The sequence below is a fragment of the Misgurnus anguillicaudatus genome, chromosome 6, assembly GCF_027580225.2.
Source record: "Misgurnus anguillicaudatus chromosome 6, ASM2758022v2, whole genome shotgun sequence".
Classification (NCBI taxonomy): domain Eukaryota; kingdom Metazoa; phylum Chordata; class Actinopteri; order Cypriniformes; family Cobitidae; genus Misgurnus; species Misgurnus anguillicaudatus.
The window spans coordinates 25639184-26215899 of record NC_073342.2 but is presented as its reverse complement, the minus strand read 5'-3'; the positions used below and the strand labels follow the sequence as shown (position 1 = coordinate 26215899).

Sequence of the window (576716 nt, the reverse complement as noted above, 5' to 3'; positions counted from 1 at the left end):
TCAAGTACCGGCCTACCTTAAATTCTCATTTCAGAAGCCATTTAACTCCAATATATGTGAAAATGGGGAAAGTAAGACAATTGTTTCATTTTAACTTTAAAGGGGACAAATGATGTCAAATAAATCTTTGGTGTCCCCAGAGTACGTATGTAAACTTTTAGCTCAATATACCTCAAAGATAATTAATTATAGCATGTAAAAATTGCCACTTTGTAGGTGTTAGCAATTTTTGGAGGTGTCCTATTAAATGCAAATGAGCTGCACTAAATGGCAGTGCCGTGGATAGATTGTGCAGATTAAGGGGCGGTATTATCCCCTTCTGACATCACAAGGGGAGCCAAATTTGAATTACCTATATTTTCACATGCTTGCAGAGAATGGTTTACCAAAACTAAGGCCCTGTTTACACATACATGGTTATTTTGAAAAACTGAGACATTTCCCTTCGTTTACACGCAAACGGAGAATCCGCCTCTGAATCCCATTCTTTCTAAAAACTCAACAAGAGTGGAGATTTGGAAAATCTTCTGTTACACGTTTGCATCTAAACTGAGAAAAACGAAATGTTTAGCCAGAAAACGTCACAGTACGCGGTACCTACACTGAAAAAAATGATTCATTGAATTTAATCAATTTTTTTAAGGTAAGTGGTTGCAATCAATTTATTTGAGCTACATTTAAACAAAAAAGATTAGTAACGTAAAATAAAATATAAAACTTTTGTTTAAATGTAGCTTAAATGGGTTGGTTGCAACCACTTACCTTGAAAAAATTGATTAAATTCAATGAATCATTTTTTCAGTGTACGTCAAAAGTGTGACCTTGTTCAAAAGAGGAACAGGAAGTGATTCGTTGCTGTTTTCGGGATTCTGATTGGCTTACGTGGGCTTGAACTTCTTGTTTCACCTCCACCTAGATGTTTGTCATGATCTTGACGACATTTATACATTTGTATGTGTGAATTAAGACTTTTCTTAATATTGACTTTTGTGGATGAAGTTATTTTTGAAACCGGAGAGGTTGAAATGTCCGTTTATGAAAATAGCCGCCCACGTGTAAACGTAGTTAAAGCTACTGAGTTGTTCTTATTCACATTTTCTAGGTGGATAGAAGCACTGGGGACCTAATTATAGCACATAAACATGGGAAAAGTCAGATTTTCATAATAAGTCCCCTTTAAAGGTATAGTATGTGTACATTTTAGTGGCATCTAGTGGTGAGATTGCGAATTGCAACCAACAGCTCATCCCTCAATTTCAAAACGCATATGGTAGCCGCCACAGGACAAACATGTCGTCGTCTGAGACGACGTGGGGACGAAACGCGCTCTGTAGAGTAGTTTGTCTGTTTAGGGCTACTGTAGAAACATGGCGGCAACTTCCATGTAAGGGGACCCGCGGTGTATGGAGATAAAAATGTCTCATTAATAAAAACAATACAGTTCATTATGTAACATCTTTATACACCACTGATAATATAGTTATGTACATTATATTGCATTTCTCTCAAGAAATCCTACACGATGCACCTTTAAAGCATATTTTAACATTATCACTTGTTTTTGAATATCAAAATGAATTCAACAAGACATCAAAGTCAACAGTGCATCAACTTCTCTTTAATATCAACATATACAAATGCATTGTACTTCAAAAACGTGATACGCGAAAATACATCGCCTCACATTATTCTGGTTTCTAACTATTCGAGAATGTTTTCTATCTAGGCCAATAAAGTTAACCTGAGAGTTCATGTTGTTAGACCTTTATGGGGAGAGACCAACCATCCAAAAATATATGCAAATAGGCTCATGGATATAATAAAGCGACGGTAAATGTTTCATTTGAATCGAAATATAGCTTCGCTAATGTTTTAAGCTAATAGCAGGCCTGTAGAAGAGAGGTCACATCGACTGACATCACCATCACACTGCTTAAAATACAGCCACTGTGAGCACAACATTACACCGACATGGAGCATTTCCTGAACATGTCAAAGCATAAAGACAACATTTCGTTAATACCTGATGTGTGCATACAGTGTGCGTGTGTGAATGTCACAATAATCACACTGGACAATTTCAAACAAAAGGCACCAAAACTCAGGAGGTTCTTTCGTTACCAAACCGCGTACGAAATATGAAAATATAATGATCACAGAAGCCGCGCCAAAAGAGGCAAATCCCAGTGAGCACACGCATATCACATAGATGCCAATGAAAATTATCAGCATTATTTGTAAAACGTACATTTTTATTTGTGTAGCTTTATAATAGCAAATTCATTATTAACATTTTCCTGTGAATATCAATATAATGCACTATTTACAATATAAGCAACAAAAATACTTTATAGTTAAAAATAAGTTAGTCGCGTTGATATGTCGCATCGTAAAACGCCACTAACTTTCGTTTTTTATACAACACTCAACAGATAATGTTGCAATGGCATATCTAACACTAGCTTACACACAAAATGTTGTTGTTCGTATGAAAATGCGCACATTTGTGCGTGACGTGCGTGTGCTATCTGGGTTGTTGTTGCGTTTTTTCAAAATGGCTAAATGAAATAACAATAGAAACCATGAACAACAATCAATATAGCCAAGCATAAACATTATCGTCATCAAAAATATTTTTCATCTAGGTTCACTGCGCAACACTGAATCAAACTAAGCCACACGTGAGGAAAAAAACTCTTTACTTGTGCATTTCCTTGTGGTTAGTGCAATATTAAGCCTGCAACTCCACAACTCATAATCCCAACACTCCATAAAAAGAAAAAGTGGGGGTTTCAATGCTTACACAATCACAAAATTCACATTTTTCCAAGCACTGAAATCCATATTTGAATATTATATTGGAAAAGACACTCGATAAATGACATGACTCCTCATAGAGGACTACTCTTACTTTGTATGTTTTCAACCCTGAACACAGAAAAATATTTTATCACCAATATATGACAAATATATATCACCAGTTGCTAATCAAAGGAGTGCAACAAAAGTTGTGCTTTGCCATCTGTACCTGTGTTACGATATTTTTGTTTAGTTTCGGTTACCACCTAGATGTTTCAATATCGATAGTGGTGTTTCGCAGTCAAATGTGACATCATTTAGTCTCCTGAGAGCTCTCGCCAAATTCTCTCTCACCATAACCCTGCACTACATTAAGAAAAAAATATATATTTCCAAACACATCCCATTGTTTAGCAGCTGCACAAAGCTTCTGTAAGCTTATTTGATTTATTAGTTTAAGCAAAACAAATAACTCAAATTTTCCAGCTTTGTTTTCGACTTATTGTCACAATTAGTACTCGCGCACTTTGAAATCAAGATCCGTTTCAAAGAAACAGTTCCAAAAAATGAAAACCAAGTCATTATTACTAGCTTGTATGCACTGCAAAAAATGACTTTCTTACGTAGTATTTTTGTCTTGTTCTCAGTAGAAACATCTAAAAAAATCTGCCAATGGAATAAGAGATTTTTTCTTGAATTTACTTAATACAAGAAAAATTCTGCAAAAAATGTCTCACTCCATTGGCAGATTTTTCGCTTGTTTTAAGCACAAATTCACTTAAATTGTATATTTTTTGTCTAAAATGTAGACTTATTTTATTAGGTAATTTGCTCATCAAGAAAATACATCTTGAATTAAGAATTTTTAGATATTTCTACTGAAAACCAGACAAAAATACTAAGTAAGAAATTCATTTTTTGCAGTGTGACTTTTGACACATGTACACTGCAAAAAAGGATTTTCAAGAAAAACATTCCTAGTATTTTTGTCTTGTTCTCAGCAAAAACATCCAAAAATTCTTATATAAAGATGCTTTTTCTTGATAAGCGAAAAGACCCAAGAAAACAAGTCTAGTCCTTAGACCAACCAAGATAAACCAAGCAAAAAAATCTTACACTAAATTCAAGAAAAAAAATCAAGAAAAAATTGCTTGCGCCTTTGGCAGATTTTTTTTGCTTGTTTTATGCACAAAATCACTTTGATATTTTTGGTCTTAAAACTAAACTTATTTTCTTTGTCGTTTTGCTCATCAAGAAAAAACATCTTAATTTTTAGATATTTTTCCTAAAAACAAGACAAAAATACTAAGAATTTTTTTCTTGAAAATATATTTTTTTCAGTGTAAGCATTACCTATAAGCAACACTGCAAAAAATGACCTTCTCACTTTAGTTTTTTGTCTTATTTTCAGTACAAATATCTAAAAATTCTTAAATAAAAAAAATCTTGAAATAAGTGTATTTTTCTCAAACATTTTTTCTCAAAAATTTTGCTTTTTTACTTGTTTAAGGAAAAAATTCACTTAAATTTGATATTTTTGTCTAAAAACTAGATTTATTTTCTTGCTTATCTTGATTTAAGAATTTTTAGATATTTGTACTGAAAACAATACAAAATACTAAGAAAGTAAGTCATTTGTGTGAGGAATCAAATAAATTTAAATTTACACTGCAAAAAACTATTTAAGAAAAAATGTTCTTAGTATTTTTGTCGTTTTCAGTTAAAATATCTAAAAATTCTTAAATTAAGATGCTTTCTCTTGATGAGCAAAACGACCCAAAATATAAACTTTAAGTGGTTTTGTGCATAAAACAAGCAAAAAAATCTGCCAATGGAATAAGAAATATTTCCTTGAAATAAGTTAACTTTTTTCATAAACACTTAATTCAAGAAAATGTTCTTTTCCATTGGCAGATTTTTTTTATTCTTTGCTTGTTATAAGCACAAATTTACTTAAATTTTATATTTTTGTCTAAAAACTACACTTATTTTCCTAGGTCATTTTGCTCATTTAAGAAATGTAAGAATTTTTTGACATTTTTACTGAAAACAAGACAAAAATACTAAGTAAGAAAGTAATTTTTTAAGAAAAGGAAATTTTTTGAATTTAGTGTTTCATAAAAAAATTTTTTTGCTTACCCCATTGGCAGATTTTTTTTTTTTTTTTTGCTTGTTTTATGCACAAAACCACTTAAATTTTATATTTTTGGTCTAAAAACTAGACTTATTTTCTTGGGTCATTTTGCTCATCAAGAAAAAGCATCTTAATTTAAGATTTTTTTTTTTTTTGATTTTTACTGAAAACAAGACAAAAATACTAAGAATTCTTTCTTGAAAATCATTTTTTTGCAGTGTAGCGAAGCAGCAACGAACGTAGCAAGGACTACTTTTAAGATGCTTTCGCATACTTTATACAGTTCGAAAGCCCAACTTGTTATTCTTTGTAACCGTACAAAAAAAAAAAAAAACTTGGCACATTCTCCGAAATTTCTCTTTTTTCAAAATGTTTCAAGTGAAACAGCATAAACGTAAGTGAAAATAATGATACAACTTTCATTTTTCGTATACTATTCCTTTAAAACACAAACAAAAGCTACCTTCACTGATAACACAAAAATAAATACACAAAGTACAAAACGTGCCTGCACATCAGGTCCAGGCAATTTTGCGAGAAATGGCCTGTTTAAAGCACTCTGGGTCCGTGTTGCCACCCGGTCTGAGGGCTCTTTCGAGACTCACCAGAACGTTCTGATGGGACTCGCGAATGTTGACAGGGTGTTTGGCTCTGAGCAGCTCATAGGCGGCGATGAGCTTCATGTTTTGTTTCACCATGAGGTACTGAATAATGCAGGTGGGGGCGAGAGAGAACCCGTCACGACAATGCACCAGCACGCGCTTCCTCTTTTCCGTGGACGCGTCGATGCATTCGTTGATGTCCTCGAAGCAGCGGTGTTTAAGGGCCAGCCCTTCCTGGAAAGCGTCCGGGAGATCGCTAATGTCCACTTTGAGCCGAGACCAGCTGTGCTTGACAGCCCTCGAACAAGTGCAGGGAATAAGTCTCAGACAAGTCTCTCCAGGAAGACTGCTCATGTCGATGATGCTGTCGATGTTGTTACGGCACAACGTGCGTCCGCTGTAAGCGGCGTTCAGGTTTCCGACGTAAATGTAGTCCGTGACCTTGGAAATGACTGGCTCCGAGTACTGGAAGTGCTCAGAGATGCTCTGCTTGGGCTCCGGGGTCTCGGGGCCTGTTTTGGCACCGCCTGGAACCGCCCTGCGGCTGTAGTTGCGCATTTTCTTGGATCCGGAGCGGGACGGAGGGTTGGAGTCGGACTCGGAGCTGCTGTTCCACGGAGGGGAGAAGAGAGAGAAGCGACTCGAGGACTTGCTCTTGGTGAGATGCTCCACTGGACTGGAGAGGCCGGAGCCGGAGGTGGTCGTGGAGCCCGAAGCACAAAACAGTGACGCTCTCTCCAGGGAACCTGTGCTGCTGGCGGCCCCGGCACTGTGTGCCTGTTCCATCTGTCAGAAAAAAACAATTTCTTGATATATTACCCACAATTCCACATCTATGACACACCACAGTCTTATATATGACAGTGACCAGGCAGCAGTAAATGACTAAAATAATGGTTAACCTGTAGCAATAAATATTATCCTTTAGGATCTTTCTGTAATGAACGTCTCCACACCTGAGCTTTAAGGTTGTTCTTCCACTCCTGGGTCTCCAGAGCTTTGAAGCGTCCATTGCTGTCAGAGGACACAGAGAGACACAGGGGCCGATGGGTTCTGGGGGGCAGCTGGGGTGTCAGGGCCACGGCCAGCGGCCGAGGATCTGGCTGCTCGTTCCTACTCATCAGATCCGGACAGGAGCCTTATGTACAGATCCAACAGAGTCACATATTATGCCCCAAATTATTCCACATGCTTCGTGGGTGCAAACAGCCATCAGCTGACATAAAATTATTTTATCATTTACCTTGTATGACTTTCTTACTTTTGCAAAACACAAAAGAAGATATTTTGAAGACAATGATAACCAAATAGCATTGGTACGTCCATTGTTTTGACACAAAACCCTTGAGACATTTCTCAAAAGATCATCTTTTGTGTTCCACAGAAGAAGAAAAAAACGTAAACACATTTTAAAATAAGAATGCAGAATTTTGGGTTGAACTATATCCCTTTGATGAAAGCCAAACAAACTTCATTGATTATTTCAAAAATTCAGCCCATCTTTACAAAATATCTAAATAATCCAAATTCAACCTTTTATTTACTTGCAACTATGCACACTTGGGATGAAGGGGATCAAAGCGGAGATCAGCTACCCGACCTGACAGGAGGTAACAAACTGCGGTTTGTGTTGGGTTCGAGTTTGAAATACATTTTGTTAAATGATATTTAATCATTTATATTATGACTTAATTGTCTGTTTTCATTTTAACTCATTCACCGGCAGACATTTTTTAAAAGTTGCCGACCAGCTTTTTATGTGATTTTCACAAAGTTTCACAAAATGCCTTCCAGGAAAATTTTCTTCTAAAAATATATAAACATACAAATATATAAAATAAAAGAACAGACACAATACGGTAAAAAAAAATTTCATCTATATTTTTTCTCTGCTTATAAACTCTTAAATATGGGTATTTATCTTTAAAAAGTATTTTTTTTAGCAAAAACCTTAAATAATTGCATTTTTGTGAAGGGATTTTGAATGATTATCAAAACATACACAGAGTTATTAAAAAAAAAAATAATAAATAAAAATAAAATAATGTTTTGGCTTCATTTTTTTCATAAATTGGGTAAGTGCACCATCTAGTGGATAATCGCGTATTGCAGATTAACAAAAATTTATCAGGAACGTTTTTTATTCAAATATTTTCTCTTAATTGACGAGATAACTCATCAATGGCGGGGAAAGAGTTACACTGCAAAAAATGATTTTCGAGAAAAAAAAATCTTATTTTTACTGAAAACAAGACAAAAATACTATTAAAATTTTTTTTAATTAAGATGCTTTTTCTTGATGAGCAAAACGACCCAAGAAAAAAAGTCTAGTTTTAAGACCAAAAATATAAAGTTGAAATGATTTTGTGCATAAAACAAGCAAAAAAATATGCCAATGGGGTGAGCAACTTGTTCTTGAAATTTTCGTGAATTTAGTGTTTAAGAAAAATGTTCAAGATTTTTTTGCTTACCCCATTGGCAGATTTTTTTTTTTTTGCTTGTTTTATTCACAAAATCACTTAAATGTAATATTTTTTTGTGTAAAAACTAGACTTATTTTCTTGGGTCGTTTTGCTTATCAAGAAAAAGCATCTTCATTTGATATATTTTTACTGAAAACAAGACAAAAATACTAAGAATTTTTTTCTTCAAACTCATTTTTTGGGTCTACTGCAAAAATTACTTTCTTAGTGTTTTTGTCTTGTTTTCTGTAAAAATATCTAAAAATTCTTAAATTAAGATGTATTTTCTTGATGACCTAAGAATAGAGGTCGACCGATATGCTTTTTCTCTGGCCGATGCCGATGCCGATTTTTTAGAAATCAGGGCAGCCGATGGCCGATATGTTTGGTCGATTTTCTATATGTACATAATAATCAAAATGTTCTCATCATTATTAGCAGATATTTTAAATGCAAAAATGTCACTATTTAAGTCAAAGTATTTAAAAATATATCTTTCTGAAGAGTTTTACAACCTCCTCTGCACCATGCATTTATCAGACACAGATATTACCTGACACTCTGCTGTCATCATCTTTGATCAGTTTTTTACAATGGCTTTTATTGCTTTATAGGATAAAATCCTTATTTGGTAGACCTGATAAAATATTTATTCATCATAAAGTTAATATAGTAAATGTCTATGGTTTTTAGTTGAGACTGTTATTTAGGGCAAATCTTTCTAAACACATTTACATTCTCATTTCTGAGACGCTATAAGTGACTGATTGTGCTGACAGTGACGTCTTGTGAGTTTAGTGTTGGGACAGATCTGTTGTTTCAACCGTTCATTCGAACGAATCCGTTCAAAGGAGTCGGTTCGCGAATCGGACGCGCTGTGTTGTAATCCAGGCTGAGCAGCGCAAAACTGTAAACAAAGTCTAACTGTAACAACACGAAAAACATTTCCTTTGTGGATATGATTTGGTCTTCCGACCTTTCGCCATCGGGTCAGTTTTGTTTTGAGTAATAAAAGCAGGGAGACAGAAAGCGTGGACGCGCGGCTCTTCTCTCTCTGTCACGCAAACAAAACTCATCATCACTCATTAATCACATGAAATGAGCCTAATCTTTGCACGGACAGTGCACCGCGAGACATTAGCCCGTCGCGCTGTGGTACTGGCTGCTTAATTCGCGCGATCCGCCATCATTTAGTAAAGCTGTTTGTGAACACGGCATGGCTGCACACACACGAGACGGGTGCGATCTGCTTGCAGCAAGAGGCAGCGTCACGAGTTCTACAACAGCGCTTAGGTGCCCGCAGATGCGCCTGCCTATTAATCGGCCTAATTTTGCAGCAAAATCGGCCAAAGCCGATTTTTTAATATATGCCAAAAATCGGCCAATTAATCGGCCGGCCGATAAATCGGTCGACCTCTACCTAAGAATATAACAAAACATATCAAATTTAAGGGAATTTGTGCTTAAAACAAGCAAAAAAATCTGCCAATGGATTTTTTTCTTGAATTTACTTAATACAAGAAAAATTAAGCAAAACATTTCTTATTCCATTGGCAGATTTTTTTGCTTGTTTTAAGCACCAATTTACTTAAAGTTTATATTTTTTATGAAAACTAGACTTATTTACCTAGGTCATTTTGCTTATCAAGAAAATTTATCTTAATTTAATATTTAGATATTTCTACTGAAAACGAAACAACAACACTAAGAAAGTAATTTTTTGCAGTGTAGACCCAAAGTGTTTTTAAGAAACAAATTTGAGTAAAAATATGCTATAGAGAACATAGAGAAACATAATAAACCCAATCTATAAAAAATTATTTATGTACCAAAAAAATTGACTTTTTGTACATGCTGGTGAGAAGTTGTCCTTTAGTTTTTGTAAGGCACCTGTCTGTCAGTGAGGATGTGATTCGGTAAGGACCCTCATAAACAGAGCTGAGAGTTTGTTTGATCCACAGCAGCACGACTCGAGCATTAATACTCCCACATATCTCACTTCAGACAGTCATTCTGCTGATTTACCGGTATACTGATTGACTAGATGTAAGGTTTGTTAACACGACAAAACCAAACAGCTGTCATGATAACGTCTGCCTGGATTTTCCCCCAGCTGAAGTGTCTGCACATCAGCTGGTGATGTAATATTCTCACAATATAACAAAAGGTCGCAGGAAACGTTTAGCATGAAAACCACGAAAAAAGGCTTTGCTATCAGCTCAAAGACATTGAGACTTGTTAAATATTGTTCATTAAATGCCATTTATCTTTATGTTCTTGCATCTCATGACAAAACGCATGTGTGATACACAAGAGAGCAATTCCAGCATTATGAATGTGACATTTATAAGTCAAAAATTATAAAAATAAAATTATTTATTACCAATAGAGCGTATGCAACAACATCACTTTTCCATGTGACCATGCCTGAGCTTGCCTTGTTGAGTGGCAAAACATTCAACAAAATGGCTGGTTTTCATAGCGGCTGTTGCGAAAACACCAGTAATACTGACTATTATCAGCTTAAATTTAATTTAGTTGGCCTTAACAGTGACCCTAACAACTTGCCAAACAACCTGTAGTCTGTGGACATTGGCATTTGGCCAGACATTGCTTTTCCTGCCATATATGTTTGTCTTGTCTAACACTATTAAATCATCCCACCTTTGTAGGAAACAAGGCTCATCATAATGGATGTTTTTTAATGAAGACTCACTGACAAAACTTTGCAATTACACAGAATAAGAGTATTCATTGTTGTTTTATAGGATTTTTATCCTAAAATTTTACATATGCAGGATTCCCACACCTTAGTTAACTTCATATTCAAGGACTTTCCAGGTCTACTACCCTCAAATTCAAGGACTAAATGTGGGGACACATTTTAAGTGAGAGCAAGATTACATCGTGTTACCTTTTAAGATACATTGTTACAGTTTCCTTTCGAGGGAACTCGCGCTGTGTCACTGCGATGACACTTTGGGGACGCCTCCAGGGGTAAGTGCGTCTGAATCTGTATATCAAATTCAACCAATGGTGAGGCTTAACGACAAAGACAGGGTGACGCAGGAGCCAGGAAGTATATCGATATCTGAAATATTGCAAAAGACGGCATACAGCGACGCAGGAATTATTGCAAGGGAGACGCAGCGTCTCGTTCCCTTCTCAGGGGAACAACAGTTACATACGTAACCCGAGACGTTTTCATGTGTCAAACACAACTATGCAAAAAGCATTTTGGTATGAATCAACATTCGCATACAGAAAATATAAGCATTTAAAGCGAACAGTTTAGCACGTTTTATGATATTATCTTAAGACAACACGGACCCTGATTTACTTAAAAAGGCCGCTCCAAATGTCTGTTGAATCTGTTGGCACAGTCGATCACACAACTACTTTTCCCATTTTAGACACGTTTTTCATGCTACGCTAATGCTGTCGCGCAGACATTTTGCCACTCAGTGGGCGTAACCGCAGTCACTTTTGCCAAAGGTGACGTCACGTGCATACCCTCATTGAACCCATACATTAAACCATCTCTTTAAATTTTCCAGAGATCAGAAAAATTTCAGTCTATACTTTTGTGACAGAAAATATACGTGTTAAGGATGTGAAAAGTTTTTGGTATTTTGTAGGAATTCTGGAAATTAAAATGCACAAACCAGAAGCAAAATTACCCAACAAATGGAGAAGGGATGGATCTACTAAAAAAAAATAATATTGATTTTATTGAAATTTTTGTACAAATTTACAATTTTTTTGATAATTTTTGATAATTTTACCAATATCATTTTTTCCGATAAAAAAATAACGACCGTTCGATAAGTCATCGATATTGTTTACGCACTGTGCTTAATGTTGCGCAAGCACTTCTGAATGCGGCATGCACTCTTGGTTTACAATCATAGTGTTAATTAGACTTGGAGTGGAGTAAGATGAGGCAAGTTATTCATTTATTTATTAGTAGAGCACTATGATTTTCGCAATGCGGATAACGATAATTATCGATATCAACTGATATGGGGAAAAAATTATTGATAATTTTTGGCCATATATAAATCTATATATAAATCTATTGCAAGAAGTAAATATAGGAAGAGATATATGGTACATAAATGCATGCACAATACACAACACATTATACGACTGAATAATCCAATACACATGGGAGCGTAGTACTTACCAGTAGCACATGCTGAACGAGAAATGGGTTGCAGCTGCAAACGATTGCGAATCTTGAGAGAGTTGAGCAGGTTTTTGGCAATCATGCCTGAATTAAGTAAATAAACACAAGTTTGAATACAACTTCGAGAGTAATTCATCCAAAAATTTAATTTCTGTCATCATTTACTCACTCTCATGTTGTTACAAACCTGTATAAATCATTTTTTTCTGATGAACCCAAAGGAAGATATTTTGAGGAATATTCGTAATCAAACCATTTGTGAGCCCCATTCACTTCCATAGTGCTTTTTTCTACTATGGAAGTGAATGGGGCTCACGAACGGTTTAAACATTTCTCAAAATATCTTCCTTCTTGTTCATCAGAATAAAGAAATTTATACAGGTTTATAACAACATGAGAATAAGTAAATAATGACAAAATTTTAATTTTCCACCTTTAGCTCAACCGAAAATTACATTTCTGACATCATTTATTTCCACTTAACCAAATAGTTTTAGCATATTTTTTCCTACTATGGGAGTCAATGAAATCTAATGACTTTTAATTTCATTAAAGGATTAGTCCATTTTCTTAAAAAAAATCCAGATAATTTACACACCACCATGTCATCCAAAATGTTGAAGTTTTTTTTTCATTTGAGAAGAAATAATGTTTTTTGAGGAAAACATTCCAGGATTTTCCTCATTTTAATGGACACCAACACATAACAGTTTTAATGCAGTTTAAAATTGCAGTTTCATCAGACTTTCAAAGGAGTCTGAACGATCTCAAACAAGGCTTAAGGGTCTTATCTAGTGAAACGATTGTCATTTTTAACAAGAAAAATAAAAAAACATGCACTTTTAAACCACAACTTCTCGTCTATCTCCGGTCCTGTGACACGCCAGCGAAACCTCACGTAATTGCGTAATGTTGTGGAAAGGTCACGTGTTACATGAAATGCACATTTGCGGACCATTTTAAACAATAAACTGACACAAAGACATTAATTAGTATCATTCGACATACAACAACATCCGAACTGTCCTCTTTCTCCACAATTGTAAACACTGGGGCGGAGTTTCGCATACGTCCTCCGTGACCTCTTGATGTGATGACGTATTGCGTGAGGTTGCGCTGGCGCGTCACATGACCGGAGATAGACGAGAAGTTGTGGTTTAAAGTGCATATTTTTTATTTTTCTTGTCAAGGATGACAGTCGTTTCGCTAGATGGGACCCTTGTGCCTCGTTTGGGATCGTTTGGGGTCCTTTGAAACTGCAATTTTAAACTGAATTTAAACTGTTAAGTGTTGGGGTCCATTAAAGTCCATTAAAATGAGAAAAGTCCTGGAATGTTTTCCTCAAAAAACATAATTTCTTCTCGACTGAACAAAGACAGACATCAACATTTTGGATGACATGGTGGTGAGTAAATATCTGGATTTTTTTAAGAAAATAGACTAATCCTTTAATATCCATCACTTCCAGGCCTAACAATCAGTTAAAAAAATATTCTTAATGAAAAACATTTCCTTTTTTGGGGGGGATAAAATTAAGCTTGTTTTTAACTTTCACACAGAATCAAAAAGATAAACATATTTATGGGAAGACATAAAGCAGATTTGAAGCCATTCTCACCATTTTGTTTGGAATAATCTTTCCTATCCGGCTGATGAGATGCCTTGAAGTCTTTGCCCCATTTTTCCAAGGTTTCCATCTTCCACCCCCTGTAAACAATTGAATATCATGACTGACCACCATATGTATATCTGATAATAACCATACATAATATTTTGGTGAGACAGCAGTGAGAGGGGACGGACAGACAGACAGACACCTCCGCACTGGTGCATTCCCACACTTCACTTCTGAAAAGAGACAATGTTATACAAACGCATGGTGTGATATATCACGATCAAATGTTATTCATTACACACACACGCTTATATAAACGCACATACGATGCGAATGCAAAAACATCACTGCGTTAAATGAGCGTCTATGTCTCATCATAAGTGCTCATCCTCCACCGGTGGCTTTTCTGCATATATTTACTCCACTCGCGCATGCGTGCTTTTAACATCGCCAAAGAGTATCGATCATTCAATACACATGCAAGAAAACTGTACAATATGTAGCTAGAAAAGACATAAAATATAAGAATGTTTGAAACAAACCCAAGCCATTCATCTTTGCAGCGCTCAGCTGAATGAAGCTCACGTGGACGAATGTCGTCACTGAAGCGACGAGCAATGCATGATGGGAAATGTAGTCAACGCGTGTAAACTACTGATTGCGGCAAAAATAGTGTGAGCTGTGCAATAAATCTTTTTCGATTTTAAATTTTTGATCTAAACAATGACAAAAAACAGATAATTAAGGTAAAACAATTATTGTGCGATTAAAATATTAACTGTGTGGTGCTGCTGCGTGCTGCTGTGTTTGTAAAACTTTGACACGTGTAGCAACACTTACTTAAAGGACAAGTTCGGTATTTTACACTTAAAGCCCTGTTTTCAGAATGTTTATGATGAAATAGAACGGTTTTGACTGAAATTTCGACATTTGCGGCTGCCCCAAGAATTTTGGGGTGTTTGTGTTTCAGCTCCTACCTTTACAATGCGTTTAATGGTGCACTGGAACAATCCTTTCTAAAATGCATTAAACTTTCGTTTACAAAGACGTGAAACTCACCGAGCGGCCAGGGGCGCCCAATGACACGCCCACACAAAAATCACGCAAAAAGACGCCTTCCAACAGCTGTTTTAGCATTCGTTGTTAACTTGTGGACCTATTTTTCCAAACGCCTCACACCTGTACATTCTTCCGCTTAGAGCTTGAATAATAGACACTCCAGCCCAGTTGGTGGCGCTAATCCGCCATTGCCAATTGCAAGAATACAAACAACGTTCCCGGCGCGGAGTAATACCGTACCTCACAGCACAACTAATACAAGTCAATGGAGTTGGCAAAAACTACGATAAAACCTGTTGGAATGCGTATTTTGCAGCGATTTTTGTGTGGGCGTACCGGTGAACATCCCTGGCCGCTCGGTGAGTTTCACGTCATTGTAAACGAAAGTTTAATGCATTTTAGGAAGGATTGTTCCAGTGCACCATTAAAGCCATTCTAAAGGTAGGAGCTGAAACACAAACACTCAAAAATTCTCTGGGCAGCCGCATATGTCGAGATTTCAGTCAAGGCCGTTCTATTTCATCATAAACAATCTGAAAACAGGGCTTTAAGTGTAAAATACTGAACTTGTCCTTTAAGAGGAAAATTTTCACTACCGGAACGTGTCCAAGACTAGATTTGGGTTCTTTGACATGAAAATTATTAATTAAATTTATAGTTAAAAAATCTAAAAAAAAATAAAAAGCTTCAGTGAATGTTATACTATAAACATTTATAGTAAAGAAACATGTGGTATTTGGTGATCATTGGTAAATGTACAGACAATAATAAGGAATATGTCAGAATCCTGCCGGATCCTGTTGGTATTTAGATCTAGTTTAGCATGGCAGGGTTCTGACAGTACATATGTTCTATGTGGGAAATGTGTGGTTGTAGTATTGGTTTATTCTGACCACGCATTTCCTGGGTCTCGTCACTTTTTCCCCGATCCCTTACTCGTGATTATTTTCCAGGTGTATGTAATTTACTTTGTCCCTATTTATTGTCCGTGTGTTTGCTGTTCTTTGCACGTTCGTCTTGTCTCTTGCTTGTCTCATGCCCTGTCGGTTCCTGTGAGTTGTTTGATGTTCATAGTCCTGATCTTTTTTATCTGTTAAAGAGTTTATTGTTAGTATTGTTAAGGTTTAGTGTCAGTTTAGTGTAGTGTTGTTTCCCTTGTCTTGTTTTGCCCCCTCGTGGGTTTTGTTTTCCTGTTTTTTCCCTGTTTTTATAATAAATCCCTTTGTTGTTTACGTCCGCATCTGGGTTCGTGTTTTGTGTTCCCCAATTCCTGACAGAATATTAATGTCCAAGAAAATTTTCTCATCCTCCGCAACAATTTTCAATCATTGTTTAAGCCCTCAAGGAACTAAAATTTAAAAAAAATAGTTGGAAGGGACATAATTGACTGTGACACTCAAGATTGCTAACAGGTAAGCAGTTCTTATTTTTTATCTCCAGATAAAAGTTAAAATTTTGTTTGTCATAATACCTAGACAACTTTTTAGTTCTCATTACCGAAACACGAGTTTGTAAATGCATATATTTAATGTAATAGCATGTTGCGGTAATGATCATTTTTGATAATGATAATCTAAAACATGTAAATAATTCCTACAGAAAATATTGTTTAGATCCTCTTAAAATAATGGTTAGTAAGTTCAGACCTTATGTGCAAAAAAATTTACCTCAAGGGCTTTTTAAAACATTCTGATGCTGGACACCTTCTAAGTCTGGATTTCGTAAGAATCACCCATTTACTATGTAGTAAGCTTCATTAACACAATAATTTTTAGGAATTTTACTACAGATTATACTATTGTTTATACCATAGTATTTTTACATGTGAGTGGGTTAAACAGCACAGCATTTTAAGAGTGTGTGTTTAAAGTAACCTGCGCTCTATAGACGTCGTAGAGCAAGCTTACACAATTTAATTGCTATTGCAATTTATTGCAAAAACATATTTTTACCAATCTCTGAATCATGTGTGTTTTATATTTCTCTTGTATCATGAGAATAATTTCCATATTCCGTAGTAATTACATGCTACACAAATGTGCTTAAAAAAATACCATGGTTTTTACCAGAAAAATAGCATGGCACTTTAGAGAACTATTGTTCTTTTAAAATGTTTTATTTCTTATTAACTCTATATTCAAACATGCATTTAAATGTCTATTTATTCAAATCTCTTACCTTTAGATATCTTGTGCTATGTTGTGGACGCTAGACGAAGCTTTTTGTGTGTGGCCAGGACACAATTAGCGATGTCTCTTTCCTCAATGTTCGCAGCTTCAGCTGGTTGTCAGTATCCAGGAAACCCCTCCGGAGAATGATGTCACAGTACTCATCATTACCATCACCATTACCATCAACTCCACTAAACAGTTGTAATGCAGCAGACTTCCTCCTTTAAAGTCACTCACTTTCAAATGCAGATTATTTTTCAAAACAAAAATGGTGGGTCCAAATATTTTAATTTTTTTAATAAAATAATTTTTTTTATTTCATTTTTTCTTATTATTTAATATTTAGGTCATAGGAACTTACATGTTACAATACATGTATGTATATGTTTTCTATACAAGTCCCAGCTGAATTATTGATTCATTTATGATTTGATCCGTTCTCTGTTTAGACTGAGCAATGAGACAGAGACACTTATTAATGCAGGATGAAGGATGTGTTACACTTTATTTGCATAACAAAGCTTTGCTCCATCATTCAATTGCAGATAAGATCTGAATTACTTATGACCTGATTTCCTCATCGGCTTAAGTCCTACACACATACACAGCCTGACCACAAAGAGCAAGATTTCAATTAGAGACGTGAGACATGGAAATGTGAAGATTATGCATCGGACTGAATCACTAATGAGAGTCTTCACATCTATCCATTTATGGTTGTGTAGCTGATATCATATGCAGAAGTTAGTAAGTCTACACATACTGATGAAAAATGTATGCCTGGAATAAACCACTTTGAATTAAATGCACAAATGTAAACAAGGGTAAAATCTTATTTTTTATTTTATTTGCAATCAACAGATCGAGGTTAACCTGAGTATTTATTCCCATGGCAAGTGCATGCATCACAGGCCTTGTATAGTGCACAGCATGGTGCAGTAGTAGGAATATTCCCTTGATGGAAGATCAAAGCCTCACCATGGGCCTCAGTAGTAAAGGAGATTACAAAGGTCATGTGTTTGCCACTTCTGTACTGATCACAGACCTGTTCTGTGGTTCCCCTCGTGATAGATAATGTTCGTAAATGGCCTGTAAGTGGTATAAATTGTTTTTTGGTCCTGGGGTCACTTTTCTTGGAGTAGCTAAGAGTGGCATTGCTGTGACGAACCTTTATAGCACCTTTATTTTGTCATTTTTCACAGTACTTGTTGAATATCAAAAACGCATTTAAAAGCAGGTACGGTAATGACTTTTCCATCATTGGAAGCATTATGTATGTTTGCAAGAAGAGAAAACTCATTAGAGCGATGTAATTGGACCACATGTGTGCTGACACCGCCATTCACATCATGCTTACTGTAAATCACAAGAGAAATCAGCATGTGCGCATGTGTGTATGTGTCGAGACAGCAAAGATGATACAACTGTCTCGCGTCTGCATTTTTTATACATCTATATAATCGTTTCACCTCTGGGTTCAAAACCACACCTCTGCAGCTGATTGGCCGAACTGTTTACAATGGGCTTTTTCTTACGAAATTCACAAATAATGTATTTTTAGAAATTCTCTTTATAGATGCGACCTAAAACCCAGCTAAATAACACTTTACATGAAATCGTTGTTCATAAGACTGACATAACACATTCATGATCATGACACGTGTCATACATGAAGGAGATTTTATGCACATTTATGACAACTGTCATTTTTTCAATTATGTAATTTTTAATGCAAAGGTGGCATTGTTTGAATTGTTTTTCTTATGACATTCAGTTTGGAGTTCAGGAGATTGTCTTGACCAGGACCACACCCCTAAATGCATTGAAGCAACTGCCATGTGATTGGTTATTAGATAATTGCATTAATGAGAAATTGAACAGGTGTTCCTAATAATCCTTTAGGTGAGTGTATACCAGTACCTTTAAATGTAAATTAATTAATAGCTACAGCTCCTCACTCCCTTATCAACAGACAGTGAGCACAAAATAGATCTAATTCCTGTAAATACAGTCTGGGACAATATTATCTTTGACCACATTAGCGCTACAACATGTTAAAAAACACATTTATAAAAGCTTTTGGGAACCAGTCAGTCAGTGGTCGAGGGCGTGGCTTTATTTGTGTGACATCACATTAACAAAAGAATCAAAACAGCATGTTTAATGAGATTGCTTTGGTTTAATGGAGATTAGGGGAGGGTGTTTTTTTTCCACAAATTTTTAAAACATATTTATGTCCAAACGCCTTATAAAAGTGAGTTTTGCATAATGGGCCCTTAATGGGGAGATTTAATCAAAATATTTGATCAAAATAAACACTACAATAAGGTTTATTCATTAACAGTAGCAAATGCATTAGCTGACATGAACAACAGTAACTATAAGAAAGATTTTTTATTAATCTTTATTAATGTTATTTAAAACCAATACAATGGTTCATTGTTTGTTCATTTTAGTTGATTCAAAAATATTACTTGTGATACATGTTATCACCACAATTTGTGCAAATATTCTCATTTCACTGATATAATACGGAGACGAAGAAATAAAGCATTGGAAGGAAAAATATATTTTCTTATTGGTCCCACAGTCTGGTCACTTGTAAACGTTGCAGTAATAAGATGGAATGATTGACAGATCTGGTCGGATCAAGTTGTCTGTGTTTCTCAGAAGACTTTATTCCTTAAAGGGAACTTTAAAGGGTGTTTCAGGGCCAGCGTTGTGTCCACCTGTTCAGAAGACAGCAGCGTGTGCCACTGCGCAACAGGCTTGCGTGGATTAGACAACATATCTGCCCAATGTCTCAGCTGGTTTCCTGTAGCACTGCAGCCCAGGTAGATCTTACCAATCGCATCGTTTCTGCTAATTTTGTCATGGTCCCACACAGATATGACCAGCTGAACTTTCTGCATGAGACAAAAAACCAAAACATTTAATACAGAGTGAAACAACTAGCTATTCAGCAGATTTCTGAACATCACTCACCTGAATCTGTTCAAAGGACACATCAAATGTGAAGGATTCGTTGAAGTAGGGATTGACGGTTTGCTTCTTCACTGACGTCCTCTTTTTCTTCCACTTCTTCCGGTCCAAAATCAACTGAACTTTTACATATGGATCTACAAAAAAAATCATATTTACGTTTATGCATTCAAAGTATGGAGTCAATGACCTTAGTGTTCCTAGCACCATGGAAAGATATCCAAGACTGGGAAGTGCTAATTAAAATTTCCTGTTTTTCCAAGCTTCCCATGACCATTCAGAAAGGAATAAACCATTTATTCCTAACCTGAAGAACCTCCCTGATCCATCGGCTTCAAGTTCTTGGCTTCGAGTATGATCACAGTGAGTTTACCGTTAGTCGGGACATAGCGAAGAGAGAAACAGATATCTCCCAGATGTTCTTGCTGTAATAAAGTAAAATGATATCAGATTTTTTAGCAGTTTTCAATTCGTTAAGTTTATTTAAGTCTTTATTTAAGTTTCGCTAAGTGATCTCTCTATACCCCATGTTTGGAAGCTTCACTCAGATCGCGCCATTCCTCGATCACATGATTCCAATCCACAGTGGACAGATCCAGTCTGATCTCACCGATGATGTCATGCTTGGAGAATCTGTTAAAGTCATACACCTGCATCACCAGCGTGGACTCAACTAAATCCTTCTGAGGGATCTACAAAGAATGCAAACAACACTTCAGTGCACTTTACAAACAAATATTGGGTTGGTTAGCCCATGGTTGGGTAAATATTACCAACTGTTGACTTATAAATAAACCTTAGTTAGGGTTCACTTTAAAAATAATGTTCAGTTGTTTTCAACCCATAATTTAGTCAAATATGAACAAACCCAACATTTGGGTCATTAATAACCCTATGATGGGTTGTTGTTACCCAATTATGAGTTGAAAAAATTCAAATTTTGGATTGAAACAACCCAACTGTTGCGTTTGTCCATTTGGCTCAATTATGGGTTAAATAAACCCTCAATTTTAGAGTGTTGTTGGGTTTAAACAACTCAGGTTAACTTGATTTATAATGCAATAATTGGTTCTGCCCAATATTTACCCCACTATGGGTTAAACCAACCCAATATTTTTGTTTATTTAAAAAAAAGCTGGGTTATTTTCAACCCATAATTTGGTCAAATATGAACAAACCCAACTGTGGGGTCATAAATAACCCCAGGATGGGTTGTTGTTACCCAATTATGAGTTGAAACAACACAAATTTTGGGTTGAAACAACCCAATTGTTGGGTTTGTCCATTTGGCCCAATTTTGAGTTAAATCAACCCAACATTTTTAGAGTGTTGTTGGGTTTAAACCACCCAGCTTAAGTTTATTTATAATGCAAAAATTGGTTCTGCCCAATATTTACCCAACTATGGGTTAAACCAACCCAATATTTTGATTTAGTTATAACAGGCTACACTCAAAAAATGCTAGGTTATTTTCAACCCATAATTTGGTCAAATATGAACAAACCCAACTATTGGGTCATAAATAACCCTATGATGGGTTGTTGTTACCCAATTATGAGTTGAAACAACCCAATATTTTGTATTGAAACAACACAACTGTTGCGTTTGTCCATTTGGCCCAATTTTGGGTTAAATCAACCCAACATTTTTAGAGTGTTGTTTGGTTTAAACAACCCAGCTTAAGTTTATTTATAATGCAAAAAATTGGTTCTGCCCAATATTTACCCAACTATGAGTTAAACCAACCCGATATTTTTGTTAAGTCATAACAAGCTACACTCAAAAAAAATGCTGGGTTCTTTTCAACCCAGCGTTGGGTCAAGAAGGGACAAGCCCAGTCCCCTGGGTTGTAATTTAACCTATGCTGGGTTGTTTTAACCCACAATGCTTGGTTGTTTCAACCCATTGTTGGGTAAAATATAAACATTTTCAGGGTAAATTTAACCCAACAACTGGACTCATCCCTTTTTGACGCAATGCTGGTAAAAATAAATTATCAATTTACCTGATATTTGAAAATTTCATTGAACACAGGGTTAAGCGTTTTCCTGAAGACTTTGGTCTCGAATGTTTTGGACTTGCTGGGGAGGATATAGACTTTCACATAAGGATCAGAAGTTCCTCCTAAATCCATTGCTTTCAAATCAGCTGCTTCTTTTATTCCTACTGTCAGCTAAAATAAATGTAATACTCGTCAGTAATTTTAAAATAATTTTTAAAAATGGAAAACTGTGTTCTTAGTATTAAAACAGCTCTCAGATGAGCAGGATGCACCTCTGATTTGGGTGCATTAAACTCCAGTGAGTACTCCAGTTTTCCTCTCTGCTGATTGGCTGATCTTCCTTCAGCATCTTCTGCACCAGGCTGCACCAGCCAGCACAGACGGTGAAAACATTTAATTACTTCTGTAATTTTGTATCAACTTGACTTTTTCTTGCCTTTTTTACAGTTCCTGTCAATGCATTTCTGCATTTGAAGCATTTCTAGAATCTTTCTTAAAATTTGCTAAATAATGCGTGCATTTCTCAGAGTAGTTTGTGCGGGCTGCGCAGCATCATTGATGTCCTGCAGAGGCCTGTAGCTTTTTTGAAATCCTGAGTTCATCGCTCAAAAGTAAATATTTACATCAGTGAACATATCAGTCCCATCAAAATAGCAAATGGCAAAATGGCAAGTGTCATTGTTCATGAACAAGACAATCAAAATGTTTAGCCATGTTGTCAATATACAAATGTAGCATTTCTCAAATCAGAAATGTATTTTTCAAAACACTTAGTTTTGGATTGCATTGTTTTGGACAAATTGCAAATGCTTGATACAATAATGCAGATGATTATGTACAATTGTTTTTGCTACATTTTCAATTGCTTGTCATTTGTATCAAACATTTAGGAATTAGTTCATTGTACAAGGCATGTTATCCAAAATTGTTGACTTTTGTGTCATAATCTTTTACTGTAGCATGCTAGTTTTTTTTGTATATTTTGTAAATTGAATTTATAAAAACTGAATTGATAAATTGCTGTCAAGTGAACCATGAAATTTTGAGTTCAGAAAATTTTACACACTGCAAAAAATGATTTTCAAGAAAATGTTTTCTTAGTATTTTTGTCTTGTTTACAGTAAAAATATAAAAAAAAAATCTTAAATTAGGATGTTTTTTTTCTTGATGAGCAAAATGACCCAAGAAAATAAGTCTAGTTTATAGACCAAAAATATCAAATTTAAGTGATTTTGTGCATAAAACAAGCAAAAAAGCAAAAAAAAACTTCTTAAAAAAGAGAATTTCTTAAAAAAAATTGTTAAAAAAAAAGATTATTTTGCTTACCCCATTGGCAGATATTTTTGCTTGTTTTATTCACAAAATCACTTAAATTTGATATTTTTGGTCTAACAACTAGACTTATTTTCTTGGGTTGTTTTGCTCATCAAGAAAAAGCATCCTAATTTAAGAATTTTTTAAAATATTTTTACTGAAAACAAGACAAAAATACTAAGATTTTTTTTCTTGAAAATCATTTTTTGCAATGCATTTCTTTGGTGTAATTTAGCAATGTTTTATTTGTACTGTAAAATATGATGTTTTTTTATCACAATGTCTGTCATTTGTTTTTACAGAAAAAAGGTGAAAATGTGGATTCGTCCACAGTTTACATCAGAAAATATTGACACCTATAATTGTGTACACTTATTGACAACATGGCATAACATTTTGACTGTTTTGTTCATGAACAATAACACAAGGAAGTACTATTTTTATAGTGACGCGTTCACTGATGTAAAAATGTATTTCTGAGAGATAAACTAAGGATTTTAAACAAGTTACCGGGTTTTGCAGGATATCCATGATGTTGTGCAGTTTGTACAAATTGTTCTGAGAAATGCATGCATTATTTTAAAAATGATTTAAGAAATGACCCAAAGCAACTGTAAAAAATACAAGATTAGAAAGGTTCACTGTACACTGTAAAAAAGTTCACTTTTTTTCACAGATTCACTTGAAACAGCAATTTATCAGTTCACATTTACAAAAGACTAAAAAAAATATGGAATACATGTTTTAGCATCCTGACACACCAACCTCTCCCAACCAATGGCATGAGTTTGGACAAAATAGTTCAAAAGTTCAAGTCATTTTTTGTGATTTTTCTACATAAAATCATCCTACATAATGTAAAGAACAGTCTGTGAAAATATAATCTTGATATCTTTAATACTGACTGAGTAAAGTCATGTCAAAGATTGAAATCAATGAGTTAAGCAAGACTTCTGTAAACATCTCCATTTGTTGTCCGCTTAAACTCATTGAAACCTAACCTACAAATTTCCAAGCAGTGTTCTCTCACCAGCGCTGTGGTCGTGCTCCCTGTCATCCCTTCCATATTGATCGTCTGGTCCATCTTCTTCTTCTTCTTCTTTCCTTTGCAGCAACATTTTACACAGCAGCACACCACGCAGATCAGCATCAAGAGGATGATGGCAGCGAATATAGTATAGATGGCCCATCTTGGCACTGTTGAAAAACACAATCATTTTCGATCCTACATCAAAGCAGCAGAGTAAAGGGTCCAGTATAGTACCATGACACACATCCAACAAAAGATGAAGGCAGTGCCCAGCCAGGAGAATTAGGGGAAGTTAAACTTGTAACAAGTGTAAATTAAGAAGAGAGAAATGTGCGCAAGGGGTGAAATTAGATATGGACCACATGAAGCAGGTGCTGGACAAGGATTCAAATGATATACTCACAAGGAATCTTGTCCAGTATGGAGGACAGAAACCCAGGAGCAGCTGTTGTGGTGTTGGTGCGGTGGGGTGTGTTAGTCGGTTTTAATCGTGGGGGTTTTGGTGTCATGGTGAAATGGATAAGAGGGCCAGTGGGTTACTGTAAATAATACACAGAGAAAAGAAAGTGAATGTTGTTATGTGTCACCCTCTACTGGTTAGAATGGTATTGCAACATCTCACTGTAAAACCTAACAGTTAACTTAACTCAAACCATTTAAGTAAACCGGTTGCATTAGACCATTTAAGTTTTAAAACACATACATTTAAGTACTGTGAACTTGAGTCATTTGCAATTATGCACTTATATTTAAGTAGTGTGAACTTAAATATAAGTGCATAACTGCATATGACTCATTTTGTTTAAGTGTATATAATATTTTTTATATTTCTTGCATAAAAGATCCCCAGTCAACACGAAATGTTTTGGTTGCATTGTTGCAGTACTGTTTTAAAAACATTTGAGAAATCACACCCTATAAAAACAAGATGCACCAAAATAAAATGTTTCTGCAAATTTGTGTCATCAACATTACAGTAATATATCAGGTGGAAATGTTATCCTTCTCACAGCAAACATAAGTTTTAACAACATGCTTGTGTTTACCAGGAAGTCATGAGAGTCATTTTAAAACTCATTTTAGAGTGAATTTTTATCTTTTGAAAAGAAAAGTAAGTCATAGATTGAAACATGAGGAAAATCTAACCACAACAGAAACAAACAAAAAACTGGTGTTAAACGTTTTCCATAAGTGTTTGCACCTGGTTGCTATCGAGGATATTTCATCACCACCAAAGTTAAACATCTAAGATGTGTTGACAACCTTCTCCAGCCCATTAAAACTGGGTGTGCTTAAAATCCACAGATAACATTCTTTTCCTGTGAAACAACTTACTTTTATGGAGTAATTTTTGCCTTGGTTAAGAATTCAAGACCTATATGATAATGCATCATTTTCAAATCTGAATTTTTTTTAAGTTGAATAAAGCTTACTGTAGATGGTGAATAGCTCATGCCATACCTCAAATAGATCAATAATAATCTACAAATAAAATGAATCAACAATAAACATTACAGAAAAATAACATTATACATTATAACAAAATATAATGGAACTTTTACAGTGCATCTGTCATATCAGTACGTGTGTTCACTGGGAATCAAACCCATGTCATTTACCCTGCTAACGTAATGCTAGTTGAGCTGCAGAATATAAAAAAACCCGAAATATTACAAAGCAACAGGATATCAAAGGAAAACTCACTGTTGTAGATTAAATTTGATCTCGATCCTTGGTTAAAGTATAAAAACAAACATTAATGTTCATAGTATGAGCACATTCCCGACTGATGTGAATGAAGACCTCACCGTTAAAGTGCTAAAGAGGGAAGGAAGTTACTGCCCACAGCAGAAGTTCAATCAGCTCAGGAAAGAACCATTATGACCCATTTGCTGGTCAAGAGTAACAAATATTAGAGATTTAATAGCAATCTTGGGTCGTCTGCTTTTGGTGAGCAAGGGCCACAATGGATAAAACAACCTGAAGGGCTACTTTTTGATATAATCTACTCAAAACTTTTTTGCTTTACTTGTTGATTTTATTTTATTTTACTTGCTGATATATTTTATCATTGTTTAAAATGTTTACATACATGAAAGAAGCCAATCTTATATAAAAATATGTAATAAATAAATATTATAATTGAGCCCATTAATAATATGTGTTATGGCGGGCACATCACAGACTCTCCGCGGGCACCATGTTGGAGACCACTGGTATAGAAGCTTATTAACCAACTAATATCGGTTATTTTATCAAAACACAACTCACAGTAAGCTGAAACTGTCCGGAAAAAAATGGTCTCTAGCACTATGGCAGTACCCTTTCAAAAAGTACACCATTGTTACTAAAGAGTTCATATCGGTACCTCAGAGGTACATTTTGGTACTAAAGAGTGCATATAATAATCTCAAAAGTACTTAAATGGTACATATTAGGACATTTATAAAGGGTACCGTCCCAGTGACAGCTTAGGACCATTTTTGACAATGTAAAGAATACTGAAATACACACTAAAGAAAACAATTAAACTTACCTTTTTAGTTGGTATTTTACTCAATAGCTCCTTTTAGGTTCTCTTGTCCAGTTTTAGGTTATGAAAAGAGTCATTGTTTTTGTTGCAGTCTTCATCAATGACTATAGGTCATCTAGACAGTTTTCCTTAAGGAGTTCCTTCAGTATGGAACAAAAGTTTGGCACCTGCCACACCTCAATAATACACAAAACTGACATGGTGTATGCCCTTATTACACAGCTAAGCTATGTAAAGTAAAACAGAGGTGTATATGGTTTATAAACGACAAAAGTCAAACAAAACATTTCCACATATATCTTAAATGAATAGATAAAATGTCCTAATGTTTAATTGCAGATTTGTAATACTGACAAGCTGCATTTTTGCTCTAGTAATGAGCTCAACCGGATGAGTAGTGAGTATACAAATAAGACTATGATAATATTATAATAGAAACCAGTTGTACAGTACTGTGTAAACTTCTATGAAAACTTGTTTAGGTATCATTGTACAATGCCAAAAAGTCTATATTTAAATGGGTGATCATAATTGCAGGTGCATTTGGTGTCCATAGTCTTCTTTTCTTTTTTATTTGCTTTTGCTTTTTAAATGTTTATATTTTTTATTATTTTAATTATTTGGTCATGGATCACAAGATGGATCACAGGCCATAACAATATAATATTTTCTGTAAAGTGTCCTATATGGCTGAAAATCATGATTTGCAGTTACCAAGTAAGTATGCGATGTCCCCTTCCAAAAGTGGCCTTCAAGGGAGAAAAAAAATGCCATTTGTAGTACGCCTATAGTCTCTCCTAACATATCAGCGCTTCACACTCCTGTCCAGTAGGTGGCGGTAAATGCACCTTAAGCTGGTTTGCCAACGCCACAAAACCCCTTGAAGAGAAGAAGAAGAAAGAAAAAGGCTGTTCGACTTGTTTTTTATATTGAATTAATCATATTCAACAATTTTTTACATTAGCCAAGGGATGAAAGGAAAAAAAATTAATTCAAATAAAATAATAAATAAATAAAATAAAATAAATAAAATAACATTCCTTATGTAATGACATGTCGTAGGAGAAAACAAACAAACAAAAGAGCACAAATCTAACAATTTTTTTATTATTTTTTTTATTATTATTTTTTAAGGACAACTCCAAAACAAATGAAAAAAAAAGTTTCTGTATGTTGACCACAAAAAGTACAAAACATGTCAATGTCACAATTAAATCGGTTTACAAGGAAATATTTACTGGGGTAATATTTATAAATGAGTTTAAAAGATATTTTTTGTTCATAAATATTTATGAGGTAATTTTCAAATTCTATGCATATCAAACCATCAACACCAAAAAGTTATAATAGGAGGTCTACATACAACATCCCTTTGAAAAAGAACCCGAACCTGTCGATTATCGTGTGTAATAGAGGAAGAAGGAAAGCATATTTGACCGAAGGTGGTTGGGGATTCGACTTCGTGTGTTGCCGCAAAAAAAATGACAGGCGTGATGACATCGAGATACCGCGAGAGCGATTAGAAATCATACGGAGGAGTCTGCTGTCGAATCGCTCTCGCGGTATTGTGATGTCATCCGCTTGTCGGTTCTTGAAGTCGGACAAGCCTACTACATTGCGATTCTGGCTAGAGGGAATACAGTTACGACCAAATCTTGCGAGCTGTTGGGTTTTAGGTTAGGTAGGATTATGATGAAAAACAACGGTTCTGGCTAGATAGGATACAGTTACGGTTTAAATCCTGTAAAATGTTGGGTTTAGGGTTAAACTTTGGGGGTAGGATTAGAATGAAAACATCGCTCACACGGATTCTGGCCGCAGCTGTATCCCTTCTAGCTACAACTAAGCATTGCGCGCGCACGTTGTACCGCTCCGCAGCGCCGGGTGGCAGCGCGTGGCGTGAAACGCAATATTTACAGACAACATTTGTTTGCGTTGTGTACAATACAGCACTCAGACGTGTTGGGCAATAATTTAACATATTATACTTTTTGGGCGTGTCCTTGTCGTGCTAGACCACGCGCGAGATTGTTTTGTTGTTTCTAGTCAACTGTCGACACTTCCGTGTATGTTCATGTAGGTAAAGGACAAATCGTGTAAAGAGTATGGAAGAGACAAAGGTAAAGTCATGAATTACAACTAGTTAGGCAACGAACTAGATCAAATATTAATTTACTGTACACTCTTGCATGCACGTGTTTGTACAGGATCACATCGGTCCTCTTATTACCGCTCTGCAATATAATGATATATTTGACCTGGACTCCACACAAACTGATACAGAAGTGCTACCAAAAGGCACTGCTTTCAGCTTTATTAAGGTAAGAAATATCATATTTGAGCAGGGTTTCATTCATGGTTATATATTCCTATGAGATATATTCTGATTCTAAAGTGATTTCAGGCTGTACAGTCAGTGAATCAAAGACTCGTGAATCAGATCAGCACCGAGTCATTGGGTTTTGAAGTGATTCTCATCGCAAGAGAGGATTCAGAAGTAACCAAAGAGAAGATCGTTGAGAGTGTGAATCATTATGGTAAGATCATGTTTGATATAGCTCTCTTTTATGTGCATTTCAACGTAATATATATATTTTTAAATGTGATAATATTGAAATCTTTTTTCATCAGGTCTAGGTATCAGCAAATTTTACTTTTGCAAAAATGAAGAACTCATAAAGACTCTTCAATCACACAAGGTTAAGCTGTTCCTCTCGACCAACAGAGATGATATCGATAAAGCCCTACAGGCAGGTAGAAAACCTTAAGATGTCCTTAAATTTATGAAATTGAATGTATGCTTATGAGGTTTTGTTATTCTGATGTATATTTGGACTTTCAGCACACTAGGGCCTGGTTTTACCTACCCAGTCTCATGTAGATGCGTATACGCCAAATTACAATTTTCTGTATATATGATACTACAGCCCTTCTTGTTCACTTAATACAGCACATTTTTTTATGTGGTTTTATATATTGGTTTCTCCATTTTTTTCTGTTTTTTAAACCATTTTTGTTTGGTTTGGGGTTAGATTTGGGGTATGCTTAGGATGTTATTTAATATATAGGTTTCTCCATGTTTTTGTCTTATTTTTAAGCCCTGGTCGCTTGAAATTGGGGTTAGGGATAGGATGTAATTTCATGTATCAAAAAGTAAAAAAAAAAATAGAGAAACCAATACATAAAACGACACAAAAAGATGCACGGGATTAGGTGAACGGGAAGGACTGGCGTATCATGCACACAAAATTGGAATTTGGAACCTTGGAATGTATTGCTTGAGTTTTCACACTTTGTGCTATTTATACGCATCTCCATGACTGGGCTGGGTTTTACAGATAAGGCTTAGCTAAAGCCAAAACATTAGGCCTTAGTTACAGTTTTTTACAGATGCTGGGACGCATTTCTCGGTGCTTAAGGTCACTTTTGCAAAACTCTTCACACAGTTCTCCTAACCAACTTTCAGCTTCGCAAAGCAGTTCATTTTACATTCAAAATGCACTACAACTACCAAAACACTTTATTCAGGTTTCAAATCAACTCATTCTTTCAGAACACTAACAAAGGTTTACTGCCGACAAACACATTTTGTCACCCACAAAACAATGACTTAAAAACACTAACAACATTTAGCATTATACAATGTTTTCTTGTGTAAAAGTTTATAATTCTGTTTATAATTCACTGCAATATATGTTACTGGAATAAATCAGACATGATGCAGAATTCGTCAATATTTTATGTTGTTTATTTATTTTTTATTTTTTTTGCAAAATTCTTATTTTATTTATATTTATTTTATTTTAATTCCAAAATACAAGAATTTGTACACACACCATTCACTGATACAAATACAATAGTAATGCTAATCTACTCGGTCTTCTCCATTTGGCCAATTGTTTTTATAGCATTTAATTTTGAGATTTAAATATATTTCATTAAAATAGAAGTGTAGAAATGTAGCAAATTGCTGTCTTGTTCAGTTTTGTATCATGTTATTGTTTTGAACATAAGTTTAACAGTTTTGAAAACAGTATGTAAGCATGTGCAAATTGGCCTATACGTACAAAGAGTTTTGGCAGTTGTTGTGTCTGAGTGAAAAAATAATTCGTGAAATTTGAGAGATCAGATGTAGTCATTGAATGCATTTTTTTTTAATCTCACATAGACTTCTGTTGTGCTCACTGTGTGAGGAGTTTTGCAAAAGTGACCTGAGTGTTGAGAGATGTGTCCTAGTGTCTGTAAAAAAACCTGTAAATTAAGATCTTAACGCATCTTTTATAAACATGCCTCAGAAAAAGACACTGTACAAAGTAATTTGTTGGTTCAACTTCCATAGTAGGAAAAACAAATACGATGGAATTCAATGGGTACCATCAACTGTATGCTTACCATCATTTATCAAAATATTATCTTTTGGATTCATAAGAAAAACAACATGATGGTGAGAAAATTATTATTTTTGGGTGAACTTTTTTTTGTAAAGTCAAACTAATATTTCTAAGTTGAATTAACTCAAAATTTTAAGCCAACCAAGTAACTTTATTTGTATTTTTTTTAAGTTAAACCAACTTTTTTTTTAGTGTCTGCAGACAAATAAATGGCACAGGCATATTTTAAGATCTTTCATAGTGTCTCTATTTTCAGTAGAGCCAGCTCAAACGTGTGTTTTAGTCTACCCGTTCTCACCAAGATGTGTACAAATGACACGCAGTGTGATTATCGTGCAATAGATACGCCAAATTTCGATTTTGCGTGCATATGATACGCCAGTCCTTCCCATTCACTTATATGGCGAATCGTTTCGTGTCGTTTTATTTATTGTTTTCTCATTTGTTTTCTGTTTTTTAAACCATTTTCGCTTGGGTTTAGGGTTAGATTTCAGATTTGTTTAAGCAGGTTATTTAACATACAGGTTTCTCTATGTTTTTGTCTATATTTAAGCCATGGTCGCTTGGAGTTGGGGTCAGAGTTGGGGTTTGGGTTAGGATGTCATTTTTATATAACAAAAAGTTGTTCTAACCCTAAACCCAAGTGAAAAAGGTAAAAAAAAACAGAAAACATGAGAAAACAATAAATAAAATGACACGAAACGATTCGCCATATAAGTGAATGGGAAAGACTGGCGTATCATATGCACGCAAAATCGGAATTTGGCGTATCTATTGCACGATAATCACACTGCGTCTTAGTCTAGGACTAGCCTTAAGCCTTGTCTGTGAAACCGTCTTTTAGTATGATCCGAGTGAAAACCTTACTTCAGCAGCCTGGTTTGCAGGTTTTATTGTGTTTGTTTAAGGTTAATGTTGACACTGTACATACATCACTTATTATTTTATTTATCTTAGTTGTCTCACCCTGTTCCTGTAATCTCTTTTCATTTGTTGTTGAGTCTAGGACTTGCAGCTGCTTCGCTGTATGATCAGCTTGGTCAACATGTTTTTGATCAGCTGAAGGTCATTTTCTCAGGAGATGTTATTGGCTTCTCAGAGGATTCACGTGATAGTCTTGCAGATTTTGGATTCAGTGAAACCCAGCTAAAAACTTTTAAAACAGCAAAGGTAACTAAATAATATTCAACTCAAAATAAACATGATATAAAATGCTACAGTATACAACTTTGGCTCAGTCTAGACATATTTTATCAGTATGTGTGTTTACTACTGGGATTCAAACCTATGACCTTTGTGATGCATACATAATACCAGGGTTCCCACAGGTCCTTGAAAATTTGTGAATCTGGGGGGAAAATTGAAGGCCCTGGGAAGTTTTTGAAAATATACATGCATAGATACAGGTCATTGAAAGTGCTTGAATCTATTTTATGCAAGAAGTTTTCTGGAAAAAAAATCCATATTATTCCCTGTGTAGTGTAGGATAATATCATAAAATTCTAGACTTTTAAGCACACGTGTATGCGAATGTTGATTCATACCAAAATGATTTTTTGCATAATTGTGTTTGACACGTGAAAACGTCTCGGGTTACGTATGTTTCCTGAGAAGGGAACGAGACGCTACGTCTCCTTTGCCATACTTCCTGCGTCCCTGTAACGCTGTCTTTGGCAATATTTCAGATAGCGATATACTTCCTGGCTCCCTCGTCACCCTGTCTTAGTCGTTAAGGCTCACCATTGGTTGAATTTGATATACACATTCAGACACACTTACCACTGGAGGCGTCCCCAATGTGTCACCGCAGTGACGCAGCGCGAGTTCCCTCGAAAGGGAACTGTAACAATGTATCTTAAAAGGTAATACGATGTAACCTTGCTCTTACTTGAAATGTGTCCCCACATTTAGTCCTTGAATTTTAGGGTATTGGACCTGGAAAGTCCCTGAAAGGGCCTTGAATTTGAAGTTAATTTTGCACACGCTTGATTAATTATTTTGTTTTCAGATGTGCATAAAAGAGTTTGTTTCTCTGATCGGTGAGATGAGGAGACGGTTTGGACGCGAGAACAGTCCTCTTTGCACGTGTCTCATAACAGCGTGGGGCTCTAGAGACGTCTGTACCGCTGCACTGAAAACTCTTCGGGAATGGGGCCTGGATGTGGACGAGGCATTTTGTTTGGCTGGAGCTCCTTGCAGTCCCATATTGGCCGTGGTGAAACCACACATACTGTGGGACGGTGGCCTTCACAATGTAGAGGACACCCCTGCCCAGAACTAAAAGTGCCATTTGGACACAGAACAGTTATTTGACTTCAATTGAGTGCCAATGTTTTCATACATTTCATGTTACGCTTTGCATTTATTATTATTTGAAAAGATGAAGGAGAATTTGTAAAGGTTATTCTGGTTTAATAAAAGACTATGCGGTAAAACATAAAGCTATACATATAACTTCTGTTTCATTCATCTTTTGGGGTTTAAAAGTAGAATAATGATACAGAGTTGACAATAACTACGCCAAGTAATAAGTAAAACATGTTTAAAAACCTCTAAACTACTGAAATAAAATCCAACCACAAGTACAAAACAATGGCATCTGTGCAATGACTAGAAGATAATAGTATTTATATGTACAATGAAGTTAAAATGATCACATCATTATTAAACTTGATCCTAACATGGCTTCATGTGAACTTCAGTAAGGCACTGCTTATACAATATGACTTTAAAAGTCATTTCTGGCTAAAAACAAATTATATACAACAAACGTATAGAAATGGTAACAATAAAATATTAAAATACAATACTAAATCTGGATTTGTCAATGCCAGTTTTATGCATAATTCTCATCAAACATACATAAAACAAAGAGTAAATATTCTGCATTTATGCAGTAACGTAACACTATGGTAACTAACTAACTAACATAAAAGTTCATCTTTGGCTCAACATAGTAAAACACTGATTGATAAACGCTTTACAAAATGAGGCTATAAACCGACCACAGCATAAAATATCAAATGAAATCTCTCTGCACGTAGAATAAACCTACATTAAAAAAATGCACGTTCATACAAACGGCTAAAATAAGAATGTAATAAGATTAAAAATATATATTTACGTTTCCATGCATTTAATCCTTCATCCAGCTGTGATTTATGTGACAAGGGTACAGGTACCATTTTCTTACAGTATCTTATATGTAAATGAAAATTTGCATATTTTCTGTTTGTATGTGAAACAATATTCAGCTTGTTGTAGGCGAATAGCAAAACCGCTCTAAACAACCAGCTTACCCAATGAAAACCTGACTTCTGTGGATAGGTTTAAAAAAAAGCTTAATTTCTGCTATTTCAGTTGAGGTCCTCAAACGTAGATGCCGTCAGGATTTAAAGTTGAGGAAATGGGACTCGGCAGTCTGTGAATGCTGCCGACCATAGGGTGAGACAAACCCGAACGTTTCAATGAGCCAGTTAATGCAGCGATATCTGTAAAAAGATAAGGATGTATTTTTATTATCAAGGCCATAAGGTTGGTTTTCGAAAAATACAGCACTTGCAGTTGAATTATGGTATAAATATTCAGATAAAAACACACACAAAAGACATAGGCCCCGTTTCACAGACAAGCCAGGACTTAGTTAAATTAAGACATTTAAGCATTTTTTATAAACATGTCTTGGAAAAATACGTTACTGTTGTATCTTAAGACAAATCAATGGCACTGGCATATTTTAGGATATGTACGTGCAAGTTATTTTTAGTTGAGACAGCTCAAACTTGTTTTTAGCCTTAAGCCTGTCTGTGAAACCGAGGGAAAATGTATTACAGTGCAACCAGCTTTGGTTTGTTAAATAAAGAGAATGGCTTTGTGTTTATAATGGTATGTTATACTATTTATGCAATTTTTTTAAGTATGCATAACAGGGCTCCAGATTAACTTTTTTCACTAGGAGCACAGTGGCCCCCAACTGAAAATCTTAGGGGCGCAACCAAAAAATTTAGGGGCACACACCGTAAATGAACATGCTAACCAAATATTCACATTTCTACCAATTTCCATTGTATTACTAATAAATACTTTAATGATAGATGCAGAAAGTACAATGTGATGTTTTCAAATTCAGTATCACATCACAAAAAAAGGTCAAATTTCTGGTCGCACATGTGCGATTGGATGTAAAATTCAGTGGCACACTCTAAAATTTTGGTGGCAGTCTGGAGCCCTGCATAATGCACAAAAATCATACTTTGTGAAGCATGGTATCCCACAATGCATTGTGTTCAACTTGACATTCAATTTCAGACATGATTGTGTCTCTTTTGTTCATCATTATCTTTAGACAAATTCAATCAAAAAATACAAAATAACCATTTTCCAAGATAAGTGAATATCACTTGCAGAATTAAATGGATAGTTTACCCAAAAATTAAAAAATGTTTCCTAATCTTCATGTTGTTTTAAACCTGTATGAGTTTCTTTATTCTGTTGAACACAAAAGAAGATATTTTGATACATGATGGTAACCACACAGTTGATGGTACCCATTGATTTCCATAGTAGGAACAACATATACTATGGAAGTCAATGGGTAATGTGCTTACCATCTATAATCAAAATATCTTATTTTGTGTTCAAAAGAATAACTTATAAGGGTTTAAAACAACATAAGGGTGAATAAATAATGACAAAATTTTCATTTTTGGGTGAACTATCCTTTTAAAATAAGCACATGGGGGTCATGTGGTTACAATGTTGTGTGAAATGCATGCTGTTTCACAATAATTTTAATAGTTAATGGTATTAACTGCAAAAGTATACTAGTATTGCATATATACTAGCCATAATTGCACACATAATACGTGCCAACTTCAACCACAAGGTGGCACTTTAGGGTGAATACAACAGGGAGCCACATCAAGTTGATCCTAGTAACATCTATAAACAGAATTCTCACACATGCAACTTTATTTCTTACTTGTCTGGGATTGACGTCAGAAATAAAAGACAGATTGCTTGAGTCAAAGGTAAATAACAGTGGTAAGAACGTTAAGCGTCAATCATCCTGTCACGGATGGAGCAGAACCACAGGAACCCAGCAGTGCTACTGAATCATTCACTCTCGGCACCCATATGACTTAAAGTTATATAACTCCATAATGTTAGTTGTTTTACAGCTCTCAATTAGACATTTTAATGTAAAATTGCTTTAGCATTTCGGAAAGAAAGACATCATTAGATAATTTAGGTTGTATTGTTATTTTAATACATGCATGCAAGTAAATTTAGTGCAGGCACTGCTTAATTGAAACCAAATGTGGTTTTGCAGTTAATGTATGTAGTAAAACGCTCATTATTTATTGCAGTTGAGGTTTCGTCTCTCCCGAGTATGTGAAAGATTTAGTTACATGATATCGCCTAGAGCGAGTAGCATTTTTCCCATCACAATACATGCTAACAGCCCAATATGCAATTTCATGTTGCCACAAGTTTATGTACGACTATGTAGCCTCAGAATTTGTGAAATATTAAAAGACAGCAAAGATTCCCATTAGGGGAAAACGTGATTTTTTAAATTTAAATATGGAAATCTGAAGGTAGATCTATGAGGTCTGTTTAAAGCTAAAAACAGAAAACTTGTATGCCATTTGTATGCCGTTTTTGCCATTCATTTACAAAACAGCAGCATTTTGGAGGGCCTGAAAATGCTAAGTTCTGAAAATATTTTCTTAGTGGTAAGTAACTAGAACAAAGCAATAGTAATCTGCATTTGATTTATGCTGTGTACACAGAAGTTAATTTAATTATTTGCGCGAGAAGATTACATATAAAGTCAATGCAAAAACATTAACAGATGTGAATTTGCGTGGGGCGTTTGCTATGAACACACGCTATTCACATGACGCGAAGCTAAATTCTGCAAGTAATCTAGAGCGAGGAATGCAATGCTTTACTTTTGGTGTGTACACAGCATTGTGTGTTCAGACATCGTCACCAACTACTGGCCAGGCATGCATAATACAGCCTTTTTTAGTCGTTCTCACAGATCTGTGTGATCATTGATTTGGCAACTGTATCTGTATGTGAACAGAAAAAAAATGAAAAACTTCTGTTGTTGTTCATTGTGCTCCAGTAGCTCCATGATCTTTAAGTTAGCAGCGGGAAACAAATAAAAAACGGGAGCGGAACTGGAGCAGAGAGACTGCAGTAGCTGTATGGAGATCGTACAAATCGTACAAAAAGGGTATTTTGCATCCAAATGTAAATGCAATTAATAAAATATAGCGAAAAACTGCAGAGTGCCATGACCTTTAAGTTAGGAGCAGGAAACAAACGAAAAGCCTGGAGCGGAACTGGAGCAGACAGACTGCAGTAGCTGTATGGAGGTTGTACAAATGTGATCTCACTTAGGGCATCTTGCGTCCAACGTAAATGCAATTAACAAAATATAGCGAAAAACTGCAGAGAGCCATGACCTTTAAGTTAGGAGAAGGAAACAAATGAAAAAACCTGGAGCGGAACTTGAGAAGAAGAAAGACTGCAGTAGCTGTATGGAGGTCACACAAATGTGATTTCACCTAGAGTATCTTGCATCTAAACGTAAATGCAATCAACAAAATATAACAAAAAAATGCAAAGTGCCATGACCTTAAAGTTAGGAGCGGACAAATGAAAAACCTGGAGCGGAACTGGAGCAGAGAGACTGCAGTAGCTGTATGGAGGTTGTACATATGTGATTTCACTTAGGGTATCTTGCGTCCAACGTAAATGCAATTAACAAAATATAGCAAAAAACTGCAAAGTGTCATGACCTTTAAGTTAGGAGCGGGAAACAAATGAAAAACCCAGAGCGGAACTGGAGCAGAGAGAATGCTGTAGCTGTATGGAGGTCACACAAATGTAATTTCACTTAGGGCATCTTGCGTCTAAACATAAATGCAATTAACAAAATATAGCTAAAAAATGCAAAGTGCCATGACCTTGAAGTTAGGAGTGGGAAACAAATGAAAAACCTGGAGCGGAACTGGAGCAGACAGACTGCAGTAGCTGTATGGAGATCACACAAATGTGATTTCACTTAGAGCATCTTGCGTCCAAACGTAAATACAATTAACAAAATATAGCGAAAAATGCAAAGTGCCATGACCTTGAAGTTAGGAGCTGGAAACAAATGAAAAACCTGGAGCTGAATGGGAGCAGAGAGACTTCCGAATGGAAGTTTGTTGCTCTGCTCCTTTTACATACTTTGGAGCTTAATCATGCTTTAAGAATTAAAAAAATCGTACCTCTATCCTCTGTTGTGTTGCACGAGTCCTCATCGTTGGGCTCCACAGGGAGAACTGTGACTTTGGTGCCTGTCTGTTGAATGAACTGCTGTAGATTCACCTGCCTCAACTCTTTGGTCAGCTGTTCCAGCTCGTGCTGGCTCTCCTGGAGAAGAGGGTGGAGAAGTGCTAATGAAATGCTTGTCCAAGACTGCATCTGGCAAACCGCCTACCATTGTGCAATAACAAATACCTATACAAAGTAACAGTGCTGAATTACCATAAGAGTTTCAAAACACATACGTCATTTTTGGGGGCGATTACAGCAAGTGAGAAATGTAACAGTAGTCTTGACAGAACAGTGCTGAAAATACCAGTTTAGTGCAAGCGTAACTGGCAAAACTTAGCTGGGGCAACTGGGCGACTATCATGTTTTTAGTCATGCTAAGAGGCCATGTTAAGAGGCCTGGGGGGACCAGCATCTAAAACAGAATACACATTGTATCCATGGCACATATTAACTATGACACACCTGCAATCTCTTGCACGACTCCACCATTGATCGGTCCACCGCTCTACAGCTATTCTCAAGCTGGGCTGTATGCTGAGCTTGAGCCTTTAGTTCGGCTTTTACCCTCTGAAGTCTTGCCTTCACTTCCCCTTCACTAGCCTGCTGAGTCTTTCTGGTCTCCTTATGCTGCCTTTGAGCCTCTAGACCCGCCTCTACACTTTGCAGGGACTTTAGCCGATGTTCCAGATCCGCATCGCAGCTCCGCAGCAGACCGTGCAACTCCTGCAACCGCTCCTGCAGCTGCCTCTCGCTCTCCTCCTCGATCTGGAGCTCAGTGGCCCAGAATTCTTCTTCCTCGATCTCTACTCCGTTTTCTTTCGTCAATTAATCTATCAATTATTGTTCCGATTAGTCGTCTAAAATATCAATTATTGTTTGAAGAGAGAGAAAAAAGTTGATTCTTAGTGTTGGGCTGCAGTTAATGTTTTTCTTTCGTCAATGAATCTATCAATTATTTTTCAGATTAGTCGACTAAAATATCAATTATTGTGTGAAGAGAGAGAAAAAAGTTGATTCTTATTGTAGGGCTGCAGTTAATGTTTTTCTTTCATCAATTAATCTATCAATTATTTTTCCGATTATTCGACTAAAATATCAATTATTGTTTGAAGAGAGTGAAAAAAGTTGATTCTTATTGTAGGGCTGCAGTTAATGTTTTTCTTTCGTCAATTAATCTATCAATTATTGTTCCGATTAGTCGACTAAAATATCAATTATTGTTTGAAGAGAGAGAAAAAAGTTTATTCTTAGTGTTGGGCTGCAGTTAATGTTTTTCTTTCGTCAATTAATCTTTCAATTATTTTTCCGATTAATCGACTAAAATATCAATTATTGTTTGAAGAGAGAGAAAAAAGTTTATTCTTAGTGTTGGGCTGCAGTTAATGTTTTTCTTTCGTCAATTAATCTTTCAATTATTTTTCCGATTAATCGACTAAAATATCAATTATTGTTTGAAGAGAGAGAAAAAAGTTTATTCTTAGTGTTGGGCTGCAGTTAATGTTTTTCTTTCGTCAATTAATCTATCAATTATTATTCCGATTAGTCGTCTAAAATATCAATTATTGTGTGAAGAGAGAGAAAAAAGTTGATTCTTATTGTAGGGCTGCAATTAATTTTTTTCTTTCATCAATTAATCTATCAATTATTTTTCCGATTATTCAACTAAAATATCAATTATTGTTTGAAGAGAGTGAAAAAAGTTGATTCTTATTGTAGGGCTGCAGTTAATGTTTTTCTTTCGTCAATTAATCTATCAATTATTATTCAGATTAGTCGTCTAAAATATCAATTATTGTTTAAAGAGAGAGAAAAAAGTTGATTCTTAGTGTTGGGCTGCAGTTAATGTTTTTCTTTCGTCAATTAATCTATCAATTATTTTTCCGATTAGTCGACTAAAATATCAATTATTGTTTGAAGAGAGAGAAAAAAGTTGATTCTTAGTGTTGGGCTGCAGTTAATGTTTTTCTTTCGTCAATTAATCTATCAATTATTTTTCCGATTAGTCATCTAAAATATCAATTATTGTTTGAAGAGAGAGAAAAAAGTTGATTCTTAGTGTTTGGCTGCAGTTAATGTTTGCTTTCGTCAATTAATCTATCAATTATTTTTCCGATTAGTCAACTAAAATATCAATTATTGTTTGAAGAGAGAGAAAAATTTGATTCTTAGTGTTGGGCTGCAGTTAATGTTTTTCTTTCGTCAATTAATCTATCAATTATTTTTCCGATTAGTCGACTTAAATATCAATTATTGTTTTAAGAGAGAGAAAAAAGTAAATTCTTTTGTACATCGAAAAACTGATTGATCTAGTTATCAGAAAGAGAAACCAATAAGGATATGCTCCCTGTCACTTTCGGGCTTTGTCTGGTCGCTATCTATGTTATTGTTAGTTTTTTCAGACCTTGTAAAAATGATTTGAACCTGACCTCTCTAAAATGTTCTCAAATAATTGATTTCCAAGATATTTTATGCAATTTGCAGGCACCAGGGAGTCGCTATCAGGATATCCGCTATATAGGGAGCTGATATTCGGGAGACTCCCGGGAACATCTGGCAAGAGGTGGGATGTCTGAACTGTGGTCACAATACACTATAAAAGCTATGTGTAAGACTTGATCGGGTTTTAAAAGAAAATGCAAAATAAATAAAAAAACATACTGTACATTTTTAAGTTAACCATTTATTTATGCTAAAAGTTAACTAAAAGTAAAAAATAAGGTCTGTACTTTTCTTACCATGTATAGACAGACAGACCACTACTAAAAAGAGTTAAAAAGGAGTGCAGGAGTGTTTTTTTTCTGAATGACTCAGATTTTCCATGTCAGCGGGTGCTTGATAGAGCCAGTAACTTTCTCACTAGTTCAAGAGTGGCTCTAAGAGTATACCAGTCAGAGCGCTGACTGAAAATAGATTCAAATGATGACGTCACTTAAGACAGGTCTGAAAACAAATAGCTTTGGGTCTCGCTGGTGATTTCATTAACCAAAAGCTGCTTTTTATTTGTGCATCTCCGTAAAGTATGCCTGATGTCTCTTGATGTCTCAAGCTGTTTGAAAGCCACTCTTAATCTCTTTTCAGTTATAAACAGGTAAGGATTATTCAATCGGCCTGGATGCCAGATGGTTTCTGCATTACACTCGAACTTCAAGTGAGTTATAGCTTTGTGATTTAAGTCTGACATACTGATGCTTTTCGGTTACCATGCGGTTTTCTTTTTTGCTTATTATTATTATTATTATTTTAAAATCTTGTAGCTTTTCCACTAACTTAAGGTACTTTTTTCCAACAAGCAGTGATGTAATGTCATAAATGCTAAAATATTTGCACACTGGTTTGTTCGGTTCACAAGAACAATAACACAATGGTGCATCATTTTATTTTTACAAAAGTATACAAATTTGATTGACAGGCTTGTTTAATAATCCTATAAATTAAATTTTTCGATTTTTTTGCATTTGTTATTACTATTTCATCCTCTTTATGCATTTGCGCAACTTAAACGGAACATTGGTTGTAACATTCGGTACACATTTTAAATTTTTAACAAAAAAATGCTTGTGATTAAAATGCCGCAGACCCCCAGTTGAACAACCATGACCTACAGTATATTTAAAGGATTAGTCCATTTTCCAAAAAACAAAAAAAAGGGGGGGGGGAAATCCAGATAATTTACTCACCACCATGTCATCCAAAATGTTGATGTCTTTCTTTGTTCAGTCGAGAAGAAACTATGTTTTTTTTTTGAGGAAAACATTCCAGGATTTTTCTCATTTTAATGGACTTTAATGGACCCCAACACTTAACAGTTTTAATGCAGTTTCAAAGGACTGTAAACAATCTCAAACGAGGCATAAGGGTCTTATCTAGTGAAACGATTGTCATTTTGGCAAGAAAAATAAAAAAATATGCACTTTTAAACCACAACTTCTCTTCTTCATCCTGCTGTGTGACGAGCCAGTGCGAACTCACGTTATTGCGTAATGCCGTGGAAAGGTCACGTGTAACATATATAAAAATGCACATTTGCGGACCAATTTAGACAAAAAACTGGCACAAAGACATTAATTAGTATCATTTGACATACAACAACGTCGGAATGGTCCTCTTTCTCCACACTTGTAAACACTGGGGCGTAGTTTCGCATACGTCATCCGTGACCTCTTGACATGATGACGTATTGCGTGAGGTCACACTGGCTCGTAACACCGCCGGAGGAAAAAGAGAACTTGTGGTTTAAGAGTGGATATTTTTTATTTTTCTTGCCAAAAATGACAATCGTTTCGCTAGATAAGACCCTTATGCCTCATTTGAGATCGTTTAGAGTGCAACTGCAATTTTAAACTGCCTAAAAACTGTTAGTTGGGGTCCATTAAAGTCCATTAAAATGAGAAAAATCCTGCAATGTTTTCCTCAAAAAACATAATTTCTTCTCGACTGAACAAAGAAAGACATCAACATTTTGGATGACATGGTGGTGAGTAAATTATCTGGATTTTGTTTTTAAGAAAATTGACTAATCCTTTAAGGAACATACTGAAACTTCCTACCAATAGCTTGAGCAAGAGCGATGACCACTTCTTGGCAGGTGGTGGCCTCTGTAACGCCGCAGACCACGCGCTGAACTCCATCGACCCACACTTTCAGCTCCATCCCGGGTCAAACACTGCAGGGTCCTGGGCTTTTGGCCTTCTTCATCATTCTTCTGTGTTCCAGGGGTCTGGGGCTACAGCTGGCATCCCCCTTATGGCAATTCTGCACAGTAAGAGTAGGATTGGTTAGAAAACTCTTCAGGGTGATACATACATTGCACACTTTTAGACAAATATCTTCACTGAAGTGTGAAGACATAAAGCATAGCGGTTTTTAAACAGATTTTAAATCTACTTTTTGTCAAATATTGTCATTAAGAGGACAAATAATTATTGAAAGCCACTCTTTCAATAATTCACTCTTTCACTCGTTGAAAAGGTGATGTGCACCTTCACATTAATTTAACTTAGTCATTTTTTGGTCTAGATGCCTTATTTTGTTCTTGTTTTAAAGACGACACTTTAAAGTTTTTTTATTGTAATAGCAGTTTAAATTTATTGTAATAAAAAAATTATACATAAAAAAAGAGGTTTGTGTTGGTTTGCTGTGAGGTTTGCTGCATACTCTTGTCACAAATTAATAAATTACAGTCACTGCATTTTTATTACTGCTAAAAGGTTTTGAAATACGAAAACTACATTCTAAGACCTTTGCAACAATATATAGTTTGTCGTGATAGATTAACATTTACATAAAAATATTGACGTAAACTCAGGTGTCCCAATAAAAGTAACGGGGTAAGTTCAATCAACTTGAATTCATTTAAACTTCTTGAATTCTTTTAAACTTTCTTGCCTGAGGAGTTGCTACAAATTATAAAAATTAAGTAGAATTAGCTTAAAGGTAGCGGAGGATTTTCTCGAATTTTAGAAAAGAACCGCCACTCCTGATTGACAACTAGGAGGACCAATAGTCTTGATGATCCACCCGGAAAAAGAAAATCCTCCGCAATACCTTTAAGGTATTTCAACTTTATTTTTATAATTTATTGCAACTTTGAAATGAATTCTACATTTAAGTTTATTAAAATTTAAGTGCAACAAGGAATTTTTACAGTGTGGTTACAAATTTCTTCATACAATATTTGCATACATAGTTGTTTTCTGTGTTCTTTATTACATTTATTTGCACAAAATACTTTGATAAGTCGTTTTACTGATTAAATTTAGAAAATAAATTTTACAATTCAATTTCTAATTTATTTATTTAATGTGTTCCCAGACATGAAAAGCCTGACCTCTGTGTTGCAACACAAATGCTTTACCAATTAAGCTAACGGGACACCTATAGGAAAACAAAATAATTATTTATAGCTGCGCTTGCACCGCAAAGACGGTTTACGTAATGTGTCAAGACAAGCTGTGGCTTTTTCATTAAACAGAACCTACACCTAAACCAATGATAAAAAAAAACTTTACTTTGTGTTCTCAGTTGAATTTTTAATAAGGTACCGAAGTAGCAAAATAATTTGTCATTATAAAAATTAAGAACTTTTTATTAAAGCCTTTTCTTGAGGAAAAACAACAAACTATTAACTTTACGATGCATCTGCGGAGAAACAATCGAGAGGTTTGGTAATCAGGAAATAACAGTTCTTCTAGCAGGAGACCTCTGTGTTTCCAGATGGACACGTTTCCTTCCTCGGATCGGACTCGTTGAACGATCGGTTTTCCCTTTGTTTTTAACAAAGACCAAGACTGTATCTATAAAGAGGTTCAGTCACTGTAAAAACAACAATTCGTGCGTTCTCCCAAAATAGCATATTTTCCAAGAAATAAATTGGCAGTGAATCTGCGCCTGTTGTGGAGGTGTGCTGAGGGTGCGAAAAGGAGGAGAAAAACAAGATAAACAGTTGGCTGCATTACGGATGTCCTGCTGGATTCAGTGAGACCAGCTGGACCTGACGTTATGGTCCTCCCACTTTTGTGAACAGGTACAATTTTATGACAGCGTGTTGGCTACACACACCTAAGCAGATCTTCGCTTTTCAAAGAGGATTCACAAAGACGACCGTTTTTGTTACCCTGATAGAAAATGTATAAATATAATGCATGGGATTAATTTAATGATTTAACCCTTTAACTGGCGCAGGCCTTTTTGAGTGGGGGGTTGGTGAAAAGGTTATATACACACACACCTTTAAATTAATATAACTCTGGCATTTATTTATTTTTTTGGTCTAGAAGCCTAATTTTGGTTTTGGTAATTTTTGGTTTTAAAGAAGACACTTCAACGTTTTTTAGGGAAGTGTCTGGAGGTGAAAAAATTTTTTTTTAAGCAGTTTACATTTATTTGTAATAAATAAAAATGCAATATAGTATAATTTTTAATACATAAAGTTGTCAAAAAACTGAGGTTTGTGCTGGTTTGCTTTGAGGTTTGCTGCATACTTGTGTCACAAATGAATAAATTACAGTTACTGCATTATTATTACTGCTACAAGGTTTTGAAATATGAAAACGACATTCTTAGACCTTTCCAACAATATATAGTTTGTTGTGATAGATTAACATTTACATAAAAAATATTGAAATAAACGTAGGTGTCCCGCTCACAGGACAGCGCCAATTAACGGGTTAAACCCTCTAAGGGTTAAAATAGTGTGGTTAGAGAAACAGGGGGATCTCCAAAGCAACTGATAAAATAGTTGTCGTAATGGTTTTAAGAAGGTTGTGGGGTTACATAATCTAAATACCAAAGTATTACATATATTCGGATATTTATACTTTTAGATTACCAAATGGCCCTGTCCCAAATGGCACACTCCGGATTTGTGGACTTCCTCAGAGTCCACACTTTGATGACATCATGTAGTGCAGTCTTTAGGGACCCTTGACGAGAGTCTACAAAGGTGCACCAGAGTCGTATTTTTGGACTCGAGCGTCACGCCAGAAATAGGAAGAGAAGTTGCCCATTAGTGTGAACTACTCCCATATGTCACCTGATTGCATTTTCGCAAGGACTTCTGGGTTGGTAAAATGCGTGGAGCCTTCACCGAAGACCGCATCAAGGATGCAAAGGGGGCACTGATGAGCATAAAAATGACAGATGGGACACCTTACGGACTCGTAGACTAAGCGAGCATGTGCAATTTAAGGCCACGAGACCGAAAGTCCACATGAAGTGTGTGGGGGTTTGTGCTGGAAAAGTAAAGCTTTGCTTCAGCCAAACAGCACAGCATACGGACAAAGCCTCTACTCTGAATGAAACACTACACCCATACTAATCAAATCTGCAAGCACACCACATTATGTGCTTCTCCTAAAAAACGATGTGTAGCTCTCTAAGGACGATTCGGCACATGCTTTAAAACCAGGCTGTTAAAACAAAGAGCTTTCCAAGTTTTTCAACTAAAAATTGAGGATTCAATTGAGGATTCATTATAAGTGAAAATTTAAACCTTATGGCATAGAGAAACTGACAGTGTTTTTAAAACGCCCAGTATAAATTACATTATATACACTATTTGTATATTTATGGATTTGGCAGATGTTTATCCAAAACATTCAATCGATAATTTTTTTTAACCAGTTTGTGGCATTGAAACCCACAAATTTTTTGCTAATGCAATGCTCTACCCATCAAGCTACAGTAACCTTTATTCTTTAAAGACATACAATCTTGCTAGTTTATTTAATTGTCAAACTAAAAATAGATAGTCTTGCACTTAACAAGACAATTCAATAATTTTTCCCACTGCCAAACCATCATAAAATGGAGAAATCAAATTTTAAGCATGACTTTTGTCATCTGACAATAATTACTGTATGAATTGCACAAATGTAAATTTTATGGTCTAGATATAAATTTAATAGATCTCATGTCACCATAATTGTTCCTGTGGCTCAAGTGGTAGAACATTGTGCTAGCTGCGCAAAGGTCATGGGTTTAATCCAAGGGATCACACACAACTCAATTGCACTGTAATGCTGCGTACACACCAAACGCGAAGCATCGCGTTCCTCGCTCTAGATTATTTGCGGTATTTAAATAATTATTTTAATTATTACTATTGAAAGTAACCAAGGGGACTATTTTCCGGCAGTGCGTAATATCACTACGCCTGCTGTAGCCATGTTACATCAGCAAAGTCACTGATTATTACACCAGAATGAGAGTATAGTTCCTAGCCATATCTGCCTAGAAAATCGCAACTTTTAATTTTCTTTCCGTCCCAGTACACGATGTAACTACAGAAGAGTCAAGTATTAAATAGGAAAAATATCGAAAATCTTTGGTTATTTTTTAGTGCGATGCTAATGGTCTAATCAGATTCAATGGATTATGCTAAGCTATGTTAAAAGTGGTACCGCCAGACCTAAAGATCAGCTGAATGGATTCTAAAACGGTAAAAATCTAATGTTTAACTCTTGGGGAGCTGGAATATGAGCATATTTTCAAAAAAAGTGAAGTGTCTTTTTTACGGTCATCGCTTAAGTTGAATATTTGGAAACTTACGCGACGACACGTTTGAAGCGAATAGCGCATGTTTTCGTGGCAATCGCACCACCCAATTCACATCACCCCACGCGAGTTCACATCCATTTACGTCTTTGCATTGACTTTGTATGTAATCTACTTGCGCAAATTGTAGAATTCGCATTTTTCTCTTTGGATAAAAGCATCTGTCAAAATGCATAAATGTAAATAAATGAACTATCTACTAGGGATGCACGATATATTGGCCGACATATCGTTATCGGCCGAAAACTGCTTATTTTTTATAATATTATCGGTTATCGGTCTGATAGCAAAATTAGGCCGATAAATGAAAGCCGAAAAATTATGGATTATTTTGGTTTGTTGAACCACTTCACTTGCTCATTGCTGGCCATGTGGAGTTTTGATTGGTGCTTTCTGTGACATAGCACGAAGATGACACGTGTTGCGGGCTTAAGAAGTATGCTAGTCTAGCGCAAAGACAAGATGTCCGCGGTCTGGGAGTTTTTCATTGTGAAAATAATATGAATATTTATTGGCCTATATATATCGGTTATCGGCCCCCAAATATAAAGAGTTATCGGTATCGCCCAAAATTTCCATATCGGTGCATCCCTACTATCTACAATGCTTCATTATGAAAGAATTTCTTACTGCATGCACACTGTAAACCCGAACTGTACAATCTACTGATTTTAAATAAGTAAACTGTACTCAAACCAGTGAAAAAAAGTTTAAAGATTTCTCAAATACAAACTGAAATAACATGAGTCAAAGAACTTCGCTAACTCAAATATGAACAATTTCAATACAACAGCCTCATTTTAACAAAAACTGCAAATAATTACAAACTTTTGGTGGTTGTGATGAGGTTAATGGCATTAAATCTGCCAGCTAGAAGGAGTCTGGCAGAGCAAATTTACTTCAGTTTAATGTTAAATCAACACAGAAGATTTCCAGATCCCATGAGCATGCATTACAAGAGCATTTAAGTGAAATGAAGTGATACTTTATGTGGTTTTTAGTAAAGAGAAAGACTCAATAATGTTAAATTAAGTTGGAGATTTAGAAAAATGTGCTAGTTTTAGTTCAGAAGTGTTGTGCGTGTGCTCAGGCTGTAGTTTGGATATGTGTTGCTTTATAATATAAACAATATGAAGTCAATGCCAGCACTGAGTTCAGTTTCTTCACACTTACATACACATGAGTCACATCATCTGTTTCTGTGACTCGTGAACAAAAAATAAATGGTCAACACTACTTATGGTAAAACTTTATAGTGTACGTAAATGTTTATATTTCATTGTATTTAATATTTAAGTAAAGATTCATTGTAATTTATAAATATTATTAACTTAAAATTTTTGAGTTGTTTACTTAAATCTTTTTAAGTAATCGGTTTCCACAAAAGTTTTGAGTACGCTGAACTTGTCGGGTTTTACAGTGCAATGCATAAACGTATAACTCCCTAATTTCCGAGAACTGCACATATACACATCTCATACCCAACAAGACACTGCCTTTCCAAATCCATTTGAATAAAGTCTACCTTATAGATCCCTGTTATAGGCATTACATTGACTTGACCGTCTGGTATAGTACACTGACAAATGGTAGAGCTGAAGTTGAGCCAAAATAAAATATGATGGCTTTTTACAACACAACCAAAAGAATTGGAGTCAATATCGAGTTTCATCCAAATTTCTAATTCTGATTTGATTTACGCAGGGTCAGGAGCGGTTCAGATTTGAGGCTGCCAATTCAGAGAGCGCATTAACATTCAAATCAGATTTCAAATTGGCCCACAAATTTATACCTAGAACTCCAAGAGGATTTTCCATGTTTTCTTTTTGAGCATATGAGCTTTTTGTCCTTCACGTCTACTGCCTTTAGCGTTCGTGACAGCAGATGGAGTCCGGTGGCTAAACGTCAGATTGTGGGGCATAGACTGGACCATTTTATGTGTCCTCCTACAAAAAAAACACAAAAGTGGCGTGCGGCCCGTTGTCATTTTTCCACGATTGCTCACTGAAGCAAGGGAGTCCAGTTAACGGATGACTTCACTTCCTCTGCATCCTGTATGTTTGAGTAAATCAGCCAAAACCAAATGCAACTGAGGTCTGTGATAGATAAATAGAGATATTTTGACGCACTGATTTAATGTTTCATTGCAATACTTAATTCTAAATAAACTTTGACTGAAGTATTGCATGCATGCCTTTTAGCATATTTACTACACTTTATCATTGTACATATGTTAGCCATTCATAATAGGGGCCTATTTTACACACTTTGAGCTTTTTATTCACTTATTAACAGGCAGACGGTTGTGTTAATAAAAAGGTTATGGTGAATTTTCAACATGATTTTTTTAATTTGCAATTTTAGTATGACTTATAGTAAAGTTAAAGTTAAACAAATATTTGTTGCATGTGCTTCCTGCAGGCTGTGTCTTTTTAATAGTCTTACAGTCTTTTGAATTATTATTAAAGGAATAGTCTACTCATTTTCAATATTAAAATATGTTATTACCTTAACTAAGAATTGTTGATTCATCCCTCTATCATCTGTGTGCGTGCACGTAAGCGCTGGAGCGCACTGCTATGCTTCGATAGCATTTAGCTTAGCCCCATTCATTCAATGGTACCATTTAGAGATAAAGTTAGAAGTGACCAAACACATCAACGTTTTTTTTTAAAGACGAGTAGTTATACGAGCAAGTTTGGTGGTACAAAATAAAACGTAGCGCTTTTCTAAGCGGATTTAAAAGAGGAACTATATTTTATGGCGTAATAGCACTTTTGGAAGTACTTCGACTTTATTTTGTACAACCAAACTTGCTCGTATAACTACTCGTCTTAAAAAAAAAACGTTGATGTGTTTGTTTGGTCACTTCTAACTTTATCTCTAAATGGTACCATTGAATGAATGGGGCTAAGCTAAATGCTATCGAAGCGTCGCAGCGCGCTCCAGCGCTTAGGTGCACGCACACAGATGATAGAGGGATGTATCAACAATTTTTAGTTAAGGTAATAACATATTTTAATATTGAAAATGAGTAGACTATTCCTTTAACTTTAAATTATTGCTAATAAATGTGACGCTAAACATTTATCACTATGTTGTTATATAATAGCACAAAGAATAAAATTAATTGCTCTCATTTGTTCTTTTCAAGCAATCATAATGAGGAACATCATTACATATCTTATAAATGAAATGCAAAAAAAATTTATTTAAACTTGTTTGACTTTAGACTTGAACAAACTTGTCAAACCTGAACTAATTTGAACTAGAACTTATGTCAAATATTGAAAATTGGCAATATGGCAATATTAATATACAGTAGATACCAAGTTTATTCTGCAAAATAAACAGCCTGCTGTACCTCATCATTTAGACAAAATAAACTAATTGTATCATATGTCTTAATATGTACAAATAAGTACCCTTTTAATTTTCCTGTAAAGCAAGTTTTACTAATAAACACAAGCCTAGTGTAAAACTGTAAGAAGAAAAAAGCTTTTTATCAAGCTGACATTTAAAGTTGAGCATGCAGAAAATTGTTGCCTCCTTCCTTCTCTTTCAGCAAGACTCTCTATTCAATATCCTGTTAATGCATGTCCCACATGTGCTCTTTAGAGGGTTAAAAGACACCAAGGAGCTCACATCACTTGATCACTAATACCCTGTCTTGGTCTAGGGCTGGCTACCAAAAACAGATTTGGAGCCATTTCCAAAAAGTCAAATAACCGTAGACTGTTTAACTGTGGTATTTGTGGTAAAACCACAGTAAATCACAAATTTCCTTGCTTCATTATAGTAACCATAGTAACCAGGATTTTTGTAATAAAACTATTGTGAAAGTGACGTGATGATCAACCCATTCAATGACATAACCCCAAACTTTTTTATTCCACGACGCAGTTAGACAGGTATAATCGATCTCAGGACCCACCAAAATATATCTTTTATAGAAATATGCAGAAAAAATAAATTTTGAAATGCAAAAAAGTGTTCTCTTTTAGAAGTGAGTAGTTTATATTTTTATTGTCACTGGATGAATTAACTGTTTCCCCGCCAGCGTTTAAAAAAAAAAGTTGCCAGCCAGCTCCAGCATTTTTCATGATTTTGACAAAAGTTTAATGCCTTCCAGAAAATGTTCTTCTTTAAATGTATTAACACATACAATATATAATAAAAGAACTCTGCTTTCAAAAAAAAAAAAAAAGTTTCATCCTACCTTCATTAGTTCTCTTTTTATCACCTTTTAAGTATGAGTAGGTTTAATGAAAAACACCTAATTTTGAGCAAAAAGCTGAGATAATTGCATTTTTGTGTAGGACTTTTGATAGAGATCAGATTCAGAGCGATCCTCAAAACATAGACGGACATACAGCTGTTTGGGCCAGGGTGATACTTCCAGGTTTTATAAGTTGCGGAAGAGCGGTATTACGGATTGCCGAAAATATTGTCAGGGAAATGTTTTCTCTTAAGCTGCGTTTACACCAGCCACGGTAGAGGCGTCAAGCACAAGTGATTTTAATGTTAAGTCAATGTGAAGACGCATTGACGCGCGTCCGGAGGTCTTGCGGTCCGAATGAGGCGTTAAGCGTGGCGGGGTAGCCGTGATTCCGCCTCGTTCACGCGAATGGCCCGAATTGAGCGTTTCTACACGCACGTTGAAAAATTTGAACTTTGGCGGAAAAACGCGCCGCGATAACCAATCAGAAGCTTACTTTAGTAGTGATGTGATTACAGAAAGCGAGTGGAGTCGCAGAAGCCCCTCCCAAGACTAGGGTTGGGTACCGTTTGAATTTGAACGATTCCGGTTCCGATTCCGATTCTCGATTTCGATTCTTTTAAGAGGCAGGGTCAAAAAAGTTTAGGATATTTTAAATGAGCTAGCTAACCAATGGTCTTTCTGAAGGAAATAGTCTGACCTTCTCCATCAATCTGAATATTAACCGTTTACTTTTTGTAAGTTTTTGGGCTGTTTTCACCTACAATATAAATATCAAATCTATGAACTTGAATATAAATATTATAAATTATGAATTTATTTTCACAGGGGTGCACTTTCCTCATGAGAGCTTTATTTTTGAAAACCTCATGAAAACACATTTACACATGAGTGTATGATGCTGCAGGTATGTTACCGTGCTCCCACTGATGGGCTAACCTGGTGCAGAATAGAAACAATTAGAAACAAACCCAGTCCAGATTAGTTGCAGGTACAGTATAAAATCAGAAACAGTTATTGTTTAGAAAAATTATTATATCTGCCTTCTTAGGCAGTATGCGTGAGCGTTTTAGACAGATAGTATCTCCTGCTGTGGAGAAAGCGCGTTCGCTCAGCACATCGCGGAGTTGTGGAGACACCAGCCTGGCTAACTTTCGCAATCTCAGTTCGTAAATTGTCTATGAAAAAATACGTTGGCTAATTTGTTAGCTGCCTCAATGTTGGCGCAAGACATTATTTATTGTATATGTATTGTTTTACTTACCGGATTTGTAATTGCAGTGCCAGGCTGGGGGTCAGAGCCAGAGGAAGAGGCAGCGGAGGACGGTCGGCACAGCGCGTCATCATGTTCGACGTGCATAAACAATCTCGCAGCAAATGTTGCATTTTGCCGAGATTTCGTGTCTGTTTAGAAAAGTGAAGTCGCACTTTGGACCGCCGACGCACGCCATCCATGTTCGACTCGCTAGGTTATGCCAACACTTCCGGTAGACTTTTCTTTGTTGGTGTTCAGCTGTTTGTTTTTTCGGTCGGCCGACTGGGAATCGAAACTAGGAATCGATATTTAAACTTTTGAACGATTCCGGGAAAATCGCAAAGCTAGTCCCGGTTCCAATCGATTCTCGATACCCAAGCCTACCCAAGACGCAAATTTCCGCATGAATGTCTCGATGACTAGAATTTCACGCACGAATGAAGCGAGTACACTCAAACTGTTCAAGCGGCAAACTAGGCGCGATAGACGCGATTTTGACGCCTCAAACGCGACTGGTGTAAACGCAGCATTAAATGTATAACGGAGGATTTTCTTTTTCCGGGTGGATCATCAAGACTATTGGTCCGCCTAGTTGTCAGTAATTCTGGTGATATGTTTACGTACGTGCTTTCTGCGCATGCACACTTTCAAGTGTATGTGTGTGGTGAGCTACGATTTTGTCGTTCTCACCGTGTTTTTTCAAAATGTCTGAGGGTCACAAGAGCAAAAGTGTTTACGAATTGTATGAAAAGAAGAGAAAGGCATCTGAAGAAAGAAACTAGACCAGAGTGTTTTTGGGAGAATGTTTCACACGCTAGCGTGCGCTAAAAGCACAGGTTGGGCTTCCCACTGATTCATCAGTCGCGTGTGTAAAAGTTGATGTAAGCTCGTGCAAAGGTTTAATAGGCGTTCCCTCTCGGGAGCAGGTAGAGTGTTGAGCATGTGCATTTTTTAAAACAGTGGAGAGGGCGGTTCTTTTCTAAAATTTGGAAAAAATCTTCCGATATACCTTTAATTGCGTTAAATCATCAATGGCGGGGAAAGAGTTAAATGTAATTTTAATTGCAATCCCAAAATACCTCATATTTAAACCATTGCCATTAACTCTCATTAATAGGACAACAACCAAGTGACTGCGCGACCCACTAGTGGGTCCCAACCCACAGTTTGAAAACCACTGTAATCCATCCAGTGAGATGTGAACACACACATTGTTATGAATCAGAATCAATTAGTGGAATCAGAGTTGATCAATTCAAAAGACATCCAAACCTATCTCTGTCAAAAAGATGCTGGTGCCAATATGGACCCGTTCCAACTGCTTCTGGGCAACAAAAAACAGGCTTAGCATGAACTCCACAAGTCTTTAGGGCTCAAACCACAAACATCTAACATTTGTGACCCAGGGGTGGGATAATAACCTCAGTTACATTTTTCAAAACAAAAACAACTCACTCTCGAAAACAACAATGTGCGAAATTGCTCCCAACAGAGTTATTTACAGTGGAAGTGCCATTAAGCTTGACAATCACATCATCCTTGGCACGATGCACACTACTACGGCCACTTTACATCATGTCCATATGAAACAAAATGACTTTACTTTTGACTTTCACAGTTGCATAAACAAATTTACTTAAGATCCTAAAATATATTTTACACATCCAGTAAAACTTATACTGCTACACCCCAATGTGACATGTTTGTGGAAGGATAGTCTTTCCCCAAATGGCACCCTACAGATCACAGCCGGCATCATTTCAGTGGCCAATTAATGAAACTATTCTAAATCATTTCTTTTATACCAACTTTACAGTATATAGAGAGACTAACAGCGTTCAACAATGTGCTCTCCATCATTTGCAAAGTAGCCACTTAGTTGAAATAAAGAGCACATTGTAGTCAGTAAAGCTAAATGTCAGAACAATGCACTTGGAAAAGTGACAAGAAAACGCTTGACTTTAATTGTATTTGCTTTAATGTCATAATGTCACTGGAGAACAAAACTGATACATATGCTACATTTTTTAACTAAATTTAAATTATTGACGTGCAAACCACTTTTTTTTTTTAAAACCGGACCTGTTAAACAATCACACTGTAAAAATGATATCAACATGTTTTTGTTACTTAAAAACTTTAGTAAATTTTTTTAACTTGTTTTATAGTTATGTCAACTTATCACAAGTCAAAACTTAAAATAGTTGATTGAATTTTTTAAGTGCAGTCCTCCTGAGGAAATAAAAGTTCGAGTTTTGGGTTCACCTGACCCTAAAAAGGATAGTTCACCCAAAAATGAAAATTCTTTCATCAATTACTCACCCCTATGTTGTTACAAATAGTGATGGACCGATATATCGGCCAGCCGATATATCGGGCCGATATTTGCGAGTTTTATGTGTATCGGCTGATACGTGGCTGCCGTATTCGCCGATTTTTTTCCGCCATTATTTACAGACAGAGTGCTGGAAGCCGCAAGCAATTGCAGGTCATGTGACTAAAAACAACCAACCTTTCCATGACAACATCGAAAGATGGTTCCATAGCACCCTCACCTGTTTTTACTATTTGTTAAATATAGTTTTTTAAATTTCAATAAATGTTACTTTTTTAAATTGAGACTTCTAACATTTGGCATCATCATTGTGTCATTTTTATGATGTAAATTGAGTGAGCAAAAGCGGTATTGGCTCTAAATATCGGCTTAAGAAAATCGGCAGCCTGTATCGGTCATCGGCTAAGGCTGATGAAACAAAAATCGGTATCGGCACTAAAAAACTCCACATTGGTCGATCCCTAGTTACAAACACAAACAAAGATATTTTGAGCAATGTTTGTAACTAAATCATTTTTGAGCGCCACTGACTTCCATAATAGTATTTTTCCTACTATGGAAGTCAATAGTGCTTCTATTTCCTGCTTTATTACAAATATCTTCCTTTGTGTTCAGCAGACATTTTTACAGCTTTGTAACAGCATGAGTGTGAGTAAATAATGACAGAATTTGTATTTCTTTAATGCATGATTTTACAGATCTTGTTTTTGATCATGGCACAATAATCTGTAAGTCACACATACTATCGGTTTGTGGGTGCTCTATTAAATCTCATAATGCAGTGCCGCTGTACTAAATAACCCAACTGGACATTTATTAAATTATCTTTTACAGAATACATTTTTCGTATGACAGAATGGGTGACAAATGTTCATTTTTTTAGAGAGGTTTTCAGATAATATTACTGGTAACCACCAATAACACACTGTGTTGACAGAGAACAGGAAGCAGCAGTCAAGTATCTTCCTAAGTTAATGGTGTTTATTGCATTTTTAAGCAGAATCCCCGTGATCTTTCCAGATTTTCTCCAACAGGAAGCTAATATGGGACCGCTGACTGTGTCTGAGTCAGAGAATTCACATCATGCAAGTTTATCCCACTGGGCTCAGTGCAAAACTGACTCATTCGACACCGGCCAACTTCAAATTTCTGAAATTAACCCAGGTGGGTACAGAAATGTGCACAAAACGTTAAAATTATGTATTTTAAATGGGTTTTCTTACAGATTAATTTTTTATGAAGAGGGTAAAATTATTAAAAAGATTTCCAGGAATTGAATGAGGGACCTCAGCCATAGAGACCAGAAGATCTGAATATTAAAGAGATTTGAGAATAGTTGCATTGACAAGGACCATTAAACAACCATCCAGAACACCCTAGCAACCAAGTACCATTGTGGTGGGGAGTTTTTGCATAACCAAAACCTCTCAAAATGTTGAAATCTAGAAAACTTAAGATATATGTCTAAAACAAAACCTGCATAAAGGTTCATACAGTATAAGAAACAACCTACGCTATCTCTTGTATCTCTCAGGATGTCCTACTAACCTTTTGCTTTGCTCAACTTGTTTGTCAGTCATCTTGTTAGTTCTTGAGTTTGTGTGGATCGAATTAAAAACTAATAATACAAGATTCCAGGCCCAGTACAAGCATCTATCCAAAACCAGAAAGATAAACTCATTTCATATGAAATCATGATGTGGTGTTGCTATTGCCGAGCTATTCTGGATTGAACTTTCATTCTACTTGCGCTCACGCTAGCTGTCATGCTACATGTAATTACTAGCAATTTATGCACTCTCCAGTAATTGGTTGCAGGCCTTTAGTAAAACTTTTCCAAGAGTGAAAACACTTGATAAAACACAGACAAATATAGCTTAATAACTTTTTTCGAAACCTAGATTAAGACAATACACGTACAGCTTTAAGTTTTGAAAACTTCTTAGTTGAGAAGTTTGTACCTTAAGGTACATGTCCATAATTTTTATGATTTTCGTGAAAAGAAAATCAGAAAGTGACTTAATATTTGAATATGGACTATTCACTAAAATGACTATTAAAGGATTACTCCACTTTCCAAAAAAAAAAATCATAATAATTTTTGACATGACGACGCATTACTCACACGGCTGGTCCAAGACAAAAAGTTGTAGTTTGAAAATACATATTTTTATTTTTATAAATGACAATCGTTTTGCTAGACAAGAACCTTATGCCTCGATTGTGATCGTTTAGAGCCCTTTGAAGCCATGTTGAAACTGCAATTTTAACTGCATTGAAACTATAAGCTGTTGCGGTCCAATAAAGTCTATCAAATTGAGAAAAATCCTGGAATGTTTTCCTTAAAAACTTAAAGGATTAGTCCATTTCCTTAAAAAAATCCAGATAATTTACTCACCATGTCATCCAAAATGTTGATGTCAGTCGAGAAGAAATTATGTTTTTGAGGAAAACATTACAGTATTTTTCTCATTTTAATGGACTTTAATGGACCCCAACACTTAACAGTTTTAATGCAGTTTAAAATTGCAGTTTCAAAGGACTCTAAATGATCCCAAACGAGGCATAAGGGTCTTATCTAGCGAAACTATGTCATTTTTGACAAGAAAAATAAAAAAGATGCACTTTTAAACCACAACTTCTCTTATTCCTCAGGCTTTGTGACGTGCCAGCGGGACCTCACATAATTGCGTAATGACGTGGAAAGGTGACGTGTTACATATATGAAACGCACATTTGCAGACCATTTTAAACAATAAACTGACACAAAGACATTAATTAGTATCATACAACAACGTCAGAACGGTCCTCTTTCTCCACAGTAAACACTGGGCCGTAGTTTTGCACGTCATCCGTGACCTCTCAATGAGATGACGCATTACATGATGTCGCGCTTTTTCTTGCCAAAAATGACAGTGGTTTCCCTAGATAAGACCCTTATGCCTCGTTTGGGATCGTTTAGAGTCCCTTGAAACTGCAATTCTAAACTGCACCAAAACTGTTAAGTGCTGGGGTCCACCAAAGTCCATTACATCGAGAAAAATCCTGGAATGTTTTCCCCAAAAAAACACAATTTCTTCTCGACCGAACAAAGAAAGACATCAACATTTTGGATGACATGGTGGTGAGTAAATTATCTGGATTTTTTTTTTTTTTTTTAAGAAAATTGAATAATCTTTTAATGTCTTCTTGACTAAACAAAGAAAGATAACATCGTTTTGGATGACATGGGGGTGAGTAAATTATCAGGATTTTTTTTTTAGAAAATTGAGTAATCCCTTAATATTCAATGCATATTTGTTCTAAAATGTATGTGATGATGAATTATATCTGCGGTTACTCCACTAGGCCACCTATGCTAACTAGTACACTAGCAGCTTTCTACAATTATTAGGCGATTTCTCCTCAGCTCTTATGATTGTTGCCTCAAAAACGATATATTTTCACAGACGCGTTATTTTAGGCAGTCAAAGGTCTGTTATTTAATTCGCTCTGTCAGTGGTAAGCTTGTGAGCACATCGGGATGTGTACGATTTGATTTGTAAACATCACACATTATGTGATAATCTGAGCTGAACATCGGAACTGATCGATGTCCAGGACCCGATTTTGTCTCGGATTCTCAGGAGGGGGAAATCGGTGTAAATTCGGGCTTATAATCCTGTAGCGTCACCCCAGAATAAAGGGACATATGATGAAAATCTGACTTTTTCCATGTTTAAGTGCTATAATTGGGTCCCCAGTGCTTCTATCAACCTAGAAAATGTGTTAAAGATCAACCCAATAACTTAGTTTTAGTAAACCATTCTCTGCAAGCATGTGAATTTTTTTAATTTGTGATGTCAGAAGGGGTTATACCACCCCTAAATTTGCAATATCCAACCACGGCACTCCCATTTAGTGCAGATATTGCCTCATTTGCATTTAAAAATAAAAAATGATCTGCCGGGTATTTTGAGCTAGAACTTCACATACTTTGGAGACACCAAAGATTTATTTGACATCTTAAAAAAAGTCTTGCGAAATGTCCCCTTTAAGGGTCCAAATACAGAGATCTCTGTTACACTAACTAGTGACTGAGCCATTGTTGAGCCTTACAAACATGCAGAAGGTTATCTGAAGACACGGGCCTTGATTTTACAGGGTGGAAACTGATAACATTGAGGTTACACATTCCACACAGCTGAGCAGTCACTAAGCCCTGAATGAGATAAGACATTTCCAGCCTTCTCTGATCAGCAGACCAACAATGACTCTCAGGCTCATTTACTGTCATCATGTGTGCTTTATATCACTAGTGGGTTTATGTTGTTTTGCATTCTTGGCTTGATACTAACACTAAAATAGGTGTTTTGTGAATCAGAGGAACAGTGGGGTGTGTTGTTTTTCTCATATTCTGGGCTAAACTCTGCTTTCTAATTTAAGACCATATGTTCATTCTGTTGAAAGATCTAGGAATTTGTTATCCCAAGCAGCTCCATTGTGAATCTCAGTTGCCATTGACTAAACATACAAGTACTACAACAATAAACTGTAATTTTACTTTTTTGGTATTTGAGATATATAAAATATGACAACGCAAAATGATGAAATGATATTTTGGCTATTGTTTTCTAAATACATCTGAAGGAATTTCATTTAAAGACTCACTAAAGTGTCGCTTTGATCAATGCGTTGACGTAACTTCCATTGAGACAGGAAGTTATGGTGGTGGTGGGACATATTAACAACAAAAAATTAAGTGTCTCCTCCCACTTTTAAAACAGCCAAGAATGTTTAGTTTACATCACAGCCTGGAATCTGAAGTGCAAAATGATGTCATGAAAATCGTTGATCCATTCTTTTTGGACTTCTTCCAAATAGTAAATTTTGTCAATGTTTTGGAGCACATTCGTTTTAAGATATCCTTAAAGGGATAGTTCACCCAAAAATGAAAATAATGTCATTAATGACTCACACTCATGTCATTCCAAACTCGTAAGACCTCCGTTCATCTGCTAAACACAGTTTAAGATTAAATATAAAACAGTCAGAGAGCTTGTTGACCCTTCATTGAAAATCTACGTGGGTGATTCTCACGAAACCATTGAAACACCACGGCACTAATGATTTTAGCTTTAAAACGTGTAATATAGTAACATTAAAAAGCATCATAATTAACACAATACTGTGTTCTACCTTGCACAATGTGTGATTTCAACATAAGAATTTATAATTGTAAATTTTATCTCATTTTCTGCTGAAATTCTCATTACCACAATGTCTCCGGCTGTGTTTGAACATGCGTTATGTTGTAATTTAATCAAATTAACACAAAAATATTAAGAAAAAAAATAAATGGATGTTTTGCTAGACTACTTTAGATGACAGAAAAAATATTTACTGAATATTCATGTATAATAATAATAATGAAGAAAAATTTGGAAAATGATGCGATGCGTCCATGCCTGATGTTCTCATCCTCCGTGTTGATGTTTTCTGACTGTTGCGGTAATGAGATTTTTTAGGACTAATTTTTTAAATTATGTTACAAAAAGTGTTAAATGAAAAGTAAAAGTTTTTAAATTAATGTTCCCATTTACTCCAGACTTTGTTTTTCAATGTCTGGTGGGAAAAAAAGTCAATTTAAGCAATTTTACATTTTCATGCTTGACATTTTTAAAACCAAGTTTTTGTGAGAATCACCCACGTACGGTATACTGTCCATGTCCAGAAAGGTAATAAAAACATCATCAAAGTAGTCCATGTGACATCAGTGGGTCAGTTAGAATGTGTTGAAGCATCAAAAATAAATTTTTCTAAAAAAATAACAAAAATTACGAGTTTATTCAGCACTGTCTTCTCTTCCGTGTCTGTTGTAAAGCGCATGCGCGAGACTAAAGTCACGTGACAGCAGTGACGTGGATGGCGTACGACGCGACTGACGTGTTATCTGGTGCGCCCCAGCTGTTTTTTGTGCACCCAGGCTTTGTTTACAGTCTGAGGGAGACGCACGCTGTAAGTTTGAAAAAAAAAACTTTGCAAACATGTCTGAGATAAATACGTCATCCGCGTCACTGCAGTCACGTGACTTTAGAAGTCAAGGCTAAAAAGTCGTCTTTTTTTTTGGACCAAAATGTATTTTCAATTCTTCAACACATTTTAACTGACCCAACAAGCTCTCGGACTAAATATAAAACATCTTAAACTGTGTTCTGAAGATGAACGGAGGTTTTACGAGTTCGGAACGACATGAGGGTGAGTCATTTATGACATTATTTTCAGTTTTGGGTGAACTATCCCTTTAAGGCTAACATACTCATACTAAAAACCAAACAACTTCAATTTTGATTTCATGGAGACTTTAAATACAAAACTGGACAAAATTACAATACACGTACATGCATGTAGAGCATTTTGTCCTTTGTTGATTCCCGAAGGAAAATGCAGGTGCGAATCAAACCCAAAGTTGGCCAACAACACCACTGCACACGCACGATCACGCTGGACCTCCCATCAGCTAAACATAGAGGAGATCCGTGTCCTTACCAAACCTCCCAGCTGGCGGGACAAAGGAAGAAAAACAAACCTTCTTTCCCCACCCCAGAAAAACACAAACCTTAGGTATAGAACATTTGGAGGAAAGTGAAGTCCATTTGGTCTCCTCAGTGTACTTTGCTATGCTTGATTCTTTCACAAAGTCTGGCACATTTGGCTTCAAAGAGCACAATGCGAAGCTTTCATGGAAGGTAACACGCGAACAAAAAGTTTGAGGAACTATACAAAGCCATGCCAAGTTTTAAACAAAGTTCCCTCTAAGGAAGTCCAAAAACAAGATGGCAAGAACAGACTACCTACTGTGGTTTTTAACGTCAGGACCAGCAAGGGCTGTATTGTTAAAACTTTCTCTAAGCTGAGGTGCTTAAATAAACTTCAGAATGGCTACACCCCCCCAAAACCCACCTCCACACCCCAAGTTAGGACATTGAGAATGGCAGGATTGCTGCTAACATCTGGATGGCACGTTTAGCTGGATATATAATGCTGTCTTTGTTCTTTTGCCACGGTTGTGATCACCAAGCTAGCTTTGAAGAAACGGCCAAAAACTGAGTAAGGGAGGTATTGGATGAAGTGTCGACGTGACTAAGTTGTTTATTAATAATCCCTCTCCTTACTACTTTCAATAAAGCACTTATGCATAACCACTACGTGGATACTTTTTGAGCATTAATGAAAGTCACTATAGAAATGCATCTTTTTGAAATGTTTAATTAAACTATAAAGAATATTAAACATGAACAGCACTAACATTAATCTGAAAACTTGTACTGTATACAATATGGCATAATAGGATAACCAACTGAATACTTAAAAATATCAACAATATTTACTTATGAATTGCTCAAATAACTTAATATGCATGACAACTACTTGCTGTTTCTACTTGCAGAATAAAAAAATGTGTTTTTGCATTAACAACTACTGCAGATGTACCACATAAGAATATTTAAATACAATGATTAATGCTTTCCTTCATACATAATGTAAACCTAATTACATGACGATGAAAGAATAAAGTAAAAGACTAAATACATAATCTATAGCCTTAAATTACAACATCTATCTAGGTATAATGCATAACATTGGGTATAAACGCCACCACATACACTGTATTTCTCAAAGATCAAATAAAAATTGTGATGCAAGTAAAGAACATATTTGAACTTTTTCCAAGTATATAGAACTCAAACCTTACGACACCCCATTCAACTAGTAAAATAATCAATCACAATACATTGCATCAATGCTTTTTTTTTAGTTAATCCATTATTTCTTCTGCTTAAAGGTTTTAAAGGTTAATCATTCAAATGTGAATATTTTAACGTGTGATGTTAAAACCGAATTGGTGTTATTTTTGATAACTTTTAGTTTTAAAATCGTGTCTGTCTTACCTGTCTTTATAGAAGCAGAGAAAGCATCCAATTTTGTCCAGATTTGTCCGAGCCGATGCCACAAGTTTGTGCAATACGGTAAAACGAGAGCTCCTCAAAAAAAGTAAAAGTACGAGTTCTTAAAATTCTTTACAAAATGAGCGAAATTCATCTGTTCACCGCCCCACAGAAAAAGTTTTTACGTTGTGCTGTCGATCCGATGTGGAAAATACAACCATCTGATCTCACTCACAATCACAGAACCCGCTTTACCCACCCGCCACGTCCCGCCCCCAACCCTATCACTCTCTGCAATCATTGGTACAGCTACGTGAATGACTTTTAAACTGTCCAATCACATTTGAGTTGTGCTGTTAGCCCACCCTCTAGCTGCAGGCGGATCTTGTTGGGTTGGAGAAAACATTGGACGGCAAAAGTTGTCTTTTTGTGAAACAAAAGTTGTCTTCCTGCAAGGGAAGTAGCTTGAGGCTCAGAAAGCCAAGCCGGTATATTTAAGTAATCATTTTTTAATCAAAACATATTTTGCAGTAAGATTTATTGTATGATAACTATTGCAGGAACTTACGTACCGGTATATACATTCCAAAGATACGTATCTGTAACATGAATCAGTCACGGAGTTATAAATCGTTCTAAAGGAATCCGTACACAGTAATCTACCGATTAGTCCAATTTCAACAGCGTTGAGAAAAACAGCATCAAACACGTGCACGTGCCAGCGGTTGGAATAATATTTCACACGGTTATAATGATTTTAACAGTCATTGAATTGAAAATACACAGTGAAGAGTTAAAATATGAAACGTCGTATCTGTCCATCCTGGGACAACAAGTTTTTACCTGCTAACCTATTTGTAGGATTTTCCAATGTGGTACCCTAAAATCACACATACTTTTTATATGTTCAAAATAGAACAAGTAATAGCATTGAATAGGTCCAGCGAAATGTTGTATACTTTTATTTAACATTTAATAATGACTGTGTTAAATAGAAATAGAAAATATATAAATAAATGTAAGTTTCACTGATTTCGATAAGGGATACTCTACGAAATTAATAAAAAGAAAATCGACGATATTATATAACGCATTTTACAGCCTGAAACAAACGCTTGAAAATACTGTACTGCCCCCTAGTGTTATGTTTCGATTTTAATTTAATGCATTTTTTTTGTTTTTAAGTTTTACCTTATTATATAAATATATTTACATTTATGTAAATGTATTTTGGACAAAAAAAATTATATGTTTGTATAATAAATCAATATATAATACAAACACAGTAGAGTCTCGCATATTCTACTGTTTATTATTTCAGATATGAAGTCATATTGTGTATGTTTTACTAAACCTGTTTTTATGTTTATTGTGTCATTAGTACATTTATAATCATTTGTCAAATGTAAATATCAAAAACTATATTAAGGTCAAATCAGAGACCTTGTGATTTATGTGCAATTCATTTTAAACACGCAAAGAGACGTAACGTTAGTTATTCATAGTAAGATATTTATAGCTAGCTACACATAAACGTAATCCGCCCCAGTCTTTTTATTACACTGTCAACATAGTGATGTACAATCGAGTCAAACAATATTTAGGGCGAGTGATTTGTGTAGTGTTTTGATAATCGCATGGGATTGGCTACTCGTGGCCGTATGAAAAGTCGGCTATTTTGATTGACAAGAGAAACACCCAATAAGAATCCAAATACGCGATGACGTACGCACGTACACGTTCCGGTTATATTTAGGGCCTATTTAAGCACCAAGACAGTCTCAACCAAACTGCCTGTAGCGCTTGTCAAAAGCCGGTCCCTTTTGAGTGTCGAATATGTCCTAACCAGAATATGTCACCCAGTAGTTACGCTATATTTGTTTTGTTTTATAACTATATTTAGCTTGGGTTTATTGGTGTTGATATTTTATCAGTTATTGATCAAACCCTCCGCCCTGCACATCTCATTGTTAAGACACCGATCTGGATTACTCGCCTCCACAGATGTTTCAACTCTAATAATGCAAGATGCATGCTGATGCTCAAGAGATGGTGCTTGACTCCGCGTTACTCATCATTTTAAACTCGTCCACCTACTAAAACAACCACAAACAGTCGACAATCGTTTGTATTTTGGGGTAAGTAATCATTTGCAGCACGGTGTATCCGCCCAAATTTATGTAAAGCACAGCCTCCGACCGCAGGCCATGTAGACTAGGAAGGGCAGAGGAACCGATCCTTACGCCTTGTTGTCGTTTTATTCAGATCGGATTAATCAATGTAACTAGTACTTTGTTACGATTGTCAACGCTTATGAGGATTTCTGCGTTTATATTTAAATATATGCAGCATGGCAAGGTCATGATAAAGGCTCGAGGCACGAGGGGCTTTTCAGACGCGGAACTTGAAGCAACCATAGAGGTAAAAACAATAAAAAATGTTTTTTAACCCAGTGGTTGACCATCATAAACGCCTGCATATAAACCGAAAATTAAATCGGTTGAGATTTTGTTTGTTTGAATGCATGTGTTTTTGTAGTGTGATCATTGTAATTTCACGCCCAAATAAACTCAGGCCCTGCCATGGAAAGGCGCTTCAGTGTATTTAACACCTAGCCTTACCTTAGTAACGTTAGTCCTTTATTTTGATCCTGTACGTAACCGCTTTTGATCTTAAATTGAAGATTAATGTTTTATTATAATATGTATATAAATAAGCATTTTACTTTTGAGTGTTTGAAGGGTGTCATGCTATGGTATAACTTATTGTCGATCTGTTAAATCGTGATTGTAACCGATCTCGTCAAAACTACTTTTGTATCGGTTTCGTTTAAATGTATTTGTTTATATAAAAAATATACATTGTTATGCATAGTTTTTTTTTAAAATACTGAAAAAATACTGGAGTGTATATACTATATTAAGTTCTAGTAAAATTGTAGATACTATAGCAGTTATATATAACAGTAGCTATGCACAGATATAAAAATTTCTGCCGATTATTCAGACTCCTATCGGTCGATACCGAAAGTTTGGTGGTTATATTTATTTGCATTAACCAAATTTTAAAGATACATTTTCGCTGTTATTTATTCATATAATGTCCATTAATATTTAACATTAAACTAGTGATATTTCTTTCCGTTTTCTATACACAGAGCTCAAATTCAATGCATTGTCCTGTTGCTTTTGATTGACAGGATATTGCCCACATTTTTCTTTATTACCGACGGATACCGTGTTTTTTGCCGATATATCGGTGCATTTCTAATTAGCAGCAAATGTAATACTATTGTGTACATTATAACGTGTAGTAATCACTAAACTGTACTACAGCATACTACAATTTACTACCGTTAACTAGAATTAAGTATACTACAAAATTTCGTTTTGGGGTACTACACTTCTTTTGTCAAAGCTCTTTTGATTAATTTTTGTTTACATTAATTGGTTATAAATGCTTGAAAAATAAATATATATGTATGAGGACATGCTATAGCGCAGTAGGTTATATGGTATATACAGGCAAAATGATTGGCCATCGATGAAGAATTATAGGTTCGGACACCAGAAGGGTTTATATACTATTTGTTCCTTTAAACAAGAATTTTGTCCCAAAACTTTTTTTTATGGCTTTTGAAACTTTGCCCATAACTTATTTAACAGTGTAAATAAGTTTGAACGTATGAGATTGCATTAGACCCCTCCTTTAAGGTAGCTGAACTGTCTACAAAATAAACAATAAATATTTGGACAGCTACAAAATTGACATTTACAATTCATGCATTTGGCAGGTACTACTATCCAAAGTTTCTTACAGTGCATACAAGCTATACATTTTATCAGTATGTGTTTTCCCTGGGATCAAATCCATGACTTTTGCACTGCTAGTGAAATGCTCTACCAGTCTACCAGCAAAATTTTAACAGGATAAGCGAAAAGCTGGGATTGTGTGTCGTCATAAAATGCTTACGATGTTTGACAGCTTTAAGGTTTAAACATTCATCAATGTTGTGTAATTGCCCTAATGGTTTACTGTTTTTACCCAACAGGTAAAGAATGACAGAATATAAGCTTGTGGTTGTGGGGGCTGGTGGCGTTGGGAAGAGCGCACTTACCATCCAACTCATCCAGAACCACTTTGTGGATGAATACGACCCAACCATCGAGGTGAGACATGTGTCTGAAATAGTGCTGCTTTATACCGGATTTTTACAGGCATGCAAAGCTGTGAAACTCACCGACATGTGACTATGCAAAAAATTTCGAGTTAAAGATACAACAGTGTAAGCCAGTTTTACTGGTTTAAAAAGAGGCGGATTTTACACTGTAAACCCCTTTGTCTTTGAGCTTGACTTTCTCTTGCTGACATGGCATCTGCATGTGAACTAGTTGGGCATGGTGGCATTATTTGTAGGTTCTGTGCTTTTTCCCAAAATGAGGATAATGGGGTGCACATAAGTACTGTACACTACTGTAGTATAATTACTAGATAAAAAAATTTTTTTAAACCTTGCCATAGTTAATATTAAAGTATACTATAGTATTTGCTACAGTAGGGTTGTGCCGATACACGATACTATTGTCTATTGACGATCGTCAGACATATCGCCAAAAGAAGGCTTTAATGATGATAGTTGCCTATTATATTATTATTATTATTATTACTATTATTATTATCGATAGTTTCACATTAACATGCGCATTGCATGCTGTTCCGCGCATGAAAGGGTTTGTGGGCTTCACTTTGCATATATTATGATTTTAGAAAAATAAATATCGTATTGCATTATTTAGCATGTTATCGCATATTCCATTAGATATTGTACAGCTTTTATTGCTCCAAATACTGAATATACTGTTGCACCTGTGCAGGACTCCTATAGGAAACAGGTGGTGATCGATGGAGAGACGTGTCTACTTGACATCTTGGACACTGCAGGTCAAGAGGAGTACAGCGCCATGAGAGATCAGTACATGAGGACAGGAGAGGGATTCCTCTGTGTCTTTGCCATCAATAATACCAAGTCCTTTGAAGACATTCATCACTACAGGTTAGGGTTTGTTAAAAAACTAATTGAGTTACGGCAATCAAATAACATCCAGCACCAGGTCTGTAAAAAGAAAACCACTCCGATCGTATCTTCTATTTAGTTTAAACCTTTTTTGTTTTTACAGAGAGCAGATAAAAAGAGTCAAGGATTCTGAGGACGTCCCCATGGTCCTTGTTGGGAATAAGTGTGATCTTCCGTCCCGCACTGTGGACACCAAGCAGGCTCAGGATTTAGCACGTAGCTACGGCATACCATTTATAGAGACCTCAGCAAAGACAAGACAGGTATGGACAAAGCAGCAGATCTCATGTAATAAACTATTTTAGGGGTGTTAAGGTAGTGATGCATTTGTAATTTAGGTAATAAGATAGGGTGACCATACGTGCCATTTGTCCCGGACACGTCCAGCCCAGGCCACGTCATCTGGTCATCGAGGATTATTATTCAAGGGGTGCATTTCCCAAGGGCATCGTTGCTAGCCTGTTAGCAACTTACTTGGTTGGCAATGGGAAATTGCATTGCAACCAACAAAGTTGCTGGCTTGGTTGGCGGCGATGCTTTTGGGAAACGCACCCCAGGTTCTATTTTAGAATAGCAGCTGTTTCATTTCATGGTAAGAATGAAGTTTGTATGTTTTAAGAGAAAGATTTTATAATATTTCTAACTGAAATGTCAGAACCTCGATTACGTATGCGGTCAACAAATGCGACTTCCAGAGGATGAACTTGAAATCTTGTCCGGGTAACATGACACGTATGGGCACCCTCTCGTAAGACTTTCTTAATCAATGAAAAATGATATTTATTTATTTTTTATTAATGATTCTGAGGGTTTTTTTGGCGCTAATGCAACCAAGATAGTGTAATATCTATGTCAAATATGTATAATCGTGGATGTGACCCTAATTTATTTCCTAATCAATATTTGAAGAGTTTCGTTGCAAAACGAGATAATTCCATTTTTTACATTTTCGTCAAAATATGTTTATTATGTATTTTTTTTGTTTTATGGCGCTATTTAGCTGTATTTTTTAAGTTATGAAAGTTTAAATCAAAACAAACCAACTGCAGTTGAATTGATATTAATTGGAATGCACAACCAAAAAACTTGATTTCTGAAAAAGTAAAAAAATTTCGTTTTGCAACGAAACTCTTCATTTAGTTTTGCAAATATTTTACTTAAATATTTTATTGTTATGGCCTGTAACATTTTGTGATCCATGACAGAGAGTACCCAAATTATTAAAGGTGCAATGTGGGACTTTTAGAAGGATCTCTTGACAGAAATCAGGGGTGTATAAAGACCTTGAACCTTGAAACGTGGTTTGTCCCTATTTTGTCTCAGCCGACGGCATGTTTGTCCTGTGACGGCTACCGTAGCTTCTCATTGTGTTTCGAAATTAAGGTTGGTTGCAATTTGCAATCTCACCACTAGATGCCGCAGAAACCCACATTACACCTTTATTTTTTAAATATAACCATTTAAAAACGCTTAGAAAATAAAGACAGTTGTAGTTTTTTTTTTTTTTATTAAACTGACTAAGGAAAGTGTTACTGAAATGTTCAAGAACATGTTAAGGTCATATCTCATCCCAGAATATAATAAAGAAATTTGCATCTATAGGGTTTATTTATAAAGTCTTGTAGGGTTAGTTCACCCAAAAATGAGGGTTATGTCATTGATGGATCACCCTCATGTCGTTCCAAAGAAAGGTAATAAAAACATCATCAAAGTGGTCCATGTGACATCAGTGGGTCAGTTAAAAATGTGAAGCATTGAAAATACATTTTGGTCCAAGGATAACTTTGTTCGGCGTTGTCTTCTCTTCTGGTTCTGTTGTGTAGTGCATGCAGTCACGTGAGTGCAGTGACGTGGCTGACGTGTTATCCTCAGACATGTTTGAGAAGTTTTTTTTTTCAAAGCATGCGTCTCCCTCAGACTGTAAAAGAACCTCGGGTGCACAAAAAGAACAGCTGGGGGGCACCAGATAGCACGTCAGCCGTGCCACTGCAGTCACGTGACTTCTTACAGCAGAGCTGGAGGAGGGGACGATGCTGAGTAGAGTTGTAATTTTTGGACCAAGATGTATTTTTGATGCTTCAACACATTCTAGCTGACCCACTGATGTCGCATGGACTGCTTTGATGGTGTTTTTGTTGCCTTTCTGGACATGGACAGTGGACCGTATATGGATTTTCGATGGATGGTCGGAAACCTCTCTGACTAGATATAAAACATCTTGAATTGTATTCCGAGGATGAACAGAGGTCTTCCGAGTTTGGAGCGACATGAGGGTGAGTCATTGATGAGATTGTTTTCATTTTTGGATGAACTATCCCTTTAAGTTTTCATATTAAATTAAAGTTTTTTTTTTTTTTGCTACGTGTTACAAAATCACAATCACAATAATTAGATTTTTATGTCATGTCTCATACATCATGTAACCCCAAATGAGAATGTCAGTGTAACACATTGATTAATTTCTTCTTATGAGGCGTTCTTGGGGTGAAATATATGAGCTGTACATGAGCTGCCCTATAGCAAAAGATGATTCAAATGTGCAGAATTGCATCAAAACCAGACATTGCTTACCGTTGCTGAGTTTATGCATGAGCTCATTCTTGGTTTCTAATGGACTTCACGAATCAAATCAGGTGCACACTGCAGTAAACCGATCTGACTCTGGTTTATGCCTGGTCTCTCTTGTCCATTCATTATAATACGCTTCTGTGTTTGATTTCACCTTGCAATAAATTAATCTTTCACGAGCAAAGAATCCAACTTGAACTTGATTTATCAAGGGTTTGAATCACTTTAAATCTAATGGAGGAATTGAAACTCTTTATCTGACAGATCTTCCTCTGCAGTGCTGAAATCACAACTCCTTTTGGTGCTGGGATGTAATAAAGATTACTGATTTAACTTCTTTATCTGCTCCGAAACCTGACATGTACCCATCACCACTACCTGCCACATTTTAATTCCCATAATTATTTTTCTGCCTGATATTAATCGCATTACAGTGACCTCAGATTAATTCTTATTTACGAATTAATTTTAAGCATGCTTTATATATTTTCTATGGTGTGGTTTCAGGAAAATTACTAATTGACCAATTCTTCTAAAATGGTTTGTCTCAATAAAATTAAATGAATTGTGCAAGCACTACTTTTAAATCTTTTTTTATGGTTACGCTGAATTCCCAAGATCCAATTCGGGCCGGTTTATGATTTCTGTGCGTTTAGTAAAACTGAAGGGAGTTGTGTTTTGCACTGCAGAGAGTGGAAGATGCCTTTTATACTCTGGTACGGGAGATCAGGCAATACCGGCTGAGAAAACTCAGTAAAGAAGAAAAGACGCCCCGATGCATCAAGCTAAAAAAATGTGCGTTGATGTAAGAGAAGGGTAAGTTTGAGCAGCACTGCCCATCTGCAGCCCAAGTGTGGGGTACGAATTGTCCTATGCTAAATTTTTGGCCTTTTCTATGCTGGGGAATCTTTGAAACCTTGTTTAATGTCACATTTCACCATCTAAATCTAATAATTTACTTAGACAGTGGACCGTTCATGAAAATTAATGAAATGGTTCATCCAAATTGTCATATGTGAATATTATGGGCTCTAGCTAATCTTATTAAGTGATGTATAATTGAAGAGTTTCGTTGCAAAACGAGATAAATCCATTTTTTTACATTTTTGACAAAACATGTTTAGTATTATGTTATGTTGTTATTTTTTTTATGGTGCTACTTGGCTGTATTTTTTAAGTTATGAAGGTTTAAATCAAAACAAACCAACTGCAGTTGCATTGAAATTAATTGAAATGCACAACCAAAAAAACGAGATTTCTGAACAATTAAAAAAACGGTGGTTATCTCGTTTTGCAACGAAACTCTTCGTAGATGTAAATTTTATTATGTAATGTTTTGAGACACGTGATTTTTAGTTCTTGGGACGACGGATGGAAATTAGTGTTTTGCTATAATCCGGCATGTTTACATGTATGATTGTCATGCTTGTTCGTTAACATGCACTGTCTCAATCAAATAAACAAATAAATTACATTTTAAAGTTTAAAAAAATCTCTAATTTATTCGCTGTCTTGCCATCCCAGATGTATAACGCATACAATTTTTTTTATTTAAATGCCGTCATGCGCTGTAAAAAGTGAAAGTTGTGTCTACTTAAAAAAAAACTCAAAATATTTTCTTACTTTAATTGAAAAATTTAAGAAACATTTCTTACTTTTTTAAAACTTTTTCAAAATTACTTCATTGGGTAACACAGCTTTTTCCATAATTTTTCACCTAAAGCGAGAAAATTTAAGTAGAGAAAAATTAGATTTTTAGGTGTTACTAACTAAAGTAATTAAAGTTTTATCCAACTTTCACTTTTTACGGTGTATTATTATCTTGTCTTCTGCAGTAAAACAATATGTTTGTAAGGAAAATGATTAATAATATGAGCATATTTAGCAATCGATATGTTGCAATTCACAGAAACAAAGTCGTCAATGTAATTTTCCTATGGCGGTACCGCGGGGCAACCTTACAATCTCTCTGATGAAGCCAATATGGAAGTGATTAAAACTGCAATTCATTGACTGGCCACTAGAGGCAGGCTCCAAAAGGGAGTTAATTCCCCCCATGTTAAAATGCCCAACTTTGCAGTAGAAAATATTGTTTACAGCCATTGTTTTTGGTCTGTATAGTTAGCTTAGTTTGCCCTTCATGACAACCATAAGCCTTAAAGTTCTGCATAACTAAGGGCGTGGCCACTTGAGTGACGTTGGAGAGCCACTCCTGTCACTAGAGGCGCGCTAGGCGGGTGTGGTTTCAGCAACCTCAGCTTCATCCACGTCCTGCCTTTTTGCCCATTTTCGGATATCCGATAGTGATGCGCGGTGACGCACGGTCAAGATGGCGACGGCAGGCACCGCCTACTTTAAGCTTTAAAACGATCTTCAGAAACCTATAGGTGACGTCACGGACACTACATCCATCTTTTTTTTTACTGTATGGCCGGTACGTTGACAACGTCGAATCCATAGACTGTAAAAAAAGACAGACAACGCGGCGTAGCTTCCTTCCGTTGTAATGAATTAAAGCCAGAAATGTTCGACCATGGGCGCTGCCATGTTACGTAAAAATGTCATTTTGGAACCAGGGCATGCGCAGAAGAAATCTTTTTTAGTGCCAGAGGCGGAGCCGCCGTTTCAAACTCCGCCCAAACGCTCGCATGCCCAATTCAACCACAGCAATCATAAAGACACGCCCCCTTTCTGTAGCATCAAATTACTTGCTAAAATTAAACTTATCACAAAAATGAACAATTGTAGGTACATCAGCCTGATAACAACTAACTTAAAGGACCAAAGCCATCTTTCAGAAAATTTTATTGGAAGTGTAATTTTTTATTTAGAGCTGAGTCCAGGTTCGTTTGCATGGAGAGGGTGGGCTTTATGACTTGTACTGCAGCCAGCCACCAGAGGGCGATCAAAGAGCCATCTATCTATCGGTTGTGACGCTCAGACGTTCACGTAACCATGCTTTGCGCGTCAGAAGGTATTTACAAAAGCTGATGAAGTTGAACAACTGTCGCACTGTGCATCCTACCCGGGCACGCTTTGATTAATCGCACCCTGGGCCTGGAAACATGAGCATGGGACGGAGCACACATACTAAACTAATAAGGCTTTGGGGGTAAAATGCGCCTGGACACAGCTTTACCCTTTAATCCAAAATGGTCTCCTGGAATCTTCTAGGTAGGGTTATATCAAAATGCTCTTTGTAGCACTGATCCAAGACCAGATTTGATGTTTTTATGTCTATGCATGCAAATGGTTTAAATTCAGTGGTGAACGTTGGTGGGAAACATAGTAAGCCTTTTGATGATTGAAGTCTGTCATCCTTGTGATCTTTTAATGTTGTCTGCTTACCTGAAACCTAAAGCTGTTTTTCTTTTGTATCCCAAAGGGCGTCGACGATGCGTTTTACACGTTAGTCCGAGAAATCCGGAAACACAAGGAGAAGATGAGCAAGGAGGGCAAGAAAAAGAAAAAGAAGTCCAAGACAAAATGTGTACTAATGTGAATGAGCCTTTTCCTGTCATTTATAGACTCAAACGTTTCACAGCTGCATTTTGTACATTACACTAAATTATTATTAGCCTTCTCAAAGTACAGAATCGATCCATATTTTACATGCTTTCTTAAAAGAAATAAGCTTTTATTTCTTATTTGGTGCCAGTTGCCTGAGAAGTGTTGGTTCCTTGACAACTTTTTTGGCTTGTTTTATTGTTTGGGATATCAATACAGGATTTGCTTTTGTATGTAGTTGATCAGATTTTCAGTATGAAATACAAATCAAAGCCTGTTAAGATACAAAATGTCACACGACTTTACAGGGAAGTGAAACCTGAAACTTTATTTCGGACCAACACTTCAGGGTTAATTATGATAAACTTACCGGTGTGTATGACCCTCCGATCGGAGTTACAGAATTCCAAAAGCGATTTGCATGTGAACTTCCATTGTAGTAAGAGTAATACACCCCCTAAAGCCATGGTAATGTATATATGGTGATATTTTAACCTTGTTAACCTTTGTTTCCCTGTTTGCATGCTGTGTTCTGTTTTTAAACTTCCAGAGAATGGTTAACCAATGTTTATTACTGTTTAAAAAGCGCTGTTGTAAGTGTCGAGTGGGTTTTCACAGCTAATCCAGACAGATGCCAGACAGGCAATGTGATGAATGTCATGTTGTGTTTATTATTTTTTTTACTGAATGCTCTGTTGGATTAGCAAATAATTCCTCTTTGAGGTTCACTTGTACAATATTTTCATTCTGGTTTAAGGGGTATGTACGATCACAAACATAAACACTGACAGGGTGATCGGGACACAGCTATTTAGTTATTCGAGGGAAAGACGCTATATTTTTATCTACTATACAGTTTCCACCAATCAGAATAGAGTATTCCATTACATGAGGGAAGCCCCTCCTCTTTGAGCGAAAACCTTCTAGGACTTACATTTGCATTCAGAGGTGGATTTTAAAATGCGATAAGATTTGTGCGCCTTTGATGTCTGATTATGTAAAATTTCTTTACCTACCACTTTTATTAGTTATTGCAAATGTATGTAAAAAAGGAAAGCAAAAACAAATTATGCCTTGTTTGCTAATGCTGCCATGAAAATGTTAAGCTGTTTTTAAAGGCCCAATTAATTTTTTAGCCATCACTCATACCAAAGAGAGTGATTTAAAGATTTGTTCTGTGTGGCAATACTTGTGATGTCATAAAATGATGTCATATAAAGCAGAATGTTGCTTTCAAACTGTTTTACCATGTGTCCTTAACCATTACTAGTTTTACTTTTCCATAAATGTTCATTTAACACAGTTTGACTGTATTACTAATACTGAATATAAATGAATGGATTCTGCAAGGATATTGAATCGGGTTGGTCTACTCTTATGCAAAGTTTAACACAATTTCAGTTCCCTTTAAATCAAGTTATTCCCGGTCTGTGATGCAAGCAGCAAGGTTATTAGATATTTTTTCATGGTTCCTGCATTGTTCTCTCTGTGTGCCAATTGCAAATGTTAATAAAATGGTTCACGTATATATGGACCTTGTTTTAACAACCTTTCTATGGTTGTGATGATAAAGATGAATATTTTGTAAATTGTGCTTTTTTCAGTTGATGAATGAATGACAATTGTGTTAACATCTCTCAGAGAAAGTGCTGATCATAGATTTACTTTTGCCTTGTTTTCTTGTGAAAATTATGAGAAAAGCTGTTCTCAGATCAGCACGGTTTTATAAATGCAACCTGAACCTGTTTTTCCCATTAATCTCACCACTTTTATTTAATGTGTAATTAAAAGTACATAATATCCACAGGTGTCTCTTTGTTTGTTAACCTAAAAAAAAATGACTGCATTGCAAAATAATGCAAACATTGGTTTTGCAGACATTAGTTACGTCAGACTAGGACAAAAGTTCATTTTTTGTTACGTTTTTTTTTTTTTTAATGCTTGCCATATGTGAGTCTCATAGTCATATCAAAAACATGTCTTTATTTAATTTATTATTACACCATGCTTATAGATGAGTCCTATTTTGGGAGTGTAATGATTATTTGCGATCGTATGGCATTGTCAATTCAAGCTTTATTGGCATTTAAACCTAATATAGCAATGCAGTACAGTTAAATGAGACAATCCTTTCGGATCAGAGTACTACATAAAAACAGGGTTCCCACGGGTCATTGAAAGTTTGTGAATCTGGGGGGGGGAAATCCCTGGGAAGTTTTTGAAAATATACATGCATAGATACAGTAAAAAAAATCCATATTCCCTGTGTAGTGTAGGATAATATCATAAAAATTCTAGAATTTTTAAGCACACGTGCTAAACTGTTTGCCTTAAATGCTTATATCTTCTGTATGCGAATGTTGATTCATACCAAAATGCGTTTTTGCATAGTTATGTTTGTCACATGAAAACATCTCTGGTTACGTATTTAACTGTTGTTCTGAGAAGGGAACGAGACGCTGCGTCTCCCATGATATACTTCCTGGCTCCTGCGTCACCTTGTCTTTGTCGTTAAGCCTCACCATTGGTTGAATTTGATTTACACATTCAGACGCACTTACCCCTGGAGGCGTCCCCAAAGTCTCACCGCAGTGACGCAGCGCATGTTCCCTCGAAAGGGAACTGAAACAATGTATCTTTAAAGGTAACACGATGTTACCTTGCTCTCACTTGAAATGTGTCCCCACATTTAGTCCTTGAATTTGAGGGTATTGGACCTGGAAAGTCCTTGAAAGGTCCTTGAATTTGAAGTTAACTAAGGTGTGAGAACCCTGAAAAACAACAAGGAGCTAAAGACTAAAAAAAGTTTAAAAAAAAAACTTCTATAAAAAGTCCTATAGCCACATGTGTGCAACTTAAAGAAGACAGTACAGAAATATTTTTCTATGCATCTTAAGCTATTTTCAGGCCAAGGATGCCTAAATGGATAGAGAGGAGGAGCAAGACCCCCCTTGCATCAAATTAAGAGTGAGTTTACATACTTTGTTATGATGGCTTATGTTTCCAAGATATTAAAATAATAATTTTGGTATGCAAAGTCACATACTGTAAACATACCACATAACTAAAGAGATTACCAATAGATTTTATACTGGGAATGTTATGCTCTTCATTTTAATCAACTTCATAGCCTACTAATAAATTTTAGTTTGAAGCCTATTTTTGTTAAATTTTGAATTATTTGGAGAACCCCTGTACCCATGCTATAAATAATAATAAAATAATACACAAAATGCTGGGGTTTTGTGTCAAAAAGGGACGAACCCAGCTGTTGGGGTAAATTAACCTAGAAAATGTTTTTATTTGACCCAACAGTGGGATAAAACAGGTTTGTCCCTTTTTGACGACATAACAGCATTTTTAGTGTGTAAATAAATATTATAATACATGAATTTAATAAAAACGGCTTTGAAAATAGAAATAACAACAACTAAAATAAATACATAAGAGTAATGAGTATTAAGTGATGTAATATATAAATATATAATGTATAAATTATAATTATATATAAAGTAAATGGAGGGTTTTTAAAGACAACTACAGTACTGTGCAAAACCAGCTTTGTTGTTTTAGCAAAGTTTTCATGTTAATCTATATTTATTTTTCACTATTTTTATTAAGATACATACAGGAAATATGTACACAAAATTAAAAACAAAACAATTTTCAGAACTAAATGTCTTCTTCGGGCATTTTTTGAGGAGACTGAAATCCTGAAATCATTCGATTAGAATTAGAAATTAGGATTTAATTTTATTTATGTTTAAGAGATTAAGAGATCCTGCAGCTGCCTGCTATTGCTCAAGTGGAAGGGGAGTTTATCCTAAATACTTGACACTTTAACTTATACTTTTATACTGTTTTTATACTACATACACATTTCCTGTATTTTCTGGTTGTATTCTAATAAAGAGACTGAGAAATAATTATATATAATCACTATACAATTGCAACAACAACACATCCACACTGAAAAAAAATATTTTCCAGAAAAAATGTCTAAGTATTTTTTTTTTTTGTATTTTTAAGCAAAAAAAAAAATCTTGAACATTTTTCTTAAACACTAAATAAAAAAAAATTGCTTACCCCATTGGCAGATTTTTTTTGGTTGTTTTATGCACAAAATCTATTAAATGTGATATTTTTGGTTTAAAAACTAGACTAATGTTCTTGGGTCGTTTTGCTCATCAAGAAAAAGCATCCTAATTCAAGAATTCCCAGATACTTTTACTGAAAACAAGACAAAAATACTAAGAGATGCTGCCAGGGGGGCCCCAGTTTTATGACATTTTATAAAATACATTAATTTATCATGAATTCTGTGTAATTAAACCTAAAAAAAACATAAGGCTACTAACCAACAGCACTACTTTGTATAACTTAATATGTTTTGTTTAATTAAAATGTTAAATTTTAAAACAGTTTTTTTGTCATACATTTTCTTTGGGGGGCCGCAAAGGAATGCACCCTACACAAGGGGGGCCGCACGTGGAAAAAGTTTGAGAACCACTGCTATAGACCATGTTAAATATTGATTAAAGACGTTTTTGTTAGTATCACTCGTGTACTTTTGCCTGCATGTCTCCTGTGTGCCACGAGGGGTCAGTGTTCTCTCATTGACTAATATTGTTTCTCAGAGGGTCTTCTGTAATGTCATCCTAACACAATTAAAATTACAGGCACTCTCAATAACTCCCTGATTTAATCCAGGGCACAGTATCATTTCTTAGACATAATTACATTCACCACACGAAATTAAATATCGAGCTTGCTGCGGATTTGAAACCTACCTTTGTCTCTGGTGCCAAGATGAATAGGTTGTTCCAGATTAGTTTACAGCCAGGCGAAAAGGACACGTTTCGTTGGATAAGCTATTCGCCATTATTAATGCATTTTTTTAAGCCGCCAGCAGGCTCTGATATCTCATCCGGTGTCTTTGATGTCATTTGACACAGAATACCAAAACATACATCTGTGATATAATTGTGTGCTATGATGAAACTCAACCTGCCTCTAATATTTTATTGTGTCCTGAGTCCGTTGGCTGCACATCTGAGATGTTCCCTTTCAATCTGAACCAGTTGTGTTTTAACGCTTGAAAAATGTGTCTATGATCACTGTTCATCATTTCACATCCCTGTCATAGGGGTGATCCTAACCCCTGTTTGTGCTTCAGAACCTATGGCTTTGTTGAGCAGAGCTGTGCCATTACTGCGATTGAACGATTTTCACCAGGAGGACAATAAAACTGCTGAAAAATCCCACGAGCTTACCATGAAGGATAGAACCGAGACTCGGGGGTTGAGGTCCTTCGATATGGGCTCTTCAGAGCACAAATAGTGAGGGGAAATGGGTGATGTAGTTATGTATTCACAGGTCTATGGACCTGAATCCTGACAGGGGAGAAAGGTGTAGAAAATAAAGCCAGAATAGTCAATGTAAGTCCTCCTCGTGAATCTCTTGGGTCCACCTTAGGCCAGACTCTGTCAATCAAACCTCCTCCACAGCTGTAATCTGTGGACAGCAGTGACTGATAAAACTGCTGAAACTGAACAATTCATACTCGCAGTACATCTGGTGGGCAGAGAGAGAGAAAGAGGTCCAGAACCGGCAGACTCCCAGTTTCAAAGATTCACAGCTCTCTCCAACACATCTGCGAGTCTCCCGAAACCAGGAAAGAGATATTTGTCAATGTTGCAAAATCTGTCTGGATGCAAAGTGAATTTTGAATGGGGTCTTTAGGAATCTTGACCTTCTTGTATTGTTGAGCAGACAGTATGTGGGCATAATGGAAACTGTGAAAAGGTACTCGCAATGCAAAAAGACATTTATCTTATACCAAAAATGACGAAGAAAGGTCTGCTTTATATGCAAATGTTTAGTAAAATCAATTTGTATTGCTGTTCAAACCCATGACTTCTTTATCTTAATAATAATTTTAAAAAAATATCAGAAATAAATCTTTATAAAATTGAGAAATAATACAGGGTGGGATTTGTTTAGACCATTAAACGTAGCCAAATATTCATCAATACCAAACTATCTGACTAAATATCTATTTGATTATTATCCAACGTTCCACAGTCTTTGTGACCCCCAAAAAAGCTTAATATAAAATAATAATTGCACCATCTACACTGAAAAAAAAATCTCAGATTGCACATGATTGAATTAATTTTTCTCAAAATTAATTTAATTTTAATTAACGTTCTTTCATTTTAAAGGTGCAGTGTGTAGATTTTAGTGTCATCTAGTGGTGAGGTTGCAAATTGAACTCCTCACTTTCGAAGCACATAGAGAAGCTACGGTAGCCTTCACAGGACAAACATGTCATTGTCTGAGACAACATAGTGACAAATGTGCTTTGTAGAGCAGTTTTTCCATTTAGGGCTACTGTAGAAACATGACTGCACAAAATGGCGGCTTCCATGTAAGTGGACCCGCCATGTAGATAAAAACGGCTATTATAAGGTAATAAAAACAATACAGTTCATTTTGTAAGGTCTTTATACACCACTGAAAACATTTTTATGTATATTATATTGCATTGCTGTCAAAAGATCCTTCTAAAATTTACACACTGAACCTTTAAGAAAAACTAATTTAATTATGTGCAACCGATGTCAGAAGTTTTTTTTTTTCAGTGTAACTCCAGACCCAATATAGTCTGGCTATTGTAACACACTTCTAGCCAAAATAAACTTGAATTTGGTTGCATGTCGTTTTTGAAAAAAAAAAACTGGGAGATGTATGATATTTCATCACATAAGCAAAGTCAAGAGTGATTACAAGGTGTTTGGTGTCATTAATTTATTTCATTTAATTTATTTTTGGGCTATATAAATCATCACTGATATCCTTGTTTTAACCTAGACATCTAGACCTGTGTTTGGACAGCTATTAGATGTCTTTTAAACACAAAATTGCTTGTTGGGTTATATCGGTGGTCTAGGTGGTCTTTAAAGCAATTTTATAGCTTAATCGCGATTAATCGCATAGTAAATAAAAGTTAATTTTTGTATAATATATGTGTGTGTGCTGTGTGTAATTATTATGTATATGAAATGTACATTTCAGAATTTTTTTATTTATATATATTTAAAAAAAATTATAATATAGAATATATAAAAATATAAATAAATATATTTACACGTGTAAATGTTTCTTAAATAAATACATGAATTTGAGTGTATTTATATATACATAATAATTACACACAGAACACACTTGTATATTATGTTACAAAAAACTTTAATTTTTTATCCGATTAATCGTGATTAATCTTTGCTCAGCATGCTACGAATTTTTACATTTATATTTATTCATTTAGCAAATGCTTTAATCCAAGACAACCTAAAAATGAAAGACCATATTTAAGCAAAGCTGTAAACAAAATTTCCTTCTTTTTCGAATAACATGCACCAATGAATCATTCACACTAACATTTGTCTGTCGAATGTAAATTTGACATTAGGAACAACGCAAAGCGCGAGTTTATGATTACATTTTTGATATGATTAGAATAATTGTGTTGACAGCTTATTTGCTTGTTCACTAAATGCTGAATATCTCCTTCGCCCTAAAAGCTCTCGAGACAACTATTACAAATCTCCTGTTCAGCAAATTCATTTAGCTTTATCACAAAAAGTATTCGGCTTTTATAAACTGAATAAAACATCACACAAAGCAACGGCATTAGAATATATAAGGTTGTTTAATGTTAGCCACAAACATTATTGATAACACGTCACAATAAGATTGTATTTGTTAACATTGGTAAATGCATTAGCAAACAATGCACGATAATTAGTATTAATCTTTGTTAATTTTAGTTAATACTGAATTGTTCATGTTAGTTCATTCTGCAATAAATAATGTTAACAGTTAGAACTTGCTGAAATGAACATGAATTACGTTGAATAAATGCTGTAGAAGTATTGTTCATTGTAAAGTAATATGTTAGCTAATGCATTGACTAATTACAAATAGGCTAACCTTAACAAATCACAACATTAAACAACCTTATTACAAATATTAGCATTAAAGTAAAACAATGAGCTCTAAACAAAAATAACAAAGCAGCTACTGCTAATATAACCAATAGTGTCCCTAACACATTTTTACTACACCTAAATATTTCAAATTAGTACCTCTGGGGTATACTACTGGTACCATATGTATACATATATGTACCTAACTGGTACATATTTGATCATTTATCTGACAGCGCATTTATTTATGGTATGAATAGCAATGAATGCTGGGAATTCGTAAACAGTTAAATCAGCAATAGCTTATTTTCACATTGTTTATTCCGAGACCTCCGTTGAGACAGTCACATTTTGGGGAATATTATTCCTCTAATGTGTATTTTTATGAAAATTTACATTTCACAATAAAAGGTAAACTTTGCTCTTTTCAGGAAAAGTGAATGAGACTAACAAAACTTAAGATACGGTTGCAGAGATTTACACCACGACCTACTTCTACATTTTCCGTTTTTCTTAAAACCTCTTGGGTTATGCTGAATAAATATGTTAAGAACCTATATAAGGGTATATGCGCATATATGAAACCTATATGCAGCTTATATGCACATATATGCTGCATATATACAGCATATTTATGATATATGCTGCATATATGCGTATATATGCCACATATAGGCAAAATTAAGGTGCATATACGGTATGTGCATACACAGGCCATATAGGTCTCCTGTATTGCTTCTTTATATTCACACATAAGCCCTATACATACAAAATATGTCTCCTATATAGCTCATGGAAGGACATTTTGTAGCTCATATCTCACTTTGGCATCTGTCATACATGATGCCTAGCTCATATTTTCAATTATCAAGACAATAACTAAGAACTAACAAAAATCTGCAGGAACTTATGTATGTGCAAACACGTGAAATTGGTATCACATGTAATTGGCATATTATGGAATTAACTATATGGCAATTAGAGGAAATGAAAAGCTATGATGTCTACATGTTTTCCCGAAACATTTACAAGGTCAATTCTTTCATGTATGAAGATAGTGGAAAAGAAGGACATGTATAACAAAATGGTTTGTCGTTTTTTTTTGTTTAACAGCAATTTAGCAGCGACTGCAATCTGTCATTGGTTGGACTATTATTTATGTTGCCTATAGCAGCTATGGATTTTAATAATTTTACTAATATTTAATTGAACATATAGGTGCATATAGGAAAACAGACAATTTTATATATGTCACATATATTAAAAACCTATATTAAAACATGTTTATATAGGTTCTTTCCATGTTGTGCTTAGTTTTGCATTGACATAAGACACAACAAAACTAGTAATTTAAACTTTTCTTAACTTAAGGCTTGGGTATACATGCAAGATTGAAGTCATTGAGGCAGCAGGGAGCCAAACCATTGACAGCAGTTTAGACCAAAGCCTAATGTAGGTCTGGAATTCAATTTACAGCAGTCACCGGCGGTCTCTTTAGAGGCCTGAGCCGATAGGTATTTTGACAGTATTTTCAGAGGTTATTAAATAAAAAGGGGGCCTATTGGATACTCTGGAGGGGGCGTATGTACTTACAGTATTTCACCTATGAAATAACTACTGCTTGGTAGAGTTGTGGATGTGGAAGTTGTTTTTATCTTTTTATTGTAGAGCATAAAGCTGTAGGAACGGACAGTTATCATAATGTCCACAACAAAAACACCATGCATTTTTAAACACCTACAGGCAATGGCTATGTGACCAAGTTAAAGACAGATAAAGAGAGATTTAATGAGGGCCACGGCAGAGAGGATAAGAAGCCCAGTCTTGTCAAGATAAAGCTTGTGGTGATGAGTATATTTGATATGTCAGAGGACAATAGAGAGATCTATTCTGAGATTATGGATGTCGAGACAGGACACATTAACATTTGAGTGTCATCGGCACAGCTGTGATAAGAGAATCATGCAATTTCATTTCATTCCTAAAGTTAAATGGTGAATAAAGCTAGTTCAACTAAAATTTCTGTCATGATTAATTTAACATGCAAAACACCCTCTACTGGTAAGTACAACACTAAGTCTGTTTAAGCACTTATCTCATAAATAGTTTAATGCATTAGCAGACGGTGTTATCCGAAACAACAACATCAACATCAGTAGCCTATGTGTTTTTTCTGAAAATCAAACCCACAACCTATGTGCTTCCTTACGAAAATGAACCATGGTTAATACACTTTTACCGCACAAAAACCATGGTTAATTTTCCTAAGGGCTGTTAGATTGAATGTAGCCTGTTTATTTTGTCTTGTTTAAACATCTATTTATTTTGCTGACAAAAATGAAAATTTCAGTTTTTTTATTTCTCCATTAAAAATTAATGAATAAAAGTTTTATTTTAACCGCACATAACATGCGTCTTTATGACGTTTGCCGACTAGCCCCGCCTTCAAAATAAACCCCGCCTTCCGCCGAACGTCTACGTTGACAGCCTGCACGAGGCAGTATTTACGTGAATGAGACAAGTACTGAGGTAAATTTTAACAGTTTATAATATCATAAAAGATTTAATTTACCAAATATAATATACATATCACGGTGTTCAAGTATACTAGGATTATATATGTCTCTTTTAGAGATAAATATCGTGTTTTAGTAAATTGATATAATGAAGTGCAGATTATGCTAATTATCCTGTCAGTATATTTAGTGTAGGTGTTTTTCTGAGCTTCAATAGTTATTAACTTTTCAAGGCACTGTATATGGTTAAATACAAACTGTTTTTCACATTATGTTTGTTTTGTACATGTGGTTAAAAGTCCCATTCTTCCTGTGTTTTTGAAGCTTTGGTTGTATACAGTGCGCAGTATAACGTGTTCATGTTTCACGTGTAAAAAAAAAAAACCGCGGTATTTTTCACACAATTGACTTATATCAATTTATCAAGGAGGATTAGGGCCAAGATAAAATAAAAAATAAAACCATCTCGAGATTAAAGTCATTATTTAATGAGAATTAAGTCGTTATTTAACGAGAATAAAGTCGTTATTTAACGAGAATAAAGTCGTAATATAACGAGAATAAAGTCGTACATTTTCGAAAATGAGGTCAATATATTTATTTTACATTTACATTACATTGTTTATGCATTAGGACAGTTATATAAATACACTAAATTCACTACACACTAATATATTATTAATAAGCACGTATAGCAGAAAAGCCCAAAATGTTAAAAAACAACTTTATTCATGTTTAATAATGACTTTATTTTCGAAATTATATTTATTCTGACTTTTTTTCCGTTAAATAATGACTTTATTCTCGCATTTTAATGACTTTAATCTCGAGATGGGATTATTTTTTTATTTTATTTTAGCTTGGCCCTAATTCTCCTTGGTCCAAGCTGATGTCTTCCATGTTTTATTAAGTCCCTCCTTCAGAAATACGTAATGATTCGGGTGGAGTTTAGTCAAAATCTCTTATATTGACGTCATTCAACCGGAAAGTAGAGGGCTGTAGTCCAAACCGGCAGTTCGCTGTAGGCTTTGAAAGGTGACTTATGTTAAAGTGACACCATGTAATTTTTCAACCTTCATAATAAATTTTCAAGACCCTTGTGATAGTACATCGACTTTAAATAGGTTGAATGACATGTCTACCATAGCCTGACGGGGTCTGTATCACTTTTACTCGTATTTTAAAACTTAGGGTTTGTGGTAGTAACCAGAGCACAAAAAAAAAACTACAAAATTCGACTGCTTTACGGCATACGTCACTTCCTCCACACAATTTGTTTTAACGTGAATTTTGCTGGAGGCTACTTAAGGAGTGTAGAGAGCAGTTTCTATTATGTGACTCTGTGGCACAGTCTTTAGTGTCAGGGACCTATGACACGGGCGTCCCGGGTTCGATTCCCCTTTAAGGCAATTTTTTATATAAACTGTTGATTCATACATAAATGCGATGTTCTTTATAAATTACGGCGATTATATTGCATATAGTTCCCTGTATTCAGATGCTGTGTTCACGTATTTACCTTTTTTTTACTGTGTCTATGATATTTACATTACAATCCAGGATGCTATAGCACTCAAACTTGCTCACAGTGTAAAACCAAACCCTATTCATTTACCAATCAGATCCGAGCGTTTCTCTCTTCCTCATTTGCTGCGTTCCGCTGTCACTCGCGTGACGTATTACAAAGCGGCAGACCTAAACGCATCGGTTTACTTGGATTTGGAGCGATTTTCACACAAAAAAGAGGAATAACGAGCGCCATTGCGGAAAATCCTGGTGGCGAGGGAGAGAGAGACGATGCAACAATATTTGTTTGGAAAAAGGCAAGGAAATACGTCTGGTCGTTTCTGAATTGGAATGCTGCAGCCTCCGGAGGTCAAATATGCAGGCTGCATACGTCATCAAGCCTGGTTTATTAAGGTAAACTGAGCATTACATTCGCAAGTCATAAGCATACTGCAACAATTTACGATTAACTAAGTATAATAGTCAACTTTGTTATTGTTAATATTGTGAAATAAGACAGTCTTGATGACGTATACAGCTTAGAAATACGACATCCGGAGGCTGCAACCTTCAGATTGAGACATGGCTTCTGCCACGACGAGTTCCTCATCAGAAAGTTGTAACATGACTGCATTTCTCCCTGTTGTCTCAAAATGTTGATCGTTTAGCATTTTAAATGTTTAGTTTTTAGTTTAGTTTTAAGGTTGGCCAGTTCCTTTCCTTTGCGACAGTGCTGCGGCGCTTGTGGGCTCTAGGGGCGCTAGAAGTGAAAAATACGTGTCTAGCACCCCCTAGTGGCCAAAAAGTTTTATGGATGGTGTCCCTTTAAAGAAAATATATCGCCTGGCAGTGAACTTTGTGCTTTAGCATTTTGCAGGTATTATTTATGATCTAACAGCAACATTACACACTAACTAAAGTTTGAAAAATGGGATCAGGAAGAACATGACCTTTAAAGCAAAGCAGATATGGTCTATTTATAGAGAATGGCTGACTATCCACATAAAAAATACTGTAATATACTTTAGTATATACACTGTAAAAAACAACCTATAGAATTTACTCAAAAAAATTGTTGTAACAATTTGCACTCACTTTGTTTGAGTAAATAATATCCTATATATTTGATTAAAGAGTACCTAAATTTAATTACTATGATAAAGTAAAAAAAATTAGGTAAGGTCTACCTATTTTTTTCATAACTAATTACTTATAAAAAAATGAATAACATTAACCCTATTGGTATTAAGGCACAGATCTATTAAATTATTATTAATAATGATAAGCCATTAAGAAACATTACATATTACTTATTCAGAGAGGGTTGAATAAGAAAATAGTCATACACAAGATTGCATAAATTGCTTGCTTTATTGACCAAATAACATTCTGTAAACATTTAAAACTAATTATTGGATGTATAATAACCCCAATACATTTCAAGTGAAATACAACATATCATAGTTTTACATAAAGCTTCTTGAACATATTATTTCATAAAAAAAATAAACCAAAGTCTTCATCATGAGATGTTAAAAAACCATTAAAAGCAAGATTCCTAAATACTGTTCTTCACGTTATCATTAGAAAATTAAAGAAGACAATAATATGAGAGGAAAAACTGATCTCATTTACCTCAGAATAGACTAGCATGCTATATCGATACAAACAAACATTTCAACGTCATTTAAAACTTATTAAGTGCAAAAATACAACTTCATAGTATGCTATAACTCACAGTACACGTGCATAAAACATTGAACACTAACAAGAAGTACTTACATTCAATTTTAAGTGATTCAACTTCATATACAAGTCACATATATAACATATGAACTCCGAAATACTTTTTTGTACAGACATTAAAAAGCGAAAGGCAATGTTAAGTATATATCCGTAAATTATAATAATAATAATAATAATAAAATGGCTTCATAAATGGATCCCTTCTAAAACAAAACTCAATATATTAACAGATAAATGCAAGTAAACTTTTACAGTAATTATCTAGCGTCGACAGCTTTACCGTTGGTTGTTTGTTTGTCTGCTCGACGCCCTCCCGTCTGTATCGTACATCAACCGTCCGCTGCTCTCTCTCGTCACTTGGCTTGCTCAAGTTCACTCACTCACTCATATTGAGCAGCTCCGCTGTTCACGAGATTCAGACATGTAAATAATAATAATGGAAGTTAATATTTTAATCATAAATATGGATTTTTATTCGTATTTGCAGGTGCAAGAACTGGGCAATGTTTCATTCAAAGCTAACCTGACTGACATTCTAACCTAATCTGTCGACAACAGAGACAGAGAAGCACGCAAATGACTAAACTTCTGGTAGATTTTACAGTTAACCAACTTAACATTTCCATTCATGATGATATCAACAAGTAAATAAAAACTTACCTGTCAACAAACTGCAGTTCTCCCGCCGATATGATATGAAAAATGGTGACTCGAGTCCCGCCTGGATGTTGATTCATGCGCACTTTGCGGTGCTAAGGCCAATATTTTGGGGTATATGTTACTTATATTTTTAATATTGCAGTTATTACTGTTAAAAATTGGATAGTGAAGGTAGAATTTACCCATTATTTTTTATTTTACTTGCTAGCTTATATACTTAATTAAATTATAACTAATTTTCATGGGTTAAATTTAACACCCTCCAGAGTAATTTTTTACAGTGTAGTAAACTGTACTAAAATGTCTAGATTCTGTAGTGTTTTTTTACCTTTACCATAGTAAATTTAATACAGCTCATCAATGCACTGTACTTTTACTATAGTAAGTATACTACAGTGTTTTTATGTGAGCAGTGCGTTTGCTAGTCTCCAACAGTCATTAATGTTTGTTGAATACATTGATTTTGGCTCAGGCTGTGAATTAAGTAGGTTGGATTTGCTGTTTTCCTTTCATCCTGAAAACTAATATGTTTGATTTGTGCCTGTTTATACATGCAGTAGTGTTAAAATGATGTTGAGATAAAAAAATTATATTAGTAACAAGCATTTCTTTTAAATGATATTGTCTTGTAAGATATTGTTGTACAACAATATAGTGAACAGATCCTGTCTTACAAACACAGTTAACTGCTTATAAAGACGCCATCTATTTTGAGAAAATGATTTATTCATTTTATTGATGGCAGGCCAGCACATTAAACCTAGAGAGAGCTGTACACAAGCAAAGGAGGATTTATCTCTCTTGAATACCAATACCTGACCAAAACTGGACTTCAGAGAGCTGCGGTGTGGTAGGAGGACTGTATCATTCTTGCAAAAATAATTCCAACCAACACACAGTGATAGATCGGTTTACATGCGGTATACGTATCATTTGCGTTCCTGTAGTACAGTTGACAGAGCATTGCATTAGCAGTGCAATATGTCATGGGTTTGATCCCTAGAAAGTACTCTGGCCCTATGATTTCTATAATGTGGAAAACACGGACGATCACAGAATCCAAGCATAAAAATGTAATTTACTATACAATGCGGAAATGTCACAAAATGTGGAAAATTTTGATTCAGTCATTTTTAAAACCCATTATAACTCAGCAAGTAAAAACTATTTTATTGACGTGCTCTCATTAGTATGGAAATAAAATGACATAAATGCGCTGAAACATTTTCCTTTTGTGTAATGTTGAAGGTAAAGAAAGGTATGTTGGGTTCTCGTCATGCATTGCAAACAATGACAAGCGTTGCCTAATCAGAGCGCAAGCAGGTTTCGCCAAAGCAGGGACACAGCAGACAAAAGGGGGTACAGTACTTTCTATCTGCGTCCGGCCGTCCGCCTTGTGCGCGCACACGTCCGCATGCCGAACAGCTTTGAAAGTATACTTACAGGGTCATTCACAAATTCTGGATAGATGAAGAAAAGTTGCGAATCCACCACTGTAAACATAGTTTAGAACAACCAACAAGAAAACAAAGACCAGGAACGCAACGTTCTTCATATCTATTTACAAGCGCGTATTGCTCGTATACAGTATGTTCCTCAGACAACTTGAGGGTTCACATCCGAATGTTTTTAGTTAATAATATATGCTTTTAAATACTAAAATTTAATTTAACAAAAAAATAAAACGGAATTTGAGAATCAACTGAATTTGGGAAAAAATAAAACTGATTTCATAGGGGCCTAAAATACACATGTTGATGACAAATGAGTACTTTGAATGAACTGTAATTCATTTTGGATAAAGGTGTTTGCCAAGTGCATAAACATAAATAGTTTCAAGGCCTGTGACACAAACAGAGTTGTTTTAAAGTCCCACTGGGGTGAAAATCACTTTTTTATTGTTTATATGTCTATGTGGTGTTTTAATATGCTTTAAGACAAATCATGTGCAAATTCATCATTCAAAACCATTCGCTCCATAAAATCTCAAAAAACACGGCTTGAAATTGTCTAGGTTTCCTACCTTACAAATAGGGATGCACCGATAGGATTTTGTTGGGCCGATACCGATACCGATTTAAACAGTCAACTTCTGGCCGATGCCGATATTAAACACTTGTATACAATACTATACAGTTGGTCTATTAGCTAGTTTATTTCTGCATCAAATAATTTTTACTGAACATGGATTGGATCTAATTAACATTCAACTGACCAGCATAATAAGAGATGCACAAATTAAGCTAAAACAACTATAGGGCTTATTCGCAAACACCGGAAGTCGCTAGCCGCGGCCATCTTGTTGACATGACATCTGTCCTGCCCCTAGCCGCACGTAGATTTGAGTCGAGTGGAGCAGTAGTCTAATGGCTTAATCTCGTCTGTATTAAGAGAAGATGAGCTTGATTATTGTGGAACAATATCAAATAGACCCAAAAGCCTTAAGTAAAGATCCGTCCTTATTGCCAGCCGTATCTTATCCGGATATTTATAACTATATCGTTCATACAGTATCCGCATTCATCATACAAGCACTGAAGCGCCGTTCACATTATAACTATAACGATAACTATATCATCGTCCACATCACCAAACAATACGTTTATGCTAATTCGCTCACGGCACTCGCGCAAATCACTTGCCTTTAATATTGCTTGTAATAAAAACTTTTGCAGATGTCCTCAACACGCTGCGTTTCGCGTAACTCTAAACAGTGAATCTAATAGTTTGTGTAATCTCTTACCTTTTGGCATAACAGTTAGTTAATGTAATAGATTAAAAAGCATTACGTAGTCAATTTTCACAGCAACCGGAGGTAATCTAATGTTATAGACCTCAGCAATGAGCTTCACTGTCATTTTAAGTGGCCGTGCACTTGAAGTTCAAACAGATTTTAATTTTATCAATGGTTTATCCTTCATCAGGTGGGAAAAATCGCTCAGAAAGTGATCCCAATGATGTCGTTCATTGTATCTGTATCGTTATAGTTTTGGTGTGAGCTCCGCTATTCTGTTTAATATAAAACGATTTTCAAAACTATGTGAACGGCCAGACCTATTATTATGTTCATATAAGTTATTAATACTAATTTAACTGTCTCAATTTATGGCAGCTTATTTGAAAGAGCAGTTTCAGCCACTGCTTACAGCTAACCATATGTGATCAAATTATGGGGACAGACTTGGCTGTGAGGCATATATCCCTAACATTACCTGTGGTAAAATGATGGGGACAGACTTTGCTGTTGGGAGTCTCTCCTTCGCTGGTTCAACTCCTCTGTCTCCTTTCATGTTTTCTGACAGTCGGTATCGCATAAAAAGTAATTCCGGGTTCTTTTTGCTGTTGTTAGAACATCCGTGTATTACACCCCACACCATCGCGCGGTTTTAAAAAAATTACACCGATAATACCATGCATAATACCCACGCTGCCTCGCTTGTCAATTGACAGACTGACAGTTTTATGTCAACAATATGGCCGCCGCGAACATTGATGACGTAGATCGAATAAGCCCTATAACAAGACAACATGATAACCTTCAAAGGTAGTTTTTGCTATTCAGCATTTCTTTTATTAACAGCATTAACTCATTTTTTTACATATAATGGACTTCTTTTCCCCCACTAAAGTGCAGTCCGTTTCTTTTATTGTCCAAGACATTTGAGTCAGCTCAACAAAGCTTTTCTGTCGGTGCTGAAGTATAGTGAACACCAGAACATTAAAGGCGGAGTCCATGATGTTTGAAAGCCAATGTTGATATTTGAAATCACCTAAACAAACACGCCCCTACCCCAATAGAATCTGGACCTTCTGTTGATAGACCCGCCCGACACATACGCAACCCGGTATTTGATTTGATTTGATTGGCTATAAGTGTGTTTTGGTAGTCGGCCCGTCTCCTTTTCCAAAGCGTTTTCAAACATCGTGGACTCCGCCTTTAATTAATTTTAATTAAACATGCAACTCATTGCCTTTAAGTGGTTAATTAATAAACAAACGGTATTGGCCTTTCTCGTGCTATTTGACGATATGCCGATGGTTTCAAATTCATAAAAAATCGGTCGATAAATATCGGCGACCGATACATCACTACTTACAAACATGCAACCAATCACATCATCCCAGTTGAATGAGTAGATCAGTAGTCTGAGCCATAGAAATGTATTTATATATATTTATGTATGAAGTGTGATTAAGTGGAGACAGGGACTAATTTGCATATTTAAATCTATGGTTCAAAGATGTGATTGATTAAAGGTGGGGACTAGGGCTGTTGTGGTGAAGGAATTTCCCTTGCGGTGATTTTGTGTGGCATGAGGTTTAACCGCCATTTATCTTAATTGTAGTGGCAAGTAAATAAGCTCTATTGCTATTATTATGTAGCGTATATTAAATAGCACATCCCCATTCCTCAACCACACACTTCGGGGGCTTCTCAGTTGGGAGTAGGGTTGTCACAAAGTACCGTTCTTCGATACCAAGCCAGTGCTAAAACTAGTACCAAGTTTTTTTAAGTACCGGAACCACCGCAGAACCCTGGTCCACCTGGAACTAATGCGGCGGTTGTCAGTCTGAAACCTTTCATAGACGCAACACGAAGACGCGAGTAGTAACAAGCAGGGTCACTGAACTCCACAAAATCATTTAAAGATGTGCAGAGTCGCGTTACTCGCCTACAGAAATACTTTAGATTTAAAGCAGATCACCAAGAGAACAAGTAAAGTGTCAGGATAAAACGAGGAAACACATTAAAGTTCAAGCAGGTGAGCTTCAGTTTTAATTCCATTTGCATTATGAGTGTTTTAGCATTTTAATGTTGGATTGAAATAAACCCCAGTTTGTAAACTTAATAGTAAGTACAGTACCAGCGGGGCTAATGCTCATTCTGTCAGGTGTCCTTATAAACCTTTTAATGCTTTTAAAACGTTTACATGGGTAAAATTATGAGAAAACACAGAGGTTTCTTATGTTGAAAAAGTCCTCGTTAGCATTAAACGCTAGGATGAGATGATCTACAGGGGTAGGGAATCCTGGTCCCGGAGGGCCACTGTCCTGCAAAGTTTAGTTCCAACCCTACACACCTGCTTGTTTTTAGAACTTATGCAAAAGGATTGTGGGTAATCGAAAGATACACTCCAAACTTTCTTTTCAAGGACACTTAAAATTGAGATGTCCTTCGACAACGATTGATGATGTGACAGCCGAGATATGCAGCCTTCCTTTTGAGAAACACCCCAATCTCTCCAACGAAATGTCAACAAATCTAAATATTTAAAATGATTCACAGAAATGATGATAAATAGCTTCAATGCACATCGAATCTGCCCAATGCTTAAATGTAAATGTTGTTGCTGTTTACAGAATCTAGGGCTGTCAGAGTGAATTATTTCTTAGTAAATCTATTTCAATGACACCATGTCAGAAAGTAGGAACATTGTATGCACGGTATTATCCATTATGTGCTTTCAAAAGAGATTTCATTCAACAGCTAATTTGTAAATGTTGCTCATTTAACTGTTAGCTTGCTCAGTGCCGCTGCTAGCCATTTTGGTGCCCTAAGCATAATTCCTTTATAATGCCCCCCACCCCGACCCTAAGAAAAAAAAAAACGTTTGTTTTTGCCAGTTTAATTTTTTATTGCCAAACATATAACTTAATAGCAGAAAGTAAAATCTTCACAACTTTAGCCAACACACACTACACATTTGAAAGTGCAAACTTTTATAGAATAGCAAAACAGAAAAATTACCAAACTTAAATTATCAAAATAATCCAGACATGTTTTTCCCAAGTACAATGTCACTTTAAATAAATTACATTAAATAAACATCAATAAGTAAACAAGAATACTCAGTATTCTTAAATAAAACAAAGATTCAGAGAACTAAGTGTCACAGTAATGTTTGCTTCATATCATGACGTTTTATATTTATATATATTTAAGAGTGATGAATTGTAACATGTGCACTGACTGCTAACGTTAACTTTTACTGAGAAAGTATTAACCACCGTCACGTCAAAATAAACCACAAAATAAACTACTGCTCAATATCTAAAGAAGAAAGTAAAAGCTGCGCCAGTTATTTGTAAAATGCATATGCATAGGTAATGTTTTACAGTAATGTTTCTCAATTTAGCTTGCACTGAAGTTATAAATTATAACAACATAGTTTGCTAAACATTAATGTCAGCACAGCAAGTTCGAGGCGCATTGCGATTAGCAGCAGCTGCACCTCATGCGCATTTCCCTTATTAGGATTGATTGAACATGATGGACTTACCTGCAAGTGATGCACGCGCATCATCCCGCAGTTTTTTCTTTTTTTCCGATCCTGACTCCTGCTGTCTTTTCGGGGACATTTCCAAAAGTTGCCTTCTGACTGGCCGTTTCTATATCCGAAAGCTGCAGCCTGCGCGAGGTCGCACATGCAGGCTGCATACGTCATCCAGCTTTATTTCAGTTAACTGAACAATACATTAGCAAGTCATAACCATATTACAACAATTTACGATTAACTAAGAATAATAGTTAACTTTATATTTGTTTATATTACAATATCAGACAGTTTTGATGTAGTATGCAGCCTGTAACTGCGACCTCTGGAGGCTGCAGCCTTCGGATTGAGAAACGGCCTCTGTCAAACTTCGTCAGGCGCCCGCGCGATCAACCGGCACGGGCAATCAAAGGCTGGGGGGCATACTTTCTAGACTAGAGCCATTAAATTATCTCGTTCCCCCTTTTTTGTAACATATACATGGATATAAAGGGCCTAATAATATTTTTATAGGCTAATGAAATAATTTCAGCATTAAACATTTTTTTCATATAAGGCTATTATTTTGGTGCCCCTCAGCACGTGGTGCCCTACGCACAGCGCGTGATGCGCGTTATGGGAGCGGCGGGGCTGAGCTTGCTAATATGACATATGTCTTCTGAAAGCAAGGAATTGAACAACACCGTAATCCCCTAAAGTACAGACCTCAACTGTGTCAATACTGTATGCGGTTTTAGTAGATCCTGGCTTTTGCTGTAAATGCTTTACATGTTTGTCTGTTCACAATGATTGGTCATGAGTAATGTCAAAACATTTCCAAACAGCTTGTCACACCAACACAACTCTATCAGTCCCATTACCACCACATCACTCAGACGGGCATAAATAATGGCATCTTGTTGTCGGTGTCTCTTTTGAACCATGTCGTTCTCTATAACGGTTTTTCTCTGATGTTTTGAAGAAGTCATGACTGCCGTGGATTAGTTTGCTCGGGTGTGCGTTTCATTGTATGCGTGTGCCTGGGAGGCAGATTTGGCCTCTGCCTCTTGCTCCGTACCGCCTCCGATGGGTGATTCATACTGGTTGCTCCCTGGTAACAGGAGGGGCATCCAGCTCTTTATTACCCTCATCCGTCACCATCAGTTCATCAATCCAAAAACCGGGGGCTCTGACCAGTGGCCGTACCTCCCGAGTCCCTCGTTGCCTCTTTCTGCGATGAATGGGAAATTTACGGTGCCTTGGATGCACACAAACATGGAGGCTGAAAAGCTTCTAGACCGAATCAGCGATGGGGTCCCTTAAGATTTGAACGTGAAGCTCCTGGCTTTATTCTTGCGTTGAATTTTTCATTTTTATTTAATATTCAGTTAGTTCTTTACAGTTTAACTTAAACAGTTTTTGAAGAATTTGCAAGTAATGACGCTAGTGGTGCATGCAGAAGTCGCTGCCACAGTGTTACAGTGGTTAATTGCTACAGATGGCTCCGGTCCCTCGATTAATGCAAGTTCATGGGATTTTTGCACCCGTTTAATCATTCACCAGGGAAAATGTATTTGAGGTGTTATTCATGCACTCAGCCGATTTCTCCCAAATCTAATCCTCGGAATGAGTAATTATAATAGTGGTGCTTGGTACAGTAATGATATTATTTTTAAAGTCATCAATCAATTCAGCTCCAGTTTTGAGATTTGAATATCTCCCTACAGTACGTCTCAATTGACTTCATGTAAGAGGATTTTAAAACCATGCAGGATTCCCTGTTGATGCTGATGTAAAAGCAATGTGAAATAAGCATTTTACAGTTTTTAAATGTATTTTAATTCGCTTGTTTCTGCAACCACTGATGCAACTAATTATGCATTTGGCAAGACAAGAGCTAATAAGATGAATCAGGTGCAGTCACTGAGATAAATACCTGAAGGACACCTAATCCTTGAGGACAAATTAGTTCTTTACAAACATTTCCATCATCTTGTGACATTCATGTGACCTGAGCTACAGTGACTGGAATAATAATGCAAATATTGTTTTAATAAAATATGTTCTGCGTTCTTAAACTAGACATATTGTTTTGACGACTTAAGGTCATATTTTGAAAGTGTTGGAGGTTGAGGTTTCTCAAAACTATATGCGCATTATTATAAACTGCGAATTCATTACGTTGTGATTTTGCAATGCAAACTTTTCTCGGGGCTGGATATGGTAATGGGGTATCCACTATATTTTTAGACGCGGGATAGGAGGTTATTATGTAAGCATTCATCTTAATGTGTGAATTTAATGTGTGCTACTAGAAGTGCACAAGTTCACATTAAATTGTCCTCTGCAATGTAGCCGAAGTTTGAAAACAAGTCTACATTTAAGCAATGAGCCAATCTCACTCTTTTGATGCATGCAAAACCAGAAAAAACATAATTGCATTGCAGACAATTATTTCTGACAATGGAACTACCAACACAAATATTAAAATGAAGAAAGCTATAGACGGTTTCAGTAGTAACAACATTTACAAGCGGCTTTCGTGGTCAACACGTAACTTCTGGAAAACTCTGCTAAGAATAAATACACTGTAAAAAATTAGCTGTAATTATGCAGCTGGTTGCAAGTAACTTACTGTAGAAGATAAAGACTGAAAATATTTCATGTCCATTAAACTTTGAACAAACTGTTGCCAGTAAATAACATAAATGTAAAATTTACAGTAAGTTACTGGCGGCTAGTTGCCAGTAATACCCAGTTATACTGTAATTTCTACAGAATTTTTTACAGTGTAACAACAAAGTACTTTAGATGTAGTTTATTTATATAACAAGCAAAATAAACAACACATAGATTACCTAAGAAACTAGGGATGAACCGATAGGATTTTTTTGGGCCGATACCGATTTAAACAGACAACTTCTGGCCGATACCGATATTAAACACTTGCATACAATACTATACAGCTGGTCTATTAGCTAGTTTATTTCTGCATCAAATTATTTTTACTGAACATGGATTGGATCTAATTAACATTCAACTGACCAACATAATAAGAGAGGCACAAATTAAGCTAAAACAAATATAATAAGACAACATGACAACTTTCAAAGGTGGTTTTTGCTATTCAGCATTTCTTTTATTAACATCATTAACTCCTTTTTTACATATAATGGATATCTTTAATAAACATAAATAATGCCAGTGCTATTGCAACTTCAAAAAAAGTTGGACTTCTTTTCCCCCACTAAAGTGCAGTCTGTTTCTTTTATTGTCCAAGAGATTTGAGCCAGCTCAACAAAGGTTTTTTGTCAGTGCTTAAGTATAGTGCACACCAGAACATTAAATCATTTTAATTGAACAACAGACATGCAACTCATTGCCTTTATGTGGTTAATTAAAAAACAATCGGTATCGGCCTTTCTCGTGCTATTACCGATATGCCGATGGTTTCAAATTCATCAAATATCGGCTGATACATCGGTGCATCACTATAAGAAACCAAAACATTTGTTACTTTTGACGCGGTATTTGTTCATGAGCTCATTTTAGCAACTAGTCAGACCATTTAAAAAAACCAAAACCGCAAGTAAAGTTTGGACCAGATGTGCATTGCATCACCACACGTGCATCCGATGAAACTGTCTGCAAGTGCTTTCTGTTCTGCTTTCTCTTGTTTTAAAAGTTGTCATATTTGCCGTCTATACTGTCAGAATTTTTTTTTAAATATAACCCAGCTCTTTCAAAAAGGTCAGCTTTGCATCTATAGACGCGTTTCAGCTGACGTCACTCACTTGTCTTCGTCCATTTTGAGTACCTGAAGTGGTCGCAAAAGAACTAGAAGCTATGCCTTGAATATGTTGTGAGGATCAAAATCGCTATTTTTACAACATTAAAGGAACAGTATGTAAGAAATTTATATTAATTATTCATAAAATGGCCCTGATATGTCACTAGACATTAAGAAATCATTTTCATTTCAAATAATTATATCACTTACAACAGTGTTCTGGCCAGGATATTGTCATTTAAAAAGTGGAGTTGCAGCCCTCAACGGATGTTTGTTGTCATTTTGTGTATTGGCCACCAGTTGTGTGATTGCAGTACCAGTTTTAGCCACAAGTTTTGTGATTGCAATACCAGTTTTGGCCACAATCCTACATACTGTTCCTTTAAGAAGGCTTGACACAACATGATACTTTGCTCGAAGTATAACCTGTCTCTACAAGTGAACTCGAGCATTGAGAACATTGTTTGTGTACACAGAGTTTATTAAAAAGAAGGTTTTGAACAACTGACTTTGGTTGATTTGGCTTCCGCTCGCTGCCATCTTCCCAGTCAAGATATATCGATCTGCGAATGCTACGTAAGGAGGGAGGAGAGTACATGGATAGCTCCTAAAGCATAGTTTCATAGTTTCATATAAATACATGGATAATTCGTTGTTTTGTCACATGTGACAAGCAATATTGACCTTCTAGTTGAAAAAGGAGCCTCATATGAGATTCATTCATTCGCATTCGGAAATCGATTATTTACGTCTGTCAGAGATGACGAGCGGACACCATAAACAGTTGTTCAAAACCTTTCTTTATAGTAAACTCTGTGTACACAAACAACGTTCTCAATGCTCGTGTTCATGTGTAGAGATCCAGGTGATACTTCGAGCAAAGTTTCATGTTGTGTCGCGCCTTCTTATGTTGTAAAATAGTGGTAGTTTGGTAGCAGCGAACAGCGGCTGGAAAAACGCATCAGGGATCGAGTGGGCATCACACCCTAACCAAGATATATTTTTTTAAAGTAGCGTTTCATTTCTTGACAGTCGAGGTGCAACATGTTGTCTTTCGTAGCCATTTACTGTATCCGTAAGAATCATAGACAGTAAAAGATAAGAAATCCGTAAATCGTAGCAAGCTAGCCAATGCTTGTCAGTAGCCTACTCATACTCGGTAGGTTCTCAAGATGGCGGCATGACGTAAAAGGTCACATGACTGAATTCCATCTATAGAGATCATATAAGTACCTCAAAGATAAATATTACTATCTTAAATGTACATGTACTTGTCAGTAGCCTACTCATACTCGGTAGGTTCTCAAGATGGTGGCATGACGTAATGACTGAATTCCATCTATACAGATCATATAAGTACCTCAAAGATAAATATTACTATCTTAAATGTACATATTGGTACCGAATGTGTACATATCTGTACATAAAGGAAGACATTAGGACCTTTTTGAAAGTGACAGCTGGGGTATATATTTTGACAATTTTTTTCTGAAGGGATAGTTCATCCAAAAATAAAATTCTGTCATGATTTCCAAAAGCTCTGTGTCCCTGATTGGCCAGCTGATGTACATTGTGATTGGTCTGAATACCTCTGACGTCAGCCGGAAATGTGACGCCCCTTACCATGTTTGAAAAATGTGCACACAATGCAATGCTAACAGGAGTTAACTTACAGGCTATATGTCCAAAGTGGTAGGCATTATGATAATGTTGGTATGCCTACAATCCGTGTGTTTGTTGTAGTCCAAGAAAACAGATTTACGTTGGAGACGATAACTCGTTTCATCGTTTACTTTGGGGTTTGTCCCTTTTGCATATCGTTAACGTACTAATACACACTTACACACCAAAGGAAATGTAAAATCGTAAATCGGACCATTGGTGCTCTTTACAACTATGTTTCTACGTTGAATTCCTATATAGCATTTATTTATTCCTATGGCTCATTAATTTAAACCCATTAAATCAAGTGAACACCAATTAAAGAGGCAAAATAAGGATCTAAAACATGGAACCTAACATTTTAATCAACAGCTCCTTCATTTGCAATTCATAAGCTTGTGTAAATGGATAGTTCTCACTTTTTGGCAACGCTTTTGTCACTAATGGTTCATAAGGGCATTGATCCACGGAGACCACAGTGTAGCAGTGCAGTAGACTGAATGTATAAATTAGGAGCTGCATCATGTTTACTCAACTGAAAGGCTAGTGGGGGCAGAGCCAGTGTGTGTATCCGCCAGTGTCCTCTCATGGGGAAAAATTAGGCTTTTAATGCAAGTGACAGCCAGTGGAGGGTGAGTTTGTGGATACTGGTGGTTATCTTAGCGACAATGCAGACTGCATACACATATGTATAGATCGTGGCTACAGTGTCTAAAACATCAAAATCTTGCATGCTTAGAGAGATCTAGCTTAGAAAATTCAGTATGTGTCTGTTTTTTCTAAGGTTGGCTCATGAAGGTCGACTAGTCGTCTAACAACTGACTACTTGATTTGCAATGTTTTTATTCATTTGGGGGTTCAAATGTCTCAATTGTGAATTTTTATATTATCTGCTTAGCAATTCTTAGAAAAAATTACTTAGAAAATTATTTTTACAAAGTGCTTATTTGATTAGTTCAGTAATGCCAAGAAGGAGACATTTCACAAGACTTTTTTAAGATGTAAAATAAATCTTTGGTGTCCCCAGAGTACCAAATAGATAATTTATTATAACATGTTAAAAATAGGGCTGGGTTTCGATTCAAATTTCAAGATTCTTAAATCAATTATCATTATTCGATCCGATCCGATCTTCGAGATTTAGATAAGTGTTTTTGTCCATGTTGGGGATCACTTCTTCAGACAGACGTTTGCGAGACACAATGACATAATTTGGTTCCATTACCTTCATTAGCCGCCTGAATCCCACGTTTTCAACAACAGAATACGGGCGCATATCTTTGCAAATGAAGCCCGCAATCGCCTCAGTTATTTTGACAGAGCGTGCAGAATTAGTTGGCAGTTGTAGAGTTTGTTTCAGTGTCATCTGTTGCGGTCCGGTTGCGGGCTTGGATATGGTGTCTTGATGATGTCGCATCATGTGGTTCCTGAGATTAGTAGTATTTCCACAATACTTCACCTCCATTTGGCAGGCTTTGCAAATTGCTTTGCTTTTGTCAAGCTCGTTCTCTGCATTGCTTCTGAACCTGAAATGGTGCCAGATCGCAGCTTTGAGCGTTTCTGGAGTTTTCAAAACAACCGCTTGCTTAAAGTTACTGACCGGCATGTTCGTTGTTTTAATGTCCTTCCACCTCGCGCGCATGCGTGAATTCAATGACGCGGCAAGTTTAAGTTATTAATTATTAAATAGATCCTCTGAGTTACGGATCGATCTTTAGAAATTAATATGCAAATCAATTCAGAATTGCCCTAGTTAAAATTGCCACTTGTAGGTGTGTGCAAAAATGAGCTGATTTCTGCACTAAATAGCAGTGCCGTGGTTGGATAGTGCAGATTAAGAGGTGTATTATCCCCTTCTGACATCACAAGGGGAGCCAGATTTTAATGACATATTTTTTCACATGCTTGCAGAGAATAGTTTATCAAAACTAAGTTACTGGGTTGATCTTTTTCACATTTGTTGATAGAAGCACTGGTGATCCAATTATAACACTTAAATATGGAAAAAGTCCGATTTTCATAATATGTGTCCTATAAGTAATGTCAAATACTTTTTGGAATATTGTAGTATTTTTTTTACAAATTACTTATCTCTGATCTTCATTTTTTAATTTATGTGCCCTCATAATCATTCCCCGCCAGCATTTAAAAGTGAAAAGTTTATTGTGATTTTCAAAAGGGTTTTACAAAATGCCTTCCAGGAAAATTTTCTTCTAAAAAAAATAAACATACAAATATATCAAATGAAAGAACAGATCCTCTGCTTTCAAATAAACAAACAAAAAAAAACGGGGGAAAAAACATTTCATCTTTTCTATATTTTTTTCTGCTTATAAACTCTTAAATATGGGTATTTTTCTTTAAAATTAATATTTTTTAGCAAAAAGCTGAAATAATTGCGTTTTTTGTGAAGGAATTTTGTTAGAGATCAGATTCAGAATGATTTTCAAAAGATACACAGAGTTTAAAATTAGTAAATAACATTTGGCTTCAGTTTTTTTTATAAATTGGGTAAGCGCGGTATTGCAGATTAACATATAAATTCATCAGGAACACGTTTTTTTAATTCAATTTTTTTTCTTAATTGGCGAGATAACTCGTCAATGGTGGGGAAATAGTTTAACAAAAACTCTTATTTCCTCCCCTCCTTGAAACGATCTATTTAGGCAGGACTCTGAGAAAAAAATCGCAGCAAATAGCAACATGACTCACTTCCAGTGATCCAGTCAATTCTTGATGGGTGAAGTCCCGCCCTACCTTTCATTCTTATTTCAGAAGCCGTTTCACTCTGAGATACGCCACGACCGGGAAAATAAGACAATCGCTATTTCCGTTTCATTGTGACTTTAATTTGTAGGCTAGTTTGATAGTGTAGTTTTGCACATGCTTGTTTTCAGCCATCATATATATAAAATCTAGCTCAGATGTTAAAGCAAACTATTTCTGTATGCAATAAAACCTAATTCGCAATGCAGAATATAATAATGGATTTCATCTTTAAGTGTGCTCCCACAAATTATTTCTATAAAGATACTATGACCAATTTATTTCGTTTTACCTGGCTCTCGTGTGTTCATTCCCGTGCACACCGTCTCTTCCCTTATTCAAGTCATGTCACAGGCTAGACACTCCATTGTCAAAAGACGCTTTCATCTACTGGCTTCAAATATGGCTGTCATCCAGTCCAATTATACACAGAGAAATAGGTACCGTTACGCCTAAAGGATTGATTGAAGACAAAATAGAAAAGGGAAGAAAGGAATGCTGACTTTGATTCAAGGACACAAGGAAATCAAGAACTCTACGAAAGTCCTTGTAATGCGTTTTGAGATTTAGGGCATTCACATGGTGTCTTCATTTTAGATGGTAGTTTATATAATAATAATCAACTGAAGGACATCGCTATGACTCAAGATAATACAAGAAAAAAAGTGTTACGATCTCAGACCACAAAGATGGACAACATACACGTTATCTTAGGGTACGTTTGGAAAGGCACAGTTACCTACTACCTTAATAAAGAACTATATGTAGTATGCATACTGTTTACAGTATGTCAGTTGTCAGTATGCATGGAATACCTAGATGTTTTTAACTAGGGCTGCATAACGATTAATCGCGACTAATCGTTTGCAAAATAAAGGTTTTGTTTACATCATATATATGTGTGTACTGTGTATAATAATTATGTATAAATAAATATGTGTGCATGTGTGTGTGTATTTATATATACATAATTATTATACACAGTACACACACATATATGATGTGAACAAAAACTTTTATTTTGTAAACGATTAGTCACGATTAATCGCTATGCAGCCCTATTTTCAACCCAACATTGGGTCAAAAAGGGACAAACCCAGCCTTTGGGTTAAATTAACCCAGAAAATTTTTATATTTATAAGTTAAAACAAAACAACCCATCATTTTAGGTTGAAACAATTACCCAGCAATTCTAAAAGTGTTGGGTGGGATGTTTTTCTACACATAAAAAAGTTTTTTTCTGAAATAAAACAATTAATGCTAAAATTGGGACCCATTCGCTGAGTCAATCACGTATGAGTTATACAATGTTAAAGTGTACTACAACTTTATTTTTACATACTACACACCCATTCTTGGTATAATGTTGTATTCTTAACATAGCCGTATGTATTAAGCACTAAAGATGTGGTTACAGATCATCTGGTGACACCACCTGATAATGCGTTCTACTCATCACTTTTGGTCATTTATAATCATCACAGGCATGCCGTTCGCTGGATTTAGTGTGTAATTGGCATAAAGCAAACCCATTTGAGTTGATTTACCGCCGTGACATGAATGAACAGATCTATTCATAAAACCCTTAATCGAAAGCTAGTATTTTCTCTTGCGCTGATATCCATTTAATGATACACATCTCTGGTATCATTAGACCTTTTTGTTGGTGTTAATGTGAGCGAATACTTCCTTCTATTAATAGATAGCAGACACCTTTGGGTTAGTAATAGAGGTTATAGTATCCACAGAGATTCTGCATCTCTTTACAAGGCCACATTGATTTGTGGGTAGTGTAAGGAGGTGTTTACACAACACTGTTTTTTCACTATAAATGGAAAGCATTTGGCCATTCAACGTTGTAGTAGACGAAAATGCTAACTTTTAGCTGTAATCTTTCAAAAATGATACCTTTATCGTCTACAAAAATGTGAATTTGTGGAAACTGTGACATCGTACACATGCATATTATGCATTCAATCTATAGGCAAATTTTGATATACCCCAAATTCTGAACACACCAACACTCTAAAGGAAAATAAATATGTGTGCAGGCTTGTAGTGTTTCTTTAAAAATTCACTTTGCCACTTGCACAATACTGATGCATAATACTGTTGCATAAAAATGCATAAAACATTTTCTCCTTTTCATGGATCCATGTAAATGTGTTGGCGTTGTCTGTATGAAAAACGTTTCAAATATGCTAAAAAAAAACTTTTAAATTTTTAGTACTGGTTCTTTTCAGCTAAGGGTGTTTTCACACATGTTGGTGAGGCCTCGGAGTGCACCAAATTACATTGTATTATTTTTCAGTTAGTACGGTTCGTGTTCACATATGTTGTATTTACCGTACTCGAAACACTGCACCCTACACCATGTGACAACTGTCAGCCCTGTCATTGGTCTCTGGCAGCTCTGACCCCCATGACCACCACTCATGTCACGACAAAGCCCAGTGGCTCAAACATATGGGGAACTTCCTGTATTCGAGGTCGAGCAGGGTTCACACCACAGATGGGTCGCACCAGAGTTCGGCAACAGCCCCTCCGAGACCACCTGTTTGGAGCGGTCTCATAGCCCCTGTTGTGTTCACACTGACCCAAACGAACCATACTCGGACCGACATGTTATTTGGGCCGACCTAAACAGTGCATGTGTGAAAGCACCCTAATGGCGCATTCACACGGGGCGCAAGCGTTGACGCTTCCCATTCACTTTTAATGGGTGATGTCATGCGTTGCCGAACTGAATTGTGGATCCGTCGGCGCCGTGTCAGTGCCGTTGCTCGCGGCAGAAGTTAAACATTTCTCAACTTTTCAAGCGGCAACGAGTGCGTCAGCCAATCAGATCGCCTTATGCAAATAACCTAGGCAGAACCAGCAAATTACGTTTATGGAAGACCGGAGCATGTGTACCGGCCACTGTGATTGGCTGTTGGCCACGCTTCAGACAAGCCTTCCGTTAAGTGTTAACTTTTACGCCCTGTGTGAATGTGCCGTAAGAGCCAGACCACACATACATTGCGTTTAGCTGTATACGTAAATATTTTGTACCATATCGGCATTTTGTTCAGACTGTTCTGCTGTTTTGGTGGCCTGAAATTGCTATTTTTAAATAAATCTGAACACGACAACCTTACTGTTTCGTGTGTACACCCAATCCATATATTTTGTGATACGATGATGGCATCACCCCACGTCTCTACCCTAGTCAGACACAGTTATGTCACATAACGGCAACAACAGCAACAATGGTGGTCTACATGGTTGTGTTTGCGCTGCAGAAGGTGGTGAACCTACTGTATAAGCTTTACTAAAGCAAGATCTTCTGCTCTTTTGGTACTACGGTAAGCGACAAGGTACAACAACAAGGTACAGTACATGCGCATTGTCCAAGTCTTCTCCGTTTTTAGTGTATCTCTGTGGCAGAATTACAGCACCACATACTGGTCTGGCATGTATACTACATCAATTTGAGTCAAATTCGGTGGTTTCGTGTACGCAGATGTTTCTTAAGATGACACCGTTTTTAGAACGAAATAAAAGACGGAATAGGGAAAATTCTGGGTTTGTGTGGCCTAAATGTACCCTAAATCTCTTGGCTTGCAGTGTTTCTCATTTGTAAGTTGCTTTGGATAAAATGTGATGAATGATTGACCTGCTTGATCAATTCAGGTGTTCAGGATTTGCAAGCAGGTTGCGCATTTCTAGAGTTGCATGCATTGGAGATGAATGGGAATGCTAATGGATGACTTTTTATAGGTATTGTAGAGCTTGGGTGGATTAATGAGCCAGTACTTGGCCAATCTGGTGTTACTGGCGTTAGCTGTTAGCCACACCCCTTGACTGAATAAAAAAGCATTATTTTAATTGGCCAAAATCTCAGTGCTGGCTGTTTAAATATATGAGTGAAATCTTTTGTAAAATAACTATCGTGTGCATGCCCACATTTTTCATCTTCCATTGAAAAACCCATAACAGCGCAAATGTTGTTGAGCGATTTAATTATACTTCAAGATGGAAAACAGTAAGTGCCAACAAAAGAGGCATTCACCATTTGCGAATTCATATCTTATAACTATAATTATCATAACTCTCTAAAATGGTTTCATTTTAATTAGATTTCAGATGAGCCAGATTGCCGGGAACATGAGCCCGTGTTTTTTTTTTACTCCGAGGTGTGTAGCATTCCCCTTTGAGGCAAATTGTCCTCAAATTTTTACTGCGCACGACATGAATAATTAATTGAATTCTACCCTCCGGCTTTTACCCTTTTTTCTACGAACAATTTAGGAGCTCATCATCAGATCTTTTTGTTTGTCTTGAAGTGATCGAATACCTCCATCGACCACCCACTGGTCTGGACAGCCGCATCACTTTTGGGTTGGTAATAGGTTTGCAGTTTCCTCTGTGATAGGAAGTTAAAGCTCTGTAAAGTAGTGTATGCCCTCTGTATTATCCAGCATGAAAACACTCAAGATACTCCTCATGATCTAAATTGATTGCTGCATGGAGTGAAAAGCATGTATTTTCTTTTTACGGTGTGGCTTTTATCACCAAGACCGTAATTATGCAGATTTTACAGCGTGATTTAATTACAAGATGGAAAATAATAGTAACAGGCTGTTAATGAACAACGTTTAATTGTACACACGGTAATTAACACCAGCGCGGACGCTCCTCGCTCCGAAATGTCTATCCACGGCAACGGATGCTTATACAAAGGAGGAAAAGTGTCACTATGGAAACAAGAGGAGGAAATCTAAATGCAAGTCTCCTGAGAAACCGATGATAAAAAAACAGGCCGAGCTTAGTTGCGTCTGCCACACCGGCAGGGTAATTTACAATGTCGTCTCCATTCCTGGCTTCATCTGTGATATAAACAACTAAATACATCACACCTAACAGACTTCCATCTTTTCCATATTCTGGAAATGCGGTAACATTTGTATCTATACCCAGATCCGTGTGTATGCCGGCGCTACAGTTTGTGTATTTACTGTATACGCACGCAGGCAGCCGTGACGATGTATATGCGGCTCTCGACGCAGCCCACATTACGCCGCTTTAGCAGAGGCAATCTATTTTAATAACAGCTGCCACAGTCTTACCTTACTATGATAAATGAAAAGCTAAATGACTTGGGACAGGAAAATTCCAGCGGGAGGGTGAGGTGATAGAGATATGCGCCTGGGTCTGTGTGTTCGCGCATGTGGCACCCTTCACGAGGGTCTCCTGTTGCAAAACCCAGCGATCTTGAATAACCCTGTGCATGGACAGCACACCCTCCCAAGTGCATTTACACATTGATCTCCCAAACCTGTGGCTGCGGTGATCAAGCTAATGCTATACTTGATCCTGCAGGACGCAGCATGTTAGGAGACTTCAAATGTAAAACAGGTTGCGACACAGACGACCGTGGCAGGTGAATTCGCCACTTATTTTTTGTAACCAGTCTATCTCTTTTACAACAGAACCGCCCGGTGATGACATAAGTGGGGGTTGTGGGGAATGGGGAGATACACGCACACCCACAGAGAAAAAGAGAGAGAGAGAGAGAAAGAGAGAGAGACTATGGGAGGGGTAAACCTGCTCTCCTGTACAGATGATGTCAGTTTCTGCAGCTGAGCCCCAACCGGTACCTCACTGAGCCAAAGACTCACTAACTCATTCCCCCGTCTCTGATGAAGAGAGAGAGAGAGAGAGGATGAAAGAGAGAGGAAAGACTCGGAAGAAGGAGAGCAAGACAGGTGGTGGTGTTGGATGGCTCAGGTGTGTATCAATGGTCCCTTTTTTACTTCTGTGTGAGTTATGAGTTAATTTTCAATTCGTACTGTGTGCATTATAAATCTTTTTCAATAATGAATAGGTTATGCTGTTAATGATATGCTAAGTTCGCAGATAAAGCGTACGTTGCTAAATACACTTTCTAAATGTTTGTTGTGTCAGTGTGTCATCTGTGCATGTCCGACCCGTGTAATTTAATTTGTGTACGTTGGTATGTTTGGAAAATTGAATAGTCTAAAGTGATCACACGTCTGAGTGGTTTAACAGAAAGGCCTTCTGTAAATCTTATATAAATACTGTATGTACTGATATCAGTGTCCAGTGATGTCTGGGAATGTATAAAAAAATTTAATTTAATTTCCAACTTGGATAAAGAGATGAGATTCACAAGAATACTTGATAAATACATGTGTCTGGGTGTTATATTTATAGATAAAGAATTAAATGCATAGTCTATAGTGAGTCAATGACTAGCCACTGCATGCTAACAGGTACCCACAGGTTTCAACATTACAACAAAATTTTAAAGTACGCTGTTTCATCACCATATACTGTTGGAGTATTTTTACATATGCAAATCTCAATATACATTATACAAAATTAAAGGGATAGTTCACCTAAAAATTAAAATTCTGTCATCATTTTCTTACTCTACAAACCTGTCTAAATTTCTTTTTTTTATTATGAATATGAAGGAAGATATTTTGAGGAATGTTTCGATCATAAGCCCCAATCACTTCCATAGTAGGAAGAAAGAGTACTATGAAAGTGAATGGGGCTCATGAACGGTTTGGTTACAAACATTTCTCAAAATATCTTCCTTCGTCTTCATCAAAACAAAGAAATGTATAGATTTTTGTTTGTAACAACATAAGGGTGAGTACATGATAACAGAATTATTCCTTTCATAAAAAAAACTATTGTATATAAACTATGTTTATGAGCTGTTTACGCATATCATATTTTTATATAAAACATCTTTTTCTGCTTAATGTATCTATTTTGTAATTATTTGTTATGTAAAAGATTTAAAATACCAATAATCTCATTTATCAGATAGTATAGTATAAAAAACAAGCAGATGCGTTTTTAGTTATATGTGGTTTATCAAGCATGCCAAATTCGTCGCCTCTGTTTGACTCTGATTCTGTCAGTTTTTTAATTGATGTAATAAACCCGACCCTGTCTTAAGTGCCGTGACGTCTACCCTAAATCGATAATCTGCGTGAGTCACAACCAGCACTGGAATTTACCATCAGATATGTCACCACGTGTCATTCTGAGCTGCTTGACAGACGGATTCCCTGACATTTTCACTTATCTGTCAACAGGCTCGTCGGTCGCGATCTCTCGCACACACTTACAGATGCAATGCAAGTGCAAACTACTCGCACCGGGAGAAAAAAATGCCTTAGGGGTATGACAGTCGAGGAGAGGATGTACCGCTGGTGAAATATGAATGGTTGCGCTGTTCCAGGCCGTGTCTATTAAGAATTAATGAAGTATTACATATTACCTCTGGGAAGAGAAAGTGCACCGCTAACAAGCCCAAAAATGTCTAAAGGTCCTAAACGGCCATTTCTCCAGTTGTGAATTAATCTCACGCACTTATAACCTATTCGAAATAGACTTTTTAATTGAGAACCTGAGCCGGGGTATTACTTAAACTTTGAGGTATTCTGCATTTCCCTTTGAGACAAAGTCGTATCCGGTTCTTTACGATACGCCGCGTTAATAATTAATTGAGTTTTACCCCCAGGCTCTAGTCTTGTTTTTCGACTGAACTTTTTGCAGGAACAATTCGAGAGCTCATCAGCTCATACGCCGGCCAATCTAAATGCAGAACTGCTGCTAGATGATGGTGCCAGGGGTGGCAACTCATTACGCCGATGATACTCTGCGTCTGCGTTGTAATCACCTCAATCTCAGAGGTCAGGTGGCCCGATATCCACTTGGTTTATTTCGGGGGTCAGCGGCAATCATTTTAAATTCTTCCTAGAACATTAAACGACGACCCTGAGTGACGTCTCTGCCACTACGTGGCCTCTTAAGCGGCATGTTTTCAGATGAATGACAAGCACTCCAGATCTCTTTCTAGGAGATCAAGGGCTGCAGCGAGTGCTGGCAGCAGGTGGCATCTAATGCAGACTGCGAGACTGTTCAAGATTTCAAAAGAATAGTATTGTAGTTCAGATGTGCCTTTCAAAGCCTTGTGGTGCCTACAGAGCCTTTGAAAGTTGTAAGTAAACAGTGAGGAATGGTTTTACTGCGCAGGCTGTTTAGGGACCAACACTTCCTCCTAATGCAGACAGCGAGTTTAAAACTCACAAAACAAGGATTAGATGGGTAGGGCTGTGAGCATGAAAACACAATTTTAAATGAAGATTGTAAATACTGTATAATGGCATCTGTGTTAACGCATTGTAAAAATTTACATTATAATCTATGCTTTAAAAAGACTAAAGGCAGCTGGTTGTTATCGCAGACGCAGTCCCGATAGTGTGATCTTGTATTAACACCGAAGGGGCTTATTTCACGAAAACAACCGGCTGTCTGTTCATTATCCCATTTATTACACGGCTATTTACCACATATGTTAAATATTAAACGGCATTAAATATTGATTTGAACAAATGCAGACCTTCCGCGAGGAAAACCCATTTACTTTTGGTTTTAAGATAAGACAAGACGTATAGATGTCACAAACACACTATTTGGTTTAGTCATTTGTAAATATAATGTCATATATAATTTTCTGTAATATCACACTGTACCTGTCGAAATGACTTGCAGCATCCAGGTTACCGTGTGTTATTATTTTTGAGGGTTTTTTATGTAAGGAATATTTGACGAAGGGTCGTTGAATTATTCGAAAATAATGCGCACCCCAAAGTGGTAATGCACAGTGGGTGTGCATTATTTTCAAATAATTTAAAGGACCGGAGTCAATTATTCCTCTTATACCACGGTTACCACAAAAATTGCTAATACATTTCTCTGGTAGTTATTATAAGACAAAGTTAGGTGTGCTCATCAAACACTCATCAAACATTTCTTGACCAATCAGAATCAAGCATTTAATAGCACCGTTGTATAACTGGGAATAACAAACCTGCAAATGTTAAATGCTTGCAAATCAAGCATTTAACAGCACCGTGATATAACTGGGAATGAGAAACCTGCAAATGTCATGACTGGCCATTCAGAATCAAGTATTTAACAGCCCAGTGGTATAACTGGGAATAACAAACCTGCAAATGTAACGACTGACCAATCAGAATCAAGCAATCTAATAGCACCGTGGTATAACGGGGAATAACAAACCTGCAAATGTCACGACTGGCCAATCAGAATAAAGCATTTAATAGCACCGTAGTATAACTGGGAATAACAAACCTGCAAATGTCACGACTGGCCAATCAGAATCAAGCATTTAATAGCACCGTTGTATAACTGGGAATAACAAACCTACAAATGTCACGACTGGCCAATCAGAATCAAGCATTTAATAGCACCGTTGTATAACTGTGAATAACAAACCTGCAAATGTCACGACTGGCCAATCAGAATTAAGCATTTAACAGCACCGTGGTATAACTGGGAATAACAAACCTGCAAATGTTTAATGCTTGAAAATCAAGCATTTAACAGCACCGTGGTATAACTGGGAATAAGAAACCTGCAAATGTCACGACTGGCCAATCAGAATAAAGCATTCCAGCGAGCTGTGTAATAATAGTGTATAATAAAGCGTTCTTATAAAAACTGTTAGTTAATGTTTTTGGTTTATAATTTATACAAATTATAATATGTTTACGTATAAATGCGAAACCGCTAAATGCTCACATGATTAGTTTTTTCTCTGCCTGTCTTGTGTACAGGAATATGATAATTGTTGCTCAGATGCTCACTGTGATTCTTTCTATCGATTCCTCAATTCCGACAAAACACAGCAAGATCTCCCGCTGCTACAGGCGTCATCCGTCTGAGGCATTACCTGTATGGCGTTTCTTGTTATTCCAACACTGGGAAACCTTTTCTCTCACCTCATCTTTACCGGTTGCTCTCATAAACAGATGGCAGCCTGGTATTATCCCCTTAATGAATCCTAAATGAATAGCGAAAGGACATTTTTCTATTAGATATTGTGCTGTGGTGCACGTAGCCGACAGCTCTCCCTGATCCAAATAGAGTCACATTTATCACTTTCTTTCCCCTGCTGTCTCTCTCCATCTCTGACACGGGGGCAACGTGATGGAATGCCCAGTAATTTTCCATCAGTGACAAAAGCTGTGAGTGGCACTATACGCTGCTGAATGAGAACTGGGGGATGCTGGGATTGAAAGGTGAGATTGGAGATGGCCTCTGTTCCCTTTAGACTCCATGTCATTACCGCTGACCGTTCGCCCATTTCTATCTGGCCCTGATCTTCAGCCCTCCGTGAGTGGCAGTACGGCGAAACTGATGCTATTTTCAGGGCCAGCCACAGTGATAATGTCACTCCACTTCAAAGAGCAAAGCTGTCCTGTCTCCCAGGAGATTTCACTAGCGGATGAAATGATCAGAACGGCCGAGACAAGAAGCGGCTGAATTATTGCTTGGCACCAACAAATGGCGGCGAGAGAAAATGTAATAAAGTTTCCGTTTTGCCGAGTGATTGACAGACAGTAATGCAAATCGGCCACCCTGACCGTTTGCGGCACGTTTTTAGCATATAAATTCCTTCATTAGCATTCCGTTATTGCGGTTTAATGAGCACCTTGCGTTGTGGTAAAATTTGCTCTGAATAATTTAACTAATCACTGTTTGCATAATTCAATTAGCATTAGCATTTATGGGATTAACGGCAGATTTAGGCAAAAGTTTAATCAGTAGCAATTGTAGGGTTTGTGGCAACAGAAGCCTTTCTTTGTATCTCATAGTGACATTTGTATTGATTAAAGTTCACCCGAAAATGAAAATGTTGTCATCATTTATTCATGTTTCACCTAAACTTGTATGAGTTTCTTTATTCTGTTGAACACAAAAGAAGATATTTTGATAAATTGTGGTTTGCACACAGGGTTGACGGTTCCCATTGACTTCCATAGTATAGGAAAAATAAATACGATGGAAGTCAATAGGTATCGTCAACTGTGTGCTTACCATCATTTATCAAAATTTCCTTTTTTGTGTTCAACAGAATCTCATAAAGGTTTAAACAACATGAGGGTGAGCAAATAATGATTTTTTTTTTAAATTTTGAGGTAAACCGTCCCTTTAATAAATGCATTAGACCTCACAGAAATGTGCATTAGAAATGCTTTGCTCTTAATGTCTATACATTCATTATGAAACCCACCGAGATCAACACATTTATATTTCACACTATCGTATCTTTCTTTCTGCCTACTAAGGTTTTCCAGTGAAGTTATCAAGCCTGTGTCTCCCTCTTTCTTTCGTTTTCCAGGTACTGCCAACATATGTTGACACCAAGGATCTCTCATTGCTGTGCTCTCAAAAGAGCTGTTGTGTCTTATGGCTTTTTATTCCTATGTGAATGTGAGAATGGCTCATGTAGGGATACAAGCCACTAAACACACAGTGATAAATCAACCGAAATGAACAGGTTAGGGTACAAAGAAGATTAATTTGTCTCCCTGCCACCAACTCACTTTTCTGCTCACAAAATCAATAATTAAAATGACCAAACCTCCTTTTCATCCAAGCTGTTTTGGATGATTATTGTGTCATTATTTTTTATCGGATTCGTGATCGTATGCTGTAAAAAATGCACATTTATTTACAAAAGGGCTTATTAGGTCATAAGTTGAACACTGTTAGAAATAAAGGTACAAAAGTTGTCACTGGGATGGTAGCCTTAAAGGAGACATATCATGAAAATTGGACTTTTCTCATGTTTAAGGGTAATTGGGTCCCAACACTGCAAAAAAAATAATTTTCAAGAAAAAAATCTTAGTATTTTGGTCTTGTTTTCAGTAAAAATATCAAAAAATTCTTAAATTAGGATGCTTTTTCTTGATGAGCGGGGCAACCCAGGAAAGTAGGTCTGGTTTTTAGACCAAAGATATCGAATTTATGTGATTTTGTGCATGAGGCAGGCAGAACAGTCTGCCAATGGGGTATGCAAAAAAATCTTGAAAATTTTTCTTAAACACTAAATTCAAGAAAAATTTGCTTACCCTATTGGCAGATTGTTTTGCTTGTTTTATGCACAAAATCACTTACATTTAATATTTTTGGGCTAAAAACTACTTATTTTCTTGGGTCGCTTTGCTCATCAAGAAAAAGCATCGTAATTTGGGAATGTTTGGATATTTTTACTGAAAATAGGACAAAAATACTAAGGATTTTTTCTTGAATTTTTTTTTGCAGTGCGTCGTAACTTAGTTTTGGTAATCCATTCTCTGCAAGCATGTGAAAAAATAGGTCATTAAAATGTGTCTCCCCCTGTGATGTTTATTTCCGAGAGTGAAGTTACTGGAGTAAAGACAAATGAGAATTAAAACACCACTTATCTCCATGTTTCTCAATGTATACTGTAAATGCACTGGGTTCCAAAAGTGAGATGAACATCTGGGATTTAACATGTAGTATAGTTTAAACCTGAAATTAATTAATATTTGAGTTCAGTTGTAAGTACACTGTCTGAAAAAAATGGTCAAAAATCTTTACCCCAGCAGCCACTGGGGCGGAACCTTTTCAAAAAGTACAGCTTAGGACTTAAAGAACAGTAAAGAGTTCATATTAGTACCTCAAAGTTACATATTGGTACCAAATGTATTCATATCTGTACCTAATGGAACATATTAGGACCTTTTTAAAGGGTACTGCCCCAGTGACAGCTAGGGTACATATTTTGGCGGTTTTTTTCTGATAGTGTATATACTGGTTATCAGTGGCGGCTCGTGACTGCTCTTCCGAGGGGCGCAAATACAAAATATGTTTTCAGAGTCTCGTGTGTTGCTCGTGTTTTCGAGGTGTGTGTTTGTTGCGTCGTGTGAGCCATGTGCATCACGTGTTTGGTCAGGATAAGTGCCTGGTGCACACGCGTCAAAACCGTTTATACGCAAAATATACGCAGAGACTTCCTTAAAAGTAAACTCTCATTACGCATGAGATTATGCGAGTATCTGGGAAATGCGAGCGTCTCTTTTATCATAAACCCTTTAGACGCATCTGCAGCAGGCACCTATTTTGACAAGACGCATGATGCACACAGGTTCGCTCGACGCGCCAAACACATGTTTTGAGATTACGAACCACACACATGACGGGCTACATACAAGTTGTGACGAACTTTGCATCGTGCGCCCTCGAAAAAAAAAAGTCACGGGCCGACACTGTACTGTATGCTACTGATCATACAGGCACATTTCTTATTTTAACCATTTTATCTTAGTGCTATCTCAAGGGAATTCTTGCATATTTTATGAGGTTGCTAATCCGTATTAATTTGTACGACCACATTCGTCAATTTTTGTACGATTTACTTTTGCCCCTATGACATTGAGGTTATTATTGTTTCATTATTGTTTTTTATGATAATCGTTTGTTTTTGTATGATTCACTTCATACGAATTAGCCAACTCATAAAATGGGTACAAATTCTCATGAGATCAGGCTGGTTATCTTTATACCATGAGTTTTTCCCAATTCAACTTAACATGTAAATTCTGGTTATATTAAATCTGTAATGAAAAATGTATTTCCACTTTACACTTTGGTCCCCACTGCAAATACCTTCATATTTGTTGTCTATTTCTTGATCAAAGCTGTCAATTTCTGCTGTCTAATAACATCAAGGGTATCACCCTTTGATGCCGCTGTGATCTTCACTTTCACCTTTTTACTGTGATGTCATCTTAGTGATCATTAAATGTGAATTCAAACACTACAGTGTAGATGTTGACTGATTAAAACATCAAAGCTATGTTCTCAATGTCTCTGTTTATCATACATGCTGCACACAGATCATTTTACATTTTATTTAGCTTTATTTATAATGTGGACCATAATTAAAGACAAAGAAACAGAAGGGTCAATGCAAAAAAATTTAATAACCAAATTTATATGATGCACTTGTAATCCACTCAGGAGCCTTCAGTATAGACTCAAAATTTTCCTATCTTTACTCTTCATCTTTTGCACATTATTAAAATAGATCTTTGAGTCATTGCACTGGAAAATAATCTACCTACAATATTATACAATATACGATACATATAAACATACAAAGCACCTTTTGTTCTTGTAAATAGGAATTATAAAAAAAAGCTGTGGGACATAGATGACCATGTGTGGGGTTTGTATATGAAAACATCAGTGCATGGGAAAAATTCCTAAGGGTTTCATGCGCAATAATTGTCTTAGCACCTGAGTTCATATTTAGATGAAATCGAACAAAATGCAGTTTGTAAAACAAAAGGCTATTTCTCTGCCCTCCTCCGAAAAGCTCAAATTAGGACACAAATGAGCCCTTTCTTGTAATTGACCTGTACACAGTAATGTTTTTTTGTCATTTGCTCCAAAACTGCTGAGTACCAGCAATGATTTGATTATTAATTGCTACATGTTCCCTTCAGTTATAAGACATTGTGTTCACATTACACAAATAATAATAAAATAAAATTATATAGCACCAATTAGTGTTGATACAAAAGCTAATACTAATGAGTGTCTCCGCAATACAGTAAAGTAAAAGAGTATTATGAAAGTATGAGTATTTCTCTGAAGCGTATAAAAAAGGCACACTGTCATGAGCCAGACTTAGGATGTCCTTTGGTCCTGTTGCTAGGAAAACATCGTGTAATGTAAAAGTGTCATGCATTATTTGGAAAACAAATATTCTCAGTTCATTTTCAAGTAAACTTTTTCCAAACATCCTTTTCTTTGCTGTTATGAAATAAAGTCTCTTAGAGATAATGTTCAGCTATAAAATAGAGAAAATAAACTTATTTGTAACCAACAAATTATGTTCATAAATTTTGTTGTTGGTCTTCACATATATGTAAATACACATTTACAAGAGGAATGCAATAAAGTGACAAAACAAGGAGTTAAATTATTTCACAGAGGAGGGCCATACAATCCTAGTCTCATGAATGAACTGCCCCAATCGCATGCCTAGTGGATAACTTAATATGATCTCCTCATTAATAGCATCCATTAAATCCTTAATTAATAGATTCAGAAGTGTCCTTCCTTAAAGGAATTTTAAAGCTAGTCAGTCTTTGGCCGAACAGCTGACTGAGGAGGTTGTTTTGGGACTCTGCAGTACGATACGACTGAGTCTCGATGGATCTGACCCCTGGTTTGGGCCGTGATTTATTTGCGGAATTGTTTATGGTGGACATTCTGGAAGAAGTGCTATGAATGGGTCTCCCAGAAATGTTCTTTTTGCTTTTGTAATCCCCATTGAAGTGACGTACAATCTCCACCTTTTTAGGTGAAAAACTATCTACAGAACTTTTCTTTAATTGAAGATTAGAAGACGGCGTTTTGTTCTTGGAGATTATTTTGTTGCTGACCGTGTCGTCCTTTACAGATGTAAGCACTGGGTAGTCATTGGGATGATCTGTTTTTCTTTGTCCATCGATATTTTCACACCTGTTGGGTCTGAACTTCTTTTTGAACCTTGGGTCAATGCCAAGATTTTCCCTTGCAGTTGGTGATGGCTTTAATTCTTTTCTCCTCTTCTGTTGTTTGGTCGAGTCCTTGTCTTCACTCGTAGTTGAGCTTTGAGCGATGTTGGTGTGACGAAAATGATTGAGTGCACCGTCAGTGGTACTAAGGCACTTTGGATTATTTTCAAGACTTTGTTTCGGATTGTCCTCAAACCTGACTACAGTTATGTGCTTAACCAGACCGATAGTTTGCTGTTCATTGGGAACATCTTGTTTGTTCTCATTTCTCTTATAGGATGACTCTTTGATTGTTTCATCTTGCTTTAATTGCTTTGTCTCACTTGAAGACTGCTTCACAGATGAGAGGTCAAAGTCATTGCAAGATGAGAGTCCTTGTATGCCTTGATTTGGCAGGATTATGTTCGCTTGCCTGGAGATTGGATCATGTATTTCCATCTTTTCAGTTGTCTTTTCAAGGCTTACCGTTGAGTTTTTCTCCACTGTCTCTTTGTTGTGTTTGATATTTTTCTCAATTATGTGATTCTCTGAAACCAACAATGTTGTTGGAATTGCACAACAGTCATCTTCTATTTTAACATCACAAATCTCTGTCAGAGCTCCTTTATCAATTGTATCAACCTTGCTTGTCTCACATACTTGAACGGAGTCGTTACTGTCCTCTTCCTTTAGCTCGGTTGTGGAAAGCGTCTGTTCAGTAGAATCTTTCTGCACAAGACACTGTGTAATATTCCTGGCAACCTCAAGGAAGTCATCAGCAACATCTTCGATTTTCACACTGGTATTTGTCTCGGTAGAAAGCTCATCAAAACTATGCTGTGGAGGGTCATCTATGATGGGTAAAACTGATTTTGTACCTTGCACATCAGTACTCTTGTTTAAATTGAGTGCCATTGTGCCAACAACAACATTGTCTGAGTTGCTTTCCGTTGTTTTTCTTTTCTTGCTTGGTGGCATGTCCAGTTTATCATCTCTTGAACTAAAAGGCTTGCTTGGTCTTACAACTCCCTTGAATTTAAATATCTTGTTCCCTCCAGCAAGGTGTTTCTCCATGTGGCGATCGAACTGTTCCTTTTTGGAAAAGGTGTAGTTGCAGGTACTGCATATAAAGGACTTCTTGATAACATGCATGACATCAGCACAAAGCTCACAAGTATACAGTGTAGTGTGCTTTGAGTCTAGCTCATCTGTGTCCTCATGATCATTTTTCAGGTGATCTTTAAGCTCCTTGGCCTCCTGGTAAGACACTGGACATTTGTGACATAGGAAAATCTTTTGCAAGCTGTGAACAACCAAGTGACGCTGAAGCTTAAAAGGCTTTGGAAACTGCTTGCCACAGTGGTGACAATCCCTTGAAGGGTCTTTGCAATTAGGATGCATGTCAACATTTTTTGAAGAGGTCTCTGTCTTTGGTAAAACCTCGAGTGTTGTCAGTGCGCAGTGTTTACCTCCAACCCCGATAGTTAATTTATTCTTTAGAGCTGTGGTGTCAAGCTCCTCTGTATTCTTTGGCTCTTGGTTATTAACATCCAAGAAATGTCTTTTCTCCTCTTTAGATGGTTGTTTACAGTTGTCTGCTTTTGCAAGTCTGCTGGATCGATGTTGCATTATTGAAGATATAAAATTCTTCACTGCATTTTCCTGCATAAAACACCCTGGCATGTCTAGGAGGGAACTCTGTGACTGCCCTCTTCGTGCAAATTGTGTGGCATGCTCACGCAGATGTTCATTGTACATCCAGACATCAGAGATTTCTTTCAAGCACATTCCACAAGTCCAAACACCTGCTTTGTTCTTGGCATGTTTCTCCCTGAGATGGTCCCGAAGTTGTTCACGGGAGCTAAATTTCCGCTGGACGCACATATAGCACGTTGGGGGAGGCGATGGATTGTGAGAAAGCTTGTGAAAATCCAGCTCACCTAAGGTGAGAAACCATGTGAAACAGACTTTGCATTTATACTGCTTATCCTTCGGTTTCAGTCCAGGTTCACTGCGTTTCCTGCACTTTCGCTCAATAGGCTTTTGCTCGGGTTGTGCAGGGTCTATCAACTCAGCACTTGGAATAGTCTCAACTAATGGCATTTCTCTCCCAGGGTCAAGAAATGGTACAGGAAGCTGAATTACAGCTGTAGCATCATTGATGTTCGGGATCTCGATGTTCGGGGAGTGAGAGGCATTTTCTTGGGCACAGACAAGTTGGAGAGGGCAAGCCGTAGAAGAAACTTCTGGTTTACAGTCTTGTTGAGGAACAGATGACAGTGTGTTCTCAATGACTTTACCTTCTGATTCATCCTCAGGCAGTATGGGTTTAATTATGTCATCAGTCTCACATAGGAAATCTCTAATTTCTGGATTTTCCTCATAGCTAGCCTGATGATCCATTAGGTCATCTTTTGAGTGACTAGGGCTCTCTGTTAAACTTTGCGATGAGCTTTTGTGACACATCTCGAGCATGTTGGCATCATCAATTGATATGGTTTCATATTCACAGTGATCATTTGTATTGTTGGAAAAAATTTGGCCCATCTTGTTCTCTTTAGACTCCTCACATTTATCAGTAAAGACATTAGTGGGATGATAGTCTAAAGCTAGACAGGATAGTTGTTTTTGCTTTTTGTTACTTTTGCCATAGACTCTTGCACATTTCTTCCTTTTCCTGTCATCATTTCTAGGGAATAATTGAGAAAATGTGCTCTCATCATCAAAGAAAGTCTTTAGATCAGGTTCAAGTCCTGAAGTACCAATAAGTGTGTCGTTGTCCTCTCTAGAACAGGTGTTCTCACACTTAATATTGACTGAATCCTCAGATGGATAATGGATAGATTCTGAGTGAACATTTTTAGGATTAATATCACAATATGTTGTCACAACATCATCATCTTCATCATCATATACAGCTCCTTTCTTAATCAAATTTGTAGATTCATCCTTTTGCTCTTTGGTGCTGACAGGTTTCATGCCTGTCTTTTCTTCGTTCACTTTGACTTCCTGATACCTGTGACTGCTGTTTAGGCTCTGCTTTTCAAGTAGCGTTGGACAGTTTTGTTGCACCATTGAGGGGAAATTTGGAGTGATAGCCTGCAATATATCTGTTTTAAGTATATTAAGCATTTCATCTGAAAATGTGTCTTGCTTTACCATTTTTGAAGCAAACATTTCACTGCTGATGTCCATATTGTTATTCTTAGCTGTGTTACTATTAGTTGCTTTTTCATTTACAGTGGTTGCCTGATTTAGATCATGATTTCCTGGGATGTTTGACATACCAACATCACTTGTAATTCCTTCAAACAACAAAGGTGGATCTACATGCTGTCCTTGTCCAACTGAGATTTCACTTATATTTGGATTCTGGAGAGCTGCTGGACCCATAACATCTATGCTCTCTGTTTGCACCTTATCCATTGGGTGTGTGTATATAGGCATGAATACATCATTGCTCATATTTATATTTTCAGTGGGTGAAGCCCCTTCTGTCTTCACTACATGCTTCATGGCTTTGTGTCTTTTAAGTCCAGGTAGAGTACGAAAGAACATTGCACATATTTCACATTGAAATTTTCCTTGAACTGCATTCTGTGTACTGCCCTTTTTAGGTGAGGTTTGTGTCTCGGTTTGCTTTAAACATTGTCCTTTATCTTGAACAGGTGGGCATGAAAGATCAGTGGATGTTGGTTTTGTCTCCTTATCCAGCATAGTAGATCTCAATAATGCATCATGATCATTGGGGATCATCTGATTGTCCAGCTTTTCATATTCTGCTTTCTTCAAAAGGCTTAGGTGCATATCTAAAAAATCAACTGTTTCAAGTGAAACATGGCTACCAATTAGGTCATTTTGATGAAGATTTGTGTGCTGTGCATGGTCAACTGGATTGACTTCATCAACAAAGCTACTGCAGGAAGCTGGAATACCTGAATATTTACTGTCATTGTGATTGATATTGTCATTAATAGAGATATCAGGTATGTCAAGTCCAATCAGGTGGCCTTGAATATTTGGCTCGTGTTCATTTGGATTGTAAGGTGGGCTAGATGGCAATGGTTTTTCAAGAGAGAGAGCACAGGCATTGAGAATGAAATTTTCTGTGGAGCTTGGTTTTATATCTGACTGGTCATCTCCTTTGTTTAGACATTCAGGGGTGAAGTTGTAGTTGTTGAAACATGTTTCGCTGTAATTCAGAGGACTTAGTTTCAAACTATACAATGCACATTTATCTTGAGATACATCCAATACCTCAGAATGCACAGAATTATCACTTAAAGAGTGTTTTGAGATGCTGTCCACAGCCAACAGTGTTCCAGGGCTAGACATTTTACTTTCAGTGATTTCTACTAAATGGGGCATAAACCCTGTTTCTGGGGAATCCAAAGTATCTACTGATACTGACCTGTCAATATTCATGTTTTCTGAGATTTTGTTTTCTACTGTTGGTCTGTTTTCACTTAGTTCAGGGCCAATTGTGCTAAAATCATTCAAACCACCTGGAAGTGAAGTTTTACCTCTTGTCTCAGAAGAGTTTTGGACAGAATCGCAAGAAAACTCCGGGAGCTGATTCATGGTTACAGGACTCTGTTCTTCATTCTTTTGTTTAATCTCTTCACATGATTGCACTGGAAACAATGTGATATCAGACGTGGCGCTTTGCACACTGCTTGTACAGTCATGATTATCTTGGACCACAGAAAGATGTTTAGGAGAAGCCACCTGTTTTGTATTTATTTCACAAAATCCACTGTTTTGTGAATGTGTTGACAAATGGCCTTCACTGCAAGGAGATAACTGGATGTTTAAATCAATGGGATTGTCTGTTGTTTCCCCTATTATGTCAGATGTATGTTCATTCCCTCCAGAGACAGGTTTTTGTACTAGATCTGACTTTTCAGCATCATGTTTTTGTCCTCCTTCAAAACACATGATGTTTTCATCTTCTGGTATGGCTTGGGATGTTGAAAGTTTGGATGTTGGGAGGAGTCTTTGTGTAAAATCAATGGGCTCTTCTACATCAAACTGTGTTTCACTCTCTGCTTTCTCAGTTTGACTGATAGAAGACTCACAATCGTTGTGTTTATAAATGAAGGCTACAGACTTCTCAGTGTCAATTTCGTTTGATGAGCCCACAAAGCATTTAGTTTGAAGACTCTCGAAGGAGCTCTTAGCAAGCTGTTGTTCATTAACTACTAATTCTTCATTATGAAGAGTGACAGCACTACTCTCATCAAGTCTGGCTTTTGTTTCATTGTCTGATTTTGATCCAGCAGCATCACTGGTTGGTGACTCTTCTGGTTTGCCTGAAAATGTTGAGAAAGTTGTCAGCTTTGCTTCTGAGTTCCTTGTTTCCACTTTTTCAGATTCATCAGTGCATTCTGAAGGTTCACTGTCTTGTTTTTCATTTTCCATTAGAACCCCAGACTCTTGATTTGGAGATAAATGAGGTGATGTAAATCCTGAGGATAAAGAATCTGAGATCACTTCCAGGCTTTTCATCAGATTTTCTGTGTACATTTCATCTTCTAGCATCTCTTCTGACTTGCTTGTAGAAAGGTCCAAGAACTTGTTCTCAGTTTTGTCCTCTACTGTATGAGGAGCTGTACAATTTTCTAAGTTTGAATCTGTGAGATCCGTGCTGTCTTTTAAATCCAAATCACTGTGTCCTGAATCAATTGGTGTGTTGATAGCAGATGAATGAGTTGGAGTATGAAGGCCTTGCTGTCCACACATTAATCCAAACTGGATAGGGCTGGTCCACGGCAAATCTGGATCTGGGAACAGTGCTGAATGAGAATCTACAGTTGCAGCAGTTGGTAAATTCTCTGAAGAACCATTCATCTCCAAGCTGCTGTTTTCATCTTCACTTTCAAGATCGAGTCTCAGTGGAGAGAATTTGCTCATGGTCAACTGTTTAGGTAGCTCACTGTCCAATGGTGGAGGGCTGCTCAGCTTGGCTGTTTGGAGCTGACTCTCAAGCTCTGTAACAATCCTTTTTATTTCCAGATCATCAACCGACACACTGCTGTTGAGAGTTTGATTGTAGTCCATTAATTTCTCTGGCAAAGAAAATTGCATGTGGTTAAAATTGGTCTTATTCTCATTTGAGTCTGAGTCATCTTTGTACTCAGAAATCTCCTCTGGTAGCACAGGAGTAACATCAACCATCAGATAGCAGTCTCTTCGCTCCAAGAATGGTGAGAATGATGATTCAAACAGTTCCTTCTTATCTGCTGTGGTTTCCGAAGGACTATAGCTCTCTTTGGCAAGCTGAATATCTGGATAAAGATTGTTCTCAAAACCTCCAACTGAAAGGTCACCGAACATGGATGTTGTGTCAAAAGAAAGTGGTGACTTCATAAGACTTTGTTCATGATCTAAAGGCATTAGATAATGCACATCCTTCTGTGTTGAATCATCATGGATTTTAGAAGGTGATAAACAGATGTTGTCAACGAGTGAACTGCAAAGAGTTGGGGGTTCAGAGAATGGATCATCTGAGATTCTCTTGGCTTCTTCACTAGATGAATTGTCATTGCTACTTTTGTCAAAAATAGCTCCTGAGGATTCAGAACAGTTTGTTTTCTTTTTGTGGGATTTATCCTTTGATGTAGCAACATCTTTTTTGAGTTTAAAAACATGGCTAGATTCTGTGTTGTTGGTGGTTTCTATTGGATTCAGCGTTACACCAGATCCTCTGGGTGATGTGATATTTTTTGGATAATCTTTTTGAAAAGGCTCTTCTGTGGTGGAAAGAATTCCTGTTTCAAATCCATAGTGGTCCCCTTTTTCCTCTATTTCCACTGTGGTCGTTTTGAATCTTGCAAGGCTGACAGTGCTTTTGGTCAATGTACGTTCAGATGCAGTCTCTTCAGTTTTACAGATAATGCTTGAACATTTTGAAGTAGTGAAACTGTCCTTGTGTTCAGTGAGTAATATTTTATCAGTGCTGTACCTCTTGGTATTTTTGGTGAAGGTCAAAGCCAGTGATGTGCTAGACTCTTTCCGTATTCTTGGTGGAGATTCCTCAAACCCATTGTGCTGAAGACAGTTTTGATCTTTCCTCTGTACTTCCATTCTTTTCTCAGAGTCTGAATCTGTATGATCAGTACTTTTAGGGCTGCTCATGCTATCACTGCAGATACTTATAGATGTGCTCAGTTCACTGCTTGTAGAAGACCTACTGCTCCGTCTTCGAAGCCTCTGGTGACCAGGAGTTTCTTGCATCAGTGGAGAGGTTTCCAGAGCTTTCTTAGCTTCAAAGCACTCATTTTTGTTTTGTTTCCATGGATTTTCACGGCTCCTGTCAGCACGAATCCTTCCCTTGCACTCTTTAGTGTAGGTGTACTTGCAGCGAATGCTTTGACTAAGGCGCCCCTGACTGGCAATTTTCACAGGCTCACACTCCTCATCGGAGTCTGAAACATAGTCATACTCCCGGAAAGTGGGGGTTTGAACTGCAGGAGTCACTCTTTCCATCACAAGTGAAAATTGCATGTTTTTAGTGCCCTTCACATGTAGCTTGTGCAACTTGTTCTTTTGTTGAACAATTTTGTGAATAAGTTCTTTGCTCCAGCTTCCACCACTACTTCTTTTCCGTTTTCCATCAGTTGCTGTTGGTTTGAGAGCGGTCGGGCTTTTGGTGGCAGAGGTGGATCTGGGACATGCTGTTTTAACCAATGCTGTGCTGCTTTGCAAGCTTTTAAGCCCACATCTTGCAGAGAACTTGCTTGATAAAAGGTAATTAGATCCATAGTCATTCCCCTGTTCATTTTGTTCTGCCTTTTTTGTTTCCCACTCAATTTGTCTGCTGGACTCTTGTGACTGGGATGGAGAGGTTTCCATTTTAAGGCAGTCCTTATTTTGCATTGACTCTTGCTGGTGTTCTTTGAAACTATTTGTTTGTTTGCTGTCAGTAGCAAAGCTGTTTAAGTCTGAATCAAATGGATACTTGTCATGACCTTTGGATGTTAATTCATTGTTTGTTCTCCCATCAAACACTGTGGAGTCTTTGGATGTCAGAGTCTGTCTTGTTGATGTGCATTTGGTAGTGGTGAGGTCATCATCAACAAATGCATCAATAAAGCTGCTATCAATCTCTGCATTGTCTGACTGATAAGCTAGCCCATTTAAAGCCTCTGTTATAAGGCTATCCAGTTTAGGATCTTCCATCTCTAAATCAGGCAGAGGTGCAGATGGTAGCATCAGTTTCATTGGATCATCTTTTATATCTCCTTTTGTTTCATGATCTGGCACTATTTCCCCATTCTTGTTCAGTCCAAGCAGAGACAGATGCAAATCTGAAGAACTCCGTAAAATTGCATAACTAGATCCAGATGATATAGCTTTTGTGTGGTCTGTCTGAAATTTCTTTGTGTCCTCCACTTTTTGCACATCTTTTAGGTCATTTTGTGCAAACGTATGCTGTCCACAGTATTGCTTATGGTCAAGAAAAGATGCAAGGTTGTTGAAATTCTGATCACATTGCTTACATGTCAAAAGCACATCCAGTTGGTCAAGGTTTGCTAATGACGTGTTGAGTAGTTGGTGAGCAGAGTATGGAGGTGGGGGATAATGGTCTGTTCTGTAGGTGTCTAAACAGCCCTTTCCATTATCCATGCTGACCTTTGAGTGTCGGCTATTTGGTATGAAGATGTTCTCTTTGGTTCTTTCTTGTTTGTAGTGCAGGCCTGTGGAAGCTTCTGAATGGTAATGATGCTGACTGGTGTTCAGGTTACTGGATGAAATCAGTGCTTTATCGTGTTGCTGGTGATAAAACTGAGGTGATAAAACCTTTTGGTTGTCTTCAGGATTACTGCTGACAGAGTTTGTGGAAGTTGGGGAGAGTGAAGAACATGTACTGCTAGAGGTTGGATTTTGAGTAGGAGAATGTGAAGGGGAGTCATATGGGGATACCATCCTCAGCCCTACTGGTGCTACGTGTAATGGAGGGTAGCTACAGATTCTTGATGTCACAGGTATTGAGTGATTACTACCAAAATATAATGACTTATTCTTGGCATCACCCACCTGACCTTGATTTGTTTCGACCTTATTTGTAAAATGACTGGGTGGAATTGTGTTGCAACTTTGCTTGACACTGTCTTGCCTTTGGTTTGAGAAGCCCTCATTTGTCTTTTTGTTAATAATGTTGTTAGAACCTTTTTGGTTGCTGCTTTTGTGTGGCTTACTGTCATCTTGCCAGTCTGATGAGCCTATCAAAAATGTGAGCTGCTGATTGCTCATTTGCCTGGAAAGATCGATCCTGTTTTGGTTAGGCAAGGCAGTTGTAAAGTGTATTTGCTGCCATGGCATACGGCCATTAATGCCAGTGCTTTGTCTTTGTTCTGGTGAAGGTTGGTAATGATAAGGGTACGGTATAGAGTTGGGGTCTATGAGTGGTGGTGGAAAGGATTTGTTTTGTCCCTCCCATGGGTGTGAAACCTTGCTGTGGGGTTTACTGACACTTTTGTCAAGAGGCACTGAACCAATTTGAACACCATTATGTGGAGGACTGATGACATGTAACTGGGAACTAGACCCTTGTGCAATATTTCTAATGTGATGAACACTACCTTGTATAAGAACTCTTTGGTTGGTGGTGCCATTTTTATGATGGCAGCCTATTTTACCACTTACTGCAAGGTCTGTGTCTCGACTGTCTGACATATTAAAAGAATCTAATTTATCTGGAACACTCTTGGTCTGATCTGATTGACGATTACATGAAACTGAGCTCTCGTCATTGGTGGGGAGAGAAGGTGACACACCATGTGTGCTCTGCATGTACTGGGGTGGTTTAGTATGTGATGTGTATAATTGTCTGTCCTCTACTGGGTCATTACCAAACTGTGTGCTAGCTTGCATGACCTCCAGACCCTCTGCAGAGGACTTGAAGGAAAAAGAATGGGAAACCTGGTTAGGGGTTAGAGAAACATCAGTGTAGTCCTGAGGCTGGGTATTTTGATCACAGGAAAAAGAGTCTGAGGCTGACTCTTCTAACAATGGGTATCCATAATGAAATGGCAAAGGCATAAAACCACCATTGGCCTTGTTTAAGTCCATAAGATTGTTTGGCTTTTGTAAAGTTGCTCCAAAATTAGTGTTTCTAAAAGTCCTATCTGGAGATTGCCATGTGTCTGTTTCACTTAGAAAGTCAGGGAATAAACTTTCATTCCCAGGTTGTGTGCTGTTCTCGATTGGGCTGGGTTTCTGTTGGTGTTGCTGTGGGGTGGATGATGGATTCTGGTGAGTAGGTCCCCCAGTGGTGGAGCCAACTGCCTGTGAGGTATAGCTTTGAGAAGGAAGGTTGGGGGACCCCTCCTGGAAACATCTGAACTGAAGGTCCTCCTGCTGCAGCTCTGCCTCTCGCTCGGGAATACTTGGCACATGAAACCTGTAGCTGCCTGAGACAGGGCCCCTGCTGGACTCGATCTTTTTCGGAGGTGAGACTTTCTGTTGGGGATAGGCTATCCCGATTGTGGGATTTGGGCGTGCATTAGTAATACTCAGTCTGTAAAGCTGCTGTGGGTTGCTACGCTCTCCTTTTCCCGACTTTCTACTCTTATCTCTATTTCGACTTTTGCCACTTGGAGACTGAGGGCTGTCCTTGCCGCTAGGCCACGTCCTGTTGCTATTGAACGAATGATTCTGCAGTGACTTAAAATCAATCTTCCCAGCCTGCTGTGGCCGAATAACAGCCTCGCGTTGTTGCGTGTTGTCCCTCTCTTTTTCTGCAAACTTAGCAAGACTGTTCACTGCCTGTGGCTCCAGACTCACATTTTGAAAGTGCTCGGGGGACTCTTTTAAGCTTTTGTGCTCAACAGCAGTCTTAGCTTGCTGTTTGGACTCATTATCCAGCTCTTTGGCAGCCAAGGACTGTTTAGTCTCTTCAGTCATGATGCCGATGTGGCTAGTTCAGCATATTGGTCCTTATCTGCACAAGCTGTGACATCTACACATCATGTTCCAGTCAGAATCAATAGGCCTCTGGAAACAGGATTATTTCCCTCTCTCTTATCTCTTCATTGCCTGATGATTGAATGATCATCCATCATCTTGAACTTCTGGAAATAGAAGAGAGAGGATAAGAAAATAAATGTCAATTAGATTTTGTGCATAACATGTTTTAAAGCAATAGCAGAGGATTGTGCAAGATCTGGAAACGTTGCATTAATAAAAAACTACACGCATGAAAAATAATTTAAAAAAACTTAACATATTAAAGCAAAAAAATGTAAACATAAGAGTACAGTATTTGCACAATGGTTTTTGGTAATGTCTTTAGGAGCAATTCAGTTTGTCACCTTAAGAGGGCAGAATTGCATTGCTTTTTACACCAGCCACATATAGTGGGTATTTAACCAAATTTTGGAAATTAAATGATAGATAATCACAGGTCAGTACTTGCTTTGCTGTCTCTCAAAATCCCTCTGATCATGAAAAAGATCTTATGCCTTAATATGGGGAGGGGGGTATGCATGTTTAATATGTGTGCATAACATACAGTATTTTAGCCGTTTACTCTTTCCACATTTTGTCATTTTGTTGTTAATTTCTAGATGAAGGCAATTCTTGGCCAGAATGTGATGCTCTCCTCTGTGGCACATATGACCTGGCATACATTATAGAATGGTAAAGCCCAAAAATTAAAGAGTACCAACCATAACTCTGTCAAATGAAAAGAAACCCTGTGGGAAATGGCAGCTTGCTGTCACTTTCTCCCCTTCATTTATTCTCACGCTAATCTTTATATTTACGCCCGCATTTTATGCACTGCTACTTACAATTCAAACAAGGTTTGTAATTCAAAAGTGCTTTAAGGATAAGTGTAATATATTTATTCAACTATACTAGATGCAAATACTTCCCAGCTTCTTGCACAGATTTCTTCTTGTCAAATTGAATACAGGTTTAGTCAAAAGAGTCAACTTGTGTTTCCTTTACATGGCCACAGGCTAAAGTTCTGGCCTCGTCTTTTAGTTAAGTGGCCAGGTATGAGAGCTTTGCTATGACTCGTTTTTAAAACATGTAAACTACCTATTAGATCTTTTCAGAGCAAATTGCTAATTTTGACAGACGTGCAATTCATAACTTTAAATAAGTAAATATTTCACTGGAAAAATATGACAGCATGACTGATAAAGGTGTGGCACTAACATACCTGGACCCAGTACAGATCCCTAAGGCACTCTGTCAAAGAGTCACACGTATACATAGTGACTCTTTCAGCCACTGATGTTAGTATCCTATTGGCAAAGAGTCTTGGAAATGATAGACAATGTAAATCAATCTTTCTCCACTGATTCACTCCCAAGAAAGCATTTGTTTAAAGTTGGCTTCTCTTGCCTGAGCATATCAGTCTTTGCCGTTTCAAAGATATAGCTTCCTTTAAATGGAGAGTTTTGAAGACTGTAAAAGAAGAGCTGCAAATTCTTTTAAACAACTGGAACTATATTCTGTAAATGTGACTGCTTGAGGAGTCTTTATCTAGTTATCAGCTACATTAGGAGTGCATGATGGGGAAATTACATGTATAGCATTCATTAAAATGACCAGCGAGCTTAAAGGATCTTTACTTCCCATGATTCAGTAACAGTACAACATTAAAGCCACTGTTAAACTGAATAGCTACGTTTTCTACATGCCTTTGTTCAGAGGCACACTTCTCAAAAGTTTTATCTTTTCGATCCTGTCCTCCACCTGGCTTTGGTATTTAGCAGGTTAGTCTGGAGTCCAAATGCTCCCCGGGTTTGGATCTGACTGTTAAAAGTCACATCCCCCCTTTAGCTCCCATCACAGTCAAAGCATGAGTGTCTGCCGTTTTCCCTTTGCGGCCTGGAAGATGACTCAACTCGACCGCTGGGAGCACCCTGCAGAGGCGAAGCTTGATCTGGCCCGGAGCCATACATCACGTTCCCCTCTGTGTTTGCCCAGGCCGGCCAAACCCCCCTGAAATGGCCACAGATCTGCCTCTGACAACAAAGACAGCGGTTGCGGGGATCGCAGGGGCCTACTAGAAGTCTCACCAAAGCCAGAGCTGTCAGCGTACAAAGAACGCCGATCAGTTTGACTTCCCCACCCTATTTTCAATCTTCCTGTAGCCAACCCAAGCCACACGCAGACCCTAAATTAATGCCTTTATATGATCTATATGAAGGAATAGTCTATAGACAGTTACAACATAAACAAACAGGTTTTGTGGACTAGACGCAACTTCCGATACACTGTAAAAAAAATCTGTAAAAATTACAGTATTACTGGCAGCTGGTTGCTAGTAACTTACTGTAGATTTTACATTTATGTTATTTACTGACAAAAGTTTGTTTAAAGTTAAATGAATATGAAACATTTTCTGTCTTTATCTTCTACAATAAGTTACTACAAACCAGCTGCATAATAACAGCAGATTTTTTACAGTGTAGACTTCCACATAAAATCAAAAACAACCCAGCAAACATTTGGACGTCCGATTACCGTTGAAAATACATCCCGTAATGGTTGAAAAATAGTTCCAAAATGAAAATCCAACCGACGTCATCTGACCGTGAATCACACGTCTTTTCTGCACGGTCCGTGCACGTCTAAAAATGTCCTCTTCTGGACGTTAATACACAAAACCCGTACATAAAATTTTGAATACACGCAACCTCAGACAAATATAGACATAAACAAATGTATACAAGTGTATATAAATGCATTTTAGGACATGTTGTGCATTTGTGTTGTCCAGCCGCGACTAATTTTGGACATGGAGACGATGTTGATTTCGGACCAATAGTACATCATTTGTGCCATCCTGCGGCGACCCCTTTTGGCAGGAGAGACGATGTTGTGGTCCGACCTATGTTTGCTGGGAACATAGCCCTTTAACAGTAGTTTAAGACAAGTACATTACCTTCTTTCATATATCATATCTAATGTGTATCAACTATTACACTGACCTAACATTACTGTAAAATTAATTTATACAATGTTATCTACAGGTCATTGAATTCTTGCCAGGCTGCCAAACCTCATCACACATATGTTATCTATGCTCGCCATCTCCCCTAATCTTAAGCAATCCAAATTTTTTTATTTTCAACAAAGTATTTGTCAGAGATCAGTTTAGCTACTAGCCAGACCGATAAATATATATAGACCGGAAGTTCGCTTCAGGCACGTTACCACAACAACGCGCATGCGTCCAATGAAACTGTCTATATGTATAAAAATGCACAGAATATTTTATTAACTTCAATTTTACCCCACTTTCCAACCTCTTATTTTCTTTTATTTGTGAAAAACTAAATATGAAATATGAAATTTTTGAAATACGTGCGTTATTACAACATCCGCTGAAGATATACAGGATTGCTTTGTGTAAAAAAAACGGATTATCTTAATAATACTTGAAAATATGACAAATATGGTTGTCAAGGTTTAACTTTAATAATGCCAAGTAGGGATGCACCGATTTGGAAATTTTTGCCGATACCGATAACTCTTTATATTTGGGGGTCGATAACCGATATCTATAGGTCGATAAATATTCATATTACTTTCACAATGAAAAACTCCCAGACCGCGGACATCTTGTCTTTGCGCTAGACTAGCATACTTTTCTTAAGCCAGCAACACGTGTCATCTTCGTGCTATGTCACAGAAAGCACCAATCAAAACTCCACATGGCCAGCAATGAGCAAGTGAAGTGGTTCAACAAACCAAAATAATCCATAATTTATCGGCTTTCATTTATCGGCCTAATTTTGCTATCAGACCGATAACCGATAATATTAAAAATAAGCAGTTATTAGCCAATAACGATATGTCGGTCAATATATCATGCATCCCTAATGCCAAGGCTTAAAGGAAAACACCATCGTTTTTCAATATTTTACTATATTTTTACCTCAACTTAGACAAATTAATACATACTGTCGAAGTGCTGCAAACTAAGTGCTTTTCCGCCATACAATATAGTTCAATTTTTTTTATCTGCTTAAAAAATAGCCACGTTTATTTTGTGCCACCATACTTACTCATGTAACTACTCATGTACAGTAACAGTCTTTAAATAGCGAAAACATGGAAGTGTTTGGTGGCTTCTAAATTCGTCCCTGTTTGGATCCTAAGGAATGAATGGGGCTAGGCTAAATGCCAACACATTCACAACACGCTGTACAAAGACCAAGGGCACGCATTGAAAAAAGACAGATATGTATCAATTCGTCCAAGTTGAGGTAAGAACATAGCAAAATATTGAAAAATGGTGGTGTTTTCCTTTAAGTCCTTTGGCCTAGATATAAAGAATGGTCGTCGCAAATTTCATTGCATAGTATGACTTGATATCAAATCCTGTGAGAGCTGTCTGAAAATAGCTCCATAAAACTGCATTTTAGGCAGTTTTATGAGTCAATTAAGGCAAGGCTGTGTGTTCCACAGCCCGGGTGTCAAACTAGCTTGCCCGCACAAACTACCAAAAGCTCCATATGGCTCTACCACACGCACCCACATGAAGCTCCGGGCTGATGGGGGATGTTCTGGCATCGGATCATAAATAAAAAAGCCTCTCAGCACGTCAGCGCTATGTAAAATGTTTATGATGATGTGTGTTTACGACTTACGTTTTCCTGTGAGGAAAGGTAAAACTAGTCAAATTTCCTGAGATTTCTTTCCCTTTTATTCCCATGCTAGGTCTATGCAGTAAAAAAACACACACTTTAGACCTAAAAAAAAAGATCCTGTCAGATATCATCTCCAATTAAACCTCTATTAGTCATCTTTCTTTTTATCCCTCGGTGATCCTTCTGTTTAATACGGCATATGGCACCGAAGCAATTACCTGTCCGTTACTCGGGCGTAAATGAATTATAAATCGTCTTTATAACCTTGAGGTGTGCGCTCTTGGGACCTGAAATGATTTGTCTGTTACTAATGGTATTGATTTTACTCCTGTGTATGTAACAAAGACTAAATTCTGATAAATGTACACTTGATTCAAGCCTGATCCAGTGCACCCCAATATCCCTGCCAACACTTATGAACAACGTTCAGGGAGCCAAAACTATCATTTCATATCCAGTAAGAAAAAAAACAATGACATTTGCCAAAGTCTTACTTAAAGAGTCAAACCGACACATTAAACCAGAAGCCTATGGTAACAATGTCTGTCACAAATATACTTTGCAGGGTTATTTTCACTTAATCCACACATACTGCCTTAAAACTTACTGTAGTGTGGAAACTTGGTATCTTAAATAAAATTAAACCAATTTGAAATACCACAAATATTGTACCGCACAAAATGTATTTCATCATCACTGAGCCTGTTGCAACACATTATATGATTATATTAAGCATACGTACGATGCTCTTTCATAATTTGGCCCCAAAAGGTATCTTGCCTTCTGTGTGGGGGATTGCATTAAAAATGTTGCTTACGTAGGCAAGGTTTTGGAGCAAAGCCAGACACTATTATAGACATTTATTTGCCATCTACAGGATGCTCTACAGGGGTTCAACTGGCACTTAGAAATAGTCGAAATAGTAAGCAGGCCCCCAGAGCGTGCTCCAAAAACAAAGAAGGGTCCATCTGGGACAGCACAGCTCAAAGCAGCACATCCTCTAGATCCATGCACCTTTACACACAAAGGCTCCTTGTATCTCTCTGTAAGCCAATAAGGAGTGTTGGGTGGCCTCGCTGACACTGTCGGCTTTTTCCAGATGCTCGCTGTGGCAAAATATATTTTGATAGTAGCCTGCCAGGCAGGAAAGAATAAGAAGAATAAGAAGATCTCGGGACGATGCGACTGCCTTTCATTTTGCAGGTAGCAGTTAAATCACTTTAAGTCTGCAATGCTTATGCCAAATGCATAACAACTAGCTAGACGAGTGCCAGTGTTTACACCCACATATTTGGCTTTTTACCAGACAAGGAGCCAGATTGACCTTCAAAACTTCTTTGTTACTGTATGTACATTAAGTATACACTCAAAGCTTGAACATCAATTATTTAAGCAGTTTACCTTGGAGGTGCCACTTTTCATTATGGTGCAAGCATGCAAAATAGAAGAAATAATTCAACTAATACTCCTAAAATAGCTCTCATTTGGCCGAACTGATGTGTTTGATATGCAGATATTAAAGAACGTTAATAGTAGCTCTGAAAGTAAACACAGCTGCAGTGGCTCGCAAACCCATTTATTTTTAGCATCGCACACTAGCAAAAGAAAGCACAGTATATGAGATTTCGTCTGTCTCTCAGTCAAGAAGGTTTTTATCAAAGAAAATATATTTCCAGATACTACGGGAACTCTGTCTGTAGACGCTTGCCTCATAATGGTTCTCAGAAATGTGTTGAGTAACGCAAGACAATTTAGAGGAAGGTATGGTAGGAGGTTGCATGCGTGCATGCGTATATGTCACAGGGGTAAACCAAAGCGTAATTCCAGAAGCTCTCCGTGTACCCCCCTCCAAACTTTCCTTTTCCACCCCCACATTAGACCAGACTTTTTTACTACTATGTAATTTCTGCCTTAGTCGGTTTCCATATTGCTAACCACAGCATTCCATAAACATGATGGAATCTTCATTTCAAGCACTTTAAAGAGAGATTTCTCCCCATTTTTGACACAATTTCCCGAAGTCCTGCAAGGATACGGAACATTACTCGTGAGTCGCGCATGAGCTAGCGGGAAAAGTCTTGGTTTAACAATAGTTTATTGGACTAACAAGACATTATTAAGTTGAGAAGGTCAGTCTCCCAGTTTTTTATGAACCCAGTGACCCAAACATTATTAGCGCTAATTAAAGACTTTAAAATGTCAGCCTTCACTGCTTTCTTCTTATCCGGCAGGATTTTGTCGGTGTTTGGAATAAGCTTCATTTTAATAACCGTGAAATGAACTTTGCCAAAGACAAAGGGAGTGAGTGATACACGATAACCGCTAATGATCGAAATGTCCCCAAACGCTCTCAACTGAATACACTAATGTCAGCCACTTAGCGAAGGTACAGGGGACTCCATCCGTGCTCTGCATGGGATGATATTTATTCATTAATATATTACAGCGCTTTCATTCATATAGTATGCAAGTTCTCCACCTCTTCGACTACATTTTGTAAAAGACCTCTGTTTTCACGGGAAATTCTCTTAATAGTTGGTCATTTATTATGCCAGCAAATAAAGCTAAAATCGGACTTATTCATTATGATGATTGGCTTGTAGCCTGAGATTTTAATTTTTTTGCTTGAGGAGAAAGAGAGAGTGAGGTAAAATGTTTGCCAGTGGACATGAATCCAAGCTTGGCTCATGCCAAAGATAAGTGAGTCCTAGAAATTTGGCAAAAACTGGAGTTTACTTCCACTTTTCTTGCATATCCTCTCAGCAGCTCTCAAAGACAGAGGACAGCCCAACACCGCATGAGCTAAACTCCCTTATTATTCGGCTCAATGCCTGTATCAACTGAAAGGCTGTATGTTCAAGTTCACTTTGGGCCAAACGGAGGGAGACTGGCAGGGCAAATCTCTCAACGCCTAAAAGAGGAATTACCTTTGCACACCTGAATTATGGTGGGCTATTACGTAATTTTTGTATATCCACCATGACGGATATATGGCATTTCGCCCATTTATTAAATTAGGTATTGATTGAAACCTGTGTTACCAAATGAGCTCCAAATCTTAACATGTTACGACTCATATTAACTTCTGCACCATATTAGTGGTGGCTATGCAAATTAGTGTTTTTAGCATTTTTTAGCATGTTGCTAGCACAATGTTCAGGTGGTTTATAACGCTTGCTCAGCCCCTAAGGACTCATATTATACGTAAACGATCCGTGGGCAAGCGTGAGTGCCCCCCTGCCTACTCCCCAGAAGCATGCACTTACACTGTACTTTGGCTGATCCTAAACCGGGCATGCATTAGAACAGGGGTCTCCAACACGTCGCTCAGTAGCTCGCGTCTTAATTGCAGGTAGCTTGCTCGCGGGTTTATTTATTAATTTATTTTCTGTGGTTATGGCGCATTTGGATGTCTGGTTAGTGTTACAAGCGCCTGTGGTAGTAAAGACTGGGTACGTGTTTGAAGTCGCGTTGAGCTGTGTAGACCGGTGTATCATATGACATCAGTAATTTAACACGTATGATTCAAAAACAAACAGATAAGTGAAGCCCGCGCCGCGGCAACCGGACGATCTCCGCAACGCTGTGAAGCCCGCGCCGGGGCAACCGGACGATCCGCACAACGCTGTGAAGCTCGCGCCGTGGCAACCGGACGATCCGCGCACATCTCGAGTCGAGGCACTATGGTTAAAATGGATGCCGTCATTTTCGGATTAATTTTTGATAAAACTGTAAAATACAGTCGTCGTCACAGGTTCAATGGGTTATCATCTCATATTTAAACATCAAATGTCAAGAGATACCAGAGAGCCATACGTGACATACATGCACATCCCTATTATGAATCCAAAAGCAGTAAATACTCTATGTTTGGATCATCTTTCTAAATCTCTGCAAGCCGGCCAGGGTGCGATTAACCAAACCGCGCCCGGGCACAGTACAGAGCGATCACACTTGTCAAACAAACCTGGCTTTGAAGTCCAAACGCGCTCTGAGGCGGTTTGGTTGGGATAATGTGAGCGCAACCTAAGTGATTGTTTACTGCCCCAGGTCAAAAGATTCCACCTGCACGCCTCTATTTTGTCCTTAATTGTTTCCATCCCTCCTTAAGTGTAAGTGTGTGGACGACTTCTCTGTTTTATCATCTGCCAGGTGTAAACCGTAAAGTACAACTTTCTTAAACAAGCTATGCAATTTGTGATGATATTCAAGTCAAACTAACTACAGTCATAGCTGCGTTGTTGCTGTGAGAAGGGTGGAGACAGATAACGGATAACGGAAAAGAATGCACAGATTTGTATCCCTGCCCATAGGCAGCTTGAATGTAACTCTACACCCTTGCCTCATTTAGTATACACGGATATATGATTATGCAAATTAGTCCCGCCTCTACTCAATCACACAGCTGGATCATAATATGCGAGTTTGTCCACGTCTTCACTCTTTCCAACGCCTTCAGGCCATAGATATTTATGTACATAGATGATACATTCGGCAGTTTCGAACACATAACTGCTTAGTTCAATTTCACACAATGCATACGTGAACTGCGCATTTGCAGCACTAATCATTTAGCACTGATGTTAAGGGATGTCAGTATCACAGAAGCAGAGCTTAAGCAGTTGTTTTAGCACCAAGTCTATGCTGCATCAATAAAATCTATGACTCAAACTACTGATCCACACGTTCAACTTTGTTGATATGATTGGTTTCATGTTTGTGACATTGGAAACCAAGGCGATTTTAAACCGTGGGAAAGAGACTGTCTCCAATTTTATGGAGAAAATACTCAGAAATGGTGTTGAATGATAAATGTGCACATGGGTTCTCTTAAAGCATTTGAAAAACATCAGATAGACATAATAAACAATCATGAAAACCTGGGTCAATGCATGTTGTATGTTAAAGGAGCAATGATTCTGAAGTATAGATGGTTTCATTCTTACAGGATATTTTGTTCTTCTGAGAAATTATTTTGAAGTCTGAAATGATACAGCTTAACATAACACCACCACATACATATGCATGCAAACAAGCACTGCAGTCAGATCCTACTGTATGGCTTTCCTAAAGGATTGATGAACAGGAAGTCAGACATTTCCTATAAAGTCGGCATCATCAACTCTGATTAATGATATGGGATAGGGAACAGGTAGAGAGAAAAAGAAATCTGTACCCACTGCGGTACTAAATTTTCTCCACCTTACTATTTCTCCCTTGGCACGGTCACATTCAATCAACCTATACATAATATTTCCATATTACGCCTTCTGCTAAAAGCTACAATCCGTCAAGTTCAGCTGTTCCTGATCTGAATATTTTGATTAGAATATTACAGAGCAATATTTATAATTGCATAAACAAACAGTTTCGTTTCTTAAATATTTTTTCTTCTATAAAAATAGAAAAAAAATGAAAACCACATGTCAGTTCTGAGTCAATTGGCTTCTGTTTTGTTTACTTTCAGATTAAGGATTGCACCTTTCAGGGCTTCCATTTAATTGAAATCTTTCCCAGATTTGGTAGATGCTTCAAAAAAAGGGATTTTTTCTGTTTGAGAGAATTACATTTCGGCGCAGTGGTCTTAAGTGAACAAATTGAGCGGGAAAGACGGTGGCCTCAGTCAGGTCATGGTCATTATTTCCCTACAGGATAGTTTAAGTAAAATCAGGTTCAACATGAATAGTGTGCAGCACTTCAATTTCACATTTGTTTAAGGTTAGACGACATGGGAAGGTAGTAAATTGTGGGCCTGAAAGAAGAGTCAATGTTCGGGGAAACAATGGGATATTTTAGGACATTTATTCTGGAGAAGAGAAAGCATGAATGAGAAGAGCACAGAACGATGAATGTAGAGGCAAGGAGGTCCACTCACAGCTGTTATATATGCTATTTATATCTGTATAAAATTATTGGCCTGTTTCTGACTTACTAAAATAAAAGATGAGGAGTAAGTGCGAGGAGAGCCTCATTCAGCTGCTTGTCATTATTTAATTTATTTGTCACATTTTATATAAACCTCTCTGCAGGCCAAAACACAGTAGTTGGCCAGCCAACAGTGAAAGGGAATTCCAGCCAATGAACGGATGAGTCAGTTTGTACCCGCATTTTCCTAAAGCATGACTCCTTTAAATAGTCCAAGGATATGTCCAAATGACCTAATTACAAGTCAGCCTTTTCAAGTACAACAATCAATGTGTGATGCTTTATTTGGAGGAGACAAAGAATAAAAAAACAAAGACTGTCCCACCACCTAATACAATTTATCCCAGTTAGTTTCGGATCACTGGAAGAGTGTTTTAGACTGGTGAAAGCTTTTTTTGTTGTTTTTTCACATAGACTGTCTTCGTAAATCTTCTCAATGTGGGCACAGACACACAAACACATGCTAACTGGGAATAGGAGATGTAACCACAAGGTACCTTAGATGAATACAGTTAACCAGTGCTGGAAACAATAACAATCCAATTTAAAAGACTCTTACAGGGTCAGTATTTTAAACACCATTCTTCAGGAATAATATTCTTACAAGAAGGCAATTGATAAACCCCTTTGCACCTGGCATTGCATTGCGAAGTTTTGGCAAAGCGCTTAGCTTGTGACCAAGGCTAGCAAAAGAAACATTTTTATACAGAGGCTGTGTAAATATAAACAGGAAATAGAAAACCACACAGTTATGACACTTTCAAACCTATATGTCCGGGTTCGGTGTGAGTGAAATAGTTTCAGACTCAATATATAATTTCTTTCTCAAAAAAGCAGTAGGTGTATATTTTGGTGACCGAGTTTGCCAGCTCTACCGCTGAATGTCTCTCTCTCACACGTTGAGTCTTTGAGGCTGGCGGTGGGGTGCTGGTGCATGCTGGGATGTCCCTGGTGTGAGCTGCTGTTTATGTGGCCCAAGGACTGCCTGATGTGTCACTGCGATGGAGTGAGAGAATACCATTGAAAAGAGGCTCTGTGCAGTGCCGCTAGATCACCTTACACAGCCACTTCCTGCTTCCCCCCCCTTTCCTCACAAGCAGCCCAGTGTACCCGCTTGGCGAGAGAGGGAAAAAAATCAAAACAGAGGGGTTCAGTACGACCGGCAGTGTAGCACAGGACCCCATTCATCTTCTTTGCTGCTCTAGGATAACTTTATTTTTCAAATTCACAAATATTTCCCTGCAAAAGCCCCTGAGATTCAGGAAGGAGCCTGTGCTTGACTTTCTTCTGTGCCTCCAATCTTATTCCCACCACTGCTTTGCTCTTTAGTCCTGTCAAAATCCTGTCGTGTTGGTAATGTGCGGTGTCAGTCACAATGAGGGGTCTTGAAGGTGTTGAGTAGGGACCTGGGAGGTTGCCTTTTTTCAACAATGAATAGGCTTTTGATGAAGTCATTCTAGACCTGGTGGTCTTTTGGGGTGACTGGCTGGTCACCAAGAAGGGGGGCATGTAGGACAGGTATGTAAGTGTCAGTTAGAAGAAGTAGGCCTAGGTGCTATTCCAGGAATTATGGAGCACCATCTGGGTCTAACCACAGGCTTAAGAGACAACTGTGATAGTGGGGTACCATTCGGAGGCATATTTGTTCAGAGGCCCTGGTCTACGTGGAACTCCGAGCCAGGGGTGTTTAAGATTCCTGGGGAAATGGCAAAGTGGGGGAATAACCGGCAATACAAACAAACCCTGGGGCATTAATGATGAGGCCGGCAAGGGCCTGGATGTTTTTCCTTCTCCACATTGCTCATCTAATAAGACTAGGAGAAAAACCTTCAGACAGACGTTTTTTCACCTGTTTTCACTACAGTCCCTTAGCCAATCCCCCCGTCAATGGACACAGCTTGGATTTCTTTAAGCTTAAGACAAATTTACACAGAAAAGCACTCGATACGGTTGCTTGTGATGGGGGGATAGGAAAATATTCACCCAGCACTGCTGGCTTCCTCCCTGGGTTACCCCTTGGATGTCTTCCCCCATCACCCAGAGAAGAATGACGCTCTGTACAGTGGCTGCATGGGGCCATTCATAGCCAACAACCTGGCCACAGACAGCTTCTACTACCAACTTGGATCTTCTGAAACAGAACTGGTACTGATCCACTCTTTGGTAGCACAGGACTGGTATTGATGGTTTAGTCAACTCAGACAGACTGAGCAGTCATTCTAATGGGCTGATTTAGGATCAGAAGTGTTTGGGATTGCTGGCAGAGATCTTATTCAGACTGGCTATGCTGAGTTCAGTCATGAGTGGGCCTGTTTATTGACAATGTGACAGGATTGATCAAGGGTATGAAAACACCTATCACTGTCAGTTTAAGCTTAAACAAATATTTGTCTCTTTATGGTGATATTATATACTATATGGTGGGAAGTCAATGGTAGCATAACTACATTTGCTTTGGGATAATATGGTTTAGTAAGCAAGCAAAATAGGCTAACTACTCAAATCTCAGTGTTAGTCACCAGTAGGTTTTGTATGCAAGTTGCCTACTAAACATGCCAAAAATTTCACATGAATGCAACACGAATTCAATAAATCCGTTCTTTATTCTTCTACTAGGACAAACACGTCCCAGCATTGCAAGTCCATGTCTAGGTGCCCAAAGGTGTGGCCGTCTCTGGCTCTCTTTGAGTACAGTGAATATGAACCCAATGCCCAGCTGCAACAAGTCTCCTCTGTCTGTTATACCACTGTAGCCTCCTCCATGTGGCTCAAAGGACGCAGCCAAACCAAAGCAGGACCTGGAACTTAACTAACTGTAGATAGAGCGTGACTGGGTAATTCATACTTTTCATATTACGCATGCCACAAATAGTGCATAATCCTGAGGATCACTCAGCTCTTTCATGCTGTGGTGTGGCCAAGTGGTTAAAGCTGAGCTGGTTACCGAAAGGTTGTGGGATTGAACCCAACAAAGGACCATCCATGACATCAGTATTGTGCTGCCAAAGAACTGACTGTTTAATGCGTATACTGTAAATTGTTTTGAATAAATGACTCCTATTACATTCATTGGGGTTTCTTCCCAAATACCCATACATTTAGCAACCCTTGCAAGGCATTATTTTCGAAAACAATGGACAAAGCACAAAAGTATAATCAAAATAAACTCTGTGACCAATGGATTATTACAGGCACGGTGATAAAAAATACTTAATCGAGAGGCTGAAAGTAACATTCAGTTCCTATGAGAGAATGAGAGATAGCCCAGGCTGTGGTTTACTGATAAGGACTCCATGGCTTCAGGTGGGAGTCATCAGACCCCTTTTACCTCAAAGAGATCTGCATAGCTGGCTATAATCCTGTTCCACTGCACATCATTCATGCTTTCCTCCGTTTTATGCTAATATTTATAGCTGGCCACTATATACACCATCTGCTCAAGCACTTGACCTGAGTGGACAGCTATGAAAAGTTTCATAACTTTACATATTTTGTCTAGAACAGATGACACAATCAAAGCTTTTCCTACCTACAGCTGTTTAAGTGTTTCCATATATGGTAGCACAAACACAAACAGTGGATGCTGAAGAAAAACTCAAGTGAAACTCTAGAGATCTCTAGTATTTAAAACAAAACACATATGGCATTATAAAGTAGTTGAGATATTTACAGGCATGACTAATACACTCATGGTGAGTTGAAGGAAGGTGCCCCACATTTTCACGGGCTGCCAAGTCCCCAACCCAAACACTAACCATGTTGGCTAGTCAGCCAATTTATGGGACACCTTTCTTCTATGTGCTATGTTTTTCAACATTTAGAGATGATTTAGTAAAGTGGATGACAACATCCCAGACTTTGTCCAATTTTCAGTAAAGACCAATTCAAATTCACCCCAGTCTATATGGAAGGTCACAGATTGTAGAATATGAGAAGTATATTAGCGTAATACGCAAAAAAAAATAGCCTGTCGTCTATTCGATAATAATGCACACCCATGGTGGTAATGCGGCATGACCCCTCTATACCACGTTTACCACAAACATTGCTCTGGTGAAGACATTTGACAGATAAGGTGTGCATTTTACAAATTAATCAACACCCGTAAAACATTTCTCAACCAATCAGAATAAAGCATTCCACAGGCTTGTGTTATTAAGGCCAATATATCTGTGTGTCCCCAATACTAAGAGTTGCACTATGTTTATAATCTGGGAAATAGCCTTACATTCCTTCTTAATCTCTCTATCTAAAGTGTGACACGAAAAGAAAATATTCAAAAATATACAAACAAGATGTTAAAAGTATTTAAAGATGTTTTCCAACACAATGTAAAGGCCAAGATGAGGTCAAAGGTTAGAAGTCCACCTTGAACTACATAAACACACATTTCAGCAAAAACATTGTAAACGTCACAAAGACATATAGGTCTCAGCAGGTTGGTTTACATTCTAAATTATTACCAATTACTTAACATTATGGTCAGGATCAACATTGCAGTCATTGAAGTGCCGGTTCCTAATGACACAAATCTTGCGAAACACAAACACATCTACTATCTGTCCAATCATAAAAGAGAAGTGAGGAATGCAGGATGTAATTTATGTATCACCTCTCCGTATGAGCAAAGCATGCGCACTGAGGCGCTTATAATGAACAAACCATTTGCTTTGGGGGGCCGCTGAGGAAACGCTGTCACAGGCCATTACAGGGCTCAATACAAACTAGGGTCTATGGTTCCGTTGCTCATGTGTACCCCTACTTTTCCACCGGGTAAGGAAATCACCTCTGTGCTTGTATCCAACCATGGCCTTTCTTTTCCTCCCTGCCCACTTTCCTAGGTTTTGGCACGTCTGTCCGTTTGCGTTGGCAGCGTTGGAATCCCAAGGCAATAAAGTTGAATACCAACTACAGTTAATTGGGTGAGGGTGGGGTCAACGCTGTGCCAGCTAAGGACCAACAGTCAGGCCAACATCCAGAATAGATCCTTTCAAGTCTGTGCCCTTCAAATTTTCTAAATTTTTCCTTGCCTCAGTTGCACAAACAGCTTTAAGTTTCACACGCGAGTCGCGGTACAGTAAAAAGTACACTACTAATTCTAACTTCTGAACTAATTTGACTTATGTATTTGTGGTGTTGAGACATGAAAACAGTTTGTCGTCCTTTTTGTACTCTTTCAAAAGGGAGTGATTTAAAACGAATGCCATTTCTAGGGAGTCTCCCAACTAAAGTCCCAGTTCTTTATCAGGCACTTTGACTTCAAATGGAATGGTGATTAAAATGATATACAAGCTCGTAAAAGTTTCTGAGAGGTTTCAAAAACCTCCAACCACCCTGGAGTAAAGGATAAATGAATCTTCCTTAAGGCCCCTTACTGCTTCGTGAGACACATAGGGTTTGTTTTCTCACTTGTGTTTTATAACTGTACTACAGATTGTCCATGGAAAGCTGGGCCTGGACCTGGACGTATTCATGAACCACGTCTAAGCAAGTCATTGTCTGCCAGTCAGGGTTCTGTAATTCCTGCCCATCTGTGATGCAGTTGCTCCATTCAGCTGCTATTACGTTAGCAAAGAACCCAGATTCCGAACCGAGCGGGAAGAATTACGTTGTGCCATGTCTGACCCGAGTGTCTGGAAGACGAGGAATGTTAGCATAGCGCACGTACTTTGTGCTAATGCTATTAACACATTTATCAGCTAAGCTATGCTATGTTAGACTGAGTTACGCTATGCACGGTAATTGCATCCTCTGTAATCGAGTCGTTGGCAGGCGATGCGCTGCTCTTTAAGTCTAAGCAGACGTCTGAGGCCAATGTAATTGCTGGCAATTGCAACACCACGCAGAGGATGATGAGGAGGGGGAAAAGAGAGAGAGAGAGACTGAGTGAGGAAATGAGAAGTCCTCACCTCAACAGCTCCTGTTGAGGTTGGAATGTTAGGCTTGGTGCAAGAGGGGCTGCCAGCGCTGCTTTGCAGGTCAGCGGGGAGAAGAGGGAGGGTTAAAAGCGGGGTAGATCCAGTGCTTCTTTTCTCAAAGATTCTTTCCACTCTCTCTCTCTCTCTCTCTCTCTCTCTCTCTCTCTCTCTCTCTCTCTCTCTCTCTTGCTTTCTTTAAAGTCCCTTTTGAAGTCAAAACTACTGGCAGTTTTTTTGGACTAACAGTAGTATTTAGACAGTAAATATTTAGCAAACAAATGGATTCTAAAATAAACATACATTGTCTAAAAATGTGGTTGGTTGCCATGGCTTTGCTTTGTGGTTGCTAAGGTGATTTGGGTGGCTACTAGGTGATTGCTTGCTAGCCTAAGTCGTGTGAGTCTTACTCCTTCATTGTAAGTTTATGGGATTTTCACACCTGTTTAATAGTTTGCCAGGTTAGAAAGCACTAAACAGTTAAAAAATAAATGCACACTGCATGATTTGTATCATTTATTAGCTGCGTTTCCATTACTCTTTCAATTGCGCAAATTGACATTGCGAATTGAAAATGCGGCAAAAAATCATTTTCGCAAAAACTCCCATACATAGCAAAAAGCAGAAATGCTCGCATGAGGTGGTTTTTCAGGCAATTTCGCAAAACTGCAGTGGACACAGCTTATTCGCATTTTCAGGTCGCCTAATGCAAGTAAAAGTCACTTAATTATTATTTGAAAATGATGCGGTTTGTACTAAATCCTCCCAGAAACACCTCAATACGTGTCTGCTTCCAAATATAAGAGGCTTTTCTTGCCAATAATGCTTGGATAACACCTCCAAGAAACACCTATATGTTGCCGCTCTTGAGTATAAGGGGCTTTCCTTGGCAACAATGTTTGAATAATACTCTTACGTCTCCTTTGGTAAAAAAAAGGCCTAGTGCAGTGGATGTGATATTAGTAAACGTACCAACATCAGTCGACGTGATGTTTGGAACGACTTATCGCGAGAGGAAAAAATATGTTCAGTCTCAAATCATCGATTAATGGAAACGCCATCCTTTCACAAATTTGTTTTGTCGACATTAAGAAAATAACGCTAAGTTTTGCGCAAATCTGCAATGGAAACGCAGTTACTGCCTAGCACACATCCCTTGTATGGGGGGTAGTAATACTAAATGTTTTTCCTAGTAAACACCACTAGTTAAAAGTAAAAAATGACTGCAGTACTTTTGCAACGGTGTGACAAAGTTACTTATAAAAGTAATGCATTACAATATTATGTAACTCCCCAGTTGCGTTACTTGGTTACTTTTTATGCAAAGTAATACTTGCATTACTTTTAAGTTACTTTTGCGTTACTTTTTCTAACTTGGCTGAGGCTTGATGTCTTTCAGGCCTTGCAGGTGTTTTTAGGACTGAGAAGTTCTGCATTCAGAAATTTTTCATCGCAAAAATGTCAAGATCTGGCCTGCCATCTCCGTTTCAGACTTAAAAGTGTTCCCGCTCAGGTGTGCACAGTACTTAAAAAAAAATCGAATTTATTAAACTGAAAGTAACTCGCATTACTCTTTTAAAAAGTAACTAAATATTAATATGTACATTTATAAAGTAATGTGTTACTTTACTCGTTACTTAAGAAAAGTAATATTATTATGTAATAAACGTTACTTGTAATGCGTTACCCCAAACAGTGGTTGTGTCTCTTTCTGTTGGTCTTCAGTGTCTCTGCTGCCTTTGCCCTCAGGACTTCAATTCCCATCATTCACCACTCTGGCCTAATCATTGTCACACCTGTTTCCAGTTTACTTATTATATAGCCTATTTATACCGTTAATTCATTCTCTCACTGCAAAGTCTTGTTATTCTGTTAGTCTGCAATTCTGAGCGTAATTCCTGTTTTCCCCCATTGTCCTGTTTATCTGATCACTCCCTGTATCTTGTTTAACCTTGTTCCTGAAGTTCCGTTGTCTGTTTACTCACCATTGCTCGTGCCTGTTTCTGGATTTCTGTTTATTGAATGTACCTCAAATAAACTGCATTTGGATCCTAACTCTCTCAAACCTCATCATTTCACCCATTTTCCAAGTGATTCATTTTTGAGTCTGAAGGTCCACCTCTGCTCACACTGGTGCTGTGTTCGAATGACCACAAGACCTTTCCTCCTTTGGTTTATAGGATTTTCTGTCTCCCAGACGCTTAGTCTGTACTGGGTCATGATTTGTCTTTGCCTGGTATTTTGGTAATGGGATACTTTGCCAATTTATCATCTCATTTCAGGGTCTGGCAGAAGCTTAAATGACTTTGGTTTCACTTTTCCATGTGTGTTCCATGTGCTTTTGGTTATTTGGATAATCTGGTTGATATTTATGGCTGAGTCATTGTTAGTTCTAATATGAGACTGGTATGCAGATTTGGTAAAACAAGAACTTTTCAGTCTGTAAAAGTCGAGCTTTTTCCCCAAAGTTATTTTGTGTTATGTCATCTTGGCTTCCAGAAGATGTATATATAACATTTTGTTGACATGTTATGTTTTTATTAAAGGAATATTCCACTTTCATAAAAAATCTAGATAATTTACTCACCCACATGTCATCCAAGATGTTTATGTCTTTTTTTGTTCAGTCGAAAAGAAATTATGTTTTTTAAGGAAAACATTCCAGGATTTTTCTCCATACTGTATAGTGGACTTTAGTGGACCTCAACAGTTTACAGTTTAAATGCAGCTTCAAAACAATACCAACTGAGGCATAAGGGTTTTATTAAGTAAAACGATCGTCATTTTTGCAAAAAACGTACGTATTATGTAATCACATCGAAAGGTCGCACGTTACATATTTGAAACGCACACTTGTGGACCATTTTAAACAATAAACTGACACAAAGACATTAATTTGTATCATTCCACATACAACAATATCGAAATGGTCCTCTTTCTCTACACTTGTAAACATTGGAGCGGATGTTTCGCATACGTCATGCATGACCTTTCGCCGTGATAACGTAATACGTAAGGTCACGGTGGCGCATCACACAGCTGGTGCAAGACAAGAAGTTGTGGTTAAAGTACTTTTTTGGGCGAAAATTATCGTTTTACTAGATAAGACCCTTATGCCTTGGTTGGGATCGTTTAGAGCCCTTTTAAGCTGCATTTATGGAGAAAAATCCTGGAATGTTTTCCTCAAAAAACTTAATTTTTTCTCGGCTAAACAAGGTAAGACGTAAACATCTTGGATGACATGGGGATGAATAAATTATCAGATTTTTTTTTAAATCTCTGACTCATTCAGCATCTAACGCCTGCTGTTTTTAGGGAATATTATTTACTGTTGCTGTTGGGGTCTCTGATGTTGTAGTTATGACTGCGTTCTCTAAACAGCTGTAATTTTGGCTTGATGTGGTCATGGTTAGAATTCAGGATAGGTCTTTCATGGGGATTTCTTTAAGATGCCATTTTAACATACCTCTGTTTTCTGGTGGGCCTATTGCTTAGCAAAGGTTAACGATTGACCAGCTGCACAGTTGAGCTACATGATCTTGATGTAACTTGCTGGCCAGGTCAGAGTTCATCACAATCTATATATACCTGTAGGTGGTTGTTGAAGCTCCAGGCCTGTCGAAATGTGTCTGCGCTTTAAAGCATAGCTGATGGGTGAAGGTCTTGTCTTGTTTGTCTCCATTTTCATTCAGTTTTACCATATGTGCTCTTAGGTTCTGGTTTTCTTCTTGGATGTTTTGTTAAGGGTTCTCTTTCGAGTAGTCTGCTGACAGAGTTGATCTCCCTGAACGCAGTTACTAAATGTCAGCTTTGAGCCTCTGGATGGGGTGGAGCTGGTGGTCAGTTTGGGGCTGCTGAAGAAGATCGGATTACTCTATATAATTTTACGATTTATTTGTATATAATTTTAAAACTGGATGAACTGTTGCGCAGACTTTGGTTTTAATAAAGTGCCGCAGTGAGGACGTATTTTAGTAGGCGTGTACGCCAGAAGTTATATTTCTAGCAAATGCATTTACACTTCAAAATTTATATACTAGTCAACATTTGAAGTGGATCAAAACCTTTACATAAAAGTTCTCTTAATACCAATACCCAATACCAATTCTTGTCTTAGGACAACTTTGATGAGCTTATTTTTACGCTAATCCAAAAGTCAATGGGAAAATGGGCCCAATGAGTGGCTATTGCTATGCTAAAAACAATAAGTTATGTTAAATAACAAATTATCTTTATTTACAAGTACATAGCTTCAATGTACCACTTTCACCACAGTTTTGAGTGTTTTTTTCTAGGCACAGTCTAGTATTGTACTTTCAAAAGCAACAATCAAGTTAAATCTCACCTTAGGCCGTGTGCACAACAAAGCTTTTAAACGCGCCTGAAAATGCCCAGCGGACGCCAACTGCCAGCCTTTTTTCGCCGAATGCCAGCTTTCTTTATTTGAGCGCTTTGGTTGCTCTGATACTTCTGTTTTGTTTATCAGTCATTGAACGATGCGTCGTTTAGTTGTTGTGATATTTGTCCCGCCCCTCCTCCACTGTTATTGGACGGCAGTTTGAGAACTGACATTGACGAGCTAAGCTTTTCACCCAAAATATTTTGAAATATTTTTCAACTCTCTGCGCCCAGCGCTGCAAAAACTGCCGAACGCTGGCTTTCAGCACGAAAAACGCATTTTGAAAAACGCTGCCCTTCTATTGGAAACAATTGAAAAAAATACGCTGGCTCCCGGCGTAAAAGCTTCGGTGTGCACGCCCCCTTATATTCTAGATTTTATGCAGATTGTTATGACCTCATAATGTTCTCACTCTCTCTGTGGCTATCTGTCTTTTCTGTCTGTGTGTTTTTATCTCTCTCCAGACATTAGCCCTGGGGGCAGGCCGTGATTTTGTCTGTACAGGGATACTGAGCTTTGGGATCTGTGACCTCAGATTGTCACTAAGGTCTCTGTGTCCAATCAACTCTAAAAATGCTTCGCTAGGAGGCAACGTGTCAATGATTCTGCTCTTTCATTATCTTAACAGGTTAAGGGGGTGAAAATTGTTGGTAAGGGTGAAAGAAAGACTAAACAGTGAAGTAAAGAAAGAGACGTATGATGTGTAATAAATAAAGCAGAACGAGGGAAAATTAAGCAACCCAAGATTCACAGCTACTTAGGGGGAGGTAAGATTGGGAGGCCGAGGGAGATAAAGAGAAAAACGGCCATGCCATTGGGGCTAATAAAAAGTGTCTGTTATTGCACGTTTCTAAGCACTTGATGCTTTTACTAGCGTGGTTACCAAAAATCCAGGCATGAGTTTCACTTCATTTTCAAAAGTGTATTAAGTGACAACATTGGCAAATTTTGGTTGAAATGTAAACCATGTATTTACTAAGTAACATTTCCTTATTTCTATGATAGTATAACATGTAATATTTCTTCTTTTATTTCATTTCTCATGGACTAGAGAACAGCGTGAATGAAAAGTAGTACAACCCCACTCACGCCATCCTTGAGATTTTCATCTCTGTACTCTATTGCTGACTGGCACACACCATGCACGCTCATAGAGGCCAGACTTTAATGGACTTGCCCAGCGGGCAGCTGGCACAGTCGCAGACGCCTATTTTTAGATTAAATTGCGAATTTTCTTTTTCATTCTTTAAAAAAAGGCTTGTCTCTGTCTTAACCCAACTCACAGTCTGTCTGCCATTGCGATCAGGGCCTCTGTGGTGGTTCTCACGTTTCCCTCTTTCTCACTCTCCGTCTCTGATCCACTTACTTTTTCCGTATTTTCCACACATTCCTGTTTCCTCCCCCTCTCCTTACTCAGCCCCTTTAAATCTGATGTAATGCCTTACCCCCAGATACCCTCATACGCTGCCTGCTGCCAAGACCATGCAAGCGTGCCGGATTCATTTTTGTCACTCGTATCAAGAACAAGAGTGCCAAAATAATCCGTCAGGGGATTGCATAACTAGACATGTGCATTTTTTAAGAAAACCCGATGCTTGTCTGTGAGAAAAAGGTTTTTTTTTGTGGTTATTAATGCATTGCTATGCACTCTCTGAAATAAACATACAAAAGCTGTCACTGGGATGTTGCCCTTTCAATAAGTACAGCTTTGTTTAACGTCCCAGTGACAGTTTTTGTACCTTTTTTGGGGGGAGTGTACTGATGCTGGGTAAAACCAATACAACCACCAGTAAAATTTCCAATCTTTGTGTATGTTATTGTGTGTCTGGGTGCTGTATGAATGAGTGTTTGTGTTAGCCGAGAGTGGGATTAGGCCTGCTCGCATTGGTTATGATGAAGCTGCCTTGACTTTCAGCACTTCAGCGCACACATACATCACAACTCAATGCCATTATCTCTCAGTACTCGTGACCCAGATGCTACACGCTTTTTTGGCTTTTACAGAGTTCCCTCGCCTTGACCCGTACCGCTTTATAGGACAACAGACTCCAGCTACTGTAACGCTACTGAATGCCGCAGGCCCGAGCGAACCACCATAAGATTCACAACGCCGACGAAACCCTGCCAATCACAATCGACTTTAGCAGGAAAAGTAAACGTCTAAGCTCAATGTAAATAATTGAAAACACATGTCGTAATTTTTTTACCACTGCAATTATTTGGGAATGAGCCGCAATATTTTGCCGAGCTCCCTGTGAGTGGAAAAGTCCGCCTCAGCAGTACCGGTATATCTCTATCATAATGTTAGGGGCGGGATAAAATAGAGGACCGCTAGCATGTTATTTAATAATCAGTGGGAGGATAGCGTCTTAGATGGGATCTGGCTTTGTCGAAACCCTTTTCATTTAGACTCTAATAGAAATAAAACTGCTTTAGCCTGTCAGAGACATACAAGGTGGATCTGAGAGGATTGATAGTGACGGAGAAAAAGATGACATGCGATCAAACATACCTGATGAATAAGTGCATATGTAGATAAAGAGAAAGATCCCTGCGTTACTCATCATAGGAGCGGTCACCATCAGTAAACCATATAAGCATGGTATCCTATTGCCAAGAGCGATGTGAAACCTACAGTGAGTACTTTTTCAGACCAGCTATGTAGTTAGCATACCTAAAGCTCAATTTTATCTCCGGGTTCGTAAACAGGTTAGATTATATGGTGCTGAAATTATTATACTCAGATTTCATTGGTTTACTGAATAACTTACAGAAATCCAGCAAAGGAGTTAAATATTAGAGTATTAGTTAAATATTCAAGACATTAACTCTCTATGCTTATAAATGTATGCATGGTAAAATATGATAATGCCGTTCAAATATGCAGCACAAACATACCACATCCCAATAAACAACCATAAATGGTCATCTAAGTGTGCATCTTCTCATCCAAATGTTTTTCAGACACAGCCACACACGCTTCACATTCAAGCACACGATGCATAGGACGTGTGGGACAACCGCAGTCTTGTGTACCAACACTTTGGAATGTCACAGACGCAAAGCATAGATAATATCTAATCACAGACCTGGGGTTCACAAATTAAAGTCTTGATGCTGCGGTGGAGCCTCTTGACAGCCATTAAGTTTCGTCTCGTACCGGCGTCACGTGACTGGGAAGTTTTGATGTCCGTGTGTGTCTTTTATCTTTGGCCATCTGCGCTGAGAAATCACAGATGGTTTATATAACAAAGGCTTTTCCACTCCAATCCTCGGCTATTCGGAGCCACACATTAGAAGGGAAATAAGACTTATAGGGATTATATGAAGATTGGAAATTAAAAGGGGTTGCAACTATGGAGCGTAGCCGGGGGCTGAATTGAGGCCAGTTAGAGTAGTAACGATGAAACTACAAGTTTTAAGTCTTTGAAATAGGTCAGGCAATAAGACTTTGAATTGGCTTAATGGGACATTCACACAGGGCGAAAGCGTTAACGCGTGACGGAAGGCATGTTTGAAGCATGTCCAACAGCCAATTACAGTGGCCGCAACACATGGGTCTTGCATAAACGTAATTGGCTGGCTTGCACTAGGTTATTTGCATAAGGCGATCTTATTGGCTGACGCACGCGTTGGCACCCAAGTATGCAAACACATGCGTGGTCATTGAATTTCTTTGCGTTACTACAGCGGCAACAAACCTTTCAATCATCGAGTTACCATATAATTAAGAAACATCTCTGCTCACTAAAAATCTGGACTCAGTTGTTACTACCACCTGTATTTATTTCTTTTTTTCTGCAAAACACAAAGAAAGATATTTTGAGCAATGTTTGTAACCAAACAGTTTTTGAGCACCATTGACCTCCATTGTATTTTTCTGTCCTACCATTGAAGTCAATAGCCTCTTTCACACAGTAATTCTGGTAAATTACCATGAATTTACCAGAAAAAATTTACCAGTAAATACAAAAAATGTGCTGTTCACACATGCAGTGACGTTCCGTCTTTTTACCAGTAAGACATCATTCACACATCAGTATCAAAATACCGGTAAACTCGGAGAGAAAGCGGAAGTTACCTGTGGCGCGCGGCCGGCGAGCTCAGTCCGTGTCATATTTGTAAATGGCGGGTTATGACTTAATATCCACGGTCCGTATTTTGTTGTTTTCACATCTGTGGCAAACGGTCGCGAAGTTGCTCGTGACCCAACAACATTGCTTGAGGCAGCGTCAACCTGCGTTTGCACATTAGGCTTCACAGATGGTGTGCTAAGGACGTGGGCAATTTGGCAATTAGATGGTAAGCTGTTTTAAACAACTTTGGTGAAGAAATGTGGATGTTAACTTCAGGTGTGCTCGACTTTTATGCAACATGTGTGTGGAAACGTCCGTAAACAGTCTGGGGGAAACCGCGTCACCTGTATAAAAAAACTTTCTGATTGGCCCGCCCCGATCTGTCAGCGCGGTCTGACGTCATCTAAATGCCGGTAATGCTATATTTTTCGTTCACACACAGCGCTTACCGGCAAATTACCGATAATCTTACAACCTGTCTTACTGGTAAATTGGGAGCACCGGAAAGGTTCTGTTCACACATGACATGTTAACTGCAATTTACCAGTAAATTACCAGTAAAGACTGTATGTGTGAAAAGGACTAATGTTGCTTCTATTTCCTGATTCTTACAAATATCTTCTTTTGTGTTCAGCAGAACAAAGACATTTATACAGGTTTGTAACAACAAGATGACAGAATATTAATTTTTGGGTGAACTGAGGAATAAAAGACCGCTTGACCTTTCATGACCTTGGCCAACCCACCTCAGGGCCCTCCACATATGGGAGTCTTTATGAGGGCTTTTCCAAGGAAGAACCTGTTAGTACCTGTCATAAAAGCATCTACACGTTCTCCAAATGCCTGCCTTTTACATCAGAGGGTAAACAGGGAAAGGGGACAACACAAAAGCCTGAGGTCAAAGTGAAAGTGAGCGGGTTGACCCCTGTGGCGGCCACTCCCTTTGACTATTATTAAGCCATTTTTACTCCTCCCTCCATTGGTTTTCCACACTTCTGTCCGTCACTTTCATTTTTTATCCATCTCTCCTATCTCTCCTACCACCTGTTCCTTCTTTTCTCCTGTGTCCCTTTAAAACCAGCTATGTAACTTGTTTTTCCATTCAGCTGCCGTACAGCTGGAGCATCTCAAGTCACATCTTCTTGTCCTTATTAATGTCCTTCACACATTCCAGAGCCCTTATCTGTTTCAGCCATTGGATGGCAAATACAAATACGTAGACCTGCTTCAAGCTCACGCTATTTGCAAGACACCTTCAAGTTTTCTGATTGGTTTGTCTTTTGCTGTTTAAACCCATTATAGCTGACCAATTAGAAAACGATTCCATAAAGCTCCACCAATGCTCATTTCCATTGTACCACCAATGCATTTCTATACGCACACACAAGGGACAGAAAAGGTGAGGGGTAGAAGCATAAGTTAAACGAGTGACAGACAGGTGAGAAGGCATTAAGAGGGATGTCAAGTAGTTAAAAGTTTAGAGAATAAGGAAATCTTGGTTTAAGTCTTTCCCGCTAAATCCCTGAAACATGCTGCACCAACACTTCAAATATATCACCCAAGTCATAGACAGATAAATCACTTCAGCCAAGAACCTGTATATATGAATGAGTGAATTGTGTGATGGTGCAAGTGTCAGATCTCCACGTGGCCTAGACACACGTAGTCAGGCTTTTGACAATTGGCATAAAGTCACATTTTATTCGCTTATTTTGGCCAAGAACCTATTTATGCAAAATGTGACCACCCAAGCGAAAAGTAGTGACTAAATACAACACAAGACATTTACACATAAATCTAAAATTAGACAGAACTGGGAACAAAAGGACATTTGCTTTTATGAGGGCTTTATACTTTTGCGTTGAATGTACAGCGTAGCCTACGCAGAGACGCAAACCCTATGCAGTGCCTAAGGCATAGCCTGCGTCAATGCTACATGGACCACAAGCGATGTGATTAGTCTGCTAGAACCACTCCAGTCAGGTCAAAAAGATCTGCAACGCATTTCCTCATACGGATTTGCGTATACGACAATAAAAAGCCAAGTTTAGATATGATATTTAACTCAAACTGCAACAATATTCGCTTTATTTACCTTCATCACTGCAGGTCTTCTCAAATTACATATATAAGCTGCTTTTTCATTTGTGGGTTTACTGGGCAAGTTGCTTTTTCTTCGGCTGTTGCTCTGCTATTGTGGTTTACATGCGTAGAAACTAGCGGTCTGCATGTGTAGTTGCACGTCGATGCGAACAACGATGCAGAATGAATAAAAACTGGCGAGTAGCCTACGCTGACGTGACCACGTCATAGGCCATACGCAGAAGTATAATGAGCCCTTGATTCTCTGTATCTTGTTTATCTGCTACTAGGCGTACTTCTTCCTCCGAACGTTTTATTGCAGCAGCCTGGTATCTTGAATACGTTTCCCAGCAAACTGTGACTTTTGAAAATTGCATGGATGTTAAAGTCAACCAATCAATTTGGAAACCTGTAATTTTGGGAACGCTCCTGCAATTTTTGAAATGACATTTAAAAAGTCTGGGAGTGCCGTCTGAAGCTAGAAGTGAGTCAAAGTCATCTACATATATGTTTATTTGTTTAGACTTCCGTGGCTAAACATTCCCATTCCCATGCTGTTCATAATATAAGCTAAGTTGACCTAGTAAGCACTGTTACCATTGCTCAAACTTGCACCTAGTATCTAATCCTGGATTTGTACCTAAAATCGTGCAACTTGTGAAATAGATTGGATTTATTTAACCCTATCATTGTGAAAACGAGTCTTGCACTGTCAAGAAAAAATCTATTTTTTGTCTAACCATAGCCTTTAACAGTAAAATACATTTGCAGAAAAACAGTAAAACAGTTGTATATTTTATATAAGTCTTGCTTTCTTTGTGCGATGTTTCAGCTAGGTGGGATGTTCAAGCTTTGATTTTCTCCATGGGACATTTCTGAATAACAAAACGTGCCCACGCACACAACCACTGCTTCCTCTCGTTGACTGTATGAATGTTTATGAATGAGATCTGCTCTGGAGTGTGTACAGAACTTGGCAAAATGAGGTGCCCATTTGTCTCACGTCAGTGTTGTTTACACATCCTCGTAAACAAAACGACCAGGCGGAAGTATTATGCAAAGATTTGCTTGAACTTTTGTGAGCAAAATATTATCTTTGGGTCTACTAGAGCCACGTGTGTGCACCATTGATGCTGAGGATGGGAAACCAGACAAATGAGACAGAAGACAGTGATGTTTCTCGTCAAAACCAACTCTCTTGGACGTAACAGCAAGGGCAACATCAAGAAGACCACATACGTAGTACAAATCAGATAAATTAACCAAGTTTACCTAAATTGGACACACTCCATTTGCTGCTGTCAAACAATATAAACGAATGGATAATTTTTAAGCGTGTGACAGGAAGATACCATATGGGTCTCTTGAAAGCTTCTTCTCTGCAACAAAAAATTGCTGGCGTAGTGCTAATATAAAGCTTCATAATGGCAGAATATTGTTGAAGCTTGCGGCTAGCTCCCGGGCATGGTTTGAGTCTGACTCCGGTCTTTCTTCTAAAAGTGTCCTGTCTTCAAAATTATTGTGTTCATACAAACAAAAAATCTTATTTTAAGGATTTAGCTTTTTCAATTTTGCCTTTGGAGAGGCAGTAATGACTCACGAGTCACAGACAAGAGGCTATTCAGATATAAAAGACTGACTAGAGTTTATACACAATTTTAGATGTAAGTAACACTTTTAATGTTGTACAGTCCCAAACACCATCTAGCACATAAAAAAGTTTATGCAACACTTTCAGAATAAAGGCACAAAAATTGTCACTGGGGCGGTACACTTTTGCACCTAAAAGGTGCATATTGGTACCTCAAAAGTACACATTGGTACTTTAGAGGTACATACTGGTACCTAAAAAGTACATACTGTATCTGTACCAAAATAGGACCTTTTTAAAAGGTACCATCCCAGTGACTCTATTTATACCTTTATTTCTGAAAAAAAGGTTTCCCACAGATTACACCTAAATCAGTCATTTAAACCGTCCGTGCTTACTCTGACCCGGCAAACATGCGTGTTTGAGGCACAAATACTACAGCGTCTGGACACACTTATGGGGAATGTGACATCAGGACCTGACTATAGCATCTGGGCTCCAAGCACCATTGACAGGTTAAAACAGTGCCACAATGGTTTCCCCCGACAAACAAGAGCTACCCTGGTGACAGGTACAGGACATTTTATAAAAATCGAAGTACAGGACTGCGTAAAGCGTAGATGCAAGGGACAAACTCTTTTAGTTTCAAACCCTAACAACCTGCCTCGCTGTTAACATAGCCATCTGCCATGCTGCAGAATGCCGCAGGGATGACATATTTTTGTTCCCTCGCTGCAAAGCCCATTCATTTTTCCAATAGACTTTTGAATTATCACAAAAAATAAGCTCTGTGTTAAACAAAGACACTTACACATTTTGTCCAACAAGGAAATCTTCACAGATGAACACAACTTTTATGAATTTTGAAAGGTAAATGCGTTTACAAGAAATATAAAAAGTCAAATTTTGATTTCAAAATTCATAATGCTGCATTCGGAGGTCTCGCGGCGCGAATGAGGCGTTTAGCGTTTGAGCATTGCCGCGGGAAACATGCAAGTTGAAAAATTTGAACTTTGGCGGAAAAACGTGTCACGTTAACCAATCAGGAGCTTGCTCTAGTAGTGACGTGATTACAGGAAGCGAGCTGAGTTGCAGAAGCCTATGGAAGGCCCTCCCATGATGCAAAATTCCGCGTGAATGTCTCGATGACTAGAATTTCACGCGCGGCTGTCACGCGCGAATGAAGCGAGTAAACTCAAAATGTTCAAGCAGCAAACTAGACTTGTTAGAAGCGAATTTGACGCCTCAAATGCAGCTGGTGTGAACCCACAGTGAAAGTTGTGTTCATCTGTGAAGACAAAACTTGTTGGACAAAACGTTTAATGCTGCTTATTGTACACACCAAAAGCGAAGCATCGCTTTCCTCGCTGTAGATTACTCGCGGGATTTAACTTTGTGTCATGCAAATTTTTCACTTGAGTACAATATTTTTAACTTGCACAAAGACGCATTTAAGGCGAATTGGGCGCCGCAATTGCAGCAGAAACGCGCACCATTGCCTCAAATGCGTTTCTGCTGCAATTGCGGCACCCAATTGGCATTGTCCCTCGCATCTATTCGCATCTTTGCATTGACTGTGTATGTAAACTACTCGCGCAAATTCGCATTTGGTGTTTACGCCCCATAACTTTTGTTAAACACAGAGCTTATTTTTTTTCGATAATCAAAAAGGGGAAAAATGTATGGAATTTTTTTGTGAGGGAGCCTGTGTCCCGCTAACTTCCGTGTTAGCCTACAAAAATACATCATCCCTGTGGCACTCTATTTGAAAACTATGTTAGGTCAGTTTGTTGCACATACCTGTAGTAGGTGCAAGGTAGGTAGCAGCACCAAGTATGTTAAAGTTTGTTTTACACTTATAAATCTAACAAGTGTTTTTGTAGGAATCTAAAGGAATGTGCAAACAAATGATTGATTACTGAAATAAGCGTTTGCATAGTCTGTACAAACTCCACATATCTCTGTTAGGTTCAGTGCAGCAGTTTAATATACAGTAGGCTTGAAGCAATGCAAGATGTATGAGAGCATATGAAGCATTTCAATATACACATTCCCTTGAAGTAACCAGAGGACCTACATCAAGGATAAAATGATTCACGTTCACAGGTTTACCTCTACAGCCCAGATATTTAACCATTACACCATATTCATTTTAACCAATCAGATCTGCTCATCAACCATTTCCACAGCCCATGGAAACAGAAAAAACTGATTATTTTTTCCTCGTAAACGCATGACTCCTAGTCCACTAAAGAGTTCATGGTGGTTTTCTCCTTTAAATAGAGCATGACATCAGCTTTGGGCAGGTCAGCTGTCTGCCCAAGGAAAACAAATGTGTCTAAACAATGCCACATCTGGAGATGGAGAAGGGTGATTGAGAGAGTGAAAGAGAGAGCACGAGCGAGGAGAGAACGTCAGAATAAGAGTGGCGAAAGAGAAAGGAAAAGAAAAACGGGGAGGGAGTAAAGAAGGAATGTGGCGGAAGAGAGTGGAAATGAAAAAAGTGGAAGCAGCCAGCTGTTTTGGACAAGTGCCAAAGCGTCTGGGGATGTGCGACACTCTAATTTACGGGAGATTCCCTCAAATGGGCCTTTTTTGAATGCTTAAACCCCGAGGAGTCTGCTTGAGAGAGAGAAACAAAGGCTTGAAACAGTGTCCTTACTTTCTTAGTCACACTTACTACAGTAAATACCTCAAACCAGCCCGATGATTTAATGTCCCACTACCTTAGTACATAGTACATTACAAATAGGGTGGCCATTCGTGCCAGGATTTCAGGTGCGTTCTCCGGAAGTCGCATTGGTCGACTGCATACATCGAGGTTCTCACATTTTAGTTAAAAACATTATATAATTAAAGGTATTTTCTTTTTCTGGGTGGATCATCAAGACTATTGGTCATCCTAGTTGTCAATCATTCTGGTGATATGCTTACCTAAGGACGTCGTACGTGCTTGTCCTTAGGTTCGCTTTCTGCACATGCGCACTTTCAGGTCTATATGTGTGGTGAGTTCGGTTTCAGACATTTATTGAAGCTCGTGTTCACCGTGTTTTTTCAAAATGTCTGAGGGTCGCAAGAGAAAACGTTTCTACGAAACGTATGACAAGAAGAGAAAGACCTCTGAAGAAATAAACAAGACCAAGAACAAGAGTGTTTTGGGAGAATATTTCACACACTGGCGTGCGCTAAAAACACAGGTTGGGCTTCCCACTGATGCCTCAGTCGTGAAGTTTCTACTCGACGGGTAAAGTTTGTCATGCTATTTGGCGAAATCCATTACAAATCACTACTAGTAAAAGTTGATGTAAGTTATGATTAGCGATGCTAGCTCTGGCACAAGTCACGAACTGCGCAGACACGGTAAACATCTCAATGTATGAGCCATGCCGACAGCAACTTGTAAACAGAGCGTGCACGAGAAGAACTAGGCTCGTGCATGCTCTCTCGTGCACACGTTTAATAGGCCTTCCTCTAGGGAGCAGGTAGAGTGTTGCGCAATTGCATTTTTTTTTTAAGTGGAGAGAGCGGTTCTTTTCTAAAATTCGAGAAAATCTTCCGCTATACCTTTAAGATTTATTTCTCTTAATACAATCTGTATAGTTTTACTCTTACCTTAAAATGTAACGGTTGCTTTGTTGAAATAGAACCTGAAATATTAAACCTCGATGACGTATGCGTCCACCAATGCGACTTCCGGAGATGCACCTGAAATCCTGGCAAGGACGCGTCCAGCGAAAATGGCACGAATGGCCACCATAATTACAAAACTGTAGAAAATCGACCACTTCACGCCTTGGCTAAAGTGATTTACAATAGGCCCACATTGAACTACTCCTTTAAAAGAGCCAATCCATAGATCTCAGAGTCCAGTGTAAGTCTTGCTACCAAATGTACACATATCAGTACCTAATTGTACAAATTGGGACCTTTTAAAAATGGTACATATTTTGACCGTTTTTTTCTAACCATGTATCATGGCGGAAATAGTGTGTGTCAAAGTGTAATGCTTTTTACAACATTAATTCTTGACCCTAAAAAAGAGCATCTCTTGAGGGATTTGAACCTACAACATTTTGGTCACAAGCCCAGATTTTTAACCATTACACCACATATCCATTTCGACCAATCAGATGCGCTCATCGACCATTTCCACAGGCCCTGGAGAAGGAAAAATGTTGAATAGTCTTTAACCACTAGACTACACTACTCCCTCATCATGGTCTCAGTTGTGTGTTATGTTGTCTGTCCTGTGCCAGAAACTGTCATGCCCAATCAGAATGGATTAGGAAAATGTGTCATCTTAATCAGTGGGGGGTTCGCGTTGACTCACTGTTAACTCAACGTGAGCCAGAAATTGGACAAGCACTAACACTATATTCATGATATCGGTTTGACATTGTACAGTTGTGTCTGAGGTCATAGTATAAAGAGGAAGACAACAAGAAAGTCTGGGATGATGGCGATGAAAGAAAAAACTGTGAGCCAAATATACAGAGTCAGTGAAATTGAGGGATCTTCCTGATGGTACATGATTGGTTTTACATTACAGTTGTAAATGCAAGATGGCTGTGTGTTCAAATCTGTTCAAATTTATATCTAGGTATTTATGTTTGGTTAAGTGGAATTTGTCTGTCGATGGTTTCATCGGACGCTTGAGTTTGTATTTTTTACTTGCGCGAAGACGCATTTGAGGCGAATAGTGTGTGCTTCTGCTGCAATTGCGGCACCCAATTTGCATCGTCCCTCACATCTATTCGCGTTTTTTAGTTAAAGGAAAGTGTTACTACTACTATTGCAAAATTTGGCAAAACATCTAATATAACTTTAAATTGAAAGAAGGATCTGTGCCATAACTGAGGACTACAATATTATATATACTTCAAGGAGGGTGATTTTAAAATGAGGCATTAAGAACTACCTAGCAACCACCCAGATTATTGTATGTGAACTATAAAGAGATATCTTTGTGTGCTTTCCTCTATGAATTTGTGTATAATCGCTAGTAAGTGTGTACTAAATGATCTGCGAATACACCAGCAATCTTTACCAGGTTTAATTGGGTGAAACTAAGCAGTACGTCAATTTTCACACTTTCATACAAAAACACAGCAAACTCAGCAAAAGGTCAAATCCCTAAAATGTAATTTTACCACATGCACACGTTTCTAAAAATACTCTGATTATAAAGCTTTGTTACAGAGGAGCTCATATACGCTTGAGGCACATATTTCTCTGATATAACTACAAACGGTTGATACCAAAGATCTGCTTGTAAGTGTATAATGTTGCATGCATATCACCAGCGACTTGCAACACAAGAGCGAAGCAATCACGTTCATTTCAATGGACTTCTGGCGACACGAGCGACGGTTAAAGGAAGTGGTCATGTCCAGCTATGCAACAAAGTTAAGAAAAGTTCAACTTTATGCGAATGATGAGCGACTTTTGTGAACGACTACCAGTGAGAGTGAAGCCGTGGAGTTCACATCATCTGTCTTTCCTAGGTTATTTAAAGGACGGTTACTCATTTAACTATAATTAAAGAGATCAGATGCAAAACCCTCTTAAGTGCGTCTGACATGTTTTCTTGGATTCTGCCAACAAAGCGGTATTTCTGAATGGCCTAAGGCCGGGATTAGGCGGATTTGAAGCAAAAGTATTTGATGAACGTACAATACGTGCCAAGGGCATTCGGTTAATATCATTATCTCATTTTTGGCAGAGGTGGCATTTAGGGGGTGTGCACACCAAAGCTTTCAAATGCGGCTGAAAATGCCAGGCAGACGCCGAATGCCAGCTTTTTTCAGCTGAGCGCTTTGGTTGCTGCGATACTTCTGCTTTGTTTATCAGTCGTTGAACGATGCGCCGGTTGGTTGTTGCAGTCTTTCAGCATGAAAAAAAACCCCGGAAACAATTACTAACATAAGCTTTCAAGTATCGGCACTCAGCGTTAAAAAAACGTTGAGTGCCGGCTTTCAGCACAAAAAAACCTGGAAACAATTAATAACATACGCTTTCCCCTATCAGCGCCCAACGCTAAGAAAAACGTCGATCTGGGGCTTTCAGCACGAAAAAAACCCCATAAACAATTAATAACATACAATTTCCCCTATCAGCGCCCAACGCTAAGAAAAACGTCGATCTGGGGCTTTCAGCACGAAAAAAACCCCATAAACAATTAATAACATACGCTTTCAACTATCAGCGCTCAACGCTAAAAAAAACCTTGATCGCTGGCTTTCAGCACTACAAAAAACCCTGGAAACAATTAATAACACACGCTTTCCCCTATCGGCGCTCAACCCTAAAAAAAAGTCGAACGTGGGGTTTCAGCACAAAAAAAAAAACCCCAGTAAGAATTAATAACATACGCTTTCAACTATCGGGGCTCAGCGCTAAAAAAAACCCGTTGCGCACCGGCTTTCAGCATGAAAAAACCCTGGAAACAATTAATAACATACACTTTCAACTATCAGCGCTCAGTGCTAAAAAACTTTCAGCACGAAAAAAAGCATCAGGCTTCCATAGAAAACAATTTAAAAAATACCCCGGCCACCAGCGTAAATGCTTTGGTGTGCACGCTACCTTAGCGGCTTTTGAGCTCCGAAATTGTTAATAGGACAACCAGAATTAGCAACGCCTACTAATGACCTCATTGAAAATGAGACGAGCGACGCACAGTGACATTGTCGCTAAATGAAGATATTTTGCAGAATGTTTGTAACAAAGCAGATCGGGGCACCTTGACTTCCATATTAGGAAAAATAATACTATGGAAGTGAATGGTGCCGCTGATTTGGTTATTAACATTTTATCAAACTATCTTCATTTTTATTCAGCAAAAATAAAGAAATATATACAGGTTTGAAACAATATGAGGGAGTAAATGATCACAGAATTTGGATTTTTGGGTGAACTATCCCTTTAAATTCACCTTACTTATATATTTGTGTTTAATCAGCAAATTCCTATTGGTTCAAAAGAAATTGATGAATATTTGTACTGCACTGCTATAGGTGGTTGCCAGGGCTCACCCCAGATTTTTAAGTCTCGAGTTGTTTTTATTGTTATTAACTGTGCTTGCCACAAAACAATTTCACTACAGTTTCTTTGGAAGGTTTGCTTAACACTAAATCAAGGCCGGTTTTATATGCCTCACCACTTAAGTTAATAGAGAATAAAATAGTTCTCCAAAATGTGCTCCAAAATCTAATAGGGAGCACACTATTTGTTATTTGCTGTAAAGGAACGATGCATTGGTAAGTGCCGATCTACTGAGCAGTAAAAGTTAAAGAGCTTTGCTGCTGATTCCAGTACAGCTGTGTGCGAGTGCTTGTATGTGTTTGCACATGCGACGGCTTCAGGAATCCCCACTAAAACGGTTAGAGTTACACAACGTCAGGCAGTGGTCAAGAGGTCAGTCTGGATTATTTACTGCAGATCCCAGTAACGGTGTTAACAAGGAATGTGTGAAACAAACAACGATATGCATAAGAAATACAGAGGGGGCACTACTGTACGCCGGGTCCCCCCCGCACCCACTGTTGTTATGTTTGGGACGGCACTCCATATAGATTTCCACAAAAAATGGGTTGGGGTGGTAAAACGTAAACGTCAGACAAAGAGCCACTGTTGAATGTAAATGTGTTGCCCGAGAGACTCCTTGGCATTTCGAATTTACCACCAATCCTACTGTACTGTATATATATAGATATATAAGCCTATGGAAGATACTGGTCCACATCAGGATTTGGGATATTTCGCTCTGCAGGGTCATCGGGAAGTCGGAAGTGGTGGTGTGGACGGGTGGAGGTATTCCAGAAAGACCTTGCGAAGGGTTTTACTGGTATCTGGTGGGGCTTAGTAACTAAATACCGCTTCCCTTGCACTGTCCTTTACACATTATCCAGACTGGAGAGATGCTCTCAGCTGCTGTCAATAAGCCATGCAGACAGAAAACATTCAGACAGGAAGCACCAGCTATGGTGAATTCTTTCATGTTTTTCAATTACAATCCTGTGCATCCTGCAATCTTCGCACGTCCATCAAGCATCACGCAAGTCCTAACGTCCCTGTGCCGGCCTGTCTGTTTAGCTGCACTACCAAAACAATACCAGCATGAATCCTTTCTCTCCCCACCTACGCTGCCAGCTCTGGAAAGTTCATTAGTGACAGTAGGTCCGTCTCTTCGCTCCACACGTGTTTTTCCAATTAGCCGAGGCTCCTGTACACTTTTCAGGAGAAACCATAATTCTCAGAAACTAATGGAAACTCACTTAAGACTTTTCCGGGGGAGAGCGTTTGTTGGATAAAGCGGAAGGTTGGATGAAGATTGATTGATGGATGGACACTAGCTAGGCAAAAAGAAACCAAAACAGATGAAAAGGTAGCGATATACTCGGGACGGACGGAGGTGAGCGGGGGGGGATAGATTCCACGGATGGAGAGAATGCGGATGAAAGTCCGGATCTGGAGCGGGCCGCAGGGAGAAGGGACAGGACTCGGATCAAAGGACTAGAGCGGCTGAGAGACACATGACGGACTGTCCCCTCCCTCCATCCCCGAGTCTCTATTTACACAGATGAGTTGGAAAAGCCTTCAGCGAGACTTTGGCTATCAGCACAGCAAATAAACACACACACACTAATGCACACCCTCATATAAACATGCTAATGCAAATATATTTACTCACACACACCCACCCAACACTAACAGATGTTTACACACACACAGGAAAGTCATTCACTCCATATTTTAGCTTGCACATCTTATATAATAAAAGTATACACATGTATATGAATCACTTACAATCATAAACAAAGTCAAAGTCCCACATCTCTAAAATACTTTGACAACTTAAAGACTGTTTAAGTGTGTATTAATGTGTTATGTGACAGCAAGTGTGTGTGAAGACCCCACACACTGACAGACAGACAGTCAGACAGACAGCCAGACAGACAAATGCCTACTTTCATCAACAGCACAACATTGGCATTAAAATGACAGCAATGATTCTTACCTACATGCTTGTGAAGTCTGAGAGGTTCATATCTGCCGCTGCAGTTCCTGTGCTGCACGTTTAGACCGAGCACTCATCCGAGGAGAGAGAGAGAGATAGAGAGAGGGGTAGAAAAAAGAGAGAGAGAGAGAGAAAGAGATAAAGAGAGAAAGAGAGAGTGCAGCCCCCAGTCTCGGCACTCCAATTCTACGTTCTGAGGATGAAAAGAGAAGTCTTCATTACCATCTGGAGACCACGCCTCCACCTCAACCCCCATTCCTCCCCTCCACCTTGCCTCTCTCTCTCTCTTTCTCCGTCAGCCAGTAGCCTTCCTCAAAAGTTTGTCCCAGCCAAGAGATCTGCCAAAGCAAACCTTCAACCACAATCGACTGCCAGTACAGTGAAAAGGAGAGACGGCTGCGACGTATCGAGCGAAATAAAAGGAGCAGACGCACTTTTGATCAGTGTTGTTGAAGTCATTTTAATTAAGGCTTGCTGTAGGAAACAACACATCAAACAGACGCTCGGTTTATAGGAAGGCACACATTTGTTCCCATGCCAACCTTTTCCGTGTAAAAAGAGGATATTTTGCATTACTCGTCAGTCAACTTCGAATTTCTCCACTCCCTCATGTGTGTCTAGCTTACTGCCGTTGCCAAAGCGAATGTTATCCGTGGCAGTCAAGAAAATCACTCTTTTTAGGAGAGCTGTATGCTGTCTGTAATTATAAGTGGGGTTGGGCATGAAGTCTGCATGGGATCCTGGCTACCATGCCACAGCACACATACACGCGCTCGGGCACTTTCATGGGAGCCCAAACCATGGCAGCGTGTTCAATGGTTGAGAATATATAATCGAGAGTATTCAAAAACATTTTTATTCGCCGTGGGAGAATTTATGCCGATCAATGACAGCATTCAAAGCAAAATAAAAATGCGTCACACGACTATTTTAAGGATGGATTATCCTAATTAGGTTACTGGTATGTAAATGAAGGTGGGGTGGAAATGAAAGCGAGTGTTCTCACCGCTGCGGCTATGCCTGCGAAACGCTTATTTCATCTTGAATACACGCAACGGTTGTTTGTTTGAACCGCTGCTATGGAAATGTAAATAATTCAATCATATAACTTTTAAGAATAGAAGCGAGGAGCCAATAAGAAGGGAGATATATAATTATGATTCATGTTGTGTTTTATTATGTGTAAGACTTAGCTCTGTTTATTTTTGAAATATCCAGTAAGCAGACAGAAATGGTAAAAAAATATCAAAATTTAATACATACAAAATTTGTCACTGGGACAAAAGGTACACCTTTGTACCCTAAAAGTGCATATTAGTACTTCTAAGGTAGTTCAAAGATACATATTTGTACCTAAATGGTCCATATTAGGGCCTTTTTTAAAGGGTACTGCCGCAGTGACAGCTTTGTACCTTTGTGTTAGACCTGTCGGTCAATATATTAAGAGTGCAATTCCTCTCCTCACCACAAGAGGACTTCTTGAGCAACTTTAAAAACCTGCAGGAAAGACTTTGTCAAACTGTTTGTGCTGTAACAACTACTTGGCAGTAAAAGATAAAACAAACCAGATAAACAGTAAAGAGTAGAGGGTTATATGTAACTGTCTCAGTTTGGACAGAAAAAACGACTACTGTATGTGAAGATGACAGTAAACTTAAAGGAATAGTTTAAGCAAACCATATATTTGATGTTTTTCATTTATTTTTCTTAGTAATCAATGAGTTGTTTTAGAAAACAAGGCTTTACACTATTCTTTACGCCTACCTTTGACTAGACATAAAATTTAGTCTTGGACGTGGGCTATGCCTAGATGGTAGGCTATAAATTATACGTGGGACATAAAGCGCATTTTATGTCCATACTGGTCTTACGACCGGGTGAACAGCCAGCTGGTGCAGCCGGCCCCTGGAACAGCTATCACGTGCGGAGAGAGTCGTCACAAATGCTTTATACAGCGGGGAAAATAAGTATTTGATACATCAGCATTCAGCATGTAGCCATCAGGTCAAATATTGAATACATACAAATAAATCAGAACATTTAAGTATACAAGTTGAGTCATAATAAATAAAGTGAATTAAAAATTTTTTTGGTTTGTTTCATAACTGATGTACTTTAATAACTATGGGGCGGTTTCCCAAACAGGGCTTATCCTAGTCCCAGACTAAAATGCATGTTTGAGCTACCTTAATTTTAAAACATTTTCCACTGACGTATTTTAACATATATCGGTGCCATTGTTTTGCCTCAAGATGCTGTTTTTGGTCAAGTATGTTGGTAAAAACGATTTAAATGTCCTAACGCCTAGTTCTAGATTAATCTATATCAGTGGTCTCCAACATGGTGCCTGCTGGCACCCAGTTGCCCGCACGTAGTCTGTGAGTTGCCTGCCAAAGCACATTCTATTTATAGCCTTAATTGTAATATTTATTAACTATTTTTTTTTTTATATATTAACTTTTAAACTTTTTGAAACAATCAACGAGTAAAATAAAATAAAAAAAGTTTTGAGTAGACTATATCAAAAAGTAGCCCTCCAGAATGTTTTATCTATTGTGGTAGGCCTTGCTCACAAAAAGGTTGGAGACCCCTGATCTAATCTAAAACCTGTCTGGGAAACTGCCCCAATAAATTTAAACTTAACCAAAATGCCTAATGTACCAACATGCAACGCTTTTGAGAAATCATCTTTGATTTGCTTTTAATGTAATATTCGTATGATTTGAGAGCTATATAGACAGTAAGTTGTACTGAAGCAGAAGCATGTAGACGGCACAGATCCTGGTTGATTTATGCCGTTATAAACTGTGATTGAAGGCATCAATGACATTTTCCCTTTAAACCGATTGACTCTTCGGCGAATGATGGTTTGACCATGTGTGCCGCGTGACTCATGTGAGGTCACGCAAGGCTATGTTGATTCTAGCCGTGTGCATGTGTGTAGAGTTTGTAACGGGAAAAAGATCTAAAATGATCCATAAAGTCTAGCAAAGTTCACGTGTGACAAAAATCCAGACCATCAATAAAATGCGAGATCTGCGAAACACAAACATCCATTGAGTTTCAGCTGCATCTGGTTCAACACTTCAAAGGAGGGTTTGTGTAATCCAGCTGATTTCATGTGTTATTTGGAAAGGTGTGCCTGTTATGGAGTGCATACGAACAGATGACAGCGAACTTTAGATGAAGTGCTGAAAGGTTAGCAATGTGGGATATACTTGGTAAAAAGTACTCAAGTTTTGAGAGTTGAGTTCACCTGACTCTGATCAGATGCATCGCATTTGATCCATAATTTTATGAGTCCTATGTTAAAAGTGAAAACTGATTTATTACGTGCAACTGATCAGTGACAACCTAAATAAATTAATAAAGAAACAACAACGTTTATGAGAATTTGGTTATGAATATCTGCTGTAATGGATTTAAATATCTGTCCAAAAAGGTAAATCTCACATCTACTAGCAAGCAGGCAGTTGTAATCTGTCAAGAATACATTTTTAAGGAAACCATTGTTTAAAACAACTAAACAGGACTCAATATACTGATGCTTCACTCGAATTTGCAGAGGAACGTTTGGTATAAATGAGTAACTTGATTCACCTTATAAGGATATTTGTGCCTGTGGTAAGCCATATGCCATACGATCGCATCTATGTACGTTTTTTTGCAATAAGAGGGCGTGCACACCAAAGCTTGGAAGCGCAGCGTTTTTTTAAAACAGCCAGCAGCTGGCGGATTTTTTCTGCGCTGAAAGCCGGCGCTCGCTGGTTTTTCCGCATTTAGCGCTTAGCATCGAGAGTTAAAAGAGATTCAACTTTGGGTGAAAATCTCTGCTCGTCAATGTCAGTTCTCACACGGCCGTCCAATCCTAGTGGAGGAGGGGCGGGACAAGTATCACAACAACCAACTGGTTCACAGCTCATGTATCACAGGTACCAAAGCGCTTAGCTGAAGAAAGCTGGCGCTCAGCTGAAGAAAGCTGGCCTCAGCTGAAAAAACAGCTGGCATTTGGTGTCCTCCAGGCGTTTTCTGCCTCATAAAAAAGTTTTGGTGTGTCCTGGCCCTTAATTTGGTGACATAGTGGCTCAGTGGGTAGCACTGTTGGCCCACAACAAAAAGCTCACTGGTTTAAGTTCCGGCTAGGTCAGGTGGCTTTTCTGTGTGCATGTTCTCCCTGTGTCAGCGTGGGTTTACTCTGGGTATTCCGGTTTCCTCCCACAGTCCAAAAACTTTCACGGGTCCACTTAAATACGAAAATCCGAGGTCCCACCCAAGTCCCGCGCGGGTTCGGGTCTAAAAGTTTCACATGTGCCTCGGACACAGGTCGGGTATAATAATAGCGGCATCGGGTCTCAGGTAATTTAAAATGAATGTGTTTTTGCCGAACGGACAAATTATCTCGCGTGTGTTCGTCAATGTCCCTTTTTAACCCCTCCTCTGTTTGTCAAGTGTGCTTATGACTTTTGTGTGGCTGGCGGTAGGTTCATTTTCGTTGAGACACACCTGTCTATCAATTTTAAATGTACATTTTAGGGGTTACCTTGGTGTCATCGTCAGATAACAAAGGAAAATAAATGGAGCAGTGGGTCAGATTGGTTTGCGAGCCCACCAGGTTTTTTTTCTGTCTGACTAGTGCGTGTGGGGCTGCAGAGACTGGACATCAGTGATGCGTGGGTCAACGTATACACAACACGTACCCGACCGACGTTTTCAGCTAACCTGCCCGCAACTCGGACCGCAAAAAAAAAACATTTTTACCTGACCCGCTTCCTGGCCCGCATTTTTTAAAAGTAGTAATTGTTTAAAATAGTTAATTGCCATCTTTATTTCAAATGACCCGACCGCGACCAGACTATCATTAAAAATATTTTTGGATGACTCGTAACCGCGGGTGACAGCAGGCACCCGCTTATCTTGGATTAACCCCCGCATCACTGCTGGACACACGTCGGTGCCGTTAACATTCGGGTCCAATCACGTAAAAAAAAATTGCAGGACTGGTCTAATTTTCTCGGGTTTGTCTTGGGTCAGGTCTTGATTTATGCACATCGGGTTTGGTGTAAAAGTGATTCAGGTCATTTCAGGTCAAATTTCTGTGGACCTTGAGAAAACCTTTTATGCTAACAACTTGTGTGGATTAAATAACATAAATATAGCCATAGATGCTGGAATGGCGTTCAAAACAAAATAGGGATGACCCAAACCATTGGGTTGTATTTTAACCAAGAGTATGCTGGGTTGTTTGGGTCAAATATAACATTTTCTGGGTAAACCCAACATCTGGGTTCGTCCTTTTTTGACCCGCTGCGTGCATACATTTAGCATCATTTTACAATATGCATGTCATTATTATGATGACGTCTGCCTGTATCGACCTGCCTCTACAATTTCACTAGCAGCTGTATATAATAAATATCATCTAATGCACTACAATGCAATAGCATCAGCTAAGACACGTTTGCAAAACCATGCTAAACAAGAACCATATTAGAGCAAATACTGAGTTTCAAAAGACAGCATATGAATAGGAAATTACAAACTGTGATGGTTTCAAATGCTACTTATTTAAAGTTAAGTATTAACAGCGGTGAACGTGTTGTTTTGGAACAAAGAAGTCGCCAGGGTTCTTGAAGCAATGCCGTACATTACTTGATTATTCCTACAAATGGCTTTAGTCATTAGCTTTAAGACCGTAAACAAAAACTGTTGGAGATCCAGACCCGCAAGCTTAAGCTTAACTATTCTTAGCATTAACTACCTGAGCTGTACTTCTGTCCTCCAGGGAAGGAAAAAGTGACCCCAAAACAAAACAGATCTCTTTAAGTGGTCATCCGTGCACACATGTCAGTGCACGTTGTGAGCGGTACAATTTCAGGAAACAAGAATGTCTCATCACTCACTGCATGGACAACTCATGCAGGACACCCAGACTGTGAGAGAGATTGAATGAAGCCACAAGAGATGCCAATGTAAGGACAGTCCAACCCTATTACGGTGGGTTGCCATGCTGGACTGATATAATAAGATCTGCCGGAGTCCCAAACTTATTCATTGTCTTGCAGTTTAACATCTCACCACATTCTTTGAGGAACGGCCGTTGAGGTCCGTCCAACCTGGCGCAGCTGGCCGAGCCAGTAACATCAAGCGTGCTGGAGTTGTCTTCTTGATGCCAGCGCCCCACACATTGACTTGCTTGCTCAGTAAAAACTAGAATCATCTCCAGCCACCAAAACACACAGAAATAGACTAAATAGGCTCAACGCTGTCCACAAAATGACCTCTTCTGAAATGTAAATATGAAATCCGCTCGTTTTATTGCCAATGACGGCTGCTTAACACATTACTGTTAGTAGCGAAAGTAGTATGTGAAAATACTTTAGCTACTTGTACTTTATACACAGACAACTGTAAGAAAGTCATTTTTAAGCAAAATCCTATGAAGAATGTAAACACTGTGGCATTATGAAAACATCACTCTGTTTGTTTGACTATTCGGACCAGCCTGCCGTAGCAGCATTGGCTCAACCAATGGCATGATTTTTGGGGTTGGGCTGTTTGTTGGACCAATTCTGTTTGGTCACATTTGTGGTGTGAAAACTAAGGTACTACTGTTAATGTCAGTGCTGTGACAACAAATCACACGTTCATTTTAAAGGACACATATTATGCAAAATCCACTTTAGCAAGGCGTTTGGACATAAATGTGTGCTGGCAATGTGGGAACACAACAACCCTACAATGAAAAAAAATCAACCTCTCCTCCCCATTAAAGGGGGGGTTCAATGGTATTTCGTGCATTCTGACTTATTACACAGTTATAAAGTTGTTTCCTCATGCTTAACGTAGGCAAAGTGTCAAAAAAGCAGTTGGGCGTGTAACATAGTATTTCTGTGCCGAATGCACTTCGCCAGGGTTCCTACAAGTTTCGGAAAGTTATTTTCGATTACGGGTCTAGCTGACGTTTCAGGGGTTTCTATACGTATCACTTCTTTTTATAGGCACTTCCCCCGGAAAACCCCACCCACCCATCAATCAGCGGGAGACGCTAGAACTTACAAACATCACATCACACGACACAGCTTTGTTTAATTTCAACTCAACAATGGCATGAATGAAAAAGTGTGTTTTCGGATATAAGGAGAAGAAAGCCAGCCTTATGGAAGCAATGGATATAGTTTTTTTATTCGGGGTAGCAGCGGAGTTTTGCGTGTGTGTTTGAATGCTGGAATTTATTGAAAAGTCCCAACCGGGTCATGAGTTGCATGCGGTAAGTAAGACTTTTGTCTTATGTTGGAAATAAGTGTGTGCAAATTATATAAATGACAGGAACATGTAGTGAATCGTAAGTTAAACAGTGTTGTATAGTGTTGCATGACTTGAACTCGCTCCTCCCGCGGTAGTAACTCCTCCTTCTTAATTTTTTCGTACGTTATCGGAAATAATCGGTAAAGCTAATCTTTCTTTTATAAATCTGATTAAACTAAAGACTCTACGGATATATAAAAGATTAACATCAGAAATGCATAAACAGCTTGTGTTATGTGAGCTTTAAACCAAAGTCTCATCGTGTTAATGTGATGTGTCACACTGATAAAGCCCCGCCCACGGCCAGAGACTGACCGGTTAATTTTTCCCAAGAGCTTTTTAAATGTGTTTGTTAACACATTGTAGCATTAATGCAGCTAAAGATACTATTATCTCAGACTTTATTCGCAGGAATCGGATCTATTTTTAACCAAAAGCGCTCACTGTCTGTTGGTAAGGCAGTCATTCCAGAAAACGCAGAGTTTTTTGTGATTGTTGCGGGCAAAAAATCTTGATCTTGCGGCACGTTTTCATAAAAAAAATGTGATGGAATATGCGGAATATTTATCCAATTTTATGCAATGAAAACTGTGGGAAATTGCAAAAATGTGGTTGGATGAAAAAGAGAAAAAACGTGATTACCCAAAACCTGTTGTTTCGCATTCCGTAATTACGTCACTTCATAACGTTCCCATGGCAACAGGGGGCATGGCTGCGCTTGTGTGAAGTAAATGCAACATTTTACAACTTTTTGCTAAGATATATGTGAGTTTTTGCTACGAAAATGCGGGGATTATGAAATCATGCAAGCCCTGCATATTTTGCGCGCGAAATTCTGCAATTTATGTGACGAAAGTGAAGGGTATTTGAAAAAATGCGTCCCCCACAGAAATATGCGGACTTTGGCTGATTAATGCGTTGAATCATGTGATCACGTTTTTCTGGAAGGACTGGTTCGGGAGGGAGGAGCTGTAGCGCATCCGCATTTAAATGTACACACATGAAAACTGAGCTTTTTTGCTCACGCCCAAAATTATCTGTGGCTATTCTGAGCTGAAACTTATATTACATCTTGTAAAAATGTGCATAATATGTGCCGTTTAAGTTAAATTATTTTAAAATTCATCCTTTTGCATTTGCTATGTACCACATGAACAATCATGCTTGCGATGCTTTCTAATGCTGCGTTTACACCAGCCGAGGTAGAGGCGGCAAAAGTTGGACGCTTGAACATTTGAGTTTACTCGCTTCATTCGCGCGTGAAAGCTGCATGTGAAATTCTAGTCATTCGAGACATTCACGTGGAAATTCGCGTCATGGGAGCGGCTACTACTGTAGCTACATGAACTAGTTTGATAGCTCACACTGGCTGTCAAGTAAAAACACCTGGCCCAACGCAATATACTTTTTTAATAAACAATATTTATTTTGAGTCTTAGGTATCACAATTATATTGTATTGGTATCCACTCCGAATTCCAGTCTTGCTAAAGTTTTAATAGCTTTTGACTGACCTTTTAAAGCAAACCGAGGTAGTCATTGATATCCCGGGCCAGTATTATACAACATAGTGCCATGCATTCTCATGAGGCATTTAATATCAAATAAATCTGAATCTAATTATGCGTAATAAAAGCAGGCAGCTGAACTGCAGGTAAAAAGCAGTATGTCGCACTATTGCTGCATGATTTAGCGAAGGTGGCTGAGTGCATTTTAATGGCAATCTGACACTTCAGTTTAATGTCAAATCTGCTCAAAGGTAAAAGTTAAGTGGAAAACCAGAATCTCTTATACACAGTAATGATTTGTTTTGGACTGTCCCAAATATGCCTAGCTTGTTTTGGCAAGCGTTGATGCAAACCGATTGCTTTTTAAACTATCGGTGCAATCCAAGTAAAATTGGTATTAATGTTAATAAGCCATAAGTTTTGTTTTATTAAAGAGATCAGTTTTTATTTTCATTTATTAGAGGTTTAAGCACTTAAGGGTTTACATGCATTACTGAAACCTCACCGGGCCATTTTTTGACTGTATTACCAACTGAATGGTGTTTTGGGGGTGTGAATCCTCCACAGATTTGGTGAGAGAGAGATGGGTGTTAAGTAAACATCGCCCCCCATAAAAGAAGCCATTCATGACAGGCCGTCTTGCATTCTGCTCCTGTTTACAACAGTGCCGAGTTTCTTTTAACGCCCGCCTTCCCTGCAGTTTTCACAGTAACCTCACCCCACGGTAAACTCACGCTGGAGCACTTTGCACACACATGTTGTACTATTTCCATACAGGATCAGTTTAGTCTCAGTCTTAACCTAACCATAATGTCAATACTGCTGAGAGGACACAGGCCCGCTCCCTCCTCTACCTATAATTCCAACATTATTGGAAAGTTTTCACCCATGCATGACTAAAATAACAGCAGATTCTGGATCAGATTTTTTTACAAACACTTAATAAGAAGCCTGTGTACACATTATTATGTGTTAGGCTAGAAAATAATAATTATTGCAATGGAAAGATGCTAATTTTTCGTCTGCTAAATGTAATGTTGATAATGCATTGAAATTAAATCACATGATGATTCGTTTTTTATTTTTATATGAATTATTCAATTGTAATTACATAATACTTTATTTTGCAAAGATGTGACACTGGACCACAAAACAATTCATAAGTAGCATGGTTATATTTGTAGCAATAGCTAACAAGACATTGTATGCGTCAAAATTATTGATTATTTATTACAAAAATCATATTTATATTTTTGCGCCCTCAGACATCAGATTTTCAAATAGTTGTATCTCGGCCATATTATCTTGTCCTAACAAATCATACATCAATGTAATGGTTATTTATTTCGCTTTCTTTAAAAAAAATGTAACCTTATGAATAGTTTTGTGGTCCAGGGTCACATATTATAATTCAGTATAAAAACATGTCTAACATACAGTAAAATCTGGTGTAAATTATGTGTTTAAATGTTTTATAATCTGTAAAAGTGGATCTCGAGTAAAGGGCTCATTATAGTTGTGCGTAGGTCCTACGGCGTAGCCGCGTTGGTTTTCATTTATACTTTTGCGTTGTCGTCCGCGTCGACGTGCAAACACACGCGCAGACCGCTGGTAGGTAGTATCCACGCGTTTAACCACAGTAGCAGCGTGACCGTCAAAGAAGAAGAAGCTTGGCAAGTTAACCCACAAACTAAGAAGAAACAGCAACTTGTTGTGTATGATTTGAGAAGACCAGCAATGATGCAAGTAAATAAACCGGTTTCACCGTCCTGGCCCTGATATGTCACTAGACATTAAGAAATCATTTTCATTTCAAATACTTATATCATTGACAACAGTGGTCCGGGCAGGATATTGTCATTTAAAAAGTGGAGTTGCAGCCCTCAACTGATGTTTATGTTGTCATTTTGTGTATTGGCCACCAGTTGTGTGATTGCAGTACCAGTGTTAGCCACAAGTTTTGTTATTGCAGTACCAGTTTTGGCCACAATCCTACATACTGTTTCTTTAAATAAACACATGCTGTCACTGGGGCAGTACCCTTTAAAAAGGTTCTAATAAGTACCATATGTGTATACATTTGGTACCAAGATGTACCTTTGAGGAACTAATATGCACTTTTGATACCAATATCTACTTTTAAGGTACCATGACCTCTTTGGGTGCAAAGGTTTACTTTTTTAAAGGTTACTATACAGTATATAGCTTTTTTTGAAAATATGCTCATTTTCCAGCTCCCCTGTTAAACTTTGTTTTAAACTTTTGATTTTTACCATTTTGGATCCATTCAGCCGATCTCTGGGTCTGGCGGTACCACTTTTAGCATAATTTAACATAATCCATTGAATCTGATTAGACCATTAGCATCACGCTCAAAAATAACCAAAAAGTTTTGATATTGCAAAGATATTATGCAGTGCACGAAAGTTACAAGGGGAACTATTTTTAGGCACTGCGTAATATCATTGCGCCTCCTGCTGCCATGTTAGTGCAGCAAAGTCTTTGATTATTCAACTGGAATAAGAGTATAGTTTCAAGCCATATTTGTCTAGAAAATCACAACTTTTAATTTTCTGTCTGTCTTAATACACAATGTAACTACAGAAGAGTCAAATTTTAAATATGAAAAATATCGAAACTCTTTGGCGATGCTAATGGTCTAATTAGATTCAATAGATTATGCTAAGCTATGCTAAAAGTGGTAGCGCCAGACCCGGAGATCGGCTGAATGGATTCCAAAACTGTAAAAATCTAATTTTAACTCTAGGAGAGCTGGAAAATAATATGTGAGTGTTTAAGTTAATTGCAGAGACCCTTTAAAATGTAACATTAAAAGTGCCAAAGAATGCATTGAAATAATTTTTAAATTGTTCTCTGAAGGTATACAACTTTATGAAGTGCAAAAATTATTCAGAAATGTTTTTACATGTCCATTTACAACCCCAGGATTTGTCATTTGATTAAAATGTTCTGTTTTTGGCCTATTTGAAAGGGTCTAAAAATGTTGAGCTCTTCTCTGATTGGCTCTGCTCTGAGGCTCATGCCAGTAGCTCACATGTTGGGGTGTACATCTCGACTGTTACATCACAGTTAAGTTGAGATTGCATGCATGAGGTTTACATAAGAATGGGGAAACAAATGCGTTTGAGGCTCACAATATGTGACAATCATTATAATATATAAAGCTCTTATTATTCATCTATGCCTAGGTAAATACAGTTTTTTATTCTATGGCACCTTTAACCTGTTTGCCACGTTTTGAACAGTCTGCTAACTTCAGATGTAAATGACCTGGTTTCATTTGTTTTGGAATGCAATAAGATGTAAGTGTCCAAATACTGTATATATACACAACATAAAATCCCTTTGACGCTAATCTTGCTATCTGCAATCCTTTTCATCTGAAGATCAAATCAGAGCATAATGCTTTAAAGCACCTTGACTGAGAAAAACCTCTACTGTAGATGTGTAAGTACACGCCAAATTAAACTGATCCTTGACTTTCCCTCTTAAGAATATAGAGCTGACTTGATGAAGATTTTTCATATAGATGTCTACTGTTCTGTAAGGTGATTACATTGACGGCTTGGTACCTGTTCGGGCGTGCACAAGTACATCCAAACATTTTTCTCCTCACTAAACGTCCATGACAAATCAAGCCGCAAGTTCTTTAACTCAAGTCTTGTTTGATGGAGTCAGACTAGGACAAACCATTTTTAGGTTCTTATTTTGGTCCTCAATTTTGCTAATCTTAGCTCTGTGAACTGGAGATTTGCGTGTGGCCTAAACAAGCCAGAAGCGTGTTAACCGTTGGACCCGTTTCAAGAGTTTTCGGATTTATTAGAGCCCACGGAAATAATAGACACACTGTAGGTCTTTGAATGCCGCCACACCCAAACGCAGTCGAATCTATACTGTGCCTTCATGAAAAGAACTATTGCATTTGACAGACAGGCACATATACACACCTAAATAAATATATGCTCAAAAAATCTATTGAGGATAAAGACATCTGCTGTACTCTGAAGTTTGTTATGTTTGTCGGTGGGTGAAAAGAAATTTGGTATTTGGGATTGACCCTATGGACAGGACAACAGATACATTAGATCGTAAAACAGCTTGTGGGGATGGGAGTCCAGGACTCTGTAAAGAAAATGTCCCTGTTTCCTCTTCTACTGAACATTGAACAAACTCTAAAGGATTATTTTGGGGTTTTAAAGGGATAGTTCACCCATAAATGAAAATTCTGTCATCATTTTCTCATCCTCATGTTGTTCTAAACCTGTATGAGATTTTCTATTTTGATGAACACAAAAGAAGATATCAAGAGTTTGGTCCCAAAACACAATAAATCCATTTTGACTAATTTCGGTAAAATGTGTTTCTATACCAAGAAAGTGACAAGATGAAAACCACTATTTTTTGTTACAAACTTTCACATAGCATCGTTAGGTTATAAAAACATTAAAAATTCAAATCCATAATTTGATTTTTTAAAGATTTTTTATAAAAACTCATAATTTTTTTCCGCAAAATGCAATAAATGCAAGTTTTTTTTCAAAATGCTATAAATCTATTGAATCAATATATAAATGTGCATTCATCTTTGTCATGTTATATTCATTTAGTTGACTAGAGGTATACACTGATTAAATAAAAACATTAATGTCATTAATCAAAACACTTTGTCATATTCAGAGGTGGGTAGTAACGAATTACATTTACTTCGTTACATGTACTTGAGTAAATTTTTTGGGTAACTAGTACTTTTAGAGTAAATTTAAGGATAGGTACTTTTTACTCTTACTCAAGTACATTTCTAGTGAAAAAACTGTACTTTTACTTCGCTACATTTGGCGGCGTTACTGCGCTACTGTCAAATGGTATTAATTAATGAATATATTTAAAAAAAAAAGTTTAAAGGGCGTGTTCGAAAGTTTTGCGAGACAGGCTGCGTCATGCTTTAGCGCGCGCGACCGCGCGGTCACACCCTTGTATCGTGATGCACATCGTATCGGGATACGTATCGTATCGGGAAATTGTTGGCGATACACAGCCCTATACAGTATATCATGTTAAATCAAAACACCTGTTGTTGGCACCAAGCTTGACAGATTTATCCTCAAACAGGCCCCGATTCTCTACTCAAAACGACAAAAACCATATGGATGTGAACTGGCATGCGCTGTCGATCTCAGAGAATGTTACAGGATGTGTATGAACTCACACACACCGCCTCCAGAAGGTCTGTGTGTGGGTATGCGGTAACAATGGTCTGTGGGTTTCAGTCGGCAGCTCTACCTCGCCATCCACATAAACCTTTAATAAAAGACCTTTACGCTGCAGTCCGCCATCTAAAGTCGCTGCACCCTGTAATTGACCTTAAAAATACTTTCTGAAGAGGTCGGAGGCAATGTCATTGGCCAAAGGCCCATGCCGGTGGCTGCACTCCCAAAGCCCAGAGGAGCCTGGGAAGGCACGGTAGTGTATATTTAGTGCCCTGTCCTTTGAATGAGAACAAGGGTTGTACAAATAATGCCCCTTTGTGCGCAAAACCGCTCACGTCCACCCCAATTCGTCCCCTATGGAGATACACTTGTGTTCGTCCCAGGGGACACCACGTCTCTTTGCGAAGCGTGTGTTTAGAGTCGAATTTATCAAACTAGTGGACGTGGCCTCCAGTTATAAGTCAAGTGGATGTTTCATCATTCTTAGCGTTTGTAATTCTTTTCAGTTAAATGGACTGTTGTTAACTTCACCCGGGCACAGGGGTCGAAGTAAAGGTCAGCTGAAGCCTCATACCTCATCAAAGGCATGTGTGAACGGGACACCTGATGTTTGCCAAATACAAAATGGTCTTTAACTTTTCACCATGGAAGGGAAACCACACCTTAAATTCCATAACTTCCCCGTCAGGCTGTTTTATTCTTTCTTAAAGGAATAGTCTACTCATTTTCAATATTAAAATATATTATTACCTTACCTAAGAATTGTTAATACATTCCTCTATCATCTGTGTGCGTGCACGTAAGCGCTGGAGCGCGCTGCGACGCTTTGATAGCATTTAGCTTAGCCCCATTCATTCAATGGTACCATTTAGAGATAAAGTTAGAAGTGACCAAACACATCAACGTTTTTCCTATTTAAGACGAGTAGTTATACGAGCAAGTCTGGTGGTACGAAACAAAACGTAGCGCCCCTCCAAGCGGATCCAAAAGAGGAGCTACACTCTACGGCGCAATAGCACCCATGGGAGTACCTCGACTCGGCGCAGTAACACCCTCCCTCTCCAATTATGAGAGGGTGAAGGGGGTCGGACTTTTCAGGCGAGTCGAAGTATATATATTTAAATGTTAAATGCGCTGTGGTTAATAACTTGGAAAATCTCACGAAACCTTCAAGAAAACATGTCAGGGACACTTTACTTTTTTTGAAAATATGCTCATTTTTCAGCTCCCCTAGAGTTAAACATTCGATTTTTACCTTTTTGGAATCCATTCAGCTGATCTCCGGGTCTGGCGCTACCACTTTTAGCATAGCTTAGCATAATCCATTGTATCTGATTAGACCATTAGCATTGCGCTAAAAAGTAACCAAAGAGTTCGGATATTTTTCCTATTTAAAACTTGACTAGTTACATCGTGTACAACTTTGTATGGCTAGGAACTATACTCTCATTCTGGCGTAATAATCAGGACTTTGCTGCTGTAACATGGCTGCAGGAGGCGCAATGATATTACGCAACAGCCGAAAATAGTCCTCTTAGTGACTTTCAATGCCAGGGGAATATTTTCAGGCAGTGCGTAATATCATTACGCCTGCTGCAGCCATGTTACAGCAGCAAAGTCCTTGATTTTTGGCTAGTTTTAGCGCAATGCTAATGGTCTAATCAGATTCAATGGATTGTGCTAAGCTATGCTAAAAGTGGTAGTGCCAGACCCGGAGATCAGCTGAATGGATTCCAAAACTATAAAAAAATGTACTCTAGGGGAGCTGGAAAATGAGTATATTTTCATAACTGTAACTGTGAAAACAAAATCAAAATCAAAGTTACTGTAGAAAATACAGTACTGTCAGAATCATCAAGAATGATATGAAAAAAAAAACTCAAAATCCCAATGGCTTCCTTATTATATACAATTTCTTATCTTTCCTTTGGTTTTGGGGCGTTACAACTTCGACAATGTTATTGTGAAATTCACCTAACCATATTTTCCGATGTCAACACAAATAACTGACATGGCATGTAATTGCTTAGTTTGCTCATGACAACGATGCCCTCATTTGATTGGTTTATAATTACACCTCAAGCAGGACGACGGGAAAAGTGATAACAGATTTGATTTACTGTATTAGCAGGGAACTTTCTGAAATCTGGAAAATGCCCAGGTTACATTACCCTTGAGGCCATGCAAAATGACAGCAACAAAAACTTTGATCCTTATCAAAAGGCTTCAAGAATTTCCCAAAGCAATGCTACGGGTTTTCCACGCTCTGTGGTGACAGTTTAAGCGGACCGGTACATCCTTGCCCATATGGGCCAAATGGGGCTCTCCAAGGACACGGAGTTCAATTGTAATTTGGTTCAGATGAGCTAAAGCAATATTTCTAGATTAATACAAGCCATATTCCTGTAGAAATGTTCCCCCTTCTTCTTTTCTCCCTGCTATTTCCCTTCATCTTACATATCCAAAGACTTTCTTTGGCTCGGGATGAAAGGAAGGACGAAGACCGGGATCGTGGAGTAAAAGGAGAGGGAGCAGAAGACGAACGCTGGGCTTTTTGAAAGTTGCATCCTGTTCACCACCGTTACATTTTCATCAAAACACTCTTAGCACAGTCATGCTAATCGCTTAGTTGACGAGATCGTGCATTACTGTAGAGTCTGCAAGTTTACACCTTATCGCTTTGCATTGCATCCTCGTGAGGCCATCATAGAATGAATCCATTATCTGCACTTTTTAATTTATTAGTTTATTAATGTTTGTTACTTATCATTAACTTGTTTACCACTGTTGTTGTTTTTTGGACCAGCTGTTAATGCTGGAGTTTGGATTGAACTACTTTCTGTTCTTTTTTTCTTCGCTTGGCCTGTAATGAAAGTCTGAAGCGTGAGCGGTCTTGAAAATCAGTTGGCTAAACTTAAGTAATAATTGAATCCACTGCTTAGCGTAATCTCTTTTCTTTGCTTCGCTTCCTTGTTTTTTGGACCTGGTGTGGCCCATTCTGAATCATGTGAAGTTTCCTCCAACTGTGCATCGCATATAAATCTGATAAAGTACTGACAGGCCAAAGGACAAACAAATGATGCTATATAAAATTACGTTTAAGACCAAGTGGTGGGCTAGTGGGGTGAGTGCAAAAAGTGGACCAATGAGTAGAAAGTCTTAGTGATCCCTCATGAAACTACATATTCTGATGTCCCATTGAGGGACAGGGACCTTGAATAACCATCATGATTTATGCATTTTCCATCAAGCTTCACAATCTGCAATGTGGAGCGAATCTGCAAGAGTCTTTCCTTCTGCTCAGACCTCGAGCTGTCTATCCATCGTCATGTGACAAACTAAAACATGATTTTTCCTATTTCTTTTGGTATTTCGACCGGTGCTCCATCAGTTTTAAATTGTAGCGTATTTATTTATTCTGGATGCATCCTCTCCTCATGGACCCCATAGCTGGACTGTGACATCAGATTTGGGTCCATTTATTGGATTCTAGCTCTCACCCGCAGCTCCGGTGGTTTGAAAAGCACAGATGCAACTTTCTCCCTATAAAGGGAACGTAAAATTAGAGGTAAATGAGCGCTGTCAACTATGTTATTATATACTTTCTCCCCCAAAGCGATTCGAATTGATCTACATTTCCATGAAATTAAACCAAAGTCTGGAATATATGGCTCCAGATCTTAAAGACAGGATATCTAACTTGCCATCTAACAAAATTTGAGGCCTTAGTTTTTTTTCTCTGTCTCTCTCTGGTGGCAAAGCTGTAATTTTTCAGATGTACATCCCACAAAATTGCAGAGAGATGTTCCCATTTTTCGCTTCGTTGAAGAGACATATTAAGAATTAGAGTTCGGAAAACATCTTAAACTTCTTCTGAAAGGCATCTTTAATTGTGAAACGGCAGCAACTTTCATGTTCTAGGCATACGGTTCAACTCCTGTTCCAAAACCTAGCGAGCCACCGTAGTGCAGTATGCAACTTTATTACACGGCTCTCTGGAATGGTTGATTCTGATTGGTCAGTTGAGACATTTGCAGGTTCGTTCTTTTCAAATAATAACCGCTCCAAAGCAATAACGCATAGCCGGTACTACTTGTATGTTTTAAATCCCTCCAAGCCAACAAAGATTACTGTTTGGCGCCATCTTGTGACAAACACTGGACAACCACAATTAAGAATGGAAAATTTTGACATTAATTTTAACATGTACGGAAAAAACAAAACATTTAAACAGTGGATAGAAGAACGAACAACGACAAGACACAGAGAGCTTACTGAGACTGAACTTGACAAAATAGAGCATGACAGCTACCAAGCCAACACTCAAAAAAATAGAGAATGGGCATTAAAACTTCTCAAAGACTGGCTAAAAGAGAAAAAATGGAGACAGACAAGTATGAAGCAGAGGATCTTAATAAGGTATTACGATCATTTTATGCATCTGTGCAAAGTTTCGCGGAAGGATAAAATGTTATTTTAAAACAAATATGCCAATAAAATGTTTCAAATTCATATTCATGTCCAGTTTTTTTTCTTATGTGGCAAGTAGCCGTGTAATAAGCGGGATAATGTAGAGGCAGCCGGCAGCTACATTATCCCTTACATGTGCAATAGCGATTCAAGTAGAAACAACAACTTACAATTACTTTAAATAGATTTTTGGTATTAGCATGTTGCTAAGCTAAACACTAATATTCTAATAAACACATAAAACACAGAACACATATTTAGTAATTTGTAAAATTTTAAAGCTGCAATCCGTAACTTTTTTAGTTAAAATTAAGAAAAAATTCATAAAAATCTCCTTACCTAACCCCAATTCACAAATGTAACTTATAATATAATTGAAGCTGTCAAGTCTGATTTCATGTGAAACCCTCATTAAGATAAATGCATAAAGAAACCCGCAATTTCATTTTTCAACAGAGATGGCGACAGAGAGGTAGACGTAACGGACCGCAGCTTTGTACATTTAAGCTTTTTAGTTCAGATACTGAGTTAATAACTTTTATAATCACCATTTAAAATGATACAACATATATAATCAACGATTTTAAAATTATAATCGACTATTCGTATCCGATCTAGATTTTAGTCCTCATCACAATGCCTTCTGGGATTGCCTTTGCCAAAAAGATCAATACAATGCAGTCTTTACAAGGCAAATAAATTAAATTAAAAAGTCTGGAGGCACCTTTGATCCCTCAAAATACTTCTTCTATAGACGCTAACTAGGTTTTGGAAAAGAGTTTTAAAAGAGGTAACATTTGTCTACTTAGACTTACATCAACTGATGTTTAAAAACAATAAAGTATTTTTTTCATGCTGACTTTGCTTGAAATCTGTCATATTGTTGATAATACTTTACAGATGACTTACAGAGCTGCTCAACTATCTATCTGTACCTCACCCTGAGCCAAAACAACACTGCTTCTCACTTAAATGTTCACAAGTGATGAAAATATAGAGCTGGAGAAGGTAATTTGTTATGTCAATGACTATTGATTCAGACCCCTGTTATTGCGGGAAAGAAATGTATTGTTCATTTTAGCTGGAGCCTCCAATGACGTAGCTTGACTAAAAACCCTAAAGGGAAAATGATGTCTCCAAAAAAGTAAACCTGGGTTACTTTTGTTTGTTGGATAGCAGGAAGGTCTATGTAAGATGTAATCCAAATGTCAGTAAGCACCATTTATATCAGTAATGCATAATTGAAGATTCCCCCGCCTAGAAATCTAGTCCCAGCTAAAAAGCTTGTCTGAAATAGCTGAAACAAACATTTTTAATGAAACTTCCCACATAAAATCAGCTGTTTTTGCCATACAATTTTATAGGAAAACACCACCGTTTTTCAATATTTTACTATGTTCTGTACTATGTTTTACCTCAACTTAGACAAAATTAATACATAGCTATCTTTTTTCAATGCATGCACTTTTAATCTTTGTACGGCGCCTCGTGAATTGTTGTTAGCATTTAGCCTAGCCCCATTCATTCCTATGGCTCCAAACAGGGATGAATTTAGAAGCCACCAAACACTTCCATGTTTTCCCTATTTAAAGACTGTTACATGAGTAGTTACACAAGTAAGTATGGTGGCACAAAATAAAACATTTGTTTGGAGCCATAGAAATGAATGGGGCTAGGCTAAATGCTAATACATTAAAGAAGCGCTGTGCAAAGATTAAAAGTGCACGCATTGAAAAAGATAGCTATGTATTAATTCATCTAAGTTGAGGTAAGAACATAGTAAAATATTAAAAACAGTGGTGTTTTCCTTTAAAATACACTACATGGCGAAAAGTGTGAGGACATCCAAGTGTCATCTTGTGTTTCAGCATGACTACGCACTTGTGCACAAAGCAAGGTTTATAAAGAGTTGATTTATAGAGGAAGAAACAAGACTGGCCTGCACAAAGCCCTGAAGAGCTCTGGAATGAATTGGAGCACCGACTATGAGTCAGACTGTCATCCAACATCCATGCCTGACCTCAATGATCCTCAAGTCTGAAGTGTCTGAAAGGAAACAAATCCCCACACTCATTTGTGACCCTGCCTGTCAAAACCGAGCTAACAGCATTTTTTACGATTTACTAATTTTCTAAATAAACCATGCTACATAATTGAAAAAAACACATTATAGTGAAAACATAACCTCGATATCTTTAATATTCAGGGTTCCCACACCTTTCAAGGACTTTCCAGGTCCAATACCCTCAAATTCAAGGACTAAATGTGGGGACACATTTCAAGTGAGAGCAAGGTTACATCATGTTACCTTTTAAGATACATTGTTACAGTTCCCTTTTGAGGGAACGCGTGCTGCGTCACTGCGGTGACACTTTGGGGACACCTCCAGGGGTAAGTGCGTCTGAATGTGTATATCAAATTCAACCAATGGTGAGGCTTAATGACAAAGACAGGGTGACGCGGGAGCCAGGAAGTATATCGCTATCTGAAATATTGCCAAAGACGGCGTTACAGGGACGCATGAAGTATGGCAAGGAGACGGAGCGTCTCGTTCCCTTCTCAGGGAACAACAGTTACGTACTACGTAACCAAGACGTTTATGGGTCAAACACAACTTTGCAAAAAAGCATTTTAGTATGAATCAACATTCGCATATAGAAGATATGTCCACATACTGTCCTTTGTGTACTACTATACATACTATATTGTGTGAATACAGGATGCATGATTTGGCTTACGGCTTTATTGTAATTATAACACAAAGACAAAGCTATTTTAGAATCTGTTTAAAGACATGGAAAGAAACTAATCTGTCAGGAGATGTCAGCATTGGCAGGAATAAAGTCTCAAGGACGACTCACAGGAGCCGTGTACTAACATAATACCGTCTTGAGCTGTGTAATCCACTCCTTAATCTCATGCATTTAAACTCACCTGGAGTCAAACACAAACACTTTTTTGTCTGTCTGATCTCCGTTCATGCGATCGTCTCTTGCAAAGGTATTGTTACGGTGTCTTTTAAAGCAACATTGTGTATTGATGTGGATGGCTTTGTTTCTTTGTCTTCTCAGTTAATTTTTTGCAATTGATCGCTCGACATATATTTAGATATTTTAGATATATAGACATTTTAGGACGCAGTCACATAAGGCGCGGTTGCATTGAAACGTGCACAAGCGCGAATGTTCCCCCTTCCCTCTTCCCCACAAGTATGCACTCACACTGTATTTTGTTTGATCCGAGCACGCTTTCGGATAAGCAATGCAAACGATGCAAACTGAAATTAATTTACTAGTTTTTTTCCAGATTTTATTCTTGTGTTAAGCAAAACAATCAAACAAAACATGAAAGCATGCCTTAAAAAAAGATTTTTTTATAAAAAACTTCCTGAAAACAAGTACATTAAACTAATTTTTACGATCTTTACATATTATTCCAAGCCAAGACAACAGCTTAAGGATATGCTTGTATTGTTACCTTTGAAAGGAACAGGAGCGAGGTTTCTTAACAGATATGGAACAAAGCCAGCGTGTCTACTTTTATAAACTGATAATCATCACCAACACAGATCGGTCTGAAGATACAGATATCGGTTAACTATATTCCAAAAAGACATTTGAAGATACAGATCTACATTATACAAGTAATTGGAAACCACTGTGGAAACAAAGCGAAGCTGTGATTTGTGGCCTGCACGGCAGCAGACAGGCGATGCGCGGCCGCATATGTGCGCACATGCTCGGAGGAATCTGCTGGCACGCTGTCATTATGGCTAGATATGTGTGTAAACATGTGGCAGCAGGGAGAGTGTCGGTACCGCCACGAACATCTGAGCTGTCAACGGAGGCTTCCAATCACTGAGAGCGAGATAGAGAAATAAAACAGCTGGCATTGTTACGCCATTGTCAAAACAGAAGTGCTCGCGGGAGGATCGCCAGCAGCCGTCAGCGCGCTACAGGAAACCCCAAATCATCTCCACGCTGCCGGGAGGGACGGGTGTTGACCTCTTTGACCCTTGACGGCATTCGGGGGGAGGGAGAGGTGACGGATTAGTGGGCTGGTTCAGCTGTGTACAGTGTGGCAGTACAGCAGGGGGTTATGGGACACACAAGGTGGCCCATTTTTAAGGAAAATACCTATTTTACCTAGTTCCTAAGAAACCGTGTATTTATGCTAAATACCTGAGATTTTTCAATGCCTGAGTATACTCTCGCATGCACAGGTGTCCGAACAGGTTCCAAAGCGTACTCAACTATAAGCTTGGAAAAGCATGAATGCCCGCATACTAGAGATGCACCGATCGACCGGAATTGGCCGATTATACGACATTCCGATTCCGAGCCGGTCATTTTTTGCTAGTTGCGCAAGCAATAACATCCCATCCACATGGACACTTGCAATGAAAACAGCTCCTGATCCGTTAATCAACAGCTGCATTCATTTAATCCCGTACCCGGAAATGTGATCTGTTTACATAAAGAACGCGACCCAAACTGACCGTGTCTATATTGATTCCGTAGTAACTTTTTCACACATCTGTCATTTGAACCTTGTTGGTTCAACAATATTGTTGATGACGTCACGTAGGCGGTGGATAATACATTTAGATTATTCCTGTAGATAATGTACATTGCATCTAAAGACTACTTTTGTTGTCGTGTTTTAGTTCTCTGTTGCTTAATTTCAAGATATTTCATTCATTCGCAAGTTTCCTTCTACGTCACTCATTCCAGGGATTCCCCAGGGTCTTAAAGCTCGTAGCTCTGCGCACATGAGCAGTTTTCAAAAACGCTTTATTTTTATTTAAACGAAAAGACGTGAAATTGTACATTGGATATATGATGTTGGGTTTAGGGGTGCACTGAAAAAAAAAGATTCATTCAATTTACTTAATTTTTTAAGGTAAGTGGTTGCAATCAATTTATTTAAGCTACATTTAAACAAAAATAAAATAAAAAATTACAATAAAATAAAAAACTTTGTATAAATATAGCTTAAATAAATTAATTGCAAGCACTTACCTTAAAAAATTGAGTAAATTAAATGAATATTTTTTTCAGTGTGGGGTTTCGTTATTGTTTTTTTTTAATGAAAATTATAGGTTTTTGCACAATTAACTGCATATGAATTCATACAATTTATCTTGTACAAATTCAGGTGAGATAAGGCTTGGATCCACCATTGCAAACAAAGTTTTATAGAGAGATTATAGAGAATGAAACACTTAGCTTTCTGGAAAATAAAAGAAAAAAAAGACGGTAGTGTGTGCAATCATGTCATTGTTGCAACATGATCTAATGGAAATCCGTGTTATAGTCACAGAAAATTTTATCACTTTAATCGTATCCATGTCACGGAATTCAGCTTTTTTCCGTGACGGGAGCACGGATGTCTTTCTGTGGCACTCCGTGTATCGTTTTCTCATAGTTTCTTTTCCTATTTTAAATCATTGTCGCTGGGGGTTGAGGTTAGATTTGGGGTTTGGGTTAGGATGTACTTTTATGTACTGGTTTCTACATGTTTTTCTTCCGCTTTTAAAACTATTCTCGCCTGGAGTTGGGGTTAGATTTGGGTAGGGTGACCATACGTGCCATTCTTCCCAGACGCGTCCTGGCCAGGATTTCGGGTGCGTCTTCCGGAAGTCGCATTTGTCGACCGCATATGTCATTATTATTATAACAAAAAAAAAAGTTACATTTTAAGGTAAGAATGAAACTATGATTGTATGTCTTATGTTTTTAACTGAATGGCGTATGCGGTCAACAAATACAATTTCCGGAAGACGCACCGTAATCCTGGCCAGGACGCGTCCGGGAAGAATGGCACGTATGGTCACCCTAGATTTGGGGTTTGGGTTAGGATGTCTTAAAATGTAACAGAAAGTGATTCTAACCCCAACCCCAAGTGACAATGGTAAGAAAAGTGAGACGAGCCATTTGCGGTTGAGCACGTCGGGTCGTTCAGGCTTCAATGCTTCTCGGTTCCTCAAATATCTGTTATCTTTTTAGTGGATCTAAGTGGAGTAGACGAACAGACCCACCCGAACGCATCCAAAGCGCCTTCTGATTTTAATTGTATGTCTTATGTTTTTAACTGAATGGCGTATGTATGCGATCAACAAATACGACTTCCGGAAGACGCACCAAAATCCTGGCCAGGACGCGTCCGGGAAGAATGGCACGTATGGTCACCATATAGATTTGGGGTTTGTGTTAGGATGTCTTAAAATGTAACAGAAAGTGATTCTAACCCCAACCCCAAGCTACAATAGTAAAAAATAGGAAAAAACTATGAGAAAACAATACATAAAATGACACATGATATCCGTGGGAGTGATACGGAAAAGACATCCGTGCTCCCGTCACAGAAAAAAAACTGAATTCCGTGACATGGATAAAGTGATCAAATTTTCCGTGACTATAACACAAATTTTCGTGAGATCAGGTTGCATTGTGTATACTGTTTATAGTGGACTCACAGCCTCAAAAATTGGCCTGGATGCGGACAGGGTGTGTGGATGACCGCTGACCCTCCTAATGATGAAAATGACGTCTTGTGGACAGTGCATGCACGCGGTCGGCCAGAGTGTACTTTGGGCTTTACCCATCTAGATTTTATTTTTTGTATAAAGATACAATACACAATACACGCTCAATTAGCTTTTCATTTAATCTCCTGGTGTCTTTTCTTTTGTAATTTTCTTATAGGTTTGTGAAGTGCACAGCGCACTTTTGTAGGCGTATCTTCTGCACATTTAGACCGGCGGTATGTGACCTTACATTGTTGAGTGCATCTGAGATTTATGAAGCTTCTGCAGGGGTTTGCATGTGGCAAACAGATGAGGGCATTGTGATCATCTTCTCTCTATCTCGCACAGTCTCTTAGCAATACATTGATTCTGGGCCACCGCTCTTCACCTCCCCCAACAAAAACATGTCAGTCAACTACAGTATTAACACACACACAGAGTCTTGATCCAGCAAACTCATCACTCAGCTCTCTTTCTTGTCTTTTAAACACCAACTTCCATCTGTGTTACCCTCAGTGAACCTTTTAAACAATCCCTGTCACCTTTGGCTCTCTCGTGGCACATCCAGCCACGCCACACACCATGTAACCTTTCAGTCAACCTTTCAACACCTCCCAGAAGTGAGTATTTCACACTGATCCTGTGTCAGTTTCCTCTGGCTGCAACCAAGATCTCAGACCTTTCAAACAAATGCCAGAACTGATCTGAGATCTACAAAACATTGGGAAATTTGACCGTTGACGTCTAAAAAGCTTCCTCCCTGGCTATCTCCTCTGTGATTGGCCCTAACTACGTTTGACAGCTGCTAAACGGCACAAAGTGAGACGAGCCGTTTGCGGTTGAGCACATTGCGTCGTTCAGGCTTCAATGCTTCTCGGATGCTCAAATATCTGATAAGATCCTTCTGATTTTAATTTAGTGCCATTCATTCCCCATTAGACACGGTGATGTGCAGGCTGAGACGTGCGTGGCTCAGGCACGTTTGCGCACACAAACAAATTTATAGTTGTTTTATGAGGGCAACGTTTGGCCGACTCTGTGCAGTAGTACAACCGTGCAGGTTTTGGATATTTTTGGAACTAGGGCTTTTCAGGTTCATCTCAAAGTTGTTTTATTGGGTTGACTGCTAAAAAGTTTAATTAAAGGCTATGGTAAAGACATGAATGACACCTTAGGGCCTGTTTACACCTGGTATTAAAATGCATTTTGGTCGATGGTGTAAACAGGGGGGTGTAATGTGTTTTGAGCTTGTCCACTTTCGACCACATATAAAACGCATTTGCTATTGTGGTGTAGACGCTCAGGTGGACGAATGTGTTTGAGAAGCCACTAAAGACAGAGTATTCTCCGCCTACTGAATGTTTTTATATTGGCCCTGACTTCTACTGCAAACCCACAGTGTTCGGCACAGTCTTTAGGCTATCAGTGATGAAACTAAAGTGACTTTAATTTTTGTTTCACTTTGCGATCGTGTGAAAGTTGCACAAGCTTATTTCATCAATAGCTCTGTAATATCATGGAAAGACAGAACGATGTGCAGCATGTTAAGTAACAACACAGGTACTCTGACATAACATTAGTGCACCTCAACTTAAACCTGTCATATGTCCCGCCCCCTTTTTTAATGACTCACCCACAGTCCATCCCCTCAAAGTAATCAAAACAGAACAGAAGTGGTCGAAAGTGGACAAAAGAGAAGGATTTAATCTCCACATGTGATGGGACACATCTTAATACCAGATGTAAACTGGGCCTTAGATAAAATATAAAGCTTATTAACTCTTTTCCCCGCAATTGACGAGTTAACTCGTCAACAGTGATGGGAGTAACGCGTTACTCTAATTCCACTACTTTTAGCAGTAACGAGCATGTAACGAAGTATTTTTTTAATCAAGTAACGCAATTACAATTACTGAAATTTAAATGAGTTCGTTACTCACGTTACTCTATTTTGTAAAAAAATAACACTTGCAGACAAGACATTTCTGATCTAACGTCGCAGGATCGTGGTGGGCGGCGCAATGAATCATTAAATTTCATCATGGCCGACAGTGCATATAGAATGAACATGAAAAATCTAAACGGGACAACATACGTTTGTTTAAAAATTGTGCGCAAGTCATAATCCATCCGGTCTCATGTTTGTAAATTATCTTTGCCAAGCAATCCCAGTATGACATCAACTTGAATTTGTTGTCCACAAAAGTAATAAATCTGAAAAATTTTAATATATTATCAGATGTTTACATCTGCCTTCAAGGAAGAGAACGATCCGCGATTGTTGTTTCCAGTAAAATATTCACACTGCGTTGTACAACTGTTAAAACGTATTAAAACTACAAAGTATGTGTGAGTGGGCATTTAGTTTCAGTTTTGGTTTCACTCGCTACGTATCCGACAAAACAATCCACTCGCACTGTCCGTCTGACAAAACAATCCACGTACTCCGTTTTCTGATTAAATATCTTCCTTTAATTTTGTTTATCATTTAATTCAAACATAAAAAATATACAAACAATATATGATTTTAAATATCACAGATGCAGTAAAGAAAACTGTGTGACTTCAATGTATTCCAAAGAGCGCACTACCCACCGTAAGCTTCACAGTCTCCAAATTCTTAAAGAGACAGTACACAATTTTAACACGTTAGATATTTTCAATGTAAACATACCGAATATTTGTCTAAATGGTCTAAATGATATACATAAATAAACTAAGCTTACATATTAAGATATTTTCTAACAAAAATATTCAAAGGCTGAATCTAAAGCAAAATAGGCTTCTACAGTATGTGAGATATTAGAGTCTTACGTGTAAAATAGTCCATCCATATAAGAAACTTTGATAAAATAATCCAGTACATAACCGAACTAACAAAAGACTGACGCCCACAGCCTATCATTTTATTGTTTGACTGTTCATATTTACATTTAAAAAGCAGACATCAAAGTAACTTAAAAGTTACTTTCCCTAGTAACTAATTACTTTTGATATACAGTAACTGGTAAAGTAATTCAATTACTTTTAAAAGAAGTAACTAGTAACTGTAACTAATTACTAATTTTCAGTAACTTGCCCAACACTGCTCGTCAATTAAGAGAAAACGCTTCCCTGCCAATGACAAGTTTTTCCGGCAATCCGTATTTCCACTATTATCCACCAGGTGGTGCTCTTACCCAACTTATAAAACCCATAAGTGTATGTTTTGATAATAGCTCTGAATCTGATCTGCATCAAAAGTCCTTCACAAAAACGCAATTATCTCAGCCTTTTGCTCAATTTTTTTATTTTTGAAGACTACCCATATTTGAGAGGTAATAAAAAGAGAACAATTAAAGGTAGGATGAAACTTTTTTATTTGAAAGCAGAGTGTCTGTTCTTTCATTTGATATATTGTATGTTTATATATTTAAAGAAGAAATTTTTCTGGAAGACATTAAACTTTTGTGGAAAAAAATGCTGGCATTGGCTGGCAACTTAAAAAAAAAACGCGGCCGGAGAAAGAGTTAAGGTGAAATGTGGTACATGTTGCAGACACATAATACATTTGATTATTATGTGTGTCCACTTGGATTTAACTCACAAACTTTTGCATTTCCACCAAAGCAAGATATTTTTTCAGTCGTTTCCACCTTAACAACCACGAAAGAATCACCCAGTATACAATAGCAACCCTGCAGCAATTCACAAGAAACCATTTAAAACACATAAGCAATGCTCAGCATGGCCCTACCGACCACTCACAACACTTCTGCATAGTGGTGTTGTGATGCTCAACTTTGCAAGGGCACCACTTACATGTTCTTGAGAAAAGGTAAATCTGCCCCGTTATGCTTAAAAAGCACATACATGGACACGCACACACATTTAAATTTGACACGTACACACATAAACTTGACACGTTCACACATACACATATAAACTTGACACGTATTTCTACAACTAGACACACAATTTTAAAAACCCAAGAGTAAAGACAGACACAGCAGAACACAATCTCCGTGGGATTGTTTCATTTCATGTTACCAGTCACCATCTGTATTGCAGAATTACAGAGGGTCACTCAGGCCAGACCAAAATGGAAACAAGACTGGTACGGGCTGGAAAACATTACATTACCCATTCTCCATAGCGACAGCGGTCAGCCGGGAAAACTGTCAATCACAGTACAGTGAAGGACGGCAGGAATACTTTGTACATTTCAAGATGTCAGCTCTTTGACATATTTAGACACACAAACACAAACATCCTCTAATTTGTGTACATAAAAACACATAAAGCACACAGATGGAGCACAAAATGAAATTGTATTTACTCAACATAATCTCAACTACAGTCCAGATCCTGCATGCCATTCTGTACGGTAGCCCTAAATTATATTTAAATTGAATGCTAATGAGGCTTCCTCTCTGTTTGCATAGTGCAGTTAACCTTAAGCTATTACCACCTGCAAAAAGCATGTTTGTTTAGATTTTCTATTGTTCGTGGCATCAGATGATGGAGAACAGCATTGTATCCAGGCACACATCCAGACACATGGTGTAGTCGAGTGCAGTTGTAAAGAGCAGATTCAATTTTTGTGAATTCCACGTTTAGTATCTGGAATATGGGATGACTATATTTCAGTGTCATTTATGCATTGGCAGACGCGTTTATCCTAAGCGACTTCAAGATGTATATTTTACAGTTGGAATCGAAACCGTGACCTTTGCATGCCAACACAATGCTCTACCAATTAAGCTACAGGAAGGGCGAAGACATACTAGGCAGACAGCCATTGGAAGTCAACCAGGGGAGCTCTCCTCTGTCTGGATTTACCACAGAAACAAAGGCGACGTTAACGGTTGACGCAAGCTCAAAGGACCAACACCACCAATCCATGGCATCTCATTTTCCATTTTCTAATGTGTGCACTTGACAGAGCCGAAATCTGTTTCGCATTTTCTATTCGAACGGTTTTGGTTTAAAAAATAGGAAAACTGGACCTTGATCGTTGTGAAAGGGTAAAAGTGCACCGATTAAATTTGATAGTTTGAGCATGTGAATCGAACGTACACCTGTTTGGCTGGACGTCTGAATGTTGTGGTAGAAATCTAGTTTGGATGTTCAAAACAATGTCCATAAGAGTGAGTCATTAATCATTTTTCTGGCTTTATTATTAGCGGCGATTGAAAAGGAAAGTCAAGTATTATTATTATTATTACAATTGCACAACCTTGGGGTTAAAGGTGTAGAGCAACATAGAGACTAGAAGTTCGCTGCCCAGAAAAGGACAACTTTGACAGGAATTGTTCACCCAAATATTAAATAATTTTCTCAATTTACTCATGCCCAACCAGAGGTATATGAGTTCATTTCTTTAGCTGAAGTAGGGATGCACCGAATCCAGATTTTTTGGGTTCGGCCGAATACCGAATCCACTGTTTAAGATTCGTCCGAAACCGAATACCGAATCCTACTCGCATCCTTATTCCATAAACACTGTAAAACACATTAATGAAGTAAACAATGTCCACAGCAGTGTATTTTTCATTTTATTTATTTTAACTGTAAAAAAGGATAGGCAACATTATGAGAGGATGACAAGTGGGAAAAACTATTTTGACAATTACCATAAGCCTATACATAATGAAATCGATGCAGTGCGACACGCTCGTTTTTTCAGGTGCGCCCGCGAAATGTGAACCGCCCCTAAGGCTCATCGAAAGAAAAAACGTATCTCCACGTTAGCACCCGATGTGTGTAATCATTGGCCTTGTGACGTCGACCAGTGTAGCGCAAGCCTACGGTTCGGTGCGGTGGAAAAAAAATCCCGAACACCATCAATAAGCCAAGTATTCGTCTGAATCCTGGATTCGGTGCATCCCTAAGCTGAACATAAGCAAATCATTTTATACTGTCATTTTAAATGGGGGGTCAACATGGCGAAGACCCAAATCCAAATGACTCCAAATAGGTTAGTATCCATGGAAACAAACTGATCACCATGGAAAGCTGCACACCAAGAACGTCGAATAATGGCAAATTTGAATGTATCACACTAATCTCTGTTTCCATCAGGGCTTGACATTAACACCCGTCAACCCGCCAAATGTGGGTAGATTTCCACTGACAACCAATCCCACTAGCCACTTTGGCAGGTTGAATATATTTTTTTGTAGTTTTCTTAAAAGTTATGCGAAATTATAGATAATGCGTAATGTGCAACGTACAGTAGGGATTATTTACCATAGAGAGCTTGAACGCTGATGGATTTGCGAATGCACGGGATGCCATCTGAGCGCACAAACACACACTTCGGGAAAGATAAAACTATTGCATGGAAGTGATTGAAGAGATTTAAAGTGTGTGCACAGCAGAACGCGTCTGTACCAGGACCGGTCGTTTCTCTAAACTGAGATCTGTTTAAGTTTCACAACAACATATTTCAGTTGTTTAAAAACAGCATTTACACATGACTTATTGGGTTATAGTTTCACAATCTCGTCTGACGGTAATAAAAGCGCGTTTTTAAGGTGCAAAGTACTGACAGGAATGTTAATCTGACAGGAAGTTTCGTTTTATCAGGTATGTGCATGTACCATATTTTTCCACAGGCAGCACGACTAACATGGCAGGGCATCTCCGGGTTCAAGGTCAGATATTATATTTCATAAAAGTCTAGTCTAAAAATGGCATAGCATTTTTGTGCTTTAAAAAATTGGTAAAAAACGAGAATCTAATCGTGACTTTAGAATCGAAAATGTAATCGAATCGAGGATTTGGAGAATCGTGACACTGCTACTAAATATATGATATGATCTATACTGATATACCTGATATATACCAGCCAATAAATGTAGTTTTAATTTGGATGCTCAATCTGCGTTTGAGAATCAATCTATTAAAATTTTATTCAAGTAAAATGACTCAAAATAAAGTCATTTTAGGATGCCAAAGTCTATAATCATATAAAATGTATTTTACCAACAACTAAATTGTGGCCACTTAAAATCATGAGTGGCTTGTAACTTTCGAAAACAACTAGCCACTTTGGCTGGTGAGCAAAAAAATTGATGTCAAGGCCTGGTTTCCATGGATAGGTGACGTATCGATCACTAAATATATAGATCACTACTGTATAGCTCAGTGGTAGAGCCTTGCGTTAGCAGCGCAAAAGGTCATGGGTTCGAACTCACAGAACACACACGCTGATAAAAAAGAAATGTATATTGTACTGCACTGTAAGTTGCTTTGAATAAAATGCATAAACGTGAATAGGCTCAAAATACGAAATGTTTTCTCTCACAATCATATTGTTTCACTTCAGAAGACAAACATTAACTCACTGGAGTCATCTGGATCACTTCAATGATGGATGTGTGTGCTTTTTGAAGCTTCGCCATTTTGAGCTTTATAAAAAACATAAGAGGCACTTCAAATGTAGTTTGAGTTCGACTAAAGTATGGAATTATCATATGGGTTAACTATTCCTTTAACAGCTCGATCAATAAATATTTTTTACTTAAAGGATTAGTCCATTTTTTAAAAAAAAAATTCAGATAATTTACTCACCACCACCATCCAAAATGAAGATGTCTTTCTTTGTTCAGTCGAGAAGAAATTATGTTTTTTGAGGAAAACGTTCCAGGATTTTTCTCATTTTAATGGACTTTAATGGACCCCAACACTTAACAGTTTTAATGCAGTTTAAAATTGCAGTTTTTAAACTATCCCAAACGAGCCATAAGGGTTTTATCTAGCAAAACGATTGTCATTTTTGGCAAGAAAAATAAAAAATATGCAACTTAAACAACAACAACTCGTCTTCCTCCGGCTGTGTGACGCGCCAGCGCGATCTCACATAATTGCGTAATGACGTGGAAAGGTCACGTGTTACATATATGAAACGCACATTTGCGGACCATTTTAAACATACAACATACAACAACGTCGGAACAGTCCTCTTTCTCCACACTTGTAAACACTGGGGCGTAGTTTCGCATACGTCATCCGTGACCTCTTGATGTGATAACGTATTATGTGAGGTTGCACTGGCGCGTCACACGGCTGGAGGAAGATGAGAAGTTGTGGTTTTAAAGTGCATATTTTTGCCAAAAATGACAATAGTTTTGCTATATAAGACCCTTATGCCTCGTTTGAGATCGTTTAGAGTCCTTTGAAACTGCAATTTTAAACTACATTAAAACTGTTAAGTGTTGGGGTCCATTAAAATGACAAAAATACTGAAATGTTTTCCTCAAAAAACATAATTCCTTCTCGACTGAACAAAGAAAGACGTCAAAATTTTGGATGACATGGTGGTGAGTAAATTATCTGGATTTTTTTTAAAGAAAATGGACTTATCCTTTAAAGTGTTTTAACAAAGATATATACATGTTACCCTTTTAAACCTTTTGGACCGCTTGCCCCATAAGCGTCCATTATAAGTGTATTAATTGTCAACATGTTTCCAGCTCATTTATATACGCTGAGGGACGAATCAAAATTATGGTCCGTGGTAGTCAAAAATACGCCACAGATACGGTACATCAACTCTGGCTTGACAAAATACAAAAAACCCAAAGTTTTTGGACCATTATTTTAACACAAAGAAAACTGCGATTTCTCATTTCTCAATATAACATCTTCCGAAAACAAAAAAATGTTATGCTAACTTTGACCGAATTTGTGCCGTTTCGCGTTCCCTTCACTCTTCCTCTTTATAATCTCGACAGGGGGGCGTTAATTTGGGCGAGGATGCGGTCTGGAGGCAATCTACTACAACTTCTCAGCTTTTCTCTCCCCTTTCGTTTCCCCTTCGGAGAAGGGCGGGGCTCGTATACTTTTACTGCTTTCATAATAAACGTACAATTGATACAGGTGGTGGGCCGGATGGTGCTTGATGCTGGAACATAAGTTAATGGTTGTAAAGTCAAGCGCCTTCGGCAAACGACAACCGTGGCAATCAAAAGACCCCTCCACATCCTCTTCTTCTGTGGTACAGAGGGAACAACGACCGCTTGAACGTATAGATGAACCAGACGTGATCTTCATGATGTTTATCACGCTTCCCCTGGAGCGGAAACTTCCGTAATCGCTCAGGCGTGGCTAAATAGATCTACACGCAACCATTAACACATGTCTGTAAACGTATATCTCCAGGCAAACATACAGACAGCACCGCGGTTTCCCATAAACCCAATGGACTTCATTCCTGAAACGTGAGGAAAACAGATTCATGTGTTGATAAAGTCATTCGGCGATTGCGAATAAATGCAACAATCAAAACAACATAACTTCACACTAACTATGGCTGTATGCCAATTTGCATACTTTGTAACAGCAGCAAATGCGAACAAACTGAATGAAAAAAAGAATAATTGGCAACGTTCACCCAATACAACCTCTGAGCAATAATCATGTAACCTGTATCTGTTCATACCGTGAACCCAACGAGACTTTATGGTGTACGAAATGTCATATGGGTTTCAGAAGGTAGCTCTACTTTGTAAGCCCTCGATGTGCACTTTTACCAAATCTGATGCACTCTTCATAGTGGACTTCTGCCTTAAATCAATGAAAACCATGCAGATGGTGCTGCTGGAGGCCAACTCCATACTGTATTGTAATCTTGTCTAGACCCAAGATACAGAACACACACAACATACAAAACCAATTGAGTTTGAAGACTGGCATTCTTTTCACGGATCAGCAGATGTGTTTTGTTTCGTATGCTTTGAATCATTCGCCGCAGAGGAAAGTATGAAGTATGAAAGCAAAATGAATGAGTGCTTGTGTTTACTGCTGACCTTAAAACTAACAACAACCAGAAATAAGTCTGTATGTAGTCTATATAACTTCAGAAATATGAACCACTTAAAAGACTGCTCAACTGTAGTGCAGTTTCAAAGGAAAGCGGCACAGGAAGTATATAAAATGATGTGATTACCATAATAAAACATAGAGCTTTGCTGATACGGAGCATGTTTTAAAAAAGACTAAAGGCTGAGCTCATATGGTTGCATTAATTAATTTGTGATATTTTGTGATTGATGCACGATAGTAATCTGTGTCCTGGATAACAACTGTTTCTGATTTTCGGAAATTACCGTATTCGGAGCGATCAATTACATTGTCATGGCTGTCACAGATGAAACAAGGAAAACATATAATCACTATCTCATCCAGCTATTCATCCATATTGTCAAAAAACACAAGAAGCAGAGTTTTTGGATCACAGCACATGAGAAATACTATGTCCCGAGGGCCGGCTTAAACTTGATTGGGGAATGCTAATTTAGTTTTAGTTTTCCATAAATATCATGTGAGGACAGAGTCACTTTCCTACAAAGTTCAGTAGTCTGCAAACAGAAAGATTAGATACTTCTACAGTAAATAGAAAATACAAGGCAGGCCAAATGAGGTGGTATCAGCATGAGTTTTGGAGGGTTGCCTGTAGCAGAATATAAAATGGATTTTTGGAATGCAGATTCAGACTCACAGCCTATTTATTTCAATGGTACCCAATCGTCCAGCGGATTATCTGAGATGTGTGTCTCTGCAAGCTCATGTGAATGGGCCATCAGTCATTTAACTGACATGAAAACGTACCTGTGGGCTTTGAATCTGATACATGTCACTGGGAATTTCTTTTCCTTTTGGAGTTTGAAACCTCATTTTCCATTTAATGGAAAAGTTTTGTTTGGACAGTTTGCAGAAATTTTCTCCACAAAAACGGTTTTCAGCAACGAGGGGGAGTAAATAGTGAATACATTTAAACTTTAAAGTTTGCTCATTTTTCTTTAAAGGGATAGTTCACCCAAAAATTAAAATAATGCATAAATGTCTTTGTTCTGATATACGCAAAAAGTAAGATATTTTGAGGAATATTTGTAACCAAACTGATAAGAATCCCCATTGACTTCCATAGTATTCTTTTATCCTACTATGGAAGTCAGTAGGGCTTCTAAATAATTTAAAGTCTTTTCATTTTTGGGTGAACTATCCCTTTAACACTGCTTAAACATTTGGCACTGTTCACTGCATTCACTCTCATTTAGGGCTCCAAAGTGATTAATCGCAACTAATCGTTTTCAGAATAAAAGTTTTTGTTTACATCAATATATGTGTGTATTGTGTAGAATAATTATGTAAATATATAAATACACACAGATGCATGTATATATTTACATTTGTATATACATTTTTATATTTATATAATATTTATTTTATATATAATTATAAATACTTAATATATAAATATTTTTTTCTTAAAATTATACATGTATGTGTGTGTGTGTATTTATATACTGTATTTATTATAATTGTAATTATTATACACAATACATACATATATTTGATGTAAACAAAAACTTTTATTCTGCAAACGATTAGTCACGATTAATCGTTTTGCAGCCCTACTCACATTGATACTGATAAAATGTATAGCTTGAATCCACTATAAACGGCTTTGCATAAAAGCGTCTGCCAGATTGCTCATTTTTCTTTAAAGGGATAGTTCACCCAAAAAATTAAAATAAGGTTGTTACAAAACTGTATAAATGTATTTGTTCTGATATACACAAAGAAAGATATTTTGAGGAATGTTGTAACCAAACTGATCAGAAGCCCCATTCTCTTCCATAGTATTCTTTTATCCTACTATGGCTAAGTAATATAAAGTATTTTCATTTTTGGGTGAACTATCCCTTTAACACTGCTATAACATTTGGCACTGTTTACTGCACTGCATTCACTCTCATTTAGGGCTGCAAAACGATTAATCGCGACTAATCGTTTGCAGAATAAAAGTGTTTGTTTACATCAAATATATGTGTGTATTGTTTATAATAATTAAATACACACAGATGCATGTATATATTTACATTTGTATATACATTTTTATATTTATATATCATTTATTTTATATATAATTATAAATACTTAATATAAATAGTTTTTTTCCTTAAAATTATACATGCATGTGTGTGTATTTACTGTACACAAAATTATTATACACAATACATACATATATTTGATGTAAACAAACACTTTTATTATGCAAACGATTGGTTGCGATTAATCGTTTTGAAGCCCTACTCTTATTATATATTGATACTGATAAAATGTATAGCTTGAATCCACTGTAAGCGGTTTTGGATAAAAGCATCTGCAAGATTGCTTATGTTTCTTTAAAGGGATAGTTCACCCAAAAATTAAAATAATGTATAAATGTCTTTGTTCTGATATACGCAAAAAGGAAGATATTTTGAGGAATATTTGTAACCAAACTGATAAGAATCCCCATTGACTTCCATAGTATTCTTTTATCCTACTATGGAAGTCAATAGGGCTTCTAAGTAATATAAAGTCTTTTCATTTTTGGGTGAACTATCCCTTTAACAGCGCTTAAACATTTGGCAATGTTCACTGCATGCATTCACTCTCATTTAGGGGTGCAAAATGATTAATCGCAACTAATCGTTTGCAGAATAAAAGTTTTTGTTTACATCAATATATGTGTGTATTGCGTATAATAATTATGTATATATAAATACATCTGTGTGTCTGTATATAATTCATCTCTTTATATAAATACACACACATGCATGTATAATTTTAAGAAAAAAATCTATGTATATATTATTTATAATTATATCTAAAATAAATTATATATAAATTATATAAATATACATTTTTATATTTATGTATATTTTATTTTATATATAATTATAAATAATTAATATATAAATATTTTTTTTAAATGTATACATTCATGTGTGTACAGTACTTATAAATACATAATTATTATACACAATACACACATATATTTGATGTAAACAAAAACTTTTATTCTGCAAACAATTAGTCCTGATTAATCATTTTGCAGCCTTACTCTCACTATATACTGATTAAATGTATAGCTTGAATCCACTGTAAGCTGCTTTGAATAAATGCGTCTGCCAGATGCATAGATGTAAATGTAATGTAAATCTATATCCAAGCCATGTGCTCTGATTCACATCCAAATCACAAAAGTATCAAATTATGCATCAAAGTTAAGTACTGACATTTATGTGTTTGTGTAAATCCCTATAAGCAAAGCTAATGGCCATTTGATGCTTAGCATACATCACAAAATACAACGAGGAATTCTGGTAATTTAAAGGTCTGATATGTCATTGTGTATTTGGTTGTAAGAGAGAGAAAAAGGGCAGGTCACGTGCCGAGATGAGTTCAGTCCAAATGCATTACTGTAGTAATGAGAACTACACAGGGAAAATATTGGCACGGGCCCAGACAGCTAAGGATGGGGTGGGGGGAGAGGTTACGTAAGAAAGCGGGACCCGTGTTTCGACTCCAATATGTTATTTAAAGGGCCATCTGGTGGCCACAATTTCAAGCGCTCTTTAATTCAGTACGCTCAGTCTGTTATCCCTCCCTCCTGGATATTTTCTGATGTCTCACCTCTAAACATCTCTGTCATGTACTGTAGTAAGGATCCAATCACCACCCCACCCTTTGTGTCTTCGACTCGAACTTCCCTTGATCAGTTATTAATGTCTGCGTTTGATCCGACGCACGTTTTTTCTATTAAATACTGCTGCGGGATATAAGACACTTTTCCATATGGATCTGTTTTGCAATGCCTATTGTTGTCTACTATCTGGCCATTTTTGGTCACTTTACATGCCCCGCAGTATCTGTTGATATAAATCTGGCTATGCATGATCAAACACAGACGTATGCATATCTACACTGTCCTGTATATACTGTAGTACACGGCTTTATTTACCATACTGTACCTTTTCTTTTTGTTATTGTTTCTCACAATTACAAAGTTGTCACTGAGATGGTCCTAATATGTATCATTTAGGTGCAGATATGGTACTAATATGCACTCTTCAGATCCAAATGTGCACTTTTTGGGAACAGGTTTTGTAAGATTGTACAAATAGTAAGTGACATGCATGCAAACCTATTATTATGGATTTTAATTAATGATATAATGTCAAAACAAAGCTAATTTGGAGAAGTTTAGTATTTTTGGTGTGTTTTATGCACTTTCTAAAAGTAATTAATTGTTTACAGAATTATAGCATGGCTTTATTAATGTTTCCCCAAGCAGCTTTTGAATATTAAACAATGCATCTCAATAATAGTTGCTTTCTAAATAGTCTAAACGTCAGGTTGACAGATGGGAAACACACAAACGCATCAAGTGCTGTTTCAAATTTGAGAACGAGAAGTCCTGCTGTTGTAAATTTATTACTAAATTCAGCTACTTACTATTTATGCAATTATGGATTACAGCAATAGATGTGCATTTGTACACTACTGTACTGCTCCCATGGCCAGAAATTGTATAATGCACAATATGCAGAAGATTTTTGGCGAAAAGCAACGAATGCATACAGCTGCAGTGCATGCAAAAATGCATTGCATTAACAGTTGCAATGAAATGTCCCATGCAGGAAGTTATAAAACCTCCTACATTAAATCACGAATATTTCAATAACTCCACGCTGAGCATGAATTAACACAGGCGCCTGGAAATACACCCAACAGGACCTCCTGCATACCGGCCCGTGGCCAACAAACAGTAGCCGTCCCAAAACTTCCATCCGCAGGGGAAAAAAATAACAGTGTCTATTAAATCTGGCACTGCCAGCCGTTTACTTTCCATGCGCAAATGAGTACGGCAGGCACCTCGGAGTATCCACATTACCCTCAGTGACAGGACCGAGCATGCATCCGTGGAAAATGCCACAGGGGAGAGCGAGGAAAAAGAGATGGGTTGGGTGGGACGCGGGTTCGCCGCTGATGAATATCTTAGATTCTTTGCATGACCCTTGCGAGTGACCTCCCAGCATGATTTACCTGGGAGGCTACTTTTATGAGCGACCGGTGGATGGTAAATCTATGAATGAAAGGTAGGTGCCGGCTCTGCATCATGTGCGGGGATTATTCATGGCTGATGTACCGCTGTAATAAGCTGTTAAAGTTATGGAAGAGGGCCAGCATCATGCTATAGATCCTACATATATTGTGTCTTAAATACCTGCACAGCTGCCATGACTCATTTCGTTATTGTCCATTTATTATGAATGTCTACCGCAAATCAAAGCTGCATGTGCAAAAAACACCTGCCTCAATGCAAAAAAAATATATATATATAATAATAATAATAAAAGCCAGAGGAGTCGTTTTATCATGCACAAGAAAATCCAATGGTTGCTTTTATGTCATGCATAACAAAAGTGATAATTTTGACAAAATAAGCAAATAAACTCAAATCACAGCTATGCAACATTTCACAGATTTGAACAAAAAAAAACAAGTATTTCATCTATTTGCACAAGTTAAGACAAACTCAACCTGTCAGGTGCTCAAATATCCATGTGACAGGTCACAACACTTGTTGTTTATGGCTTCCTCTCTCTGGTGCCTTTTGACACTAAAGTGTGCTTCTCTCAAAAGCATGTGGAAAACATTTAACATCATTACAAAGTTAAATCATCTTCAGACGCAACCATCAGCTGTGTATATGTTGTCTGATAAAGCACAACAGCACGTCTGCATTAATTCATGCACAGAAGCATCAAGCCGAGAGATTGGATCCTCACCTTGCAAGCTGCGCTGAAAATCCCGGCTGTTCGGTGTGTGCGCGCGTCTCTAACGCACTCCTCTAACTCTTACTAACTGACGGCTTTCATCCACAAGTCACTGCATGGCTCTTATTACACCCAAATGCAAAGAGAGCACGCGAGAGAGGAGGACAACTAGTGAGAGGAGAGAGAGAGAGAAAACTTAGCCCAACCCAGAAAGATAAGTGAAGCTGGCAAAACTCTCCCAAGCATGACAAAACCGGAGCGTTTCAACTTTTTTTGTTTACACTCATCCTCTCCTGAAATTTCTATTAAAGGGACAGTTCACCCAAAAATGAATCCTTTAACTTCATTATTTGCAGTGAGAGTATATGGTGACCAGAGCTCATCAAGCATTTAAAAAAACATCAAACATTATTAAAGTCTGAAGTCATGCAATGATTTGTGAGGAAATTTGTAATCATTTTCAGATATTTGCCACTGCCATGGGAGCATTCACATTAACACAATTCAAACCGGTTTAAGGTCAGTAAATCCAAATGCCATTTATTTTTATTTTTTTCTAACCAATGACTTATTTTATGCTGAAGCCATGCAATCCCTTTGTGAGGAAATTGATAATAATTTTCAGATCTTGCCTGCCACAGAAGCATTCACATTAACACAATTCAAGTTCAAACCGGTTTGAGGTCAGTAATTCCTAATGCCATTTGTTTTGATATGTATATGTATGCTAAAACCATGCAATCACTTTGTGAGGAACTTTTTAATAATTTCAAATATTTGCCAACGCCACAGGAGCATTCACAGTTACACAATTCAAATTCAAACCGGTTTGAGGTCAGTAATGCCATTTGTTTGATACGGATTGTAACCAATGACTTATTTTATGCTTAAACCATGCAATCACTTTGTGAGGAAATTGATAATAATTTTCATATATTTGCCTGCCACAGAAGCATTCACATAAACACAATTCAAATTCAAACCGGTTTGAGGTCAGTAATGCCCAATGCCATTTATTATATGTTTTGTAATCAATGACTCATTTTATGCTTAAACCATACAATCACTTAGTAGGAACTTCTTCATAATTTCAAATACTTGCCAACGCACAGGAGCATTCACATTTACTCAATTCAAATTCAAACCGGTTTGAGGTCAGTAATGCCAAATGTCATTTATTATATGTTGTGTAATCAATGAGAAAGTTTATGCTAAAGCCATAAAATCACTTTGTGAAGCAATTGTTGTTAGTTTTCAGATATCTGCCACCACCACAGAAGCATTCACATTAACACAATTCAAATTCAAACTGGTTTGAGGTCAGTAATGCTTAATGCCATTTATTATATGTTTTGTAATCAATGACAAATTTTATGCTAAAACCATACAATCACTTTGTGAGGAACTTCTTCATAATTTCAAATACTTGCCAACGCCACAGGAGCATTCACATTTACTCAATTCAAATTCAAACCGGTTTGAGGTCAGTAATGCCCAATGCCATTTATTATATGTATTGTAACCAGTGACTTATTTTATGCTAAAACCATGCAATCACTTTGTGAGGAACTTTTTAAAAATTTCAAATATCTGCCAACGCAACAGGAGCATTCACATGAACACAATTCAAATTCAAACCAGTTTGAGGTCAGTAATGCCAAATGCCATTTATTATATGTCTTTTAACCAATGACTAATTTTATGCTGAAGCCATACAATCACTTAGTAGGAACTTTTTAATAATTTCAAATATTTGCCAACGCCAAAGGAGCATTCACATTAACACAATTCAAATTCAAACCGGTTTGAGGTCAGTAATGCCAAATGCCATTTGTTTTGATATGTCTTGTAACCAATGACTAATTTTATGCTAAAACCATACAATCACTTTGTGAGGAACTTTTTAATCATTAAATATTTGCCAATGCCACAGGAGCATTCACATAAACACAATTCAAATTCAAACCGGTTTGAGGTCAGAAATACCAAATGCCATTTGTTTTGAAATGTATTTTCAAAACTAATATGTATTTTCAAGACTAATTTTATGCTAAACCCATACAATCACTTTGTGAGGAACTTTTTAATCATTTCAAATATTTGCCACCACCACAGAAGCATTCACATTAACACAATTCAAATTCAAACCGGTTTGAGGTCAGTAATGCCAAATGCCATTTGTTTTGATATGTATTGTAACCAATGACTAATTTTATGCTAAAACCATACAATCACTTTGTAAGGAACTTTTTAATAATTTAAAATATTTGCAAACGCCACAGTAGCATTCACATTAACACAATTCAAATTCAAACCGGTTTGAGGTCAGTAATGCCAAATGCCATTTGTTTTGATACAATCTATTATAACCAATGACTTATTTTATGCTGAAGCCATGCAATCACTTTGTGAGGAAATTGTTAATAATTTCAAATATTTGCAAACGCCACAGGAGCATTCACATTTACACAATTCAAATTCAAACCGGTTTGAGGTCAGTAATGCCAAATGCCATTTATTTTTATATGTCTTGTAACCAATGACTAATTTTAGGTTTTCATTGGATAATGATTCAAAATGTCATCAGACAAATGTTATGAACTACTTTTATGTTACCTTTTCTACTTTTTAAAGCTTGACAGTCTACGTTCCCATTCACTTTCATTGAAAAGACAAGAACAGCTTGCACATTCTGCACAACATGTTTTGTTTTCAACAGAAGAAAGTCCTGAAGGTTTGAAACAGCATGAGAATGAGTAAATGATAACAAAGAGTTTTTCATTTTGGCTGAACTGTCCCTTCAATATTTTTTTTCTATTTTAAATTCAAAAGCTCTACTCTCTGAGCAGCTTTCTCTCTCGAAACAACTTCTTCTGCATCAAGTCTTCACTCTCCACTATCGCCCTCACTTTCTCTCTCTCTCTCTCTCTCTCTGCAGCTGTAAAAGGGAAACACACCTGTCCAGCTCTTATTAAAGCAGGTGATGACTTCTTATGACGAGAAAATGCTGAAACCTTCTTCCCTTTTCCCTGTTATTTTCACGAAATACGATGACAGCTTCTCATTATCACGTTCCAGAGAAAAATCATTCCCTCTGAATCTCTGTTGTTTATCTTCTCTTTCTACTCCGTCTTAGAGTTTTAGACAATTAGCATTAAATCATCTTTTTTAAGATTAATTTCGAAGTAATTTCACATTACGGGAAGGGCCCTTTCAAATTTCTCAGGAACCCACTCTTTGAGACCAGGCCTGGTGAAATTCAGTAATGATGTGTCATAGGCGATGTGGATGTCAAAGGCCAAACTCTGAGTATGCAAACGTGCATATTAGTAATGTAAAGGAAAGTCTCTGAGGGACAACATATTATCAGTGAATTACTGCAATTCTGCAGAAAGAAGTACCAGTAAGGCCAATAGCATAATGCAGCAGGAATCTGCAGCTTATCTTGGTTTAGTAGACTAGTCTAGTAGACTCATAGTGACTACTGGACAGTAAGTATAGCATCACTAACTTCAGAGTGTTTGAAAGGTGGGGAGATAAGACATTGATGTATTATACCTAATATTTAACACTGAGCAAGATTTCTTAAGAACTGTGTCTGTTTTTAAGTGTTGGTGAGAATAGTATCAGAAGCCAGGCTTCCGAGGAACAAAACATTTAGTTATGGCCCCAGTGTGAGGTTATCAATGGGAAAAGGTCAATCGACTAAATTAAACATATTTGTTAAACATTTGTGTCGGGTTAATGTGTTTTATGTTCTGAAGGGTACTATAAGTGACAAGAGGCAACCAACTTGGTTTTGACAGCTTTGGGAGTTTAAGAAATGACATCATTTCAGCTGGAGAATATCTGGAGAAAGAGGATGGACAGTAGGATTAAACAGAGTCCAGGAGATGTTGCAATAGGATATTAGAGAATGGAGATTCGCTGACCAACTGTGTCAGACAGTGAAAGACAAACAGGGCCCAGAATCCAGCATGTAAGGGGAATAATTACTTCCAGATAATGCAATAAGTTTGGTACCCACATGAACAGCTGCCCCTTCTGAGTACCCTTACACTAGAAGTGATGCTTCAGAAAGAAACTGTCATCACTTCTCATCACATACTGTAAAGCTGCTGTCATGGAAGTGAAAAGATCAGGCACAGTGGTTGAAAATGAAGTACCTGGAAGGTTTTAGGTTTCAGGACTGTGAAAAATGATCATTCGCTATGACAGATATTCCCTAGAAGACGTTTAAAGGACAGTTCACACATAGAAAAATGTTATTTAACTATTTCTACTATTTAAAAATAGTCAGCACAGTTGCAAAGAACAATGAGCTATTTTTTTTAAATAAAAAAAGGTGTATTTAGGACTGAAGCTGTCATTCTGCATTAGATCTTCTTTTAGGATTTACATAAGAAAGTGATTTAGGTTTGGAACAATAAGGATGGGTGTGTAAATAATGACCTATTGCTTCAACCACGAGCATGCTTGATGTTGCATTACAATTGTTATTACGTTCGTATTGTTTTGGGTTAATTGTGCACTATTTTTCTTATTCATGCCGTATATTATGGGGGACATTTCACAAGACTTTTTAAAGATGTCAAATAAATCTTTGGTGTCCCCAGAGTACGTATGTGAAGTTTTAGCTCAAAATAGCATAAAGATAATTTATTGTCGCATGTTAAAATTGCCACTTTGTAGGTGTGAGCGATATAGGTGCCATTTTTGGGTGTGTCCTTTTAAATGCAAATGAGTTGATCTCTTTAATAAATGGCAGTGCCGTGGTTGGATAGTGCAGATTAAGGGGTTGCATTATCCCCTTATGAGATCACAAGGGGAGGACAGTTCAATGACCTATTTTTTCACATGCTTGCAGAGAATGGTTTACCAAAACTAAGTCACTGGGTTGATCTTTTTCACATTTTTTAGGTTGATAGAAGCACTGGGAACCCAACTATAGCGCTTAAACATGGAAAAAGTCAGATTTTTATGATATGTCCCCTTTAGCTTTTCTTTTTATTCTTACACTGAAAAAAGAAATTCAGCATGAAGTTAAAAAAATTGGTTTCGCAAGTCAATACAAACCTACTATTTTAAGTTTTGACTTAAAAAAGTTGACATAACTTATAAAAACAAGTTGAAATTGTTTAACTTAATTTGTTATATTATGTTTGTTATAAAAATATGTCGATTCGACAAAAATGCTGCATTTATTTACATTTTTTGTTTCTTTAAATTGTTGTTTTCTTTGTCCTTCTTCATTGTCATATGAATTCACATCTTCATTCATGCATTTGGCAGACTTAAAGCAAATTAAGTAAAAAAATTACAGTGCATTCAAGTCATATACTTTTTCGGTACATGTATCCACCTAGGATCAATCCCATGACCTTCTGCACTGCTAACACAATGATTTACCAGTCGAGCTGTACAGAAACACCGTACCAAGTAAAGAAGACAAAAAGATGACAAAAGATCTTGAATTCAGTGATAATGAAATCTAAATGGCTTAAAAGTAGGGATGCGCCGATACAAAATTTCTTCCGATATTGTTAGAAATTAATAGTTTTGGTTTGAATTATTATGTCATGTAATCTTACCGTGGGTTGACACCAGCCGCGTTTGAGGCGTCAAAATCGCATCTACAACGTGTAGTTTGCCGCTTGAACATTTTGAGTTTACTCGCTTCATTCGCGCGTTAAAATCTATTTATCAAGACATTCATGTGGAAATTTGCATCATGGGAGGGGCTTCTGTGACTCCACTCACTTTTTGTAATCACGTCACTACTAGAGCAAGCTCCTGATTGGTTAACTTGGCGCGTTTTTCCGCCAAAGTTCAATTTTTTCAATTTGCGCGTTTGCCGCGGCACGCGCCAACGCGTCTTCACATTGACTTAACATTGAAATCATTGACGCCTCTACCGTGGCTGGTCTGAACGCAGCATTAGAAGGGCAGAAAGTAAACCACAATTTTATTTCTAAAAACAAATAATCACGCAGTATGAGTTCTGATTCATTTTTCCCCGCTACTTTTGACTGTCCAATAGTGATGGAAAAAAATGCAGATTATAGGCCAGTATATGCATCCCTTCAAATTGAAAAAGCAATCTACGCTCGCAAGGCAAAGGTCACAAATTCAATCCGGGAACACTTATATTGATCAAATGTATATCTTTAATGCACTGTGAGTGGCTCAAAGCATCTGCCAAATGTGTAAAATATACTGTACTTACTGATGTTATCATCTAAAAAATCACTACATGAATGCCAAAAAGTTAATTTTACCATTTGCATTCATCTTGAAAACAATTTCGGAGAAGCTCAGCCTCTTTTGGACCGTCCTTGTCTTTGGATAAAATCCTCTGCTGAGTTAAAAGGAGACGTTGTGGGTGCAGATCCACGAGAGTAAAGCCAGCCGGTCATCACAAACAGGTGGTTCGGCTACGCCACCCTGTTTCTGGAACATGCACGTGGTATCCAGGTTAAGCGAGGCAGACGTGCACTGGTGGGCTTATGGCAGCGTTAACCGGTGTACAATAAGCTCCATATGTGCCCTTACACTGTCTGCCAGGAGAGATCTGTTTTCTTTTGGCCACATGCTGCCGTTGTGAACCTGAACCAGGGTTGGCGATTAGAGGAATGGAGCTACAATAATTGAAGGGCAAGTAGTTCTTCCAAAAAAGTTGGATTTTTAGCAAAAACATGAATCTTGGTCATCCTGAACATTTGTGTGGAAATGTACAAAGCTGTTTGTTGTCACCATAATGACTGATTTGAAGCTCTTTGTTGTTTTTAGCCACGTGGGTGATTCTCACGAAATCCAGACTTAGAAGGTGTCCAGCATCAGAATTTTTTAAAAAAAGCCCTTGAAGCCATTTTTTTGGCACATATAAGATTAAGGTCTGAACTTACTATAACCATTATTTTTAGAAGATTTAAAAAATATGTCTTATAGAATTATTTACATCAAAAATGATCATTACCGCAACATGATATTACATTAAATATATGCATTTACAAACTCATGTTCGGTAATGAGAACTAAAAAGTTGTCCATGTACTATGACAAACAAAATTTTATCTGGAGAGAAAAAATAAGAACTGCTTACCTGGTAGCCATCTTGAGTGTCACAGTCAATTATGTCCCTTTCAACAATTTTTTCTTAAAAGTTAGTTCATTGATAGTTTAAGCAATGATTTAAAATTGTTGCGGAGGATGAGGAAATTGTTCTTGGACACATTTATATTCTTTATTATTGTCTCTACATTTACAATGATCACCAAATACCACATGTTTCTTTACTGTAAATGTTTATAGTATAACATGCACTGAAGCTTTTTATTTTTTAGATTTTTTAATTATAAATATTTCCATGTCAAATAACCAAAATCATTGACATGTTGTGGTAATGAAAATCTTCCCCTTAAATGTAAAAAAAAATAGGTTTGTATGATGTCATTTGAAATCATGTGCAAAATAGTACATGAAGAGATGTATCAAAATCTTTAATAACACCTCATAAGTCTAATTTCGCAAGAATCACCCACATAGGCAAATATGCTTTCGGGAAACACGAGGATAAAATGGTATTCGTGTGCTATACTTTGTTTTGTGGGGGCCTGTTCCTAATCTCGGTTACAATCTACAATAATTTTTTCAAGCTGAATGTTCACATATTTTTCCAGAAAGTCATTTTCTTTAATTCTTTCCAATATCGATTGAACTTTCTGAAGCTGATGAAACAAGATGCTGTCAAATGTTAAGTACATGGCGTAGTTCCGCAAAACAAATTATCAAGTGTTTTACTACTCAAAAGCCAGGTTGGTAAAACTCAATTCTGTTTGGCAGCCCATGATATACTTCTTATTCCGAACAATTACGACACCGGCTCAGTAATCGGTCCGTCCTCTCGCTGACTTTCTTACTCATTTCCACTCCCAAATTAGATTATTTTTGCTGGAATTAAGGAAGCAGTGATTCACATGTGTTCATGTCAGTTACAAACCCATAAATTCAAGCAAATCATGGCTGTAAGATTGGGTTTGTGATTACAAAAGGATAAATCTCAATCCAACACAGCAGGGAATCCTGAAGATTTATGTCCAATAAGAAGGCAAGGCGAGATCACAGAGAGTCTTATACTCCTAGCTAAGCCCACCGGCCAAACCCCCCTCCCCGTCATTATAGGGTCGCCGTGATTTCGCAAAGTAAGATGTGATTCTGGATCAACATTGGTCTTGGATCAATCTTTTAATCAAAGAAACCCCAAATTACCTTTAATTCAAACCCAAACTATTTTTTTACCCAAATTAAATAATAGATTGAGAATTTTTTAAAAGACCCTGACCCAATCCTAAATCTAACAATCTGTCAATTTCTCCAAAAAACAGCGTGAGGTGTACTTTTATTTTAGACAGAAAATCTTTTTTATCGCCACCCCAGCCGCCCTCTCAATTCCAACACTGGTTAAAACCTAAAAAATTTTATGTTTGATCCAACAATGGGTTAAAACAATTCAGCATAGGTTACATTACAACCCAGCAGATTAGGTTTGTCCCTTTTTGACCATTGTTTAAGAGTGTATTAAAGTGCACCTATTTCATTGCTAAAAACAACGTTATTTTGTGTATTTGGTATAATACAATGTGTTCGCATGGTTTAAAAAACACATTATTTTCCACATACTGTACATTTTTGTAGCTCCAGATATCATACCTTCCTCAAACGCATTGATTTTGTACTCATCGATCATCGATCTGAAAAGCGCTGTGTCCCTGATTGGCCAACTAATCTGTACGTTGTGATTGGTCTGATTACCTCTGACATCAGCAGGAAATGTGCTGCTCCTTACCATGTTTGAAAGATTCGCTCACAATGCAATGCTAACAGGAGTTAACTTACTGTGAGTCCAAGCGGGAGGAATTATGATAATGTCGGTCTTGTCTACATCAACAATCCCAGGAAGTAAACTGTTACCTAAACTGTAAACTGTTACCTACAATCCGTGTGTTTGTTGTAGTCCAAGAAAAGAGATTTACGTTGGAGACGATAACTCGCGCCATTGTTTACTTTGGGGTTTGTACCTTTTGCTTATCGTTAACATGTACTAATACACACTTACACACAAAAGTAAAATCGTTAATCGGACGATAGGTGCTCTTTAAACGGCAAAGGATAACAAACAGGAATACGTTGCAAATGATACACTACAATTAAAGTCACTTTCTAATTTTTAAGTATTTGTAATCATAATGAATTTTTGCTTTTCTGTACAGCTTACAAGAAAGAGTTTTACATCTATTTTGGTTTAAGTGAATGTTAACTGAGGTAACATGACAATCATGTAGATACAATTTTTCCTTGGAATTGCATACGCAGGGGTGAAGCTTTTAGGAGAATGGGAGAGAGGTAACCCCTACATTAATCAAAACGAGGAATTACACAATGTTTATTTATACAGTTACTACTGAAAACACATGTACAGTTGACACTCCAACCCGCCCAATATTCAAACCAAACCAAGAGATTTCTAGGGGAGAAAATGTAAGCAGTTCTGGATACGAAAGTACGCTTACTACTGGTTTGATCCAACTGTGGTTTCTCATCGAGGACAAAAAACTCACCGCTGACATTCATTCAGCTTGCTAGGGCCATGTTTACTAAAACAGGCCAATAATGTCAAAAGCAAGTCCAGCATGCATGAAAGGCAATCATTGATGGAGGATGAGTCCACACACATTTTGCATTTGTAGGATTGCATCTCACACCATGCTTTCTAATGTTTAGTTAACCCTAAGACAGGTGTATGTGTTGATGCACTGCTGTGGTGGATGATCAATAATAGTGAAAATTTTGTCAAAATATGTACCCTAGCTGTCACCTTTGTACCTCTAGAGTTTATAATAGTACTTCAGAGGTACATATAATAAGTGCATATATCTCATAGGTACATATTGGTACCAATTGTATACATATCTGAACCTAATGGTTCATAGGAATATTTTTAAAGGATACTGCTCCGGTGACAACTGGGGGGTACATACACTCACCTAAAGGATTATTAGGAACACCTGTTTAATTTCTCATTAATGCAATTATCTAATCAACCAATCACATGGCAATTGCTTCAATGCATTTAGGGGGGTGGTCCTGGTCAAGCCAATCTCCTGAACTCCAAACTCAATATCAAAATGGGAAAGAAAGGTGATTTAAGCAATTTTGAGCATGGCATGGTTGTTGGTGCCAGACGACCGGTCTGAGTATTTCACATCTGCTCAGTTACTGGGATTTTCACGCACAACGATTTCTAGAGTTTACAAAGAATGGTTTGAAAAGAAAAACATCCAGTATGCGGCAGTCCTGTGGGCGAAAATGCCTTGTTGATGCTAGAAGTCAGAGGAGAATGGGCCGACTGATTCAAGCTGATAGAAGAGCAACTTTGACTGAAATAACCACCGAGGTATGCAGCAAAGCATTTGTGAAGCCACAACACGCACAACCTTGAGGCGGATGGGCTACAACAGCAAAAGACCCCACGGGTACCACTCATCTCCACTTCAAATAGGAAAAAGAGGCTACAAGTTGCACAAACTAACCAAAATTGGACAGTTGAAGACTGGAAAAATGTTGCCTGGTTTGATGAGTCTCGATTTCTGTTGAGACATTTAGATGGTAGAGTCAGAATTTGGCATAAACAGAATGAGAACATGTATCCATCATGCCTTGTTACCACTGTGCAGGCTGTAGTGGTGGTGTAATGGTGTGGGGGATGTTTTCTTGGCACACTTTAGGCCCCTTAGTGCCAACTGGGCATCGTTAAAATGCCACACCCTACCTGAGCATTTTTTCTGACCATGTCCATCCCTTTTATGGTACTAAAAAAAGTATTAGGTACTACTGTACGTAGTGTACCCAGTGGAAAAGCCCCCAAAAGTAAACTGACCCGGCACGACCAGTGGGGTACTATGCAATGGAAATAAAAACCATTGAAAATAAAATGCCATAAAAACTTAAAGTGTGGTTTGAATAAAAAAATCAGCTACAAATTTTCCAAATCACAGATTCTTCCCATGAGAATATTAAATCGTCTCACTTTCATAGAAATGCACCACAAAATCTGATATTCATCTTTCTCTGCGGAAGCAGTTGCTTGTTTCAGTAGCGCCGCCTTTAGTTACAACCAAATCTTGTGTGTTTGCTGTGGTTGGTAATCAAAGCCGAGATGCTCTTTATTGTGTTTATTAAAGTCTTTGACTTATGAAATGTGGCTTCGTGTGTCTGTTTTTTTCCGGCACAGATCTTCTCTCACATTAGTCATGTACGCCGGTGCTTGTAATTAAAAACAGACAGAGGAGTGCACTGTCCGGAGTCTAGAGCAAGGAGTGAAGAGCGTGGTGGGACCTTAATTCTGTTCACCTCTCTTTATAAAGCAAACATGAACTCTCGCTGGCCCAAATAAACATGTGCCATCCAGGTGCGTACATACGGTTTAAAGTCTGCTGTGCATTAGGGAGGCAGATGGGAGGGTTTATTCAGCCAGGTGGTATTTAAGGTGTCTGACTATGTCAGTGTGCATCAAAGCTTTGCACATTCCATCAGTGCACATTAAACGTACAGGGCACTTAGACCGAAAATGATAAGGAGCCAACGAACCCATCGGCATAAAGCAAACTTTGATGCAAACATTTGGGCGTTGGGTGGAGATGAGCCATGCATGTTAAAAATCTACAGTTTAGATTTGTTACACGGACAAATCTTCGATATTTCTATAAAAAACATAAACTTTACATCAACTCTCTGTGATTAGCAAATGATGTATCTGAATTATGACAAATATGTTGGCCTCTAGGAAAAATAAAAATGTCAAACGATACCGTATGACCTCTTCAGATGCATCTTGACAGATGTCATCTTTGTACAAATTAATAATATATAGGACAATAACTGCAGGTAAGAGTTTGAGCCATACGTCAAGCGGGCAAATAAAACCAACCGAACTGACATATTGTCATACCGCTATGCTGAATATTCGGCATCAACCCTGCAGATCTCCCTGAGAACAGGCCTTACTGTAAGCTTGATTGACAGGTGGAAGATTAAATCAGTGATTCGTTGAAAAGAGTCACAAACAGGGTTCTCCCAGGGGTCAAAGTTTCAAATCACACCTGCTCCCCGTAATAATGTAGCCCTCGGCGAAAGCAAGCCAGTCAAGACAAGCAATAAATGAGCCTTGAATTGTAATTCATGGTCATACTTTCCAAGAAGTATCTTTTAGGCTAACACTATGGACATACTGTACAGTAGATTACACTTTTGATCTTTAAATTTTAAAGGAATATTCCAAAGAAAAATCCAGATAATTTACTCACCACCATGTCATCCATAATGTTGATGGCTTTCTTTGTTCAGTCGAGAAGAAATTATGTTTTTTGAGGAAAACATTGCAGGATTTTTCTTATTTTAATGGACTTTAATAGACACCAACAATTAATACTTAACTCAACACTTAACAGTTTTTTCAACGGACTATAAATAATCCCGAACGAGGCATAAGGGTCTTATCTAGCAAAACGATTGTCATTTTTGACAATAAAAATAACAAATATACACTTTTAAAGCACAACTTCTCGTCTAGATCCGGTCGTGATGCGTCAGCGTGACCCCACGCAATACATCATGACGTCAAGAGGTCACAGAGGACGAACACGAAACTCCGCCCCAGTGTTGAGAAAGAGGACCGTTCCGACGTTGTTGTATGTCAACTGATACTAATTAATGTCTTTGTGTCAGTTTATTGTTTCCAATCGTCCGCAAATGTGCGTTTTATATGTAACACGTGACCTCCCTACGTCACTACGCATTTACGTTAGGTTGCGCTGGACCGGATCTACACGAGAAGTTGTGCTTTAAAAGTGTATATTTGTTATTTTTATTGTCAAAAATGACAATAGTTTTGCTAGATAAGACCCTTATGCCTCGTTTGGGATTGTTTATAGTCCTTTGAAACTCCGCCGAAAAAAACCGTTGTTGAGTTAAGTGTTAAGTGTTAAGTGTTGGTGTCCATTAAAGTCCACCAAAATGAGAAAAATCCTGCAATGCCTTCCTCAAAAAACACAATTTCCTCCCGACCGAACAAAGAAAGACATCAACATCCTGGATGACATGCTGGTGAGTAAATTATCTGGATTAATCCTTTAAATCAAAATGATTTTTGATAAAAAAATATGTAGTCTATGATGACCATAGTTTATCTTCAAAGAAACTGTTTAAGAAGAAATGCAGAAACATATGGCTTGTGATGTTTTCAAAGACAAAAACGTTGACATGGTTATGAAGTCGACTAATAGGTTTATCATTTTGGATTTTACAAGCCTGGTGGGTTTGAGGGTGAAATGACAACCATGAATCTAAATTTTAAAGTCATTCATAGCATGCATCAGTTAAAACGCAGGTGGCGTTTTGCGATTTGGTTACATAAGGCCGAAAAACATGCCCGAAACGTTATTTTTCATACAGTAAATATTTTATTTCATGTTTAAACCAGCTTTTGATGTGGCGTGACCTTTATCACTCACATTGGAAGTAAAAAGGTCAAAAAACAATTCAAAGAATCACATTTTTTTCCCAGATGTGAAGATTGAATTTCAGTCAATTTATGAATATCATCTGTACTGACCTTCTGGCAACTGGGAAAAGGAAGTAGGCTGTCATCTGCTACGTTGGTTTGTTTGCATTTTAAAACAAAACTTCAAAACGCTGTTGAGTGTGTTGGTGGTGTTGGTGAGGTGGCACTTGAAGTACGAGCAATAGCACTTACTCAATTATGCTTTCATAGCCTGTTTGGGACCAGAGAAGCAAAACAAAACCATCATCTGGACCTCAGCGTGTCTCGGCATCAGACGTGAACGAGAACAATGGAACGAAGACATGTGACCAATCTGCTTCTATTTAGGACCAAGAGAACATTTGGCTTGGAGATAAAGCAGTCCCATATGACTTGTTCTTCTCTGCATTTAAGTTATTAATTGGATCCAAGTCAACTGGTCTTCATGTTCCAAGCGGTCGTGGATCGGTGTGTGCTGTGTTAAGACCTATTTACACCTAATTTTCCGCACGGAAAACGGGCATGGATGAATTAATAGCCACCTTTAGTGGCAGTGGTTTGTCTCTTTCTGAGGCTTAGTGGGTTTTTAAATTGTTTGAATGTCTAATAATTACTTTCCAAACTAAAATTCTGCATTGGCCCTAGTGTCAAACATTTTAACATGTTTGTGCAAATTATAAATACGTACATATGAGGTGACTGATATAAAATACTTTTGAGAAGTAATATCTGCAGGACTAAATAAAGGTAACTAGTAAATGGATCATCTGATCACCAAAGGCCCATAGGGTCACATACATAATTTACACGAGGTGGAAAAAGATTGAACTGGATTAGACGACAAATTGTACTGTGCCATTTTGGGGCCTAATATCTGGAATTTAATACTTTATTAAAGATGTATTTTTTTGTACTTATTCATTTCACAAGTTCCGTTTTAAAGTCCTTTACACATTTATTTCAGCAGGCAACACGTTTGTGTACCACAGGTTTTAGTTACACAAAATTAGGTTTTATGGCGCAAACTACAAAAAAAATGATGTCCACGTATGTAGACACACAAGGTCTTAGAAGGTTGAATATTTTAGGTGTTAGCAACAAGTAATTTACCCACAAATTGTCCCCATTGATTTGACCATAGTAATTTTTATTCCTATTATAAAAAAGTAAATGGGCCCCATTTTTTGGGGTTTATAAAGTGAATAAATTTTTTTAGGTGTTACCAATTAAAGTATGTTTTTTAAGGAGAGCAGCTTTCACTTTTTACAGTAGTGGTGTGACGGATTGCAGTTGGTCCGTGATCCATACGGATCACGACCCATGGTTCGGCTCGCATGCGATTCGCAGATCAATAGGCAAATGTAAATAAGAAAAGTTTATCATTTGCACATGTTCAAAGGCTTGCAAATGTTGACATTCAATTAATTTGAAACAATTTAACCGCAAAAAGGCGCTAAAGTGAGCAGCTTTCTCTATGCAAAGACGTGTCCGGTCCAACTCTAATGTATACAAAAAAAAATGATGCTAAATAGCACTAAAAGCTTGTAATCATAGGGGAACCATTTTTAGTGCTATATAGTACCTATGAAGTACATATGAAGAACCATCTAGCGGTGATATAGCACCACTATAGCACCAGATATGGTTCTATATAGCACAATATGGTTCTACACAGGTACTACATAGGTGCTATATAGCATTTAAAATAGTTCTTCTATGATTATGATTCAGTGAACCACTTTTAGTGCTATTTAGCACCGTTTGTTTTTAGAACTCTTCATGTGTAAACTTTAAAGAAAGTTGAGCTACTATGTCTCATACTGTAGTTGATTAAAATACATTTGGTAAATAGACTGAAAAACAACGTTATGTTTTTAAGTGGAGCGACTGTTCATGCTGCACCTCCATCTGTGTGTGCGTGCGCGTTTAAGTGCACTCAAAGTGCACACACATAGAGACGCGTTTCAAAAAGCAAGCAAACATAAAATCGTTCTGTTCTTGACAGGGCACATACAAACATAATGATCTCCACAGTATTCTTTTTCTAATAAAAACATTTGATTATGTCTTAAGTTTATGTATAGATTAGGGAGAAACCAGTCTGTGCTTCTCTTAAAGAGACAGTAACCTTATTTAACTTATCATTAATGTTAACCAAAAAACCGAAGAAAAAGAGAAAATCACTTCTGTAGCTCTATAACGATAGTATATATATTTAATTTATACAATAAAGACAGTGCTATTATTCATTTGATTCAATTTCTGTACCTAATGCTAATTTTAGACCTTATTTAATGTGCAACTTTGTTCTTTTTTATAAACGTATGTAATTTCTTTATTTGTTATTAGATTTTCCCCACCCCCTTTTTGCTGATCCGAAAAATTATTCGATATGTGCCTCAAAAACAATAATGTGTTGCAATAATATTTGTAAACATAAACCAAAATAATAATTCATATACTGTATATATATAAAATATATATCAGAATCTTTAAATAAATATATATATATATATATATATATATATATATATATATATATATATATATATATATATATATATATATATATATATATATATATATATATATATATATATATATATATATATATAGATTCTGATATATAACAGATTCTGGTATATATTTTTTCTTTTCATAAATGTATTTGAAAAAGTGTATTTTGTGTTTTTGAACATAAATCATTGTAATATTGTAAGATGATAAGAATTTGCTAGCCTATATTTCATCTCAGATGATGTATTCAGGTAAAAACAGGTTTCAGCACAATGAATATATATTCACTAGAGTAAACAATATTAGCTCATTATAATTCTTCAGGAAATATTCAAAAGTTAAAATTATGAAAAAAGTGCTTTCCTGTTCCCAAGCATAAATCACTTGACCTGGTCTTCTTTTAGCTATTAAATGATCTCTATTCATCACAAATGCTAAATTCTGTTCGGTTGATTTATTACAGTTCACGCCTCCTACAGTAAACCCAAAATGTGTGAATAAATCATTGGTGTACCTCTAAAAGATATCAAAGACTAAGTGACACCAGTCACGCCAGCGTACAAAAGCACAATGGATCTAGTGCTTTAGCCCATCCAGTGGATATTATATAGAGTGTTTCTATAGTCTATATGAATAAAAAAGGCGCTACAGATTTGGACAGTGGAGACGGTGCTCCTAAATGTGGATTCTGCCACATAGATACCCTGGCCACATAGAGACAGAGAAGAGACCTCAGACCACAGAGACGTACAATTATCCCAAACAAGAAGGACTCGCCAAACTCTTCCCACTGCAGCGGACAACAACAGCACATATATACCAGCATATGCGCACACAGGAGGAACATGTGTAGCCACTTGTCTTGAGCTCTAAATCATCACCTCTTTAAATGGCTTTTGCATAATTGTAAACAAATAAGAAAAACAGTCGAGTTTCGGATTTGACAAAACTGTACAGAGGTAAACAAAAATGTTTTGAAACATCTGTCACATAAATCATATTAAAGCTGCAATACGTAATCTTGTATGATTAAAAATAAACAAAAATTTGTTGTTGAGCAAGCACATAAAAATAGATTTTCAAAAACTTCACAACAGTAAACTTATATTATTAATAATACGTTTATAAGTTAAAGCGACACTCCACTTTTTTAAAACATTTGATTAAGTTTTTGATGATATTAAGCAGTACCCGAAAATAGTTCCCTGCTATTGAAAGTAACCAAGGGGACTATTTTCGGGCGCTGCGTAATATCATTGCACCTGCTGCACCCATGGTACGGCAGGGAAAGTCCTTAAACATTACGCCGGAATGAAAGGTTAGTTCCTAGCCATATCGGCCCAGAAAATCACAACTTTTAATTTTCTGACGGTCTTAGTACACGATGTAACTACACAAGAGTCAAGTTTTGAATAGGAAAAATATCCAAACTCTTAATTCATTTTTGAGCGCGATGCTAATGGTCTAATCAGATTCAATGGATTATGCTAAGCTAAGCTAAAAGTTTGTAGAGCCAGACCCGAAGATCAGCTGAATGGATTCCAAACGGTAAAAATCAAATGTTTATCTCTATGGGAGCTAGAAAATGAGCCAATTTTCAAAAAAAGTGGAGTGTCCCTTTAAGCTGTCAAGTACTACTTCACTTTAACCACGTAACAGTAAAGTACAAATTGTAAAATAACCTGCAATTTATGCATCAAACAGAGATAGCGATATAACAAGATGCAATGTGGTACTTTTAGAAGGATCTTTTGACAAAGATGCAATTTAACATACATAACAATATTATCAGTGGTGTGTAAAAACCTTACAAAATTAATTGTATTGGTTTATTACCTAATGCTGGGTTCACACTAAACGCCGAGTGTCAAATTCACGTCTACCACGTCCAGTTTGCTGCTAGAACATTTTGAATGCATTCGCGCGTCTAGAGCGAAATAGACAAAGCGTAAAAAGCAAACGTTTGAAGGGAAATTGACGCGCGTCCGAAGCGAAATCTGATGCTTGTGGGAGGGGCAAGGAGTGACTCCGGGCGGGCCTGACACCACAGCAGCAAGCAGACTCCTGATTAGTTAATGCGGCGCGAATTGACGGCAAAGTTAAAAAATTTTAACTCAGTGTCAGGCGCGAATTCGCCTCATTTGCACGAACTGAACGCGAAGATTTGCGTTTAGCGCCACGCTTAATGCCTCCTTCACACTGCGAGACCTTTAGACACGCGTACACGTGTCTTTACATTTAACATTGAAATAATTCGCGCCAGGCGCTCTCTTTGTGTTTGAATGCAGCATTAGAATAAGCTGTTTTTATATTCATGTGGGAGGGGCAAGGAGTGACTCTGGGAGGGCCTGACGCCATAACAGCAAGCAGGCTCCTGATTGGTTAACGCGGTGCGAATTAACGGCAAAGTTACATTTTTTCAACTCGAGTGTCAGACACGAATTAGACACAAATTCGCCTCATTTGCGCATTCAGTTCCCGCAAATGATGCAAATTTGTGTCTACCGCGCAACGCTTAAAGCCACATTCGCACTGCGAGACCTTCAGACATGCGTAAACGTGTCTTTACATTGACTTAACATTGAAATCATTCGCGCCAGACGCTCTCTTCGTGTTTGAATGCAGCATAAGAATAAGCTGTTTTATATTCATGTGGGAAGGGCAAGGAGTGACTCTGGGAGGACCTGACGCCACAGCAGCAAGCAGGCTCCTGATTGGTTAACGCGGTGCGAATTAACAGCAAAGTTACATTTTTTCAACTCGAGTGTCAAACGCGAATTAGACACAAATTCGCCTCATTTGCGCATTCAATTCCCGCAAATGAGGCAAATTTGTGTCTGCCGCGCAACGCTTAAAGCCACATTCGCACTGCGAGACCTTCAGACATGCGTAAACGTGTCTTTACATTGACTTAACATTGAAATCATTCGCGCCAGACGCTCTCTTCGTGTTTGAATGCAGCATAAGAATAAGCTGTTTTATATTCATGTGGGAGGGGCAAGGAGTGACTCTGGGAGGACCTGACGCCACAGCAGCAAGCAGGCTCCTGATTGGTTAACACGGTGCGAATTAACAGCAAAGTTACATTTTTTCAACTCGAGTGTCAGACGCGAATTAGACACAAATTCGCCTCATTTGCGCATTCAATTCCCGCAAATGAGGCAAATTTGTGTCTGCCGCGCAACGCTTAAAGCCACATTCGCACTGCGAGACCTTCAGACATGCGTAAACGTGTCTTTACATTGACTTAACATTGAAATCATTCGCGCCAGACGCTCTCTTCGTGTTTGAATGCAGCATTAGAATAAGCTGTTTTATATTCATGTGGGAAGGGCAAGGAGTGACTCTGGGAGGACCTGACGCCACAGCAGCAAGCAGGCTCCTGATTGGTTAACGCGGTGCGAATTAACAGCAAAGTTACATTTTTTCAACTCGAGTGTCAGACGCGAATTAGACACAAATTCGCCTCATTTGCGCATTCAATTCCCGCAAATGAGGCAAATTTGTGTCTGCCGCGCAACGCTTAAAGCCACATTCGCACTGCGAGACCTTCAGACATGCGTAAACGTGTCTTTACATTGACTTAACATTGAAATCATTCACGCCAGACGCTCTCTTCGTGTTTGGTGTGAATGCAGCATTAGAATAAGCTGTTTTTATATTCATGTGGGAGGGGCAAGGAGTGACTCTGGGAGGGCCTGACGCCACAGCAGCAAGCAGGCTCCTGATTGGTTAACGCGGTGCGAATTAACGGCAAAGTTACATTTTTTCAACTCCAGTGTCAGACGCAAATTAGACACAAATTCGCCTCATTTGCGCATTCAGTTCCCGCAAATGAGGCAAATTTGTGTCTACCACGCAACGCTTAAAGCCACATTCGCACTGCGAGACCTTTAGACACGCGTACACCTGTCTTTACATTTAACATTGAAATCATTCGCGCCAGACGCTCTCTTCGTGTTTGAATGCAGCATTAGAATAAGCTGTTTTTATATTCATGTGGGAGGGGCAAGGAGTGACTCTGGGAGGGGCTGACGCCACAGCAGCAAGCAGGCTCCTGATTGGTTAACACGGTGCGAATTAACGGCAAAGTTACATTTTTTCAACTCGAGTGTCAGACGCGAATTAGACACAAATTCGCCTCATTTGCGCATTCAGTTCTCGCAAATGAGGCAAATTTGTGTCTACCACGCAACGCTTAAAGCCACATTCGCACTGCGAGACCTTCAGACACGCGTGCACGTGTCTTTACATTTAAAGGGGTCATAGCCAGTGGTGGTAAGTAACGAAGTAAAAATACTTTGTTACTTTACTTAAGTACTTTTTTCGGGGATCTTTACTTTACTTGAGTATGTTTTATTTGCATCTACTTTTACTCTTACTCCACTACAATATTAAAGAAAAAGTTTACTTTTTACTCCGATACATTTCCCCATGCCCGCTCCAAGTATTTATTACACTGGCTTTCCAAACCAATGAAAAACTGGGTTTTCTTTTGAAAAAAAAGAACGCGCACGAGCTCTTTGCCAGCATATGCTCAGCAGTCAGTTCGGCGCGCATTGCGAAGTGGAAGATGACCACAGAAACAGGTAAAGGTTCAGCTCTCGCTGCCGTTCCCCTAACCAAATATTATGATATGCCTCAATGCAAATAATTAGACTAAAAATCATGTAAACAGTGTTTATTGTTCAGAAAACATGAACTGGAGCTTATTTTTAATAATAAAAAACTCAGCATCACATATTGTTTTTAGATTACATTCATTGTATTTTATAAAATATATAAATAATAACTTCAACACAATATAGAGGACTTAAAACAGATATTTATTCACAGATAAATAAATTCTTTACAGATCTTACCACTGCAGTTAGTCGCCAATCCGTTTTTAGATAAAATGTTCTAAGCTTTTCCTTATAATACGTGTCAAATCAATTGGAAATCATTAAAATATATTTTTGTCCACACATATTTAAGTTAACGTCACTAAATGAAGAAAAAGATAAAATAATTAGCTAAAATAATGTATTCTCTGAGATAAAAAGATTTCATTCACTTTAACAAATCTTACCACAGTTTATCCGCCTAACTTTAGCTATCCCCGTTTCACATCAATCAAAAGCTTCTTTTAACAGCATATTCTCCTCATATATAGACGTTACGATCGAAAACCACTAAAATATATATTTGTTCTCTCATATTTAAGTTACTAAATGACGAAAGAAAGAAAAGAAATCAGTAAAATAATGTTTGTTTCTGAGGTAAAATTAAACTACGTTCACAAGCGCATGCTGGAGGAACAGAGTAGAGAAGCGCGTGCTGGAGTAGTGGAGCGCGCACGACTTACGCAATAATAAAGAATACAATGGATTTAATGATGGGTGGATAGCAGCAGTAGTGAATACATACGGAGCAGTGGGACTTCTCTCTAGGTTATAAAAAAAAAAAAAATAGCATACAGGGACTGTTCTCTCTAGGTTATAAAAAATAAAAATAACCTACAGGAAATGTTTTGGGAAGGTTCTCTTTAGGTTATAAAATTAAACCTAAAAATAACCTGCAGGGACTGGGAACGTTCTTATTCGGTTCCCATAAATAACCAAATGGGAACCATATTTGAACATTAGGGGAACGGTATGTGTTTGCTTGGAGGCTAGTAAGCACAACTGGTTCTCCATCCATGCTACCAAAACAATTGATCTGCCTAATTATTGCTATACATCTTTTTATAATATTTACTTTTTACTTTCGGTACTTAAGTACGTTTTAAATTGGATACTTTTGTACTTTTACTCAAGTGATGTTTGATTGGAGGACTTTCTACTTTTACTGGAGTCATTTTTTATTTGGGTATAAATACTTTTACTCGAGTATAACTTTTGAGTACTTTTACCACCCCTGGTCATAGCATGAAAATGTTAGCATTGCCACTTTGTAGGTTTGAGCAAAAATGTGTCGTTTTGGGTGTGTTTTTTAAAATGCAAATGAGCGGATGAAGTGCAAACACTGATCACAATGATGGTGGTTTGTTGTAATTCAAACTCAATTGTGCTGTCAAGTCCTTCTTTTCTCTTTCTTTCTCTCTGCACTAAATGGCAGTGCAGTGGTTGGATAGTGCAGATTAAAGGGGCGGTATTATTCTAATAAGATATCCTTATGACATCATAATGAAAGCCAAATTTCAATGACCTATTTTTGCTCACACCAGCAAAGTGGCAATGCTAACATTTTCATGCCATGGCCCCTTTAACATTGAAATCATTCGCGCCAGACGCTCTCTTCGTGTTTGAATGCAGCATTAGAATAAGCTGTTTTTATATTCATGTGGGAGGGGCAAGGAGTGACTCTGGGAGGGGCTGACGCCACAGCAGCAAGCAGGCTCCTGATTGGTTAACACGGTGCGAATTAATGGCAAAGTTAAATTTTTTCAACTCGAGTGTCAGACGCGAATTAGACACAAAATCGCCTCATTTGCGCATTCAGTTCCCACAAATGAGGCAAATTTGAGTCTCCCACGCAACGCTTAAAGCCACATTCGCACTGCGAGACCTTCAGACATGCATAAACGTGTCTTTACATTGACTTAACATTGAAATCATTCACGCCAGACGCTCTCTTCGTGTTTGGTGTGAATGCAGCATTAGAATAAGCTGTTTTTATATTCATGTGGGAAGGGCAAGGAGTGACTCTGGGAGGGCCTGACGCCACAGCAGCAAGCAGGCTCCTGATTGGTTAACGCGGTGCGAATTAACGGCAAAGTAAAAAAATTTTCAACTCGAGTGTCAGACGCGAGTTAGACACAAATTCGCCTCATTTGCGCATTCAGTTCCCGCAAATGAGGCAAATTTGTGTCTACCGCGCAACGCTTAAAGCCACATTCGCACTGCGAGACCTTCAGACATGCGTAAACGTGTCATTACATTGACTTAACATTGAAATCATTCACGCCAGACGCTCTCTTCGTGTTTGAATGCAGCATTAGAATAAGCTGTTTTTATATTCATGTGGGAAGGGCAAGGAGTGACTCTGGGAGTGCCTGACGCCACAGCAGCAAGCAGGCTCCTGATTGGTTAACACGGTGCGAATTAACGGCAAAGTTACATTTTTTCAACTCGAGTGTCAGACGCAAATTAGACACAAATTCGCCTCATTTGCGCATTCAGTTCCCGCAAACGATGCAAATTTGTGTCGCAACGCTTAAAGCCACATTAGCACTGCGAAACCTTCATACGCGCGTAAACGTGTTTTTACATTGACTTAACATTGAAATCATTCGCGCCAGACGCTCTCTTCGTGTTTGGTGTGAATGCAGCATTAGAATAAGCTGTTTTATATTCATGTGGGAAGGGCAAGGAGTGACTCTGGGAGTGCCTGACGCCACAGCAGCAAGCAGGCTCCTGATTGGTTAACACGGTGCGAATTAACGGCAAAGTTACATTTTTTCAACTCGAGTGTCAGACGCAAATTAGACACAAATTCGCCTCATTTGCGCATTCAGTTCCCGCAAACGATGCAAATTTGTGTCGCAACGCTTAAAGCCACATTCGCACTGCGAGACCTTCAGAGATGCGTAAACGTGTCTATACATTGACTTAACATTTAAATCATTTGCGCCAGACGCTCTCTTCGTGTTTGGTGTGAATGCAGCATTAGAATAAGCTGTTTTTATATACATACACCGCGGGTAACCTTACATGGAAGTCGCCATTTCGTGCCGTCATGTTTCTACAGTCGCCCTAAACGGACAAACTGTTCTTCAGGGTGTGCTTTGTCCCTGTTCACCTATTCTTTGCGTTTCGAAATTGCAATCTCACAACTAGATGCCGCTAAAAACCCACACTGGTCCTTTACTAATAGTATAATATAATATTTGATCTATATTACAAAATGATCTATAAACAAAAATGTCTACCCTAGTATTTGATTTGTATTGATTTGTACTGCGCCAAGTAAATATATGGGAAATATTTTCTCCACCATTTACTTTAATTATTGTGCCTATTTATTTTGGCGGATAAATAAATTACCACTTCTAAGCACATCATGATTGCATGATTGCATTGTTTTGATGCTGGACAAGACCTTATCAGAATGGACCCACCGGTGAACCTATAACAAACATAGAAGTTGTGTAAGCGTCCAACTTTGGCCAAACCTCCGGCACCAGATAAAAACCTGATGGCCAGCCTGCGAGCATATGTAGTGATTCCTGACATTCCTGCAGAGGTGTCTCTCACCTTTGAGGTGTGCGTTTGCGATGCAATAAAACATACTGTGCTTTTAGATGCTGCGGATAACCTGGTACGTTTCATGCTTAATGAATTATCCCGGACGATGTCCGAAATGATCCACGGCAGCTGCTTTTCTGAAAACGGTTCGTCCATAGATTGGGAATTTTGTGATCAAAGCAAAAAGAATGAGAGAGGGAGGCTTTGGGTGTTTCTTTAATCGAGGGTACGCACGCTCACATGTTTCAAATAAGTACGTCTGCCCACAAGCTGGACAGCACTGTGTTAGTCGAACAGATTGGATAAATTCCATTATGCTCTGCTTTATATCTATATATTTATATATCTAATGCATATTTTTGCAATATGTTGTCTATGAAGGTGGGATTTTGGACCAATGGTGTTTCACTTTTGGCGGAGACACACGGTGCTCATAAATAGTAATCAATCAACAAACATGATTGCACTTCACTGCATGATATTTAAAAAATAGTATCAAGATGTAACTACATTACATCATCAATGTAATATCATTTGATTTAATATAAATTCAATTTTTCCTACTGTGTATTTTTCTAAGCATACTAGACTGTACTAGAGTTGTTGTTAGTGAGTTTTACTATCTAAGCTTTGTTAATTTTACATGGACATTGCGTTCTGCGCTATGGAGGACAGCCAGTTCTGTGCAGACTAACAGATTTTGTCACCTTTTTTAATGACAGAGAACTAAAATGATATCACGCCATCCTTCAGCTATTAAATTTGCATTCAATGACTTGGAAAGTGTCTTGCACCTTTACTGGCATGTATGAAGTACACAGTGTCAAAGTTCATTGTGCTGACGAGTGGCAAAAATATTTTCAGTTAACGGCGACAGACTTCCATGCTGTAATGCATTAAAACGTGAAACAATTCACATGGACTGAATGTAATTTATTGGCAAAGTGTGATCTCACAGTTAAGTTTGAGCCATCGTTTATTTAACGTCTGTTCAAATAAAGATCTTAAGACCCTAAAATAAAAATATAAGGCTGGGATATAGTCTAAAACAGAGGTCTTCAACCTTTTTCAGGCCAAGACCCCTAATGGATAGGAGGAGGAGCAGGGACCCCCAGTACATGTAACAAATTAAGACTGGATTTGCATACTTTTATGATGGTTAAGTTACAAAAATGTTGGCATACTAAACGCGTAAAGTCAAAGGTAGATGTAAAGTATACTGTAAAGTCTTGACTTGTTTCTATGGCAAACATAGAAATAATTAAATTGATGAGACATTGGTACATCTAATGCATAAGCAAGCAGTGGGCAGCAATACATTTTGATATATTATATAACAACATATAAAATCTGATGCTGCACAAAAACTAAAAATGCATCAAAGCCAATGTTGTTTTTTTTGACATGCCTAAGACTGTGAAAAAGGCAACAAAAAAAATCCAGTCCACAATCACTTTTATATTTAAAATCAGCCATTTTATGTGTTTTTTTTACCCAAATCAGTGACATCACTTATGAACTTGGCAATTAAAGGCGGGGTGCATGATCTTTGAAAGCCAATGTTGGCATTTAAAATCACCTAAAGAAACACGCCCCACCCCAATAGAATCTGGACCTTTTTTTGATAGACCCGCCCCACACATACGTAACCCAGGCAACAATGTAATTTAGTAGACACCCACTACTGACTGCTGATTGGCTACAAGTGTGTTTTTCCCAGGTTTTTTTCCAAACACGTGCACTCTGCCTTTGAAGAGTTAAAATCATGTAATTTTTGCAAATATTTTGTAGTTTTGATCAGTACTGAGATTGATTAACAGATTCGTTCAAAAAAATGAAAAAAATATATTAATCTTTTACATTTTTACAGCCGTTTAATTTAGTGGATGTTTTCATCCACGAACAACACAAAAGGGTAGTAAATTTAAACAAAGCACAAGGGGAGCAATGCACAAGGGGAAATCATTGTAAGAACTTAATAAAGGTTCGTAGATTGAACTATAGCGACGCGAATGCATATTAATGCGAATGGAGTCTTAACTGTTGTCTACGCTGAATATTTTAACGCCTGATCGTAGTTTTTAGATGTTGCAACAGGCGTGAAAATATTTTACAACGCCAGACGTAGTTAAGCATGATGTAGAGCTTAAACTCAACTTTTTTTATGGCGCAACCGGCCCCTGGTCATTAAAACAGACTATTGTTTAGATCACGTTAGAGCAAAGTTTAAAAATATATATTATTAAGATATATTAACTGGTTTGCAAACAGACATTATACAACTCTGCCCTTACACAGTATTGGTAACATATCGGTTTGCTATGTTAGCCTTTTCATGCTATAGCCGATATAGTGATTATTTTAATTGTTTGGGCGGTGTGAGCGTCAAGAAGAGTTGAAATTAGCTCAACTTTATGGTAATGAGCTATTACGTGGTTCGGGTAACTAAAATGTTTCTTGTGATCCAAAAAAAAAACTTTCCCAAATGTTAAAAAATTGGTTTTCTAGACAAACCAGCCTGATCTCACGAGAAATTGTACATATTTTACATGTTGGCTAATTTGTATTAATTCATACAAAGTTAATCGTGCAAAATTGTACGATTCTCGTGAAAAAACAACAACAACGAAACCAAACCCCTAACCCCAACGTCACAGGGGTCAAGGCAAATCGTACCAAAACTTATGAATGTGGTCGTATGAATTGATACGAATAAGCCAACTAGTAAAATATGTACAAATTCTCGTGAGATAGCGTTGGACAAGCACAAATCTGCCAACATATTAATATTAACTACATTTTTAAAAATAAATTTAATAAAAATAGATTTTTATATGGATGAGTCAGACAAAACGTGGAAAAAATAAAACTGATGCTAAACTTTTGACCTGTAATGTACTAAAAACAAATCATTTACTTAACATTCATTCACTTAGCAGATACATTTATCCAGACCGACTTACAAAAAGGATCATCACAAGCAATAAGTCATAAAAGCCAACGATATCTGTGATAAACAATATCAAGTTTATAATATGATCAAGAATTGTACATTAGGTACAGCTGAAGTGAAATGCAAAAAAAGATTGTTGTAGATAAGAGATATTTGAGATTCGTGCTGACATTATATTTCCTACATTAACATTTTCCACTTTTGGCAGACCATTTTATCCAAAGCGACTTTCATTGCCATTCAAGGAATACATTGTTCATCAGTACGTGTGTTCCCAGGGAATTAACCCCGTGACCTTAACGCTGCTAATGTGATGCTCTATCAACTGAGCTTCAAGACATCAACCGTCCAGACTAAATACTACATGCTACACGTCAGACATAATCAGGTCATTGTCAATTATTCCAGTGATCTAATAGCAGTTCATGCATTTTTGCCTGAATGCTGACATTAAGGGCCTATGGGTTAAAGCATATAGGCTTTCCGTCAATGTTTCCTGTTGAATGCAGCAAGACAGAGTCACGTTTCAAGCGCTTCAATAACCACAGCAAATGGTTTCAGGGTTTACATTGATCTCCGCCTCCGTGGAGAAGTAATGACATTTTCTATCTGTCAGTAGATGCAATAACAGTAGGTTGTCACTCATTACAGTATTTCCACCCACCTTCATGTCCCTCCACTGACCCTGGAGCTTTCCAGACCCGTCAATAACCCTTGAAAAGGTGGAGGAGGGGGGCTTTTAGAAGGTGAAAGACAAATATCTTACCCGGCTTGACAGTGAGTGGTGGGTTTTCCCTCGCGTACCCCTTCGTAAGAACGTATACATTAATCCTCAGGACAACAGAGCAGTCAATACCTACACAGCTTAGAGTGAAGGCCTTTGGGTCACCAGAAACAAAAGCAACAAGTTCTGGCTGTTTATAAAAGACTGGAAGGTTAATGAAAGTTGAAGCTGCGCTTGAACGCTGTTGGGCGTCCGTCAAGCACTTATAGGCTTATAGAATGAAACGGCCTGATCTCACGGGAATTCGTATATGTATTTTACGAGTTGGATAATTTGTATGAATTCGTACAAAGTGAATCGTACAAAAACGTAAAAACAATAATGAAACCTCACCCCTAACCCCAATGTCACAGGAACCAAAGTTCAAAGAATGTGGTCGTATGAAGTAATAGATTGAATAAATTGCCGGAGGGATGACATATTTTTGTATGGGAAAAATGAATGGGCTTTGTAGCAAGGAAACCAGTGTCCCGCTAACTCTATTAGCCATCTTGTAAAATGCGTATGAAAGGACATTGTTAAAATGAAATGTGTTACGAATTCTTTTCTGTTTAATGTTGTGATTCGGTGATGTGTTTATATTTTGATATCCAGTGTTGTGGGTAACGCATTACAAGTAATGTGCATTACATTAAGCGGATTAAGCGTAGATTAAGCGGGTTCTGCCGGTGATCGATGCCCAGCTGATGCCTGACCAACGATCACTGGCAGGACCCGCTTAATCTCCTTATCCGTTTATATGTGTGTATATACATATATATCTCCCAAGGGTTTTTCCCTCCTAGGACTTTTTTTTATTTCCTTGGCTAAACAGCCCGGGGTTTTTTTCTCCTAGGACTTTTTTTTATTTCCTTGGCTAAACAGCCCGGGGTTTTTTTCTCCTAGGGGGTTTTTTACCCCGGGGAGGCAGCCTTCTTGGGCTTAACTTAGCTCCCTCTTCTAGACGTTACATTAGTAATACGCTCGCTTATAATGTCGAGTCATAGCCGCAGCAAATTTGACTGCTTATGCTATCGTGTATTATGTTGTGCTATCTGTCGTTTTTCTGTGCTTTTACTGCTTCTATTAATGTATAGCTGCTTTGAAACAATTAACCATTGTGAAAAGCGCTATATAAATGAAATGTAATTGAATTACATTATAATATTACTTTTCTAAAGTAACGAGTAAAGTAACGCATTACTTTATAAATGTAAAAATATTTGAGTTACTTTAAAAAAAAAGTAATGCAAGTTACTTTTCAGTTTAATCAATTCGATAAAAAAGATAATCTACTGAATTAAACTGAACGTAGTCACGTAGAATACTGCACTTTATGTGTGTGCGCCTGAACAGGAACAGTTTGAGTCAGAAACGAAGATTGCAGGCCAGAGCTTGACATTTTTGCGATGGAAATATGGAATTTTTTGCAGAACTTCTCAGTCAAAAAAGACACCTGCAAGGCCTGAAAGAGATCAAGCCTCAGTCAAGTAAGGAAAAAGTAACGCAAAAGTAACTTTAAAGAACTGTAAGTATTACTTTCTATGAAATGTAACTTAGTAACGCAGTTACTTTTTTGGGGAGTAACTTAATATTGTAATGCATTACTTTTAAAAGTAACTTTCCCAAACAATGTTAAAATCAATAAAATCAAGTAGGGGTGTAACGATACATCGTGCGTTTCCGCTTGCTATGCTTCTCAATAAATTATGATGAAATGCCGCTACATTCAAAAGCCAGATAGCACTCTCGTGCGCAGAAACTCAATATGCAGGGTTTTCACACCTTAGTTAACTTCAAAATCAAGGACCTTTCAAGGACTTTCTAGGTCCAGTACCCTCAAATTCAAGGACTAAATGTGGGGACACATTTCAAGTGAAAGCAAGGTTACATCGTGTTACCTTTTAAGATACATTGTTACAGTTCCCTTTCGAGGGAACTTGCGCTGCGTCACTGCGGTGACACTTTGGGGACGCCTCCAGGGGTAAGTGCGTCTGAATGTGTATATCAAATTTAACCAATGGTGAGGCTTAACGACAAAAACATGGTGACGCGGGAGCCAGGAAGTAAATATTGCCAAAGACGGCGTTACAGGGACACAGGAAGTATGACAAGGGAGACGCAGCGTCTCATTCCCTTCTCAGGGAACAACAGTTACATACGTAACCCGAGATGTTTTCATGTGTCAAACACAATGCAAAAAAGCATTTTGGTATGAATCAACATTCACATACAGAAGATATAAGCATTTAAAGCAAACAGTTTAGCACGTGTGCTTAAAAAGTCTAGAATTTTATGATATTATCCTACACTACACAGGAAATAATATGTTTTTTTTTTTCAGAAAACGTCTTGAATAAAATAGATTCAAGCACTTTCAATGACCTGTATCTATGTATGTATATTTTCAAAAACTTCCCAGGATCTTGCTATTTTTTTACCCAAATTCACAGACTTTTCAAGGATTTCAAGGACCCGTGGGAACCCTTTTGAATGAAATGTTGTAAACATAGTAGGTGTCAATGTACGTTCGCTAACTCAGACTTAGTATAACCATAATGATGTGTCATTTTAGCGAAATAACTAGCAGTTCGGGCAGGCTGCAAAAGACGCCATTTCAACATACCTCGCACACTCGGTTGCTCTGATTGGTTGTAGGTCTATCCAATTGAGTGCAGAGGCATTTTTTGTCCTGTTTCGGTTGAAACACGCCCCATAATCACAGCCCAATGGAGCGGTATCAGACTCAAATTTTAACTAGAATTGAGTATGACAACGTCAGGCTAGCGAATTCTGTTTAAAATTGTGATTAGGTGATATGTTTATATTTTGATATTAATAAAATTAAGTAGGGGTGTAACAATACATCATGCATTTCTGCTTGAAACATCATGCGTTTCTGCTAAAATCATTATTTAGACCCCTACTTAATTTTATTGATATCAAAATATAAACATATCACCAAATCACAATTTTAAACAGAATTCGCAACACATTTCATTTCAACAATGTAATTTTTGTACGTATTTTACGAGGTGGCTAATAGAGTTAGCGGACACTGGTTCCCTCGTTACAAAGCCCATTAATTTTTACCATAGACTTTTGGATTATTGTCAAAAATATGTCATCTCTTCGGCAATTTATTCAATCTATTACTTCATACGACCACATTCTTTGAACTTTTGTTCCTTCTCAATGAATAATGGTAAAATGCCACTACATCCAAAAGCCAGATGGCGCTCTCGTGCAGAAACTCAATATGGGCCGAAGAAAAAAATGGAAATGCAATAAAAAAGTGCCGCAGAATACAGTACACAGGCAGCTCCAGGAAATGTATACGATTATTTATATCGCTGTTCTTAAAACATTTTTAGGTATTTTTTTAATGAAAATAAAGAATATTTATAATGATTATGTTTGACGAGTGTTGCTTTTTGTAAATGCATGATAAAAACGACTCAAACTCACAGTGATTTTTGATCGATAAGGACATTCTTATAATCAAATAGCCGTAGTACATCAAAGAACTGTGCATAATATCGCCTCACAATCCAAAATTGGCACAGCGCGGTATCGTGGAATATCACCACAAAATTAAGCCATTGGGTAATGTGTAAACACTGTGGGCACTGTGAGCATCCCAAACAGCACCACACAGCAACATTGGCTCTACCAATGGCATCAGTTTGAGTCAGGACTAACTGTTTGTCCTAGCAATGGAAGACGAGTGGAATTTGCAGTTACGTTTGCTGATGATTATTGCACAGACATTAAACATTGAGGGTTTTTCCATCCAATCTTATGGTAAATCAAAACAACCTATCAAAAAACAGGAGAACTCTCACGGGTGTTTGTTACCCCCTTGGCAACCAATCACTCAAAACCTTTACCGAAATTCTCATCCAAGCCTCTCTGCACCTGAAGTTGCAATCATTTAACCTCTAACCCTCATTTTTATAGCAGCACATTTCTCAGTCTGTCAACGTGAACCTCCCAGCCTCTTTACACCCCGCTCTCATCCCTGCACAGCACACGTTTTATTTTCTTCTCAAGCCACAAGAGTTCACCAATGCAACCAGCGGAAAGCCTGTTTTCTTAAGTTTAATGTTGACGTTCTGCTTTGAAGCCTGTTTTCATCTAGAAAAGTCCAAGACACCCTAACTAGACATGACACATTATTGGAGAAATAGGGTTGCCAACAGAGCACCGCTTATTAATAGCCATTTCTGCAACGTTTGTCTCCGTTGCATTCCACAAACACAAAGCCTTACTGTTAAAAGAAGTTGGATTGCAGCGTTTAACTGAACATATTTGACATGTGGAAGACAGATTGTGTTTCACAGGAGCGTAAATATGTGAATGCAATTATCTGATTCTCTTTAAAAGCAAGGAATGCTGAACCGGACAAGTCGGCAATGATCATATGATTCTAAATGACTGCGTATATTGCTTGATAAAGAGCTGCCTGCATTCAATGGTACAGAAACGTCTTGGTTGTACACAAGACATTTATAACGTGGTAATTGTGCTATAATAATACACCTGTCACTGATGTCAGTATCACTCTGTCAGCAGTGCTTGTGTTAGTCGTGCATTTTAGCTTAACCTCTGACCCCGCTCTTTGATGATTTTTTTGTGATGTGTTCAGTAGATCTCTCAGCTAAACTTTATTAGAAACTTGGAGAACACCGAGTACCCCAAAGCTGTTGAGCTAAAAAAGGTCCCTATCCCTATCCGAATCTTCAGCATTTAAAATATGACGTTTTCTACACAATGAGTGCTCTGAAAGTCATTTTTTCTTCTAGATCTGTCTTAAAAATTCAAATGAGTATGTAAAGTAACCTGCAATTTTATGTTTCAAACAGAGATGGCGATAGAGAGGCAAAAGTTATGGATTGCAGCTTTAAACCATATGTGTTATTATTCAGTTTGATAGCAGTGTGTACCTGATGTATGTATATGTTGTGTTATTATCATTGCCAAGAGGTTTGTTTTTAGCTGCAGCTGCTTGAGCGCGCAGTTCCCGTTTCTATCTTTTGTGGTTTGACGCTCAAAACAGACGTGCATGCATGAAAGATGATTTGCCACAAAATGCTCACCTGTGATTGGCTAAATGTTAGTTCATGTAAATCTAAGTTATAAACCAAAAAACATGAGAACGTTGAGTTGAAAAAGTCAAGGGACAGAATCATCTTAATTTTAAACTGGTGGGAAATTCTTCACCAGGGCTAGTCAACAGGCAGCCCCTGGGCCAAACGCGGCCCTCCAATCATGTTTATCTTGCCCGCCGGTCATCTTTGTCTGATTTAAATTCAACATGGTTACTTTAAAGCCACCTGTCCACTGTACATGATTAATGATAAACCGTAACGAGAGTTGGAAAGGGACTGCGTGGGGTCCCAACCATCTGCGCAATTTTTGCATCCAATATATCCCTTTGGATATATAAAAATAAACTTGGACAACTACACCCCATGTGACACGCTGACCAGAAGTGATGTTTTTAAGTGTGTTTCAATCAAAACACTGTGCGCAAAGTGAAAAATATAAAAAAATTAAGTCGCCATGGAAATAAAATGAAAAACTGTCATTTGTTTTGGAATATTGTGGTATTTTTACAAATTATTTATCTGTAAGCTTCATTATTTTGTAAAAGTCATGTGCCCTCATAATATTTAATAAAAAATGCAAATCTCCTCCTTACTTCTTTAGATCTCTCTTTACTTCCGGTCATATGGTATGGCAGGTGGGCGGGGTCCAGGAGTAGATCGTTGCTATTAGCAACACAACACAACTTTAAACAATCCAATCAGATCTCGACGGACAAATTCAAATCCAGACCTGCCTTATTTAATTTCAGAAGCCGGTTAGGCAATCGCTACTTCCGTTTTATGGCAACTATATCCGTAACACTTGAATCCTTTAAAAACTATTGATTACTGATAAGTAAACTATAAAGTATTAACATTTATTCACAAAATAAAGACTCTTGCACTGGAATGAGCTTCTCTCCCATGTTGAGATGGATTTACGATTAAACTGGAATTTCATTACGACTGCCACTAGGGGGCGAACTCCAAAGTCGTGTCTGAATGTAGCGTACAATGGAAAGGCGGTTTTGCCTATTTATCTTTAAAATATAAAAAAGAAAACGTGAATGGCATTTTAAGTCAATAGGAGAAGACTGGCTATATGTTGTGAATACTTGAAATGTAACAATTTATGAAAGTTAAACAGTTATAAAGATGTTTAAGAGCCCTTCATCACAGTTAGTGCTATACAAAAATACATTGTTGATTATTTAAATTTGTGCTTTTTTGTGCAATGTTCATAGTTGAACTATTAACATTTGGCTCTTGTGATGTTAAACTGCAATTGTTTTTAAATATAAAAAATGTAAATATGAGTTTTCAGTCATTAAAAAGGCGAAATACTGCAGACAAGATGTGTGCTTCTTTTCTAAAAATGAATGTTTTTTAATATAATGACCTATAAAAAAGTCACAAAAACAATATAGTTATAACATATATAGTAATAATAATATATAATAGGTAAAAGCCTATATAAAAGGTAATAAAAGGGGTAAAAGTTTGGCCAGCATTATATTTACAATTTTAAAATCTGGCCATCGAAGAAGAGTAGTTGAAGACCGTTGATAATACAACAAATGTTTGCATCACAAATTGCAATCAGACAGTTTCTGTAGAAGGCAATGACACAAAAATCAAGTTACCATAGTTCAAATCAAGGTATTTGCATTCTTGCCTATACAGACCTTTTTTGGTCTTATTTCGCCTAAACCATATCTCTAGGGGGGCCTAAACACACTTCCAACAGGGGGTTTAAAGCATTTTAAGTAAGATTTAACAACAAAAATATGATATTACTTAGTGTTTGGTTATTCATATAACAAATATAGTTATGCCAAGCTATAGAATATTTTACTGGGTATACATTTTAAGTAGGGTGGGGTGCTTCAAAAAGTAAAAAGGTTGAGATCCACTGATCTAAACTTGTGTATAGACTGATTTAATCATACTTTGGGTTATTTTCTACAGTGGCTGCCATCTGTATCATAAAATCAGATCCTTTGAACTGGCCATGGCCGGAATAAAAATATGTAAATAAATGAAAGACATACTCTTTTGTTATCAGACCCAGGCCGAACAGATGGATCGATCCACTTGGGAATTTTGCGGGCTGCCCAGATGTCTACTGCCTCGTGGTCTGCAGGCCAGATCCAGACGAATAAAGGCACGGGACGTCTCTTTAAACACATAAAAACTCTAATGAATCGTTTCCTTCATTAACGAGTGATGATGAAACAAATATTGCAAACACACAATACAGCAGTCCTGTTTAACAGAGAGATGCTATAAAAAACATTTGTAAGGAATTACTGGTATATGATGAAATGCCAACTTGTCGTTGTACAAAGATCCTAACAAGCAAGAATAAAATACCCAATAAATATTGTTTCAAATACTGCATGACATTGTTATGATATACAAGAACCAAAAGAAGAACTATATGACAAGATTAAACACTGTGGAAATGAAACGGTTAAATCAAATATGATAAATAACATATGGTTTTATTTTGAACAAAATAATCAAAACAAGATCAAATGAAGTGTATGTTATATATAACGAAGCCAGTGTTTGTCTATTGTGTCAAAATGTTTTGAAACTGTGAAACACAGAATGTCCTCTGCGGGTCTGAAGTTTTTGAAAGTCCTTTGGTGGCGTCCAAACCCCATGTCTCTGGCCTATACTCACACTCTATTTATGTCAGAAAATGAAGTCGAACACTTGGCCCCTCCTAAATCTGTAAACTACAATTAAGTTAAATTCCAAGTTTATTTCCAAACGCCATCCTTGTTCCAGACCATGTGAAAGACTAGAGTCTAAAATTATAACACTTTGGTTCAGGCAACCCTCAGGTCAGCCAATTCCTCTATCATCTTTTCTTCCGCGCCTGTCTCCGGGTATGAGAAGTGGTTAAACGTACTTGTATCGTTTGTCACTTGTACACACACGCATGCCCAAAAACCTGATTTACAATATGTGTATACAGATGATGTGATTATGGTTGCCGTTGATCCTTTTCAATCACTACGTATCATTTCAGAATTTGAGTGACGGGTATGTAATTGGAAATCAGTTTCACTATGTCATTTCACACAATGTCGGGGCTCTTTCACAAAGGCCGATATACTAAAAGGTGAAAATAAGATTTACATTTGACAGAAGAGTCAGATATTATGAGGCTGAGATTATGCCTTCATCCCTGCGGTTTGAATGGATAGTTGACGCACAGAGACGCGTACGGTCAAACTGTCTGGTACAGGAAATTATGGATTTTAGTTGTGATAACCATGCAAGAGTTTTAACTGCCGGTTTGCTCAGCACCATAACAGAAAGATTTGTAATTAATTTCACCCTTTTATGTAAAAATGTATAAACAGTATTAAAATAATAATAATATTAAAAATAATAATAATTGAGGAGTTCAGATGCAAACCCTCTAAGTGCGTCTAACATTTAGTAATTTCATTGGTATGTAACAAATTTGACTGCAAAACCCTCTGTGGACCCTATTTTAAAGCGCATGGTCTAAAACGCACGAAGAACAATCTAAAAGTGTGAGCAGAATCCACTTTTGCTAGTTTAACAACCGGAAAAATGGTCTATGCGCCTGGCACACAGTCTAAAAGGGTTGTTCCTATTCGCGTAATGAGTAATGGGTGTGTTTTGGGTGTAACGTGCAATAAACCAATAAGAGTCTCATCCCCTTTAAAGGACAAGTTCGGTATTTTACACTTAAAGCCCTGTTTTCAGATTGTTTATGATGAAATAGAACGGTTTTGACTGAAATTGATATATGATGCTGGCCCGAGAATTTCCGGGTGTTTATTGTATCACCTCCCACCTATACAATGGTTGTATAGGTGCACTGGAACAATCCTTCCTAAAATGCATTAAACTGTCGTTTACAAAGACGTGAAACTAACCGAGTGGTCAGGGGTGTTCACTGATATGCTCACACAAAAATCGCTGCAAAAGGCACTTTCCAACAGGTGTTTTACCATTCGTTGTTAACTTGTGGACCTATTTTCCCAAACGCCTCACACCCGTACATTCTTCTGTTGAGAGCTTGAATAATAGACACTCCAGCCCAGTTGGTGGCGATAATCCACCTTTGCCAATTGCAAGAAAACAAACAAAGTTCCCAGCGCGGAGTAATACCGTACCTCACAGCACATCTAATACAAGTCAATGGAGTTGGACCAAAACTGCGATAAAACTTGTTGGAATGCGTCTTTTGCAGTGATTTTTGTGTGAGCATATCAGTGAACACCCCTGACCACTCGCTGAGTTTCACGTCTTTGTAAACGAAAGTTTAATGTATTTTGCACCTATACATCCATTGTAGAGGTGGGGGCTGATACAACAAACACCCGAAAATTCTCGGGCCAGCATCATATGTCCAAATTTCAGTCAAAACAGTTCTATTTCATCATAAACAATCTGAAAACAGGGCTTTAAGTGTAAAATACCGAACTTGTCCTTTAAAAGCCAGTTGCATTCGCGCCAAGACGGATTGTCTATTTACATGGCGGAGTTTGTAAGCGGAAAAACTGTAAGCAGTTATCACATTGCATTGCATTGTATCCATCCATCTATACATGATTTCAGCAGTAACAATATAAACAAACGGCTTTCGTGGAACACACGTAACTTCTGTAAATCTCCGGAAAAAATCTATAACAACAAAGTCCTTTTAGAGTAGTTTATTTCTGATAACAAGGAAAATAAACAACAAGTAGATTGCCTTAGTTCATATATCATAGCTAAAGCGTATAAAAAATCACACTGAGCTTACGTTACTGTGTAAAATAAATTCAATGTTAACTACAAACCGGCAGAGATGGGGACTCGAGTTTGAGACTCGGAGTCGAGTGCGACTTAAGTCGCACACACAGTGACTTCAGACTCGACTTGAGACTCGACCCTCAAAGACTTCAGACTCGACTCGGACTCGAGCCGCGCGACTCGTGAACAATGTTTATTTTTAGGAAACGTCTGATGAGCTCGCTATCATAGCTCCCTCCGTTACCTACAACCTGCCCACGACGTAACACGTGACGTATCTGGTCCGCGCGCGCGGCTGCGAACATACATGTCGACCGTACCTGCAGGCAGCCGCTGCTGTGGCATTCATCTGAAGCTTTGGGTAGTGCTGTGACGGATCCGTGGTTCGGCTCACATGCGATTTCGGGATTAATATGCAATTTAAATAGGGTAAGTTTATCATTAACGTGTTTCTAAGGCTTGCAATTGTTTAAATGGTTAAACAATTTAACCGCAAAAAGGCGCTCAAGTGAGCAGATTTCTGTACGCACATGCGGTTAAGTGTATCCGGTCCAGCTCCAGTCAGGTCCAGAGTTGCGCTACTTTGTGTCATACTGTAGTCCATTAACATACATTTGCTGAATAGAGCAATGAAAAACAACGTAACGTTTTTATGTGAAGCGACTGCTGCATCTTCTTCATGAAGCTCTGTTTGGAATTCGCCCTCTGCCTGTGTTTGAGCACGTGTTTAAGTGCCCTCAGTAGTTCACATACAGAGAGAAGTGTTTCAAAAGTTAAGCCAACATAAAATCTTTCTTTTCTTGACAAGGCAAAGACTTGAGACTTGACTTGGACTCGAGCCCAGAGACTTCAGACTTGACTTGGACTCGAGGTCAAAGACTTCAGACTTGACTCGGACTCAAGCTCAGAGACTTGTGAACATCTCTGCAAACCGGCTGCCAAACCTCCCTTCACATCGATGATCGCCGTCTCCCCTTGTCTTTGGGAAACCAAAACATTTGTTATTTTTGATGAGGTATTTGTTCCAGAGTTCATTTTGGCCACTAGTCAGACCATTAAACAAACCGGACCAGACGCGTAACCGCGAAAACGCACGATGAAACCGTCTATATTTAGCCAGAGTGCAACTATTTTTACGGAACATCTGGTTCTTTACTCTGAAAATGTAAACAAACAAATGCAAATAATAAAAATGATGGTAAATTCAGATACGAGGATCCATGTGTAGATATCAAAGAACTCAGAATCAAAGGCTCTTGAACAACAATAGAAAGCTATTTTTTCCACACGTTTTTAAGATACCACAAACAAGTATGAGATTTTACAAAGTTTTCCATCCAGTCGTTTTATTGCCTTATTCTATCTTTTACGATGTTTACTATTTATTCAGCATTGACATTAAAATGCTAAACCTCCCACATGCTCTCTTACGTCTTCCCGAAGGAATTTATGGGACCAGAGGCTAACGTGCACATCCTACAGATGTGAGGGGTTGGTCAGCTGTTGCCCAAACGATTCATTGCACCTCAACCGGGCAACCCAAACAGGAAAGCCTTTTTGTGGAGGTCAGTGCTGTAATTCATTTAAAATCAAAGCCAAAAACGAAACACAATCCTTATATGCGCTGTGGAGTAATCCACATAGTATTGAAGTAAGACAATTTAATCCCAGTCGGATTCAAGGCGTGTGCCACATGTGGAGCAAAGCTTGATTCTCAGTCTTGAGAATGGACAGATGAAGACCGAGAGGAACAGAGGGATGGACAAAGACAGACATACATCCATTAGTCCAACTTATACTAATGTGTTATGTACCTGTCCAGTACAGCTCAACTAAAGAAGAAGAAATATCTTCACAGATAAAACATATTACATTTGTAATCTTAAGCAATCTAGACTATCTGATTGAAAATAAGCCATTAAAGATGGCCAGACAATTACTAAGACAAAAATACCCACTTCAAAAAATACAGTGCAAACAGGTTACAGGTTCAGACGAGAAGGATTTGTGTCATTCATTTGATGTTTTTATGCCAACAATCAAGACCATATTTCACTTTTGTCTGCATGCATTTTATGCCACACAGATGTAAAAACACACTAACTAAATTCAAGTGGATCTAAAATAAAACCCTGCGGTACCCCTCTGAGTAAGGGAACACGTGTGTCATGCTGTCTGGGATCACCCCCCCAACATCAGTGAGTCATTCATGAGTCATTCCAGAGAAATTCCCACAAATACACATAGCTGCATGTGGGTGAAAGAGAATTCCCAAATTGATTGTGCGTAACTCAATGTATTATCCTGTGTATTTGTACTAATAAGACAGTGAACAGGTGACCGGATACAAGGGAATGTTATACTGTATAAAGGGTTACACGAACTGGACTTGAACCTGCACTTTTTACCATAATTTACTTCATGCATTTGGCAGATGCTTTTATCTACAGCGGCTTACTGTACAGTGTAAATGCGTGCACCCTAGGATCGAACCCTTGACCTTTGCACTACTAACTCCAACATTCCTTATCTCAGATAATTAAATACATCATTAAAGTATTGCCCCTTTCTCAAACCCTACACAAAAGGGCACAGCAACAAACACTCATTAAATGTATCTTAACATTGAGACTATTGTTCGTCTGCATCATTGTCATGTATCCATGTGTTTACTTGGCATTAAATCCCTTTTGTCTATTCACTCTTAAAGACTGAGGCAGGAGATGTGTGAAGGCAAACAAATACCAACAGTCGGGGTTGCATACATCGCTTTTGTTTCTCACCGAAGGCCTAATGGAACAGCCCTCAATCTAATCGTAGCTCCGGTTGGACATCAATCACACAAACGTAAAATGCAGAAGACATTCAGCTTCCTTATTTATCCAGTGCTTAAAATGCAGATGTGCTTTATATTATAAACACCAAGCCATTTCCTTTGCATCATGTCTTGACCACCCTGCAACACGTTTACAGCATCAAGAACATATTTTGAGATTTTTGTATTTAAAAAAGGCCCATTGGAATGCTTGATTCTGATTGGCAAGTCGCAACATTTGCAGGTTTGTTATTGTCTTTAAAAAAATGTCTTAAAATAACCACCAGAGCAATGTTTGGGGTAACCTTCGTATAATAAGCGAAGGGCAACCTTTCGATCTCTTTGGATGACGCCAACACAGAAGTGCTAAACTGCAATTCATTGACTGGCCACTAGAGGCTGGCTCCAAATTTTTTACTCAAGTTGAATATTTTGAGGCATTTGAGACAAATAGCATGTGTTTTCGCAGCAAACGCGACGCCCATGTTGCGTCATTCGCATCGCCCCACGCGAGGACGCATCTCATTGCGTCTTAGCATTGACTTTGTATGTAATCTATTCGCGCAAAATGTTGAATTAAGGGTGCCACTGCTGTCGCAGCAACCAGTCACCTAAGCTTCAACCACATCCCGCCGCTTTACCCATTGTCCGTTATCCGCGAGTAATGCGCGGTGACGCACTGCCAAGATGGCGACGGCAGGCTCCTCCAACTATTGGCTTTAAAAAAAAGCTCTTTACAAACCTATGTGTGACGTCAGGGAAACTGCGGCCTATAGTTTTTACAGTCTATGGTATGTAAGGGATAATGTAGAGGCAGCCGGTAGTTATTGGGAAATAAGCCCCGACAGTGTGATCAGGACCCGACGCGAAGCGGAGGGTCTTGTATCACACTGAAGGGGCTTATTTCCCAATAACTACCGGCTGCCTCTACACCATCCCGCTTATTACACGGCTACTTGCCACATAAGAAAAAAAACTGGACATGAATATGAATTTTAAACATTTTATTGGCATATTTGTTTTAAATTAACATTTTTATCCTTCCGCGAAACTTTGCACAGATGCATAAAATGATCGTAATACCTTATTAAGATCCTCTGCTTCATACTTGTCTGTCTCCATCTTTTCTCTTTTAGCCAGTCTTTGAGAAGTTTTAATGCCCATTCTGTATTTTTGTGTGTGTTGGCTTCGTAGCTGTCATGCTCTATTTTGTCAAGTTCAGTCTTAGTAAGCTGTATGTGTCTTGTCGTGGTTGTCGAGTGTTTGTCACAAGATGGCGCCAAACAGACAGTAATCTTTATTGATCTTTATTGCCGCGGAGCGATTTCACTCGTGCAAGTAGTCCGGCTATGCGTTATTAATTTGGAGCGGTTATTATTCGAAAAGAACGAACCTGCAAATGTCTCAACTGACCAATCAGAATCAAGCATTCCAGAGAGCCGTGTAATAAAAGCAGAATAAATGACTCCGGTCTTTTATATTATTTGAACACAGTGGCAGACGGTGACTTCATTTTCGAGGGCGCATGATGTGAAGTTCGTCACACAACATGTATGTAGCCCGTCACGTGTTGGGTTCGTAATTTCAACATATGTGTTTGCCGCGTCAAGTGAACCTGTGTGCATCACGTGTCTTGTCAAAATGAGTGCCTGCTGCAGGGTTTATGATAAAAGAGACGCTCACGTTTGCCAGATACTCGCATAATTTCCTGCGTAATCAGAGTTTAGTGTTAAGGGAGTGTCTTGCGTGTATTTTGTGAACGTGAGCGTCTCTTTTACCATAAGCGGTTTTGATGCGTTTGCAGCAGGCACTTATTTTGACAAAACACGTGATGCACATGGTTCACATGATGCAACAAACACATATTTTGAGAACACGAGCAACACACATGACACTCCAAACACTTATTTTGAATTTGCGGAAGAGCAGTTAAGAGCTGCCACTGTTTGAAAATTAGCATTACCACCTTGGGTGTGCATTATCTTCAAATAATTTAATAGCCGGTCGTTAATTATTCCTAATTTTCACCACGGGTCTGTTGAATGCTGTATTCTGATTGGCTGAGAAATGGGTATGTTCCGTGGGTATGCATTAATTTCTAATAACCGCACACCTAACTTTTCAAATGTCTTAAAAATAGGCACCAGAGCAATGTTTGTGGTAACAGTGGTATAAGAGGAATAATTGACTCCAGTCCTTTGAATTATTTGAAAATAATGCACACCTGCTGTGTAACGGCACGATGGGTGTGCATTCTTTTCTTATAATTCAATGGTTCGTCGTCAATTATTCCTTATTACTTTTACCACTGGTCTGTTGAATGCTGTATTCTGATTGGCTGTGAAATGTTCTATGGGTGTTGATAATTTTTCTGTAAACCACACACCTAACTTGTCAAATGTCTAACTTGTCAATTGTTAAAAATAGGCACCAGAGCAATGTTTGTGGTAACCGTGGTACAGTATAAGAGGAATAATTGACTCCGGTGCTTTGAATTATTTGAAATAACGCACACGCGTGGTGTAACGGCATTACCAGCTTGGGTGTGCATTATTTTCTTAAATTCAACGGCCCGCCGTCAATTATTCCTTACATATTAATATTTATTATAAAAAGAAGGTTGTGCACCTAAAATCTAAGAGCTCGGATGCAAAAGTCGCTAAACTTTACCTCTGTCAAAAATTAGATAATGATGTATTAAACGTTTATCAAATACTTTCGCTTCAAATCCACTTATACCTCAGGCCATTCAAAAATACAGCTTTGTTGGTAAAAATCTGATAAAAATGCTCATTTACAAAAAAAACGTCAAACTAAGAGGGTTTTGCATCTGAGCTCTTCATTTATGTTTTATTTCAATACAATGTTGCAGACATATTTTAGATTTTTAACGTCTGGTAAAAATGTGGATGTTTCGTAAATCCAAAAACAGTTTTTAAGCTGACCGCACTATTCAAAAGTGAAACGCCAGAAATTGTTCAAAGACATTGAGACAGATACAGACAGAAAGAAAAGTAAAGTTGAGAGAGCTGGGGAACAGATGAATAAAAGATAAATGTTTTTTTCTTTCTCAGACGAAAAACAAACAGAGAACAGTTGGTTGTAGCTCTTCCTCAAAAGCCCGATCGTCGTCTCACAGTCACTGTCTCATTTTTTACATCTTTAGCCAAGTCAAACAAACACTAGCCTACCTCTATACACTCCTCCTACCTGTTTCTGACCTCAAATGACCTCAGCTGTATTCTTTATACTGTAGCCACTACATGGCTACAAGTCTAAGCCACATTTGCTGCCCATGGTCAAGAACTGCCCAGGTAGACAGGAAGTGACATTTTGACTGACAGGTAAACCCCATTGAGTATCCAAAACACTGAGTTTAAAATATTTGATTCCACTAACCTGGTAAACTTGAATGAAAAGTTTGAAAAGTGTGACATATTTTGTCAATGTGACCTCTGGATTTAACCCATCCTAGTGATGTACTGCAAGCCATGAGGCCCTAAGACTCACGATACATTCACACGGGACGAAAGCGTTAACGCTTGACGGAAGGCTTGTTTAAAGCGTGGCCAACAGCCAGTCACAGTGGCCACAACACATGCTCCGGTCTTCCATAAACGTAATTGGCTGGCTGACGCACGCGAATCCATTGAGAATTGAGAAATGTTCAACTTCTGCCGTGAGCAAGGGCAGTGACACTGTGCCGACGGATCAACAATTCAGGTCGGCAACGCATGACGTCACCCATTAAAAGTGAATGGGAAGCGTTAATGCTTATGCCCCGTCAAACCGACGACCTTCAGGTAAAGGCCAGACTCTCTAACCACTAGGCTTCGACTGGCCTAAAGGCAAATCTAATAATTGTTTCATCCTCAAAATGTTTAAATGCATCAATCCAAAATATGTAAACACAAGAGGAATGATAAAACAATATTCCTTTCCGGATCAAGGAAACACTTTCTGGTTTTGGTGTGAATTGTACATCCAACGATCAATAAAGTATGTGGGCACGACAAGGTCCTGACATCAGGGACAAACAAATTCCCACAGACTCACAAACAGTCCCAGCTCGGCAGGGGGATCAAATGAGACAATGGCAGATTTTTTGACTCATTCCAAATGTTTACAGATATGAGTAAACCATCAGTCCTCTCTGCTGACTCACTGTCTGAGAACATTAAGTTATCTAGTGATTTTTAACAGTTGAAAGACAGCCTAACTTTTTCCAATCCATGTCAGTATGTCAGTGGTGGTTGAATGAGATTGTGAAACAATGGCACAACATCCAGTAAGAGATGACTGGAATAAAAAGAATAGTTGGTCAGCTTTCCAAATAGAGATCCATTACAGATTACGTTCCTGTAAACATCTGTCTGGAAACGGAACAGTGAATAACTCCCCATTGAACGGGTTGGATACAGATTGTAAATTGTTGCTTACAGGAATTCTGCGAACTTAAGTCCGATAAATGCTACATTTGCCTGCAAAGAAATATTTCTGTGATGTTTAGATTACATAACATTTGCTCATTCATGTGAAAACAGTTGAAATGAGACGCGTGTATAGTATCTGCTCACCTTGGACAAATCTCACAAGAATCATGTGCCAAAAACCTCACACACTCATACTTTACCAAATCACGGTTAAGGTCCATCTATCAGCGTAGCTCAAAGATGTGCCATTTTCAAAGCATTAAATCTGATTTTAAGGATCTAAAAACCATCTAAAATGCTTTGACTTCTTGAAACACGAACTCACTGCAGAACCAGTTCACTAAATGCTTTACGGCCCATTTGGACCGACTGTGATGAGCAGTACCAGAGCGAAGTGATATCATTAATTTCTGATGAAGCTTGGCAACTTCTGGCGACACAAGCGAATGTGACAGTTTGCAACCAGATTGGGCATGTCCAGCGATGCAACAAAGTTGAGAAATGGTTAACTTTATGCAAATGATGACATCTTTCGAGTGCCAATGAGACTACCAATGAGAGAAAAGCAGTGGAATTCACATCATCCGTCTCTTGTCAGTTACTGCACTGGACAGTACTCATTGGTTTATGACAACCAGATTCGGACATGCCTCCCACAGACCTCATTGAAAAAGATGGGCAACACAGCAAGAAAGTGGCTGGGGGTCTGAACCTGGGGTTACTTTCAGTGGCTCAACCATTAAAAGGGTTATCCGAAGGACATATGCCAGAACTCAAGTGTATTTATACTTGTTTGTTTATTTGTGATTCAATGTCTCTTAATGAAGAAAGTGAAAATCTTGGGTATGTGTGTTGTTGTTGTGTGAAATCTGGTGCGCGGGCACGGCATGGTGGCAGCCGGTTGGTGGGCGTCCCCAAAACAAGGATAGGAACGTCAGACTTATAATCATTTTCGTTCCGTCTCGTCTTGTCAACGAAAACTCCAAAGCGTCTCGTCATGTTTTTTTCACCTTAGAGCCATTTGTAGCTATTCATCGTCGCTTATCGTAAAAAAAAAGGTGTGTCAATGAAATCATTTCGTTATCATCATCACTGACGAAAACAACACTGGTTTCAATGTTAAGTTAATGTAAAGACGCGTTGACCCGCGTCTGGAGGTATCGCGGTGCAAATGAGGAGTTTAGCGCGCCGCGGTAGACGCGATTCCGCCTCATTTGTTTGTCTACTTCGTGCGAATGATGTGAATTGAGCTTTGCTGCGGGAAAGGCACGAGTTGAAAAATCTGAACTTTGACAGAAAAACGTGCGCAATCATGAGCTTGCTCAAGAAGCGAGCGGAGTCTCAGCAGCCCCTCCCATGACGCAGATTTCCGCATGAATGTCACATTTTCATGAATTAGAATTTCACGCACGAATGAAGCGAGTAAACTCAAAATGTTCAAGCGTCCAATTACGGCTGTAGATGCGAATTTGATGCCTCAAACGCGTCTGGTGTGAACCAGCTCAAGTTTGAGATGGACACCTACTTGTACTTCCACCTACTGCAAGCGTGAGATCTCCAATGTTACTACATAATGCGTCATGGTCATGCATCGCAGAGCCAGTGAAAGACAAGTATTTGTGGTTAAAAATTATATAATATATATAAACAATTTTATAAAATGACGATTGTTTCCCTAAGAAAGACCCTGATTCCTATGCTGGGATCCTGTAGAGCCCTTTGAAGGGGCATTGAAACTGATATTGGGACCTTCATCCATTATTCCCCATTGAAGTGCCTAACAGTACATGGCGAAATCCTGGAATGTTTTCTTCAAAACCCTTAATTTCTTTTTGACTGAGAAAAGAAAGACATGAACATCGTGGATGATGTGGGGATGAGTCTCATGAATTTCTAATTGTAAAAGTGAACTATTTCTTTAAAAGAACTGCTTTATAATGTTGGTGATGTTAAAGATTCATTATGTAGGAGAAAAATAAACACAAATAAATAAATATAAATAATGAGAAAATACCATCTCGCTTTAATAACAAACGCTGACTGTGCTGTGGTATATTAGTCACTAATGCTCTGTGACCCAGATTCCCTGTTGTTGTCAAATAATTTAGGTCTCATGTCATTTCGCAAGACTGTGAGAAAACCGGACATGTTCTGAAGGACAGTACAAATCCGGAGACTCTCACAGATTTTGTTTTTTAAAAAAAACTCTTAATATACAGCCAGAGAGACAATCTTTCCATAAGAAATGTGCAGAAGACATAATTAAACATACTGCCAGGAACTGGGTTGGAGAAGCAACATATTTTTTGTGAATGAAGTAAGTGTCCTGGGTAAAGATGGTGACTAAACACACATGACCTCCCAGGCTGACACATGAATCTGTGTTTATCATTAATACTGTGTGAATCACTATGTGACCACATGCTATCATCTGAATAAATATTTAAAGTGCAGAACATATACACTCCAAAAACTTTCAACCCAATAGTTGTTTTGACCCAACAATGGGTTATAACAACCCAGTATTTTGTGTTAAAACAACCCAGTATGTTAAAATACAACCCAGCGGGATGGGTTCTTCCTTCTTCCGCTGGATCAAAAATAACCTAGAATGTTTTTGTAAAGGGTACGTAATACTTTTAAAAAATAAAGGTGCTTCATAATTCCATTAGAAGAACCATTTTTGCCTTCATAGTTCCCTAAAAAACATCTGAAGAAACTCATCTTCACCAAAGATATTTTGTAGAAAATAAAGGTTCTTCAGACTAGGCTAGGTTGTTGTAACACATTGTTTTAAAGTGACAGTTCATAATATATTTCCAAGACCATGGTGATGGTACATCGACTTAAAATAGGTTGAAAAACATGTCTGCCATAGCCTAGTACAGTAGAGAATTATCAAACTGGTATTTAGCTAGTAAACGCTAATATTATACTTATTGATTGTTAGCTATAGATATCGGTAGCATTTTCGTTCTATTTTGAATGTGCTAAAAAAAAAAAAACAGCAATGACCAATAGACTATTATAATGACACTGGCTTGTAAACGTGAGCTACGCGATCTTTTGGCGTTTGAAAAAAATAAAACCCATGAAATTATATTCATATGACATGCTGGAAGGCACACCGCGGACTTTGTGACCTAAAGAGTTGACGCATATGAGTAGGCTAGCCTATCAAAAATACGTCTGATCTAAAGATAAAGATCCAAAACAAGCACAATAACAATTTAGTTTTAGGTACAAAACGTCTATATCTTGCACCTGCCAATTGACTGTCATGCACAGTTTATCTGCAACCCTAATCAAACACGCCTGAAGCAACCAGTTAACATCTTTAGCATCGCTTGGTCTATGCGACTTACCTGATCAGACATTGTTTACTGTTCACTTTTGTGCAATTTATTTATTTAGTGGATGTCTTCTTTTCCTTGCTCCGGCACTTGTGGCCTCTAGGGGCGCTAGATGTGAAAAATACATGTCTAGCGCCTCCTAGTGGCCAAAAAGTTCAGCGGTGTGCCTTTAACAGCAGTGTTGGGAGTAACGCATTACAAGTAACATGCATTACGTAATAATATTACTTTTCTGAAGTAACGAGTAAAGTAACGCACTACTTTATAAATGTACACATTAATATTTGAGTTACTTTTTCAAAAAAGTAATGCAAGTTACTTCTTTAGTTTAATTAATTTGATAAAAAATATGTACTGAATTAAACTAAACGTAGTCACATTATGCATTCTATGCGTACACGCCTGTGTGGGAACAGTTTGGGTCAGAAACTGAGATGGCAGGCCAGAGCTCGACATTTTTGTGATGAAATTGCAGACATTATCAGTCATAAAAAACTCCTGCAAGGTCTGAAAGAGATCAAGCCTCAGCCAAGAAAAAGTAACGCAAAAGTAACTAAAAGTAACGTAGCATTACTTTCCGAGAAAAGTAACTAAGTAATGCAATAAGTTACTTTTTTTGGGAGTAACTTAATATTGCAATGCATTTCTTTTAAAAGTAACTTTCCCTAACACTGTTTAACTGTGTGAATTTGGCAGATGATTTTATCTGTACCAACTTACAGCATATTCAAGATATGTACTTTTATCAGTTTGCGTGTTCCCTGAAAACCAAACTTATGATCTTGACGTTGCTAGCAGCACACTATAACAGCTACTGTACTGTATGGACAGTAATTTACTACAGTACTTACTGTACAGACTAGCAACAGTTGGATATAATAATAACTTTTATTGTGGTGGTGTATTGTTTGAGGAGGCAAGAATAACTATTGCATCTCTGCACATGGAAAAGTATGAAGTCAATCAATGTGATAGGATCTTGCCATTTTGATAAAGCGCTTGCCATATTGTTTGCATTATACATCAGACACGAAGAGTCAATGTGCAGTCTGCTATCTGAGGTCAAAATTACAAGTCTGGCACAAGGCATCGAGCCGGATTCCCACAAGAAGTGAGACATGAGAGATGAGTCATCACCATTGTGTCCCAAACCCGGGTCACACCAGACTGATCGAGCCTGTAGTGCATGGAAGATAACAGCGCGTGCCAGTTATGGAAACAAAATCCAAAGGCCTGATAACATCCATGCAAACTAGGCAAAATTCTCTGTGTTGAATCAAACTATGTTATTTACTGAAGGAAAATCGTGCACTGCCTTACTTTGCTGCCTTCAATTTTTTGTTGAATCAACTCAGATTTACAAGTCATTTCAACTTACTATTATTTATCTTGACTAGAGATGAGTTGTTATAACTACAGGTGAGTTGTTATAACTTATAAAATAAAGTTGACTTTTCTCAACTATATTTTATAAGTTGGGACAACTCATCTCTGTTGGCATGACTTGTAAATCTGAGTTGATTTAACGAAAAATTTTAAGTATTTTTTACATTGTGTAGATTCGAAGAGATTTGTTTTTTTTTTGGGGGGGGGGGACAATAAACACCACAAGAATCGGAAATAAGTCCACCGGAGTAAGGTAAGAACCAGACACTGTAAAAAAAATGTAGCATGAAGTTAAAACAACTTGTTTTTTGCAAGTCAATTCAACCTACTATTTTAGGTTTTGGCTTGTAAAAAGTTGACATAACTTATAAAAACAAGTTTAACTTATTTGTTTTATATTTTTAGAGGGAACATATCATGAAAATCTGACTTTTTCCATGCTTAAGTGCTATAATTGGGTCTCCAGTGCTTGTATTGATTTAGAAAAAGATCAACCCAGTAACTTAGTTTTGGTAAACCATTCTCTGCAAGCATGTGAAAAAATAGGTAATTGAAATTTGGCTCCCCTTGTGATGTCAGAAGGGGATCTTATTATAATAAAACTGCCACTTCATCTGCACTATCCAGCACAATTGAGTTTCAATTTTAACAAACCACCATCATGGCGATTCGCATTTGCATCTCATCACCTCATTTAAAAGGAAACACCCCAAAACGGCACATTTTTGCTTACACCTGCAAAGTGGCAATTTAACAGGTTATAAAAAATGATCTATTTTGAGCTTAAACTTCACACATGTACTCTGGGGATACCAAATATTTATTTTATATCTTAAAAGTTTTGTGAAATGTCCCCTTTAAGTTAACGTATCATAAAAATTTGTGCTGGGCAAAGATTAATCGCGATGAATCGATACAAAATAAAAGTTATTTTTAGCATAATATACAATTGTGTGCTGTGTGTAATTATGTATATATAAAGACACGCACATTCATGTATATATTAAAGAAACATTTACATGTGTGTGTGTGTGTGTGTATGTATATATATATATATTTGAAGAGTTTGGTTCCAAAACGCAATAAACGCCATTTTTGAAAAAAATGAGTTACTGCCAAAATCAGTATTATATCAGGTCAGTAGTTAAAAGTAAATTCTTAATTTTAAGCAAAATCCAATATCCGCCGTGTTATTCTGTCATCTTTTTTCCCTTTTTTCCCAAAATGCGATAAACGCCACTCCTCCTTTTTTACAGAACACAATAAATCCGCTGCAGAAATTACACAAACCTGAGAACACGGAGTCCTAGTTTTCCTCATCTACTTTGTACTTCGTGATCAACAAACAAAACAAAATAATACTTTAATTGCATTGATAAACATGTGATGGTTTTCTGTGACGGGAAAGAAACGCCATCAACATCTAATAATTTACTTGGGAGATGGTCGCTTGTTCTCCCGACAGCATCAAGCTTCTCATGCTAACACATTGACCCCAGGAGATCTTATGAACAACTTTCCATTGTTTTACTCAAAGTCAATGAAAATCGAGCAGGACCAAAACATTTTACAGCTGATCGCTGTGAAAAATGCTAAGCGACGACGTCAAGTATAACCGCAGCAATGACAGTGTTCTTAATGACAAAGTGTTTTGATTAATGCCATTAATGTTTATTTTTTTAATCAGTGTGTACAACTAGTCAACTAAATGAAAATAAAATGGCAAAGATGAATGCACATTTATATATTGATTGAATAGATTTATAGCATTTTGAAAACAAAAACTGTCAAGGATTTATTGCATTTTGTTGAAAAAAGAATTTGTTTTTATAATAAATCTTTGAAAATCAAGTTATGGATTTGAATTTTTTATGTTTTTATAACATAAAGATGCCATGTGAAAGTTTGTAACAGAAAATAGTGGTTTTCATCTTGTCACTTTTTTTTGGTATAGAAAACACGCTTTTACCGAAATTTGTCAAAATTGATTTATTGTGTTTTGGAACCAAACTCTTCATATATATATATATATATATATGATTATTTATTTATTTATATTTTTATATATTCTATATTATATATACATTCTAAAAAAATATATTTAAATAAAAAAAATTCTGAAATGTATATATGTGTGAGTGTTTAAATATGCATAATAATTACACACAGCACACAAACATATTTTATGCAAAAATTTACTTTTGTTTTGTATGTGACTAATCGCTATCAATCTTTGCCCAGCACTGATAAAAATATATGTTGATTTGACAAAAATGCTATATATTCAGTGCAAGTGCCTCAAAACATATTTGTTACACCACCTGGAGTCTTCCGGCCAATCAGAATGAAAGTTACAGCATTGTCTTCTTTTTGGAGTTTTGGCCAATCAGAATTAAGATAACAGCATTGAAGCAGATCTTGTCTGTTCCCTTTAGTTTCTTGTCAGAGTACATCATAATGATTTACATGTTTAAACAACCAAAAAATTCTTATGAGGAGAGAAGCCCTCAGACCCACATACATAACCACGTAAACCTTTTTTTTTACATCTTGTGAGTTTGCAGGTATGTGATAAATAACGATAAATTAAAACGTCAAACGAGTCCAGAACAGATTTCCTTCTTGATAAAATGACAAGAGTACAGGTACATTTTTTCAAATCTTGCACTAAAGAAATATAACAGTTTGAATTAATTTGGATGTTTTTAGTTACAATATAATTCCCAAAGTTACTTTGTTTGATTAGGAGTCCATATGTACACTATATACCTATTTACACTTTGAGGTCTGGATAGTGCAAGAACAAAGAGCCAAAGCCATAAGGACATTATTAAACCCTGAAGCACCATTCAACCTCAAAAAGACTTTTGCATACTGTAACTGACATGAGCTGACTTGCTTTTCTTAGGTTGAATGATTATTATTTATGATAACATTTATTATGGGGCTTTGGCAGCTAAACTGGAAACAGCTATGCTTTTTTATAAAGATGAAGCTTTTACCCTATGGGCCAATGGCTGTGATGTGCTCTTAAGATGTGTCTGTGTTTGTAAAGGATCTCAGCTTTCCATGCCCTATACTCTGTTAGTGTCCTGAAGTTTGATCATCTATATAAATACATATTGTATGATCAGTCAAAAATGAATAATGAAGTGGAAAATGACAACATGCACTTAAGCTGCCATGAACTCCCCATGTTTGTGCAAAGCCTGCGTCCGCTTTCATGTCTTTATTTTTCTTTGGTTTAATTTATAACACTTAAACTTTCGGACTATTTTCAGATTTAAATAAACAAAACATCAGATGCAGATGTTCTAGTACATTTGTTCATAACGTCGCTTCGGTTTTCATGTGTCTCCAGGTTGGCACTGATCGTGGCGTCATATCGCTCTGTCTATATACGACAGACAGATCTCTGTGGAAGTTGTCACCTCAGTGACGTAAAGTGCACCTTCCCTGGAAAAGATGCAAGATGTGATTATCAATGGATGATGGAGTAGATGTGTCCCAACATATTGCTGATATCTGATGGTGCCTTCCAAAAATCTAAATCGAGTCATTTTCAAACATGCAGTATAAATGCGCCACATAGCAATTGCAAACTGTACCAAATACATACAATTTTCAGCTACTGCATGCCTCACAGATAAATTCAGACTGTAGGAGTTAATTTGCATTTTTCTAATGCTTTTAAAAGGCAATAATGCAAAATGTGAAATAATGTCATGTTACTATATAGTTGTTTGTTGGTGAGAGAGAGAGAGAGAGAGAGAGAGAGAGAGAGAGAGAGAGAGAGAGATTATGATGAAGACCAAGGAAAGGGCATTAGCAGTCTGCTATGACAAGGATTCATGCCACACTTCAATAACTCATTCCCAAAATCCTGCAGTACTTTGCTACAAGCACCCAATACTTAGTTCAGTGACATAACCGATTAAAAGCCTAATTCTTGAGACAAAACATGTCCAATTTTACCCACTATCATGTTTGAAAAACGGTAACATTTTCCGTTTAAAATGAACAAGGGATGACCACAATACATGTACATATCACAGATGAACCACTTTATTTAGGTTTACAAAGATTTTGTTACATTATCACTTACTTTCCCTTAAAGGGATAGTTCACCCAAAAATGAAAACCCTGTCATCATTTACTCACCCTCATGTTGTTACAAACCTGTATAATTTCTTTGTTCTGATGAACACAAAGGAAGATAGTTTGAGAAATGTTTTTAACCATTCCTTGACCCCAATCACTTCCACAGTAGGCATAAAAGAATACTGTGGAAGTAAATGAGGTCCACGAACCGTTTGGTTACAAACAGAATTTTAATTTTTGGGTGAACCATCACTTTACATCAACCAAAACTCAATATGAAGTGTTTGGTTTCAAAATGCAATAAACGCTTTTTTTATTAGTTACCGCCAAAATCAGTATTGTATTTGGTCAGTATTAAAAAGTACATTTTTCATTTTCTGCAAAATCCGATATCCGCTATTACTAATCTTTTCTCCCTTTTTCCCAAAACGCAATAAACGCCAGTCCTCCTTCTCTGCAGAATGCAATAAATCCAGCCCAGTCTCACGGAGTTGCGTATAAATAGCACGAAGTGTAAAAATCGTGCAATACATACGCCAAATTCCACTTTGGCGTGCATATGATACGCCAGTCCTTCCCATTCACTTAAACAGTCTTTTTTTGACGTTTTATTTATTGGTTTCTTAATTTGCTATTTTTTTTACCATTTTCGCTTGGGTTTAGGGTTAGAACAACTTTTTGTTATATAAAAATGACATCCTAACCCAAACCCCAACTCTAACCCCAACTCCAAGCGACCATGGCTTAAATATGGACAAAAACATAGAGAAACCTGTATATTAAATAACCTCATTAAGCAAATCTAAAATCTAACCCTAAACCCAAGCGAAAATGGTTTGAAAAACAGAAAAAATGTAGAAACCAATAAATAAAACGACAAAAAAGATGCACCGTTTAAGTGAATGGGAAGGACTGGCGGTTCATATGCATGCCAAAGTGGAAGTTGGCGTATGTATTGCACGATTTTTACACTTTGTGCTATTTATACGCATCTACATGAGACTGGGTAGAATAAATCCACTTAACCAATCACAGCGCACCATTCCACGCACTGTAAACAACAATGGCGGCGCGTTAAATACACACAGAATCGTAGTTTTCCTCATCTTCTTTGTACTTCATGATCAATAAACAAACAAAAACTAAATAGTAATTTTGATGGCATTGATAAACCTGTGGTGGTTTCTGTGGCGGGGAAGATACGTAAGCCATCAAAATCGAATAATTTACGCGAGAGGCACTCAGGAGATGGAAAAATGCCGGCTGTTGCTTGTTCTCACACGACAGCATCAAGCTTCTGTCATGCTAACACATTGACCCCAGAGGATCTTATGAAAAACTTTCCACTATTTTACGCAAAGTCAACGAAGATCAAGCAGGACCAAAACATTTTACAGCTGATCTGTCAAAAATGTTCAGCGACGACGTCCGAAGGATGACAGCAGCAATGACAGCGTTCTTAATATGACAACGTAAGTGTTTTGATTAATGCCATTAATGTTTTTTTTATCAGTGTATACCTCTAGTCAACTAAATGAATATAACATGACAAAGATGAATGCACATTTATATATTGATTCAATAGATTTATAGCATTTTGAAAAGAAAAACTTGTCATGGATTAATTGCATTTTGCAGAAAAAAATTATAATTAAGTTTTAAAAATTGGTAATGTTAATATAACCTAAAGATGCTAAGTGAAAGTTTATAACAGAAAATAGTGGTGTTCATCTTGTCACGTTGTTGGTAGTTTTTACCCAAATTAGTCAAAATGGACTTATTGCGTTTTGAAACCAAACTCTTCATATATATAAATGTAAATATGGATCTTTTAAAGAAACATTACACTGTTAAAAAATACTTTAGAAATTACAGTATTACTGGCAGCTGTTTACCAGTAAATTACAGTAGATTTAAATTGATGCTACTTAGGGCTGGGACAACGCGTCGACGTAATCGACGACGTCGACGCAAAAAAAACGTCGACGCAAAATATGCGCGTCGATTCGTCAGACTCAAAAAGGCGGCGCCGTAGAATAGTAGCAACGCGAGTGGCTTCAGTCCACGCCGGTTTCACACAGCAAGTGTGAGCAGTACGTGCGGCGCGTGTTTTTTTGAGCGCCCACGTTAACAAGCTTGCACCCCGCCGCATGAGCAGCGCGAGCTCGCGGCTCTGTAGCAACAGTGCTGCAATCGTTTCTGCGTCGGTTCTGCTGCGCTGCTCATGCTCAATTAAAGTGAAAGTGCTTTGTTTATGGTTTAAATGCTCGTGGATTGACGCGAAAATGTGTCATTTTACCTTAAAATCATGAATGTGAAGTGTATTTTAAACCGTCATGACTTTGAGCAATGTAACAGAAAGCAATGAAATATGTCACTGTTGCCAGAAGACTGCGCTTTCATTCACTCTGTCCAGCAGTAAATGAGTCCTAATCTATCTAAACAAACTAAAGAGAAAGACATTTAATAATATATGTGCTTCTTAAGTCTATAATTGTGATTATATCTGTCATTAAATGGACTAGAACAGCACGAAAACAATGTGGATTAAACAAATCAAGTTATAAATGTTACACTGACCATCAAAAGGCACATTGAAGAGGTTTTGCACATAAATGCATGTAAAATAAAGTAATTTGAACTTGAGATTTTTATACAGTTACTAAACTGCACAATATGAGCTGCAAACGCTTTATTGAATGCTCTGCCTAGAATGCATTATTTTGCACTTGTATAGTCTTTTTTTATTTAGAAATTTTAAGAGCAATGAACATATATTGAAATGTTTACATCAGATATGTAAAACAACATTTTTGCTATTTGTATAAATTGCTATTAGTTAATTAATGGGGAGATAATCGAGAATCGAATCGAATCGAAGTCGAATCGGACTGTTAAAATGAATCGTTAGATTAATCTATGCATCGAAAAAATAATCGCTAGATTAATCGTTTAAAAAATAATCGTTTATCCCAGCCCTAATGCTACTTACTGGCAACAGTTTATTCAAAGTTAAATGAACATTAAACATCAACAAGTCTTTATCTTTACAAAATAAAACTAAAATCACAGCCTCATGCAAAGCATTCTTGGAACCAAAATCTGAAGGAAAAAACTAAAATAGGTTGATGAGGATCTCTTGTTTACAGAATGCTTTGCATGATGCTGTTATATTATAGTTTTATTCTGTAAACACTTGTTAATGTTTGCCAGTAAATAACATTAATTGTAATCTACAGTAAGTTACTGGCAAACAGCTGTGCAATACAGCAAATTTCTTTACAGTGTTTCGACAGAAGAAACACATTCCTATTTTGTAATAATTTAAATAAAATATATTATAAGCCTCTATATTAAAATATCTTTTCAAACATTATTTTTTTTAAATCAGGCAATAATAAGTCACCCTTCTCTTTAAACAACACTTTAGATAAATCAATGTCAAACAAGTCAAAACTTTGCAAATGTGCTTTTTATTGGCCATGATGAACTCTGTCAGTCAATTTTAAAGAAATAGTTTGTGATTTCTCTAATAATTGCCTGCATTTAAATATCCGCCAATAGAGTTTTGGCATCCACTATGGAGAGGCGAACGACTAACAAGCCAAACTTTGACCCTTTGGGATTGACCCATGTCTCAAGTATCAGATAAACAGCTAACCACAATATTGCACTGCAGACGTCTGAAAATGAATTTGATTTACTTAATAGGCATCAGACTAGAGTCTGGACTTGACAGAAAATATTAGATTATCTGTACCTTCAGAAAATATATTCGGAGGGTGCGGCAGTACTTTAGTTGTGTTGATGTGGTAAATAATGCCTAATAGAAACTGCCTGTGTGGAAAGAAACGCTAACTCGAATTTCAATTCTTCAGTTCTCTGCAGACTGAATGCTGCAAAAGTGTAGCCTCAAACATTACCGCAGGTTTGAATCAGCACCTCTTTGACCCAGTCTCAACAAATACTGAACGCTCTGGACATCACAAAGCTGGAATTTCTGGCAGGGTTGCGCTTTTGGAAAGCGCTTGTTTCCAAAGGCCAACCCACAAAGACTTACTGTATCACCTGGTGCACAGAAAGTAGATCCCTGAGCAATGGAAAAAACTATTCGGTCCAATGAGTCATCCCTCATGCTATTTCCTTTCCTGGACAGGTTTGTGCTTGGCGAATGCCAAAGGATGCCTTCGACCCAAAATGTATTTTGCCAACTGTTGGCAGAATTGAGAAATCTACCTCTTATTATGACTTTCAAAGAATGAAGACGTAAAGGGCAATTTCCCACAGGTTTTGTAACAAACCTGAATGACGCAATTCCAGGTGTTTACAAACCATTGCAAATGCAAAACGAGGCTTATTTTATTATTTTGTTATTTTATGTAGTGCTTGCCTGCGTTAGGAGTATATTCTGCCACTTTCCATAATAGGGTATAAAACAGATCCTGAAATGTTTTAAAAAATAATTTGTCCAGAATTTTCTTTGAAATAAAGATATACTATACAGTAGCACGACGTTGAAGAAAATGTGATATGCAGTAACTTGCAAAAAATTTATACACTATCTGCAAAACAATAATGCACCAGAAATCATTAAGAAATTAAGTAAAAATCATGACAATATTTAGTGAATTTCTTACTGTAAATATATATAAAAATGTATTTATCTTTAGTAATATGTGCTGTTAAAGGTGCAATGTGTAATTTTTATAAGGATCTCTTGACAGAAATGCAAAATAATTTACAAAACTATATTATCAGGGGTGTATAAAGACCTTTCATAATGAACCGTTATGTGTTAATTACCTTAGAACGAGACTTTTTATCTATATACAAAGAGGGTCCCCTTACATGGAAGTCGCCATTTTGTGCCGCCATTTTTCTACAGAAGCCCTTAACGGACAATTTGTTTTACTAAGTTGTCTCCGACGATGACAAGTTTGTCCGGTGGCAGCTACCGTAGCTTCTCTATGTGTTTCAAAAGCGAGGGGTGAGCAGTGGACTACGCCGTTGGTTGCAATTCGCAACCTATCAACTAGATGCCGCTAAAATGTACACACTGCACCTTTAAGGACTTTATTAGGACAACTTTAAAGGCGTTTTTTCCAATATTTCATGGTAAATGGGGTCCACAAACGGTTTGGTTACAAACAGAATTTTCTTTTTTGGCTGAACTATCCCTTTAAATCACCACCATAACCTAATACTTTATTTACAGTAGACTATATATTTATACTGTAAATAACAGTGGCGGCTCGTGACTGCTCTTCCGAGGGATGCAAATTCAAAATATGTGCTCGGAGTGTCATGTGTGTTTCTCATGTTTTCAAAATATGTGTTTGTTGCGTCATGTTAACCATGTGCATCACGTGTTTTTTCAAAATAAGTGCCTGGTGCACACGCGTCAAAACCATTTATGATAAAAGAGACGCTCACATGCACAATATACTCGCTAGACACTCCCTTAACAGTTAACTCTGAGATTACACATGAGATTATGCGAGTATCTGGTAAACGCGAGCGTCTCTTTTATAACAAACCCTCTAGACGCGTCTGCAGCAGGCACCTACCTCGACAAGACACATGATGCACATAGGATCACTCGATGCGCAGTGCACATTTTTTAAAATGACAAACCACACACATGAGGGGCTACATACATATTATGACGAACTTCGCAATGTTTGCTGCGTTCTAAACCAAAACAACACAGTGTGTGTGGACAGGGGCGTCATACACCAAATTTTTTAAGGGGGCACAGTGTACACAGTTCACAGAAATTTGTGCATACCTACATTAAACTAAATATATTATAGAGCTTTCAGTCTTTTTCATGGCACTTACATTTCTAACAATCTGAACACCCCTGCTTTCATGCAAAAACCTCCAAAATAAAAGTGATGACTAACTTTAATATCAAATACTATTCAATCGGAATAATGACACATTTGCATCATATTTACATCTGAAACGGCATGTTTTATTTATTTAAGTCTTAATGGCTTGTTTAATTGTGTCATTATGCATTTTGCACAACAACTGCATCATATAAAATTAATGTAATTTTAAATCCATAAAGAATATAAACAACGAAAATGACATAAGCTATAGCCACGTGATTGATTTTAATGTTCAATAATGATTTAAAAAAATATGTTTAGATATAATTATTAGAGGAACGGATTTTTGCATTAAATTTTACCTTATATGTGAGCATGTGAGATTCCGCGCCCGCGTGAACTCTGGTGAACTTTGGCGTTGTGCCAAGAAGATGAATCTCTACTAATATTACGTTGAGACGGTCACATTTAAAACCATACATTTTCTACACAGAGGAGGTTAACTGCACATTACCGTACTGGGGTTTGGAAATGTTGTGAGCGTTTCTAACACGTTTTAATTCCTCAGATAGCCAAATGCAACAGCAAGCCAGCAACAGCAGAGAGCTTGTGAGCGCGCCCAGACGCTGATGACGTCTGCGACTGTACTGAGTGCAGCACCAGCTGCCGCCAGAATAAAAGTAATGTAACATGATCAAACCACTATCAAAACGGCGAAAATTTCCGAAAAGTGACAAGGATGCAGCACAGAATGTATAATATTGTGCGTATTAAACAGATTAAAAGTCAAATAACAGATTAATGGACCCTTATTTGATTTTGAGGTTGGATGCAAAATCCATTGACTCAAAAAAAAAACAAGGGGGCACGTGCCCCCTCAGTTTGAATGGGCATGATGCCTCTGTGTGTGGACCTCATGACACATTTGCAACGAGTGGAACCGATGAACGGAATCGTTAAGCATGCTCTTGCTAACGGTTCAAAGGAATCGATTCACTGGGCATCGGTTCTTAAGAAGAACCAGTTCTCGATTCCCATCCCTAGTCGTGTGTTGCTCGTCATGTGAAAATATGTGTTTGTTGCGTCATGTAAACCATGTGCATCATGTATCTTGTCAAAATATGAGCCTGCTGCACACGTGCCGAAAGGGTTTATGATAAAAGAGACGCTCACGTTCACGAAATAATCGCAAGACACGAACTTAACACTAAACTCTGATTACACAAGATTACTGTATTTTCCGGACTATAAGCCGCGTTTTTTTTTCATAATTTGGCTGGTGCTGCGTCTTATAGTCAGGTGCACCTTGTAAGTCAGTATGAATTAATTGTGACTTTTATGAGGCAAGAAACATCATTACAGTCTACAGCCGCAAGAGTCCGCTATAGGCTGCTCCTGTATTTATGTAATTCAATGGATTCAGTGATGTGGAATTACGAGCTTGCGAATTAGTTGACTTGTTTGGTTAATTTAGCCTATTCAACCTTCCAGATAAGTTCTGTATGCTATGGTTTATCGTTTAAATAACCGATTACAGACATCTATTCAGCCTGCTGTTCGGTCTGCTATTGTTTAGTTAAAACACTTGCCTTTCCAGATTAAATGTCTGTTCTTCGGCTTGGATTTTGTGAAATAATTTTCGAAATAAATGCGAATTATATATGTTATTTTGTCTTAATGATGCTTTTTTGAATGATGTGACTTATACTTCGGAGCAACTTATAGTCCGGAAAATACGGTAAGCGAGTATCTGGCTAACGCGAGCGTCTCTTTTATCATAAACCCTTACAAAGTGTCTGCAGCAGGCTCGTATTTTGACATCACACGTGATACACACAAGTTTACATGATGCACCGAACACATATTTTGAAATGACAAGCCACACACGTGACGGGCTACATACAGTACATGTTGTGACGAACTTTGCAACGAAAAATAAGTCACCGGCCACCACTGATCTTGGACAAATATTGTAAAAAACATACATCAATAAAAAGGTTATTTATTTAGATTTCATGTATACATCTCAATTTAAAAAAAAAAAAATACCCTTATGACTGGTTTTATGGTCCAGGGTCACATTTAAGGTTGTCTTTGTAACTTGACATTTTTATACAGCTATTACCATAATTTGGCACATGCCTGCGGTAACTACACTGTCATAAAAATTGTCAAAATATAGGTATACCCCTTTCAAAAAGTACAGCTTTGCACCTAAAGAGTTCATATTAACACATGTTAGTACACATCTCTGGTACATATTGAATGTAAACATATCAGGACCTTTTGCCGCTGACAGCTGGAGTACATATTTGAACCATTTTCTAGCAAGAAATATACATTGGAAAATAAACGACTTTTCATGCTAAAATGATGTTATGTTTAACAATAAATCTTCAAGCTCCCAATCGGTTGAGCTCTAAGTAACAAGCACAGGCCAGGACACTGAAAAAGAGATTTTTAATCTCAGAAAGCTTTTTTCTACTGGTTAAATAAAGGTCAATAAAAAGCACACACCCTATCAACGCTTTAAACATCAATATCTTTAAACACTTTCAGCTTACACCTCACACTCCATCAGATATCAGAGAGAGCCATTCCAGTTGTCTACACCTCTTGAGTAATGTTTGATAGCAGCAGATAGCAACGGGCATAAACAGCCTCAACAGTTGAGCAGACTTCAACACCGGGGTCCGAGGATGTGAACGAATGGCTCAGTGAGGTTTAGAGAGGTAATGCACCTACGGACGTTGCATATTGCAATCGTCCCAATGGTAAGCAAACACGTGTGTGATACAGCAGATTGATAGAGAAGGGGTCTGGCTGTACTTGTGCACGTGTATATTTGTGCACAGGGAGTTGCTGAGTTGTTGTAATGCCACACTGAAATTGTGTGTGTGTATGTGATGACACAATGAGCTCAAGTCTAAAATAGTGCTAATAAACGCATCACCTGGGCTCTGAGGGGCCCTCAAGCCATGTTTTCATGCCATGTGAGATCATTGAGGCAACCACAGCAGGAATAATCACAAACTGGGCATAACAATGGTATGTTCCAAAAACGGCATTAAAAAAATATATAGTTACCGCCAAAATAAGTATTGTTTCGGGTCAGTATTAAAAAGTAAATTCTTAATTTTACGCGATATCCGCCATGTTATTCTGTCATCTTTTCTCCCCTTTTCCAAACCCAGACGAACGCCAGTCCACTTTCTTTGCAGAATCCAATAAAACTGCTTAACCAATCACAGCGCTCCATTCCACGCATTGTAAACAACAATGGCGGCGCGTTGAATACACACAAAATCTTATTTTTCCTCATCTACATTTGTACTTCGTGATCAAAAAAAAAAAATTATAATACTTTTGATGGCATTGATAAACATGTTGTGGTTTTCTGTGGCGGGGAAGAAATGTAAGCCATCAAAATTGAATAATTTACCCGAGAGGCACTTGGCGACGAAAAAATGCTTGTTGCTTGTTCTCACACAACAGCATTAAACTTCTGTCATACTAACACATTGACCCCAGGGGATCTTATGAAAAACTTTCCATTATTTTACTCATTGTCAACAAAAATCGAGCAGAACCAAAACATCCTGAACGCTGTCAAAAAAGTTTAGCGGTGACGTCCAAAGTAAAATAGCAGTAATGACAGTGTTCTTAAAGCAACACTATGTAGTTTCCATGTAAAAATTACTTACAGCTCCCCCATGTGGTTGAAAAGCGCAACAGTGCCTGGTATCAGACACTGTTCTGCAGGCAGGGGGAGGGGCGGGGCTGTGTGCTCTACCCTCCACCGCCACTTTCAGAGTGTGCTTGTAGCAGCTAGGAGGCTGCTCAGGTTGCAGCAACAGTACAATTTGTCTAGTTAAAAGTTGTTCTATCACTAAAATAATTTTAGAGACATTATTTAAAGGTAAAAAAAACTACATAGTGTTGCTTTAATATGACAAAGTGTTTTGTTTAATGCCATTAATGTTTTTTTTTAATCAGTGTATACCACTAGTCAACTAAATGAATATAACATGGCAAAGATGAATGCACATTTATATATTGATTCAATACATTTATAGCATTTAGAAAAAAAACTTGTCATGGATTTAGTGGATTTTGCAGAAAAATATTTTTTTATAATAAATCTTTGAAAATCAAATTATGAATTTGAATTTTTTTATGTTATTATAACCTAAAGATGCTATGTGAAAGTTTGTTACAAAAAATAGTATTTTTCATCTTGTCAATTGTTCTTGGTATAGAAAACACGTTTTACCGAAATTAGTCAAAATGGATTTATTGCGTTTTAGAACCAAACTCTTCATATGTGTTAACCTGATGTCAGAATTGAATTGTTGATTATGAGATAAATATTCACACTGCAAAAAATATTTTCAAGAAAAAAAAATCTTAGTATTTTTGTCTTGTTTTCAGTAAAAATATCTAAAAATTCTTAAATTAAGATGTATTTTCTTGATGAGCAAAATGACTCAAGAAAATAAGTGTAGTTTTTAGACCAAAAATATAAATTTTAAGTGATTTTGTGCATAAAACAAGCAAAAAAAATCTGCCAATGGGGTAAGCAAATTTTTCTTGAATTTTTCTTGAAGTTAGTGTTTAAAAAAAAGTTCAAGATTTTTCTGCTTACCCTGTTGGCAGATTTTTTTGCTTGTTTTTTGCACAAAATCACTTAAATTTGATATTTTTGGGTCGTTTTGCTCATCAAGAAAAAGCATCTTAATTTAAGAGTTTTTAGATATTTTTACTGAAAACAAGACAAAAACAGTATTTAGTATTTTTGTCTTGTTTTCAGTATAAATATCTAAAAATTCTTAAATCAAGATATATTTTCTTGATGAGCAAAATTACCTAAGAAATAAGTCTAGTTTTTAGACAAAAAATATCAAATTTAAGTCAAAATTGTTCTTAAAACAAGCAAAATTATCTGCCAATGGGGTGAGAAAATTTGCTTAAATAAAGTGTTTTTTTTTATAGATTTTTTTCTCACCCCAATGGCAGATATGTTTGCTTGTTTTAAGTTTATATTGACATGAATTGTATATTTTTAGTCTCTAAACTAGACATATTTTCTTAGGTCATTTTGCTCATCAAGAAAAAGCATCTTAATTTAAAATTTTTTAGATATTTCTACTGAATACAAGACAAAATATTAAGTAAGAAAGTCATTTTTTGCAGTGTATCTTTCTTTTGTATAGCACTTAAAATAAAATAAAATAAAATAAAATATAATAATAAATAACATGCAAACTGTACCTTTTTTGTCGCTGGGGTGGTACCCTATACACTGTAAAAAAAATACTTTGCTGCCTTAAAATTTTTTGTTGAATCAACTCGGATTTACAAGTCATTTCAACTTAGTATTATTTATCTTGACTAGAGATGAGTTGTTATAACTACTGGTGAGTTGTTATAACTTATAAAATATAGTTGAGAAAACTCATCTCTGTTGACATGACTTGTAAATCTGAGTTGATTTAACAAAAATTTTTAAGGCAGCAAAGTTTTTTTTACAGTGTAGGTTTTGTTTTGTACCTTTTCAGGTATACATAACATAATACAATGTTGTACCTTTTGGGAACATTACTGTACCTTAAGGACCAATTGGCTTTTTGCCCAGCTGCACTACTTCCTGAACTTCAGCCAGCTCCTTGTTTCCTGTCTGCCATTATTGGACAAACTGATTAATCCAGATGTGCCTGACCTCAGCAGTTACAACAACAATAATCCAGACACACCTGGATTAATCAGTTTGTCCAATAATGGGAGACAGGAAACAAGGAGCTGGCTGAAGTTCGGGAGGTAGTGCAGCTGGGCATAAAGCCTATTGTGAACTTTTAAAGGTACAGTTAAAAGTTTTGTACCCCTAACAAGTGGGTCCTTAATGGTAGACAATAAATTCTTAGGTTATTATACTATATTCCCAAAAGGTACAACCTTTTAATGTGTTGTATACCCATAAATGTAAAAAATTAACCTTTGAGGGTTCCACTGCGGCTTTGTACCTTTTTTCTGACAGTGTGTTATAATATTATAATGACATTAACCATTATATAAGATTTGGTCATAAAACAAAGCACATGTGGTCTACACAACTGATTAATATGAAAGAGGTATAAAAAATTAGGATTGCAGTGCTTCAGGATACAGACATGCTGCTTTGTGGTCCCGAAACTTTCCAAAGTTGAGTAACCTTGACCTAGAACATTAAATCCTGCTGTTATTAACTAATGTTTTAACAGGTTACATAACCAATAAAAAAGAGGCACTTGGGAGACTTCATTATTAACTAAAGTTTGCCATATGCAACGGTTGGGCGAATAAGTACATATACACAACTGAAATTCATCTTTCAGATTGACACATCAGTGACTTCTCATTGCCCTGCAATAACTCATATTACCAATCGCTCTTTAACAAAAACACTTTAACTCTGTTATGCAAGAATGTAAAAGCAAGGCCAGACAAGGTGCATGAAATCTCAAAGCAGAAGGGAAGTCCTGATGCCAAAATATTTTTTGGTATATTGTGTTACCAACTATCGTGAATAGAAAGAAATTAAAGCCAGTTTATAATGTGAACAGCTGAAGTGCTTTGCATTCAGTATTTAAATGGATAGTTCACCCAAAAATTAAAATTATGTCATTATTTACTCATCCTTATGTTGTTACAAACCTGTATACCTTTCTTTGTTCTGCTGGACAGATATTATGAGCAATATTTTTTATTAACAGTATTTCTTACTATGCAAGTAAATAGTGCTCCTGTTTTTTTTTTTTTTTTTGCTTGATTACAAATGTCTTTCTTTGTGTTTATCAGAGCAAGGAAATGTATACAAGTCTGTCTGTAACAACTTGATTAAGACAAAACTTTTTATTTTTGGGTGAACTATCCCTTTAGAAGCCTAATCCTGGTCTTGTTTTAAAGAAGACAATTTAAGTTCCCTTTCAGTCGGTCACTACGACGTCACGTCGTGACCGACGAATTGGGAGCTCGCTTAGAGAGACCAATCTGCTTCGAATACTACTAAAACGCCAATGAACTTGGCATTGAGATATTTGCATAATGCTGGCGCCGCCCCGCCAGGTGCGTATATAAGACACACGTGCAAATAGGGAAATCAGCTTTTTATCGCTTCGAAAGCCGGCAGTATCTGCTACTGAGAAGCTACTTCACTCTGTTGGGATCGATTGCGGAAGTTGGTTGGACTGGCAGTACCACAGCGGACGCCTCGCAGTATTCCACAGGCTCTGCATCTTTTTTGTTTGTTTGAGTTTAGTGTGTGCGTTGCCTTCCCTGTGCGCATCATCAACTGAGCATCTGAGTGAATTTCCCTAAAAGAGTGATACGAGAGAGCTTTGTGCCTTGTTAAAGGCAGCCACTCTCTCGTATATCCGGACATTAGCGTCCTTTTCAGGATGGCTTTTCGTCCGTGCGATCTTGGATGCGGGAAGTATATGGGTCCGAAGGACGGTCACGAGCGTTGTCTTTCGTGCTTGGGCATCGAGCACGCTGAGGCAGCGTTCGCTGGGGGTAAGTGTTCTCACTGCGAGAACATGTCCCTTGTGGATTTGCGGAGACGGTTGTCTTTCCTCCGGGAAAAACGCAACCCACGTCCGACGAGCTCTGATCGCCGCCACGGTGCGGCTGTGAAGCTCTCGAAGGATGATCTCCGCATCACTGTGCTGAACCGGGCAGGGGATTCGTCCTCTGCCTCTCAGCCTCCTCATCCACAGCCGGTTGATGCGCCGATGGAAACTTCAGAGTCGTGTTCTACGATGTCTGTTGGATCTGTCGTGCCTCCCTCCGGGTCCACGGAGACCGCAGCAACCGAGGGTGGGCCCACTACCTCTGAGGATCTTGATGTCCTCCCCCCTTCCGGACGGGTCGTGACGCCGGATTTCGATCCAGAGATGGTGGCCGTGCTCTCTCGAGCGGCGGAGACCGTCGGGTTGGAGTGGGTTCACCCCCCACAGCCCGAACCGTCCCGCCTGGATGATTGGTTCTTTGGAGCTGCCCGGGTTTCACAACCCTCTCCGCCGGTACCTTTCTTCCCCGAGGTGCACGAGGAGCTGACCAGGACCTGGAGGTCGCCGTATTCTACCCGTTTACGGCCGTTTCAGCCCTCCCCCCTCACCTCCCTCACCGATGGAGCCGCTAAGGGCTATACGGGAATCCCCCCCGTGGAGCGTGCGGTTGTGATGCAATTGTGTCCGGCCACCGCTTCCACCTGGAAGGATCGCCCAGCCCTCCCCTCCCGTGCTTGCAGACAGTCTTCCGGTCTAACGGGGGCTGCCTATCATGCATGTGGAGAGGCGGCTTCAGCCCTGCACGCTATGGCGTTGCTGCAGGTCCACCAGGCCAAGGCCTTGAGAGATCTGCACGAGGGAGGACACGACTCGCCTGTGCTTTCGGAGCTCCGGGCCGCTACGGATCTGGCCCTCCGTGCTACGAAGGTCACGGCACAGGCGATCGGTCGTGCGATGTCCACGATGGTGGTCCAGGAACGCCATCTGTGGCTCTGTCTGGCCGACATGTCGGATGCAGAGAAGAACAAGTTCTTGGATGCGCCCGTGTCCCAGGCAGGCCTGTTCGGCGAGTCGGTGGAGTCGTTTGCCCAGCAGTTCTCCGCCGCCCAGAAGCAGACGGAAGCGATCGCTCAGATCATGCCCCGGCGCAAGCGACCTGCATCTCGCCCCCCAGCGCCGGCGGCCCCGTCTGCTCCTCGCCGAGGGCGCCCTCCGGCGGCTGCCTCCGCCCCCCCCGCTAGAACGTCTTCTAGACCACGGAGAGGGAACAGCCGTCGGCAGCCCGCCCCGCCCGCACCACCCGCTTCCCGTGGCAAACGGAAATCGAAGCGGCCCTGAGACGGGCGACCTGGAGTTGGATGGGATCACTCTACGGGAGACGGTGACGGCACCGCTCCTTCCACCGGTAGAGGGCCGGGTGGAAAATCTTTTGTTTCGTTTTGTTTCTGTTCCGCCGGCTTCTCAGCCGGCACCCACAAAACCACAAAAAGAGTGCATTCCTATTCCTTCTCCAGGTCTCCAGAGGATCGAGAGAGATGTGAGCGGGCAGTCAGATGCTCTTCCTCCCTCTCCTCTGTCGCCAGTGGGTGTTCTGAGGAGTTCGAGCTCTCCCCTTCGGAGACCGGACCACCAGCAACCCCTTCGGAGTCTGCGTCCTCAGCTGAGGAGACCGGACGACCGTTTACCTCAGCGGGCTCAGGTCAGTGTCACACACACACATACTGTAGATGCTTATGCTGTCACGGCAGACGCACCGGCAGTCCCGCCTGTCCCGCCTCGCTGCCCCGCCGCGGGTACACCGGTAGTGCCGTTAATTCCTCTCGTACGGTCCCTGGGGGCTTGGCTTCAGCTTCCCAGTCCGTCTCGTTGGGTTTTACGCACGATCCGCCTCGGTTACGAAATTCAATTCAATCGGCACACTCCCAAATTTGCGGGCATACGTTTCACCACGGTGAAAGCGTCCGTTGCACATGTACTGCGTGCAGAGGTCGAAGTCCTGCTGGCGAAGGACGCGATCGAGCCGATCCCTCTTACCGAGATGAGATCGGGTTTTTACAGCCCGTATTTCATAGTACCCAAGAAAGGCGGCGGGTTACGACCGATTTTGGATTTGCGTGTCCTGAACAAATCTCTTCAGAAGAGGTCTTTCAGGATGATTACACCGAAACAAATTTTCAGTGCAATACGCCCCCAAGATTGGTTTGCAGCGATAGACCTGAAAGACGCGTACTTTCATGTGTCCATTCTCCCTCGTCACCGACCGTTTCTCCGGTTTGCGTTCGAGGGGCGGGCATATCAATACAAAGTACTACCGTTCGGGCTGTCTCTCTCTCCCCGTGTGTTCACGAAAGTGGTAGAGGCGGCGTTAAAGCCCCTCAGAGAGAGCGGTGTTCGCATTCTGGCTTACCTCGACGATTGGCTTATAATAGCGCATTCTCGGCGGACGCTGTGCGAACACAGAGATCTAACACTTCAACATCTCGCCCGTTTGGGTCTTCGGGTCAACTGGGAAAAGAGCAAACTTTGCCCCACGCAGAGGATCTCTTTTCTCGGTATGGAACTGGACTCGATCGATTTATCGGCGCGTTTAACAGAAGAGCGCGTCCAATCAATTCTGACTTGCCTCGGTTCATTCCGAGGGAAGAATGCGGTCCCTCTGAAACAATTTCAGAGACTCCTGGGGCGTATGGCAGCAGCAGCGGCCGTGACACCGCTCGGGCTGCTCCATATGAGACCGCTTCAGCGTTGGCTTCACGATCGAGTCCCGAGGAGAGCGTGGCGCGCTGGCATCCATCGTGTAACCATTACACCTGCGTGTCGCCTAACATTCCCCCCGTGGTCAGACCCCGCGTTTCTCAGGGCCGGCGTGTCCATGAGACAGGTCTCCCGGCATGCTGTTGTGCATACAGATGCCTCCGACACGGGCTGGGGAGCCACGTACGACGAGCTCACGGCTTCGGGGGTGTGGACAGCACCCCAGTTGCATTGGCATATCAATTGCCGCGAGTTATGGGCAGTATATCTGGGACTCGTACGCTTCGCTCAGGAGCTGCGAGGGAAGGATGTACTAGTGCGCTCAGACAACACTGCGACCGTAGCGTATATCAACCGTCAAGGCGGTTTGCGCTCTCGTCACCTGTCGCATCTCGCTCGTCATCTCCTCCTTTGGAGTCAGAAGCATCTGAGGTCCCTTCGTGCCATTTACATACCGGGCTCGCTCAATACAGCGGCAGACGCGCTTTCCCGAGCAGCGCGCCCCGGCGAATGGCGACTCCACCCCCAGACGGTCCAGCTGATTTGGAGGAAATTCGGTCGAGCGCAGATAGACCTATTTGCGTCACCGAACAATACCCATTGTCGCCTGTTTTATTCACTAACCGAGGGCAGCCTCGGCGTGGATGCGTTGGCACACAGCTGGCCGCGGGGCCTGCGCAAATATGCGTTCCCCCCAGTGAGTTTAATAGCACAGATACTGTGCAAAGTCAGGCAGGACGAGGAGAGCCTTTTAATGATCGCCCCATATTGGACGACCAGGAATTGGTTTCCGGAACTAATGCTCCTCGCGACAGCCCCTCCCTGGCGGATTCCCCTGAGGAAGGACCTTCTTTCTCAGGGAGGGGGCACATTATGGCACCCGCGCCCCGACCTGTGGGATCTCCACGTTTGGTCGTTGAGCGCGCGCAAGGTTTAAGTGATTTACCCCAAGCGGTATCTAACACTATTGACGCGGCACGAGCTCCGTCTACGAGACGGGCTTACGCGTTAAAATGGAACCTTTTCGTCACCTGGTGCTCTTCGCAACGCGAGGACCCCAGAGAATGCCCTATTAACATTGTGCTTTTATATCTTCAACATAGGTTAGATGGTAGGCTGTCACCGTCCACTATTAAAGTTGATATCGCCGCTATATCTGCGCATCACTCACTTATTAACGGCAGATCAGTGGGCCAGCATGATTTGGTTGTTAGATTCCTGAGAGGCGCTCGCAGGCTAAACCCCTCGCGCCCTCCTTCTATTCCTCCCTGGGACCTGTCCATGGTGCTGAAAGCGCTACAGAGTCCTCCGTTCGAGCCTTTGCAGTCTGCGAGTCTGAAGCTTCTATCCATGAAGGCTCTGACCCTACTAGCATTGGCCTCGGTGAAGAGAATAGGGGATTTACATGCATTCTCTGTTGACGATTCGTGCCTTCAGTTTGGTCCTTCTGTCTCGAGCGTGACCTTGAGACCCAGACCAGGCTACGTGCCCAAAGTTCCCACTACTCCCTTCAGAGATCAAGTGGTGAGCTTGCAAGCATTGCCTTTGGAGCAGGCAAACCCAACCGAGGCTTTGTTGTGCCCCGTACGCGCACTGCGATTCTACGTGGACCGCACGCAAAGCTTCAGGACCTCAGACCAGCTCTTTGTTTGTTATGGTGGCCAGCAGAAAGGGAAAGCTGTCACTAAGCAGAGGATGTCTCATTGGATAGTTGATACTATCGCCCTGGCTTACAATTTACAGGGCATTCCTTGCCCCTTTAATTTGAGAGCGCACTCCACACGGAGTGTTGCCTCATCTTGGGCATTAGCTCGTGGTTCCTCGCTAACAGACATCTGTAGAGCTGCTGGTTGGGCGACACCTAATACGTTCATTAGATTCTACAATGTTCGTATCGAGCCTGTATCCTCTCGTGTTCTGTCCTCACCAGGGAGGACACGGAGAGCAGACTCGCAAGTCGGCTTGCAGCCTCCGACTGAGGCTCCAAATTGAGTTTCAGTATGGAAGGCTAACAGAGCAAAAATGCGTAATGGTTTGATTTGCTCTCTCCACTGCCTTGACAGCCTTTGTTGCGGAGCATTGGCTGTCAGCCTTTCACTAGTTGTATTCTTACGAACCTACGTGTTTGGCCAGGGCCCCACATTGTGTCCCAACGGGTTCCTTTGTGAGTATTATTCCGTGGGGTTAATCCTACCAGCCCACGTTTCCCTTAGCAGAGCACTGCTTTGCTTACACAGCCACGGCTGTCATTTCTACCTCAACTACGGTTGACTTTCGTCCACCATTAGCCCTTAACGGGGCGGTGGCTTCCGCAGCGTCCCTATACCGCTCAGATAGGGCGCTTCCCAGTCGCTGGCACTACTGTGGGGTTAAAGGAACATCTAGTGCCCGGCCTTCTGCCTTGAAACCTAATTCTCCTATCCTTAAGTGGAACCGGAGGGCTTTAAGCAGACACTGGAAGAGGTCAGCCCCTAGTGGCGTTTTAGTAGGGTTTCCCAATTCGTCGGTCACGACGTGACGTCGTAGTGACCGACTGAAAGGGAACGTCTCGGTTACGGATGTAACCCTCGTTCCCTGAAGGAGGGAACGGAGACGTCACGTCCCGTCGCCACAGGTGCTGCCACCTGCTGTTTAGGCCGGTCACCTTCCGGCTTTCTCAGCGAACAGAAGCTGATTTCCCTATTTGCACGTGTGTCTTATATACGCACCTGGCGGGGCGGCGCCAGCATTATGCAAATATCTCAATGCCAAGTTCATTGGCGTTTTAGTAGTATTCGAAGCAGATTGGTCTCTCTAAGCGAGCTCCCAATTCGTCGGTCACGACGTGACGTCTCCGTTCCCTCCTTCAGGGAACGAGGGTTACATCCGTAACCGAGACGTTTTTTCACAGAATTGTCTCGAGGTGAAAATATCAAATATTTTTTATAACAGTTAAAATTTATTTTAAGAAATAAAAATAATGCAATATAAATTATAAAAATGTAAAAGTTTCACAAAAGTAAAAATGTAAACATGAAGCCACGAGTTTTAAGTAGTTGTGGTCCAAATTTCATGTTAAAATCACAAAAAAAATGTGTGTCACACTTTTAATGGTTTTACCAACAACGGCCACTAGGTGTCAGCGGTTTGCTGCATACTCTTGTCACAAATTAATAAATTACTGTCACTGCATTATTACTACTGCAAAAATGTTTTGAAATATGAAAACTATATTCTTAGACCTTTCCAATAATATACAGTTTGTCAACGTTTTTGAAGATTTATGATATAGGATATAACGTTATGAATATATAAAATTAATATGCATTCCTATAGAGGGAGGTCATGTAACAAAAAAAAACGGATCATTTCTGATTATTTCTATCATCAGTGTTGATGAAATACAAAAACTACACTCTCAGAGCTTTCCAATAATATAGTTTGTGATGATTGTTTAGGTTTAAATAGTGTATTAGTGTTACAAATATATAATAACCTGTGGACCCGTGGCATTTTAGAAAATGTCTCCCGCTATGTCATTCCTTTACCAAATGAAAATCTTTAAAAATGAAATCTACACTCTAAGAGCTTTCAAATGATATAAAGTTTATCATGATTGGATGAGAATTCACATGCAAAACACTGAAGTAAACGTAGGCGTCCCGCTGGCGGGACGGTGACATTTCGCAGGTGTTTTAAGGCACACACTTTTCATAAATGAATAAATTACTCTCCCTACATAATTTATTCTATAAAACACTGTTGAAATATGTATTCTAGAGGCTTAGACCTTTCTAATGATACATAGTTTATCGTGATAGCTAAAAATGTATGCAAAATATTGAAAGCAAATTCAGGTGTCCCGCTCATGGGACGGTGCCAGTTAAGGTCCTAAACCAAAAAGAGTTATACTAATTTGAATGTGTACATCACAGTTTCACCCCCCCACACACACACACACACACTCAAAAGGTATTTGTGCCAGTTAAATATGTTTCCATTAGATTCCAACCCATGACCTACACATCGCTAGCCACAGCACGGACAAAACCAAAACATGGCAATGATATACAAATTAAAATACAACATATTGACAGCTGAGGGCCATCTGAGGTTACTGAACACAAAAAAAATCTGATTCAATAAATGGCCAGGATTTACTGGTTAGATGCACAGGTCATCTGTTATTACATGTGGTCATTTCCAAAAAAAGATCCAGTCACTGCATTTACTCAATTCAAGATTATTTTCATTTCTGTCATATGCATTACTTCACATAAAACATCTGTATTTCTAAGCGTGCCCTGGGGTCTAATTGTTTGTGTGTTGTTTTAGATTTATTACATATCATTGAGGATGTATTCAGCTGTAGATATACAGAGTAATTTCACTTTTGAACACATACTGTAACTGTTGCGCTGGATGTAGTGTAATACGATCCATGGCTTGAGGCAATGTAATAATCGTGCAGTATGTAACTTTAACAAGGTTAGTAGGCCTTGGGGGGCTTTGTCTGACTAAAACGCTTATATTCTGGATTTGGTTAGAGCCGTACTTTCTCATTCTGTCAGTGTTTACTACTGCAACAACATACTTGAACTCTAAAGAGTACTTAAAACTGATTTGTGGACATGTGACGATTTAAAATCATTAATGTATTTATGTTGTTCCTTTAGCTTGTGGTAAAGCATGGTATGGTTTTATGTAATCCTTTTATGGTTTATAGTTTCTCAACATTTGAGTGGAAAGGGTATACATTTATTTATGTTTCATAATTGAGTTAAGGGCCGTTCACACTATGGACGATAACTGTAAAAATATAGTTCTAAAAATCGTTTAAATTGAAGAGAATAGTTATCACCAAACAAATAGAAATATACAAGGAACAGTTTTGTCGGAATAAAAAAAAATTCAAAATATGATTGCTAAAACATTGACAGCCAATCAAATCCGAAAAAAAGTTATTTGCGTAAATACTGTAGCGCACAAGCAAAATTATTTGCATAGATATAACGGTATTATTATAATACGGTGGTATTTGATAATTATAACGTTTTTATCATCCGAATGAATGATGAATAACTTTTCATGCATTTGTGATTTATGCAGTTAGCAAGTAACCATGAGAAATGTAAGGTTAGTGTAAGTGCATACAAATGTATGTGATTTTTTGGTGCGCCTTTGCTCCGTGCATAATATAATTTATTTGAAAAATGAACTGATACGGGGGCTACATGTTATCATTTAAAATATTATCCTTCTACATACCCGGCTCTAACTTAAACAAATGGCTTTAAATTAGATTAAATGGGGCTAACAACACCGAGAGCTCACAGACGAGACGAGATTGCTTCGCTGTGAACGGGGTCAAACATTTTCTAATTGCTTTGAATGCAGTGTCATGGTATCTATGAGATGCTAAGTATGACAGGAATAAAACGGGGCTGCCCTTATGAAAAAAGCAAGAAAGAACCGAAATCCAGATGCCAGAAATCTTCTTTAACTGCTGTTTCGTACAGGTATGTTGGAAAAGGAGATGCAGCTAGGTGAAAAAAAGTTTGTTTGGCTAGTTTATTAAGCTATAGTTGGTATCAATAAGATGCTATAGTATGTTGAAATGCTAAATAAAAACTATTTGCTTTGTGCAGGTATTGGAAGAGAATATGCAAGCTATATAAGCTGTCTGACAGGTTAGTGAAAGTTGTAAAGGTGAATGAGAAACTGCATTTACAGTAATACACAGTAGTAATATAGTAAAAAGTTGTTTTTATGTCCTATTATCGCTGTAACTGTGTTATTTGGATTTTTGTGATAATCATGAACAATTTTTATAAAGAAACTGTTTTCTGCATCACTAAAAATTACACATTTAAGTCATTAGCCAAAAAAATTAAAATAATAATTCCGTAACAATTAGTAAAACTTATTAAATGAATAAACTAATATTGTTGGGTGTAACTAGTTACTAAGTAATTAGTTAATGTAATTTAATTACTTTTTTCTTCAAAAAGTAAAGTATGGGATTACTGTTATTTTTCCAGTAATTTAATTACAATTAATTATGATGTAATTTAACTAAATACTGCACTGTGTATGGACATTAGAACAATTATATCTAATGCAATAGTGGATTTAACATCTAAATATGAAGTCAAAGGTTAAAATGCATGTTTTTTAGGTATCCTTCTCACTTTAAATACTTTGTAATAAGAATAATGGTAACACTCTTGTGTAGTTTCCTATTCTTAATATTAACTGGCTGGTTATATGCATTAATATTACTGAGATATTAGCTGTTTATTAATACTTAAATACACACATTAATTCTGCAAAACCTTATCCTTAATCTTACTCAATTCCTATCAATACTTAAACTTAACAACTACTTTACTAAGTATTAATAAGCAGTAATTAGTAGTATGTTGATGCAAAAGTAGTTAATAGTTAGTTAATAGTGAGAAGTGGACCTTAAAAAGTGTGACCAGATTAATTATGTATTTTTTTATAATTTATTTGAGCTCTTTCAAGTCTTTGTATCATTTACTAAATAGGATTTAGAAAGTAATTAGTGGTAACACTTTAGTATAGGGACCAATTTCAGCCCAGTCACACGAAATTATGTACCTATAGTCACATATTTTTTTTGATTCTTTTTCGTGATACTGTCATGAATTTCCGTGTTTTTTCATGATCATATCACAAATTTCTGTTTATGTTTTGTCCTATTTTCTTACCATTTTCGCGTCGGTTTAGGGTTAGATTTACATAAAATGGCATCCTTACCCAAACTCAACTCTAACACTAACGCCAGGTGACAATGTTTTAAAATTTAGAAAATATAAAAAATACATGAGAAAAAATAGTATAAACCAATACTTCAAGTGACATCCTAATGTAAACACCAAATCTAAAACCTTAAACCGAAGCAAAAATGATTTGAAAATAAGAAAAAGCAGTTGAGTAACCAATACGTGACAGTGACACATAAACAGAAATGTATGACAGTTTTACGAAAAATAATCAAAAAATTACGTGACTATTATGTACACAATTTTGTGAGACTGGGTAGCCAATTCTCACTTTTAACTGGTTTCTTATTAGCTTACATATTGGCTGTTTATTAGTGCTTATAAAGGACATATTAATGTCTTGTTCTGAATGACCATATTGTACATCCCTTAACCCAATCCAATACATAAACCTAACCTACAATAACTACCTCATTAGCTATTAATTAGCAGTAAATTAGGAGTTTACTGAGGCAAAAGTCAATAACTGTTAACTAACATGAATAAACAATGAACAATATAGTTTTTCAACATTTATTAATACTTGTTAATGTTACTTAATCTGAATACGGTTAATCATATTAGTTCATGGTGCATTAACTAATGTAAACAGTTACAATGTTTGATTTTATAAATGTATTAGTAAATGCCAAAATTACCATGAATTAAGATTAACAAGAAGTATTGTTCATTGATAGTTCGTGTTAGTTAATGCATGAACTAAAATACAACCTTATTGGAAAATGTTCCAAAATGTCTTTGTAAAAATGTGCATTGATGAATCGTGCACAATAAGACCACAGACATATGAAAAAATAATGATTGTCCACTTTAATTTCAGTAATTTTGCATTACAACTAAAGTTGTGAGTTCTGTGTTAAGTTTGCCATACGAAAACTGAATAAATATGGTGTACGGCGCAGGTGCGAAAGTCTCTTAGGTCTTATAACAGCAATGCTTTATGTTGTTTTCTTGACTACTGTAGTTCAGCACAAATTCCTGAATTGCTGCGGGATATTATTGAAGAATACTGTGGACAGCAGTGTGCTCCAGTAAAGAGCAAAGTAGCTTAAAACACACATTTTATAAATTCCACAAAAATGGCCTGAAACGACAGGTTGATCCATCAAAAGAGGTGTCAAGAATGGTGCAAACAGATGCATGGGAACATGTTTCCATGTTTCTGGGGCTAAAATCAATCACCATTATTACTGTTTTTGGCCATTATTGGCTAATTCGAGAATATAATGATTTCTGCATGTTTGTCTCACCTCAGACCATGGCAACATCCCGGAGCTGGACATGCCACAGCACCATGCCAATCTAAAGCTATAACATCCACCTCACATTGTTGCTGTCAAATCCATTAATAAAACACCACTTTGTATAGATACTCTAGGGCCTTTCACTAGTTTTAAAAACACAATTGCCTTCCACGGCCCGAAAATGGAGAATCACTTCAGCAATAATAACTCATGACACGTGGATGGGCGTGCTGAATAAAATTCCACCCAAAAGCCCCTGGCTCGGACGACGTACCCCGCCGTGCGCGCGAGAATGGTTCTCTCCGGCTCGCATGTGTTTTTATTGAAACGTTCAACATTTTACTCGTCCGGGCTGTTGTCTCAACGTGCTTTCAATCTTTCTTAATTTTCCCAAAAATCTTCAAAAATGAACGCCAATGAAAACCACCCACTACCCACGTAGCAATTCAGTAAAAACGAACTGCTTTCAGAGTTCAGTTACGGCTTATATTATGTCTGATATTCTAGATAAGATCTACAACCAACCAGGGATGCAATAAGTCTCGGTTTCAGTGTCTGATAAGACGCCTTTTTTACGCTAAAATTACCTGTCTGTTTGAACAGACAGATATTTATTTTAGGCAAATAGCTACAAAATCCACTACCAAAACAAGGTCATTCGTTGAATTGTGAATTCACCATCGTACCATTGGCTCTTATAAATTGCTTGTGATGTACCTCATTTGCAAGTGGTTTTGGATAAAAGCATCATGTACATATCATTTAAAGGGGACATATGATGAAAATCTGACTTTTTCCACGTTTAAGTGCTATAATTGGGTCCCCAATGCTTCTATCAACCTAGAAAATGTGAAAAAGATCATCCCAGTAACTTCGTTTTGGTAAACCATTCTCTGCAAGCATGTGAAAAAACAGGTACTTGAAATTTGTGATGTCAGAAGGGGATATACCGCCCCTTAATCTGCACTATCCAACCACGACACTGCCATTTAGTGCAGTTCATTTGCATTTTAAAGGACTTACCCAAAAACGGCACATTTTTGCACACACCTACAACGTGGCAGTTTTAACATGCTATAATAAATTATCTATATGGTATTTTGAGCTAAAACTTCACATATGTACTCGGGTGATTCTCACGAAAACTTGGTTTTAAAAATGTCAAGCATAAAAATGTAAAAATTGCTTAAATTTACTTTTTTTCCCACCAGACATTGAAAAACAAAGTCTGGAGTAAATGGAAACATTAATTTAAAAACTTTTACTTATCATTTAACACTTTTTGTAACATAATTTAAAAAATTAGTCCTAAAAAATCTCATTACCGCAACAGACAGAAAACATCAACACTGACATATTTTCAAAATGGCATGACAAACCTGAAAGAACATAATTTGGAGATTTAAATCAAAGTATTATGCTTCTATTAATTACATTAACATTTAATAAGCATCTGTTGCGGTAATGATAACCAAAATGTCGTGTAAGCATTCTGACAAGACAATATTTCAAATTAACTGTAAAAAAAATGATCTTACCTGGTAGTCATCTTGAAGTAACTGGTCCATGTGCTTGGTCACTCAAAATCAAACTTTATTAAAATTCTGTATGTGTGCTTAAACTGTTCTCAAAAAGTGTTGCGGAGGATGAGAACATCAGGCATGGACACATCATTTTCCAAATTTTTCTTCATTATTATTATACATGAATATTCAGTAATTATTTTTTCTGTCATCTAAAGTAGTCTAGCAAAACATCCATTTATTTTTTGTCTTAATATTTTTGTGTTAATTTGATTAAATTACAACATAACGCATGTTCAAACACAGCCCGACACATTGCGGTAATGAGAATTTCAGCAGAAAATTAGATAAATTTACAATTATAAATTCTTATGTTGAAATCACACACAAGGTAGAACACAGTATTGTGTTAATTCTGATGCTTTTTAATGTTACTATATTACACATTTTAAAGCTAAAATCATTAGTGCCGTGGTGTTTCAATGGTTTCGTGAGAATCACCCACTCTGGAGACACCAAATAATTAATTTACATCTTTAAAAAGTCTTGTGAAATGTCCCCTTTAAAGCATTTTAGGGGGAAATGCTTAACAAAGTAGTATAACCTATAATAAGAACGTACTGGACATATTGTAAGGGGACCGTCTAACTTTGTGATGCATAATTTAAAGGTAAATCTGTATAATGTGTTGGATATTATCATACCCTATCCTGCATAATCTTAAATATTTCATAAAGATTTTAAAAACCATACACTGTACAAGAAAGTACAAAAGTCATCATTGGGGCACTACATTATCAAAAATTACACTTTTGTACCTAAAAGGTACAAATTGGTACCTTAAAGTAGAGGTCCAAACCCGATATGCATAAATATGTTTTTCTTTTAAAAGATCCGACCCTGACTGTACTCGAATGTAAACAGCACTGACATGTATGCAGTCTGCAGGCCTAAATGCACTAGTCGGACAGAAAGAAAACCTGCCTGCTTTGCAACCCATTTGGCCCAGAGCTCTATTTATTTTCCTTTGTTATCTGATGACTAAAATGAACATTTATAATTGATTGACAGGTGTGTCTTAACGAAAATATACCTAACGCCTGCCACACAATGTCGTAAGCGCTCTTGGCAAACAGAGGAGGGGTTAGAAAGAGACATTACCGCACACACGGCAGATAGTTCAGGTCGTATTGGGTCTGGTCAGCAAAAACACTTTTATTTTAAATTACCCGATGCCGCTATTATTATACCCTACCCGTGTCCGAGGAACACGTAAAACTTTTAGACCTGAACACGCTCGGGTCACACTTCGGGTTTTCCGATCTAAGTGGACCCGTGAAGACCCCTACCTCAAAGGTACATCTGTACCAAAATGGTACATATAAGGACCTTTTCAAAGGTACCGTCCCAGTGACAACTTTTGTACTTTTGTTCTGAAAGCCATTTACCCAAATTAGGTCTATATGATCATTAAGCCCATCTGTCACAAGCAGTAGCACTTTAAACCAACATTACACCCTAGCAGCAGAAAGGATTGGACATTATTTTATTGAATTACCTCAGCAGCATTATCTAATATCCCTGCTGAGAGAAAGAGGAACTCAGGAAGTCTAAGTTTTGAATTTAGTAATGTGGCCTCTGAGCAAATGTGCTGTACAGTTTATAAGTCCTGCTAACAGAACGTCATCTGGGACTTTCTTGTTTTGTCTTCAAGTCACTATTGCACTGCCAATCTCTGCGTCTGCTAGAATTCCTCTCTGTGTTTTCTTTACTCAGGTAATAATGTGGAACGTTCACTTTTTGGCCCTCGATTTTTTAAGGTTTTCATCATGATAGGAAATACCAGGTGTAAACTCTGACCCTCATTGCCTGGATGATAAATGCCAGCTACTGTGAGCGACCACAATGATGAACATAAAGCAAAACTTATGTTTCTGGAATTCACTTGGCACTTGACTAAATAGTCCTACATTTCCACTGCATTTTGTTTTATTTTAACCTTTAGCCTGACTATTCTACCAAGATTACTTTTCTACATTTTGATTTATTACTAACATTTAAAATCCCTCTAGTCAAGTCTGAGTCCTAATAAGGGACCAGAATGTCAGAGATTTGGATGTACTCTTATTGATGGACGCTATTGGCTAATGGCAACAACCCAGAACACCTTAGCAATGCATAGTAAATTTTGCAGCTTGTGATGCGTAGACAAAGGCAGGCGGATCCAAACACAAGTGACTTCAATGAAACAAAACCAGTGATACAAAACAATAACAAAAACAGGTAACAGAAATAAACATAACTTTTAACCAAGACATCCACATGCACTGTAACGACTAACAAAAGACAATGGAAACACTTGGGCCATATACACAGAGCAATCAAGGATAGCAAGACACACCTGGGAAACAATCAACACATGGACCAATGAACAAAAGAACTACACAAAACTACAAATATGGACCACATACAAGACTTCAAAATAAGAGACGAATGCTGGGTACACACCAAAAGATAATCGGGCTGATTTTGGGCTTATTTCCCCCTTCCAACAATCCTAGCTATGTCCCGATTATCTTGATGGTTCTACAGATTATCTTATCTAATTTTCCCTTGGTATGAGGTGTGATAAGAGTGTCTGAACCTGATCGGAAGAACATCGGAGCCCCCCGATCGCAAATCATGTTTAATATTTATGATTTGATATACTGGGGCAGTGCCGGAGTGGGACTCATTTTCAGCCCTGCACTGCGGAAAATGATTTTCAAGGAAAAAAATCTTACTATTTTTGTCTTGTTTTCAGTAAAAAATATTTAAAAATTCTAATATTAAGATGCTTTTCTTGATGAGCAAAACCACAGCAAATAAGTCTAGTTTTTAGACCCAAAATAATAAATTTAAGGGATTTGGGCATGAAACAAGCAAAAAAAAAAATCTGCCAATGGGGTAAGCAAAAAAATCTTGAACATTTTTCTTAAACACTAAATTCAAGAAAAATTCAAGAAAAAAAATCCTTACCCCATTGGCAGATTTTTTTTGCTTGTTTTATGCACAAAATCACTTAAATTTGATATTTTGGTCATCAAGAAAAAGCATCTTAACTTAAGAATTTTTTGATATTTTTACTGAAAACAAGACAGTTTTTTCTTGAAATTTTTTTTGCAGTGTGGAGTTTGATGCCTTAGACCGGCCCACGTTAGTTCATTTCATACTATATTAAAGTAATATAATTAAATCCTCAGTAGTTTATAAGTATGCAGTAGTGCACTGTTCTCTAAAGTCTTGCAATTCCTTGTATTTTTCAAACATATTATTTACAATTCAATGCAAATACATTAGCCTAAACAACTACGATTTTTGCCATGCAGCCCTACCATAAGGTATTTTAATATTATTCAATTAACCTTATTCAAAAACTACTGAAAGGGAACAAATGTGTTTGTGTTTTCTCATATATATATATGTACATTTGGTTTTACTTGAAAAAACATCATAACTTACTTTTATCAAATAAACTAAGATGACTTTTGCATAAAGCGATGGGGACATTTTTTACCCACAAATTACGCGATAGGGACAGCAGCAACCTTTAACCCGTGGCATGACAACACCGGCCCTTGTTGCCATAAAAAAACAGACCGGCCCACCGGGAATTCTCCCAGTCTTCCCTATGGCCAATCCGGGCCTGTGTGGGGGAACCCCGAGGACAAACACGTGCACGCTCTTGCAACCCATCCTCACCCCATGTCGTCAATATTTGACGACACTTGACCATTCGTCAATATGTGACGGGGAGGGTATACCTTTCGCGTCATTTTTTGACGAACTGGGGACTTCAATACTATTACGTCCGTTGCATTCTCTTTCCTATTTTCTTACCATTTCGCGTCGGTTTAGGGTTAGATTTACATAATGACATCCCTACCCAAACCTAACTCTAACCCCAACGCCAGGTGACAACTGTTTAATTTCGCGTACACTGTTTAATTTTGCGTAATCTATTTAATTATATTATGGTCAAGTGTCGTCAAATATTGACGACATGGGGTGAGGATGTGTTGGCTCTTGAGATTATCACGTGAAACGAAACAATATCCAATCAGAAAGCGAGATGATGGAAGACGGAGGCAGTCATGGCGCAGCACAAAGTGAAGTTGATGCAAAGTGAACTTGTACAGACCATGTTCCCGCTGTCTCCATGACTTCTCCCAAACCCTTTTCTTTTATTCCTTGAATTTTCTGTGAACTCATTGCAAACACTATCATAGAAATTTCTTCCTGCGAATCGTCCGCCATGCTTATTCTGAAGCCTTAAAACGATAAAGGTACAGAGGCACAAAATCGTTTTTTCCAGCTGATGAACACTAAAACATTGACAGCCAATAAAAATCTAGGGGCTCGCACATTTAAAATGTAAAACCGTAGCCCGTGGAAGTAAAATAAACAGCACTGCCACCTGTTGTTCTGAACACTAATATCGTTAACGTTATATTTATCGTTCTTGGTGCAAATGGACCCCTTATGTTTTAGAAATATAAAAGATTGAATTAAGTAAATAAATAAATACGGATAGTCTAAATGAAGGGCCTGAAAACAGGGTGAAAGAAAAATGAAAGTGTGAAAGTATGGCAGGCCACATGAAAAGCAAGAGAGAGCAGGGGCCTCTTCCAGAAGATTAAAAGGTCTTTTTCCATTCTGCAATGGAGCGCAGGGGTTGAAGGACCACAGAGACGATCTCATTACACACTAACACACAGCAGCTGCCCTCCTCCCTCACCATCCTTTGCTTTTTATTTTCCAGACGTTCCCGATGCTTGGTTTAAGTGTTTTAAATCAGACACTTCTCTGGAGGCAATATGATTTATTTTATTGTCCCTCGGTGTTCCTCCGACTGTCTGACCCTCGGTGACCTCTTGGGCTCCCCCATTGCTATGGCAACACTCTTTGTTCCTGGCCATTGCTCGGGTTCTCTGATCCCAGGCGTACGAAACGATGTTAACGTAACAACGCAATAACATCTGACGGATAGTAGTGAAAGCTGCTTCTATAAACCTTTTTTTTTTGTATTATTCTTGGCGTTTTTCCTATTTGACTTACTTTCTGATATAAACAACACTGTACTGGACCTGGAAAAGATGTGGATGAGATATGAGGCTTTTTAAAGTGCATATATGTTGAATGGGTCAGGTATTTCTTGTGTGGGAAAGAGCAGTAGGCATAACTTTAATCTCAGAGGGATAAGGTGGGCCGATATTTCGAAGGACAGAGTGTCGCTAGCCAATTTAATACTTTTCTGCCTCATGGCCTTCAAATTATTGTAACAACATGAAAACATAATTGTAGCCATTTACTTTCTCAATAAATGTCCCTGATGTTATTCTAAAGAGAGGAACTGTCATCGAGATTTATTAACTTTCTTTGCCTCTGGAAAGACTTTTCTGTTTTGGTCAGACAATCGAGGCCACGCGAGTGAAAAAAATTACACTAAGTGAGGCATAATGTACAGCCAGTTGTCATTATCACAAAATAAACCCTAAAAAGGGGATCTGAACATTTTTCCATGTATTACAAAGCTACTTAAAAATATAACTTCAACTGAAATGTGTATATTTGTTTATTTAAGTGAAAAGAAAAGGACTAGTTATAAAAACTAGTTATTTGGGAAACTATTTGCTTGGTAACACTTCACAAGAAGACAGTGGCGGATCGTGAGTGCTCTTCCGAGGGGCGCAAATTCAAAATAAGTGTTCGGAGTGTCGTGTGTTGCTCATGTTTTCAAAATATGTGTTTGTTGCATCATGTGAACCATGTGCATCACGTGTTTTGTCAAAATAAATGCCTGCTGCATACGCGTCAAAATCATTTATGATAAAAGAGACGCTCACGTTAACAAAATACACACAAGACACTCCCGTAACAGTAAACTCTGATTACGCAAGAGATTATGCGAGTATCTAAACCCTTTAGACGCGTCTTCAGCAGGCACTTATTTTGACAAAACGCGTGATGCACACAGGTTCACTCATCGCACAGAACACATATTTTGAAATTACAAACCACACACATGACGGGGGACTACATACATGTTGTGACGAACTTCGCATCGAGTGCCCTCGAAAAAAGAAGTCAGCAGTTGCCACTAAAATAAAGGTTGTATTTGTTTACAATAATAGCTTAGTTAACATAAACTAATGTAGTTTCGACATTTGCATAAAGTTCCATTTTTGGCACGTAGCTAGACACGCCCACTTCCAGTTGCCAACGGTCGCTGGTGCACGTTTCACCAGAAATCAGCAAGCTTCTGTTGAAATGAATGAGATTGTGTCGCTCTGCCATTGCTAGTCGCTGGCGGTGTGCACGCAGTGTTAGAGTAGTATGTGTTTAGTTAGTCCAAAAAGTCTGGTTTGATCACATGTGATGCAGGGCAATGAATATTCGTCTCAAACGTGAATATTCAACTCAAGTGAAAAATTGGCTTAACATGAAGTCAAATCCCGCAAATAATCTTGACAGAGGAACGCGATGATTTGCGTTTGGTGTGTACGCAGCATAAGTCTTTCCAAATACAGCGGATGTGTGACGATTGGAAGCAAACCACGTTTTGGTTTCGGTGCATACTTTTTTATTTGTCCATACTTCAACCAACCATCGATTAAAGAGCAACTATGGTCCGATTAATGATTTTACATTTCCTTTGGAAGTTAACTTAGTTAACTTCAAATTCAAGGACCTTTCAAGGACTTTCCAGGTCCAATACCCTCAATTCAAGGACAATGTGGGGACACATTTTAAGTGAGAGCAAGTTTACATCGTGTTACCTTTTAAGATACATTGTTACAGTTCCCTTTCGAGGGAACTCGCGCTGTGTCACTGCGGTGACACTTTGGGGATGCCTCCAGGGGTAAGTGCGTCTGAAAGTGTATATCAAATTCAACCAATGGTGAGGTTTAACAACAAAGACAGGGTGACGCGGGAGCCAGGAAGTATATCGCTATCTGAAATATTGCCAATGACGGCGTTACAGGGACGCAGGAAGTATGGCAAGGGAGACGCAGCGTCTCGTTCCCTTCTAATGGAGCAACAGTTACATACGTAACCCCGAGACATTTTTGTGTGTCAAACACAACTATGCAAAAAAGCATTTTGGTATGAATCAACATTCGCATACAGAAGATATAAGCATTTAAAGCGAACAGTTTAGCACGTGTGCTTATAAAGTCTAGAATATTTATGATATTATCCTACATTACACAGGAAATAATATGGATTTTTTCCAGAAAACTTCTTGCATAAAATAGATTCAAGCACTTTCAATGACCTGTATCTTTGTATGTCTTTTTTTTAAAAACTTCCCAGGGCCTTGAATTTTTTCGCCCAGATTCACAAACTTTTAAGGATTTCAAGGACCCGTGGGAACCCTGTACATACCCCAAAGTAAACGATGACGCGAGTTATCGTTTTCAACGTAAATCTCTTTTCTTGGACTACAACAAATACACGGATTGTAGGCAACAGTTTACTTCCTGGGCCTGTTGACGTAGTGGTTTTCAGGCCAATCACAACATACAGATTAGCTGGCCAATCAGGACACAGCACTTTTCAAATCAATGAGTTTTGTACAAAATCAATGCATTTGAAGAAAGCAGTATATCTGGAGCTACAAAAATGTACCGTACGTGGAAAATAATGGGCATAAACCATGCGGACACATACCAAATACACAAAATAACGTTGTTTTTTGCAATGAAATAGGTGCACTTTAAAACAACCCAGCATTTTTTGGGGACTGCTCACACTTTAGCACAAAAGCAGTGATTTTTTTCTGTGTGCTATGGAGCAAAATGGAGCACTTGAATAACTCCTGCAATGACATAATTTACACCTAACAGTCTGGAAATGAATAAATGGCCATGACCTAAGACATGAAACTATTCAAACACAATCATGCACTGTTCTATAATACACGTCTGAACACTTGCTTTTACTACTAGTAATGGCATGGATTATTTCATGGTTTCTTTTTAAAATCAATTCTATTTATTTATGCTTAAACATGTGCAGTGCCAGAATATCTAAAAACACGTGGATAAGTAAGATTGTGGTTTTAATCAAAGTGCTGATTTTTTACTTTGATCAGGCAATCTTTTGGTTACCAGTCACCCGTATGCCACACCTTTTCACCAATATGAAGTCAATGGTCAGTTGAGAAATCTTATTCAGAACCAGACAGAGTTTGTGTGACATAACGGAGTACATTACTACATAAACTGCCCACAAACACAGGGTGCGCGTCCACAGAATCTGCAGCACATAAAGACGCCACTTTGGCCGCATCTAGCGTACACGGCTTCGTTGATTATAATAGTACAATATAGTCTTATTTTGCATTAGTGTAGCCAAACCGATTTGTTGTTGTTCTGAAGACCTTACGCTGCGAGGATATTATCCCAGGCACCAACATCAGTGGTTACTGATTCGAGTCCAGCAGGTTTAAAAGGCCAGCGAAGAGACAGTTTTCCGGCTTGTCTTTGGTGGAACGGTGCGGAACTGGGCCAGACTGGGCACTGCATCTGGCATCAGGGGATGTTATTTAATGCGCATGGAACAACATTCATATTTAGTTCATTTGAAACAGGAAATACTTCAATGGAAGCAAACCGGTTACAAATTTGAAGCTACATTTTGAATTTATGCATTTGGCAGACGCTTTTATCCAAAGAGACTTATAGTGCATTTAAGCTGTTTATCATCAACTCGGGTGTTTCCTGAGAATCAAACTCATGACCTTTTGCGCTGCCAATGCAATGCTTTACAAACCGAGCTACAGAAACACTAAAGTGAGTACAAAGTTGGTTTACAAAATGCAGATTTAGAAGTTGTCCAGCATCAGATTTTTTAAAAAAGCCCTTGAAGTCATTTTTTTTGCACATATAAGATTAAGGTCTGAACTTACTATAACCATTCTTTTTAGAGGATTTAAAAATATTTCCTATAGAATTATTTAATTTTTTTAGATTATCATTATCAAAAATTATCATTACCGCAACATGATATTACATTATATATATGCATTTACAAACTCATGTTTCGGTAATGAGAACTAAAAAGTTGTCTAGGTACTATGACAAACAAAATTTCAACTTTTATCTAGAGAGAAAAAATAAGAACTGCTTACTTGGTAGCCATCTTGAATGTCACAGTCAATTATGTCCCTTCCAACTATTTTTTTTTTTTGAAAATGTTAGTTCCTTGAGGGCTTAAAATATGATTGAAAATTGTTGCGGAGGATGAGAAAATTGGTCCTGGACACATTTATATTCCTTATTATTTTCTCTACATTTAGCAATGATCACCAAATACCACATGTTTCTTTACTGTAAATGTTTATAGTATAACATGCACTGAAGATTTTTATTTTTTAGATTTTTTAGTTATAAATATTTCCATGTCAAAGAACCCAAATCCAGTCATGCACACTTTGCGGTAATGAAAATGTTCCCCTTAAATGTGGAAAAAACATAAAAAATGGTTTGTATGATGTAATTTGAAATCATGTGCGAAATAGTACATGAAGAGATGTTTGTTACTGTATGCTTCTTATTTTGATACTTTTTTATCAAAATGTTTCATGACACATCATAAGTCTAATTTCGCGAGAATCACCCTATTGCAAAGCAGCTTAACAAAATGACACACATTAGAATACACAAAAATTGAACAATTATAAATCAGTTTATAGTCCAGAGTTGGTGTCGTCTGAAGTCCTTGCAAGGGCCAATGTCATCTTTTTATATGAGCATCCCAGAAAAGCAATAAATACATTTTATAATACCTGTACAAGTGAAGGGCCACCCATTATCAATCTCAATGCTAGCACATAACTTACTGCTTAAGTCAGGGGTGTAAAACTCATTTTAGGTTGGGGGCCAGATGGTAAATAACATCAGTATGTGAGGGCCGGATAAAACGAAGAATGTTTTGGCACACGAGGTCCGCCTGTGAAACTGTCCATGTATTTCCGCTTTCCGCATGTCCCCTATTTAAACTAGACACATGCGACTGCTGCGTGAAAAGGTTTATTAAATACGTATTTAATATTTAATAATAAATCATCATGCGAGCCGTATTGGACACCTTTGTGGGCCGTATGTAAGACACTTAAGTGTAACCTAGTTTTGCTCTGGGAATGAACTTTTAAGCCAATCACCTGAGCTGTAATACTTAGTGACCAATTATTCTGGAGCTGCAGAAAGATGAGGTCATGACATGTCAACAGCACTGATTGGCCGATGGCACCACAAGAACAAGCAAAGTCTCGAACTCATCACTCGGGACATTAAGAGATGTGATGTGTAAGACAACAAAAAAGAGAAAAACATTTCCATGTCACACTTATACATCCCTCACGCTTACACAACTCCTAATGTGTAGGTGTGCGCGGGGCAAAAACTAACGCAGGGTTAATTGTAACACGGACTGTTTTTCACGCTGCCAAAAGACGATCTCCCGCAAATTGTAATAAATGTATAATGTTTTTCCAGCGAGTTATTGATGAACGAGTGTTTTGGTGGCATGTAAGTAAATTTTTTCATCATATGATTTTTTTTTTGGTTTCTAAGTTGGGTGTGTAAGATACCAAATCTAATGCTGTGTCATATTAATCAGTGCCTTGTTGACTAAAACATAGCATCGTTTTGAAATATGTCTGCAGCTCTTAGCAACTTTTTTGGTGGGCTTGAAAATATTTTGACCCAGCGGGGTTAATTGTAATCCATTTATAATTAAACTATTGTTAGAAAAGGGCTGGATGAATGAATACAGTGTGGTTACCTGTCTATTATAGACAGATATATAAACAATATCCACTTCAATTTTAAATATTTGCCTGCAAACTTAATTTTTAGCAAGTGTTACAACTAACCCCACCTACCGTATGGGGTAAATTGTAACGTTTGCACTTCTGTCACGTTTGGTGTGATTGTCCAAGAATGGTAAGTACTAGAAACAAACTTCAAATGTTCATTTGTAGCAGAGATGTGTGTGTTGCTTGTGTAAAAATATAATGAATCAAACTCAAATATTTTTTGAATTATTGAGCCAAAACCAAAAAGCGTTAGGTTGTGCCCTGCTCTCCCCTACTACGGTATATTTTGGGTAAATCCATTAATGATGATCAGAAACATTTGTATTTTTTCTCTGGGAATCAAACCCATGACCTTTGCCCTGCGAATGCAATGCTTTACCAGTTGAGCTACAAAAAAAACATATTAAACGGTTGTTCATGGTGCGTGTGATTCAGCTTCCAGAAACAGTAGTTCCAGAACATGAAGTACTATGACGTCCCGTGTCCTTAGCCATTTGTCAAGCTTGCTGATTGTTTTTAGAGAAGCTTCCCGAAAAACCGATTTTTGCAACCTAAAATGCAAAATGAGAGGAGTCTTTACATTTGGTGTCACGCGTTATAAAGACTTCCATAGCCCCTCTACGTGAACACGCGGGAACCCGCATCGAAATGAAACGGCACACTGATGGCTTCACCAGATGGAACGTTCACATGAGAACCTGCGAGAGATTTACACCGAACACGGTTACAAATGACCAATACAGAAAGAGAGGAACTTGACACCGCTACTTGCACCCAACTGAAGAAAAAGTTCTGTAAGATAATACATGGAAACATGTAGCTCAGAATAAAATATGGTTTTTATGAAACAGATGAATCTAATCTCGTTTCATCAGTGATGAAAGCAGTGCAATTTTTGACAGCATTACTGTGTTTTCAATCTTTCTAATGGCTACCTTCCAAAATCAGCGCCAATGTTCCAGGGTAATGGGACTGGAGCAAACGCTGCACATTTGTCTGCGGCAAACGCAGTCCAGCTGAACGCCGATCAAGAGCAGCGTGGAGACCCGTCTTTAAAATCCAACAGGGACGAGCTGTGCCATTTCGCTCCGACCGCACAGGGATCGTGAGGGCTCGCTCGCAGATGGGACGTCCAGCGCTTTACATGCACGGTGTGTGGCGTGCTCCTCGGCCACAGATGTGTTTGTATTGGGCCCGGTACTCGCACGCTCTGGTCTGCATCTCTTCTTCTGTGCCATTGCATGATGGGGAAGCTCTAGTTAGAGCGATGCGATGAGCTTATGCACGCTCTCTTCCAGGCATGTCTCACCGCAAAGCGGTAGATCTGATATTCCCTGTGATGGAGGGTTTGGAGACGAATTTGTTTGGGGTTAATGTAACACCGTCTTCCCGGCATAAAGACATTTGTGGGCCAATCATTTGAGTTGAGCAGAAATGAGTCAGCGGCTGATTATTGGAAGCCCAATTTCAGTCATTCTATACCAGTTTGATATGCACGTATTAGAGTCATTGTTGAAGGGTCTTTGGTTTCCATACCAGGTCATGTGTAATATTCTGCGGTTATAATTCCTCCAAAAATAAATAAGGGTTTTTTGTAGTCACGCTGTTCCATACACAAAAGTCTTACAATGAAGGGAAGTTCATGGTGACCGTGTCTGTCAAGCTCGAAAGAAGGTGACCTCGCCCGTGAAAACCAAATTAAAGGGATAGTTTACCCTAAAATGAAAATTCTGTCATTATTTTTTCATCCTTATGCTGTTCTGATACGGTATAAATTTCTTTTTTCAGATGAACACAAAAGAAGATATTTTGATAATGATGGTAAGCACACAGCTGATTGTAACCATTGACTTCCAAAGTAGGAAAACAAATATGATGGAATTCAATGAGTACCGTCAACTGTGTGCTTACCATCATATATCAAAATATCTTCTTTTGTGTTCATCAGAAAAAGAAATCATTCAATCAGTTTAGAACAACATGAGGATGAGAAAATGATGACATCATTTTTATTTCTATCGCTTTAATCTACATAAAATCATCCTACATAATGTAAAGGACATTTTTTTTAAATAACCTTGATATTTAACCCTGTCAAAAATTGAAATCGATGAATAAAATCAAGCTTTGATGCGCCAAATCTCATTATTAAATTTTGAGAGTAAAAATATCATCATCCCATTCCTTGCTTAATATTACTTGATGGATTTAAGTTGGGTGAAGCGAATGTTTTGCTCAAGTTTAATTTTTTCAACTTGCGTGGAAGACGTGCTTGATGGCCTGTTTACACGAGAACGCTCGAGGGTGAAAACGTAAAAATATATTATATCAGATGTGCATTTTGTTTACACACCGACTGCGTTTTTGGGGCTCAAAAAAGCAAAAAAGTGAAACCACCCTCCAGAGTGCAAATCTAAAAAATGCTTTTCCGTCACATTCCCGTCTAAAGGGTAAAAATGCAAAAGTCTGCTATCGGTGGCTCTCGTCGCGTACGCGTTTACGTCACAGGCATGCTGGATTATTTCCATACGTCGGACCTTCAAGTTGCCATACCAGATCTGATAAATATACAAAAAGTCTTTCCAGCAGTTGTACAAAATATTCACAGCTAGTATTACTGATCAGAGAAGGTGCAATAATTACCTCCATCAAATTGTTCATGCGCCAATTTGTCGGAAGCAAACTACACGGCTTGGGACGAGACCTGGGAGAGCAAGGAAGAGGGTTGTCCGCAGGCGTCCGGACTTGGTGGTGTTGTGTGTCAGTGCTTTACATTGCCACCTAGCCGCCTGGAGCACGCAGATTTCCTCCTCAAAGCACTCGTATAAACGCGGAATAAAAAGTGATAACGCAACGCCACTTTTGTGTTTTCTTTTCAGATTATTTCAGTGTAAACATAGCCTAAGGCGAATAGCGCATGTTTGCGGTGATTACACAGCCTAATTCGCATCTATTCGCATCTTTGAATTGACTTCGTATGTCATCTACTTGCGCGAATTGCTAAATTCAGGTTTCTGTTTCCGTGTAAACGTTGCCTAAGGCGAATAGCGCATGTTTGCAGTGATCACACAGCCTAATTCGCATCTATTCGCATCTTTGCATTGACTTCGTATGTCATCTACTTGCGCAAATTGCTATATTCAGGTTTCCGTTTCCGTGTAAACGTAGCCTAAGGCGAATAGCGCATGTTCGCGGTGATCACACAGCCTAATTCCCATCTTTGCATTGACTTCGTATGTCATCTACTTGCGCAAATTGCTAAATTCAGGTTTCTGTTTCCATGTAAACGTAGCCTAAGGCGAATAGCGCATGTTCGCGGTGATCACACAGCCTAATTCGCATCTATTCGCATCTTTGCATTGACTTCGTATGTCATCTACTTGCGTAAATTGCTAAATTCAGGTTTCCGTGTAAATGTAGCCTAAGGCGAATAGCGCATGTTTGCAGTGATCCCACAGCCTAATTCGCATCTATTTGCATCTTTGCATTGACTTCGTATGTCATCTACTTGCGCAAATTGCTAAATTCAGGTTTCCGTTTCCGTGTAAACGTAGCCTAAGGCGAATAGCGCATATTCGCGGTGATCACACAGCCTAATTCGCATCTATTCACATCTTTGCATTGACTTCGTATGTCCTCTACTTGCGCAAATTGCTAAATTCAGGTTTCCGTTTCCGTGTAAACGTAGCCTAAAGCGAATAGCGCATGTTTGCGGTGATCACACAGCCTAATTCGCATCTATTCGCATCTTTGCATTGACTTCGTATGTCATCTACTTGCGCAAATTGCTAAATTCAGGTTTCCATGTAAACGTAGCCTAAAGCGAATAGCGCATGTTTGCGGTGATCACACAGCCTAATTCGCATCTATTCGCATCTTTGCATTGACTTCGTATGTCATCTACTTGCGCAAATTGCTAAATTCAGGTTTCCGTGTAAACGTAGCCTAAGGCGAATAGCGCATGTTCGCGGTGATCACACAGCCTAATTCGCATCTATTCGCATCTTTGCATTGACTTCGTATGTCATCTACTTGCGCAAATTGCTAAATTCAGGTTTCCGTTTCCGTGTATGCGTAGCCTAAGGTGAATAGCGCATGTTCGCTGTGATCACACAGCCTAATTCGCATCTATTCGCATCTTTGCATTGACTTCGTATGTCCTCTACTTGCGCAAATTGCTAAACTCAGGTTTCAGTTTCCATGTAAACGTAGCCTAAAGCGAATAGCGCATGTTCGCTGTGATCACACAGCCTAATTCGCATCTATTCACATCTTTGCATTGACTTCGTATGTCATCTACTTGGGCAAATTGCTAAATTCAGGTTTCCGTTTCCGTGTAAACGTAGCCTAAGGCGAATAGCGCATGTTCGCGGTGATCACGCAGCCTAATTCGCATCTATTTGCATCTTTGCATTGACTTCGTATGTCATCTACTTGCGCAAATTGCTAAATTCAGGTTTCCGTTTCCGTGTAAACGTAGCCTAAGGCGAATAGCGCATATTCGCGGTGATCACACAGCCTAATTCGCATCTATTCACATCTTTGCATTGACTTCGTATGTCCTCTACTTGCGCAAATTGCTAAATTCAGGTTTCCGTTTCCGTGTAAACGTAGCCTAAAGCGAATAGCGCATGTTTGCGGTGATCACACAGCCTAATTCGCATCTATTCGCATCTTTGCATTGACTTCGTATGTCATCTACTTGCGCAAATTGCTAAATTCAGGTTTCCATGTAAACGTAGCCTAAAGCGAATAGCGCATGTTTGCGGTGATCACACAGCCTAATTCGCATCTATTCGCATCTTTGCATTGACTTCGTATGTCATCTACTTGCGCAAATTGCTAAATTCAGGTTTCCATGTAAACGTAGCCTAAAGCGAATTGCGCATGTTTGCGGTGATCACACAACCTAATTCGCATCTATTCGCATCTTTGCATTGACTTCGTATGTCATCTACTTGCGCAAATTGCTAAATTCAGGTTTCCGTTTCCATGTATACGTAGCCTAAGGCGAATAGCGCATGTTTGCGGTGATCACACAGCCTAATTCGCATCTATTCACATCTTTGCATTGACTTCGTATGTCATCTACTTGCGCAAATTGCTAAATTCAGGTTTCCGTTTCTGTGTAAACGTAGCCTAAGGCGAATAGCGCATGTTCGCGGTGATCACACAGCCTAATTCGCATCTATTCGCATCTTTGCATTGACTTCGTATGTCATCTACTTGCGCAAATTGCTAAATTCAGGTTTCCGTGTAAACGTAGCCTAAGGCGAATAGCGCATGTTCGCGGTGATCACACAGCCTAATTCGCATCTATTCGCATCTTTGCATTGACTTCGTATGTCATCTACTTGCGCAAATTGCTAAATTCAGGTTTCCGTTTCCGTGTATGCGTAGCCTAAGGTGAATAGCGCATGTTCGCTGTGATCACACAGCCTAATTCGCATCTATTCGCATCTTTGCATTGACTTCGTATGTCCTCTACTTGCGCAAATTGCTAAACTCAGGTTTCAGTTTCCGTGTAAACGTAGCCTAAAGCGAATAGCGCATGTTCGCTGTGATCACACAGCCTAATTCGCATCTATTCACATCTTTGCATTGACTTCGTATGTCATCTACTTGGGCAAATTGCTAAATTCAGGTTTCCGTTTCCGTGTAAACGTAGCCTAAGGCGAATAGCGCATGTTCGCGGTGATCACGCAGCCTAATTCGCATCTATTCGCACCTTTGCATTGACTTCGTATGTCATCTACTTGCGCAAATTGCTAAATTCAGGTTTCCGTTTCGGTGTAAACGTAGCCTAAAGCGAATAGCGCATGTTCCCGGTGATCACACAGCCTAATTCGCATCTATTCGCATCTTTGCATTGACTTCGTATGTCATCTACTTGCGCAAATTGCTAAATTCAGGTTTCCGTTTCGGTGTATACGTAGCCTAAAGCGAATAGCGCATGTTCGCGGTGATCACACAGCCTAATTCGCATCTATTCGCATCTTTGCATTGACTTCGTATGTCATCTACTTGCGCAAATTGCTAAATGAAGGTTTCCGTTTCCGTGTAAATGTAGCCTAAGGCGAATAGCGCATGTTCTCGGTGATCACACAGCCTAATTCGCATCTATTCGCATCTTTGCATTGACTTCGTATGTCATCTACTTGCGCAAATTGCTAAATTCAGGTTTAGGGTTGTTACAAATGCCGCAGATGCCACAAAAAAATCTGCCATCGCTATCGGCAAGTACTTAAACCCGTGTACTGTTCCGATCCCATTTTCTTAAAAACAACACCGTTTTCCAATATTTTACTATGTTCTTACCTCAACTTTTATGAAATTTAGCTGGCATTTAGCCTAGCCCCATTCATTCCTTAGGATCCAAACACTTCCATGTTTTTCCTATTTAAAGACATGAGTAGTTACACGAGTAAGTATGGTGGCACAAAATAAAACATGTCGATTTCATACTAGTAAACATGTCTCATACAATATGTCATGCTGCAATTTCGATGGGTGGCATAAGTATTAGCAATTTTAAAACAAGTAACTTAATTTATGCTATATACTTTTGTATCGGTGGGATTCGATCCCATGATCTTTGAGTGCTAACACAATGCTCTACCAGTTGAGCTACAGGCCATTTTTGCTTCAATGGCATCACCCTGTTTGTGGACAGTCAGTAAATAATCCCTTTAATTTTGGTCGGTTTTAACCATAAATTTATCAGAAGACATGAAGCATATGATTCATATGGACTACTTTACTGGCACTTTAATGGTGTATTTTGGAGCTCTCTCCGACATGGTCATTGCGAACTGTCGTTTCCTATAAAAAGCAATGTGAAGATTTTTCGTTTGTGTTCTGAAGTAATATAACCACACGCCAAATATCAAGTCTGACATAAGAATCGACAAATATAAAAGAGATGTGATTAAAATTAAAACTGCTTGCGTAATATGACATTAGCATTGTGTCAAGATAAATACCAGCGCTACAAATCACAGCAAATGGTGAAACGCTTAACAAAATATAATAAAAACAGCACACGTGCCAGATGACATAATATGGAAATATGATGAAGCGCACAACAATGAAATGATAATAAACAGCAGGTGCGGACGATCAACAGGATCAGAATGACATTTTTGGGATTGCTGCCCATTCGGTAGTGGTCATCCCAATGGCCTATTCCCTGAAACGGGGAAACTCGTATAGAGACTCAGGGAATAGCAATCGCACATTGCTGTGGTTTGGAACTCGGTCCAATATCTCTGCGTTTCCATGAAGGAGCGAGATAAAGTTTCACAATGTTTTGTTAAACGTTTTGCCAGTGGTTTCCACCATTATACATTTATCTTTTTATAGTTTTGTTATTGCATAATTATTGTATAATTTATGTAAACACCTCTTAAGCTCATAGCCTGTGAAGACAATCACGCCATTGTCTGGCTTCCGGAAAGTTTCCAGGGCCGTACCCTTCTGTAACGTTTATTTTAAAGTGAGTTTGATGTTTTATTGCGGTTAACGTAGCAGCCGTTGAATTGCCCTGCTTAACAGCTCATTTGAACCACAGCCATACTGTAGTATCCAGGTAAAAGATTTAATTACATTAGTTGTGGTTTTTGCATGATATAGCATGAATAGTAAACAGGATTTTAATAGTCCCTTTGGTCAGGTATAATAAACACAGATTGTTTATGGATCACAATGGAAATTGATTGGTGATGATGAGATAATGACATAGGTAATAAAAAAGTGAATGCAAAAGCAAAAGAAGAAACACTTTTGGGGTCACACTTGAAGAAAGCTTAAAATTCTATAGCACGAAATCCGACGTTTATCCAAACCACATTAAAATGTGGTTTGAAATCTGTTTAAAGTCAGATTTTTGGAAATGTGTTTTAGTCTGAACTGTAGAAGTTTTCTGTCCTGACATTAACAAATACTTTTTTGGAAAAGATCACGAATACTTTTAGTATATTTACATCCTTTATTTACGCTGGTTCAACTCTACAGACATGTAAGGTAAAGAGATGACATGTTAGCTGCTTAGATTTAAGTGTCTCTGTCTGTACATGGCCAGATGCCAGTGACTGGCAACAGGAAGACATTGGCATAACTCCAGCCTATAACATGAACAGCTGGCTGTGCTCCAATCTAGCTGGGAATGAAAAGAAGTCAAATGGTATTCGAACCTGGGTCACCGCTAGCCGCTAAAATCTGCTGAGAGATTTATCAACATCTGCCAGAGCCTTGAAATTTAATGTCAGACACGCGCTATTTACCACCTTAGATTTACATTTCTGTTTGACTCATCTTTGACTTTATTGCCATTTGCAAAAAAAAAAAACAAATTGGAATGGTAAAAAAAACATGAATCGTTGCACCCATGAACTGGTAACTGCAATGACGCAGTGTGTAAATAGGGTTATACAAGGTTACACTTTATTTTATAAAATATGTTCTTGTTGCACTGAATGCATTCACATGCACAGAATAAGCAGATAAATATCAAAAATCTGATTATTATAAAAATCTGTTTTTGTGCTTTTACATGCAAAGCAATAAACCGGCTATGCAGAAACTGCGTTTACATGGGATTTGGAGATTTGACAGGTTTCTCGCAGGAAATGACATCACCGACTACATATAGTCGTTCAAAAAGCCAATGGGAAATCTATCTTAAACTATACTGTTGTATCTCTTCTCGTGTACTGTATGCAGAACCTGTAAATATAACATGAGCTGTTATTTTCGCAGTTTTCGAGCGCAGACTTTTATGCATTACTTTGCGCTAACTTGCGCATGTGATGTTTATCTTGCATACGCATATGAGCGAAACTACACAAGAAAGCCGGTTAAAGGTGTTTACATGCAATGCGAAATTGGGGTAATGTGCAAAAAACTACCTGTGCCGATTGTGCCGTTTATGGGCTTTCCTGCATAAAATAATTTTTTTTACGCGTTTACATAACCCTCGCATTATTAGTTTATTAAGCATAATTGGCGTAAAACTGTGCATGTAAACGCACTCAGTGTAATTATACATTTGAGTTCTGACTACGTAATAATGATTAATAATATGTACTTACTATAGGGTCGGGGTTAGAGTTCGGTTTAGGGTTAGTTGCATGTAATTATGTATTATTTACCACATTACTAAAGAAATTCCAAGTAGCGTGTAAAGGGTGTCGCACACCGGCTGCGCAGCTCAGCGCAGCGCCATTCTAAAAAAATCGAACACATTGTTTTCTATGAGTATACGCACACTGGCGCCGCCAGGTGGCGCCTGTCCGCGCCGCCCAACTTTGACTTAGGAAGTTGCTCAAATCCCTGTCGTGCCACTCATATAGTTTATAGTGTAACATCATATTTGTCCCAAATCATTAACGATTAACATTGGCTGCTAAAGTATATTTTGCATTTCGAAGTAGACGCTATCTGACAAAGGTCGCGCTATTTAATGTGCACTTCCGGTTTACGATATACCTCAGAGTTGTCCTAGACGCGACTCGACGCAGCGCGACGCTTAGCTGCGTGGCCGGTGTGCGACCCCCTTAACACAGACACCATAAAATAAAGTGATAACAATTTTGTATTGTACTGATCAACAGACTAACACATAAAACACACACGTGGTTAGCCATATCCCCCGACGAAAGAGAAATCTGTGATGAAACTGCTTACAGATGCCATAGGGAAATAACAAAAAAATCACTGTAATATTAGGGCTGTCACAATGATTAAATAATCGTCTCATTGCGATTGTTTGACCTCATCGCGATGATTTCAGATCACCGCAATGATTGCACATCTCTCTAAAAAACACAAGGGGGAGCTGCAGGAATGTTTTTTTTTTTGCAGCATCTACAGACATGCATTCCAGTACTAATATGACCTTAGCAGGATTGGCTACTATTAAGGCCTGTTCTGGTATAGTTTATTTTGATTGCATTTAATTTTTCAATTTATTTTGTTTATTTCTTATGAAGATTTTTTTAAAAGATATATTCATTAAATAATTACTTTTAAATATGTGTTATTTGTATTAATATTTACCGCCAGGTAAACCTTGCAAAATATTTTACTTAAATAATTACAACAATGTGTGGAAATTATTTCATGAACAAATAAAATATGAGAATTAAATATATAAGCAATAAAACAGACAATTAATCTTCATAATCAACACAATTTATTGGACAATTAACCGTATCAATCAGCCCTATCTAATATACACTCGTATCACAGTCCTTTTTTTCTGATTGTTGCGGGCAAAAATCCTTGATCTTGCGGCATGTTTTCTTAAAAAATGCGATGGAATATGAGGGATATTTATGCAATTTTATGCAATGAAATTGCGGAAACTTGCAAAAGTTGCCGGAACTTGCAAAAACTGCGGGAACTTGCAAAAACTGTTTGCAGCTTTTGCAGCTTTTCAATGATGTTCACGTAACATAATCGAGTCACATCATAACGTTCCCATGGCAACAGGGGACATGGGTGTGCTTGTGTGAAGTAAATGCAAAATTTTTCGACTTTCTGCTAAGATATATGTGATTTTTGCTATGAAAATGCGTGGATTGTGAAATCATGCAAGCCCCGCATATTTTGCGCACGGAAATCTGCAATTTATGTGGCGAAAGTGCGGCGTATTTGAAAATATGCGGCTCCGCATAAATATGCAGACTTTGGCTCGCTTTAATCACGTTTTTCTGAAAGGACTGCAAAACCAAAAACTCCAGATCCTAATTTTTATCTCCATAACAAAATCCGAGATGACCAGACTTGGACTCATGGAAAAAATTTTTTAATTATTAATATATTGCTGTCGGTGATTCTGTGAGCCTGGAGACTGCAGTGTACACTGTGCGTTTAAACAACTTTCACTAAGATGTGTAAAATAAATAAATAGCACTCATAAACGGCTGGTTAAATAATATCCTCTATTGATATGAGTGTAGGCGTGAACCCGGAAACAGTATTCCTTACGTCATGACTTAACAAGCCCAAACCGTAAAGTTTAATTGGGTAAGCGGCCTACATCCCACCGGCGAACCACAGCTGTACGCTATCTCTTTAAATTCATTTATACAAGCACACAGCTGAAGCATTTATTCTAAAAAGCCTTGAAAATGAAACCATCTTGGTTTCGCTCCTTAAGCCAGAGCACTTCTAACATGATTAGAGATGTTTCCCCTCATTTTAAGACCCCTCATTTTAGCCTTGCATACCTTTCAAAAGCAATAACTTTCCACCTACTTAGCATATACTAGCCAGCCACCGCAAGACATAACCAACTAATTACGCAACATCTCATATATGCTGATTGTCTACAGCACCGTGATTACTGTACAGGAAATGTACTTAACTACACAATACCACAGATGGCAACCGATGTGCTCTTCTATGGAAAGAAATGAATAAATGCATACTACAATGCTATTGCTAGTACGCTAGACAGTAAGCACTTACTGTAAAACACAAGAAACTCAACAGGAATCAAACTAGTTTACTGTGATGAGTTCCAGTGTAGATGTAAATCATGGATAAGTAATTCAAATGTACAAAATCTGGCCGGGGACAACCCATTAGCCATTAGCCACAATGGCGCTACATGAGCTAGATTAAATTTGGTCCTGGAGGACCGATGTCCTGCTGAGTTTAGTTTCAACCCTAATCAAACACGCCTAAAGCAGCCAATTAGGGTCTTAGTAAGTAAACTAGTAATTTCTAGGGAGGTGTGATGAGGCAGGTTGAAGCTTAAGGGGCGGGACACACCAAAGCTTTTAAACGCGGCTGAAAATGCCAGGATGACACCGAATGTCAGCTGTTTTTTCAGCTGAGTGCCAGCTTTCTTAAGTAGCTGTGATACTTCAGCTGTAAACCGGTTGGTTGCTGTGGTAATGTCCCGCCCCTCCTCCACTGTTATTGGATGGCTGTGTGAGAACTGACATTGACGAGCGGAGCTTTTCACCCAAAGTTGAATATTTTTCAGCTTTCGGCACTCAGCGCTAAGCACGGGGAAAAAAACGCCAAGCGCCGTTTTTCAGCAAGGAAGAAATCCGCTAACTGTTGGCTTTTTTTGAAAAACGCTGAGTTTCCATTGGAAACAATTAAAAACATGTGCCAGCCGTGGGCGTAAAAGCTTTGGTGTGCACGCCCCCCTAACTTTGCAGGACACCAGCCCTCCATGACAATCATGAGGCCACATGTGCCTTTTCCATTGAGGGGCCGTTCTGAAAAGTTGAAATGTTTTGAACTGGATGCGGTGCGGACGCGCCTGTAAAAAACAAGCGTGTCGCGACCACTTCGCTTCCATTATGAGCGTGCATACCGCACACCTACATGTGAAATAACGAACTTGAGCGCGCAAAAGCCGCGATATGTGAATCACGCCTTAAACAGATGAAAAAAGTGTAAAAAGTGGCAGGAGTGATGCAAGATCACAATTAAGTTATCCATGGCTTCTTAAGTTAACTATAATAGGGTGATTCTCACGAAAACTTTTTTTTTAAAAATGTCAAGCATGAAAATGTAAAAATTGCTTAAATTTACTTTTTTTCCCACCAGACATTGAAAAACAAAGTCTGGAGTAAATGGGAACATTAATTTAAAAACTTTTAATTATCATTTAACACTTTTTGTAACATAATTAAAAAAATTAGTCCTAAAAAATCTCATTACCGCAACAGTCAGAAAACATCAACACTGACATATTTTCAAAATGACATGAAAAACCTGAAAGAACATAATTTGGAGATTCTGCACATGCATTTAAAATCAAAGTATTATGCTTCTATTAATTAAATTAACATTTAATAAGCATCTGTTGCGGTAATGATAATCAAAATGTCGTGTAAGCATTCTGACAAGACAATATTTCAATTTAACTGTAAAAAAATGATCTTACCTGGTAGCCATCTTGAAGTAACGAGTCCATGTGCTTGGTCACTCAAAATCAAACTTTATTAAAATGCTGTATGTGTGCTTAAACTGTTCTCAAAAAGTGTTGCGGAGGATGAGAACATCAGGCATGGACACATCATTTTCCTAATTTTTCTTCATTATTATTATACATGAATATTCAGTAAATATTTTTTCTGTCATCTAAAGTAGTCTAGCAAAACATCCACATTTTTTTTTTTCTTATATTTTTGTGTTAATTTGATTAAATTACAACATAACGCATGTTCAAACACAGCCGGACACATTGCGGTAATGAGAATTTCAGCAGAAAATGAGATAAAATTTACAATTGTAAATTCTTATGTTGAAATCCCACATTGTGCAAGGTAGAACACAGTATTGTGTTAATTCTGATGCTTTTTAATGTTACTATATTACACATTTTAAAGCTAAAATCATTAGTGCCGTGGTGTTTCAATGGTTTCGTGAGAATCACCCAATAACATTACCTGAATTAACTAAAGGTATTTTGGTGAATACGTTGTACAGCAGATACAGACACTCAGAACACATTAGCAACCATATAGCAAGTCCCTGGCAACTATCCATATCTCCGTACAGTAACATTTTTGGTGTCAAGCGATACAAATGCTAGCAAAACTAAAAATGTTATTTTTTTTATAACCATAGCAAATTTGGTTCCTAAATTTGGTTTTAAAATTATAATCCAGAACAAAGACCATTGTTTTATTTACAGTATAAAAACCATGCTGACTTATAAAAACCATACTTATATTGATCTTTATGTGTACTTACTGTGTATTTACAAAAAAGGACTATGCTTCCTATGTTAGAACTACAGTAACATATTTCACAGGGGTATTTCATGTGCATGCGCTGAGGCATTCTGAGAGCTGTTAAATGAGGCCTGAGACGAAAAGAGATAAAACGAGACAGACGCAGGAAAGTTCCCGTGTACTGTGAGGTTTTGTGGGGGTGAACAGTGCACCTGCTTGCTTCCTGACAATGCCCTTATTGTTTCTTACTGCTCACCTGTCCGTGGCCGGAGGGGCCGAGCGACAGACCCGACTTACCCTGGATTCCAGAACCCTGCCCCGTAACCTCTCCTATAATCCCTCTAAAACAACATGTCAGTACTTAACTTTTGTTCTCCGTTGCACCCTGTCTATGATCCTCCTGTAATAAAGGTCTATTGTTATTATTTGCTAACTTGTGAATTTAGTATTTTGGACATAAAAAGTACAAAATGAAGAAAAATAGTTTATTTTAGAACTAAACGTTATTTTTATGGCAATCAATAACCTTTTAACACATGATGATTTACAGTACACTTTCAAAATTTAAAGAAGCTGCATGTGACCCTTTCAAAAAGTATACCTTTGTACCTAAAGAGTGCATATTGGTACCTCAAAAGTACATACTGGTACATATTAAAGGAAAACACCACTGTTTTTCAATATTTTTATTTGTTCTTACCTCAACTTAGACAAATTAATAAATACCAATCTTTTTTTCAAAGTGTGCACTTAATCTTCATACAGCGCATTGTGAATGTGTTAGCATTTAGCCTAGCATCATTCATTTCTTAGGATCCAAACAGGGATGAATTTAGAAGCCACCAAACACTTCCATGTTTTCCCTATTTAAAGACTGTTACATGAGTAGTTACACGAGTAAGTATGGTGGCACAAAATAAAACAGGGCGATTTTTAAGCGGATAAAAACTATATTGTAGTTTGCAGCACTTCGACCTCAGCGCACATTAAAATGACTACTCCTCCTCTCGCTCAAACTTTTATCAATATTACTGCGCCCGAGGACAAAGTGCTGCAAACTAAGTGCTCTTCCACCATACAATATAGTTCTCATTTTTATCTGCTTAAAAAATTGCCACGTTTTATTTTGTGCCATCATACTTACTCGTGTAACAGTCTTTAAATAGAGAAAACATGGAAGTGTTTGGTGGCTTCTAAATTCATCCCTGTTTGAATCCTAAGGAATGAATGGGGCTAGGCTAAATGCTAACACATTCACGACGCGCTGTACAAAGATTAAATGCACGCATTGAAAAAAAAATAGGTATGTATTAATTTGTCTAAGTTGAGGTAAGAACATAGTAAAATATTGAAAAACGGTGGTGTTTTCCTTTAAAGGTGCAGTGTGTAGATTTTAGCGGCATCTAGTGGTTAGGTTGCGTATTGCACCCCTCCCTTTCGAAGCACATAGAGAAGCTATGTACTTTTGAATTTAAATCCTCATTCTCCGTGATGCTTCTCATTTACTGTCATGCAATATTTTTTCTTTACATACATGTTAATTATTATTAATATTACTCACAATATACTGTGTGTTATTATATGTTTTATTGACATTTATTTGTGCATTTTGGTGATAAAAATTGGGCTGAAAATGTATGTAAATGGATAGTTCACCCAAAAATGAAAATTCTGTCTTCATTTACTCTCAATGAAGTATGGGTTTCTTAGTTTTTCTGAACAGAAAATATTTGTAAACAAGCAGGAAACAGGAGTATCATTAACTTTCATAGTAGGAAAGAAAAATACTATGGAAGTCAATGGTGCTCAAAAACAGACATTGCTTAAAATATCTTCCTTTGTGTTCAGCAGAACAAAGAAATTTATATTAACTTTTTGGTTTAGAAACCATTGAAACACCACGGCACTAATGATTTTAGCTTTAAAATGTGTAATATAGTAACATTAAAAAGCATCAGAATTAACACAATACTGTGTTCTACCTTGCACAATGTGTGATTTCAACATAAGAATTTATAATTGTAAATTTTATCTCATTTTCTGCTGAAATTCTCATTACCGCAATGTGTCCGGCTGTGTTTGAACATGCGTTATGTTGTAATTTAATCAAATTAACACAAATATATAAAGAAAAAAAAATAAATGGATGTTTTGCTAGACTACTTTAGATGACAGAAAAAATATTTACTGAATATTCATGTATAATAATAATAATGAAGAAAAATTAGGAAAATGATGTGTCCATGCCTGATGTTCTCATCCGCCGCAACACTTTTTGAGAACAGTTTAAGCACACATACAGAATTTTAATAAAGTTTGATTTTGAGTGACCAAGCACATGGACCAGTTACTTCAAGATGGCTACCAGGTAAGATCATTTTTTTACAGTTAATTTGAAATATTGTCTTGTCAGAATGCTTACACGACATTTTGATTATCATTACCGCAACAGATGCTTATTAAATGTTAATTTAATTAATAGAAGCATAATACTTTGATTTAAAATGCATGTGCAGAATCTTCAAATTATGTTCTTTCAGGTTTGTCATGTCATTTTGAAAATATGTCAGTGTTGATGTTTTCTGACTGTTGCGGTAATGAGATTTTTTAGGACTAATTTTTAAAATTATGTTACAAAAAGTGTTAAATGATAAGTAAAAGTTTTAAAATTAATGTTCCCATTTACTCTAGACTTTGTTTTTCAATGTCTGGTGGGAAAAAAAGTAAATTTAAGCAATTTTTACATTTTCATGCTTGACATTTTTAAAACCAAGTTTTCGTGAGAATCACCCGAGTAAATCATGACAAAGTTTTCCTTTTTGGGTGAACTGTCCCTTTAAATGTCATATGACAATGCAACAAAAAACCTAAATGTTTTATGTTTTATGAGGTAAAATATGACCTGGGCACATTCTCGCCAGGTTTCATAAAGGCAGAAAAGGATCTCTGATAGCATACATTCAGTACATTGTTTTATGCGTTTTCATCTGAACTAGACATTTCTAGTCTAATATTTGAATGGCACAACAGATGTTTTCTCAACATTTATGTTATTTTTAATCCATAAGTATCTGCTTGTGTTACGTTTATTAGATGTTTGTGCGTATATAACGCCCTTAAAATACAAAGCAATGTTTTCCAGATGATCCACTCCTTTACGGACGCCTTTTTGAAAATCCATCAAACGAATAAGCCCGTGGTCTTTTTAAATATAGCCTACCGCTTTTTTAACATACAGTACAGAGAAGCGTGTAAGACTGTTTACCATCTGCTATCTTGACAGACATGTGAAAACACACCGACGCCAAGATTTGTGCGTTCGCAAACGGCGCTCACCTCACGTCTAACCGACCACAACCCCCCTGCATCCGCACCCAGAGCCAAGCTCCACATCCTGGGGTTCCTAAAATCCCCCCACGCCCATAAAGACTATACGGATAAAGGCTCCAGGCACGTGGCCAGCCGGCTTTAACTACTGCTTGAGAGCTGTGCCAGGATCAGTGCTTTATTATTTGTACCATGAACTACTAGGGTCCTGCAGATAGAGAATAGGAACGGATTCCAGGTTCGTTCTCACTATTAGCCAATGTAAACGTCTCTTCTTCCTTTTACTCTGTTCCTGAATTGAGTCCAAATCCAACCCCCCGCTGACGGTAAAAACCTTATCAGGACCTTGGATAGTGAACGTTTTGGTCTCAGTGGACTGAGCTTGGACTAACGCCCATACTATACCATTAAGATCCAGCTGACAGACTTTTTTAGCTATTCCTATTTGTGGAAAATATAGTGGGGTGGGAAAGACGCTGTACTGAAATGTAAACACCACGGGGGAAAATGTTAAATGCTAAATGATGAGATGAATTAAATGTTTATTTGAAGTATAAATGGTTAACAGAGTTACTGCTTTTTTAAAAAAAAAAACATGCTTTTAGTTTCATTCAGCACTGTGTAATTTCAACATACTCAACATAATTATGAATAAAAGCATGTGTACGTTATGTGTTCAATGCACACCCCATACGGCTGGAAACATGATGAAAGACTCTTTTTACAACTAATTTGTTTAGAAATTAAATCCAGATGAGAAGTTAAAATAATTTTCAGAATTCGCTCATCATCAAATCTAAACATGTATTAAACATCAACATCATGTTTTGGTTTAGAGACAGTTTCAGGGATTATAACTGCGGTTTTCTCTGCTGCTAAATGTTGCTATTTCTTTAGTGAGTTCTGGATGCAAAAAAGTCACAAAATTTGAAGTAATTAATAAACAGGTGCAATTCAAATTTAATGTAATTAATTGAAATTTTATACACAACACTTTGATGCAATGTGACCTATTTGTTGTGACCCTGGACCAGAAAAACAGCCACAAGGGTCAATTTTTCATCTGAAAGTTGAATAAATAAGCTTTCCATTGATGTATGCTTTGTTAGGATTGGACAATATTCAAGATACAACTCTTTGAAAATCAAAATATTAAGAAAATTATCTTTAAAACACGTATCACTAATGATAAAAACACTTTTGATATACACTCACCTAAAGGATTATTAGGAACACCTGTTCAATTTCTCATTAATGCAATTATCTAATCAACCAATCACATGGCAGTTGCTTCAATGCATTTAGGGGTGTGGTCCTGGTCAAGACAATCTCCTGAACTCCAAAATTAATGTCAGAATGGTAAAGAAATGTGATTTAAGCAATTTTGAGCGTGGCATGGTTGTTGGTGCCAGAGTGTTTCACAATCTGCTCAGTTACTGGGATTTTCATGCACAACCATTTCTAGGATTTACAAAGAATGGTGTGAAAAGGGAAAAACATCCAGTATGCGGCAGTACTCTGGCCAAAAATGCCTTGTTGATGCTAGAGGTCAGAGGAGAATGGGCCGACTGATTCAAGCTGATAGAAGAGGAACTTTGTCTGAAATAACCACCGAGGTATGCAGCAAAGCATTTGTGAAGCCACAACACGCACAACCTTGAGGCGGATGGGCTACAACAGCAGAAGACCCCACCGGGTAGCACTCATCTCCACTACAAATAGGAAAAAGAGGCTACAATTTGCACAAGCTCACCAAATTGGACAGTTGAAGACTTGAAAAATGTTGCCTGGTCTGATGAGTCTCGATTTCTGTTGAGACATTCAGATGGTAGAGTCAGAATTTGTCGTAAACAGAATGAGAACATGGATCCGTCATCCCTTGTTACCACTGTGCAGGCTGTAGTGGTGGTGTAATGGTTTGGGGATGTTTTCTTGGCACACTTTAGGCCCCTTAGTGCCAATTGGGCATCGTTTAAATGCCACACCCTACCTGAGCATCGTTTCTGACCATGTCCATCCCTTTATGACCACCAAGTTTTCCATCCTCTGATGGCTACTTCCAGCAGGATAATGCACCATGTCACAAAGCTCGAATCATTTCAAATTGGTTTCCTGAACATGACAATGAGTTCACTGTACTAAAGTGGCCCCCACAGTCACCAGATCTCAACCCAATAGAGCATCTTTGCGATGTGGTGGAACGGGAGCTTTGTGCCCTGGATGTGCATCCCACAAATTTCCATCAACTGCAAGATGCTATCCTATCAATATGGGCCAAGATTTCTAAAAAATGCTTTCAGCACCTTGTTAAATCAATGCCATGTAGAATTAAGGCAGTTCTGAAGGTGAAAGAGGGTCAAACACAGTATTAGTATGGTGCTCCTAATAATCTTAGGAAATTTACTAAATATATTCATAAAACATCATCTTTACTTTATATCCTAATGATTTTTTCTGGCATTAAAAAATCAACAATTTTGACCAATTCAATGTATTTTTGGCTATTGCTACAAATTTACCTGTGCTACTTATGACTGTGCTACTTTTGTGGTCCAGGGTCACATTTCAAAATGAAACTAGCTAGGTTTATCTATAAAAAAAGTTAGGTTGGACTTTTACTGTCTATTGGACACTGTCCATTTATTATTGTCTATTGACACTGTGTTCCATACGTTTCCAACTTCGCTGGCACTCATTGGGTAAAACGTAAAGGTATAGTTCACCCAAAAAATAAAAATTCTGTCATCATTTACTCATTTTTAAGTTGATTCAAACCTGCATAAATTACTTTGATCTGCTGAACACAAAGGAATATATTTTGAAGAAGCTTTGTAACAAAAAAGATCTGGGGCACCATTGACTTTCATAGTAAAAAGGGAAAAAATAATACTATGGAACTGAATGATGCCACAGATCTGGTTACAGACATTCTTATGTGTTCAGCAAAGGCTAAGTAAATGTTAAATTTTCATTTTTGAGTGAACTATCCCTTTAAGTGGCCTTGGTGAGGTCATACAAAAACGTGATCTATGTGATGCTGACAGCCTGGGTCATTATAACCCAACACTTTATGGTACATTTATTTAAAAAATTTACTTGTGTGTTAAACAGAAATAAAGTTTGGAACGTGTTTAGTGTGAACTGTCTCTTTAGGAACATAAACAGGGTCAATCTTGACTTTAAATGGACTCTCCTGGCGCATATATACATTTGCATTGACGTAAGTCTACTACTTAGCTAGCACCATAGTGATTCCAAATAACCAGCGGCCTTGCAACTGAAAAAGAAACACTTTTAGCTTTAATTTTTTCACATTCCCTCCACACCCCAGAGACTCTCTTACGGTTTAAACCCATACTTTAATACATCATATAAAAGTTTGTTCAATAGCATGGGTTTCTACACACATTGGCGAGAGGAACAAAAAGTGACCCACTGTAAAGTGGCACAGAAAATCTGCCACAATTGTAAAAAACCCACATTTAAAAACGTACCAGCTGTGCCACTGACCAGCATCCAAGTGGTGTCATTTTAAATTGTTTAAAGTCGTTCCACTGTCATTGTTCGACGTTAAACTAATGTACCACCTTAAAATTATACAGAGCCGCAATAACTTATCACATATAGGAAAAACTAGCTCTATAAGACTGGAAAAAATGAATTATGGCAGGGATAGACGAAGAGATGGAAAAAAACAATTCCTTCTCACGGGAGAGTGAAATAAACTGTGGCTCCATTCAAAATGTTGAGAACAAAGAAGATGGAGTGTGTTATTTAAGTGCGCTGTATGTCTGTCATGTTATTGGATAGAAAATATAGCATAATGTGTTACAGATTAATGACTCACAGTCATATCTAGCTAATGTGATGAAAGCGCGCTACGCTCACATATGTGACATCTTCACCGGTGCCAAAACGTTTGTGGCAAGACACAATGGCACATGGGATGCTTTTGAAAGTGCCAGTTTCTAATTTGAAAGATTTACAAGCAGTAGCCCGACACTGTTTCAGTTTATGTGGTCGGATTCACTGTCTGTTCTCATTGGTTATACTACACAGTACAGCATTAAAAAATGATTTTGCTGGGTATGCAAAGACTAACAGAGACTTTTCTCAAGACGGTTCCCTTCAGAGGTGCATGCATATACACTGTAAAAAGTGAAAACTTGGATCAACTTTAAAAAAAACTTACTTCAATTGGTAACACCTACACTGCAAAGAATGATTTTCTTAGTATTTTTGTCTTGTTTTTAGTAGAAATATTTTAAAATTCTTAAATCAAGATGTATTTTCTTGAGGAGCAAATTACCTAAGAAAATAAGTCTAGTTTTTAGACAAAACATATTAAATTTAAGTGAATTTGTGCTAAGCAAAAAATCTGCCAATGGAATAAAAAAGATTTTCTTCTATAATTTATTTAATACAAGAAAAATTCAGCAAAAAATGTCTTATTCCATTGGCAGATTTTTTTTTGCTTGTTTTAAGCACAAGTTCGCTTAAATTTGATGTGTTGTCTAAAAACTAGACTTATTTTCTTAGGTCATTTGCTCATCAAGAAAATACATCTTGATTTAAGAATTTTTAGATATTTCTACTGAAAACAAGACAAAAATACTAAGTAAGAAAGTCATTTTTTGCAGTACACTGCAAATAATGATTTGTAAGAAAAAAATCTTAGTATTTTTGTCTTGTTTTCAGTAAAAATATCTAAAAATTCTTAAATTAAGATGCTTTTTCTCAATGAGCAAAACGACCCAAGAAAATAAGTCTAGTTTTTAGACCAAAAATATCAAATTTAAGTGATTTTGTGCATAAAACAAGCAAAAAAATCAGCCAATGGGGTAAGTAAATTTTTCTTGAATTTTTCTTGAAATATGCACAAAATCACTTAAATTTGATATTTTTGGTCTAAAAACTAGACTTATTTTCTTGGGTCGTTTTGCTCATCAAGAAAAAGCATCTAATTTAAGAATTTTAGATATTTTTACTGAAAACAAGACAAAAATACTAAGAATTTTTTTTTCTTGAAAATCATTTTTTGCAGTATATACAGAAAAAAAATATTGAACTTACAATTTCACTTTAGTTTCACTTTAGCTGAATAAACAAACTCATTTTGTAGGTGTTACCAATTAAAGTAACATTTTAAGTTAAACAAACATTTTATAGTGTAACAGCTTTGTGTCCGAAAAACAGATCCGCCGGGAAAAAACTATTGCGTGTTAAAGGATTAGTCCATTTTCTTAAAAAAAAATCCAGATAATTTACTCACCACCATGTCATCCAAAATGTTGACGTCTTTCTTTGTTCAGTCAAAAATAAATTATGTTTTTTTTTTTGAGGGAAACATTCCAGGATTTTTCTTATTTTAATGGACTTTAATGGACCCCAACACTTAACAGTTTTAATGCAGTTAGAAATTGCAGTTTCAAAGGACTCTAAATGATCTCAAACGAGGCATAAGGGTCTTATCTAGCGAAACGATTGTCATTTCTGGCAAGAAAAATAAAAAATATGTACTTTTAAACCAAAACTTCTCTTCTTCCTCAGGTCCTGTGACGCCCCAGCGCGACCTTACGTAATATGTCATCACGTCACGGATGACGTATGCGAAACTACGCCCCAGTGTTTACAAGTGTGGAGAAGGAGGACCGTTTCGACGTTGTTGTATGTCGAATGATACTAAATAATGTCTTTGTGTCAGTTTATTGTTTAAAATGGTCTGCAAATGTGCGTTTCATATATGTAACACGTGACGTTTACACGTCATTACGCAATTATGTGAGGTCGTGCTGGCGCGTCACACAGCCAGAGGAAGAAGAGAAGTTGTGGTTTAAAAGTGCATATTTTTTATTTTTCTTGCCAAAAATGACAATCGTTTCACTAGATAAGACCCTTATGCTTCGTTTGAGATTGTTTAGAGTCCTTTGAAACCGCAATTACAAACTGCATCAAAACTGTTAAGCGCTGGGGTCCATCACAGTCCATCAAAATGAGAAAAATCCCGGAACGTTCCCACCAAAAAACCAAATTTCTTCTCGACTGAACAAAAAAAGACATCAACATTCTGGATGACATGGTGGTGAGTAAATTATCTGATTTTTTTTTTAATTGACTAATCCTTTAAGGAGCAAAAACCATTCGGCCAGTCGATCAGAGCATATCTATTTTTTTTTTAGAAACAACAATAGTTATATATTTACATACATTTTTTACAAACCTTAAGCTCAAACACTCAAGGAAGCATTGCATTGTAGAAAAATTTTATGTTTTATGTCCCATGCACTGCAACGGTAAAACGTATGCTTGCCTTACATGCAAAAAAGAGTCATTTATAAACACTGCGTACTATAAAACCATTCTGAGCATACTTTTACGTTTTTCTATGCTTCGGTCTTTTCTAGAAATGTGAGAATTACGACTCTGGCATTTAAAGGATTTTGAAGCGCCATGATGGATAAGGCAAGCCTCAAAGAAACAGATGAGCTTCTTATAAATCTTCATAAAAGACCTTGGATGCTCAACTGTGTGACATCATCAAAGATACTCTTACAACTGTTGCAGATGGTAGACCATCAATCATAAATTAAAGACATAAGTAATATTGAAGACACAATCCTCCTGAACATTTTTATGAGGAGTTTTCCATTCAATCGCAAGATTACAGGTACAGTACAGTAAGTGCTGGGCTGACAGTGGTTCGGTCTCGACTGATATGTAATGTTGTACATTCCATGTGTGACACATTACAGGACATTTGCGGCTACTGTTGAGGTTCTGAAAGTTTTACACTATGAACCAAAACAACAATTTCAAATATGAATCACAACACTACAAACTTTGACTTGAAGCATTGAAGTATTTGAAAATGAGAGCGAAAAACTAGCTCAATACTTATACACTTTTTTTAAGAGACAAGTCTACTTATGAACCACTTATCCCATGAAGCATGTGATGATTTTTAATAAAACAAATTTATTTTAAAACAAAAAATGCAATATATTTGAAGTTTATTAAAAAATAAAAATATATAAGCAGTTTGAATATACACTATGCTATTTGTGACATTTTATGAAAGTGGAATGTCTCGTTATCATGGCAACTGGTGCATCCAAGGTTTCGACTAGAAGGGATACAGCAAGCGCTTAAATCTCCATCAATTCCTGTGAAGTGTTGGGAGTAGTTTTGCTGTATCCCTTTTAGCCACAACTTGGATTCAAGGACAATGCAGGATTATGGGTAGTGTACACTGCAAAAAAATGATTTTCAAGAAAAAAATCTTAGTATTTTTGTCTTGTTTTCAGTAAAAATATCTAAATATTCTTAAATTAAGATGCTTTTTCTTGATGAGAAAAATATCAAATTTAAATGATTTTGTGCACAAAACAAGCAAAAAAATCCGCCAATGCGGCAAGCACATTTTTCTTGAATTTAGTGTTTAAGAAAAATTTTCAAGATTTTTTTTTATGCACAAAATCACTTAAATTTGATATTTTGGGAATTGTTTTGCTCATCAAGAAAAAAATCTTAAATTAAGAATTTTTAGAAATTTTTACTGGAAACAAGACAAAAATACTAAGAATTTTTTTTCTTGAAAATAATTTTTTGCAGTGTGGTTCTTTACCCAAAATGTGCACTGCAAAAAATGATTTCAAGAAAAAAATTCTTAGTATTTTTGTCTTGTTTTCAGTAAAAATATCAAAACATTCTTTAATTAAGATGTTTTTTTCTTGTTGAGCAAAACAACCTAAGAAAATAAGTGTAGTTTTTAGACCAAAAATATCAAATTTAAGTGATTTTGTGCAAAAAAATTCTGCCAATGGGGTAAGCATATTTTTTCTTGAATTTAGTGTTTAAGAAAAATTTTAAGAAAGATTTTTTTGCTTACCCCATCGGCAGATTTTTTTTTTTTTTTTGCTTGTTTTATGCACAAAATATTTTGATATTTTTGGTCTAAAAACTAGAGTTATTTTCTTGGGTCATTTTGCTCATCAAGAAAAAGCATCTTCATTTAAGAATTTTTAGATATTTTTACTGAAAACAAGACAAAAATACTAATTTTTTTTTCTTGAAAATCATTTTTTTGCAGTATGACCATTTAACTTTTTTGTAAAATCACATCTACACGTATATATAGTTGGTCTCAAATAAAAATGTAAAAACTATTTAAAAAGTTTTTGTAAGGTTGGGGTGGAGGGGCAAGTCTTTAATCGAACACCTTATGGAAGAACTAGTTGTGCCATAGACAGCAGCACTGAGTAAAACCAGGTGACTGCGTTACCCAGAAGCAGTAACACAATGATCCGCAAGCCTGCCACGAACGCTATTAACACCTTCAGGAACACAGTATGCCAGACCATGAACATCACTGCCAGTCATTGTTACCCTTGGGACCGTGGTAAAATGTACAGACTCATTTTAACCAGAAGAGTTTTCAGCATGCCCTCACGTCCACAAACACGTGGACGCGCAAATATGGTCCTGTTCACTTCTCGCCACTTATCCAAGCACAATACTGTTACCCCAACATTTACCTCTGAAGCACTTTGTGGCAAAGAAAAGCTAACATACAGCAAAGAACTAAAAACACAAAATTCCAATGATGTTTTTTTATTCACAGGTGTTAAATGTGTTTCTTTCTGTCATTTAAAAGAACTTTAACGTGCAATGTTTTGTTAAAAAAGAACCTGGCTACAGGGTATAGAAATACGCATAATGTGAATTTAACTGGCAATTTGTACAGAAAGCAGCTCTGGACAACAGATGGATGTAAAATGGTTCACATTAGTTGGCGTCTGTCCCTTTAAGGCAAGTCAGTTCACTTTGGCAACTTCTCCGGAAAAACCCAAATGTCCAAAACTGTTCATCAAACATATATCAAACATAGTTCAATAAGGTGTCAAATTAGCAATAAAATGCTTAATAATCTTACATTTTTAGTAAATAAAACAGGCCATACCCATAGGCAGATTTTGGGTGGGCAGGTGGGTTACAGCCCCCCCAGTCCAGAGCCAATTATGATTTTGTATGAGCTATTAATGAAATAGAAATATGGGAAATTTATATTTTATTTGTCTAATCTTAAACTTTTAATGGGTAGACTTAGTAACTTAAGGCTTAAATAGTTTTAATTCATTTACACTGCAAAAAATGACTTTCTTACTTTTATTATTTTTTTCTTGTTTTCAGTATAAATATCAAAAAAGTCTTAAATCAAGATGTATTATCTTGATGAGTAAAATTACCTAAGAAAATAAGTCTATTTTTTTAAACAAAAGTATACAATTTAAGTAAATTTGTGATTAAAACAAGCAAAAATATCTGTGAGAAATTTGGTTTAAATTAAGTTTTTACACTGCAAAAAAATGATTTTCAAGAAAAAAATCTTAGTATTTTTGTCTTGTTTTAAGTAAAAATATTTAAAAATTCTTAAATCATGATGCTTTTTCTTGATGAGCAAAACGACCCAAGAAAATAAGTCCAAAGACAGACCAAAAATATCAAATTTAAGTGATTTTGTGCATAAAACAAGCAAAAAAATCTGCCAATGGGGTAAGCAAATTTTTCTTGAATTCAGTGTTTAAGAAAAATGTTCAAGATTTTTTTGCTTACCCAATTGGCAGATTTATTTGCTTGTTTTATGCACAAAAACTAGACTTATTTTCTTGGGGCGTTTTGCTCATCAAGAAAAAGCATCTTAATTTAAGAATTTTTAGATATTTTTACTGAAAACAAGACAAAAATCCTATAAGAACATTTTTTCTTGAAAATCATTTTTTGCAGTGTAAGAAAAAATAATGTATTTTAAGATTTTTTTTCTCACCCCATTGGCAGATATTTTTGCTTGTTTTAAGCACAAATTCACTTAAATTGTATATTTTTGGTCTAAAAACTAGACTTATTTTCTTAGGTTATTTTGCTTATCAAGAAAAAGCATCTTAAAAATTTAAGATATTTGTACTAAAAACAAGACAAAAATATTAAGTAAGAAAGTCATTTTTTGCAGTGTAACCCATATTTAAAAACCATGAAGTCGGTAATCTCTAACTATTGCAGTACCCTTGTTTGCCTGTAGGTTTTCCCCCAAACACAAATGGTCACACATCCATCAAAAATGTGTGTACACAAATTATGTCTTTCCTAAATTATTTCACAGACTTAACTTCTTAGTAAAATAGCCTGCAGTGTATTCAACAATGCAATATACTTTCGTAGTATACATGCATGTGAACGGCAATCGAACCCGTGACCTCTGCGTCAAGTTACAGAAACACTTGACCCCTTGAATATTCAACCAAGTAGGGCCTTATATTTCATCATGACAGCAACTCAATTCTAAGTCGTAGATCAACTTGCTTCCTTGATGTTTTGAAGTCAACACCAAGATCCAAAAGACCTAAAGCGAGTTCAAAAAGCAAAAAGCACATCAAAGAACTCGTTCCTCAACCCTTTAAGCAACAGCGTTACATCATTTGGCCAAATGTCTCACACCATTAGTATTCATCACATCAATAAAATCCCACAGGGATACAGAATCGATTTCTGGATCTTTAAACATGCAGCTACAGAAAGCTAGAGTCAACTCTGTCTTTCAGGGTTTCTGACTCTTAAACACATGGACCATATTCTCACAGCCAGAAACATCAGATGAAAGCCAACAGCAGTTGAATAAATAAAGCTTGAACTAAAAACCTAGTCAACTTGAAGTATTGTTTAAGGATGCTGATCGCATCGAAAGTCAATCCAGACCGCATGGAGCTCACTCGATGCATCTACATAGAGGTCTATTAAAAATCCACTGATAACATGGACGCATCACTTGGTGTTTTAGCCAATGTCTCCAAGATAGACGCTACAAAGACTTCAAAAGCTGATTCACATGTCTAGGCGTGTGTGAGAGAAAAAGAGAGCATCTCAGGACCCAGTGCAGGCCTTTTCACATGCATAACCGTTTCACAGGTGTAGGTGTCATTGCTGAGGGCGGATCAGGAAGCATCTTTTGGATAGATTAGGTATAGGAATGTGCAAAACGTCCATTTCCGAAATTACACGAAATTAACTGCAAGGATCTTAAGGCGCTTTTGAAGTGTTTCGCTGATTTTAAGTTAACAAAGTATCTAGAAAACGCAACACTTGAGGAGGTGAGAGAGTCATAGATGTTTATCTGCACCATACAAAAACCAACAGACTACCTATATGATACCTTTCTATAGGGGCTGTTGACAGATCTTCAACAATCCTGCAAGTTTATTGTCAAATATTGTACATTTGATACCCAAGTGGTGCTTGACCCTATGTCGCCATCTATTTTTAATGTAACTGAAAGCATTGTTGGGGGTAACACATTACAAGTAACGTACATTGCAAAAAATTATTTTTAAGAAAAAATGTCTTAGTATTTTTGTCTTGTTTTCAGTAAAAATATCTAAAAATTCTTAAATTAAGATGCTGTTTTTAGACCAAAAATATCAAATTTAAGTGATTTTGTGCATAAAACAAGCAAAAAAATCTGCCAATGGGGTAAGCAAAAAATCTTGAACATTTTTCTTAAACACTAAATTCAAGAAAAATTCAAGAAAAATTTGCTTACCCCAATTTTTACTGAAAACAAGACAAAAATACTAAGAATTATTTTTCTTGAAAATCATTTTTGCAGTGTACACTACAAAAATGATTTTCAAAAAAAAATTTTCTTAGTATTTTTGTCTTGTTTTCAGTAAAAATATCTAAAAATTCTTGAGTTGGGATGTTTTTCTTGACGAGCAGAATGACCCAAGAAAATAAGTCTAGTTTTTAGACCAAAAATATTAAATTTAAGTGATTTTGTGCATAAAACAAGCAAAAAATCTGCCAATGGGGTAAGCAAAAATCTTGAACATTTTTCTTAAACACTAAATTCAAGAAAAATTCTTTACCCCATTGGCAGATTTTTTGCTTGTTTTATGCAAAAAAAATCACTTAAAGCAACACCAAAGAGTTTTTTTTACATTAAAATAATGTTTCCAAAAAAGTTTCAGTCATTCATCCACTCGAAACAGGGTGAAGGGCACTTTCACATTCGCTTTGTAGCCCTCTATCGGCCAAAACCGCACTAAAGAAGTTTCCAACCGTCGGGTCGCGGTCCTGTAGTTCGAGTGAAAACTACAAAAACTTGCTTTACGGCAGTGGAGCATCCTGCAGGCTGTGGGTGGAGCATACTCGGCAAGTACATAGATAAGAAAGATACTATTACCTAGCGGAGCCTGCACAGAAAAGGAAGGGTTTAATTTCGGAGAAGGCTAAGAAAAGAAAAGTAGGCTAAATTATTTACGACAGTGGTAATGGACAATTCCGCTTCCAACCTGTAGGGTGAGCAAAGAGCAAAAACTCTTTAGTGTTGCTTTAAATTTGATATTTTTGGTCTAAAAACTAGACTTATTTTCTTGGGTTGTTTTGCTCATGAAGAAAACGCATCTTAATGTAAGATTTTTTATGAAATTTTTACTGAAAACAAGACAAAAATACTAAGAATTTTTTTTCTTGAAAATCATTTTTTGAAGTGTACATAATAATATTACTTTTCTGAAGTAACAAGTTAAGTAACGCATTACTTTTTAAATGTACACATTAATATTTGAGTTACTTTTTGAAAAAAGTAATACAAGTTACTTTTTTAGTTAAATTAATTTGATTAAAAATATGTACTAAATTAAACTAAATGTAGTTACATTATGCACTCTATGCGTACACGCCTGTGTGGAAACAGTTTGAGTCAGAAACTAAGATGGCAGGCCAGAGCTCGACATTTTTGTGAGGAAATCTGCAATTTCTGAATGCAGAACTTTTCTGTCATAAAAAGGCCTGAAAGAGATCAAGCCTCAACCAAGAAAAAGTAACGGAAAAGTAACTAAAAAGTAACGTAAGCATCACTTTCCATGAAAAGTAACTAAGTAACGCAAATTAGTTACTTTTTTGGGAGTAACTTAAAGGATAAGTCCATTTTCTTTGAAAAAAAATCCAGATAATTTACTCACCACCATGTCATCCAAATTGTTTATGTCTTTCTTTGTTCAGTCGAGAAGAAATTATGTTTTTTAAGGAAAACATTCCAGGATTTTTCTCATTTTAATGCACTTTAATGGACACCAACACGTAACAGTTTTAATTCAGTTTAAAATTGCAGTTTCAAAGGACTCTAAACGATCCCAAATGAGACATAAGGGTCTTATCTAGCGATTGTCATTTTTGACAAGAAAAATAAAAAATATGCACTTTTAAACTACAACTTCTCGTCTATCTCCTGTGATGCGCCAGCGCAACCTCACATAATACGTCATCACGCCAAAAGGTCACGGATGACGTATGCGAAATTACACCCCAGTGTTTACAAGTGTGGAGAAAGAGGACCGTTCCGACGTTGTTGTATGTCGAATGATACTAATTAATGTCTTTGTGTCAGTTTATTGTTTAAAATGGTCCGCAAATGTGCATTTCATATATGTAACACGTGACCTTTCCACAGCATTACGCAAATACGTGAGGTTGCGCTGGCGCGTCACAGGACCGGAGATAGGTGCATATTTTGTATTTTTCTTAGCGTTTCGCTAGATAAGACCCTTATGCCTTGTTTGGGATCGTCTTTTGAAACGGCAATTTTAAACTGTTACGTGTTGGGGTCCATTAAAATGAGAAAAATCCTGGAATGTTTTTTCAATAAACATAATTTCTTCTCGACTGAACATAGAAAGACATCAACATTTTGGATGATATGGTGGTGAGTAAATTATCTGGATTTTTTTTTAAGAAAATGAACTAATCCTTTAATATTGTAATGCATTACTTTATGTTTGTAACTAAACTGTTTTTGAGCACCATTGACTTCAATAGTAATATTTCCTACAATGGAAGTCAATGGTGCTCTCCTGCTTGATTACAAATATCTTCCTTTGTGTTGGGCAGAACAACGGATTTAATACATGAGGGTAAGTAAATAATGACAGAATGTTCATTTTAGGGTGAACTATCCCTTTAAAGCAAATTTTTTATTGTCCTAACAGTAGTCAATCAAATAGCGTGTTGTCGAAGAATTGTCCTACCATTATCCCCATTGCAAACATGTCAAACTCAATATGTGAAGTTGTGCTGAGGGAGACCAAATGATTCCTCCATCAGCACAAGTCTCCACCCGCCTTATTGCTGACAAACAACAGTCTTATTTGTCCAAAAACGTTTGGTCCCATCATAGACTTGGCTGCTAGATGAGACTCACAGATGGATGATATGAGTTATCGGGGCTTTTGGAGTGAGTTATTAATGGTCTCATACATATGCAAACAGCATGAACAGCATTCCAACCCCTCCAGGTGATCCATTATTGTTCAATATCTCTGGGCCAATATCACGTATCAGGTGTTCTGTGGGACTGCTAGAACAGCAAAATGGGAAACCGTACGTCAGACTGGAGGAATGCGGATGATGGAAATACAGGTAAGGGGCAGCTGGGCCATGTGTATTCGTGATTTCAAATCTAAAGATTCAATCTTGGGTTCTTTGTAGATGACAATGGCCCTTTCACGACATCTGTCACCTCTGGCCCGAACTGAAATTGCTGTTGGAGCTCTGTTCTTCAAAGAGCAGGTTATTATCTTAAGGTGCATAGATATTAAACAAACTAAATAAGATGCGGGAATACAGACAGAAAGCTTCAAAATGTTGTACACAGTAACAAGATGTAAAAATCAAGACAAACTTGGTACATATGTGATACAATCAAGATAAAACATAATAGAAACATATACAATCAATAATTATTACTGCCTACTATTTTAAAATAGTGTAAAAGTAGATATTATTCAATGCAAAAAATTGATTCTAGATATTGTTTATGATTACTATATGTACTGTAAGGAAGCGTCTACACCAAAGCACTTACGCCCGCAGCGGCATATGTTTTTAATTGTTTCCAATGGAAAAGCCACACTTTCAAAAAACACAGCAGTTGGCAGTTTTTGTCCGCACTGAGCGCCGGCCCTCCATATTTTTGCGATGCTCAGCGGCCCACAGTTGAAAAATGTTCAACTTTAGGTGAAACTCAGTTCGTCAATGTCACTTTTCACTCAGCCGTCCAATCACTGTAGAGGTGGGGCGGGACAAATATTACAACAACCAATGGTTTAACGACTGATAAACAAAGCAGAAGTATCATAGTAACCAAAGTGCTAAGCTGAAAAAAATTTTGACAAGCGTTCACAGATGCGTTTTTAGCCTTGTTTAAACCTTTTGATGTGCATGCCCCCTAAGTGCACAAAATTAGCAACTCGGAAATCAAAATGGTTATTTCTAATTGAGTTTTTTCTAAAGTGTCTTAATATTTTGGCAATCAAATAAATTTGTCAAAAAAGCCACATTTGCTTTTTAACTCTGCACTTTCCAAAAAAAAAGGTTAAAAAATGCTCCCTAGATGTCAAAAAATATATATTTTGTACCTAAAGAGTACATATTAGTACCAAATGTATACAGATGATTCTCATGAAATCCACACTTAGAAGGTGTCCAGCATCAGAATTTTTAAAAAAGTCATTTTGTTGCATATATAAGATTAAGGTCTGAACTTACTATAACCATTATTTTAAGAGGATTTAAAAAATATTTCCAATAGAATTATTTACATTTTTTAAATTATCATTATCAAAAATGATCATTACCGCAACATGATATTACATTAAATATATGCATTTACAAACTCATGTACGGTAATGAGAACTAAAAAGTTGTCTAGGTACTATGACAAACAAAATTTCAACTTTTATCTAGAGAAAAAAAAATAAGAATTGCTTTTCTGGTAGCCATCTTGAGTGTCACAGTCAATTATGTCCCAACAATTTTTTGTTGAAAAAGTCAGTTCCTTGAAGGCTTAAACAATGATTGAAAATTGTTGTGGAGGATGAGGAAATTGGTCTTGGACACATTTATATTCCTTATTATTGTTTCTACATTTACCAATGATCACCAAATACTACATGTTTCTTTACTGTAAACGTTTATAGTATAACATGCACTGAAGCTTTTTATTTTTTTTATTTTTTAATTATAAATATTTCTATGTCAAAGAACCCAAATCCATTCATGGACACGTTGCGGTAATGAAAAATTCCCCCTTAAATGTGGAAAAAACAACAAAATTGGTTGGTATGATGTCATTTGAAATCATGTGCAAAATAGTACATGAAGAGATGTTTGTAACTGCTTCTCATTTTGATACTCTTACTTTTTACTTTTTTATCAAAATGTTTCATGACACCTCATAAGTCTTATTTCGCGAGAAGGGGCTGAATGGCACATTGGACCTTATTATCTCTTTCCCCGCCATTGAGGATTAATCTCGTCAATTAAGAGACAGCTTTTCCCTGCCAATGAGTTTTTACGGTAATCTATAATGCCGCTTTTATCCACTAGGTGAAGCTCATACCTAATTTATAAAAAACTATAGCAACAACTAATTCAACAACATTGTAAACTCCCTGTATGTTTTAATCATCGATCTGAATCTGATCTCTAACAAAAATCCAAATTTTGTATTTTTGAAGAAACCTACCCATATTTGAGATGTAAAAATGAAGATAGGATTAACTGTTTTTTATGTTTTGTTTGTTTGTTTGAAAGCAAAGGGTTTGTTCATTCATTTTATATATTTGTATGTTTATATATTTATTAAAGAAAATTTTCTATAAAGGAATTTCCGGAAACTTTTGTGAAAATCACAAAAAAGCTGTCGGGCAACTTTAAATAAAGGCTGTCGGGGATGGAGTTAGATGACACGAGGGTAACTAATATTGCATTAAGCAATGTTGCTGGTAGTGACGATATTCTCTCTGACCACTCAGTGATCTGTAGTGCTAACACGTCACATTTTATTATAAGTATGTGGCTGTAGGTGGTACTAAAAAAGTAACATGTACTAGGTACTGTACACAGTGGAAAACCGTCGTACTGTACAGCGCAAACGGTCATAGGTTTGATTCTGAATACTGATTAAATGTATACCTTGTAACACACTGTTTGATAAAAGTCTCAGTCAAATGCATACATGCAAAATATAAACTGGCTATCCAAACCAGTCTGGAAGACCAGGTGAGACCGGCAGACCAGCCTAGGTTTAACTGCAAAAATTTGTCTGAACTGCATAGGTGACACCAGCCGAAGTCATTTCATGTGTCTGAAAATAAAATCCCTTCACAATGCTTGTGATCATCAGAGCTTATAAATCCTCAGTGTAAAAACGTAGAATAATAGAGCCAAGGGACGATCCATTATCATGACTTTCCGACCGTTTGTATCAAATAACTGTATTGTGATGATGGATTCTTTTAAGGTCTATTTTTAAAACCCACAACGTTTGTAGTGTAGTTAAAGTCTCACACCACCAATTCTTAGCTCATCTTTCAGTTTCGAGATCTAAACAGTGGAAAAATCAAAGTGGATCGGCCAATTACAACACAGATCCTGTAGGCTCTAATTCAGAAAAAGCCACACGTCCAAGCAGGCTTTAGTTTCACCATAATAAACATGAGGATCGTTGGTAACTCCACACAGATGGGATCATTTTCTACAACTAGTGTTGGATTTGATGTTTAAAATGGACACTAAAGGTTGCCATATTATTCGCTTTTGCTAGTACAGATGGCATTTTGTTAACTTAAATAAAACAGCATTTAACAGTTTATATACTTGCACATCCACTCACATGGACCCAAACGCATTACGTGCATGCACATACACAAATAAGCCACTAATGTCTTTAAAATAACACGGCTTACTCAAGTCTTTCCTCTAAATGTCTGGAGGATAAAATCTCATTCATAAACTCAACCATGAAAACAGTCGATTAATGTGTTTATGTACTGTGGGTATGTAAATCTGCTGTATATTACTGTAAATGTGCGCAAGCTTTAACATTATTCACGTTCGAAATTAAGGCGCCAAGTCCAATCTTTTACACAAACACATGCTTCTATTAAAAAGCAAAAAAATCTTGTTTCTACCTGTGCAATGGCCGTCTGCCCAAAGCAACTATAGTGTAGTGCTGCCTCACGATTAGTCGCGACTAATCGTTTGCAAAATAAAAGTTTTTGTTTACATAATATATGTTGGTGTACTGTGTATAGTAATTATGTATAAATTCAAACACACACATGCATGTATATATTTAAGAAATATTCGCATGTGTATATAAAGTTTTATATTTATATATAATTTAAATTATATATAAATATAAATATTTATTATATTATGTGTTTGTATTTATTTATACATAATTATTATACACAGTACACACACATATATTATGTAAACAAAAACTCTTATTCTGCAAACGATTAGTCGCGACTAATCGTGAGGCAGCACTACTATAGTGGATAATTTAAAGCTTCAAATGGTATATTTGAAGACATTTTGAAAGCTGAAGGAATATTTTAGGAATACCGGATTAAATGCATTGCATCTGCTGTTGCTTTTTGAAGGGAGAAATGAAGGGAGAACAAACTCATTGACCTTCCTCGGGATCAAAACATTGATAATATGGGCAATACTCTGAATTTTTTATCCTAATGTGAATGCACGACATAATTCCTAAGGAATAGCGAACGGGAAGCACATTTACAGTACTGTGTACACTTGGAATGGAAGTCCAGCCGACAAGCAGGCCTGAGGGTTTTAAAGCCGAAATGTGAAGCCCATATTTTTGTTAAAGCACTTAGGCAGATTCTTGGTAAAAACATTTCAGTTATAAACATGAATTCCTTTATAAAAAATATTATCACACTGTAAAAGTGAAAAAATGCTGTTGTTACCTTAAGGGACCATTTCTACCTTAAGTGACCCTTAAAATTATTTCGCTGAGGTAACCTGATGTAGTCAAGTTCATTTAGTCATCATTAATAAAAGTTAAAATTAAAGAGGTCATATGATGCAATTTCATGTTTTCCTTTATCTTCAGAGTCTTAAAACATGTTTCTGCATCTAAAGTTGCAAAGATTAAAATCTAATGCTGTGTTCACACCAGCCGCGGTAGAGGCATCAAGCGCGAGTTATTTCAATAAGAAGTCAATGTGAAGACACGCTGACGCACGTCTGGAGGTAGACGCAATTCCGCCTCATTTGTGCGTCTAGTTTGCGCAAATGGCGCGAATTGAGCATTGCCGTGAGAAACACGCAAGTTGAAAAATTGAAACTTTGGCGGAAAAACGTGCCGTGTTAACCAATCATGAACTTGTTATAGTAGTGCCGTGATTACAGGAAACGAGCGGAGTCGCAAAAGCCCCTCCCATGACATGAATTTCCGTGTGAATGTTTAATGTTCACGCTTCTCATTTACTTTTAATGGTTGATGTCATGCGTTGCCGAACAGAATTGTGGATCCATCAACTTCACGTCACTGCCATTGCTCGTGGTAGAAGTTCAACATATCTCAACTTTTCAAGCGCCAACACGTGCATCAGCCAATCAGATAGCCTTATGCCAATAACCTAGTGCATGCCAGCCAATTACGTTTATGCAAAACCGGAGCATGTGTTGCGGCCAACTGGCTGTTGGCCACGCTTCAGACAAGCCTTCCGTCAAGCGTTAACGCTTACTCACCGTCACTGTGTAGGAACATTTGCATAACGCTGCCCAAATGTATAAACAAAGATAAAAGGTGCAACTTTTTTCTCACTGTATAGTATTGTTGTCGCCGCCGCCGCCATGTCGTAAAAAAAAGTGCTTTGGGAGCTAATTCCAAATATGGTAAAGAGCATAACGTTTCCGTCACACGCTTGAAATATTCAGCCAATCACAATGCACTGGATAGCTGGGCAATCAGAGCACACAACGCTTTTCAGAACGATGAACCCTGTAAAAATAGACACGTTTCAGAAAAGCAGAGCATAAAGGAGCAAAAATAAGGTACGGTATGTGGAAAATTATGTGTTTTTTATCTTAAAGGGGACATATCATGAAAATCTTCAATAATTGGGTCCCCAGTGCTTCTATCAACATAGAAAATGTGAAAAAGATCAACCCAGTAACTTTGTTTTGGTTAACCATTCTCTGCAAGCACGTGAAAAAATAGGTTATTGAAATTTGGCTCCCCTTGTGATGTCAGAAGGGGATAATACCGCCCCTTAATCTGCACTATCCAACCACGACATTGCCATTTAGTGCAAAGATCAGCTCATTTGCATTTAAAAGGACACACCCAAAATGGCACATTTTTGCTCACATCTAAAAAAGTGGCAATTTTAAGATGCTATTATAAATGATCTATATGGTATTTTGAGCTAAAACTTCACATACATACACAAAAGATTCATTTTAAAAAGTAAACACATTGCACTACACCAAATACACAAAGAATGTTCTTTTTAGGAACGTCATATGACCCCTTTAAATATAAACAAACTTTTCTTTAAATGTGAAGTCTTTCACTTTTGCTACCTCTCTCAAATTCTTAGAATTTGAAAATTAAACTCAAAATTACACCCACTCTTGTGTATGAAGTACCTAACATGACTATTTTGTTATTTTAAAGTTATTTTTGGGCCATTCAGCACTGCCATTTACACAATCGGCTTAGACTAACATGCCTATTTTGAATTTGAGATGTCAACGTATCAAAAGGAAAGATTATCAGCGAATAACCAAAAAGAAGATCTGTTTCTGCAATTAAAACATGGCATAGCTTAAAGTGCACCTATTTCATTGCTAAAAAAAACATTATTTTGTGTATCTGATATATAATATAATGTGTTCGCGTGGTTTATGGTTAAAAAACACATTATTTTGCACATACCATACATATTTTTAGCTCCAGATATACTGCTTTCCGCAAACGCATTGATTTTGAAAAAAACTCATCAATCTGAAAAGCGCTGTGTCACTAATTGGCCAGCTCATCTGTACGTTGTGATTGGCCTGAATACCTCTGACGTCAGCCGGAAACGTGACGCTCCTTACAATGTTTGAAAGATTCGCTCACAATTCAATGCTAACAGGAGTTAACTTACAGGCTGTGAGTCAAAGCGGGAGGAACCAATCACCAATCACTAATCCCAGGAAGTAAACTGTTGCCTACAATCCGTGTGTTTGTTGTAGTCCAAAAAAACAGATTTACGTTGGAGACGATAACTCACGGCATTGTTTACTTTGGGGTTTGTACCTTTTGCATATCGTTAACATGCTAATACACACTTACACACCAAAAGAAATGTAAAATCGTGAATCAGACCATAGTTGCGCTTTAAGAACACCTAGACATATACTGTATATACACTGTATTATTATAAACATACATGTGGATGATAGATGTGGTCACTGTACTAAGAACTATTTCTTTAGATCTAAAATCACCCAACAGCTTCTCTAAATCAAATTACAATACAGTTCCCATTTGTACAGCATGAATCTAAATGTTCAAATGGCTCAAACCTCCAACTTTTCAGTTACCAGCCCTGATCTTTAACCACCACACCATGAGAAATGAAGCTGTGTGCGGTATACAGCTGCTTTACAAAAACGTTAAAAAAAATGAAACTCAATGTGTGGCAAAGCTCCAGGAGCCAGACCGCTGTGGGGGGCTAATATTGTGAGATGAAGTGCATGGCCTAACTTTGCCACATTCAATGTGAAACCTTCCATCATTGATGAGGTCATGGACGTGGAAGCCTGTAAGTTTGGGAAAACATCAAAGATTTAACGCAAGCCATCAATCAAGTCAACGTTTGGCCACACGTTTAAAGTCTAAGAAGTCAACATTGACCCATACTGTACATCTAGGAGGCAACAATCAACTTAAATAGCATCTCAATTACAATCACACTTAATAGGGCTTTTAAGCTAAATTGACATTGTAAGCGCTGTCAGCCTCATGGCGTTATGCAGTTTAGTGGTGCTATAAGACCTTCAGATTTGGCTCTGGCTGCCTGGTTGACGTCTTTAATTAGCTTCTGTCCTCATACGGGAGGAAAACGAGACTCCCAAACGGCAGCAGGACGGAAAAATGTACAGTAAGCATAATCTAGCTTGCCGTTCTTAAAGGTACAGTTCCCAAAAAATGATCATGCAGCCTCATGTTAATTCTCATGCTGTTGGCACTTATTTATGATTTGAAAGATTGATCAGATTAGTAGTACATATGTGTGTTCCCAAGCGAACCCACAACCTTTGTGCTGCTTACGCAATGCTCCACCAATATGAACAATTTCGCAGCTGCAGTCGATGAAAAAAAGCTATGTGAAGATTTTGTCTTCAATAGCATGGAAGATAATGTAGTAAATAATGACAGAGATTCGTTTCGGTGAACTAGTCCTTTAAATTTAAAGAGAATCAGTAGTTCGCTGTTGCCTGTTGTGCCTAAGTTTGGCCTGGATGCAGCTCTGTGGTTAAATAATTGGCAGGAACAGGTTTAATCAGTTAAGTACATGGAGAGAACAGTGGTGGATATGGGCTTACGGTTTCGGGAGGACGGGGGATATAACACGACTGGTCTCTAAAGCTCTGAACATTACTCACGTTAAGCACGCTGTCAGACATCGGGACATTCTTGTTTGTTTGGGGCATTTTGGGAAAGTGGTTTCAAAAGCCTGGTTCACGGCCGCTGAGAAGGCAGCTTTTTCAGCTATTGTAAAATTTATCTCTTTTAAAAGGTGTGAGAGAAGACCGATGTTGATATGGCTTCGAACAAAGCGCACATTTTATGGAAGGAAAAAGTTCTGAGCCACATGGAAAATGGATTATGGGAACGTTATGTAAAACCGTCTGTATGCGCTTTGAAATGCATCTGTGGATCATGACTGAGATGTTTTAATACAGTATGACTGTTCAATGTATGTTTAACCTGAAAAACATTTATTACGTTTTAACCAAAATGTAGCTCAAATGGTAGTGGGTTGGCGATGCCAAGGTCATGGCTTTCGAATTAATAAAAATAATTCACTGCAAGTCGGTTTGGATAAAAACATATGCCTAATGCAAACTGTAGCACAATAAAAGTATGATAAAGCAATAAGTAAATATTAAAATAGCTTGTAACAGAATACAGAAATTTTTACATTGTGAAGCAGCATTACAATAACATAGTGTACATAAACCCTCTGACTTTAAGATTATAAAATTAAGTGACATTTTGTAATAAACATGGTAAAGTCATTGTAACCTACATCTGTATATCTTATTGGTTTTTCCAAATATAAAATTAGCATTACTTTTTAACACCCCTCACATTAAACCCAAATTGCTGCCTGACATTTACATATTTGTATGTGGTGAAGTGAGACTCCAGCAGTAATGTGCAATCCTGCCATTATTGTGTTTTATCTACTCATCACTTTCTCAGATTCTCAATTCTTAGCATAATAAAAATAAAAAACTAAGACAGATCGTGCTCTGGAAAGAGATCTGGGATCAATTTTATGTAAAAATGCTAATCACTGTATTGTGATTATAGTGAGTCACCATGCCCCGTTTTTTGTATCACTAACAAAACCAATCTCTATCTGAGCTGGTTGCTGTATTGATTTTAAAAGTGAATTTAATTACAAGAAAACAATGAAAGGTGCTTAAACAAATCTTATTACAAATTTTAGCTCAACAACATTTTAGTTTGCTATGCTACACAGGCAATTTGTTTGTATTTGTAATTTAACACAGTGAGTGCCACATGGCTCTGTTTTGGGTCTCCTAATTTTCTCTGTGTCTGCCCTGTTTTAGGGTGTTTTCAAACCTGTAGATCGATTGCTTTGTTTCAGTAAATGACTACAATGTTGCAATTTCACAATGGTTCTGTTTGCATTCACAAGGCAGTATTTCTACATGAACCAGACTTTGTTAATACAAGTCACGTGCGAGTATACTCTCCTTTAATTGGTCTGCATCTGTTAATCGGAGTGCATCTGTTTATATTCCGTGATTCCGCCCTTAGTTGTCTCTCAGGGTGGACAACTGCAAAAATAAAAATTTAGGCGGGACAACATTCTTACCAGACCTACTGTGGAGAAGAGCAATTAGAAGACAATTTATAAGGAACAGGTGTGCTTTGGTTTTGAATAGCGTTGATGTGCTTACCAGATTTCATCACCAAAGAGGTATCAGGTATGTTTATGGTTAAAAAATCAATAAGATGGTCTGTTCGTTGGTCCGTTGCGTTGAATTGCTTTCACACGTATACCGAACCGCTCCAGAGTTCGTTTGCAATTGTGCCAAGACCACCTCGTTGCGAAGCGGTTGTTTTGGTGCGGATGTGGGTGTGATTTTTGTGTTCACATATGCCTTAACGCAGTGGTTCCCAAACTTTTTCAGCGTGTGGCCCCCCTTGTGGACGGTGCATTCGTAGACAAATAACTGGTATAAAACTAAACATTTTAATAAAAAAACTTATTTACTTAATAAATAAACTTAATTATACAAAAAAGTAGTGCTTTAGGTTAGTAGCCTTATTTTTTTTAGGTTTAATTACACAGAATTCATGATAAATTAATGTTTTTCATAAAATGTCATAAAACTGGGGCCCCCCTGGCACCATCTCGTGGCCCCCAGTTTGAAATCCACTGCCTTAACGAACATAACGAACCCAGTGTAAAAACGCAACAGGTTCCGAAAAAAAGTCTCAGGTCTAAAAACACCCTTAAGGGGGTGTGCACACCAAAGCTTTTAAACGCGGCTGAAACGCCTGGAACAGACAGACACAGACAGGACTCGTGACAGTGAGCTTGACAATAAACTTTTCTGCTGATGATACACAATGTTATATCTCCTCCAGACCAGATGAAATTTCACAATTTTCCACAGTATTCTATTCATTCAGATGTTTTTACGTTATTATAAAGTCTTACATAAATCCTTCCCTAATCAAACGTTGTCAACGCAAATCTATTTTGACCACAATTTTGGCTTGGTGCAAATGAAAACAGAATAACATTGTCAGGAGACACAGCTGCCATTACAGAAAGCAGGCAACAATATTTTTTCCCTACAGAACGTGATTAGCATAGGGAGCCAGAGATGGAAAAGTCAAAGTGGATTTTAGTGCGGTAAATGGGTGCTAACAACGTCTCATTGGGTGCAGTTAATTTCCAGCACATTAACCCTTCTAATAAATGTCAGCGTCGAACGAGGCTGGCACAGACACGCACAACCATTTCCACCAGAAATGTTACACTTTTGTGTCAGCTAATATGAAAGAGAAAAAAATGAAAGAAAGTTAACTGACACTGACACAAAGAAACCGCCATAACTCAAAATTTTCCATCAGAAGGGCTCTGGTGGTTCTTTAAGTCAAACATGAGAAGATTAGAAATAAACATCAAGGTGAGCCTGCAAATCTGCGAATCGTGTTCTTCAAATGTGTGCTGCAGGCAATTTGTACAGCGTTTTTCACAGTGGATTTTTCATCTTGATCTCGGTTCTGAGTGCGAGATTCTGGAGGATTCAACAGACTACTGCAATTTGGCAAACTTTGACAGTCTTTGTACTTTGAGTCTGTACAGTATCCTTACACAACTTCAGTCCAGGCACCCCGTTCATGTTTCTAAAGATGCTAAATCATATCAAAGCATAATTCCCATAGTTACATTTGTCGTATTCCATAGTTTGGACGAGTTTACTATTATTCTAATAAATATAAATATCCAACTTGTGCATAAATCAACTTGTGTATAGATTACCTAACTACAGTAGTTACTGTATAGAGGCTGGAATGGCTTTAAGAAATAAATAAGAGAAATAAATAAAAATGATAAATGAATAATAAGTTACTCTCATTTTTAAATGGCATTGTATAAATATTGATATATGAAGAGCTCAAACCTGCTTAGTTTGTCTGGCATGATTTCTTGTTAATTAGCATTTTTATCAGATTTTAAAGGATTAGTCCATTTTCCCAAAAAAAACCCAGACAATCTACTCACCACCATGTCATCCAAAATGTTGATGTCTTTCTTTGTTCAGTCGAGAAGAAACCATGTCCCGAGGAAAACATTCCAGGAACTTGCTCATTCCAATGGACTTTAATGGACCCCAACAGTTTTAATGCAGTTCAAAATTGCAGCTTCAAAGAACTCTAAACGATCCCAAATGAGGCATAACGCTCTTATCTAGCTAAACGATTGTCATTTTTGGCAGGAAAAATAAAAAATATGCACTTTTAAACCACAACTTCTCTTCTTCCTCCGGTCCTGTAACGTAATTGCGTAATGACGTCGAAAGGTCACGTGTTACATATATGAAACACACATTTGAGGGCCATTTTAAACAATAAACTGACAGAAAGACATTAATTCGTATCATTCGACATACAACAACGTCAGAACGGTCCTCTTTCTCCACACTTGTAAACACTGGGGCGTAGTTTCGCATATACGTCATCTGTGACCTCTTGATGTGATGACGTATTACGTGAGGTCACCGGTGCGTCACAGGACCGGAGGAGAAGAGAAGTTGTGGTTTAAAAGTGCATATTTTTTATTTTTCTTCCAAAAATGACAATTGTTTCACTAGATAAGACCCTTATGCTTCGTTTGAGATCTTTTAGAGTCCTTTGAAACTGCAATTTTAAACTGCATTAAAACTGTTAAGTATTGGGGTCCATTAAAGTCCATTAAAATGAGAAAAATCCTGGAATGTTTTCCTCAAAAAAACATATTTTTTCTCGACTGAACAAAGAAAGTCATCAACATTTTGGATGACATGGTACTGAGTAAATTATCTGGATTTTTTTTAAGAAAATGGACTAATCCTTTAACTCTTTCCCTGCCAGTGTTTTTTTTTTAAGTTGCCAGCCAGTGCCAGCTTTTTTATGATTTTCACAAAAGTTCCAGGAAATGTTCTTCTTTAAATATATAAACATACAATATATCAAATGAAAGAACATACCCTCTGCTTTTAAACAAAATAAAAAAAGTTTCATCCTATCTTCATTTGTTTTCTTTTTATATCCTCTCAAATATGGGTAGGTTTCTTTAAAAATACCAAATTTTGAGCAAAAAGCTGAGATAACTGCATTTTTGTAAAGGATCAGATTCAGAGCGATGATCAAAACATACACAGAGTTTTTACTGTTTGGCCTCAGCGGATGCTTCCGGGTTTTATAAGTTGGGTAAGAGTGTCACCTGGTGGATAGTAGTGGAAATATGGATTGCCGTAAAAACTCGTCATTGGCAGAAAAGCTTTTTCTCTTAATCGACGAGTTAACTTTTTTTTTTAAGAGAACAAATGAAGATAAGATGAAAGTTTTTTTATTTCGTTTGAAAGCAGAGGGTCTGTTCTTTCATTTGATATATTGTATGTTTATATATTTAAAGAAGAATATTTTTTGTGAAAATCATAAAAAATGCTGGAGCTGGCTGTCAACTTAAAAAAATTGTAAATTATCTGGATTTTTTTTTTTAAGAAAATGGACTAATCCTTTAACTCTTTCCCTGCCAGTGTTTTTTTAAGTTGCCAGCCAGTGCCAGCATTTTCTATGATTTTCACAAGTTCCAGAAAATGTTCTTCTTTAAATATATAAACATACAATATATCAAATGAAAGAACAGAGCCTCTGCTAAATAAACAAAATAAAAAACGTTTCATCCTATCTTCATTTGTTTTCTTTTTATAACCTTTCAAATATGGTTAGGTTTCTTCAAAAATAAAACAATTTGAGCAAAAAGCTGAGATAATTGCATTTTTGTTATGGATCCGATTCAGGGGATGCGTTTCCTGGTGGATAATAGCGGACATATGGATTGCCGTAAAAACTCGTCATTGGCAGGAAAGCTTTTTCTCGCAATCAATATTGTATGTTTATATATTTAAAGAAGAATATTTTCTGGAACTTTTGTGAAAATCATAAAAAATGCTGGAGCTGGCTGTCAAAAAAAAAAAAAAACACTGGCGGGGAAAGAGATCTGATAAAAAAATTCTAATTACCGTATTTTCCAGACTATAAGTCACTCAGAAGTATAAGTCACATCAGTCAAAAATGTGTCATGAAGACGAAAAAAACATACGAGTCGCACTGGACTATGAATTAAACTCGTCAATGGCGGGGAAAGAGTTAATGGATTCTGCCTAAAATGGCCTGAGGGCGGGATTAAGCAAATTTGACGCAAAAGTATTTGATGAACGTGTTAAGAGCATTTAGTTAATGTGATTATCTCATTTTTGACGGAGGTGGCGTTTAGCGGCTTTTGCATCTGAACTCATATATAACCAATAAGGGGAGGTTCACATTTCACATCTTTTGCGTGCACAAATACATTATTTTGAATGTAGACGCATCAGCACTCAAATAGAGAGCAACATGGTCGCCACACGCATGCAATGCGCATGTGGTGTGATGGCACTTTTTTCCAGGCACCCTAGCGAATACAAAATACTTTTCAGAATGCCGCATCGGAAAGCGCATTGGAAAGAACGAGGAAAGCACCGTGCCCTTAAAGGGGCCATGGCACAATACTTTTTTAAGTTGTCAAATACATCTTTGGTGTCCCCAGAGCACATATGTGAAGTTTTAGCTCAAAACACCATATAAATAATTTATTATATTGTGTTAAAATTGCCACTTTGTAGGTGTGTGCAAAAATGTGCCGTTTTGGGTGTGTCCTTTAAAATGCAAATGAGCTGATGAAATTCAAACACTGATCACAATGATGGTGGTTTGTTGCAATTAAAACTCAATTGTGCTTTTCTCTGCACTAAATGGCAGTGCTGTAGTTGGAAAGTGCAGATTAAGGGGTGGTATTATTATAATATGAGCTCCTTATGACATCATAAGGAGAGCCAAATTTCAACGACCTATTTTTTCATGTGCTTGTAGAGAATGCTTTACCAAAACTTCGTTACTGGGTTGATCTTTTTTACATTTTCTAAGTTGATAGAAGCACTGGGGACCAAATCATAGCACATAAACATGGAAAAAGTCAGATTTTCATGCCATGCCCCCTTTAAGAAGTAAAACACAGATTTTGGGGCTGAAAAAACAGTGACAATAGTTTAGTGAATCTACCCCAGTAAGCATGTTTTCAGAAGATAACCATTTGAGCTATGTATTATTAATGAATAGCTTTCTTAGCCCCGCAGATATGGACAGACTGGGTCAATGTCCCTTTCTGTCAAAGCCAAGACATTATTCATTACAATGAAGTGGGAAAATAGTCTGGACCACCATGAAACCGCAGATCTCTACTGTAGAAATGTCAGACACAGCGATAGGCCGGGAATAACAGAGTTCATAAAACTAGCAAACTAATTGTAAGTCTATAAAGAGTACACATACACACAGCGAGCTAATGAGGCTAAAGCATTTCCGTATTACGTATCTGTGTTTTTATGATCGTGTTGTTGAGAAGAGCAGTCCGTCTCAGGGGGTTTGGTGAATCTGGTTTGGTTTATGGCTCACTTAGGAGATTAGCCTCATTATAAACTTGCCCTCACAAACTATTGCTTCCAATTGCTGCATGGAACTGCGGGATATTATATAATTCGGCATAATATTGGGGCTTACGGAGAAAAATGGAAACTTTGAAATGAAAGAAAACAAAAGGGCTTAACCGTAGGCTATACTTCTAAAAAATTTGTAAACCACAAACAGTTCAGACAGATAAACAAAATAGGATTGTTGGAAGCATTGTTTACTCAAATTAATTTGATTTCTAAATATATGGACACTTGGTTTGCCACAGAAAAACAAGTAGGAAAACATCCATGACCTCTGGAAGACGTGGGTCTGAATCACTTATATTGATTTGGCGTGAGCATTTGGTGCAACTACGCATAACAGCCACTGACCAATATGGAAATAATCAGCAAAATTATGAAAAACGTTTCTCCCACTGGTACATATATGAGGTTCATAAAATTGTAGACGGGTGCCATGTCCTGGGCAGAGAAACAGACAGAAAGATGGATGGAGGGAAACAGAGCAACCACAGCAAAAACAGTAACAGACGGTCTGACGGTCCGGCTGATGTATCAACACCTCGTTCGGTACGACTTTGCAAAGCTGACTCAGGATGAATTGATATGTAATAATTATGCATCCTCACACATCAGGGGACACTTTAAACAAATGATTATCTGAAGAAATGGGTTTGAAAAAATGCAATAAATCAACGGTTAAATTATGTAAATGGCAAACCCAAAGCTGCGCTGACAAAGAATGTGCAGCGTATGCGTCCCCACAGCTCAGATGATGCAAGTGAGAAATAAAAGGCATGCGCATCGCTGTTCCCAGATTGTGCTGCGTCAATTGTCATAAAGGTTACAAAGAACAGTCACGTCTCACTCGCTCCGTCTTTGGGCGATGCTTGATTAGATTAAGGACTGTTTGTGAGAATTCGGGATCTCAAAATGAGCCAAGGGCTTGACACGTATCAATTGCTTGTGCAATGTATTTGGCTAAAACAAATTCAGACACAGAAAATGTATGACTAGTGCAACCACAAAAACATGCTTTGAAACAATACGAATCGTAAAAAGCGCTGCAAAGAAAAAACACAATAAATACTCGCGATTTAAAGGAGTACGGTAGTTCACCGTAAAATTCCACCATAAACTATTTCTTCTGAATGCTTCTCTCGCGAGCATCGACAGATGACTTTCAACTTTGATTCTGTGGTTAGAAAATTTGACTAACACATCTCCATTACTTGACAAGGTGCAGGAGTGTTGATTAAAAGTCTGTGGGCTGTGAAGAGTTTAACAACGGACTGCCAAACTGGTGAAATGTGGTGTGTGAAAAGCTTGTGTTATTATGGTAATAATTCAAAGTAGGCTGAAATTCGAATAAAATATGTGCATGTACATGGACACGACTAATCATCGCTTTACAACTCTCTCAATGTTTTTGTGCTTTTCACGGAAAATACTGCAAATAATACGAATTGTTCTTGAACACGGCGTGATCTGGCGTGGTTCGCATGATTTCATCCCCTAATTGGCGTCTCAATTCAACTTTTCCTATGCTCGAATCATGGCATCATTACCCTTATAGTCAATCTCAATGCAACTCTCATTTTACGACACACCGTAACAGCAACAACAACTAAAAAAACTGAATGCGTCCATCAACAAGACATATATTTATTGTATGCATAACTTTTGGCTTGTTCTGTTGACTTTAAGTACCTGAACAAATCGTAGACTGTCTGTTTAGCTCTTTTTGAAAAGACTTTGACCAAAACAACTGGCAAAGGATGTTATCGCAGCGGGACTCTTCTGCTGTTGCCCTTCTTTGACACAAAAAAATCATAAAAACTCTAAGCCTTCATAAAACTTCCACTACACACATAAAACCTGATATCAGCACTTAAAGTTTGAGATTGTTATTCGGAAAACAGGAGGCCTAAAAGTTTGGTGGAAAGTTTTAATTTTTGCGAAAATAAGTTTTAAAGTGAACGTCTTTAAAGGGGGACATTTTAATGAAAATCTGACTTTTTACATGTTTAAGTGCTATAATTGGGTCCGCAGTGCTTCTATAAACCTAGAAAATGTGAAAAAGATCAACACGGTAACTTAGTTATGCAAGCATGTGAAAAAATAGGTCATTAAAAAAATAGGCTCCCCTTGTGATGTCAGAAGGGGATAATACCGCCCCTTAATCTGCACTATCCAACCACAGCACTGCTATTTAGTGCAGAGATCAGCTAATTTGCATTTAACAGGACACATTTTTCCACAAACCTACAAAGCGTAAGTTTTAACATGCTATAATAAATTATCTATATGGTATTTTGAGCGAAAACTTCACATACGTACTCCGAGGACACCAAAGATTTATTTGACATCTTAAAAAGTCTTGTAAAATGTCACCTTTAAAGTCAACATTTGCAATAGGAATAGGTAGAATGGGAATATAGGTCGGAAATTAACCCCGTTAACCCAGGCGACTGTAATGCTGGTCTGTCTTGTTTCAAAACTTTTATACTTAAAGGGATAGTTCACCTAAAAATTAAAATTATGTCATCATTTACTCACCCGCATGTTTATTCAAACTATACATTTCTTTGTTCTGCTAAATATGAATTAAGATATTTTGAAAAATGTGAATACACAAACAGATCAGGGGCACCATCCACTTCCATAGTATTCTTTTTTTCTACTATGGAAGTCAATGGTGCCCCCTAATCTTCTTTGTTACAAATTATTTTTTAAATATCTTCTTTTGTATTTAGCAAAACAAAGCCATTTATACAGGTTTGTAACAACTTTTAACATTGGGTTAAACATATAAACAGTGATTTTATTGCCCTTATTGGGTAATAATTTGACAAATGGAGTTCACTAAACCCATGTGATGTCCTAATAACTGCTTGCCCAGCTGAGGACAAACTGCCACGTTACTGCCTTAAAAATTTGCAGCCTTTTAATTTAAACAATATTACATTTCAATTTGAAACAGAAAAGTCAATGAGGAAGAAAAATTTTGGGAATTTTTGAGATTTCATAGATTTATGAAATTGCACAAGCAGATTACATACAAAGTCAACGAAAAGACACGAAAAGACGCAAACTCGCACCGGGCGATGCAAATGATGCGAATTGACCTATGGCTAAGCCACGCCCCCTTCACTCACTCGGACAAACAATCAACATTCGATGTACCCCATGCACACCGTTTGACCATTTTAAACTTAAAATGACAAGAAAAAACATATAAAAACGAATGAAAACGGACTAACTGCAATGCATTTCAATGGCCGTGTAAGCAGAGTGTATTTGGTTATCTATGGGCACTGTGATTGGCTCATCGTGTTTGGGGGCGTGGCTTAGCCATAGGTCAATAGGGCGGGAAGGTTGCTACAAAAACACGCGCTATTCGCCTCAAACGTGTCTTCGCGCAAGTTGAAAATGTTCAATTCAAGCCAAAGATTCACATGACACAAATCTATGTAAATAATCTGGAGCAAGGAACGCGATGCTATGTGTTTGGTGTGTACGTAGCATTAGAGTCGCATACTGTACCAGAATGAGGCCCGGTGGTTGGAGGGAGGGGTTAAACAAATAAGACGGCCTGGTGACATCAGTTAAAAAGCTGTTTTCTTATTTATATTCTCAAATGTTATTGAAACTCAATTGATGAAAAATTAGTAAAATATGTACCTCAGCTGTCACTGGGGCAGTACCCTTTAAAACGGTCAGTGTTGGGGGTAACGCATTATAACTAACCTGCATTACGTAATAATATTACTTTTCTGAAGTAACGAGTAAAGTAACACATTCATATTTTAGTTAATTTTCTAAAAAAGTAACTCAAGTTACTTCTCAATTAATTAATTTGATTTAAAAAAAATTATGTACTGTAAGAAACTGTAATAATGTTTGAGTAAGAAACAGAGATGGCAGGCCAGAGCTTGAAATTTTTACTATGGAAAATGTAATTTTTTGAATGCCGATATTCTCAATCATAAAAACACCTATAAGGCCAAAAGAGATCAAGCCTTAGTCAAGTAAGAAAAAGTAACGCAAAAGTAACGTAAGTATTACTTTCCATGAAAAGTAACTAAGTAACGCAATTAGTTACTTTTTTGGGAAGTAACTTAATATTGTAATGCATTACTTTTAAAAGTAACTTTCCCCAACACACGTTTGTTACCAATATGTACCACTGAAGTACTAATGTAAACTATTTAATGTATGTCAAAACCTGTACTTTTAGGGTAACGCCCCAATGACAGCTGGGGTACATATTTTGACATATTTCTTAAACATTTTTCTTTGGCATAACAGGAATGATATATCGTCTGTGCAGGAACGTTTATAAAGAAAACAAACATGGTTTTCTTTTGACCTTATGTTGACTTTAAAATTCTCCTGGAGGGAGATTATAGATTTTTATGTATCTATCTCAAAATACTTTCTCAGTGTCTCATTTATCACTGCCCAACTCAGTAGTTACATTATAACCTCTGTGTCCTCATAGAAAATGATACAGTCGTGTCTATCACGCTAACAGGAACGACCCCCTGTTGTGACAGGAAAGGAGGCTTTCCCGGGAACGTCAGTCAGCACGCTCCGGTACAAACTTATGTCAGTGTGTGTTTGAGTCGAGAGAAGGAAGGGGCAACACAAAACGTCTTTTCTGAAGAGAGAAAAATCCAGCGCATAAGAGCTCAAGCACACTTTGATCGCCGCATGACTACTTTGATTGATGGGAGACGCTGCCAGTGGCCTCTTTCTATATTGAATGCAGCATTCCTCATTCTGAGAGACAGTATACCTCTCTGTCAAGGCCCATTAGACTACCTGCATGTAAGTGGGAGTGGAGTATGCGCGTGTTTTTAGCTCCTGGTTGATGATTGAGGCCTTGACTATTACAGCAGACGTTGAGGCCCTGCTCTTTGGAGTTTTACAGGATCTCTGTATTATTGGCCTTCAGAGACGAGAGATAACAATCAACAACTGGCTGCCGTAGGATTTACTTTGTTCCTGTAGCTTAACATTGCAGAGCACGTCGCTGCTAGCAATGAAAAGGTCATGAATTTTTTTCAATACATTTTCTTAATGAAAGCACCTGCAAAGATACTTCAGTGTATGCAAATAAATGTAGACAGAGAGACAGATCCATACAGATAGACAGCTAAACAGAGACAGACAGATGAATGAATACAGAAAGACCGACAAATAAAAAGAGACAGACAGCACCTGAATACGGACAAACTGACAAATAAAAGACAGACAGACAGATGAGGCAAATAAATATAGGCAGACAGACGAAGAGAGACAGACAGAGAGACAAATAGAGACAGATGAGAAAATACAGAAAGAAGGACAAAAAAGAGACAGACGGATGGATAGAGGCAGACAGACAAATATAGGCAGACAGACAGACAAATAGAGATGGACAACTGAATAGTGACATACTGATAGATGAATAGATACAGACAGCCAAATAAAAACAGAGAGACACATAGAGACAGATAGATAGACAAAAAGACAGACAGACAGAAACAACCAGACAAATAGATATAGGCATACAGATTAATAGAGACAGATAGTTTAACACGGGCAGACAGACAGACAGATGGACAGACAGATGTATAGATATAGATAGACAGACAGACAGACAAAAACAAACAGACAAAAAGATATAGGCATTCATATGAATACAGACAGACATATGTACAGAGACAGACAGACAGACAAATAAAAACAGACAGAAAGATGAATGCAGACAGAGGTGAATAAAGACAGATGAATAGATACAGACAGACAAATAGATACGAACAGACATTTATTCTTTTTTTTTCATTTATTAAGCACAACCAGCAAGACAGACAGATGAACAGAGACAGACAGACAGGTTAATAAATATGAATAGATACAGACAGACAAATAGATACAAACAGACAGATGAACAGAGACAGACAGACATATTTATAAATATGAATAGATACAGATGAATAGATACAGACAGACAAATAGAGACAAACAGACAGACAGATTAATAAATATGAATAAATAGAGATGAAAAGATACAGACAGACAAAAAGATACAAACAGACAGATAAAAAAGACAGAGAGGTGAATAGAGACAGACAGATTAATAAATATGAATAGATACAGATGAACAGAGACAGACAGACAGACAGACAGATAGATTAATAAATATGAATAGATGCAGACAGACAAATAGATACAAACAGACAGACAGACAGATGAACAGAGACAGACAGACAGATTAATAAATATGAATAGATACAGACAGACAAATAGATACAGACAGACAGACAGACAGATTTATAAATATGAATAAATACAGACAGACAAATAGATACGAACAGACATTTATTCTTTTTTTTCATTTATTAAGCACTTTTCCACAACTTGTCATTGACAGATGAACAAAGACAGACAGACAGACAGATTAATAAATATGAATAGATACAGACAGACAAATAGATACAGACAGACAGACAGACAGACAGACAGACAGACAGATGAACAGAGACAGACAGACAGACAGACAGATTTATAAATATGAATAGATACAGACAGACAAATAGATACAAACAGACAGACAGACAGATGAACAGAGACAGACAGATTAATAAATATGAATAGATACAGATGAATAGATACAGACAGACAAATAGATACAGACAGACAGACAGACAGACAGACAGACAGATTAATAAATATGAATAGATACAGATGAATAGATACAGACAGATAAATAGATACAACAGACAGACAGACAGATGAACAGAGACAGACAGACAGACAGACAGACAGACAGACAGACAGACAGACAGATTAATATATATGAATAGATACAGAAGAATAGATACAGACAGACAGATGAAAAAAGACAGACAGATGAACAGAGGCAGACAGACAGATTAATAAATATGAATAGATACAGACAGACAAACAGATACAGACAGACAGACAGACAGACAGACAGACAGACAGACAGATGAACAGAGACAGACAGACAGATTTATAAATATGAATCGAACAAAGACAGACAGATTAATAAATATGAATAAAAATTGCTTACCCATTGGCAGATTTTTGTGGCTTGATTAAAGCACAATTTTGTATTATTTTGGTCTAAAAACTAGACTTATTTTTTTAGGTCATTTTGCTCATAAACAAAATGCATCTTGATTTAAGAATTTTTTGATATTTGTACTAAAACAGGACAAAAACACTAAGAAAGTAATTTTTCCAGTGTAAAAAGGGCCTCGGGATAATGTAAGAATACGTATCCTGACCAGCCCAACATAGTGCCAATGGCATGAAAGTGTTTGCATTATCATCTTCACTGCACGGTTTATTTGCTAAACCAAAACCATCTGTATCTGCTTTTAGAAACCCACATTGACTCTAATCAGCAATGATGTGAAGATAAAAGCACTTCATTACCTTCATCAAAGAAAACCAATAAATCTCATGGTGAAAAGCCAGAGATTGGAGAAAAGACAGAGTCTAAAAGCAAGTTCACTTCTTCCAGCTTCAGTTTGGAATCGTCAACAACAGTAAGGTCACCAGACAATTTACAGCAGTGTCCATAAATCATTTACACGGTAAAATTAACATGTTGCAGTAAACAAAAATACGCTGTCATATGGGAAAGAAATCTATCTATCTTATAGGCCTACTATTCGGAAACATGCCAATGCCACAGAATGTACTATCTAGTAGCTTTTATTCGAGTGGAAAGTATTTCTTTCTCCCAACAGAACAACAAACAAAAAGTACTTTAAAACACATTTATGCAGTAAGAGCGACAAAAAGTCAAATACCGCTGTGTTACCACCAATGTGCGTGGGAAGGATACAGTAGTTCCCATAAACAGCCTTTTCTGGGCTACTATTTCAAATCCAAGTGATTGACCGGATAATAGTTCAAAAGAGAAAAGAAAAACAAGGAAATTATGTGAAGAGGAGTGGTGAAAGAAAACTGTACTTGAACTTGAACTGTCCACATGAGCACCATAGCATCATAGAGATATTAAAAAATGTTATTTTCGTTTATGCTACGCAAAGCAAGACTTCAGTATAGGGCACTCCGCTGGTCTCTACAAACACACACAGGATTTCTTAAACACACACGCAGACACACCCAAGCAAATACACACACGCTTCTCAAACGCTGCACAGGTTCCAACATAACTGCAAATATACAGGAAATCCCGATAAATGCATAAATAATTCGTAGCTGTTACCCTTGGCAGGGCGACTTGTTTGAGAATATCTTTGTATATTTAAACTGCCACTCGAAGCTCCTGGACGGCTGCTTATTTGGAGAGAAATCTATACCATCCATTCATAGACGGAGACCAAAGCCACACAAGCGGGAATGAATCAGTGCTTTTGAGTAAAGAAGATTTACATATATCATATCTCAACTAGGTTATCTCACATTTACCAAGACACTCAAACGTTTCATTCAGAAATATGCTACCTGCATTATTATTATTAAAGTCTATAAAACTTGGAAAGGTCTGTGGTCTGAAAATCGAACTTAGCACTGTGCATCAGCCAATCAAAAAGCAGCACTATAATCCAGCAAGTAACGGTTGGTTCTTTATGAGCGGCAATAATAATCGACACATTTTCCGTTCAAGTCTCGTGCCAGTTTTCTTCAGTTGTTCTTTTTCTGTCTGGGCCAAAGGACGATGGAGAGGGAAAAATCCCAATCCAATGACAAAGTCCAGGAACATGTTTTAAATTAGACTGGTGTTTTTGGACATCAAGACTTAAAAAAAGGGAAGTATATTGATGAAATAAAGAAAAGCTGACAGTGACACTACACCATGGCCAAAACTTGATGACTTCCCTCAAACCATCTTGTTGTAGTTACTTTTTTCCTAAAAGCAAACTAATTCCCCGTTGGAAGAAAATGAACTTCTAAACCGCACAAGATCCAATATTTAAAAAAATCATATCCAATCTTTTGTGTTTACATTCACATTGAATTAACTGGGATTACATTCACTAGTCTACCTGCATAGCTCAGAACAGCACCGTTTAAAGGAATAGTCTACTCATTTTCAATATTTAAATATGTTATTACCTTAACTAAGAATTGTTGATACATCCCTCTATCATCTTAGTGCGTGCACGTAAGCGCTGGAGCGCGCTGCGACGCTTCGATAGCATTTAGCCTAGCCCCATTCATTTAAACACATCAACGTTTTTCCAATTTAAGACGAGTAGTTATACGAGCAAGTTTGGTGGTACAAAATAAAACGTAGCGCTTTTCTAAGCGGATTTAAAAGAGTAACTATATTTTATGGCGTAATAGCACTTTTGGGAGTACTTTGACTCGGCGCAGTAACACCCTCCCTCTCCTATTATGAGAGGGAGAAGGGGAGCGGACTTTTCAGGCGAGTCGAAGTACTCCCAAAAGTGCTATTACGCCATAAAATATAGTTCCTCTTTTAAATCCGCTTAGAAAAGCGCTACGTTTTATTTTGTACCACCAAACTTGCTCATATAACTACTCGTCTTAAATAGGAAAAACGTTGATGTGTTTGGTCACTTCTAACTTTATCTCTAAATGGTACCATTGAATGAATGGGGCTAAGCTAAATGCTATCGAAGCGTCGCAGTGCGCTCCAGCGCTTATGTGCACGCACACAGATGATAGAGGGATGTATCAACCATTCTTAGTTAAGGTAATAACATATTTTAATATTGAAAATGAGTAGAATATTCCTTTAACTTCCCATACACATCCTATATAAAGAGTGGCTTCCATCTATTCAGCAGCGTTTAAATGCCTAGGATTAATTTGAAAAGTCTTGTCTAGTATTACACAATCAACAATATTTGCCAGTTGCATATTTTATCAGTCGTATTTTAATCAGAGAGGGATTACTGCTCTTTTAATGACAATCATAAATAAAACCTCTCGTATTCCAAACGCACGGCTCGTAAACGTTGAAAGAACCGTAAGTTGACAAGGCAAATCGAAAGCGACTCCAGCTTTGACTCGATACAACATAATGTCGTAGATTTATGACGAAGAGATACGCTCGAGATGGAGTCTGCATAATACCACAATGAAACAAAACGTGTAAAGATTCCTGAGGTGAGAGAAGTTCCTAATAATGAACACATGTCCGGAGCAGATCGGCTTCTTCCAATGGCCACACTTTAGGATTACGAGAGGCGGTCTTATGGAAACAGTACTGTTCTTCTTTCCACTCACCCCTCGTAACTAAACCTTATCCCACTTGCCTCAAATCAACAGTCGCATATTTCAGCTGCTATTTTTCTTTCGACGGGAGCCATCGAGACTGAATGATAAACAAGGTGTAATGTACGAAGTGGGAAAGAACCTCGGCCTCTGGCTTCCGAACGAAATTCCGACAGACTTTCCACAACAATCCTGAACCACTACCACTGTCTCCACTAAATGAGGTCGGGGGTGTCAAAGTTTGCCTTTAAATGCATTTGGTGGCCCTAAAGAAATGCATTAAGGTGTTGTAAGAAGTGCCGTACGTTTAAGAGGTCACAATGTGTTCTTTCATTATAAAAAGCCTCTCTCTTTATCGACTTTCCAAATCCATTTTAGCATCCTGAACAATGTGTTCCCATTCCAGGGTGTGTCTTAAGACTGGAATTGTACTTAATTGAACTGTAAATATTACATAATAAAATAACAGATTTTATAACTTCATTCCATTTGAACTGGTTTCTTTCCTCAGTGACTTTGAAACCAGTATTCTCAGAGTCCCAGTGCTTGTGGAGGTCTCTTCACAGAGACAAAAACAGGGATGGGCTGGATTCAAAACCAGTCGGTCCATCACGACAACAAGTGTCATAGAATAACATATGGCCCATGCATCCCTAGACAGACAGAAGAACATGAATGACCTGAGACCACTTGATCTGGTTTGCTGAGGGACAGTGAACACAAGCTTTTCTGTGTGATAAATCTCTTCTCAGAATGAAAGCAAGCTAAGTACAAATCCCAAATACACCATACAGCACCAGACAAACAGACAACCCAACTAGTGAGCCCTATTATCTGGAATATCAGTGGTTCCCAAACCTGTTCCAGGAGGACCCTCAGCAGTGCACATTTTTTGGATGTCTCCCTAAGAAAACACACCTGATTCAACTCATAAGCTCATCAGGAGCAGGGCTGGGAATCAGGGATCTAAACTATTTACCTAAAGTCAGTACATGACTTAGGATTTCAAGTATATAATTTAATTTGTCGTTTGTGCCACAGTTTCACGAACCCCCTGAAGTTCCATAGTGAACCTCGAGAGGAGGTCTGCTCCTAGGGGGACTTTATCTCCAACCCTAATCAAACACACCTGAAGAAGCTTATCGAGGTCTACTAGATTACTACTAGCATGTCCTGTATGTGTGAGCTGGGTTGAAACTAAACTCTGAAGGATGATGGCAGATTTGAAAAGCTGTGTCCTAGGAGTTCAAAAGTCCTAGACTGTCCAGATTAGAGGTGCCACCCCTAATGTCTTGTGTAAGTTTTTGATTAAACCCATAATTTCTTCACTACAGAACTTGTTTTGCCTTCCTCTTTGTGTTCCCGTGTCGGCCAAGGACCATTTCCAGCCATTCACTGCACATCTATGCTCAGCAGGCCTTTCCGTTCACAGAAGTCAGCTCTGAGGGTTTCTTTTGGTTCACATCAATATTTGCAGCCTCAGAAATGTTACATTTAACTTTCCATAACTTTCAAGCTGCTTTGTACTTCATTGTATTTTACTGTTTCCCAAAAGCACCTTTTACAGATTGGACTTTTCTTTTCCAAGCGAATGACATTTAGGATTCATGAAAAGCCAAGAATACCTTACGTACAATTAGCAGAGCAAAAGACATGGCGGGGCGTAAATCTTCAATGGAAGTTTTCTTTCTTTTCTTCTAGCTCTCAGACTTTTATTTATCTTGGTCTCCTTGTATATATAATGTGGCCATATGGATGTATCTTAAGCATGGCCAATGTCATTGCTATTCATTCAGTATAGAACCCACAACCTGGGTGCCAAAACTCTCCGGAAAATTTTCCACACAGTCTTTTTATTTACCGAATCCCAGTCTAACTATCAAACATTATTCCACCTTTTTGCAAACAATCTTGAAATTTTCCCCTTGCGTAAATTCCCTCAATAATATGTTCTCTTCCCGCAGCACTCCCCCAAATATCCCACACAACACTTAATTCCAGAGACGGATCCAATGACTCCATTTTATTCTCATGACACTATTGCGGCGATTTTGGTCTGCCCCTTCTGGCCTTCTTCAAGTCTTATACCAATACATTAACTGAACATCTTCTTGTAACGTAGCAAGTTTCAAATAATATAATAGTGGTGTAAACTTGCAGAGCTCTATTCATAAACAGGGTTGAAGTTTTAAAGCACTTTTTTGAAAAACCCCTACTGAAAATTCCAGTTAAGACCAGCATAAGCTGGTGAGCTGGTTTTAGCTAGTCTCCCAGCTTGGTTTTGCTGGTGTAGCAAGCTGGTCTAGCTGTGTTTTGGTCACTTTTTAAGCTGGTCTAGATGGACTTAGCTGGTCAGGCTTGAAGACCAGCTGACCCACCAGCTTTCCCAGGCTTTGAGGACCAGCTAAAACCAGCTACCAGCTTATGCTGGATTTTTCAGTAGGGACTTCTCCTGGTTCCTACTAATAACATAAGTCATATCAGTAATATTCCACACTTCAATGGCTCCATATGTTGTGAATAACATCCCATTCCAAAGACATGTGCTAACCAAGCAACATCTTTAGTCTCAAAAGCATTAGCCTTGCGTCCCCCATGTATGACGGTAAATGTTTAATGACTGTCCGCTAACGAGTGATGTATTATTTTGGATGACACACTGAGCTATGTTTCCTGCGCAGCCTTTATCAACACATGTGGAAAAGTCAGATAAACACCAGGAGTAGATCTGTGTAGGTTTTCGATCAAAAACAACATCAGGGAATAGTAGGTAAAATGAATCGTGCAGCATGTAGACTCGATTCATCAGTAGCGTGGCATTGGGGATTCCTTTGCGTCACAAACCCATCACGCCACGACATTCCGAGACTTGAGGATTGCTTTGGGAATTCTTACCCCGACAAGTGAATCGCGCCAAGGTGTGGCCATTATCTCTCAGACTGAACGGAGCAGGCATGGAAACCAGATGCAAGCTCAGCTGCACCAGATGCAGATTTAGATGAAGAAAACCGTAGGGGAAATAGCGCAAGCCCAAAAGCCCCTTTTAAATTATTTTAAAATGCAATAATTGCTGCCACAAATCTGTCTGTGATATATGCATGTCGCAAACTGGCATTCCCAAAACGCCAAACCTTTCTTTAATTGGATTTCTAACTTATAGCACTTAGAGAACGGCTCAAGTCACATACATCTACATTTGCATACATTTGGCCCATGCTTTTATTGCATCCAATGTGTGTTTGATCATTTTATGCATTCCCTGGGTATCTAACCTAACTGAGATAGAACTTTAAAAGTGATCAATTTATATATGTGCATTAAATAAAAAGTGCCCCATACAAAAAACACACAGGTCACTTGACTAACCACAGATTTCAATGCAGATGATGTAAGACGAACAATACAATCCTCAATAAACATACATGGCACTGATCTACTGAAGATCTCCATCCCTCTATTCTTATTATCTCCTGAATAATCTCATTTGCGGTTCTTCACTGTAACACAGAACAGCGCTTTTCCATCAACCCTTTGATCTCATCCAGATCCAGAGGGAATGTCAGGGGTTTGACATCACTTTCTAACCAATCCAGCAGCTTTCACATGCAATAATGAAAGCAATAGGTGTCTAAAACCGTATTTCGGGCCTCTCTAATGACTGTTTCTGGAACTTTATGAGGTAAGATTTCAGTGTGATAAGGTAACTGGTCCGTGGTCTTCAGGTTGATATTCCTGCTGTGATGAATTGTTTTACAGCAATTTAAAGGAATACACCGTTGTTTTTCAATATTTTACTTTGTTCTTAACTCAACTTAGACGAATTAATACATACCTATCGTTTTTCAATGCGTGCACTTAATCTTTGTACAGAGCGTGGTGAATGTGTCAGCATTTAGCCTAGCACCATTCATTCCATAGGATCCAAACAGGGGATTAATTTAGAAGCCACCAAACACTTCCATGTTTTCCCTATGTGAAGACTGTTACATGAGTCTCAGTTACACGAGTAAGTATGGTGGCACAACGACCTCGGGGCGCAGTAACATCATTACTTTTGACTTCTCCCCTTTGCGCACAAACTTACGTCAATATTACTGCGCCCGAGGTCTAAGTGCTGCAAACTCAGTGCTCTTCCGCCATACAATATTGTTCTTATTTTTACTTCACTTAAAAAATTACGACGTTTTATTTTGTGCCACCATACTTACTCATGTAACTATTCATGTAACCATGGGCGTAGATTTAGGGTGGGACGCTAGGGACATGTCCCTACAAATATTCAGGGAAGACTGAATTGTCCCTAGCAATAATTTTGACCAAACAATTAATCTGTATTTTTATATAACCACTGATGTCTGTCTTATTCTTGTGTCGATTTTTTACTATTATATTTTTTTTCAGGAATCATTTAAATGAGATTAGAAATCTTTTGCAATCCCGTTCTGTAAAAATAACGCTCTATGTGGTACACAAACGGTTAACAGCATTCGTTCTCTGCAATGCCCGCCTCCGTTACTCACATCGCTAATATGATTGGCTTTGCATTTCTTTAGTCCCGCCTCTCTACTCACATTGCTAATTTGATTGGATTAGCATTTCTTAAGACCCGCCCATAGACTGTAAAAAAAGATGGACGACACGACGTCGCCTCCCACCATTGTAATGCATTGAAGCCAAAAATGTCCGACCACGGTCGTCGCCATGTTACGTAAAAACGTCAGTTTGGAGCCAAGGCATGCGCAGAAGGAATCGTCCGTGGAGCCAGAGCCGCGGTATCAAACTTACGCCCAAACGCTCACGCGGCCAATTCAACCACTCCAATCATAACGACACGCCCCCTTTCTATAGCATCCAAGTACAAGCGAAAATGAAACTTATCACAAAAATGAACACTTGAACATATATCAGCGTGATAACAACTACTTGAAAGGACCAAAACCATCGTTCGAAAACTTTTATTGGAAGTGTAAATATTTTTATTATTTAGAGCATAGTCCCATTCGTTTGAATGGAGAGGGCGGGGTTATGACTTGTACTGCAGCCAGCCACCAGGGGGCAATCAAAGAGCCACAGGCTTCACTTTTCAAGGCTTATGAGGCACACCCGGTCCCGCCTCTCTAACTCACATCACTTTATGATGGGCTTGTCTTTACTCGCTACGTGTGATAGGATGGTTTCACTTTGTACAACGCGCCAAAGTTCACTTAACAAGACGCGCGTGATTATTCGGGCTACAGGTAAGAGAGGAAGACAGTATTATTATACCCACTGTAACTGTTTCATGCACAAAATACAGAACAAGTTGTGTCACATAATGATTCAAGGACAATGTTTTCACCAATACACGACAATCCCATTTTAACCTGAGGCCCCCCTAAAGGAAAAGTAATGACAAATGTGTTCTAAAATGCAACATTTTAATTAAACAAAACATATTAAATTATACAAAGTAGTGCTGTTTGTTAGTAGCCTTATTTTTTTAGGTTTAGTTACACAGAATTTATGATGAATTTGTTTATTTTATAAAATGTCCTAAAACTGGGGCCACCCTGGCACCATCTTGCAGCCCCCCTGGGGGCCCCGGCCCCCAGTTTGAGAACCACTGATTTAGGGGGTCCCTAATCCATGAAAGAAAATAACCCCAACATGGTAAAAACATGAATTCATGTCATGATTGCTGAATACTTTATATAACTGCACTGTGGTCATTACTTGCACAGATGTAGACATAATGTAAGGTTGCATTTTAAACTTAAACTATTTTTTCACACTGATTAACTGTCTGTTAATGAAGTAAAAGAAGATTTAATGTGAACTACAGAAACGTTAATAAACGTTGTTCAGGAAACAGCATGATATACATACACCTACTTCAACACTGGGATTTTTTTGGCAAAATTAAATTAAGAATTAAATATTAATTGCATATTCTTCAATGTTATAAAGTAAATATGGATTCATATATGTTACAATGTGATTTTCTTTTTTTTTTTGACAAAGAAAAATAAATAAAACAGTTACTGTTTATTAGGCTCTAGGACATAACGAATTGTTTATTATAGTACATTAAATTTGGGATGGCACCGGGGGTGGCGAGTCCGATGTCACTGAGTAAAGTGCATACTGAGTTGTCTGTTGTTTATGTCAAGTAAACGGTGATAAACAGTTTTTGCAATGCGACCATTTTATTTATGTCCCCACCAATGCCAGAATCAAACCTACGCCCTTGCATGCAACAATCTTTAAATAGTGAAAACATGGAAGTGTTTGGTGGCTTCTAAATTCATCCCTGTTTGGATCCTAAGGAATGAATAGGGCTAGGCAAAATGCTAACACATTCACAACGCGCTGTACAAAGATTAAGTGCACGCATTGAAAAAAAAAGGTATGTATTAATTTTTCTAAGTTGAGGTAAGAACACAGTAAAATATTGAAAAACGATAGTGTTTTCGATTAAAATACTCAGCTGAATAATTAAAAACAGCCCCTTCAAAACTTTTCAAAAATTTTCAAAAATTTTAAGTGTTACCAATTGAAGTACTTTTTTAAGTTGATCAAACTTAAGTAACAGTGTGGTTAACAGTAGGGCTGCACACGATATTGAACGGAAAATGCAATAACTTTCTAAATGATGCTGGGAACGATATGCGATAAAATAACATTTAAGTTTGTAACATTAGTTCAAATAATAATAAAATATAAAGTCCCTGTGAGCAGGAAGTCATGATCGACTTGATTTCCATAAACGGGGAATCTTCTTGCTGTGAGAAAACAGCGCTCTGCTAGGGGTGGCCACTGTGCCACCCCAAACATCTTTATTTTTATTTTTATTTTTTTAAGAAAGAAAAAGGGGAACAATACATATTAATGAACATGTTCACAAATGTAAGTATGTCAGATTATAGCCTTGAGCTAATTTCCATCTGCAGACCCCTTGGCAGATTGATGTTACATGCCAGTCAAAAAACACTATACAGTCTATATACAACAAGACAAGGACAAAAACAGTGATCACATCATGTTAAAACAAACAATAACAACAAGAGTGGGCAAGAAATGACATATAGAAAACAGGAAAGCATCAACTATACCACAAAACCACAATTTTAACTGTCCCTTTATTAAAAGAGGCGTCCCATTACTTTTGTTTATATAGTGCAGGTATCTCCAACCCTGCTCCTGGTGGGCTACCGTCCTGCAGACTTCAACTCCAACCCAGCTAAAAACACACATATGTATAGTGTATATCTGTATACATTGCTGTGAGGAATCCATTTGAACCTTTATTTTATCATATAGCAAACACTAAATTATGTAACACTTTACTGTCGATACAGTGATTATTTGAAGATTGTACTTTATTCTCTTAGAAATACTTCTTAAAACACTGTAAAAAATAATAAGAGAGGGATGGAGGGGGAGAGAGAGCAAAACAGAAATTGATGGGAAGGCTTCGTGCCAGTTATACGGCAGCTTTATAGCTGTTGGCTTGTATTGTACTTAACGCTTTAACTTTTACGCACACAGTATATCAGTCAGCCACCTAACAGTCAGTAGAGTCGGTCCTCTCCTCCTAATGCACTTGTGAAACCACCCATGTCACAGACTTAAGCCAGGAGTATAGTCTGTTTTTTACGTCTACACACACGGTCGAACGCACAGGCTGGGCGAAACATAGTTTATTTGATTCCTAAATGTACGTAGACGTTTGACGCATGCGCATTGCGACAAAATGCAATGCATCTACTGCTGTGCTGCGTGACCTACATGCACAATGTACACGGGGTTTCAAAAATACTAATATCAACATTATATATTCACCAAATGAAGAGTTTGGTTCCAAAACACGATAAAAGCCTTTTTTATTGTTACCACCAAAATCAGTATTGTATCAGGTCAGTATTATTTACTTAGTCATTTACATACTTAGTCATTTAGCTGACGCTTTTATCCAAAGCGACTTACAATTGCTATACATGTCAGAGGTTGCACCCCTCTGGAGCAACTAGGGGTTAAGTGTCTTGCTCAGGGACACAATGGTGTGTCACAGTGCTGCCCTCCAAAGGCTAAGAGCAGTATCTACGCAAACAATGAAACTAAGAAAAATGGCTTTAAAGTTTTTACACCAGCCAGCCAAATGTTGTGGGTAGATTAGTGGTAATGCATTCATGTAATCCCTTGTTAGGAAGAAATGTTTATAGAAAAAAACGATGACCACCGATGTGACCTTTGACTCCCAAAATGCAGATACTGCACTCTGCCTTTGGATGACCTTAAACAACTAAAACACTATTGCAATAGCAAAGTGCAGTATGTACGAACAAAATGTGTTCATTCAAATTTTTCTCATGCTTCTTAATACATTTTGATTGTTTTTAATAACTGTAATAGTTTTATTGATGTTTGCATGTTGTGAATGCTAAAAATGCTCCTTTTACCACAAAGAGTATTTGACTCATTTTATTTTTTTATTTTTTTATTAAAAAAAATTACATTAAACGAGGTTTGCTTCAAAAACAGAAGTTAAAAAATTAACACAATTTAAAAATAGAAGAACATGTTTGTCCCAAAGACATTATTGTTTCAAATGTACTATAAGTGGTATCTAACAGCATGCACATTTTATTTAATTTTCATGTTGTCTCAAAGTAGCACAGTTATGTAAACTTAAATATTTTTAAGATTAGCTTAAGAAGTACTAAACAAAACACTTTGTCATATTAAAGCAACACTATGTAGTTTTTTTACCTTTAAATAATGTCTCTAAAATTATTTCAGTGATAGAACAACTTTTAACTGGACAAATTGTACTGTTGCTGCAACCTGAGCAGCCTCCTAGCTGCTACAAGCACACTCTGAAAGTGGTGGTGGAGAATAGGAAACACAGCCCCGCCCCTCACCCTGCCTGTAGAAGAGTGTCTGCTACCAGGCACTGTTGCGCTTTTCAACCACATGGGGGAGCTGTAAGTCATTTTTACATGGAAACTACATAGTGTTGCTTTAAGTAGCCTACAAAATTAGTGCGTGGAAAAAGAGCAGTTTCAGTGGCTACATTATGGATCCCCACTTCGAAGTGTACTTTTTCACCTAGTGTGCTTTCTGCCGGCCCGGCTGCGCTTGACCGGTTGACTGGGCACCGCTAACTTTGCCTAACAATATAACTTTAACAGACTCTTATAAAAAAAAGGAGTAACCCCTGTCAATACAATTGGATTAGCTGCCTAAAAAGTGGAGAGATGTTCGAATCAACAAACACCAATGCGACTGAATCGGATTATATCCTTATTGTCAGAGGACATTGCCTTCAATGGATGAGCACAGGTAGCTCAAAACTTGCTAGCAGCTATCTTCCTTACCCATATTTTTTTATTTGCGTTTTAACGCGAGTTCAACCATCATTTGGCCGCGGCAGTGTGACATGGTTGGCTTGTTGTTTCTGTGTGTTACGATCGGGGCAAACCACAGTATCTGCGGTGTCAAAGCCGAGGAAACAAAGCCAGAACGCAGTAAAATCACTTTTAATTAAAATTTAAAATAAATTTTACGCAAAATCTGATATTCGCAGTGTTGTTCGGTCATATTTTTCAAAAACGCGATACACGGCAGTCCTCCTTCTCTGCAGAATGCAATAAATCCGCTCAACCAATCACAACGCACCATTCCAAGCATTGTAAACAATAAGGCGGCGCTTTGAACATACACAAAATCCTTGTTTTCCTCATCTATTTTGTACTTAGTGATCAACAAACAAACAAAAACAAAATAGTAATTTATGGCACCGAATCTTATGAAAAACTTTCCATTATTTTACTTTAAGTCAACGAAAATCAAGCAGGACCAAAACATTTCACAGCTGTTTGCTGTCAAAAAAGTTCAGTGATGACATCCCAACGATGACAGCAGCAATGACAGTGTTATTAATATGACAAAGTAAGTGTTTTGATAATGCCATTAATGTTTAATCAGTGTATACCACTAGTCAACTAAATGAATATAACATGGCAAAGATGAATGCACATTTATATATTGATTCAATAGATTAATAGCATTTTGAAAAAAAAAAATTCAGAAAAAAAGTATCCGTTTTTATAATAAATCTTTGAAAATCAAATTATTATTATAACCTAAAGATGCTATGTGAAAGTTTGTAACAGAAAATAGTGGTTTTCATCTTGTCACTTTCTTGATATAGAAAACACATTTTGAGCCAAATTAGTCAAAATGGATTTATTGCGTTTTACCAAACTTTTCAAATGTTCTTTACATTATGTATGATATTATGTAGAAAACAGTAAATCACAAATGGGTTTTCATAGCCTAAATCACCTTTACATTAAAGGAATATTCCATTTTCTTAAAAGAAAAATCCAGATAATTTACTCACCACCATGTCATCCAAAATGTTGATGTCTTTCTTTGTTCAGTCAAGAAGAAATTATGTTTTTTGAGGAAAACATTGCAGGATTTTTCTCATTTTAATGGACTTTAATAGACACCAACAATTGATACTTAACTCAACACGTAACAGTTTTTTTCAACTGAGTTTCAAAGGACTATAAACGATCCCAAACGAGGCATAAGGGTCTTATCTAGCAAAACGATTGTCATTTTTGACAAAAAAAATAAAAAATATTCTCTTTTAAAACACAACTTTTCGTCTAGGTCCGGTCCAGCGCGACCTAACGTAAATGCGTAGTGACGTAGGGAGGTCACGTGTTACATATATAAAACGCACATTTGCGGACCATTGTAAACAATAAACTGACACAAAGACATTAATTAGTATCAGTTGACATACAACAACGTCGGAACGGTCCTCTTTTACCCCACATGTAAACACTGGGGCGGAGTTTCGCGTTCGTCCTCTTGACGTGATGACGTATTGCGTGGGGTCACCTGGCGCATCACGACCGGATCTGGACGAGAAGTTGTGCTTTGAAGGTGTATGTTTGTTATTTTTCTTGTCAAAAGATGGGACACTTATGCCTCGTTTGGGATTGTTTGTGGTCCTTTGAAGCGCCGTTGAAAAAAACTGTTACGTGTTGAGTTAAGTGTTAATTGTTGGTGTCTATTAAAGTCCATTAAAATGAGAAAAATCCTGCAATGTTTTCCTCAAAAAACATAATTTCTTCTCGAATGAACAAAGAAAGACATCAACATTTTGGATGACATGGTGGTGAGTAAATTATCTGGATTTTTCTTTTTAGAAAATGGAATATTCCTTTAATAATTATAATTTAGGAGATGCTTTCATCTAAAGCGACTTATAAAGAGAATATGCTCAATGTCAAAGTCAACAATCATTTTTCTCTTCCATTTGGTGCCGCATAGATAACATACTTCACCTTTAACAACAGCACCATGAACAGGAAATAGAAAAAACTGATACCTGTGCACTCAAGCATACATTAAACTGCTACAGTTGTGACTGCCGTCTCTAAACTAACAGTAACACACTGTAGACACATATGTTAAACAGCTGAACAAACAGACAATACATTGCAAAGCAGTTCAATGAGGCTGACTGCTGTGCACACTGAGCTCTGATGTCATTTCACACAACCGCATAAGATACGACACAAAAACTGTTTCTCGAGGTTTGGAATATAAGGACGCGGGCATGAAACCCACTTTTCCACAGCCTTAAACATTTGCCAGAGTTTTTGTTTTCCACTAACTGGCCTATGGAGTTTCTCAACGCTAGTGTCGACGTATCACGTTTTGCCCCAAACCAAAGTCATGGTCCGTTAGGGCATATTAACAGCATCACACCTTCAAGTGCTGCGTTAATCCAAGCAACAAAAAACGGCTTAAGGTCTTTAGCTTGAGCTTGCGAAGGCTTCATATACAAGACGGGCAGGTTGTTAAATAACAAGCAAGCTGTCTGGGTCCGCTGAATGTGAGAATGTGAATGGGCCGCAATTACACCCCAGTTGCCGATAGATGTATGCATTTTCCATATGTCGGCATTTAAGAATTCCCACTGCACAGCCTGGGAATAATGTTTTTGCAAAAAAATTAATGTTCCTGTCTATGAAGGGTACATTTTAGCAAATGTATTTATTTACCTATTGTAAATCTGCTTAGCATACCACATCATTTGTTGAAAGCCAGTTTCACTGCTGTGTGTGCTAAGCGACCTCTCCACACACTTCTAGAATAATCACACTAACATTTACAAAAGGAGACAAAATAAAACTCTTTTTTTTTTATTCTGTCATTTGCTCACTCTCAGCCTGTATAAATGTCTTTGTTCTGCTGAAAATATTTTGAAATATGTTTGAAACCAGGCAGAACTTTATTCTGTCATCATTTTCTCACTCTCATGTTGTTGTTGAATGGTGCCCCAGATCTGTTTGGTAATTAAAGGGAAAGTTCACCCAAAAAATGTTATTCTGACATCATTTTCTCACTCTCAAGTTGTTAGTGAATGGTGCCCAGATCTGTTTGGTTATTAAAGGGAAAGTTCACCCAAAATTTTTGTATTCTGTCATCATTTTCTCACTCTCATGTTGTTGTTGAATGGTGCCCCAGATCTGTTTGGTTATTAAAGGGAAAGTTCACCCAAAATTTTTTATTCTGTCATCATTTTCTCACTCTCATGTTGTTGTTGAATAGTGCCCCAGATCTGTTTGGTTATTAAAGGGAAAGTTCACCCAAAAATTTGTATTCTGTCATCATTTTCTCACTCTCATGTTGTTGTTGAATGGTGCCCCTGATGTGTTTGGTTATTAAAAGGAAAGTTCACCCAAAAATGTTTATTCTGTCATCATTTTCTCACTCTCATGTTGTTAGTGAATGGTGCCCCAGATCTGTTTGGTTATTAAAGGGAAAGTTCACCCAAAAATTTGTATTCTGTCATCATTTTCTCACTCTCATGTTGTTGTTGAATGGTGCCCCTGATGTGTTTGGTTATTAAAAGGAAAGTTCACCCAAAAATGTTTATTCTGTCATCATTTTCTCACTCTCATGTTGTTAGTGAATGGTGCCCCAGATCTGTTTGGTTATTAAAGGGAAAGTTCACCCAAAAATTTTTAATTCTGTCGTCATTTTTTCACTCTCATGTTGTTACAAACCTAAATACATTTTTTTCTGGAAGAAATTTTGAGGAATGTTTGTAACCAAACCGATGAGCATCATAGGAGATAGAAAGAATACTATAGAAGTAAATGGGGCGCCTGAAAGGTTTGGTTACAACAGAGAAATGTATACACTACAAAAAATTATTTTCAAGAAAAAAAATTATTATAGTATTTTCAGTAAAAATATCTAAAAATTCTTGATGAACAAAACGACCCAAGAAAATAAGTCTAGTTTTTAGACCAAAAATATCAAATTTATGTGATTTTGTGCATAAAACAAGCAAAAACTGTTTTTAATTTTTCTTGAATTTAGTGTTTAAGAATTATGTTCAAGATTTTTTTGCTTACCTCATTGGCAGATTTTTTGGCTTGTTTTATGCACAAAATCACTTACATTTTATATTTTTGGTCTAAAAACTAGACTTATTTTCTTGGGTTGTTTTGCTCATCAAGAAAAAGCATCTTAATTTAATAGGGATGTAACGGTATTATATATTTCGTGGTATTGCAGTAGAAAATTTTCCCGGTACCACCGTGGTCACATGATCGGTAAAACGTTAGGTCTTCCGGGCAACACGTGTAGTGTTTTTCCGGCCAAGTGGAGCGAGTGGAGGGACGCGGGAACTACAATTCCCATAATCCCATGCGTGCTACTCTGACGCCTCTCTACAAGTGAAAAGAAACACGAATTTTAAATCTGATGTGTCGAAAAAGTTCGCGTTCGCTGTGAAAAGAAACGAGAAAGGACAAAATGTGATGGACATTCAAAAAACGAGTGAGTAAATCCGTGAATGAGCAGTGTGTGTATGCCGTTTCTCAATTAGGAGGTTGCAGTCTCCTTCGGTCGCATATGCAGGATGCATCCGTCATTAAACTGAAACTTAAATTTTTTGACCGTTTTAATGTTTCAATAATTACCGTACCGTGGGCATCATACCGAAATACTACCATACCGTGAATTTTTGATACCGTTACATCCCTATAATTTAAGAATTTTTCAATATTTTTACTGAAAACAAGACTTGGTTATATTATACTATATTATATTATATTATATTATATTATATTATATTATATTATATTATATTATATTATATATTATATTATATTATATTATATTATATTATATTATATTATATTATATTATATTATATTATATTATATTATATTATATTATATTATATTATATTATATTATATTATATTATATTATATTATATTTGGCAGTTTTGCAACAACGGACCGAATAGCTTTTCTTACGTCTCTCTCCGCTACCATTACTGAACTACAACTCAAACTGACGCACAACCTCAACGTCATCGTTCTTAGCCACACCCCTCTGTTCGCTGATTGGACCTGCAGATTTTTGCAGGAGAAAACGAAACTCTACACAGCAGTCCCAGACGTAGTAGCGAAATGAAAATTAAGCGGAAGCACGTAGGAGGGCGGAGCCAGGCTAGCAGTTTACTGTCAAAGAATGCATTGTTCCGCCCAAGGTGTCTTTGTATCTACTCTCCATTTTGCTTTAGGAGGCAAGGTGTATTCTGGTACCCTTCAGAAAAAAATGTCAAAAAATTGTCACTAAGTACCCTTTAAATGGTCCTAATAGGTACCTTTGGGGTAGATATGTGTATACATTTGGTACAAATATGTACATCTGAAGTATATAAGAAAGGACACTGCAATAGGGACCAGTTTTGACCATTTTTTTTCTGGCAGTGTATGTTCTGTTGTGAAGTAAGCTTTAAAAACTACGTGTGAGATGAGTTACCTGACTATTTGTATCTTGGAGTGAATGCATGGAAAAAAGGGTGGTCTAGCTTTGACCTCTTCTGCCAAACTCCTTAAAAGCAAATTTATAACATCACCGAAACGGTTTAAGCCAACCTAGATCTGTACTCGAAGAGCATGACGGCCAAGAATTGAGCTTAGAGACAAAGATTATATAATAGTTCTGTTCCAAAAAATAGCTGACTTACTAGACAAATATCCTTATAAGTGACTGTCTGGACTACTCAGCATAGACAGCGACCCCACCTGATACACAAACAGCAGTAAACTTGCAAAACACAGTAAATTCTAGAACAGCCTTTGTGTCCATCTGTGATGGTTTATAATGCTGTCTAGATAGGGAGCTAACTTGTACAAAGCTTTATAGTACAAAAAGTATGTCACTTATGGTACATTCAAACGGTGCGAATGCGTTAACGCGTGACGGAAGGTTGTCTGAAGCGTGGCCAACAGCCAATCACGGTGGACACAACACATGCTCCGGTCTTCCATAAATGTAATTGGCTGGCTCTTACTAAGTTATTTGCATAAGGCGATCTGATTGGCTGACGCACGCGTTGCCGCTTGAAAATTTGAGAAATGTTCAACTTCTGCCGCGAGCAACAGCACTGACGCGGCACTGACGGATCCACAATTCAGTTCGGCAACGCATGACGTCACCCATTAAAAGTGAATGGGAAGCGTCAACACTTACACCCAGTGTGAATGTACCATTACTGTATGTAAAGGGTAAGATTCATTTTTGCCGCTACCTGTAGATGTGGCAGGGAGCCCATGAATTGAGCATTTTTGTCACTGTATTAAAAAAACAATAGAAAGATAATAAACAAGTTACAAATATACTATGCATGACAAAAACAAACTCAGTTTAGCAGAAACAGAATCTTAAAAGATCAAGCCGTCACCGAGATGTTAAAGAAATGTTTCCATGGTCCACACAGGAATCAGATGAAATAAGCATCATCTTCATGAAGCCGGGTTATTGATGTTGGGGGTACGGGTTAGGACGAGTGCAGTGGTTCAGAATCAACAAGCTAAACGTCTCTGGTATTCACGTCTGTGGCAGACCACTAAAACATTTTTTTCTCTTTCGTTTGGAAACACAAACAATGAAGCCTTAAACCCTAAATGTTTTTACCAGCTCTGCTACCAGCTACGCCAAGCATGGGGGTGTTTTCCTGCCGGCATATTCAACACAAAATGTCCTTGCAGAAAGGCTACTGTTGAACATCTCATAAAGTTCGACTAAATGGACCAAATGTGACCAGCTGATCTGAACAATGCTGTGGGCATCGTAATGTAAAAAAAAGCTTATTCTGCCTCTTCTGATTTGGCACAATCTTAAAGGGTACCCTGACTATGAAAACTTGCAAGCTTTAATACTTTATATTTGCTTATATGCTACTAAAATACATTTATAGAAACAACAAATATTTTCATCCCTTAAAAAAACATGTAATACTCTTTTTAACCTATAGAGGCCACTATTATGCATTCTGGGTTGATGACGTAAAAATGGCTGTCACAAAATATTACTACAGTTTACTATAGTAAACACTATGGCATCTACTATTGTTTTTCATGTAAAAATGTATGCATTTTTTTAAATACGCCACACTTTCGCGGCATAAATTGCAGATTTCCGTGCGCAAAATATGCGGGGCTTGCATGATTTCATAATCCCCACATTTTCGCAAAAATCACAAATATCTTAGCAGAAAGTTGAAAAATGTTGCATTAACCTCACACAATCGCGGTCATGCCCCCTGTTGCCATGGGAACGTTATGAAGATACGTGATTATGTGACGTGAACATAAAAAAGCAAGTTCCCGCAGTTTTTGCAAGTTCACGAAATTTTTGCAAGTTCCTGCAACTTCATCGCATAAAATTGCATAAATATCCTGCGTATTCCATCGAATTAAAAAAAAAAAAAAAAAACGTGCCGCAAGATAAAGGATTTTTGCCCGCAACAATCACAAAAAAACTATGCGTTTTTCTGGAAGGACTGTTTTGCTCATCTATAATTTGTGTTTTTTATATCGTTCATCATTTATGTTACTCTTTGGTATGAAACCCTGCTGTACAGTACACCTTTGACTCTTTCACGCCATTGATGAGTTAACTTGTCAATTAAGAGAAAATGCTTTCCTGCCAATGACAAGTTTTTCCGACAATCCATATTTCCGCTATTATCCACCAGGTGGTGCTCTTACCCAACTTATAAAACACGGACGCAACCCTTTGGTTCAAACAGTAAGAACTCCATGTATGTTTTGATAAGTGCTCTGAATCTGATCTCTATCAAAAGTCCTTCACAAAAATGCAATTATTTCAGCTTTTTGCTTAAAATGTTGTATTTTTGTAGAAACCTACCCATATTTTAGAGGTGATAAAAAGAGAGCTAACAAAGGTAGGATAAAACGTTTTTTTTTTTTGTTGTTGTTGTTTGAAAGCAGAGGGTGTGTTCTTTTATTTTTATATATTGTATGTTTATATATTTAAAGAAGAACATTTTCTGGAAGGGCATTAAACTTTTGTGAAAATCATTAAAAATGCTGGCGCTGGCCACTTTTTAAAATAAAACACTGGCGAGGAAAGAGTTAATTGAACGGGTTTCGGTTGCAACCTTTTGGCATCATGTATTGTGATCTAAACAAAATGGCGGCCTCCAAGTGAAAAGATTATTAAAATTATTACATTTGTACTGTTTTCATTTATATAGCCAATCCTAGTGTTAATCTAATCATAAACCATATACAGTACATGTGTTTATAGGTACCAACTATAAACATAGCAAAAACTGTTGGAAATGAAGCATCACATTAAAATCCCTTAAAGTATTGAAAATCTGTATTTGTATTGCTATGCACTGATATCATGTGCATGTCTCTGGAGTGGCTGGTCAAAGTTAATGCGATTTGCTTCATATGGTTTAGTTTCCCTGTACGCCTTCACTGCAACAGAATATCTGGCAACTGCTTCTGAAAACAAGAGGACTTATTTCCCTTGGTTTTTCAGCATTCTGGCTCAAAGGGCAGACTAAATTCATGCAAACTCCTCTGTTTGGTGCGCTGGGTAGATGTATCACTTTGGTGCAACCTCCGATACCTGTTTTTTCTGGCAAGGATTGAGTGGATGTGCGCAATGGCCCCCATCCCAGTTTCCACTCTAATCCTAACCTTCCATACACAAGAGCACTCGGTACACACATGCAGCTCAGTCCTGATCTAAGGGATCGAGCTTCTTAGACTTTTTATGCATGCATGCAGACATAGATGCGAATGATCCAGCTGAACACACTATTTCTGTGGCGCAACAAACCTCAATACTCAGAGGGGCGATTGGGTTACCTTCACATGTCTGTGCCGTTAAACTTAATGCATTATTCTTAAGGTTGCAAGCTATAAATGTGTCAACTTTCACTACTTGTTTGGCAGTTTGGGCTTTGACCTGGACTGGAAACGGGCAGTAGATGAGTTTACACTAATGTCCACTACAGTGCCCTCTAGAGGAAATGTTGATAATGCAACGTGTACTTGCATTGCGTTATGTGAACCGACACAATGCAATATTTTATCGAACATTTATAGTTAATAAAGCATTCTCATAGTGTCAAACAGTAAAACAGTCTTCAACATTTGTTGATTCACAATTTAAAGATGACATAGAATGATTGAACGGAGTATTTATCCTTGTTCTGTGATGTGACATGTAGACAAAAAAATTTGTTTGGGTCTGTAATGCCTTAGAAGCTTCCTAAAAACCTCTCTCAGATAGCTCTATTAGGGTGGGGGATTTTAAACAAGTGGTTTTGCACCTATTTGGCTCCCCCTACTGGCTTAACTTGCAATCTCATTACTAATTGGCTGACTTTGCTGCCACTCAAAAAATTTATCCAATTATTTTAAAGTGGAGGGGTAGTTAGATGCCTGTGATGTCATAAGCATCAGTTTTTCAGATTGGGCTGTTTTCTGGCTGACATTTCTAAAAGAGGAATTTCTATGAGACTGAGATGTTTAGCATGTCTAGTACTTTTTGTATGTTTGTGAATGTGGGTAGACTACCATTATTCAACAAAGACTAGGTAAAAATGTTTTTTCATTCTCTGTCCCCTTTAAGATTTAAGAAAGTAAGTATGGATTTAGTAAAATAAAAATGTATAAAGTATATACAGTTACTGCATTTAATTAATTCATGCTGCCTTAAATAAAAATAAATACACTTGTGACCCTGGACCACAAAACCAGTCATAAGTTGCATTTGTAGCAATAGCCAACAATACATTGTATGGGTCAAAATTATCAACAATACATTGTATGTGCCAAAAGTCATGAGGATATTATGTAAAGTTCATGTTTTATGAAGATATTTAGTAAATTTCCTACTGTAAATATATAAAAAATTTATTTATCTTTAGTAATATGTGTTGCTAACGACTTCATTTGGACAACTTTTAAGGCAATTTTCAATATTTGGGTGATTCTCACGAAAACTTGGTTTTAAAAATGTCAAGCATGAAAATGTAAAAATTGCTTAAATTTACTTTTTTTCCCACCAGACATTGAAAAACAAAGTCTGGAGTAAATGGGAACATTAATTTAAAAACTTTTACTTATCATTTAACACTTTTTGTAACATAATTTAAAAAATTAGTCCTAAAAAATCTCATTACCGCAACAGTCAGAAAACATCAACACTGACATATTTTCAAAATGACATGACAAACCTGAAAGAACATAATTTGGAGATTCTGCACATGCATTTAAAATCAAAGTATTATGCTTCTATTAATTAAATTAACATTTAATAAACAACTGTTGCGGTAATGATAATCAAAATGTCGTGTAAGCATTCTGACAAGACAATATTTCAAATTAACTGTAAAAAAATGATCTTACCTGGTAGCCATCTTGAAGTAACTGGTCCATGTGCTTGGTCACTCAAAATCAAACTTTATTAAAATTCTGTATGTGTGCTTAAACTGTTCTCAAAAAGTGTTGCGGAGGATGAGAACATCAGGCATGGACACATCATTTTCCTAATTTTTCAAATACATGAATATTCAGTAAATATTTTTTCTGTCATCTAAAGTAGTCTAGCAAAACATCCATTTATTTTTTTTTTTAATATTTTTGTGTTAATTTGATTAAATTACAACATAACGCATGTTCAAACACAGCCGGACACATTGCGGTAATGAGAATTTCAGCAGAAAATGAGATAAAATTTACAATTATAAATTCTTATGTTGAAATCACACATTGTGCAAGGTAGAACACAGTATTGTGTTAATTCTGATGCTTTTTAATGTTACTATATTAAGCTAAAATCATTAGTGCCGTGGTGTTTCAATGGTTTCGTGAGAATCACCCATTTGGATTTTTTGCACCCCCAGATTCCAGATTTTCAAATACTTGTATCTCATTTGTATCCTAACAAACCATATCAATGGAAAGCTTATTTATTCAGCTTACACATGATGGATAAATCTCAATTTCAAAAACCCTTATTGACCCTACAGGTATATGTTTTTGTGGTCACATTTTAAAATACATAAATAATTATAGGATGCTGTTTATTTTAGCATCCATTCACCAATTCTTACAGTAATGAGGATGAAATTTCTTACATATTTTGGACATATCAGTTGCTGTACAAATATCACAATGCAAGACAATGATATGCACTTAAATTCTTTCATGCCAAATACTTATTTTTTATTTTGAAGTGAAATGTGACCCGGGCATCTCTTTGAGAGATTCACCTCCTATTACCCTTGAGCAGTGCGCTTAACCCTAACTTACCCCAGAAAGCTTTTTTTTAGGTAAAAACATGCACTGAAAGATGGAGAAGTCTATCTAATCCCTTCGCTTTTTTGATCTTCCAGTGTTGAAATGTTAAATCATTCAGGTGAGTGCAAACATTGATGTTCTGACACGCTTACACTGTTAGAGCATTCTAACTATTGTCTATTTGTCTTACCATTGTCAATTTGTGGAAAGATGGATGTTTCATTTTTCGCTGCTGCTGGGAAGTTATGTTTTCTGACTCATCGGTTATCTTTTTGTTTACTTTGTCTTAATTCACTCTCTCCTCTTTTATTTCTCTGTTTTATTTTCTAGTCTATACATCTCTACCAACAGTAAGGGGGTATTCACACTGGACAGGCTGCTGCATTCATAATAGCTAAAAAGATCATTACAGAATTGCCCAAAACAGAGTTGAGACTAATTTATATATATATATATATATATATATATATATATATATATATATATATATATATATATATATATATATATATATATATATATATATATATATATATATTGAACACCTGTCTATCAGCTAGAATTCTGACCCTCAAAGACCTGTTAGTCTGCCTTTAAAATGTCCACGTCCACTCGATTTATTATCCTAAATTAGATGCACCTGTTTGAGGTTGTGAGCTGCATAAAGACACCTGTCCACCCCATACAAGCAGTAAGAATCCAACTACTAACATGGCCAAGACCAAAGAGCTGTCCAAAGACACTAGAGACAAAATCGTACACCTCCACAAAACTGGAAAGGGCTACGGGGAAATTGCCAAGCAGCTTGGTGAAAAAATGTCCACTGTTGGAGCAATCATTAGAAAATGGAAGAAGCTAAACATGACTGTCAATTTTCCCTTGGACTGGGGCTCCATGCAAGATCTCACCTCGTGGGGTCTCAATGATCCTAAGAAAGGTGAGAAATCAGCCCAGAACTACACAGGAGGAGCTGGTCAATGACCTGAAAAGAGCTGAGACCACCGTTTCCAAGGTTACTGTTGGTAATACACTAAGACATCATGGTTTGAAATCATGCATAGCACGGAAGGTTCCCCTGCTTAAACCAGCACATGTCCAGGCCCGTCTTAATTTTGCCAATGACCATTTGGATGATCCAGAGGAGTCATGGGAGAAAGTCATGTGGTCAGACGAGACCAAAACAGAACTTTTTGGTCATAATTCCACTAAACGTGTTTGGAGGAAGAAGAATGATGAGTACCATCCCAAGAACACCACCCCTACGGGGGTGGTAGCATCATGCTTTGGGGGTGTTTATCTGCACATGGGACAGGGCGACTGCACTGTATTAAGGAGAGGATGACCGGGGCCCTGTATTGCAAGATTTTGGGGAACAACCTCCTTCCCTCAGTTAGAGCATTGAAGATGGGTTGAGGCTGGGTCTTCCAACATCACAAGTAGTGGCTCTGTAAGAAGCAAATCAACGTTCTGGCGTGGCCTAGCCAGTCTCCAAACCTAAACCTAATAGAGAATCTTTGGAGGGAGCTCAAACTCTGTGTTTCTCAGTGACAGGCCAGAAACCTGACAGATCTAGAGAAGGTCTGTGTGGAGGAGTGGGCCAAAATCCCTCCTGCAGTGTGTGCAAACCTGGTGAAAAACTACAGGAAACTTTGACCTCTGTAAATGCAAACAAAGGCTACTGATACAGCTGTATCATACAAATAAATAGTTAAAAAATCATACATAGTGATTTCTGGTTTTTCTTTTTTTTTTAGATTATTTCTCTCACAGTGGACATGCACCGACAATGACAATTTCAGACCCCTCCTTGATTTCTTAGTGGGAGAACTTGCTAATTGAGTATTTTTCTTAAAACTGCAGTGTACCAAAGACAGACTCCATTTTCCATGTCACATGTAGTAACAAATCATGTCAAGATGTTAACCAAGTGAATCAGGTAGTCTGAGCTTGTGCAATTGAGTAGAGGCGGGGACAAATTTGCATATTCATGATTCTACACATAATAATGAACCAAGAGTGTAGAGTTACATTCAAGTAGGGATGCACCAATATGGAAATTTTGGCCGATACCGATAACCGATAACTCTTTAATTTGGGGCCCGATAACCGATATCTATAGGCCGATAAATATTCATATTATTTTCACAATGAAAAACTCGCAGACCGCGGACATCTTGTCTTTGCGCTAGACTAGCATACTCTTCTTAAGCCCACAACACGTGTCATCTTCGTGCTATGTCACAGAAAGCACCAATCAAAACTCCACATGGCCAGCAATGAGCAAGTGAAGTGGTTCAAAAAACCAAAATAATCCATAATTTATCGGCTTTCATTTATCGGCCTAATTTTGCTATCAGACCGATAACCGATAATATTGAAAATAAGCAGTTATCGGCCGATAACGATATGTCGGCCGATATATCGTGCATCCCTACATTCAAGGTATTTTAAAACCTTTAAAAATTTAATTTAGATACGTTTTCACCCTTATAAAATGATTGACTACAGGGGAATATTTATATGATATATGTTTTGGCCTTTTGAGTCCATTAGTGTTGAAACTGTCTAAGTACTTGCTTAAACTAAAATATTTATTAGATATTAGAATAATATTAGAATAAACAAGCTTTCCATTGATGTATGGTTTGTAAGGACAGGACAATATTTGGCCGAGATACTATTTAAAAATCTGGAATCTGAGGGTGCAAATAAAATCTAAATATTGAGAAAATCGCTTTTAAAGTTGTCCAAATAAAGTCCTTAGCAACACATATTGTTAATGATGAATACATGTTTACAGTATATATTTACAATAGGAAATTTACTAAATATCTTCATTGAAGATAATCTTTACTTAATATCCTATTTTTTGCATTAAAAAATCAATAATTTTGACCCATACAGTGTATTGTTGGAAATTGCTACAAATATACACATTCTACTTACTGGTTTTGTGGTCCAGGGTCATATTTAAAAATTGCAATCTTGCGAAACACCAAAACTTACAATGAATCATCTTGGTGTACACAATTTTTACAGATGAGCTACATACATTGCATTTCTTGGCCACTCTTGGGACAAAAACTCACCGGGACAAAAGCATTCGCCTTGTGCATGTGCACAATACAAATAAAAACAATAAAAACATAGTCCAAATCACATCATTCGCTCCAGTTTCTGTTATCAGTCTAACTATTATGTCTTTAAACTAGACATGTCCCATTAACTTAAATGAGGTAATGCCTTCTAAAAATACGAGCTCTCGCTGACCCCAACATCGAATGTCCGCCAATACAAACCGCTATGCTTCTTGCATGAAGTAAAAGTGTCCAAAACAAGAAGTCGTTCTCCTTATGTGACCCAGACCACAATTACCGGCATTTCAACACAGTGTCTTCCATGCATCAAGGTTTAACTGGATTAAGAGAAGCATGCATTGATTGGCCTTGTAAGTGTATGGCAAACTACAGCCAAGTCTTTACTTCATCAGCAGTGACTTTACCGAAGGTGACGCCAACCACTCTGGAACACATTTCCCAATTACGATTATGATCAACTGGGGAATTGAAGAAATTTGCTCAACATTATACAAGCAGAGTAAAAAACATGCAAGAGATTGTGAGTCTGTGGTCTTATGTGATGCAATAGTTATGAATTGTTCGTTCGTCCAAAATTTGCGTGACATTCATTGGTATACTCAAAATGTGACCTCTTCATTTAACCTATCCTAGTGAGTCATGAACACACACACACACACACACACACACACACACACACACAAAACAGTGGACAGCTATCATCGCAGCACCCAGGAGTAAATGGGCAAAATATGCCTTGCTCAAGGGCACCTCGGTCGCAACCTGCCATCTGCGAGACTCAAACCGGCAACCTACAAGTCCGACTTTTTAACCATTAGGCCTTTGTGAGGATTAAAAACTTGGTTCTCACAAGTACAGCCAAACCTATACTCACATACACGCACTATTATCCTATTCAGCAGCAGGGCTAAAACCGCAGCAGGGGAAAATACACAGATGAACAGAACAGTCAAATATACAAATGACGTATAATTGCTGAAAGTTTTCAAACTGAACGTCCAATGCCAGACTTGCATGCATGCAATCTGTGAGCCTTGGATGGCACACCGGTTTGTTGGTTCGTTATTTGTTTGTGTCAATGCAAATTCAACCAGAAAACCCACAAAATTAGATTCACTACAATGACTTGCAGATGTTAAGTAGGAATACGATTTGAACATTATGCTGTATATGAAACCAATAGAATTTGCCTAATACGTAAGTGCACATAAGGTAAATGGGACAGCCTACCTGTAGATGTATGTTGTCTTTGGGGATCCTGTGCCAAGGAACTAGAAGGAGAAAAGAAAGGTCAGTGATGTAGCAAACAAGTAATGAGCTTTCAGAAAAGTTAAATTATTTTAGCATACATTTCTATTCTCAATAGCAGCTATATGGCTGACCATAACCTAACATGCAAGGGTTTATCTCAGCCAATCATCTGAGCCGTAAATGTCATGTGACTAATCGGTCTGGAGTCACTGGTGCATCCAAATTTAGGGACTACAGCCTTCCAAGGCCGTATTTTAAGGAAAATTACATCCCTGGGCCGCGACGAAGGCTGTCCAATTTGAAGGTTCCTTCACATACAAGCCTCCAAATGGCCTTTTTTCCCCTAAAACCAAGGATCCATATATGTATCCCTCACAGCGGGTGCATCCCAATTCAGGGTCTGGATCCTTTTCAGGCCGCGGACTTTCAAGGCAACGAAGCGAACTGAAATGAGACGGTCTAGCCTTTGGGGAAGTTGCGTCACTTGCTGTTCCCTCCCACTACGCTTGTCAGCGGGACACAACAGCTGAGACCTATTAGGCCTTTAAAAATACATATGGAGGCAAATTTTGGGTTTTATTTTAGAAAATATTACACATTGATGCAGATTAAACTATCCAACAGTATGTATAATTCACCAGCCTTAAAAATATACAAAAGCAAAACGCAAAATATTGCAGCAATAATATTTATTCACTTTAAGTCAAACTTAAGACATTCTTCTTTAACAAAGCATTCACATAACATGTCAAGTAAATGTACTTATCCTGCAATAGTTAGTTTATCCAGAACAAAGCATTTACATAACTCATCTGGGTAATATACTTATGCTGCAATAGTTAGCCTGTTTGGAACCAAGCCGATTTTTAAACCACAATACTGTATGACACTTGCATTAAATGCGAACGGACCCTACGCTAATAGGATTCTGTTTCTCTCCCTGTCTTGTCCTCGACCCCGACGACAATGAGACAAACAGACCCAGTTCCTGCTGCTGTAAAGGTCATCACACCACTGATCTACTGGCTGTCCTTTAACGTAATGCCCAGCCGATGCCTGACCAATGACCACCGGCTAAACCAGTTTAATCCGCTTACCCGTTTCATATCCCTATCGCGTTTATATATATATATATATATATATATATATATATATATATATATATATATATATATATATATATATATATATATATATATATATATATATATATATATATATATATATATATATATGTATCTCTCTTAAGGGTTTTTCTCCTTCTAGGAGTTTTCCCACTGGGTTTTTCTCCTAGGGTTTTTTTCATCCCCTGGAGAGTCAGCCAACGTTGGCTTAACTTAGCACTTTCCTGTATAAGTTACATTATTACTACGCTCACTTGTACGGTTTATTCTTAGCCGCTGTATTCTGCTTCTTATATTATCCATCGATTTTTCTGTGTTTTCCCCTACATCTATTCATGTAAAGCTGCTTTGAAACAATTAACAATTGTGAAAAGCGCTATATAAATAAAACTGAATTGAATTGAATCACTAAAACATCATTTGTAATAATAAAACAGTGACAAGGACCATTAATTTGCAAAATATACACTTTTATTTAACTTCGGTTTTGAATGTTTATTTCAAAATACCCAAGAGTCAGATGTCACGGACACGCATTGAATCTTGGGAAAGCCAAGTTTGTGAAGGATACATCTATGGATCCTTGGTTTCAGGGGGAAAAAGAGCCACATTTGGAGGATTGCATGTGAAGGATGCAATCTTCGTCAGCCTTCGTCGCGGCCGGGTGACGTCATTTGCTTTAAGCCCCTGAAATGGGATGCACTAAGCCTTGGCTATCCCAAGATGCAATGCGTGCCCGTGACGTCTGGGCATTTTGAAATAAACATTCAAAACTGGAGTTGATAAAAGTGTATTTTTTGCAAATTAAAGGTCCTTGTGACTGTTTTACTATTAGAAATGATGTTTTTAATGATGTGAATTAATATCCTTAAAGGTGCAGTGTGTAATTTCTAGAAGGATCTCTTGACATAAATGCAAAATATTATACAAAACTATATGATCAGGGGTGTATAAAGACCTTTCATAATGAATCGTTATGTTTTATTACCTTAGAATGAGATGTTTTTTTATCTACATACAGCGATGGTCCCCTTACATGGAAGTCGCCATTTTGTGCCACCATGTTTCTACAGAAGCCCTTAACGGACAATTTTTTTACTAATTTGTCTCCGACGATTACATGTTTGTCCGGTGGCGGCCAACGTAGCTTCTCTATGTGTTTCAAAGGCGATGGGTGAGCAGTGGACTGAGCCGTTGGTTGCAATGCGTAACCTCACCACTAGATGCCGCAAAAATGTACACACTGCACCTTTAAAGTGACGCAACTTCCCCCTTAGGCTAGACCGTCTCATTTTGTTTCATTTCAGCCTTGCCTTCAAAGTCTGCGGCCTTTTCCCTTGAATTGGGATGCACCCAATGATTGGTTAATGGCACCAGAAGACCATGTACAGTCCAACGCACTTAACTAGGAACTATCCTGAGCTACAATGTCCATTTCACGCTTCAAAATATAAAACAAATTCAAAACAAAAATAAAAAATGAACTTTTACACTTTATATGTGATTTATACGATTTGTGATTTATATTGGTTGTCGCTCGCCAAAAACTTTATTCTGTCAGATTACATTGATATTTTGAATGTCCGTCAAACAAAACAGATGCCTTTTGCAACCAGATGTTTTTGTTGTATTGCAGAAGCCATACTAACTAGCCATGCTGCGACCCCTCTGCTTTTAAAAACCACATGTGCTGGATTCATAAATCCACACACCTGCCGTTGTCCGCAGACATCCATCAATGTCTCATTGTTATTACTGATTAACATACGACAATGCCGCTTGACGTTTTTCCATTATGTGTGTACTTGGGTAAAACCGGTCAGTTTGAGCGATGAATCTGACATCTAAAAGAGTTATGGCCCACCGTTACAGATGCATTAGGACACCACAACTGCAATAATTCGTTTTCTATCACAATATTCTGTTGCACACGAACCTAACCTCACTTTCCCAGGCCGGATACACATACGTTATGTTACAGAACATCACCAGTTGGAAGCCGGCGCACCGTGAACCTTGGACAACACACATATGGAAGACGTAATTGAATTCAAACAACAGCTTCTCTTCAACCCCAGACAGTTTTTTGGAAGGAAAACAGATCCCTAAATTGAATGCGGGTTCCACCGTTTCTGCGGCTTTGTTTATTCTGTTTCGCTCTTTCTGGTAAGACCCTCGCTATTTTTTTAGGATTTCCCCAGACCCGGCGGCACGTGTAATGTCATGAACTTTCATTATTCAACAGAAGACGAGAAGGGTTTCATGTATAGTGTAATATAAATGGAAAGAGTTGCTCCTCTAAGCCTCCTCAGCTGGCTTCGGCCAGAGACTTTTCCCACTTTGAGGAATTCTGCCAAGTTTGAGAACCTGTAGAGTCTGTTATCACTCCCCACCTCACATGTCCTGAACATCTCCAAGCCGTGACCCAAAAACAATGTTACATGCGAAAACCAAATGTTACATAAATTGATAATCGTGTATGGCTTGGCGAGCCAAACTAATGCTCGTAAAAAGTAGTCAAACGGATTGCAGATCCCAACTACAGTATGCCGATCAAAAAGTAAGTCATTCAATTCAGCTTATTTAATGTTAATAATATATATTATGCTTAGCCCCGCTTAAAATATATATATAATTTGATAATAGTTTTTAATTACATTAAAGAAACATTCCACTTTTTTGAAAATAGGCTCATTTTTCATCTCCCCTAAAGTTAAACATTTTATTTTGACTGTTTTGGAATCCATTCAGCTGATCTCCGGTCTGGTGGTACCACTTTTAGCATAGTTTAGCATAATCCATTGAATCTGATTAGACCATTAGCATCGCGCTAAAAAGAACCAAAGAGTTTCAATATTTTTCCTATTTAAAACGTGACTCTTCTGTAGTTACATCGTGTACTAAGACCGACAAAAATTTAAAAATTGTGATTTTCTAGGCAGATATGGTTAGGAACTATACTCTCATTCTTGCGTAATAATGAAGGACTTTGCTGCCGTAACATGGCTGCAGGAGGTGCAATAATATTACACAGTGCTCGAAAATAGTCCCCTGCTATTAAAAGTTTTCAAGTGGCTATCTTCGGGCGCTGCGTAATATCAGATTCAATAGATTATGCTAAGATATGCTAAAAGTGGTAACACCAGACCTGGAGATTGGCTGAATGGATTATAAAATGGTAAAAATCTAATTTTTTGTTTAAGATGGAAAATAAACCTATTTTCAAAAAAAGTGGAGTGTCCCTTTAAAACTGACAACTCTGGTAGCGTGTTCGGTCACGACTTGACCTCAAATTTAAAATCTTGGTCCTGAAGCAAAAGTAGCAGAGCTACATTTATAAAAAAGAAAAGTCAGTACACCATGCAAACATATGTACGTGCCATGACTTTCTGACAACAATGAATGCCAGCATATGTTATGCTTCATTTATAGTTTACCAAGCTGATTACTGTCAATTAACACATGGACGCTTATTAAAATAACACTGGAAAATAAGAATAATCTCTGTGTAAACTTTAAAGAACTTGCTTGTAAAAACACAAGCGACTGCGAGCTTAAACATGTTGTTCATATTAAACAGAAAAAAAACTGACTACTACAGGAGCATTATAAAAACATAAACACATTTGTGGAATTAGCTATACTAACCAAAACAAAGTTCAGGATGTCAAACTTTGGCAACGTATGAAACAAAGATCAGCGAGTTTACTATTTTGTACTCATTTCTACTCATTTGACATTTTAAAACATAATAAAAAAACACATTTAATTTTTTTTAAAGCCAACTTTCTGTCAATCCAAATTTAGGAAATTATATAAAAAGAGGTGCTAAAAGTGTTTTTGTTTTTATTTCAATTTTGGTTCCTAAAATAATCTTTCAAAGGTTCCTGAAAGACATTTTCCACTACAGTAATCTTTTTTTGCAACATAAAGGTTCTGTGGATGTTAAAGGTTTATTATTTTTTAAATATATTTGTAAATATATGCCTAGATAGTTGTATTTTTTTGAACAATTTCTGTATGAACAAACCCTTTTAGCCTTTGCGTACGAAAAGCAGTGTTTCCCATACATTGATTTATTTGTGGTGGCCCACCACAGAATCATCACTGGCCCCCACAAATAGAATTTTCATGATTCCCATTTACATTTTTATTTCACTATTTAAAACAGCTTAATTCGGCTTAAAATATAATTTGATATATAATACAGATCAAATACAGATACAGATCAAAGAGTAGAAGTGAAACATATTTCAGGTGCCAACACTAGATCAAACGCAAACACGACATGATGACGTCACATATATGCTAATTAGCGGGTGACGTCATCACCACCACAGTCTCTCAAAATCCTGTGGGAAACACTGCGAAAAGCTTTTACTGTATGTCTCCAATAAAAAAAGATGTTTCTTTTGAAACATTTCACAAAATTGCAAAAAAGTAAACTATAACAAAATAACAAAAATTATATAAAATCAAAAATTTACAAAATCTGATACACTCTAAAAACGGATGTGTTAAAAAAAACAAAATCAGTGTTATTATCATCTCTGTGTTATTATTGAAACACCACATTTTGTGTTACTTTCTACACCAGTGGTTTCCTTTTTCACTTCAAGGCCCCCTAGTTGCCCACAACAATATTTGAAAGCCTCCCACTTACTAATTTTTTTCCAAATAAAATTAACTAGAGCTTGGAATGACTAGACAGATGTATATTCAGTACTAAAATGGCCAAAAATAAGAAACTTCTTGTTTTAGCTTATTTTTAATGCTTTGTCAATTTTTTATACTTTTAAGTCTTCCTGAGGCCCCCATGTGATCCTCTGCCCCCTGGTTGGGAAACACTGTTCTACACAACATATGTTGTCCCTTTAATTTATTTGAAAGCAAAATCAACACAGAATGAAACATAGGGCCAGATTTAGTAAGAGCTTGCGCCAGTGCAAAACATTATTTTGTCGTTAAATAACGACTGTCGGGATTTACTAAAGATGTGACTGACCTTATTGCATGTGCATTTCTAGGAGTTTATTTAATGTGTTATTTAATTTGAGCTTTTCTAGTAAATAACCCGCAGATATTACCACTCCCATCTGCGCTTTTTTGGAATTGCGCTCTCGCGCCCCGTTTAGTAAATCTGGACCATAATGTGTTAAATAGCATAACTCAAAAAATGTGTAAAAAAAACACATCCGTTTTTAGAGTGCACAAAATATCAAAAATACTTTTGTATTTATTATTATAACATAATATTCCTATTTAAGACCAGGTTTTGTGCAATTATTTGTTTAAATTATTATTTTATTGTATCAATTGTACCTTATAATGCTTAATAAAGCATGTTATGGAAAAGCTTTGAAACGTGTTTTGATGTTTTATGCCAGGACGTTCTGGTTATTTTCCCTTTACTTACCAGAATGTCAACCCACAAACTTTTTTAACCCTGATACACAAACCAAATAATTTATATCTTTACCCAACCCAAAACCATGGGTTAGAAAAGCTTAGCATGGATCAGTCTCTAAATGAGTACAGCCTTTTAAATGTAAGATTAAATTGTGTTTACACAACCTCAGATTTTCCTTTCTGCGCTCTCTATAGCTACTCAAAGGTTTGTGTTGCAGTCACGTCTCTTGTAAATCACAGTCACATGTTTAATGTTAAGCACAGAAAGTCCAAATAAAGATTACTTTCTCAGAACTGCTTAAAAAATTACTTGTTATAAATGTATTGGTTGCTTTTAATGACAGTAGTTCTCTGTTTTGGGAATCTAGCCCCAAAATGTGTTTGGCTTGTCTTGTCAAAATATATGTGCAGTGCATCATGTGAACCTATGTGTATTGTGCGTCATGTCAAAATATGGGGGTTTATAATAAAAGCAGTGCTGTATCGCAGGGTTTACACAGGTATACGGAGCATACCCACTTCTTTATTAGATGGCATGCGGTATACCCACTCCTAAATTCTGAACATTGATTAATAATAATAATGTCATAATGATCCTTATTCTAAGAGGTCAAGCAGAAGAAGTTGACAATACTGGCTCATTTTGGAGTAAACTAAATATCCAGACTAGTTTTACATCTTACTGTTTAAGCTGTTTAAGTAGGGCCGCTTAAAAAATGGGGGCATAAATTAAGAGTATACCCACTTTTCCAGGCGCCACTACAACACCACTGAATGAAAAAGATGGTCGCGTTATCCAGATACACTGCAAATTATGTACCTTACACATTTTACCAAACAATGAAAACATTTTTAGGGAATATTAAAAGAGAAGTTGAAAAAAGTAATAGTCATTCCCTATAATCTTCCATTCTCCCAAAGATCTGAAATCCCATTGGTCAGATAACCAGGAAGTCCCACCCCAAACTCACACCACTAGTTGGCCTTAAACAAGCAGGGGTGCGTTTCCCAATGGTCGCAAGTTCTGTCGTTGCCAATAGAGTTCAATGGTAACAACGTCCATAGTTATGTAACGATGCTTTTGGAAAACGCACCCCGTAGCGATGATAACCGACAGAGTGTTTGCATATTAGAGAAATCAACCTAACAATGGCTTACTTATATATGTCCTGTCAAATTAAGATGGGATAAGAGAAAGTATAAGACACGTTTCAGCTTAAAGGGCAAATTTTTGAAAATCAGCCAAGAAAACTAAGACGTAACTGGAGTTGTTTTATCTTTCCATAATTTGGCACCCATCACCACATTAATTCGCCCAAGGGTGCGATCTCCAAACATGTGTCTTCTTCAATCGAACAGCTCATCATTTTTACCTGATAGGAAGCACTCAATCACTTGTTTAGCATACGTCTACACATCTTATACATCATCTCGTATTTCATACCACATCTGAGAGACGGCGAGTCTCATCAGGGGCTGCGTCCGTGAGAAAGCGCGTTTGCTTCAAGCAACACTTTTCAAAATAATACAGATGAGGACGGTCTGACAGCTTCCAAACAGCTCGTCCAACACAAACAACCATCATGACTCAGCTCCGGCCAACTACATATTAATCTCGCTCGCGAAAGCCGATTCCCCTTTCAGAAAGTAACTTTCTGTGGTAAACCCAACATATCTCTTAGTTGCCAGCAGACCGAGCTAAAATCCAGACGTACATGACACAACACTTTCCAAACCTGAGGGCCGAACCGAGACACATGCAAAATTAATCATAAATAATCCCAGTAAACAGACTGGAACAATAAACTTAAATGCTACTTTAAATGTTGTAAAGACCCAAGCAACCAAACAAACAATTTTCTGTGGCTGCAAATGCAAAAATGCCCATTATATATAGTATACTGTAGTATAAGCAAAGGTAAAAGGTCAGACTAGAGGAGACTGGGTCTAGTTGACTTTTTACTCATTTATTAGGCCAGGAGTGTGGAGAGTTTACTTCCAACCCTAATCAAACACACATGCATTTCATTTCCAAGTAATCCTAAAGATTTTTCAGGCGTGTTTAATAAGGGTTGGAACTAAACTCTGCAGGACAATGGCCCTCCAGGACCAGACCTGTATTAGGCTATGAAATGTTTCCATCTATACATGTGACTGAGACATGATGGGGTAAGTTGTCACGCCGTTGGACCGTTTATTATTGAGTGTTGTTGACTACACGCCAAACTAAAAAAGCAAAACAAATATCAAGGTTTTTGTGTAACTACACTTAAAGCAGTACTTGTGACAACATGCCCCAGTCTTCCGTCATTGTACAAAGCATATGATGAAGAAAAGAGGATTGTTTTCGTTATCATCAGCTTTCGTCCTCCAAACCCCAGACTTTGCAGGCCCCTGTGGTCAACAGATAATACAGAGCTAATGAGCGAGTGCGAGTCTAAAAACAGAAAGAGGAAAAAGTATGTGATGTAATGTAAATACAGTCACAGAGGGTGTCCCTTTGAACTCAAATCAGTTGAATCCAAAACCAGGAGACCTGTGGAAGACCTACAGTAATACATAAAAACAGAACTGGCCTTCTGGGAACCCCATCGTGAAATCAAAGGGGGGTGCAAGAACTCTGGTTTTTGAACAGCGGCACTTTAAAGGGGTCCAAATGGAGCTCATGAGTTTGGGCTCTTTCTACTATAAACTGTAAAGACACAAGTGCATTGCAGAGCAGCGTTAACATTTATGCATTTGGCAGATGCTTTTTTACAAAGTGCATTCCATCTATATGTTTTTATCTGTACTGTATGTGAGTTTAACCCATGACCTTTGCATTGCTAACACAATGCTGAGCTATAGAAACACATTAACCTAGTCCTAGATCAACCTGATCTCACAAATTTCCGTGGTATAGTCACGGAATATTTGGGTTATTTATCCGTGTCATTTTCACGGATCTCCCCATTTTTCCGTGTCCGTACCACGGACTTTCTTTTTTGTGTCAGTTTCATGATTGGTTACTCAATTGTTTTTCCCCTCCTTAAACCATTGTCGCTTGGGTTTGTGGCCAGATTTGGGGTTTGGGTTAGGATGTCACTTTAACTATTGGTTTATAAAAAAAAAAAAAATCCGGATTTTTAGACAGTTGTCGCCTGACATTAGGGTTAGAGTTGGGTTTGGGTGTCATTTTATGTAACAGAAAGTCGTTCTAACCCCAAAACCAAGTGACAATGTTAAGAAAATAGGAAAAACACTTGAGAAACCAATACGTGAAACTGACACAGAAAAAGAAAGTCCATTGTACGGACACGGGAAAATGCGGAGATCCGTGACAATGAAATGGATAAATGAGCAAAATATTTCGTGACTATAACACGGAAATTCGTGAGATCAGGTTGATTTAGATACATAAGTAATATTTTTGAATACATTGAACGGGTTGAGGTGATGGCCAATCGAAGACGATAAAACTTTTTGGTAAATTTGTAATTTATTAAATTATTTATTATAATGATGCACATTTTATGTTTTAACTTTAATATATGTGCTGGCAAAATGAGTCAGAATGAGCAAATTTTCAAAAATGAGTAATTTATATTTTGATGTTATATTTGATATTTTTATTCTCTATTAAAAAACTTCAAAACAATGTATGATTTGTTGGAATCTGACAAAAACTTAGAGCTACACGTGTTTGAAGTTGACAGAGTCAACAAAGTACATTTGAGAAAAATCAAGTTAAAGAGCACCTATGGTCCGATTCACAATTTTACATTTCTTTGGTTTGTAAGTGTGTATTAACACGTTAATGATATGCAAAAGGTACAAACCCCAAAGTAAACGATGACGCGAGTAATCATCTCCAATGTAACTATTGACTACAACAAACTTTACTTTCTGGCATTCGTGATGTTGACAAGAATGACATTATCATAATTCCTCCCGCTTCAAACTCAAAGCCTGTAAGTTAACTCCTGTTAGCATTGCATTGTGACCGAATCTTTCAAACATGGTAAGGAGCGTGACATTTCCTGACGTCAGAGGTATTCGGGCCAATGACAACGTACAGATTAGCTGGCCAATCAGAGACACAGAGCTTTTCAAATCCGTGCATTTCAGGAAAAGAGTGAAATCTGGAGCTACAAAATTGTACGGTATGTGGAAAATAATGTGTTTTTTATGAATGAAAACAATGAAATAAAATGAAAATTAAAGTGCCCTTTAAAGATTTTTGATGGTTCAAAAGCAAAATTACTGCATCCATACCTTAAAATCACTAGTAAATTAATAGATTTGGCACACACAATATAAAAAACGACATCTATAGGAAATATATATGTTAAACTTTTTTTCTTTCTTTTGTTGATTGATTGACATTGAGACATACAGCTTTAATATCTACTATAATGCAACGTAACACATCAGTAATTTTTTTCTCAATGGTAAACCAAACATTCACTTAAGACATAACAGATTATATCTGCATGAATTCTTATCAAAACATCAACAATCTTATTAAAATTGTAATTCGGTGTATATGTGTATATATCGGATTCACGTTTTTGCACATATGTGTGCATGATTCTGATCTGTCAGTCAGCGCGAGGAAGTTTGTTTTCATGTGTTATCTCTCTTAATAACTATGGTTATGATATGTAACTGTGGGTATGGTTCTTCTCACTATGTTGTGTTTGGGTCTGGTTTAGTCTTCAAACAAACCAGCTTTGGGTTTAAACCAAATCTCTACACAGGAAATGTTTACACATGAGGTTTCTATGGCTAATATTAAATATGCCAATGAATGTTCCTTTCCTTCATATAAGCCTGTCGTAATTCTTTACAGTCTACAATTTATCATCTTTATGGTGGGGAAACGTTGTTTGTTTTGTCATGTTTTCCACTCTATTGCTAAGTTTACTACTGTTATGGTATAACATGACGTTTTTGAGTCACTAACTTTGTCTTTACTGTGTATTGTGCAGTATCTATTGGATTTACATTAAAGGATCAGTCAATTTTTTTTAAAAAGAATCCAGATAATTTACTCACCACCATGTCATCCAAAATATTGATGTCTTTCTTTGTTCAGTCGAGAAGAAATTATGTTTTTATGAACACATTCCAAAAAATTTAAATGGACCCCAACACTTAGCACTTTTAATGCAGTTTCAAATGGCAATTTCAAAGGACTCTAAACAATCTCAAACGAGGCATAAGGGTCTTATCTAGTGGAACGATTGTCATTTTTGGCAAGAAAAATAAAAAATATGCACTTTTAACCCACAACTTCTCTTCTTCCTCCGGTCCTGTGACGCGCAAGCGCGACTGCATTAAAACTACAGTAAGTGTTTTAGCACGACTGCATTAAAACTAAGTGTTGGGGTCCATTAAAGTCCATTAAAATGAGAAAAATCCTGGAATGTTTTCCTTACAAAACATAATTTCTTCTCGACTGAACAAAGAAAGACATCAACATTTTGGATGACATGGTGGTGAGTAAATTATCTGGATTTTTTTTTTTTAAAGAAAATTGACCAATCCTTTAACAAAAGTTTCTTAACAAAATTCTACCATCTAACACGCAGCAAATAAAGGGGATGACCAAGGTTTGCCTCCATGTTTATTCTTTGCCACTAAATCAGTCTAAAGTTAAGTGTTCAGAGAAGAAACAACAGAACTATGAGAAGCTGAACAAAACATCTCACACCAGGAACTGAAGAGCCAAACCCTGCATGTGGACATCATGGCTCTAAACCCCAGAAGCACCATTGATTCAAAAGCGGACCCGAACATCTGGCCCCGCAGCAGGAATACGCAGCGACTGGATCTTCAATCGCAATGTCCATCAGCAACTTGTAACAAGGGAGTTAAATACAGTAAGTGTGTGATTTCCACTTTGACCGAGTGTTTGCCTTGGAAATCTGGAAACCACAAAAATCCGAAACCCTATTATTGTGTGGACTAAAGTTATGGATCCCTGTTGGTGCTTAATAACATGGGAAAAGCGATAGGCCGCTTTGATTCGAACACAGATCTCCTGCATATATTTCTTCTGTTTTGAAAGGAAGCGATGAAGAATGTCTCGCACAGTAGCCCTTCGTATGCAATCCAGTTTTTCTTCATCATAGAGCGGCGTGAAGGTCAGGTTGTGGAAGACGAAAACTTTGAGGTCTCAGTCTGCTAGGAGCCAGTTCTTTCAGGTGGTTGTCACTCTCCAGGGTGTAAGATTGGGACCGGGGGCCTCAAGCCGATCAGCTGGTGCACAAAGGGCCAGTGTCTCAGCAGGGATGGTCGGAGCTTACCAGGATTGATGGGGTGGTGTTGAAAGACGGGGATATCAAGCAAACAGTACGTCTTTCAGAGCCTGACCACCGCAAGGGGCATGTGAGAAGGCCATAGCCCCCATCAACAACATTAAGCTTTGGGGTGGAAAGTAGGAACCCAAAAACTGGGTCTAAAAAGGACCAGGATAAACTGTAGGACATCTGTTGGGTTTGGATCAAAATCGAAATAGCTCACAACTGTTACATTTCGACAGTTTCTGATTGTTTTCAAGTTGGATCTCTGCAAGAATAACATTCGGTTCCAATAATGGCTGAAACCCACCCAAGTCATATTTGATCAACTTTATAGCCAAAAACATAGTAGATTTATTTGATATAAACCCATAATTGTGGACTTTAAAGGGACACTCCAATTATTTGAAAATATGCTTATTTTCCAGCTCCCCTAGAGTTAAACATTTGATTTTTATGGTTTTGAAATCTATTCAGTCGATCTCCGAGTCTGGCGCTAGCACTTTTAGCATAGCTTAGCATAATCCATTGAATCTGATTAGACCATCAGCATTGCGCTAAAAATATGAATAAATATTTTAATAATTAATTTTAATAATATTTTTCCAATTTAAAACTTGACTCTTCTGTAGTTACATTGCGCACTAAGACTGATGGAAAATTAAACGTTGGGATTTTCTAGGCAGATATGGCTAGTAACTATACTCTCATTCTGGCGTAATAATCACCGATTTGCTGCCGTACCATTACGCAGTGCCTGAAAATATTCCCCTTGGTTTCTTTCAATAGCAGGGGACTATTTCCAGGCATTCTTCCTATTTACACTGTCAGAAATAAAGGAACAAAAGTTTTTACCGGGATGGTATCATTTAAAAAAGTCCTAATATATACCATTTAGGCACAGATATGTGCCTTTGAGGTACTAATATGCACTCTTTAGGTACAAATGTGTACTTTTTGAAAGGGTAGCGCACCAGTGACAGTACCTTTATTTCTGAGAGTGTATACCTAAAAAGCGCAGAAGAATGCGAAGAAGGACAAATTGTTCGTTGTTTCAGAATTACTGGAAAAATAGATCAGGGAATAAAGATACCACATGAATTAAGCACATAAAGTCCCCTATTTTCGTCTTCCAGTTTTTATAAACGCGTTTCCCTTTCGAAGGAATTTATCTGCAATGCAAAGCAAGACCACAGTGTCAAACAAAGGCAAATATGTCATGAATTATATAACGGAGGATATTTTGCAGAACAAAAACTGCAGGCCTGTATAATTATGATTTCCAGTGATTACAAAACTCTAAATGATTGATGCCAACTACCTCATGAGGTTTTCATGAAAGCTTTGAGAAACTCGGGTTTGTGGACAGGAAATAGTCCCTGAGGTCATGAGTTGAGGTTGAGTATGGTCTGAAATTATTTTACTGGTGAGCATTACCCATCATGCCCTTTAATTTGAGCCCTGCAGCTACAGGAACGTTAAACATGAGCCTATAAACTTAAACACCCTTGAATAGGTGATGGCTCTGTTAACCCTTCAGTTACAAGTGGAAATAAAGCTCAAGAGACATTTGAATCTGATAGAAAGTTAATAAAAAGTGATATCTACCAGACCACATGTCCAATCCAACACAATACATCAGATGTGATCTAAATCCTCACAAGCTTGAAAGATCTCACACTGACTTTTAATAACACAACTAGAGTTCAAGAACTCACTTTGGATTGGTGAGATAAGCGTTTTTTTTAAAGCCTATAAAGATTTAGATTTTGGTCATTAAAAGTGAAATATGTTTTCTTAATGTTTCAAAAGCAGCTTGAAGTGTGTCATTTGTAATTCTTATTTCTTGATTGTTGTAAACACTGTGGGTTTTTGGTGTTTTAAAATCTGGGATTTGTTTGTTTGTCTGGACTCACACAGCATCATTTGCTCAAGCAGTGCTGTGAGTTTTAGGCTTTTTGGGAACGTTTGTGAAAGTTTAATAAAACAGAGGAAAAAGTCCCATAAACATGCACTGAAGGTGAAAACTTTCTGTTTCATTAATTCAAGAAAATAAAAAAAATTCAGAAAATGAAAGAGGTTTATGAGAGTCTATCTATCTATCTATCTATCCATCCATCCATCCATCCATCTATACTTATCTGTCTCTACATTCATCCATCTATACTTATCTATCTCTACATTCTTTCTCTAAATGTTCTTATCTTTTTCCATCCATCCATCATCCACCCTTTCTTGTCTATCCATTCATCTATCCGTATCTGTTTCTACCTTCTTTCTCTAAATTTTCTTATCTCTGTCCATCCATCCATCATCCATCTTTTCTTGTCTATCTAGCCATAGATCTATCTATTCTTATCTGTTTCTGCCTTTTTATCTAAATGTTCTTATCTCTGTCCCTCCATCCATCCATCCATTTTTGTCTATCCATCCATCTGTCAGTATCTGTTTCTACCTTCTTTCTCTAAATTTTCTTATCTCTGTCCATCCATCCATTATTGTCTATCCATTCATTCTTTCTTGTCTGATCTATCCATACATCTATCTATCCGTATCTGTTTCTACCTTCTTTCTCTAAATGTTCTCATCACTGTCCATCCATCCATCCATTCTTGTTTTATCGTCTATCCATCCATCCATTGTTGTCTATCTATCCATCCATCCATTCATCTATCTTTATCTGTTTCTACCTTCTCTAAATGTTCTTATCTCTGTCCATCCATCCATTATTGTCTATCCATTCATTCTTTCTTGTCTGATCTATCCATACATCTATCTATCCTTATCTGTTTCTATCTTCTTTCTCTAAATGTTCTCATCACTGTCCATCCATCCATCCATTCTTGTTTTATCGTCTATCCATCCATCCATTGTTGTCTATCCATCCTTCCATTGGTGTCCATCTGTTTCTACCCTCTTTCTTTACATTTTCTTATCTCTGTCCATCCATCCATCTATCTATCTATTCTTGTCTATCCATCTATCCATCCATTGTTGTCCATCTGTTTCTTCCTTCTTTCTCTGAATTTTCTTATCTCTATCCATCCATCCATCCACCCATTTATCCATCCATTCTTGTCTATCCACCTATCCATCCTTCCATTGGTGTCCATCTGTTTCTACCCTCTTTCTTTAAATGTTCTTATCTCTGTCCATCATCCATCTATCTATCCATTCTTGTCTATCCATCTATCCATCCATTCATCCATTGTTGTCTACCTGTTTCTTCCTTCTTTCTCTAAATTTTCTTATCTCTTTCCATCCATCCATCCATCGTTGTCTACCTGTTTCTTCCTTCTTTCTCTACATTTTCTTATCTCTTTCCATCCATCCATCCATCCATCTATCTTTATGTGTTTCTACCTTCTTGTCTGTCTATAGATCTATCTATCCGTATCTGTTTCTACCTTCGTTCTCTAAATTTTCTTATCTCTGTCCATCCATCCTTGTCTATCCATCTATTCATCCATCCATTGTTATCTATCCACCTATCCATCCTTCCATTGGTGTCCATCTGTTTCTACCCTCTTTCTTTAAATTTCCTTATCTCTGTCCATCCATCCATCTATCCATTCTTGTCTATCCATCTATCCATTAATCTTTTCTTGTCTATCTATCATACATCTATCTTTCCTTATCCGTTTCTACATTATTTCTCCCAATTTCTTTCATCTCTACCCATCCATCCATCTACCCATCCATCCATCCATTCTTTTCTATCCATCCATCTACCTATCTATCCTTATCTGTTTTAGCCTTCTTTCTTTACATTTTATTATCTCTTTTCATCCATCCATCTGTCCATCCATAAAGCGTATAAATCAATTTATCTGTATGCTTGTCAGTCAATCTGTCTGTATGTTCATCATTCCCTCCCTCACTCTCCATTAACATCAGAATAGAATTTGTCCATTTGAAAATCTGTTTAGCATTTGAAAGATAAAGGCCTTGGACAGACCTTTGGTTTTAAAATACATTTGTTTTCCAAAGGTCAGACATCTGATTCATCGAGCATGTACATATAGAGTCAGTTTGATCTTAGATCTGATCTGATCTAGCCTGGTCTGATCTCTGCAGTAGTGGTGATGGTGGGGGCACTTATCCATAAAACCTCTCCAGACATTTTTTTTCTTGAAAGTAATGAACACAGCGTTTAAAAAGTGTGTGACAGATAAAAATTGCTGTGCTATGTCCAAATCTCTACAGGGTTCTTAAGCGAACACAGAACAAGGGAGTACTTCAGAAAGTATCCATTTTGGAAAGGTTGTTGTCCAAATGTCCATGTGCATAAAAGAAAAACACACTCATTATTACTCATTCACATTTCCATATGCAACTGGCCGAGCCATGACCACTCGTCTGACGATTGGTCCCATAAATCTTTGACAAAAATGGGCCCGAAAACAGTTTAAAGTACTTCTTTATGACTCTATATTCCACTCCAAAAAGCCTCGGGAAAAATGCAAACATCACAAATGATGAAATGCTCAAATTTAGAGCACTTAATATTCCCCTTTCAGAAGAACAGAAATGCTGTACGATTGATCAAATGTGAAAGTAATAAAAAGCACCAGGCCAAACCGACATGCGGAGCCGAGGCTCGGGTTCGTACATCATACCGCACCGTCTTAAGGACCTGGAACGAGATGTGGGATTGAATTGAGGCGATTTATTGAAACAGGCAAGGACAGGTCTGGAGCCGCACCGCCGAAGGAATAAACATGTTGTTTCGAGACCGCAGCCCCTGAGGAGAGCTAAAGGATGAAGAAGCGTGTGGAAACGCGCCGTGAGGAGATAAGAATCAAGCGTTCACCCCATAACACCCTATAGGAGCATCTTAAACAGCACCGAAGAGCTTCAGATAAGCATCCAAGGTGTCACACACAGATGAAAAGTACTGTATACTCTGCGTCCAAACCTAATAGTCCCGTTTGTATAATTTAAGAAAGATTAAAAGTTTTTGAGTTTGGAAAGTTTTGTACAGGTGTGTAGGTTAAAAATAACCCAGCATTTTTTTAGAATGTATAGATGCATCTTAATTTACCTCAAGTCTAGTCCTTGCTTAGCTAAGCCTTATCTGTGAAACCAGGTCTAAGAAAATTAGCCTAGAAATGCATCAAAATCGACTGTCATGCGTAAGATAGCCAAGAGCATGAATTATGCAACTATGTATAAATTATCAATATATACATGTCAATCATCCATATGTTAGTGCGGTCCTGCTGGCTGGATTTTAATAGTTTAAATCTGACACCGGCAGTTGCCTTTTGCCTTTGAAACTTTAGACGTGTGAGACCCTTAAAAATCTCTGTCAATCATACTGTTAAATAACTCTGAATGTAATGTGAGAGAGATCACATACAGTACACAGACTTGAGCCTAATGAGAATAAAATACTGTAGCCAAAACAGGAAAGAATAATGATCAATGACAAAATAATGTATATCAAACATGACTACAACATCAGATAAAATCACAACTGTCTTACAACAGAAAACATAAGGGATACAAGAAGTCATCGCTTTATTATAACAAAATAAATCCTGACAAGGTGATCAGATATTGTATCGCGCTAAAAGGGTTTATTTTGTGATACTGAACAGCTGTTTAGAATCACTTTCATTATACAATCAGATACAAGTATATGTGATATACTGATGTGATCCAGGGCTGCACGAACATGAGGAAAATGTGATAACTTGCTACATAATGCAATATACGTAATGCTTTAAGTTTGTAATATCTAATGAAATTATAACAAACTATATTTATAATAAATATATTCTGGGAAAGAAAGTCAGTCTCTCTTCTATATATCCAGAGCCGGCGCCAGACCATAACTAACAGGGGGGCATTTGGCTTCCAACGGGGGGGCACGCAATAGCAACAATAACTTGCAAAAACAAGACATTAAAACGAAAAATACAGTGCAAGCACACACCCATACAACTGGTACAGACTGTCAGCTCATTTCCCGTATAAAGTGCAAAAGACCACAAACTATGCGCAAAACTATTGAACTTCGACCGCGGCGTGAGCGCAAGCTGAGCTCCGCTGCGCTTGCACTTTGCTCGACCCAACAACAAACCGCCCTTGCGCGGCGCAAGCCATTGAAATGAATGGGTTTCATAGCGCAGCGCACACCGCGTCAGCTTGAAAAAAGCCGCTATACCATAATCACGTCGTAATGCTGTTAATGGTCTATAGCCACACTTCACATTTAAGCTTACGTAATTTAAAACAACGTTAACTTACCTTTAAAATAGCTGAAGATGGCGTGTACGAACATTAAACGTCCTTAAAACAGTGTCCTGTAGATTTGTAAATTCCACCTCGACCTCTAATCTCTGAGTTTGAGCCAGACTGTGTTTGCATGAAGTCAGATGAAGCAGGCGGTGCTGGTTCGTTCTAAATGTTCTAATATCCATATTTTACACGATCCATAAAATGCCGCGAAAAAACACATTGCTAGTATCAAGTCACAAATACGCTAAAGACGTAAGACGGGTGAGACGCGGCAATACATCCAATCAGAGAAACTGGTCTATTTTAATTAAAGAAAACATATATCAACTATATTTTCCTCATTTGATTACATCACAAGTCATGAAACATTCAATGTTTAGTTTATTTTAATTATTCTTGATATATATTAAATTAATAAAAAACTTTGTAGGGGGGCACAACAACCTGTTTGGGGGGGCACTGCCCGCGAATCCCCCCCCCTTGATGCCGGCCCTGTATATATCGACCTAAAACTTTGAGTGTGACTGCTCGATTATGGGAAAAATCATAATCAGGATCATTTTAAAATAATTAGGTATTGCCTTTGATAACAACATGCATTCATTTAACCCTTTTTTAACAAAAAACTTTTTAACAAAAAAATTCAGGGCTTTAAAGGGGACATTTCACAAGACTTTTAAGATGTAAAATAAACCGTTGGTGTCTCCATAGTATGTATGTGAAGTTTTAGCTCAAAATACCCAACAGATCATTTATCTGGATTTTTCTTTTAAGAAAATGAAATATTCTTTTAAGATCACAAAAAAACAACAACAGTGTGTATGATGCCAAAAAATGCCAAGCTTCTGCCCATCCTAATGCTGCCTCATTTCATCGCTTCATTTGATTGGCTGATGATTGATCGTTGAGAATCAAGGGGCTAAGAAATGGACGTAATCCAAAACCTGAAGAAGAAAAGCACACGGTAGGTAGTGACCGCTCCTCGGGGACTGTTTTAAATCTGAGCACTGAAAGACAAACACAAATATGGCATGCATAATCGCACCAATCAGCTGATAGTAGGCCTGAAAACACACCTAGCGGCGAGTGCTTAAGCTCCAGCCGCACTGTGTACTTTGCAATCAGCTTCCCCCCAAAGCAGTAGCACCAGATGCTTACAGTCAGCTGGGTGCTGTAGACTCATGACCTGGCCTCTCTTAGATCCTGCCGGGGGATGGTGGAAGATCACCGTTTGGTAATGTAACCACGTTTTCCAGGCCTCAAAGGAAGCGCACCGTGTTTGGAAAAGTGCTCGGGTTAGGAAGTCTGATTCTATCGTTTTTTCTTGAAAACACCCCCCGTGCATGATTACTTCCAGCTGTCCGGCTCAGACGGAAAAAACAATAGTCGGTGAAAAATGATACGTGTCATTATGTTACGTATTATAATTTTGCATTTAGAATTTTAACCGAGCGGTAAATTAGTTACATATATGGCGGCTTAATCGAATTTGAGAGAGTGGTATCGATGATACAACTGGTGACACGGCATCCCTCCGGCGGCAATAAGCGAACATTATTGTTGGCACATAAACAAAATTAAAGCGTTCTCGAAATAATGCAACTCAGGCCACTCACTGCCAAACTAAGATGGACCAATCAAAGTCAAGTTACAAAATCAATAAACTTTGATTGAGAGTTAATTATATACACTGCAAAAAATTATTTTCAAGAAAAACATTCTTAGTATTTTTGTCTTGTTTTCAGTAAAAATATCTAAAAATTCTTAAATTAAGATGCTTTTTCTTGATGAGCAAAACACCCAAGAAAAGTAGTTTTTAGACCAAAAATATCAAATTTAAGTGATTTTGTGCATAAAACAAGCAAAAACAAGCAAATTTTTCTTGAATTTTCCTTGAATTTAGTGTATAAGAAAAATGTGCAAGATTATTTTGCTTACCCCATTGGCAGATTTATTTGCTTGTTTTATGAAATTTGATATTTTTGGTCTAAAAACTAGACTTATTTTCTTGGGTCATTTTGCTCATCAAGAAAAAGCATCTTCATTTAAGAATTTTTAGATATTTTTACTGAAAACAAGACAAAAATACTAAGAATTTTTTTCTTTTTTTGCAGGGTACAGTTATATAAGTTTATAATTATATATATAAAAATAATGAATTGGGACATATCATGAAAATCTGACTTTTTCCAGTGCTGTAATTGGGTCCCCACTGCTTCTATTAACCTAGAAAATGTGTTAAGGTTCAATCCAGTAACTTGTGAAAGCATGTGAAAAAATTTGGAAATTTTTGAAATTTGGCTCCCCATGTGATGTCAGAAGGGGATAATACCTCCCATTAATTTGCACAATCCAACCACGGCACTGCCATTTAGTGCAGAGATCAGCTCATTTGCATTTTAAAGGGACACACCCAACAAAAACGGCACATTTTTCTTGAATTTTTCTTGAATTTGGTGTTAAAGAAAAATGTTCAAGATTTTTTTGCTTACCCCATTGGCAGATTTAAGAATTTATGAATTTTTAGATATTTTTACTGAAAAAATACTAAGAAATTTTTTTCTTGAAAATTAAGTGCCAATTTTATCATGCTATAATAAATTATCTATATGGTATTTTGGGCTTAAACTCTGGGGACAAATATATATTTTACATCTTAAAAAAGTCTTAGTGTCCCTTAGTGTCTTTTTTAGTGGTGAGATTACGAATTGCAACCAACAGCTCAGTTCACAGCTCACCCCTCAATTTAAAACACATAGATAAGCTACGGGTATCTGTCACAGGACAAACACATCATCATCTGAGGCAACATAGGGAAGAAACACACTTTTTTAGTTTTTTTAGCAAATTAATATTTTGAATTTATTTAGCAATCAATCATCATTATTAATGTAAGTAAGTTCAAATATGGCGGCATGTCGATAACTTCAAATCTTTTTGGTTCCGATGTATCAGCACGTCACTAGACAAGCAAGAACCAATAAGATTTGATGCTATCGATATGCTGCCATTTTTTTACTTTGTGTGCTGCGTTGTATGTTTTACACGACATATCAATAATATGTTTCACAAGTCGTATGTTTTTGTTCACTTAAAGAAAAAAAAGAGAAAGAAAGGCACATACACTTGGGATGGGATAAAGTTGAGTCAATTATGAAATCATTTAGATTTTCCGGTAAACTATTCATTTATTGTCCGAACTGATAAACAAACACAAGGGATGTAGTCAAACCTCGGAAACTTAAGCCTGTAATTTTCTCTGAATTATCAGCGTCAAATTCAAGTTACTGATAAAATATGTTTACGGTCATTTATGATTTATTTAAAAAACAGATGCTGAGCAATCACTGTGTGCAGTACATGTGCACTTTGTAATTGTATAAGGCATGTTGTGAACATAAAAAACCCCAAAACTACCATAAAGTGGGCCGTTTCCAAAAGAGCCCTGATCAATCATCACACAACAATGACTTTCCAGATCCGATCAGATACTGTAAGATCATTTAACATTTAAAAACATAATTACATGCTGTGTGTTTAGTGCCAGACGGAAAAGGGTGGGTTGCAAGAGGCTTGCATGCTTATCTGAAATTTGTAGATGATGATAAATACTAGTTCATTTACTAGGAGTCATTTACAAATTGGTGTCAAACAGTGCAAGCTTCATTAAACCTGGAAGTGTTTAGTGATTTCTCAATAAATTGTAGTGCAGTAACTTTTTTCTGGAAATGAATGCATTGCATGCAAGCAGGTAATGAGCACTACAGGAAGAGAAAAAGACTCTACCATAATGCACAACATAATATTAATTACCGTACAATAGTTAGGTAGAGCTAAGTATGCACATTTAATAATATATTGTATTAAGGCCAGAATTATTTTCCTCGCGATACTGCACCAATACGTGGGATGTTAGTATCATTTTTAATATTTTATGTATTTATTTGTGTTTCTTGTAGCTTAAATGATAAAGCATTGCAATTACAAGGCAAATGATATGCATTTAGATTGGGTGTGCCTCATACGTCTTGAAAAGTGAAGCCTTCGGCTCTTTGATCGCCCCCTGGTGGCTGGCTGCCATAAATCCCGCCCCCTCTCCATGCAAACGAATGGGACTCTGCTTTAAATTAAAAAATATTTACACTTCCAATAAAATTTTGGTCCTTTAAGGTAGTTGTTACCACGCTGATACATGTTCAATTGTTCATTATTGTGATCAGTTTCATTTTAGCTAGTAATTTAATGCTATAGAACGAATGCCTGACGAATGCATAAATGTAAACGTGACAAAACGGTAAAAGTGTCTAAAAAGGTATCATAAATGTTGCTTATTGAATCAGGCCGAAACCTATAAGGTTGGTCAAACAAAAGTGTGATCTAGGAGATAAAAAAATAGTATGTCCCTTTATTTTAATGGTGCAATGTGTAACTATGAGGTTGCGAATGTCTACTGTCACCGCTGTCATTGGTCTCTGACATCTCTTACCGTCTCATGACCACCCTTACGTTTCCACGACAACCAGCCTGACAGGGAGAGTGCAGCTATCAAGATGTGGAGATAAACGATGCACGTCTTTGCGAAGTTTCTTTGCTTTAACGCGAAATTGCATAGCTGTTCTATTAAAGCCTTTCTCACGGAGCCGTTTGCTAAAAAGCCCGTAATGTCACTATTTGTGTGTGGAGGACAGCTATGCATTTATAAAATCATCAGCTCAAATGTAAAGGAGACAGCGAATCTCCGAAACGGACCAGGTTTGGCTTGTTTGTTGTTAACCCACAATATAACACCTGGCTCACATCACAACGGAAGCCCAGTGGCTCAAACATGTGGAGAACTTCCTGTATTTGGTTCGGCCCGAGGTCCAGCAGTGTTCACACCACAGGTGGGTCGCCCCAGAGTTCGGCGACAGACGCTCCGAGACCACCTGTTTTGAGTGGTCTCAGAGCGGCCGTTTACTGCGCACCCGAGTTGCACCGGCTGTTGTGTTCACACTGACCCAAACGAACCGTACTCGGAGCGACACGTCATTTGGGCCGACCTAAACAGTGTATATGTGAAAACACCCTAACTTTGCTAGCTACAGCCAGTTAAAAGATAGCATGGCAGATGCAGGAGACACCACGCGGGCTGCTCTTAACATGGGAAACAAAAAACAGCAAGCGCCTACCGCCTTCAGCTGAACTCAATCAGAGCAGGCGCGCGTGCACAGCAGAGCGGCGTCTGTGACAGGACCGGTCGTTTCTCTGAACTGATCTGTTTAAGTTCACAACAACTTATTTCAGTTGGTTAAGAGAGCATTTACACATGACTTATTGGGGTATAGTCTCACAATCTCGTCTGACGGTAATAAAAGCGTGTTTTTAAGGTGCAAAGTACTGACAGAAATGTTCATTTGACAGGAAATTTCATTTTATCAGGTATGTACGTGTACCATTTTTTCCACTGGCAGCACGACTAACATGGCAGGGCATCTCCGGGTTCAAGGTCAGATATTATATTTAATAAAATTCTAGTCGAAAAATGGCATAGCAACAAAAAAAACCCCGTTAAAGAGAATCAAATCAAACCGTGACCTTAGAATCGAAAATGTAATCAAATTGAGGATTTGGAGAATCGTGACCCCCCTATCTCATACTAAGGTAAAACGTAACGGTTCACTGTGTAGGGTCTTTATACACCGCTGAAACAGTAATGTATTTTATACTGCATTTCTGTAAATAGATCCTCCTGAAAAGTATACACTGTGCCTTAAAATATTAAAGGCCTTATTTTTTATAGCTGCCGTAGTGTGTGTGTGTGTGTGTGTGTGTGTTGTAATATCTCCCTTTCACTTTTTGAGTAAAACCGTCTAGACATTGTAAGCTCTAATAAAGTATCTTTCCATCACTAAAGACTCAAGCTTCTCTGAGTTGTCAAACTTATTTTTAAAAAGGAGACAAACCTACACTTCCACCAAACTGTCTACAGTCTGCTTTCGTGAAGACATCTAGAAAAAGAAACCCATATGAGAGTCGAAATGGCACTGCTCCGAACTTCTGTGTGAAGGGAATCTTTGTTCTGCTTATGCGTTATTAACCCAATGAATTGTAACAGTAAACCAAACTTCAAAAGGTTCATTACATAGTTACCCTTGGGACGCCGAATCTGAAATTCTGATATCATCCCGGCCGTGTTAAGAATTCTTCTTAGACAAAAGTAATGTGCTCTTCTGCATACGTCTACCACAGAAATACAATACCACACTCCGTTGTACGCAATGATGCAAGCATACACAAGGAGTGGATTATTTCATGTGGTTAGAGAGAGATGAATAGGCTCAACTGAGGTGTGAATGAATACGACACATGCCGTTCTGTGTGCACAGTCCATCTTTTCCGAAGGAAAAACACATTTGTGGACAAAAGGGCCTTTTTATGGTCTTGGAAGCAAAGTAATGATGTGAGTTCATGCATCTCTCGCAGGATCAGGCTGTCAGTTGTGGTTTTGTTACCCAAGAACTTAAATCACCTGGTAAAAATGACTATAGCAGTGCAGAAATGACCCACGCTAAGTGGAAATAGTAAATGTTACGGTGCATGACTATCTTTTCAAGCGATGCCTTGGATAAGCCGCAATCCATCTCAATGAAAACATTCAAGCAACAGGCAAAGACACAATACACTCATCTAAAGGATTATTAGGAACACCTGTTCAATTTATCACTGAATATCTAATTAACCAATCACATGGCAGTTGCTTCAATGCATTTAGGGGTGTGTTCCTGGTCAAGACAATCTCCTGAACTCCAAACTGAATGTCAGATTGGGAAAGAAAGGTGATTTAAGTAATTTTGAGCGTGGCATGGTTGTTGGTCCCAGACGGGCCGGTCTGAGTATTTCACAATCTGCTCAGTTACTGGGATTTTCACGCACAACTTTTTCTAGGGTTTACAAAGAATGGTGTGAAAAGGGAAAAACATCCAGTATGTGGGCGAAAATGCCTTGTTGATGCTAGAGGTCAGAGGAGAATGGGCCGACTGATTCAAGCTGATAGAAGAGCACCTTTGACTGAAATAACCACATGTTTCAACCGAGGTATGCAGCAAAGCATTTGTGAAGCCACAACACGCACAACCTTGAGGCAGATGGGCTACAACAGCAGAAGACCCCACCGGGTACCACTCATCTCCACTACAAATAGGAAAAAGAGGCTACAATTTGCATGAGCTCAACAAAATTGGACAGTTGTTGGCTGAAAAAATGTTGCCTGGTCTGATGAGTCTCGATTTCTATTGAGACATTCAGATGATAGAGTCAGAATTTGGCGTAAACAGAATGAGAACATGGATCTTGTTACCACTGTGCAGGCTGGTGGTGGTGGTGTAATGATGTGGGGGATGTTTTCTTGGCACACTTTAGGCCCCTTAGTGCCAATTGGGCATCGTTTAAATGCCTAGGCCTACCTGAGCATTGTTTCTGACCATGTACATCCCTTTATGACCACCATGTACCCATTCTCTGATGTCTACTTCCAGCAGGATAATGCAGCATGTCACAAAGCTCGAATCATTTCAAATTGGTATCTTGAACATGACAATGAGTTCACTGTACTAAAATGGTCCCCACAGTCACCAGATCTCAACCCAATAGACAACTTTGGGATGTGGTGGAACGGGAGCTTCGTGCCCTGGATGTGCATCCCTCAAATCTCCATGAATGGCAAGATGCTATCCTTTCAATATGAGCCAACATTTCTAAAGAATGCTTTCAGCACCTTGTTGAATCAAAGCTTTGTAGAATTAAGGCAGTTCTGAAGGCGAAAGGGGGTCAAACACAGTATTAGTATGGTGCTCCTAATAATCCTTTAGGTGAGTGTATGCTCCTGTGCATTCAACATGCACATGTCCACTAAAAACAGGGTGGTAGTCTAAGTATGACCCAATCCTGTAACACGATTTATAACCAAGCAAATCAAAAAGCATGGCATACTTTAATGAGTCAAACAAACATTTATGGGACGGATTTCAGGGCCAGCTGGAACCCTTGAACTTGGAGGCGCCGAGCTGAAGTGACACTTTTATAAGAAGAAAGTTACTCAAGCCTAGGCGTCTGCATGTGCTAGCATCATTTAATATCAAATCCCATTGAAATGATGCATAAAGTCTTTGGATTATAAGGCATTCTGGATTTTAAACCAACGGACAAATTTTTGTTTTCCAGAATAATAATGTCCAGAGGATTATAGAGTAATCTACCTGAAATAAACATAGTTGGTATACCTAGCCTTGTATTGCCAATGCAACCACATCCCTAGCCTTGAAAACAAGCACAGAATTCCTAAGTTTTCCCAACTCATTCCAATTCCACTCTCCTGAACTAAAGAGCAGAAATACCAGCACTTTTTCTTTTACTGTATCTCAGTGTCCAACAGTTTATTTCTCGATCACCCCTACCGTCTCCCTCACCCCAACCAAAACAGAACAGCAGCTGTGAGCGCACCCCAGCCAAGGGAAAACAACATCTACCACGTGTCCTTCAGTCATATCGCATATGTGAGTAGTTTACCACCGCTGGGGGTCGCGACTTTCGCTGACCACCCGGCCTCACACACAAACAAGCTGGTGACAGCCGCAATGCCTAAGCTATGAGGAAGGCAAGAATAAGATGGATGAATGTGCCCGAAACCTTTTACACACATACACAAACTTCCTGTCAACCTGTCAGGGCTGGATACGTGAACTGGGTGCTCGGTTAGATATGAAAACAGGGAGTGTTTTCATATCTAACTGGGATCACATTAAAATTGCAGCTTCAGGTGAGGGTTGTGAGTGGGAATGTTGAGTGATGTGGAGATGGCGACGGTCCAGGAAGAAGAAGGAACCCAACGCAACTGTACGAACATGAAAACAGATTGCTTTCCTAACTCAATAATCATTGTTCACTTTCGTGACAGCATTATGGGCATATGTGAAATCTAAGTTTAAAGCATTTCTGTTAGCAGCTAAATTGGTTTTTCTTTTGGTTCACAGTTTATAACTTAACTGGAAGAGTATGCCGCAAGCAACACCAAGGTCATGGGTTTGATTCCCAGTTCATACACAACTAACTTTAAATAAAAGCAATGTAAATGCTTTATACATTCCACATGTACTCGATTCTGATTGATCTATTATGCCACCTGTCTGATATTTCTCAATAACCACTACACATCAAAGGATTAAAGGATTTCGGACCACTCATCCAGGCTCTTTATCAATATTTTGTGCTCAGTTACTGTATTTACTTTTGTCCTAGCAAAACCTTAAACTCAAACTAAAGTGGTGAATGCAAAGCTCCCATGATGCCGTGGGGGATTGACAGACGAGTTGCTATGCAGTTTCTACTGTGTTATGATTGATGTTAGCACATTGATATTGATATGGTATTTATAGGGCACAATTTCTACTGTAAGTGGTTGCTAAGGGGTTTTGGTTGGTTGCCAAAACATTCCTACTGTAGGTGGTTGCTAGGGTATTTTGGGTGGTTGCTAGACCACTGCTACAGCAGGTGGTTTGGATGGTTGCAAAGTCATTGCTACTCTAAGTGGTTGCTAGAGTGTTTTTGGTGGTTGCTAGGGTTCTTAATTAGTTAGGACCATTGCTACCATAATTGGTTGCTAGGGTGTTTGCAAAGACACTACCACTCTAAGTGGTTGCTAGTATTTTGGTGGTAGCTAGGTTATTTTATTTTTTAGGGTCATTACTACTGTAAGTGGTTGCTAGGGTGTTTTGGGTGGTTGCAAAGACATTGCTACTCTAAATGGTTGCTAGGGTACTTTATTTATTGCTACTGCAGGTGGTTGCTAGGGTATTTTGGGCGGTTGCTAGGCCATTGCTACAGCAGGTGTTTGCTAAGGTGGTTGCAAAGTCATTGCTAATCTAATTGGTTGCTAGAGTGTTTTTGGTGGTTATTAGGGTACTTAATTAGTTAGGACCATTGCTACCATATTTGGATGCTAGGGTGTTTCGGGTGGTTGCAAAGACATTGCTACTCTAAGTTGTTACTAGAATTTTGGTGGGTGCTATGGTACTTTATTTGTTAGGGTTATTACTACTGTAAGTGGTTGCTAGGGTGTTTTGGGTGGTTGCTAGGCCTTGCGACTGCTGGTGGTTGCTAAGGTGGTTTGGTTAGTTGCCAAGACATTCCTACTGTAGGTGGTTGCTAGGCCATTTTGGGTGGTTGCAATGCCATTGCTACAGCAGGTGTTTGCTAAGGTGGTTGCAAAGTCATTGCTAATCTAATTGGTTGCTAGAGTGTTTTGGTGGTTACTAGGGTACTTAATTAGTTAGGACCACTGCTACCATATTTGGATGCTAGGGTGTTTCGGGTGGTTGCAAAGACATTGCTACTCTAAGTGGTTACTAGTATGTTGGTGGTAGCTAGGTTATTTTATTTTTTAGGGTCATTACTACTGTAAGTGGTTGCTAGGGTGTTTTGGGTGGTTGCAAAGACATTGCTACTCTAAATTGTTGCTAGGGTACTTTATTTATTGCTACTGCAAGTGGTTGCTAGGGTATTTTGGGCGGTTGCCATTGCTACAGCAGGTGTTTGCTAAGGTGGTTGCAAAGTCATTGCTACTCTAAGTGGTTGCTAGAGTGTTTTTGGTGGTTGCTAGGGTTCTTAATTAGTTAGGACCATTGCTACCATAGTTGGTTGCTAGGGTGTTTGCAAAGACACTACCACTCTAAGTGGTTGCTAGAATTTTGGTGGTAGCTAGGTTGTTTATGTTTTAGGGTCATTACTACTGTAAGTGGTTGCTAGGGTGTTTTGGGTGGTTGCTAAGGTGGTTTGGGTGGTTGCAAAGACATTGCTACTCTAAATTGTTGCTAGGGTACTTTATTTATTGCTACTGCAAGTGGTTGCTAGGGTATTTTGGGTGGTTGCCATTGCTACAGCAGGTGTTTGCTAAGGTGGTTGCAAAGTCATTGCGAATCTAATTGGTTGCTAGAGTGTTTTTGGTGGTTACTAGGGTACTTAATTAGTTAGGACCATTGCTACCATATTTGGATGCTAGGGTGTTTTTCGGGTGGTTGCAAAGACATTGCTACTCTAAGTGGTCCCTACTGAAAAATCCAGCTAAGACCAGCATAAGCTGGTGAGCTGGTTTTAGCTGGTCCCCAGCTTGGTTTTAGCTGGTTTTGCTGGTGTAGGAAGCTGGTTTTGCTGGTGTAGCAAGCTGGTCTAGGTGTGTTTTGGTCACATTTTAAGCTGGTCTAGCTGGACTTAGCTGGTCATGCTGGAATACCAGCTGTCCCACCAGCATGACCAGCTTTGTCAGACTGGGAGGACCAACGTAAACCACCTTAAACCAGCCAAAACCAGCTACCAGCCCATGCTGGTTTTAGCTGGATTTTTCAGTAGGGGTTACTAGTATTTTGGTGGGTGCTATGGTACTTTATTTGTTAGGGTTTTTACTACTGTAGGTGGTTGCTAGGCCATTTTGGGTGGTTGCAAGGCCATTGCTTCAGCAGGTGGTTGCTAAGGTGGTTTGGGTGGTTGCAAAGTCATTGCTACTCTAATTGGTTGCTAGAGTGTTTTGGTGGTTGCTAGGGTACTTAATTAGTTAGGATCATTGCTACCATAGTTGGTTGCTAGGGTATTTGGGTGGTTGAAAAGACACTGCTACTCTAAATGGATGCTAGTATTTTGGTAGTTGCTAGGGTACTTTATTTGTTAGGGTCCTTACTACTGTAAGTGGTTGCTAGGGTGTTTTGGATGGTTGTTAGGCCATTGCTACTGCAGGTGGTTGCTAAGGTGGTTTGGTTTGTTGCCAAGACATTCCTACTGTTGGTGGTTGCTAGGGTATTTTGAGTGGTTGCTGGGCAAATGCTATAGCAGGTGGTTGTTAAGGTGGTTTGGGTGGTTGCAAAGACATTGCTACTCTGAGTGTACTTTGGGTGGCTGCTTGGCAAAGAAATTGCTACTTCAAGTGGTTACTAGAGTGTTTTTGGTGGTTGCTAGGGTACTTTATTTGATAGGGTCATTGCTTCTGTACGTGGTTGCTAGGGTGTTTTGGGTGGTTGCTAGGCCATTGCTATTGTAGGTGGTTGCTAGGGTGTTTGGATGGTTGCAAAGACACTGCTATGCTAAGTGTTTGGTTGGTGTTTTCAGAGTTGCTAGAGCATTGTTTATGTAGGTGGTCACTAGGGTGTTTTGGTTGGTAGCTAGGCCATTGTTATTGTAGGTGGTTGCTATGGTGTTTTGGTGGCTGCTAGGACAGTGCCACTGTAAGTGGGTGCTAGGGTGTTTTGGGTGGCTGCTAGGGTGTTTTTGGGTGGTAGCTAGGGCACTGCTACTGCAGGTGGTTGCTAATGTGATTGCAAAGACACTGCTACTCTAAGTGGTAACTAGAGTGTTTTTGGTGGTTGCTAGGGTACTTTATTTGTTAGGGTCATTGCTTCTCTAAGTGGTTGCTAGGGTTTTTTGGGTGGTTGCTAGACCATTGCTATCGTAGGTGGTTGCTAGGGTGTTTGGGGTGCTTGCAATGACACTGCTACTCTAAGTGGTTGGTTGGTGTTTTCAGAGTTGCTAGTGCATTGTTTATGTAGGTCGTCACTAGGGTGTTTTGGTTGGTTGCTAAGCCATTGCTATTGTAAGTGGTTGCTATAGTGTTTTGGGGGTTGCGTGGTTGTTCTTGGTGGCTGCTAGGACATTGCTACTGTAGGTAGTTGCTATGGTGTTTTGGTTGGTTGGAGTGTTGTTTTGGAAATTGCTAGGGCATTGCTGGTGTAGGTGGTCGTAGGGTGTTTTGTTTGGTTTCAGTAATGTTTGGGGATTGCTAGGGCATTGCTACTGTACATGATTGCTACTATGTTTTAGTTGGTCGCAATGGTGTTTAGGGGGATACTAGGACAAATCTACCATACAGCAGGTGGTTGCTAGAGGGCTTTAATTGGTTATCAGTCCAAGTCAAAAGAGCCCATCAACATGCTTTCCCTCAAATTTAAATCTACTTTAATATATTAATTATATGATTTTTTACAGTTTGTATCAGCAAACAAACCAGACAAAAGGCAAGTGAGATAGCAACTGGACAATCCCTTACCTTCCCTCTACCGCATCCCTGACCATTAACACCTGCTCTTGAGTCACAACACAAGAAACCTGGCATGCAAACCTCAAAAACTCAACGGAAAGTCTGCAGAAGTGTGTGAAGCTCACACCGGATTGGTTCACAGGCCGTCAGAGGAGAATCGATTCCATTCTGTCATGACGTCTACGAGGGGAAAAACACACATGGCAGAAGATTATTAGAAAGAGAGCCGAAGTGCGAGGATGGACTGCAGGGTCTCGTAAATCCTCTGCCACATCCTGAACAGATCAGACAGGCTCTCGTGGCCCGCCGCACCTCTCCAAAAAACACAGGATACAAAAAAATCTAATTTCTCCGAGCGTCATTCGGGAAGAACGACGATGGAGAAAAAGTCAAATTGTAAAATTTACAATGCAACATCTGGAGTATTTCACGCTTCTTTTATCTACCATCCGAACGTCCAGGAACGCTGATGTCATGTTTGCAGGTTAACACAGAAGCATCACGATCATAAACTGACATTTGCCCCTTTAGATCATTGAACTTAGTGGATAAGTTCAAATAAAAAAAAAATGTGTATCTGTAACAACTAAATGGCACTAAGATTAAAAACCTGGTCTGTCTGCACACCAACTAGAACGAACCATATAAATCAGATGTATAAGACATTAACAGTGCCGTATTGAGATTTTCTCCACATATGGTTTGAGCAAACAACGCAGTAACTCAAATTTTATCACTCCCTGGTCAGGGAGCTGCATCTATAATCGCTAATATAATAATCTTCACATTTTATCTACTGATTCCAATGACTAACAATAACATCCAAGACTCTGTTTTCCTTGCACTGAAAAATGCTCTGAAAATTAAGTGAAATAATTACATTGGCTGCGGATTCGTGATGGCTTCATGAAATGTTAAGTCTGGCACAGACTTTGGCACTGATTTATAGAAGCTGGAAAAAAACTGTGCGAAACTGTTAAAAATCATATTTACAAGATGGAAAACTGTCAGGTCTTCAGGTGTCACAGTGATATACAGTATTAGAAGAAGCGGCAGATCTTTGCATAAGACTACATCAGTGTCTTCAAAACACAGTCCCAACAGGTTTCAGTATCTCTTTATCAACACAAAAAACGTGTTTCTATTAACTGACATTATACTGGATATCATCTAGCATTAACCTGAATTATACTACATTAATATTTATGTATGTAAAAAACAAACTAAAACTGTGGGTGCAAAACTAATCAAGTAAAGCAAAATTAGAAAAAAAAGATAAATATTAAAGGAATATTCCATTTTCTTAAAAGAAAAATCCAGATAATTTACTCACCACCATGTCATCCAAAATGTTGATGTCTTTCTTTGTTCAGTCGAGAAGAAATTATGTTTTTTGAGGAAAACATTGTAGGATTTTTCTCATTTTAATGGACTTTAATAGAGCCCAACATTTAATACTTAACTCAACACTTAACAGTTTTTTTCAACGGAGTTTTAAAGGTCTATAAACGATCCCAAACGAGGCATTAGGGTCTTATCTAGCAAAACGATTGTCATTTTTGACAACAAAAACAAAAATATGCTCCTTTAAAGCACAACTTTTCGTCTAGGTCCGGTCCAGCACGACCTAACGTAAATGCGTAGTGACGTAGGGAGGTCACGTGTTACATATATAAAACGCACATTTGCGGACAATTGTAAAAAATAAACTGACACAAAAGCATTAATTAGTATCAGTTGACACACAACAACGTAGGAACGGTCCTCTTTCTCCACACTTGTAAACACTGGGGCGGAGTTTCGCGTTCGTCTTCTGTGACCTCTTGACGTATTGCGTGGGGTCATGCTGGCGCATCACGACCGGATCTAGACGAGAAGTTGCGGTTCAAAAGTGGATATTTTTTATTTTTTTTGTCAAAAATGACAATCATTTCGCTAGATAAGACCCTTATGCCTCGTTTGGGATCGTTTATAGTCATTTGAAACTCCGTTGAAAAAACTGTCAAGTGTTGAGTTAAGTATTAAATGTTGGGCTCTAATAAGGTCCATTATTAATTGAGAAAAATCCTGCAATGTTTTCCTCAAAAAACATAATTTCTTCTCGACTGAACAAAGAAAGACATCAACATTTTGGATGACATGGTAGTGAGTAAATTATCTGGATTTTTCTTTTAAGAAAATGGAATATTCCTTTAACTGATTAATTATTACTTATTATGAATTCATGTGATTATAGATTTAAAGTAGCAAATCAACATATCCACCAACATATTTTTATGCCCATTTTGAGATGTTGCATAAAAAAAAACGCTGGATGGAAATGGCAAGATGTGCATACAACATTTGACAAATGCTCATAAAAAGCGTAAAAAAATATCTTATCCGATAATAAATACACATATGCATAAATTGCGATGGAAACACGTTTCCCTAGTTAACTCATTAATGCGCATCAAAGAACACTGAAAAAAATGATTCATTGAATTTAATAAAAAATTTTAAGGTAAGTAGTTGCAATCAATTTATTTAAGCTACATTTAAACAAAAGTTTTACATTTTATTTTATTTTACTTTACTAATCTTTTTTGTTTAAATGTAGCTTAAATAAATTGATTGCAACCACTTACCTTCAAAAAATGGATTAAGTTCAATGAAGCATTTTTTTCAGTGAAGTTCATGTGATTTTGTCAATCTGAAATGCCTTATCCTAACCGTGTTATCAATGTTATGCGATATATAATGAGCCCCAGAACTGTCTTACGCGACTGCGTGCCCAAATTGCAGACTTCTTCCATCTTCGAATGCATGAACGTGTTTATTGCATTTCGTCTGAACCCTCCGATACCCAAGTCATTTATTATAGACAAAAAAGCCCACAGTGAGCTCTTCTACTGCAGCATATTCCATTTTTATTTTTGACATTTGCAGCAAGTTCATGAGGAAGTGACGCATTTGTATTTTTTAACTGACTGGATAAAAATGTCTCAGGTTACATACTGTATGTAACCTCCTTGAGAAGGGAACGAGACGCAGCGTCTCCTTTTGCCATACTTCCAGTGTACCTGTCCTGGCATACGCCAGGCGTTCCTTTTTGTCATTTTATGCTCTCTGGCTTCTGCCTGTGACGTCACGCCCAACCATTGGTTGAATTTGATATAATGTACATTATGTCACACTGTAGGGCAGGGTTCCCCTGGAGGGCCGGATCACTGCAGAGTTTAGCTCCAACCCTGATCAAACACACCTGAGCAAGCTAATCAAGGTCTTCATGATCACTAGACAATCACAGGCGGGTAAGTTTGATTAGGTTTGGACTTAAACTCTGTAGTGCTCCGGCCCTCCAGTGTAAGATTTGGGGAACCCTGCTGTAGGGGTTCCCAAAGCGTCAGCTCTGTGACGCAGCGTTGAGTTCCCTCGAAAGAGAATTGCGCTTTAATTCGCAAATGTTTTATCCAATATTCCAGTTTGGCCCAAACTATTGTGCTATTGTGTCCTTTACATAAAATTATCCAACATAATGAGGGGGCTATGGCTAAAATTCATAGGGTGGGTGTTCCTTTAATAGGCCGTGCCATAGAGGCGCCCCATATCACTTGGTCCCTGGACAATATTCCTTGTTGTCCCATCGACGGCCCTGGTTTGAAATTACTACCGCAGCATATATGACTTACGACAAAAACAAACCCCAAGCTTTTAAATCACAGAGATAAGAGACATACATAATAATAAACACTGCTGCAGAATGTCTGAGCCTTAAATCTAACATTTCAATGTACACTGAAATCTTGTGCATATAACAAATAAATTTCAAAACTTCAAACATTTTTCTTGTGTGTGGAGTTGTCTATTGCTCACTCCCACAAATTTGACAGCAAAGTGCATCAGCGTTTTATCTTTGTAATATCTGTGTAGTCATCTTCAATCATATCGAGAATTGTTATTGTGCAGGCTCTTATTCTGCGGCACCAAAAATGAACCATAGTTTTTTTCTTTTTCCAGCCTTTATCAAGGTTATATGTCTGTCACACTTGATATCGTCTGATAACACACAAAGAGATTTCAAAATAATAACTTTCCAAAAGCTGAGCGCAAATCAATCAACATAGCAATGTGGGCCGCATGATTTCAGTAAGGAGGAATTCATAGTGACTAAAACCAAACTCCGCAAACATTAAACAACGTCTGGTCTTTTCCAACTTGTAAATAACCAAATGTGGGCACTAAAAATGCATCCATCCAGCAGAATTCCCTTGCAAGCGCTCCAATTGTGTTTATGTTCTCCCCCCTAGTGGCAATGAAGCAGCATTGATTGTAAAAAGCCTCGTCTCCAAAATAAAGGTTAGGGGACACTGCATTGAATGCAGTTCCCATGGCTTCTGATATCTTAAAAACACACAAAACGCATATAAAGATCAAACTACAGACGGTAGTAAACAGAAAAACACATGACCCGGTAAAAGTCAGCCACTCAAATCTCGGTCCGTCTTACAATCTCCTGTCAGGGTGAAATATTTTCATTCTGAATATAAATCAGTTCAGATTTAGGAGCTGGAGCTTGTTCAAGGTTCAGCGTTTCCCACTCAAATGATACATTATTATTATTGGGCGGCTCACCTTGGAGCATGTTGTAGCTCTGTTCTACATTAGGAAGAGAGGAAGAGATAGTGGGAAAGCAGCTGTGGTGGAAACTAAAGCTGAACTGTAATTTGCCCGACGGTCAGTCGAGGAGCGTGTCATCGAGCACCCATTCGCGCTTTGAAGCAGGTGTTGAAATGGCTCTGCGTTCCCTTAAACATCCAAACCATGAGGAAATCGTTGTGTGAATCAGTATTTTCGTTTATTTTTCACATTAAAATAATTAAAAAGCCTTTAAAACAGGAAAGATTTACTTGTTTACTTCAACTGTTTTTAATAAAGAATTATGCATTTTTTTCCAATGAGCAAACTGTTTATTTATTTCATGTTTTAAGTATAAATCTCATTACATTTTGTAAGATTTATGTTTATGGGTCAATGGCAAAACAAGCTCCTAAAAAGATATTTAAACTTATGCTCATTTTGAGTCAGGAACAATGTGTTTAAAGGTCTGTTTAAAATATTTCAGTACATTTTAATGTTTTTTTCACAATAGTTTTGATATCCTTATGTCAGGTGGTACAGCCAATCATTGTCTGTTTTCTAGTTTTAATGTGCTCCTGTGTCATGCTGATTGATTGATTGTTTATTTATTTGATAGCGGCATTTAAAATTATAATTTTGAAAATAGTTTGAAAGTGTAAAAGAAGTTGAGTTTAATTTAAGTGCTATAAATTTAAGACCAATAATTAAAAAGTATAATAACAAAAAACCACTTTAGCTTTTATTTATTAACTCATTCCCCGCCACCTTTTTTTTTAAGTTGCCCGCAAGCATTTTCACAAAAGTTTCACAAAATACCTTCCAGGAACATTTTCTTTTAAAGATAATTATACATACAAATATATCAAATGAAAGAACAGACCCTCTATTAAATTTAATCAATTTTTTTCTCTGCTTATAAACTCCTAAATATGGGTATTTTTCTTAAAAAATATTATTTTTTCAAAAAGCTGAAATAGTTGCAGATCAGATTCAGAACGATTATCAATACATACACACAGTTTAAAATTAGTAAATAACTTTTTTGCTTCAGTTGTTTTTTAAATTGGGTAAGTCCGCCATCTAGTGGATAATCGCAGTATTAAAGACTACCATAAAAACTTATCAGGAACACATTATTTTATGCAAATGCTTTCTCTTAACTGACAAGATAACTCATCAAAGGAGGGGAACGAGTTAAAATAAAATGATTAGCTAAATTATTAGCTTATTAAAATGATTAAGCTTAAAGGTGCCAAAGAATGCATTGAAATAACATCTTTAATTGTTCTTTGATATTTACATAAAAGGTGTGTAACTCTGTAAGTGCAAACATTATCCAGAAAGTCAATTTACAACCCTAGGATTTGTCTTTTGAATGAAATTTTTGCCCTATTTGGAAGGGTCATGAATAATAATGTTGAGCTCTTCTCTGGGGTGCGTTTCCCGAAAGCATCGTTAGCCAACTACGGTTGCAAGTTCCATCGTTTTAGCATAGTTCACCGATGCGGGTGTTTCCCGAAACCATCGTTCCAGCGGACATTCGCAAACTACATCGCAAAGTTGTGTGGTTGGAACGACAGCTCTTCACCTGTGGTTAGAAGCATTGTTCCTTGTTATTATAATATGTAGACTTACGTTGATCATGCTTTTGAACAAAATAAGCAAAAACATGTAGTACAGTCTATATCCATCATTCTGAATATATTACAAATTTATTTTAGGTCTTTAAATTTGTAAACAGAATGAAAGCGCTGCATTTGAAAACTGCGCATGTGCGCAGTCTACGAGCTTTAAAACCCTGGGGAATCCCTGGGGCGAGTGACGTAAGAGGGAACTTGCGCATGAATTAAATATATTAAAAATAAACAACAGATAACTAAATCACAATAACAAAATCAGTCTTCCGATGCAATATATGTTATTTACAGCAATAATCTGATATTAAATAGATTTGCACAGATTAATTAGTACTTCACCTCCCACGTGACATCATCAACTATGTTGTTAAACCAACATGGTTCGAACGACGAATGTGCGACAAAGATACTATGCTTTGGGGAAACAGTCTAGACAAGGTAGTTAGTTTCTCCAACTATGCATCGTACTATGGTCGTTCAGCAACGAGTTACGTCTTTGTTCGGGAAACGCACCCCTGATTGGCTCTGCTCTGCTCTGAGGCTCATGTCAGTAGCTCACATTAGTGAACATGTTGGGGCGTACATCTCAACTGTTACATCACAGTCAGTGTTATGTTGAGATTGGCCTGTTTTCCAGCCGTCTTTATGTACGTGGTTTACATAAGAATAAGGAAACAATCGTGTTTGAGGCGATTTTATTCATCTATGCCTAAGTAAATAACAGTTTTGTAGAATAAAGTGACATGTCATAAATGTATTAAGTTATTTTATAGGAAATAATGTGACCCTGTCTGTGAAAAAAAAACTGAGTAAAGTCTCATAATCTAATTGAGATTATAAAAATATTATAAGATTATGAGCATGAGTTTGAATTGACGTAATCAAACAATAAAATGAATCACAATAAAATGACTTTAGATGGGTTTTTTACAGGCAGGGTCACAAATGCATCATGCATCATTTGCTAAACCACACAATGACTGTCAACTAACCCACAAACTAATCCGCGATCATCTGTCACTCATTTCAATCATCCACTGGTGTTTATGATAACAAGGTGAATCTCAAGGACGGAGAACCTTCACTTTTATATCACCAAAAGGAATCACTTATTTACAGTAGACATCATATATACCAGTTAAAAAAAAGTTAACAACACAGGTCATTTCTACATTTGTAGTTTATCCATCATCTATAAGTCTCTTAGGGTTAAACAGAAAACAGTAAAAAATTGGCAGCGTTAATCCTCAATATACATGATGATCATTCTTTAACCTGATTAGCTGACGCTCACCTCATCCAGTAAATTACCGTAATACCAGACTGTCAATCAAACCCCTTTGATTTAATCTTTTGCTGTCGATCACTTGATTCATTATCAAACATTACCCCGGTCTAGACAGAGCCGAGTTAAATGAGCTTCCATCGTGTTAAACAAAATGCTATCTCTTCCCGCTAAACCACAACGGAAAAACACAACTATCATTTTAGTGCAATAAATCTTTTCATAAGTAGCACGCGAGCAAATGTGTTAGATAAACCCTGAGCTACATTTATTTGTATGTAGGTACAACCGTACTGTTTACGGAGGGGATTTTCCACACATTTAATGACTTTCTCAGCCATCATGATTATTGTGCAATCTTCATTGCAATGCATATGCCAAATAATCTTACTGCCTGGAGTCAGTAGTACACAACTATAAATTAGGCTAGACCAAAAATGATAATGCTGAATGTCTTGGAAAAACATCTAAGTTTATATATAATTAAAAATTTTAAACATTTAAAGCAATTCCGTTTTATAAAAGAAAAACGTTTTAAGACTACATTAAAAAAAGTGTTGCAAAGAATCTATATTATTTCATATAATTAACCAACATTTTATTATATTAAAAGTTTAGCAACCATGTTTTTGATTTATTTAACTACAGTTTTGTCACAAATATCAAAATATGGTAACTGTAGCAAAACCTTAGGTATAGGAATAGTTCACCCAGTGGCGGCTGGTGACTTCTTTTTTCGAGGGCGCTCGATGCGAAGTGCGTCACAACATGTATTTACTCATCCTCAAGCCATCGTACAATAGGTGTTTGTGACTTTCTTCTTGCAGCCAAACACCGTCAGAGTTATGTTAAATAATTGGTATTTTTAGCTTTATAATGGCACTGGATAGTGCCCCATTTTTAAAGCTCCAAAAAGTGCATCCATCTATCAAAAACAAATCCATACGGTCATTAAATGTCTTCCAATGTCTTTTGACAATTCAGTCCCCGTAAAAGAGAACGCTAAAATCCAGAATAGCGTCTGACAAGTTGATTCACTTTGCCTCACAGCACAAAACACTGTATGACAAACAATATAAATCGATATAATTGATGGGTTTTTGTAATAACGCATTTATATTTCAAACACTATAAGCTAGAGTTGTTTAAAGGCAGGGTGCGTGATTTTTAAAAAACACTTTGGAAAAGGGAGTCGAGCCAAGTACCAAACTGTCCGCGAATGCCCCCCCTTGACGCCGGCCCTGCATGGTGGTGAGTAAATTATCTGGATTTTTCTTTGAAGAAAATGGACTAATCCTTTAAGATTAAAATTTGACCATCTTTGGTTCAAGGCATGAAAGTTTTGTAGCCAATAACCCGATATAAAAATATCAAGTGATATAAATGTATGTATATTCCCTTTGGGACTCAAACCAATGACCTTTGCATTGCAATGTCCTTTCAGTTGAGCTACAGCAAACCTACAGAAAATATATATAAACCACCACTGGTATTAAGTCTGTAAAAAGCTGCTATAATGACAGTTTATAGCAAGATTCGCTTGTTTGGATTACGCACGAAGAAAGGAAGTTTTTTATGTGTAGGCTTGACTAGTTGTTTCCTAAACAAAGGGAACCGCTCCTCTGATGTGGACCGACCTGACTGATATGGTCTGTCCAGCTTAGATTCCCTCCGCCGTGACCGTGGCGTTATCAGACATAGGAACTGGAAGTGTTATTGTTATCAACCTGCATCTGGGTGGTCGGGTTAACACAAGTGTATATCAAGCGCGTTCAAACGCAAAAAATAAAAGAGATTTGTGGAGATACGGTACGATTCCCAACGTAACTACCGATGGCTCAGATTATAACACAAAGATGACATTTGAAATATTAAAGGTTGTTTTTATGTGGCCAAAGCTAACAATATGTGTCTGTGCAACATGAAAGCAAACGCTGTGAGATATGGATTTGCTACAAGTACTAACACAAGCCTATAAGACAACTTGCATTGTATAACTTTATGATTTGCCAAAAATGTACACACCCGAATGGAATGATAACATACGCTGAGATGTATTTACACGCTTTAGGCTTAAGGCCTAATAGTCAGAATAGACCTGTGCAAACTGCAGGAATGCTTTGCTCCACCCGAGATAAGGAGGTATTGACCTAAAATGACACAAAAACACAGGGGTAGGGACACTGTGCCCTGTCAGTTCGGCTGTCATTTATACTGTAGTCTGCGAAGTTGTTTTTAAGTCTGAAGGTCAGACTGTCCACGACATGCTGTCTTCGCTCAGACCGGCTTGTTGATTCCCCTCCGCATTTCTGAACTTATTCGGCCAGCCATTAATTTTAGTCTGTAGTCACACAAAACGTTTTTTAGTTGTTTATTATTAAAGCAAGCACACAAAATTCAAGACAGAACAAGAATCTGCGGATCCAGAAGAATTTAACCAAAGTGATTCCTGGCGCCAGGAATGGACATGCCAGATTTTAATCCTCAATTGTGACCCAGTCTGTGAAAACCAAGATTAAGTCAATTTATGTAATGTATTGTTTTTTACATGAAAATCATCCTACATAATATAAAGAACAGCGGTGAAAATATAATCTTGATATATTTAATATTGACCGAGTAAGGTCATGACAAAGATTGAAATCAATGTGAAACTTTGATGTTCCCATTATTAGATTATGAGACTTCACAGACAGGGTCTCAATTAAATTTATCCAAAGCAATTTGAACTGCATTTAAATTTATTAAATGACAAGTAAATTAATTTTGATCATATCTAATACATATCAACTATTACACTGAGCTAACGTCACTGTTAAAAATTTATGTATACAATGTTACAGGTCCTTGAATTCTTGCCGGCCTGCCAAACCTCTTCACACAGTTATGATCCATCTCCCCTCATTTTAGCACAATCTGTGTGCTTTCTAGGCATTTTTTGCCTTTTTCAGGAATGCTAAGGGGTTAAACCCAATCTGCACTTGTTTCTAGTTTACCTCATTGCTATCGAGAAGAAATAAGTGTGACCAGTGTTGGGTAAGTTACTCAAAAAAGTTATTAATTACTAGTTACTAATTACATCTTAACCATGTAATTAGATTACTGTATGAACTACTCTGTACGAAAAGTATTTAATTACTTTTACTAATTACTTTTTAAATCCTATTTAAATTATACAAAGATAGGCTTGAAATGACTCGAATAAATCATATAAAAGTACATAAATTATTAAAGCTCCAATTCTCACCTATTAACTAACTATTAAAGGAATATTCCATTTTCTTAAAAGAAAAATCCAGATAATTTACTCACCACCATGTCATCCAAAATGTTGATGTCTTTCTTTGTTCAGTCCAGAAGAAATTATGTTTTTTTTGAAGAAAACATTGCAGAATTTTTCTAATTTTAATGGACTTTAATAGAACCCAACATTTAATACTTAACTCAACACTTAACAGTTTTTTTCAACGGAGTTTCAAAGGACTATAAACGATCCCAAACGAGGCATAAGGGTCTTATCTAGTGAAACGATTGTCATTTTTGACAAGAAAAATAAAAAATATATACTTTTAAACCACAACTTTTCGTCTAGGTCCGGTCCAGCGCGACCTAACATAAATGCGTAGTGACGTAGGGAGGTCACGTGTTACATATATAAAACGCACATTTGCAGACCATTTTAAACAATAAACTGACACAAAGACATTAATTTGTATCAGTTGACATACAACAACGTAGGAACGGTCCTCTTTCAAGACGCTTGTAAACACTGGGGCGGAGTTTCGCGTTCGTCCTCTGTGACCTCTTGACGTCATGACGTATTGCGGTAGCGTAGTGGGGTCAGCTGGCGCATCACGACCGGATCTACACGATGAGAAGTTGTGCTTTAAAAGTGTATATTTGTTTTTTTATTGTCAAAAATGACAATCGTTTCACTAGATAAGACCCTTATGCCTGCTTCTGGAATTGTTTATAGTCCTTTGAAACTCCGTTGAAAAAAACTGTTAAGTGTTGAGTTAAGTATTAAATGTTGGGTTCTATTAAAGTCCATTAAAATTAGAAAAATTCTGCAATGTTTTCTTCAAAAAACATAATTTCTTCTGGACTGAACAAAGAAAGACATCAACATTTTCGATGACATGGTGGTGAGTAAATTATCTGGATTTTTCTTCTAAGAAAATGGACTAATCCTTTAACTACTTTTGCCTCAATATTGTCTTAATACTGCTTATTAATACTTAGTAAAGTAGTTGTTAAATTTAAGTATTAGTAGGAATTGGGTAAGATTAAGGATGTAGAATAAAGTTTTGCAGAATTAGACATTAATATGTGCTTTTTAAGTATTAATAAACAGCCAATATCTCAGTAATATTAATGCATATAACCATAGTGAGAATTGTAAACTACACTAGAGTGTTATCATTATTATTATTAACTCACCAAAGTATTTAAAGTAAGGAGGATACATAAAAACATGCATTTTAACGTTAAGACTCTAAAGGTGCAGTGTGTAATTTTTAGAAGGATCTCTTGACAGAAACGCAAAATAATATACAAAACTATATTATCAGGGGTATATAAAGACCTTTTATAATGAATCGTTATGTGTTTATTACCTTAGAATGAGACCTTTTTATCTACATACACAGAGGGTCCCCTTACATGGAAGTCGCCATTTTGTGCCGCCAGTTTTCTACAGAAGCCCTTAAGGGACAAGTTTTTTATTAAGTTGTCTCAGACGATGACATGTTTGTCCGGTGACAGCTACCGTAGCTTCTCTATGTTTTTCAAAAGCGAGGGGTGAGTGGACTAAGCCGTTGGTTGCAATTCACAACCTCACCACTAGATGCCGCTAAAATTTACACACTGCACCTTTAAATTTTGATGTTAAATATACTATTGTATACACAGTATTTTGTTTAATTACATCAGAAGTAACTGTAATTAAATTACTAGAAAAATAAAAGTAATCCGTTACTTTACATTTTAAAGGAAAAACTAATTAAATTACAGTTATGGCTGTCACAATTATGAAATTTGGCTAATTTCGGTTAATTGTCTCATGGTCATATTAATACTGGACCACATGTCTATAGGGGCTGCAAAAAATCTATTCCCTTCAGATCCATAAGAATAGCATCCTTTACTTCCCTAAATTTGGAATTGCTGTTTTGGAAATGTATGTTTACCTGCCAGTTCATACTAATTAAAGTTTTGAAGCATTTCTTTAAATGCTGTTTTTTTCACTGTATTAAATGGCTTTGCAATGTATCGCATTACACTGTCAGTTAAAGGGGACATAGAATGATTGACTGGAGTATTTGTGATGTGACATCTTTTGGGGTGCTTTTGGGCTTAACTGGCAACCTCATTATAAAATGCAAGCACTTGACGCTGATTGGCTGCCTTTGCTGCCACTAAAAAGAATACAAACTTCGCCATCTTCAGAATGCGTACAGACCAAAATTTTAGATATGGCACATTCACAGATTCAGCCTTACATGTTTGAGCCCGAATCCGAAGAGGATCCTGAATCGGAGGAAGAACAACCAGTCCAGCAAAGGCTGGATTGTGATGTTCCTGAATGGTACGTTTATTTTTTTACCGTTTCAACTAGACTGTAACAATATGAGCGAGATGCGTGTGACGTCATAACCATCAGTTTTGCATATTGGGCCTTTTCGGCCTGGCATTTCTAAAAGAGGAATTTCTATGAAACGGAGATGTTTAGAATGTCTACAACTTTTCGTATGTTTGTAAATGCAGGTAGACTCCTGCTAAGACAAGGTAAAAACGGTTTTTCATTCTCTGTCCCCTTTAAGGAGCGCCATCTGATACTGTCTCGTTTATACAGGCCCTGCAGCTCCCCCTTGTGTTTTTTAAAGAGATGTGCAATCATTGTGGTGATCTGAAATCATTGCGATGAGGTCAAACAATCGCAATGAGACGATTATTTAATCATTGTGACAGCCCTAATTACAGTAACTAATTACTTAGTAACTAGTTACACTCAACAATGAGTGTGACATAAGAGATTCCATTTGTGATTTCACTTTCCCAAAAAGGTAAAAAGATTTTTATTCTCGCTCAAATGTACCAAATTGGTTATGCAAAAAGGCTAATAATAAATTACAATTTATTGATATGTTTTACGAGACCACACTAATGGACGACCTTATCCGGAAATGTTACATGGTCCTCTATAGACTGCGGATCCCACTGTATATCAACGCAGATTATAGATGACACTCGGTGTGCCTGTGGGTGATATAAGACAGAACTGCACTCAACAGAACATGAGCTAAGCCGAGTCCTTGACAGTAAATCAAACTACCTGCTGTTCGGTGCCAAAAACAGCATTTCCAAACCCCTATTTTTGCGTGTTAAGGGTACTTTGGGCCAAACCCCATAAATGACTCACCACACTTTCCCCCGGTCACTAGCCTGCATCTTAAAGAGCAGAGAACATCGCTTTTCAACTCCCCTGCATTATGCTTGTACGGCAAAGCGCTCAATTTGGCCCTCCGCCAATTTGCTTAGCTACGTGTCGGCTTGTGACAAACCAACAAAGAGTTCTGGCACGGTCCGAAAGAGGCTTTTGGGTTTTTAGAGACCTGCGTCAGATCACACTTGCCGTCAATCCGATGCTTGCCGGTCTCCATCCGTTGGGTGGACAGTTGTAGCCCCTACTGAGCAAATTCACCTCGACACATCAATGGTTTTTTTTTTTGACTCATTAATTGGATCCAGCAGTCATGGGAAAGCAGAGCAGGTGGACAACGCAGCTGTATGGGGCCAAGAAAACAGGAAGTACAGGAAATGCCTGATTAACTCACAGAAACACAACAACCCACAGGAAAGATAAATTGCAAAAATGAGAACTCTTCCAAATCTCAATTGTTTCTCCTTGAGAGCCATGGGGCTAAAAGATATAGTTCACCCAAAAATTAAAATGCTGTCATCATTATGTCACCATCTTGTTGTTCCAAACCCACTCTTTCTTTCTTCAGTGAAACACAAGAGGGGATGTTCATGGAGATGTCACGCACAACAGCCTCAGTCACCATTTATTTTGATTGCATGCAAATCAAATCAAAATTTATTTAGAAAGCAATGATTTTCAAATTTAAAAAGACACAATAAAATACAATAACAATATCTCATGCAACCCGAATCATCTTTACAAAGTAGCAAAGGCTTTACAAAAAATGCAAATTTTTGCACCCTTTGTGTTCTACTGTCATACTTTTAGGAAAGTTGCGCCACTAGATGCCCATGCGGTTATTTCAGTAATACAAGACTAAAGTCAGACATCACAAAATCACAATTAAATAACATATTTCTGACCAACAATTAAACCTGAATTAAAACTGTTCCATAACTTTTATAGTTTAAAGGGGACATATCATGAAAATCTGTAAACCATTTTGTCAAACCATTCTCTGCAAGCATGTAAAAAAATAGGTAATTGAAATTTGGCTCCCCTTGTGATGTCAGAAGGGGATAATACCACCCCTTAAGTGCGATTTATAGTCGTGCGTAGGTCCTACGGCGTAGCTACGGCGTAGGCTATCCGTAGCCTGTGCGTAGCTCTGCGTAGCCTGACGCGCACCTCACAAATTTTCTAACAGCGCGTCGGCTCTACGCGGACCGTAAGCGCTGTGATTGGTCCACCAGAACCCCTCCCGTCAGGTAAAAAAACTGCGTCATAGGTATTTCCGTTTGAGACGGTGAAAACAAAGACGAGCCAAGTTGAGGAGTGATTTAACTTAAACTGAAACATAAGTCGCTGTTTATTTACTTCCATCATTGCTGTTCTTCTCAAATTATACACAACAAGTTGCTATTTCTTCTTCGTTTGTGGGTTTACTTGCTTAGCTTCTTCTTCTGTGACGACTTCTGCTGCTACTGTGGTTACACGCGTGATTACTGCCAACCAGCGGTTTCGCGTGTGTTTGCACGTCGACGCGGACGGCGACGCACAAGTATAAATGAAAACCGACGCGGAACCTACGCCGTCGCTGCTACGCCGTAGGACCTACGCACGACCATAAATCGCCCTTTAATCTGCACTATCCAACCACGGCACTGCCATTTAGTGAAGAGATCAGCTCATTTGCATTTTAAAGGACACACCCAAAACGACACATTTTTGATCACACCTACAAAGTGGCAATTTTAACATGCTGTAATAAATTATCTATATGGTATTATGAGCTAATATTCCCCATACCTACTCTGGGGAGTCTTGTGAAATGTCCCCTTAAGTTCAACCCAAAAATTTTTGAGGTCGTTAGCTACTGCACAAAACAAAGCAAGCACCTCACATGACTCTGTATAGAGCCCGTCCCTATAAGAGAATCGTCAGTCTTTATTGATTGATAATTATATTATATTTTAACTGGTAGGTGGGACTTCAGTCGGCAAAGGGGCCATATTGAGCACTGCATTGCCCATTAGTCATAGTAGTGCCACATCTTCTTTTACAGGGTTTCCTGTAGCACTTTGCAGTTCGGGTGGCCCGCCTAAGCTGGGAACCCTACCACCTTAACTAGGTATTCCAAAAAAATTATAATAATAAAATTCGCTGCACAAAAGGCCGTCAAGTGCATCTCGGAGAATAGCGCGGACGCGCTTCACACCGTGAGCGTGCACAGGCGCCACACGGCCGAAATGGTCCGTCATGTCTGGAGGATAGCCAGTTGATAAAACTCGTGTCCGTGAAAACTGTAAGTGGACTTATGTTTTGGGTTTATTTAATCCTGCTATTGTATTAAAGTAAGTTAGCTGGTGATTTTGTTGTTTGAGCAACCTGCTAGCTAGGTTGCACGTGCCTGTTGATTCGATATAATTGTTGAGCGCTCTTGCTCACGTTATTTATGTGCATTATTTACATGCTACAGTAGTTACACTCCTTTAAGATAATGTCATTAATAGTGGGAAATAATCAGTTTTTACAATCTTCGCGCTATCCATCATCGTTCGCCAGACGTTCTACAACATCGCTTCAGTTTGTGTTTATTAACCCTTTAGTTTCACTTCATCACGCAGATATTTTCGTTAACTGTTAAAAACATTTAATTTATTAATAATCTAGTATGTGTTCATTTTCTGTCATAGTTTCTTCAAAATTAAGTTTTATTTGAGTGTTTAAATAAAAATATTTTCATTTTCATCATGACGCGTACGCCTCGCCCCTTTGATTGTTAGCCCCCCGGCCCCGCTCAACCCTACCAACTTAACTAACAAATTTTCTGCGGGAAACCCTGCTGAATATTCATTTTTTTGGGATATTGGGTCAATCCTGACGCATAAAATCAAGTCCTATCCTGCATTTTATTCTTGTGTTTCTAAAGAGAAATATTCTTTATTTTACAGTGGTGAAATGGCTCACAAATGCCAAAAACAGATTCCTGCTTTTTGTCTTCGACAAAAGAACTTGTTAACCTCAACAATGTCCAAAAATACCAAAGCCTGCTATCAATATTCATCATTAACTTTATAACGTAATATTTTTACTTTATGTCAAAAATGGTCCTTTCCTTGCCTGTTTTATGTCCCTTAAAAAATTTGGGAGAAATATTTGCGACTGTGACGTCTTCTAAACAGCAAACGACCAACCTCTGAGCCATAAAACTGTCCTCTGGGAAGTATTTTTGAAAAACTGCCCTCTAAAAGTCTTTTTATAAAATCAACTAAATCACGTAAGTAGAAAAGGGGCCACAGGGAAATAAATGAAGAACATATTAAAGTTAACACACTGAGTGTCCAAGCTCACTGAATTGACCCCAAAATAGCGCAGACCCCAAAACAGACAGACTTCTCAAATTTTGTTCCATTATAAGACCCAACACAAAACAAATCTTTAGGGTTGCTTTGTGTCAGAGAGACAATGAAAGTGTGTTTTTATTTATTCACTCATTTACAGACACCGCACACCCTGGAGGGCCGGGAGGAGAGATGCCAAAGTTTTACTGCACTTCATAAACAGCAACACATTTACAGCAAAGCCTAAAATACAGCACTGCCGTGGAGTGGTTTAGGTCACGTACGCTGGCTTCTCGACCCACAGGAAAGAAAACCTGTAACCTTCCAGACAGCAATGAGATTAAATTGAAACCAAACTGAGACCTCCTGCTTTTACATTCCTTTGCCAGCTTCAATCTCATCTCTCTCCTAAAGAGTTTCAGTGGAGATCTCAAAACAGACTGAAGTTATCAAAATCTGCAATTGAATGAGAGATTTTTGTTTAATAAACTTATTTACTTTAATACAGATGTGGAACATACTGAGAAAAGAAATGAAAGAATATGCTAGCCAATGACAAGCAGATGGGAAATGTTTTGAAGTGACTTCCGGCCAGCATTACCATTAGACTTTTATCACAGCCCTCGTTCTTGGCAATAAGACGAGTAAACCCGAGTGTTATAATTCAAAATTAAGCCAATTTCTCAATTAAAAGAGGAATTTACTTATAAAACAGCATTACTGTCTTGCATGCAGTTTGAAGAAATAATGATATCCAGAGAGTAATGTCACATTGTCTACATGTAACCCGTTTTTTAAAGCTCACTTGCGCATCAGTTCGTATTACCAAAAGTCGTAGTGTAAATGCGTCAAACACAGGCTCACATTCAAAAGGGCAACCTTGTATTCACTGCTCGACAATGTGCGATGTGTTCACGTAATTTATGGTTAAAAAAACTTTATTTTCGACATACCATGCATTTTTGTAGCTCCAGATTTCCATCTCTTCCTGAAACGCATTGATTTTGTACGTTATGATTGGCCTGAATACCTCTGACGTCAGCCGTAAATGTGACGCTCCGAGTCCTTACCATGTTTGAAAGATTTGTGCGCAATGCTAACAGGAGTTAACTTACAGGCTGTGAGTCCAATCGGGAGGAATTATGATAATGTCGGCCTTTTCTACATCACCAATTCCAAAAAGTAGTCCAAGAAAAGAGATTTACGTTGGAGACGATAACTCCGGTCAGCGTTTACTTTGGGGTATATACCTTTTGCATATCGCTAACATGAACTACCGTATTTTCCGGACTATAAGTCACACTTTTTTTCATAGTTTGGCTGGTCCTGCGACTTATAGTCAGGTGCGACTTATATGTCAAAATTAATTCATACTGACTAACATGAACCAAAAGAAAACATTACCATCTACAGCCACGAGAGGGCGCTATATGTTGGTCCTGTAGCCTACCCCTGAAAAAAACTGTTACCACTGAAACATTAACTTAAAGACAACGAAGACAGACTTTACAAACAAAATGCCCCCAAAAAGAATAATAATTTTCTAAATAAATGCGACTTATAGTCCAGTGCGACTTATATATGTTTTTTCCTCTTCATGACGCATTTTTGACTGATGCGACTTATACTCCGGAGCGACTTATAGTTCGGAAAATAAGGTTATTCACACTTACACACCAAAGGAGATGTCAAATCGTAAATCGGATAATTGCTGCTCTTTAAATTTGCAATTTATAACATTTGCCTTGGCACTTGGCAGTATATCGCCATCTCCGTTGAAACTTAAATTGTAGGTCACTTTCAAACATATCATTACGTGGGCTGACATCAAACTGACATTTCTTGCGTAATTGTACCCAACAGCTCAACCTGTACATTTTATTATAAGGTTATTGTTGTGAGTCAGATTAAGGTAATGTACTTGCTCAATAACTTTTTTGTTTAACAAGTTTTGTTTACATCAAGAGCAATGTCAAAACACAATTTTTATTCCAGGTAGTAAAGCAACACATTCCCACATGTCAGCATGAAGTACACAAGAAAGGATCGGGAGTTTAGCTGTGTGTTTGTATATGGGGGAGTTTGTGGCGCAATCCTTCATAACGCCGTCATTTTTCATACTTTAAGGTGGCTGTATGGGCATGCATTTTAAAGCTATAAATAAAACAATAGGGTTGATCTACAGCAGAGTTATATAGTAAAGTGGCAAGTGGAAGCAATTACAGTACAGTAGTTGTTTGATTACATATGCCAGCTATGCGTTTATTTACAGTATACACAGAGGAAACTCAAGCACAGGTGTTACACATATACAAACTGTGAGATATTCCAGCTCGGGAAGTTTAAGTCACTGATTTATCAGTTTATTTTTTCAGATGGTATTTCTGTTATTTGTTTAAAGGGTTGGCTCAGATTTTAACTGGCATGTAATTGAGTGCACAGATTTGGGTCAAAAGTATAGATCTAATGGGCAAAAGTATACAGTAGACCGGGGCTAGTTGTCACAATTTACGCTGCTTTGAGTTACTTTTTAAAGCTAATTTATGAATACATCTAAAGTACTGACTACAAAAAAGTGATTGAAATTTTCTTATTGCAGAGGAAAACCAATATACAGTTTACTAAATACACAGGGACCTTTGTGACAACATGCCCCAACCCCAATAGTCCAGCCCTGTCTCACGAAATTACGTACCTATTTTTTACGATTTTTTTTATTGTTTTTCGTGATATTGTCACGAATTTCTGTGGTTTCCGTGATCATATCAATAATTTCTGTTTACGTGTAATTGTCACTTATTGGTTACTCAACTGTTTTGTCCTATTTTCTAACCATTGTCCCTTTGGTTTAGGGTTAGATTTAGATAAAATCACATCCTTACCCAAACCCAACTCTAACCCTAACGCCACAACAATTACATATGCACTGTAAGTCGCCTTGCATTAAAGCATCTGCTAAATGTATAGATGTAAATGAAGGTCTACAAAAACTGCGGAATAAAATGTATGAACATAAATGCATTTCTGAAGTCATCTGACTTCATGGCACACAGCATGCAATAGCAAGAAAAGGATTTTCACATTATAAATGCTGTTTACATCTGCAGACACAGCACTGACATCACCGGAAAGACTGTATTATGAGCACATTCTGAACAACGTGAACTCTTTAGATCAATGGGAAACAGCCATCGCTTTGGTCATTTAATTTGAAAGGGTACTTTGTGGTCTTCTGTAGCGTGTCTGATGAAATGTTTACATGCTTATTCGCACTTGAGTCTGTTCCTGATTTTGATGTCTAGGTCTGAATCATTGAACACAACGGATTGATTACTAAAACGGCTGACAGTGATGTTGAATGTTATTCTCTCGCTCAACACCATTGCTTTTGTCTAGTTTGGCAACTTCTAATAACTAAATCTAACGTTGCACTTCCCTTTTCTAGAGACAGCTGCACAGGTTCAACTACTTCCAAATGTCTTTTGATCTTGTTGACACCTTTGGGTTTTAGTACTTCCAAAACATGTTCAAGACTAGATGACTCATTTTCATTTTTGTGACCTGATTAAAAGCATGTTGGTTCACTTGGCGGCCATCTTGGTTACACCCCCAGCCAGTTACAGAGATGGAAATACTCCAGTTTATTTGTAAAGGGAATAATCAAAATCTCAGAGACTGCTTTTAAAGCTTGTATGCCAAGTCAACAATATTTGAAGAGTTTGGTTCCAAAATGAGATAACCTCCGTTAAGATAGAATTTTTTGATTGCGCAGTCCAATTAATATCAATCAGTCCTTCCAGAAAAAGTGTTTTTTTGTGATTGTCGCGTGCAATATCCTTGATCTTGAGGCATGTTTTCTTAAAAAATGCGATGGAATATGTGGGATATTTATGCTGTTTTATGCAATGAAATTGTAGGAATTTGCAAAAATTGTGGGAACTTGCAAAAACTGTTTGCAGCTTTTGTAGCTTTTCAATGATGTTAACGTCACATAATCACGTCACTTCATAACGTTCCCATGGCAACAGGGGACATGGCTGCGCTTGTGTGAAGTAAATGCAACATTTTTCAACTTTCTGCTAAGATATATGTGATTTTTGCTACGAAATCTGCAATTTATTCTGCAAAAGTGTGGCATATTTAAAAAAAAATGCGGCCCCCGCGTAAATACTTTGGCTGATTATGCGTTGAATCATGCGATCACATAATCACGTTTTTCTGGAGGGACTGATCAATCAAACTGCAGTTGGTTTGTTTTGATTTAAGCCTTCATAACTAATTTTAAAATACCACAATAAAGTAACATAATAAAACACAATAAAAACATGATAATAAACATGTTTTGGCAAAAATGTTAATAACGGCGTTTTGGAACGAAATTTGCAAATTACCCCAAATTTGCTCAATGGGGTTGAGGTTTGGACTTTGACGGAGCAAGTAAGGAAAATTACTAGCCTGGGTGCCAGCCGATCTTAGCCCCGCCCACAACGTTTTGAGAACGGGAAGATCGGTCTGGGGTATCTCCGTTGAGGAGCTACTATGCAAAACCCAAAGCTGGTCAACCAATCAAATTGTCAGGGCGGGCTTTATACGATGATGGACAGATGAGCGCGTGTGTTAAATAGGGCTGTCACTTTTGAGAAAAATCTAATTCAAACGGATATCGAATATCATGAAATGTATCCGAATATATTCGAATATCTAGGTGTCCCCGCGCGCATTAAAAAAAAAAAACGTAATGGAGATTCATTTTATTAACCGTGACAGTCATAAACAGGGCTGTCTGCATTACTTTTTTTACTTAATGTTTGAAGCACCAGGTTATCAACTTATGAATAATAACGTCTCAGAACAGGTGACAACTTAAACAGCAGCAGGAGTAAGGCATATAGCCAAGCCCAAACGAAATCCGCGCCCGCAGATTTCGGCGTAAAACTCCGCAGATTTAATGCCCGTCATTGACAAGCGCACACATCCCGCGCTTGAGCCTGTTTGTGAGAAGAAATCTCATTGACAACAAGCACACATACACAGCCTATCCCGCGTGTTTGTGAGCCGTCATTGACAAGTGCATTATCTCTGCGCGTGCTGTTTGCTTGACCGTTTTTTAAGATAGAGAGCACAAACCATTTGATATTTGAGATGAAATGAAACTTACAGCTGAGTTAAGTAGATCTCACTTGACTCTGTCGTCTATGTGATGCGCGACAGTAAGCACATGATCATTTCAAATCAGTTTACAAGACAAATGCTGTTGTTGTTTAATATAAAGTTTACATTGCGTTGTAAAAATAATTATCTTCATACATGCTAATTTCATAATGCGAACATATTAACACAAGCTTTTTATTCTGCTATAATATTTAACACTATAATAATATGTTATTTTATATACAAACTATAATTCTATCTTGACATGCACATTAGGTTCATGTTGGTCCAATTTGATTCCCTCTCTTGCGCACAGTTGCCGTCGGTCTCACTCTCAGCCTCCTTCCCATTACGAGTTGTTTCTGTGAAAAATGCGCTAAACATGTCATTTTAAAAACCGGATGGTTTATTTAAAGTTCGAATACGGATATTTCACGTCATGTTCGAATGCATATTCGAATATCGAATAAAAAATCTGTTTACAACTAAATGGCTGCCGCTGGAGAATTCAGATGTGTGGATTCTACCATTGAGTCTGTTCTAAAAGATATCGACAGTGCATTGATTTTAAAAGAGGAACAGAGAATCCCTATGGGATTCGGCAAAAGTTTCATTTATCAGCTAGCTCCCATGGTCGCTATGAAGTCGGGACATGAAAACCCTATTGTCATTGTTGTTTCTCCTTTGGTCGCACTTATGGAGAACCAAGTTAAAGAAGCAACTGAAATGGGTATCACGATGCAACTGAGCGTGCACGACGAGATGGATATAATTATCGGTCGTTGCCAGCTTCTTTCGGAAGCCCGGATGTGTGGCTGCTGAATAAGTGGAGGGACATGCTAGGCTCCGATATTTTTCAAGCCAACGTAATGGGTATCGTCGTGGATGAAGTTCACCTAACGTACAAATAGTAAGAGATAGTCTGACTGCATAACTTAGTAAATACTTAATGTTGTGACATAAATGAAATATTGTAAACATAGTAGGTGTTTATGTACGTTCGCTAACTCAGACTTAGTATAATCATAATGCTAGTGTCATTGTAGCGAAATAACTAGCAGTTCGGTCAGGCTGCAAAAGACGCCATTTCAACATACGTTACACACTCCGTTGCTCTGATTGGTCGTAGGTCTATCCAATTGAGTGCAAAGGCATTTTTCGGTTGAGACACGCCTCATAATCATAGCCCAATGGAGCGGTATCAGACTCAAATTCTGACTAGAATTGAATATGACAACGTCAGGCTAGAAAATTACCTCAATCTTTATGATTGCTTTATTCTATGGTTTATAAAGCATAATGATGACCTTGTGGATATTTTCCCATGATGCACAACTTTTACTACATAAAAATCTTCTGAAATGCCCAAATATACTAGAAAACAACAATCATTTAGAATGACAATGTCTGTTCTCCTTAAAGCAAACCTTACAACTTGTAGCAGCAAAGGATGCCTGTGATAAGGGGTCAGTAATACATTGAGAGCAGCAAGACCGAAGACCCCTTTGAGACCGTACATGGCTTTGAGTCAATTAGCTCCTTTAATCAAAAGGCAGTACCGTCTTTCCTATGGCCACCCCACTGTGTATTGTTTTTTCATCAAGTGGCCTGTGTTAGATTAAAGGCACCTTGAAAGAAACGTGCTTTCTAACAACATGAATGTAAAATCTGTGTTTAAACTTGTGCTGTGATCAAAGCCAGACTTTATTTACATCTATGCACATGCTGTACCCTCATCACAAGGCATCACATGACAACAACAATAATAACCACATTTTAAGCATCTGTGTGTTAAGCAAATAATGGACCACTGGCTAAAAGCATCCTTTAAATGCATCTGCCCTGCATCAGCACATTTTAGCGGTTATGCCAAGCACCAGCGCAGAATGCTGGTTTCACAGAGAAGATTGACAGAACTTCTTCAGTTCTCTCTGTCTCCCAGACAGGGGCTATACCTCAAGCCAGCACGAGAAGATGACGTAATCTGACAGATTCAGAAGGGTTAAGGGTTTACAGTTTGCTGTTAAACTATTTTTACTGTTTTGTGCTTATTATTAGTAATAATAGTATTGCAGTATTATTTGTTTTTGATGACATAAGGAGCACCTTGTCAGAACAAATGGTCAAAAAATGGTCCCTAGCTGTAACTGGGGCATTACACCATTGCACCTAAAGATCCATATGAATACAAAAGCTTTACATTGATGTATGGTTTGTTAGGATAGGACAATATTTGACCGAGATAGAACTATTTGAACTATTTTGTGCGGTTATAACTATTGCTTATACACTTTTTTCTACCACTTCTTTTCCTTCCCTTCGCCTCCTTATTAATTTGCTTGGACACAGAGCTCTGTGAACAGCCAGCCTCTTTTGCAATGACCTTTTGTGTCTTGCCCTCATTGTGCAAGGTGTCAATGGTTGTCTTTTGGACAATAATATACAAGTTTCACTTTTTGAATGAAATTAGTGAAATAAGTCAACTTTTTGATGATATTTTAATTATATTACCAGCACCTGTATATACCTGTGCGACTTATGACTGGCTTTGTGGTACAGGGTCACATATTAGTACCTCAGAGGTGCATATTGGTACCAAGGAAGGATTGCATATTAATACCATAAAGTACATAAACACATATTTTTACCTAAATGGTACATATTAGGATGTTTTTAAAGGGTACCACCCCACTGACAGCTTTGGACCATTTTTTGACCAATTTCTCTGACTGTATACATTTGAGATGAAGGGGCTTGATTGTTATACCGCTCTATACTCTCTTACCGTATGTGAAAAAATCTCATTAGTGCCTATTTCTGTTATTCTTAAAAAAACAAAAGTTAACGCATCAGACAATGTTGATCTCTTTTAGGGGCGATTCACATTTTGTGTCTTTTGCGCGCTCAAGTTGGTTATTTCAAATGTAGGCACATGGTATGCGGCCTTATAACGGAAGCGACACGATGCGCGTTTTTTCTAGGCGTGTCTGCACTGCATCGAGTTAAAAACATCTCAACTTTTCAGAATGCCGCAAGTGCACCGCAGGTCATGTGACAAGAAACAACCGACGGTCGCGTTTTCTGCGCGGTTTTAGACGCGAAATGTGAACCGCCCCTTAAGATCTTTTTAAGTTTGTGAGCCTTAACATCTACTGAAAGTCCTGGGTCCACATCCACTTTCATTTGATGGAAAACAGCATTTAAGCCATTAAGTCACTGGGTCCGAACTTTCATTTTTGGTGGAGCTATCACTTAAAAACCTCATTCTCAGAGCATGTTAATCCTGGAAAAGTCCCATAAACCTGATAGCATGCCTTAACACATCCCGTAATTGATTCTGGGATCGCTCCGGTGAAGAGGACCTAGTCAAATTTACGGAACGCATCCTGTGTGCTTGAACAAAGGCAGAAAAAATGCTGTAAAAGGCGTGTCGTAGTTATGGCGTATGTGTCATTGCTTCTTGACATGGGGGGTTTAAAGGACAAGTTCGGTATTTTACACTTAAAGCCTTGTTTTCAGATTGTTTATGATGAAACAGAACGGTTTTGACTGAAATTTGGACATATGATGCTGGCCCAAGAATTTTCGGGTGTTTGTTGTTTCAGCCCCCACCTCTACAATTGCTGCAAAGGTGCACTGGAACAATCCTTCCTAAAATGCATTAAACTTTTGTTTACAAAGACGTGAAACTCACCGAGTGGTCAGGGGTGTTCACTGATATGCTCACACAAAAATCGCTGCAAAAGATGCTTTTCAACAGGTGTTATCGTAGTTTTTGTCCAACTCCATTGACTTGTATTAGTTGTGCTGTGAGGTACGGTATTACTCCGCGCCGGGAACTTTGTTTGTATTCTTGCAATTGGCAAAGGTGGATTATCGCCACCAACTGGGCTGGAGTGTCTATTATTCAAGCTCTCAGCGGAAGAATGTACGGGTGTGAGGCGTTTGAAAAAATAGGTCCACAAGTTTACAACGAATGCTAAAACACCTGTTGGAAAGCGTCTTTTGCAGCGATTTTTGTGTGAGCATATCAGTTAACACCCCTGAACACTCGGTGAGTTTCACGTCCTTGCAAACGAAAGTTCAATGCACCCCAGGAAGGACTGCTCCAGTGCACCTATGCAGCCATTGTGGGGGCTGATGCAGGAGAAACCGAGAATTCTCGGGCCAGCATCGTGTGTCCAGGTTTCAGTCGGAACCGTTTTGTTTCATCGTGGACGGTCTGAAAGCAGGGCTTTAAGTGTAGAATACCGAACTTGTCCTTTAAATGCAGATAAACATTCGGGGAGCTCCTCACTATCCAAACTGAAATTAAGATCGTTCACCAGTATAATGGGACAGCACGTTATGCGCTATAGGTCATGATCAAATCAGAAAATAAATGCATGCACGTCGCATAAGACGCCGTGGACAAAAACCAGCAAGTGCAAGATTACAAATACAATACAGGTCAGGTCACATTTCTTTACAGAATGGGTGTGTATGCACGAACATTAAAATCATTGGCAGTGTAAATAAACCAAAATCAAACTATCATCTGGCAAAATTTTCATGTATTATCTAGGGATGCTCCGATCGATCGGGCGCAGATCGGTATCGGCCGATAACGGCATTAAATGACTCGATCGGTCCTCGTTAAATTTGCAGATCTCGTGAACCGATCTTTCTGTTTACTTTTGTCTGTCATGATATGGCTCCTCAATGCAGCTGCACGTAGAGACCATTTTACGCAGTGAGAGCATTTTTATAACCCGTGGCTGATGAGCGACGTGTAGATTTGCATTTCTCTCTTTGCCTTTACAGAGATATGTGTATTTTCTATGAGGACGTGGTCCGGTCCTAACAGCGCGACCCGTCTTCACATCCCCATCAAACAGCGTATACAACACATATCTATCGTGGACAATTGCATCAAAAGTTTATTATTTGCATGCGTTTTAAAGTTTTGAGCGTTTAAACTTTCATTTTCCTCACAGCTGCTCTCGTCTGCATACACCCGCCGCGTGCACACAGCAGCCTGTCATCAGTGCACGTGAACAGAGCGATCTCTGTCAAGTCATAAAGCTACAGTAACCTAATTCATCTCTCAATAAAATCACTTTCTGCTCTTCACTAAAGAACTGTTGTACTTCATACGAATGCGTGTATATTTAATTCATACAGTAAAGACTGTTAACTGTTTTATTTTCATTAGTTTTTACAGACATAAGCCTTTTTAAAGGCATATTAAATTTCTCTTTGCAGAAGAAATATTTGTTGTGCTAATTTATTTGATTCTCTATTAAAACAATAATATATCTAATTACTGCAAGTAATATAACATCTGTGGTTTTACTTTATCTAGAAAAAAATTTAAAAGTTACAGTCATCAAAGAGCTTGCATATCAGCTTGAAAAATCGGTATCGGCATTGGTATCGGCCGATCACGAAGACAACAAATCGGTGATCGGTATCGGCCTGCAAAAATCCTGATCGGAGCATCCCTAGTATTTTCCGTAATCTGTGTGTAAAAAGGGCTTAAGAGAACACTGTGCAGCATTCAGAAACATAATGACATTAAACTAGGTCAGGAGACAGACATGATACAATGAACTCAAGAACACTGACCCATTAGATCACTGATAAAACATACACTTATATATAAATACAACATGAACTCACATATTTTCCAATTTGTTCACAATAGAATGCAGTACAGTATGAAGACAAATTTATTTCCTTACCGAGTTCAACAAATAGGTCAAATAGTTCAGAGGTCTGTATCAAGTCTCAGTCTGAAAATGATTGTGTGTGGAAATACAATCGAGATTCTCTCTTTATCTCTAAACATTATGAAGAGTCTGTATATTTAGCACTGTTTTCAATGAAACAACGAATCGCAACGTGAGATCACTTATCTTTACAGAAACAATCTGCATGCAAGATAAATTTTCTCTCGTAAATATTTTGCTTTCCAAAAAACATGCCTTTGTGAGAAATCTCCAAATAAAGGGATTTTCCAGTCCTGCAAGAGATCTCTTTTTAAATGCACTGATTACATTTTTTTTAAGTATAATCAACTTGGATTTTCAACTTTTAATTTTTTATCTTGACTAGTGATGAGTTGCTGTAACTTATAAAATAAAGTTGAAATAAGTTAAGCTAATTCAATCCTGAGTGAATTCATGGACCATCTGTTGCATATTCTGCACAAAAAAGGCAAGTGCTGGCTGAAATCACTCGTTCAAATCTGATTGGCCGGCTTCTGCGCGATTCGGGATGCACTGGTTTTCATCAATCTGCTGGGAAATTAAGTTGTGTTTATATGGCTTGTGAGGTTCATGACATTTAATTTTTCAGATATTCAAGTGTTTTGTCTGAGACATTTAAAAGGCATTTAGACTGACAGCAATTAAATCGCTGAAGGTCGCCAAGTCCCTGTACACTCGGTTCCTACTCGACTGCTGTATTCAACTGTATCAAGGGATGAATCCAATGTCTGCACTCCCATTGCTGATCTCCACATTGTGTACTGAGTATTGAAGTAAATTTGAATAAATTTATATATAAAATAAACTTTTCCATCAACCAACCAAAAGGACAACTTTTTTTCTGGTAAAAAGACCATGAATTTATCAATTTTCTGGATTGGTGCTGGTCACTTAGTGATACTCATCAACCTGTATGATTTTTTAGATAAAGCTTGACCAAGGACATCTTTTTTGTTATACCAAGGAGGGATACCAGTACACTTGACTGCTTTTAGAGTAGTAAACACTCTTTGTGCACTGACAAGTACTGTAAAGTGTGGACACAGCCGGACGATTCAAAAATTCTCTGTTCAAAGAGTGCGTAAAATACTTGGCAAGCAACTGTCCATCCTGGCATCTATTACTTCACAATCTGCTTGTGAAATGTACCGGTGTGTAACACGATCAGCTTTTTAGCATACCTTTCTCTGGGACCGATGAAAGAAAAAGTGCATGCCATTGAAACAGGACCAAAATCATGTTCTTTGTAAAAAAATAAACAAGAACAGGTGTTATTTACAACCCTACTTTAAACATGCTTATCAGATAAGTGAAAAGGGCTTCACCCTTTCCATAAAGTCGGGTTGTAAATACTTCAACATGTATGTTTGGACAACTGCTAATTTTATGTTTAGAGTATAATTTTATGATCTAAGACAGTTAAGTGCCCATTTGTAAAACAAAACACATACCACATGAAGAGAACAGCTATCTCTCATAATTTTAACTGGGACACTTTAAATCTTGTTACTCTCCAAGCCATGCGTGATGCCACAGGTTTTGCAGACAAAACATTAGTCTTTCCATATGGGTCAAAGTTTGATTGGTTAAGCAGGTCCAGGTATCTCCTTCATGAAAATGTCATAATTCACTTAGCTGAATAAAAAATATATATAACTTTGGTCATTGAAAATAGCAGTATTCAAACATAATAAAATATTTTGCAAACTCAACTAAATTACATTTGACAAAAAATTTTGTCATGTTTAATGTACACTCACCTAAAGGATTATTAGGAACACCTGTTCAATTTCTCATTAATGCAATTATCTAATCAACCAATCACATGGCAGTTGCTTCAATGCATTTAGGGGTGTGGCCCTGGACAAGACAATCTACTGAACTCCAAACTGAATGTCAGAAAGGTGACTTAAAGGGCCATTTCACCGTTAGGAACATTAATCTTTATGGAAAGTGAGTCATATTTGTAGTCAAAATGTAACATAAATGTAGAATTTTGTGCCTATTTGACAGAGAAAAGACAAAATGTGACTTTAGAGCACATTTGTATGAAAAACTACAACTGCCACTATGCACCACAATGCACAGCTCTGCAAGCCACTCCCATTAATCGGAACACGGCTCAGACATGCTATTATGTACATAAATGCCACGTTAGTAAAACAAAGAAAATAGCCACCCCCACTGTGTCTGACTGACACCAATCATGATTTACTTTTAAACGTGATGTTACATTGTGGTACACACAATAACACTCTGGCCTGGTGTCTAGCAAAGTCTTATTCAAACAGTAACGTGCGGTTTCAGATCCGCAGTACAAATGTCTTTTCAATTAGTTAAAAAAGGGTATGCATTTTAAATGTTTATTTAGTTTTACCAATTTTCTTTTTGTCTCTTGTTTACTGTAATTACATTTGTGTTATTATTGGCCTCACTGCTCTCACAATATAGACATATAAAACACCGCTCAGATATGCTATTGTGTACATAAATGCCACGTTAGTATAACAAAGAAAATATAAACACTCACTTTAGTCAGACGTCCGTTTATCCCTCCATCCTCCTCCACACAAACGCGTCCCCTGCATAATATCTCCACAGACGCGCTGCCTCAGCTCTTGGAGCTTGTGCTCGTAAACCGAAACACGTCTTTGAAATAAGCACGCGACCAGAAACATTCACAAAACAAACGTTCATATGCTTATCTGATCCAGAAATATTAAACCGAAAGCAAACGGCGCGAGTCCGTCCAAGCTTATATACTCCGCAGCGCGTCTGCTCGTAAACCGAAACATGTCCGTGAAATAAACGTTCCAAACGCGCGCAAAGTTCCTCTCTTGCATAGAAACCTTCACCAAACAAACGTCCATATCCTTATCTGATGCAGAAATGTAATAAAGCAAGCACACAGCGAGAATACAGGCAGTAGTCTGTCCAAGCTTCTCTACGCAGCAGAGGCCGATGGTTGCTGCGTCTTCACCGGGCTCCTCTACCCAGCCGACGCCCAGGCTCCGGCTTCTCCTCGGGCTTCTGTTCCTACATCTGCCTCAGCTCTTTGCAGTATTGTGGCTCATAAAGGTGCAATGTACAGCGGATTAGAGCATCACGCTTGTAAAATCACCCTCTTTCATGTAATATTGATTAACTTCCACTGTTATTGTAACGAATTCGGCTCGCTCCACAACTTCTGTTTAGCTTAGCTTAGCATAAAGATGGCGGCTGATCGTTTTTGTTCGGTCTGTGTTCGTATATTTTCGTAAGTCCCACCCACTTATCTGTAATTGGTCTGAAGCGCGAGTGGGTCCCACCCATAGCCCCCACCTTGGAAAAATGAGGAATGAGTGTCTGTAGTCTTTCACACTCAATAGAGATACAGGATTTCCTTCTTTCAATGACGCAAAATGACGATTTTTACATCATTGAAAAAAGGAAGTGCCTCACTGAAATCAGTATTTCTCCCCTCTCAGGGGAAACTGAGGGAATGGTGCACGACCATTCAAAAACATGACTGGGGTTCTAACGGTACAAAGCTTAATGCAAATGGGTGAAGTTTCCCTTTAAGCAATTTTGAGGGTAGCATGGTTGTTGGTGCCAGACGGGCCAGTCTGAGTATTTCACAATCTGCTCAGTTACTGGGATTTTCACGCACAACCATTTTTAGGGTTTACAAAGAATGGTGTGAAAAGCAGACTCAAGCTGATAGAAGAGCAACTTTGACTGAAATAACCACTTGTTACAACCTAGGTATGCAGCAAAGCACTTGTGAAGCCACAACACGCACAACCTTGAAGCGGATGGGCTACAACAGCAGAAGACCCCACCTGGTACCACTCATCTCCACTATAAATAAGAAAAAGATGCTACAATTTGCACGAGATCACCAAAATTGGACGGTTGAAGACTGGAAAAATTTTCTTTGGTCTGATGAGTCTCGATTTCTGTTGAGACATTCAGATGGTAGAGACAGAATTTGGCGTAAACAGAATTAGAACATGGATCCATCATGCCTTGTTACCACTGTGGAGGCTGGTGGTGTAATGGTATGGGGGATAATTTCTTGGCACACTTTAGGCCTCTTAGTGCCAATTGGGTATCGTTTAAATGTCACAGCCTACCTGAGCATAGTTTCTGACCATGTCCATCCCTTTAAATGATGACCACTATTTACCCATCCTCTGATGGCTACTTCCAGCAGGATAATGCACCATGTCACAAAGCTTGAATCATTTCAAATTGCTTTCTTGTACATGACAATGAGTTCACTGTACTAAAATGGCCCACACAGTCACCAGATCTCAACCCAATAGAGCCTTTTTTGGGGATGTGGTGGAACGGGAGCTTTGTGCCCTGGATGTGCATCCCACAAATCTCCTTCAACTGCAAGATGCTATCCTATCAATATGGGCCAACATTTCTAAAGAATGCTTTCAGCACCTTGTTGAATCAATGTTACATAGAATTAAGGCATTTCTGAAGGCGAAAGGGGGTCAAACACAGTATAATGATGGTGCTCCTAATAATCCTTTAGGTGAGTGTATCTGCTCTATTTACTTTTACCTTTTTATGGGAATAGGGGGCAATGCAATGCTCAAGTGTGGCAGGTGTGGCAACGAAAGTCTCGCCTTTTAATTAAAATAACCAATCATTAATAAAGACTGAAGATTTAAGCATGTAATTTTTTAGTGAAATCTGTCTCTATTTAAGTAGATAGGACTTTAGTCTTGCATGCCGGCATTGCAAACATGGCCGCCTAGTAGGGTGACTTGCCTAAAGCGTCTTTTTTAAAGCCGTGTCTGCTGAAAAGATAAGCATTGATGTTTGGATGAGGAGACATGTGGACTTAATGTTATGGCAATTTCCTATAAGGAAATTCATGGTAATTGTAGTAATAGTATCCGTCCCTCTTAAACTTAAATTTTTAAGTTTATTTAACTTGAAATTACAATACTAGCGAGGTATAAAATCTAAAAATAACTTTAATCTAATTACCTTATTTTTTATAATTTATAGCAACTCTACACTAGTCAAGAAAGTTGAAAGGAATTTTAAATTCAAGTTGAATAAACTTAAAAATTTAAGTGCAACAAGGATTTATTTTACAAAGTCAAATTCAACGGTTTACTTCATACTGCGGACTTAAAATAAAAGTTTAGATCACTTTTTAACTTCATTGTATGGGAAAAACAACTTGAACGTTCATCACAATATCTTGTAATGTGTTCCACAGAAGAAAGTAAGCCATACTGTATGAATCTGCACAAGTAGGGGAGAGCGGGGTAAGTTGTCAAAAGTGTGACAACTTCCCCGCTCTCCCCTATTAGTATTATTCTATTGAATGAAAAAAATATTTACGTTTGGGTTTTCTTTATTAATAAGGTGCATTTAAAATATGCACTTAAATAAAATGTATACTTTGCCGTGACTAATTTATTACACGCTGTGTCATGCACAATAATGTCCATATAATTTAATTTCATTCTATAAGATGCTTCATGTGGTTTCAATGGCAAAACTCACCTCTTAACCTTTCATGTCATTCAAACATGTTATTGTATCTGTTCTTCCTTGTTTAGCATAGACCTTTGCAGCACAAAAACATTAAATAATCGGCTATCTAACACTAGAATATAATCTTACAGCATATGTTACCCATTTATGAAATCTAAATTTATTTAACCACTGCTAAACCTGTATTATCTATGGACTTCACAATTTTACATGCTTCTAGGTTTGAAAAGGTCATATCACGCCCGAATTGAATTTTCCTCTTCTGGAATAACAAAGTTTGATTTTCTATAAAAACATTCTTTGCCTTCAGACCTTAAAACTTCCGTCCCAGGCCAAAAACACTTTTTATTGAGCAGCAATTCTGCATTTTTTTCTGATCAGACTAAAATGTTACTTTTTGCTATATTTGTGTAGTTCACATGCATTTCTAAAGAAAAACTGAAGGTTATTTTTAACAATTGTATCACTTTTCCTAAGCAATATGAAATAACTAATCTTAAACCTCGTCAAATTAAGCCTATAATAATATTCACAATCACCTAATGGGGAGAGCGGGGCACAACCTAACACTTTTTGGTTTTGGCTAAATCATTCAAAAAATATTTGAGTTTGATTAATTATATTTTTACACAAGCAACACACACATTTCTGCTACAAATGAACATTTGAAGTTTGTTTCTATTCCTTACCATTCTTGGTCAAAACAAAAAACGTGACAGAAGTGCAAACGTTACATCTTACCCCATAGGTGGGGTTAAAATAACAGGCAGGGGGTTAGTTGTAACACTTGCAGGCAAATATTACAATACTATTTTGTCTATAATACTTGAAGTGGATATTGTTTATATATCTGTCTATTATAGACAGATATCCACACTGTATTCATTAATCCAACCCTTTTCTAAGAATAGTTCAATTATAAATGGATACACAAATGTCTAAATATGTGAGAAAAGCAGCACAATTATGACAAAACATTTTTTTATATGTACCCAGTCTGTAATAACCATACTACAGTTTCAAAAATCAAGATAATGAGCATCAAAGTCTGATTTTAGCCATTCATTTCATTATGATTTCAATCTTTGGCATGACCTTATTCAATCAATATAAAAGATATGAACAAAAATAGATTTTTGATAAGACAGGCACATTTATTTTGTTGGCAGCCAGCAATCATTCATGTGTAGCTTATTTAAAACAACGGCAAGAATTACGCTAACGTTAGCGGTTTTCATATCATAAGTGCTGAGGATTTAGTTGTAACACAGCGTTACAATTAACCCCGCTGGGTCAAAATATTTTCAAGCCCACCAATAAAGTTGCAAAGAGCTGCAGACATATTTCAAAACGATGCTATGTTTTAGTCAACAAGACACTGGTTAATATGACATAGCATTGGATTTGGTATCTTACACACCCAACTTAAAAACCGAAGAAAAAAAACACTCGTTCATTAATAAGTCTCTGGTAAAACATTATACATTTCCAATAATTTGCTGGAGATCGCCTTTTGGCAGCGTGAAAAAATACGGAAATACAAAACGCTCAACCTTGTGCAACAATGTAAACAGTCTGTGTTACAACTAACCCCGCGTTAGTTTTTGCCCCGCGCACCCCTACTATTAAATGTGCCAATTTTTATAGAAAAAATGGTCCCAAGCTCTCACTGTACCATTTAGGTACAGATATGTATACATTTGGCACCAATATGTCCCTTCGAGGTACTAAAAAAAACTTTTTAGATGCAAAGGTGTAATTTTTGACAGGGTACCGCCCCAGTAACAGCTAGGGACGTTTTGTTCTGACAGTGTAAAGTATTACAAAACTTTTATTCCAAGCGTGATTACCAAAGGGATTATAAAGGCGCAGGCGAGCGGGCTGTCTTTTTAGATTATATATTGTGTCGGGTTTATATTCAGTCTCTGCTCTCTTCATAAGTTTACATACTGATTGACCTTACAGAGTTTCGAGCCAGAAAGATTTGAAAAATCGTCAAAAATAAACTTCTTAGGGCATTGAAAGTATTCTACGTGATTTATAGCCTCGTGTAAGATGTAATTTTCTTCACAACAAGCCTGGAGGTGCATTACGGTAAAAATGAATGAACTGACAAGTTACGGAAGTTTCACGGAGATTAATTTGTTCAGATTTTGCTCTTGGACTCGGCCCAAGGGCACTGGAGAGTACATTTGCAAGTTAGTAACCTGTATGGATTGCATTAAAGACTTATTAGACGGGGCTCAAAGGGCTAAGTCGTGTTTCCTTACATGCAGGAAGGAGAGAATTTTTTATTTTCATGGTATATTAATGTACCGCCCAAACAAATATGAATGATGAATCGGGTTAATTTAAAATTATTTAAGCCAAAAAATATCACTCCTAGCGTGAATCACAGCAAATCTGAACAAAAGTCAAATCATATCTTGAGTTTCCTCTCCTTTTCGTTGTGGGAATCTCATAAATTTCCATGAGAAACAAATAGGGGTTTCTGTTTCCAATGAAGCTGTTTGCTATAATTTATAGCATTTCGAGATGTTAAAAAGTTTTTGTAACTAAAGACATAGTTCATTGAAAGACAAGAAGCCCTCACACATGATGGGAAACATGAAACATGGTTGGCATTCGTTCATAAGCACATTTGAACAAAATATAGCCAGACTGAGGAAAATGGGGTCATGGATCCCAAGCGGGACATCGTTTTGGCGTGACTTGTCACCACAATTCACTTTTTTCCCCAAATTCTCTATTCTTGTTTTACCGGTTCTTATCAATACTGTCAGAAACAGAACATTCATTTCATTCATCACAAGCTTTATCATCTTGGTGCAAGGAACAACCCAAACCCAAAGAGAGAATTGCCAATGTCTGCACTGCATCTAATCATATCACTTCATTATTTATTTTATTACTTTCTCAACATATTTATAACATTAGTGTAACAACCTTAGTAATTCATCTACAAACCCATATTACTTTTTTGTGGAACCAAAAGATGAATTTCTGATGGATATCCTGTAAAATTACAAAAAAAAAACGACTCCGCTTTCCAGGTCCTCTGAACCCATACAACAGCATTGTGTGAGAAACTGAGAATGAAATGTATTCCTGTAGCTCGGCTGGTGTTCATGAGAGATGTAGAGATATGGTGAATGACTCATTTTTATGAGTCTGATCTTTTAAATAAATTGGATGACCCGGTTCACAAAACAGATGTAGCCTAAATGACGGATTAAATTAAAGTTTAACCTATTGATTTCTTAAAGTAAAAGCATTTTTGAGGCAAGTGCACAAAGAGTCCATAAATTTTAGCTATTAGAGTTTGCTGAGTAAATTAATGAATAAGTCAAGAACTGCTTCAGTGTTGTAGTCGAGTCCAACTTGAGTCCGAGTCGAGATCAAGACCAGAGATGGAGTCCAGATAAAGCTGGATGTGGACTCGGTCTTGACTTAGACCCGATACTCGATAGATTAACATTTACATGAAAAATATTGAAGTAAACTCAGGTGTCCCTCTTACGGATTAAAGAGCAACTATCGTCCGATTCACAATTTTACATTTCCTTTGGTGTGTAAGTGTGTATTAGTACATGTTTACGATGTGCAAAAGTTACAAACCCTAAAGTAAACTATGACGCGAGTTATCGTTTCCAACGTAAATCTCTTTTCTTGGACTACAACAAACACACTGATTGTACGCAACAGTTTACTTCCTGGGCCTGTTGATGTGGACACGACCGACATTATCATAATTCCTCTCGATTCGGACTCACGGCCTGTTAACTCCTGTCAGGATTGCATTGTGACCAAATCTTTTAAACATGGTAAGGAGCATCACATTTCCAACAACATCAGAGGTATTCAGGCCAGTCACAGTGTACAGATTAGCTGGCCAATCAGGGACACAGCGCTTTTCAGATCAATGAGTTTTGTACAAAATCAGAGCGAGGAAATCGGGATATCTGGAGTTACAAAAATGTATGGTATGTGAAAAATAAAGTGTTTTTACCTTAAACCAAGCAAACATATTATACCAAATACACAAAATAACGTTGTTTTTAGCAACGAAATAGGTGCACTTTGAAAAAATATTATAATTCCAATACCGATATCACTTTAACAGTAATTTACAATCTTTTTTAAGACGCAACCCAGCAAACAATAACCGTCATTTTACAGTCTAGAATACAGCACTGAAAAAAAATCTTCGGTTGCACATGATTGAATAAAATTTTCTTAAAAAAAAAATAAATAAAATAACATTTTAATAAAATTTATTTTAATAAATATTAATTTAATTTTAAGAAAACCTAATTTAATCACGTGCAACCGATGTCCAGAAGTTTTTTTTCCGGTGAGACCTGATGTAGGCGGGCTATGAGTAACCCACTTCTAGCCAAAATAACCTTAAATTTGTTAACATGTCATTTGCCAATTATTTATTTTATATAGTTTATTTTTATGGTTAGACATCTATAAATATATAATGTTTACCGACAGCCCAAATTTTTGCCTAGACATCTGGGCTTGCGTATTAGACGTCTTTTAAACGCAAAATTTCTATATTTCATACAGATTTCATTTTGTTTCATGAAGTATTTAATACATTTAGAGAAAAGATAATTATGCAACAATGAAGTAATAAATCAGTTCATTATATCTGTTTTCCATGCTAAAGACGGTTCCATCGGATACAATGCTGTCACTGTAGGCGCCTAGCCCGAAGTTAACTTCTGGTCTGTGTTTGTTTATCTGTCTGGATAGTGCCTAAACTGACCTCTGAAACAAATACCTTGTCTAAAATAAAAATGATCAGTTTCCCAAATATGAGGGGAGACAGCGAGCATGGATCACTGCTGTGCAAAGGAGGGCTCTGTAGCTAACAGTGTATACATTCATTTTACACAGTAATGTTAGCTCAGTTTAGTAGTTGATAAACTTTAGCTATGAACTAAGAAAATTTACTTGTTATTTATTTTGCTTGTTACCAGAAATAATTTACTCTAGAGAGCAGTGGCGGCTCGTGACTGCTCATCGAAGGGGCGCTAATTCAAAATAAGTGTTCGGAGTGTCGTGTGTGGTTCTGCGCTCGAGAGATCCTGTGTGCATCACGTGTCTTGTCAAAATAAGTGCCTGCTGCACACGCATCAAAACCATTTATGATAAAAAAGATGCTCACGTTCAAAAAATACATGCAATACACTCCCGTAACAGTAAACTCTGATTACGCATGACATTATGCGAGTTTCTGGCAAATGCAAGCATCTCTTTTATCATAAATCCTTTAGACGCATCTGCAGCAGGGACTTATTTGGACAAAACACCTGATGCAGAATTGCTCAATGCGCAGAATACATATTTTGAAATTACAAAACCACACACATGACAGGCTACATACATGTTGTGATAACTTCGCATAGAGCGCCCTCGAAAAAAGAAGTCATCGGCCGCCACTGCTAGAGAGACTCTGTTGTTATTGACTCTTTGCTGAAGTCTACAAAAATTGGGCCACAAATGACGTTTATTTCTACCCAGTCTCACGTAGATGCGTATAAATAGCACGAAGTGTAAAAATTGTGCAATTCATATGCCAAATTCCACTTTGGCGTGCATATGATACGCCAGTCCTTCCCATTCACTTGAGCGGTGCATCTTTTTTTGTCGTTTGGTTTGTTGGTTTCTCAATTTTTTCTGTTTTTTAAACCATTTTCGCTTGGGTTTAATGTTAGATTTTAGATTTGCTTAATGAGGTTATTTAATATACAGGTTTCTCCATGTTTTTGTCCATATTTAAGCCATGGTCGCTTTGAGTTGGGGTTTGGGTTAGGATGCCATTTTTATATAACAAAAAGTTGTTCTAACCCTAAACCCAAGCGAAAATGGTAAAAAATAGCCAAAAAATTGAGAAACCAATGAATAAAAAGACAAAAAAAGATGCACCGTTTAAAGGATAATTCCGGTATTTAACACCCTGAGTCCCATTTCTGGTCCGCCCCGGATGAACCACAGTGATGGACACAGAAATTCCGACAATGGGTCGAGTCCTGACCCTTCAACTCATCCAGAAGCGTCTCCCGACCGCCTCAGAATGGAAGTCAATGGCCATGCACAAACACGTCACCAAAACAACACCCAACGGTCACCTCCAAAACCCTACCACTCACCGAGTGGCTCGTGGTGCTCGTTGATGACCAAAAACAAATATATTGGCGCAATGTATGATTTCAATCCGTGTTATTTGCTATAGTGGAACTATTTTTTCAGAAACCTCACAACCGTTTATATACTTCCGCTCTATATTTGAGTCTGAAGCATGAATGAACGTAGTCCAACAAACTGTAATAAAACGGTAGCATACTTTCAAAATCAAGTTTATTTATAACACTTACACCATCCAATATGTTTTTTTCATCAGCAGAACAATAAAGAAGATATTTTGCAGAAACCCCGGTGCTCCGTCATGCAAGTCAACAGATCCGCACACTTTAAGAGCTAAAGCATATATATCCAATACAACAGTAATCCCCCATAACTCCGTGTGACATATTGACATCTTGTGAAGCAAATCAATCAGTTTTTTGCAAGAAACTGAACGTTATTTACAACACTATTAGCGTAAATGCCAAAGCAGGAAGCGCGCTTTACGTTCAAGGCGATCTCTTCCACACTTGTGCCGTTTGGTGGATGTTGGCTATGGATGTTGGTCTGTCTGCGCCACCTATAGAGCGGGAGCGTGAAGCGCACTTCCTGCTTGGCAAAAGCTCTGCATTAACGATGTAAAATATTTATATATATATTCGAATCTCAAAACTGAAAATCGTATGTCAACCCACGGAACAAATATTCGTATATTCTGGTCCAGCCCTACAAATATGGGAAAAATTTCTTCTGAGAGAAACCGAGCAAAAAAACTACAACCACATGTAAAAACAAACAGACCCTTTTCTGTTTCCCGGCGGCGGAGTGATATATCAGCGAGCAAACAGTCTTCCAAGAGAAGTCAATGGAATTTTACAAAATGCCAAATAAAACACGGCAGAAACTGTATTTCGCTACACAACTTGTTTTTTATCATCAACGAACACCACGAACCACTCGGTGAGTAGCACAGTTTTTAAAATGAACGTTAAGTGTTGTTTTAATGACATGTTTGTGCATGGCCATTGACTTCCATTCTAAAGCAGTCAAGAGACGCTTCTAAACGAGTCAAAAACTCAAGACACGACCCATTGTCAAAATGTATGTGTCCATCACTGTAGTTCATCCAAAACAAACCAGAAATGAGACTCAAAGTGTTAAATACCGGAATTATCCTTTAAGTGAATGGGAAGGACTGGCGTATCATATGCACACCAAAGTGGAATTTGGCATATGTATTGCATGATTTTTACACTTCGTGCTATTTATACGCAAATCCGTGAGACTGGGCTGTTTATTTATGTTGTTAGAATTTATACATCTAAACACAGTAGCAACACACTACCAACCTATAGTAACCGCATTGCAACATTTTGATTAAAAAAAATGTGACTAGAGTTGCAAAATCTAAGAATATTGGAAACTTTCCAAGGAAATTACATAGGAATAAAGGGAATTTACACATATATGAAGATCAGTCAAATCTCGAGGAAGTTAATGTTTGTATTTGATACAGTTTGTATAAATTACACAAAATTAACAAATAATTTCCTTTAATTCCCTAATTTTCCAACTTGGAATATTTCCAAAATTCCTGAGCTTTGCGACTCTAAATGTGACAGCGTGTTTCAAACAAACTATTCATCCATCACACTATCATTTAACTAACAGCACCACAGTCAAATGCTTGAATTTACCTCCCTGAGCTCTTTGCACCTGAGCACCAACCCAATAATGAACCCTATCCTAGTTATTTACAAGCAGGAAAAAAAAAGATTTGAGGCTGAGAAAAAGATCAACGCACAATCCCTGTGGGTCTGTCCGCCGCCTATAACAAAAGAAAAAAGCTTGTCTCCCACAAAACCCATAGTCAGAGAAACCACAATTTGTTCATTTCAATAATAATAATTTCATCACTGCAGCATATGGTTGGCAGCACAGACACTGCAACACAAAACACTCTCAAAGATGCTATTCCCCTGACGTGACCTTTTGGCAATAGCACGCTGTGGTGTAAATCTTCAAATTATGAAATGTTTTATGTGAAGCGTGACCCCCAACTGCCTTTATCTGGCATTATCGCATTTGTATCTATAGGAACGATTAGAGAAAGGAAAATTAAACACAGCTTTTTCAAGCCCAGTCCAAGTTCAAATGAGACTTTACTGTATCATGAACCTTTCGCTTTGGAACATGTTATTCCAAACAGACATGATACCAGACGACCCACTTAAGAGTTATATATATATGCTGCCACATTTAATTGAAATGTTTATATTAATAACCTCAGATTTTCAAAGACCATGAAATGAAGTTTTGAGGCCAAGACTTTGCATAATTCGGCAACGCTCCTGCCAAAACAACAGTGCAGATGACATTTGAATGGCAGTTTCTAAAACATCTATTTTAAAGTTGTTGTATTATTTCTTTTATGTATATTGAAGCGGATTGCAAAAGCACTAATATTTGTATTAATACGTTTATGAAATAACACTCATGGGAGTATTTCCATATTTCAAAAATAGCCTCGATTCCATGAATTCGCAATGGCGTTTCCGCAACAGAGCTGAAGGAGAGCAAGCCAACATGAATATATTTCGTTTTTTAAAACAAATAATTACTAAATCCCAATAAGGTAAAAGTAGACTGGCCAATATCTGTTTAGTCTCAGCAAGACAGCAACTTTTATTGTACTTCATAGGTAATTAGTTCAAATCAAAGGCTTTAAAACTTACGATTCCTGGCTTGCACAATCGCCAGATTGATAGAAGTACAAGAGGATTACCTGTTTACCTTGTGTAAAACTGTACTTATCTGCCTCATTTGCAGAAAACACTGAAAAGATTTGGCTTGAACCCAAGCGCTCTGCTACTTCATCCACAACACTTGGAACAGAAGAAATCTTGGGACAGGATCAGTCATCAGCCAACTGCTGTTTATTAATATGGCAATGGACAAAGACATCAGGGATGCATTATTTAATGATTAAATTACTGACGCTAGACTACAGTGGTCATGTCACACGTTTTCTTTCTATCATTTAATGTTTCCCTCGTGGCCAACTTATAATGATAAACAACAGTTTTGTGCCAAAACAGCCATAATTAAATTTTTCATGACTATTTTTCACTCTGACCCTTAGAATTAAACCGGTTGGTTTTTGTTTTTATTTTTGCAGCTGTGCCTTTAAGACTATTTAAACGGCCCAACAATATTCACCTGCAGAACTGCAGATCCTTTCATCACAACAGTTTCTGGCCACAGCACCAGGCCAGCAGTCTGAGAAAAATTTATGGACAGAGTTTGACCTCATCCCAGATTACACCCTTAAAGGGACCACTTTTATGAAAATATGCTTATTTTCAGCTCCCCAGAGTTAAAATATTGAGTTTTAGTGTTTTGGAATCCATTCAGCTGAGTGTCTACCACTTTTAGCATAGCTTAGCATAATTCATTGAATCAGATTAGACTGTTAGCATCACGTTCAAAAATAACCAAAGAGATTTAATATTTTACATATTTATTGACTCTTCTGTAGTTACATCGTGTGCTAAGACCGACAGAAAATTAAAAGTTGTGATTTTCTAGGCCGATATGGCTAGGAACTATACTCTCATTTTGGCATAATAATCAAGGACTTTGCTGCCGTAACATGGCTGCAGCAGGCGCAATGATATTATGGGAAAGATGGGGACTATTGTCAGGCAAAGCGTAATATCATTGCAACAACTTGTAATTTTCCATCAGTCTCAGTACATAATGTAACTAAAGAAGAGTCAAGTTTTAAATAGGAAAAATATAGAAACATTTTGGTTATTTTTTGTGCGATGCTAATGGTCTAATCAGATTCAATGGATTATGCTAAGCTATGCTAAAAGTGGTGCGACCAGACCCGGAGATCAGCTGAATGGATTCTAATACTGTAAAAATCAAATGTTTAACTCTAGAGGAGAAGGGAAATAAGCCTATTTCCAAGTGGAGTGTCGCTTTAACACATGCAGTCTTCCTACGAGTCCGAACTTTCGTTACACCGCTTCGACTATCGGGAGGAAGTCTGTGTGGGCTCTGGAAAAGTGCAAATCTAGGGTGATAACCAACTAATAAGGGGGCACCCATGAGCACCCCTTTGAAGTAGGGATCGACCGATATGGATTTTTTTTTTGTGCCGATGCCGATACCAATTTTTGTTTTATCAGCCTTAGACGATGACCGATATAGGCTGACGATTTTCTTGAGCCGATTTATTTGGAGCCGATACTGCTTTTGCTCACTCAATTTACATCATAAAAATGACACGATGATGCCAAATGTTACAAGTCTCAATTTAAAAAAGTAACAATTATTGAAAAAAAACCTATATTTAATAAATAGTAAAAACAGGTGAGGGTGTTATGGAACCATGAACTGCACTCTCCACAATGACGAGGAACTATCAGCAAAGGATATTGATTTCTAGCACTTTACTACTACAAATATATATAGAGATGAGAAATAAAACCATGCTTTGTCCAGCTATGATCAGCTGTTAGGCCGATCTTTCGATGTTGTCATGGAAAGGTTGGTTGTTTTTAGTCACATGACCTGCAATCTCTTTCGGCTTCCAGCACTCTGTCTGTAAATAATGCCGGAAAAAAACGGTGAACACAGCAGCCACGTAACGCCTGATGCCATTACACATAAAGCTCGCAAAAATCGGCCCGATATATCACCCGGCCGATATATCGGTCTATCACTACTTTGAAGCCTAAAATGACAAATAGGACACCCTACGTTCTCGTGTCCACAAGAGTCCACTTGAGGTGCGCCATTTGGGACGCAGTCTTTATAGGCTTAGTGAGGACAGGTTGGGCTAAGGTTTGGTGACCTATCATCTGTACCCTAACTTATAAAATGTATTGTTTTCATAGTGCATTCATTAAAAAGATGATTTAGAAAACTGAATTTCTCATGATGTTTTTAAGCTTCAATTGTTCTCCTTATTTTATTGTTTTTCTGTAAATACTCTAAAATGATTAAAAAGCTATTTGAGATTTCATTTTCTCAAAGCACACATAAGAATTAAACTGAAAAAAAGTACTTTTCAAAACACAGGAGATAAACTATAAAAGCACAGGTCTATTTGAATGTATCACAACCTATGACATTGCCGTTGCTAGCGCCATGATCAGGATAAAATCTTTGGTGATGTCAGTGTAAAAATACACATAATTACACTGAATAACCTTTTGATGTTGGCTCTTAATCATCGTTTTTTATTATAATGTATCAGATCACAAATTTTCAAATAAATTCCACTTGAAATCTGTGTTTCTAACCAACTTTCCTGATGCACCGAACAATAATTACCTAAACAGTTTTGTTAATGAGCCGACTGAGTCATAGCAATGTTGCGCATGCTTTTGGATAATAGACAAGTGTTAACAATTGTTAACTACAGAACGTTCTGAGAGTCCTGGGAAAGTCCCAGTTACTAAGATTTTATTTAGGTCAAGTAAGGTACAGCTGGTGTCTCTCAGCATCCCACAGACTTGCTGCAGGGCTGCACTTTTAAAACAAAAAGATACTTAATAAAAGCGTGTTAACAACTTCTAAACATTTCATGTGGGTGAGCCTGTGGACCAGGTGTGATGTAAGTTTCCAGTGCCGAAAATCTGTTTGTCCACATAGAATGCAAACCTGCGGGTGACGTGACATGATTGCATCCAATCACAACAAATTTGATGATAAATAAAATTATGTGGGGCTGGGTTCTGGGTCAATGATATTTTACAATGGGTGAAGCTACCCAGCATGACATCAGATAAATATGAAACCAACGACCAATATAATATCTTGTCACTCGTCGCTTGTAGTGATTAGTTAGATTTCATGTAGTATCACACTACTGACAACCTGATCTTACAGAAAATCATACTTATTTTACATGGTGGCGATTTTGTATAAACTTACATGATTTGAAACATGAATGAAACTCCATCACTAGGGCATAAGGAGATCATATTGTACGAATGAGATTATATGAATAAGCCACCTTTTAATTAGGCACATATTGCCTTGAGATCTTAAATCATTGTGAATAGTCTTATTTAACTGTATTAAAGGCGGGGTGCATGATCTCTGAAAGCCAATGTTGATATTTGAAATCACCTTAACAAACACGCCCCTACCCCAATAGAATCTGGACCTTCATTTGATAGACCCGTCCTACACATACGCAACCCAGGCAATGATGTCGGTTAGTAGACACGCCCCTTACTGCTGATTGGCTACAAGTGTGTTTTGGTACTCGGCCTGACTCCCTTTTCCAAAGGGACTTTAAGTTTTTTTCAAAAAACATGCACCCCACCTTTAAATAAGGATTTGACAAACCGTTGGAGACATGAAGTGGGCGTGTCCAGCTACGCGACAAAGCTGAGAAATTTTCAATTTTATGCAAATGATGACCGACTTTTGGGCGCAAACCAATAAGAGTAAGGGTGCGTGAACACCAAAGCTTTTAAACGTGGCTGAAAACGCCAGGTGGACCCCGAATGCCAGCTTTTTTTCATTTGACTGCCAGCTTTCTTCAGGGGAGCGAATTGGTTGTTGTGCTGCTTTGTTTATCAGTTGTTGTACGATGCGCCGGTTGGTTGTTGTGATATTTGTCCCGCCCCTCCTCCACTGTAATTGGACAGCAATGTGAGAACTGACAACCGCTAGGAAGTTAGCTGACATTGGCTTAACTTAGCACCCTCTTCTATACGTTGCATTATTACTATTCTCGCTAGTACGGTTTAATCTTAGCCGCCGTATTCTGCTGTTTTGTTGTCCATCTATTTTTCTTTTTTCCTCCTGCATCTATTAATATAAAGCTGCTTTGAAACAATTAAACAATTGTTATAATAAATTAAATTGAATTGACGAGGTGAGCTTTTCACCCAGAGTTAAATATTTTCAACTCTCGGCGCTCGTGCGGGAAAAACGCTGAGTGTCGGCATTCAGTGTGAAAAAAAGGGGTTGTACACACCAAAACCTTTAAACGCCGTTGAAAAATGCCTGGAGGACACCAATTGCCAGCTGTTTTTTTAGCGAGCACTTTGGTAGCTGTGATACTTGAGCTGTGAGCCGGTTGATTGTTGTGATACTTGTCCCGCCCCTCCTCCACTGTGATTGGACGGCCGTGTGAGAACTGACATTGACGAGCGGAGCTTTTCACCCAAAGTTGAATCTCTTTCAACTCTCGACGCTCAGCGCTGAGTGGGGAAAAACTACAGAGCATCAGCATTCAGCGTGGAAAAAAAACGCAAGCTGCTGGCTTTTTTGAAAAATGCTGCGCTTACATTGGAAACAATTAAAAACATACGCTGGCGTAAAAGCTTTGCTGTGCACACCCGCTAAAGCAGTGGAGTTCACGTCATCCGTCAGGTACTAAAAGGGTGGTTACTCGTTTGTTATAGTTGTTACTAGAATAAGGAACGCTTCCTAATGACCTCATAGATGGCGACACACAGCGACAAAGTCGCTGGAGGTGTGCACACTGCTTTGTTGTTGCTTTTGTTGTTATTATTTAAAAAAGTAATAGAGTGGGTAAAGCCTGTGGCACACCAGGTGAGAAGCGCAGCATTATATCGAGCGTATCGCTGCTGGTGTGGGTACACTTATATAGCTCTATTTCAATCCCTTAATGCGCAAAAAAGTTTTTACGCTCGCTTGAGATGGTTTTTGACTTATGCGAAAGAGAGTAAATGCGGATAATAAAAGATGGAAAGGAATTTGCTGAATAAATTCTGATGTAGCGAACTTTAAAACCATATGATTGAACGTCAGCTGTATAAGCTGAAGTGTCTTTCCCATATGTGGGTCTCAGTGTGTCGTAATGCCCTTGCTGCTAGTGCCCACTCAAAATTCTAAGCGTGCCTTGTTTATTTACTATTGACCATCGTCATTCGCTCAAACAACTTGATGGAAACACATTTTGCATTTGTTTGTTTTTCTTTTATTACAAATTTTAAAAAGATTTGTTTACGTTTGGAAACCCAAATCATATATTCAAATATTAATATGTGGCGCGACAGGATGTGGTGCTGCACTTCTCGCCCGGTGTGTGACCCCCTAATTCTGTTATTTTCAGTTTTTCTCCACCTGAAAAGGTCACGCTGTGATGTAAAAATTATCTACTGCTCACACGTCTTCATGTGATATAAATTCACAAACACTTGCCAACAAAGTGTAAAATAAGTTAGCAGTATTTTTCACGAGAATTTTAAATTCATGTAGTATTTAATTTTTGATAAAAACCAATAGGGCTGGGTAAAAATATTGATTCATCAATGCCTTGCAATTATTTGTTTCTCAATTCAATATCGATTCATCAAATCCTATGAATCGATTCAGCCCACCGGCCAGTGGCGGCGCTGTGGGCAACACTCTAGTGAGAGCGTTCAGCGTTGTACAAGACGTGCTTTACCTACACATACATTTACATAAATGTATGGTGATTTTGTCAGACGATGTCCCGTTTTAGCAGCAGTTAAAGAAAGAGCTGATTGGGTTAAACAAGGAGTCACTGGGTTGTGACTGGGTTGTGTTTAGTCACTATTTTATAGACAACAGAACAGATAATATATAAAAATAGCATTCAGTTGTGTTAAAATGCATTATAATGTGACAGATCAAAGAGTAAAACATGACGTAATGACGTCACATATATGCTAATCGGCGTGTGAGGTCATCACTGCCACAGCCTCTCAAAATCCTGTGGGAAACACTGTAAAAATATACTCAGGTACTTAATTACTTGTGAATTTACTTATAACAGGATCGTTATCGAAGCAAATAAATCAATATTGAATTGAATCGAAGCCTCGAGAATTTGAAATTCCTAACAATACCAAGCCCTAAAAACCAAGGGACACCCCTAATTTATATTTTTGTGCTTTTTAGGGGGTCCGGGACCACCCCAGCCCCCTCCCTCAATTTGAGAACCTGCCTGACATCCACAAAACTCCAATTAGATTTCATGGGAACTTCAGTATGTTGACAACACTATCAAACAAGTGGTGTGTAACTTTTTAAAAGCAGTTTTATAAACAAAATATGTAAAATGGTTAAATGAACAGTGCACCAAAGTTTATAAAATTTCTTGACAGCATTTGTATTTGACTACTTTAATGATGAATGTTTGTGATTTCTGGAGCGTCACCATGCTGACAAAATTGCATTTTATTGTAAAATTAAATAAAGATATAAAAGTACATTTGGAATGGCATGAGAGTAAATATTATGCGAATTGTCACATTTATGTGAACTATTCCTTTAACATTGTTCACAATTACTACATTGCTGCTAGTGCAAAGTCATAATAAATTACAATGAAATGTCTTTTTAAACAGTGCAAGAAGCTTCCAGAATATATCATTACTCCAGTATTTTGGCGGAAACGACGGTTACCATGGTAATTTTCTGAACGCGGTCGCGCCGCATATTTGCAACACCATATAAACAACATGTTGATACAATCAATATGTCTGCTTTAAAAAAGCGCTTTAACCCACTCACCCTCACACAGACGCTCTACTAACCTGCCTAACTCGTCAAGGACTGATAAGTAACTGTCGTTAAAGTAAGTAAATCTCCATGCACGCGTCTGAATGAACCTGTCAGATGATGATATAAGGGCTATAGCGTGCGGACGCGCTTTGTTGTAAGCTGTCGTCTCATTGTAAATGTATGAGGAAGCACAGGACTCACCCGTGATGTAAAGTTTGGGCGCAGATCAGCGGGTAAACACTCAGCTGCTGGCGGGAGCACCGGGGAAAACTCGTCCACAAGCGCGCGGTATTCTCTACGAGCGCCAGCGCATCTCTGCGCGCTCCATCAGCCGCGCGCCTGACCAACCACCAGTTAACCTCTGACTGACCAGAGCGGCAATAACCGCGTCCAAAATCATGCTTGAACTTGATTGTTTACATCATGTAACATTAATAATACAGTCATTTCTAAAATAAAATATTGGTACTTTTTCCGTTTCCTGTTTTGACAGTTCCTGTTGCTCAATTGGTAGAGCAGCGCGCGAGCTGCTCGTGGGTTCGACTCCCAATGCACGTGCTGATAAAACGTACAGCTTGGGTGTACAGTACCTTTCTTTGGATAAACGTGCCTGCCAAATGAATATTTGCTTCAATTGGTGTCATTACATTAAATATTAAAAAAATATTAAAAGCAGCCCCACGTGCAAAAAATACTTTAGTGTTTACTATAGTAAACAATTTGAACCTCACCATAGTAAATATTAAAGTATACTACAGTATTTACTGGTTTATTATTTGCTATACTACATAATTTAGTAGTATACAGCATCAAAGCGTATAATTAATACAATATAGTATACTGTAATATAATACAGTATTATACTACAATATAATACATTGATATAGTACAGTATACAATAATTTACTACATTTTACTATAGTAAATACCAAAATATACTTTTTGTGATATACTTTTTAAAATATACTTCACTTTTACAATGTTTTTGGACATGATGTGTGTTTTGGAAGTGTGTAAACACAACCCCCCTACGATGTTTTTTAAACCTCATTAAACCAAAGCAGTCTCATTAGACATGCCGTTTTTATTCTCTTATCAATGTGAGGTCACAATGATAAAGCCCCGCCCACTAACAGTGCATTAGGATAGTTTCCACCCTTAGCAAGTTGTACTCTGTCCACTAGATACTACTGTCTCAGACTGTATTACTGTGGGTTCACACCAGCCACGTTTGAGGCGTCAAATTTGCGTCTAGTTTGCCGCTTGAACATTTTGAGTTTACTCGCTTCATTCACGTGTGAAAGCAGCGCAAGAAATTCTAGTCATTGAGACATTCACGTGGAAATTCGTGTCATGGGAGGGGCTTCTGCGACTCCACTCGCTTCCTGTAATCACGTCACTACTAGAGCAAGCTCCTGATAGGTTAACTCGGCGCGTTTTTCCGCCAAAGTTTACATTTTTCAACTCGTGCGTTTCCCACGGCAACGCTCAATTCACGCCATTAGCGCGAACTAGACGCGCGAATGAGGTGGAATTGCGTCTACGGCGCAGTAAGACCTCCAGACGTGCGTCAACGCGTCTTTACATTGACTTAAAGCAACACCAAAGTTTTTTTTACCTTAAAAAAAGTTTCACAAAAAACAGGGTGAACGGCACTTTCACATTTGCTTTGCAGCCCTCTATCGGCCAAAACCGCACTAAAGAAGTTTCCAACCATCTGTCACGGTAGGAAAATCCATTGTTTTCCTCCGTGTCATGTTTGTGTGTGTGTGTTGTTCACTTACCCCTGCCATGTGCTCGTTAGAGCAATCCCTGTCACCTGTGTATTGATTGTCTCGCTCCAGCTGTTCATCATTACATCATCTCCATATATACTCACCTGACTTTCTGTTCCCTGCCAGATTCTATTGTTTGCTCAGTCTCCGTGTTGCTTGGTTGTTCCGTGTGCATTGGATTACGTGTTTCAGTTTGGATGTGTATTGTCGTCGTCGTCTTCGTGTGGATGTTCCGTGTCAGCTTGGATTTCACCACTGCTCACCACTCCACCAACGTCGCACTCAAAACATCAACTTCCACCGTAGTCATCGTCACCATTGCCTTCAACAACACCGGACTGGATTACTTCCGCATTGACACTGAATACTCTCTCTTTGTTTACATTTAATAAACATTGTTATATTTTTCACCTGCGTTTGCTTCCGTCTCTTACAAGTCATTACAGAAGAATCTGGCCAACATGGAAGCAGCAGGTGGTCAACCAATCTCCGCGTTGGAGGAGTTTCTCCAGCGATCGCTGGCTCGTATGGATCATCAGGATAAGACCATCGAAGATATGCGGAAGGCCGTCCAGGTAATGGTGGCGAAGGTTTCCGAGCTCTCTCAGCGATCTCCGGACATCACGCCTCCCACTGCGCCACCCATGCCGCCCGCACCATCTTCACCTCCAGGGGGTAGTTTCACCCCGGAACCGAGACTTCCTATCCCGGAGAAATACGCCGGTGAGCCCAACTATTGTCGTACTTTTCTCTCTCATTGTTCTTTACATTTCGCCCAACAGCCCCGGTCATTCTTCCTGGAGGAGACTAAGGTAGCGTTTACGCTCTCGCTTCTCTCGGGCAAGGCTGCCCTCTGGGGGACGGCGGTATGGGAAAACAAGGACAGCTGTTGTTCCTCGTTCGCCTCGCTTGCAGAGGAGATGAAGAGGGTTTTCGACCGCTCCGTCGCCGGGAGGGAGGCCGCCCGTCTCCTCACGGATCTCCAGCAGGGGGAGCGGTCGGTCTCGGACTACGCCATCGAGTTCCGTACCCTGGCGGCGGAGTGCAGGTGGAATGAGGAAGCGCAGTGGGACCATTTCCTGCATGGGTTGGCGGATCGGATCCATCGAGAGATCATCACGGCGGAATTACCGAAGTCGCTCAACGGGTTGGTGGACTTGGCGATCCGGGTTGACGCACGCCTTTCCACCGCTGCCAGAAGGAAGACTCAAGGTCCACCCCTACGTCAAGCGGAGTCCACGAATCCACCCATCGAAATCTCCGCCGGTGGTCTCTCAGATCCGGAACCCATGCAGGTGGGTCGAGCTCGGTTACCCCGGGAGGAGAGGAAGCGGCGGAGATCCCTGGGTCTTTGTATGTACTGTGGCGAGTCGGGTCACCAATGCCAGAGGTGCCCGGTAAAAGACCAAGCCCGATAGTAAAACAGAGGCTACTATCGGGCAGGATCTCCGCACAGAAGACCTCTACGACATCTACTCTCCTTCCGGTGAGACTACGGTGGTCCACTATGTCACACTCAGGGCACGCACTTCTGGATTCGGGGGCGGAGGGCAACTTCATCGACAGCTCACTAGCACGTAAGCTCAAGTTACCTTTCACTTCACTCACCCACCAGATTGCACCCTTCGCCCTCAAAGGACATCAGTTACCCACCATCAAGTACACCACAGCACCTATCACACTCATCACTTCCGGAAACCACACAGAGACTATTTCATTTTTCATTACTGACACTGCTCTCTCCCCCATAGTTCTTGGACACCCTTGGCTTCATTCCCATAACCCAAGAATCGACTGGAAACTGGGTTCTGTTACCAGCTGGAGCGAGGAGTGTCATAAGTCTTGTCTTGTCTCTGCCTGTGTTTCTGTTTCTGAGTCTGTGTTTCAGGGGAAAGCAGTGGATTTGTCTACCGTGCCCGCGGAGTACCACGACCTGAAGGAGGTGTTCAGTAAGTCGCGGGCTGATTCTCTTCCTCCTCATCGTCCCTATGACTGTGCGATAGACTTATTGCCAGGTACGTTTCCGCCTAAGGGCAAGTTATACTCTCTGTCCGTTCCGGAGATGGAGGCCATGGAGAAATATATTTCTGATTCTCTGGCAACGGGGTTCATTCGCCCTTCCTCATCTCCAGCGGGGGCGGGGTTCTTTTTTGTGGGGAAGAAGGACGGATCTTTGCGACCTTGTATTGACTACCGAGGGTTGAACAACATCACGGTAAAGAATACTTATCCTTTGCCGTTGATGTCTTCCGCCTTCGAGAGGTTGCAGGGAGCGTCCGTTTTCACTAAATTGGACTTACGTAATGCATATCATTTGGTTCGCATCAGGAAGGGGGATGAATGGAAGACTGCGTTTAACACCCCTAGAGGCCATTTTGAGTACTGCGTGATGCCTTTCGGTCTCACGAACTCGCTGGCAGTCTTCCAAGCACTCGTTAATGACGTGTTGCGAGACATGGTAGATCAGTTCATATATGTTTACCTGGATGACATTGATTTTTTCTTCGTCTCTCCAGGAACATTTGCAACACGTACGACGAGTGCTTCTGCGGTTGCTAGAGAATGGGCTTTTTGTCAAGGCGGAGAAATGCGTTTTTCATGCACAGTCTGTTTCTTTTTTAGGACACGTCATTTCGACTGAGGGTGTTCGCATGGATCCTGAGAAGGTTAAGGCTGTGGTGGATTGGCCATCCCCAGAATCTCGCAAGGCCCTGCAGAGATTTCTGGGGTTCGCCAATTTTTACCGGCGTTTCATTCGCAATTTCAGCCAACTAGCCGCGCCTCTGACCGCTTTGACCTCCCCTGGTTTGACGTTCAGGTGGTCAGACGCAGCTGAGGCTGCGTTTGCCAAACTGAAAAGCTGCTTTGTTTCAGCTCCCATTCTCGTTACCCCTGATCGTTCACGTCAATTCATAGTGGAGGTCGACGCGTCAGAGGTAGGGGTAGGAGCAGTGTTGTCCCAGCGCGCATCCTCAGACGGAAAGGTTCATCCTTGCGCGTATTTTTCTCATCGTTTATCTCCTGCGGAAGTTAACTATGACATTGGCAATCGAGAGTTGTTGGCGGTTAAGCTAGCACTGGAAGAATGGCGTCACTGGGTTGAAGGGTCGGGTGTACCTTTCATTGTATGGACGGACCATAAGAATCTCGAATACATTAGAACTGCCAAAAGACTTAACTCCAGGCAGGCTCGGTGGGCATTGTTTTTCGGTCGTTTCGATTTTACACTTTCTTACCGGCCGGGTTCCAAAAACATCAAACCCGATGCTTAATCCCGTCTTTTTGAGCGTTCCGATCGTACTGCTACTCCCGAGCCCATTTTACCGGAGAAAATCATTATCTCCGCGCTCAGATGGGAGGTTGAATCGAAGGTTTTGACAGCCTTAGAAGGGGTAACGCCCCCGGCTCGCTGCCCACCGAACCGTTTATTTGTGCCGGAAGGGTTACGGTCAGACGTCCTCCAGTGGGGTCATGGTTCCAGTGTTGCTTGTCACCCAGGGGTTAGTAGAACTAGGTTTCTAGTCAAGCAACGATTTTGGTGGCCTGGTATGGCTCGTGACGTCCACGACTTCGTCTTGGCTTGTTCGGTTTGTGCCGTTGGTAAGACTTCCAATCGTCCTCCAGATGGGTTACTTTTACCACTGTCTGTCCCTTCGAGACCCTGGTCCCATATTTCGCTAGATTTCATTACCGCCCTCCCACCCTCTAAGGGTAATACGGTGATTTTGACCGTAGTGGACCGGTTCTCGAAGGCGACCCATTTCATTCCCTTGCCCAAATTACCATCAGCCAAGGAAACAGCGGTAGCTGTCATTGACCACGTCTTCTGAATACATGGCCTCCCGACAGACGTGGTCTCTGACAGGGGTCCCCAGTTTGTGTCCAAATTTTGGCGAGAGTTCTGCAAATTGCTAGGGGCGACTGTTAGTCTTTCGTCCGGGTTTCATCCCCAGAGCAACGGTCAAACCGAGCGAGCCAATCAGGACGTCGAAAGGGTGTTGCGATGTCTGGTTTCCAAGAATCCTTCGTCCTAGTGTCAGCAACTCTCAATTGTGGAGTACGCACACAATGCTCTGCCGGTGTCATCTACGGGCATGTCTCCATTTAAGTGTAGTTTAGGGTACCAACCACCTAATTTTGTCAGTACTGAATCCGAGGTGTCGGTTCCCTCCGCAAACGCACTAGTCCAGAGGTGCCACCGCACCTGGACCAGAGCTCGCAGAGCTCTGCTCCAGGCAAGGTCACGCACCAAGGCCAAGGCCGATCGCCACCGGTCGAAGCCTCCCCGATACGTCGTCGGTCAAAGAGTGTGGCTTTCAACCCAGAATATTCCGATGCGTTCCGTCTCGAATAAACTTGCTCCCAAATTTATTGGCCCGTTTTCTGTTACCAAAATCATTAATCCGGTAACAGTGCGTCTTAGCCTTCCTCCTGCGTACAGGAGGGTTCACCCCGTCTTTCACGTTTCCAAAATTAAACCGGTGATTTTTTCCCGTCTTAATCCGCCTGCCCCGGTTCCCCCTCCGCCTCGTATCGTTAATGGGGAGACCACATATTCGGTTAACCGTATTCTGGACTCCAGACGGAGGGGACGCGGATTTCAGTACTTGGTGGATTGGGAAGGTTACGGTCCGGAGGAGAGAAGGTGGGTTCCGGCTCGGGACATACTGGATCACCGCCTTATTGATGAATTCAATCAACAGGTAAAGCAGGCTGGGAACGCCGAGGGGCGTTCCTAGGGGAGGGGGTACTGTCACGGTAGGAAAATCCATTGTTTTCCCCCGTGTCATGTTTGTGTGTGTGTGTTGTTCACTTACCCCTGCCATGTGCTCGTTAGAGCAATCCCTGTCACCTGTGTGTTGATTGTCTCGCTCCAGCTGTTCATCATTACATCATCTCCATATATACTCACCTGACTTTCTGTTCCCTGCCAGATTCTATTGTTTGCTCAGTCTCCGTGTTGCTTGGTTGTTCCGTGTGCATTGGATTACGTGTTTCAGTTTGGATGTGTATTGTCGTCGTCGTCTTCGTGTGGATGTTCCGTGTCAGCTTGGATTTCACCACTGCTCACCACTCCACCAACGTCGCACTCAAAACACCAACTTCCACCGTAGTCATCGTCACCATTGCCTTCAACAACACCGGACTGAATTACTTCCGCATTGACACTGAATACTCTCTCTTTGTTTACATTTAATAAACATTGTTATATTTTTCACCTGCGTTTGCTTCCGTCTCTTACAAGTCATTACACCATCAGGTCGCGGTCCTGTAGTTCGAGTGAAAACTACAAAAACTTGCTTTACGGCAGACCTACAATCCAATCAGAGCCAGCTTTGCTGCAGTAGGCTAAATTATTTACGACAGTGGTAATGGACAATTCCGCTTCCAACCTTTAGGGGGAGCAAAGAGCAAAAACTCTTTAGTGTTGCTTTAACATTGAAATCACTCGCGCTTGACGCCTCTATCGCGGCTGGTGTGAACGCAACATTAATCAGATCTATTTTAACTAAAAGTGCTCACTGTTTGTTGGTAAGGGAGTGAGGAGCTGTAGCTCATTTGCATTTAAAGTCACAGACACGAAAACAGCATGTTTTTGCTCCCACCCAAATAGGGGCATTTTGGACATGCTATAATAAATGACCTGTGGGATATTTTGAGCTTAAACTTCACAGACACATTCTGGGCACACCTGCGACTTAAATAACATCTTTTAAAAAGGCCATAATAGGTGCCCTTTAAAGACAACACAGGCACTTTTTTCCAAGCAAAGTGCTTAACAAAAAGACATTTGTTATATAAATGTAAAAAGACGGGGTGTGTGGGACAAAATGTAGTTGTACTCTTTGTAGCTGTCAAACGTTACTGGAACGTGTTCAGTAATATGATGAATTACATCTGTAGATGCTGTGCTGTGACACCTGCATAAACTTAAAGGAAAACTGACATTATAATTTCACTAAAAATAACCAGAACATCATTTGGTAGTGCGCTCGGTGCCTTAAGTGCCGTCACGGGTTTTTGGACCAGCATTTTCCCTTTCTATCGCCACATTAATCATTTCTCAACACAGGGTCTGATCATATTAGATGATGATATAAAATGGTAGAGAAATTGCTCTGACATTGCTTATACGGGTCGCGGTGGTGATCATCACGCTAAATCTGTGCAGACAGCCCTGAAAATATGAAAGACCTGTAAAATGTACTTCAGGCTTGGGTCCATGTGCAAAAACATGATCTCACTCGAATTGTCGTACGCAGAACTTCGCAGTGAACTCAAAAACATAAGAGTGCAATTGAAAACATTAAATCCACTATGGACTCACAAAATCTTAAGTTGTTTGCTATGCTTGCTTGGCCATCTCGCACTTGCGTATTTATTAGTGAAGTGTTGATTTATCAGTTTGTAGATGGGCCGGTTTTTTTCTCAGAGCGTTTTGACTTCGAAAAAATGTTAAACTAAACCTTTTATAAAATATGTTGTGTGTATACTTGGTTTAAGCCAAACTGATTGATAGACTTGTTAAACATGGGTCACTCCTGTTGTAATTTATGTACGCTCTTAACAAAATGCTGGGTTATTTCAACCCATGGTTGGGTCAGCTATGGACATTTTCTAGCTTACTTCAACTCAACAGTTAGGTTTGTCCATGTTTTACACAACCATGGGTTGAAACAATCCAGCATTGTTTGGAGTGTATGTGTTGTAGTTGCTAGAAATATAAATATGCTCTGGTGGTCAAGCTCAGTCAATTCAACGTTATTCATTGAATCACTCTCACAATACTAAAAGATCCATCTGTGTAGCACCAGAACCACAAAACCAGTCATAAGGGTCAATTTTCTGAAATTTAGATATACAAATCATCTGAACGTTGAATAAAAAAGCTTTAGGACAAGATTTGATCGAGATACAACTATAAAAAAATGGGATCTGAAGGTGCAAAAAATCTGGCAACACTTTACTTTAAGGGGTGACATGACACCTTCATAATCATGACATGACACGTGTCATGAACATGAAGGAGATTTTACGCACGTTTATGACAACTGTGAGTAAGTGTCATTTGTTCAATTATGTAATTTTTAATGCAAAGATGACATTGTTTAAGATGTCTTTGTTATGACAATTTGACATTAACCAATACATCAACCAAATTTGTCATTGAAATGTCATTAAGTGTTAAAACTCTGTCATCTAGTTTTAAAACAGCGTCATGAATATTTTTCTTGACCTCAGCTACAGTGGTACAAATATAATTTGTCATTAACTCTTTCCCTGCCATTGACGAGTTATCTCGTCAATCGGCAATACCGCTATTATCCACCAGGAACTTATAAACGTATAAAACCTGGAAGTATCACCCTAGGGCAAACAGCTGTATGTCCGTGTAAGTTTTAAGGATCACTCGGAATCTGATTTCTATCAAAAGTCCATCACAAAAATGGAATTATCTCAGCTTTTTGCTCAAAATGTGGTGTTTTTGAAGAAGAGGTGATAAAAGAGAACTAATGAAGTTTTTTTTTTAAAGCAGAAGATCTGTCGTTTAATATATTGTATGTTTATACATTGAAAGAAGAGCATTTTCCTGGAGGCATTAAACTTTTGTGAAAATCATGAAAAATGATGGCGGGGAAAGAGTTAAAAAGTGTTAATTCTCATGAATATTCTTCAGTTCATAATGTTTATTTTTTTAGTTTCCCTTCAGGTGTTTAAGTAAAAAATACAATAATACAATAATAATAATTACAATTGAAAAAAAAAAATATAATAATATATCTTTTTTATTTAATATAAATATATTTTATTGCATTTGAAGACCGATTCACCTAAAATCAGTACAATAATGAGTTAAGCCATGCAGCGTTGGGTCCATATCGCTGGAAAAACAGTTAATTACATTAATTTAAATTAAGTGAATTAAATGTTTTGTTAGTTTTTTCTTCTATGTCAGAAAATTTCAGAACCCTCTGTGTGAGGAAGAACAAGTTCTATAATCTTTTGCCGTGTCTGTTGCATTTTGTTAAGGTATTTAAAATTATTTGACATAGTATTAACACTTATTGACACTTTAACGTAAAGTTCAATTTGTACCACTGTAGTTGAGGTCAAGAAAAATATTTATAATGCTGTTATAAAACTATTTGACAGAGTATTAACACTTAATGACATTTAAATGACAGGTTAATGGAATGTTAACCCATAAAGCTAGACAGTTTCTTAAGTTTGATAATTATTCTGCTATGTCATGTTTATGACAGATTTATAACAAGTTATGATGTATTGGTTTATGTCAAGGTGTCATAACAAAGACAATTCAAACAATGTCATCTTTGCATTAAAAATGACATAATTGAACGAATGACACTTAATGACAGTTGTCATGAATGTGCATCAAATCTTCATGTTCATGACATGTGTCATGTTATAGAGGTGTCATGTCAGTCTTATCATGCACACCTCTTCAAGTAAAGCATTACCAAAAAAATCTAAATATTGAGAAAATCGCCTTTAAAGTTGTCCAAATGATGTCCTTAGCGACACATATTACTAATGATAAATCCATTTTTATATATTTACTGTAGAAAATGCACAACATATCTTCATGGAACATGATCTTTACTTAATATCCTAATGATTATCATTTCGGGCATAAAAAATCTATAATTTTGACCCATGCAATGTATTGTTGGCTATAATTGGCCAAAAATGAACAGTAATAAATCCATTTTGACAAATTTCGGTAAAAACGTGTTTTCTATACCAAGAAAGTGACAAGATGAAAACCACTATTTTCTGTTACAAAATTTTACATAGCATCTTTAGGTTATAAAACATAAAAAATTCAAATACATAATTATATTTTCAAAGATTTATTATAAAAATGAATAATTTTTTCTACAAAAAAGTTTTTTTTTTTCAAAATGCTATAAATCTATTGAATCAATATATAAATGTGCATTCATCTTTGTCATGTTATATTCATTTAGTTGAACAGTTGTACACACTAATTAAAAAAAAACATTAATGGTATTAATAAAAACACTTACTTTGTCATATTAAGAACACTGTCACTGCTGCAGTTATACTTGGGAGGTCGTTTTTTGACAGCGATCAGCTGTAAAATGTTTGGTCATGCTCGATTTTCGTTGGCTTCACGTAAAATAAAAGTGTTTATAAGATCCCCTGGGGTCGACGTCTTAAACGAGAGAAGCTTGATGCTGTCGGGGGAACAAGCAACCGGCATTTTCTCCCGAGTGCCCTTTCACGTAAATTATTAGATGTTGATGGCTTACATTTCTTTCCCATCACAGAAAACCACCACAGGTTTATCAATGTATTATTTTGTTTTTGTTTGTTTGTTGATCACAAAGTACAAGATGAGGGAAAACTAGGATTCTGTGTACTCAACGCGGCGCGCCGCCATTGTTTGTTTACAATGCGTGAAATGGTGCGCTGAGATTTGTGGAGCGGATTTATTGCGTTCTGCAGAAAAGGAGAAGTGGCGTTTATTGCGTTTTGGAAAAAAAGGAAGAAAAGATGACAGAATAACACGGCGTATATTGTATTTTGCGTATAATTAAGAATTTACATTTAAATACTGACCTAATATAATACTGATTTTGGCGGTAACTCATTTTTTTTTTAAATGACGTTTATTGCGTTTTGGAACCAAACTCTTCAAATATACCCGTGCCGTCACATTTTTACTGCAGTAGAAATGTAGGTCTGTTCAATTTCATGCGGTGCTTTGCAGAGCGATCAGTGTGACATCACAAAAATCGTGAGAGCGATTCAAAAGCAATACTGTTGAGTCGCTCAAGATACTTATCCACATGATAAGGAAGGTCTTGAATGTCCCGGAAATATCAATAACTCATTTTCGACCAAAAACGAAGATACTTTTAGCTTTGCATTGCAGAATTGAACAGATTGACAGTAAAAGTGAAGACTACAATTCCTATCATTCAACATTCCTTCACAGTATCATCAAGCTACACTTTTCTTTTTGTTTTGCAAATTCTGTTGGGTAAAATTATGTATCGTGCCTTTGACTTTTAATTAAAATTAAACTTGATTATTTGCTGAATTGAGTCCATCAAATGTGATTTTGATCTCGTAACAATTTCAAGTTTAGTATTTTAATAAATTTTCTAATATGTATGAAAAGGACATTAAAATGTATGCAGTGCATAGATGACCTTCATGAACTCCAACAACAGGTTATCAAGCAAATGACCATCAAGTCTGTCTTCATTAGTGTTGTAGTTCTCGAGACCGTCTCGGTCTCAAGACCACTTTTTAAAGGTCTTGGTCTCGTCTTGGAATCGACCGCACTTTTACTCGGTCTTGTCTCGGTCTCAGACAAAGAGGACTCAGAATTTTATTTCAAGACCGGTCAACAACTGATGGCACACTGCAAAAAATTATTTTCAAGAAAAAAAAGTCTTAGTATTTTTGTCTTGTTTTCAGTAAAAATATCTAAATATTCTTAAATAAAGATGCTTTTTCTTGATGAGCAAAACTACCCAAGAAAAAAAGTCTACTTTTTAGACCAAAAATATCAAATTTAAGTGATTTTGTGCATAAAACAAGCAAAAACAAAATCTGCCAATGTTTGGGGTAAGCAAATTTTTCTTGAATTTTTCTTGAATTTAGTGTTTAAGAAAAAGGCTCAAGATTTTTTTCTTACCCCATAGGCAGATTTTTTATTCACAAAATGACTTAAATTTGATATTTTTGGTCTAAAAACTAGACTTTTTTTCTTGGGTAGTTTTGTTCATCAATAAAAAGCATCTTAATTTAAGAATTTTTAGATATTTTTACTGAAAACAAGACAAAAATACTAAGAACATTTTTTCTTGAAAATAATTTTTTGCAGTGCACATCACAAATGTATTTTTTTATCATTCATTTTATGCAGTTTATTCAGGTTTGGAATATGATGTTGGCATTGTTTAAGCATTGTTTAAGTTTCTCCCAATGACAGTTTTTCTAATTTTATAACTAAAAAAACCTGCATTGTGTTAAGTGGATGGCAAGCCATGGAAAGACAGTTCAGAATAAAGGGTTAATGCAGTGACTTGCAATGTTCTTGGTCTTGACTTGGTCTCAGCCTGTCTTGGTCTTGACTCGGTCTCGACCCTTTAAAGTCTTGGTCTTGTCTCGGTCTCGGCCAGTCTTGGTCTTGGTCATGACTTGGTCTCGGTTTAGGTGGTCTTGACTACAACACTAGTACTATATTCTGAGAGATGTCATCCATCTTATAAAACAGAGGAAAAGCAGAATAGGTCTCTTTAGAGAGACGACGGAGTCAGAATATGATCTTGGAGGGGCGACCACATCCCCAAGACACGACAAGACCAATACAGCTTTTCACAGGAAAGGGACGGGGAAAAAACAGAACAGACAAAACTAAAGAAAAGTGTGGGAGGGTGAGAAAAGCAGAATTATGAAAGACACAGAAAAAAGAGATTCCTTTGGGGAGATAGATGGATGCCGTACAGAAGAGAGCTAATCGGAGACTTTGAGACTGTAGGAAAACAAAGTGAAATGCAGAAATGTTTTTATCAGCGATTACACAGACTGCTTTCTGCACGCGCTCCAAAATACACCATTATGTTAGAGGGTGCGTGGGAAAACTCAACAAAGTTCCAAAAACTCTTTTGTTTTCCGCGCCCCTGCACATGATAATCGCGCAGACGCATCTGATTAAAACCCACCGGAGCAGCGGGACAGGATGAGTTAGCAACTCGCAAGTGCATCTTGTACTTTCGCCATGACAACCGCCCAGCAGCGCCTGTGCTATAAAACCTAAAAGATCTCTTACAGGGATCTTCCATCCATGTTTTGATACGGGGGAGAGTGTTGACTAGTTCCCATTAGAGATGAGGGAGTCAAAGTGGGAGTTTTCGGGGCTTATGGAGAATGTTACGATGTAAAAGAACTAAAACAAACAACAAAAAATACCCCCAAATCTCTGGACTCGATGTTCAGCCGAACTAAAAATACACATAAATATTAATCAAACGCAGAGCAACCGGCCTCTTTTTAACAAATCCACATTGCTTTTAATCACACCCGCACATTAGATTGTAACCACAACACATGATTGTAATTTAATCACCAAACGCTGAATTTCATCACTATTGTTTTAATGTGTTAAGATTGTATAAAATAAATCAATCCCTTTACATAAATCATCACGTAATGCTTTCAACGTGTCATTTTTTTAACATGTTATGCACTCATTCATCTTGGTCTCTGCTTGATCTTTTTTGCAAGGCTGTTGGGGTAAACAGTTTATGAATCAACCTACACTAAACATGACCCTGGATCATATGTAGCACAGCTATATTTGTAGCATAGGCAAAAATACATCAAAATTATCAAATTTTATGCCAAAAATCATATTACGCAATAAAGATATTTTGTACATTTCCTAACATAAATATATTAAAAAGTAATATGGACAATTTTTTCAATATTTACATTTCTTTTGCATACTCAGTTTTTCAAACATAAATAAATTAATATAAATAAATACATTACATCATAAATTTATTTCACGAAATTGAAATATATGATATGACTGGTTTTGTGGTTCACATATGGCCCCTAGCGGGTCACTGGGCTGAGAGCAAGGTTACATTGTGTTACCTTTCAAGATACATTGTTCCAGTTCCCTTTCGAGGGAACTCGCGCTGCGTCGCTGCTGTGACACTTTGGGGACGCCTCCAGGGGTAAGTGCGTCTGAATGTGTATATCAAATTCAACCAATGGTGAGGCTTAACGACAAAAACAGGGTGAAGCGGGAGCCAGGAAGTATATCGCTATCTGAAATATTGCCGAAGACGGCGTTACAGGGACGCAAGAAGTATGGCAAGGAGATGCAGCGTCTCGTTCCCTTTTCAGAGAACAACAGTTACATACGTTAACCGAGACGTTTCATGCGTCACAACTATGCAAAAAAGCATTTTGGTTAGGTCTGGGTATTGATTCAGATGTTCCAGAGCGATTCAATTTCGATTCACGAGCTATCGATTCGATTTCGATTCTCGATTCAACTTCCGATTCTCGGGTCGGTTGATACTCGATTCTCGATTCAACTCAATGAATACAGATTTAATACAAATACTATATTAATAAAAAATAACAGTGAAAATAAGTTTACAAGTGGGTAATTAATAAAAAGAAATTAAAAACACTATCGTTGTCGTCTTGCTTGCGAAATCTAAAATGCTTCCATATCGCTTACTTTTATGTGAAGGTGGCATCAACGTCAATGAAGCACCTAAAACCACCATTTGAAGCACTGAATGAAAGAATGACAGGCTCCTTGGTAACATTGCACAAGGCAAAAAAGAGGGTGACATCTAGTAAAGAAAACTAGTAATTTGATTAACATTAATCTTATGTTCAATGTTTGCAGAAAAAAATATGAAAAAAAAATCGATTCTGCTCTTTGAGAATCGATTCTGAATCGACCATGTAAAAAAAACCCTGATTAATCGAAAAATCGATTCTTTTGCCCGGCCCTAATTTTGGTATGAATCAACATTCGCATACAGACCATATGATGTATAAATTACATCGTAAATTTATTTCAAGAAATTGAAATATATGATATGACCCCACAAAAGGCCCCTAGCAGTCACTGGGGCAGTGCCCTAATATGTAAAATTTAGATACAGATATGTATACATTTGAGATTTCCCTTTGATGACCAATATGTGCGTCTGGTGTACTATTATCAGGATTCCCACACCTTAGTTAACATCAAATTCAAGGACCTTTCAAGGACTTTCCAGGTCCAATACCCTCAAATTCAAGACTAAATGTGGGGACACATTTCAAGTGAGAGCAAGGTTACATCGTGTTCCCTTTCGAGGGAACTTGCGCTGCGTCACTGCGGTGACACTTTGGGGACGCCTCCAGGGGTAAGTGCGTCTGAATGTGTATATCAAATTCAACCAATGGTGAGCCAGGAAGTATATCGCTATCTGAAATATTGCCAAAGACGGCGTTACAGGGACGCAGGAAGTATGGCAAGGAGACGGAGCGTCTCGTTCCCTTCTCAGGGAACAACAGTTACATACGTAACCTGAGACGTTTTCATGTGTCAAACACAACTATGCAAAAAAGCATTTTGTTATGAATCAACATTCGCATACAGAAGATAAAAGCATTTAAAGCGAACAGTTTAGCACGTGTGCTTAAAAAGTCTTTTTGCATAAAATAGATTCAAGCACTTTCAATGACCTGTATCTATGTAGGTATATTTTCAACAACTTCCCAGGACCTGGAATTTTTTCCCCCAGATTCAAACTTTCAAGGATTTCAAGGACCCGTGGGAACCCTGTATTATGAACTCTTTAAGTGCAAAGGTGTACTTTTTAAAAAGGTACTGCCCCAGTTACAGCTAGGGGCTATTTTTCCTGACAGTGTATTAAACCCTTGTTTAATACATAGCGACTTCCATCTTCGTTTTTATCAGTAATCGAATCCTCTGGGAATTTAACATATGACCTTTGCACAGCTGATGCAATGCTCTATCAATTGAGTCACAGGAACAGTTGACCAATAACCTCTAAAAGTCATATTTTATTTCATTGATGTGAAAACTGGCAGTTGCTTGTAAATAGAAAATAGCAGTCCAAGTCGCTTGCATTGTGGGATACAGCATTCCACACGCTGTACTTGGGTGGTATATCGTTTCTTATCAAATCTGCATTTATGTAAGAGTTCCCAGTTTACATACTGAACACTGCAGATGTACTAAAATGCCATTCCTCACTTACTCATAGTCTCTAACACACACATCTTTTATCACCAGACACGCCAGAAAAATATTTCGATGACCTGCCAAAACTTGGATCCTACTAGAGTCTGTCTGGCAGATGCTGTTTTGTTGATGTCATAGTCAACTCAGGACACAGTGCATGAAAACAACAAATCATTTAATATTTTTTGAACAAATCCTTCATACACAAATATATATTTATGAAAAAGTACATATTTCATATACTACATAAACACAGGATCGTTGTTGTCGTTTTTGCTGCGTTTCAGTAAACTGCCCTAAAAATGCATCACAACACTTTCAGTAGGTTTATTTGTTGTACAATAAAGGAAAAGTTAACTAATACGAAAACAAATCAGATATTGATAAAGGGAGAAATAGGGCGGCCCTTAAATATCGTCCCCATACACACACACGGCAAAAAAGTAAAAATAAACATCACGAAAGGACAGCGAAACTGAAAGATCTATCTAAGGTTTTTAAAAAAGAATTGACACAAAAAGAGATTTCATGTAGGATTATGTAAACACCTCCAAGTTCGACAGTTCTTTGCTTTGCTTATGAAGAAAAGACTTTGCTTTGATCGACGCTAGATAAAACCGAATGAATCCAACATTGCTTATATGTTACGAAGCAGATTGGATGCTACGATTGTTATGGGTGGGGAACCGACAGTAATTTTGAGTTGCGCGTTAAAACAACTTGGTTTTGCTTTACTAATAATTCTTGACTGGAGACTGGACTTTGTTTGAGAGTTCTGGTGTTCGCTCTCCTCGGCCGAGACTTCTCCTGCTGAATATTTATGTTTATTAAGCATGAGAAGGTCTGCGTGTGAACGTCTCATGTGTTGACGGTGTTGACGGGCATTTGGAGTTGGACCACCTCTCCGTTCTCGGCTTGCTGGAGCTGCATGGCTTCCTTCACCTCCATCTCCGACTGCAGCGCTGGAGTCAAAGCTTCCGTCTGCGAACAAAGAGCGAGCGAAATTTAAAGCGGCTCATTGTTTATTTCACCAGCAGGTTAACATATAACATCAGTCAAAGTTTCTTGGCAGAATTTAGTATTACATGATTATTTCCCACCCCCTTTCTATCCTTAAGATTTAAACCACCTGTTTTGTACCTTGTAAGACGTCTCTATGTAAATGACCTCTGTTCGGATTGGCTAACCTCTATGTAATTCACACTATCATTCATCAGGGTGGGTCGTATTGCTGCTAAGTAGATGTTGATGTATAAGAGCGGATGATCATGTTTATATGCTAATGGTTCGGATGTCAGCATGGCAATCAATTCAATTTATAGCCTGGGGGAGGAGGTTTAAAGCTGCAAAACAACTTTATTTTGTTATTGTGCACGTACATAAACAACCAGGGTTCAGAATTGTCTTCTTACTTTACCCCGATTCACAATGGTAAACTTATAATAAAGGCATGCAAGTTGAGCTGTCTTGTCAGATTTTGTGGGAAATTGTTGTTTAAAACACGCAAACATATAATTTAAAGTAACCTGCAATTTATGCTTCAAACAGAGATGGCGACAGAGAGGCTGCGGCTTTAATATCCAAAAATAACAAAAAGAAAGCCAATTGTTGATTGTTTCAACATCGTAACATTGCTTTAACAATTTGCACAAATTTGGGGTGGGACAGCCTGTTAGTTCAGGGGTTCTCAAACTTTTTCAGCGTGCGGCCCCCCTTGTGTACGGCGCATTCCTTCGCGGCCCCCCCAAATAAAATTTATGAGAAGAAACTGTTTTCCAACTCAACTTTTAATTAAACAAAACATATTAAATGATACGAAGTAGTGCTGTTGATTAGTAGTCTTATTTTTTTTTAGGTTTAATTGCACAGAATTCATGATAAATTAATTTATTTGATAAAATGTCATAAAACTGGGGCGCCCCTGGCACCATCTTGCGGCCCGCAGTTTGAGAACCACTGTGTTAGTTCAACGAAATAGATAGGTTAGGATATAGGGGGCGTATACATCAAGGAGTTTACTTCTGCGGCCGACGTCTGTTTTCAATTGAGCTACGCTTTTCAAAAAAAGCCAGTTGCTTGCTGGTTTTGCCGGCGCTTGGCGTCTGTTTTTTCCCAGCGCCCAGATTTGAAAAATGTTCAACTTTGGGTGAAACACTCAACTCATCAATGTAACTTTTCATTCGGCTGGCCAATCACAGTGGAGGAGGGGCTGGACAACTATGAGGCTGTTAACATTTTCGTTGATCGGATAACAAGTGGGCTATGATAATACCAGGTGTAAACGATGTTCGAAATGTTTTGAGCTCGTCCACTTTCAACCACATTGGGGCTGTTTACACTTGGTATTAAGATGCATTTTCATCAATCGGATCACAAGTGGAGGAGAGAGACACATCACGTTTACACCTGGTATTAAAATCCGTTTCTTTTGTCCACTTTCGACCGCTTCTGCCCTGAATACTGTGAGGGGGTGGTCTGTCGAGACGGTGGGCGAGTCCCTCTCCTGTCATTTAAACGCGAGCGGGAGTAATGATGAGTTTATATGGACTATTATTACGTCGTAGTCTGCTGCTTCTGCAGTAAGCAACTTAAACATGCTGCACAGTGTTTTGTACATGTATATGTTAAAGCTTTCTCTGAATTTCCAACCGGATTGATGAAATAAGATCGCGCAACTTCCACACGCCTGCAAAACGAAACTGCAGAGATTAGCCGCTTTCATTTTATTAATGAAAGGCTAAAAATAGCGCTGTTCACCGTGTGTTCGCGCCAGAAGTCAGAAAAGACGTAAAACATTGTGTTTAGTACCTCAGATTAGATAAATGGGCGGAGAGAAGGCGATCGCGTGTGGCTGTTCGAACACATTCAACCCCATGTTCGTTTACACTACAAAAGCAATCTGATCGAAAGGGGTTTCGACTACCTCTGAATGTGGTTGAAAGTGATCGAAAGTGGACGAGCTCAAAACGTTTTGAACACCGTTTACACCTGGCATTAACGTCATCCACTTGTGATCCGATCGATGAAAACGCATGTTAATGCCAAGTGTAAACAGCCTCATTCAGAGGTAGTCGAAAACCTTTTCGATCGGATTGCTTTTTAAGTGTAAACGCACATGTGGTTGAATGTGTTCAAACTGCCTTCTCTCCGCCCATTTATCTAATCTGAAGTACTGACATAATGTTTACGTCTTTTCTGACTTCTGGCGCGAACACACAGTGTACATCGCTATTTTTAGCCTTTCATTGGTAAAACCAAAGCGGCCAATCTCCGCAGTTTCATTTTGCAAGCGTGTGAAAGTTGCGTGATCTTATTTCATCAATTGCACTAAAAATTCAGAGTAAGCTTCAACACATGCATGTACAAAACACCTTGCAGCATGCTCACTTACAACACAAGCAGCGGACTCCGACATCACATTAGTTTGCGTCCATAATAAGCTCGCGTTTAAGAGACTTGCCTACAGTCTCCACAGACCACCCCCCCACAGTACCCAGGACAGAAGCGGTCAAAAGTGGATAAAAGAGACGGATTTAAATACCAGGTGTGAACGTGATATGTCTTTCTCGTCCATTTGTGATCTGAACGACGAAAACACATCTTAATACCAAGTGTAAACAGCCCCTTTCATAACAACGAACCACACATTGTTTACCGACTGATAAACAAAACAGAAGTATTATAACAACCAAAGCTCCAAAAACGTTGGCAAGCGCCAACAGTTGGCATCTGCATGGCATTTTTAGCCAAGTTCAAACACTTTGGTGTACATGCTCCCTTAGGGTTGGTGGGGTTAGAAAACCAAACATCAGTGTTGCAATTCCATTTGGTGCCACTAGTTGGACAGGAAATTATACACCATCTCTTTTTACAATTGTGAGGTCACCACTAGATGTCCTATGCAAAATCTGCAAAGCCGTCTGAGACAAGTGTTTCTGCACAACACGTGAAACCTCACAAAATTGATGGAGGCACTGAAGGCTGAATCAAATAAAACATTGACAGCGATTGATGCAACAGAAACAAAGAGTGGAAAAACAACAAGATGGAAAAGGGGGTCAGATGAAGGCTATGCTTCATCTCAGTCACCAAAATAAAAACACTCCCTAAAGCATCGAGGGAGTGATGGAAGAGTCAGACAACATGGGATGAGTCACATCAGAAGACGTTGAGTGAGTCATTCCTTCCTCAAGACGTGCCAGGGGAACGGAGTGCGCACCTGCACGCTGTCGAGATTCAGGAGTTTGGCCTTAAAGCAGTCGATTTGATACAAGACACTCACTCGTGATTTTAACCTTGGGGCGTAAGTGCAAGACCCTCGGGACGTTTTTCTTGTGGTTTTACAAGAGGGCAATTTTAAAAAACAAGTAAAACATTCACGATTTAATAAAATAAATTAACTTAATAGAGAAATAAGCGACACGTACAGCACTTAAAAGACCAAAGTTTGTGTAACACTTTGGTGAAGCGTTCAGTCTGTCAGACCGTACGAAAAGCAGGCATTTCTGGACGGAAACATCTCTTTATTTTTATCGTTTTTTATCAGCGGTGATCAAAAGTGTGATATGGAAACTATTAAATAAAGAGGAAAAAAGAAAATGAAAAGAAAAACGATGGGGTGCACGTACAAAAAAGCTGGCGTAAACGTTACCACATGTTTTGCGCGCCAGATGAGAGCGATTTAAATAATCCTGAAATTTACACACAAAGGAGAGCGGTGACCTCAGGAGAGGGGCTGAGCGCCAGCTGAGGGGTCGGAGTATCTATACAAAGTACGAGCAGACGGCTGCCTGGAATAGTTTTAGTTTGAAATTAATGATTTAATTGACAACAACTTAATTCATGAGATTTGCAATGGCTTAAAGCTAATAGCTTAAAGGAATCTGGTCATTAGGCATCTGATGTCATTTCCTGGGTTTGTACAGAATCATATCATACTTTTTTCCCATGAGGTCCACTTGTTATGTTCATTAACGTTTACCGCACGCAAAACAGTCATAATTTACTTTGTGCATTATGGTCTCCGAACTTTACACCATGTGCAACCTCCATTTTCCAATTAAAGGCAATTTGTCCACATTGAAAGCGTAATGCTCTGCAAACGACAATCACGTAATCAGAGAATATCAAAACGTACTGAGAGCCCCGCCCATGCTGAAATTTTATTGGTTCATTGTAGACTACTTAGATTTTACATGGGCGGGGCTACCGGTTTTACACCACTAAGACAGAAACATGTGTTTAGTTGGTTACAGAGCTTTCATTAAGACCAGGGCTTAACATAAAGGACTGCCCGGGGGCCAGCGTGAGAGACATTCGAGCCAGTAAACAGTATTGTTGATCAGGCCAATGCTTCGCCCTCAGGCTATGTCCACACGAAGCCGGTGCATTCCCTATCCAATCATTTTTTTCCCTTGCTCTAAAAAAATAATCCGTAAACACGAAACCACTGAAACCGACTGAAAGCGGTGTAGTATATATGCCGGACCAGTATGGGGCGCTGTAATTCTGCCACAGATATACACTATACACGGAGAAGAAGACTTTGAGCATGCGCGTAACCAACGTATGGTGTTGTCCATTATCGCTTGTTGGTCACCACAATTGCATAGAAGCAATAGATTTTGCTGTAATAAAGCTAGCTTCTGTAGCACGAACACAATCACGTAGTCCGCCGTTATTGTTGTTGCTGTTACGTGTGACGCTTCCGACACGTGATGTGATGACGTTTTCGCTTCACAAAATATACGGATTGGCTGTACAGACGAAACCGCAAGGGTGTCGGTTTCAGATTTATCCACTTTAGGACTCGGTTTCAAAAAATAGCGGATTCAGTCTCCCAAAACGCCGGATCCGTGTGGATGAAACGCCAATACAATAACAAATTTATACGTATACAGTGATACGCGTCTCCGTGTGGACAGCCCCTCAGTCACTCGCTGTTAAAAATTTGGCGAGATGCACGTCAGGCTACGCAGAGGCTACGGATAACCTACGGCGTAGCTACGGCTTAGACCTTACGCACGACTATAAATTAAGACTTTAGTCGTGCCAAGCTGTTTCTTCATTGACGGTCGTGCATCTAGTGTGGTTACGCATGCGTGTTTGCACGTCGACGCGGATGATGCCGCAGAAGTATATATAAAAACCGACGCTTAACCAACCGTCATCGAGGCTACGCCGTAGAACCAACGCACAACTATAATGAGCCCTTAACTTGTTGACCCCCATAGATAACATTACAGCATTTTTATATAAAATTATTTGTCTGTGTCGACTACGGAAACAAAGTCATACATATCTGGAAATATTTTCATTTCAATTGAACTTTTTCTTTAAACTGGCCCACAACTACCAAGGCTCATGCCATAATGGTTACTCATTTCCTGATTTGAACAGCTGTTTGTTTTACTCAAGTCAAAACAAAATGCCAGTTATCTTAAATCGATTTTGCAAAGATTTACTGTGTTGGTTTATGCCAAACACTATATACGTAATGCTTTCTTCAAGTCTTTATTACCATTAACAACCTTCCTTGACAGAATTGATGTGTACAGACCACCAAGAAAAGCGACAAGTGTGTAAATTTAGGACCCTCTGATGGGGTGGGTAAGGAGGCAATCATCCAACTTTTCCCACAAGCATGTTTCCGGGGTTTACTTAGATGAAGATGAGACGCTGCATATTTGAAGGTCGGCCAAACCGCAAGCGTGTGTGTATCATAACAGAGCGGAGACGAAGAAAAATGCAGGTCAATCAGATAACAAGTTTTTCAGAATTAAGGCATCAAGACTTTTTTGAGCCGTACGACCAATTTGGCCACGGTATGGCACATCCAGTGAAGGAATGCGGAAGAATGCCAGAAATGTAGATTTAAGTGTTGAAACAAAGCTTTCCCAACGTGTAAGACCAGGTACCAGGTGGTAAGAAACTACAAAGAGAGTCAATTTTAAGCAGGAAATGCTCTTTAAGAATATTTAAACCATAAGTGCCCAAAGATCTCTCACTATTAAAGTTTTTGGTTGTACCAGCCTAACCACTTTAAAGGGCAAATGTGGTGAAAGCCTAAATCTTCTCCCTATTACTGAATAACTTAAATTCCCTGTTCACAAAAGACACACTTGGAGTGCGTGTTAGTGGCATGTTTATGAACATTTTCAAAACTAAAAGGGATGGTCCACAACAAAGAACAACGAATGCATGTTTTAATAAAAACACAGTTTAGTAATAGTACAATGATGCTTGAAACATGAGGAACAAATAAATGCATGTATTGAAGAATTATTTTGGACGAATCTGGTGAACAGAAGTTTTTGTTACTGGTATACATTTTGGTGCAGCCATCTTCTTAAGGCACTGTAAAAATGCAGCATTTTTGTCAAATCCACATATATTTTATGTTACTTTAACTTAACTAACTTAAACAATTTCAACTTTTTTATACGTTATGTCAACTAGTAGAATAGTGAATTGACTTGTGCATGTATACAAGTGTTTGGTACATGCGCAATACTATAAATTTCAATACTGAATACCAAATGTGCAACATGCGCATCCAAAGTAAACGTGGTTACAAAAACCTGATGGTGCGCAATCAGACAATGCATACTATTCGGAGAAAAAAGGCATCACTGTACGCTGACCGTCGCGGACGTGTAAAAATCCAAGTATACTTAGTCCGTTATAGTGCATTTGCTCAAAATAGGTTTGTTGCATTGCGGTTTCCGAGTATGAGTCAATGCCGTGTGTTGGAAAAGCAACCTTTACGTCCAATATTTATCGTAAATACTGACAAATACAGCATTTAATTTGATATTTAAATGAATGACTTAAGACTACAGGACAGCTTTAAAAAGATTTTCAGATTTACAAAATACTGAATTGACAGGAAAACAATTCCTGTGTAAATTTTTAGCAGGTAAAAAATTACTAGAAATACATAGTGACTCAAATTCACATCCGAATAAACATTCAAAAAGGCAACACTCCTGACTAAAAAGTTCGCCATTTTTTATTCATTAAAGAAAATTAAGTTTTAGTTAGGGTTGTGTCGATAAATGATAGTATCGTGTATTGACGATCGTCAGACATATCGCCAATAGCAGGCTTTCATGAGGATAGTTGGCGATGGTTATTATAATTAGTTTCATATTAACATGCGCATTGTGTGCTTTTCCCCGCATGAGAGGGTTTTTTAGTTTCACTTTGTGCGAGAGAGCTTGTAACGCGCACAGATTCCTTCTCGCACACATCTGGACTTAATCTGCGCGTCTTGGACTCTTGCCCAGACCTGAATACGTGCGGCATGGACTCCTCCTGTAATGTGCATGAATCTGACTCTTCCTCGCACATAAACTTTTAATACGCACGGCTTCCTACTAGACAGATTGTTGGTTAAAACCAGCGAATGTGTTGTTCCCGCTCCCTGGCACGCAGGAAATTTTACCGTGCGTTCACACCAGATGCGGTAGAGCAATTCGCACGTAGTTGGACGCTTGAACATTTTGAGTTTACTCGCTTTATTCGCGCGTGAAATACTAGTCATTCGAGACATTCACGTGGAAATTTGCGTCATGGGAGGGGCTACTGCGACTACGCTTGCTTCCTGTAATCACGTCACTACTAGAGCAAGCTCCTGATTGGTTAACCTGGCGCAATTTTCTGTCAAAGTTCAGATTTTTCAACTTGTGCGTTTCCAGTGACAACGCTTAATTCGCGGCATTCGCGCAAACTAGATGTGCGAATGAGGCAGATTGGCGTCTACTGTGCTGCGCTAAACACCTCTTTCGCCCCGCGAGACCTCCAGATGTGCATAAATGTGTCTTTACATTGACTTTGAAACATTGAAATCATTCGCCCCAGATGCTTTATTCGCGATTGGTGTGAACCCAGCATTAGAGCGCCTGGGCTTTTCTGCATTCGGATTAATGGTATCTATTTTAAGAAGGTTACAGTCATGACAGTGAAGGACTTTTTTGTCCATCAATCAAGTGACTTGTCATAAATGAGTATAAAATGAACAAATAAATACATGAGTAAACTACTGCTCTACTGTCACAGGCTGACAATAAGACGATCCCAAAATGGGGCATATCGCCCAACAATAGTTTACGTACTAGTCATTCATCATAATTTTGATGAAACAAAGAAAAATAAAATGTGTGAAGAAGACTCCTCATAAAACAGTGAGCAAGCAGTGACTGCTTAGCCCTTCCAGGGACTAGCACGAGTTTTTGTGGTGATCCATAATGACTGTCAAACCCCTAAGTGTGCTAGAATATATTTGCACGCCATGTAGCGTCTCTGACGTGATGACGGCATCGTAGGATAATTACGCAGGCGTGAACTCTGCGGACTAGACAGAAAGCGAGCGGAGGATCAAAGGAAAAAGAGAAAATAGGGCAAGAGGAAAAGCACAACTAGAGGCTATTTATTATTGTGAGCAAAACAAACAGATTTGGTCTGCTGATTGGTAAAGGGGAAAGTGAAGTAGATTAACATTGCTGCCCAGAATTTCTAGAAAGAATGTGTTGTGAGAAAGCAAATACGGCTCTTGACTACAACACTGGTGCAAAAATATAGCTAGCACAATAGTTACGCATCTAGTCGGTGAACTCTTGTACTTTCCCTTTGGTGACCAATCAAAGGCAAGAAACTGCTGATGAAGATGCAGTTGTTTGGCATGCATGTATGTTTGTCTTCTTACTTGTACTGCACCAGCATGGTCAGTCACTGCTCCAAGCTGGACGTATTGGACTTGAATATCATTAGCCTGGAGAGGAGATGCTTCGACCGCACCGCTCCCGTCGGCCGACGCCACCGCTATCAGCTGTGGTCCTCTCAGAACCTAGAGGAAGAAAGAGAAAAAAGAAAAAAATGAGGCTTTGAATGGTCGATTAACAGTAACACAGTTGGAAAGCATTCACACAGTCCTGTATTTGTTTATGTATGTGTTGTGTCTGACTCCAGTGCTTGAGTTCAAACACACTCTTAAAATTTCCCATCGTCAATAAACATTCATTTTATTAAGCATCATAATTCCTACGTGACAATTTCCAGTAACGCATGCTTTAACATGGAGACTGATCAGTTGAAGTCACGGATACTTAGGGTTTCTTGCAAACTGTGCCAACTTTTACCAGTGCAAATATTTTAACATGACCATAAACAACTAGCTGGTCTGAAAACTCATTCAATGGCACTAATCTTCAATTACACTCAAGCTCCTGAAATCTCTAAAACTGTTGAGCTAGCTATGGATGCACCAAATGTTCGTCAACCGAAACTCTTCTGCCGAAAATAGCAACAAATGCATTTAGATGTTAGGTTGAATAAGTAAAAAGACAGAATAAAGTTAACCAAACGTTTATTTATAACTTTTAAGATCATGCAACCAGCATAGATGCATGCACATTTTATAAATAGGGGTGTGATGAGACACTTAATTCAAGAGACGAGACGAGACACGAGATTGGGTTCATGAGAATGAGACTAGGGATGCATAACGATTAATCACGATTAATCTATAGCAGAATAAAAGTTTTTGTTTACATCATATATGTTTGTGAACTGTGTATAATAACTTTGTATAGATAAATGCACACACATGCATGTATATATTTAAGAAATGCTTACATGTTCATATACATTTATATATTATATAAATACTTAATATATAAATATTTTTTTTCTTCTTAAAATGATACATGCATGTGTACATATTCATATATACATACATATTTATTATACATAGTTCACACAAATATATGATGTAAACAAAAACCTTTATTTTACAATAGATTATTCGCGATTAATCGTTATGCATCCCTAAACGAGACGCCATTTTTAATTTTTTTAAGAAATCCTCAATGATAAAATAAATGAATGGAAACTTAAATCACATTATTTTTTAAATGTTTTAACTAATTAATTTGCTAATTGATAATAAATTTGACATTTTTTGATAATAAAATAGACCCAAGGGAGCAATAACCTTTAAAAACACATAATAATGATGATTCAATAATAATTGGTTCAAAACAAGTATATAACACATTACAGTATCCTTTGTAATAAAAACCAACATTAGGTATTATAACAAATGCCTGCAGGGGGCTAACGGATCCTCTTTTGTCATTTTCACTTTAGATTGGGAAAACGCAAACTTTTAGCCAAACAATGCTTTTAAATCCATTTAAATTTTTAATATATGTCCAATTCTTTACAATAGAAATGATATAGCCACTGTTATTCTTGAGCAAGAACATGAAGAGATAAAATCATGTAAACTCCGAGTGAGGGTTTAAGACACTTCACATCTGACACTGAGAGAAACAAAACGCGTATTAGACGAACATTATTGGAAACCCAAACAAAAAAGAACACACAATAAAAGACAGAATATAATGCATGCACATTGCACTGCAAAAGGTTTAGCCGTAAACGTAACTTTATGCTGATATTAGGACAGTGGCCGTTTCTCAAACAGAAAGCTGCATCCTCCTGAGGTCGCATATGCAGGCTGCATACGTCATCAAGCCTGGTTTATTTCAGTTAAAGGATTAGTCAATTTTCTTTAAAAAAATCCAGATAATTTACTCACCACCATGTCATCCAAAATGTTGATGTCTTTCTTTGTTCAGTCGAGAAGAAATTATATTTTTTGAGGAAAACATTCCAGGATTTTTCTCATTTTAATTGACTTTAATGGACCCCAACACTTAACAGTTTTAATGCAGTTTAAAATTGCAGTTTCAAAGGACTCTAAATGATCCCAAATGAGGCACAAGGGTCCCATCCAGCGAAACGATTGTCATTTTTTACACGAAAATATGCACTTTTAAACCACAACTTCTCGTCTATCTCTGGTCCTGTGATGCGCCAGCGCGACCACACAATACGTCATCGCGTCAAGACGTCACGGATGATGTATGCGAAACTACGCCCCAGTGTTTACAAGTGTGGAGAAAGAGGACCGTTCTGACATTGTTGTATGTCGAATGATACTAATTAATGTCTTTGGGTCAGTTTATTGTTTAAAATGTGCGTTTCATATATGTAACACGTGACCTTTCAACGTCACTACGCAATTGCGTGAGGTCAGTGGTTTAAAAGTGCATATTTTTATTTTTATTGTCAAAAATGAAAATCATTTAGCTAGATAAGACCCTTATGCCTCGTTTGGGATCGTTTAGAGTCATTTAAACTCCGTTGAAAAAAACTTTTAAGTGTTGAGTTAAGTGTTAAGTGTTGGGGTCCATCGAAGTCCATTAAAGTGAGAAAAATCCTGGAATGTTTTCCTCGAAAAACATTATTTCTTCTCGACTGAACAAAGAAAGACATCGGCATTTTGGATGACATGGTGGTGAGTAAATTATCTGGATTTTTTTTAAGAAAATTGACTAATCCTCTAACTAAGCAAGTCATAAGCATATTACAACAATTTACGACTAACTAAATATAATAGTAAACTTTCTGTAATAAGACAGTCTTTATGATGTATGCAGTCTACAAATGCGACCTCCAAAAGATGCAGCCTTTTGTTTGAGAAACGGACAGCATTTCACCTCCACGAAAAATCTTGTGACCTAATTCATTTTGCGATACACATTTAATCTCGTCACACCCTTATTTAAAAATGTGTGAAAGCATTTTAAAGTACCTAAGAAAGAAGATTTTTTCCCAATTTGGGTCGAATAGTTTCGTTTGCCAAACATATTAGACCCCCCAAAAAATGTAGCATTTTAGGAATAGTTAAATATAGGGGGAAAAAAGCTATTTTCTGATTGATCCAGCTAATACGCAATACTGTGACTGTGTGTTTTTTTCCCAAAATCTAAGTTCTTTGAAAAACACTTTGGAAAAGGGAGTCGCGCCGATGACCAAAACACACTTGTAGCCAATCAGCAGTAAGAGGAGTGTCTACTAACAGACATCGTTGCCTGGGTTGCGTATATGTGGGGCGGGTCTATTAAAATAAGGTCCAGATTCTATTGGGGTAGGGTCGTATTTGTTTAGGTGATTTCAAATATCAACATTGGCTTTCGGAGATCATGCACCCCGCCTTTAAAGTGTAAAGTGAGATTCAGATGTAACATGGATTTAATATGGAAATGATTAATGTATTGTGTACATCTTATGGTAAATATTTGCTATGCTTTTCATTCTAATACCATTCTAATTTTCCTTGTGCCGATTGTTCCTTTCAAACATTTACTGGCATATTAATCACCCCTTTGTTCAGTATGCCGACAAAATTAAATAGAGGAGATATTAATCTGCTAAATTTTTTCACCTTTTCTATGGCTTGTAGAAAAATAATTAAAGCATATTATTGCCCATCATAATCACTCATCATGTGCTCCCATTTTCCATTTCTTTCCCTTTTGTTCACACTGCCAGGAAGTTTAAAGACTTGCTTATGAATATTGGATATGATTTTTGTTAACAGACTTTCTTAAACAGGCCAAATTAATTGGTTTCAAGACATTAATGTAGTAAGACCAGCAATAAATTAATGTGCAGAACAATTCTGGCTTCTTAAGAATATTAATGGAGTCATTATTTGGCCTATTAGCTAACAATAACCGTAGGAAAGCCTTTCTGCAGCAAGTTCACAGCTTAATAATGTGAGTCAATTTAATCAGATGTTATAAAGAACAATTTATCAACCAACACCTATAACACTTGCTCACAGTTTTCCCATTGCCTTACAGGATCCAATGAATGTCTGCTTCATTATCCTTATAGTTGCTAAATGTTCTGACAGGTATTGTTTATCTTATGTATCATGCAAAGTATGTATCAAAGTAAATTTTGCAGTGCGTTTGCAAATTCGAATCATGCAAGTGATTTACTTCTTCACAAACACTGCATGTACTAATCCACGTTATGCTGATTTCATCCTGTGGTTTGACATCTGAGTATTTTGTATCTGAGCGCTGTATCATAACACAGCCCAATATCCAGCTGAGCTATCACATTTGAGCACAACTCCATCATGTTTTCCAAAATCTTACTCATCTAAAACGAGGCTCAAACACACACAAAGGCATGCACGATCGCGTACCCTTACGTATCATGTTCAATATTTGATTACACATCATGACTCTCCATTGTGGTCATTTTGGAAACTCCAATTCTTCTTCAATTACTGGCGCTGATCTTAAACCTGAACGTGAGTCAGTAATTTCTCGCTCGCTTCCACATGGGCAACGTTCATTCAAACTGCAATCCAAGATAGAAGACTAAACTATCGCTAATCGTTCTTCAACTCCAACACGTGACATCTCTTTGCCGCCTTTCAGCACCAGTGTGGGCATAGACGACCAAATCGGAGACTCCACAACTGGAAACAGAACGACCATGCACTCCCAATTAAGAGAAAATCTGCTGTACTGCAGAAAAATCCCACACTAACCCCAATTTCAGATCCAGTTCGGTTTCAAACCCAGACATCGACTTTGAAGTCGCATGCTTGGAGGTCGGGGAGAACCAACGCGATGCCCAGCGTGTCTCCAAAGGAATGGGGAAATGGTGCCGCAGCATTTTCTGTCAGTCAAATCCTACATCAGTAATTAGAATGTACAGCGATGATGACTCGGTTTAAATGAGACAAAACCGGTAGGTCTTAAACACAAACACATGCACCAGCGTAGAGATATGGGCATCTTGTGAAGTAAGCGGTTGGTGTGACGACGGGTAAAATCACAGCTGAGGGATCGAGTTTTACATTCCATCATATATCTGAACCAGAAAAACAACTTCAAAATAAGAGACGCTTGCAGGGTTCCCACACCTTAGTTAACTTTAAATTCAAGGACCTTCAAGGAATGTCCAGATCCAATACCCTCAAATTCAAGGACTAAATGTGGGGACACATTTCAAGTGAGAGCAAGGTTACATTGTGTTACCTTTTAAGATACACTGTCACAGTTCCCTTTCCAGGGAACTCGCGCTGCATCACTGCGGTGACACTTTGGGGATGCCTCCAGGGGTAAGTGCGTCGGAATGTGTATATCAAATTCAACCAATGGTGAGGCTTAACGACAAAGACAGGTCGACGCGAGAACCAGGAAGTATATCACTATCTGAAATATTGCCAAAGACGGCGTTACAGGGACGCAGGAATGGCAGGGGAGATGCAGCGTCTCGTTCCCTTCTCAGGGAACAACAGTTACATGCGTAACCGGAGAAGTTTTATAATGTGTCAAACACAACTATGCAAAAAAGCATTTTGGTATGAATCAACATTCACATACAGACGATATAAGCATTTACAGTTTAGCACGTGTGCTTAAAAAGTCTAGAATTTTTATGATATTATCCTACACTACACAGGGAATAATATGGATTATTTTTTCAAGCATTTTCAATAATCTTTATCTATGTATACTTTCAAAAACTTCCCATGGCCTTGAATTTTTTTCCGCCCAGATTCACAAACTTTCAAAGACCCGTAGGAACCCTCCAAGTGACATTTATGTATTTGGCGGATGCTTTTATCCATAAGGTATACATTTTTATCGATATGTGTGCTCCCTGGGAATCAAACCCATGGGATTTACATTGCTAAAGGAACACCCGTTTCTTATCCGGAAAATTCAAGTATACACTGCTCAAAATGTATCTTGTGTCAACTTTTGGAACAACCACTGGGTCTCATAAAAAGATTAAAACACTCTTTGCTCGCATTAAAATGTGCGTTTTGGGGATTTATTCATTGACAACAGCAAAATATTTTAAATCAACAAGTGAGACTTGTTTTTCAGCTGTGTGACTCAAACACAACGAGAGTTTTATTATGCTGGGACAGCGTTCTCATCGTCTGATTTCCGGTCCTGCAACTTTTTAAAGACGTCTCCCTGCTCTATCAATCTGAAGAGCATGGGAACCAGGTTCGGGTACAATTAAAAAAAAGTAACACTAATTCAAAACACTCATCCCACGGAGGTCGTACACTCATGCTCTCTTTTTATGAGACTTGTATGTCAACAAAAAAATAAAAAGGGTTGCGGTTAAAAAGCGGCCATGATGTCACAACATGCGTACCATCTCAAACCGGTGTGTTTGCATGAGGTCTGCTGACTTTGTCAGAAATCAAAGGACTTGTTTGAGACATTAGTTATCGCAGTTCTGTTTGTCATTAACGTGTAAATCAAACTCTCAAAGTCAACAGAGTAAATAACCAAGCCGGTTGTTTGCCTTCTCCCTCATGGCTGGATTGATTTCATATTGAAAGGTAGTTTAAATTGAAATGGATCATGCCCTTTTCTCAAGGGTTCTCCAAGATCGCATTAGCCGCCAGTGCCCGGCCTCCCCTCTGTCGAAAACAGGCGAACGTCAAATCTGCTATCTCCATACAGGCACGCCGCCAAACAAATTGGCAGAGCGAGCTGGGATACGCTGTCAGCTTTGGTTGATGGAAACAGAAAAAGGACGCAGAATAAATCTCTCTTTTATGTAGTAATGCCTTCAGCAGCAGAGCAGGACGGCGAACACATTGAGGAACTGGAGCAAAGACAACAAAGAACAAAACAACAGCAGCCTAATGCAAAAAACATTTCGTTTGCGGCCTTGCTGAAACATAACAATCAACTGTGCAAACGAGATCTCCTCCCAAGTTCCATATATTATCATTGTCGTCTTTAGTGCACAAGAATCCGTGCCATAACAACAGATAATGAAGACATTAAAACCATACATAAGTTCATTTTCCCTAATTCTAGATTTACTAGTCTTAACTTGGAGGAACAAGACGTTTTTTCTGGAAAATACGCTTGTGTATACAGGTCGCAAATGGATTAGAAAAAGGATCATTTTTTCACAGTTCAACAAACTGTGTTGTGCAAGAAGCCAGCTTCCCACCAGCATGTACAGTTCCCTCAAAGCCTCAAGAGTTGAAAAAAAAGTCTCTTTGGAAAGGTAAACACTTCCGCCCAAATTTTACTTGATTCCAAAAGCATTGCGCATCTGGAGCAGGATAGACCTAAGCCAGGACAGATGTGGCCTAGCTATTCTGAGAGAGCGAGAGAGAGAAAGAGCGAGAGAGAGACAACAGAACAAAGCACTGAGTGAACTTCTCATAGTCCAACATCAATTCTGGAGCAAATCCTCCTACAATCAGACAACGAACTGTAGTGTCAAACCTGATCATGTTTATCTAAAGTCAAATTTAACCTCAATACTGAACAAACACATTCGAACAAACGTCTTCAAACAAACAAACTTGTATTAATAAACAGCATACTGGGCACATGTGTAGTCTTCAACTCGAATGTACCTCTTATTTCATGCTTTGAAAGTTCAAAGGTTCGATTGTAATCACCAATAGTACCGTATTCACAAAAACTCAACACAGCCTTGAGTCCTGAAAGCAGTGCTTTTTAAAAGAAAACGACACTTTCTTCAGTCGAAAAGAAATTTTTTGAGGAAAACATTCCAGGATTTTTCTAAAATTGCTGTTTCAACGCAGCTTCAAATTAGGGATGGGCATTTTCCAGTAATTTACTATTCGAATATTTAAGCTCATAAAGAACGAATATTCGAATATTCGTTTATTTAAATTATGTTAATTAAGACATGCGTCTTTTGTATTTTTCATTTTGTCATAATTTCACAGAAGGCTTATAATTAGGAAATATCCACAACAAGCTAAACTTATATTCTGTATGTATATGTATGTATGTATTTTTAAGTTAAAAACATTGTAAATTGTATGTATATATATATATATATATATATATATATATATATATATATATATATATATATATATATATATATATATATATATATATATATATATATATATATATATTTTAAATTCTTCTTAAAAAATATCCTACAGAAAAAAAGGCGTTAAAACCCCATGCGGAGCGAAGTCTGAGTCAAACCCTTAGTTTCAAGTCGGTCGTTAGTATGAATTCATTACTGTTGGATCTTACATACATTATATTATACCAAATATTATACATTAACCCCAAATCTAAGCAAAGTTTGAGGACTTGCGAAGTTTAAAGTTTGAGGACTTGACAAAGTAGGCTATCATCATTTAAACCCTTAAACAGACTCCAAATAAGAGCCCGGAGCAAACGAAAAAACGCATCTACATAACCGACTGCTCAGTCGCCATATAAATATCTTCTCAGTTTAGTTTAACATGTATTTTTGAATAAAGAAAACCGTATTTATCCTACCTGCTTCGGTGAAAGCCCGTTCTTCTGACTAGATACAATAATGCCGGTGCTGCGGAGAAAACTCTTTCTGATGGTGGTTATCCGATAAAAACAACAGACGGATTGAACAAGATTGAATATCTGTATTTAACATTATTTTACAAATAACGTAAGTTGGTTCGATAGATTATTGTTGACTATGCAAAGTTACTAACGTTAGCTTAATTTAACAACATTTCACAAAGACGGAGCTTTGCTTTAAACTGCCGTGTGCAGTTATCCGGTAAATTTTTGAAAGAGCACAGCATATTATAAATGTTCTCCGTTTCATTTCGTTCTCCGTGTCTGTCTCGTTATTAACAAAATAAAGTAGACTTTATAACGGAAAGCTTACAAATCTCTCATGATGTGTTGATGCGGGCGGCGGAGAAGCACGTTTAATAACACGTGAGCCCTCACTGAGCCAGTTGCCAAATATGGCGCGGCGCGGCCAAACCCGGAGATAAAAGAAAAAAAACTTAAATTCGTCTGCAATCTGCATTGCCAAACAATCAGAAATATATACGAATTAATGTTCATGTATATCTTACATTTAATTCTGTAAAAGAGTATAATTTTTTAAATTCGAATTATTATTGCCGATCGAATATTCGAATATCCGTGCCCATCCCTACTTCAAATGGCTCTAAACGATCCCAACCGAGGCATTATCTTATCGCAAACGATTATCATGCAAAAAAAAGGGACTTTTAGACCACAACTTCTTGTTTTGCACTAGCCGTCTGAAGCGTCAGCACGACCTTACCTATTACGTAATCACATCGAAAGGTCACACGTTACATATGGAAAACCATTTTATACAAAAAACAGACACAAAGACATTAATAAGTATCGTTTCACATACAACAACTTCGGAACGGTCCATTACCTTTCAACATGATTACAAAATGTGTAAGGTTACGCCGGCGCGTCAGACGGCTAGTGCAAGACGAGAAGTTGTGGTTAAAAAGTACTTATTTTTTATACTTCAGTGATTTTATGTTATTTGATCACATCCTTCATAGGGCTGGGTATTGATTCAGATGTTCCGGATCGAATCGATTTCGATTCATAAGCTATCGGATCGATCCGATTTCGATTCTCGGTTCAATTCCGATTCATAAGCTATCGGATCGATTTTTATACTCGATTCTCGATTCAACTCAATGAATATAGATTTAATACAAATACTATATAAAAAAGAACAGTGAACACAAGTTTACAAGTGGGTAATTAATAAAAAGAAATTAAGAGCCACCAACCTGTATATTACACTTTTTTATTAGGGCTGTCAAAAGATTAATCGCGATTAATCGCATCCAACATAAAAGTGTGTGTTTACATAGCATATGCGTGTGTACTGTGTATAAATATTATGTATATATAAATACACACACATTCATGTATATATTTAAGAAATATTTGCATTTAAACACTGTATATACATTTCGATAATTTATATTATATATAAATATAAATATTTTATATATAAATATTTTTTTTTCCTTAAATATATACATGATTGGGTGTGTTTTAATATATAAATAATAATTATACACAGTACACACACATATGTTATGTAAACACAAACTTTTATTTTGGATGCGATTAATCGCGATTAATCTTTTGACAGCCCTATTTTTTATTTTAGGTACACTTGGGTACATTAAAACAGAACACATCTCTAATTTTCTAATGCATACAATTATGTTAAATACAATACAATTTTGATGCAAGATGAAAAATGTATGCTGGAAAAAGTCAAAACAGTCACATTCCTTGATCAAACAGGATCAGGTTATTTTATAAAAAAAAAAAATCGATTCGTGGCCTTTAAGAAACGATTTTTAATCGACCACGTTTAAAAAACGATTAATCGAAGAATCTATTTTTTTGCCCAGCCCTAATCCTTCATGTGTCGTTCTCTGTCTTTCCCTATTTATTTGTATTTGTTTTTACTATTTAGATAATGTGCCTGATGTAATTAAAATGTAATAATTGTGCAGGCAATCATACTGTGTTGTATGCTGTTTTGGGGTTCAAAATAAAATATAAGTTCAACAAAAAAGTACTTTTTTTTTTAAATTACGATAATTTTTAGATAAGACCCTTATGCCTTGGTTGGGATCATTTAGAGCCCTTTGAAGTTCCATTATACCATCAATTTTTAAACTGCATTGAAACTGCAAACCATTGAGGTCCACACTATATGGAGAAAAATCATGAAATGTTTTCCTAAAAGAAAGACATACAGTACTGTGCAAGTATTAGGCCACCATGCCAGAATTAGATTTGTTGTTTTTGGAATGTTATAGTAATCATATATACTTGTTCATCAGTTTCTTTAATAGAAGACAGAAAATACAGGAAATGTGTATGTAGTATTAAAAACTGTATAAAAATGTAAACTGATGTGTCAAGTTTTTAGGGTAAACTCGCATTTCACTTGATCAATAGCAGGAAACTGCAGGATCTCTTAAACTTAAATAAAATTAATTCCTAATTTTAAAGAAATTTGTATTTTTACTTAGCCTGGGTGCCAGCCGATCTTAGCTCCCTCACAAGATTTTGAAAACGGGAAGATCGGTCTGGGGTTTCTGCGTTGAGGAGCTACTATGCTAGGACAAATGCTGGTCGAACCAATTAAATTGTCAGGACGGGCTTTATACGATGATGGACAGATAATCAACAGTAACGTAATCAACCACGTCACCAAAGAGCGCGTGTGTTGAATGGCTGCCGCTGTAGAATTCAGATGTGTGGATTCTGACATTGAGTCTGTTCTAAAAGATATCGACAGAGCATTGATTTTAAAAGAGGAACAGAGAAACGCGAGCAGGGCATTTGTTGATGTTTTTGCCGTCCTTCCTATTCGGCAAAAGTTGGTCGCAACTGAAATGGCTAACGTTATCACGGCGATGCAACTCAGCGTGCACGACGAGATGGATATAATTAGCGGTCGTTGCCAGCTTCTTTTCGGAAGCCCGGAATTGTGGTTGCTGAATAAGTGGAGGGACATGCTAGGCTCCAATATTTTCAAGCCAACGTAATGGGTATCGTCGTGGATGAAGTTCACCTAACGTACAAATGGTAAGAGATAGTCTTACTGTATGACTTAGTAAATACTTCATGTTGTGATATAAATGAAATGTTGTAAACATAATAGGTGTTGATGTACATTCGCTAACTCAGTATAATCACAATGTTAGTGTCATTGTAGCGAAATAACTAGCAGTTCGGTCAGGCTGCAAAGACGTAATTTCAACATACGTCACACACTCCGTTGCTCTGATTGGTCGTAGGTCTATCCAATTGAGTGCAGAGGCATTTTTCGGTTGAGACACGCCTCATAATTATAGCTCAATGGAGCGGTATCAGACTCAAATTCAGACTAGAATTGAGTATGGCAACGTCAGGCTAATTTTTACTTCATTCTGCTCAACAACGCTCAAGATGTGTTTAGTGCCAAGAAAGGTCACACTAAACACAGATGATGCCTAAAGAAGACATTTTTTGTACATATTTCCTGTATTTTCTGTTTGTATCTTAATAAAATAGATTGAAAAATATGGATGGACATTAAAACGTCCAAAACAACAAGTCTGGTGGTGGTGGCCTAAGACTTTTGCAAAGTACTGTACATCTTGGATGACATGGGGTTTAATAAAAGATCAGGATTTTTTTATGAAAGTGTAATATTCCTTTAATGGACTTGCTGATCTGTGCTGTTCGAAGTTATTCTGTTACAGAATCTTAGAAATGTGTACCAAGATGCCAGCATCTAGACGGCATAGCCTGAAGAGCCTAATACATAGGAATTGCTAACAATAGCATTAAACGTACCAACCTCATCTTTTTTAGTTTATCTGAAGAAAGGGCAGCCAATGGTTAGGTAATATATGGACCAACCCAACCACTGGGAAAAAATTTACATAGAATAAGTCACAGCATTAACAGACATGCGATCCCAAAAATCCACCTGACAGAAACAAAGACTTTACTTCACAACAAATACAACATGTAGATAAGCTGAACTGCAAAGCTTGTTCTCGTGAAGAAGAAAAAACTTGCCTTCGTGTTTGATTGTAATAAAAAGTCTTTTGAGTGTCACGTCTTAATTGTGTTTCTAATTATACTGCAGATTTGACAGACTACGGTGAACCACTCCATGTGTTGCAAACTTGTCAAATATTTGTGTGACCTTGGAGCAACCTCTGTGGAAGGCGCACAGTCCAGGCCCGCCTTCAAATTTTGTTGTTTTTTGTCTCTAATGAAGCAATGTGCTGTAAATTAAGAACATCACTTTAGCAACAGTGGATCATTTTATGCCTCTTGTTGCACAAGCGTTGTCACTGTGGCCAACTGGAGGTAAAACAAAAGGTGAGATGCTTGAGAAAACATCATTTCTCGGATTGCAAGCATGATTGAGCATTTGATTGGTGTACTTACTCCAATCAAAAAACCTAGAAGCATAAAACCTCGAAGCAGTTAAGGGATTTTCTTGAGAAAGTCCTCGGTATCCCTGCCATTACCACATGAGCCTCCAAAACTCTGTTATCACAATGCTAATACAGACATGAAAGCATCATCATGCTCATTGGGATCACAGAAAGCCTTTGCATTCGTCATTTCATACATTAAAAGAAAAACATTCCCATTTAAATTAACAGGGTTCATTCATGTAGGAGTTTGAACTAAAGCCCCAAGGTTCTGTTGTGACAAAACTTGAATTGCAAAGTAAATCCTGGAGAATTTAGATCCTAAAAGGTACTTTATGGATGCACACATCTGGTTTCAATACAGGATAGAGGAAACACGAAGTTCTGGATCGAAAATGGGCATAATTGCATACATACCAATATAAATATACACACATTTACAGAGGGAACGGTTACATCAACTGAACACAGCGCAGGTATGCAGCTCATGACTGACATTTTCCTAACAATTCCTGGGATCATTTTACCAAAAATATACATGATTTCAAAATTTGAAAAAAAAATGTTTATCTATGCGTTTTAAATTTGGTAAGACTTGGAAAACGCCTTTATTGAGGCTGGTTCGAGTGCGCTATGTAGTGTGAAGTGTTTACAGCAAAGTACTTGGTGTTGTCAGCACCACGCTCTATTAAATGAGCTAAAGGAACACCTGTTTAATAGACCTGCGACTCTCAAAGTGGTTACAAAATATCTAAATTACTATAGGTGTTGGTCAAGACTGCGATTATCAGAACGTTGTTTTTTTTGGAAACGTCTTCTTTATCAATCTGCCAGGAAACAATGTCATGTTTACAAAATTTCAGAGGTTACCATGAGTGCATCCAAAGAACTTTTTGGTTTCGCCAAATTTTACATGGCTCACAAGCGACTGTATTCAGCAAATGTTTTGTATTTGCTTTGGTTCCGCGAAATGATTACTTTTGGACAAATGGAAATTTCAAACAGTCTACACACATTTTCCACTAACATTTTTTGGTGTTTTGGTCTGCAAATCCTTTTCATTACTCTGTGAATAATCTACCACCTATTTGGGTTCACAAGTGTGACAATGTCCATGTTAGATATAACAATAAATGTGCCAAAGAATGCATTGAAATAATATGTCTTTAAAGGGACAGTAAGTAGGGTTTTAAGTGTTTTATTAATCAAAATCAATGTCTTTATTCATAAATATGTCCTCATTGGTGTCAAATGACCTTTGCCAGTGATCTGACTTTTCTTTGTAAGCTTCGAATTTCTTCTTTTTACTTCCATTGAACGGGTAAGTCCAAAGAGGCTTCCATGTCGTTCCACCATACTGATAAACTATAATAGCAGAGAGGGACAAAAAGCACTAGCCTACCAATGCGTTTTCATTCAGAATACGTGAACCAGCTGAAACCGACAAGGAGATCATAAGTGATTACGTAATAGCTACCGTAATTGCAACACGCATTTGGAAAAGCGAGGCGCTAGAGAGCACTATTCGTTTAAATGTTAAATACAATTTCACAACTAGATGGGGGTAAATCCTATTTACTGTCCCTTTAATAACTACACAGAAGGTATGTTGCTTTATTGAAGTGCAAAAATTACAAATTTTTACACTAGGATGAAATGTATACTCTTATTTGAAAGGGTCATGAATATTAATGTTGAGCTCTGCTCTGATTGGCTGTATTCAGTGGCTGGTAGCTCTCAAAGCAAACAGATCTTATATCTTTAAGCCTGTATCAGATGAAAAATACAAATTTTGAGGAATAAACAATTGTTTGGAGACTGGAAATGGACGTTCTAAGTGGTAAGATTATTTGGGTTTTTCAACTTAGTCTTAAGTAACGTCAATAGGAAAACTTCGGCCGAAATTTAAGCATACAGCACTAACTAACATATAGGTGCTAACTCAACAGTCACAACTTTGTTTTTAGCATTATAACAATGTGTAGTTTAATGTTGGGGCGTACATCACGACTGTAGCGTCACAGTTGGTGTTATGTTGAGATTGGCCTGTTTTCCAGCGGTCTTTTGCATGCATTATTAAAGAGCACCTATTGTCTGATTCACGTTCTTACTTTCCTTTGGTGTGTAAGTGTGTATTAGTACATGTTAACGATATGCTAAAGGTACAAACCCCAAAGTAAATGATTATGCGAGTTATCGTCTCCAACATAAATCTCTTTTCTTGGACTACAATAAACACACGGATTGTAGGCAACAGTATACATCCTGGGATTGATATTGTAGACAATACCAACATTATCATAATTCCTCTTGCTTCGTACTCAGCCTGTAAGTTAACTTCTGTTAACCCTGATTTCCAACGACTGCGGAACGGCTGCGGATCTGCTGCGAAACGGCGGTGGAGTCAATCGGTTTCCATTCAAGTCCATGTGTGTATTTCCACTGACTGCGTTCCGAATCTGCAGCCCTCCGGAACAAATACGCAGAGCTTCTATTTTTTCCGGATGCCGGACAGCTCCGCAGGGTGGAGCCATGACTATATTGCGTGATCATACCTGAATTTGCAAGATCTCGTGTTGTGATCTGGGCTGGTTTGTAAAAACCTCATAATTCAACGTCAAAATGGGCGGAGACAGAACTAATGGGTCCTCGTCACATTTCAGCATGCAGCCGCTCTGCAACAAATACGAAAACTGGTGGGTATTGGCGGATGGCGGAGCCGTAACGCATCTGCAGCCGCTCCAAAGTTGGTGGAAATCCGGGGTTAGCATTGCATTATCACAGAATCGTTCAAACATGGTAATGAGCGTCACATTTCCGGCTGACGTCAGAGGTATTCAATCCAATCACAACGTACAGATTAGCTGGCCAATCAGGGACACAAAGCTTTTAAAATCTGTGTGATTCAGGAAGAGAGTGCAATCTGGAGCTACAAAAATGTATACTGTATGTGGAAAGTAATGTGTTTTTTTAGCCATAAACCACACAAATATAACAAATACACAAAATAATGTTGTTTTAGCAATGAAATAGGTGCTCTTTAATAATATATGCCTAGGTAAATCAGTTTTCCATTATAAGACAGCTTTAAATTTATGATGCCCCAAACACAGTCACTATAGATCTGTAATGGCCTGATAAATCTACAAGGTGGACTGCGCTTTTCAACAACAGCCAAGCTCAGTAACTACAGAGATAAAGCCACAGCTCCCGTACACGTATTTATTGTGTTAGCAGAAAGATCCTGGATAATTCAGCACCTAAGGGGCTTCGCATTCTGAAAATCCAGCAATGCACCTGGACTTACCCAACAGGGGCCAAATCATCCTCCCTTCCTAAATCCCTACTTTCTACCTACCGCAAAAGCGGCCAAGTGAGGAACGGCAAAAACACGAACCCCAAATTGGTGCACAGCTGTGCAACGTCCCCTAGTGGAAGGCAAAATTAATAAAGGACTTTTGCTCCATGAAGAGCAAGAAACCTTTGCAATATCCGCTGGAAGGATATGTGAACAAGAGGATCCCGGACAGGTTTCAAACTGACAGACTGCTTAAGCTTGAAGAAACATGAACCGATGTTGGATATAGACAATGTAGCTTCGCTGATTATAATTGGCGCAATTCGTTTTGTTTTCCGTCAGTCTAGCCAGACTAAGTTGCTGTTGTTCTCAAAACATTTTGTGGTAAGGACATTATCCTGCCCCTGGCCACTGAAGTCAGTGGTTCCTGGTTCAAGACCAGCTTTACGTCCCAGATAAAAAAAGTCAGATTGGGAAGATGGTTGAAATCAGTACAACGCATAATAGAGATAAACCTTCAGTTAAAGAAATGAAGGAAGCTTCTTGAAGCAAGACTGTATGTGGTACCAACCACAAAACATTACATATCCTTTCGCTTTCATTATTCTGTTTTCATCCTTTATCTTTTGACACTGATGAACAGCAAACACGGGGCATCAGAGAGGAGCAGCCCTTTAATAGATAAGAGCAAGAGTCCTTTTGACTGACTAGATGTACAGTTAACACTCTTTAAGGATGACGTTCATGTGCTGACTGTGCATGTCGACTTTAGAAGGGAGGTGAAATATATACTGTAAGGCTTATATATAAATCACAGGCTCTTTTTCTTGATAGCACAGGGAGTGCAGATGGGTTCGGGATGCAGTAAGTCATTTCTACTTAACCAAACAAAACCTTTACTAAAACAGATTTAGAGTAGTTCACCAAAATAAAAAACCATTAACTGTCATTATTATTTATCCTTCAAACCTACATGCTCTATTTCATACAAGTTACAATAACATCTATGATTTAAAGCGCAAAACACAACGAAAAGGTCTGTATTATTTACGCTTTATTTTGTTTACATTTGTTTAAAAAAGTACCTAAAATTTCTTTATCGTCAACATGGATGTAACTCAAATATATATATGAAAAAGGAATGTGCGCGAGTAATCGATTGACAGAGTACTCGAATGTGGCATTGATGATCGATCACGAAAACGATGACCATGTGTGTTTTTATTTATTTATTTTTGTTGTTAGGGCGGCATTTGGATATCTGGTTAACATTACAAGTGCCTGTGGTAGTGAAGAGTGGGTGCGTGTTTGACGTCAATTTAAGCTGACATCAGTACCATGCATGATTCAAAAGCTTCCTAAGCGGACTCGCACCGGCCGCGGCAACCCCGATGATCCGCACATCACTGAGGTTAACATTATAACGATAAATATAACATTGACTATAACGATAAGCGCTCAGGCGCGCGGCATTCATAAATGATTTATCGTTCAGCAGGTTAGAAAAAAATTGCCCAGATAGTGATCCCAACAATATCGTTCAATGTATCTTTGTCGTTATAGTTGTGATGTGATCTCCGCTATTCTCTTTAATATAAAAAGATTTTTAAAACTATCTTTTTTATAGTTATAGTTATCGTTATAATGTGAACGGCATTTTTTGTGCATATAGATGCACGTTGTATAATACATTTATGTTGTATATAAGGCTTAATATTATGTAGAGTGCGTCATATAGAAATCGCTTCTGTTTGTGTTTATTAACCCTTTAGTTTCTCTTCATCACGCAGCTATTCCTGTTAGAGGTTTCTATTAAAAACATTTAATTCATCAAAAATCTAGTATGTGTTAATTTTTCTGTCATAGTTTCTTCAAAATTGAGTTTTTTATAAAAATATTGTATTTTGACCATGACGCGTACACCCCGCCCCTTTGATTACCCCGCTCCCAGTTAATCAAGTACTCGTTTTTCAGACCTATGGAATAATCGAAATGAAAAAATGACACATGCACATCCCTAATATGAATATGAACTTGATATTTGCTGTTAAAGTTGCATTGTGTAGATTTTAGCGACTTCTAGTGATGAGATTGCGAATTGCAACTAAAGGCTCAGTCTACCGCTGACCGCTCCTTTTGAAAATGCATAGAGAAGCTACGGTAGCACGCCACAGGACAAAAATGTCATCGTCTGAGACAACGTAGGGACGAAATGCAATCTATTGCTAAAGCGGTAACTATAGAAACATGATAGCGCAAAATGGCAATCTCCCATGTAAGGGGACCAGCAGTGTTATGTATTTTGATAAAAACTGCTCATTCTAAGGTAATAAAAACATAACGTTCATTATGTAAGGTCTATATACACCATCAAAAATATAGTTATGTAAATTATACTGCATTTCCATTAAAAAAAAAATCTTTTAAAATTTACACACAACACCTTAAACTCTTTCCCCGCCATTGATGAGTTAACTCGTCAATCAAGAGAAAACACTTCCCTGCCAATGACGAGTATTTCCGACAATCCGCAATACCGCTATTATCCACCAGGTGGCTTTGTTTGAAAGCAAAAGGTCTGTTTTTTTCATTTGATATATTGTATGTTTATATATTTAAAGAAGTACATTTTCTGGAAGGCATTAAACTTTTGTGAAAATCATGAAAAATGCTGGCGTTGGCTGGCAACTTAAAGAGTTAAGAATTGTATAATGTTATATGTTTGTAAATGAACGTTATTTAAAAGGATAACCAACATCTGCTGTATCCCTACTGTAAACTCTGATGTGACTTGAGGAATACTGCTGATATAAAGACCTCCTGAATGAGGCTGAATAGAGGACAGACCTCCGGTTGTTTACAGGGCAGAGTTGAGTCCAAGACAGATGAACTACAGCACATGGAGATAAAAGGAGAGGAGACAGAGGAGGGACCAGACTAAAAAATCTTTGGACGGGGCATAAAGACTTGATGGAGAGAGAGATGTGGAAGAGATCCAGCACTATCATCCGGATACTCTATCATCATCTGAGTACTGTCTCAAAGCTAATCACATTCTCTTCTTCTATCCTTCACCCACATGCACACAACATACGGCTGTGTGGGAGCGTTGGCTCGCCATTCTGATGGGTACCTTCATATCTACAGCCATCTGGCCTTCATATATGGCCAAAATCTTCTCATTGCTACTGTTAAAATGAAAGCAATTATCATAGTATGTCATGTGTGTGTGTGTGTGTGTGTGTGTGTGTGCATAAAAAGGAAAACTGAATGCAAGAATGTTTACAGCAGATGCGTAAAATGTTTCACGAAAAAGCTGTGATCAAACAGAATGAGAAATGAAATAAAATGCCTGTTTGGAGTAAAAGAAGTGAGACTTTATGTATCGACCTCAAACACTTTAAGTGGCACCTGCCCCTCAGGCGAAGTAAGTAAAGGAAAAGTATAACGAACATAAATCCAAAATGTTGTGTTTGAAAATGTTTGTGTTGGGAAGAGCTGCTTGCCAGCCCTGTTTGATGTGAAGTTTCTCTGTGATGTGACAGGAAAAGAGATGAGAAACGGGAAGTGCATGCTGTCCCAAACATTATAGTCTCAGTTCAGAAGAAGAAAAACACAACGACAGTCAGAAAGGATGGAAAAAGACTCACACGGACACTGAATGATAAATGTTACAGAGCACGTACGTTTACCTGTCCGTCTTGACCAACATGCACTTGGTGGATCTGCAAGTTGCCCTGCAAGAAAGAAAAACACATATGTTTGATTTCCTAAAGCTGATGTACATAAAGAGTAGTCACAATTCCACAATTTCAGTTGTCAGCACTAATACTAGTATTTACTACTAACCAGACAATAAATGCCTCTTGATACCACATTAGGTAAAGAATTTTGCTAATGAACACACACCTCTATTTAAAAGTTGGAAAGAAAATGAATAATGGTGGTAGGCAAAGATTAATCGCGATTAATCGCATACAAAATAAAAGTGAGTTTTTGCATAATATATGTGTGTGTTTTTATGAAATTATTATTTATATTTAAACACAAACACATACGTGTATACATTTCAGAATTTTTTATTATATATCAATTGTTTTAATTTATTTATAATATTATATTAAAAAAAAATAGAATATTTTTAGTGCTGGGCAAATATTAATTGCGATTAATCGCATACAAAATAAAAGTGATTTTATCATAACATACAAGTGTTTGCTGTGTGTAGTTATTATGTATATATAAATACACACACATTCATTATAGAATATATATATTTATTTATAATTTTATATATTCTATAATATAAATACATTAAAAAAATTATATATAAATAAACATGTTCTGAAATGTATATATGTATGTGAGTATGTTTAAATATACATAATAATTACACACACAGCACACACACATAAATTATGCAAAAATTAACTTGTATTTTGTATTCGATTAATCGCGATTAATCTTTGCCCAGCACTATAATGTATATATAAATATACACACGTAAATGTTTCTTAAATACATACATAAATCGGTGTGTATTTAAATATACAACATAATTACACACAATACACACACACTTTAATTTTGTTTGTGATTAATCGCGATTAATCATTGCCCACCACTGAAATAAATTAATGAATTAAGCCTGTTTTTTTTGCGCGAGAAAGTTAAATGCAAAGTCAATGCGAAGACGCGAATAGATGTGAATTCACGACAACTGAAATTATGCTAATTGGGCAACGTGCGATTCTCGTCTCAATCGTGTCTTCCACACAAGTTGAAATTTTAACTCAAGCATGAAATTCGCATTACGCGTTATCGCACAAGTCAATCAGTGAAGTTTTTAGTATTGTTTTCATTCGTGCAAAAAGTTGATGAAAAAAGTAGTTTTGTTAGTAATCTAGAGCGAGTAATACGATGCGCATATTCATTTCGCTTTTGATGTGTACAAAACAGCACTCGGGTATCGAACTCAACTGGTATGCGGTAACACCAAATTTTCTCGCACATGCGCAAGGCTCCATCACACAAGTGCTACAATGTAAATTCGTTAAATATATTCACAGACTAATTTTATATTATAATGCATAAATGTCACACTCTACAGCCTTGTTTTAAGCCCTGTATTGTTCACTTCAAGCAACAGTTCGGACAAAAATGGCAACTACTTTTACATTTGTAAAGTTTTAAATATGGATATATTTCTTACAAAATCGCATTGGTTACCCTTGAAAGCCTGTATTTATCCCTCTAAAGCCGTTTGGATTACTTTTGTGAAGGATGGATGCACATACTTTGGACTTGAAGGAAGTAGATCCGTTTCTAACTGTTATAAAGCTTGGTAGAGCTAGGACATTTTCTATAATAACTCTAAATGTGTTTTGTGTTTTAAAATTTTGGACATACGGATACATATGTATCTCGGATAGCTTCAGAGTGAGTAAATTATGTGGTAATTTTCGTTTTTTGCCTTGGAGTGAATTTCTCGTAAAGTACTCGTCAAAAAACCTTTTGATTACTCGATTACCAAAATACTCGAGTGAAAGACCCATTTCTAAGCATTTCACAACAGGGATAAAACAGCAGCACTGCAGTGAAAAAATCTTCAGACATTCTTTAGCTCTGACCCTAATCTACAAACCTGACAAAAGTTATGGACAAAAAGGAAATAATCGTACAATGGCTTATTTTCATCTCACATTCCCTCAGATAAATAGTTTTGATGAGAGGAGCCAAATATAATACAAAGACGGTCTCTGTGAGTGGCACTTAGATGAAATACCATACTGTTGCTAAGATCTGCACTCAAACAAACAAACAATATCACTGAAAATGTACCAAACATGAGCATCAAAGACCCTTTAAAAAAGCAAAGATGAGTTTTAGAAGATTCATATTCTCTCTTTCCTCCCTCGTCTCTCAAAATGATGGATGGATTTGATCAAAAGTGTTTACATATTTGTGCATGTCTTTTTATATTCCGGTTTAAACCTGGAACAGTGTGCACTCAAGGTGCTTCAGAGATTTATCTCGGCCAAATAAAATTCAAAAGATTCATTATGAATAGGTGGCGTGGTTTAATGGAGATCTTCATACGACACCAAATTCATCAGAGAAATTTGAGCCTTTTATGCCAGAAGTCATCCAGGCAAAAAAAAAACAGACGAGTAAGCATACAAGACCAGCTATCTATCTCTAAAGAAAGCACCTGTCGCAACTCTCAAATTAGGTTTGACATAAAAAACGTCTGGACAAAAATGTGCAGAAGCTTGAATGAGATTTGAATGCAATGTTGAAAATTGACTTAACTCTTTCCCCGCCATTAAGAGAAAAAATTGGATAAATAAATAATTTTTATGTTAATCTGCAATACCGTGGCTATCCACTAGATGGATTGCATGAAAAAACTGAAGCCAAAACGTTATTTACTAATTTTAAATTCCGTGTATGTTTGATAATCGTTCTGAATCTGATCTCTAACAAAATTCCTTCACAAAAATGCAATTATTTCAGCTTTTTGCTAAAAGAAATTTGTATTTTTAAAGAAAAATACCCATATTTAAGAGTTTATAAGCAGAGAAAAAAATATAGATAGGATGAAACAGGTTTTTTTGCTATTTTGTTTGTTTGTTTGAAAGCAGAGGGTCTGTTCTTTCATTTGATATATTTGTATGTTTATATATTTTTAGAATATTTTTTTTTTTGCGAAAATCACAAAAAATGTTAACGGGCAACTTTTCAAAAAATGGCTGGCGGAAATGAGTTAAACTTTGACACGTACCTCACATAAAGCTATCTTATGGCTATCGGGCATTACATTTGAATTCACTTGACTAATACTATGATGGTTTTTTTTTTTTGGACCTCAAGAACACAGACATTAATAATACCTCATATTCAACAGGTCTGCAATGACATATAGGCGAGTAAACTGACAGAATTATTGTTTTTTTAGTCAAATCTTTCAATACTAAGAAAACTGGTTTCTAGTGTGTTTCTATAGGGTGCTTTCTGCCTGCTTTCCAGGGTTTCACATTATTCCCTTCTAATGTGCTTTCGACTGGCCAAACAAAACAGGATGCCAGTGTTTGAAACTGGGAGTTACAGGAGAAATCCTCTTGGCATCATCAAAGACCTGACAGTGTGTGGCGTGTCTAGTAATCTTTCTATCACTAACATTTACACGGTAATGAAAACAAACCCGTCTGGAGGGAAACAGAAATATAAAGCGTTGGAAGAGAGAAGATGAGCGTCGAGGAAAGGTCAAAGAGGACAGAATAAAGGGAAACTGGGAACCTAAATAAATAATGACCATTACCTCGCTGTCCTGGGTAATCTGCACCTGTTCCCCCTGAGGCACCTGAGCGATGTGGAGGTGTCCCTGTGGAATCTAAAAAAAAAATATAATAATATTTTACCAGTGCTTTAACATGTGTCTGTGCATGTACATGTGTACTTGTTTCAGTAGACAATGTTTATAAGGATATAATCTGTAGATAGCAGAGCATGATGCTAGCGATGGCATTGCTAGCATGTAATGTAATGTAATGTAATGTCTGAATTCGCCTTAAAGGGATAGTTCACCCAAAAATTTATATTCTGTCATCATTTACTCACCCTCGTGTTGTTCCAAACATATAAATGTCTTAGGGACAAAGAAATATGTTTTAAAGAATGGGGCACCATTGACTTTCACAGTACTATGCAAGTCAATGGTGCCCCACATATGTTCGGTTGTAAACATTTTTCAAAATATCTTCTTTTGTGTTCAACAGTATAAAGAAACTCATACAGATTTAGGACAGCATAAAAGGTGAGTATATGATGACAGAATTTTCATTTTAGGGTGAACTATCCCTTTAAGTGGCTTTGGCGAAGAACAACAGCCAAATGTAAAAACATAAACAATTTGGGGGAAAGGACTGTTACTTTAATGATGCCTTTGTTTATTTTATCATTATGTTTTAAATTTTCACTATTGCCCATCTAAGTTGGCCGCATCTCTAAAACATCTTCACATCAAACCTGATGCCGTATAATCTGTACGTATAATAACCAAACCAAAAATTGCCAACCAATAATTTTGCACAAAACAAACCCAGTTTGACATACATTTCCATAATTTTCAATAAATGCTAAATCAATTTGGATTTGACTGCAGTGTAAAAAAAAGCTTCAAAGCACTTAAATGTCCCATGAATATAGACCAGAAGTCTTACTCCTGGTTCAAATTACACATTAAGTACACATTCATTTTTCATTTCGTAATGAACTATAATTGCAATTTGATACCATTAAAGCCGGATATGTATCTAATATGGTTCCATTTACTACATAATTGTACTGATTTTGAACTCAAAACAACATTTATAACTATGCACTAACTACCCAAAAATATCTGCTAGTTTGTAAATGTGACAATTATTGTAATTCAAGCGCATAACAAATAATAAAGTAAATATGATTTGTAAAATGACTCCTATTAAGTATAATTCTGGGGTGCCCAGTCCCCATCAATTTAAACATTATAGTCTACTTTTAACAAGTGTTTACACCGGTTCAAAACTGAATTCAGATTTGATTTAAAATTCTTGTAAAATTACAGAATAATTTGAATTAAGGAAACATCACAAGTAAATCCTGGGTCAATATTTTTATCTCAGCACTCACTTTATCTCAGTTTTTTTAACGCTTGTGCATTGTTCCAATTAACTACCCTGTCGTGTTGTTAGTGGCCAAAAAGTGCCACTAAATTAAACGGCTGTAAAAAATGAATCAGATAAAAAAATTTGGCATAAATTTGTTAAATCAACCTCAGTACTGATCAAAACTACCAAACGTTTACAAAAACTAGTCTTTAATTGCCAAGTTCATAAGTGATGTAACACACACACACACAAAAAAATGGGCTGTTATACTCAATGTACAAGCCAGAAATTAAGCTCTGTTTTTGCCTAGGTCTACTAAAGGGTTAATGGTGCCACATGATGATTAACAGTAAAAAATGACAAATTTTACCTCTTTGCAAAAGGAAAAACCACAAAGAATCAAGAATGCATGATAATAAGGTGTCATGGCTCTGCAATCAAAAAATGTTGTTATAATTGAAGTCAATTGGGCCAAAAATGGTCACAAACAATAAATGAGGGAGAAAAAAATGAAATCTGATGCTGCACAAAAACTAAAAATGCATCAAAGCCAATGTTTTTAAAATCCAGTCCACAGTCCTTTTTAAATTGAAAATCTGTAATTTTGTGTTTTCCCCCAAAATCAGTGACATCACTTATGAACTTGGCAATAAAGAGTTAAAATCATGTAATTTTTGTAAACATTTGGTAGTTTTGATCAGTACTGAGGTTGAGTAACAGATTTATGCAATATATATATATTAATCCGATAAATTTTTATAGAAGTTTAATTTAGTGACCTTTTTTTGCCACTAACAACATGAATTGGTAGTAAATTTGCCCACGCTATATTGTTGAGTTTTTTTTTTATTTCAAAGCATTTTCTTAAAATATGTGTAAATATAAGATTTGTCACCAAAAATCATTCCATTTGCTGAAACACAGAAAAAGCTGTGGCCAAATTAAGACAAAAACACACACACACACAAAATGGCCAAAAATGGCCCCAACAACACATAAGAGTTAAACAAACCATGTTATTTGGTAATCGGTGTTGCAGAGGAAAAACAGCAAAGTATATCACATTTATTGCGACGTATTCCCAAACAATTAACATATTTGGCTTTATTATGCACAAGCAGGTGCTGTTCCATAAATATCGTACTATCGACAGACGAAAAAAGTCTAATTATGGAAAGTTTAAAAGGAGGTTACTCAAACTATCATTCAGGACCTGAATCCCTGCGTTATTGTTTGTCATACTCGACAGGATAAAATTATCAATTGCGTGCAAGTGAAGAAAATTGGAGTGTTGGAGTGGCCAAAGGGGCTCCACAAAGCTGACCATCGAGTTGTGTCCTTAGACAACTACTATGGTGCGGTTCATAGAGATGTTACACAAACAACAGAAGACAGATGCATTTCTAAACTCAGCCGGTGCCAGAAACTCCTCCTCAGATTGCACATTGTGTATTCTGAGTTTTGATTGTGTTGTCACAACGTATGCCATTACGCTTTAGATGAGGAGCGTGTTGTGTGTCCGCATGGGGGTGGAGATGACCTCATGCAGCTGTGAAAGTCAGAGATCATGTTTAGGTTCTCAAAAGAGAGCGCAGGATTGGACAAAGTGAAAATTCTGTGCAAAAAAAATCCTTTCAAGGGATCACCTCTTCCTCTGAGCGCATGCACAAAGTTCAGGGTGATAAATCCAACTCGGACCACCTTGCAAAGTAAAAAATCAGGAGATGCTGGAATGTGTTTGAATGCGCAGCTAAGAGGAAAAAGGTGAATGAGTTTGTTACACTTAGTGAATTAGCAGATGCTTTTATTCAAAGCGATTTCAAGTGGATTGTTTGTGTGTATTACAGGAAATCCAACTCTTGACCTTGGCATGGTGCACGTGAGGCTACGCGTAGGGTGCACGTGAGGGTAGGCGTAGGGTGCACGTGAGGGTAGGCGTAGGGTGCACGTGAGGGTAGGCGTAGGGTGCACGTGAGGCTGCGCGTAGGGTGCGCGTGAGGCTGCGCGTAGGGTGCACATGATGCAATTTTCGTCATCTGCACTGCCAGCGTACATTGGACGCGTAGGTCGCGCATGCGCCTACAGGGGAAGTAGCATGTAGCCCATGAGATGCAATGCATTTTGTCGCACTGCGCAAATGTCAAACTTCTCTGTACACATATGAGTCAAATAAACTATACTTTGCAAGGCTGTGTGTTTGACCGTGTGCGTACGTTTGTGTACACTTAAAAAAACAGACTATACTCTGGGTTTTAGAGAGTAAGTAGGAACAGAAGTAATAGTCAATTATATATATATGTGTCTGTTTGTGTTTGTTGGTCTTATGGATGAAACAATACTCACAACTTGCACTTGTCCGTCTTCTCCTATACGGTGGATCTGTACTTGTTGTGCCGTACCGGCCAAAGCGTAATGCAAGGCCTGCTGAGTAGAGGTCTCGATAGCTGACGTCTCTGCAGCCGAGACTCCATCTGCTTAAACACAAAGATAAACAAGTATATAACCCGGGCCGACTATGTTGGTCAAATCAGAAATGAGAGAAACCGGGTCAAACAACTGGTTTCAATAACAGCAGATCCTCAACTGGAACTGCCAAAAGCACACACGCACACACACTTAAGCGAGTCTGTTCTCAGTCATTGACAAATCGTACATTTCGGCGTTATCAGACAAACGACCTCACTTAGACAACCGCAGGTCACATGCGCCGAAGAATGTGCGCGAATACGTACAAATTCGAACCCAAACAAATGCAGAGTAGGAACAAAGTAAACAAAGTTCTCACAGACGGAAAGCAAGAAAAAAGTTCACATACACACACTCTGAACTTTAGGAAAATCCCTTCCGACTGTGCTTGGACATCATCCAGTGCATCTGCCAGATTAGACCTTGTTTAAACAGCGTAAATGGTCTCAAAATACACAACAAGGGCTCTTAACCTAGCAACACTCTCGTGCCCTAAAACTGTAGTAAACCTTAGTCTTAACACTACAACAACAACACAAACACACTGAGACACACGCTCGCATTTAAAGGTCACCAAGTTCACTCTGGCAAAACTTTGCGGTGTTCATTTACAAAGTCAATGTGATTTTAGATCATGGTGAAAAGCTATTCTGAATGGCAGGGTCATATTTTAACTTTTTTCCCGGTTAGTTTTTCCAGATGGAACATGACCGGACACAACGTGGTCTTCCCTTGCCTGCGGCCGAAAACTAAGTTCAATTTTATGAATATGAAATGCTCATTCCAGTTTAAGAACAATTACACATTTCGTTGGACAATGTACAACTTTTGTCAGCGCCTCTAGTGGCACCAAAGAGAACTGCATAATAAATGTTTACAAACTTGCTACGTTGTTCGGAAATCCAAAACTTTCAGGTGAAGTTTCACGAAAACTGTTGGGCCGCTCAAGTATCGATACATAAATAAAGACACAATTCATTTTTTACAAAAAATGATAAAAGCATGCAGCGATCTTGGGTGTGTGATTTGTGTTTATTTTCTTTACTTCCTACGCATCAATAATAAGTATTCTCTAATGCAAACACTTTATCAGCTTGTTTTCTGTTTGCTACAAGCCACATGTTTCTCTCACCCTGGTTGTGGTTTTGAAAGAAGGCCAAGCGCCAGGTGGCTCGTTCGTAAACCAATAACGGTTTAAGCTACCGCGAGGGATGGCCAAATCCAGCTGGACAGAGAAAACTACAAGAGGTGAGGCAATCGTAAGTCTATGGACCATTGTGGTGGACTAACACAGGATTTCTGTGTAAGTCCGAGGCGGATCAGAGGTGAAGACCTTTGTATCTCTGTGAGGAAGGGACAGGAAGTGAGGCGTTGTCCTGTGATTTGAACCATCTGTTACGTTGGACACATCAAGTGTCGTTTTCCCACACAAACACAAGTGTCCAAATATACACACCGAAGTGCACGTTTATATAATGTACACATTGCGCAAATGAACGCGCAATTAAAATAACATCCAGAGCATATACATGGCTAATTCAGAGTCAAACTAACACACGCTGTGAAAAATGTGTTTTAACATACAACGTAAAGCTCAACCACAGTATATGTTTATATTTGCTCTACGGAACACAAACCAGCTGGGTCTTAGACACTTTGCATTAAATTTAAAGGGACACTCACTTTTTTTGAAAATATTCTCAATTTCCAGCTCCGCTAGAGTTAAATATTTGATTTTTACCGTTTTGAAGTCCATTCAGCCGATCTCTGGGTCTGGCGGTACCACTTTTAGCATAGCTTAGCATAATCCATTGAATCTGATTAGACCATTAGCATCGTGCTAAAAATATATATACGTTTCTATATTTTCTTGGAGCTTGTAGCAATGACATTACGCAGCAGCCGAAAATAGTCCCCTTAGTAACTTTCAATATCAGTGGACTATTTTCGAGCAGTGCGTAATATCATTGCGCCTCCTGCAGTCATGTTACGGCAACAAAGTCCTTAATTATTATGACAGAATGAGAGTATAGTTCCTAGCCATATCGGCCTAGAAAATCGCAACTTTTAATTTTTCATCGGTCTTAGTACACGAAGTAACTACAGAAGAGTCAAGTTTTAAAAAGGAAAAATATCAAAAGTCTTTGGTTATTTTTTTTAGGCGCAATGCTAATGGTCTAATCAGATTCAATGGATTATGCTAAGCTATGCTAAAAGTGGTACCTCCAGACCCGGAGATCAGCTGAATGGATTCCAAAACAGTAAAAAGCAAATGTTTAACTCTAGGGGAGCTGGAAAATGAGCATATTTTCAAAAAAGTGGAATGCCCCTTTAAAATGAGGCCGGTACATGTTGGGAAAAACATATTAAACACACCAGAGATATGTAGATATAACCAATATATTGACGAGGTGGATGAATTGCTGAAGTGAATAAAACTTAAAAAAGAGAAAAAACTGCTTATGATTTCTACACTGCAAAAAAAGTATTTTCAAGAAAAAAAATCTTAGTATTTTTGTCTTGTTTTCAGTAAAAAAATATCTAAACATTCTTAAACTAAGATGCTTAAATAAGTCTAGTTTTTAGACCAAAAATATCAAATTTAAGTGATTTTGTGCAAAAAACAAGCAAAAAAATCTGCCAATGGGGTAAGCAAAATTTTCTTGAATTTTTCTTGAATTTAGTGTTTAAGAAAATTTTTCAAGATTTTTTGCTTACACCATTGGCAGATTTTTTGCTTGTTTTATGCACAAAATCACTTAAATTTGATATTTTAGGTCTAAAAACTAGACATATTTTCTCGGGTCGTTTTGCTCATCAAGAAAAAGCATCTTAATTTAAGAATTTTTTGATATTTTTATGGAAAACAAGACAAAAATACTAAGAATTTTTTTTTCTTGAAAATCATTTTTTGCAGTGTATACTTATGATGTTTTTTTTGTGTTTACCATTGTTTACTCGATGGTTAAAGTAACATTCGAAAAGACTACTGTGTTTACTAAATGTAAAAAATATATTAAAGTCACAATGAAATGGAAGTAGCGAATGCCTTATTTTCCCCGTCATAATGTATATCCAAGTGAAATGGCTTCTGAAATTAGAAAAACAGGTAGGGCGGGACTTCAATTTGTCCATCATTGGAAGTTGGGTAATGTTGCTAATCGCTGCAATCTTTTCTTAAGCATTTTCCTCGTGATGGAAGTAAAACCTATCGAAGAGGGTAAGAGATTTGAGTTTTTGATGATGAGGGCACATGAGTTTAAAAAAAATTATGAAGCTAACAAATAAAAGTATTTTTTTTAATTCCAAAAAAAATTAAGTTTTTAATTTCGATTTCATTGTGACTTTAAATTTTATTTCTAAAAACAAAAGTGTGTTTAATATAGCATATTAAATATAGCATACAGCGATAAAGTATATTACTTTTTGTTGTGGGATCCAAACGGGTACCATAAATAATAAAGAATTGCAAAATATTACGGATGTGAAACTAAGTATTTAAAACCAAACTTTGGATATCATGACAACCACGATGCCAAATCGATGGGCACAGGTGCAGGGCTCCATACCTGAACTGCTTTGCGATCCTGTGTTTCGTCTCGAGAAACTCTTAACCGCCAGACTCTGTCCTCGCTGCTTTCGGCGCCAGGCGGTGCGACACTTGGAGTCGATGCTCTGCTTGATGCGGTACCAGTCGGACTCCGTAATGCTGAACTTGTGAAACAGTTGACCTGGTTGCACATGGACGAACGCACACAAAAAGACAAACAGCACAGATGATACAATCAGTCACAGGGATGGGCAGAAACACTGACGTAATAGCATTTAGTCATGCAACTATGCCGCAAACAATAAACATCCTACAAACAAACAGCTCCAAGACGCAACCGAACATCTTCATTATCTAGCAAGAAATCCGTCTCGTGTGCCAAACAGCAAGGCTTGTTTGTGCAACACCTCACGTAGCCTTTCTCAATGAAGATTACGCTTAAAAATTTGTTCATTGACACTGAACACATGGCATGCTGAACGAATTGATCTTTATGTATCGGACAGATTTGCTAAGAATTAAAGGAGGTAGAGATTTCTAATTAGGTCAAGTGGGAAAAATATGTCTGGTGAGGGTAAGGATGGGGCTGAACTTGAGTTAAGCTACCTGAGGAGTGAATTGATCTGAATCATAATGATATAAATAAATCAAACTGTGTGATTGGTCAGTAGGTAGGTGAGATGATGTTGCATATCCACTATTTATAAGTCTCAGGTGTGGCTAGAAAGTGTCTGAAGTTTCAGCTCAAAATACCTTACAGATCATTGATTTATTTCTGTGTGTCCCGTAACGTCTGATGCACCCACCGCTAGCCTAGCTTAGCACAAAGACTGGAAGTAAATGGCTCCAGCTAGCATACTGCTCCCAATAAGTGACAAAATAACGGCAACATTTTTCTATTTATATGTGTGATTTGAAATCACTCCACCCAAATAGCAGTGCTTTGGCTTATGTCAGTGCTTCTCAAATAGTGGGGCGGGACCCCCAGGGGGGGCTCGAAGCAACACCAGGGGGGGCGCGCGAGACCCCAGGGAAAATAAAGACATTACACCCCAATTGCTGATTAGCCGCTTGTTTTTTTATTATTATTTATTGATTATATTTAATTTTTCAGTGTCAAATGGTCAAAAATATTATACTTTAAATAAGGATTGATTTTTTATTTTAGGCAAATTTATGCATTTTAAGTATTTTCTGTTACAGACTAAAACAAACAATGTTAATAAAGTTATTCTTTGTTGTAAGTTGATTGATATTTCTTTTTTTGTGTTTTCTTTTTGTGTTTTCTCAATGTTAATAAGGATACAATGTTTTGCAAATGTGTAATTTTATAGACAAATTATACTATTTACAGTCGCGGCGGAGAGTTGGGGGGGGCCAAATGTTTACCTCTTCCTAGGGGGGGGCGTGACAGAAAATAATTGAGAAGCACTGGCTTATGTGAATATAGTTCCCAGTATGTATACGGTTAAAATATGGCTGTGTCTCATATGACCTTGTTATTTGTACACGCTGTGACTATACAAATCAAAACATGTAAATAGGAAAATATTGGCGTTATTTTGTCACTTATTGGGAGCAGTATGCTAGCTGGAGCCATTTACTTCCAGTCTTTGTGCTAAGCTAGGCTAGCAGTGGATGCGTCAGACAGAGTTACGGCACGCACGGAGATGAAAAGGGTATGTATGGACTTATCTAACTCTGGGGAATATGGTGAATAAGCTTAAGTCAAAAAAATTTGGCGTATTCCTTTAACAATATGCATTCTCTGTAATTTCAAAAACAATGGATAGAGACTCCATTTCTGACTCACATCGAATGCCGTAGATCATGAGAGGGTCCAGTTGCTTCTTGCCGTGCTTGCCCTGCCCGGAGAGGTTGGAGACGGCTTGCACCTCACGGTGAAACAGGTAGTCCAGCAGCGTCAGCGCCATCTTCTCCGCCGTGCGGCAGTTGGTGGTGATGTGCAGCATGTCCGTGTGAGACACCGGGCAGCGCACGCGCATCTCCGGGTTGTTCTCGTCACCCAGCCACGTTCCATTTGGAAAGTCCTCTACAGAAGAGACAGATGAAAACAGGTAAGAGTTTGTTGAAATATACTTTTATGTCATTGTTTTATTAATTATTATCATATGTATCGGTTCACCTAAATAAGAAAAAAAAACAAGAAAGGTAATTGAAGCCAATAACTGGCTTTCCTGCATTTGTTCCATTGGGCGAATTGGTGACCTTTTGTTGAGTAAATCTTAGGGCAAAGGTTTGATACTTTCTTTATCTTGATGATAAAGAAGTGATCTCAGTGAGGCTATCATGTTTACATGCTCAACGGGGGATGATCTGGGATGCATTTACAACTCCAAATTCACCTTTCAAGGACTTTCCAGGTCTAATACCCTCAAATTTAAGGACTAAATGTGGAGACACATTTCAAATAAGAGCAAGGTTACATCATGTTACCTTTCAAGATACATTGTTACAGTTCCCGTTCGTGGGAACTCGCGCTGCGTCACTGCGGTGACACTTTGGGGACACCTCCAGGGGTAAGTGTGTCTGAATGTGTATATCAAATTTAACCAATTGTGAGGCTTAATGACAAAGACAGGGTGACGCGGGAGCCAGGAAGAATATCTCTATCTGACATATTGCCAAAGACGGCGTTACAGGGACGCAGGAAGTATGACAAGAGAGACGCAGCGTCTCGTTCCCTTCTCAGGGAACAACAATTACATTCATAACCCGAAACGTTTTTATGTGTCAAACACAACTATGCAAAAAAGCATTTTGGAATGAATCAACATTCGCATACAGAAGATATAAACATTTGAAGCGAACAGTTTTGCACGTGTGCTTAAAAAGCCTAGAATTTTTATGATTTTATCCTACACTCCACAGAGAATTATATGGATTTTTTCCCCCAGAAAACTTTTTGCATAAAATAGATTCAAGCACTTTCAATGACCTGTAGCTATGTATGTATATTTTTTAAAACTTCCCAGGGCCTTGAATTTTTCCACCCAGATTCACAAACTTTCAAAGGATTTCAAGGACCCACAAACTTTCAAAGGATTTAAATGGCAGTGTTTTGGTTGGATAGTGCAGATTAACAGGTGGTATTATCCCCTTCTGACATCACAAGGGGAACCAAATTTAAATGAAAATTTTTCCACATGCTTGCAGAAAAATGGTTTGCCAAAACTAAGTTACTGGGTTGATCTTGATCACATTTTCTAGGTTGATAAAAGCACTGGGGGACTAAATTATAGCACTTAAACATGGAAAAAGTCTAAACTTTCAAATAATCTGCCGATGTCCAATAGTGCAAAATACAGATACAGTTTATAGGCTGATGTATCAGAGCATCTCTATAGTTTTTGATCACAACATATAACGCACTCCCGTTGTTGAATTGACTTGGTAAACTTGGCTTTGCTATCTTGATAACGCTAATTTACGATTTTGGTATAAACTGGTCAAAAAAGTTTGCTCTAATCTAGCAAAGTCATTACAGACGGTCACACTATCCTAAACACAATATGCAACATTTGCAGTGCAGGGCAAAAAAGTACCTAAATCCCAAGGTTGATGACTCAGATACTGACAAAAGCTATCTGGATTTAGAAGTCTGCTAACCTTCAGTCTCATTAATCGAACGAGACACGCTGGAGGTGTTAGTCAGAGCTGCCTGCCATAAAATAACTTGCCTCCTACACAGAAAAACCATCACCTGATGTGAACCATATTACAAATCATTAGAAACCAGATTAAAGGGATAGTTGTACAGTCAAATATGGAAATATATAACATTTTATCATGTAAATGCAAAGGATTTGCAAAATCTAACACCTGTGGGTTAGGTTTAATGCAGTTTGAATATAAATATAATTGAATATACTGTATATTGAATATACAAATATAAATCATGTGATGTGCTGTGTACGTATTTTAAAATGCACGGGTTTATCTAGAATGCAGATTTTAATGAAAAATATCAAATAACTTACCATATTGGTCAACAGCTAAATTAAAAATTGTTGAAAATCCCCACAAACTTTAAAATTAAAACCACTACTACAAACTCAGAATAAATGCAACAGTGCCCCCTAATGGCCATGAATGGTGATTCAACCGGCACTTTACAATAGCACATTACCAGAGATCACCCAAGCAAAATTATGTCATTTATTTGGCAAGAAATGTTGTCTTGGTAAAAACATTGATGGCTTATTTTGTTTCCTTTAGGGGTGAATTTTAAATGGTACTTTCTGAAAGTCATTTGTTTGTTGCTGATATCCTTGTGGTTGATTATTGTACAGTTTATCATAGTTGCTCTGAGGATGTAGGGGCGGAGCTAACAAACAAACATGTGACCAAAAAGCCCTGCTTGATTGACAGATGCTTAACTGGAAAATATGGTGGATTTGCAAAGCACATGTGATCTGCAAGAAGAGATGCATTACATAAAAATGAGGGAATGGTGACAAGATTAAAGCGAGGGGAAAATGAGTAAAACAAAGGAAAACAAAAGCAAAAAAGCCTTTAAAAAACCAAATGTAGTCATTTGATGACTGAATATCATCACAAACAGCTGCCAATGGGTGAATTTTTGCAGAGGAACGTCTTTGAAGTAACTGAGCTAACCCAGACGGCACTCCAAAACAACTCAGTCAACAAATAAGAAAAGCAAAAGCAGAAGTTAAGCAATCCAAAACAAAGCCTTTAATCTCAGGCCTCATCCAGACTAAGGAAACATCCCTGAATCACAGACGGCCAGACGCTTTACGCAACACATGGGTCGGTCACAGGGACACGACTTTTTGTAATGTCCGGGAGTACTGTACTAAACGAAATAACTAAAAAATTATGATCTGTCAACAAAAACTGTGCAGTAGTTAAGTATATTTGTACAAAGAGTGTTCGAAGATATGACTATAAATAATTGTTTCAATTAGTTTTCTTTTTTTTAGGACATGATGTACCAAATTCATAACAAATGATTTCCATTCGCTCATACAATAAGTGTCCTTTCGCATACTGTTGAAATTACTTCAAAGGATCGTTCCAGGTTTAAAGTCCGATATTAAATGTGTCCTCAGTTTGTCACACCACAGAAAAATGCGTTATTAACCGCACAAGCAAATTTGAATGAAGAAAAATGCTAAATATATAAAAAATTATCTCAAATATTTTTAGCAATAAATGCAGTCATTTCAAGCACAGAGTAATTTAAGACATGCTTTTTAATCGTTAAATAATGCCGCAAATACCAGTCATAATAACACGCGCACAAACATTAGTAATTGACGTTGTGTGTTAATCATTTAAATAATCTCTTCCCAAAAAATTTGGAAAGGGACACTCCTAGAAATACATAAGCAATAAGGTCAGTCGCAAAAAAAACTAGACCACACCTTTTTAGTGCTAATTATCCACTTTGCGTCATTATTTAACGCCAAAATTATAGTTTGCGCTGTCGCAAGCTGTTAGTAAATCTGACCCTTAGGGGGCGTCCACACCAAAGCCTTTACGTCTGCAGCCGGCGCGTGTTTTCAATCGCTTAGCACTGGGCACTAAGAGTTGAAAAATATTCAACTTTGGGTGAAAAGCTCCGCTCGTCAATGTCAGTTCTCACACGGCCGTCCAATCACAGTGGAGGAGGGGCGGGACATAACCACAGCAACCAACCGGCTCACACTTGAAATATCACAGCTACCAAAGCGCTCAGCTACAGAAAGCTGGCACTCAGCTGAAAAACAGCTGGCATTCGGCGTCCTGCAGGCGTTTTCAGCCGCGTTTAAAAGTTTTGGTGTGCACGCCCCCTTAGTTTTTGGTAAGTTGGGTAAGCGGAAATATTGGTTGCCGTAATAACTTGTCATTGGTGAGGAAAGAGTTAATATAATTTAAAACACATAAGTTACAACCCCCCCTTGCTGTAAAGTTGGGCATTTTAACATGGGGGTCTGACTCCCTTTTGGAGCCAGTCTCTACCGGCCAGTCACTGAATTGCATTTTTAGGGGCCAGTCACACCAAAAGCGTTTATGGCAGTTGCAGGCGCCTTTTTTGAATGATATTCTATGGGCAGGACGCGTTTGCGCGCTGTTTATGCGCGGCGAGCGCCTTGCGTTTTTTTGCCGCCTGCCGCGCACGCGTTTTTGAAGGAGCGCTGAGAGCGGAGAAGCGCCCGACGTCATTCGAGTCTTTCCATTGTCCAATCGAATGAGGGGAGAGGCGGGCCTTACGTTGTGGTAAGGGAAGTTTACAGTTGCTTTGAAGAACCGGACTCCACTCGCTCACTCTCTCCTGCGTGTTTGTGCACCTCTCACCCTCAAACAAGGTCAGAGCAAGCGTCCTCTTTTTAAAGTTTCTGCTAATATGACAGTTACAGCAAAAGAGCGCTCACGCTTCAATATTTGATTGACAAGACAGCTGACTCGGTGGTTGCTTAGCAATATGAAAAGCCGCGTCGCACTGCTCTTTTTTAAAAAAAGGCAGTGCGCCGCGCCTTGCGTTTGCAAGCGTTAAAAGCGCTTTTGGTGTGACTGGCCCCTAAGTGTGCATTATTATGCATTATCTGGAATCCTCTCCGATTGGTTGCCGCCGAACTGTGTCATAGCTCATTACCATAAATTTGAGCTGATTTCAACTCTCCTCGACGCTCATGCTATATACACACCAAATGTGAGGCATCGCGCTACTCGCTGTAGATTACTCGCAGGATTTAACTTTGTGTCACGCAGATTTTTTGCTCGAGTTGAATATTTTCAAATTGGGCGAAGACGCGTTTGAGGCGACTGGTGTGTGTTTTTGCGGCAATCGCGCCACTAATATCGCATCATTCGCATCGCCCCACGAGAGGACCATCTGATCGCGTCTTTGCATTGACTTTGTATGAATTAATCTACTCGTGCAAATCGTTGAACTTGCGTCTGGTGTGAATCCATAGACACACAGTACATGACACGCCGCTGATCGCCGGAGCTCGCTGCCGGCTCTCATTGATAATTAATGACTTCCCACCACTTTGACGCTCTCGCCGGTGGTGGTTTGAACGCATAGTAAGTCACGTCCGTGTTGGCTTCACGATTGGAAGTTTGGGCTATGATTCGTAACGCGAGCTGATCTTACATTCTGTGCTAATTTGTTGGCATCGTTTTGGTGTGTCTTGTGATTACATACTCAGTACAAAGCTTTATCGTTAATTGACTCCCATATTTACTTCCACTAACTTTAACTGTGTATCATTAAAACAAACAACAACTCTTGTGAATCTTACCCTCTGAGTTAAGCGTTATGAGCGTCACATTGTTGGTGCCCTGAGATGACTGTTGGCCACTGTTGGACACCGAATCACTCGTTTCAGAGCCACTTTCCTGATCGTCATGAATCTCTTCATGGACCGGCACCTTCAGCACGATGGTCTTCTGTTTTCCTCTCCCAACGGTACTGCAGCAAAACAATAAAGTCCCGTTATATTAAACGGTTTGCCATGGAGATCGCATACTGAGCCAGAACTAAGATTAAGGCCCAATCCCATTTCTCTGTCTTACCCTTTGCCCTTAGTTTTGCATGTTTACATGAACATTAATAAATTCTCCTAAAGTGACATGATCGTCCTATTATCACTCACTTGCTCAGCAGGTTCTCCAAAGAGTCTGAGGAGCGTGCTGCAATCTCCTCTTTTAAAGTCTTCGACTTCTCGCCGCTCACTATGACGTTCGTCTGGGGAACAACGCTGAGAGCAAAAACTAACTGTTAGTGTCTACATTAATAGTAAGCTCACTTTCAATAAATAGGTAAACAAATCTTTAAGGTATATGTGGGAAAAAATAAAACATTTCTAGATTACAAGATGACAAAAGGCAGATATCAGGGACTGACACTCTCAGGCACCATTCACGTTCATTGTATGGAAAACTCTGCAATGAAAGTGAACAATGCCTTTTTTTTCACAGAAGAAACAAAGTCTTAAGGGTATGGAGCTTGATATATACTTGATAAATAACAAAATATTAAAATTGATTGCTCACCAGCGCACTTTGTCACTAGTCTGAGTGGCTCCAAATGGGGACCCGGCCACCATTGGTACCTGTATGGCTCCCTGGTTGCACCTTGCCACTATGTCTACCTTCTCCACCAAATTTCGACAGGTGGACTCTAAGCCCTGCAGCTTAGCCTCCATGTTGTCAAGACGCTGGCAGATAGTCTGGCTTATTGATATCAGCATTGACTGCAAATGTAGAAGATGAAGGGATTAAAAAAATATGAAATCTACTCAGTATAATAGACCATTTATATTCTGGACCACATGAACTGAATGATAACAAATATGAACGCTACTTTAAGAGACTCTTGATTACGCTCCATTCTTGCACGCTTCCTCACTGGTTGTTCAGGTTGTTCAGCTTCTACATTATTGTCCAGGTCATCTAATTTAATTAGAAAACATATTTAAGTTAGGAAATAATAAAACCGTGCATTCGTGCATTTTTCACAAAACCTACCAGTTTGGTGACCCTCGTTATTCAAATCTGCCACCGCAATCTGGACAATCTCCACCAAATCTTGCTCTGACATCCTTTAAACCTGAAATTTCATGAAGATGTCTTTAAACAAACTGCTGGTCATATCCAAAGTTTGATGCTCTCTCATTTGAAAAAAAACCCCCACTTTATTATGGTACAATATAGTAGTAATATAGAAGTATTTATTTTCGCAGCAGGATAAGGGATGAGACAATATCATCTACACTCACCTAAAGGATTATTAGGAACACCATACTAATCCTGTGTTTGACCCCGTTTCACCTTCAGAATGGCCTTAATTCTACGTGGCATTGATTAAACGAGGTGCTGAAAGCATTCTTTAGAAATGTTGGCCCATATTGATAGGATAGCATCTTGCAGTTGATGGAGATTTGTGGGATGCACATCCAGGGCACAAAGGTCCCGATCTACCACATTCCAAAGATGCTCTATTGGGTTGAGATCTGGTGACTGTAGATGCCATTTTAGTACAGTGAACTCACTGTCATGTTAAAAAAAACAATTTGAAATGATTCGAGCTTTGTGACATGGTGCATTATCCTGCTGGAAGTAGCCATCAGAGGATGAGTACATGGTGGTCATAAAGGGATGGACATGGTCAGAAACAATGCTCAGGTAGGCCGTGGCATTTAAACGATGCCCAATTGGCACTAAAGGGCCTAAAGTGTGCCAAGAAAACATCCCCTACACCATTACACCACCACCAACAGCCTGCACAGATGATTAGATAATTGCATAAATGAGAAATTGAACAGGTGTTCCTAATAATCCTTTAGGTGAGTGTATATTGCTATGATCTGACATGACCCTTCTTCTTAGCAACTTAAGTGTATAAAACGTACACTGAGGTCAGATGTAAGCTTTCCAACCAGCTTGCTGGAAATATGAAGATATTTATCATATATCAGCCTTCATCCCAAAATTACATAGATATGATATTTTGGTCACTATCACTCAACCTTATAAAATTAGTTACTCTGTTTACCAGTGAGTAGGTTAAATATTTGCAGATTTTTATGGTGTGAGGATTTACAATTAATATCAATTTATATATTATTAACTAACTCTTTCCCCGACATTGAGAAAACGCTTCCCTGTCAATGACGAGTTTTTACGGCAATCCATATTTCTGCTATTATCCACTAGGTGGTGCTCTTACACAACTTAAAAAACACGGAAACATCAATTAAGCCCAAAACAAAACAAAAAAGCCTAAAAACTGTGTATGTTTTGATCATTGCTCTAAATCTGATCTCTTTTTTTTAAAGTGGAGGGTCTGTTCTTTCCTTTCATATATTGTACTTAAGAAGAACATTTTCTGGAAGGCATTAAAGTTTTGTGAAAATCATAATACTTTATAAAATGTAAAGCAGGGCTATTCAATTGGCGGCCCGCGGGCCAAACCCGGCCCCCCAGGTAATTTGATCCGGCCCTTTATGTAGTCTGTAAAAAAGACATCTCTAGAATAAATTTAGTAAGTTAGAGAACGGGCCGTACAGTTACGAGTTGATGCGGGTGCGTCTGTTTCATACAGCATGAGCTGCAGAGCGCGAGTCACGTGACTGGTGCGAGCAGCTGTGTCACGTGTTTATATTCGCGCTTTGGTCTCCCCCGCTCGCGCCCGCGTCTCAAGATGCAATAGCTGACAGAGGTGAGTTAAGAGACCGGTCTCTATGGCTGTTTTAACTTTATTTGTTGTATTTCCCGCTTAAAAACGCTGCCTTTTCCGACAATTGTTGTCTGATATGTCAGCTCAATGACTTGCTTATCCACAATGACATTTACGTTAGATGTCTTAATAAAGGAAACTCGTTGAAACGATTTTGTGAACTAGACAAATAGTTTATCCAAAATTCAAAGCAGACTAAATGCTCAAATATTATGCGAGTCATCGTTCTCACACAAGAATGCAATTAAAACGAGTTAATCGCCTATCGCTCACAGCCCAGCACCTGCACCACTGTATGTGCATCGCGCTGACAAACATACAATTGATATTACTGCTCTTGCGAAATCTAAAAACATATTCTGTCTTATTAGATATTAGCCTAATGTTTGCCAGTTATTAAGATGGCCGTTGTAGTGAAAATAGGGCTACTGTAATAATTAGCTTTGACAAAAAACAGCATAAAACAATTATGTTCCATATTACAAACTGTTTTGTTACGTGTACTTAAGTGAGTAAATAAGTTAAATTCTCAATGAGTGTGATATGGATCTTATTAACCTATTTAAATGTAGAATAAAGCTTACTTGGGCATTTTACAATGCACTTATGTTGTTATGCAATTTTAAAAATATTTAATTTATTTAAAATATTTATTAATAACATATGAACATGTCTGGATGTAGAAAATCCTACTTAGACATCTAACAATGCACTTATGTTGTTATGCAATTTTAAAAATATTTAATTTATTTAAAATATTTATTAATAACATATGAACATGTCTGGATGTAGAAAATCCTACTTAGACATCTAACAATGCACTTATGTTGTTATGCAATTTTAAAAATATTTAATTTATTTAAAATATTTATTAATAACATATGAACATGTCTGGATGTAGAAAATCCTACTTAGACATCTAACAATGCACTTATGTTGTTATGCAATTTTAAAAATATTTAATTTATTTAAAATATTTATTAATAACATATGAACATGTCTGGATGTAGAAAATCCTACTTAGACATCTAACAATGCACTTATGTTGTTATGCAATTTTAAAAATATTTAATTTATTTAAAATATTTATTAATAACATATGAACATGTCTGGATGTAGAAAATCCTACTTAGACATCTAACAATGCACTTATGTTGTTATGCAATTTTAAAAATATTTAATTTATTTAAAATATTTATTAATAACATATGAACATGTCTGGATGTAGAAAATCCTACTTAGACATCTAACAATGCACTTATGTTGTTGAATGCAGTCTGAATATACATGTTTGTAGAAAAAGCCTATTGTACAATGCACTGATTTTGTTTTTATGTAGTTTCAGAATATAACATTAGTATGTTTAAATGTAGAAAAATGTATATCTCCGTTACATCACTGTTATTTCTCCGGCCCCTCATTTGTGATGCTTTTCATGAACTGGCCCCCACGAAAAACTAATTGAATAGCCCTGATGTAAAGTAAACCTTTGGTGTCCACAGAGTACATATGTGAAGTTCTAGCTCAAAACACCCCATAGATCAGTTATTATAGAATGTTAAAATTGAAACTTTTTGGTGTGAGCAAAAATTTGCTGTTTTGGGTGTGTCCTTTATATTGCAAATGAGCTGATCTCTGCACTATATAGCAGAGCCATGGTTAGATTTGTTCAGATTAAGGGATGGTATGTTCGTGTTCTGACATCACAAGGAAAGCCAAATTTCAATTAACTATTTTTTTACGTGCTTGCAGAGAATGGTTTACCAAAACTAAGTTACTGGGTTGTTCTTTCTCACATTTTCTAGGTCAATACAAGTACTGGGGACCCAAGTATAGCACTTTAACATGTAAAAAGTCAGATGTCCCCTTTAAGTTATTATTATTATAATAATAATAATTATTATTATATTTATATTAACTAATATATTTATATCTTAATACACAAGATGACCACAGTACATGTTAAATGATGACAAACGTTGGCATTGCAGTGTCCATGTTACATAAAAAAACTAAGTTGTACCACACTAAAACAGTTGAGAAACCATAATGAGGGTCCAAGTGTAGCTGACGTCATCAGGGAAGATTCGCCACAAGAGGGCAGAAGTACATTTTCAGATTTTGACTAGTTTGTGAAGGGCACATTAATAAAACAAAAATCACTCGCAAAGTGATTATAATAAACACTACAATATTCCATTAAAATATAAAAAGTGTCAGTTTTGATTTCATGGGGACTTTAAAGGTTCCCACATATTTTAATAAACGGTGAATTCCCATTTCAGCTGCTCATGATCCTGGATATCATAATTTTATAAAAACTGCATTCACAAAGAAACATTTTTAGCAAATGATCGTCTTTTAATAACCCGAAAAAAGTGTATTATTTTTTTTTACTTTTATCAGGTCTGAAAAATCACTAACATTTAGTCCTATGCGCAGGTTTTCATGACACAAACATCTGTTTAAAATGACCTGATTTTCACCTTAAGAGAAAATTGCCTTTACAAAAGAGTATTGTAGCACCAGGGTGTAGGGATAGCATGAGTGTAATACCACGTTAATGTGTTTTAAAAATGTTACTGAATATTTACTACACTCAAATACCATTGTAATTATGTCATACTCCGTATGGAGAAATCGGCATCATACATTTTCAAAAAAAGTGGGATTTCCATAATACATTTTGTAAGTGCATAACAATGATATATTTCTTAAATTTGATCTGCAAATACGAGACTCCCGCCGCTGGTGTTATGACTTGGCTGGGCGCCAACTGAGTCTAGCTCCGCTCAAGCAAACCACTAAACATTCTGTCAAAGTCAAACCAAATATGCACGCTTCTTGATTTAAAATATAAAAATACACTTTTTACAACGCCTTACACGCGTCATTTGCCAAATGAAATTAGACCCATCGGTGTTTTATTCGCCATAGATTAGACTTCTTGGGTACAAATAGCAGACACCGCGGCTAACATGCTAAATGTAGCCTGTTAGCTCGCGCCTGCTAACAACAGTAGAAAGGCATTAACATGCAGCGGTGAAACGCTTCTAGGCCTCATTTCTGCCCCATCTAGTGCGCCAGAGATCGCTGACACAAAAAAATGCTGAACAATATACATTTCTTTAATGCATCGTGCCATATTTTGCAAGAGCACAGAGAAGAGGTGGTGACGCGTGTCTGAAGGGTTTATATTACCGTGTGAGTGATGAATTCTCGTGTTGTTTGTGAAGAGTCCGATAATGGCGTCCTTCCTCGCGAGAGAAAAGCCTGAGCATTGAAGCGCGCTCTCAATGCGCATGCGCTCAAACCGACCGCGCTCGGTCCTGGGGTCGAATTTCCCGATTAGAGACGAAGCATTGCTGTGTTGTTAATGGGTTCATTTGGAGCATTCTTTTTTGTGCATTTGCATAAGATACTGAGGCTAAATAAACTTTTTTGTCCTATATGATTGCTTGATTTAGGATTTTTTTATGTAGATTATCTCTACAATTTATGTATTTTCCATTGTTTTTTATTTAAATAATTTAAGAACTGGTAAACCTCACGTCAATGCATTTTATTACACGAAATAAACAAAGATAAAGACAACACTGGGTAATAAATAATCTTTATTGTGTTTCTTTATCATTGTCATTTGAAAAGCTTTTGGTCTGGGTCAGGCTGTACAAACAAAAACTCCTCCATTGGAATTGTCAATCCAGATTTCCAGCAACTTTTTTTGCAAGTGTACACCAGTACTGTCCCAAACTCCAGTGCACTCTCTGGGAAAACAAAACGAAATGTTGATCTGATTAGTATAAATGAACGCAAATCTAAACTTTTCTATCAAAACAAACCTATAAAGAACAAAAACTTGAAAATCCTCTCAACCAGCACTAACCTGAGTTTTTATCTGTGCTACAGAGCAAGCTGACCAATGCGGGCATGAGTTGAAACTCAAAAATTCTGGGACCGCCACAATGATCACAGCATGGCACCATTTGATTCATATTCGAAGGTGGATCCATTATAAATAGAGGCGATCCATTCCAACTGTATCTATGAAGTAAAATAAATAACAATACGTTTTTTTTAGGTATCTATTAAATGAAAATCATAAACTAGTTGTGAATCATATGTATAATCTAATTGCACAGTCACCATTAGGGTTGTCACGGTTATGAAATTTTGGCTAACGGTTAATTATCTAATAAATTGTGACTATTATGACAATTAATTGTCTGTTTTATTGTTTGGACATTTAATTCCCATACATTCTTTTTTGTTTATGAAATAATTTTCACACATTGTTGTGATTATTTACAGTAAATATTAATACACATTACACATATTTAAAGTAATCTGACAATTTCTCATTTATACAGGCTCCCCCTTGTGTTTTTTAGAGAAATGTGCAATCATCGGGGTGATCTGAAATCATCGCGATGAGGTCAAATAATCGCAATGAGACAATTATTTAATCAATGTGACAGCCCTAGTCACCATGAATAAAAGCATCTGCCAAATGCATTAAATGTAATGTGGATGTTATCATTAAATATCATTACAGACTGTGAACAAGATCATAAATCAAGAAGATCAGTCACCGTAACACTTGTTCAGGACAAAGGGAAATTTTCTTCATAAAACCCTCAAACACTTTATCTCCATGCTTGGCTTTGGCCTTCTCATATTCCTCTGATGCCTCCCTGCCCTCACAGCTGAAAAATAAAACTAGATGATAAACCAGAAGATTTGGATACGAGATATTAAAAATATAATTTAAACATTGTTTAAAGAACACAAGTCCCTATATAGGGATTAAAAATAATCCTCAAACAATCATCATGTCATAAAGTCATGATTCAAACCTGCCAGCCATGACATGAATCCTAACATTACAAACTTTAGGCAGAATCCTAATATTAAAGGGACATTCCACTTTTTTGAAAATATACTAATTTTCTAAATATACTAAAGCTCCCCTAGAGTTAAGCATTTGATTCTTACCGTTTTGGAATCCATTCAGCTGATCTATGGGTCTGGCGCTACCACTTAAGCATAGCTTAGCACAATCCATTGAATCTGATTAGACCATTAGCATTGCACTAAAAATAACAGTTTCGATATTTTCCCTATTTAAAACTTGACTCTTTATGATATTATGCACTGCCCGAAAATAGTCCCCTGCTATTGAAAGTAACCAAGGGGACTATTTTCGGGCAGTGCGTAATATCACTACGCCTGCTGCAGCCATGTTACCTCAGCAAAGTCCTTGATTATTACGCCAGTTTGAGATTATAGTTCCTACCCATATCTGCCTAGAAAATCGCAACTTTTAATTTCCTGTCGGTCTTAGTACACGATGTACCCTCAAATAGAAAAAATATCGAAATTCTTTGGTTATTTTTAGCGCGATGCTAATGGTTTAATCAGATTCAATGGATTGTGCTAAGCTATGCTAAAAGTGCTAGCACCAGACCCGGAGATCAGCTGAATGGATTTCAAAACGGTAAGAATCAAGTGTTTATCTTTAGGGGAGCTGGAAAATGAGCATATTTAAAAAAAAAAGTGGAATGTCCCTTTAAGAGCCTTAGATAAAGTAGACCACCGAATGTCTTATCACAGCTCCCAATATCCTCAGCGATCACTCCCTCCCTTTCCTCATACTGTCTAAGCAGTTCATTTTCATGATCCATATCATGAAATCCATCTAGGTCCGTTTCGTCCATGACGCTTATGTAGAACGGCTGGAAAATGGGCGCATCTGTGGGCTTTTCGTGATCAACACCTCCATCAATGCATAAGCCCTGAAGTTTGCTGCTCACATCCATTCCCGCACTCAGGGTTAGTACTTCATCTGAACAGATCTGTGTGCTATTCTCAGAAACTTTTATTTGATCTTCATCCTCCATCCCCCAATCATCAGCTTCATCACACCAGTCTGTTCTAGACATTGATGATGCTGCACATGGTGAGCTATTGTTGACCTGTTTGCTTGATAAGGCTTTGATGTCGTCATCCAGGCACTGGGAGCGCAGGACAATCCAGCTGGGTATTTAGAGGCGACATGGTCAATATGTCACAAAATAAGTGTAGCAATACTAAAATTTATTATACTAAAAATTGAAAGATGTTACCTCTCTGATTTGCCAAAGCATTGTGGATTGGTGCAGGCAAATACGTTGGTTGTTCTATGGTAAGAAGATGCTGCAAGTGGACAGTAGACCTGCACAACATGAGATAGGCCCTTCTGGCACAAAGTGCATTTGGGATATTGGAGAGTAATTACTGGCAGCAAATCCTAGAATTATTAAAAATGAAACACAAAATATTACTTTTTTCATCTCGTGCCCCCCAAATGGGGGCATACCCCCAGTTTGTGATCCACTGGTTTAAGGAACCTTGAGGCCCCCAGCGGAAAAACAAAATTACATTAGTCATTGTTAACTCTTTGTATGTTTTTACATTCTTTTAATCGTGCAAATGAAAATAACATTTGGTTTTGAATCACTTTGAATCGCAAAAGAATCGAGCCAGCCAGGAGTCGAACCTAGAATCTTCTGATCCGTAGTCAGACGCGTTATCCATTGCGCCACTGGCCCGATACAAAGCATATAAGGGTCCATAAGGGTTAACTTGTTCAGTCAAATGCATAGTAAATCTATTTTTGTGCACATCTTAACGATTTTCAAAGTTGTACATTGTACATATGCCCAGTCTTACGTACATTCACGTTAATTCAATGTGGTTTTTAGAAAGCAACGTAGTTTTACTACAAAAGCGAGTTAGCATGGTTAGCTTAGCTAGTCAACCACAGCCTGCTTTGAAACACTTTTCAAAATCAATTTTTTAATGTTCACTTAAGCAAGCAAAGCTAATCATCTGACAACATTTCGTCCACGTGTAAACAAAATGATCTTTATTAAATAGACGATCAGTTGCAGCGAGTTGCCAAGCCGATTCTGTAATAACGTTAGCTTGATATAGCAAGACCCAATCATTCGGTATATAACTTAATTTATATCTATATATTATGAGTAAGTTAACTGAATATAAGTAACTTATTTACCGGAATATCTCCAATTTTGTTCGTACAATACGACGTGGTTTTCTTGTCAATAGCTCCATCACATACTCCAATAAGGACTGTTTCATGCACTGTAGTTGCCATTATTGAGCAAAAAAGCTTCGAGGAGGTTTCCATGTGCTTCTCCTCTAAGCACGTGGTGGCTAAAGTTGACTAAATCATTTTAATCTCATTGACAACAGACATGATCAATAAATTAATGTCAATAACAGACAAAATGATTTCAAACATGACATATTTTTAGGTAAACAACTATTAGGTATTTTGTATTTATTAAGCTAGGTTATTATTAAAAGCGTCATCTGAATAATAAGACAAACAGCAGTCACTGTACCGTTAGTTTGTTTACCATACAGATTGACAAAACAAAAACCTTGCAGCATGTGTTAACAGTACTTACAGAGTTCCCGTATGTAATATAATGATTTGTATCGGGCCAGTGGCGCAATGGATAACGCGTCTGACTACGGATCAGAAGATTCTAGGTTCGACTCCTGGCTGGCTCGATTCTTTTGACATTTGATTCACTTATAGGATAAAAGTACATCCTAGTTCTTGATTCTAAATTTTTAAATTTTAATTCTTTATTGTCACTTGTTAACAAATGTGTGTACAAAGAAATGCAGTGCTTGGAGTGCAGAAATCATAAATAAAAAATAAAAAACAATAAAAATTATGTTGTACAAACTGGCTGTTTAACCATATTTATCATAACAGCAAAAACAAGAAAATCACAATTTAAACATACATATATTTTATTGCACTTTTGAAATAATAATCAAATAATAATTCCGGAAAACTCAAGGGGCACCGTTGTGTAGGTCTATATTGCCCCCTCGCGACATTTGCTTGGTATATATACTAAGCGCAAAGCGAGTGTCACTGGGTGACACTGTCAAATCTAATACCTTAATAAAGGATTTTTTTGTAAAATGTGTTTTCTAAATAGTGTGATCACAATATTTAAAGTTTATTCTAAAATCACAACATAAGCTTTTTAGTTGCAATTGCATTGTGAATTAGTGCAAGCAAACTTCTGTACTTTTATGTAGATGTCACGAGGGGGCAGTAGCAGTTAAGCAACGTGAGATAAGGACTTTTATATTTTCTTTTTATTATGATGGAGATAATAATAATGATGATGATGATAAATTTAAAGAAACATAGTAAAAATGACTGAGTGTTACATGCTAGGTTACTTTGTAAATGAATGTTAATCTTAACATACACGAAATGTGTACTTCTGGGTTCTACATATGAGGGAAAGTATGCAAAGATTCACTTTCAAAAGAATCGAGCCAGCCAGGAGTCGAACCTAGAATCTTCTGATCCGTAGTCAGACGCGTTATCCATTGCGCCACTGGCCCGATACGGGAAGTGACGTATAGGAGCTCAGAGAACTTTTGATATTACGCTATTAACTTTCGTTCATTTTTGCTTGTAAAATTAAGGTTCTTGTGTGTCACGTACCTGAACCAAATGTTCTTTATGATTCAGCTTTGCGTAATTGTACCAACATAGTTGATAATGGGCGTTCAATCACCTCTACGATTCTTTACTGTTGACAGCGAGTGAACAAATTCCAGACATAAGTTAAATTAGCGTCTGAACTTTTCGACAGTTTTGAATGGAAAATCATGTTATTGACAATCTTAGTACACGATCTTAGTACTGGCGAAAGAAAGCTCAGATTACAAACGTCTACAGGTCTATGTAAGGTAAACAATAAAAATCCCTAACGCCTCATCATTATGAATGGGCACTGGAGTAAAGGTAGTTTTGGATTACAGCCAAAGTATTACGCCGTTGAACGGGTTGCCAGGTTTGGTTATAATCTGTTGTAAGCAGTTCGAGAATTTGTAAATGGAGATGACCCCCCCAGCAGACGCTGGTATTTCACATGGCAATGACAACATCATGTAGTTGTACATCCTCATTTCAAACATATTACTAGTTTAACTCGAACACTGATTAAACCTCACCTGCCTAGCTTTCTAGTGACCCTTTAGCCTGTTCAGGTGTGTTTGATCTGGAGCTGAACTCTGCAGGACTACATGGGTCTCCAACCCTGTTCCCAGAGGGCACCTGTCCTAAAGATTTTAGTTCCAACCCCAATAAAACACCCCTGAACCTGCTAATCAAGTTTTTCAGGGCTGCCTAAAAATAAGTGTGTTGAAATAGGGTTGGAAGACAATTTTTTTTTGCACATATAAGATTAAGGTCTGAACTAACTATAACCATTATTTTGAGAGGATTTAAAAAATATTTCCTATACAATTATTTACATTTTTTAGATTATCATTATCAAAAATTATCATTACCGAAACATGATGTTACCTTAAATATATGGATTTACAAACTCACGTTTCGGTAATTCGAACTAAAAAGTTGTCTAGGTACTATGACAAACAAAATTTCAACTTTTATCTGGAGAGAAAAAAACTGTTTAGCTGGTAGCCATCTTGAGTGTCACAGTCAATTATGTCCCTTCCAACAATTGTTTTAAAAAAATGTTAGTTCCTTGAGGGCTTAAACAATGATTGAAAATTGTTGCGGAGGATGAGAAATTTTTCTTGGAAACATTTATATTCCTTATTATCGTCTTTAAATTTACCAATGATCACCAAATAGCACATGTTTCTGTACTGTAAATGTTTATAGTATAACATGCACTGAAGCTTTTTATTTTTTAGATTTTTTAATTATAAATATTTCCATGTCAAAGAACCCAAATCCAGTCATGGCCACCTTAATGAAAATTTTCCCCTTAAATGTGGAAAAAACAACAAAATTGGTTTGTATGAATTAAAATTATATTTGAAATCATGTGCAAAATAGTACATGAAGAGATGTTTGTAACTGTATGCTTCTTATTTTAATAGTCTTACTACTTTGCATTTACTTTTTTTTATCAAAATGTTTCATGACACCTCATAAGTCATGTGTGCATCCATGACGATACGCAATGCCAGACTGGTGCGATGCATTAAAAAGCCGTCAAGCGTTAATATTTCTAAGGTATCTGGCAACCACAGATCGTGAAGCAAAGTTCACTCTTCAACCAGGCCAGATTGCGCAATTCACAGGAACATAAAACTACCGAGAGACCTCTTGTAAACGCACATTCTGCTGCTGTGCTACGTTAAGTTTGATCATGAGAAGATCTTCTGTACTGTTCCTGTGTATGATAGCTGCACTGACTTTTCAATGCACAGTGAAAGCAAATGATGGTAAGTGAGCATAATGGCAGTCAGTTGCACTGTTGTTTATTCTGTTGTAGAAGTGTGTATGCACCAACTTTATGATGTTTTAATCTATTATTTATTTCTTTATCTAGTTTAACTTTATTTAACTGTAACATTGTCACCCAGGGGAATTTATTTTAGTGCATTGGACACATATTTGCTTATTTGTTTGTTTTGACAACATGCCCCAATTTTCATGTACTGTATGTTGTTGCATTCTGTGGGGTCAGTTTTCACAATGTGAATTTCCCATTTCAACAGTGAAAAATTTCACATACATTATGTGAAACTGAAAAAAGCTGATAATGGGCACGATATGTGACGCCATAATATTTATCAAAGCAAAGTCATGTGATTACATGTGTTTCAACATGCCCCGATCTGATATTTATTACACAATTGTCGCATACAGTTTAGGTCGCATACAGTTTTAAAATACACTTATTTATTGTGTCCCAGTGAGGTTTAGTTTGCAGGACAGATGTACTAATAATATTTTATTAAACACAGGGCTCCAGACTGCTACCAAATGGTCGCATTTTGCCACCAAAATTTGAGAGTGTGTCACTGAATTTTACATCCATTCGAACATGTGCGACCAGTAAATTTGACCTTTTTTTTTGATGTGACACTGAATTTAAAACAGCATGTTGTACTTTCTGCATTTACCATCAAAGTATTTATTAGTAATACAGTGTATTACTTAGTAGAAATGTGAATATTTGGTTAGCATGTTGATTTACGGTGTGTGCCCCTACATTTTCTGGTTGCGCCCCTAAAATTTTCAGTTGGGGGCCACTGTGCTCCTAGTGAAAAAAGTTAGTCTGGAGCCCTGAAACAAATATTGCAATTAATACATTTTTGCTAACATTCATATAAAAACCAAGTTCAACCTTTCAGTAAAAATCTGCCTTTCTTACATTGATGACCTTTGCTTGAATCCATGCGTGTGTTGAGTTCCACATGTTTACCCAAAAGCAGGTAATGCTCTTTTTAATGATTGTACACAGGACCTGTCTTAGAAACCAAATTAGGATCCCTGAAAGGGTCGTATCTTACTGCGGATGGGAAGGAAACACTGATTCATACCTACCTGGGCATTCCATTCGCCAAGCCACCCGTGGGCCCATTGAGGTTGGCTCCGCCCCAACCGGCAGAAACATGGGCTGGAGTGAGAGATGCCACAAAACAGCCACCCATGTAGGAATAAAACATAACTAATAAACCTACAGTTAATGTAAAATGCAATGTTTTGCTTGATCAAGCATTCTCCTAGAAATAAAAAAAATGAATTTGACTCGTTTTAGGTGTCTGCAGGAGAAGCAGGCACTTGTGGATTTGTTAGCGAATGTTTCTATGAGTATGGAGATTCCTGAGCTATCAGAAGACTGCCTGTACCTCAACATTTACACCCCATCTAAACCTGGAGACAATACCAAGTTGCCTGTAAGTATTTTGCCTTTAAAGGTGCAGTGTTTAAATTTTAGCGGCATCTAGTGGTGAGGTTGCGAATTGCAACCAACGGCTTAGTTCACAGCTCACCCTTTGCTTTTGAAACACATAGAGAAGCTACGGGAGCCGCCACCGGACAAACATGTCATCATCGGAGACAACTTAGTAAAAAATGTGTCCGTTAAGGGCTTCTGTAGAAAAATGACAGCACAAAATGGCAACTTCCATGTACGGGGACCCTCGGTGTATGTAGATAAAAAGGTCTCGTTCTTAGGTAATAAACACATAACGATTCATTATAAAAGGTCTTTATACACCCCTGATAATATAGTTTTGTATATTATTTTGCATTTCTGTCAAAAGATCCTTCTAAAAATTACACACTGCACCTTTAAGGGATATGTTGAATTAAGGGAAATGTGTCATTTCTCACACTAAGTTGTTACAAACCCTATATGAGTTTTTCTGTTAGGCTGTTTTTTAATATACTGAGAGTGAATAATAAGAAAACTAATGAGATTTTTAAATGGACATACATTCAAAATGGTCCATACAAAAGACGTGATAGTCCCTATAAAGTCAGATATTAAATGTGTCGTGGGCTGAATAAGCAAACATTACTCTGTTTATGCATAACTAATGCAGTTTTATTTTAACGGTAATGGTTGTTAAAAAAAAGAAATAATTTTAGTAATAATTTTTACATTTCATTTTGTCTATGTGCCACTACCTCGACCTCTCCATTATTAGCCTATAGTACCCAAGTTTGAGTTTTTCGTGATGCATGCTATACACCTTCAGGTATGCATGTACATTAAAAATAATTTATTTACTTTAATTCTTTGCATTTAATTCAATTGACATTTTTGTAATGTACAAATAAAACAACAAAATTACATTTTAGAAAATGTTTCATTAGAAAAATAAACATCTGGGTCAATGACATTTATCCTTTTTCCTTATCTCACATTAAAGGTCATTGCGGCCAACTTTAGCACAAGTTTGTGCGCCTCTGCTTTAAAGCGTCAATGCAGAATTTTTGCCTCTCTATCGCCATCTCTGTTTCAAATTGCAGGTTACTTTATGTGCTGCAAAAACAGATGACATGTAATCCGACCAGAAAACTCAAATTATAAATTATTATTATAAGCTTACCCTCTATGGTAAGGTTAGGAGACCACTTTCAACACTGACTTTTTATGTACGTGCTTAATGACTGATTTTTGTTAATTTTAACCAGAAAAATGTATGCCGCTTTAATAATGACAGAATTTTGGAGGAACTTCTTTAAATTTAATTTATTTTTGTTGCATATTATGCATTGTGCACACATTAATATTGTTTTAACACTGCAAAAAATTATTTTCAAGAAAAAAAAGTATTTGTATTTTTGTCTTGTTTTCAGTAAAAAAATCTAAAAATTCTTAAATTAAGATGCTTTTTCTTGATGACCAAAACGACCCAAGTAAATAAGTCTAGTTTTTAGACCAAAAATATCAAATTTAAGTGACTTTGTGCGTAAAACAAGCAAAAAAATCTGCCAATGGGGTAAGCAAATTTTTTGTGGAATTTTTTTTAATTTCGTGTTTTTTCTAGATTTTTTTGCTTACCCCATTGGCAGATTTTGTTGCTTGTTTTACACACAAAGTCACTTCAATTCGATATTTTTGGTCTAAAAACTAGACTTATTTTCTTGGGTCATTTTGCTCATCAAGAAAAGCATCTTAATTTAAGAATTTTTTAAGATTTTTACTGAAAACAAGACAAAAATTTTTTCTTGAAAATCTTTTTTTGTAGTGAAATCACTTAATTGTTATATTGTTTGGTGTGAAAAGGTTATGGTTTGGATCCATGGTGGAGGATTCGTTATGGGTTCTGCGTCGATGTTCGACGGACACGTTCTGGCTGCTTATCAGGATGTAGTAGTGGTCTTAATTCAATACAGGCTCGGATTACTTGGATTTTTGAGGTAAACATCTCACATTAATCGCCATAAGGCTTCTGAGGCTTTTACAGTATATCAAAATATTTGGGACAATCAAATGTGATGATGTTAAGCAGAATAAACAGTAACCCTCAACCTTTTACTTAGTGACCAAGATCTGTTAGTGATCATAGTTCTGGACCTCATTACCTATGAGTGCAATAAAGTGTTAAACATTGAACTTTGAACACTGTTGGTCTGATAGCAATTTGATTTGTAGAGTACTGTTGATAAAGTGGAGGTCTAAGGTCTAGAATGGGCAAACGTGCTAAATGACTTGAATTATAATTAGTTGCAACTGTAAAACAGTTCAACCAATAAAAAGAGCAATTACTTTATAATTATTAAGCCTCACTGTGACAGAGTTGTAAGATTAACTTCTGTCCTTTAGCACAGGAGATGAGCACGCACCAGGAAACTACGGTCTTCTGGATCAGGTAGCTGCGCTTCAGTGGGTCCAGGAGAACATCCACAGCTTCGGTGGAGATCCTGGATTAGTGACTATCTTTGGAGAGTCTGCTGGTGGAGTCAGTGTGTCCCTACATGTAGGAACTCAAAATTCATAAATGTGCATGATTATGTAGGATTATAAAAGAGAGGATTCCCAGCTTTATCAAAATTACACATTTGGATAAAGATGTCAGGTTACATTAGGGTTACACAAATAGAAAATGATGTAATTCACAAAATTGTATTTAAAGTGAGACGTGTCTTTATTAATTCTCCCAACATCTCTTTAATAGGTTCTTTCACCGTTGTCTACAAACCTCTTCCATTATGCCATCGCAGAGAGTGGCACTGCGGCAATGGATGCTATCATGACCTCAGCCCCCCTGTTAACAGCCCATGTTAAATATCTCTTTTCTTTTAATAGAAATTAAGTTTAAATAAAGAAATATTACTCAATAACAACATTAAGTGTTTTTCTCTAGGGTATAGCCAATGCATCAGGCTGTGATGTTTCCAGCACAAAGAAGATTGTTGACTGCATCATGGAATTGTCAGAAGAAGACATCTTAAGGATAACTCATGTTGGCTATCTATCTATCTATCTATCTATCTATCTATCTATCTATCTATCTATCTATCTATCTATCTATCTATCTATCTATCTATCTATCTATCTATCTATCTATCTATCTATCTATCTATCTATCTATCTATCTATCTTTCTATCTTTCTTTCTTCAGGTTTTTTCAAGAAGTTATCTGTGTTTCTATGTTTTTGAAACAGGATAATCCATTGTTTCGTTTTGGAGTGACAACAGATGGCCAGTTTCTTCCAAAATCTGCAGATGAGATTCTTCAATCCCACAAGTTCAACAAAGTGCCTCTCATTACTGGAGTTACTAATGATGAATGTGGCTATCTGCTGCCAAATGTAACCGAAGACCTCTTTACTTTTAAAAGTAAAAATGCGTAGTTATAGACATGTAAAAATATCTAACTGTTTCTTCCATAGTTCATGGCAGGTCCAGGATGGATCGATGGCATGGACAGAGAGCCGATCATGCAGCTTTTGCCCATGTTTAATCCTGATGTAAGACAGATATTTTTATCACTGCATACTTTTCTGAAGTATATAAACAAGAAGGTCAAAACATGTATTAGTTACTCATGGTGTACCACATGAGTCAGTGTTGGGTCCGCTTTTAATTAATATCTATATTTTACTTATAGTCATATTTTTGGCACTTAACACAGATGGAACACAGTTGCAAATGTTTGGGTTTCCAATTTTGTTTATTTTACTTTATTTACTATGACTTTTTTCTATACGTTATACCGACTAATATCCATATGGTTCAATTTCTTTCTTTATTTCATTTAGCTTTACGATCCATTTCTTGGTGATATCGTGTTAAATGAGTATCTGGGCACAACCAATGACAGGATTAAAATCAGAGATGGTTTCCGAGAGATGTTAGGTGACTTATTTTTTAACATCCCAGCTCGCAGAACCGCAAATTATCACAGAGGTGAGAGTGACCTCTATATACCCTATAATGTCAAACAAGTTCTCTGTTTCCCAAAAAAAGTATAATGTGAAATGTAACTTCAGTATCAGAAATCAGCATCAGACACCATTTTAAGCATGATTTTTTTTCCTATTAGATTCTGGTGCACCAGTATACATGTATGAATTCCAGCATCCTCCCAGTATACTTCAAAAGAGAAGACCCAGTTTTTCTGGCGTTGACCATGGAGATGAAATTTTATTTGTCTTTGGTTCCTGTTTTGGAAACGGACATATCAAACTGGAAGGTACAGTATAAATATTATTATTATAAATACCAAATTATTTATATTACGATCACATTCATTTTTTACATTCATAGATTTCAATAGGCTTAAATGATTTTATAGACATTCTGTAGATAGAGATTAGATCAGTCCAGTGTTTATTTCTTTTCCATACTTCAGAAAAACTCACAGAGGAAGAAAGTGAACTTTGTGAAACTGTCATGGCTTATTGGGGAAACTTTGCTCGCACTGGGTAAGTGATAGTTGCACCATTTAAATAGATAGTTCACCATTTTCCACCCTGTCCGTCATCCAGAACCTTTTATGATGTTAATTTAATAAATAGATTTTTTTTCATACAGTTGCAATACACAGTGTCTTTATACTATTATATTGAATGACTATTATTATCAGAACCAGCACTGACCTTTATGGGTGATTCTCATGAAAACTTGGTTTTAAAAATGTCAAGCATGAAAATGTAAAAATTGCTTAAATTTACTTTTTTTCCCACCAGACATTGAAAAACAAAGTCTAGAGTAAATGGGAACATTAATTTAAAAACTTTTACTTATCATTTAACACTTTTTGTAACTTTTTAAAAAATTAGTCCTAAAAAATCTCATTACCGCAACAGTCAGAAAACATCAACACTGACATATTTTCAAAATGACATGACAAACCTGAAAGAGCATAATTTGGAGATTCTGCACATGCAAAGTATTATGCTTCTATTAATTAAATTAACATTTAATAAGCATCTGTTGCGGTAATGATAATCAAAATGTTGTGTAAGCATTCTGACAAGACAATATTTCAAATTAACTGTAAAAAAATGATCTTACCTGGTAGCCATCTTGAAGTAATTGGTCCATTTGAGGTCACTCAAAATCAAACTTTATTAAATTTCTGTATGTGTGCTTAAACTGTTCTCAAAAAGTGTTGCGGAGGATGAGAACATCAGGCATGGACACATAATTTTCCTAATTTTTCATTATTATTATTATTATACATGAATATTCAGTAAATATTTTTTCTGTCATCTAAAGTAGTCTAGCAAAACATCCATTTATTTTTTTTCATAATATTTTTGTGTTAATTTGATTCAATTACTACATAAAGCATGTTCAAACACAGCCGGACACATTGCGGTAATGAGAATTTCAGCAGAAAATGAGATCAAATTTCCAATTATAAATTCTTATGTTGAAATCACACATTGTGCAAGGTAAAACACAGTATTGTGTTAATTCTGATGCTTTTTAATGTTACTATATTAAACATTTTAAAGTTTTAAAATCATTAGTGCCGTGGTGTTTCAATGGTTTCGTGAGAATCACCCTTATAGACACAAATCCTGAAATAAAAGCAAATGTACTCGTGTTTAACATGCTTGGGACTGTTTGTATAACTCCTGGCAGGTCTCCTAATGGTCCGGGTCTCACAGCATGGCCTGAATATAAAGCTGAGGCTGAATATCTCGGCATTGGACTGCAACAGAAGCCTGACAAAAATTTTAAAGATAAACATTTTACTTTCATGACCCAAAAACTTCAACCAATCATAAAAGAACGAAAGGAAGGCAAGTTATCAATTATAATTTGCAACTTTATACACAAAACTACCAGATTGTGTTTACTCTGACAGTAATAGAAATGCACCTTACATTATCTGTTTTTATGGCAGGACCTGTAGTTCATACCAAATTAGGATCTCTAAGAGGCTCCCTCCAGTCCGTGAAGGGCAAGGAGACAATCGTGCGTTCCTATCTAGGTGTACCGTTTGCTAAGCCACCTGTTGGGCCGCTCCGACTGGCCCGACCCCAACCTGCAGAACCATGGCAGGGAGTGAGAGACGCCACACAACAACCACCAATGTAAGATGATCAATTTAAGGATGTTATAAACACTCTTAACCTCTAAATAATAGATATTTATGTCAATGTATATGTAGAAAATGCATGCATTTATATATTTATTTCTTCATGTTTTTAAAGCATCTACTTCAAATGATCATTGTAATGCATTGTTTGTTTAGATGTATTCAGGACAGGGAAGGACTTGTAAATGAACTAGAGTTTTTTGCTATGAGTCTGGACATTCCTGAAGCCTCTGAAGATTGCTTGTATGTCAACGTTTATACTCCATCCAAACCTGGTCAAGATACAAAGTTACCAGTAAGTTGGAAAAACATCCTTATCACAATTAACTGTAAAAAACTGTATAGTAAAACCATGGTTTTGCTAATAGTAATCAAAACACCAAAAACCATGTTTTACTATTACATTTTGATGGGAATGCCTGAGACAAAGACCTGCAGACAGCTTTTCAATCAGAGGCCGCCATTTTGTTCACATCACAATACATGACGTGAAAATGATGCAATCAAAATGCTTTCTTTTAACGCGACAGCATAAACAAGTCTTCAATCAGTAGATCGTAAAATTATGTGAAACAGAAGATGAGAATTGTACGAACCAGACAGTACATAACAAAATAGAAAATACATAAATAAAAGATGATCAAAATAAAGGTAACAAGGTGGGAGTGGGAAGTAAAACATTCTCACATGATAAACTAGATACCATAGTATTTAATATAGGAAATTGTAGTAATATTTCACGACCATAGAGTGCCGCGAGGATTACATATTTTTGTAGGCTAAGACACGGTATTTTTCACACAATTTATTTTTATGTATACCGCTGCATATTTTAAATGCAATGCAAATGAAAGTTATCCACAAACATTAACCTTTATAAGTCCCATGAGGTCAATCTTACCCCCAAGCCACTTTTTTTTTTTGTTAAAAAACATGGTTCCCTTCATCTCAGTGGAATAAGATTTTGTGACTTTTCTAGACTGTCTGTCAGTATCAGGCTTGTGCACTATTCAGAATTTTAGAATTGGCCTCCATTCAATTCATGAATTGGAATTTGAATTGAATTGACTCCGCCCTAAAGGAAGTTGAATTTGAATTGGAATGACAGGAAGTGAATTTAAATTCATGGCAATTCAAAGAAATTCCACAGTCACACAACAGAAAAAATCTCACATACAATCAGTAACTTTGGAAAATTGTTTGGCAACCATTTTAAATACTTGGTTAAAGTAAAGCACAAAGTCATGTTTCATCGTGTTCCATAAAATTACAATTACAAAAAAATCTAACTCAATTATTTGTTATGTGACTAGAGTTTTTAACATTAATTGCTGCGGGAAAACATTTCCTGTTAATGTAATCTGTACAAGTAGTTCAAACTAATATAATTTATAGAATATGTAATGCAATCATATACTGAAAGCTTCATTTTTAACACTTCACTTACTGTATAATATGTATATGAATTTCTTTGAATTTCTATTGAATTGCAATTCTGCTTCCTTTAATTTAAATTCGAATTGTAATTCTAGATCCTGTTTTTGACATCAATTCAAATTCAAGAATTGAATTGGAATTCAGGGGTCATTCTTAATTCAATTTTAAATTGTGTACAAGCCTGGTCAGTATTCATATAAAAAACTGGCTTGATTCGGTTGTTCTAAATATGTGTAAAAAAAAAAAAAGTTACCAATAGAGGCTATTTGGGGGTAAAAATGACCCCAATTGAAAATGAATGGGAAATGCAAAAAAATCATATTTTCATTTTATTTGTCAAAAAAATCAGTGCATCTAGAATAAATCAAAAATTTCAACACAGAAAAGTAGGCCTGGTACTAGAGCACAAATGCAATATAGAAAAGACATGCTCAATCACACACACACACACACACACACACACACACACACACACACACACACACACACACACACACACACAAAGGTATAACTGCCACAGAGAGCATTTTTTACATAATTTTGCAAAAAAAATAGCCACCACAGATGCAAAACTGTTGTAAAATGTAAATGGATGGGCTCTAATGCTTACACAGGTACATACACACGTGCACAAACACACACACAGTAAACCCTACTCACACACACACAAAGACACAGACACACACACACACACACACACATAAAGACACAAATACACTTGCACGCGCGCACACACGCGCACACACGCACACACGCACACACACACACACACACACACACACACACACACACACACACTGACATTCAGTCAAATTTCTGTGGCATTTTGTAAAAACAGACATTTTAAAATGCATCAAAAACTACAAAAAACTACTCTAATTTAATCTATTTAAAATTATATTTATTTTTAATGTCTTTTCTATTGTTTATATATACATAAATTCACAAAGTGTATCACTAAAGTAGTGATGTGAGCAGTTGGCCACATCCAGTAAAATGAATGGTCTCTATGGGCCTCTGCTGGTCAAAATGATTTATTTCCTAAACTGTAATTCTTTTATGTTTTTTTTTTTTTACATCTAGATCAATATCTAAAAACAATTTAAATCAAATTTAGATCATAATTTATGTGCATTTTTTTATAATAATTTGATATTTTACAGGCAAGCTAATGGTGTAGTTGAGGAATTTAGTGGTAAACAGGTACTTCAAGTCTCTCAAAACACAGCATTAATGTATAGACGGTTTCATTGGAAGCACGTGATACACGTATTGATCCGAACCTTACTTACAGTTTCGTTTTTTTAATGGTCTGACTACTTGCTAAACTGATCTCTTGAACAAATGCCTCGTCGAAAATAACAAATGTTTTGGTTTCCTAGGTAATCTATGTGTTGTTTTTTTGCTTGTTATATAATAAAATACGTTTAAAGAACTTTGTTCTTATTTATTCTTAGCGGAGTTTACCGGAAGCTACGTGCAGCCGCTTGTTTATGTTGTTACTGCTGAAACGGTCTATAGATGGAAAGTAAACAAAAAACGTATCATTAAAAATGTATATATTTTTGTAATCACTCTTTTAATTTCTGGGGTAATTTTTACCCCCACAGAACTATCGGTATACAGGAAAATCTGTGCTTTTGAGGGTTAAGAGTACAGAGCAATAAAATTAATGTGGAAAACAGTTATTTAAATTCTTTGAACCAAACCAGCTGAGGATTTCAAGTTTTCTTTTTTTATATAGTTGGTTATTTAGCTGTTTGTGCATGTATAAGATATGCATAATTACAAAATCGTACGTTCTCAATTCTGAAGAGATCGCTGATCCAGAGACCTACCTAAAACACCTCAATCTGAAATGCCCCAAGGCATTTCCAACTTTGCTAGGAAATTCTCGCTCTTGTGATTTACAGACTGTGTTTTAATTATTAAATGTTTTAATGTAACTCCAAACTCAATAATTAAAAAAAAAAAATCAGCTCTCAGAATCTATGTTAGTTTAAGTTTGTCACGCGTAATATTAATATCAAGAGGATAATGTTTTACTCTTAGTGCAGGAGTCAAGTGTTTTGTTTTAGACAGATATTAAAGGTAATGGTTCAATTAAATGACAAACTGTTAATAAACCTGTTGCCAAGGCATACGAGTTTAATTAGGAGATAATATTTAATTAGGAGATAAGCTATCATTTTGACAAATGGCTTAAATACACTGTATACACAAAACCATATGCTCACTGCTGCGACAGGCCATCCTTTGTCCCGTATTTCAGAGTGATAAAGTTGGCAATAGTCATAAGTATTGTAAGCTAAAACGTCAAAGTATATCTTGTCTTGCAAATAAACCACCTCATATTTGTATATGTCGCCTTATTTTAATAACCAATGATCTTGAAGTTCTCTCTGGAAATGTCAGATTTTTGTGTGTGTGTTTTCAGGTTATGGTTTGGATTCACGGCGGAGGCTTTAGTTTAGGTTCAGCTTCACTGTATGAAGGCTCAGTTCTGTCAGGGTATCAGAATGTGGTTGTGGTGATGATTCAGTACAGATTGGGTCTGTTGGGATTCTTCAGGTATGTCTTAAACAACAATGCAAAACAATTATTTGATGTCATTGTTCACAATCTTCGAAAGGGTTTAATGTCACATGACCGAAGCTTTTTATTATATTAGAGGCAAAGATACAGTATTTGCTCTGACATGAAGTTTGATTTAAGCCTCAGCCTCCATACTAGGCAAATTACTAGGTTTTGGGGAGAGCTTTACTGTTTGGTTTTTTTGTATTTTAATAAGAAAATTAAATTTAATGTCTTTATGTTTTGTAGCACAGGAGATGAGCATGCACCAGGAAACTACGGTCTTCTGGATCAGGTGGTTGCGCTTCAGTGGGTCCAGGAGAACATCCACAGCTTCGGTGGAGATCCTGGATCAGTGACTATCTTTGGAGAGTCTGCGGGAGGAATAAGTGTTCATTTGCTGGTAAATGTCTATCTTTCATGGATATGAAGTATTTTTGTAAGCAACCACAGTACTAAAATGATCTGAATCTGCAACGCTTTCTGCAAAACATCTTTAAAAAGATACTAGGAATAATTTTATAACTAAAATAACAGAACTGTGTTATATTGAAGCATCTTTAAGTGTAGTCACCATTTGATGTTGAGATGCTTTTTAAAGGGGAAATTTCACAAGATTTTTTTTAAAGATGTCTAATAAATCTTTGGTGTTTTCAGAGTACATATGTGAAGTTTTAGCTCAAAATGCCATAAAAATTATTTATTATAGTATATTAAAATTACCACTTTGTAAATGTGAGCAAAAATTTGCTGTTTTATGTGTCCTTTAAAATGCAAATGAGTTGATTTCTGCACTAAATGGCAGTGCTGTGCTTGGATAGTGCAAATTAAGGGGTGGTATTATCCCCTTCTGACATCACAAAGGGAGACAAATTTCAATTACCTATTTTTTCACATGCTTGAAGAAGATGATCAAAACTTGGTTATTGGGTTGATCTTTGTACATTTTCTAGGTTGATAAAAGCACTGGGGACCCAATTATAGCACTTAAACATGAAAAAGTCAGATTTTCATAATATGTCCCCTTTAAACATCATTGAAGGAGTTTGCATTTATCCTGGCTTATTATTTCTCTTTATAATTAGATCCAAGTTATTCATTACAAAATATTTTGTTCAATAAAATTTGGTAAGAGACAGTTCTATAGTGAAATAAATTAATATGTTGGTTATAAGGTAATTATTAATGCCTACAAAACTAAAAATAAACCGTCAGATCAAAATATTTGTAGGTCAAGAATATCATAGCAAAATGATATATACTCTACTAAATGCTGGGTTATTTTTAACTCATGGTTGGGTCAAAAAGGGATAAACCTAGTCGTTGGGTTAAACCAGTGGTTCTCAAATGTTCGGTGTGCAAAGTCTGAAGGGTGAATTTAAATGAAATAAAACATAATTATTATACAGTTTAGCGCTGTTGGTTTGTAGTCTATAATTTTATGTGGTTTAATTAAATTTTTTTTTTTTTTATTCGTTTATTTGCAAAAATGTTTATATTTCACTTAACAATGAAACAACCTAGCATAGGTTAAATTGTCCCTTTTTGGCCCAACCCTGGGTTGCATTTTTATCTAAAAACAGTTCTTATATAATATTTCATACAGTTATGCTTTTCAGATAATTTGTATTTTTTTTTATTCATATTTAGATATATTTTAACCAGAAATAAGGTAAATACTGAGGTTAAATATAGTCAATAATACAAAAATGCTGAGCATTGAACTTTTTAGAAACCTTAATTTATAAACATTAACTCGAATGCAAAATGAATCATATTTTCCATATTTGTTTTAACTGTGTTGGTTGTTTATAATCTGGAGTCACTTTTTTTGTCTTGGAAAGATGCTTTCCCCATTGTCCTCTGGTTTGTTTCATCGTGCCATTGCACAAAGTGGGACCGCCTTGTGGCACGGCCTCGAGACGACCAATCCTTTACTGTCGGCTCAGGTATCGTTTATCTTCCTGTTCTTATTAATAAATCGGATTTTATCTTCAGTTATCAGTTGTATTACGCACATATTAATCTGTATTTCAGAATGTTGCCAGATCATCAAACTGTGACAGCAGTGATTCAGCAGGCATTGTGGACTGCATCATGCGCTGGTCAAAAGAAGAAGTTGAGAAATACTCCAATCAGGTGAGAACATCAGGTTTGGTAAAAAAATGCTGATAAACTGCTTGAAATGTATATTATATAGTCAGATATATGCTCATTCCTTTCATTTGATCAGTTAATAACGGTGTGATATGATTGTATCCATGTTGTTTATAGTACAAAATGCTGCACTTCAGGATGGCTGTGGATTCATATTTTTTGCCTCGTCCTGTAAAGGAGATCATTGAGAAAAAAGAGTTCAGTAAAGTTCCTCTTATTACTGGCATTACTGATGATGAATTTGGCTTTTTATTGCCCGTGGTGAGCAAACATTACATTTATTATACTACACCTGGCAACAGTGTATATCCACACATATATACTATAATTTTTAATATATGAATGTAATTTCTCCATAGTACTTTGAGGGACCAGATTTTATTAAGGGAATGACTAAAGAACAAGCCACCGAAGCGTTGAATTTCCCGTATCCTGATGTAAGATTTGATTCAAAAATATATTTATACTCGTGTGTGTGTATATATATATATATATATATATATATATATATATTCAATTCACTTTAATGTAATGTTTTCGATAGCCTGAGGATCGATGGATCCGTGAACTGGTGGCAAACAAGTACATAGGCGACGCCACCGACCCCATACAAATTCGAGACATTTATAGAGAGATGATGGGAGACGTGCTGTTTAATATCCCTGCTATCAAACTGGCAAAATACCACAAAGGTAAGCAATAATGATTTCTTAAAGGCACACTCCACTTTTTTTGAAGGTGTGCTGATTTTCCAGCTCCTCTGGAGTTAGAAAGTTGGATTTTTGCCGTTTTGGAGTCCATTCAGCTGATCTTCGAGTCTGGCGGTACCACTTTTAGCATAGCTTAGCATGGTCCATTGAATCCGATTAGACCATTAGCATCGCGCTAACAAAATAACCAAAGAGTTTTGATATTTTTCCTATTTAAAACTTGACTCTTCTGTAGTTACACCGTGTACTAAGGAAAATTAAAAATTTTGATTTTCTAGGCAGATATGTCTAGGAACTATACTCTCATTCTGGCGTAATAATCAAGGACTTTGCTGCCGTAACATGGCTACAGTAGGCGTAGTTATATTACGCACTGCCCAAAAATAGTCCCCTTGATTACTTTTAAAAACAGGGGACTATTTTCAGGCGCTGCATATCGAATATCGAAAACTCTTTGGTTATTTTTTGCGCAATGCTAATGGTCTAATCAGATTCAATGGATTATGCTAAGCTATGCTAAAAGTTGTACCGCCAGAACCGTAGATAAGCTGAATGGATTCCAACACGGTAAAAATCAAATGTTTAACTCTAGCGGAGCTGAAAAATGAGCATATTTTCGAAAAAAAGTGGAGTGTCCCTTTAATTATTAATTTACTGATCGGATAGCTTAGCTGGTAGATCATTGTATAAGCACCATAAAGACCATAGGTTCGATCCCTAGGGAACACACATACCGATATAAAAATGTCGCCTTGGGTAAAAGCATCAGCTTTGCAAACATGTAGATTAGGCTTTTAACATAACGTTTGTCTTCAAACTTTACCATCTAATTTTGTATATTTTAATTTTAGCCTCTGGAACCCCTGTATACCTGTACGAGTTTCAGCATACTCCAAGTGTGATCAAGAATAAAAGACCCGGCTTTGTTGGCGTCGACCATGCAGATGAACTTCTCTACATACAGGGTAGCTGCTTCACGAAAGCCCACATTAAGATAACCGGTAAGACAAATGTATCAGAAACATACAGAAATAAACAAAAATATTCCTTAGCAGTCAGAAATAAACGCTCTGTCATATTTTACTGTTCTTAGCCCCATTTACCCAAGAAGATGAAGAACTATGCAGAACGGTGATGGCGTACTGGGGAAACTTTGCTCACACTGGGTAAAATATCTGCCTTTTTCTGCTTAAATTTGAATAAATGTGTGTTTTGTTGTTCGCCTCTAATGCATTTGTGCTTCTAGGTCTCCTAATGGTCCGGGTCTGGCAGCTTGGCCTGAATACGGAGCTGCGGGTGAACATCTCGGCATTGGACTCCAACAGAAACCGGGGAAAAACTTGAAGGAAAAACACTTCAGTTTTCTGACCGAAACACTTCCGGAGCTTGTGCGTCTCGGTCGAGAGAAAAAAGAGCATTTGGAGCTGTAAACCTGTTCTGTTAAAAGGGACACAAGGCACTTAAAAACAACACTGCAAAAATAGATTTTTAAGAAAAAAATTCTTAGCTTTTTTGTCTTGTTTTCAGTAAAAATATCAAAAAAAAAATTCTTAAATTAAGATGCTTTTTCTTGATGAGCAAAAAGAAAATAAGTTTCATTTTTAGACCAAAAATATCAAATTTAAAGCAACACTATGTAGTTTTTTTACCTTTAAATAATGTCTCTAAAATAATTTCAGTGATAGAACAACTTTTAACTGGACAAATTGTACTGTTGCTCCAACCTGAGCAGCCTCCTAGCTGCTACAAGCACACTCTGAAAGTGGCAGTGGAGGGTAGGAAACACAGCCCCGCCCCATCCCCCTGCCTGCAGAAGAGTGTCTGATACCAGGCACTGTTGCGCTTTTCAACCACATGGGGGAGCTGTAAGTCATTTTTACATGGAAACTACATAGTGTTGCTTTAAGTGATTTTGTGAAAAATACAAGCAGGGAAGAAAAAAAAATGCCAATGGGGTATAAGCAAATTTTTCAAGATTTTTTTGCTTACCCTATTGGCAGATAATTTTGTTTTTTGCTTGTTTTATGCACAAAATTAGACCAAAAATATCAAATTTAAGTGATTTTGTGCATAATACAAGCAAAAAAAAAGGCCAATGGGGTGTAAGCAAATTTTTCTTGAATTTTTGAATTTAGGGTTTTAGAAAAATTTTCAAGATTTTTTGCTTACACTATTGGCAGATAATTTTATTTTTTGCTTGTTTTATGCACAAAATCACTTAAATTTGATAGTTTTGGCAAGAATACGCATATTTATTTAAGAATTTTTAGATATTTTTACTGAAATTAAAAATACTTTTTTTTCTTGAAAATCATTTTTTGCAGTGAAGGCACTGTTAGATATTTAGGAGGAGACACTAAATATAAGAATAAAAAGTAATGAGCCAAATGTGATTTTAATCTTTTGAATAGTTTGTATTGTAAAGGGACAACATGAAAGGGAAATATTCCCATTGTATGTAAGCTACAGTATATCTCGATATTAGTTTGTGGTTTGGTTTAGGAAGTGTTTTAAGCAAACTTTATCCAACTCAAGATTTGAGATTTTATCAACTGATATACTAAAAACATGACCAATGAACTTTGTGAATGAATCCGTTTTGCACTTAAAAATAAAACACATGGTCAGAAAACATTTTTCCTCCATTTTATTGAGAACTAACCAAAGCTAAAGCTGCAAACCTCCCTGAATTTGAACGCAACGGGCTGCATACTAGTCATGAATCGGCGCTCAAAGAAGTTAAAACTGGCAAATTTACACAGACGACAATGATCCAACTATTGACAATCTTCTTAATAGCAAATTGACAATAACATTTTCATAGTACGTTTTCCCAATTAACATCAAGCATTCTTGAATTATTGTGTAATTATTTTGTATGCTTTATCATTGTGAACACCCTTGACCGATCGCTTGCTTCTTGAATGGAATTTATAATGGAGTTAATACATTTGACTTATGCAAGATGAAAGTGCAGGGCACAGTGTTTTACTGAAGTTTCAAGGCTACATCACAGTAGCGGCAGAGAAAAAGAATATAATAAATAACAATAGGAAACTTGTACCTAAAAGTCGACATGAAATTAGGAACCCATATTTCATTCTCAAGCCAAAGTTCATTTTCAAGAAACATTTTATGACATTAAATACCACATCTATATCAATTTGAATGTTATTTGCTGTTATTGCTGTAAACCTTATTACATTAACCAGCATTAAATTCCTGCAATAACCATTTGCATCATTTTAGAAAGGCTGTAATGCATACAGCATTAACCTAATGCTTCCTAAATAGCTACATGACTATTTGTTAACATTAACCAATGGGCTATGTGGCCTTGGTGACATCAGCCAATTAAAAGTTATTACATCTGGAAGACAAAATGTATATCTTTGGAACAGTATGCACTAATGTCTTACACAATAACATCATGTGTATTAAAAAAAAGCATATAGGGTCAATAATGACCCTGGACCACAAAACAAGTCATAAGGGTCAATTTTTCATCCAAAAGCTGAATGAATAAGCTTTTCAGTGAAATATGGTTTGTTAGGATAATATTTGGTGATACAACTATTTCAAAATCTGGAATCTGGAGGTGCAAAAAAATTCTAAATTTTGAGAAAATCGCCTTTTAAAGTTGTCCAAATTAAAGGACAACAGCACAGTTTTTCAACATTTTACCATGTTCCCACCTCAACCCAGACAAATCAACACATAATTATCTTTATTCAACGCGTGCACTTAATCTTTGCACGGCGCGTCGTGAACGTGCCAGCATCCAGCCTAGCCCCACCCACTCCCCAGGATCCAAACAGGGATGAATTTAAAACAACTTAATTTAAAACACTTCCATGTTTTCCCTATTTAAAGACTGCCAAATGAGTAGCCACACGAGCAAGCATGGTGGCACAAAATAAAATGGCGATTTTTTTAAGCGATAAAAAATGAGAACTATATTGTATGGCAGAAGAGCACTTAGTTTGCAGCACTTCGACCTCCACTTAAAAAAATTGCCATGTTTTATTTTGTGATACCATACCCGCTCATGCAACCACTCATGCAACAGTCCCCAAATAGGGAAAACATGGAAGTTTGGTGGCTTCTTGATTCATCCCTGTTTGGATCCCAAGGAATGAATGGGGCGAGGCCAAACGCCAACACATTCAAGACGCGCCGCACAAAGACCAAGTGCACGCATTGAAACAAGATCGGTATGTTTCAATTCGTCCAAGTTGAGGCAAGAACACAGCAAAATATTGAAAAACGGTGGTGTTTTCCCTTAAGTCATTAGCAACATTATCACAAAAGAAGATGTTTTGAGAAATGATGTTAACACACAGCAGATAACATTGACTTCCATAGTAGGAATAAAAAATATAATGGAATTTAATGGGTACCTTCAACTGTGTGCTAATCATCATTTATCAAAATATTTTCTTAATTATTTGTCACAATACTTCCAAAATATTTTTTTTTCTACTATGGAAGTCAATGGTCACTATTTGCTGTGTGTTTACCATCATTTCTTTGCTACAAATATATCCGTGCGACTTGTGGCTGGTTTTCTGGTCCAGGGTCACAATTATAATTTCATGTCGACTTTTAGTCAGCAGGCATACACATTTTCGAATATTAATTGCATTTAATAAATATTAAATATTTAAATTAGCAGCCCATGTAAACAACTTAAATGACATATTGTCTTATTTTGAATCAAATCAGTAGTTGTACAACAGCAGTCCACGTAAACGTAGCAAAAGCCATGAGAATAATCCACTTAAAACAATTCTCATTTAGAGGTTGTAAACCCAGGTGATATACTTAAATTAGTTTATAATCATATATACACAAAAAATCATAAATGTTTACATATTTCAACGCATTTCTATATATATACGTTCAATTTACATCATACTGGTTGATGGTTTGAAGTAATGCTGCAGTCGAATATAAAAGTAGAGTCGGAGGATTTTTTCCTCGGATGAACATCTACACTGCGTAGGGAAGAGCACTTGGAAGAGAGCTGCACAGCTGGATGAATGAAATCACTGTGACAATGAGACGATTGTTACACAGTATAGGCGTAAAATGTGGTGACAACTCAATCGTGTTGCAAATTGAACCCAAAAATAACACCAAGTCGTGACTGAAAAGTCTGAAGGAAGTGGTTTGGTAAGGCAAACCATTCAGAAAATAAGCTTAAAAAATTACTTTCTTAGTATATTTGTCTTGTTTTCAGTAGAAATATCCAAAAATTCTTATATCAGTGCATTGTCTTAAGCAAAATGACCTAAGAAAATAAGTCCAGTTGTTAGACTAAAAATATACATTAAGTGAATTTATAAAACAAGCAAAAAAAGTTTACTTATTTCTTAAACACATGATTAAAAATATTTTTTTGCTTGTTTCAAGCACAAATTCAGTCAAATATGATAATTTTCTGTCTAAAAAACCTCAGTGAATTGTGCTTAAAACAGGCAATATATATATATATTTTTTTTTTTCTTGCCCCATTGCAAGATTTCTTTTTAGCTTGTTTTAAGCACAAATGCACTAAATTGTAGATTTTTTTGTCTAAAAAACCTAAGTGAATTTGTGCTTAAAAGAAGCTAAAAAATAAATATTTTTTGTATTAAGTGTTTAAGAAAAAACTAAACTTATTTAAGGATTTTTTCTTACCCAGTTGGCAGAATTTTTTGCTTGTTTTAAGCACAAATGCACTTAAATTGTGTACTTTCTGTCAAAAAACTAGACTTATTTTCTAAGGTAATTCTGCTCATAAAGAAAATGCATCATAATTTAAGAATTTTTAAATATTTCTACTGAAAACAAGACAAAAACAACAATATTGAAACTTGCCGACCTCCATCATTACAGTCAATGTTATCGCCTATTTAAATATTTTTCCTAAAGCAAAAATACTTATATAAAATATGTAAATATTTTGAGGTTACTTTAAGCTGTGTGAAACATTGCACAGTACTGTCAGCACGCAAACATTTTGGAAGTGCACTTCCATGTCATTAATGTTCGTGAGTTTGGATGTTACAAAAATAACGTTCATCGGAAAACTAAATAAATAAATTACATTAATAAAAAGATGCTTTCCATGTTGGGGACATAATCTAAAATAATTACAAATCACGAAATCACAGGATTTCGGGTGAAAATCAGAGGCACACTCAGCTTTTTCCAGAGTATGTGAGTGAATTTTCACGTATCTCGCTTCACCATTTTCAGGTTACAAAAATAAATTAATTAAAAAGCTGATAAGAAAGGCTTAATATAATACAACCTGTATGTGCATGTCGCTGTAAATACACCTACGCAGATGCAAGCAATATGTTTGTGTCCCTGACGGCTGTTTTTCTGGGTTGTATCTGGTAAATTGTGTATCTGATGGGTACAGTTGAATAAATGCGTGCGTTGTTGGCTATCAGGACGTCCATGACTGCATGTTACGGAGCATGGCCTCAAAGCGCTCCATGCAGGGTGGCTGGGCGTGAGACAGCTGGTCCGTCAGGCGACTGTACATACTGAAGGATTTCAACTCCAGCCAGATGAAGCCGAAGCGGTCGTCGTCAAACAGGACGAACAAACCCGGCGTGCGCTCGGGGCTCGTGAAGCCGTGGCCGGCGATCAGGCCGGTTCCGTAAAAACTGAAATGCGTGAAGAAATTTGGGGTGAAAAATCTATAGCCTATATTTTTATTTTAGCATATATTTGTAGTTTGTTATACGAACAGTAAATATACATCATCTATTTTGGTAATACAGGTAGTTTGAGCCACATGTGAGTCCTGTTACTAAAGTATTATCACAAAAAGAGGAAATGACATCAGCACACTCACCACATCTTACAGGTTCGTGGGTACACTTCATTGCGGGCCATGACTCCCAAAGGCAGCACGAACGATTGTGGTTCAGAAGTGGCACTGCAGGTGGCGGCCGCTGGCTCGACGGTTCCCACCCCAGCAGGGGGGTCTGACCCCGAACTCTCCGCCCCCTGAGAAGGGCTCGCCTCTGCACCCTCTGATGGGACATCCTGGGCCTGCAAACTCCTCTGGACCTCCTCATGCACCCCCATCACGAGCTGTTGGAGCTCATCCATGTTTCTCTGGTGCTCCAGGTCCGGCAGACGCAGTGGCCGGTTCAGGTCTATTTCTAAGGTCAGCTGACCTGCTGGGACATTGGGATCACCCTAAGAAAGATAATAAACAAATATAACACGTATGACAGATTTATAAAAATATTTTAAAATGTAATTTAAACCTGTAAATAAAAAACTGGGGATGTTAAAGAATCTGCACAAGTTTCATTTTGCCTCCTCGTTTACTTTCATACATTTGGCAGATGGTTTTATCCAAAGTGACTTAAACTACATTCAGTCTATACATCTTATCAGTATGGATGTTCCCTGTAATCAAACCCATGACTTTTGCATTGCTAACACAAAGCTCTAACAACTGAGCTACAGAAACAATTTTTTAACACAATATAACTTACAGTAAGCTTTGTAGCTTTGGCTTTGGAGCCATGGAAGCTTAGCATAATAATCTCCAGGCCATGACTTCCATACGTCCCCTTAAAGAGACCCGGCTGAAGGAGGTCTGAAGGGAGGTACGGGGGCAAATAAATCCGCCGGTACGTCAGGCAATTACTACAATAAGAAAGTACAATTTAAACACATCTGTTAGGAATTGCACATTTAATTTAACCTCTTGAAAAGAACTCCCATTAAAAGACCTACTTTCACTAAAAGGGTTGTTTTTACTAAACCATTTAGAGTATACGCATAATTATGGTATTATTTGAAAGAAGACACTTTAAAAACTAGAGCGGCTGAAGTACATTGTAATACATTTTTTTCATAAAATCTTATTTATTATTAAAAAAAAAACCCTAATGATAAATATGTGTGTGAAACCTAAAAATGCAATGATCCTAAAGCCACAAGTCTAAAGAAGTTGTGTTTCATGTTTGAGGTCAATAGGCCCAAATTCTTGCAAGGGTTTTTGTAAGACTAGTATCTTTTCTGCCAGTCAGCCCCAAAATTAAAGTCTTTGTTTACATGCATACACCTTCGTTCTTCTTTTTATTTATCCTTATGTTAGCATATAAAATGCAGTTTCCACACCAGAACGTCACACAAAGATCGTTGGATTCGTTATCTAATTGGCTACACGTTCTGTCTATCAATATTTTCCATGAAGTCATTGGAGGAACGAGCGAGTCAAATGACATCACGATATTTGACAGCGCTGTTTGGATATTATGTATTATATTCCCGCCTACTTTTAAAAACAAAGTTTGAACGCAGGTTTATGTGTTTACTTGAACCTAAAGTGTAATCTCATATACAGTGTTACGACGTAAATAGTCTTCAGATTGTATATTATATTCTATTACAAGACATGCATGGGAAATCTGATGTAAACAATTGACAATATATCTATATTTCACGGATTATACGCATTTGTGGACAGAAATGGTCATTGGATGTATTATATTAGACGGTTTTCATGGGTTATTCACACATCTGAAACAGTCTGGATTTGACTCGCGATCGTTACATCAATACAAAGGTAAGTATTATTCTGTTTATATTTTGCATGTTGTCATCTGGACTTCTGTCACAAAATACTACATTTATGATGCTAGAGCATCTGTATCTCAAAATAGAGACCATACACTGATGCTAAACCCGTAGACCTTTTAAACGATGTATAGTAATGTTAATATTATTAATGTTTGTAGACAGTAGGCTATATAGATATTGTTAGCAGCGTAAAAAAAACGGATGTCATCCCGCCCACAAATTAGTGCGCGTCAAGAGGTTAAAGGGCACCTATTATGCAAAATTCACTTTTCTGAGATGCTTGGACATAAATGTGTGGAAAGCATGTGAACACAACAACCCTACAATGACAAAAATCAACCCACTCCTTTTTAATCCCCAGAGCAATCTCATTAGAAATGCTGTTTTGATTCTCGTGTTAATGTGATGTCACACCGATAAAGCCCCACCCATGGCCACTGAATGACACTGCTGTATTACAGCAGTTTTTGCCCTTAGTGAGTTGTACGCTCAATAGTGAGATACTATATAGATCTAGTTTTTCCAAAAGCGCTCACTGTCTGTTGGTAAGAGAGTGAGAAGCTGTAGCTCATTTGCATTTAAAGGTACACACACAAAAACAGGAGCATTTTGGACTTGCTATAATAAAAATGATCTGTGAAGTATTTTGAGACGTCATATACATATTCTTAGCACACCTAAGACTTATATTACATCTTGTAAAAATGGGCATAATAGGTGCCCTTAATAGTCTTACATGCTAAGCTAACTCTAATTAGCATAAAAAGCACATATTATGTAATGTATTAATATTTGCAATCAAACAGGAGCACCACTGACTTTAATAGTAAGAAATAAAACATTTTTTATAAATTATAAAACCAGAAACCCTTTGATTTGTAAAGAAAATGATCTTAGGAGTAATAAAGTTTGCATACATTATTAATCATGTAAAAGACTTATCATATTGGCTGGTGTAGATGAACTTCATGAGGATCAGCTCCTGCATGTGCTCATGGAAAATATCCTCCAGTGTTCTTCCCCATTCCTCCTCCAACCATGTTCTGAACTCCTACATACAGACGAGCCGGGACTCAGTGTGCATCCTTCACTTTGCCATCTATGTGAAACCCAAATATCTCAAAAGCTTCCTACCTCTTGTCTGCCTCCAGGCATTCGATGGTGGTCGGTCTGGTTGCATTTGGTGGAAAACTCGTCTTTTTTCACAGTCTAGGGAAATATTGTGTCAAATTTTGCAACTTGGTTTTGATAAAAGCGTTAAATGGTTAAACGTAATTATGGGGAAAAGCAGAAATGTGGATTTTAAATCACAATTTAGGTGACACCAACTAAAGCAAAGTGGTACAAATTGTTTTGAAGGCACGAGGGTCGGTTTACCTGAATATCTCCTTTATGAGGGCCTTTGTGGCCATACATACATTCAACCGTGGCTTTGTTTTTCTCCAACATGTGGATGCGGAAAAGAGGCCGTCTGCGCATCGGGTCCTCCACACGGGGATCGTGGGGTGGTAGATACATCCAGCCTATGATGAATAACCCGTCCACCTAAAAGGTTTCCGCCAACAAAAGTGGCCATGATTAAAACAATGAAAAATATGCATGTAATGTATGCACGTGTGATTTAATATACATATTGTGTATTTGATTTATAAAACTGATAACACTGTTGGACGAATCCCACTTTTCATCCTATTTTGTATGCCAAAGTAGTTTTAAGACCAAAAATATCAAATTTAAGTAATTTTGTGCATAAAACAAGCAAAAAAAATCTGCCAATGGTGTAAGCAAAAATCTTGAACAATTTTCTTAAACACTAAATTTAAGAAAAATTCAAGAAAAATTAGCTTACACCATTGGCATATTTTTTTGCTTGTTTTATGCACAAAATCACTTAAATTTGATATTTTTGGTCTAAAAACTAGACTTGTTTTCTTGGGTCGTTTTGCTCATCAAGAGGAGGCATCTTCATTTAAGAATTTTTTGATATTTTTACTGAAAACAAGACAAAAATACTAAGAATTTTTTTTTTTTATAATTTTTTGCAGTGTAGTCTACTCCAAATTATATGGTAGTCCCCACAGACTGTAAAAAAAATGGACGACGCCCATTCACTCTCTTCCATTGGTGAAAAGTAAAGCTGCCAGTGTCCAGGTACGGCGCTGACATCTTGGGTCTTGAGTCTGCGCAGTAGCAATTTAGCAATCTAGTTTTTAGACCAAAAATATCAAATTTAAGTGATTAAAACAAGTAAAAAAATCTGCCAATGGGGTAAGCAAAAAAATCTTAAACATTTTTCTTGAACACTGAATTCAAGAAAAATTGGCTAACTAACCCCTTAGCACATTTTTTTGCTTGTTTAATGCATAAAATCACTTAAATTTGATATTTTTGGTCTAAAAACTAGACTTATTTTCTTGGGTCGTTTTGCTCATCAAGAAAAAGCATCTTAATTAAAAAAAAATGATATTTTTACTAAAAACAAGACAAAAATACTAGGAATATTTTTCTTGAAAATAAATTTTTGCAGTGAAAATGGTTATATTTTTAAACATTTTAAGAATTGGTGCTTATTGTTATAGTTCACAAAATGTCACAGGCTATAACAATATATTTTTTTGTAAAAAGTGTCTTATATCGCTAAAAATCATGATTTCCTGTTATCTGAATTAGTCTTTGTCAACTCTGTTACTGTCAAACTCGGTGTGAGTAACAGTGTTGACAGTCATACACAGAGAATCTCTTTTTTTCTCTCTCTCTCTCGCACGCACACGCACACACACACACACACACACACACACACACACACACACGTCAACACTGTTACTCTACCTTGGTAACAGAGTCTGACGGAAAAAAAATTGACATTGACCCATGTATTTTACCCATATATTTTCATCAGTGACTTTTATCAGTTAAACAGGGTCTTACCACCACATTCAGTAATCCTCCATATGGGCCAATATCAGGCTGCCAGAGACCAAGGATGTGTCTATAAGGATGAAGCACTGAAAAACAAGTGTAAAACATGCAGATTTTACATTTATACTAAGCAGCAATATCCACAACAAACCCCAGAAGGAACGTTAGATGAGATTCATGGTGCATGATTTAATGAATGCATACTGAGTGAGTGAGTATATGGAGTCATGCAAAAACTTAAATGGACTAATATAACCCTATGGAAAATTTCTCCTTACAAATAAGTCGCTTTTTGTTAATTTGGCAAATAGCGTGTTTGTCTCACACAATCAGTTCATGTTATAGCATTGCATCCCTGGCCAATCCGTGTATATCACACACGCATGCAAGGCACACAGCTGTGCACGGTGCTTGACAGAAGTTGCCCTTGTGCTGCTCCCAGATCAGTTTCTCCCTCTTCTCTAAAAAACAAACATGCATCCCAGTTCTCATCACAACACAAAACCAGGATTCACTGAGAGGATGTGTTTTGCATTGTCTCCAAAGTGAACAATTTATTTTAGTTAAACATGATTGGTTCATGTATGTTCACGTAGAACCAGTCATCATCAAATATAACCTTTTTTATCTTAAATATTGACTTGAGTAGGGTCATGTCAAAGATTGAAATCCATGCAAAAACAACCTTTGATGCTCCTAAACTCGTCATTCGATTTTTGTGAGTGTATTATTTTAAATAAGGCAACATTTAACTTTTGATTCTTTATAAAACTGTATAAACCCTTAAAAGAAAAACTGTGTGAGATCAGCAGCAGGGCACCTCTGACCGGCAGCACCTGTCACAGGCAGTGATGTGTTTCCTCCACCACACACACACACAAACGCACGCAAGCACACACACACACACACACACACACACACACACACACACACACACACAGTACATACAGTGTGTGTACACGTCCCGTAAGTCCATGTGCTCATAATCAGGGAGGAGCTTCATAAAGCGCCCTGACTTCACCTTCGGGTTCACACCTGGGGAGGTACACAGGTGCGTGTGAACGCACGCACAGATTCCGAAAACTCATTGGCAGTGTGAATAAACCAACAACAAAAAAATCGATCCCGGCCAAATTTTCTATGTATTTTCTCTAATCTGTTTGTAAAAAAAGGCTTATGACTTGTGTACTGTATTTTCTTAAATATAATGACTTTTAGTTCTGGTCTTTTCGATGAACCTTTTAATCTGGTTCGCAAAAGCAGTCTGAATGATTCTGGCATGAATTGAACTTATTATTTTGCCCCATAACATTTGAATTTTTATGATGACCCTAGGTGCTTTTAGAAACTTGAAAGTCTGCTTTCGCAGCAATTACATAAAAAACCAACCAGCAGTACTCACAACTTCTAGAAAAATCTTCCAGGTTTGAAATGACATGAAGGAGAGAAAACAACAACGGAAATGTAATTTTTGATTGAACCATACCTATAATTATGGCATTATATTTACAAATTTATTTTAAGTTGCAATGTCTATCTGCATTTAGTACCTAAAAATAAGTACCTAAAAATATACAGGCTTAAGGGCCGTTTACACATTATAACGATATACATTATATGATAACTACAAAATATAGTTTAAAAAATAGATTTATTATTTAATAAAAGAGAATAGTGGAGTTCACACCACAACTATAATGATAAAGATACAAGTAGTGATATCATTGGGATCACTTGCAATTTATTTTTATTTATTTATAATTTCTTAATATTTATAAATATTTTTAAAACTTATAATTCGGGTCGTCTCGGGTCCATTCGGTAAAAACACATTCATTTTTAAATTACCTGCAACCTGATGCCGACATAATAATTATGGAGCCCCTAGGGGACATGGAGCAAAAATTAAATAAAGTTTAGTGTTGCGTGCGCACGCGAAACTAAACTTCAAAAACCATTCTGCACATGAAGGTTTCGCGTGAGCACATGAAAGTTTCACGTGAGCACATGAACTAAACTTTAGATTGTTTTACTCCAATGTCACCTTAGGGGCTCTGTAAATTATACCAAACCCGTGGCCGAGGCACACGTGAAACTTATAGACCCAAACACGCTTGGGTCTCAGGTCGGACCTCGGGTTTTCGGATCTAAGTGGACCCGTGAAGACCTCTAATGTGAAAAATTACAAAGTTTTTATTAAAGGAAATATGCAATATTAGGTAATGCAATTGAAGGTAAATGATTTGCGGGAGTACTATGCCTCACAAGCGATTTAGCAAAAATTTATCATTATCATCCAGTGGTGTGGACAATAATACACTTATCGTTATAGTTAACGTTATGATTATCGTTAAAGTGTGAACGAACCTTTAGACTTGGAATTGACTCAAATTAATACAATTTAATGTTACTAATAACATATTAAGAGGCGATTTTCCAGACAGGGATTAGCTTATGCCAGGACTTGGCCTTAGTTAAATTAGGATATTTAAGTTATTTTTAAAAGCATATTTTATAAATAAACATTACTGGTGTCTTCCTCAAGACACAACACTCGCATATATTTTAGGATATGTCAGAGCAAGTTGTTTTCGATCAAGACAACACCAACATTTAAGTTAGTCTGGCACTAGGCTTAAGTCCTGTCTGGGAAACCGCCCCTTAATGTTTAATGTGTTTATTTTCTAAAGGTGAAGTGTTTTTTCTGTTTAAATAATTGTGGGGCATACACGCTGGATGTGATTTTAACGTTTTAAGCGAGTAGATGTATATGTAAAGATACAAACTAGCACGGGGGCAGGGTGATGTGAATGCCGCGAATTGGGCGGCGCAATTGCTGCTAAAACACGCGTTTTTCGCCTCAAAGAAAATCGCTAATCATTTACATAAAGTTAAACTTTTTCGCGTCACTGGACATGCCCATCCGGTCGCCAAAGGTCACTTTCGCTTGTGGCGCAGGTAGTCGCCAAGCATTGAAATAAATCAGATTGCGTCACTCGGCTTTTGCTAATCGCTAGTGGTCTGAATGGGGCGTGACCCAAAAAATTTGCGTTTGGTGTGTACGTAGCATTATGCTGTGTACATACCAAATGCGGGGCACCGCGTTACCCGCTCTAGATTACTCATGGGATTAAACTTCATGTCATGCAAACTTTTTGCTCGAGTTCAATATTTTCAACTTGGGCGAAGAGTTGTTTGAGGTGAATAGCGCGTGTTTTCGTGGCAAACGCACCGCTCATATAGCATCATTTGCATCGCCCCTACGCGAGGACGCGTCTGATCGCGTCTTTGCATTGACTTTGTATGTAATCTACTCGCGCAAATCGTTGAACTTGCGTCTGGTGTGAACCCACATTTATGCTACGTATACACCAAATGCGGGGCATTGCGTTACTCGCTCTAGATTACTCACGGGATTTAACTTCATGTCATGCGAATTTTTCGCTCGAGTTCAATATTTTCAACTTGGGCGAAGACACGTTTGAGGTGAATAGCGCGTGTTTGCGCGGCAAACGCACCACCCAAGGACGCGTCTGATCGCGTCTTTGCATTGACTTTGTATGTAATCTACTCGCGCAAATCGTTGAACTCTCATTTGCTGTGAACCCACAGTTAGTCATCACCTACATCTTCTCTCTGTGAACAAGCACGTACCAATGTAGTGTGAATGAAAGGGGTGGGACCAAAATAAAAGCAATAAAACTATTTTGAAATGTTGGATTTGATAGGCGTTTTTGAACCAACCAATCCGGATTGAAAAGAGTCATTTATTTTTCCATACTGTTTTAGTAATGCTAGTGACAGAAATTGTGCACTTCACCTTTAAATTCACAGACTGACAAGCGGTCAGTGAAGATTGTGGTTAGGGTACTGTGAAATTACTTACGTTTAACATAAAGCTCTCGACTTGACATACCCACAATTTCCATCTTCCGTGGGTCATCTCTCATACCAAATTCTAAAAAAAGACAAAAACTCATGACAAGCTGTAGCTACAGGATACTTTACTAAGAAAATACTGTACATACTGCAGTATATTAACTACTACACTATTACTGTTAATGTAAAGGTATTCTGTAATATTTACTAAAGTGAATTGATAAGCTGTATAAATAATGTAACATACTTTAATATTTCAAAACACTACAGTATCTACATATGTACTATAGTAAATGCTACATTATAATATTTTTCATGTGGGCGGTATATTTTCTTCTACAGAAGCAAGGAAGTGTAACGTGACACAATATATTAAATACTGTATATGTATTATATATCGTACTGTATAAACACATTAAAGTGAACACTGCAGACATCATTACCATTGGTACACCTCCTCCTCCAGATTGTTTCCGTGTTCAGGATCTGCCTGAATTTCTTGCACACTAGCGCCAGGTTGGGCAGCGCCGTGCCCGGTAGAGACGAAAAGATCTCCACTAAAATCTCCGGGGGCAAATCCAGCAGCGACTGCGGATGGGGCGGCCCTACAGAGGCCTCGAAACCGACCCCGCTAGGCCCCGCAGTGCAGGACTTATGACAGCCGGGGTCGTCTTTCATTTTGCCCACCACCACCACCCTCTCCTCCTCCTCGTCGTCCATATCCGTCTCGGAGTCGCTCTCCCGGTTCGCCTGGCTGTGCCTCTGCCGCCTCCGGCACCGCCGCGACTGACCCACTCCACAGAGCCTGGCACACACCGCCATCCGTAGCAACATTACATCATCAACAACTGTCACACCTGCAGTGACCCTCGCTAGTGCGCATTACGTGCCCGCGCTGCTGCTCGCGATGAAAGGCGTGTTCACGCTGATCAGATATATGACACCACAGTACCGCGGGAGCCTGGCTGTCGAATCGCTCTTGCGGTACTATGATGTCATACTTTGATTGGTCTGCGCAGCGTCGCATTAAGTCGATCACGCCTGAAATCACGTGACGCCATGTCGCCGCACGACGCACGTTTTGACGTAAGTCTTGCGAATGGGGTGCAAATTGTGAAACCAGTTCTTCCAGCTCTATACATTTATTTGAGATATTAAATTTAAAAGTGATAATTGTACTAACAAGTATAAAAACCTGTTATCCCTGTCAAGTTAAAACTTGAAACAAATTAGATCACATGTTTGAGAAGAATATTGTAATGTATTTTAGAACCGCTTATTTTAGTTTCCCTGTTCCTCCTAAAGCAAAAGAAATATACTTTAAAATTTCTAATGAGATTTATGGGGAAAGCAAATTTTTCTTGAATTTTCTTGAATTTAGTGTTTAAGAAAAATGTTCAAGATTTTTTGCTTACCCCATTGGCAGAATTTATTGCTTGTTTTATGCACAAAATCACTTAAATTCGATATTTTTGGTCTAAAAACTAGACTTATTTTCTTGGGTCGTTTTGCTCATCAAGAAAAAGCATCTTAATTTAAGAATTTTTAGATATTTTTATTGAAAACAAGACAAAAATACTAAGAATTTCTTTCTTGAAAATGATTTTTTGTTGATTTCAAATTTCTATTTATTTATTTTCTTTGTCTTTTCTAAATAATGTATTATTTATAGTGTGTTAAGCCTGTCATTTCTATCTACTCTTGTATAATGAATATTTGCCTTAGTTGTTTATATCTTTTTGTATTCAATAAAAAACTAAAATTTAAAAAAGGTGCACATTTGTGAGACAAATTATGACAGGAGTTACTTCTGGAAATGAAATAAAATCATATAACACGTAAAAAAAAAAAATATATATATATATATATATATATATATATATATATATATATATATATATATATATATATATATATATATATATAATATTGTATTATTTGTTATTCGCTGTTTTGAAACTCTGCTCGCTGGAGACATCTGCAGGTCAAATATTGGAATTGCTACCAGATAAAGTTTTTAGACCAAAAATATTTTGTGTATAAAACAAGCCAAACAATCTGCCAATGAGGTTAGCTAATTTTTCTTGAATTTTTCTTGAATTTAATGTTGAAGAAAAATGTTCAAGATTTTTTTGCTTATCCCATTGGCAGATTTTTTGGCTTGTTTTATGCACAAAATCACTTACATTTGATATTTTTGGTCTAAAAACTAGACTTATTTTCTTGGGTCGTTTTGCTCATCAAGAAAAAACATCTAAATTTAAGAATTTTTACATATTTTTACAGAAAACAAGACAAAAATACTAAGATTTTTTTTCTTGAAAATATTTTTTTGCAGTGTATTTAAGTTTATGTAAATGTTGATTTCAAATTTCTATTTATTTATTTTCTTTGTTTTTTCTAAATAATGTATTATTTATACTGTGTTGAGCCTGTCATTTCTATCTACTATTGTATAATGTATATTTGTCTTAGTTGTTTATATATTTTTGTATTCAATAAAAAACAAAAATTAAAAAAAGGTGCACATTACTTCTGGAAATGAAATAAAATCTTGTAATACGTAAAACTGAAACATTTACCTTAAAAAAAAAAAAAAAAATATATATATATATATATATATATATATATATATATATATATATATATATATATATATATAATATCGGATTATTTGTTATTCGCTGTTTTGAAACTCTGCTGCTGCTTGCTACCAGATAAACAGTGAGTGAAATCTGTAATATTTATTATAAATATTTCGTAAACAATATACATATATATAAACGAAATAAATTATTGCAAAATGATTAGACTATCACAACAACAAAAACCCATTGGTATATCCTGGTCAGCGATTAGAAAAGTAACAAAGTAATCAAATGAATACCGTTATGTTAGTACTTTAATACTCTGATGCCAGATGATTAAAACAATTATTAGAAAATATTTACTAAAAAAATAAACTAGTTTATTTTAGTCTAACATCTGCTAGTCACGCCGTTACAAACAATATTTACTTATGTTACTATAGCAACGTGAACGCGCGACAGAAGGGGTCTCTACCTGCGCTGTGCGACATGGTATTTATTTCCCAAACATTTTTGTTCAGGTTTGCGTTCAAAATACAACTAATTCATTTTTGTTATGATTAATGTATGTTTTTATCTTCATGTTGTTTTCCAGGCCGAAGTCGAGGACACTTTAAAGAGAATTCACGGTCATAAGGGTGTCATTGGCACAATAGTCGTTAACGGAGAAGGTAAGATTAATTTACCATGCTTTTACTGTAGTCAACCTTAACAAATGTTGCTGTTCTTATGTCAATACTTTTCATAAATCAATATTTGTAGGTATTCCCATCAGAACTACACTGGACAACTCCACTACAGTCCAGTATGCAGGACTGCTGCATCAGCTCACTATGAAAGCCAGAAGTACAGTCAGAGACATCGACCCTCAAAATGACCTGACATTTCTGCGCATCAGATCCAAGAAACATGAGATCATGGTGGCGCCAGGTACATCTCCACATTACCTAATGCCTCTTTTTATCAGAGATGCTGTTTAATACACATACAGCTACCACATCTGTTATTTGTTTGTTTGTTTACAGATAAGGAATACCTGTTGATTGTCATCCAGAACCCAAGTGAATAGTATTGGTGCAAACATAAATCTCATGTGCATACTAAATTATTTTCTTTGTTGTGTAAGTGCAGGTTTTATAGTTTTGTCTTGTGTACACTGTTATTAGGTTATTTTTTATTCATTGATATCATTCAATCTTTTAATAGAATAAAGTACAATGCATCGTCTGTGTTGTTTAGTGTGGCTTCATTACAGTTTACAAATTGTAAGATGTGTTAACATAGTGTTCTATGTCCATGCATATTGTACAGAAGTGGCCAAAAGTGATGTCCAGGGGTAACATGTTCAATATTAACTTTAATGCCTTGTCAGATTAAATTAAACCATCAAAATATGAGGTGCATGGTACAAAATAGAAAAAAAAAACCTAAACTTGGTATTTATTAGACAAAATAATTTGTCAAAAAAGGCAAACCAAAGCATATTAGGGAATCTGGGTTTGATTCAAAAATACAAAGAAAATATGCATAGATAAACAAAACGCTTACAGGTAATAATGCATGCATTGACTACAATTGTATCTGTCATTAAAATTTAGCAAATCCTTTTTTTTGTAATTATTAGGCTATATCTTTATAAACTTTGCACGTGTTGTTTGTAATGTTTTGCCAAGCCTCCTTAAAATCTTCTCAAAGCTGAGCTTCAGTTTATACTCAGTGCATACATAATGCATTTATTTAATAAAATATTTAAATTAGTGCATGAGCATAGATTAATCTAAATTAATTTCATACTAAATAAAAGTAATCTTCTGCATAATATATGAGTTTGTGCTTTGTGTAAATGTATATTTAAACACACACACATTAAGAATTTTTTAATTTATATATAATTTTTTGATTTATATATAAAAATATAAATAAATATATATACACATGTAAATGTTTTTAAATACATACATAAATGTGTGTGTATTTATATATACATAATAATAACACACAGCACAAACTCATATATTCTACAAAAAATACCCCCATTTTGTATGAGATTAATCTATGCCCAGCACTAATTTAAATAAAGATCTAAGATATGAATTGTTCAAAGTTGGACTTCACTTTTGGCCACTACTTTATTTTCAAGTGTAATACGCTAAATTCCCGACAGAGGGCATGCGCACACACAGATTCACGTGCCACTTAGCTTCCCTGAAAAATTGCTGGTTTAACAAGTTGTGACAGCAGCATTCTGGGTTATTATGCACTTTTGTTAATTCCAGTCCAACAGGGTGTGTATGCATTTGTCCATTTCCAAACCAATTTATTCCATTACTAAATGAAACACACACACACATTGAATAGGAATATGCTGGATAAATAAGATGTTCATAGAATTTGGTCATTGTGGTTGATTGCGAATGCTTAAATGACACATCATCACCCAGAGCCTTTGAATGAGTTCCAGGCTATCGAGCTGATTTGCTTGCTGTTTTGTGTTTCGGTGGCCCGTGTGTATTTGCCTGCGGGTTAATGTTGTCTTTTGAAAGGAACAATGGATGCAGAGCATTTGTGCTCTAATTACTCTTTTCCTTTTCGGCCTCAAGCTTTTTCTGTTAGCAGTATCTAGAACAGACACATTTCATAAAAAAGACAGTTGGTGTCACTTTGCTTTCTTCAAAACATGAAGTCATAAATGTTATGTTCTTCGGAAAAAAATATTAGATGTGAACAATAACATAAAATAAACAAAGCATGAAAAGTTAGTTTAGATGATCGTGTGTACTTGTTATTCGAGCAATTAAAGCTTAAACATCTAAATTTGGCATAATATGGATATAATATTAATATCCATAACAGTGAATGATAAATTTTACAGTATTTATTAAATCTTTTTTAATGTTAAAGGGATAGTTCACCTTAAAATTAAATTTTCTTATCTTCATGTTGTTCTAAACCTGTATGAATTTCTTTTTTCTGATGGACACAAAAGAGGATATTTTGAGAGATGATGGTAAACACACAGCAGATAGTGACCATAGACTTCCATAGTAGAAAAAAAATATTTTGGAAGTATTGTGATAAATGATAAAGAATATATTTTGATAAATGATGATAAGCACACAGTTGACGGTACCCATTAAATTCCATCATAGAAGTCAATGGTCACTTACTGCTGTGTGTTTACCATCATTTCTCAAAATATCTTCTTTTGTGTTCATCAAAAAAAAAGAAAGAAATTCATACAGGTTTAGAACACCATAAGGATGAGTAAATGATGTCAAAATTTTCATTTTAAGGTGAACTATCCCTTTAATTAATGCCATTGTGTTTATTGTCCGTTCATGTTAATTCATTGTGCATTAACTAATGTCAGTTACAACTTTTGATATAAAAATGTATTAGTAAATGTTAAAATTAACAAAAAAATAAGATAAAAATAACACAATAAAAATAATGCTTTATAACTTAATGTTGGCTAATGCATTAATACATTTAACAAATACAACCTTATGGTAAACTGTTACTGAAATGTCTTCATTCATTTAATTGCAGTATCATGTATTTGATTATTATTTAAAATATTATTTTCAAAATTCATAAACAACATGCACGCATGCGCACACACACACACACACACACACATTATATATATATAATATATATAATAATTTTATAATATTTATTATCATATTACTTATTAATATGTTTTGTATTTTGCCAAAAATGGAAAGAAACATAAAAATAAATACAAAATGCAACTGCATATCTACACTGTACACTGAAATAAATGATTCATTGAATTTACTCAATTTTTTAAGGTAAGTGGTTGCAATCAATTTATTTAAGCTACATTTAAACAAAAGTTTTATATTTTATTTTACTTTACTAATCTTTTTTGTTTAAATGTAGCTTTAATAAATTGATTGCAACCACTTACCTTAAAAAAAATTGATTACATTTAATGAACCATTTTTTTCAGTGTAAGAGAAAATGGTCCCTAGTTGTCACTGGGGCAGTACCCTTTAAAAAGTACACTTTTGCACCTTAAAGAGTTCATATTAGTACCCCACAGGTACATATTGGTCCCAAATACATATATGTACCTGGATAGTATATTAGGACATTTTTAGGGTAAGGGTACTGGGACCATTTTTTCTAACAGCGTATTTCGTTAAAGGGGCCATGGCATGAAAATCTGACTTTTTCCATGTTTAAGTGCTATGATTGCGTCCCCAGTGCTTCTATCAACCTAGAAAATGTGAAAAAGATCAACCCAGTAACTTATTTTTGGTAAACCATTCTCTACAAGCACTTGACAAAATACGTTGTTGAAATTTGGCTCTCCTTATGATGTCATAAGGAGCTCTTATTATAATAATACCACCCCTTAATCTGCACTATCCAACCACAGCACTGCCATTTAGTGCAGAGAAAAGCACAATTGAGTTTTAATTGCAACAAACCACCATCATTGTGATCAGTGTTTGAATTTCATCAGCTCATTTTCATTTTAAAGGACACGCCCAAAACGGCACATTTTGGCACACACTTACAAAGTGGCAATTTTAACATGTTATAATTATAATTATTTATATGGTATTTTGAGCTCAAACTTCACATATGTACTCTGGGGACACCAAAGATTTATTTGAAATCGTAAAAAATCTTATGCCATGGCCCCTTTAATTTTTTTTTTTTTTT

General features: G+C 37.5%; 11 protein-coding genes, 1 long non-coding RNA gene and 3 other non-coding genes across 30 annotated transcripts; 6 read left to right on the top strand and 9 right to left on the bottom strand.

The window, feature by feature from the left end:
* Positions 1-5139: 5139 nt before the first annotated feature.
* On the bottom strand, positions 5140-14465 carry LOC129434265 (uncharacterized). Of its 3 annotated transcripts, none has more exons than XM_055193190.2 (5): positions 14124-14332; positions 13805-13893; positions 12184-12270; positions 6492-6673; positions 5140-6321 (listed from the first exon to the last, which is right to left on the bottom strand). In XM_055193190.2, exons 1-5 carry the CDS (start codon positions 14177-14179, stop codon positions 5449-5451), a joined length of 1287 nt encoding a protein of 428 aa, XP_055049165.1. In that variant the 5' UTR covers positions 14180-14332; the 3' UTR covers positions 5140-5448. The 3 variants fall into 3 exon arrangements, with proteins under 3 accessions (XP_055049165.1, XP_055049167.1, XP_055049166.1); XM_055193192.2 differs by having other exon boundaries at positions 5142-6321; positions 14004-14331; XM_055193191.2 differs by lacking the exon at positions 14124-14332 and adding an exon at positions 14344-14465 and having other exon boundaries at positions 5143-6321.
* A 2467-nt stretch (positions 14466-16932) lies between these two features.
* LOC129433219 (uncharacterized) lies at positions 16933-17854 on the top strand. The gene is made up of 2 exons (XR_008640359.2): positions 16933-17302; positions 17577-17854. It is a non-coding gene; the product is annotated as an uncharacterized lncRNA (long non-coding RNA).
* A 1271-nt stretch (positions 17855-19125) lies between these two features.
* syt8 (synaptotagmin VIII) lies at positions 19126-27749 on the bottom strand. 4 transcript variants are annotated; one of them, XM_073868851.1, is made up of 9 exons: positions 27607-27749; positions 24763-24898; positions 24364-24526; positions 22288-22387; positions 22019-22186; positions 20538-20705; positions 20321-20438; positions 20017-20150; positions 19126-19937 (listed from the first exon to the last, which is right to left on the bottom strand). In XM_073868851.1, exons 2-9 carry the CDS (start codon positions 24866-24868, stop codon positions 19698-19700), a joined length of 1197 nt encoding a protein of 398 aa, XP_073724952.1. In that variant the 5' UTR covers positions 24869-24898; positions 27607-27749; the 3' UTR covers positions 19126-19697. The 4 variants fall into 4 exon arrangements, with proteins under 4 accessions (XP_073724952.1, XP_073724950.1, XP_073724951.1 ...); XM_073868849.1 differs by lacking the exon at positions 27607-27749 and adding an exon at positions 26896-27127; XM_073868850.1 differs by lacking the exon at positions 27607-27749 and adding an exon at positions 26064-26203.
* A 985-nt stretch (positions 27750-28734) lies between these two features.
* Positions 28735-33737, top strand: LOC129433078 (cytosolic 5'-nucleotidase 1B). Its single transcript, XM_055191534.2, has 6 exons — positions 28735-29012; positions 29100-29213; positions 29297-29429; positions 29524-29646; positions 32290-32453; positions 33292-33737. The coding sequence occupies exons 1-6, from the start codon at positions 28998-29000 to the stop codon at positions 33562-33564; spliced, it is 822 nt and encodes a 273-aa protein (XP_055047509.2). The 5' UTR covers positions 28735-28997; the 3' UTR covers positions 33565-33737.
* rassf8a (Ras association domain family member 8a) lies at positions 33675-63652 on the bottom strand. Its single transcript, XM_073868300.1, has 6 exons — positions 63416-63652; positions 43152-43373; positions 41048-41051; positions 39084-39436; positions 38573-38717; positions 33675-34774 (listed from the first exon to the last, which is right to left on the bottom strand). Exons 2-6 carry the CDS (start codon positions 43269-43271, stop codon positions 34653-34655), a joined length of 744 nt encoding a protein of 247 aa, XP_073724401.1. The 5' UTR covers positions 43272-43373; positions 63416-63652; the 3' UTR covers positions 33675-34652.
* A 1527-nt stretch (positions 63653-65179) lies between these two features.
* Positions 65180-76365, top strand: kras (v-Ki-ras2 Kirsten rat sarcoma viral oncogene homolog). Of its 4 annotated transcripts, XM_055191538.2 has the most exons (7): positions 65180-65550; positions 67464-67581; positions 68287-68465; positions 68590-68749; positions 71744-71859; position 73916; positions 74440-76365. In XM_055191538.2, the coding sequence occupies exons 2-7, from the start codon at positions 67471-67473 to the stop codon at positions 74554-74556; spliced, it is 684 nt and encodes a 227-aa protein (XP_055047513.1). In that variant the 5' UTR covers positions 65180-65550; positions 67464-67470; the 3' UTR covers positions 74557-76365. The 4 variants fall into 4 exon arrangements, with proteins under 4 accessions (XP_055047513.1, XP_055047510.1, XP_055047512.1 ...); XM_055191535.2 differs by lacking the exon at position 73916 and having other exon boundaries at positions 65182-65550; positions 71744-71870; XM_055191536.2 differs by lacking the exons at positions 65180-65550; position 73916 and adding an exon at positions 65610-65833 and having other exon boundaries at positions 71744-71870.
* Positions 76366-117252: 40887 nt separating this feature from the next.
* znf469 (zinc finger protein 469) lies at positions 117253-462351 on the bottom strand. Of its 3 annotated transcripts, XM_055193247.2 has the most exons (6): positions 462083-462351; positions 380359-380399; positions 243321-243446; positions 208134-208289; positions 167484-167676; positions 117253-129934 (listed from the first exon to the last, which is right to left on the bottom strand). In XM_055193247.2, exon 6 carries the CDS (start codon positions 129765-129767, stop codon positions 118413-118415), a length of 11355 nt encoding a protein of 3784 aa, XP_055049222.2. In that variant the 5' UTR covers positions 129768-129934; positions 167484-167676; positions 208134-208289; positions 243321-243446; positions 380359-380399; positions 462083-462351; the 3' UTR covers positions 117253-118412. The 3 variants fall into 3 exon arrangements, with proteins under 3 accessions (XP_055049222.2, XP_055049221.2, XP_055049224.2); XM_055193246.2 differs by lacking the exon at positions 208134-208289; XM_055193249.2 differs by lacking the exon at positions 208134-208289 and having other exon boundaries at positions 167488-167676.
* Positions 462352-478602: 16251 nt separating this feature from the next.
* banp (BTG3 associated nuclear protein) lies at positions 478603-532628 on the bottom strand. Of its 4 annotated transcripts, none has more exons than XM_055192500.2 (13): positions 532475-532628; positions 527563-527644; positions 527399-527487; positions 527089-527288; positions 526689-526793; positions 526335-526504; positions 520877-521116; positions 519083-519244; positions 515391-515521; positions 511718-511789; positions 508083-508133; positions 488151-488291; positions 478603-479425 (listed from the first exon to the last, which is right to left on the bottom strand). In XM_055192500.2, exons 2-13 carry the CDS (start codon positions 527633-527635, stop codon positions 479303-479305), a joined length of 1557 nt encoding a protein of 518 aa, XP_055048475.1. In that variant the 5' UTR covers positions 527636-527644; positions 532475-532628; the 3' UTR covers positions 478603-479302. The 4 variants fall into 4 exon arrangements, with proteins under 4 accessions (XP_055048475.1, XP_055048477.1, XP_055048476.1 ...); XM_055192502.2 differs by having other exon boundaries at positions 508089-508133; XM_055192501.2 differs by having other exon boundaries at positions 515391-515518.
* Positions 532629-532874: 246 nt separating this feature from the next.
* On the bottom strand, positions 532875-536728 carry pdcd2l (programmed cell death 2-like). Its single transcript, XM_073868848.1, has 6 exons — positions 536331-536728; positions 535399-535562; positions 534889-535309; positions 533866-533981; positions 533160-533317; positions 532875-533040 (listed from the first exon to the last, which is right to left on the bottom strand). The coding sequence occupies exons 1-6, from the start codon at positions 536463-536465 to the stop codon at positions 532910-532912; spliced, it is 1125 nt and encodes a 374-aa protein (XP_073724949.1). The 5' UTR covers positions 536466-536728; the 3' UTR covers positions 532875-532909.
* trnar-acg (transfer RNA arginine (anticodon ACG)) lies at positions 535791-535863 on the bottom strand. The gene has a single exon. It is a non-coding gene; the product is annotated as a tRNA-Arg (tRNA).
* A 53-nt stretch (positions 536729-536781) lies between the features above and the next one.
* On the top strand, positions 536782-536854 carry trnar-acg (transfer RNA arginine (anticodon ACG)). Its single transcript has one exon. It is a non-coding gene; the product is annotated as a tRNA-Arg (tRNA).
* Positions 536855-537642: 788 nt separating this feature from the next.
* On the bottom strand, positions 537643-537715 carry trnar-acg (transfer RNA arginine (anticodon ACG)). The gene has a single exon. It is a non-coding gene; the product is annotated as a tRNA-Arg (tRNA).
* Positions 537716-539418: 1703 nt separating this feature from the next.
* Positions 539419-555961, top strand: ces2b (carboxylesterase 2b). The gene is made up of 25 exons (XM_055191802.2): positions 539419-539578; positions 540604-540793; positions 540901-541039; positions 542881-543014; positions 543421-543574; positions 543773-543877; positions 543962-544060; positions 544263-544409; positions 544491-544568; positions 544860-545007; positions 545144-545293; positions 545453-545525; positions 546694-546854; positions 546959-547148; positions 547310-547448; positions 551028-551161; positions 551414-551567; positions 553009-553113; positions 553202-553303; positions 553439-553582; positions 553681-553758; positions 553866-554013; positions 554883-555032; positions 555125-555197; positions 555278-555961. The coding sequence occupies exons 1-25, from the start codon at positions 539503-539505 to the stop codon at positions 555459-555461; spliced, it is 3255 nt and encodes a 1084-aa protein (XP_055047777.2). The 5' UTR covers positions 539419-539502; the 3' UTR covers positions 555462-555961.
* A 702-nt stretch (positions 555962-556663) lies between these two features.
* On the bottom strand, positions 556664-570370 carry fbxo31 (F-box protein 31). 2 transcript variants are annotated; one of them, XM_055191803.2, is made up of 10 exons: positions 569874-570370; positions 569438-569509; positions 566500-566586; positions 565561-565637; positions 564010-564177; positions 563767-563841; positions 563574-563683; positions 561540-561693; positions 560885-561234; positions 556664-560693 (listed from the first exon to the last, which is right to left on the bottom strand). In XM_055191803.2, the coding sequence occupies exons 1-10, from the start codon at positions 570262-570264 to the stop codon at positions 560471-560473; spliced, it is 1707 nt and encodes a 568-aa protein (XP_055047778.1). In that variant the 5' UTR covers positions 570265-570370; the 3' UTR covers positions 556664-560470. The 2 variants fall into 2 exon arrangements, with proteins under 2 accessions (XP_055047778.1, XP_055047779.1); XM_055191804.2 differs by lacking the exon at positions 566500-566586 and having other exon boundaries at positions 569874-570368.
* Positions 570371-571375: 1005 nt separating this feature from the next.
* dynlrb2 (dynein light chain roadblock-type 2) lies at positions 571376-573123 on the top strand. Of its 2 annotated transcripts, none has more exons than XM_073868275.1 (5): positions 571376-571414; positions 572462-572510; positions 572614-572689; positions 572781-572948; positions 573044-573123. In XM_073868275.1, exons 2-5 carry the CDS (start codon positions 572508-572510, stop codon positions 573085-573087), a joined length of 291 nt encoding a protein of 96 aa, XP_073724376.1. In that variant the 5' UTR covers positions 571376-571414; positions 572462-572507; the 3' UTR covers positions 573088-573123. The 2 variants fall into 2 exon arrangements, with proteins under 2 accessions (XP_073724376.1, XP_073724375.1); XM_073868274.1 differs by lacking the exon at positions 571376-571414 and adding an exon at positions 572143-572154.
* The last annotated feature ends 3593 nt before the right edge of the window (positions 573124-576716 follow it).

Excerpts from the sequence above, each read along its gene's own strand:
- LOC129434265 (XM_055193190.2), bottom strand. The coding sequence starts at position 14,179 with ATGATGAGACATAGACGCTCATTTAACGCAGTGATGTTTTTGCATTCG. Across the intron at positions 12,271-13,804 it reads AGATTATTCCAAACAAAATG|GCATGATTGCCAAAAACCTG; the intron begins GTGAGAATGGCT and ends TACTTAATTCAG. Across the intron at positions 6,674-12,183 it reads TCGTTCAGCATGTGCTACTG|GCTCCTGTCCGGATCTGATG; the intron begins GTAAGTACTACG and ends TCTGTACATAAG.
- syt8 (XM_073868851.1), bottom strand. The coding sequence starts at position 24,868 with ATGACACCAAAACCCCCACGATTAAAACCGACTAACACACCCCACCGC. Across the intron at positions 22,388-24,363 it reads ACAGGGAGCACGACCACAGC|GCTGGTGCAGCCTGGTGCAG; the intron begins GCTGGTGAGAGA and ends CCGTCTGTGCTG. Across the intron at positions 20,706-22,018 it reads ATGAAATTTTCAAATATCAG|ATCCCTCAGAAGGATTTAGT; the intron begins GTAAATTGATAA and ends CATTCTTTGTAG.
- LOC129433078 (XM_055191534.2), top strand. Across the intron at positions 29,214-29,296 it reads CTGCTTTCAGCTTTATTAAG|GCTGTACAGTCAGTGAATCA; the intron begins GTAAGAAATATC and ends AAGTGATTTCAG. Across the intron at positions 32,454-33,291 it reads AAACTTTTAAAACAGCAAAG|ATGTGCATAAAAGAGTTTGT; the intron begins GTAACTAAATAA and ends TTTTGTTTTCAG.
- rassf8a (XM_073868300.1), bottom strand. The coding sequence starts at position 43,271 with ATGGAGCTGAAAGTGTGGGTCGATGGAGTTCAGCGCGTGGTCTGCGGC. Across the intron at positions 38,718-39,083 it reads AGTCGTGCAAGAGATTGCAG|GAGAGCCAGCACGAGCTGGA; the intron begins GTGTGTCATAGT and ends CCTCTTCTCCAG. Across the intron at positions 34,775-38,572 it reads CAACACAACAGAGGATAGAG|ATATCGCTGCATTAACTGGC; the intron begins GTACGATTTTTT and ends ATCTTTTTACAG.
- kras (XM_055191538.2), top strand. The coding sequence starts at position 67,471 with ATGACAGAATATAAGCTTGTGGTTGTGGGGGCTGGTGGCGTTGGGAAG. Across the intron at positions 67,582-68,286 it reads AATACGACCCAACCATCGAG|GACTCCTATAGGAAACAGGT; the intron begins GTGAGACATGTG and ends GCACCTGTGCAG. Across the intron at positions 68,466-68,589 it reads GAAGACATTCATCACTACAG|AGAGCAGATAAAAAGAGTCA; the intron begins GTTAGGGTTTGT and ends TTGTTTTTACAG.
- znf469 (XM_055193247.2), bottom strand. The coding sequence starts at position 129,767 with ATGACTGAAGAGACTAAACAGTCCTTGGCTGCCAAAGAGCTGGATAAT.
- banp (XM_055192500.2), bottom strand. The coding sequence starts at position 527,635 with ATGTCAGAGCAAGATTTGGTGGAGATTGTCCAGATTGCGGTGGCAGAT. Across the intron at positions 526,505-526,688 it reads TTGGAGAACCTGCTGAGCAA|TACCGTTGGGAGAGGAAAAC; the intron begins GTGAGTGATAAT and ends GTTTTGCTGCAG. Across the intron at positions 519,245-520,876 it reads CATGATCTACGGCATTCGAT|GTCAACTGTTTCACAAGTTC; the intron begins GTGAGTCAGAAA and ends ATGTGCAACCAG.
- pdcd2l (XM_073868848.1), bottom strand. The coding sequence starts at position 536,465 with ATGGAAACCTCCTCGAAGCTTTTTTGCTCAATAATGGCAACTACAGTG. Across the intron at positions 535,310-535,398 it reads TGCTTTGGCAAATCAGAGAG|CTGGATTGTCCTGCGCTCCC; the intron begins GTAACATCTTTC and ends CTAAATACCCAG. Across the intron at positions 533,041-533,159 it reads TAGCACAGATAAAAACTCAG|AGAGTGCACTGGAGTTTGGG; the intron begins GTTAGTGCTGGT and ends TTGTTTTCCCAG.
- ces2b (XM_055191802.2), top strand. The coding sequence starts at position 539,503 with ATGAGAAGATCTTCTGTACTGTTCCTGTGTATGATAGCTGCACTGACT. Across the intron at positions 540,794-540,900 it reads GCCACAAAACAGCCACCCAT|GTGTCTGCAGGAGAAGCAGG; the intron begins GTAGGAATAAAA and ends GACTCGTTTTAG. Across the intron at positions 555,198-555,277 it reads GGAAACTTTGCTCACACTGG|GTCTCCTAATGGTCCGGGTC; the intron begins GTAAAATATCTG and ends TTGTGCTTCTAG.
- fbxo31 (XM_055191803.2), bottom strand. The coding sequence starts at position 570,264 with ATGTTGCTACGGATGGCGGTGTGTGCCAGGCTCTGTGGAGTGGGTCAG. Across the intron at positions 563,684-563,766 it reads TGCCTGGAGGCAGACAAGAG|GAGTTCAGAACATGGTTGGA; the intron begins GTAGGAAGCTTT and ends GTCTGTATGTAG. Across the intron at positions 561,694-563,573 it reads ATCTACACCAGCCAATATGA|TAATTGCCTGACGTACCGGC; the intron begins TAAGTCTTTTAC and ends TTCTTATTGTAG.
- dynlrb2 (XM_073868275.1), top strand. Across the intron at positions 572,690-572,780 it reads AATAGTCGTTAACGGAGAAG|GTATTCCCATCAGAACTACA; the intron begins GTAAGATTAATT and ends CAATATTTGTAG. Across the intron at positions 572,949-573,043 it reads TGAGATCATGGTGGCGCCAG|ATAAGGAATACCTGTTGATT; the intron begins GTACATCTCCAC and ends GTTTGTTTACAG.